Source organism: Sorex fumeus, unplaced genomic scaffold (assembly GCF_029834395.1).
Source record: "Sorex fumeus unplaced genomic scaffold, SorFum_2.1 ptg000063l, whole genome shotgun sequence".
In the NCBI taxonomy this organism is placed as follows: domain Eukaryota; kingdom Metazoa; phylum Chordata; class Mammalia; order Eulipotyphla; family Soricidae; genus Sorex; species Sorex fumeus.
Window position 1 is genome coordinate 51,579,557 of NW_026606120.1, and position 559,047 is coordinate 52,138,603.

At 45.0% G+C, this 559,047-nt stretch overlaps 4 protein-coding genes, 4 non-coding genes and 1 pseudogene across 11 annotated transcripts; 3 read left to right on the forward strand and 6 right to left on the reverse strand.

Moving 5' to 3' along the window:
* Window positions 1–18,453: 18,453 nt before the first annotated feature.
* Window positions 18,454–18,526, reverse strand: TRNAK-CUU (transfer RNA lysine (anticodon CUU)). The gene has a single exon. It is a non-coding gene; the product is annotated as a tRNA-Lys (tRNA).
* Window positions 18,527–18,624: 98 nt separating this feature from the next.
* TRNAK-CUU (transfer RNA lysine (anticodon CUU)) lies at window positions 18,625–18,697 on the reverse strand. The gene has a single exon. It is a non-coding gene; the product is annotated as a tRNA-Lys (tRNA).
* Window positions 18,698–18,795: 98 nt separating this feature from the next.
* On the reverse strand, window positions 18,796–18,868 carry TRNAK-CUU (transfer RNA lysine (anticodon CUU)). The gene has a single exon. It is a non-coding gene; the product is annotated as a tRNA-Lys (tRNA).
* Window positions 18,869–19,188: 320 nt separating this feature from the next.
* Window positions 19,189–61,173, forward strand: PSMD11 (proteasome 26S subunit, non-ATPase 11). 2 transcript variants are annotated; one of them, XM_056127339.1, is made up of 14 exons: window positions 19,189–19,337; window positions 21,422–21,523; window positions 30,061–30,185; window positions 40,575–40,646; window positions 41,084–41,141; window positions 44,904–45,098; window positions 49,168–49,312; window positions 50,818–50,878; window positions 54,197–54,259; window positions 58,103–58,228; window positions 58,704–58,739; window positions 59,002–59,053; window positions 59,354–59,496; window positions 59,606–61,173. In XM_056127339.1, exons 1-13 carry the CDS (start codon window positions 19,247–19,249, stop codon window positions 59,494–59,496), a joined length of 1,269 nt encoding a protein of 422 aa, XP_055983314.1. In that variant the 5' UTR covers window positions 19,189–19,246; the 3' UTR covers window positions 59,606–61,173. The 2 variants fall into 2 exon arrangements, with proteins under 2 accessions (XP_055983314.1, XP_055983316.1); XM_056127341.1 differs by lacking the exon at window positions 30,061–30,185.
* On the reverse strand, window positions 38,051–38,158 carry LOC130036289 (U6 spliceosomal RNA). Its single transcript, XR_008794336.1, has one exon. It is a non-coding gene; the product is annotated as a U6 spliceosomal RNA (small nuclear RNA).
* Window positions 61,174–65,013: 3,840 nt separating the features above from the next.
* Window positions 65,014–67,429, forward strand: CDK5R1 (cyclin dependent kinase 5 regulatory subunit 1). Its single transcript, XM_056126701.1, has 2 exons — window positions 65,014–65,175; window positions 65,425–67,429. Exon 2 carries the CDS (start codon window positions 65,570–65,572, stop codon window positions 66,491–66,493), a length of 924 nt encoding a protein of 307 aa, XP_055982676.1. The 5' UTR covers window positions 65,014–65,175; window positions 65,425–65,569; the 3' UTR covers window positions 66,494–67,429.
* Window positions 67,430–70,469: 3,040 nt separating this feature from the next.
* MYO1D (myosin ID) lies at window positions 70,470–462,671 on the reverse strand. 2 transcript variants are annotated; one of them, XM_056127580.1, is made up of 22 exons: window positions 462,332–462,671; window positions 359,750–359,958; window positions 357,422–357,515; window positions 354,454–354,619; window positions 351,234–351,287; window positions 348,324–348,419; window positions 343,789–343,905; window positions 340,869–341,072; window positions 336,240–336,385; window positions 336,045–336,159; window positions 330,400–330,570; window positions 324,544–324,614; window positions 320,724–320,798; window positions 313,948–314,080; window positions 296,136–296,302; window positions 288,515–288,722; window positions 234,228–234,451; window positions 227,070–227,214; window positions 226,228–226,332; window positions 208,880–208,993; window positions 170,711–170,865; window positions 70,470–72,451 (listed from the first exon to the last, which is right to left on the reverse strand). In XM_056127580.1, exons 1-22 carry the CDS (start codon window positions 462,424–462,426, stop codon window positions 72,295–72,297), a joined length of 3,021 nt encoding a protein of 1,006 aa, XP_055983555.1. In that variant the 5' UTR covers window positions 462,427–462,671; the 3' UTR covers window positions 70,470–72,294. The 2 variants fall into 2 exon arrangements, 1 of the variants encoding a protein (XP_055983555.1); XR_008794254.1 differs by lacking the exons at window positions 70,470–72,451; window positions 170,711–170,865; window positions 208,880–208,993; ... (3 more) ...; window positions 288,515–288,722; window positions 296,136–296,302 and adding an exon at window positions 321,053–321,212.
* Window positions 343,317–343,654, reverse strand: LOC130035716 (cytochrome b-c1 complex subunit 7-like; annotated as a pseudogene).
* A 31,337-nt stretch (window positions 462,672–494,008) lies between the features above and the next one.
* LOC130035790 (transmembrane protein 98) lies at window positions 494,009–547,117 on the forward strand. 2 transcript variants are annotated; one of them, XM_056127701.1, is made up of 10 exons: window positions 494,009–494,020; window positions 496,901–497,160; window positions 498,642–498,773; window positions 499,850–499,883; window positions 502,339–502,454; window positions 505,518–505,577; window positions 540,245–540,474; window positions 541,234–541,392; window positions 542,222–542,300; window positions 547,012–547,117. In XM_056127701.1, exons 2-10 carry the CDS (start codon window positions 497,030–497,032, stop codon window positions 547,076–547,078), a joined length of 1,008 nt encoding a protein of 335 aa, XP_055983676.1. In that variant the 5' UTR covers window positions 494,009–494,020; window positions 496,901–497,029; the 3' UTR covers window positions 547,079–547,117. The 2 variants fall into 2 exon arrangements, with proteins under 2 accessions (XP_055983676.1, XP_055983677.1); XM_056127702.1 differs by lacking the exons at window positions 494,009–494,020; window positions 540,245–540,474; window positions 541,234–541,392; window positions 542,222–542,300; window positions 547,012–547,117 and adding an exon at window positions 506,987–507,346 and having other exon boundaries at window positions 496,882–497,160.
* Window positions 547,118–559,047: the final 11,930 nt, after the last annotated feature.

The following is a 559,047-nucleotide window of genomic DNA, read 5'->3' on the forward strand; positions in this document are numbered from 1 at the left end:
TAGTGGTTGAACTTAGACACATTGTACATAAAAGGAAAGACAGTGATGGTCCGTTGTCTATAAGATTCTGTTGGTGGTATATAGGCAGGGCTTTGGGGCTAGGTTCTTGTCTTTTAGCTAGTTCATGATAATTTTCACATTTATCCCTTAACTTTTACAGTATGAATCACTGTAAGAAAAGTCAAGTTTCTTCACTGATAGTCATCAAGCAGGATGTTTTTATTTTTTATTTTTAATTGTTTATCGTAACTTGATTTTGTCCTTTTGTAAATTATAAACTTTTTTCTGTTGATGCACCAGCACTCTTTATTTTTCTTCCTATTAAGAATAACAAACCCTACTTTGTAAGTACACAACTGAGAGCTATTTAACCAAGAAACCTGGACACAGTTCACCATATGTTCCTTTTGAGGCACAATGGAAATTTAAAATGTGAGGGGATCTTTCTTTAGGAGACCCTTCCCATGTTCTGGGTTCTTCCCTACATTCCTTCCTCTTCTTTTCATTCCCCTAAATAAAGTCTCCTGAGTTTTTTTTTTTTTTTCCTTAATGTTGTGGAGAATAGTAAAATTTTTATTGGTACAATCAGACTTCATTATCTTAATCCATCCTCTTTTAAATATTGCAATTTAAACTACGGAGAGAATAAAGTACACCGTATGTACTAGAATAAACATCATGACACTCAGCTTAAGTTTTCTTGCCATGAAACTTAATTTGTGAAGAACTTGCATAGCATAGATACAGTGGCAGTGATTTCCTTACATATCTCTAACACTGCGGCCAGCGGTAGTGCACAGAGGGTAGGGTGCTTTCCTTGTGCGCGGCAAACTCAGTTTTGTTCCCGGTATTCTGTATGTTCCCCCAAGCGACACCAGAAGTGATCTGTGAGCATGGCTATGTGTGGCAAGAAAATAAAACCAAAAATATCTAGCACTGTAGCACTGCTTTTCTGGTGAGTACTTAATCTTAGGCTTGATATTTTTTTCCCTTTGCTTTTTGTACCACCCAGTGGTAGGGCTTACTCTTGACTCTGCTTAGGGTTACTCCTAGAGATGCTTTCTAGGTACATATTTTCTTTTCAAAAAGATTTGATGAAAGGTACGAGTGCTGTGGAATTCTACATTCTTTATTCTCTGAATTAGGAATATTAAAATAATTTATTTACCTAATTCATCCCTAATAATCTGGGTTTTTTTTTTCATTTAACAATAAAAGCACAGAAATAGAGCACAATCAATTTTTTTTTGGTATGAATAATATAGCATTAAGGATTTTTTAGTTTTGTTATTTTGGTGCTGGATCTTATGGATGCAAGGCTTGTACTGTACCTCTGAGACATTCTCAGCCTTTAAAAACTCATTTTTGATGGTGCTCTGGGTACCAGTTGATTTGTAGTGGATGGAACAGGAGTCACCTGCATCTCTTTGGCTTAAGAAATGTTTCGAAAAACGTTTTAAGCTCAAGGTTTTATTTTTAGTTGACTGTCCAGAGTTTTTCTGTTTTTGGTTTCCATGTTACATGGTTGTAAAATTTACCAAAATTTTCTGGTCTTGCAGAAGCTGTTAGTGTGCTTAATGAGTAATTTTTTTTTCCTTTTTTTATTTTTATTTTTTTTTACAGTTGTAGATTTACAATTTTTTGTGCTTGGGTTTCAATTATACAATGATCAGATACCCATCCCTCCACCAGTGCCCGTTTTTCACCACCATGGATAATATCCCTCCCACCCTTAATGAGTAATTTTTAAGAAAGTTAAAATTGAAATGGATTGCTTACCTAAGTTGGTTGTGTCAACCTATTAGCTGGAGGAATTCTCTTTAGAGTGGGACTTAATAACTTTTAAGAACTCGAAATAACAAACTTATATTACTCTAAACCTGCAGGCAAACTTAGGCTAGAAGTGCTGAGTTCAGACAGACACTGTATAATAGTGATATAGGAGTTAATGCTGGATACATTTTTAGTTGAATTTTACCTCTTTAAATATCTTGTCCCTGATATAACATTAGGATTTTTTTCCTTCTAGTTTTGAATTGAGAATATTTTCGCTTCGTTTTTCTTTTCTTTTCTGAGATCTTTGTAAAAGAACAAATTAGTGCTTTTTAGTATGAAGAATGATAGTCTTCCAAAATCTAAAAATTAATGAGTATGTGATAATGGCAATGTATTCTTCTAGATAAGCACTAAACAAAGTATGGATCCTCAATTTATGTCTTTAAGATTTAAGGTGAAGTAATTTCTAAGGAATACTCTCCTTTCCTAGCAAGGATAAGCAGACATTGAAAACTTGGTAAGTATATGATATTCAATGCATGTAATAGTGATGAGAGTAAATAGCCAGATTTGCATAGTTTAAGATGGTTGTTTGAAGACCAAGAATTGAATCTCCTTATGACTTAATATGTATCTAGCAGTTGGACACATTTGTGTGCATCATTAAATTGAAATGTACCTTACTTCTTTGTCTGATTGGTTTTCTTTTTATATACTACTTTTAAGTATTTTTATATTTCAGCTCTATCCAGGGTTGAAATGAGTAAAAAAAATTTATCTTTTAGTTCTTTACATGACTTTACTTAAAATCCCATGACTTTCGTTAAAACTGATGAGGCAGCTAATGAAAGAGTAGGGAGGGTGGGGGGCACATGTTCACCTGTTTTGTATTATTGTAAAGGATCAATACATACAAATAAAAATAAAATGGTAGGCATTTTACTTTTAAACAAAAGTTTAAACAGTTTACTTAATAAAACTTATTAACTTACACATAGGTGTTTATCAAAACTTAATGTATGGATCAGCGCTTTTTAAATGAAGAGGGAAACATTAGAAAATCAGTATTTCTCCCTCATCTCCCTTTTGTTATATATGACGAAGATGTCTCTGGTTAAGGTGAACATTTGATGATTGCGCGTGGGAAACTAGTTTACATTGGAAAAATATGTCCCATTTCTTTCCAGGCTAGTATAGTATTCTTTTGAGAAGCGGTACAAGATGCCCAGTGGGTTATAAAGAATGATGGGGGTTCCTTACTTTAATTCACTTTCCAGACTTCATTTCATTGTACGTATACGCAAGAAGGGAAATGAAGAACAAGGATTATGATGGTAAGATGTACCTCAATAAAACAAATATGGAGAGATGGTTAATAGTAGCTGCATGATAATCTGATCTAGCTTAAGCATGACTCGTGTCGTGCTTTTTATGTAAAAATATATTCAAGGATCATAGGGAAAGTACTGTGGGAGGGTTTTTTCTTGCATGCGGTCAGCTTGGTCATTAAAAAATGGGTACCCCGGGGCCTGAAGTGATAGTGCAGTGTATAAGTTGCTTGCCTTGCCAGTTCCATGAGATGTACACATATGGTTCCCCAAACAACTTCGTGGGATGAGGCCCAAGAAAAAGAAAAGAAATGAGCACCATAAATTAAGAAAGTACTCGTGTCAGGCAGCAATTCTTGTCTCTGAACACCAAATGGGAAATGTGCCTGGCTATTTCAAACTAGGACATTTCTGATTTTTTTTTTTTCATTTTCTTTTTTTGTTTTTTTTTTTTTTTCATTGGTTTGTTTCATTTTCTTTCTTTTGTTGTTTGTTTTTTGGTTTTGTTTTTTGGGACCACATCCCAGGTTACTGGTCCTGGCTCTATGACCTGGGATTTTTCTAGGTGCGTTCCAGGGACTGCATGGCATGCTGGGGTGTAGACAGGTCAGCTGAGTGTGAGGTAATGCAAATACCTTACAAGCTGTATTGTCTCTCCAGCTTTTATCTCTTGAACACGTTTTCCTCCTCATGTTTCTCTTTTATATAAAATTTTTACTAAAAACAAAAACTAGCCAACATCTAAACTATAACACTTTCATGGGTTTTGTTTTAAAATAAAAGTTTCTCTTGTAGTCTACTTGCAAATTTGTGTAGATAACATTTTTAAGAGAGCATACTAGATATTCATAAAAACTTTGTTTTGGGGCCATACCAGATGATGCTCAGAAATTACTTTTAGCTTCGCATTCAGGAATCTTTACTTTTTGGTTCACCCAATGATGTTCAGGGGTTACTCCTTGCTCTGCACTCAGGAATTACTTTGGGCTGTACTTGGAGTATCATGGAGTGCCGGGGATCGAACCCAGGTCAACCTGGGTTGGCCCCATGAAAGGCAGATGCCCTACCCTCTGTACTATTGTTTGGCCTCACTTAGGTGTACCATGTGGGGCTGGAATTGAAGGGTTCAACCAGGTTTACTTTGTGCAAGGTAAGCACCTTATCGGCTATACTGTCACTCAGGCCACTCATACATACAGGCCAACCATAGTAAATGAGTGATAGAGGGGCTGGAGAGATAGCACAGCGGATCGGGCATTTGCCTTGCACGCAGCTGACTCGGATTCAATTCCCAGCATCCTATATGGTCTCCTGAGCACTGCCAGGAGTAACACCTGTGCGTTGCCAGGTGTGACCCAAAAAGCAAAAAAAGAGTGATAGTGCTAATCCTCATCTATAAATTGTTTGGGCAGCCACACCTGATGGTGGGCAGGGCTTCTTTCTCAGCACCCAGAAATCACTCCTATTGGTGTATAGGAAACATAAGGAAAGCCAGGGATCGAAGCAGAGTTAGCCTCATAAAAGGCAATTGTTTTTTTCCCACATACAAAGACATTTCCCGTCTACAAATAGTATTTTTTGTTTCATGTTCAGGGTGTAAAAGAATGTTTTATGTTTTTTCTTCAGCTACTTTAGGACAAATTAAAAGTTCAGAACTCGGGCTGGAGCAATAGTACAGCGGGTAGGGCATTGACCTTGCATGAGGCCAACCCGGTTGGTTCAATTCCCAGCATCTACTATGGTCCTCTGAACACTGCCGGGAGGAATTCCTAAGTGCAAAGCCAGAAGTAACTCCTAGGCATTGCCAGGTGTGACCCACACAGCCAAAAAAAAAAAAAAAAAGTTAAGAACTCTGATACCTGCAGTTTTTTTTTCCTGTTGTGGGGAGGGGCCCACACCTGGCAGATTTGGGAGCATCTGAAGTGCCAGGGTTCAAAGTGAACTCGGGTCAGCCACATGAAAGGCAAGTATCGTACTGCTGTGCTATTGCTTTAGCTCCATAAAATAAAAATTTCTTACTTGCAAGGAGAAAGCTCGCAAATAGTTCTCAAGAGAGCATGGTGTCCTTATCAATACTAGGCAATGCTGTGGGCCTACCACATTTCCTTCCATGTGCTGCATCCCTTTGAAGTTTCTGCCTGGAACTTGAAACAGTATTTTCTCAGGTAATACAGCTTTTTGGCATCACCTGAAGGCTAATTCCAAAGGAAAAATGGATTACTACATTAATTTTTGTTAAAATTGTATGTCTCATGATTTTGGGGGGGTGGTATTTAGTGTATAGGACACATCTGCATCATTTTTGTTTCTTTTTTTAGGCTTGTATGGGGATGCAAAGGTTGTTGACTAAGGCATTCAAGCTAAATTATCATTTGAAAAAAGGTTGCTTATTTTTACATCTGATTTCTGGTTGTGCTTTCTTATTTTTTAGTTTATGGGCCACACATGGCAATGCTCAGGCCTTACTCCTGGCTCTGTGCTCATGGACCTGGTGATTCTTAGGGAAAACCATAAGGGATGCTCTGGGTTGAACCCAGGTCAGCTGCATACTAAAGCCAAGCTCCCTACCTATTATTGTACTGTGTCTCCAACCCATTGATTGCCGTTTTTATCTAAAAGTTGGTGGCTTTTTTTCCCATTATAAGGAATTTGTTGTCCAAGATGATTATTTGACTGTTGCCAAGGTGAATAAAAATTTTTATTTATACTTGTCTAAGCTTATTTCATTAACTTTTATCTGGTACAATTTATTGGGAATGAATTGTAATTCACATCTCTTTGACAGTGTATTCTGTGTATGCATACTGGGAATATGGAATCTGTATTAAATATGGGATGTTTAAGGGCCAAACTAATAGTACAGTGGGTAAGACACTACCTTCATGCAGCTAACCTAGGTTCATTTCCCGAGAAACCCTGTGTGGTTCCTCTGAGCCCGGCCAGGAGTGGTACCTAAGCACAGAGCTAGTAGTAACCCCTGAGCATCCGCAGGTGTGACCCAAAAAGGAAAAAAAAAGAATTGAAAAGAATATGAAAATATGGAACCTGTATTAAATGTGTGATGTTTAAGGGCCAGAGTGATAGCACAGTGGGTAAGACACACATAAAAGAATAGAGATGAATGTGAATCATGTGAAACATCTGTCTCAGTCTAGCACTCTTTCTTAGGGGGTGGCGAGGTCTTTACACATGAAAGGCAGTTATTCTACCATGATCTACATCCCTGTCTTCCTTTAGCCTTATCTCTGGGTTTGGGGCCCTACCTGACTCTTTGGTAGTATTCCAGCCCTGTAGTAAGATCCATTGGGACCGTGTTAGTACCGGGGATCAAATCTGCGGCAGTAACATGCAAGACGAGTGCTGTAACTGCTGGACAATCCTCCTGCCTCTACCTGGAATTTAAAATTAAGAATATCTAAAATGTTTAACTATGACAAGATTTAAATCCTGTTTTATCATAGCAGTTTTACCAAGAATTTTAGTTCCTGGGGCCAGAGCAGTAATAGTACAGTGGGTAGGGCACCTGCAGGACAGATTCCTGAGGGCAAAGTGAAAAGGCCTGAGCACTACTGGGAGTGTCCCAACAGCCTCCACCCCACCCTCCAAAAAAAGTTCTGTTTTGCAGATGAAATCTCTTCCACTTTGTTGTAACACATCTTCAACGCTTGTTGGTAAGTTTCCGATACAGTCAAATAGTGTATAGTTTATTCAGAAAGCTAGTTGAGGTCTGTGAGCAGTGGATAAGGTGCTAGTCTTGCATATGGCAAACCAGGGTTTGATACCCAACATCGTGTATGGTTCATTGAATGAAGAACCAGCCTCACACCCCAGAAAAATCTAGAACTGAACCCGGAAGAACAAGATTTTTTTAGGGTCCGTTCATATTGGGTGGTATTCTCATCCATGTTGGGAGAGCAGGGGTTACTCCTGATAGTGCCTGAGGGACCATGGCCCAGAGTTCCAACTAGAGTTAGCTGCATTCAAGGCAATTCCTTCAACCCCTATATGAGCTTGATGTTTCAGTGCACGGGGGTTTGGAGGGGGGGGGGGGTGTCACCAGAGGCATTTCTAGCATTGTGTGCAAGGAGCACAGGGAAGGCCATGTGGTGCCGGGGATCAAACCCAGGCCCTTCCTATGCAATGTATGCCTCTTACCCTTTGCCCTTTCTCCTTTACCCCAAAAGAAAGCTTTAAGTAATAAATACAGAAATGGAAAAACTAATGAAAGTTTTTCTTAAGTGGACCAAAGCTTCATCGTTTAGAGCTCTGTATGAAAGGCATGAGGGCTTGGATTTGATGCCAGATTTCTGCATGTTCGCCAAGTTATGTCCTGGAGGGGATTCTTTGTATAGTCCAGCTCTGCTGTCTGTCATCCCTAATACTGCATGACAATTCCAGCTGCACTAATGGGTCTCCTGCCAAAAAAGATGGGCAGGCATAGTGTGAGCCACAGCCTGGTGTTTGTGTGACACAACCATCAAGGGAAAGGAGGATAGACGGGGTGTCAGGGCTTCTCTGGTGAATTCTGCACAACTTCCAAAGAACTGACCCCCAGCCTCCTCGAACTATTGAACGAAATGTAGGGGAAAGCTTCTGAACAAATTGAGATGTCAGTATCACAACTTCCCAAGCTAGAAAAAAAAAACCCCTAAACATAAAAGAGGAAAACTAGGGGGCTGGAGCAATAGCACCGCAGGGTAAGGTATTTGCCTTGCATGCGGCTGATCTGGGTTCTATTCCCAGCTTTCCACATGGTCCCGAGTATTGCCGGGTGTGACCCAAAAAGGGGGAAAAAAGGAAAAAGGAAAACTAGGGCAAGAGAGATAGTACAGGTTTACCACAGCCTTAGCCTTTGACTTGCACGTTGACAATCCGTTTGATCTCTAACGCAACGTACGGACCCCCGAGCACTAATGAATATTAATCTCAAACCGAAGGGGAAAACAACCTCATCCAAAGCATCTACATATTCAGCGATAGCTCTAAGAAAATATTAGTGGTATATTCCAAGGAAATAGGACAGACAATTCTAAAATGTATATAGGAATACAAAAGACCCCAAATAGCCAAGACAATAGTAAGAAAAAAAAATTAGTGAGGCATGCCACTCCTTTGATTTTTTTTTTTTCTTTTTGGGTCATACCCGGCGATGCACAGGGGTTACTCCTGGCTCATGCACTCAGGAATTACTCCTGACGGTGCTCGGGGGACGACCATATGGGATACTGGGAATCAAACCTGGGTTTGCTGCGTGCAAGGCAAACACCCTACACGCTGTGCTATCGCTCCAGCCCCACCTTTGATTTTAAAAGACACTAATTGCAGTAGTAGGACTGAAAGTACAGCTGATAGGGGGCTTGCCGTGCAACAGCCAACAAAGGTTTGATCCCTGGCACACTTTAAAGTTCCCAGAGCCCACCAGAACTTATTCCTAATTGCAGAGCCAATAGCCCTGAGAACCTCTGGGAATGGACCAGAACCCCTCAAAAAAATATTGAAAAAAAAAGTGATTGAAAATGAAATAGGTACATGGACCAATACAATGGAATAGGAAGCATAGAACTAAAACCCACAAATAGGCACAAACATGAACTTTGGGTTGTGTGTGTGTGTGTGTGGGGGGGGTTGGTGCCGCTATGCTCAGTGGTGCTTTGGGGAGCCTTTCCCAACTCCTGTAATGGGGGCAGGTGTCAGTCCCCCATGGTAGTGCTCAGAGAACTGCAGTGCTAGAAATCTAAAGACCTCCAGCTTGCAAGGCATATTCTCAGCCTGCTGAATTACCTCTCTGACCCCTTATAGAGACATCTGGTCTCTGAATTACCTCTCTGACCCCTTATAGAGACATCTGGTCTCTGAATTACCTCTCTGACCCCTTATAGAGACATCTGGTCTCTTATAGTGGGTTCTAGGCTGTACAATGGAGAAAGGAAAGCCTCTTCATCTTTCATAGTGTTGAAAAACTGGATTAAGGTAAAGGTAAAGGCCCTCCCGTTGATCGTCGATTTGCTCGAGCGGGCCCAGTAACGTCTCCATTGGAGACTTTGTTGTTACTGTGTCTGGCATATCGAATACTCTCAGTAGCTTGCCGGGCTCTCCGAGAGGGGCGGAGGAATCGAACTCGGGTCGGCCATGTTGGCCGCTTGTAAGGCGAACGCCCTCCCAAAAAGATGAACCTAAACACTATACACAAAAATGAGCTCGGAATGGATTAAACGGGGGCTGGAATGATAGTACAGTGGGTAGGACATTTGCCTTGCATGAAGCCGACCTGGGTTCGAGGCCCAGTATCCCATAGGTCTCTGAGCACCACCAGGAGTAATTCCTGAGTGCAGAGCCAGGATTTAACTGCTGTGCATCGCTGGGTGTGACCCAAAAAGCCAAAAAAAAAGAAAATAGATTAAAAGTTTCACATGCTAGACCTGAAACTATAAGATGCACTAAAACCATGGGTGATGTACTTCAGGACCTCTACATCAGAGTTGTTTTTGGAGATTCAGTGCCAACTGACAAGGGAAACAAAATTGGCAAATGGGGCTGGAGAGATGCTCAAAGAGCTATAATGCATGCAGAAGTCCCAGGCTAGTCTCCTGTACCTTCGGTTTCTAGTAACTTCGCTTTTTTTCGGTCACACCTGATGGTGCTTAGGGGTTACTCTCCTGGTTCTGCACTCTGGAACTACTGGTGGTGCTCCGGGGACCATATGGGATGCTGGGGACCCAACCCAGGTTGGCCGTGTGCAAGGCAAACTCCCTACCTACTATCGCTCTAGCCCCTCCAGTAACTTTGGATATGACCCATACGTTAAACTTTTACTATAATTCTTTTCCATTTGGGTGCCACACCTGGTGCTGCTCAGAGGCTCCTTCTGAGGGCTCTGCTCAGGAATCACTCTATCAGGAATGTTGGACACATGGGGGTGCTGCGGATGGAATCCAGATTGACAGCATGCAAGGCAAGCACTCTGCCTGCTGTACTATCACTCCAGCCCTGTTATACTATTTTTTAAACTTTTTTGTTTGCTTGTTTGTTTGTTTTAGCCACAGTGGTGCTTAGGGATCACTCCTGGTTCTGTGCTTAGGGATTATTCCTGGTGAATCTCAGGGGACCATATATGGTACCAGAGATCAAACCTGGGTGGGTCGGGGCTGGAGCAATAGCACAGCGGGTAGGGCGTTTGCCTTGCACGAAGCCGAGCTAGGTTCGATTCCCAGCATCCCATATGGTCCCCTGAGCACCGCCAGGAGTAATTCCTGAGTGCATGAACCAGGAGTAACTCCTGTGCATTGCCGGGTGTGACCCAAAAAGCAAAAAAAAAAAAAAAAAAAGAAAAATCTAAACCTGGGTGGGTCAGGTAAGCACCCTAGCCAAGTACTGTCACTCCAGCCCCCCAATACTTTAAAGGATCAGGGAGTCCTACAAAAGGAGCACTTAGCAGCTACAAGAGTCAAAGATGTAGCTCAGTGATAAGTAGAGCACTTGCTTTGCAACTGAGGCTATGGGTTTGATCCCTGGCACTGCACATCAAACAAAAGATAAAGTAGAATAATTAAACCATAGACTTGGAAGAAAATTAATAGCAGTTTGGTGGTTATTGGATTGAAAGTACTGATTATTTTGGCGGGGGGGGGGGGGGCTTGTGTTGTTGGGCATAGAACCAAAGGCGGCCTCATACATGAGGCATGCCCTCCACCTCTAAACTATGCCCCCCCGCCCTGGAGCTGGAGAGATAGTACAGCGGGTAGGGCATTTGCCTTGCACGCGGCTGACCCGGGTACGATTCCCAGCATTCCATATGGTCCCCTGAGCACCGCTAGGGGTAATTCATGAGCACAGAGCCAGGAGTAACCTCTGAGCATTGCCGGGTGTGACCCAAAAAGGAAAAAAAAAAAACCAAAAAGAAGTTCAGTAATGAGAACATCTGGAGGAGGCCAGGGTCTGAGTGAGCACATTTTGTGGACTGGTACATGGGGTGGTGCCCAGACTCTTAAGGCCCCATTTGTCAGAGGAGCTACGGAGACATTCAAAGCCAGCAGGACCAGCCAACTGTCTGAGCAGGTGATGTGGAGAATGTGCCATTCCTGAGAATGCCTTTCAGGTACAGTGCAACTTACATTTAGGGACATTTGATTGCCTGTCACCGTAGTCCAAGTTGGGGACAACCAAGCTGTGGCTGAGTGTTCTTAGGATGTCAGCACAGAGATTCAAGTTCTACAACATAAATGCTATGGTGAAAGATAAGTGGCCCTCTACTACGGCCGCATGATTATGTTATTCATAATCAGCAATAGAAAACATTGTCTACGGTTGCCTTTTCAGCAGATCTAAGTGTTGGGGTAAAATCCCAAATAATAATGGTGAGTCTGGTATCAAAATATTGAATGTAATCAAAGTAGAGAAAGAGTACTGTGGAAATCATCTGCCCCACAGGTAGGGGGACGGTGTGGGATGGGGGCTATACTGGGGTTTTTGGTGGTGGAAAATGGGGACTGGTGAAGGGATGGGTTTTTCATCATTGTGTGATGAGACTTAAACCCGAAAGCTTTGTAACTGCTCTCACAGTGATTCAATAAATATATTTATAAAAAAAAAACAGGTGGAGTTCATGCCCAGTTCAATCAGCCTAATCAGTGGCTGAATAAATAGCATACACCTACATTAAAATAAAAAATAATCAAAGATAAGTGGCCTTAACATGGCTCCATATTAGTACTTAGCTTTACAATTTAGAGATACATTCACCCTTCTCGGAGAGCCTGGCAAGCTACCGACAGTATCTTGCCCGCACAGCAAAGCCTGGCAAGCTACCCATGACGTATTCGATATGCCAAACACAGTAACAACAAAGTCTTATGATGGAGATGTTACTGGGCCCGCTCGAGCAAATTGATGAGTAACCAGAGGACTGTGACTGTGACCGTGCTTTTTAGTTGAGGGGGAGCCACACCTGGCAGTGCTTGAGGACTACTTTTGACTTGGTGCTTGGGGGACCGTGTAGAGAGGTGATTAAACTCAGGCTGCCTACATCCAGTTTCAGGTTCCAGCCCATTGAGTCATCTCCCAGGGCCTGCCCCAATGCTAGGTTTCATTAGCCCTGTTTTCCAGATGAAAGAACAAAAGATTAAGAGAATTAAAATGTGGGTCCAGAGCAGTAGTACAGTGGATAGGCTGTTTGCCTTGCTCACGGCTACCCCAGAACCCGTGGCATCCCATGTGGTCCCTTGATCACCTCCAGGAGTAATTCCTGAGTGCAGAGGCAGAAGTAACCTCTGAGCACCTCTGGGAATAGCACTCTCTTCCTCCCAAATTTGCCTTAAGTCACAAGCCTTTAAGTGTTTGGTCTGAAATTTGATAGCAAGGTTGTCACTCCAAATATACAAATATTTTTGTTGCATTTTTTTTTGTTTGGTTTTGGGGCCATACTCTAGTTTCGCCCTGCTCTACATTCAGGAATCACTCCTGTTGGAGCTTAGGCAAATCTAACTTTTATGGGGAGCTGGTGATCGAACCTATGTGAGCTGTATGCAAGGCAAATATCTTATCTACTGTACCATCTCCCTAGTCCTCTATTGCATTTTTGTTTGATGATACATTTGGAAAGATTATGCAAAAGGTACAATTCATAATCAGAGATCACTCTTGAATATGATGTTAAAAAAATCAGTGGGTGACCAGGAACATAATTTAGTGTCAGAATAAATCTATGAAGCTTGCATCTATGAGGCTCTAGTTCTTATCACAGTATCCTCCCCCAGTGCCCCCAAAAGAGGAAATGATTAAGGGCAACTTGAACTGGGTAATAATCCAGTCCTATCTGCCTCCTGAATTCTTGCATCTCCTTGGCAATCCCTACATAGCTCCAAGTAGCATAATCTAAATCTTAAATTTAAAAAGTCCCTTTTTGTTGTTTTTGGGCCACATCTGTGCTCACTCCAGATCAGGGCTCACTCCTGGTTCACGTCTTAGGCAAATCTAACTTTTAAGTCGTTTGGTCCTCTTTGGACCAAAGTAGATGCTAGCGATTGAATCTGGGTCACGTGTGTGCAAAGAAAATGCCATACCCACTGTACTCCAGTCCCTTCAAGATCTTTATTTGAGGTTGGGGTGGGGTGTGAAGTAGGACATACCCATTGGTGCTCCGGTGCTTGGGTTGTTTCCAGTGGTACTTGAGCCACCCTCAGCTTCCAAGAATCAAACATGTGCCCTCCTACAGAAAGCACTCCCTATACTCTAGCCCTTGGAGCCATCTCCCTGACCATGGTTCAAAATATTTTAAATTGTGAGAAAAAACCCAGCTCCCGGAAGCGCGGCCACATTCGCAGCCGCGCGACATCTTATCATCTCATTCCTACTTTGGACAAACTGGCAAGCTACCGAATGTAACCTGCCCACACGGCAGAGTCTGGCAAACTCCCCGTGGTGTACCCAATATGCCAAATACCAGTAACAGTGAAGGGTCTCATTCTCCTAACTCTGAAAGAGCCTTGAATATGGCACTTTTTAAAAAATCTCAGGGCTGGGACAAAGGAGACGTTACTGGGGCCTGCTCGAGGCAATCGACGAATAACAGAATGGTTGTGAAAAAATATTGGAAATTTTTTTTTTCTTTTTTTAAGGAGGGTGGGGTTTAGGAGAGGTTGGTGTGCACACCCGGCAGTGCTCAGGGCTTACTCCTGACTCTGCAAGGCTCAGGGCACCATGTAGGGTGCTGGGGATCAAACATGCATTGGCTTTGTGGAAATGTCCTACCGGCTGTCCTATCTCTCTAGCTCAATATGTGGAGTTTATAACTGAGAGATATTTTCAGGAGAAAAATAATGAGAATTAATTTGTTGTGGGGGTAGTGGCTGGGAGTGTGGGAGAATCCCTTTGGATGCCTGAGGAACTGAGAGGATGACAATCTAACAGGTATGTTGAAGAACCTGATTTGGGTGCAAATGAAATTCATTTCTCTTGGATTTTTCTCTTTCTGTCCTGTGGATCATGTCTTAGGCAAATCTATCTTTGAAGTCATTGTGTAATCACTAGAAGTCCAATCTTTCAGCTCAGTTTAGCTGTGAACTTAAAGTTGCTTTAAAGAAATAATTCAGCATAGCCTCAATCAAAGCTTTGTGCTTAGGTCCAGAGAGAACTCAAAGGGCTCTGGAGCACATGCTGTGCGTGTGGGAGTCCTGTGTTTAATCCACAGTGCCCATGCTCTCCTGAGCACTGCCAGAAGCACCACACTGGGATTAGCCTCCTGCATCACTGGGTGCTGTTCAAAAATACATGCATATATCAAGGATAGAGCTGGCAAAGAACAACACATTTAGGAATGTGCATATTTTTGGGGGGCGGCGGAGGGCATACCCAGTGGTGCTCAAGGCTTACTACTGGCTTTACACTCAGGAATTACTCCAAGCATGTTTATATACATTAATATATATACATATATGTGTATATATACACACATATATTTAAGTATATATATATGTTTATGTATATGTGGCCAGAGACAGGCTAGAGCAATAGTACAGTGAATAGGGCATTTGCCTTGCATGTGGCCAACCCTGGATTGATGTCTGGCATCCCATATGGTCCCCTGCGCACTACCAGGAGTGATCCCTGAGTGCAGAGCCAGGAGTAAATCCACAACATAGGGTGTGACTAAAAAACAAAAACAAAACAAAACACAAAACAAGTCACAATAACAACAAAAAATATGAGGCCAGAGGGATCACTTAATCACTTAACTTCCCGTTAATCATCGATTTGTTCGAGCGGGCACCAGTAACGTCTCCATTTGTCCCTGTCACGTGCTAGTGTAGCCCAATGTCGTCTGTTCGCTCGAGGAACATGAAGAGCCTCAAACCGATCTTGATGGAGAAGTCTGACTATCTAGTAGGTGGGCGGCCACAAGGTCTCAAGGTCAGAGGGATAATCAGGGATTAATACCATGCATGTTGCTGACCCTAGCTATTCAATTCCTTACCCCAAGTTGACATACAAACTGGGAGCTACACCTGAACACAGAGCCAGGAGTGACCCCCGGACAAGCACTGCTGGGAATGTCTCAACACCCCCTCCAAAGCACCTTGATTTCATATATAAACAGTTTTCCCTCTACAACTCTCAGGCAATTTATGAGTAGAATTATGAGGTGGCTTAGTGGGCACTTCCCAGCATTGCAGATTCCCTAGGAAGAGCCAGGTGTGCCCTGCCCTACTCCTCCAAAAAAAATTGTGGATTTTTTTTAAACTTTTTTTTTTTTTGGTTGGTTGGTTGGCTTTGGATCACACTTGGGCTACTTCTGGCTCTGTACTCAGGAGTTCTTCCTAGGAGGCTCAGGGACCATATGCAATGCAATGCAAGGATCAAATCCTGATCTGCTACATACAAGTCAAATGCCCTACCCACTGTACTATCTCTCTGGCCCTAAGATTTGTGAGTGTCCTTTTCTATCTTTTCTTTCTCCTCCCACTGTGATTCTCTTATTTTGGGGTCTCATCTAGCAGTGTGTGTATGTGTGTGTACAGAGAAGTAGGGATGATAAGAAGTCAGGGGCTGGACAGATTGCTCAATATGAATCACAAATTTCCCTCACTGCCACTGTGTGTTACCCCAAAACGAAAAAGGGAAAAAGAAAAGAAGAAATCAGCATCTATTTTGTGACCTATGCTAGTAGGGTTAGAAAGCCAGGTGCTGAGTGTGGCTATTGTACTGCATGTTTGTTTGTTTGTTTGTTTGGGGGGGGTACACCTTAAGGGGTTACTTCTGGCTCTGCACTCGGGAATTACTACTGCCAGTGCTTGGGCGACCATAGGGGATGCCAATGATAAAATGTAGGTTGACCTCATGCAAGACAAGTGCTCTACCTGCTGGGAAGACTAGAAGACTACTATCTGGCCCATTTGTGCTGTTTCTGAACTTGCTGTAGACTCTCGTGGCTGGTCTTGCCTGCTCCAGCTATTGCTTCCTGCCTCTAATTCCCGGATTCTACCTTGGCAGCAACCTAGATGAATAGTCCTGAGTAGTTTACCTGGGCATCATCATGGCTCAAGGGATGATGTGGGGTTGAACCTGGGTTGGCTGTGTGCAAGGCAAATGCTCTACCTGCTACGCTATCACTCTGGCCCCTCACTGCTTTACTTTTAGTAAAGAAGATCAACACTGCCCTCCTCTTGGGTGATGGGTCAGACCACCTATCCCTCTCCTGCTATCCTCCACCAGCGTCCTGGAAAGAAGATACTATTTACTCACCTTCATCATTGAGAAAAAAGGGGGAGGGCGGGTGTCTAAGTGATCTGGGGAGGTTTGCATCCTAATTCTGAGATCTGAAATTTAGGGGATGTGCTATGCAACGATTGGTGGTGTTGGTGGGGAATTGGATTCAATGCCTTATGCATACATTCCTGAGAGATGGCATACATTCAGAGAGGGAGAGCAAAGGGCTGAGCACACTCTTTGCATACAGGTCAGAGCTTCATCCTCAACACCACATAGTCCCCTGAACATTATCTGGAATCATCCCCACTGGAGATCAGGGATTAAGAATCTTTGACCACCATCTGGTGTGGCATAAATCCCACCCCACTCCCCCAAAAGAAACATTCCAGGGCTTTGGGTGTGACTCGAGTGGAGGAGCACAGGCTTTGCAAAGTCTATGCAAGTCCTGGCTTTAATCCCTGGCCCTCTTTCCCCCAGTAGCAACAGAACTGGTGCAGTGGTTTCCACGTACAACCAGGCACAATGCCTCCCAGAAAGTCTTCACAACAATGAAAAAAAAAAAAAAACCAACTTGAGGCCATAACTGCCTGTGCTCAGGACTTCCTCCTGGCTCTGTGCTCAGGAATCACTCTGGAGGGGCTCAGGGACCATACGAAGTGCTAGAGATTGAACCCGGACCGGCCACTTGCAAGACAAGCACTCAACCTGCTGAACTATCTGTTCGGCCTGAAAAATTTTAAAAGGCCACACCTCCTCTTCAGGTTGATGTATGATTAACATGTTGATTTAGAATGTTAACTATAGAATTCCAGATACGAGAACAGGCCATAAATAGCTTCATCTTCTAAAGAAGAGCTACCAGTTACTTCTCTTAAGAACTTGATAAAAGGAGCTGGAGCGATAGCACAGCGGTTAGGGCATTTGCCTTGCACGCGGCCAACCCGGGTTTAATTCCCAGCATCCCATGTGGTCCCCCGAACACCGCTAGGAGTAATTCCTGAGTGCATGAGCCAGGAATAACCCCTGTGCGTCGCCGGGTGTGACCCAAAAAGCAAAAAAAAAAAAAAAAAAGTGGTTAGAGGGTGGGGTTTTTTTTTTTGTTGTTGGGGGAAGGAACACATGAAACAGTGTTTGCAGACCATGTGGTGCTGGAGGGATCTAGTCTGAAGCTCCTGCACAGACGCTTCAGCCCTTTGGACTATCTCCTGGCCCTGTTGTGAGAGCGTAAAAGTGAACTGGAAGGGACGGAGAGATACAACAGCAGCGAGGGCACTCCCTTTGCTGTGTTTGATCCTTCAAGAGTGGATACAATACAACAAAAAAGAGAACAAGAAATCCGAGTGATTGTACAGCAGGCAGAACACTTGCCTGACCAGGTTCAATCCCCAGATGGTCCCCTGAGACTACTAGGAGTGTCTGGGTTACTTCCGGACCAGAGGTGGGTAACACAGGGATGCTGGGGATCCAACCCCACTCAGCCATGTCAAGGCAAGCACTCTGCCCTCTTGGGCCCAGAAAGCTTTTTCTTATATTGAGAATTGCTATGCATCTTGAGCACCTTCTTTAAACTCAACACCAGTGTTCATACAGAATGTCTTTTCCCTTTCCCCTGGACAGTCTTTCAGATATCCGATTTTACTTGAAGGAACTAGAAATACTGGAAAGAATTGATGTCATTGCCTTTTATTTTTAAGCTAGGGAATTCCAGTAGCTGCTAAATTTTTGTGCGACTCTCCACTACCCCCTCGCTCTCGAAAAATGGATTTATTGAGTGACGTGGGCGAAGATATTTTGCTTTCTGAATAAATAGATCAGTTTAATCTGACATTGTTTTCATCACAGGCTGGCTGGTATTCAGTAGGAGTGTAGCAGTGTAGGAGTGTGGGTGAATGTGTCTCCCAAGTGACCCCTGAACACATTTTGTTCTCTGACACCGCTTAGTTGGTTGTACCGAATGAATGGCTTTGTTCCGGTCCACAGCTGGATGTGGGTGGGAGTGAGAGATCTGGGCTCGGGAGACCACACGGCGTGCGTGCCGCCGATTGAACTTTAGGGCAAAGATCCTTACCCTCTTCGCGGGTACTCTCTGGGGCCCAAAAGAGCTTCTTTGCCTTTACGAAATCGCTCGCAAAGTAGACAAAACGCACGCCCAACGTGGGGCTCGAACCCACGACCCTGAGATTAAGAGTCTCATGCTCTACCGACTGAGCTAGCCGGGCGGTCAGGGCAAAGATCCTTACCCTCTTCGCGGTACTCTCTGGGGCCCAAAAGAGCTTCTTTGCCTTTACAAAATCGTTCGCAAGGTAGACAAAACACACGCCCAACGTGGGGCTCGAACCCACGACCCTGAGATTAAGAGTCTCATGCTCTACCGACTGAGCTAGCCGGGCGGTCGGGGCAAAGATCCTTACCCTCTTCGCGGTACTCTCTGGGGCCCAAAAGAGCTTCTTTGCCTTTACAAAATCGCTCGCAAGGTAGACAAAACACACGCCCAACGTGGGGCTCGAACCCACGACCCTGAGATTAAGAGTCTCATGCTCTACCGACTGAGCTAGCCGGGCGGCTGATGACTAAGCGTATCCCATGAAAGTTACAGAGACTCTTTCCCTGAACCGTCGGCACTCAAAAAAAAAAAAAAAAAGAGCTACAGAGTTTCTGCTGGGGTGGGCGGGGACTGAGTAGCCTTGGCGCCAGTTCTTGGGCGCGGCCTCGTAAGTGGTTCGCGGGCCAGTCGCGGGGCGGAGCTGGAGAGCCCGCCGCCCCCGGGTCAACGGGGCGCCCCAAGTGCGGCCCCGCGGGGCGGCGGGACTACAACTCCCGTGGTGCTTCAGCTCGGAGGAGGTGGGGCCCCGGGCGAAGGCGGGACGCGAGGGCGGGCCTTCCGGGAGTGTGTTTCCGGCGTCGGAGGCCGCGGCCGGGCGCAGTGTGAGAGCGGTAAGATGGCGGCGGCGGCGGTGGTGGAGTTCCAGAGAGCGCAGTCCCTCCTCAGCACCGACCGGGAGGCCTCCATCGACATCCTGCACTCCATCGGTAACGGCCGCCGCGCCCCCTCCGCGGCCCCGGCGGCCCGGCCGCGCCCGTGCGGGTGGGCGGCGGCGCTGCGCGGCCGGGCTAGCCGGCTCCGCGGCTGCTGACTCACTGTGTGTGAGGGGGGCCGGGCCGGGGGCACACACAGGCCGCCCGCCGCTCGGGACAGCGGCCCGGGCCCCCCGCGCCGCCCGCCCGCTTGCCCGCCGGCCGGCCGGCCGGCTGCTGACTCACGGCGCCGCGCTCCCCGGCCGCGGCGCGGGGGGCCCGCGCGCAGCCCCGCTCGGGACGCGCTTGGTTAGGGGCGCAGCCCGGGCCGGGCTCGCTTCCCGGCCGGAGTTTCCTTCCCCGCCGCTCGGGCGTCCCGGCGCCGCCGCCGCCGCCGCCACCGCCGCGAGCCGCGCCGGGCGGCGGGCGGGGGCCGGCGGGGTCGGGCCGGGGGGCCGCCGCGGGAGCGCGTGTGGAGGCGCCGCGGGGCAGCCCGGCCGGGCGCCCCGGTGACTCCGCGGGGTGGCCGCCGTCCCGAGGAGGAGCGCTCGGCTGGCTCCCGCGTCCCGGAGAGTTGAGTGCGGGCGCTCCCCCGCGCGCGTCCCGCCGGCCGGGCTGCTGCTCCGTGCACTTTGCCGGGGTGCCGGTCCGATCAACAAGTAGGGCGCGGGCGCCCGCGCGCGGGGGGCCGCCGGGACCTGGGCTCGGACGGTGACCCGGCCGTGAAGTTGGGGTCTTCCCCCACGGGCAGCGCTGGGGCCCCCGACGCGGCGTCTCGGGGGTGGGGGCGTCCCGGCGGAGCGGGATCTGGGTGCTTCCTGACCTCCGAAAGGCGGTTTGGTTTTGAAGTTAATGCTTTTTGGCTTGGACAGTTCAAGTTCCAGGGCCAGTGACCTCTCTCGCAGTCACAGTGTGAAGTTAACCTCCGTGCCTTTTGTTTTTACTTTTTCCTCTTTTGGGGGGTACATTCTGATCACTGATAAGAGTTAACGTGCGAGGCGCAGAGTGTGTGTGTGTGTGTGTGTGTTCGTCTTTTAGAAAAAAGTGGAGGTTTTAATAAATATCACAACTAACCAGAGCGTCTCTTGCATTCTTCCAGTGCTACGGGAAAGTTTCCCCCGCTGTTAGAACGAGCTTGAGTCATGATGGTTGACAGCTTTACTTTTCCCCGACTCCATCATGGAGTATCAAAATCTTGGTTTTTGTCAAGTCATGATGCTTTGTTAGGGAAGTCAGAACTAGTGATGCACACAGAAGTTATCACTGCAGACTTGAAGAGGAGAGTCCTTGTTTGAATATAGCAGAATAGTTTTAAACAGGGGAAAGTGGGGAAGAGCGCAAAGTTCTTTTAACAGGTCCCGGATTCCTGAAAAAGTGGCAATCCTTACGGAGACTGAGTGGCGCTGTGGTCGCTTGGCTTTGTGAAACTCGTAGTCCAACACAGCCCTAGCTCAGACTTTCCAGACCTAAGATTCATTGAGACTTGACTTTACAGTCAGTAACTTAGTTGTTTGGTTTTTAGTTTTTGGCTGATGGATACTCAGGCTTGTTTCATATATATACATAATAATAAATTTTTTTTTTTGAGGGGCAGTGGGGAGGGCCACACCTGGCTGATCTCAGGCATTGTTCTTGCTCCGTGCTCAGGCATCACTGGTGGAAAGCTTGGGGGAGCATATGGGGTGTTTGGGATCAAACCTGGGTTGACTGTGTGCAAGGCAAACACCCTACCTGTTTGTACTCTTTGGCCCCATATTTGTTACTTTTGCATAAAATAGTGCTTAGTGTGGGACAGTTTAAGTATGTATATATAAAATTTTGCTTTAATCCAGTGACTGCAACAAAAATCTCAGTGTACATCGGTAAGGAAAATTCTAATTGATAAAATGAAAAGGCACATTTATAGTCAGTGGGCAAAATCTCAGTGATTTACATAGGACTTGTCTAGTAATCATTTTACTTTACCATTTTTAGATTTAAGCTCTCTGGAAGTTGTCTTTTGACTCTGTTTTAGTTTGAAATGAAATTGGTTTTTTGAGGGAAAATGTACTCTTTATTTTCTGCCAGAATTTTAAGAAGGTTTACATTTTTCCCCCCAGTGAAACGTGACATTCAGGAGAATGATGAGGAGGCAGTACAGGTCAAAGAGCAGAGCATCCTGGAACTGGGGTCTCTCCTGGCGAAGACTGGACAAGCTGCAGGTATGTGATTGTTTTCTTATTTGCCTGAAATGCTAGGTGAAATTTTGATTTTTCTGTTTCTTGGTGATAAAATCCAATTTTATTTCCAGCTTGCTGAGCTTCAGTTTTTTGTTTTGTTTGGACTGTGCCAGGAATTGAGCCCAGGATTTCAACTATGTAAGACAAGTGCCCTACCGGGGAGCTATATCCCAGCCCCAAGTTTTGGGTTTTTCAGTATGAAGTTATGTTCCTTTAATCTCAGTTCTTTGTGGCAGAGTTTTCTCCTATAGATGAACATATAGCTCCTCTTTCTAGTTTAAATATTCTCTTAAATACAGGCAGGAGAAATCTTCACTCCAGAGCAATGATGTACTTAAGGTAGATAGTGATTGTAAGCCTGACTTGAAAATGACTAGGTATTCATATTCAGGGAAGTGACTTGTCCTTTTTTCCCCATATGTGGAATGAGTAAGACATGAAATGGAAAGATTTCCAGGATTTCGCTGTTGGTACCTAGAACTTAGTGCATGTCATTCCCCAAACATTCTAGTAATTGAATCATTGACTTCCTTTGCTAAGATGAAAGTCTGAAGATGGGCAGTCCTTGGCATGAGAGAATCCTGTTTATCAGGAAGGACCTTTGGCCAGTAAAGTGATAATAATACTTTGAGAAAAATGCTTAAGCTCAGAATTAGATGATTTCTTTCAACTTTAAAGTGAATTGAGAACTTTTCTGATTAGTGTAGATTTTAAATTTCTGCCAAGTAACCTCATGAATCACTTTACCAGACATCATGCTGTTATTTAAGAGATTAATGGGTTTAAGTAAGCTAAACTTTGTGAACTTTGAGAGCTAAGCTTTCCTAGTTCATAATGACTTATTTTAGGCTAATTAATAGGAAATTGAGCAAAAGAAGTATGAAATTGGGAGGTATGTTTATATAGGTAGTATGTTATTATAGGACTTTTTTTGTTTTTCACCATACCCTTGGGTGCTCAGAACTTGCTCTTGGACTGTACATACAGGGATCACTCTTGGATCAAACCTGGGTTGACTGCTTTCAAGGCTAACATTTTACCTGCTGTTCTCTCTGGCCCAAGATGTCATATTAAAATACCTATAATTAGGGCCCAGAGACAGTGGACAGGGCACTTGCTTTGCACGTGGTCAAACCAGGTTCAATTCCTGGCACTACATATGGTTTCCTTATGCCCTGCCAAAAGTGACCCCTGAGCACAGAGCCAGGAGTAAGCCCTGAAGGTGTGGCTGCTCCCCCCTCAAAAAAAAAAAAAGTAAAAGCCTATGATTAGGAAAACTATGCCTGTTTTTCAGTGCTAGCTACAAGCTTGTTTTATTTTGTTTTGTTATTTTAAGCTACTTCTGACTCAGTTTTGGGGGACACTCCTGAGTGTGCTTAGGGGATGGTGTTCTGGCTGGCTTCCATATGCAAAATATACACTCCAACCCTTTGAGTTATCTTCCTGGCCCATAAGTTTTTTTTCTTTTTTTTTATTTTCCCCTTTTAGGTCACACCCGGTGATGCTCAGGGGTTACTCCTGGTTCTGCACTCAGGAGCTACTGGCAGTGCTTGGGGGACCATATGGGATTCTGGGGAATAGAACCCTGGTTGGCCATGTCCAAGGCAAACGCCCTCTCCATTGCACTATTACTCCAGCTCCCCGGCCCATAACTATTGATTGTACTATGCACAGTTTTTTTTTTTTTAGCTTTCTAGGGGTGCCATACCTGGCAGTGCTCAGGTCTTACTCCTGGCTTTACTCAGGAATCATTCCTGGCAGGGTTTGTGAGGATCATAAGGAATTAAACCCCTGGTTAACCCAGATTAAACCCCTGGGTTAGTGTGTGCAAGGCAAGCAACCTACCCAGCTGTACTATATATCCAGCCCCAAAACAACTTGATAGGGTAGATACTATCATCAAGTTTTACACTTGAGGAAACTTAGCAAAGATGAATAAATTACCCAATGGCACTCAGGTGGTACATAGTATACTAGGATTTGAACCCATGTAGATCCGTTTCAGAATTCATAGCATGATGGATATTACTTTCCATAGTTATCCACTTGTGAACTATAAATATGAGTTGGTATTGTTCTTTTTTTAAACTTTAGACTGAGTTTATTATATTACATTTATGGATTCTCTTTTAATTAATTTAATTTTTAGTTTTTTTTGGGCCATACCCTGCTTGGATTTACTCCTGGTTCTGGGTTCAGGGGTCACTGCTGGCAGGCTCGGGTACTGTATGGGCTGTCAGGGATTGAACTTGGGTCCGCCATGTGCGAGAGGGAAGTACCCTGTCAGCTGTACTATTGCTCTGACCTCTAGGCTTTCAATTACTGTGAACCTGGAAGTTGTAAAATGGTTTTGAAAATTTATGCAAATTGTAAGAAGGCAATTTTCTAGAAACTTAAAAGTACCAGATAATGATTCAGGATTTTTCTATCAGATATCTAAATTTTTCTTGTAGTATGTGTAATTAAAAACAGCAGGTAGTATAGTATTATCTCAAAAATTACTCAAAAATATAAGCCCGGCAAGCTACCGAGAGTATTCGATATGCCAGACACAGTAACAACAAAGTCTCCAATGGAGACGTTACTGGGCCCGCTTGAGCAAATCGACGATCAACGGGAGGGCCTTTACCTTTTACCTTTATATTTTGTTTAAAATTCCTGTTTTACAATTTAGTATCACTGAAGTTGATGTTTTTTTTTTTTTTTTTTTGTGATGGGGATGCTATACTGGGTGGTGCTCAGGGATCACTTGGCATGGTTTGGGGAATCGTGTGGGGTATTGGGAATCAAACCTGAATTGGTTGTGTGTTAGGCAAGTGCCCTACCCATTGTACTATTGTTCTGGCCCTTTCACCTTTGGTTTTTTTTTTTTTTTTTTTTTTGCTTTTTGGGTCACACCCGGCGATGCACAGGGGTTCCTCCTGGCTCTGCGCTCAGGAATTACTCCTGGAGGTGCTCGGGGATGCTGGGGATCCAACCCGGGTTGGCCATGTGCAAGGCAAACGCCCTACCTGCTGTGCTATTGCTCCAGCCCCTCACCTTTGTTTTCATCCTTACCTTCTAGTCAATAGTTAGAAGTGTATACTTATGAACCTGTTGGAACTTAGCAGGTATTTAAAAACTTTTCCAGTTTCATTACTGTTCTCTGAGAGTTTGATGAGTTTATATAGAAAATAGAAACTGGGGGCTAGAGAGCTAGTACAACAGGTAGGGTTTGCCTTGCATGCCGCCGACCTGGGTTTGATCCCCAGCAATAATTCCTGGGTGCAGAGCGAGGAGTAAGTAAATTCCTGAACGCAGCCTGGTATAGCCCTCCCCAAACAAAAAAACAAAAAAGAAAATAGAAACTGTAAGCAAGTCTTTAGGTTTACTTTTTATTTTTTAAACCCATTTTTGATAGGTTTTGTTGTTTGTATTGATTTTAGGTTTCTGAGAATAGAAAATATCTTTGTTCCATTAACCTTCAATTTTGTTCATATATTTATTCTTCATTTATTATTGTATACTAGTAGCAAGTCCCTGGTTTGGGGATTTAATGCAGGGCATGTGTCTGACCACTAGGTTAAATCCCTGACATCACATGGCCTTCCTTGGCATTACCAGTTATTAACTTGAAGGCCCTTGAGCACTGTTGGGTAGGCCCCTGCTTCTGCTGTGCCTGAGCAGCACTGCCTCCTCAAGGCCTGGCACAGAACTGGCACTGAACTGCTGACCTAGGTCCCTGAAAGTGGTGCTGGGTTCCCTAAGCACTGGTTGGGAAACTCCTCCTATCTCTCCTCAAAAATATGGTCCCTGACTGATGGTAGTCATTGGGATTTAGTGAATAAGACGACTGGTGAATAACAGTGATTGAAAGCAGTGCTGAATGAACATCATCAGATGCATAGATTTAGGAGCTACTATTTTCAAAGCCTAATATTTAGACTCTTAAAAGAATTATGTTGAGTTCTATGAGGTTCTGAAAATTAGGTTTTGGTTACATAATTGGCAAGTAATTCTAGTAAGAATAGGAGTAAGACAGTATTATTTAATGGAAATTAAAAGAAATATTCTGTGTATAGATGGAAATAGAGAAAATAACAAACAAAACTAACAAAAAATAACAAACATAAACAAAATTCCAAAACAATAGTAGACTAAGATAAAAAAATTGAATTCATTCTTTTGAAATTCAGCTGAGTGGTTTTTTGTTTCTGTTAGGGTGAAAAAACTAACATTCAGTCCTTGAAGGAAATACTGTAATACCACCAGGTGCTAGAGAGAAAGGCAGACTGCTTAGCTCATGTTTCATTTCTGCCTTTTCCAGGAAGGAAAATGATTTTCAAACTGAAAAAGATAGAAATAACGTCAGGAAAGAGAATTAAAGTCAAGGTAGGTGAGAGAAGAAAGAGCAGAGAGTTCCTTAAATAAATTCAACTAGACTATGGTAATTACTCTTAATATTCGAAGAGTAGTTTTAGCAGATAATAATTATAGATTCACAATAATTCTGAGAAAAATAATGGAAGGTGGACAAGTTATACCAAAAAAGTTGTAACAAAATATGCCCTTGATACTCAGGATAGGCAAACACTGCACCACCAAGTTTTGGGTTTTTGGATCACATGTGGCAGTGCTCTGGGATCTGGGTTCGAGCTTAGCGATCACTTCTGGCGGAACTCAGGGGAACATACTTGGTGTGATGAGGTGGGCCAGAGGGGCAGGTGGAACACAAGTCACGTCCAGGGCAAGCACCCTACATGTTGTATTATCTCTGTGGCTCCTGTTGCTCCATTTTTTAAAGAAAAGGTGATGAAAACAACTGATTTAGACACTATAAATTGTTAATCAGTAGAAAAGTTCTTAAAGACATTGTTTGGTAAATAGATATTATTTAAAGATTGGTCTCTCCCCTATCCCACACGCTTTAAAAAATTTGTTTTTGAGCACTACCCAGTGGTATTCAGGGCATACTCCTGGCTCTGCACTTGGGGATCACTCCTGGCAGTGCTCTGGGGATTATATGGGGTGGGATGCTGGGAAAATCAAATCTGTGTTGGACATGTGCAAGGCAAAACCCTTACCTGGTATATTGTACATTTCTTTGGCACCCAAAGAGTAGATTTCTGAACAGATTATTCCAAACTCACATCTCTTTGGTTACACTTGTTAAGACTCGTAGATTTGCAAGGTTCCATAATGCCCAGGGGTAACTCCTGGCTCTCCACTTAGGGGTCACTTCTGGCAGTGCTCTGAAGACCATATGTGGAGCCAGGGATTGAAACCTGGCTTGGCTGATGCGCGACAAGCGCCTTACCTTTGTACTGCTTCTCCATCCCTTGCCTTCTGTTCTTGTAAGTGACTGTTTATAAAATAAAGCCACATCCACTTGTTTTCATATTGTCTCCGACAGCTTTTACATTGCTATGGCACAGTTAGGTACCTGCCGCTGAGGCCAATTAGTCCACAAACCCAAAAATGTTTACTTGTTTACTTTTTTTTTTTTTGCTTTTTGGGTCACACCTGGCAATGCATAGGGGCTACTCCTGGTTTTGCACTCAGGAATTACTCCTGGTGGTACTCAGGGAACCATATGGGATGCTGGGATTCCAACCTGGGTTGGCCACGTGCAAAGCAAACACCCTACCTGCTGTACTATCACTCTAGCCCCTACTTGTTTTCTTTATGGAACTGCTTAGAAAATGTTTTGGGCTAGAAGAATAATTTCATTTTATTTCTGGCATAATTTGAGTATTTGAACATTTGCCATGGCATTATTGTTAGATATGTCTTGTGCTTCTCTAACAGCAAATAGGTCATTTCTCAACCAGGAGGAATGTCTAGCATCGTGTCACAGGATCTGGTCAACATCTAACATTATGACTAAAGTCATTTCAATAAATGTGCTTATTTTTTAGATGATTAGTACAGTAATTAATACAGTAGAGGACAGAATTATGAAAGGTATTGCCAAAGCCAGCAAAGCTGAATTTGGTTGTGGTAAGGATAAGTTACACCCTTAAAGAATTTTATCAAAACAAAGGAAGCTGGGATAGCGATAATAGAGTGGGTAGGGTGCTTGCCTTGCAAGTGACCAACCCAGGTTCAATCCCTTGTACCCCTTATGTTTCCCCAAGACTCACCAGAAGTAATAGCTGAGTATAGAGCCTGCAGTAAGCCCAACCAAAGGGGAATTGCTTGTGTGTTTAAGAAAAAAAAATTTAATGAATGTCTGACCAAAGAGTGCCACTAGAAAAAGCAAAGTATACTATCTTGTGTTACATGTGGTCAGATTAAGAGAACTAAATCTCATGTTTACTGGTCAGACACTACCACGAGCATTACTTTTTTCCTGTTCTGTGTACCGCAGGTGGTATATTTGCAAGCTCAGAGTAGGGCAAATAAAATGATAAGAGAAAAAAAGATAAGGAATCTAGAAACCAGAACTTTAGAAGAACTGTTGAAATAGAGAAAGCTTTTTTGTTTGCTTGTTTGTTTGGGGCCATACTTTGTGATGCTCAGGGATTACTTCTGGTGCCACACCCAGGAATCACTCCTGGCTGTGCTCAGGGTACCATCTGGGCTTCCGAGGATTGATGCTGGGTCGGCTGTGTACAAGGCAAGTGCTCTATCTGTTGTACTATCACTCTGGCCTCAACATTACACAGTGATTATATCATATAATTGAAATTTACATGACTGTAAAATGATTTGAGGGGAGAAGTCAGTACAGCTTGGAGGTAGCATCAAAAGAGTTCATAGGCCTTTAATTGTATCTAAAAGAATATTTTGTATTTATATTGATTGAGAATATGGAGAGAATTCCACACGGAAATGCAGCATGAATGAATCATGAAAGCAGGAGTTTATAGGGCATGCAGAGGTGAATGGTGGCAGAATGGGAAACAATTTTTGCTTTTTGGGGGGCCACACATGACGTGCTTAGAGCATAGTCCTACCTCTGTGTCTGGGGATCACTCTAGCTGTGCTGGGGAGAGCATATGGGGTGCTGGGGATCCACCCTGGTTCTGCTGCATATAAGGCAAGTGCTTTTGCCAGAGCCCTGAATTAAGAGGTGTATTTTTTGTTTTTGTTTTTGGGCCATACCTGGTGGTGCTTAGGGCTTACTCCTGGCTTTGCACTCAGGGATCACTTCTGGTGAGCTCAGGGAACCATATGGGATGCTGGGGATTGAACCTGGGTTGGCTATGTACAAGGCAAATGCCCTACCCATTGTACTATCCAGTTTGTCCCTGAATTAAGATTTTTTATAGAGTGATGCTGTAAGAATATAACTAGATATAAAAAAGACTGGTAATAAAATAAATTTTAGTAGATTTTTTATTTTTGGCTTTTGGGGCACAGGTAGCTCTGCACTACTTGTGGTGCATGGGGGACCATATGGGGTGCAGGGGATCCAACCTGATTTATTGCATGCAAGGCAAGTGTCCTGCATGCTGTTCTGTTTCACTGGCTCCTGTGGTTATAGTTTAAGATAGATTATGCAAAATAAAAATTTTAAAAGAGTACAGAAGAACTTTAAAGGGAAACTACCAGTACTCTGTATTTATTTATTTTTCCTGGCCATACCTAGTGATGCTCAGGGCTTACTCCTGAATCTGCTCTAAGGATCATTCCTGGTGGTGCCTGCGGGACCATTTGAGGTGCATGCAAGGCAAGTGCCTACCCACTATACTATTGCTACTTTTACCACCTCAGTATTGTAACTTTTTTTTTTTTTTTGCTTTTTGGGTCACACCTGGCGAAGCACAGGGGTCACTCCTGGTTCTGCACTCAGGAATTACCCCTGGCAGTGCTCAGGGGACCATATGGGATGCTGGGAATCGAACCCAGGTTGGCCGCGTGCAAGGCAAATACCCTACCCGCTGTGCTGTCGCTCCAGCCCCAGTATTGTAACTTTTATGTGTGAAGTTTCAGGGGTTCAGGGAAGTGAAATTGCTAAAATGCTAATTGTACTGGATAGAGTAAGTATTTCAGGAGGGAAGAAAAGAGGGAACCTAAAACTGAAAAACTATTTATTTTGTTTGTTTTTGAGCCATAACTGGTAATGCCCAGGGATTACTTCTGGCTCAGGGATCACTCTTGGCGTCAAGTGCTCTGTTTGCTGGAGTATTGACTGGAGGGAATTTTTTTTTTTAAATGTTTATAGCCGGGTATTTGTTGGTTGTAGGGAAGTTATTTTGTCCAAAGTGGGCAGACAGCATATTTCATGATTCTAGAAACTTTCCTCTCAAAGTATGAGTAACTTGATGCGGATCTTTTATTTAGATGGATATGTGAGTCAGAGAGCCAAGAGTCTTTTCCACACTCTTACGGTGGGGATTTGAATTCAAAGGTGGTATATATAACTTATTTTTGCTATTTTATTACCTGTTAGGAATGCTTTAATTTCCTCCTGTTTCATGTTGAATGATTCCAGTGGCATGAATGTCTTTATGATCTTGGATCATTTTTCAGTGAGTATTTTTATCCCTAATATGGATATTTACCTTTTCCTATCTGCGTTGCCTTTCACACAGAGCTTGGAGGACTCCTGAAGTATGTGAGACCCTTCTTGAATTCCATCAGCAAGGCTAAAGCAGCTCGTTTGGTCAGATCTCTTCTTGATCTGTTTCTTGATATGGAAGCAGCTACAGGGCAGGAGGTAAGCTACTTACATGACAAATTGGAAAGAATCTGCTTCAGGGAGAGAGGTACTTTTCTGCACTTTGGTGTCTAGTGTTGAAGCCACAGCTTGGAGGACAAGACAGCTCAGGACTGGAACATGTCAGTTTCTTTGTTACAGGGCATTTGATACTTTGAGTCTGTTCCAAGCTTTGCTTTGTAAATGGAGATTGTCAGTGGTCTCTGGAATCCTCATTACATCAGGGTCACAGACTGATTCTTGTCTCCGAGGTGTTGTATTGCTGCAGCTTTGTGATGTTTTCTGTGTCTATGGTACCTTTGATCCTGTGTTGCAAAGCTCCTTCTGAGTATAATTAAGTCTGTGGCATCTTTTTTTGGCTTATTTTGCACTGCGTATATACCTTTTGTGTAGGATGAGCACTCAGCCATTTATGGGTTTTTTTTTTTTGGCGGGGGTGGGGGTGGGAGGGCACGCCCAGTGGTGCCTGGGGGCTTACTTTTAACTCCATGTTCAGGGATCACACTGATGGTGGTGTTTTGGGGACCATGTTTGATGTCAGGAATAGAACCTGGGTCTGCCCAGGCAAGAGCCCTACTTGGTGAACTGTCTCTCCAGTCCCATCCATTTGTATCTTGCATACAAGGTGAATGTCTTTTGCAAGCTCAGACTAGAACCGGAGGTCTAATATTAAGAGTGGTTTACCAGAATCACTGAACCTCTTCCCATTTTTTCCTAAGATAACTGTATTTTTGCAGTTAAGCATGTGATATTACCAAAGTTAAGAACCATTCTGGATTGGAGAGTTCAGGGGTTAAGGTGCTTGCTTTACACATGACAGATCCCGGTTAAATTCTTGCTACTTGCCTGCTGAGCACTACCAGGAAACCCCTAAGCACGGAGGAGTAAACCTCCAGAATCTGGCAGATTTTAGCATAATAATATTGTAGTTGTTCTTTTGTTTTGGGGCCACACCCGGCAATGCTTTAGGGGTTACACTTGGCTACACTCAGGAATCAATAGTGTTGGTGCTCGGGGACAGTGTGTAATGCCTGGGATCCAACCTGAGTCGGTCATGTGCAAGGCAAGCACCCTATCCACTAGACCCCCTTATTTAAAAAAAATTTTTTTGCACAAGTCTTTGGTCAGGTCACGGTCCTCCCGTTGTTCATCCATTTGCTCGAGCGGGCCCAGTAACGTCTCCATCATGAGACTTGTTGTTACTGTGTTTGGCATATCGAGTACATCACGGGTAGCTTGCCAGGCTCTGCCGTGCGGGCGAGATACTCTCGGTAGCTTGCCGGGCTCTCCGAGAGGGGCGGAGGAATCGAACTCGGGTTGGCCATGTTGGCCGCTTGTAAGGCAAATGCCCTACCGCTGTGCTAGCAGTTCCAGTCTTTGATATATATAAAATAGATATTATTATTAATATTACTATTATTAGACTGGGAGACAGTTTTTAAGAGCAGGATGAGAACCTAAGGGAATAAAGGAGAAGGAATACAAGCTATGAAAGGGTGGAGGTAGCGGTAGGCCCACAGAGACAACTCTTACTCCATAGGTTGGTCTTCTTTTTTTTGGTTTTGATCTTTGGTCCACATAAGGCTGTACTCGGCGTTTACTTCTGGCTCCACTCTCAGGGATCACTTACTGCAATGCTTGGGGGCCATATCGGGTCCTGGGATTGAAACCGGGTCAGCTGTGTGCAAGGCGAGTACCCCACCTGTTATATTAGTGGTCTCTCCTCCCCAAAAGATAACATTTAGACGGCTGCTTTTATTTCATTTTTGGAAGTGCTCAGGGATTCCTCCTGATTCTGTGCTCAGGGATCATTCCTGGTGGTGCTCTGGGGACTAAATTCGGGTCAGCTGTGTGCAAGGCAAGAATCTTAATCTCTGTACTGTCTCTCTGGCCTTAGATGACCGCTTTCAAAACCAAAGCAGTGGAATTATTTTTGTGAACAGTTTTTTTTTTGGGGGGGGGCGGGGAATCAGTGGTATACTTGGTGGTTCTCCTAACTTCCTAACTGCTATACTATCTGGCTCTTTGTGAACAATTTAAAGGAAAAAGTGTTTTTTATTGTTTTGACTGAGCCTCAGATTTATGGCGTCAATACATGTGAAGCATGTAATACACCAGTGAGCTATATTTTTGGCCCTGAAGACATGATTTTTGGGACTACTACAGTGCTCAGGTATTATTCTCGGTTTGATCCTCAGGGATCACTCCTGGTAGTGCTTTGGGGGGACATATGTGGTGCCAGGAATTGAACCTGGATCAGTTGAGTTCAAGGCAAGAACCCTACATTCTGTACTATCTCTTTGGCCTCCTTAAAATGATTTTTTTTTTATGGTTGTCTTACCTAACTTATTAAAAAATTACACTTTGTTCTTATGTTTGACATGTGAACCTTAGATTGGCCTGACAAGGGGTCCAGGGCTGGAATGATAGTTCAAAGGGTTCAGTCCCCCATCCCTCTACCTACCCCATCCCGCACCTCAGGGAGAACCCCCCCATTACAGAGCCAGCAATAGCACCTCCTCCCTCCACCCCCACCCTTCCTTGCTGGGTATGGCTCCAAATGAATAAAAATATTCAGAAACCTGAGTAATAAATGTTAATTGAGACAGACTATTAAATACTACCTGCAACTATTTTTGGGGGGCGAAGGAATGAGGAGGGGGCAGGTTGGTGCCTCAGCCAGCAGCTCTTAGGGGCTTGTCCTGACTTGATGCTTGGGGCTTGCTTCTGGTAGTCCTCTCCGGATATGGAGTGGTGGGGATTGAACCCAAGCTTTCTGCATAGGAAAGTTTATTGAAATTAATTGAACTATCTCTCTGGCCTTTATCTAGGTCTTTTTAAGTAAAAAATTAATTCTGTAAGTTGCTTCTTGGTACTCTGACATCTCTGGAATTTGTCTCTTCCCATAGAATTGACTTGGTGATTAGAACTACATTTATTTAATGAACAGCTAGTTTTTCTCCTTTTAGAAAGTCTAACCAGATCATAATTTAGTGTTCTGTAGTTGGATTTGCTTTTACAGGTGGGTTTGTTTAGCTAGGCCCTCCCTTTTACATTCTGTTGTATATTGCTTTTATTTATGTTTTTTTGGTTCTGGGGACCCAACTTAGGATCTCGCACATACAAGGCAAGTGCTTTTCCTTTGAGCTACAATTCCAGCCCTTGTACAATTACCTTTTTTGTGGAGGAGGGTGTTTGGGTCCCAGCCGGTTTACTTCTGGCTCTGCTCAGGGATAACTCCTAGTGGGCTCAGGGGACTATGTAAGGTGCTAGGTGTCAAATCCAGGTCAGCCATGTGTAAGGCAAGTTCCTTACTTGGTAGAGTCTGTCTGTCTGTCTGTCTGTCTCTCTTCTCTCTTCTCCTCTCCTCTCTCCTCTGTTCTCTACTCTCTCCTTTCTCCTCTGTCTCCTCCCACCTCTCTCCTCTTCTTATAAACATTCCACCCTGCGCTACTTCCTTCCCTCACTTTTATTGTTGCTCTGATGGTGGGGCTTTTTTTGCAGCTGTTTTGGGCCACACCCCACAATGCTCAGGGTTTTACTCCTGACTTTGCACTCAGGAATCACTCCTGGTGGTGCACGGGAGACCATATGAGATGTTGGCCATGTGCGAAGCAAATGCCCTACTGCCGTACTGTCGCTCCAGCCCCATTTGGATTGGCTCACTTGTTTGAGATACTTGTCATGATTGATTTCAGTACTTACTGGGACTCACATCTTTGCTTTGATACACTTCTGGTTGTTGTGTTCACTGGTAGACACGCAGTGCTGCTTGGATAGGGATTGCTTCTTGCAGTGTGGTGCTTGGTTATTTTGTTGCTGCATGCACACGTCAGTTGTGTTGCTTGGATTGTAACTCAGCATATGGGCTGTGCCTGGGTGTAAGTCAGCATATGGGGTGTGCCTGGATCAAACTAATGGCTGTGTGTCTGTAAGGCAGGTGCTCTGCTACATCTCTAGTCCCCCAAGAGCTGGAGTCTTCATCCATGTCTTCTTTTAATAGTGTTTGTGAATTAAAGTAATTAACTAATTTTGGAAGAAATTACTACTCATCTAGACTCTTCCGTATTATACCTCAGACTCAACATAGCAAATCTCAGCATCCAATCACTTACTAAATTCTGTCATTCAGGTTCAGCATCTGTCTCTTTTTGGGGACAGGGGGTGGGGGTAGGACAGTGCTCAAGGATTTACTCTTGGTGGGATGCAGGGGACCATGTGTAGTGCCAGTATTTAACTTGGGCCTCCTGCATGGAAAGGAAGCGCCCTACCTGTTGTACTGTCTCTCCGGGCTGCCTCTTTTCTTCCTTTTTCTTTTGGCTTTTTTTGGTTACACCCAGCGATACTCAGGAGTTCCTTCTGGCTCTGTACTGAGCAATTACTCCTGGTGCTGCTTGGGGTACCATATAGGATGCTGGGGATTGAATCCTGGTCGGCCGCATGCAAGGCAAATGCCCTACCCACTGGAGTATTGCCCCAGCCCATCCTTTATTTCTTTATAGCAGTAATAACTGGCCCTTTTGCCATAAGCTGTTCTATTTATGGGACATTTTCATGTTACCTTGGTTGTTCTCGACCTGATCCTAAAAGGATTTTTAAAAAAAAATTCAAGTCTTGGGGCTGGAGCAATAGCACAGCGGGTAGGGCATTTGCCTCGCACGCAGCCAACCTAGGTTCGATTCCCAGCAACCCGTATGGTCCCCCAAGCACCGCCAGGAGTAATTCCTGATTGTATGAACCAGGAGTAACTCCTGTGCATAGCTGGGTGTGACCCAAAAAGAAAAAAAAGAAATTCAAGTCTTTGCTTACATTTCACTTTTTTTGAGTTCTTCATCTTTGTTTTTTGGGCGGGGAGTAGGGGTTGGCTTGGGCCATACTCTGGTGTTCAGGAGTAACTTCTGGCTCTGCACTCAGGAATTCCACCTGGCGGTCCTCGGGGAACCATACGGAGTGCTGGGGATCGAAGTTGGCTGTGTATAATAAGGCAAACATCCTACCTGCTGTACTATTAGGCTCTGAATCCTAAAATATCCTGTCACTTTCTTTACTTCATATTTATTTTACTTAATTTTTCCCATACGATTATACGTGTCGTGAAGGATAGAGGAGCAAGTCATAGATGGATATCACAATCATAATTACCTGTCAGAAAGTACCCAGTTTTAGAGTGTTATTAATAAATTAGGGATTGGCATGATAGTGCAGTGGGTAGGGCATTTGCTTTGCATGTGAGTGACCCAGGTTTGATCCTTGGCATCCCATATGGTCCCCTAGCACCTCCAGGAGTAATTTCCTGTGTACAGAGCCAGGAGTAACCCCTGAGCATTGCTTTGTGATTCAAAAAACCCAAAAGAAACAAAATAGCACTGTAGCACTCTCTTCCCATTGTTCATCGATTTGCTCTGGTGGGCCCAGTAACATTGTGAGACTTGTTACAGTGTTTGGCATATCTAATCATTGTAGCTTGCCAGGCTTTGCGTGCATGGGAGATACTCTTGGTAGCTTGCGGGGTTCTCCAAGGGGGGCAGAGGAATCGAACCTGGGCCAACTGGGTTGGCCATGTGCAAGGCAAATGCCTTACCTGCTGTGTTATGCTCCAGCCTGAAAGAAACAAAAAGATAAAGAAAAGCAAATTAGGGGCTTTGTGTTAAGGAAATTGGTACCTAGAGTGTGAGAGGTATAGAGGGCTGGAGTGATGGTGCAGCAGGGAATGCATTTGCCTTGCACGCAGCCCACCTGGGTTCAACCCTAGCATCCCATATGTCCCTGAGCACTGCCATGAGTGATTTCTGAGCATCCCTGGGTGTGACCCAAAAAGCATAAAAAGAAAAACAAAACAACAACCAAAAAAAGGCTACAAGGAATGGAATTTTGATTTTTTTTTCCCTTTTTGGGGCTGGAGCGATAGCACAGCGGGTAGGGCGTTCGCCTTACAAGCGGCCAACATGACCGACCCGAGTTCGATTCCTCCGCCCCTCTCGGAGAGCCCGGCAAGCCACCGAGAGTGTTCGATATGCCAGACACAGTAACAACAAAGTCTCCAATGGAGACGTTACTGGGCCCGCTCGAGCAAATCGACGATCAACGGGAGGGCCTTTACCTTTACCTTTTACCTTCCCTTTTTGGAGGTTAACCCTAAGTTATGTCACAGGATAAAGTTTAATTTGTTATATTCTTAAAACTGATACGATTCAGAGAGCATAGCAGGTAGGGTGCTTACCTTCCACGCAGCTCTTTTGGGTTAGATCTCTGGAACTCCCAAGCCTTATAGGGAGTGATTGCTGAATGCAGAGCCAGGAGTAATCCCCGAGAACAGCGAGCTGTGGCCCCAAAACAAAAACAACCCAGAAAGCAGCTATGAAGTGAGCTTATATGTATGGGAATGAAGGAATATGATGGCAGGAGTGGAACTGATGGTAGATGCCAGTGGAAATAGGGGAAGAGTTGGGGTAAGTAGGGGAAAAAGAACATTGAATTAGATCCTTTTTAAATAGTGATCTGAAATTTCAGAATTAAACTTACCTTCCAGGATCCTTAGGAAGTTGTCTCTGGGAAGCTATAGTTTTGGTTTAGTCTTTGCAATTAAAGCACAAAGCACATTTTTTTCTTTTTTGCTTCACTCCTGGCCATGCTCAGGAGACCATATGGAATGCTGGGAATCGAACCCGGATTGGCCGTGTGCAAGGCAGACACCCTACCCGCTGTGCTATTGCTCCAGCCCCCACAAAGCACATTTTAAGAAACTTTATGTTGAAATTTTTGTTGGGGACCCTGTGGGTGGTATAAGACTGGGTGTGGGGCTGGAGTGATAGCACCGAGGGTAGGGCGTTTGCCTTGCATGCGGCCAACCCGGGTTCGATTCCCAGCATCCCAGAGCCAGGAGTAAGTAACCCCTGTGCATTGCCGGGTGTGACCAGAAAAGAAAAAAAAAAAAAAAGGACTGGGTGTAATCTCTGGTCCCTGACCTCCTGTGCCTCACTGGGTGCAGCCCTGGAGATCTCCAGGCACCGTGGGGTGTGGTGCTGGAGGCTTCTTACAGGGTTGGAGCAGTGCTGTCTTCTCAGGCTTTATCACAGAACTACAAGTCTGGTTGCCGAGGATCATGGGAGTAACCCCAGACTCCTTGGACACCACTTGGAAAAGAAAATTTTGTTTGAAATAAGCATTTAAACAGAAAAGGGGGATTGAGTAAATTGAGCCCAGGAATTGTTTCAAAGTACTACAACACATGCTTTGTAGGAGCCCTGCGTTCCATACCTCAACCACATGGTTCCACAGTATCAAAAGTAGTAGCTTGAACGTTGCACCAGGAGTGACTCTAGCCCTTTTGTATAACACTCGCCCAAGTAAAGTTTCTTTTTATTGGGGGGGGACTGGGGGGGGGTTGTGTGAAACCTGGAAGTCCTAGGATTCTGGTGATGCTTAGGGGACCATAAGCAGCGCTTATGAGGATCTAACCAGGGTTAGCAGCATGCAAGGCAAGCACCTTAATCTCTGTACTAACTTTGGCCTTAAATATCTATTTTTTGTTTTGTTTCGTTTTTTGAGCCACACCCAGTGTTGCTCTTTGCTCTGCACTCAGGAATCAATCCTGGTGGGCCCGGGGGACTATATGGGGTGCCAGGGATCGAATCTGGGTTGGCTGTTGGCAAGACAAGCGCCAACCTGCTGGACTACCTCTTCAGCCCCATATATTTAGTTTTTGCCACAACCTTTTATATTCAAGGGCTTTGTTTTTGTTTCTATTTACGAAGTTGGTGGAGAGTTACACCTGACCATTCATGGGCTACTTTCAGCTGGGACTCAAGGGACTGACTATATGTTGTTGTTTCTTCATTTCTTCATTTTTTTTTAACATAGAGCATTAAAATCTGGAACACATACATCATGAATTTACATGCGTCATCTTTGTGCAGGGGCCATGCTAATCTCTATCATTCCATTTTTAGAAAATGTGCTGCCAAAGTGAGCCCTATACGGTGTCAGGGATTGAATGCTGGACTCTGGCATCTCCCTGGTCCCTTATATATTCTATCTTCTTTATCAGTCGTTGTCATCATTAACAAAGCACAAAGACTCAAACAAAATAGCTGTTGTAGACTTCAAATTTTTTTGTAGAACCAAAGTGCTTTTTTTAAAAAAAAAATCAATTACAGTCTTAGATAATGCAGATCACGTACTCTGTTACTGATAGTAGATACAGAATTTATTAAATTTTTATTTATCTCGGTAAAAATGTTTTTGCTTTAGGAGGAATTTTTTGCTAAATTCAGTGTATTAAGGCTGGATTGAGGTAGAAAGAGCATTGGAGATAGGGTAGGGTTAGTTCCAGCAGCTGATATATGATCTTAGGTGAGTCACTTTACTGGTTCTCAAATAATTGAAAGCAGGTGAAATTTATGTAGTGTTTCATTAATAGGAATATACATCACAGTTGCCAAGTTCTAATCTAGAGTTGAATCAGGAGCCTGTATGTTTTTGTATTAATTGGAAAATCTCATAGGTTGGAGCAATAGTACAGTAGGTAGGGTGCTTGCCTTGCATGTAGCTGATCTAGTTTTGATACCTGGCATCACATACCAAGACTCCCCAACTCCCCAAGGAGTGATCCTTGAGTGCATAGCCAGGAGTAAGAAGCCCTGAATTCTGCTGGGTGTGCCCTGTCTGTCTCTCCCAAAACAGGGAAAAAAAAAATTAAAATAAAATTGGTGAGCATGTTAGCCCTCGAAAGACACATGAGAGCAGAGACTTATATTTTCACTGTTAAAAGTTCTCAGCAAGGTATTTTCAGTTCTAGTTTGCTTTGAGCTTGACTTTTCAAAAATAACCAAAAACACCTGAAATTGGGCTTACTTTTAGTTTTTGTAGTTTTTTTTTTTGAGGTCATTTGAAAGTTGGAGATTAAGTAGCCACCAGGGGGCTCCAGTGGTAAAGGTTTTACTGAATCTTACTGGCAGTGAATTCTATAAAAAAATGTAACATAGTTCTTGTATTGAAGATAGGCTCTACAGACAGAAGACCTGTGAGTTTGGATGTCTCTTTACAACATCTCTTAGGAGAGCTTTGGATTTTCCTTTAAAAATATTCTATTGAGGCTGGAGCAATAGCACAGCGGGTAGGGCCTTGCACGCAGCCAATCCGGGTTCGATTCCCAGCATCCTAGATGGTCCCCCGAGCACCGCCAGGAGTGATTGCTGAGTGAAGGGCCAGGAGTAACCCCTGTGCATCGTCGGGTGTGACCCCAAAAGCAAAAAATAAATAAATAAATAAAAATATTCTATTGCAGGCAGAGATAGTATAGAGGTTAAGGTACTTAACTTGCATATAGTCATCTCCAGTTTGATTCTCATTATATAATGGTCTCCCCAGCACCACCAGGAGTGTTCTCTGAGCACAAAGCTAGGAGTAAGCCCTTATCCCCATTGACCTTATGAGCGCTGTTTGGGAGGCCTCCCTCTCCTACCCCCCACAAAAAAAACTACTGTTGTATTTACAGTTACTTTTGGAGGCTGAAGAGATAGCACAGTGGGTAGGCAACTACGTTGCCTTACACACGTGGTTTCTATCCCTGGCACCCCATATGGTCCCCCAAGTCCACCAGGAGTGACCTCTGAATGCAGAATTAGGCGTGAATTAGGTGTGTCGCAGACATACACTAGACTACTTGGGTTACATTGACCTGGGAGTTCAGAGCACCTTTACATAATATTAAAAGCTCTATTAAGGGTTAGCTAGTTTTAGTTAACTTTTTACTGCATTACTTATTTTATTTCTTTTTTTTTTTTTTTTTTTTTGCTTTTTGGGTCACACTTAGCCATGCTCAGGGAACACTCCTGACTCCTGGCAGACCCAGGGGACCATATAAGGTGCTGGGGATTGAACCTGGGTCAACCATATGCAAGGCAAATGCCTTACCTGCTTTACCATCACTGAGCGCAGACAGGAGTAAACCATGAGCACCACTGGATATAGCCCTCAAACAAAAACAAATCAAGCAAAAGAACACAATCTTAAGCACAGAGATAGTTTGTGTGCAAAAAGCCAAGTTATTCTCATTATGGTAAAACCATTTCACACTGAGATACCATGGCTCAAGACATGTTCCCCTGAGTAACTAAGTAGAGCAAGAATACTATATAAGGAGGAAATGAAAGCTGTTCTTCAAAATAAGGTGTTTTGGGGGAGGTGGGCACTCAGTGGTTCTTGGGTCTATACCTGCCTGGTTGTTCGAGTACTCAGGCAGTGCTCAGGGGAATTTGTGGTGCTGAGGATCAAATGGGACCTCCTACATCCCTTTAAGCCATCTGTCTATCCCCCTCAAAGCAGGGTTTGTGGAAGGAATGTGAGAGCATAATATAATGTTGCTTGTGTTGTCTCTTCCTGGTGCAGGTCGAGTTGTGTTTAGAATGCATTGAATGGGCCAAATCAGAGAAAAGAACTTTCTTACGCCAAGCTTTGGAGGTATGTACCTAAATTAGTATCACTTCAGGTCTTGAGGCATTAGGCTTCCTGAATATAAGTGATTTCATCCTGAGTAAACATATGTTTAGTAGTTTTGTATTATCCAGGTACCTATAGGTAATTAAACAGTTTAGTTCCTTCATGGCAGTCTTGCTGTGGTGGAAATTTTGGGACAGAGCTGATACTTGATTCAGAGGTGTAATCAGCAGCATGTTAATAATTGTCTGTTAATGGATAAAGTTAATGGTCTGTCACTGGCCATAATTGGAGCTAATACCATGGATTAGATCACTATAGGCTGAATTTGATGCTATGATGAAGACTTACATACTCACAGTTCTGTGACTGTCAAGCTTTGATTTCTTTCTTTGGCTCTCCTCCCCTACAACCCCCGCCCTCCCGCCTTTCCATCAGTCAATGCCTTTTCTCTTTCCTAGGCAAGACTGGTGTCTTTGTACTTTGATACCAAGAGGTACCAGGAAGCATTGCATTTGGGTAAGTAAGCTGCTAGAAATGAGTAAGTTGTGGTTGCTGGTTAAATGAATATATTCTGAACTTGGCTATTAATACATATTAAGTTTTGCCCATTTCTAAGAATGACTTAACACTCTTAACATTTACTCAGTATAGAGCCTGAGAGATAGAGGTTAAGACCCTTACCTAGTTTGATTGCAGGTCCAAACATGGTTCCCTGAGCATAGAGCTAGGAGTAAGCCTTGAGTTCTACTATGTATGGCATTCCCCCCGAACCTCCCCCAAAGAATATTTACTCAATCTGTCATGGAAAAAATGCCATTTAGGAATTCTAAGAAACTAACTGGGAGATTCAGAGGGTCAGATGTCAAGATTTTACTGTCACTGTAATTGTACTTAAAATTTATTCTAAGGGGTTGGGGAGATAGTAGAGTTCATACCAGTTGTGATCCCTGGCACAACATGTGCCAGGTCATCCAGTACTAATAGGAGCAACCTTTAGCACTGCCAGGTATGGCCCCAGACCATCCCTCCCCAAACAAACCAACCAAAAACAAACCCATAACATCTATTCTAAAAATTAAGAACTTAAGTGAATGGCAGTATATGGAAGCTGGAGTGGGTTGACTAAAGGTTTTTCTCCTTTTCTCTGTTGCTTTAAAAGATAAATATTAATGAGTAAATCTAGGCTCTTTACCAGAGATGTAAAAGCATACAAACAAACACTGTCCTCCTGTTGTTCATTGATTTGCTCGAGCGGGCACAGTAAGTCTCCATTTTGAGACTTGTTGTTACTGTGTTTGGCATATTGAATACAGCATGGATAGCTTGCCAGGCTTTGCTGTGCGGACGAGATACCCTCAGTAGCTTGCCGGGCTCTCCGAGAGGGGCGGAGGAATCGAACCCGGCTCATAATTTTCATAAATTGAAAACGATTTTTTTATAGGTTGAAAAAATTGTTAGTACTCTGTATCCTGAAAATAAAAGTTTTATATGGTTCAAAAAGTATCATTCAAGAAAAATTTTATTTGCATATTTTTGCTACATTTGGAAGTACTCAGGGCTTAATCTTGTTGCTTTCAAAAATATTTAAAAAGAGGGGGGTTGTGGAGCAATAGTACAGTGAGTAGGGCATTTGTTTGCACGCAGCTGACCTGGTTCAATCCCTGTCATCCCATATGGTGCCCGAGCACAGCCAGGAGTAATTTCAGAGCGCAGAGCCAGGAGTAACCCCTGAGCGTCAGGGGATATGACCTAAAAAGACCTCCCCCCGCCCCTCCAAAAAATGCAACATCCCTGAGATAGAAAAGCATGACTTTTGTAAGTTGAAAAATTTGTCACTACTCTTGTTATTTTGTGCAAAATAACAGTTTTATGTGGTTTAAGTATTAGCATTTCAAGAAAAAATATTATTTATTTGCGGGCTGTGCTCAGAGGTACTCAGGGCTTACTCTTGGCTCTGTGCTCAGGGATGATTCCTGATGGTGCTGATTGTCAGCTGTGTGTAAGGCAAGTGACCTACCTGCTATCCTTTCTCTGACCCCTTAAAAAAGTTTTGTTGAGGCATAATCCACAGACCTAAACATTCACTCATTCTTTTTGTTTTAAATTAAAGCTTTAATAACATCTATGTATATATAAAGCATTTCATGTTCACAACAGAATTTGATCTGATACTTAATTGAACCCAGGTTGATTTCAACTTGCCTGCATGGCAGGTTCCTTACTTGTTGTACTCTCTCTCCAGCTTTTATATTTTTTATTTGAAAATACCTTTTGAATTTTTTTTACTTCTATTTAGTAACTGCGAGTTACAAAGTACCTTATGTTTGGGTTTCACGTATACATCTTTCAGCACCCTTTCCTTTATCTGTGGCCACTGCCCTCTCCAGTGTCCCCAGTTCCCCTCCCACCTCCCGGTCTGTCTTTATGACAGGCACTTTAGTTACACATTTTAGGTAACACTTTATTGCCTTTCAGCATCCCCCTCCTCCAGGGTGGCCCTTCCCACCACCATTGTTGTGGTGTTCTCTTCCCTGTCCTATCTATCGCCACCATTGCCTCCCCACAGCAACAAAGTTCTGCTGAAGTCAGGTTCTTGTGTTCTAGGTTTCTCTTGGCTATGGGCATTTGTTCTGTCCCAGCTATATTTCTTTATATCCTGCAAATTAGTCTTTTTTTCCTCTCACTAACTTCTCTTAGCATGATACTCTCTAGATCCATCCATGTGGGAGCAAGTTGCTTGACTTCATCTTTTCTTATATCCGAGTAATATTCCATATGAATATGTACCATATACTATATTCCATAGTTTCTTTGGCCAGTCATCTGTCCTTGGGCATTTGGGGTTGTTTGCAGATTTTGGCTACTACGAATAGCGCTGCAGTACAAATGTACATCACAGTACAAATGTCTCTTCTACATAAGAGTACAAATGTCTCTTCTACATTGTTTTTGATCCCATGAAGATATATTCTAATAAGTGGAATTGCTGGGTCAAATGGGAGCTCAGTACAGAGTTTAAAGTGTGTCCATATTTTTCCAGAAAGGCTGGAGCAGTCAACAGTCCCACTAGCAGTGAATAGTTTGTGGTGTTTCGGTTGTAGACATTTTAAAGGGTGTGAAGTAGCATCTCATTCTGGTTTTGATTTTTCATTTCCCTAATGATTAATGAGCATCTTCTGTTGTATTGAATATTTGGAGAAATATTTTCAAATCCTTGTTTTACTTTTTAGGTTATTTGCATTTTGTTATTTGGAATATAAATCTGTTCCTGACTCCTTGATTTGTTTATTTCTCCCATTCTGTAGATTTTCTCATTTCCCTGATGGTATTCTTTGATGCACATTTTAATTTTAAGTTCCATTTATTTATTTTTTTTTTGTTTCTTGTGTTTTATCTAAGATATAATTGTAGTGATATCAAATGCCTGAGTTATATAGTTAATTTCAAAGTTTTCTGGACTGGAAATCTTCACTGTATTTATTTATTTATTTGGTTTGGTTTGGTTTTGGGGCCACACCTGGGATCAGGGATTACTCTTGACTCTGCACTTAGGAATCACTCCTTGTAGTGCTTGGGGGGGACCATGTGGGATGTAAGGGATCGAATCCTGGGTGGGCATCTAAAGTAAGCATCTACCTGCTGTACTGTTGCTCTGGCCCCTGTAATCTATTTTTTTTTCTTTTTTTTTTCTTTTTGGGTCACACCAGCAATGCACAGGGGTTACTCCTAGATCTGCACTCATGAATTACTCCTGGCGGTGCTCAGGGGACCATATGGGATGCTGGGAATCGAACCTGGGTCAGCCGCATGCAAGGCAAATGCCCTACCCACTTGCGATTGCTCCAGCCCCAGGTCCCCTATATCTAATTCTTAGAAGTAAGCATGTAATATTCTCTCTCTCTCTCTCTCTCTCTCTTTTTGTTTTTGTTTTTTGGCTCAAACCCAGCGATGCACAGAGTTTACTTCTGGCTCATGCACTCAGGAATTACTCCTGGCAGTGCTCGGGGGACCATTGGGATGCTGGGAATCGAACCAAGGGTTGGCTGTGTGCAAGGCACATGCTCTACCTGTTGTGCTATCGCTCCAGCCCTGAAAATTTTATTCTTTTTTAAATTTTTTTTTAAATTTGATTCTTAAAAATAGAAATTCTCTTTCTCTTTTTTTCTTTCAGGTAAGTTTCTTCATCCTGAGCATTCTTCTGAGGGTGTGAAATTAAAGTGTTATAATAAGGTAGATAGGTTGTGGATAACAAACTAGGTATGTAATTCTCTTTTTCAGGTTCTCAGCTGTTGAGGGAGTTGAAAAAGATGGATGATAAAGCCCTTCTGGTGGAAGTACAGCTTTTAGAAAGCAAAACCTACCATGCTCTGAGCAATCTACCGAAAGCCCGAGCTGCCTTAACCTCTGCTCGAACCACAGCAAATGCCATCTACTGCCCCCCTAAATTGCAGGCCACTTTGGATATGCAGTCAGGTAACACTACATATTTAGGAGTTGGTTGTTTTTTTTGTTTTTTCTTTTTCGTGGGACTGAGGGCAAGTTTGGGCCAAACACATGTTGCTCAACAACTATTCCTGGCTCTGTGCTCAAGAGTTACTCCTGATGGTTCTTAGGGGACCACATGCAGCAGCAGTGATGGTGATAGAGTTTGAACTGGGGTTGACTGTGTGCAATAAGCCTGCATGTCCTTTAATTCCTGTACTATTATTTATCCTGTCCCATGAGTTTTTTTACACCCAAGGAATAAAGGTATGTGTCTTGAAAATAAAATTGCCTGTTCCAGCTCAAGCTTCTTCAGAGAAACTGTTTAGAAGGATTACCTAAGTAGCTGTACCTTTTCTATCAATTTGTTAATAACTTCTTGAAATACGTTAAGAAGATGCTTTTTTGTGCCTGACTAGAACAGTGATTTCCAACTGCCTGTGCATGGACTTGTTTTGGTTTGCACCTTGTAAAGGTTGAAAATCAGTGGATTTAGCAGCAACCTGATTATATTAGAGATGTGACTCTGGAGTGACGTCTCGAATAGAAGTGAGATGTCTCACTTAGGTTTCCAGAGGACCCACAGCTTCTACTTTAGTCACTTAACTTGGTAGCTTGGTAGTACTTCTCTCCAAGATTGGACTAACCGAGTCTGTTGTCACTTGGAGACCTCTGTAAACTGGGTTTTTTTCAAAGCTTCTCGGATTAGGAAGAATCCTCTCCTCCCAATTTTATTCGTTTTATTGGGTTTGGGGGCCACATCTGGCAGTGCTCAGGGGTCAGGAGGGCCATATGCAGTGTGGGGGATTGAACCAGGTTTGACTATGTGCAAGACATGTATCTTTTTCCAGCCCCTATTTCCTTTATTGTGGGGGCCACAGCTCCTGGGACATTCCCTATCGTGCTTGGGGTAACTATATGGCGCTAGAGACTAAGCCCTGGGCTTCTCTATATAGGCAATTTGCCGTTCACCATTTTACTTGAGTTTAGTGGCCAAACTTATGATGGAGTATGTGAATGTTTGGGCTCAGAGCCCATGAGTGACAGAAGACCAGTAGACAGCTGTAGGTAGGTGCTTTTTTTAGTTAAAATTTTTCATTACCATTATTGAAGAACATTGGAATTCAAGGGAGATTTCTAACTTGAGCCGTGGTGATACCTCTCTGCATACACCTGTATTAAAAATAGCAACTTCCTGGCCAGTTTGCCTCATGGATATTCTGAATATCAGAGTGGCATGTTTTGTTATTCACAGGTTAAGAGCAGATGCTCTCAAATCATACTTTACTACTTTCTGCCAATTTTTAGCTGTGTGATTTTGGGCAGATTACTTAATCTATAATTCATCTATGAAAATGTGATAATTATACTTACCCATAACATTGGTGAGGATTAAATGAAATTACAAATGCTAGGCTTTCATCTAAGTACCTTATTCACGATCACGATCATCCTGTTGTTCGTCGATTGCCTCGAGCAGGCACAGTAACGTCTCCTTCCCAGCCCTGAGATTTTATTTTATTTTATTTTTTACTGAAAAGTACCTTATTATTAACAGAATATTTTCTTTTCTTTTCTTTCTTAATTTTTGGGTCACACCTAGCGATGCACAGGGGTTACTCCTGGCTCTGCACTCAGGAATTACTCCTGGCAGTGCTCAGTGGGAATCAAACCTGGGTCGGCCGCGTGCAAGGCAAATGCCCTACCTGCTGTGCTATTGCTCCAGCCCCATATTTTCATTTTCTTTAGACTGCTATTCTTTATATCTTTCCTTCATGGTCAAGAAATAAAATTTGCCTCTTTAGAGAAAATTGAGTCCATTTTCCTGTGAACCTGTTTTCTTCATTTTCTTTTTTGTTTGTTTTTTGCTTCTTGAGTCACACCCGACAATGTTCACGGGGATTTACCCAGAGTAACCCAGACACTGCTGGGTGCGGCCCCCAAACTAAAAACAACTTAAAGAACAGGGAATTAGAGAGAACCTCAATAGACAGAGTGAGAGTGCATGCTTTGCACGCCTGAGTCCTAGTTTTGATCCAAAGCCAAAGCACTGTATGTTTCCCTGAGTACTGAATTAGGTATAAGAAAATCCCGAGGGGCTGGAGCAATAGCACAGCGGGTAGGGCGTTTGCCTTGCATGCGGCCAACGCATGTTCGACTCCCAGCATCCCATATGGTTCCCTGAGCACCGCCAGGAGTAATTCCTGAGCGCAGAGCCAGGAGTAACCCCTGTGCACCGCCGAGTATGACCCAAAAAGCAAAAAAAAGAAAAGAAAAGAAAACCCTGAGTACTCCAGTGCCAGTGTGACCGAACCAATTCTCGTCCTTCTCCCTCCCAAATAGTAGTAGAAGGACCTAACTGTTTCACTTTAAAATTTTTGAGACATCATATTGAAACTCTGGCACATATCACTCAGTAAATGACTATTACATCAGAATTTCTCAACCTACATGTGAGGCATATGGTATGTGGCAGGTGGGCTAAAAGTGTGTCAAAACATTGGTCCATTGAGGTCATGAGTAGGCATTTTTATCCTATATTCTAGTGTTTCAAATACTTGTATCCTGATCTTAAGAATATTTGGAAGCTCTGGTAAACAAATGGATGGGACTCAAGTTTATAAGTCTTAAGGTCACGGTCACGGTTTTCCCGTTCATTGATTTGCTCAAGCGGTTCCAGTAACGTCTCCATCGTGAGACTTGTTACTGTATTTGGCATATTGAATATGTCACAGGTACCTTGCCAGGTTTTGCCGTGCAGGCGAAATACTCTCGGTTGCTTGAGGCAAAATTTGAACTGATATGTAAACTTTTATGACTTAGGTAACTCCCAACTTTGAAAGAGCTTATTTTTCTATTATCCCCAGTAATGGCATACAGGTAGGTTGGAAGTAATAGAGGTTCAATGAAAGGTCAGCTCATTGTGAGCAACTCAGCTTCTAAGCAACTAGAAAATTGGTTAGTGAACTGTAGGAATACTACTTAAGTTAGTTGTGCCATTATATGCTGTCTGTATACTTGACAGCATTCAGATGAAAGCAAGTGCAGTACATCTGAAGTGAATATCTAAGCTGCTTTTTATTTCTTCTATGAAAGTTGCTCACATAATGTCAAGCATAGGAAAGGTCTCAAGGAATTAGTTGATGGTTGATCTTATTAAGATAAACAATTCAGGCAGTTGTGGTGCATCTGGGTCAACTTCCTTATGAAAGCTGTGTTGTGGATAGTGAACATGACCTTTGATAGTGACTCCAAAAGATAGCAAGACCAGTGCTGCAGAGATTGTACAGGAGGTAGAGCACTTTTCTTTCATGGCCCTGGTGCCCGGCATCACATCGGGTCTCCCAAGTACCATCAAGTGATCTCTGAACAGAGCCTGTGCACCACTGAATGGCCCAGAAATGAAAGCAGGACTGGAAGGTTGATGAAAAGGAGAGTGGTGCATCAGTGTTTTTTAGTATCTTTTTTGAGTTTGGCTGTAAACGTTCTTGGAATTTATACCGGTAAGAGGACAGAAATGACATTGAACTCGGAAGTCCAAAGAATTGGGGTCTAAGTTCTGTTTAGAATAAATCAGTGCAGGACCCCCCCTCCATTTTGTTTTTTTTTTTTTTTTTGCCTTTTGAGTCACACCTGGTGATACTCAGGGGTTGCTCCTGTCTCTTGACTCAGGAATTATTCCTGGCAGTGCTCGGGGGATCGGGGGAGCATATGGGATGCTGGTGATAGAACCCAGTCAGCTGCATGCCAGGCAAGCGTCCTATCTGCTGTACTATTGCTCAGGCCCCCATAAGTTACCTTTATCTTTTCTGATCTCATAAGGAAGTAGAAGCACTCAGGGCTCAGTCCTGGCTTTGTACCCAAGGAACATTTCTGGCAAGGCTCAGGGATCATAAAGGAGTGCCAAGGCTTGAACCTGAGTCGGCTATGTGAAGGCAAGCATCCTCCCCACCATACTGTATCACTCCAACCCCCGGGATAGATTCTGAGGCCCTTTACGCTGCTGATTCTTTGTGTCTCTATTATTTCATGCAGTTCTTAACTCCTTTTCATTGCCCAGGTATTATCCATGCTGCCGAGGAAAAGGATTGGAAAACCGCATACTCCTATTTCTATGAGGCTTTTGAAGGTTATGACTCTATCGATAGCCCCAAGGCAATTACATCTCTGAAGTACATGTTGCTGTGCAAAATCATGCTTAACACGTAGGTATTCATTAACTTTGGATATGAGAACTCAAGTTCTTCAACTGAGTTGTTCTACAGTGGCAGAAATAGCTTAGCTTGGTGTTTGGCTAGAACAGCAGTAGCTGTCTCTGTGGGTGATTGAGGTAGGTGGGGTGGATCCAGAATACTTAGCTTGCTATTCTTTTAGAACTGGGGAGACAGATTAGAACTCTCCTTTCCAGAATCTCTTGGATTGTTCTCTGTTTTTTTTTTTTTTTTTTTTTTTGGTGGTATTTGGGCCATACCAGTAGTGCTCAGGGCTAACTCCTGGCTCTACTCTTTGGAATCACTCCTGGTGGGCTCGGGAAACCATGTGGTATGCTGGAATCAAAGCCGGGTTGGCCGCATGCAAGGCAAGCACTCTACCCACTGTACTATCAATCCAGCCCTAGGGCTGTTCCTCCTTTAACCTGCACAGATTGTACTTTAATGAGACAAAACCTACTCTGCTGGAATCTGACTTACATTTTATTTTATTTATTTATTTTTTTTCTTTTTGGGTCGCACCCAGCGATGCTTAGCGGTTACTCTTGGCTCTGCACTCAGGAATTACTCCTGGTGGTGCTTGGGGGACCATATGGGATGCTGGGGATTGAACCCAGGTTGCCACTTGCAAGGCAAACACCCTACCCGCTGTGCTGTTGCTCAAGCCCCCTGACTTACATTCTGACTGTTAGAATCATGGTTACGATCACAATCATTCTGTTGTTCATCGATTGCCTCGAGCAGGCACCAGTAACGTCTCCTTCCTAGCCCTGAGATTTTAAAAGAGCCATATTCAGTGCTCTTTCAGGGTTAGGAGAATGAGACCCATCATTGTTACTGGTATTTGGCATATTGAGTACGACATGGAAAGTTTGCCAAACTCTGCCGTGACTGTTGGAATACTTTTGGTAATCTCAGTTCACCTTTTGTTTTGTTTTGTAATTTTTTTCCCTTAGTTTTCGGGTCACTTCCAGCAACGTTCAGTGGTCACTACTGGCTAGCACTCAAATTATTCCTGGCAGTTCTTGGGGGACCATATGGAAGGCTGGGGATTGAACCTGGGTTAGGCGTGTGCAAGGCAAGTGTCCTACCCGCAGTGCTGTACCTCTAGCCCCGGTGAAGACTTTTCCTTTTTTTGATTTTCTTTTGAGCCACATTCTACAATGCTCAGGGCTTACTGCTGACTCTGCACTCAGGATTGTGCTTGGGGGCCATATGGGGTGCTGGGGATTGAAGATGGGTCAGTTGCCTTCCTTCCCAGCTGTACTATTACTCCAGCCCATCAGCTTTCTTTTGAATGTTGGTGTTCCCTCTTTTGGGCTGAGTGGGAAAATCCTGGGGTCTGCATTGTTGGACACGTGTGGTTTATGGGTGAGGATCGACAGCATCTTTGGGTAGAAATGTTCTCATAAGAATTCTGAGAAATAGAACTGTGCCTAAACGTGTAATTAGAAGTATAACATCCTGGAGCAGGTGACCAAGGATGTCTTTTTTTCTAGCCCAGAAGATGTCCAGGCTTTGGTGAGCGGGAAGCTTGCACTTCGGTATGCTGGGAGGCAGGTAAGGAATATTTTGACTGTAGTTCTGATCTCTCCAGTCTCTGAGGCCAGCATGTTACATGTTAAGATCTTTGGTGACATCGGTGCTCTTCAGGCCTCTGTTATACTCATTGTTTCCATCTTTTCTTTCCCTTAAGCCCATTCAGTATAGTATAGTTGCATATCCGTAATGGTATTTTAGTAAATAACAGACTTCATATATAGTGGTGTTCTCAAAAGGCTATACCAAATAACCTAGGTGTGTAGTTTGCTATACCAAATTTGTTTGTGTAATTTTAGGCTTTGATGTTCTCACAGTGACATGTCACCTGTGATACATTTCCAAGAACATAATCTCCTGCTTATATTAACTTTACTGCACATACATAACCATGTTGTTAAAATCTTGGCCTAGAAAAGTCAGTGATTGGTCAGGTGGTTTGAGTTATGTACAGAGCTAACTGTAGCATTTACAGTAACTTAGGTTGCATTTAGCTTCTTCCAAAAAATTAATATTTCATGAGCCTTACAAGTTGAGCATGTGTAGAATATATGATTCTGGATTTTCTAAGAGTATGGATCCCAATAAAATCTGGTAGACGTGTGCTTTAGGGAGGTTGGATGTCTTGTTACAGAAACTAGGTGTTGATGGCTCAAAGCCTATTCCTATATAGCAGTAGCTTTCTGGTTTTCCCTGATAGTTTTTTTATTTTTTTGCAGGGAGAGAGTGACAGGTACTATAAGAGACTTTGGTGATCAGTAACTCTATTTGGGTACCTATTGTACTTGAATAGATATAAGTGTGACCTGTATGAAGTAGATACCTGGTTTTTATACATTCCTTGGTTATCACTAATAAAGTTTAAAAATTTCAAATGTAGTTGTCTCCAAACAGACACACTGATTATCTTACTTTATCTTTGGATGAATGGACACAACAGATGATTTAATTCTTCTCTCAGTACTCCTAATTAACTTTCATCAGAAAATGATTCGGATCAGCTCCTGGTTTTGATTACAAGAGTATTTGTTAGGGCTGGAACAATAGTATAGCAGGTAGGGTGCTTACCCTGCATTTAGGTTTGATCCCCGGGACCTCATGATTTCCTGAGTTTAGAGCCAGGAATAAGCCCTGAGTACTACTGAGTGTTCCCGGCCCCCAGCCCCAAACAAAACAAAACAAAGTAAAATAAAACACCTTTGTTATTATAGGGCTGGAGAGATTCAGTAAAGCGGGTAGGACGCTAGCCTTGCATGCAGCTGACCCAGGTTTGATCCTGGACATATATATGGTCACCTGAGTGCCAAGCCAGGAGTCACTGCAGAGTATGTCCTAGTGTGGCTAAAAACAAAACCCCCAAGCCCTGCCTAACCCCCCAATAAACCAAACTTGTTATTATGAAAGACCCACTACTCTTGTCTAGAACTGGAGTTGAGGAGTTGGCCAAGATAGGTCAGGTATTCTGGACAAGCCCAATTGACTAGTAAATGAGGGGGCCAGACTTCAAATTTGGGATATATGAAGTTCTAGACTTTTCTCATTATAACATTTACTGTTCTCATTTGTGGAAAGGTGGAGATGAACTGCAATAATGATTTAGTTATGCTTGCACCATTTTGAAAGTCTGCTGTGAGACTACTATCCTTATTTAAGTATGTAAGGTGTAAGAGGAACATTTTCTAGTTCCTTGTACTTTTCAAACAGGTGTCAGGCAGATCTAGAATAGTTTAGGTTTCTGGTGGCATCGAGACTTGAATTCTTGACCAGGTGCCTTTTATATCCAAATTAGAAGTTGCCCTCAACCATTGAGTGTGCCTTCATCACTCAGTGTGTGGTTTTGACATTCAGTGTCAAATAGGCTTTGCTACCTCAATCCTAATGGCTTTAGATCTTGGCAAGTGTGCTGTACCAAAAATAACAGAACGAGTCTTGTTAAACAACAGGTATGATCAAGTTTAGGGAGTCTCAGAGATGTGGATAAGGGAGTATTGGTAGAGGAGGAGAAGAAATCAGCTGTCTGGCTCCCCCCCCATCTTTGGAGGGTCTTTTGGGGGAGGAATATTTTCTATTTTCTGGTATTGTCTGGTAGGTCACTCCTTGAACAACATGTGTTTGAACTACTGGGTTCAAACTAAGATACAGATTTTTGTTTGTTCTGTTTCTTCTTGTTTTGTTTTTGGGCCACATCTGGCGATTGTCAGGGGTTACTCTAACTCTCTGTACTCAGGAATTGTTTCTGGTGGGGGACCATATGGGGTGCCGGGGATTGAACCTAGGTCAGCCACGTACAAGGCAGATGCCCTGCCCACTATTCTATTTTTTTGTTTTTGCTCCATATGCAGCGATAGGACTTAGTCCTGGCTTGCCACTCGGGTAATTCTTGGCAGGACTTGGGAGACCATATACGGTGCTGGGGATTAAACTTGTGTTACCGTGTGCATGGCAAGTGCTTTACCCTCTCTTCTGTCTCCTCACCAGGACTTACATTTTTTTCTCCTAATAAAAACAGTTGGGCCTTCATATCCCTGGGTTCCACATTCATATCATCAGTCACCTGTAGATGTCAGTTGGTTGAATCTGTGGATACAGAATCATGGATAGGGAAGTTAATAATGAGAGATTTAAACATATGTGGATTTATTTATTATCCACAGAGGGCCTGTAACCAGTTGATTATAGTTAAGTTTTTTAAATCATAAATTATGTGTGAATTTTCCATTGCAGGGGAAGGGGTCACACATTGTCATTCCAACTATTCCCCCTTCTGTTATCAAGGGTTATTTTTTGGGGAAGTGGTTTTGGTTTACACTCTGCTGTGCTGAGGGCTTGCTCCCAGCTCTCTGCTCATGTTATCATCACTCCTGGCGGGCCTAAGAGACTATATGTGATGCTTGGGTTTGAGCCCAGGTTGGATGCGTGCTACTGTACTTTCTCTCTGGTCTTGTCAGTTGTATTTTTATGTCATGCTAGATTTTAAAGGAAAACTGATTGGCCTACAGTGGAGTACTTTTTTTTCTCCTCCGCTTCGGATTTTGGATCACTGGCAGTGTTCAGGGCTTACTCCTGACTTTGTGCTCAGGGTTTATTCCAGGCTGTTCTCAGAAGACCGTATGTGGTGTCAGGGATTAATACTAGGTTGGCAGTATCAGAGCAAGGGCTCTATTCACCTTATTATTGCTCTGGACCCCACAGAGGTATTTATTTTTTAAGACCTAGAGAACAATGATGGGACAGGGTCTTCCTTATATCCAATGAATATAACATACTGCTTATGACACTTGTTTAATAGGTTGTGAATGTGTAGAGTAGGTCACTTTCACTGTTTCTCTTTATTTGTAGACAGAAGCATTAAAATGTGTTGCTCAAGCTAGCAAGAACAGATCACTGGCAGATTTTGAAAAGGTAAGCATGGTATTGTTTTATTGGGGAATGGGTGAAGGAGAGTAAGCATTTAGGAACTTTATTTTATTTTATTTTATTTCATTTTATTTTAGCTGTAACATTTTTGCTTTATAAGTGCAGTTGGGCAAAAATCAGTAATTTTCTAATGTTATTTGTAAACTCAAATTTTAAGATTCTTTGGAGCAAAACAGACTCATCATGCATGCATAGTTTGAGTTGCATCAGTTCTTCTCTTTTAAACAAATTTCCTATATCCCCACCCTCCCCATTTATTTTTTTTATTTTATGAAGTAGTTCACAGTATTTCTTTACATTTAATATTGAAATACCAATCCTACCACCATTACACTTTCCTACCACCATATTTTGGGTGTTTCCATCCCTAACCCCAACCCCTATCCTAAAGCAGAACCGAAATAATATAAGATTGGTTGCCCCTACTTTGAACTCCATCGAGTATGCTGCGGTACTCTTAGAGTATCGGTAGGGTGTGTGGTATGAAGTGTTGCCTGGCTGTGAATGTGTCTGAGTGGTCCAGTAATAGGTTCACTTGCGGGTGAAGCTCCCAAGTATGTGGAGAGCAGCCGTGAGCGTGACAGTGGGTGAGTTCTTGAGGTTTTTGGCTGCCAGGGCTGGGGCCCTTGGGGCGGGGAGGTTTCTTACCGGCCCCGCTCTGTGGTGCCTCGAGTGAAACAGCCTGATGTGGGGTCTGACGGCATGATTCACCCTCTCCTTTTTTTTTTTTTTTTTCTTTTTGGGTCACACCTGGCGGTGCTCAGGGGTTAAGTCCTGGCTCTGCGCTCGCTCAGGAATTGCACTTGGCGGTGCTCGGGGACCATATGGGATGCTGAGGATTGAACCCGGTTTGGCCGCATGCAAGGCAAACGCGCTACCCACTGTGCTCTCACTCCAGCTTCCACCCTCCCCATTTAGTCTGAAGTGCCACACTTATGCTGATACAAAGCACACAAACATCTATTTTCTTGCATTTTTTTGGCCTTAATTAAAAAAGGTACGTATTTTTGTGGTGCCAGGGATTGAATGGAGGTCCTTCACATATAAGTCACCTGTTCTATTACTGAACTACATTAAGTTCTCTTAAACAAGCAAACAGACTTGGGCTGGAGGGCACTACAGCAGGTAAGATGCTTGCCTTGCATATGACCACCCCAGGTTCAATTCCTGGCGTCTCAGATGGTCCCCAGAGCACTGTCAGGAGTGATCTATTAGAGTCAGGAATAACCCCTGAGCATTTTCAGATGTGGCCCCTAAAACTAATGTTTTTATGTTTTTTGTTTTGGGGGCATACCTGGAACTGTGCTTGGGTGGTGGAGCTCAAACCTGCCTCTCTGGCATGCCAAACTTGCACACTAGCCCTTTGAACTCTTTCTCTGCACCCTTTTTATTTTTTATTATTTATTTATTTTCTATATATTTTATTGTACTACTTTTTTTTTTCAAATTTTTTAAAAAAAATTTTTATTAGTGAAACACCATGAGGTACACTTGTAGACTTACAAATTATTGTGCTTGGGTTTCAGTTATACAATGATCAAGTACCCATCCCTCCACCAGTGCCCATTCTCTACCACCACGGGTCCCATTATCTCTCTCACCCCCCATCCCCCCATCCCACCCTGCCTCTGTGGCAGGGCATTCCCTTTTGTTCTCTCTCTCCTTTTGGGTGCTGTGGTTTGCAAAAGAGGCATTGGGTGCCTGCCCCCTTTGTAAAATGAACTAATTGGTCATACCCAGTGATGCTCAGGGATTACTCCTGGCTCTACCCACTGTGCTGTCACTCTAGCCTTCTTTTTATTTTTACTTTTATTTTTACTTATTTTTCTTTTTGGGCTGGAGCGATAGCACAGCGGTAGGGCGTTTGCCTTGCACACAGCCAACATGGCCGACCCGAGTTCGATTCCTCCGCCCCTCTCGGAGAGCCCGGCATGCTACCGAGAGTATCTTGCCCACACGGCAGAGCCTGGCAAGCCACCCGTGATGTATTCGATATGCCAAACACAGTAACAACAAAATCTCCAATGGAGACGTTACTGGGCCCGCTCGAGCAAATCGATGAACAACGGGAGGGCCTTTACTTTACTTTTTACTTTCTTTTTGGGTCACACCCAGCAATGCTCAGGGGTTACTCCTGGCTCTGCACTCAGAAATCACTCCCGGCAGTGCTTGGGGGACCATATGGGATGCTGGGAATCGAACCCAAGTTGGCCACACACAGGGCAAATGCCCTACTTGCTGTACTATTGCTCTAGCCCCTCTTTTTTATTTTTAAATACAGTTTCAGGTCCAGCGTGATAGTACAGAGGGTAGAGTGTTTGCCTTGCACGCGACTGACTTGGGTTTGGTCCTTAACCTCCATATGGCACCCCAAGCCCTTTCAGGAGTGATATCTAAGTACTGCTGGGTGTGGCTTTCCTCATCTCCCCCCAAACCAATTCCACAGTACAGTACAGAGTGATTCTATTTACCATTCACTGAGTTTTTCCCAGGGGATACATCATGATTACAGTGGACAATCAAAATCAGGAAGTTAAACACTTCTTCAGAGTGAAATTTGCTGGGTTGTGGTATATAATATCTTTCAGTTTTAAAATGTTTCTTGTTCTGTGTCCTTCAGTTTTTTACAACAGATTCATTTGTTGGTTGGAAAAGTGAGCATTTTCAGGCAAATAGAAAATGGATGCCTGAAATCACACAGTAACTGTTTGTCAGGGTTTGATTCAGGACTTCACACAGTTACTGTGTGTCAGGATTTGATTTCAGGCCTAGTGCTTGTTCACATCTTAGTTATTTCTTGATCTCCAGAAGTGCTTTGTCTTCTCATCCTTTGTAGTAAGAAGACGTCTTGATGTGTCATTGTGTACGGAAAGACACTTCCTTAGGATGATGTTTTTACTTTGTTCCTTTTTGAGGGCCATTGCCACCTGCCATTGTTCAGGGGTTACTCCTGTCTCTGCTCAGGGACTACTCCTGAAGAGACATGGATTATTCTCAGGTGCTTGGGATAGAACCCGGGTCAGCTGTGTGAAAGGCAAGTGCCCTATCAGATAGCTGTTCTGTCGGCTTCTACCCCAAATTTTATGATATTTATTGGAATTCTTCTCTTAGGGGTTCCTTGGAAATCTGTTTTTGATATTTGAAAATATTGCACTGTAGCACTGTGCTCCCGTTGTTCATCGATTTGCTCGAGCGGACCCAGTAACATCTCCATCATGATACTTGTTACTGTGTTTGGCATATCGAATACGTCACGGGTAGCTTGCCAGGCTTTGCCAGGCGAGATATTCTCGGTGGCTTGCTGGACTCTCCAAGAGGGGCGGAGGAATCGAACCGGGCTCAGCTGGCTGCGCGCAAGGCAAACGCTCACCGCTGTGCTATCGCTCCAGTAGTGCTAAATAAAATTGAAATTCTTCTTTTCTTTTAACTGCAGGGTTGTATTATGTTTTTGTTCTTTATGAAACACCATGAGCTAGCTGTGGAATTTAGCATTGCCCGTTATTTTAACTTTGGAATATATTTTGATCCCCAGGGAGACTCTTCTGGGGAATAACTTTTGTGAACTGCTTGAATAGATCTTTGGATTCCAGGCTGAGCTACCCCTAGAACTCAATTAGTTTGAGCTGTCAACATGAGGCTTTAGGTGGAAAGATGGTGGTGCCTTAGTGTGGCTCTGTTCTTTTAGTTCTTCATGTTTCTTATGCCTTTTTTCATGAGTTTTATCTCAGAATCTCCCAGAACTTCATTAGCTATGTAGCTCCAAGTGTCAGTGGACTACTTAGGAACTAGGAATAGCATGCCAATCTCTGTTACTCGCTTTTTTGCTAGGCTCTGACAGATTACCGGGCAGAGCTCCGGGATGACCCTATCATCAGCACACACTTGGCCAAGTTGTATGATAATTTACTGGAACAGAATCTGATTCGAGTCATTGAACCCTTTTCCCGAGTACAGGTAAGACTCCTCCTGGGAACTCTAGCCCTTCTAGTGGTAGAGTTTCTGGCCAGTGATCCTCACTATGCCCTCCTTCATTCCATCCCAAGTAGGAAATTGCTTCTTGTTTTGTGTGCCTGGTAGGAAGGAGGCCATCAAAAGCTTGGGGTTTTCATGGCAGTGAACATGAATCAGATAAAGGGATGTGGTGGGCTTGAGACTGGTCTTTTGAGTCCAGTCTCCTAGTGTTTGTAGTTACTGCACAGGTAGTAAGTGTTTTCTGTTCTGGGTGGGTGGGACGAGCGTTTTTATTGTCCATAGTGATGAAGCATAGCACATGGACATTTGTCGCTCAAGAGACCTGAGTACAGTCCAACTGAATCTGGTCCTATAGAGACATTCGCAGGATTGCAAGAAATACAACAGTCTCCCCCCTCACCCCCCAGTGAAGGTAAAAGTAAAACTTTCAGTGTTGTTATCTCTTCCTTTCTTTTAGATTGAACACATATCTAGCCTCATCAAACTCTCCAAGGTAAGGAGTCCTGAGCTTGTCTTGAGGGTAGTGAAGGGTCGGGGTATATGGCGTGCCTGCTCTTCACACTGATGGACGTTGTTGGAACCTCTCAAGCTTCTTGGTGGGGAATGGGGACCCACGGGGCTCAGCTGGGATTACATTGTTGCAGTTTTATTTGGAATCTGTTTTCCCTGTGATCCTAATTTTATACAGGGCCTTCCTGTCAGTATGATCCCTGTCAAGAGGATACTGGTCTCTTTAATCATGTCTTTACTTTTAGGCTGACGTGGAAAGGAAATTATCACAGATGATTCTTGACAAGAAATTTCATGGTGAGTAACAGTTATAACAGGGAGGGGCTGGTGGTGAGGATTTAAGTGGCTGAGGAAGTATCACGCTTTTGTCTGTCTTGAAAGAAGATGATCCATGTGTTTCACGTGGTGGTTCCCTGGGATCCTTGCCCCTCTTCTCACTGAGGTGAGAGTATATGCTGAATATGCCCAGATGGAATGGGAAGACCCTCTTTCCCCCACCTGTTGGGAAGAAGGACGCAGTTAGGGATTGGACTGCTTCCCAGGTGTTTCTGTCGCTAATCTTTTCTTTTACTTGGCTTCCTCTTTTGTTTCCTGCAGGGATCTTGGACCAGGGGGAGGGTGTCTTGATTATTTTTGATGAACCCCCAGTAGATAAAACTTATGAAGCTGCTCTGGAAACCATTCAGAACATGAGTAAAGTAGTGGATTCCCTCTACAACAAAGCCAAGAAACTGACATAGGTGAGTGCTGGCTCCAGGATCTGGGGCGGCGCTGTCTTCTGCCTCGAGACTGAAAGCCTCCTGCTGGCCCCACGTTTCCCGATTGACATTGCTCTGTCTTCTCTTGCAGAGTTGGATCTGTAGCGGTCCTTTGGAGAGTGTGTGTGGCGGGCGAGTGAAACCTTTGGGGGAAAATGCTAGGAGATTTTTTTCTTTTTGTTCTACTTTTCGCTCGGAAAGTTTTTAAATCCTCATTTGGTGCATCTGTATTCCAGCCAATAGGTGTGCCAGTTTTCATGTAATCTTTACTGGCCCAACTTGGGAGTGGGGAAATTGCTTAAAAAAAAAAAAAAGAAAAAGAAAAAAAAAAGGTTATACTAAATAAAAGGAAAAAAGGCTTACACTACCTAAAGCTGTGCTCTCTGCCTCTTGGGAGAGGGCGCAAAGCCAGGCGACCGCCAACCACTGGGGCGCCTAATCCACCTGCTGGGCGTCACCTCTCCTCCTCTTCAGAATTGGGTGTTTGCCTGACCATCAAAGCAACGACTTTTTATTCTGTTTGTACTGAACCAAAACAAACAACTGTGTATAGACTGCTGTTTTCTTTTTTATTTGAAACGAGGCGTTTCGGTGTTCTTTCCCCTGCCATATGGCCTGTCCACCCACCCTTCCCCTCAACAACGGCTCCAGCAGACTGGCTGAAGGTCCCGTCATCGCCGCAGCCGCAGCCGCACAGCTCCGCTTCGACCTGTGAAGGAATGGGGACGAGGCCAGGAGCTGGTGTCCACCACGGCCACACGGGGAGCAATGTGGGCCCTCACTGGGCCTGCTGTGCATGTGGCTCTTTTTAACACAGTAAACTAGGTTAGACGTCAGTGTTTTAATTGCCCTCTCCTCTACTCTTTTTCTCTCTCCCTTCTCTTTTCCCCTCTCGACCAGGAGACCATCCTTTGTCTCTTTCCCTTCTTCCCCCACGCCAGGGGAGTCCGACTGTTTGAAATCCAGCGCTCTCCCGACCCCCCCCCCCCCACTCCCCCTCTCCTGCTGTCAGATGGATTTATTCCTTTTTTAAACAGTGAACATCGGAAATGAGACTGTGGGGTATTATTTTATTTTTTGTTTTGTTTTTGCTTTTTGTTGTTGAGTGTTTTTTGAACAACCTCATGTCCCCCTCCCAGGGAGCTTCTTTATTTACCTCTTAGAAATCAAAGGGATGGGAGGTAGAGCACTGTATTTCAGCATGCTTTGTTTTATGATGAGATTATATAGCAAGGCTTTCATGCCATTTGGGCAGGTAAGCTTCTGCACCTTCGTTGTGCTCAACTATATTTCCTTCTTCCTCTCATCTCTTCTTTGTCCTCTCTTTTCCCCCTTCCCTTCCTCTGTACCGCCTTCCTGCTGGCCTCCTTTTGTCTTTCTTTCCCTTTCTCAGATTATCCTTCCAGGTTTTCGTAATAAATTTATATTTTGTAAAAGAATTTTGTTGTACCAGGTTTTGCGTCCCCACTGAATCTGACTGGCTTTTATTTTCCTTTCTAAAATCAGGTTTTTGTTTTCAACATCTCTCCCCATCATGTCCAGTCACTGTTTTGGTTTTGGCACCATCAATATCAAATGTACAAACGGTTCTTGCTAACCAACACCAGGTATATCTGATGTTCAGATGAGTTCCAATAAAAACAATTTTTTTTTCAAAAAGTGTCCTTTCTTGAGTGCTGGAGGGCTCCTGACCAAGCCCAGGCAGCTTTGTGTAGCTCTCTGGACTCACCAATGCTCTGCTATTCACTGGCATAGTGGGATCCTTTAGAAGTATAGGGCTTTGGGTTAGAAAGTTGGTCTGTGGGGCTGGAGCGATAGTGCAGTGAATAGGGCTCTTGCTTTGCACAGCCTGACCGAGTTCTGATCCCTGGCGCGCGATACGGTTCCTCAGGCACTGCCACTACACAAATGAGTGTAGTGCCAGGAATGACCCCTGAGAATCACCGGGTGTGACACAAACGTTAAACAGAATAAAAAAGTTTGGTCTGTGAAGTCTGAAATGGAAAGTGGTTTTCAGATATTTTTCCAAATTATTGTAGCCCATTGAGTGTCTGGGTTCTTTTCCTCAAGCACATTTTGAAGATGGTACTGCTTTGGTCGGTTATTTGTGGGGGTTACAGGAAGTTATTACAGCAAGTGCCTGGAGAGTCCTGATATTCAGATGTGGTTGTTTCTATGTAGAATTTTCAGAAGCAGTGATTTTCACAGTACGTCCCTCACTCCTCCCTGGGAGTAGTTCTGAGGGGGGACTATGGGGCTCAGACCCAGGGAGTGAGTTAGGGCTCTGGGGCCACTGGGATGGTGAATTCCGGTTGTCTATTCCACTTCCATCCCAGCAGTACTGCTCTTCTCTGGTGTATTGTTTTATCTGCATAGTTTTACTTGCAGGAAGAGTTTTTGCTTCAGTGAAGAACTTCAAATAATATTCTAAAGAGATGTAGAACTGGAGCAGAGGGGGAGGACTTCCCCAAGCTTAGGGAAACCTGAGGAGCCCAGATGGGGAGCAGCCCACTCCTTTGCTCCAGGCGTCTGATTGATCCCTCTAAATCTGCACTGTCCACTAGGTAGCCACATGTGGCTATTGAGGCCTTGAAAGATGGCTAGTTCCACACTGGGTTATTGCAAATGTAAACACAAAGCAAACTTTGAAGACAAAATGAAAAGAGAAGAAGAATGTAAAACAGCTTAACTTTTTAAGTATGTTGAAATATTTTGACCATATTGGGCTAAATAATAAAATGTTACCGAAATTGATCTGCTTGTTTTTTTTTTTTTTTAAATGTGCCTCCTAGGACTTCCCTATGTGGCTCGCATTTGTTCTTTTTTTTTTTTACTATGGCTTCTAGGAATTGGTCCTTATGTGGCTTGCATTTGTAGCTTGTGTGCTGTATTTTTTGAACAGTGCTGCTCTAGACCGTTAGGCCTATTTGTCTTTGTGGCCTCAAACTGAGTCCAGGCAGAGCTGAGGCAGGTGCTGTGGTGCTGGCTGGGCTGCCGCATATAGGGACCTTTCCTGATACCAGTTATGGTGCCAAGGATTTGAGGGTTCATGAGACTCTGCTGGTGCTGGGAGCAGAGGCTGGGGCGCTGGTGCTTGGGCACTGCTGCATATGTTATGTAATCTGTGCTGCCCAGAAGGGCCACTAGATGCTGCTCTGTGATCCCCGAAAGAACAAAGCATGACTGCCTCAGGAGCCAGGGCTCAGCCCTATTATAGAACACTTTCCGGAAACTAGCGTGGCTTTCTTGACAGGGGTTCAGGGGGTGATACCTGGGCAGCCCGACCCTGCGCTGCAGATAAAGCAGCAGCCTGCCCCTTCAACAGTCAGAGATGGGCTGTAGGAGGAACAGGCTGATTGAGTGGGGTGGGTTTTGGATATCTTCCCTGTAAGACAAACAGCTTTATCAGTCCAATCTGCCTTCTGGATCATTGCTTCTGCTTATTTCCCTGCCTTCTGCCCCACTTCTTTTCGCTTCCCTTCTTACCGTGGCGAGAGGCCTCTCACCATAGGGAAGCAGTGCAGTTCCTGAGGCACCAGTGAGGTGGTGGTGGTGGGGGCGGCAGTGACATCCCATTGATGCTCTGCTGCTTGTGACTGCTTTGACCAGTGTGAGGAGGTAGACAGTCCTACCAATAGCTCTTTTGAAGGTGTCAGGGAAGGGCAGCTGAACTAGGCAAGAGAACACTAAAACTGGTCAGGTTGTAAAGACCCAGGCAGATGCGTGCTTCCTTGGTTTGAATGAATTGCAGCTTGGTACTACCCACCATGAATTGAAGTAGCTATAAACTGAAATTCATCTATGAGTAGATGAATTTCTATTAGGTAATAGATCCGATATGGTGGGTTATAGGCCTCCAAATCTCAAAAGTGTTTGGGGAACCATTTTAACCTCTGCTCAGAAGAATCTGAAGGGAACCTTGAAACATAAGAAAGGCAATGTAGGGGCAGAAGCAATAACGGTGCAGTGGGTAGGGCACTTGTCTTGCACTTGTTTGATCCTGGCATCCCATATGGTCCCCCGAGTCCTACCAGGAGTAACAGTGCAGAGCCAGGAGTAACCTCTGAGCATTGCAGAGTGTAGCTCTCATCCCTCCCCACCCACTGAAAAATGGCAGTGTAGATGTAGGTTTACTTTGGGCTACTTCATTAGGGACTGGTAGAGGGGGTATGTGGCTGGGGTTCATCTTGCCTGAGAAATTCACTGCCCAGGGAGCGCAAATATGACTTTGAAGGGGAGGAGAATAGGAATCACAGCAACCATACTCATGGGCTGCTCCTGTCTCTGGTCAGGAGTAATCAATCCCTGGTGTTGCTCAGGGGACTATGTGGTGCAGGGGATTTAACTGGGGTTGACCTCGGTGACTTGTTAAAGCTTACTGTAGTAGGGGGGTTGAACCATAGTTCTCTAGTGTCTCTGGACCCAGGGACACAGAGACAGGCATGCGCCGAGTTAGCTGTGGGCCTGCCTTCATGGAAGTGAAGAGGACGGCTGCTATGGCTGTTTTCCAAGGGCTGTGGGAGAAGCCACCCTGACCCAGAGCAGCACTCCACTGTGTTGTCACTACACGCAATATAGTGAATGCCCCCATTGGGTGACATCTCAGCTGTTAACAGCACACAAATTCTGGGAGAGGGCTGGAGTCAGCATGTAAAGATTCCATGGCCTCCCTGGGTCCCAGGGACACCACGGCTTGACTCTCCTGTGTCTCTGTGTCTTGTGAACTGAATCTTCAGAACCAAACACACTATAATGGCTTTTGTGAAGAATCTGGATTTTTTTTTTTGCTTGACCGAGGAATAGTTCTTAGTAATAACCAGACTTTGACTCAGAATTGTGTAATTTTACTAGCACCCAGTCTTTATAAAGAGATACCATGAAACACTCGATCGGAGGCTGGCGGGAAGAGCAGCCACTCGGGCTGGGAGATTCTGATCTCTGGGTATGTGATGGCCATATTCGTGACGGGCCGGGCTCCTGGGCACGGGCCAAGCCTTGGTCTGGTCTGGTCCCAGGTGTGGTGTGGGAAAGCCAGTCACCAAGGAACAGCCCAGAGCTTGCCTCCGCCTCTGTGGCCTGTATTTCTCCGCCCTGCCCGGGCCGCGGGCATGGACCGGGGACCAGGGACCGGCGGGACCTAAGATCCTAAAAGCCCCGTGGGGCCGCGCGCGTGGCCAGTGCGGGGCTGCGGGCGGGCGGGCGGCAGCTGCGGGCGGCGCGGCGGGAACAAAGGCAGCACGTGTCTGGGCGGGGCGGCGCCGGCCCCGCCCCCGCCCCGCGCCCCGCCTGGCCCCGCCGGCCGCGCGGGTGCCCGGGACTCGGGCGAGCGCCCGCCGCCGCCGCCGCCGCCGACCCCGGGTGCTGCGTGGGCCGCGGTGAGGAGGGGGCGCCTCGGGCTCGCCAGCGCGGCCCTGCCCGCGGCGCGCGGCGTCGGCGGCGCGGTCCCCGGCAGCCCGGGCGCGAGCAGCGCGCGCGGTCCCGCGGTGCGCGCCGGGCCGGGAGCGCGCGCGGCGGCGAAGGCGGCCGGGCGGGGGGCGGGGCCGGCGCCTGCAGAACCTTGGACAGAAGCTCCGGAGCTGCCGCCGCCGCCGCCGCCGCCGCCGCGCGAGCCCCGCCGAGCCCCGCCGAGCGCCGCCGGGCGCGGGAGCCGCCTTCCGCCGGGTAAGCCTGGGCTTCGGACCGCCGGCGAGCGGGACCGTGCCGCGGCCTCGCGCTCCGCAGCGGCGGGGCCGGGCGGGGGGTTGCGCTGCGGCGGAGGCGGCCGCGCTGCGGCGCGGGGGCGCGGGTGGGGCCGCCGGGCCGAGGGCTCGGGGCCGGGGCGCAGGAGCGCGGCGCGCAGCCGCCCTCCGCCCGCACCGCCAGCCGCACTGCCCCGGCGGGGTGCTGAGAACCATCTTGTTTTCCACGCAGATCCGAAGGGGCCCGCCCGCATCCCGGGAGCGCCCCCGCCTCGTCCCCCGGGCCGCCGCCGCGGGCTCGGTGAGCCGCTCCCTTCCTCGGGCCGGCAGGCTGGGCGCGCAGGGGCGCGGGTCCCCGCGCGGCGCGCAGCGGCACCATGGGCACGGTGCTGTCCCTGTCCCCCAGCTACCGGAAGGCCACGCTGTTTGAGGATGGCGCGGCCACGGTGGGCCACTACACGGCCGTGCAGAACAGCAAGAACGCCAAGGACAAGAACCTGAAGCGGCACTCCATCATCTCCGTGCTGCCGTGGAAGAGGATCGTGGCCGTGTCGGCCAAGAAGAAGAACTCCAAGAAGGTGCAGCCCAACAGTAGCTACCAGAACAACATCACGCACCTCAACAATGAGAACCTGAAGAAGTCGCTGTCGTGCGCCAACCTGTCCACCTTCGCCCAGCCCCCGCCAGCCCAGCCGCCCGCGCCGCCCGCCAGCCAGCTCTCAGGCTCCCAGACCGGGGTGTCGTCCTCCGTCAAGAAGGCCCCGCACCCCGCCGTCACCTCGGCAGGGACGCCCAAACGGGTCATCGTCCAGGCGTCCACCAGCGAGCTGCTGCGCTGCCTGGGCGAGTTCCTGTGCCGCCGGTGCTACCGCCTCAAGCACCTGTCCCCCACGGACCCTGTGCTCTGGCTGCGCAGCGTGGACCGCTCGCTGCTGCTGCAGGGCTGGCAGGACCAGGGCTTCATCACGCCCGCCAATGTGGTCTTCCTCTACATGCTCTGCAGGGATGTCATCTCCTCCGAGGTGGGCTCCGACCACGAGCTCCAGGCCGTCCTGCTGACCTGCCTATACCTGTCCTACTCCTACATGGGCAACGAGATCTCCTACCCGCTCAAGCCCTTCCTGGTGGAGAGCTGCAAGGAGGCCTTTTGGGACCGCTGCCTCTCGGTCATCAACCTCATGAGCTCCAAGATGCTGCAGATCAACGCTGACCCCCACTACTTCACACAGGTGTTCTCCGACCTGAAGAACGAGAGCGGCCAGGAGGACAAGAAGCGGCTCCTGCTCGGGCTCGATCGGTGAGCCCGGGAGCCTGCGTCCTGGCTCCAGGATTCAATTCATTTAAGAAACAAAAAATTTATTACGATACCAATCAGATTTTGTGTACAGTCTCCGTCTAGCGAAGCCGCCAAGGGCCTCTCTCCCTCCCCACCATCTCTCCTGGGGGTTTCTCTTCAGCCCTTGCCAAGAATTCCGGGCGCCGCCGTTGAACTCCCGCGAACCGTGTGTGAAACCCAGAAGATGTCTACCCCAGCCGCTCAGGCCCCTGGCCTCACCCTGCGGGGAGCTGGAAGGCGTGAGCCACCCTGGTACCCCCACACCCCTGCAGGCTGGAGAAGGGCCTCTGTCTGTTTGGGCCCCGGAGGAACGGGCCTTTCTGTGCGCAGGCCCTGCCCTGGCTCCTGTTTGGGGCTGTGTTCTCTCCCCGGGGAGCCAGCCCCCCTGACTGAGCCGTGCCAGAGGCCCTCTGCACTCTGCAGCCCCCTGGAGACGCTGGCCTGGGGCTGGGACTCTGTCCTGTTGTTGGGCCATGCAGGACCCTGGTTTGCTCTTTTCTTTTTTAGGGAGAAGGGCTTTCCTTTAGTGGGGACGTGGAACGTGCCCGACCCCACCCCACCTGGCCCCCCGCCTGGTCCCTTTGTCCCCTGCTACCAGCTGTGTTGGTAGTGTTGGTTAATGAGCTGGTTTGACTCATTAAGTTCTTTCATTTTGGGTCCCAGCTCAAGGGGTGGGGTGAAGCTGAGGACAGCTCCTTTCCTGGGTGAATCTGTCATTTGAATAATGCAGCTTAGTCATCCTGAGGGGAAGGCCAGGACAGCTGCAGGTGCCCATTATCGACAGCCCGCCTGCCTTCTGGGCGGGCGGGGGCGCCCTGCCTGCCTCTGAGCTGGGGCCTGTCTCAGGGCTTGGGCTTCTTGGTGGTGCACATGACAATTGTCCTGCAGACCTGGGGTGGGGGTTGGGGGAGCGAATGGGGGCCCAGAGCAGGCATCAGGGTGGTGTAATGCCAGACCCCTCTCTCCACCCCTGCTCTCATTTAAGCTGTTTCCAAGCAGCTCAGTTTCATCTGATGATGGAGCCTTTGCCCTGCAGGGTCCAGTGGGACGGCTGGGTGCTTGGAGACAATTCCTGCCGGCCCCGGGAATCCTGCGGATTCGACAGCTGCAGCTGCTGGCGTGGGTTTCCGCCTCGCCCCGGTGGCTGCACTGTACCTCGTCCCGTTTTCTTTCTGCTTCTCCCAGATTGGTGGCTTGGGTCTAGGGAGAGCATCAGAAGGGAGTGAGTCTTCTCCATGGCCCATCACTCCAGTTCGGGGGAACAAAGACTAATGTGAAGATGCTACAGAGAATTCTCTCTTCCAGTGCCAATCCCCTGGGGCTGTTTCAGAATGTGGGGAGGGGGGTGGTGTTAGCTGGGGGTGGGGGCAGAGGGTGGTTTTACATGGGTTTAGGTTCGAGGGGGCGGCTGGCTTCAGCACAAGCACTACTGAAACTCACCTGAAAAAAAAAAAAAGAGAAAGCTGTGAAATTGAGCTTCCGGTTTAAGAGGCCTGGAGCCGAGCCTGATGGCCTGAGCTGCTTCCCAGACATAGGGAGGAGGGCTGGCCCCACTGAGCGCAGTGGCCAGGGCCCACGCCCGGCCTGGACGCACCTGGAGGTGCCCACTGAGCGCCCTGAGCAAGACTGGCAGCCAGTCTGCGGCGGAGCTGGAAGGAGGATGTGCTGCTGGCGTAGGCCTCACTGCAGAGCCTCTTGTCTGCAGGGGTTGTCAGTTCAGACTCTGCTGCCACGTGTGACCTGAGGTAGGAGGGCCCGGGGGGCAGCGGCCCGGAGGCCCGGCCAGAAGCGGGAGGCTGGGGTGCCGAACTCCAGAGGAGGGGGCATACATTTGTGCCCCACACATGGCGCTGGCTGAAACTGCGGTGAAGTTGCACCCACAGGATTCCAGTTTTGCGTGTTTCCTTCTCTTTCTCCATATTTATTTTTTTAATCTTTCTGGAGGCGGTGCCAATGTCAGGAGTGGCTGGGGACTAAGGAGACGCTTAGTTCCGTCAGCGGGAAGCCACGGCCGCCTCCCCCCCCTTGCACTGGCCATCAGTATTGTGTAAAGGAACAACCGATATACTTGAGTGTGCAAGCAATGATCCCATTTGACATGCTGCTATGAAGACTACTTTTAGAACAATTAAAAAAAAAAAACAACCTACAAAAAAAAACCCTACCTTATTCTTTAATTGTTGCTTTTACAGTGATATTGTGCATGCAAACCAGGAGCATTTTGTGTCTTAAGAAAAATACTCTTTAGAACAGATGGCTGTGAAAATTACACCCGTGCACAGAACAAGTCACAGGAATAATAGTTCAGGATTTGGTTTTTCTCTTTTTCTTGTAAACCTGAAGGGTTGGTATATTCTTTCCATGCAGTTCTTAGAATTTCATTTTGTTCCAACAGTTGTTACACTTGCAATGAAAAGAAAATGTGCCATTTTTTTCACTTGGAATTATTCATAGCTGTATATTTGAAACTGCTAATTATACATGTGCGGTGTATGTTGGTTTTTTAGTGCAATTTCTTCCGTAGCTATTTTTTGACCAAACTGTGGGTATTGTTAAAATATTAATTTATCTTTGTCTCATTTTGTATGTGTGTGTAGCGTGTTTGTAGGTGTGTGTGGTTTATAATCTGACAAGGTCATGAAGCTCAGTTTGGCTGTAATTTAATTCCCCTTTCCTTATTTTTATTTATTTTTGTACTGTGCTGATTAAATAAAATGCACTGACCATCCATTACCTAGACTTTGTCCCTTTTTATAGATGATTCCTGCACTCAGAAGGTGATTGGATTTGTGCTTGGGGGAGGGAAGAGGCTTAGTGCCTTCATAAGGTTAAGGTGATTAAGGATGCAGCCCAGGTCATGCCCTCTCTAGTGGAGCTGCTGGTGGGGAGGAGGTGGACACCTTTGCTCCCCAAAGGTTCCCTTGGTTTCGGCGCTGGGTGACTGAGGTTCCAGCACAGCTGTGCCCTGGAAAGGCCCTGTTGAAGGAACCCCGGGGCCTAGCCCTCACACCGCTGCCCCATGTCTGGGCCTGGCCCTGCTCAGCACTCACTGCTCCAGTGTTCTCGGGACTGAGGTATCTGCGGCCCAATCCTGCAAAGTCAACTAACTCTGAGCAGGTTTCCTGGTGCGTCCGGGTAAGCAGATACCCAAGCCTCTGTGATGAGGGTGGCACCCCCTACTGGTATCGCGGCTAGTACTGTGCCCACTCATTCCACCCGCCTAAGCCTCAGGAACTAGGGCTGTGGGGACCTGGTCCTCCTGCAGGACCTGTGCCCCATGGCCCTGAGCTGTTCCAGGCACCAGGAAGGTGCTTCTGTACAGGCTTCCCCTTGGGAGTTGCCAGCCACCTTGTCAGGACACTCTGGTTCTTCCCCATCAGTGGCCAGTGGTGGGGTGGCATCCTGTTGCTGCAAGGCCTTGCGTTCTGGGGGTGCCTGTCACCTCTCAAGGGCCCGGCCTTGCTTTGACTGCAATCCTCCACTTTGAGATATTCCAATTTCTTGTTGGCACATCTCTCTTGCTACCCGCATTGTCCAGAGAGGTGCTGGGCTGCTGGTCACTCAGCCCCTCCCCAGGCTGCCGCTGCAGATTCAGGCTTTTCTTCTTTAGTACGTGCTTTGATTCCAGGAAGCAGGAAAGTGAGGCCCACTTCCGCCACCATGCCAGCCTTAAAATGGTGGCAGAAAGGGTTTGGATTTTCTCTCTCTCTCTCTCTCTCTCTCTCTCTCTCTCTCTCACACACACACACACACACACACACACACACACACACGAGATTTATATTTGTGTTAGAAAGCTTTTGGGGAAAATGAGCTTCCATTTCATTGTCTTTGCCTTAATCCTTCCATCCTCTGGGAGAACAATTGACTTTCTGCAAGCTACAATTCCATAATTAGAGGGGCTCGTTTTCAATTACAGATCAGCAGAACACCTTTAAAAATAAGATTTAATGCTTTATTGCTCTTGATGGTAAATCAAAATATGCTTTAGAAATAAAGTTAATTTAATGGAAAATAGGAATATATGCACCAAACCATAAAACTGCATTTAATTAAATCAAGAGAAACACTTCATTGCATACAATCACTGTGTCCTCTGGCTTCCCCCTCGGCACCCTGGAAAGCATTACTGCTTTCACACCTCAACTTCTTGGTCCAGCTTCAGTTGCCACGTGCTGTGACTTCTTTTTAGGACATCGTGAAAAAGTGCTTGTTGCCAGCCAGTCCCCGGCCCTTGGCTGGGAGGCCCCCCACACTGCGGGCCCCGGCAGCCCCTCCTGTCCCAGAAAAGGCACTCATTTGGCATGTTCCGTTTTGGTGTGTCTAAGACAAACATCTGCGTGTCTAGTGCAAAGCGACATGTTTGGGGAAATAAAGTGACAGGAGAGGGGTGATTCCAGTTAGGTGGTTCCACTAGTGTCTACCAGTGATTGGCAAAATTCTACACGGTGGTGGCACCATTCACTGCATGGGCAGCTGGTCGAGCTTCGAGGACATGAACTGGTCGGAGAAGACGCCAGTAGGAGTCTTTATTGCAAATGGCCGCAAGCTCTGGGAACTGGGGAATGGGGGTGGGCAAGGGCCAGGCAGCTGGTTAGTGGGCACTTGGCATGTTCTGCAGGGCCAGGCGGGCAGGACCCGGGGTAGCGGGCACAGCATCTTCGGCAGAGAGTGAAGAGAATGCTAGCCTGGCACCGCCTGTTACACCTGCTAGTCTGTTGCCCCTCTGCCCCCAGCCCCTAGCGGGCACCACCTCCTGTCTTCAAGGCTTTGGGGTTATGGGCTCTCGGCTGAGGCTGGGGGACAGTGGCCTCGGGAAGTATCTGAAGTGCACGTGCTTTCTGCCTGGCGGAAACTGGCAAGATGGCAGCCTCTCCTGCCATGAGCCCCAGTGCCCCAAGCTTGGGGGTTGGGGGAGCGCAGGCATCCTGGCCTGGCCTGCAGTGCCAGGACCCCACTTGGTTTCCCACCATTCCAGTACCCCCACTCCCTTGTGCCCACCCCCTGGCCTAATCTAAGGTCTGCACAGGAGCGTGAAACCGAGGAGCTTGAAGGGGAAACTCGGGGGCCCCCGGCAACTCTGGCTCTTGCTGGGCACTTCTGCTGTTGGCGAGGGTGCAGCCCTGCTAGGGTGTGGGGTCCATGTGGCAGCACCCCCTCACTCGTCTGCAGGGAGGGCTCTGGCTGTGCTGCACGTGGAGCCCTGCAGGTAGACCTGCTCACCTGGAGCTTTGATGTGTGTGTGTGGGGCGGGGGGGCGGTGGCGGGGGAGTCGGGAGGGGTGCTGGTTCTAGAAAGTGGCCTACAGGCAGGGTTCATGGAGAGAGTGGGGCTGCACTCCGAGCTCTTCCCCAGCCCCCAGGGCAGCTAGTCTTTGGATGGGGAACTGCACCGGGCAGGTGCTGGGAACCAGGCACGTGGACTTGGCCTGACCATCAAGGGGGGGCCAGCCCCAGGGGCAGGTGCCAACAAACTGAGGTGAGGGTGGTATGGATGTCAGCTGGGGGAGGTCTAGAGTGGGGGGCACCAGGGTCTTTGGTTTGTTGAGCGGGAAATGCAGAAATTGGGGACAGAGAAAGACGGACACCAGAGGCAGAAAGCCAGGAAGTCACCCCCCAGGCGATAGGTGACCTGGAGAAGGTGAAGAGGGGCACCTCCTCAGGGCCCTGGCAAGCTGATTCCTAGTGGGGGGGCAGGGAGGTGGCGAGGAGCAGGGAGCCCCCGAGTGGAGTGGGGGGCTGGGGCCAGGAGCCGCTGGGCCTGTGCTCAGTTGCCCGGCACGCTGAGGATGAAGCCCGAGCGGTGCTTGGTGAAGTCAGGCTCCGGCTGGTTGAGGCGCGTCTCCACAGACACAGTGCACTTCTTCCCATGCAGGCTGCACTGCACTGGGTTGGTGACATTGACTTGGAGGTGGCGCTTCTCACTGGGGGAGCCAAAGAGAGATGGGGACAGGCGGTTAGTAGGAGTCAGAACTGTCACCCCGTGCCAGCTCCCACAGCCTCCAGGTTTCAGGGTGCTCAGGGGAGGCTGCAGAGGAGGCCACCCCGAGCCCTGGCGCTGGCTCCAGAGACCCCGTGTGCTGATGGCCCCAGCAGCAGAATCCTCACTTCTCTGACCTGTGCTGCGGACCTCGCCACTGCCCAAGCTTACATGGCCGCAGGGACCGACGGTGGAGGATTTTTCCTAATACTTATTTGCGGAGTGACGGGAGCCTCCTAGTGTCTGAGGGAGTGCAGGGGTCAGTGCTCAGCCCGTGGCAGTGTTCAGGGGCACCCCCTGGAAGGCTGGGGCTGGGGGGTGAAACTTGGGCTTCCTGTAGCTGAGTTCTGTACACTCCCCTTGCCTGGCACGGGTTCCAGGCTCAGGGAGGCTCCGGCACCAACTGCTTTTTGCCACTGAGCCACACAGCTCTACTGTCACCCCAGTTTTGGATCCAGGTGGAGACTGGAGCAGTGAGGGTTCACCACGCTGCTGCCCCGGAGCTCGGAAGGGCCCCTGCCCACGTTCGCTCTGTGGTCCTGCACACTTCAGGAGCTGCCCCTTCGTCAAGGGGCCTCAAACCTTCGGCTGTGCTCACAGGCCACCCAAGCCCCACGCGGCACCTTGGCTTACCCCGTGGCCAGCTGGGGGTCAAATGCCCAGCATCAAGCTGCTCTCAGGGTGGAATGGCTGAGCCCTGCCAGACACACGTCTTCCAGGTACCTGCTATCCTGACAGCTGTCACTTCCGCCCTATCCCCGAAGACAGCCTGGGGGCTGAGAAGCTGCCAGAAGGGGACTCCACAGCAGTGACCCTGTGTGTTCACAGAGGTCCCAGACCGCACAAGGACTGAGGACTAGGGCTGGGAAGTGTCCTGCAGGCCAGGACTCCCTGCTGTCCCTCTGGGCATAATGTGCACACACGCACGTGCACACACACACATATGCACACACATACACACTTACTACACACACACAGTTTTGCTTTTTGGGTCACACCTGGTAATGCTCAGGGGTTACTTACTCCTGCATTCAGGAATTACTCCTGGTGCTTGGGTTGACCATGTGCAAGGCAAATGCCCTACCCACTGTACTACTGCTCTGGCCCACCTATGAGCATCCTGAAGTCTTCTGAGCCACATCGAAAACCTGGCCTTCAACAATTCCACCCCCACTTTCCTTGGGCCACACCCAGCAGTGCTCAGGGCCTTATTCCTGGCTCTGAGCTCAGGGGTCAGCCCTGACAGATGTTTGGGAACCATATGGGATGCCAGGGATAGAACACGGATCAGCTGCGTGCAAGGCAAACGTCCTCCTCCCTGTACTATCGTGCCAGCCCCCCTTCCCCCACAATAACTTTCTTTTGCTCTGTTTTATTCTGCTTTAGTTTGAGCCCACACGCAGTGGTCCTAGGTGGGGGTGAGGGGTTGCTGCACTCGGGGCCAGGGCTGCCGCGGGCAGCGCATGTGCCGGGCATTTGGCTCTCCCGGGCCTGGCAGCTATTTCTAAGCTGACTTGAACATAAAAATAGTCACGGCTGTCAGAGGCGTGATTCAGGCACTTCCCCACCTGACCGCATGCCTGTGGCAGTTGGCTGTTGTGAGGGATTGGGGGACCACAGTATGGGTGTGGGGCGTGAAGCGTGGAGAGTGGGGCGGGGGCATGGTGGGCAAGGGGGGGTGGGCGTGGGCTGCCTGTAGCCCACTGAACTGACTTCCGGCTCTGTTGCCAGCACCTTCCCCGTGGGATCCAGAGCTGGGCGGCCTCCCTCTGCCCTCTCTGCTCCGCCTTGGCTCCTGCCGTGGGACCTGTGAGCCGTGGAAACCCCTGAGGGATGCAGGGGAGGCTCCCCTCTGACCCCACAGGGGCCTCATGGATGTGTCTTTCCACACCGTACCACTCGTGCCCATTCTGTGCAGCCTGCAGGGCGCTGGGGGTCCTGAGTCTGGGGACTTGGCCTCAGCAAAGGTTGCTGTAGGAGGGTCACCATTCCCAGTCAGTCTAGAGAAACTCATGAGGTGGGCTGGCTGGGGATCACCAGTTCAGTCGCCATCCATGACGGCTCATGCTCAGACTGGGGAGACTGGCTATTTTCATGAGATTCCTTCCAAAATTGGGACCCCTTTCCAGACGCTGAGTGCTCCCTCTTCCTCCTCCTCTTGGACTCTGGGGCACTCCAGGACCTGCTCATGGTATGGGGGGGGGGGGGTTTGCAGGGATGTGAATGCACTTCTGAAACGTCACCCCAGGATAACCAATCAGGGACAGCTTTGCATATGGGGGGGGGGTCCTGGTTTCATCCCCAGCACCACCCAGTCCCCTAAGCATCCCCAGCAGTGACCTCTGAGCACCACCAATATGACCCCCAAACACAAACAAGATGTGAAGCATTATATGTGGGGGATATGCTGTACTCACTTCTTTTTATAGAAGGGATTTTGCTATGTTCTCAGTTAAATGCTCTGAAAGAGACAGTGCAAGGCGGGTGGTGACCCCTGAAGTGCTTTATGCTGATTGCCCCTTTCTGGTTTAGTTCATAAACCCACAGGAGCACGCCGGTTCTAACCCTGGCTGGGCACGTCACATCTCAGCTCATCCTGTGGCTTTCGTGGCGCTGATCTCCCTTTCCCTTTCCAGAGCCCACATTCTCAGGGGCACGGAGGGACCCTCTTCCTGTGTTCCCAGGCAGGAGTGTTAGTCCCCCACAGCTCTAGCCTTCTACGGGGACTTCTGACAGGGCCCACAGGCTAGGCTCTCCCAGCCCCACAATCCCCTGGGTGCCCCCGACTCAATAAGGCGTTGGAAGAAGGAAGACATGAGCATGCGCCTTGGGCCACTAGACATGCCTGGGCCATGGTACTCATTCTAGAGGGCGTACATGTGACCATCAGCAGGGAAGGCGCAGGGCAGAGACAGGTCTGCTCATTCACAGAGGCAGATTCTGAATGGCCGCATGTACTCACAATGGCTGAGTTCTGTGAGACCAACAGTACATTTTCTATTACCAGGGTTTTATCACCATCACGAAAGGGGAGCAATCTAGGGCAGCGAGATTAACCTTTCAAGTCTGGGGCCTGGCACCTGTCCCCAATTCTGGCCCATGGACCAGCTCTGAGGCCCAAGGTGGCAGACAGGTGGTTTCTGAGCCTCCTACACCCACAGGCCAGCAGCGGACGGTGCTGATCTAAAGGAGAAAAAGGAATTTGCCCTCAAATCATGATTTCTTTTTCCCATTTCAAGTTCAGCCCAATCAATTTTTTTTTGTTGTTTTTTTTGCTTTTGGGCCAAAATCCCGGAGATGCTCAGGGGTTACTCCTGGCTCATGCACTCAGGGATTACTCTCTGGCAGGGCTCCGGGGATCATAGGGGATGCCATGCAATGAACCTGAGTCCACTGTATGCTAGGCAATGGCCCGACCTGCTGCACAATCTCTCCAGCTCTAGTCCCAATGATTTTCAGAGCGACAGGGGGGTTCTGGTCCCCAGTGGTTCTGTGGCAGTCGTGGAGGCCGGGGGCCATCCAAATGCCATCCTTGCCTGCAGAGCTCTTTGGGAGCAGCTGTGCTTTTTTTTTTTTTTTTTTTTTTTTTAAAGAAGAGAGCAGCATAGGGCCAGAGGGTCTCTCTCATCTGCCACAGCCCCTGCCAGCTGCCAGGGTGGGAGGGGGTGGGGATGGGGCTCTTCCTTCCCCGTCTACGGTTACAGGCTTTAGTGGCTCAGCAAACTGGAGTTTGGGGGCTTTCATCTTGCTTCATCTGTTCTGAGCCATCACAGCAGGCAAATGGCCTTTATCAAATTACCCTCCTTCATTTTTCACTCAGACACCAGTCCTCGGCTCCTGAGGGACCGCTAGGGGTCAGGGCCAGGCGGGCGGGATGTGGATGACAGTCATGAGCTGCTTGGCGCGCGGCGCCCTGTTAGGACCTGTGCAAAGTGGGGATCCCAGGGGAACCCCTGTGCATGGAGCCTGGGAACCTGGCCGGTGCTGGGAGCGGAGCTGGGAGCGCCACTTCCCTGCTGGGGGCCTGACTTGTGAGCTTCAAAGTGGGTGGGTGCACGGGCACCCGATGAAGAAGGGGAGCCTGGTGCAACGCTCCGTGTTTGCTCACAGGATGTGCGGGGGAAGGGCACATGGAGGCCCCAGGCGCTGGTGCCAAGGGCGCAGGAGGGGGGCAAACAGGTGCTTTTCAAAGCAAGGGTGATGAATGCATTCAGGGCATCAGGAAAACCCCGAGGCCCAGGCCTGCTGCGTGTGGCGGCTGCCGTGGCCAGTGGCTGGCTGTCGGGGCGCGTGTCTGCCGCCCCTTTCACTTCCCACAGGAAGCAGCTCCGCTCTTTCAAAATCCTGCAGTAGGAAATGCAATTTCCATCTAGGTCAGGGTCAAAAGGGCCCTTTCACCACAGCCCCTTTGAAAGCCACTGCGCAGGCCAGTCCCAGAGGGGGGGGTGTGTGTATAGGTGGGGGAGGGCAGGTGGGAACACTGGGTCTTCCTGGCTGTTGTTTTTGTTTAGAAAAATCAAGTTTTTTTTTTCTTTTTGCGTCACACCTGGTGATGCACAGGGCTTACTCCTGGCTCTGCACTCACGAATTACTCCTGTCAGTGCTCAGGGGACCATAGGGGATGCTGGGATTCAAACCCAGGTTGGCCGCTTGCAAATGCCCTACCCGCTGTGCTCTCGCTCCAGCCCAAAATCAAGCTTTTCTTACCACAGGGCAGCTCTGGCACGAACCTCATGCATGGTCCCGGCTCCCTGCTTCCTGACTCTGCTTGCAGACTCTCAGCTGGCCCCTCCCCCTGTGGCTCTCCCCACAGTCGCCCCAGCGCCCCTCTCTGCAGCTACTGGTCAGCACCTGCGAGAGGCTGGCCACGGGAAGTGCTCCTGAGTTCACAGACAGCCTGTTACCAGCCTGTGATGGGCAAAGGAGCTGGGGGCGGGGGAAGAACTGCCCGTCCACATGGACAAGCGGCCAGCGGGAGCAGGAACAGGTCAGAGTTCTGGCTGGCTTTCTGCTTGGGCACTTTGCAGGATGTGTGTGTCCCCATGGCTGTGGTGACATGCCTGTGGTCTACACAATCTGCATCCTCTGCCCAGGTATTGGACAGAGGTTCCAATACCTGAAGCCCCTGGACCAACATGGCCAAGCAAGTCTTTGTGTGTCCCACACTGATGTGGCCTCAGGCATTGGTCCCCAGACAGCTTCTGTCCCCCTGTGGCACCTGCTGAGGCCCAGACTCCCAGGTCAGCTGAGCACCCTTCTCCAGCACTGCCCAGTTCTGCTCTGTTCATTTTCTCTCTCACAGCATAGAACTTGCCTTCTGTCTTTGGTTACCCTGGAGCTTAACTCTTCTGCCTTGAGTTTCCCATACTCTGCTCCAACCTGTCCTTCACTCTGTCATCAGAGACAGCTTTTGCATTAAAGGTACCAGAACATCCTGTTGTTTTCTGTACAAAAAAATTTCCTTCAGTCACTCCTCAGAACTTTCTAGAACCTCCCCATGCCCAAGCCTCTAGCCGGTCATAGGGTTACCTGATCCTCTGTCCTGGGTTATTGACTGCTCTGAGCAGCCAAGCTTTCTGGCCCAGCAGACAGCAATATTAAAAGAACACAGATGGGATGGGATGGAGTACTATGGGTAGGGCGCTTGCCTGGCACGTGGCTGCCCAGGGTTCTATCTCTGGCATCCCATATGGTCCCCCAAGCCTGCCAGGAGTGATTCCTGAGCTCAGAGCCAGGAGCAAGCCCTGAGCACGGCTGGGTGTGGCCCCCAAACCAAAACAAATTTGAACACTCCTGTTACACTGAGTCTTCATGCCACTCAACAATTAGACATTGCACATTATTTCCAAGTACATAAAGCAGACACAAGACCATAAAAGGAAAGTTCAGTAAATACCAAAGAATCAGCATCAGACATACACTGTCTTCTTTGACTGTAACACAATACAAATAGAAATTAAACAAAAGGAGACTATAATAACAACAGGCAGAAAGCACACAGCGCCTCCTATTTTACACATGATGAGCACTGAGGTGACCTCTGCTTCCAGAAAGAGGATAAATAAAGCCCTGAGGGGCTGGAGCCAGAGTACAGCAGGACTCTTGCCTTGTAATGCAGCTGACAAGGGTTTGATCCCCGGCATGGCATCCCATAAGGCCTTCTGAGCTCTGCTAGAAGCAAGCCCTGTGGCCCCCAAACAAAAACAAAGTAAAGCCTTGGGAGGCCACACCTGGAGTTGGATCAGACATCTGGGCAGGATGTTAGATTTTAGACTGAGGGTGGGGACCCTCAGAGGTGCTCCGGGATCACTCTTGGAAGTACTTGGGGAGTCCAGGTCAGCTGCATGCAAGGCAAGCACCTTATCTCTAGATAATCTTTCCTGGGATGGAGGCTTGGCCTCCATGAGACCTAGTTAAGTGCTCCTAGTGCAGTCTGCTAAAGTCAGATGGAGTTGCACTTATGTCTCTAGAAGGAAGATACTGCTTTTCTTTATTTTCAATTATTTTGTTTGTTTTTGGGCCACATCCAGCAATGCTTAGGGGTTACTCCTGGCTCTGCACTCAGGAATTGCTCCTGATAGTACTTAGAGGACCATCTGGGGTGCCGGAGATCAAACTGCAAGCTGCGTGCAAGCCAAGTGCCCTACCCACTGTTCTAACTCTTGCCCAGGGGGCACAATATGGGGTACCAAGGCTCGGACTCAAGTCTGCCATGTTCAAGGTCAGTGCCCTACTCGCTGTACTATTGCTCCAGCCCTGACCTGAAGCTTTTGAGTCAGAGAAAAAAAGTGCCTGGAAGTTGCTGTGATGACACTGTGGACTGGGCATTCTCCCCTCCACCCACCACCAAGCGCATTCAGCCCTTGTGGATTTCTCTCCTGGACATTGGCTTCTTTCCACCTGGCCTAGAAGACATAATCCAGAATGGGGTGCTCTCCTGGTGCCTAGAGAATACGTGCCTCTTTGGGATCATTCCCAGGGGCCTGGTAGAGTGCTGACTTTCCAGCCCGTAGCCCTAGGATGGTTGCCCAAGTGATCACCCCCTGACTGGAGAGGCTCCCGGCAGTGATATGCTTCCCTTCCTCCAACGTCCAAGACAGAGGAGGCCAAAGGCACCATGCTGCTTTACGTCATTTTGGAATCTGGACTTTTTTTTCTTTTTTGGTTTTTGGGTCACACCTGGCGATGCTCAGGGGTTACTCCTGGCTTTGCATTCAGGAGTGACTCCTGGCAGTGCTCGGGGAACCATATGGGATGCTGGGAATCGAACCCGGGTCAGTCACATGCAAGACAAACGCCCTACCCACTGTGCTATTGCTCCAGCCCTGGAATCTGGACTTTTAAAAGGCAAAATTGCTTGGGCCGGAGTGATAGTACAGTGGGTAGGGTGTTTGCCTTGCATGCAGCTGACCTGGGTTCAATCCCCGGCATCCCATATGGTCCCCCGAGCACCACCAGAGTAATTCTTGAGTGAAGAGCCAGGAGTTACCCCTGAGCATCGCTGGGTGTGACTTCCCCCCCCCCCAAAAAAAAAGGCTAAATTGCTTTGTCCCACCCAGGATGTCCACATCAATGCTCCCATGCTCAGTATAATGAGAGCAGGCCCAAACCCATAGCTCCCTCAAATACGAGTGAAGAGCGAAACACAGAAGCAACACAGCAAAGCAAACCAAAACCCATCCCGGAAACTGAAGGAATAGTGCTGGGAACTGGCTTCACCCCAGGTGGGGTGTTGGTACCTCTTTGGGGGGAAAGGGCTGCCCAGGGGCTCCTGTTATCTCTACAAAGAGAGAGTCCAGAGCCCCCGGTAACTGAGTCCTTCCCTCTCCTCCTCCTCTCTCTCTCTTTTTTCAAGTTTATTTTTTGGTCTTCTTCTCCCTCTGCCTCTTTCTCTTCACGCCTCTCCCTCTCCCTTCTCCCCCTTCACTGTCTCATCTTGATGCTTTTACTCTAATGTCTTTGTGGCCAAAAATATCTGTTCAGGAGATTTTTCCTCTCTGCTGAGTTGAGCTGCTGCTTTTTCTCCCCCCGCCCCCTTCTTTCTTTCTTTTTGAACATCTTGACTGTTTCCGCTTACATTTCTGCTTCTCCTAGCTTGACACTGGTGTGAACAGCACCTCCAAAGTTAGCCCCATCTGTGAACACTGCTGTTTATTTTCTATTCACATCATTAATGAAGGTGCTAAGTAAGACTGGATGGAACATGAACCAGGGTCCACACTTGCCTCGGTATGGATGATTTTCAGGGGTCTGTCTAAAACACCATTCTCGCCCTGCCTCATTGCCTCCCCGTTCTCAAGAGGGCCCTGAGCTTGGACCTGCGCGTGCCTGTGTCGCCGCAGAGAGACTAACTGGATCCCAGTGGCTGTCAGCTGAGGATGGAGGATGTAAGGCAGCTAACACCTACACACAAACACCCTGGGAATGTGTGTAATAAAAAGAAAGCCATCCCAGGAATGCATAAATAAGACTGATTATTTCCACTGACTCAGGGTTGAAGGATGAACTTTCTGTTTTTTTGGCTTCTGGGCCACCCTTTGTGCTATTCCTGGGCCTGGTACTTTGGGCTGCTTCCCCAAGATGCTCAGTGGGCTTAGGGGTTGCCGGGGATCAGATCTGGAGCTCCAGCATGCAAAACGTGTGTTCCAGTTCTTTGAGCTTTTTTCACAGTCTAGGATGCTGATTCTCTTTTTCTCTCTCTCCCTTTCTTTCTTTCTTCTTTCTTTTTTTCTGGGGGGTGGGGTAGGGAGTGAAGCCCAGTGGTTCTCAGTACTTACTCCTGGCACTGAGCTCAAGAGTCATTCCTTGCAGTGTTCAGGGGATGATATGAGATACCAGGAATTGAACCCAGGTCAGCTACATACAAGGCATACACCTTGCCTGCTGTGCTATCTCTCCTGTCCCAGGATGATTATTTTTGAACAGAGCTGGGAACTAAGAAAAGTAAATGTTGCCCTGAGCTCAGGAATCGCTTGGCACTTGGCTGTGTGTTCAAACGTGTTCTGCCTGGGGCATTTGTGTTGAAGGCTGGTGAGAGAGCTCAAAGGGCAGAGCACATCCTTGGCAGGGAGGATGCCCAGGTCCCATCCCCAGCAATGCCTACGGTCTCCTAAGCACTGACAGGAGTGATCCTTGACACCAAGTCAGTATCAGCCCCTGAGCACCACTGGGTGTGATTCCTAAACCATCAAAGAAATCACAACTCAAACATCAGAATCTAAGGATTTGGGATGTGAGAAAAATAACAAAACCACCTCCACTCTCAAGGAGGGAGGCCCATGTGTCGACAATAGCTGGGAGAGATTACAGTCAACACCACTGAGGGGCTAGGGAAGAACCAGGTGTGTGTGTAGGGGGCGCCACCCCCACAAGCAAAATGAGGGATTTCTTTTTTTGGCTACACCAGAGGAAACTCAGGGGTCTCTCTGGCAGAGATATATGTGGTGCTGGGGATCAAACCCAAGCCTGTCACAGGCAAGGCAAGAGCCCTACATGCGTTACTACCCCTCTGGCCCCTGGGTCTTCTTTCCTGCTACCGACACATCATCTGAGAAGCCTCGGCTCTCAGGCCAGGGATCCAGATTCTCACCACTAGATTTCTCTTCCTCCTGAGATTCCCCAGACAGGAAAAGGCAGCACACTCGCCCAGTCACGTCCCTGGTCATCTCCCAGATGGGGGTATTTTTTTGTTTACTGCTTGGGGATCAGGGGCCCGTGTGCTGTTCTGGCCTGAACCTGTGCCTCCCACCTGAAAAGCATGTGCCTTTCTCTGTGGCCCCTCGCCTCTCTTCTGAGGGTAAATGAAGGCTGCAGGTCACAGAAGGAGCGCTGTAGAGAAGAGGGCAAAGGTGGGTCTCAGCTGAGAGGTTGTTCAGAGTAAGGGCTCAGGGACCAGAGCACCTGCCTCCATGTATCCAACCTGGGTTCGATCCCTAGCACCCTATACAGTCCCCTGAGCCCCACCAGGAATGATCTCTGTGAGTCTAGAGCCAGGAATAAGCCCTGGACACCGCTGGGTGTGGTCCCCAAACAAACAAGATAAAGTTTGAAGTGCTGTGGGTGTAAGGGCTCTGTGACAAGGTCCATGGGAAAGGCCCATGCGATATTCCTTACGTTTTCTCCTGGAGCATGGAGAGAAATGGGTATGAGATTGGCCTTACCCCGCGTGGATTCTGCCTCTCTCTGGAAAAGGATCCAAAGGGCCTCACTCCCCATAGCGAGACTGTACATACGAGTCCTCGCTGTACCCCTTGGAATGAAACATGCCACCCAGTAAGGTCTATCATAGAGCAAAGTGGTTTCACAAAATCCATTTTGTAAGCAGATGCTGTTATACAACTGATATTGATTAGGTGGTAAGGAAATAGGCCTGAGGGCCAGGGAGCTGGCTATCTGGGCTGGGATCCCTGCCTGGTATTCAGAAAGCACACAGGGCTGGGAGCTGTTCCTGGACACTGCTGGGTGGGGCCCCAAACTCAAAAGAAAATAGGCAGATCTGGAATGTGGAAATTTGACATTGAAATGGCAAGTGCAGCAGTGTGCAAGCCGGTGTCGCGGGTTACTCTGCCCCGTCGCTCATCCTCACTCCTTCCCATTCCTAACTTTCCACTCATAGTCATTCTTCTATGCTTTTTTTACTCTCTTCACAGCATTTTATTTAACGGTCTCTAAAAAAAATTTCGAGGTGGGGGGTGCACTTGGCAGTGCTCAGGGCTCACTCCTGCCTCTGCACACAGAATCATTCCTGGTGGTGCTTAGGGGACCATATGGGGTGTTGGGGATCGAACCCAGGTCGGCCCTATATAAGGCAAGCACCCTACCTGTTGTACTATCACTCCAGCCCCTTAATTTTAAAGCAGTTTTATCTGAAAACCCCTAAACTTTTTTCTTTTTTTTTTTGCTTTTTGGGTCACACCCGGCGATGCACAGGGGTTACTCCTGGCTCATGCACTCAGGAATCACTCCTGGCTGTGCTTGGGGGACCATATGGGATGCTGGGAATCGAACCTGTGTCGACCATGTTGGCTGTGTGCAAGGCAAACGCCCTACCCACTGTGCTATTGCTCCAGCCTCCCCCCTAAACTTTTAAAGCAATTTTTCTAGGGGGCTAAAGTGATGGTACGGCAGGTAGGGCGTTTACCTTGCACACCACACTCCTGAGTGCAGAGCCAGGAGTAACCCTTGAGTATTCCTAGGTGTGACCCAAAAAGCCAAAAACAAACAATCCAAAAATTTAAAAAAAAAAAAAAAAAAAAGAAGAAAAGGCAGTAGCAGGAATTCCTATGCAGGAATCATGTAAATTAGTAGGGGGAAAAAATGTCAAATCTTCCTTCGCAAAAGGCAGGTCATGCTCTCCAATGTTGTGTCACCCACGGGAATCTGGAAACAGGTCAAATGTCTCCTGACAACCAGCAAAGGGCAGAGGTTCACTGAAGAGTCCGAGCCTGGGCAGAGCCCATGAGCACATCACACTGTTGGCCGGGGCTGGGGAAAGTGCTTCCTCTCGGGAGCTAAGCCGTCTTTCGGAACCTTGGCTCCCACACACCCAGGAGTCAGACATTCCAGCTGGCAGCAGCAGCAGGAAAGGGCTGGGGACTGGGGACTTCCAGGTTCTGTGTATTTCTAGGAATGCTGCTTAACTGAGACAGGAGACAATGGGACATGGGGGAGAGAACCAGCAGGACAGAGGTGGGTCCCAGCAGCGCACCTCTGGGTGGCCAATTGAGCCTTTGAGATCCAGCTTCCTTAACCGGGATAACTGACAGTGGATACTTTCTCTTCTAAAGGGTTTGGTGAGCGTCTGGAGTGACAGCACAGCAGGTAGGGCGTTTGCCTTGCACGCGGTCGACCCGGGTTCGATTCCCAGCATCCCATATGGTCCCCTGAGCACCACCAGGAGTAATTCCTGGGTGCATGAGCCAAGAGTAACCCCTGAGCATCTCCAGGTGTGACCCAAAAAAGCAGAAAAAAAAAACCCAACAACCAAATAAAGGGTTTGGTGAGAGTTCTAGGAGAAAACATGGGGACCCAGGAGAGAGCTCAAAGGGCTGTGGCACAGGCTGGGCCTGTGAAGGGCCCTGGGCGAAGCCTCCAGCCTTAAGGTACCATCAGGTGTGGCCCTGGGGGCCTCCAGCACTGATGTCCCTCCCCCACTGCCTGAAGGAGCGAGTATAGGCACAGAGGCTAGTGGAGTGTCCTCCCACTTAAGTGGCCCATTAACATTTATTCCGGGGCAAAGCACTTTAATAAAGGAGGCTCTTATGTGGAGAACCTCAGTTAAAAGAGTGATAAAAAGGCTAAAAGTGCCTGCCCTTGTGTCCCCAAGGCCCTGCCTTGGCCATGGAGAGCCCCTTAGGGAAAGTGAGCCCCCTCACTTTCCAGAGGCCCTTCCACTTGTTTCTGGCTACTTCAAACTCTCATTTAATCTGATAATGGATGAACGCTTACTTCTGGCACTGATTACACAGTTCTGTTGCTGTTGTTAAAGACATTTTTTTTTCCCCATCTCATGTTCACTAAACCTTGTTGCCCATCCAGACAACTATATTCAATCCACGGCAAGGAATATTTGATTAGGCAGCAAACCAGGGGTTTTGGTTCTGGGCGGGGGAGAGAACGTTAAAACGGAAGCAGCGATCTCATAAGCTAAGGCCAGAACAATGAAGACAAGAAGAAAGAAATTGCCTATTTTCTCCCACCTGTCTGAGAACAGAAGGCTCTGTACTGTTACCTTCGCTGAAAAAGCCCCCTTGTCTCATTTTGGTAAAGAAGACTTTGCCACATGAACGCTCTTGATGGAAAAAATTTATCCCCTGCTCCAAAACACCCTTTCATGCTGGTAATAACAGAGGCAGAGCAGGCCTCTCTATCAATATGTTCTGCACACTTCTTAGCTCTGCTCTTTCTATTCTGCATTTGCTATTTTAAGCGAGTACATAATGCATCAATTTTCAGACTCTTACTCAATGCCACTGCTACAGAACAGAGAACTCAGTAATCTTGTCAGGCAGCGCAGAACAATATTCCAACAGATGAAACATTCCATGCAGCCTTATTTCCTTTCTCCCGGGAAGGGGCAGCTATTTCTGGCCCTCTAATGAGAGAGGAGCCAGTGGCCTTGGTCCAGTCCTCCTTGCTCAGGAATCCCACATCATAGAAAACTCTCACCAGGCGGCTGCCGCTCGACACATCAAAGGCCCAGCGAGGTCTCAAGTCTACACAACTGCGCCCTTATTTTTCATTTTAAGTTTCCAGAAATGGGTTGTTTGGATCTGGGCTGGAGCTAACTGGCTTAGAGACGAGAATGTGGGTTCTCCCAGGGCCACGCTGGTGCTTTGCCTGGCTGCCTGCCTGCCAAGAGGAGATCCCATTCTTCTCTTCCATGATCACTAACTTGATTTCAAAGCTCAAGAATAAACTTTATTTTATGCAACTCCCCCAGCCCCGTCTTCCATGAGATTTCACCAGAAATCTCTCCCTGAGCACAGCCACAGGTCTGCAAGCACGTCAATTGCATCATTGCATTGGGTATCTCTGTGGACAGTGGAGGCAGGACTCCCTGCTGTGTGTGTTTATAGCTATAGAGGTTTCCTAACCCAGGCTTTATTTGCTGCCACAGTGTGGCCTGGAAGACAGCAGCGCCAAACAATGCCAACACCTGGGGCTCATAAAGGCTCAGTCACATTTCCCAAAGATTGACTCATTCTACCTGGCTGGGTTCAACGGGTCGGACCACTTCCACCAAGTCCTTCTAGCTGCTGCTTCTTTTATCTCTATCAGCTCAAAAAAAAATAGCACAGCAAATTAGACTTGAGTGAGTATGTACAAGTGATTCTACTGAAAAGTGAATAATTCAATAATAACTACACCACTGTTTTCCGTCTAAAGAACTAATTCATTGCATCAAATGATTCAAGCCACATCCCAATGGGGACCTTGAATTACTGGCTCAACTTCATTAGCATGAAAACAATCAAACCAAAGGCACTCTCCCTCGGGCTGGGAGTCAGACACCCTGTGTAATATTTAGGTCACTGCTGCATGGCACGTCTGGAAAGTGGTTTGTGCCCTGATTAAACAACATATATATTTGTTTCAATAGACTGGCAGAGGAGGAGCAACCGCAGGCTCTCATTAATTTATATTTACTTTTACAGCAAGAAGAAGTCCTAGGGGCACAGACCGTTGGAAGTCAAAGAGGCAAATGCTCTCTTTGTCTTAGCATCAGCTGGACAGCAGGAACTGACCCTCTGGCTTGGCTGAGCATCTTCCCACTTCCCTCATCACCCTTTCTGGAGCCACCTTTGATGGCTCATCCGAATTATTTGAGAAGGATCTGCAAACAGTGGTCCCCAAAGTGGTCTGTTGCCACTCCCAGAAACAGACTCAATTCCTCTATGTGTGGGGTATGGCACGTGGGATCTGGGGTGTGAGGCCCTCCTCCCTGTGTTGGGGATCGCCTTCGAGGGGAATGACCGGGAAACAAGCTGGCCCTGCGTTTCCTCAGTGAGTGCCACCATCAGCTGCTTGGAGACCTGGCTGGCAAAGGACAGGGTTGTCCTTATCTTTTTAAACTCTATTTTGGAGGTTGGGGCCACACCCAGCTGTGCTCAGGACACCCTATTTCTTGTTCATTTCTTCTCTCTCTACTCAACAGACAGAAGCACTGTGTGCTGATCCTGGAGACGAAGCAGGGTGTGTGGAACCCTGTGCAGTCCCCTTGACAGAGGTGAGAGGCTGGTGTGCAGACTCATGTCAACATAAACCACACACTCATCTCGTTCCTCCTTCGGTCTGTGATGAGCTCCATGGGTGAGAGACACAGTATGGCATGGACTCAGGACCAGGGAGTGGCAGAGATCACGCCTAGCATGCACGAGGGCCCGAGTTTAATCCCTGGCACTGCAAAAATAAAAACAAAAAAAGCGGATGTATCCCAAGTGCTTCAATATCACATGAGAGGGAGCCTAATCCAGTCTCATCTGGGGGGCTATAGGGCACTTCATTCTGGAAGTGATCTGAAAATTTTAATATTCAGGGCCAGAGAGATAGCATAGGGGTGAAGGCATTTGTTTTGCACATGGCTCTTTGGATCCCCAGCATCAACTAACTTTCCTTGAGTACCACTAGGAGTGACCTTTGAGCACAGAGCCAGGAGTAACTCCTGAGCACTGCTCAAAACAGATATGGCTCAAAAACAAACAAAAAATCGAGGTAGGCAGTCACACAGGGAAGGAACCCTTGGCAAGAAGATCATAAAACCAAGATCTGATCAAATAAGGAGATAATTCTGCCTTGTCCCAGTCCGAGGCTCCCACCTTAAGATGGCCCCTCAGGAAACAATTCAAAAGGATATACTGTTTCCTGGGCCACCTCTGTCTGGTGCCTGGGAGCTACACCTGCCTCAGAGCTCCCTAGTGGTTCCCTATAGTGCTAGGGGGGTTCTAACCAGGACTTCCTGTATGCAAAACATGTGCTCACTCTACTGAGCAATCTCTCCAGGCCCCATGATAAGATTCTGAATGAAGACAACCCACTTTTTTTTTCTTTTTGAGTCATACCCAGCAATGCTCAGGGGTTACTCCTGGCTCTGCATTCAGGAATTACTCCTGGCGATGCTCAGGGGACCACATGGGATGCTGGGAATCGAATCCGGGTCAGCTGTGTGCAAGGCAAACGCGCTACCCGCTGTGCTATGGCTCCAGCCCCCCACTGGCAAAGGATTCTTATCTGCATAGAAAGATACCAGGCCAAGGTGGCTTCCACAAGCACGTCCACGCAGGGTCTTCCCAACACTGCATGGGGACTCTTCTGCCTAAAGGAAGTCCAACAGGCTAACCAGAGGAAGCTGCTGCTTTACTTTATCGGAAACTTTTTCCTTGCTCCTATGTACTTAATAAAATTGTTTTGCTTCACTGACTTCTCTGGAAATTCTATTTCTGTTTTTGGTATTTTGGTCACACCTAGTGACACTAAGGACTCACTCCTGGCTCTGTGCTCAGGGATAACTCCTGGTGGTGATTGGAGGACTATCTGGGGTGCCAGGGATCGAACCCAGCCAGCCTTGTGCTAGGCAGAGAACCTTACCCTCTGTACTATCAGTTTGGTCCCCTTCGGTGGAAGTTCTGTTCTGTGATGACAAACAAGATAAGTGGAACAAGTGGAGATGGGAGATGATGACTTTTTACATTTCCTATAAAGAGCACGACCTTGCCTCAAATTGAGATCCATGGTTCCCCAAGAACTTGGTGGCAGGGATGTACGCCATGTAGATCAGATGGGTCTCTAATCAACTATCTCTCTGAGCCCCCCTCATATTTTAGTTTTCAAAAGCTCAGAAGGGGGAACAGAGAGATAATACAGCAGATAAGGCTCTTGCCTTGCACACAGCTGACCTGGGTTCGATCATCAGCATCCCACATGGTCCTCCAAGCACTGCCAAGAGTGATTCCTGAATGAATGTGACCAACCTGGGTTCAATCTTCCATGCCCTTGTCCCCCGAGCTTGCCAGAAATGAATGCTGAGCCAGAATCAGGAGTCAGCCCTGAGCACTGCTGGGTGTGGCCCCCAAAACAACCAAACCAACAAGTTTACCTGGTGTAGCATTCAGTAGTCCAGGGTCTCTATATAGAAAGTGAAGGTTTTCCCCTGCACTGGTCTCCTCTGGCATCTTTTCTCTTCCCCACAAACAACTAGAGTTCTGTTTACCAAGTATCAGCCCAGACAGTGTTCTGTGCGGATACAGTAAATATGTGTATTTATGGATGGGGGCTGGAGGTAATGGCATGACACTGGAAACCACAGCCCTTGGGCCCGACCTTAAGGGCCTACTTTTCAGTTTTTCATGTAGGCATGACAGGAACTGGAACCAAGAATGTTGTTGAGCAGTACCTGGCTCGTGACACACGGCAGGTTAACATTGCTGGCTGTTGCTCAGCACTGCTCCTTTAAATATCAGATGTGACCTTCCAAAGCATATTTTTGTATTCTTTTTCTTTTTTGTTTCTGGGCCACACCCAGTGGTGCTCGGGCATCACTCCTGGAGGGGTTCTGTGCCCAGCAGGGACCATACGAGGTGCTGGGATTTGAACCTGATTGGCTGCATCAAAGGCAACTGCCTTAACCTCTGTATTATGTATTATGTCTTACTTTTCAATGAAATGCCTGAGTGCTGGATGTGGCTGGTATTTAAAAAGTGATTTTAAAAAACTTCTTTTTATTTAAAAAATCTAATTTAATCACTGTGTATCTTTTTTTTTTTTGAGGGGGGCACACCCAGCGGTGCTCAGGCCTTAGTCCTGGCTCTGCACTTAGGAATGACTCCTGGCGGTGCTGGGGTGGGGGGCATGAAACCGGAAATGGGGTGCTGGAGATGGAACCTGTGTAGGCTGTATGCAAGGGAAGTGCTTTATCCACTGTACTATTGCTCTGCTCCTTGTGTGTCTTTTTTAATGCCTTTTTTTGGGGGGGGGGTGGGGAGGCATAGAGCCAACTAAACGTGACAAGCATTGCCATTAGCACCGTTTCACTCATCCCAGGACAAAGGTGGCCAAGGAAAGGGTGCCCCTTAGCGATTCTGTTACAGAGACCCCCTTTCTATTCTACCAGGGTACCTGAATGCTAACAATGGTGCATTCTTCTTACACTGCCACCGTCGCCTTCAATCAAGGGTCCCCAATCCTGAGGCCCTGAGAATTGTGATGTGGGGGCTGCTCCTGGAGCGGATGAGCCTGGGGAGGGGTTCAGCGCAGTCTCTGCACTCTGGGGGCGCGCCCTGGGAACGTGGGCCCTGGAGTGGGGGTCGGGGGCCCACCAACAGGCCTGAAGCCCGGGCTTGGCCCACGTGAGGTCAACATGGGGCTGCCTGGCCCTTCTACTCAATCCTCTTTCACAGGAACTGGCTTCAGGGGAGACCTCAGGATGCTGAAGAATAACAAACAGGGCTGGGGGTGGGGGTGGGGGCTCTCCGCGGGGTAGACTGGGTGGGACGGGGAGGGGCTGGGCCCTGGGCATCCCCGCACCTGCAGCCGAGCTGAGTCCCGGGGGTGCCCGGCGGGCAGCAGTCCCGGGCACATGGGGGTGCGGGCGACAAAGGAGCGGAAGGAGGAGAGCCTGGGGGAGGGGAGGGCGGCGCAGCACGGAGACAAAGAGAACCCGCGCCTACCCGGGGTGGGCTGCGGCGGGGGAGGCGGCACCCCGGCAGAAGCTGCCGCTTTTAGCCGCACGCCGCTCCCGCGGTCTCCAAGGCAACGGGGGCATTAGCGATTCCATCTGACACCAACACGATGCAGCAGCCGCGGGGCCGGAGTGGGGGTGCGGTGGCCCGGCTGGGAGGCGGGCACAGGGACAAGCCCAAGCATCCCCGGAGACCCGGCCCCGGCGAGCATCCCGGCATCGCATCTCCCGGGAGAACCGAAGAACCGCACGGGCTTGTATCTGCATCTCCCTTGGAACCCGGTCAGGTCCGGGCAGGCGTGTATCCCTGCATCCCCCGGAGTCTCCAGCCTGGGCGTGGCCGCAGAGCCCACCCCCCACCACTCGGGCACCCCATCCCGCCTCCCTCCTTCCGGCCCCTTTTGTTGGTCTTTCTAGAGAAAGTGGTAATTTGCGGCTTAGGTCATCCGCTGGCATACTGACTATTGATGGGCTCACCCGCATTGCCAAAAAGAAATGGGAAGTAGGGCTAATCGATTTGGGTCAGCTACTACTGGTGATGACCAACAAGATATATATGTGCATATATATATATGTATATATATATCACATTAAGAAATGGAATATTTGGACAAATAGCAGGCTTGCTTTTTTCCCTTTTTTTCCTTTTCAAACCCAGGAATATGTATTAGCCAGAAATCATTAAAAGGAAAGGGAGGGGGAGAGGGCTACCCCCGCAGACGTGTGAAACAAGATTAGCGGGAGCCCAAGACAGGCCGGTGGGGGGCCGGCCCACAGCTCCGACCCACGTGACAGCCTCCCCGGTCCCATTCCGGCTCCAGAAAAAGCAAAGCAATCTGTGCGCCTTCTCTCTCTGTCTTCCCTTTTGGCATTTGAAGCAGTTTCATGGTTTTCTCTCCCCAATGGTTATTTCTGTGGGAAATAACCGGGTGGAAGCTTGTTCCTGCTCACCCAGGCCCGGGAGGGGGCTCTCCCCACACCAGGTGAGGGGATCAGCTGGGTGGAAAGTCGCAGGACTTGCCAGGGGAGTCCCCATAGGCAAACAGGCTGAGTCCAGAAACGCTGCTGCCTAGGGGGGCAGCTGGGGAGTCCCTGAAAACTGTGAAGAGCAAACTCTGGGCACAAACCTGCATTTTCCCCCACTGCGGGACCCTCACCTACCTTCCTTCCTTCCTTCCTTCCTTCCTTTCTTTCTTTCTTTCTTTCTTTCTTTCTTTCTTTCTTTCTTTCTTTCTTGTTTTTGGGTCACATCCGACAATGCTCAGGGATTACTCCTGGCTCTGCACTGAGGAATTACCCCTGGCGGTGCTCGGGGGACCATATGGGATGCTGGGAATCGAATCCGGTTGGCCACATGCAAGGCAAACACCGTACCCACTGTGCTATCGCTCCAGCCCCAACCCTCACCTTTCTGACACATCTCCTCCTGAGCTTGAAGGATCTCAGGTGGGAGGGGAGGCGCCAGTGAGTAAGAAACAGGTGACAGGCGTGTGTGGGGCGCTGGGACTGCTGGAGCTCACTCTCCCACGCTCTGCTCACCGGCCGACCAGGAGATGCATTCTTTGGAGTGAGGATGCCAGGCCAGACACCAGGGGCCACCTCCCAACAGCAGGCAGGTCACATCCCTGAGTGCCCTTGAGGGCTGTTCCCTAGTCCAGCATGCAGCGGCTTCCTCTTAACTGGGCCAGTGACACAAACACTGAGAACCACTGAAAATATATGAAGTGCTCGTGGTCTACTCTCCAGGACCTTAATCTGTGCCTGTCAGCCGCAAAGTCCACTTCCTGGCCTTCTTGGGAGAAGAGGTGAGAGGAAGGTGAGCATCCCCGGTAGGGCCAGGGTCCCCTTGTTCAGCTGAGCTTGATGGTGATAACTGCACTACCCTTCAGAAGGCTGTTTCTTGGCTGACACCCAGCGATGCTCAGGAATTATTCCTGGTGGTGCTCAGGGGACCATATGGGATGCCAGAGATCGAATCCTAGTTGGTTGCGTGCAAGGCAAGGGCCCTGCCTGCTGTACCCAAATGATCAACCTCTCCTGACTCTCCCCCCCACACCCCCCCCCCCCACACACACACCTGGCTGTGCTCCGACATAACTCCTGGTGGACTCAGGGAACCATATGGGGTGCTATGAATTGAACGTGGGTTGGCTGTGTATGAGACAAATGCCCTATCCTCTATACTTTCCCTCCAGTCACTAAGAAGACTCTTTTGTTTAGGGGCCACACCCAGCTATGCTCAGGGCTTGCTCCTGGCTCTGTGATCAAGGATCATTCTGGAGGACTCTGGGTGCTGGCTGGGTCGGCCACGTGCAAGGCAAGCACCCTACCCACTCCACTATCTCTCCGACCCCCCTTTCAGAAGGTTTATCAAAAAGACCAAACTTGTGGTTCTGGAAACTTTGAAGTCTATGAGCTGGATCCTGTGAGAGGAAGGGAACACGAGTTGGGCTGTAACACAGTGATGCACGTACCACCAGTGGGTCACAATTGAATGGGGTCTAATGAGTTTAAGCTGCAGCAGTGGCATTAACAATGTGAAGCAGGGAACACATCTTTAGAAACTCTGTCCAGCAGGCTGTGTGTGTTTCCGGAAGACCTCTCCCTGGGGGACAGATGGTCAGGCTTCCCCCCCAAACTTCCTGCCTCCCGACAGTGAACTCCTAAAACCATGACAACCAACCTACTCCTTGGAAACACCTAAAATAGGGCTGAGAAGGCCCGAGCCCAGCACATCGTTTCTGCTGTCTAAAAGAGGAGAGCAGTGAATGTGAGAGGCAGCGGCTGAGGTCCCCCTGACTTCCGCAATTATGACCAAATAAAAGACTTGGCCAGGGAGCAGAAAGGGGCATGTTCAGTGCCTCATCGACATGCTCTGATGCTTGGTGTCCAGAATGTTAGAGGGTATTTTAATACAGATCCTACTGACAGCAACTACAACTGAAAATGATTTGGGGGTGGGGGGCGGCAGAGGGCTGGAGTGCGCGCTTTGCATGCGGGAACCCCCACACCACTCCTGCTCTGTGCTTAGCATGGTTCCCTGAACACTACTAGGGGTGATCACCCTCCCCCACACTGCTCATGTGGATCAAACAAACAAACAAACAAAAGGACTTGGAAAAATATTAACCTGCTGAAACATGAATGGCAATGACTTCTTTGTCAAATGAGCCAAACTGGATTAAATGTTTCCCTGAAAAATCTTCAATATTTATGTCTGAAAAATCTATGGGTCCTCTAGGAGCAAAAACCCTTTTATGTTCTGTGGTTAGAAGAAAAAGTGAAAATAGTGGAGGTATCCAAGTCTCTTCCTGGGACATTCCCTGACTTCCATCTCAACACGGATGGCTGGATATTATCTGCTACTTATGAGTAGAATTCCATCAGGGTGAGAAAGTCTTTGGACCCCAAACAGATGCCCAACTGGTAGCCAGAATGAAAGAATTCTGCCCCACATCACCCTAGTTTTTCTTTTGTTCTTGTGCCCAGTGGTGCTCAGGGCTCACTCTGTGCTCAGGTGTTAGTACTGCAGGGCTCGAGTGGGGGGGCATAGGCAGAACTGGGGATCAAATCTGGGTGGGCTACATGTAGGCAAGCGCCTTAGTCACTGTACCATCTTTCTGGCCCCTATTTTTTTTCAAGTCCTTCTTAAGTTTTGAGGCATTAAAGCCTTACAGTGCATGAGGAGAAAGCCCGGGACACAGAGCCAGGAAGATATGATGCTAAGATGGGAAAGTCAGAAGGGGGTAAAGGTGTGAGCTAAGTACAAGGACATGAATGATTAGGGAACTAAAGAAAAACCGAAGCGGACCCTAAAGCCCAGACAGATGTTTGCCGTGCATCTGGGGAGGGCCAGTTCTGTCGGCTTGTCCATCTCCTTATTACCTCAGGGTCACCCAACCCCTCAGACCATAGTGCACCCGCATACTACTTCCCCTGCCCACCTACCACCTACCAGGTACTAGACAGAAGCCCAGTGCCCCAAGGAGGCAGGGCTGGGGGCTTGCTGGTGGTCAGGAAGGGAAGGGTAGGGAAGGGCAGTCCTTGGTAGCACAGGAGCAAACCTGTACTAGAATCCCCCAACATCATTTCACAGATAAGGGTTGGGGAGGCGTGCGTGATCACTCGGGTAAGTTAGTGGCGGAAGTGAAACTCACCTAGACTTCAGATTTCCCGCTTGCACCCATTCATCTGGTTTGTGAAAGTAAAGGAAAGGGTAGAAGAACCAAAAATCACCAATAATGAAAGAGCTAAATGCAAATGAAAAACAAAAGCTCTCCACAGGAAACTCATGAGACTTCACAAATCAGCTCCAGTTAGTCTTTGTGTCAAAGTAATAGAACCCCAGGCAGGTTATAAGCAAGAGGGGCTTCCTTCTGGACCAGGAACCGTCCAGGTTAAACCAACCCCTGGCCTTGTACAGTCTCCCAGCACCATGAGAAGTGACCCTCAAGTACAGACCCAGGTATACCACCTGGGTACCACCAGGTACCATTATAGCCCCTGAGTACCACCAGGTATGGCTCCCCATAAAGCAAGCCAAACCCCAAAAGAGGGGCATTTTGGAGGGAATTGGGTGGGGCACTCCGAACCTCTTCATTCATTTTTCGAGCCTTTTCTAAACCTCAAAGCTCCCTGGAGAGTATGTGGGGGGATTTCTAAACCTCTCCAAACCTCAGTTTCCTCTTCCTGAAATGGGGGTAATTACATCAATCTCATATAGAGTTTGCGAAGATGATCAAAAAGATAACATCCCAGGCAAAGCACTTTCTCAGCAAGTACTTGATAAACATTTGCTATTACTGTAATTATGTTTACTGTATAGTCATTGTATTTACAACAAAGGATACGGCTCTTTTCCTTACTAGAAAAATGCAGTAAAAAAATCTTGGTTGCTGCTTTGCTATGCATGGGAAACCACATCTATTTCTTTTTTCCCCCAGATCTAAATGAGTGTGCAAATGTATATATATCTTCTTTTGAATTTCGCACAGTAATAAAAAAAAAAAGAATCTTTATGATCTTGTCTTTGGTGGCGCATGCTTCCTTCTGATGCCAATTTTACTTTTTTCCCTTTATTGGTGAGAAAGTCCCAGTCTCAGTTTCATAACTAAAAAAAGGTTCATTTCTTAGTAGAGCACCACAAACTCTCTTCATGCTAATGGGCTCAGGCATGCAGTGGAAACAATGAAGTGACTTATTTCTCCATTTCATCACTTGTATTTTCCTTAGGAAGTAAACTCAACTTGGGTTATGGCCAAGCTGAGGAATCTCCAAAGGGGCTGGGGGCAGGGGTTCTCAGACCCTTTTGTACCATCTGTGAAGAAGGTACCATGGGGGGCTGGAGAGATAGCACAGCGGGTAGGGCGTTTGCCTTGCACGTGGTCGACCCGGGTTCGACGCCCAGTGTCCCATATGGTTCTCTGAGCACCGCCAGGAGTAACTCCTGAGTGCAGAGCCAGGAATAACCCCTGTGCATTGCCAGGTGTGACCCAAAAAGCAAAAAACAAACAAACCAAAAAAAAAACAACCTCAAAAACGAAAAAGGTACCATGAGGTACAGTTCACTGAGGGAACCAGAGTTTTACATACAACAGTAGTAAAAGATCTGATGGTAGAAACACCTGGTAGATGGGTGTACCACAGTGAACTGAAAGGTGGTGGGGACCAGAGGGATGATATAGCAGATAGGCATATGGTTGACTAGGGGTTAATTTCCAGCATCCCATAAGGTTTCCCCCCCAAATCTCTAGGAGTGATCCCTGAGCACAGAGCCAGGAATAAACCCTGAGCACTACTGCTTGTGACCAAAACGGGATCCCCCCACCCCAAAATGTTGGGGTCAGGGAGATAACTGAGCACATGCTTTGTATACAGGAGGCTGGGCGGAAGATCCTGGTTCCACCTGGATCCCCCAGGACCGCCAAAGCCCAGAGTCAGGAATAGTCTGAGTGCTGCAGAATGTGGCTCAAAATTTAAAAAAAAAAAGAAAAAAAAAGAGCCTAAAGTTGCAGGTTCCTGGCATTAGCCTGTCAGGGAGCATGAAGGCTGAGCCCCATGGTCCAAAGGCCCCCTCTCCACCCTCGTCCTTCCCCACAGGGCGGTGGGGACCGTCTCTTTCAGAGACCTGACTCCTGGGGAATTTGACATTCTTGGTTATTTTTAGCCTCAGTGAGCTTAAAGGTTGAGCCTCAGCCACCACATGGTGTGCAGCTGTGGAATGCAGCTGCTGCCCGCTCCACCTGAGTCAGGATTACAGGACATTTCTCGCCAGGTGATTTCAGGTGATTTCTGCGATGCCTTGTATTTTTCTCAGGTGACCTCAGGTGTTTTCCCCCTATGACCCCGTCGGACATGTGAGGTCCTTGCTCGGGGCTTCAGCTGGGGAGGCAGCAGAGCCCTGCTGGGAAGGAAGGTTATTTTATTTTTATTTTTTGTTTTTTTTTTTGGGTCACACCCACCAAGCACTGCTCAGGGGTTACTACTGGCTCTGCACTCAGGAATTATTCCTGGTGGTGCTTGGGGGATTGAACCTGTATTGGACGTGTCTGAGGTGGACACCCTACCCGCTGTACCATCTCTTTGTTTCTTGGGGCAGGACCATGCCCAGTGGTGCTCAGGGCTTTCCCCTGGCTCTGCACTCAGGGATCACTTCTGGCAGGGTCGAGGGTCCATAAGGGGTGCTGGAGATGGAATCAGCATCGGCCCTGTGAGATGTCTCTGGCTTCCTGCTTCCTCCGCTGCTGTCCCCCTCTGTCCCTACGCATGCTCACCAGCCCTGACAGGTCATACAGCTTCCTGGTCTTTTGCTTCACCCACCTACACGCATCTGCCACTGAGCGTTTTTGTGTTCACGCCTACTGCTTTTGGGCCTGAAAGATTTTTTTTTTTTGCTTTTTGGGTCACACCCGGAGATGCACAGGGGTTACTCCTGGCTCTGCACCCAGGAATTACTCCTGGTGGTGCTCAGGGGATCATATGGGATGCTAGGAATTGAACATGGGTTGTCTGCGTGCAAGGCAAACACCCTACCCACTGTGCTATTGCTCCAGCCCTGGGCCTGAAAGACTCTTTCTCCCCATTCCAGACTGGCTGCATTTGTCCTTTGGTTCTCAATACTGGCATCCTGTTTGGGAGTCTGTCCTCATCAACTGTCCCTTCGATACACTGAAACACTGGGCTGTCATTACCTCTCCATGCCTCTAGCTCCTCCCCTAGGCTGTACTTTCCTGGTAGGGGTCTGGGGCTGTCCTCTCCCTGCTTCCAACACACGGTGGGTATTTGCTGGATAATGTTCCAGATGACCAGAAACTCCCTCCTCCCCCACCCCATATGTTAAGGACGTATCAAACTGTGCTTGCTCCTTTCAGTTTCGGGGCTACCCCTGGCAGTGCTCAGGGGACACTCCCATCGCAGCGCCCAGGAATCATTTCTGGTGGCCCCAGCTGGGGGGACACCTGATATGGTACGAGGATTGAACCGGGGTTGGCATCAGCAAGGCAAGTGCCTAAACCCCTGGGCTTTCTTTCTTTCCAGTTGACTTGCCGAACAATACAAAGATCTTTCTCCTTCCTTTTTCTTTTCTCTCTCTTTCTCTTTCTCTCTTTCTTATAGAACCCAAGGCCTCACACATATAAGATATGTACGCCACCATTTCCCAGACCCACTTAACTCCTGTCATGAAGTATCGTTTCTAACCAAGACACACTGTCCATGGACCATCTTCCCAGGTCCTTTCAAGAGAATCCTCCCAGCAGAGAGGAAGTTTTCAGTTAGAGTCTCTCTCTGTGAGTGTCGCCCCTCCCCCCCTGCTGCTGGAAGCAGATAGGAACCAGCGCCCAGCAGCAACTTAGACTTATCAGAGGTGACATGCAGCAGCCCTGCGCGCGCTTCTTCATTCTTCCCTCAGCCCTCTTGATGCGGGGAATTTGCTGCTGCAGGATGTTATGGGCCTTTTGATACTTGGCACTGTCTTGGGCACTGGGGTCAACTTTCTGGGTTTTAAAAAGGCCACGAGGTCTGCACCTATATGTCAGGCTAGAGAATAACCCAACGGTGTCTGGTGCAGCCAAACCCTCCCTGGGTGCGGGCGACCAGCCACATGGCTGTTGGGGTGTCTGCGGGGAGACAAATGATGGCTGAGTGTGACGCTCAAGGGATGGGGACTCTGGGCTGAGGCTCTGCTTTCTGAACAAGACTCCTGTCCCAGTCACAGCTAACCACAAGCAAAACCATTTGGATTCTTCTGGCCACAAAACTGGTATACCTGGAACCTGTTCGACTTGCGCACTCGAGGGGAGCGGGACCCCCGGCATTACTTGAACAATCTACTATCTCCTGTCTGTCTCATTACAGGTTTGTGGCTGTCCTGCAAGGTTCTCATGGTGCCAATTCCTTACATACCTGTCACCTAGGTTTGGTTTTTGTAACCACATCCAACAAGTGCTCAGGGGCTACACCATTCTCTGTGCTCAGGAATCACTCCTGGCAGGGCTCAGGGAACAGAGGTGGTAGTAAGGATTGAACTGGGGTTGGCTACCTGCGAGGTAGGTGCCTTAACCCCCGGCCTATCTATTTCTGGGCCTGTGTCTGGATTGAAAAATTAATTCTGGAGCCAGAGAATATAATGGGTAGGGCACTTGCTTTGCATGTGGCTGACCCTATATGGTTCCCGGCACCCTATCTGGACCCCCGAGTCCCGCCAGGAGTGACTCTGGTTGCAGAGCCACGAGTAAGCCTTAAGTATCACTGGGTGTGGCCCCCAAATCAAAGCTAAAACTAAATTCTCTTTGTACAGGGAGATCGCTAAGCAGGAGGTCTGGCTTTTGTCCCTGGCACCATGTGGTCCCAGAGAACTGAGCCAGGAGTAGTGTCTGAGAACCACTGAATGTGGCCCCCCAACAAGGAAACAAAAATCTACTTTTTTTTAATTGTTGATGGGGATGGGCAACAATGAGTAATATGGGAGACTTGATCCCCGTCCCCCATTCCAAACTTCAGTTGCTGCTCACAAGAGTTCAGTCCTGCATCTCAGGGGGATGATGCTCTGGACCCTGTTCCCTGACCTGCCTTCAGTCTGGGTGTGGACCCATGACCCAAAGGTGGCAATCCAAGGCTGCCCTTGGGGTCCAGGTACAGAAAAGGACATGGAAAAGGTTTCTCTTCCCTCTAAGGTTGTGGTGCTGGCCAAATGCAAGCCTGTAGCTACCTGTGACCAAGCTTTTCATTCCTGCGGCAGAAAAAGCCTGGAGTAGGACAGAATGAGGCCAACATATAGCAGGGAAGGGCTAAAGAAAGAGAGCAGGGTTAGCGGAAGAAAAAGGATCTGAACTCTGATCCTGATGTCCCCAGAGTCCTACAACTTGCTCCTTCCAGGACAATCCATTTGGGGTTTAAACTGATCATTTCATCTAGAAGAATTCTCATTTATATATTGAGTATTACTCTGCAATCCTAAATAAACCTGAAGTGTGAATAAAAATATTATTGGAAATGGATAGGACAGGGGTTAAGGAGCCTGTCAACCAACCCTAACTAATTCAATCCCCAGAGCCACAGGGGTCACCTCTGGGAGTAACCCCCTATCACTACCAGGTGTGGACCCCCCCAAAATATATTATTGGAAAACAATTCTACAAAGGACATTATATTTCCTGGGGTGGGATGGAGAGGTGGGAAGAATCAATTTAGAGATAAAAAAAAAAACTCCCCAGTTTCTAAAACTGAATGAGCCTTAACAACCTTCTATACTAACCAAACAGAAAGGTCATATGTATTCATAATGATGAATAACCAGAAGCAGCATTCAGTGAAGACTGAACTATTAGATTTTAACACCTGACAAGCATGATCAGCCTGGAGAAACGAATTCAAAATACACAGAGATGATAATGATGAAACGTGCTGAAGAGTGATCTGGGATGACATTTAAGCTTCCAGAGTATTTAGTGGGAGTTATTAATTTTAACAGTTTGCTTACTGAACTGGAAAAGCTCACGTCTCAACAGTAGTAACAGGAGTCATAGAACAATAGTATTTTAGAGGTCACTACATTATCTGCTCATTTCCAATTCTTAATGGCTGCATCAGACTCTAGCTGCAGAACTGCATTAGTGAGCAGCAGCCTGGGCTGGTTTTCTTTTTTTTTTTTTTTTTGGGAGGTTGGGGGTTGGTAAATCCACCGTGAGCCCACCAGCTAAGGCTCTTTTGAGACCCTGCCCTGCGCCATTCCGGGCTCCATATGGTCGCTGAGACTTCTATTGACAGCCTCTAATTTAAGCTGAGAAAGTTCTCCGAAACACTTAGCAGAGACAAAGGGAGGATCAAATGTCCCTTCTGTGAATCCCTTTCTGATCACCATCTTCCTTTGATCTTTCAGTCAGAACGGATCTGCCTTTTGAATGTCTCTACAAGCTTCTATCTGATACTAATGCCCCTGCTTTCCCCCCAGCTCAAAGATGTGAATTCAGAAAGGAAAAGATTGGGCTGGGGATGTGGCTCTAAGGCTGGAGTGCATGCTGGACTCGCTGGAGCCCCAGATTCAATCCGTGGCACCACACGGTCCTCCAGCACCCTATGTGTGCCCCCTCCCCCCCCAAAAGAAACCATTGACTTTCAAGTACCTGGCATAATGGCCTCAGAACACGCTCATACCATTCGCTGGCCTTCCAATTCTTTAACAAATTCCCTGCCTTCTCTTCCTCACCATCCTCTGGGTCTCATGTAGTTCTTATTTACAGATAACCCCCAGGGTCTATACCACAAGCCCATCTGAACTGACTCCTGGAGTTGGATTCAGCTGATCACTTGATGGGAGTCAGTTGGATTCAGCACTAAACGTGTACCTACGAGCTTCAGCTGCCAGCCTGCAGCCCCTCCTGGCTCTTCTCCTTCACTTCGCATCAACCCATCCCCAGAACCTGCAGATTTCCCCTTTTCTCTTACTGAGATAAAACTGAAATGTATTCGTTTCAGGTGTACATCATGATCGTCTGACATTTGTCTGTACTGCACAGTGATGATTACAGTAAATCCAGTTAAAATTCCATTTCAACCATGCCTAGTTGTAATCTTTTATATTTTAGCGCTAGAATCAAACACAGGGCCTTTCGTACTTTACTTTTGAACTGGATCCTCAAACCCCAAAGTAAGTGAGAACTTTTAAGATCTACGCTCTCAGCTGCTTCCTCCAATACTGCATTTTGTGTCTTTTTCTTTTTCTTCTCTTTGTGGTGCTGGGGACCAAAGCCAGACCCCACACATGCAAAGCAAAGACCTTGTACATCCCTGACCATACATCTGATCTCTTGCTTGAAACTCACCACCCTCGAGAGAGAAATCTGGACTCTACCTGGTGTTTCCGTGATGTGCTTCTCTCTCCAGTCTCCAGGCTTCTCCCTTCCTCTCAAGCATCCCTGCCTTCAGTCCCACTCAGCGACTTTCAGTTCCTTCCTGCCCCGTGTCTGCTGTTCCTCCTGCTGCTCACACTTGCCTCTCCCTCTTGGCCAGCACACACTTTCCTCTTAACCCTTCCCTATTCTAAGTTTATCGCGGGAAACAATCTGAAATGCCAACACATATTTATTACAGAATTCTCATTCATGCACAAATTACACGAAGAAATCTAAAAGTACCAAAAAGCCCAATAACTATAAAAAATCTTTTTTGGGGGAGGGGGGAGGGTCAGAGTGATAGTTCAGCAGGTAGGGCACTAGCCAGCACATGGCTGACCTGGGTTTGATCTCTGGTATCCCATATGGTCCTCTGAGCACCACCGGGAGTAATTCCTGAGTGCAGAGCCAGGAGTAACCCCTGAGCATCATTAGATATGGCCCCCCAAAAATAAACAAACAAAATTTGAGAAGGGGAGCCTGGGCCATAACCAGTGGTACTCAGGGGATATTATTTTTGGCTCTGTGTTCAGGAGTGGCCCCTGGTGGTGCTCAGGGGATCATAATGTGCTGCTGGGGTTTCAAACAGGGGTAGGTTGGGTGTAAGGCAAATGTCTTAACCACTGTCCTATTTCCCCAGCCCTCACAACTCTTTTTGGACTTCCCAAGAGGTGCGTAAATGGTATGGGGACTCATCAGTGGTTCTCGGCCACCTGGGCTGGAGTTTGATGCAGGTGCCTGAGGATGTGGTCTGTTCAGGTTCTCAGAGTTTGGCTGGGATTACTGAGGTGACCGCCATGGTTCTTTGGAGATGATCAGTTGCTGGGGATCGAACTGGGAACAGCTGAATGCAAGGAACACACCTTCCTTCACCCTTGTACATGTCTCTGGCTCTAAATATAAATCGCAAGTGACTTAAGTTTTATGTTAATGGAAAACTACTCAGAATGTTACATGAGAAAATAAAATTATGAAACTGTCACAACTTCACAGACACAAAATCAAGGCAGTAGTTATTTCAACATGGTAAAATTAAAGGTAATTAAAAAACTATTTTTGAGTCACACCTAGTTCGGGGTTTACTCCTGGCAGGGTTTGGGAACTATATGTGGTGTTGGGAATTGAACCTGGGATAGTGGAATGCAAGAAAAGTGTCCTACCTGCTATACTATCTCTCTGACGTTTTGGTTTTTTAAAAAGTTGATTTTTTTTGATTTTCCAAAATTTCCCCATTAATACATAGTAATTTCATAACAAAAAAAATTTTTACAAAATGAACACCCCTGGCAGGCAATATGAAGGCTGATGGAGAATAAATAGTATAAATCCTAATTCTCAGGGAGAAACGTTTTGTGTGGAAAGCTTAAATCTTTCACTGGGGGACCAGGGTGATAATACAGCGAGTAGGGCATTTGCCTTGTATGTGGCCGACCCGAGTTCTATCCCGGACATTCCATAAGGTCCCCTGAGCACTGCCAGGAGTGCGGAGTCAGGAGTAACCATTGAGCATCACTGGGTGTGACTCCAAAAACCCCCAAAAAAACAAAAGAAAAAAAAACCTTTCACTGGGAGGGCTGGAGAGATAGCAGTGAGTCCCCAGCCCCCCTCCCCCAGTGAAAGGTTTTTTTCACTGGGGGGGCTAGCACACAGCTGAGTGGGGTTTGATCCCCAGGACCCATTTGGTTCTCTGAGCCCTGCCAGGAATGATCCTTGATCACAAAGCCAGGAGTAAGCCCTGAGCACTGTCGGGTATGGCCCCCAAATGGCAAGAAACAAAAAAACCCACCAACCCCCCCTCGCATCCCCAATCTTCCACTGGTATCTAGAAACTGATCAGCGAGTTCTGTGATAACTGGATGCAAAGGGTGAAGGCAAGAAACAGCTGAGAAGGGCGGGGAAACCTCCACGCCTCTCCACTAACAAGGGCTCGGGCTAAAATTAAGCTCCTCATTTGGGGATGTATGTTTCCATTACCAAATAGCCCTGTGCCCCTCTCTCCCTCCTCCCCCCGCCCCCCCAGTGGATGTGGGCATATGCTGTGGTGCTGCTGAGAAGGAACAGAGATGCAGGTCGGAGTCTGGTTTACTTTCCCCTGCCCTGCAGCTGCCGGGCTTGTCAGCGGGCGCAACAGGTGCCACGCTCATCAATCTCTGCATCCCACCACGGGCAGTGAATGGAAAATGAACCCGTGGAAGTTCTGTGCTCCAGAGAAATGAAAACCATTCAGCCGTGTGTCCATAGCGGTAGCCGGGGGGCCCTGTGACAGGAGTCTGCAGGCTGGCAGGAGACCATGAACGTGGGCTCGGAGCCCTGCCCCTGGCAGGCACGGGTGCTCTCTTCACTTGGATGCTCCTTCCCGTGTTAATCAGAGTTAAAGTTGAAGGTCTGAGCAGAGGACTCTGTCCCTTTGGGTAAGTGAGATTGAACTTTCAGCTAAAAACGTCCTTGGAAAGCCTAAGATTACAAATACAACACACCCTCTGCTCACTTGATTTGTAATGGCTGAATGACCTTTTACTTTGTGACCCAGCAGGAGCGATAGCACAGTGGGTAGGGCGTTTGCCTTGCATGCGGCTGACATGACCAACCCAAGTTCGATTCCTCCGCCCATCTCGGAGACCCTGGCAAGCTACCAAGAGTATCTCGCCCACACGGCAAAGCCTGGCAAGCTACCCGTGACGTATTCGATATGCCAAACACAGTAACAAGTCTCACAATGTTACTGGGCCCGCTAGAGAAAATCGATGAACAACAGGAGGACAGTGACAGTGACCCTGCACACAGCATCGTGTTTTTGGTTGCTTTGTTCTGGGGTTGCTCCCAGCGGTGCTGGGGAGCACCATGTGGTGACTGAACCCAGGGCCTCCTTTTCATATGCAAGGAAAATGTGCTTCCATGAAGCCACTGCATTGGCCTAACATTTGTTGCAAAGAATATGTTGAATGACTAAGCAATCAAGTATCTAATTTATTTATTTCTGATTTTGGGGCCTCACCCCAGTGGTGCTCAGGGCTTGTTCCTGGTTCTGCACTCAGGGATCACTTCCAGCAGGGCCTGGGGTGCTGAGATTGAATCCAGGTTGGCTGCGTGAAAGGCAAGAGCCTTACCTGCTGTGCTCTCTCCAGCCCCTCAAGTACCTAATTTAAAAACATGCATTTTGAGTGCATGCCCTATCTTCCTTCTAGAGAGTGAACTCTGGGCTCTCTCCACTCTGGAGAAGGCAGAAGGCTTGTGTTCTCTCTTGAGCATATATATATATATATATATATATATATATATATATATATATTGCTTTTTGGGTCACACCCAGTGATGCTCAGGGGTTACTGCTGGCTCATGCACTCAGGACTTACTCCTGGCAGTGCTTGGGGTACTATCTGAGATGCTGGGAATCGAACCCGGGTCGGCCATGTGCAAGGCAAACGCCCTACTCGCTATGCTATTGCTCCAGCTCCTTGAGCATATATCTTAACCCGTCTCTTCCCTTCACTCCCCATCCCTTTTTTTTTTCTTTGACAGAGGAGAAAGTTTGTGTCACATCTGCTGATGTTCAGGGGTTACTCCTGATTCTGCACTCAGGAATTACTCCCACTGGTGCTTGAGGGAATGATATGGAATGCCAGGGATTGAACCCTGGTCAGCCAGGTGCAAGGCAAGCGTCTTACCTATTGCACTATCTCTCCAGCACCCCCTCTTCCCTCCCTTTATTTCCAAATACAATTGTTACACTTAAAAAAAAAAACCACAAACAACCGAAAAATACTTTTAGATATCAAGATATCTTTTTAGAGAGAAATAATGAATTACATTTACAAAACAGATACATAATACTCTACACTAAGACACTATCCTTTTTTTGGTGTGGGCATGCACACCTACGGGCGTTCAGGGCTTACTCCTGGCTCTGTGCTCGGGTCATGACTGTTGGGTTCAGGAGACCATATATGGTGTTGGGGATCGAACCCAAGTTGGCTGTGTGCAAGGCAAGCGTCCTGTCTATAGTACAATCGCTCTGGTCCCAAAATATGATCTTTGAGGATCACAGAGCTCTCTGTAGGAACAAGACTACAGCAACTGACGGAGAAGCGTCATTATCTCTCCTGTTTAACTCTTGGGGAGCGAGAGGTGTCCCAGGCCTCCTGCCCACACATTCTGATTCCCACTGAAGAACAAAACAGGAAATCACAAGGCCTATCTTTACAGAAGTCAACAGGAGAAAGAAAAGGTGATACTATTGTGTCAGGGCATTTTTAAACTCCCAGCTGACTGTTATTATTAGAGCTGGCTAATGTGAGTTCTTATTGGGTTAGGTAATACAATAAACTCTAAATATGGCTTTACGTGATTTAAGCTTAAGTACGTGATGCGTACTTAAAGTGTCCAGATTTTCAAGTGGATAATTCTAAAGGCAATGCCAATTTATTACTTTTTGAGAATTAAAAATAGGGGGCTGAGGGAAAATAGCATGAATAAGAAACATTATTCCATGTATATTTCATTTTAAAGCTTGAATTATTTCCTGGAATTTGATCTAGGTCATAATCTGTAGCAGCTTCCATTTGACACCCTTCAACATTGGCAACAGGCCGGCAATTGTTACTCCTTTTAAGCTTTGTTTGCTAGGATTTCATATGGTAGCTTGGAAAAAAAAGTCCCATGAATTGCCTCCTTTCACAGTTGGAAATTGAAGGGGTCACACTCCTTGATGGCAGGAAGCAGAGGTTGGGAAGAATTCTATTTTTAGAGTTGAAAGGTCACCTCTGACCCAGAAATGTGTGGTTGGACAAGAGCCATTTTTCTGTTCTGTCTTATTTGATTTATCCAAGGAACGAAGAAGTGCTGAGTCCGCTAAGTCAGCATGCTCGCTTCCTCCCAGGCTCCATAACCCATAATCACCTTGTCTTAAGAATTTCAGATTTTCACGTTGTTTTTTGTTTTTCTGTTTGGGTCACACCTGGTGATGCTCAGGGGTTAGTCCTTCCTCTGCACTCAGGAATCACCTTTAAAACAATCACCCCTGGCTCAGGGGACCACATGGAGTGTTGGGGATTGAATCTGGGTTGGCCGCGTGCAAAGTAAGTGCCCTACTCGCTGTCCTATCTCACTAGGCCCAACTTCCACTTCCACAAACAAAAAGACATTTATTCTGGTCCTTTTGTTGTTGTTGTTGGGGCTGGGGTATCAGGATTTACACCTGGCAGTGCTCAGCCTACTGGCCTGATGCTCAAAGATCACCCCTGGCAGTGCTAGGGAACATCACGTGCTGCTGGTGTCTCCACCCTGGTCTTCTTTCGTGCAAAGCCTGGTTCCAGCCCTCTCAGCCACCACCTCCCTGGTCCCTGTATTTACATCTTGTGTGGCCCACATCACGATCATTTTAATGTAGATCATTTAAAATCTTTCAAACAGAAATCTTGACTGGTTTCCATGCTAGATGATCGTCTAAGGCCCTTCCACCTTGAATGTACCTGATTGCATCAGAATTTATTCTAGATCCGAAGTTGGTCAACTTGGACCCAAGGGCCAGACCTCACTGGCCACCTGCCTCTGTGATTAAAGTTTCAACGGAACACAGGCCTCCTTGTTCATTTGCATATCTTGTTTGTGCTTTTGTCCCACAATACAGGAGCCGAGTACTTGGAACAGAGATTGGATGGTCCACAAAACCTAAAATGTTTACCATCTGGCTTATTATAGGGAATGATTGTTGATGCGAAGTCCAGATGATTAATCAAGGAACTAGTGAAAGGGTTATTGAAACAGTGATGCTAAAGAAAAGAAAATAGAAGAGCTCAAAGCACAAACACCTAGTTTTTTTTTGGGGGGGTCTAACTGCTTTGTTTCATTAGCACATATTATCAATGACAAAGAAGGTGAAACTCCAACTATGACAAACACTCTGAACTGTGTGCCTTAACTTCTTCTTTTTCTTTTCTTTTTTTTTTTTGCTTTTTGGGTCACACCCAGCAATGCACAGGGGTTACTCCTGGCTTTCGCACTCAGGAATTACTCCTGACGATGCTGAGGGGACCATATGGGATGCTGGGAATCGAACCCGGGTTGGCTGCATACAAGGCAAATGCCCTACCTGCTGTGCTATCGCTCCAGCCCCCTGTGTGCCTTAACTTCTAAGAAATACAGGAATCTGTGGAGAAGAAAATGAATATACAGAGAAGTAGAATGATAATTTGAGCATATTCCTAGGCTCGGAAGGAAAATGATGTTTTTAAAATCTGGGCTGCAAAGGGAGAGAGAGAGTAAGTGGGAATGTGCCTGTCACAGAGGCAGGGGGTGGGAAGTGGTGGGGGTGGCGGGAGGGACACTGGGAACATTGCTGGTGGAGAATGGGCACTGGTAGAGGGATGGGTACTCGATCATTGTATGACTGAAATGTAGTCATGAAAGTTTCTAAGTTTGTAATTGTATCTCATGGTGATTCATTAAAAAAAAAAAACCTTTTCTAAAAAAAAATCTGGGCTGAGAGATAGCTCAGGGGTTAAGACACTCGCCTTGCATGCGATCAACCTGGTTTCCATTCCTAGCACCTCAGATGGTTCCCTGAATCCCAACAGGAACGATCTCTGAGTGCAAAGCACTGTATGCTGGGCGAATCCCCTCAATCAATCAAATCACAATGATTAGTTTTCAGCTTCAGAGTGAATCCTTCATGTATAATATAAATATTAGCACTGACAATGGAAAGTAACAATGTGGGTGCTAAAAGTTCACTTCTATATTCCTTTCAGGTAGTGGTTAAGAAAGGGCACTGAGAGTTGACAGGAAGATGTAGAAGAGATGGCTGATTTTGTATTTCACTGATGCCAAAACTCACATTTCTCTGCTTTTGGTATCTTTGGAACTGAAGTGCTCCTTACTATTGATGAGGCCATAAAGAATACAAGTGGCAGTCCTGTTCTTCTTTCGTGGAATATAAGATAATGGTGCATCTTCTGATAGGTGGCATCTTAGTTTGGAGCAGTATACTCAGTTGTGAAAGGAACCAATAACGAACCAAAGACAGTGAACACAGACCACAGCTGGAGGGAACAGCCCAGCATTTCCGACAGTCAAAGGTCAATAGACAATGTCTAGACACAATGTGCTTTATTAAAAAGGCAGAGTAAACCTATTATTTATGTAACCTTTCATTTAAAACCATTCCACTATTTGACCTGCCCCCCCGCCCCCTCCGCCAGCCCCCCCCCCCCACCTCCCCACACCCCACTGCTCCAAAGTCACATTGCATTCATTTCTGGTGACTGACAGGCTGTGTGACTTAAAACATAGACACTGGGGCTTGTGATACAGCTTAACAGCCTGAGTGAATACTCCGCATGCAAGCCTGGGGGGCAGTCCCTGGCACTGTCCCTGAGCACTGCCAGGAGAGGATCCCCCAACCCCCAGCACTGAGCTGGGAGTATGGCCTCCAAAACACAAAACGCACATCAGAAATTTATCCCCATAGTCCTGGAGGCCAGTGGCCTCAAAGGAAGAGGTTGAAAGGCCCCCACTTGCTCGGAAGCTCCAGGATGCCTGGTCACTTCCAGTTTCACAATGGAGCCGAATCTGTGTCCATCTTTACAGCCCCCTCTCAGTGTGTGGCAAATGCATCTGCCTCAAACTCTGGGACCTTCTTGGAACAGGGGCAGGCAGGTTCCTCTTTCTGCCTGAAGACACAGCAGCCACACCTGACACCCTCTGACATTGAAACAGTCCAGTTTCACAACTGAACCTCATCAAAGTGCCAAGATACCAAATTATTCCAGATCTGTAGCTCCTGGACCATGTGGCCACATAAGCATAAGTGGCCACAGGACCCCTCCAAATTTCATAGTGCTGACAGTCAGTAGGATCACACAAATCTGATGGGAAAACTGTACAGAAGACCCCCAAGCTTTTGTCACCGAAGAAAACTCAACAGTAGCTGTAATTACCTTCTTAGTGGTATTTTTAACCAGTAATGCCAAAAAGCACAGGTTAGAGGACATAGATCACCTGGGTACAGGAATCTTATATTTATATTTCTTGCAGTCTCAGGCAGATTTGTTTTTAAATGGCTTAAAAACTCTTTTAAGTTATGCATTCTGTAATTTTTTTTGTCTTAGTGAAAATTTTGTTAATGTTCTTTTGGCACTGGCATTGAACCACTTATAAAATAAAATTTTTGTTGCTATGGAAAAAAAAACACAGAAGGCTCAACCAGCACCAGCCAGCATAGCAGATCCTCAGACAATGACTTTATTAACATCATTGTTACTACAATTATCACAAATTGGTTTATACTGATCTAAATTTTGATAATTTCATTTACTTTTATGTTATAACAAATAAGATGAAGTAAATTTGTACCTGCAAGGGGGCTGGCTGGGGTGATGGGTGGAAAACTGGGGACACTGGTATAGGGAAATTCACACTGGTGGTAGGAATGGTGTTAGAACATTTGAAACAGCTGTATTATGAATAGCCTGGTAAACTAGAATAAACAAAAAAGTAAAAATTAAAAAATTAAAAAAAATCTATCTCCCTCATAAACACACTTGCAGTGGCACTTAGAACCCACCTGGATAATCCAGGGTAATCTCCTCACTTCAAAGGTCCTTAGTTATATCTGTCAAGAACTCCTTTTCCCAAATAAGTGACATTTACTGGTTTGGGGATTAGGACATGGAAATATCTTTCTGAGCCGTTATCAGTCTACCCAGGCATTAGTTTGCTTTTTTTCCTTCCTTAAATATAAATCTTAAGTCATTCTACCTGAAGTTCTTTAGTGGTTACTCAGAACTTCCTGGATCAAATGAAAAAATAGTCTCTAAACCAGAAGTCCCTAAAGTTATTTGGTCTGCAGTCTCCTTTCCAGACAGCAAACAAATAAACAAAAAAATAGCCACTCATCAAATCCCTGGAACCTACCTTCTTTAAGAAAACAAAGAGAAAGCATCTCTACCCCCCACCAGTTAGCCCAGTTAGTCTAGTGCTGAGGTGGGGGTATGCATGGTATCACCAACCTCTTTCTAGGCAGTGGTGCTCAGGACTTACTCCTGGCTCTACACTCAGGTGGGCTTGGAGAACCAGCTGGGATACGGGAAATCAAACCTGGGTTGGCTGCGTGCCAGGCAAACATCCTACCCACCGTACTATCACTCCAGCCCCATGTGTCATGCACTTTGGGAAACAGAGCTTTAAACCAACAGCATCAGACACAAAAGAGAAACTGATCAATTGATCGAACTTCAAAAGTGAAAACCTGTGCTTCAAAGGACACCATCAACACAGTGAAAAGACTCACAGAATAGGAGAAAATTGGGAGTGGAGAGATAGTACAGTGGGTAGGATACTTATATTGCACAAGGTCAACTGGGTTTGATTCTTGCCACTCCATATGGTCCCCTGAGTCCACCAGGAATGATCCTTGAAGCAGAGCCAGGAGAAATTTCTGAGCACAGTGAGCTGTGACCCATAAAACAAACAATCGCTGCACCCCTTCTCCCCAAACACCCTTCCTATTTATCTTCAACAGATTAACTGCAAAACAATTGAAAAAAAGAATGGGGAAAACTGTATCTAGACGATACAAAAACCTCTTAGAATTCAATACTAAAAGAGCAACAGAATTAAAATATGGGCAAAGGACTTTTCTTTAAAGAAGACATAAAATGGCCTCTAAGCATATGTTCTACACTGCTTTTCTCAAGGGGCCCATATCAAGGGGGCCACAGGTGAAAAATCTCATCAATGGGGGGCCAGTGCACAAGACTAGGAGAGCAACTGGTAGGACAAGAGGGCCACAGGGAGGGACCAATGTGGGAAGGGGGACATAGTTGGTGGAGGTGTATGTCACTCCTTGTTAGAGAAAATGTAAATGTCACTGGTCTATGTCACTCCTTGTTAGAGAAAATGGAAATCAAAAGTACAACAGTTAGGATGACTGTGACAGAGACAAATGACAAGTTTGGCAAGGAATGGAGAAATGGGAGCCCTCATATGCTGCTGGTAGCAAGGAAGATGGGAAATAAAAGGACAATTCTTTAAAAAGCTAGACACAGAGTTACCATATGTCCAATAATATCACTCCTAGTTATATACATCCCAAGAAAAATGAAACAAGACCACATGAAACTTAAACATGAATGCTCATAGCAGCATTATTCATGATCACCCCAACGTGGAGACAATGCATGCGTCTGTTCACTGGCAGATGGACAAACAACGTGGGCTGTGCCCTGAGCAATGTGTCCACCAGCGAGTTCGGCATTGTGTGAATGTCTGCCTGCATCCACATTGACTTGGATGGTAAGAACTCTAGAGGGATCACCAGTGTGTAAGCATCACTAGTGACCAAAACATCGTTAGAGAACACAGTCTATGATGGCGTATCCACACACTGGACTATTGTGTGGCATTAAGAAGGAATGGGGTCGGGGCTGGAAAAACAGCACAGTGGGTAGGGCATTTGCCTTGCACGTGGCCGACCCGGGTTTGATTCCCAGCTTCCCATATGGTCCCCCAACCACTGCCAGGAGTAATTCCTGAGTGCAAAGCCAGGAGTAACACCTGTGCATCGCTGGGTGTGACCTAAAAAGCAAAAAGCAAAAAAAAAAAAGAAGGAATGGGGTCCTGGGGCTAGCAATGACAGAGCAGAGCCTCGAGAACATTCTGCAGAGCGAAAGGAGCCAGTTGCAGGGGATGACCAGTCCATCTTCCATGAGAGGGGCTGTCCAGAGTAGGTGACTCCACATGACAGATAGCTGATGATCAAGTGCCTTCGGTGGGGGAGGGGTTCGAAGGAGTGGGGGTGATAAGGGGCCCAGGGTTTCTATCTGGGGTGATGAAAAGGCTCAAACTGCGGTGAAAGAAGCCATAGTGAAGTACAGTGGGCAGGATACTTGCCTTGCATGCAGGCAACCTAGGTTCAATCCCCAGCATACCATATGGTCCCGAGCCCCACCAGGAGTAACACCTGAGTGCAGTCAGGAGTAAGCACTGAGCATCGCTGGGTGTGACCCCAAAACCAAAATCAAAACAAACAAACAAAAATGAAGTTAACTGTGGTGATGGTCACATGACTCTATACTGAAAACCATAAATTGTGGTACTTAATTTGGGTGAATTGCAATATCTCAATAAAGTTCTCTCTGGGTTGCTTCCTCATGAGACAGTCTATAAAATCAATCTTTTTTGGGGGGAGGGTCTCCCAAGTGCTGCTCAGGAGGTCTGGGGGTCCCACCGGCAGTTCTTGCACCATCAAGTATGTGGATACGGGGACCTAGGCCTGCAGTGCTGTGGGGATCTGGCCATCTCGACATGGGGGGGAGGGCTTACTGGGCTGCGCCCAGCAACACTCAGTGGACCGTGTGTGTGGTGCTGGGAATCGAACCCCCACATGTGAAAGGCTGCTCCATCTCCTGGCTGCCTGTGCTTGAACCTGTACCTGGGCTGGCTCTGATGACTGACTTGGCCTTTGAGGCTTGGCCGGACTTGTCAATCCCCAGTCCCTTTCCACCCCTTTCACACCTCCTCTCAGAAATGTCTCCACACCCGTGCCTAGAGCTGACACTTCATGCTTAGAGTCCCCACACGGCTCAGTGCATTGTGCTTTAGCAGAGCACCTTCTCCCTGGCCTTCCTCCGGGTCCTTCCTGTCCTCCTGCCCCTCTGAGCTTCCTCACGGACAGTTCCCAAGCTGATCCGGCCTATCACATGCTTCTCAGAAAACAGGACGAAGGATTCAGTGCCTCCCTGGAAATCTACTTTGTTTAAGTGAACAAAAAGTGCACCCTCCCATCGTAACAGAGGTTACGACTAGCCCCTGACCACTGCTTTTGTGGAGGAGGGGCAAGAGAGGATGGAAACATCCCTCCCTCCAACCATGAGCTCGCATGGCTCTTGGCACATGCGCTGTGGACATTATCGACGCTGCTGCCTGGATATGTCCGTGGGCCTCACGTCTGACCCATCCTCATCTGCCCAGTGCCTAGCACGGGAACAAAGGGGAGGAACCGGAAGTATTGAACAAGCCAGACCTGAAGACAATGAGTGTGGCACCTGGGGTTGGGGGGAGGGGGCAGAGAGAAAGAGACAGAGAGAGAGAGAGAGAGAGAGAGAGAGAGAGAGAGAGAGAGACAGAGACAGAGAGAGACAGAGAGAGAGAGAGAGGCCAGGGTCCCTCTCTCTGTCCAGATGGAAAGGTTTCTCTGTCTCTCTGGGAGCTGGGCTGTGTGTGTGCTGTTTTCCTGCTTTGGTGTGTACATGTGTGAGCATGCCCACCGCCCCAGCCCCAGTCCCCTTGGGATGGAGAGTGAGGGACCTCCTCCCGTGGTCAAACCTTATTCCAGTCAATTCGTTAGCACCTTGCTGCTGCCCAGGCTCAGATCCCCATGGACAACAAGGGATTCCTCAAGGGCAGAGTCCACCCAGGCTTACACCTGAGGCCCATGGCACATGTCTGCAAGCTCTGGGGGTGGTCGGGCTCCAGGGAAAGCCAACAGTTCAGGAACAAGAAAGAAGCAGTCCAGGAATCACTCCTGGTGGCACTCGGGGGACTATTTGGGATGCCAGGACGGAATCCGGGTCAACCTCACGCAAGGCAAGTGCCCTCCCTGCTGTACTATGGCTCCAGCCGCGCCCCCCCACCCCCAGTCCCTTTTCTGTTTGGTCAGACAACATGTCTAGAATCAGGATTCTGACACACGAGACTAAAGGAAACATATTCCTCAGAGGTGTCCTATCAACTAGACAGCTGTTCTTCTCTATCTTTAGGAAAACAAGAAGGTGCCACCAGAGCACACGTGCACACAGATGCACTCCTTACCCAGACTGCTATTCTGAGCACAGAAAACATACTGGGAGCCAGAGAGATAGTACAAGGGTGAAGGAGCTTGGCTTGCATGTAACTGACCCGGATCAATCCCCAGCACTGCTTGTGTGGCCCCCCGGGCACTGCCGGATGTGGCCCATCAACATCTAAGACTGCATTAGTAAAATACATCTTTTTAGCTGATCTGTAAAAATAGTTGGCACAAGATAGAAGTTTTTTCTTTTTTTAAAATTCAATCACCATGAGACATACAGTTACAAAGTTGTTCATGACTGGGTTTCAGTTATACAGTGTTCCAATACTCATCTCTCTACCACTGTATTTTTCCCATCACCAATGTCCCCAGTTTCCCTCCCTGACTCCTCATGCCCCAGCCTGCCTCTATGCCAGACACTTTTTTTCCTCTCATGATATTTTTCTTTTCAGTGTTTTTCCTATTTCCTCTCTTCCTTGTAAGTGAGACCCACCTGCGGGACAGGGTCCCTGCTCAAGGGAAGGGAGTGTGGATGCCCACACTCTTAGGGGCCAACGGGGTCTTGGGACCTTCGCCCACCCACCCCTGGATGCTATAGCCCAAGGGATGCACAGAGACCCACAGGAATAAGAGAGCCAGAGGAGTTAGCACAGCCTGTGTGCAGTGGGTACCACCGGGAGGTGACATGGTCTCTCTGGGTCTGTTTCCTCATCTGAAAAATGGGAGTGAACCTAGCTCTTAGGGTTCTCAGGAAATGTGCGATATAAAGAAACATAATGGGACATAAGACAATGGGAACAGAGAAGATGAGAAGTGGGCTTCAGGAGAGAACATGCCACTTGAGGGGGCTGGGGCACAGGACACAGAGGGGGCGATGACTGTGGTGGAGGGAAGCATTCCACTGAAAGGAGGAGGGGCTGCCGAGAGGGTTTATGTAAAGTGTCAGGTATGGAACCCTATCAGCAACAGCACTGTAAACCACAGTGCAAAAACTTATATGGTATAATACATATAAAAAGGCGCTTCTCATAGAAGAAGGTAGGCAGGAGGCGAATGGGGTCAGGGAGCACTGGTGCAGGGAAGTGGACACTGGTGAAGGGATAGCTGCTGAAACACTGATGCCTGAAACCCAATCATGAATAACTTTTCAATTTCACGGTGACTACATTTGAGAGAGAGAGAGAACGAACTACTGAGGTAAAGCGAAGCAAGAGTGTTGTGGTAGCTTTGGGCAGGCAGCCAATGAAAACAGCGGATTAGTTTCTTGCGCTATGCATCCTTTGCACTGATTCTGTCCCACTAGCTTGCAAATACTCTGAGGGCTGCTATATTTATTCAAATGGGGGACATGGAGGAGGAAGGTGGGTGAGAGATGCCAAGTCCAGCGCCTCCTAACAAAACAAAGCGCCTCAGGAGAATCATGATGTTGCCTTATTGCTGCTGCCCTACCAGACCCAACTCATCCGCTAAGAATTAGACAGCAGGTTTTTCCTCAACAAAAACTGCAAGGTGGGATGGTCAGTTCAAGGTATTTTTTCTTTTCTTTGTTTTTTTGTTTTTTTTTTTTTTTTTTTTTTTTTTTTGCTTTTTAGGTCACATCTGCGAGCCTGGCAAGCTACCCGTGACGTATTCAATATGCCAAACACAGTAACAACAAGTCTCAAAAAAAAAAAAGGGGGAGACGTTACTGGGCCTGCTCAAGCAAATCGATGAGCAACGGGAGGACAGGTCACACCTGCGAGGCTCAGGGTTACTCCTGGATCTGCAGTCAGGCATTACTCCTGGTGGTGCTCAGGGGACCTTATGGGATGCCAAGGATTGAACCCGGGTTGGCTGCATGCAAGCAAATGCCCTACCCGCTGTACTCTATAGTTACTTTTTCTATTTTTTGCCAGTGCTCAAGCAGCCTGGGTTTCACTCCTAGAGATCTTTGGTTAACTGGGCCTGAGGCTCAGATGCAAAGGCTGGAGAATGTGGTACTGCTGTGGGGACCACCTGGGCCACCTGGCTGTGCTTGTGGACTTTCCAGTCTATACCTGGCTATGCTTGAGGAACCACGTGGCGTGTGGGGATCAAGCTGGGCAGCCGCTTGTAAGGCATGTGGTTTAACCTCTGTGCTGTCTGCATTGTGTCCCTGGTCAGTCAGGATATATTCTTATTGCACGACATCAACCCTTGGCTCAGATCTGAGGCAACTGAGCATCTGAAGGGTGCTCTGCTGATTCTGCGGGGCTCCAGGTGACTCATTAAGCATAAAAAGTAAATGACTGTACTTGACTGAAGAATAGGAGCAGGGACACCCCTTCTCGGTATATTTTATTTGAATTTGAGGTCTGCTTCTCCTATTGACTTTTTTTTTCTCTCAAGGTCTAGGATACTTGGACTCATCTCCTGTGATTATCAATACAGGCTTCCAGGGGTGGCTCTTGTGACTCTTATATGCTGCTCCTCAGGGCTTTCCAGACAGTGTGACAGTGATGGCAGATCCAGGCCTGGGGTTCCTCCCCTCTGCACACCTGCCCTAAGGGGGCTGCAGGGGCCTGTGTCACAGTCCCTGAGTAATGCTGGACATTGGAGGCCACTGCTTGGGCTCCCTCTCTGAATCTGGCACTCTGAGGATGAACAGCAGCTCATCCACTCTGCAGTTTTCCTTTGGAATCCAGTAATGAACTCATTAAATCACCAACTTGTTGTGACAGGAAGTCATTCAGATGCTGATGCTATTGCCATGGAAACGGTCTCTCCGCAGGGAGCTCCATGGGTCTCTGTGGTGGAGCACTCTGGCTCCATAATTACTGTCATCCCCAAATCACACTGAGTGAGTCGGAGTGAGTCCAGGAGCAGGGCAGAGACACCATTCTGCCTTCCCATGAATCCTTGTGGATTTTTAGTATTTTTAGCACACGTTTCTGTCTTGTACCAGTTGTCTTTTTAAATTTCTACATGCTGGTGTCTTTCCAGCACTTTTCCTAGAGAAGCAGACAAAAGATTTTTTTGTGTGTGTGGGGGGGGAGTAGCTGTCAGGGATGCTTGTTTAAAGAGAACCTATTGTTCCCCCAAATCTATGTATGTATTTCTGAATACGGAGAAATGAGTTCTGGCTTTTAAGAGAGACTCCAAGAATGAACTCCTAGGTTCTATTGTCATCCATACCTATAAAACCTAAGGGCTTAAGGAGAGAAACAGTGCCCGCAAACAAGTCAGAGATGCACTTCAAAGCTATGTTTAAGGAATGTTTGCTCTATTTTGGTCGAGTTATCTAGGCTACTTCATAGTGCCAAAATGAAGGTCCAACAAGTCACAAAAAAAGAGGACTCATCCAAACAGCAATCAAGTCTTTTTTGTATGTTGTAGCACCTGGTAGACTGAGAATCTTAAACATAACTGTCACTTACTTAGCACCTGACAGATACTGTACCAGGCATTTTACATTCTGTTTCATGATTTAAATTAATCTGCATGAAAATCCCACATGGCAGGTATTTTTATCCCAATTTTTACAGCTAAGTAATGTGAAGCTCAGAGTGATTAGATAAATTAAATAAATGCTTAGCTCCTTCATACTGCCTCGGTGAAACATCCCAAGTGGTTGGCCTCAGCTTGAGTATCTCCAGTGATGGCGAATCTACTCGTAAAAGCAGCCTAGGCCTGGGCAGCCCAGTTTGAAAGCTGCTCTTGGTGTGTTCTTAAATAGAAAAATGAGCAATCATTGTTGGGGTTTCTATGGAGCCCTAAAGAGAGGAAATATGTCTTTGGCAACAAATTTGCCCTTTAGAATGTCTATGTATAGAAAGAAGAAGAGAGAAGTGAGAAATGAGCCTGGTGAGCAGGGAATGGAGATCGGCTGGCCATGCTGGGGCTCAGAGACAGTACAGGGTAAGGTGCTTGCATTGCATGTGGCCCATCCTGTTTCATCCCTGGCACCACACAGTTCCCCCAAGCACTGTGGGTGTGGTCCAAACCCATCACCGTTACCCCTCCCCCCTAAAAAAAATCCAGGAGAATCCCAAGACTCTATGAACACTTACTCCTATAGAAAAGAAACCTGTTTCCCAGGGCCAAAATAACACAGTTCAGTGGGTAGGGAGCTTGCCTTGCACACAGCCAAAGTGGATTTGAGCCCTGGCACCCAACATGATTCTCTGAGCCCACTAGGAGTGATCACTGAGCACAGAGGCAGGAGTAAGCCCTGAGCACCACTGGGTATGAATCCAAAAACTGGGGTGGAAAAAATAAAAAAGAAACCTTTTTTCCCCCCCAATGCCAGTGTGAAAATTGCCATTCTGGATAAATGTAGAATGTCTGATCTTTTTACCCAGTTATCACTTTGTACACACATACAGACCTAGACACAGTCATACTTACACACACAGTGTATATATACTTATATACTGTTTATATACATATATACAATATGTATATATTATATACTACTGAAATACACACACATACACACACACACACCACAGATTGCATACTTGTCTGTTAATGAACATAAATATCAACATTCAGACATGTGCAGTAAACAGAGATGCCTGGGTCACATTATGGGAAGTTGGCTAGATCCTAGGAAGGCCGCGACACTGGCTTTCTAGCGTGATGAAGCTCCAGTCAGAATGCTGGTTAGGCAGGTTCTTTTTACTCCTGAGAATGAAATTTACTCTTGCTATTGCTGTTGTTATAGGATCATACCTAACTGTGCTCAGGACTTATGCCTGGCTCTGAGCTCAGGGATCACTCCTGGTGGGGACAGCACCCGGGTGGGCTGCATCCAAGGCAAGCATCCTACCCATTTGGCCCTGAAATGTGCTCTCCTCAATGTCTACTGGTTTATGTTTTCAATTATGACTCTTTGGTGACAAGGTGTGGAATATATGCAGATGCCAGAGACCCGTGTGACTTGAGGAAAGTCTCTTTAATCCAAGAGTTCCACTTTTTCCTCTGTTGAAGGAAGGATAGTTAACTCCTTAATCTGCCTTGTAATTATGAAATAATATAGTGATGTTAAAGAATAGAGGAATACTCTTTTGTTTTCTTTTGTTTTTTTGGACACACCTGACATTCCTCAGGGCCTCAATCCTGGCTCTGTTCTCAGGGATCATTCCTGGCAGGGCTCAGGGGACCATATTGGGTGCTGGAGATTGATCTTGGGTTGGCTGCGTGCAAGGCAAGTGCCCTACCTGCTGTGCTATTGCCCGTCTTCTAGAGCAATAATGTTATGAAAAGTATCCAATCTATGAACTTGTGCTTAGGTTAGTTTTTCTATGTATTGAATATTTAAAAATAAACAATTTGATTAAAAGTACAATATTTATTATATGTTACATTGTCTACAATTGCCATGAAAACAAAGCAATTTTCAAAACTCATGAAAACAAAGCAATTTTCAAAGCTCTAAGCAATGTCTCACTTACTTACTTTTTTTTTCTGCACTCAGGGATTTCTCTTGGCACAGCTCAAGGGACCAATATGGGGTGTTAGGGATAAAACCTGGTTTGACTGCATGCAAAGCAAATGCCCTACACACTGTACTATCTCTCCAGCTGCAGCAACGATTCACTGGAAGCAATGTGCAAGGTAAGATTTTTCAACAGCACAGAGTTAATTTTTTCCTTCTCCTTTTTGTTTTTTAATGGGAAAGATTAAAGCAAAAATTTCCACAGTTAATCACAGGGGATTAGTAAAGTCTCTGTAACACTTCATCATTAAAGATGAGCAGATCACAAACTTCAATGCCTTTTAACTCTGCATTTTTTTTTTTTAGTTTATAAAAGGCAGTTGTGCACATATACCACCTATTTCTGTGCTCCGGGGTCACTCCTGGTGGACTTGAGGGACTATAAAATGTGTTGGGGATCAAACCCGGGGCTACCACATGCAAGGCCTTACCCGCTGTGCTATATCCTGACCCAGATACAAGCTATTTCTAAAAAAGTGTTTGGGGGATAGCCTGCAACTAGAGTGATAGAAATAGGGTTGGGAAGAGGGTATGGGGTTATAGTCACCTGGCATGAGGCTGACCCTGGTTTGAATCTTGGCATGCCATATTGCTTCCTGAGCACCATCAGGAGTCATCCCTGAGCACTGTCAGGTATAGCCCTAACTGAGCACTAATCTATGGAACGGAGCAGACAATAGCAGTGAGACTCGGGTGGTGAGGTGGGGATGTCCAGGTGGGGTATGTGTGTGGGAGAGGCCTTGAGACAGTGGTGCAAACAGGCACTCCGGTTGGAGGGGTCTGTGCTGTCGAGATGCCGTATGCATGAAACCCTACCACTGACAATATTGGAAAACTGAAAATCACGGTGGCTAAAATAAGTCATCTTGCAAACATTTAAAACAATGGATTTCAAAGCACAGAAAGAGTTATCTTGGTATTAGGTTTAACAACAGAAAATGTAGTCATTTGAAAATAGTATTTTCATGGAATTCACAGCCCAAAGGGAGTTACAAATGAGTTGTTACAGTTTCTGACTGGCAACATTGTATCTCCTGTGACTTCCCACAGCCGCTGCCCATGTGTGGCACCCTGCCACATCTGGGGCTGGGTGGTCTGTGACACGGCCCCAGCTGTGGACTTTGGGAAAATGGACACGATTGTGACTCTGTGAAGTGGATGGAGTCACTGTGTGGCACAGGCCCAGAGTGCAGGTCTGATTTCTTTGGGATGGAAGTGCCCAGCGGAGGGAGGAAAACAGTACAAAAGGGAAATGAGTCACTCCCTGGAGATCAGAGATGCTCTGGCTGGCCAGACACTCAGCCCTGTCTTTTATGTTCCCGTTTCACTTCTGTATCCTTGAAAGTACCGCCAGGCCTGAATCTTAAGGGAGAAGCGTTTCTGGCCAGTCAGCCCAGGTTAGCCGAGTGCGAGGCAAATGCCCTCCCCACTGTATTATTGCTGCAGCCCCTTAAACTCTTGATAACATGAGAACCTCCTCGGCTTTCTCTCCTTCTGAGCCATATGTCCTGCCCATTCATCCTTTCCTCTTTCCATTCCCCCCCTCCATTCACCTGCTATACCCTTCTGTGCTCCTGTAAATATGTGGAATACCTGGGGACCCCACGTAGAAGAAGAAAGTTGTGAGCTGGTAGATGACATATGTATGTCTAAATGTCTTAAACTGGGGTACATCCGCCCTGGACACTCAGCCGTGTGCTACATAAGTGAAGTGAAGGAATAAACATGGGTAAAGTTCCTGGAGAATCAGCTTTACTTAAGCACATTAAGTAACCGGCACACTGAATGCTCACATTAAAATCCAGCCTTTAGAATGAGAGGATGAAACAGAAACACTGTTCAAATGATACACAGGACTTGGGGAAAAATGCAATAGATCGTTTCAGGAGAAGATCCAGTGAAGACGGAGTGGGCTGGGGGAAATTCCTTAGAAAAGCCGGAAGAGGAAACCTGCAGAATTATCAATACAGTCTGGCCTCGGATGGGCACAGTCAGCTTTCCAGGGGAGGTACCCTTTGAGGTGGCTTCTGAAACACGGGGGATTGGTGGCAGAGAGGGGACAGTCACTGTAGGCAAAAACCACAGGATGGACACCTATGGGCGTGGAGCTGAGTTCGGAGAGGAACGGGAGTCTAGCAGTAGCCGGAGGAAGAGGCACAGCCAAAGGTCCGGGGAACGTGCCAGAAAGTTCCCTGCCCTTGGCCCTTTCTCCTCCTCTGAGCTGTACCCTGGTGCTCCTAATCCCTTCACAAAGTCTTCTTAGTTCTGTGGGCTTTTCTGTCCCCTCCTGAATGAAAGGAACTCTGAGGAGGTCCTGCTCCTGCTCCACACGTGCCCTGTTTCCGGCACTCCAGAAGTCCCCCAGACTTCTGCTCTGCCATTCCCCACTGCAGCCCTCTGGAGCCACCCTCCCTGCCACGGGGCTCTCACCCTGAGCTGACCCCCTCTCCTGAATGAATGAATAATCCTGAACGGTCACTGCCACCTCCCCGTCTGAGGCTCTGACTCGGCAAGTCTTTACAGTCTAGGGAAATGGAACCCAGACCCACCCAGGCACTGACGGGCGATGAGCTCAGGAGAAACCTGGCAGGGTGCCCGGAAGCCGGGGCTTCTCCCAGAGCTCTGCTGGCTCTGCCTGTCCTCTCCTCTCCCCCTGCCAGGGATACGCTGGCATTTTCCCACTCCTTCACCCTGGGGCATCACTGAATCACTCTAGGGAATGAGGTGGCTGAGGGGCATACGTGCTGTGGGGCCGTAAAAAGGGATCAGGTGGGGTAGGAGAGACAGCACAAAGCTTAAGGCATTTGCCTTGCATGCCTGGACCTGAGTTCAATCCCTGGCACCACATAGGGTCCTCTGAGTCGCGCCAGTAGAGAGCCAGGAGTGACACTGCTAGGTGTGCCAACAAAACAAAACGAAACAAAACAAACAAAAAACCAGGATCAGAATCACTGGCCCAGCTTTGGGCTTTTTGGCCACTCGCAGTGACTAATTACTTAGACTCCCTGATACCAGTTCTTTTTCTTCTTCTTCTTTTTTTTAAAGACAGGTGTATTTATTTATTTATTTACATTTATTTATTGACCTTTTTTTGGGTCACACTCAGGGAATACTCCTGAAGGTGCTCAGGGGACCATATGAAATGCTGGAGATTGAACCCAGGTGGGCTGCATGCAAGGCAAATGCCCTACCTGCTATTCTATTTCTCTGGATGATACCAGTTCTTTTGTCCTTAAAAACCTCTTCCACTACTCTGCAGTAACCTTCTTAACAGAGAAAACAGATTAAAGATGAATGTTAAAGTTAAAAAAGACAAAAATGATTAAAGAATGAGAAGAAAATATTAATGATTATTTGCCAGATCTTTGTAAAGGTACACTTCTTTTATTCTTATTTATTTATTTTGGTGTTAGGACTATACCCAGTCCTCTTAGGGGCTACTGATTTGGGGCTCAGGGCGTTATATGGCATCAAAATCCCTGGGATTAAATTTGGACACTCTGCAAACAAAGCATGTGTTCAGCTCTTACAGTCACTTCTTCAGCCCTAGGCAGATGCACTTTTTTCCCCCCTTCAGGGGTGGGGGTGCAGGAGCACAGCCAGTGGTGCTCAGGAATTACTTCTGGTGGTTCTTAAGTAATGCAGTGATGGGGATTAGATCAGGGTCAGACTCATGCAAGACAGTACCTTAACTCCTGTACTATCTCTGTAGGTAGAGCTTTTTATAGCATTCGTACATTGACCCCATAAAAATGCAGACGTGTTCCTGGCGCCATGGATGTGGCTCAGGCGGCAGAGCACCTGCCTTGCATCTGTCAATCTCTAGGTTTGATTCCAGACACTGTAGGACTGTCCCCACTCCCCCCACCTCCCCGGCCCCACAGTACCATTTGGCGGCACCGACAATTAAAAGTTGTGCTGGAGAAGAATATGTGGATACAGGAAGGAAAAACTGGATGTTCATTCAAGGAAGATAAAAAACATTAACACTGGTTTGAAGATAGGCTCACAGATCTTTTTCGTCTTTGTTCTGTACACAAATCCTAAAGCTTCCACATATACAGCTGCTTCTGTGACGAGAAAAAAAATGGGGGGGGCACATCTGGCAACGCTCAGGGGGCTTTGCAGTCAGGAATCACTCCTGGCAGGCTCAGAGGGGACCATACGGGATGCTGGGGATTGAACCTGGGTCAGCTGCATGCAAAGCAAATGCCCTACCCACTGTAATACCACTCAGCACCCCCCAAAATGTAATCTAGATACCAAATCCCTGTGTTGTGGCTGCCTGTTGCCTCCTGGATGAGACAAAAACAATCTTCTGCATTCAACGTCTGCCTCAGCCTGGCTACCACTTGGCACGCTTTTCTTCCTTGTTATAGTCCATACTTGGGTTCTACTGAGTCATGTGCCTGTACACAACCAGCAAGGGCCCTCCTGGGGCAGCCAAGGGCAGCCTCGCACCCCTTTCTTTCCCCTGACTCACAGGTTCAGTCAATTTCACATTTTGTGAAGACCTCCAGGTGTTTTCATTCCTCATGCACACCAGGTACTTTTCTGCATCAGAGCCTTTGCACTAACTACTCTCTTGCCTGGATTTTTTTTCACAACATTCATTTCTTTTCATCTTTCAAACTTAATTTTTAGCTCTACTTTTTGTTCTCTGACCGCATCTGGTGGTGCTCAGGGGGTTACTCCTGCCTTGATGCTCGAAGGTAGGGGTCACTCTCTGAGAGGGGGGTTGCTTGAATCTGGGGCTCTTGAATGCAGAGAATGTGTGCTAGTCCCTTGAGCCATCTCCCTGGCTCTCAGATAGCATCTAAATGTCATTTGGTGTCCTGGGATCACTCTATTCAAAATCAGTCACTCTACTTCTGTGTCAGAGCCCTGATTTCCATGGTGGTGCATGTTATGATGGAGAAATGTTTTTTTATTCCTTTGTTCACTGGGCTTTAATGTGTTTGTCCCACTTGAGAGTAAGCTCTCGGTGACAAGGGCAGCAATCTGTTTAAACCAGGGCCTCACACACACAATTATTTATGGAACCGACTGACAATTTAAAGGCCAGCTGTTCCCCCAGGACTTCCTCTATGGTCCCCTGGGACACAAAGCTCATCAGTACCACTTTTTTCTTACCTAGCTTTTCCTAATTCATTGTAGCTGTCCCTGAAATGGACTGTAGGTGCTTCGAGATGGGAGAGTGGATCAAGAGACAAGGTCAAGTAGCTGGTAGGTGCCTAACAAGTGGGCTGAGGGAATGTGTGTATGTGTGTGTGTGTGTGTGTGTGTGTGTGTGTGTGTGTGTGTGGTGGGGGCAGGGGGCACTGCCAAGGGGCTCTACATGATGGGCAGAGAAAGTCATTCTGGGACTGAACAGTTGAGATAACACACATCATGAATCCTGAGGTCTTGGGTCATTAGGAGAGGGAGGGGGTACACTGGTGATGACTGTGGTGTTGGAATTATATGCATTAAAAACAAATAAATTTGGGCTGGAGCAATAGTACATTGGGTAGGGCACTTAACTTGCAAGCAGTGGACCCTGCCTAGTTCAATCCCCAGCATCCCATATGGTCCCTTGCCATTGCCAGGAGTAATTCCTGAGTGCAGAGCCAGGAGTAACCCTTGAGCATCACCAGGTATGACCACCTCCCCACCCCAAATATTTTTTGGTGTGGGGGCAAGAGAGTACAATGGATAAGGTGCTTGTCTTGCATGTGGCTGAACCCAGGTCCGATCTCTGACATATGGTCTCCTGAACCTGTCAGGAGTGATCCCTGAGTGCAGTATCAGGAGAGAGCCCTGAGCATCACCTCGTGTGGCCTCAAAACAAAACAATCTATGATTTTATTTTTTTTATTTTATTTATTTATTTTGTCTTTTTGGGTCACACCCGGCAATGCTCAGGGGTTACTCCTGGTTCATGCACTCAGGAACTACTCCTGGCCGTGCTCAGGGGACCATATGGGATGCTGGGGATCGAACCCGGGTCGGGCCGTGTATAAGGCAAACGCCCTACCTGCTGTGCTATCACTCCAGCCCCCAAAATCTATGATTTTAGATCCCGTAAATCCACCAAAAACTGGGCAGATGTGAAGTTTAAGGTTATAAAAAGTTTTCATTACATTTGAAAATGAATTATAATAGGGGCGAGAGGGTTTTAAGGTGCTTATTTCGCATGCAACTGACCAGGGCTCCATCCTGGCCATAGCATATGGTTACCTGAGCATCACTGTGATGAACACAGAGCCAGGAGTAAGGAGAGCACTGCTGTGTGGCCCCAAATACAAAGCAAAACAAACAAAAAACCCCAACAAACAAAAAAATACCTCCCAAACTCCACAGAATTGGGCAGATAGGTATAGCAGAGAGCGCGGGGGCCCATCAGATAAAAGAATTATGTTTTACTCCTTAATTAAGAAATTTATGGGATCCTTGTAAAAACCACAAATGAATGGTCTCAGAACCCTCAAATATTTTGCCAATAATATAGGCAACCATGCACACCAGGATAGCTTAAGCATAAAATGATCAAATTTAAGCATGATGAACGTAGAAAACGGTTCGTGACCTGTGGGAACCAAATGTCAAAGTGGAGTTTAGCAAATGTGGCCCAGCAGGGTCTGAAGCATGGTGTTGCAACGAGTTGAGGGGTTGGCCAAGGTTTTCAGTAAAGAGTCAGAGAATGAAGGTTTCCGTGTTGCAGGCTATACCATCTGGGCTGCAGTTACTAAGCTTGAGCTTAGCCCCTGCAGCGTGGGCATAAATGAGTGGGCACAGGAATGCTGCCGTATACTCTTATCAGTGGACACTGGAACTGGGTTTCATCTCCTTTTCTGGTGTCATCAAATATTCTGTTGCTTCTGAATACCCCACCCCGGACCATTTGAAAATATGAAAACAACCTGGTGGGGGGGCTAGATTGGGTCAGTGAGTCAGTGTGCTGAGCTCGGTCTGTGTGCGTGGGCAGTTTGTCAGCTAAGGGAGAGTGAAAAGAGACAGTGAAGGTGGGGGTGATGCTAGGTCCCACCAGAAGCTGTCTGTGAGCATGGCAGCACAGGAAACATGAGTGGCATACAGCTCCCGTTCAACTGCAGGCAGGGCAGGCAGCAGAAGCGCCTTCGTTTGCAGAGGTGAAGAGTGTTCTCGGAAGCTTGATTAAGTGTTTGACTTTGCACTTTATGGAAGTGCATTATATTAGTGCTTTTTTTCACAGCAGGATAAACAGAAAATAAGGAAGGCGCTGCCGCTATCATGACATGCTTGCACCTGTGGTTTCAAAGCCCTAACGAAACTCTCTCCATTCAAGGGCTCATTGTCACATAACCAGCTGCTGATGGCAGGAGCCCCAGATGCAAAGAGAAAAAGGCTCCCTCCACAATTCCGACGAGTTTTACTCTACAGTGGGTTCCCGGGGAGATGAGAGGGACGTCATCGACAAGGGCCATTCCCTTCTCGCCCCTCTCATTTTCCATTTTTTAAAAAAAGGGAATATACAATTTATTAAGCATTCAAACTTCATTAAGACACGTGCAACATCCTACACTATATATATGTATATATAAATAAAAAGACATGTGCAACATGGCAATTTTATTTAGGAAGAGGGGGTTTAACCCCACAAAGATTGGATTATGTACTGGGGCAGAGTACAAGGTCCTGTTCACACTTAGCACTAATTCATTTTCTATTTTAAAAATGTGCTTCTCGTCTAAATATTTCACCCCCTCTGCCCTGAATAGTTCCAGGGCCTTCCATCTGAGAGGCAGTCTAGTTTACAGATGCTGTGACCAGACCAGACAGGCACTGGTCTGTGACTGATTAGCTGTGATCTGAAACAAGTTACATAATCTCTCAGTGCCTTGGTTTTCTTAATATAAAATGGGAAAATAACATAATTCACCTTCTATAGTTGAGAGGTTAATATGAATTAGCATATGTTCAATGAAGTGTGAAGGACATGCTCACCCCACTGACCTTATCCCCAGACCCTCAGAACCTTTTTTTTTTCCTGTGGGGAGATGTCACACCTGGCTGTGCCCAGGGCTTACTCTTGACTCTGTGTTCAGGGATTACTCTTGGTGGGCTCAGGAGACCATATAGGGAGTTGGGATCAAACCGGGGTTGGCATGTGCAAGGTAAGTGCCCTGCCCACTGTACTATCTCTCTGGTCCCTGAACTTGTTTCTTAGAGAAGATTCCTCTTTGCAGCAATAGGAGGCATCTGGAAGCCTCCAGATTTGTTTGTTTGTTTTTGTTGTTTTGGTCACTCTCTTGGGGTGCTCTGGGGGGACCCTGTGGTGCCAGGACAGAATGTGATGCTCCCATATGCAAAATCTGCATTTAACCCATCTTTCTAGATGGCAGTTGTCCCTTTGACAAAGTACTTTGCACACCTGATCCCGTAAGACCTCAGTCCATAGAAGTCTGGAAACATGATGAAGAGCAGCGACTCCAGTTCTGGAGTTTCTTCAGTCCTTGTCCCCTGTGCCTCATCCCATGGCTGCTACAGACACCCACCCAACTAGGGCTGAGCTGGGCGAGGCCCCCAGCCCCCAGCCAATACGCCCACGTACTGACGTGTTACCTGGGACATCTGAATGGGAGTCCACTAAGCACACGTTTTAGAGTTGGTTCATGATTAGGATCAAACACATTCCATGGAAAGCCATCCCACTAAGATAAGCAATCCCGTGTTAGCCTCCCTAAATGTGCAATCATCGTTACTGAGCACAAGACTAGTAGGAACACACAGTCTGCCACATGAAATGCTCACACAGCCATTGTGGAACCACTATACATGTTACACCCCCCCGCCCCCCGCAATGATAACTATCTTGCAAGGCAAAAGTAGGCTGTTACTAGATGCCACTGGCATGAGAACTTATGGCCCACTTGGGGAAGGCCCAGAGAGGGCAGCATTGAAGCAGAAGCCTGAAAGAGGCATAGGTGTGTGTGTGTGTGTGTGTGTGTGTGTGTGTGTGTGTGTATGTGTATGTATAGTTCCCAGCACAGGATGAGTGTCTCTGAGGTAGAAGATGGGTGCATGCTTGTTTCAGGGACAGGCAGGGAAGGACTGTGGTCCTATAGGTGAGTGAGTAGAAGGAAAAAGCTGCTGGCCTTTTGGGGAGGCTAGTGGTAAAAGCATGGCTAACTCATGGGTAAAGGGACACTGGGAAAGAATTTAATAGATGACAAAGCTCATAAAGAAGAGGTGAAGAGGCATGTGTCTGAGGACCCCACGAAGAGGGACCTGGTTTATCTTGTCCGAGCTATGCAACTCATGCAGAGAACTCTGCCCAGCATGTTCTAGGCACTCAAGAAATCTGTTGAATGAACAGATTTGTTTCTATCCCCAGTATGGGGGGGGGGGCAGAGAAGATTCTGTAATGATTACAAGAACAACAGTCCTGAAATGAGCCACCATAGGCCATGTAGCTACAACAAACCATGCATGGACTTGGCCAGACCAACCCAAATCCAACCAAATGCAGGGCAGGGAGTGCCATCCTTGTCTCACTGATGCAAGTGAGGGAAACATAAGAAGAAAAAGCCACCAAGGTATTGGAGATGGACTCCAAGGTGGGCCAGCCTCCATCTAAAGGTGCTGCTCTCTACCCTGTAGAACTGCGGGGCAAGCAGCAGCATGCCAGGGTGTCTGGGTTCCAGGCCTTCCCCATGACGTGGCCACATCCCCATGTCATGCTGTTGTCCTGCTGAGTCAGGAACAAGCACCCACCGGAAGTAAGTGACGGTGAGTCTGCAGAGAGAGCTCACACCTCTGAGGTGCAGTTCCCAACAGCGCCCATGTGACTGGGCTGTGCCACTCGGGTCCTGGTTTACAGGCGCAGTCTCCGAGGCCAATGAGCTCAGCCCTGTGGCTCACGGGCACACCCTGAGCGAACGCAGCCAACTCAGAGATGCATTCACTAGTTTCAGAAAGGCTGTCTGGGAAGAGTGGGTGGTTGGAAAACCTGTTTGTGAGAGGGAGAGCAATTCAAAAGGCCTTGCTCAATAATAGGCAGCAGCTTCCTTCCAGGAGATCATGTAACCTTCTGACCCAAACTGGGGTGGTCAGAGCACTTTGACATTGCTAAGACCTTCCCTCCAAAGTAGTAAGGACTGCACTCCCTTCATCATCGACTTTCGTGGGGGTCATACCCAGCTGTGTTTCCAGGGTTTACTTCTGGCTCTGTGTGCAGGGATCACTCTTGGTGAGGCTAAGTGGACCATATGGGATGCCGGGAATCGAACCTAGGTTGATAAGGGGATGCTGGGGATTGAACCTGGGTCTGCTGTGTGCAAGGCAAGCACTGTATCTGCTGTAATACTGTTCAGAGCCCACCACCAATGTTCTTTATATTCCTGAGCTATTGTTAACTAAAAAGGCAGCTTGGTAGACCTGTAGCCTGTACTATTTCTGAAAAAAAAAATTACTAAGGTCTTAAAGCACTGAGAAGACACTCTTGAGAGTATCTGCAACTCTGGTGCTATTCAAAATATTCCAACTGGCAACACATTTTTTATAACCAAGCTTAGGCAAGCTTGTATTTAGAACATGGTTACCCAATATATATTATTTTTCAAGATCAGTGGTGTCCAATTCTTTTCTTTTTGTGGCAAAACTTCCTACCTCTATAAATTCTTACCTCTTCATGGCTGCTAGTTATGATCCCAAAATATGCTCCGTGGACCATGTGGGGTGTCAGGGATTAACAACTTTTGAACAATTATTTTAATAAGGCCATAGAGGTACCCAGTGGGTAGGGTGCTTGCCTTGTACATGACCAACCTGGGCTCGATCCCTGGTACTCTACATGATCCCTGAGCAGAGGCCCAGGAGAAAGCCCTGAGCACTGCTGAGTGAGGCCTAAAAATAAACAAACATGGTTCATGAATACAAGGGTGTTTTGTTTTGTTTTGAATATCCTAACTGCTCAGTAAATATTCGCTGCTAATGACTGGGTAAATTCCAGAGAATCTGGAAACTTTTCTTTTTTAACCCCAAAGCTGACCGGTTGAAAGGGCTTGCAGGAGGATGGGCAGCTGAGAGGCTTGTGCCTGAGCCCCCAGGGATCGGGTGCAGGACAATGCCATGGCCAGTCCAGAGAATCTGGGGGGATGTTAAAGGAGTGCATTGAGCTCTGGGATGTAAATCAATGTTCGTGAGAGCCCTGTTTTGTTCCAGGGCTCCTGACTGTCCTGGTATCATAGAAACTGCGGTGGACTTCCACCTAAGTGAGCACGGGGAAAATTATATTCTATGAGCAATTTGTTTTCTTAGTGAAAACAGTAAGAGGCATATTTCACTTCCGGCGTTGGCTGGGGACAGCCCTGCTCCAGGCCAAAATGCTGAACCTGCTACACAGTGACTAATCTGAAGTTCTGAGCTCTGCTCCGCCCACCCAGAAGGGCACAGGCCTCCTAGACTTGGCTTTGCAAGCAGCACTCTGGCCCGCCACACCGGAACTTAGCGGCTTCAGAGAAGGCCTGGATGGAGGTTCCTGCACGTCTCTTCCTGGTCTAACTTGCTTCTTATAATGGTGAACACAGCCCAGGGAAGTGAAAAGGAAGCTCCCCAGACCAGGATGGGGAAAGTGTCCCTTCCCACTGTGGGTGCAGTGCAGGCACGCCTGGGAGTGTGCATCCCCCGTCTGTCCTGTCTTTCCCCTTGTAGAGCATGTATCCTGGAGAGATGAGTGAGGACAGGGCATCTCCTGTCTGGCCCCCTCTGCATTTTTAGCTCCTCAATGGCCACAGGAAGTCAGTGTATGCCAGGAACCCTCCACACCGCCCCCAGTGGGCTTTCCAACTCCTGCTGACGTTTTGTATGGATAATGTGAACACATGAAAGAGCCAGAATATACAATCCATGAGTAAGGGAGAGTCAAACGGTGAGGAGGTGAGTGGATGACGGTATCACTGGGCGAGTCATGGAACTGTGATGGCCATTTCCCACACCCCGAGAAGCAGAAGAAATCACAGCACCGGAAGTTTTCAGTTTGGAAATGGGAACCTATTTCTGAGCATGATGCTTAAGATGATCCAATAAACCACCCAGGGAGCTGTGGACAGCGTTCTTTGGAGCAGAATAGAGCAGCGATTAACCAGCCAAGGGGCTGGCTTGGCTGCAAGCTGACCACAGCCTTGAGCGGGCTGGACACTGTGAGCTCTTCCCATCCCTCCCATCTCAGGAGACCCCACCAATGACCTGTGAAAAAGGAGCAGAACTCAGAACCAGTGGAGCTTGAAGAACTTTTCAGATTTGCTCCCCATTAGCATGTAAGATGCTTTTAGGTATTAGTAAGAATGAAATAAAGTAATATCCCTGGTCTTCTATCATTTGCTCATCTTGGGCCGGGTGGAGGGCATATCTCAAAGGGTCAGCACACATACCCTGCAGGAGCGATTTCCAGGATCTATTCCTGGCACTATACGGTCCCCCAGCCACTCCAAAACCAAACCAAACCAAACCAAACCAAACCAAACCAAACCAAACCAAACCACTTCCCATCCCGCCAAAGATACAAGCAGAAAATTCTAAGACTTCTTATGACTCTTGGCTTTGATTTTTCTTTTCCATGATTTGAAAGCCACTGTTTTAAGTTTCAAGAAAATCAAAGAGACTGGGTGAAATCTCAGTTTGACATAAAACTCTGTGCTCAAAAGAAATCTATTTGAATAACATTTTGAGAACTGAGGGATGGAACTGGGATGGATTTTTCCAATTTACGCTCAGGGCTTATGCCTGGCTCAGTGCTCAGGGACCACTCCTGGAGGTAACTGAGAGGGAGCACATGCAGTGCAGGGGATGAACCCGAGTAAAATGCAAGGTGATTGCCTAACCCACTGCATTGTCTCTCTGGCCCCTGGATGGAGTTCTAACTGGATGGGTTCCTCGCGGAGGTATGTATAAATGTCCTAAGGTGTCTTTTAAGGGCATACATATTCTTCCCTGAATATAGGCCACCTCCTGGCCATGTTTGCTATTGGGCAAGAGGTAAGAAAAGAAGTAGCATCAGCTCTAACTTGAGCTCATATAGGTGCTGACTCCAGGGAAGAAAGGGTCTGGGATAGAGAAGGTGGGACAGAAGGGGATGAGGAGTCACAGGGCCAGAGGGACTGTGAGGGAGGACGGAGCGTGTACCCACAGAGGCGATTCTCTGTACTTGAATATCACTGGGGAGAAGCCTTAAAGAAACAGATCTCTCTCCCCTTACCGATAGAATGGGGGAGCTGGAAGTGGCTGGTTGGGCTGGAGAGAGATTAACAAGGCAGCAGGGAACCAGGGTGGAGAGGCAGTAGGTGGGGCAGGAACATCTTGTTCCCCAGCCCAGTGCAAATAAGAACATTTTGTTGACAGGTAAGTGCTCCATAAATTGACTATCCAGTTCGAGCTAAAATATATACTTGCTACACTGCATATGTCACCCCTTCAGCTGTCACCCTTTTTTTTGGGCGGGGAGTGTGGATTCCCAAGTGGTGCTCAGGTGTAATGGGGGTCACTGGGGAAGAATGGATGAATGCTTAGGGCTTGAGGTGATTGAACCCAGGTTGGTCTTGTGCAAGGCAAATGATCTAACCACTGTACTATAGCTGGGGTTGGAAGTGGAAGCAGTCTCTCTCTCTCTCTTCTCTCTCTCTCTCTCTGTTTCTCTTTCTGCTTTTTGGGTCACTTGATGTGATGTTCAGGGGTCACTCCTGGATCTGCACTCAGGAATTACTCCTAGGGTTGCTCAGGGAACCATATGGGATACCAGGAATCGAACCTGGGTTGGCCAGGTGCAAGGCAAACACCCTATCCCCTGTGCTACTGCTTCGCCCTCCTCAGTGGGTCTTTCTTAAGTGGCTGTTCCTGTCGTTGTCAGCTCTGGCTGCTGCCTCTGCTTCCTGCCACACATCTCCTGTCCTTCCCCGGAACTCTGTATTCCGTTCAGTTTGACAAACAGCCCAGAAAAACTGTGAATTCTGGGAAGGGAGAACTTGGCTTTCTAGGAAGCATGAGAGGAAACGGAACAGGGATGAAAATCAGAATTAAGGCTAGAGACAGTCCAGCGTGAAGGCGTTTGCCATGAATGTGGCTGACCTCGTTCCATTCCTGACGCTGCATTTAGTCCCCTGGCACTGCATGGACTGACTTGCCTCGAGCACAATCCCTCCTCCCTCACAATAAAAATACTAATAATAATGATGATGATGATGAAGAAGAATCAAGATTTGAGTTGAACTGACTTAGAAATGATGAAACTGACCCAAAAATAAAAAAAGGGGGGGGGGCTGGAGCAATAGCACAGCAGGTAGGGCGTTTGCCTTGCATGCGGCTGACCCGGGTTCGATTCCCAGCATCCCATATGGTCCCCTGAGCACTGCCAGGGGTAATTCCTGAGTGCAGAGCCAGCAGTAACCCCTAAGCATCGCTGGATGTGACCCAAAAATTTAAAAAAAAAAAGAAATGGTGAAATTTCTATAAGTGAAGAAAGGAACTTAGAACCAGCTTTTCTTTTGATACCTGGTAGCATACTCACCACCACCTTCTAGCACAATTAATTTTTTTTCCTTTTGGTTTTGGGATCATACCCTATGATGCCCAGGGGTTAGGCTGGCTCTGTACTCAGAAATTACTCCTAGGAGGGCTCAGAGGACCATTTGGGATGATGGGGAATTGAACCCAGGTTGGCTGCGTGCAAGGCAAGCGCCCTACCCACTGTACTACCTCTAGTACATTTTAAAATGGAACGTTCTCTCTTTTTTTTTTCCTTTTGGGTCACACCCGGCAATGCACAGGGGTCACTCTGTGCTCAGGAATTACCCCTGGTGGTGCTCAGGGGACCATACGGGATGCTGGGAATCGAACCTGGGTCGGCCGCGTGCAAGGGAAACACCCTACCTGCTGTGCTATCGCTCCAGCCCTCGTTCTCTTCATTTTGAAGACACAAGACTTTTAAACACATTCTCTGCCCCCTCCCCATCCCCCCATCATTAAACTAATTTTGAAAAACCAAAACATGTTCACTCCTCCACATGGATGAAGCTAAAAATATTATCCTTTTATTTTTTAGTGTTTTTTCTTCTCATTTTTTTCTTCTTTTTCTTTTTTGTTTCTGTGCTACACTCAACAGCAATTAGGGGACCATGCAGTGCCAGAGATTGAACCCGGGATCCCCACATGTGATTAAGCACAGGAGCTCCAGCTTTTTGAGTTATTTTACTGTCCCCTACCCTTTTATTCTTAACAAAGTAAACCCATGCAGATGATTAAGGATAACCTCCCCCCCCAAAAAAAACAAAATAAAACAAAAAACAAACCCACAACCACACACACCAGCCCCTTGATCCATGTTCCCTTATTTCAGGCTTCTTTTGAATGGCTTCTGTTTTCAGTTCTTGGACAGTTAATTCCAGTCACTGAAAACATGATTCTACTGATCTTTTTTAGTTTCTCTACTTTAAGGCATGGCCCACTGACTTCCGTCATTTTATATTTCTGTAATAATCTCTCTTCCTCACCCATGTCTTACTTGGCATATTACTTTTGGTGGTTTTCATTACACTATGAAAGGTATGTGCAACCTTTGTTTTCTGGTCCACCATCACAAAGCCATCTGTAGCAAAAAGGAGAGGTGATCAAATCACCCCATTCCTTTCAGCTCTCCCCTTCCTAACTCTGACCTTCCATCAGAAGGGCTGTTCTTGTAGCCCCTCGAGGTTCAGTTACCTCTGTAACATCTCCAACAGAGGAGGTCTGGGTTTTCCCTCCCCAGGGTACCTGCACTGCCGGCCAGCAGCAGGAACTGCACCAGCTAGAAATGAGTCCTTGCCCTTTCATCCCACACATGTCCGATTACTGCCACCGCAAAGCACCACAAAGTCACTCTCTGCTGCTCAGATGCTAGTGCAAGTCATCTCCTCTTGCCGAACTAACGACTCTTTCTCCTGCTCCAATTCATTCTCTGTGAAATGGCCTCCGTACATTTGCTGAACTATAAATTAGATCATATCACTTCCCTTGCCAAGAGTCTGTCCCTGTAACCCTCAAGGGCCTTAACGACCCGAGTCGGCACTGCTAACTTCTGTTCTCCTATGCTCTCACCCAGGCCCCATATACCCCTTCATGGCTTTTGCTGGAAAAGCCCCATATCTTTTTGGCTTTTATTGTTTGTTTTTGGCTTGGGAGGTACACCTGGAAGTGCTAGGGGCTTACTTCAGTCTCTGTACTCAGGGATCACTCCGGGCGGAGTTTGGGGGGTTGGATGCTGTACCGGAGATCAAACGAGGATGGCTGGCTGTGTGCCAGGCCAGTGCCTTAACCCCTGCACATCTCTCCAGCCTGAGCACTTATCTTTGACGGCCTCAAGCTAATTCCTGTTTTCAGGCTTTTGCTTTGCTGCCTGGTAATGAATACCCCAGATCTTTTTTTCTCATCCTTTAAATCCTGATGTAAATGTTTCTCCCTCACAGAGGCCTTCCCTGGCAGTGAAAGCACCTTCGATGCCTGGTGAGGGTCTGGCAGATCACTCTCTATAGAAACATTTAAAATTTCATTTGGGTTTATGTAACATGGCTGCAATGGCGTTCAGGTTTATGGTATTAATGTACAAAATTACTGCATCCCTCCCCCACCAAGGTGCCCGAGGCTGCCCACCACGGTCTCTATGTCTCTCTTTCATCCCTGTCTCTGTGCTGCTTCTCCGCCTCTCGAGAAGGGGAGCTCCGAGGGTGCCTTTGTCATTGCCTGCATGGCTGGGAACACACAGGCATGAAAACAAAATACACTCTGATCCGCTTTGTGCTCTGGAACACCTGAAGCTAATATTATTTCTAAAAGCTTGGATTCAAGCGGTGTTTTTATTACTGCTAGCATGTAATTATTATTCACTAGTTAAGTAATATCGCCAAAATATGTTTTCTTAAATGTTTTCCCCACACCGTGGAATTTGTAATTGCCTTTTCTCTTTCATGATCTAGCCTGCCTTTCTTTCTCTTTTCTTTTTTTCTCTTTCTTTCTTTCTTTTCCCTCTCTTCTGCCCCCTCCCTTCCTTTCTTTTTGGTGGGCACACTAGGCAGTGCTCATAGCTTATTCCTGGTTCTGTGCTCGGGGCTTAATCCTGGTGGGCTTGGGCCTTATGTACCCATGGAATGATCTCCACTTTCTTGAGCTGGTTCCTGGCCTCAGTTTGCTTTCTTAGGTTGAGGTAGGGCAAGTGATGATGTAGAAGGTGAGAACAGCGAAAGCCCTCTGAGAGTCAAGAAGTGTGATCTGAACTGGAGGAGTGATGGTACAGCGGGCAGGGCCCTTGCCTTGCATGAAGTTGACCCAGGTTCTATCCCCAGCGCCCTGAATGGGTCTCTGGAGCACTGTCAGGAGTGATCCTCAAGTACTGTTGGGTGTGGTCCCCCCCAAAAAATAAAACTGTTAAAATTTATTTTTGAAAAAGGATGTATGATCCTGGCAAGGCTTTTGCTCCTAGTCCTAAGGTCAAGAGAACGCTGTCTAGGGTCTGTGGGCTTGGGAGTCAGAGAAGCTGGGTTTGAATTTGACCCTGCTCCGCTATGTAAACTCGGGTGAATAATTTATAGCTGAATCCCAGTTTCTTCACCCATAAAATGGGTATCAGAATGTCAACCTTGCAGCAGAAGACTGAAGTCTAAATCAGATAATTTATGTAAATACATGGGAATGAGAGCAGGATCTTACAGAGCAGTTACATTATCATTAACAAAAGCAAGGCAACGTTGATGAAAGAAATAAAACCCAAAGCATGAATTTTGATGGAAAGAATCTAGGCTTTCTATACTGTGTGAGAAAAGAATCTAAGCACCATGAAAATATTCTAAAGTGAAACTGGATTAGCAAGAATCGAGGTCTGAGGCTCCTTTTGGTCCAGCCCAATGTCCTTCATGCTTCCTGCAGCTTCACCTGACCACAGCTGATTGATCTTGTCTCAATCCATTAAAAAATCGATAGAGCCTCAAGCTAGTCTTACATGCTGCTATCCTATTACTCACTGAGGAGTAATTCTGAATGAACAAAAATAGAAATGAGTAAGGTTTTATTATAAACCATACATTTCATTATAAATTACATTTCATTATAAATGTATGGTTTATAATAAAACCATACATGTACATGCAGTTTGGTAACAGAGGGTGGGGAAGGGGTTTTCGGGGTGACTTACAGAGAGCAGCTCATTATTTTGGTTCATTTGATGCAGTGAGTTCTCTGCTCAAATGCTTCTGCTGCTTCCTGAGGCCATGGTGGCCATTCATCATTCTCTCTGGGATGGGATTATCCCAGTTATCCTTTTTTGGGGGTGGGATTGGGCCACACCAGCCTCAGGGAAACCATACGATGTTGGGAACTGAGTCTGCAGCTCCAGCCTGAAGGATAAGCCAGCCCTACCACCTGTGTTTCTTAGTAGGGCCACACCTGGCCATGCAGGGGTGAAGGGGGCTGCACTACCAGTGACGGAGTGCAGGGCCACGTCCATGCTAAGTCTGTGCTATGTCTGTGCTTTACCACTTGAGTCATCTCCCCACACCCACCTCCAGTACCTTTTCCCCTGTCTTTTGTTTGTTTTGGGTGGTACCTGAAACTGAACAAGTAAAGCACTGCATTTCACTGCATAATTTTCTCAGGTCACATGCCCTATGCCCCCATCCCAACCTTTTTTTTTTTTGGCAAAAGAGTGAAATATGATCGTGTGTGTGTGTGTGTGTGTGTGTGTGTGTGTAGTGTAGTGTCCTGGGATTACTTTAAAAGAGGATGGAATGATTACGTGGTGAAATAAGGCAAGTGAGCCCATATACCCCTGGATCATATCTCAGGGCTTTTCCTTCACTATCTTTTGGGGAGTCCATTTTTTTTGAGGTTTGCCTGACATACTGCTCTTCCCAGCAAGAAATGGAAGCCTGAGAGCTGGGAATAAATTCACTGCACCAATGCTGGAGCTCTCAGGATGAGTCTCTGCTTGCCTGCCTCAGGTGCCCTTAGTATGCCGTGTGGAACACCCTACAATGGGCAAGGAAGCAGGACTTTAACATTTCATTTTTATATTTAGTTATTTTTGGTTTTAGGGTGCACTTCACTGTGCTCAGGGCTTATCCTGATGGGGCTCTGGGACTGTATGTGGTACCAGGGACTGAGCTCGAGTTGGCTACATTCAAGGCAAGTGCCCTGCCCAATGCACTATCTTTCTGGCCTGGAAAGCAGAACTTTTAATTTTTTTAAAAAAAAAAGTATGTGTGTGTGGGGGTGGGTGGGGTAGTTTTGGGCCACATCTGGTGTTACTCAGGGGATACTATGGGGTGTTGGGGATTGAACTTGGGTCAGCCATGTGCAAGGCACAAGCCCTACCCACTGTACTATCTCTGGTCCTCAAGTAAGACTTTGTAAAGGTGGTTTTCTACTAAGCTTCTTACCATCAGGTAAGTATTTTTCTATTTTGGTCAGTCAATACCCTCATCTGAGAGTGGTGGCAAGAGCAGAGGTGCAGAGAAACAAGCAAACAGGAAGCTCTAATGCCGCAGTAAGCCCTTTATTTGACTGTATTTTACCTACCAAAGGGAATCCACTAATAGAATCTGAGAACAAAATTGCAATAAATTTAGCTCATTGTTAGGGAGATGGGGTGAGTCAGGGGGAAGGAAAAGGAAGCATGTCAAAATACCTATTTTCCCAAATGTGCAAGACAAAGAACTCTGCAGAACTGGCAAGCTTGCTGTGCTGCCCTATTTGCTCTTCAGGTTCCAAGTACTGTAACTGAGGACAAGGTTTTAAAACATAAGGCTGTATATTTAAAGGAACCTGGGTCCTGACCTTCTTACCAGGTCTATTGAGGATGAGAGCAACAAAGAGCGGCACATTTTAGGAATGTGCATTAGATGCTTCTACCGAGACTGACTTCCCAACTTGAGTCTTTTATAAGGTGGGCCAGGGAGAAAGCTCAGAGGACGGAGTTTGAATCCCCGACCTTGCATGGTCACCCAAACAATTAGAAAAAGCAAGATGAAGAGGTTTTCTGAACCCTGCATAAGCCTGGAGGAAGTTCTGTATGTAACACACAAGGAAAATAACCCACACGTTGCTCAGAGCACTGATCACCTAAATGTGACTAAATGGTGGGGCAGTGGGGCACGGGCCTAAGAAATGTGCTTCTGTGAGCTATCTCTCATGTATGTTCATCTGGTAAACATCAGCTTTCTTTATTACTTCCTTCCTTTAGAAATGCATGCAGAGGGGACCAGAGAGACAGTACAGTGGGCAGGGCGCTTGCCTTGCACGTGGCTGACCCAGGTTCAATCCCCTGCATTTTATATGGTTCCCCAAACATTGCCAAGAACAATTCCTGAGCACAGCTGAGTGTGGCCCCAAACCCCAAAAATAAATAAAAAGAATATAGATTTGGAATACAGACACCGTGTAACATGTTACAATGAGCTGGTGCCGGCCAGGTGCTCAGCTGTTCATAACCTCCCTCTGGCCAAGGTAACCATTTGGTTTGAGTTCTGCTCTTCTGAACAAGTGGTTATCATTAAACTAAGAACAATGCTGAGTATGTTTACCAAGGATTCATAGCAAATATGAACTTACTATGGAATTCATAGTAAATTTAGCTTTAGTTTCCATTAGTGACAACTGACTGAAATGCAGGTTAAAGGGTCCAACAGACTGAACTTGGTTTGTTTTGGGTCATTCTGGGGGCCTATAGCTCTGAGCTTGGGGAGGGGGATGGGGCTGCTCCCCGTGGGGTTCAGGGGACCAGGTGGCGCTGGGGATTGAACCCGGGGACTTCTGCATGCCAACTGTGTGCTCAGCCCATTGAGTTATCTATCCTGCTCTAAAGGATAGGACTTCAAAGATTCAGACTCAAGCATCAAAGAGTTCCTAGAATTAGCTATTAGAATGCTTAGATATATAAAATGTAAGAAATGGTTGGCAGGGGGCTGGAGTGATAGTGGGTAGGGCTTTTGCCTTGCATGCGGCTGGTCCAGGTTTGATCCCTGGCATTCCATATGGTCCCCAGAGTACCTCTAAGAATGATCCCTAAGTGTAGAGCAGGGAGTAACCCCTGAACATCGCCTAATGTTCCCCGCCACACCAAAATAAATGGTTGGAAGCTATTTTATTTATACATGTATGTGTACATTAATACATACCAATATACATATAATGTGGTAGTAAATAATGGCTTTGCAACCTTGTATACATAAAATAAGTTACTTGGTACACATATATATTATTAAGCTCTTTTTCAAACCTATATGAGAGGTTCATTTTACTACCATCAATTAGCTGAGAGTCACAGGGCCAGGGAGATGGGCTGTTGGAATCCCTATGTCTGTAAGGCTTGAGAATAGTTGTCTCAGCCTCGGTCCTACGTCTCAGTGCTCACACCCGAAAGCTCAGCAAACTCTCGTGTGAGAACCTGGCTCATTGGGGATCAGAGTGAGCTGGCTGGGTGCAGAACAAACTGACAACTTGATTTTCAGGTTCCCATCTACAAATAGGTATCTAGGAACTAGTTTTCTTAAATTCATTTGGTAAAAAACCTAAATGTTGGAGTTTAGAATTACAGATTTTACAATAGAAAAATATATGCTGGTATTTTAAAGAACATTTTTAGTAAAAAAAATATATATAATATAAACACATACGCACATAAATATATACATATACATATACACATACGTGTGGAGATATATACATATATATATATGGAGAGAGAGAGAGAGAGAGAGAGAGAGAGAGAGAGAGAGAGAGAAATTGACTGTCCCCTACAAAACTTTATCAAAGTGACTTTCAAAGGTCACCAAGTCAATTGGCACTTCCTGTTCTAAGTCTCCTTGCATCCTGAGGCATCTGACCACTTTTCCCTCCTCTTCCTGGGTGCTTTCTTTGCTCAGGTCTCCTGCCTTTGACCTCCCATCCATGAACCCTCTCCCAGGCTCCCTGCTCCATGGTCTCTGTTCTCCAGTCTCTGACTTCCTCCTGCTCTGGCATAAATTCCCACTCATCACGCTGCTTCCCGACAGTCTTGGTCAGACCTACACACCTCTGTACTACTTCACACCCCTCCCTTCTGTTGTTTCTCACGGTGCTCAGAGGAGGGCCCAGAATTCCAAACGTGCCACCGATTGCTTCCTTTCTCCTGCTGTTTCCTTTTACCCCAAAGGACCTGGCTCCTCAGAGGCTCCCAGACTTATCTGGCTTACCTTCCCCTTTCTGGGGGGAAACATACACACACACACACACACACACACACACACACACATTATTCGGTGTCTCCTGGAAATCTGCCTTTTTAATAAGCAAATGAAGTGTGCCTCAATTGTTCCTGAGGCTACTATAGCTCCTCTGAATCATTCCAGTGCCCCAAGGGTGGGGTGGGAACTTTGGGAAACACCACCCCACATTCTGGTCCCAATTTTATGACATTATTGAGGCATCAATGACATATGATACACTGTACATGTTCAAGATATACAATTTGATAAGTTGGAGATGTGCAAATACTCATGAGATCATCTCCAAAGTAATATGTATGCATACACACACACACACACACACACACACACACACACACACACACACACACGTCTCTAATCTATCATCCACTCCCAAAATTTTCTTGTGCCCCTTGGGAATCTTCTTCCTACCCTCTCTATCTACGATCTATTCCTAACCACTCATCTATTTCCCCTTCATTAACTTGATTCTCTGCAGCGCTGTATAAATGGAATCATACTGTATGTGTACTTTCCAGCTGGATTTCTTTCACACATAAAACTATTTTGGAATTTATTCGTGTGGTAGCGTGCATCAAGCATTCGTTCTTTTTATTGCTGCGTAGGAGGCCACTGTATGGCTCTATCATAGTTTGCTTAACTTTTCACTTGTTCCTGAACATTTGGGTTGTTCCCCGTTGGGGAGTTGTAACAAATCAAGCTGCCTATATTTGCAGATGAGTCTTTAAAAAATAAAAACCTTTCCCTTCTCACTTCTTGCTATTGTTATTCTTTTTTCTTCTTTTTGAGTCACACCCAGCGATGCTCAGGGGTTATTCCTGGCTCTGCATTCAGGAATTACTCCTGGTGGTGCTCGGGGTACCATGTGGGATGCTGGGAATCGAACCTGGGCCGGCCACGTGCAAGGCAAATGCCCTTAACCGCTGTGCTATCGCTCCTGCCCCTGCTATTGTTCTTGTTGCAGTGACACCCTGGGGTGTCCACGGGCCTGGCGGTGGTGCTCAGTGAGGGTTAGCACACCTTAGGTGTGCTCACAGGCCCTTGCTGCTATGCAGACATTGCAACTCCTGTGCAGCATCAGGCCCTCAAACAGCAGCACATCCGGGGCCATGCTTGGTGTGTACAAACAGCAACAGGAATCAAATGCCCAGTCACATGCATGCAAGGCAGGTGCTTTTTACCACAAAGCTATCCCTGTGCCCCCGAAAGTTTTCTTTTTCTTGGGTTTTGATTTAGGGGCCACACCTGGCAGTACCCAGGGGCTACTTATGGTGGTGCTGGAAGACCAGATGCAGTGCTGGGGCTCAAACCCTAGCCCCTGGCATGCAAAGCATGTGCTCTAACCCACTGAATTAGCTCTCAGATCCTGATGTTTTCTTAGGTCGGAAATAACGGGTTGCAGAGTGAGAGTAGGTGGGGTGGAGAGGGAGGCTGGAGCGATAGTACAGTGGGCAGGGCGCTTGCCTTGCATGTAGCTGACCAAGGTTCGATCCCTGGAATCCCATATGATGCCCCAAGGACTGCCAAGTACCACCAGGAGTGATTCCTGAGTGCAGAGCTGGAAGCAAGTACTAAGTATCATCAGGTGTGGCCCAAAAACAAAACAAACAAATAAGTTAGATTTTGACAGATATTTCTTCTGCATAAACAGAGATGTCACCTGGCTTTCCTCTTATTTACACGGTGCACCCCATACAGTGATATTCTCTCTTTCCCTTTCTTTCTGTTGATGCAGAGATGGGGATGCAGGGATAGGGCTGCATACTAGGCCGGAGTACTCCTCAGGGTTTCCACTGTAAGAAAGCTTTAAGAACAGATTCAAGATTTTTTTTGTTTTGTTTTTGTTCTTTAGACATAGAGGCAGCTTATCAGGTTTTTCTGTGAGCTTTGGCAGTGTGTGTCTTTCATGGTATTTTCAAACATGACTTGGCCGAGCGCAAGGCAAAAGCCCTCTCCACTGTAGTATTTCTCCAGCCCTCCCCCCCCTCGCTTATTTTTTTACATTTCACTAATTTTTCCTCTGATCTTTGCTTTCTTTCTTGTTTTCTGTGTTTTACTTTGTTCTAATGTTTCTAGTTTCTTGATGCGAATTCTGAAGTCTTCTACTGAAATCTTGTATTGACCGCTGTACATTTCCACCTAGGATTACTTTAGCACCATTACAAACATTTTGATATGTAGTCTCTTCATTTCTGTGCAGTTCAAAACTTTCAAATTGTTCCTTTTAATTATCTCTTGACCCATGGATTACTTTGAACTGTATTATTTATCTTCCAATTATACACGTGTTTTTTCCCAGAGATCCTTTTGTTATTTATTTTATTTCATGGTGGGTATCTTTTTTTTTTCTTTTTTGGGTCACACCTGGCGATGCTCAGGGGTTACTTCTGGCTCTGCACTCAGGAATTACTCCTGGTGGTGCTCAGGGGACTATGTGGGATGCTGGGAATCGAACCCGCTGTACTATCGCTCCAGCCCCATGGTGGGTATCTTGAATGCTTTAAGTGTGACTTATGCCATGGCCTGATTATGGCAAATTTAATAAATATACACTTGAAAATAATGTGTATTTTGATGTTGTTAGGTAGAATTTGTTTGCTTTTGGGTCTTAGTGCTCATAGATCCTCCTTTTGGTGATCTGGGATCCAATCGGGTCAGCTGCATGCAAATCAAGCACCTCAACCCTGTACTATCTCCTGATCCCTAGAAGTTTAATATTAATGAATGAAAATTAGGTCAATTTAGTTGATACTGTTCAGGTCTTCATATGCTTATTGTGTCTCTGTTGACTTGTTCTACATATTATTGAGAGAGGCATTAAAATTTAGAACTATAATTGTAAGGTTTTTTGATCTTCCTTGTCCATTAACCATTTTTTGCCCATCATATATATATATATATATATATGTACATATATATGTACATATATATGCTTAAAAAATTGGTTTTTGGCCCACACTTTACTGTGCTCAGGGTTAACTCCTGGCTCTGCAATCAGGGATCATTCCAGGAGATCTTGGGGGACCAAATGAGGTGCCAAGAATTGAACCTGAGTCAGCTATGAGGAAGGCTGGGTTCTGCACTATCAATCCAGCCCCTTCTTCATATATTTGAAACACTGTTATTGCAGATATAAACCTTTAGGTTTGTTCTTTTCATGAACTAACCTGTGCTAATTATTATTATTATTTTTTGTTTTTATTGACATACTCAGCAGTGCTTGAGGGGTGTTCCTAGTGGTGCACAGGAACCATGGGGTGCCAGGGACTGAATTCAGGTCTGCAAGCGGCAAAGCATGCCATTAGCTTACTGAGCTATCTCTCTGGCCCTGTTACTATTCTTTTTTAGACAATTAATTTTTAAATAGAAGGGAAGACCCATAATAACCCATTCAGAAATTATTTCTAGTCATCTTTATTTGTAGAGATCTATTCTGCATGAAAGGACTTGTTTTTAAACAGATACAATACTGCATCTTGGAAATGAATTGTTTCAGCTTTTGTGTGCCTGAAAAGCCAATGATTCACCTTGTTTGCGTCTTTCTCCTTCTTTTCCTCTCCCCTCCTTTTTGCAGAGCAAATGGTTGAACCCGGCGCCTCACAGACGCAAGTCAAGTGCTCTACCGTTGAACCACATGCCCAGGCCTCACCTTTGTTTTTGAAAACTGTTACCGATTGGTACAGAACCACAGACTGCACTTTTATTCTTTTCTTTCATAACTTGATGCTGTTGCTGCTCTGTTTTCTCACTTGTATTGTTTCTGGCAAGAAACATGCCCTAACCCATATTCAGTCCTTTGCATAATACTGTGTATTTCTCATCTAGATGATTTTAAGACTTATATCATTTTGAGAAGATCTCTGGGGTCAGAGCTGGCTCCCAAGAATGCTCAGAAAGCCCTCCTGGCAACTGGGCCAGTGGAACAATGCCAGAGGCTGAGGATGTGGTGCCACTGGGGCCCTGTGCTACCAGTGATTATACCACATACCCTTGTGGTACCAGAGGATTGAATTGGGATTAGCTGCATGCAAAGCATGTGTTATAAACTCTGTATTACCTTTCTACCAATTTTTTGGGAGAATTTTGTGGTATATATATAAACTTTTATTCAATTTTTTTCTATATTCCTGGCTGGGGATTTTATATTTACATATATTAGGTCGCTTGAACTCGTCTCACAGTTCACTAATGATCTGTTCCCTTGTCCAAAATTTCTTCTTCCCTCTGTGTGTTTTTTTTTTCTTTTTGGGTCATGCCTGGCGATGCTCAGGGGTTACTCCTGGCTCTGCACTCAGGAATTACCCCTGGCAGTGCTCAGGGGACCATATGGGATGCTGGGAATCGAACCCGGGTTGGCCACGGGCAAGGCAAATGCCCTACCCACTGTGCTATTGCTCCAGCCCCACACTGACTTTTCTTTTTAGCCACACCCAGAGGTGCTCAGGACTTACTCCTGGCTCTGCCATCAGGTATCACTGGAGGTCTTGAGGGGCTGTATATGGGGCTGGGGCTTGAAACCAGGTAAGCTGTGTGCAAGGCAAACGCCCTAGCTGCTGTACTATGGCTCTGGCCCTCATTTTGGAGTTTCTATTGTTGTGTCTTCATCTTCATTGTCTTTCTGCCTGCAGTGCCTAATAAGCCGCAGACCTCACTCAATGTTCCCGTACCAGACACAGTTGTTTTCATTTCTAGAAGTTTGGTTTGTGCCTTTTGGATATCTTTCATTTCTTTTACAGTAATTTAATGTCCTTGTTAGCCATTTCTAACATCTGTTAGATGTCTACTATGGGTTGACTTTGATTGATTCTTCGTCTTGTAATAGTTGTATTTCCTGACTTCTTTGCAGGTCTGCTAATATTTAATTAAATGCCAACCACGGTGAATTTTACCTACTCGAGCACTGGATGAATTTGCATTTCTATATATACTCTTGTGCTTTTTCTGGATTGCAGTTATTTGGAAAATTTTTGCTCCTTCTGGGTCTGACTCTCCAGAACTGTGAGAGGAAACCAGGGCGGTGCTCTGTCTAGGGCTAATAATCACCCGCCAGTACTGAAGCGGGCCCTCGGGGATCCATACTCATTGCCCAGGAATCACAAGGTTTTCCCATCTGGCGGCTGGAAATAGGCAGGATTCCTGACTCTCTAGCAGTGCCAAGACCTGCTCCCTTTCATCTTGCTGCCATGCTCTTGTGTCCTCAGCAACTTTCCTCACATAATGTGTCTCTCAGTATTTAGATGGACACTCAGCAGGGATGCTCACTGGCCTCCAGAGTCCTCGCTGTGGCTCTCTTTTCCTGTTACTCTGTCTTGCAGACTTCAGTGAAAATCATCTCCCGAGCCCCTAGTCCTGCAGCGTCTGGGGACGAGATGCAGTGCCAGAGCCTGGATATTCTCTCCAGACACTGAACCATTTCTCTCTGATGAAGTTCCCCCAGAACATTTCCCTCATTTCTCACTCCTGTCTAAAGAGCTACTCTGAGCTTTAAGCCATTTTCCTCATACTTTTTCAAACTTATTATGAATCATGCACTTTGTTCTCCCTTGATAGATCACAAGATTTCTGATGGCAGGAGGTAGGGCTTTGTATTTAAATGTGTAAGCTAATATCTCACACATGATTCAACCTCAAGATCTATATTTCCCCTTATTTCCACATACTGACTAATCAGTACTTTCATTTTTACCACCATAACCATTTTATTTTCTTCTTTTCTTTGGTCACTATTGTTGACGTTTGGGGACTGTTTCCTGCAGTGCTCAGGGGGCCATGTGGTGCTAGAGATAAAAACCTGGGGCTCCCACATGCAGAGCATGTGGTTCCATCTTTTGGAGTGATCTTTTCAGCTCACCATCTTAACCATTTGCAAGCATACAAATTGCTCAATAGGACTAAGTATATTCCCACTGTTGTGAGACAAATTTCCGAAGCTATTTCATTATGCAAACAGAAATGTATTTAAAAAACCAAATAAGCAAATTTAATGCAGCTTTTTAATCTTAAAGATAAATCAAGAAACCTCCCTCCCCCACACTGTTGATCTGCTCAAGGGCTTACAGCTAGCTGTTGATGGAGTTAGGATCAAAAGTCATACTGTCTGTTTCTTATCAAATACTCATTTCTACTAAATCTGTTAATTCAATGCATATGCTCAAAAGAGAAGGCCAAGAATTGCCATGCATCAAAGAAGCCTCAGATGTGGAAAGTCAGAAGTTACTAATTCTGAATGGCATCATTTAGCTAGTCTGGTCTTGGATGTTTTTCGTTTGTCTTGGTTAGCAAGCAATATAATATCCTCTAACAAATTGTTCCCTGATTTTTCTTTCTTTCTTTTCCCCTGAGATGAGGTTCTCTGAGTTATTCAGTATAGCAATGCTACTTTCCCTTTCATATTTATACCGAGATTTCTTTTCTTCACCTACTCTCAGTCCAATCTTTTCATTGTCTAAGATCTCCAGGTCTGGTATCTTTATCTCAATGAATATAACTCTTCGCTGCACTTAGTAATGATTCTCTCTTACCAGAGATGGTTGCAAAGATTGAGCTGTTTGTTTTCCACTATGAAAATTCTATGTTAATTTACTGGTTACTAGTTGCTCTGTTTCTGGAAGAACAGATATTTAAAAATAATCTTGCAACAGAACCTCACAATCTAGAATCTCTTTATGTGATTTTTTTTTTTTTGCTGGTTAAAAAATAATGGCAATAATTGAAAATCTGGCATCCCAAATTCTGGAGATAAGTTCAAGAAATCCAAAACAAAAATATTAAATGCAAAAAATATTTTTAAAACTATAAATGCAGCCAACATGGCCGACCCGAGTTCGATTCCTCCACCCCTCTCGGAGAGCCCGGCAAGCTACCGAGAGTATCTCGCCCGCACAGCAGAGCCTGGCAAGCTCCCCGTGATGTATTCGATATGCCAAACACAGTAACAACAAAGTCTCTGATGGAGACGTTACTGGGCCCGCTCGAGCAAATCGATGATCAACGGGAGGGCCTTTTGCTTTAAATGTCACCACAGCTATTTCTTTTTGCTCTCAAGATACAAAGAACTAGAAGCCTAGAAGAATTTTTCTATATGTCAAAGAAAAGTCAGAGTAAGTTACTGATACGACTTTTTTTTTTGTTTCTGTTCTTGCTTTGGTTATTGGGTCAAACACAGTAGTACTCAGGGCTACCCACTCAGGTATCACACCTGGCAGGGATTGGGAGACCATAAGGGGTACCGGGAATTGGGTTGGTTGCATGCAAAACTAGAGCCCTACCCACTGTACTATCTTTCTAGCATCCCCACGACTTTTCTTTCTTTTTTTTTTAATTAGTGGATAAATTTTGAATTAAAAAAAATTCCCTAGAGCTACAGAGGGGCTGACAAGTAGATATATATGCGCATGTCTGTGTATGTATATACAAGTGGGAACAACTGAACAAAAACCAAGAATTTGTTTTCTGAGGCTCTGTCAGTGTGCTGAGCTCTGGAAAGTACTCTGCCCTGCCTTCCAGAAGCTGAGGGCAGAAAAGGTTCCAGTTGATCTCAATTCGTGATCAACCTCCAGTGATAACTTTACCTGCCCACTAGCACTGCCTTTGAGTGGGAGAGTTACAAACTCGAGTGTCCTGGGGGCTCAGGTGCGAGAGGCTCCTGATGGAACCTATGTGCCAACGACCTTCTGGACCCAAAGGCGGCACTTTCCACTTATTTTATTGTGTGGTTCTTTCCTCATCAGCCTAAACTTGTCAATCTTCTAAATCCTGTGTCTGTCATCTGGAATCCCAGTCATCCTTCCTGGGCTTATGTCCTTTAAATCTGGTATGTTTTTTATCCATGTCATTGTTTAAAGGAAACCACTGAAGGTTCATTTTATTCACTGTCTTTGTGTGGAGTTTAAGCTGTTTTTTCCATTTAGTCCCTATACATTATGGCCATTCATTTTAGAATTATGCTAAATTTATATCAGAGCGAACAAAACTCATCTTTAGATCTTTGCTCACACAGCTAGGCTTACCTTTACCTTTTATTTCTTTATTGATTATTAATTTATTTTTTTAAGGAGAAGCATTTCAAACCCCTCAAGGCTGCTCAGACACGACTGAGGATGGATGGGGGATCACACAGAGTGCTCTTGGCTCCCAAGTATGAGTTGCCTAGTCGGGAGAGTTGAACCTAAGACCAGAAACTCTCTTTCAGAAGAGAAAACTAGCAAAAGAAGTCAACCAGTCTTCTTTAATCCCACCTGGGCTTTAACATCCCTCTAATGTTTATTTTCAGTTTATTTATTTTTAGACTTAATTCTTGATGTATAAAATAAAATTTTCCATGAATATGACACTGCTCTCTGGGGTTGGAGACACAGTACAGGGGTTAAGGCGCTTGCTGTGCACACGGCCGATTCAAGGTCTGACCTGTGATATCACATATGGTTCCCCAAGCCCCACCAAGAGTGATCCCTGCGTGTAGAGCTAGAAGTAAGCCCTGAGCACAGAGAGGTATGGCCCCCCAAACAAAACAAAATATGATACTGCTTTCCCCAACAATGACCTCTATTTCATCTTGCTCAACCTCTTCTTCCTTTTGAAGTTTTGTTTTGGGGTCATGCCAGCTGGTGCCCTTGAGTCACTTTTGGTAGAGCAGAGGGCAGCTCCTATGGTGTCAGCCACGGACCCTGGGCTTCCCACAGGCACAGCCACTCTCGGCCCTTAGCACCATCTCCTGGCCCCATCTACTCTCCTTCATTTCCAATATCCCTTCCTTCAAAGACTCGGCTCATTTCTGACAAGTCTTCTTGACAACCTTTGTGCAGACAATTGCCATTTTTTATCATAGTGTATAGCTAATACCTTTTTTTCTCTTGGTTTTCTTAAATCTGAGAAGGTTCTAGATTTAGCCCTACCAGTTTCTTTAATGTCTTCTGCTATTTGCTAAAATAAAAATACAGAGATATGTCTAAGAGAACTGTTTCCTGAGCATTTTTTTTTGGAGTTTAGTCATGGATCAACATTTTGTATTTTTGGTGTTAACAAAATCTACTTTCTAAAGTTCAAAATTGGGGAGAGAGCTTAAACGGGTGGAGTGCCTATTTGGCAAACTCAAGGCCCTGAATTTGAAAGCTGGCCTCTAAATATATCCCCCACTCCAGATATAGCTCTGGAGGCTAAATCAGCATCAACTAGATCTGAGCACTAAACTGCGAGTCCCCTAAGTATCATACCCTGAACACTACTTAGAAGGCCTCTATCAACTCTTCAAAAAGTCAAGAGTTTGGGGGAGAGAGAGAGAGAGAGAGAGAGAGAGAGAGAGAGAGAGAGAGAAAGAGAGAGAGAGAGAACAAGGGTTAAGATATTTGTCTTGCAAGCAGCCTACCCTGGTTTAATCCCTGGCATTGCACATGGTCCACTAAACATTGCCAGAAGTGACCCCTGGACACAGAGCCAGGAGTGATCTTTGAGTACAGAGCCAGGAGTAGGTCCTGAACATAGTTGGGTATGGGCCAAACCGCCAAACCCTCTTCTCACCCCATCTAAAAGAAAAGCCTGGAGCTTGACTATCCTTAAATTTGCCTCATGTGTTATCGCAAAGATATAAAATGAAGTAACTGTCTTATTTTTATTTTACATTTAAAATTATTTTGATTTTACTTCATTTTCTGGGCAACACCTGGTGGTGCTTAGAGGTTGCTCCTGGAAGTGCATGGGGGACCACTAGGCCAGAGATTGAACCTGGGCCTCGTGCATGTCATTAAAAAAGTTTCTACAGAAGCCAATGCAATGCCAGGGATCAAACCCAGGGCCTCACATGTACTACACATGTGCACTACCACTTGAGTAATACCCTGGCCTGACAGACTCGACAATCTATTTCGTTTCAATTAGATATTAATTTTTTTTACCCCGAGGAAAAATGAAAATAATGCTGGGAAAAATAATTTTAAGCAGAGAGATAATTGAAATTCTTTGCCTCTGGGTAGTGCTATTTCAGTAAAATAATATTTAAAAACCCCACAGAGAAAAGAGCTGGAGAAAAAAATTCAATTATATATGTTTGACAATGTTGACATTAATAGAACGATTAAAAATTCCAAGTCACCAATGTCTTCAGTTTTGATACCCAGAGTCAAAGAAAAGACGACAACCTCCAGGGCCAGGGAGATGTTCAGAGTATTTGTCTTACATGTGTGCTGCCCTGGGATTGGTCCCTGGCACTGCAAAGAACAAACAGAAAACACCTCAACTTAACAACTGGCAGATTCTTAAGTTTTTGTTTTAAAAGCATGTTCACAAAATCCATGAAGTCACACTGGATAAAATCCATGCTCTCAGTATCAAAAAGAACATGTTTCTCTCAAAAAAAGAAAAAAAAAGAAAAAAACTTGTTTAAATACAGAGTTCAACCCTTTACTCCTCTGAAAACTGAAGACTTCACTTAAGACATTAGAGGCAGCCAAAATTGGTATCTTTAGGGGAAAACACTAAATACTGGTGTTCAAGCAGCATCGATCAGGTTCACTGAACCCCAGCAACCTCTGCTATGTTATTTATCAGTAGCTAAGAGATGATCAAAGCTGCTGACTTATAGGACTTGTTAGGATCCTCATGCAGTCAAGGACAGAAGTCCGATTCCCATTAGCCTAATGGAGCCAGGGAACTTGCTATGGACTAGGACAATTCACTGATCAAGCATAAGTTGCCAAATGGTGAATTCTTCAAAGGACCAATCTGCTGAATGACCAACTTGCCAAATATACCAAATTTGCATAGTGAACACAGCTGCTTTCTGCTGACTGAAGTTTTACTGGGTGGCTTAGCAGGCCTTTACTTAGGGTTCTTGGGCCTTCTGATTTCCCTTCTCCCCTCTTGGATTCTTTTCCTCTCTGTGGACTGGCAGGCAGGGGTGCTGGGCCCACCACACCCCCTCTTCCATGCACCCGTCTGCCCAGTGGCCACTGCAGGCCCCAAGCAGGTAATTTTTTTTTTTTTTTTTGCTTTGGGGTCACACCCGGTGATGCACAGGGATTACTCCTGGCTCATCTACTCAGGAATTACTCCTGGCGGTGCTTGGGGTACCATATGGGATGCTGGGAACTGAACCCAGGTCGGCAGCATGCAAGGCAAACACCCTAGCTGCTGTGCTATCGCTCCAGCCCCTAAGCAGGTCATTCTTTTTTTTTTTTTTGCTCAAGCCAGGTGTTATTTTTATTGCTTCTTTTTTTTTTTACAGTTGTAGATTTACAATTTTTTGTGCTTGGGTTTTGATTATACAATGATCAGATACCCATCCCTCCACCAGTGCCCATTTTCCACCACCATGGATAATATCCCCCCCCATCCCCCCATCCCCCCCTCCCACCCCCCCCCCCCCGGTCTCTGTGGCAGGGCAATCCCCTGTGTTCTCTCTCTCCTTTTGGGTGTTGTGGTCTGCAAAAGAGGCATTGAGTGGCAAACATGTTCAGTCCATAGTCTACTTAAGCAGGTCATTCTTTAACTGCTTCACAACCACTGCTGTTGAAAACGGAGCAATCAAATCGCATGGAAATCTTCAGAAGCCATCTCAGCTAACTGAACTGCTATAAACTTTAAAAAAGGTTAAAAAAATTTTTTTTTTCTTTTGGAGGAAGCAAATATGATAAACTGACTTATTTGGTAGACCTGGTAGAAGAATACTATATGGCAAATAACTGAAGGAGGATCTGAAAAATTATCTCAACTAAAATTTCCCACAGGACATGCAAACACTGTAGAGGTTGATACTTGCTGTCTTAGAAATTGGTTTTGAGGGGGCCAGTGAATAGGGCAATTGCCCTGCATGTGGCTAAGCCAGGTTCAATCCCTGGAACTCTATATGGTTTCCTGAACCTTGCCAGGAGTGACCCCTGAGCATAGAGCCAGAAGTAAGTCCTGAGCACTCCTAGGTGAGGTCCAAACCACACCCCTTCTACCAAAAGAAAGAAATTATTTTGAAAGGTGTATAGTGCTGGTTCTGAGGAAAAGTGTGGGTCAGGTTATTCCAAATGCAGGCTGCCCATCGTATGTATCAGCTGCTTGGGAGAGACGCCGGTCTTTCCTGAGTGTCATGGGCGTCGTTGTTTGTAGGGAAGAGCACAAGGCTGGCTGGTTTGCAGAAGCATCAGAGAAAAGGCTGTCTTTTTTTGCTTGACATTTCCAACCCCCCCAAAGAGTCTTCCTTTGGGGGTGTTTGGGCCACATCTGGTGGGGATCAATAGACCATACATGGCACCAGGGCTCCAACCTGGATTGGTTGCATGCAAGGTAAGTGCCCCATTCTCTCTCCTATCTCTCCAGCCCCCCACCCCTTTAAAAAATGTTTTGCTTTTAGTTTTTATTTGAGGCAATGTGATTTATAATACTGTGAGTGCTAGGGTGTCACGCCTCCAGCATTCCAACCCACATCCTTCAGCAGTGTCCACTTTCCTCCACCACTGACTCAGTGATGCCCCCTGCTCCACCACCCCGAGGTGGCTTGATCCTTTGTAAAGAAATGCCAAACAACCTATTTCTGTTCAAGCACAATCCATTTTTCTGTGAGAAATAAAAATACCGAGCCAATCCCAGAACCTTGGTTTCTTCAATCTGAACATGCCTTCAAAATACCACCAAGAGGAATGATATTCCACACAATCGGTCTTTGGGTAATTTGCAAATTTTGACAAGTCCAGTAAATTGGCCATTTGGCAAAACTGGTTTTTGGCAAATAGATTTTTTTTGGCCGGTTGCATTTTTAAAAACTGAGGTTCCCCCCCCACCCCCGCCCAAAGCCACAGCATAATATTCACCCTCCCAGCAATTTCCATTTCCCAGCAATTTTGCTGTCAGCTCTTGTCCACTGGGGAATGGATACTGGCCAACTGCCTGCTTCACGTGAGGGAGGATTTTAGTCCCAAATGAAGGCGCATAGCTCGGGCACACAAGGCGGCCAACCGTGCAGTTAGCGACCAGTGGGTCTCCATTGAGGCCACGTCTCTGCTTCCTGCTGGAGCCTGACGCTAAACTCTTGGAGACCAGCCTTCTGGTCTCAGACTTACAGCCCCCGCAGTGTCTGGAGAGGCAGTGACATGCAGTGACATCTGAAGAGCAAATGGGCTGAGGAAGAGGAGAAAGGTGCCGTGTGGTTCTGGCGCCAGCACACACGCCTCAGCCCTTCCTGGGAGGAGGGTGAGGGGAGGGCATGCCTGGGTGCAGGGACTCTGGGGGTGGTGACCGGGAGACAAAGGGGGTCTGCGGCACGCCAAGCAGCTCCCCAACCCTCAGCCCCTCCTCACTGCATTTGTTTTGCTCATCTTTCCCTCTAATCTGGGAATCTTCCGACCTCGCCAAGGCTGATTGTGTTGGGGGTTCTCAGCCTCATACTTGTTCCAGAAGAGAAAATTAAACAAAACACAACCCCAAATTTGGTTCTTCTCATCTTGGGAATTTGTATTGCTAATAACTGTCGATTTGGGGGAGCCAACACAGAATACATCAGGCACGTAGAAAGGCTAAGGAATGGTTGTTACGGTTCTCAGGGCCTTTTAGAACTTTTAATTTTACTAATCTTGATATCAGTCACTGTCACTGTCACTGTCCTCGCGTTGTTCATCGATTTGCTCGAGCGGGCCCAGTAATGTCTCCAATGTGACAATTGTTACTGTGTTTGGCATATCGAATATGCCACGGGTAGCTTGCCAGGCTCTGCCGTGCGGGCGAGAAACTCTCAGTAGCTTGCCGGGCTCTCCGAGAGGGGTAGAGGAATCGAACTCGGGTCAGCCGCCAACATGGCTGCTTGCAAGGCAAACGCCCTACCCGCTGTGCTATCACTCCAGCCGCTCTTTCTATTTTGGGGATCTGGGGCCCATACCTGGCCATGCTCAGGGGCTTCTCCTGGTTCTGTGATCAGGGGAGCCTGTGCAGTGCCTGGGAGCTAACCAGGGTCGGCCATGTGCAAGGCAGGTGCCTCACCCTTGTACTATCTCTCTGGCCCACTGTTAGCTCTCTTTTTAGCTGATGTTTCTTACATATATGTGGGGGCACAGGTATATCTCGGCAAGTGTTTCTCAAGCTGCTCCCATTTTTCTTCAGAAACTACACATACTCGATCATCTTCAGGCAGGAAGATATCTACGTCAGGTTTTGTCTCATCTTCTCACAATCTGGAGGATAACCTTCACATTAGCTAGTATGAGGGTTTTCTAAGTCCTGACCTCAGCTACTTCAGCTTACCAAGGTTTTGGCATACTCTGCTGCCCATCTCTGGAGGAAATCTTGGCCCCTTTCTATCTGATAGAAACGGAGCCATCCCAAGGACCAGCTGGATGGCTCCCTGCCCTGTCAGAGCTTTCCAGACTCATACATGGAGCCAGGTCACGCCCCACAACCTTCCAGGCTTTGTCCCTGGCTCTCAGGGCTCATGTATCAGCGTCTCATCACGAAGAGCTCTTACAGAAGCTCTGGATCCTGCTCACCACCCAGAGCATTGCCTGCTGTGGACCCCCAGTCCCATCACCTTCCGACAGTGAGCCCAGAGAATGCAAGCTTACATAATGATGTAGGAAGAGAATGATGTTTGTTTCAGAGGAAAAGTAATCAAGGAAATGATGCTTTTATAAAATTCTGGTTCCTATACACATACATGATTTAAAACAAGACATTCTGTCGATGCCATACAACCCTGAACATACCGATCTTGTCTAATTTGGAGGGTAAGCAGGGTGAAGCCTGGTTAGTACTTGGGAGACACAAGAAGAAAAAAATTTTTTTGGCCACACCCAGAAAAGTGCTCCATGCAATGCTCAGGAGTTCTGTCTCTGTGTATAGGGATCACTCCTGGCAGTGCTCGGGGGACTATGCAGGGTTCCTGGGCTGGCTGCGTGCAAGGCAAATGCTCTACCTGCTGTACTATTGCACTGAACCTATGTTAGGAAAAATATTAAAGGGACTAGGGGATAGTTTGGTGGTAGAGCACCTGCCTCATGGGCATGAGACCTTGTGTTTGAGCTCCAGTGACACTCCGCATGTTGAGGAGTAACCCTGGTTGTTTGACAAGGGGGCCAGTGATGCAACTTCAACAGCAGTAAAGGGAAAAGAAAGGGGAAAAAATATGTGTACATACCAAACTGAAAATCAAAAGAAAGCTTAAAAAAACTCCATTTTGGGGCTAGAGTGATAGCACAGTGGGTAGGGTGTTTGCCCTGCATGCAGCCAACCCGCGTTTGATTCCCAGCTTCCATATGGTCCCCCGAGCACTGCTAGGAGTAATCCCTGAGTGCGTGAGCCAGGATTAACCCCTGAGCATCACTGGGTATGACGCAAAAAGCAAAACAAAACAAACAAACAACAACAACAACAACAACAACAAAACCCCCCAAACCCCCCTCCATTTTGTGAGCTGTACTTGACATGGAATTTTGAAAAAAAATTCTGACAGTACAAACCAATCACTAATCATCTGGCAAAGTTTTGAATGTCTCACGGGATGATATCCATTTTAACATATATCATACTGTTTAGTACCATATGCTTTTAAAAAAATATGAGGTGGCAATGTGGTTCAGTGGTAGGGCACTTGCCCTGCCACTACACACACACACACACACACACACACACACACACACGCACGCACGCACATGCATAAAACATAAATAAGAGTTACTGTAAATAAATGTATGCCACCTTCCTACAGAGATGCTGACAAGATGATCAGTTGTCTAGGACTTTTAACTTACTCTTCCAACATGAAAAGGTGACATGTCATAAAGCAAGTATGTTGTTATCTTTCATCTTCACAAAAATCCCCAGAAAATCTCCCTTATAAGCACCAGGATGCTGAGGATGACTGTGCTCCCTGCCTGTCTGGAAGAGAGCTCTGTCCTTCAGCACTGATGAGCACAGTGCAGAACCAGAGAAATGGAAAGTGGGTAGCGGGTTCCCAGTCTGGCACTGTAGGTCTAGTTGTTTGATTCTGGTCCTGGCTTAGTCACAGTGAAGGGCTTCTAAGGTTTCTGTGTTCTTCTGGGTCCAGCTGATGAGTATGAGTATCTAGAAATGGGCTAAGTTCATTAGTGCAAACCTGCTATTTGTAGGTGGGATATCCTGTTGGGAAAAGGACAGGCAAGTCCTGGGTGCGCATTTCTTAGGGTAACTCAAACCCCACTGCTTTAAGTGAGTGATGGTTTTCTCTGGGACAATCAGAAGTGGCACATAGAATCCTGACTCTGTGTGATTAACCTGCGCATTCTCGTCTCATTTCTTATATCTGCTGCGTCTTTATTTCTGTACCTCAGCCCATTCCTCATATCCACCTCTCTTCACTGGGGAAGGAGGGGGCACTTCATTTGTACCTTGCTAGGAAATAATTATTCATTTATTTAAGTTTTTAGGCCATACCTATTGGTGTTCAGGGGACCATACTGTGTCAGGGATCACACCTGGGACACTCACATATGCAAAGCATAATCATGTCCCCAGCCCAGTAATCATAATTTAAAAAATATAAGCTTTGATGTTTCTTTTCTTTTTTTATTTTAATTTATTCTCTTTTTAATTTTTGGGCCACTCTGGCTGTGCTGAGTGCTTACTCCTGAATCTGTGCTCAGTGCTCATGCCTGGCAGTGCTCAAGAGGCCAATAATATATGGGGTTAGGGATCAAACCAGGGTCGACTGTGTGAAACCCAAGTGCCTTTCCTGTACTATCTCTCTTGCCTTAAAAAAAAAGATTTTTTTTTTTAAACAGAAAGAAACTACTTTGATACCACTGGCTTCAGGAAAATGTCACATAAATATGTGGGCTGGGGAGATATTAAAGGGATTAAGATGCCCACTTTGCATGCGGCCAACCTGGTTCAATCTCCAGCACCCTGTTCCCCTGGCCAACACAGCCGGGTGATTGAAATAGAGACAGGTACATACTCAGAGGAAATTGCTACAGAAAGGAAGCCTGTCCTGGCCTTTTCCATGTTATTTCATGGAATGGAAATATCACAAAAGACCCTACCATGCTTCTTTGGATGATACAATAGCCAGCTTCCCTCTTCTAGGAAATGCTGGTTCCACACACATCCTTTCCACGTTCCACTCACCGCTGTCTCTCCCTCTCCCCAGACATGTTCTTCCCTCCATTTATTTTTGGAGACTTGGGTGTTTGGACCCCACCTACTTCTACCAGGAAAGTGGCCGCCCTCCAGGTAGGGAGAAGATCCCCACTCTGGCCACAGTTCTTAGATTCCTGGCAGCACTTCTCTGGGCTCTGGGAATGGCAGCCCAGAGAATGTGGCCCTGAATTTCTTCTCATGTGGTGGGAGGAAGAGATGTTGGGAGTTGTTATCAGATACTTGGAGCCAATGTGGGGGGGGGGGGGCTGTGAGAAAGTGAAGTTGCAAGCAAAGAGAAAGCAGAGACAAAAGGAGGAGACCATGAGTTGACTCACACAACTGTTCCTCTTCAAAGAACCCCCAGCAGCCAACTTTCTGAGGCTCTCTCTGAGCCTCAGGCCCTAGTGGAGGGGGGGGGCATTCTTTTCTCCTCCAAAGACTAAAGATGTTGCTCAACAGGATTCTGGCATTTACCACTGAGAATTGAGCCTCAGGCAAACCTTTTTTCCTTTTGGTTCTTTCCTTAAAATCTTCCTACATTCCCTAAGCTGTTTGTGTGTGTGTGTGTGTGTGTGTGTGTGTGTGTGTGTGTGTGTGTGTGCGTGCGCGTGTGTTGGTTCTTTGTTTATATGTGTGTATTTTGGGGGTGCAGGGGGAGCAGGGTGACTTTGTGCCACCCCTACAGTGCTACAGGGGTCATTCCTGGCTCTGTGCTCAGAGTGAACCTTGGAAGTGCTCAGGGGACCACGTGCAGTGCAGGGCTGAGCAGGGCTGGCTGCATGCAAGGCAAATATCTCAACCACAGTACCAGTCCATTGATTTGTTGTTGATCCTCAAAATTAATAGATAACTGCAGATTTTTTTTTAAAAAGCAGGTACATTACATCTTCAGACGTGTTACCATCAGAAAAATTTCCTTCTACTTTGTTTGGAATGACCATATTTTATTGAATATGATGTTACCTTTGTAAGACATACCGGCATTCTGTATACTGCTGAAACTGGGGCTACTATCTTAATTATATCATATTTCAATAAAAAAAGATACTAGCATTTAAAAAATGTGTTTGGAATCAGTGAAATTGCCTTTTATTTGTTCTGCTTGTTTCTTTAAAAAAAAAACCCAAACCCCAATAACTGAAAGTAAATCTTTTTAGTTCTTTATTTCTGTCAGCTTGAGCTGGAGCAATAGCACAGCAGGTAAGGCGTTTGCCTTAGACGCGGCCGACATGGCCGACCCGGGTTCGATTCCTCCGCCCCTCTTGGAGAGCCCGGCAAGCTACTGAGAATATCTCACCCTCATGGCAAAGCCTGGCAAGCTCCCCGTGATGTATTCAATATGCCAAAAACAGTAACAACAAGTCTCACAATTTGTTGTGAGATGTTACTGGTGCCCTCTCAAGCAAATCAATGAACAACAGGAGGATAGTGACAGTGACAGTGATAACTGTCAGCTCATTTGCCATCATTCTCTACCTTGGCTGAAAGACATCCTTAAGCTTTTCCTTCAAATCAGTTCTATATTCTGCAATATTATTGTCATCTGCACACTTTATATTTGTTAATATCTTTTCTTCATTAAAATCACTGAACACTTCTGCTTCTCAGCCCACACACTCCTCTCTGACCGCTCTGTAATATTTGTTCTCTGTATGTAGAACCTACGCTTTCTTGAATCTTATACAGAATGCAGTTTCTATAATGGAAATTTTGCTCGGGTCTTGCTCAAAAAACATGCTTTCCATTTTCTGTCGTTTGCTTCTTTCTTACGGTTATTATCTTTCTTCAGAGGTCTCAGAACTAAAGAGCCATTCTGAGCTTTCACAGAGGATGGGGCTCTGGACCCCTGCGGATTCCTCCTTACAGGCCACCTGTTTGTAGTTAGAATCTACCTCTCCGCTTTGAAGCCCGAGAGCTGGCGTATGTGCACAGCCTCTAGTTGTGGTTTTGAAGTCTTCTTCTTATTATAAAGCTGCTGATCGGAGCAGGAATGTTTACATCTTGTTTCCTTGCCAGCTTACTGGGGGAGGAGTCTGAAATCCTTTATAGTTCTTCAGTTGGTAATAAATAAATAAATAAATAAATAAAAGGTAAACAAATACTGCAAACCCTGGCACACAGCAAACTAAAGGGATTCTTGCCCTTTTTGTTGCTGATTTAATATCCTGACATAACTTTGACTTCCATGCCCCAGAGTAGTACACTGCTTACAACTGTGATTCTGGAACTGGCACAAAAATAGAGGCAAGACTGGAAAAGAAGACTGTAAAAGAGTGCTTCCCTCCTCCCTACCCCCACCTCCCATGTCGGAAGGGGAACTTATTCACCATTTTCAGGGGACGGACAGGATGTATGTATCAAGAGGGAAGGGCTAGAAGCATCCTGTGGCACAAGGACCCCATTGGCTGGCCTCAGTATTCAACAGATGTCTATTCGGTGTCTCACAAATGCCAGGCACTATTCTGAATGGCAAGAAAACTACAGTGAGCCACAGACACGAAGGCCTATGAAGGGAGAGCCTCTATTCTAGTTGAAACACATATAAGTAAGAACCAGTGACAGAGAGAGAGGCGAGAGCCATGTGGTAAAACTCATCAGGGTGGGGGACTGGGCCCAGAAAAGTCAGGTGGGTGGCGTGAGCAGAGGGGAAAGTGTCCTGCTTAGTGGCCCCTGGTGGAGTTTGAGCTGCCAGTCCTGGCATCTCTGTCGGAAGGCGGAAGATGATAAATTGCAGCCAGTCGGTATTCTCTCACCCCACATCAGATACCTTCCGTAACCATTAAATGGCCCAGGTATACCACTGGGGAGACCACAGTGTAACCAAACATTCCCATATATTCGTCGGCTTTATTTTCAATCGTCCTTATCTTACATTATGTATTTTTAGTAGGAGTGTGAAGGATGATGAATAGCTGGGCATTCCAGGTCAACAGTTTATGAACACAGATCAAGGTCATGGAAAGATATCCTGGGGGTCAGGGGTGGAGAGCAGGAGCGATTCATGGGAGCGGCACTGAACACTGGATAAGGAGGACCGGTAGTGGGGAAAGCTTGGAGTCGGCCACATCCCCCTGCCTCTGGCCTGGGTGTCCTGGACTACACCCTGCTCATTGGTCGGAGCCCGCCCCTGGTTTGAAGTGTGAGTTAGAAAAAGAACATAACTGGATTTCACTGCCTAATCAGCACATAGGTCTTATTACCATTATTATTAGTTTGGGTTCTGGGTCACATTCAGCTGTGCTCAGGGCTCTCTCCTGACTCTGTGCTCAGGGCCCATTCCTGGTGGGCTTTGGGGGACCCTGTGAGGTACTGGGGTTTGAACCTGGGCCCACCACATATAAGGCAAGCATCCTCCATGCTGTACTATCTCTTCAGCCTCCCATGGCTTTTATATCTATTTACTATTGAATCACCATGAGATACACAGTTACAAAATTGTTCATGATTGCATTTCAGTTATATAATGTTCCAGCATCAGTCCCTTCACCAGTATAAATTTCCCACCACCAATGTCCTCAGTTCCCTTTTTGCTATGCTCCTTTATTTATTTTTTATCATTATTATTATTTTTAGGTTTTGGGGCCACATCTAGTGATGTTCAGTTGTTATTCCTGGGTCTGTGCTCAGGAAAGCATATGGGGTACCATGAATCAAACCCAGGTTGGACACATCCAAGTCAAGTGACCTCCCACTGTACTATCTCTCCAACCCCTCCACCCCCACACAATGTTTTAAAGTAATACTGGGGAAACATGGGCATACACATAGAAACACATAGAAACACACACACACACACATACACACACACCACTTTTCACATAATAGTCACACATCACTTTAAAAGAAATTTAAAAAGGCATAAAATCTGTGATAATTATGCAGTGAAATGCAGTAAGCAAACTACGAGAGAGAAGCAGGTCAAATGTTCACTTAAATTCAGTATTAGTGCTCGTTTAACTAAGCAGATATTAAAGATACTTCTTATATAAAACAACAACAGCAACAACAACAAGCAGATGGCGAAGACTTCTGGCTTTCATCCACAGAAACTGAACGGGCGGGGGAAACAAAACAGGAAATTTCTAAACCCGAGATTGGGGTGATGCTGAGGTTTTCAGCACGCAGACAGGCACAGGCCTGGACAGCTGCTCAGGGCAGATGGGTCCTTTGACAGCTGAACATTGCAGCATTACTGGTGACTCTGTGGTGAGGGCAGAGAATGGGAGGCCATCTGTCTGCTAGCGGGCAGCCACGCTCGCTACCAGCAGGTAGCCACTGCGGAGAATGAGACACAGAGCCAGTGTCAAGCCAGGCTCTTTCAAACCTCTGCCGAGCACGCGGGCCCGGAGGAGACGCTCACCGTGCTAGTGAGACCGGCCGCCAACACTGCAACTCAGGCGGCCTTTGTTCAAAATGGTCGAATGCCCTGAAACAGACCGTTCGCGGAGAACGCTCTTTTTGTTCTTTTCTACTTACCTCAGCAGGAAAGGGGAACAGTTCACGAATTCAGGATCATCTCTAATACACCTAAAACTAGCTGCCATTTATTACAGAAATATAAAAAAGATTGTAGACAAGTAACATACACAGGTATTTTGTAGGTAAGTGAAATATATTTGTTGTAAAAGGTTTATAGTGAAAAATGAATATATCTCCTTCCTGTCTCTGCCATCCAATTTCTCCTTTCCTGAGATAGTTACTCATTTCTTTTTCTTTTCTTTTAACAGATTTTATTTATTTATTTATTTATTTTGCTTTTGGGGTCACACCCAGCATTGCTCAGGGGTTACTCCTGCCTGGCTCTGCACTCAGGAATTACTCCTGGCAGTGCTTGGGAGACCATATGGGATGCTGGGGATTGAACTTGGGTCAGCTGCATGCAAGGCAAACACCTACCCGCTGTGCTATCACTCCAGCCAGCCGCAGTTACTCATTTCTTACAGATCTTTCTACAGTCTATTATGCATTTAGTTTTGTGTGTGTATGTGTGTGTGTGTATGTGTACACATTAGTAAGGGGGTCAGGGAAAACACACACCTCGCATATGTGAGGCCCTAGGTTTGATCTCTGGCATTGCATTAACTTCAAGCATTGCAACACAGATGTTATAAGAAGTGACAGATATATACTATATAGATACTATATAGATATATAGTTATGCCTTTCTTGGGGGGGGGGGGGTGATCTGCACACACCCAGCAATGCTCAGAGTTACTCCCAGCTCAGTGTTTGGTGGCCTATGTGGTGCCAGGAGTTAGCCTCGGGACTCTAGCATGCCAAGCCTGCACTCTAGCCCGTTGAGCCAGCCCTCCTTATCTTTGTTCCCACTCTCTTTCCTTCCCTCACTTGCGGCTGTCGCAACCCCTGAGGTCACATGCAGTGGCTGTGGGGCTCACATACTTTGGCGCTGTGCTCATACATCTTCAAGGTACTCAGGGCCTGGCTGGCAGTGTTGGAGACCACACACTGATGCAGTGCGGGGCTCCCAGAAGGGACAGCTGCCGGAGCTGTGCTTGGACCAGGTGGGTGGCACCGGGATTTGAACTTCCAGCGCAGGCTTCCTCTGCAGGTCCTTGTGGCCACTGAGACATGTCCTGGGCCCTATATCTATATAACTTATTTTTTTTTTATTGGTCGTATTTTAAATGAGTCAAGGCTTAAGAAAACCTGGTTAACTTCATTACAGATCTCAATGTATTTGACCCTGCGGGACCTCCCTTCTCTCTCTGATGTAATTTCCAATCTGTGGACTATGGCCCCGACTTGCTGGCACAGCTGTGGTCGCAGGGGTTTCCAGACGGGTCTCCTGATTGGTCTGTGTTTGAGCCATGCTGGTTAACATTCTAGACACAGAGTTTCTGGTGTTAGCCTTTGGAATACACTTCATCAAGAACCAGCTTTCAATTTCTCTCCCGCTCATTCCAGTTTGATCTAGGGCCCAGCAGTTCAGGGTTAGGTGGCCCCCTGTGGCCAGGTTCCCCTTCCTTCAATTGCTCCAACCCAGATCACTGGGGCATGCCACTGAGTGTCAGGCGCGTGTCTCTGGGTGGTGTGAGGAAATACAGGCTGGCTGGGAGGACACGTAGAGGCCAATCAGCAGTGGCGGTGGTCGGGTGTGGGAATCATTTCCGCCCATCCGAGTCACCACGGCTGTGGGCTGGGTGAAACCAGGGCTCAGTTCAAAGTCATCAGTGCCCTTCTCTGCCTGGCTTCTGAAAATGGGCACTTCACCTAGTCTGAGTGCTGTGTCCAGACAGAAGGGTGGCTAGCTTCTCTCTCTTCCTCTTTTTATTTTATTTTATTTATTTTTCTTTTTGAGTCACACTCGGCAATGTTCAGGGGTTACTCCTGGCTCATGCACTCAGGAAATACTCTTGGCGGTGCTCAGGGGACCATATGAGATGCTGGGAATTGAACCCGGGTCAGCCACGTGCAAGGCAAATGCCCTGTCTGCTGTGCTATCACTCCAGTCCCTCCCTCTTTTATTTTAAATATAAAGTTTGGGGCCAGGAAGATGGCTCAAAGGGCTGGCGCACATGGTCTGCATGTGGGTTCCATCCCAGATACATGACCTTGTGAACACTGCTAAGTGTGGCCACTTCTCAAACAACAACAACAGCAGCAACAACAACAACGTGGAATTTGTTTCTTAGTGCTTGTGCAGAGTTCCTTTGCTGTTTGCTTTCCGGTTTCTAACTTGCTTGGCGTGGAGGCAGAGATTTGCTGACCTATGGCCCTTGAGAAAGGTGAGGTTCATCTTCAGGGTTTTCTGAACTTGAGGTGGTCACTTTCCTCACCATCCCCTCTCTGCCGCCACACCTGTTCTGGGCTGACATGTCTTTCCGGTGCACCCTCCAGGTGCTGGGGCCAGTATGACAGGCCTTTCCTTAACCCACAAGCATTCTGCGTGGCAACCAGGGAACATTTTCTCTTATCCAACTGGCCAGCAACTGCCAAGCTGCCTCTTGTTTGTTCTATCCTATATTACTGAAGTCTTATTCATTTGCTTTGTCAGTGTACGGATTAGGAAATAAGTATTAGATTTAACCAAGTACTATTTTTTATCTTGTACTAAGAACTCTAATAAATAGAATCATAGACATTTTTAATGACTGGCCATCCTTGACTTCATTATTTTTTAAAAAATGCTCATGAATATTTTGGGACAGTGCCAGAGTTGAACCTCGAGTCCCTGAAGTAAAACATGTGCTTTTAAGTCCCTTGGGCCATCTCTCTAGCCCCATCCTTGTATTCTTGGGGCACAGTCTCATTGGTCACGATATATTTATCTTTTTTGGTTTGTTTTTAGGCCTCACCCCTTCTATCCACCCCCCCATGGTGCTCAGAAATTACTCCTTGCTCTGTGCTCAGGAATCACACTTGGTGGGCTGGGGGGGACTATATACTGGGAATCAAATCTGAGTCAGCCACATGCACGGCAAGCACCCTACCTGCTGTACTATACCTCCGGTTCCCAGAATTAATCTTTTATAGCATTTGCAGATTTTTTTAACTTCATTTTGAATTAAAAAAGAATATGGCCAATCACATCCCATGGCCACCTCTTCCTTATGTAAGCTTATCCACTGGCCCAGCTTTACAGATTCACAACTAAGTCTAGGAAGAAATGCAAGCTGAGTGGCTAAAACTTTCATCCAGTACTGGATAAAAACTCTGGGGTGCCCTGATGAGGGGGGCGGGCTGAGCTCCTGCCCTGCTGAAGCGCCAGCAGCGGTGCACCCTCCCCTCCCCCAACAGCTGCCATTACGCCAAAGGTCCAATTCCGCTGCTTCACAACTAATCTCTGCAGAGACAGCAAACTGATGAGAATTCCAGGTAAGCAGGATTTCATACTCTGGGTTCTTCTGGGAGTAAGGACAGGACCCCCCTCACTCCCTGTCGCTCATATTTCTGGAAGCCTGGCAGCCACACCCATATCCCACAGTTGCCACCATGTAAACTTAGCAGCTCAGTTCTACAGATCCTGGAGTTCTTGACACCTCCAAATTCCACATCCCAATAGGAGCACAGCAAATTTGTTTTTTTTTGCTTTTTGGGTCATACCCGGAGATGCTCAGGGGTTACTCCTGGCTCATGCACTCAGGAATTGCTCCTGGCGGTGCTCGGGGGACCATATGGGATGCTGGGAATCGAATCTGTGTCGGTCATGTTGGCTGCGTGCAAGGCAAACGCCCTACCCGCTGTGCTATAGCTCCAGCCCAGGAGCACAGCACATTGAGTGGATAGTAAGAGACGCTAGCTAAACTCAATAAACAAAAATAACAACACAGATGGCTCAAGTAGCAACAGTTTAGTAAACCCTTAGATGAGGACTCAGTGACCCCATCGTGAGATATAAAAATTTTCACAAATTTTCCATTTATACTAAAGTATATTTTTGATAATCCCATTAGCCATTTAGTTGTAACAAATCATATAAATTATTTTGTGCCTGCAAAGGGGACAGGTTTGGGGATGACTGGGAAAAGGGGACAACGGTGGAGGATAGGTCACACTAGTGGTGAAACTGGTGTTGGAACATTGAATGCCCTAAAGAATTGTATCATAAACAACTTTGTACACCATGGTACTTAAATAAAATTAAAAAAATGTACATGAAAACTTCTGCACCAAGTTGAATTGGCTTATTTATTTATTAATTTTTGCTTTTCTGGCTTAATGGGATAGGTTATCCTCCCCCCCCCCCCACCCCAATATTTACTCCTTCTGATGTTTGGCTAAAATTTTGATCATGGACTTTAAGTATCAAACCTTTCTCTTAATAAATTTTTTTGTGGTGCTGGGATCAAACCTGGGCTCTGAGGCCCACTCTCTACAGCTGAGCTACATCACTGCCAGTTTATAATTACAGAACTTCTCAGGACATATGTTAAGGACATTTTTCTAGAAGATGAAGAATTGGTCTGGAGTTGAGTACTTCACCTTTTGAATTTCCATAATTAACCCAGGCAAAAAAATAAGATGATGTGTCACAGCATTATTCTTATAAGACCTAAGCCATACCAATGTAATGACACTTGAAAATAAAGGAAATTGCTAGGAAAAAAATTAAATTAACCTTTCCCCCAAGAAGTCAACAGCAAGGTGATGACTACCACTCTGAGTCAGAACTCTAAGACTGAATTTTCTGAGGGTCAACCTCTAAACACAAGTATAAATTAAAAAAAAAAAACAGGCATTATGATAGCTTTTTTTTACTGCTATTTGTAAAACCGAAAGATATTTAGAATTCTTAGACAAGCTAAAGATAGGAAGGATGCAAATAGGAATGTACCAAGGAACATGCAGATAAGGAACAAAATGGCCAAAGGATTCTAGGACCATATCACCCATTTCCATCATCCAGAGACGTGCTGAATGATTGACACAAAGCCCTTAAACTTCCCAGGAAAAGCACATTGCTAATATGGGAACCCAGATTAAATATAAAGAACTAAAATTCCTTTACTTGTCCATACTTTGGTACCACTAATTACTACAAGGAAAATAAGTCTGGAAATTTGACTTAGAGACTTAAAAGAAGTAATCCCACTTCCATGCCTTGTCCATCCATTTGAAACTCTTAGTATTTCTCTTTGCATTATAGTCATTTGGAAGACAAAAGAAATGTTTTCACACTCATATACATACACACACTCATATATATACGTATGTATATATACACACATCAATATAAACTATATATGTAAGGTAAGGTAAAGGTAAAGGCCCTCCCGTTGATCGTCGATTTGCTCGAGCGGGCCCAGTAACGTCTCCATCGGAGACTTTGTTGTTACTGTGTCTGGCATATCGAATACTCTCGGTAGCTTGCCGGGCTCTCCGAGAGGGGTGGAGGAATCGAACTCGGGTCGGCCATGTTGGCCGCTTGTAAGGCGAACGCCCTACCCGCTGTGCTATCGCTCCAGCAAACTATATATGTAATACACATATATGTAAATACACATATATGTAGTTTCTTAAGAGTCTTAATTTTTTTCTACCAGATGGGAATTAGATGCATTCAGTTAGAGAAGATGTTTATAAATAACTGTTTGTTCTAGAATATAAGGTTTAATAACATAAAACATATGGCCTGTGCAACTCACCTCTAAAATTATATTTCAAACATTTGTCCTCAAAAAAGAATACAGTGAAATTAGGTATGTGGTTATCATATTCCATTTAGAGAAAGCAAAATCATATCTAAACTTGAGAAAATCCAAAAATATCAATAGGGAATGCATTGCAACCACTTGGGATACAGAGGAAAGCCTATTTGGAAGGAAGGAAAGAATCAAAGCTTTGGCCCATTCCTCTCCAGCATCAAGTGGCAGGGGGCAGAGAAAGAGAGTACCACAAGGAGAAGATGGTCTGATTTTAGAGTCAGAGCAAACACCATTACCGCCTATGGGAAGACAAGCCCCATCTCTACAACAATCCCGGTAAGTAATCAGAGAAAAGTTGCCTTTCCTTACAACTGCCATTCAACAGTCTCACCACCCTCAGCATCAGCCTCCCTGTTCATAGTTCTCACATCACTGCTCACTGCACCACATACAAAAGTAGCCAGGTCATCATCACTACTGTTGTGAAGTTCTCATATTAAATTGGACTCCAGGTTTTGAGAGGGTGCTGCTTCACATTCCTTTGCAGAATTCCAACACCCTTTATAGAGGGGTCATTCCACTGAGTCCTCCTAAATCTACAGGTGCTTTTCCTAATTCGTTTAAATTCAGAGTAGGCACACATACTGGTTCATATTCAAACACACATATTCACTGGAGTTAGAAGCTGTGACAATAGGAATGTAAAGTAATTTTCCTACAAATTTAATTATTTTTGCATTGGCAGCAAAGAGGCACCACTCAGGAAATCGCTCTTGGAAGCTAGAAAAGCAGAGGATTCTCCTTGGTTTTGAAACTAAGCCTGGAATTTACTTCTACCCTCATTAAAAAGATGATTTTAAGTTCTCCTTATGAAGAAAAATAATTCAGATATTGCACAAAACAAGTTCAGAGAATTATGTGAGAAGATTCCAACTTGTATATGTTCACAAAAAGCAAACTTTACCTCTTGAAATGATTCGCTAGAACTCCAACAAGCTCCCCAATTCGATTTTCATTGGTTGGCTGTTTGCTGAAGAGGCAGACAATGAGGTCTTTGTTGTCTTTTGTGTGGAACACGACAAGTTGGTCCTTTCCGTTGGAGACACTTAGACCCGTCAACTGCAAAGAAACAAAACATGGAAAATATCAGGGTGGTTCTCAAAAGAATTATGAATATATATAGTGCAATGGTTCTGCCCTGTTAACTCTGATGATGCTGATCTTGATCAAAATTTCATGAGATTCGGAGATAAAAGAGGTAAAAAGGAACAAAAATAATAAAATGGAAAGCAGGAAATAACAGAAAAATCAATGAAACATTAAAACACTTGAAACATTTGTTTTTAAGGTCAATAAAATTGCTAACTCTCCAGTCTGAAAGAATGAAAGGGAGAAGACCTAACTAAATTACTAGTCTCAGAAATGAAAGAGGAGATATTACTACAGACCACACAGACATTAAGAAAATAAAAGAATACGGGGCTGGAGCAATAGCACAGCGGGTAGGGTGTTTGCCTTGCACACGGCCGAGCTGCGTTTGATTCCCAGCATCCCATATGGTCCCCTGAGCACCACCAGGGGTAATTCCTGAGTGCAGAGCCAGGAGTAACCCCTGTGCATCGCCAGGTGTGATTCAAAAAGCCAAAAAAAAAAAAAAAACAACTAGAATACTTAGAATTAAAAAAATGCTATTTGCAACACGATGATTTACAATATTACTAATGATAAAACCTCATTCATACAACGTTCCAACACCACACCCTCCACGAGAGTGTTTGCTTCCCTTCACCTGTGTCTCCCATCCTTACAGAAACCATTTGGGGAATACTTTCAGTAACTTTGAAAAAAACCAAATGATTTCTTGAAAGCCATAGATTACTAAAACTCAACTAAAAAAAAAAAACAGAATACCTGAGTACAGTTACATCTATTAAATCTGCAAACAAAAGCCATTCATAAAAGAAAATGTCAGAGCCAGAGATCTCACAATAAAACCTACCAAATGCTTAAAGAATGCACTGTAGGACTGTCCTCCTGTTGTTCATTGATTTGTTTGAGCGGGCACCAGTAACGTCTCCATTGTGAGAACTGTTGTTACTGTTTTTGGCATATCAAATATACCACGGGGAGCTTGCCAGGCTCTGCCGTGCGGGCGGGATACTCTCAGCAGCTGGGCGGGATATTCTCGGTAGCTTGCCGGGCTCTCCGAGAAGGACAGAGGAATCGAACCCAGGTCGGCCACGTGCAAGGCAAGCACCCTACCCGCTGTGTTATCACTCCAGCCCCATAATGGCAATAATGATAAAAAAAAAAAACTATAAGGCAGAGCAGGAGAGTACAGTGAGTAGGTGTTTGCAGGGTTAGATCCAAGGTGCCATGTATGAAAACAGAGCCAGGAGTAAGTCCTGAACACTGCTGGGTGTGAGGAAGAAAGGCAGGCAATAAGTACTTTTTAAAATCATTTAATGTTTTCAAAAATGCAAAGTTAAGTGAAATAACATAATAAACTCAACTTTACCACAGGCCAATGAGGTATAAACAAGAGTCAAGTTCCTAATACGTATTTCTAATCACAAATAAATGCTAAGTAAAAACATAAAATGCCTCCAATATTAATACACTGTATTCATTTTCTTTTTTTGGAGCTAGGGCCTACTCCTGGCTGTACTTGGTGCACACTAACTACACTAAGCAGTACCTGGGATCAAACCCAGGGTGTCAGACATATGAAGCATATGCTCTGTCACTTGAGTCAAATCCCCATTCCCCACACATTCATTTTCTAAGCCACTTATTCCAGGTCAGAACCTATTCCAAAAGATCAAGGTACAAGGCTGGACAGGATCCCATTCCTTTTCAGAGCATTTTCACATACCCATCCACATTCATTCACACTGAGACAGCTTATAAACACTCCTCCAATCTAATGTGCACATCTTTTGGAATATGGGAGGTTACTGGAGAACAAAGACATAGAGGAAACTTCAAACTTCACCCAGACATTGGACCTAAACATGAAACAATTCCTTTTTTCCTTCATCGGCCTTATAATGAATGATGATGAAGAAAACGCTACTCAAAGACTTGCTGGGGCCGGGGATGTAAATTAGGTAAGTAGATCATATTCCTTGCATGCTTAAGGTCTATCTATTGGGTTAGACCCCAATACTGATGTGGTACCACAACAATTAAAAAAACGGATCTGTTACATAAGTAATAAGAGGTTTGACAGTGAATGCCATTTGTTTAAAAAATAAAGAATGATTTAACCAATATTATATTTACATTTTGTTTTAAATAATATATACTGTAGCACTGTCCTCCCCTTGATCATAAATTTGCTGGAGCTGGCACCAGTAAGGTATCCATTGTGAGACTTGCTACTGTACTTAAGAAATAAATAATAACAATTCTTCAAATCTCTAGTAGAAAACAGGAGAACACAATAACTAATTTTAGAAGGTTAGCTTTATTTTGGCACCCAAAATAGTCAAAGATGGTATAAGAAAAGTTAAAAATCATTATCTAACACCTTTTATAAAAGTGAATATAAGAATGGCCAATATATTAACAGGCTGAATAAAAAAATGTTAAGAAAAAACACCATAACCAAGTGAATTTTTTTTTCTGCTCAGGTGAAGAGCTGGGGATCAAACACAAGACCTGACACCCTCACATAGGCAAGACCTGTACTCTGCCACTAATTCTTTCCTGGGCCCTGAGAGCAGATACTTAAGAAATACAAAAGCAATCAAGTATTAAAAAAATTAAGCAATGTAATTTATCATAGCAAGGGAATGATAAAGACATATTATCATATAATTGATACAACAAAAAGATCTTGACAAGAGTTAGGGATACAGTTCAAGTAGCTCACAGCTCAGCATGTGAGGCCCTGAGTTCAGGACCCAGCACCCCAGTGATCCCCTGAGTTCTGTTTGGGAGGCTCTGCAGACCACCTCCCCAAACCCTTAGGAAACCAATATTGGAGGAGAATACAACACAGTAAGTGGCATGTATAGAAATATCACCGACATTAAACTTAGTGGGAAAGGCTAGATGTTTTCTCCAAAGATAGGACATTAAGACAAAGCTTTCCATGTTCACTACTGCTCATACCATCCCAGTGGAAGTTCTAGCCAGCAAAGAAGGCAGGTTACTGAAATTAAAGGGCACACAGAATCAATGGGAAAAAATTCAAAGGTGTCCATTTTCAAGTTACATTGCCACAATGATAGAAAATCTCAAGGAATCTATAAAGTAGTGCTTAGAATTAACATGTGGTTTAACAAGATCACTGGCTACGGGGTCAATATGCAAAACTACTTGTGTATACTAGTAATGAACAGTAAGAAACAAATTTAAAAACAAAATTAATGGCAACAATTTCAAAACCCAAAATACCCTTCTCCCCAAGTCCTGTGGTTCTCGGGGGCTTACTCCTGGCTCTATGCTCGAATCACTAATCCTGGCAGGCTCTGGGGTATCAGGGAGTGAGCCTGGGTTGGCTGTGTTCAAGGCAGCACTCTACCCACTGTACTATCTGTCCCTCCCTAAAACCAAAAATACTTTCACATTCATATGTTTCAAAATGACCCAAAGCAAAGTTTAACTAGAACCAAAGCTTTTCGTTGCTAGACAATACCAAATACTGGTGAGGATCCAGAAAAATAGAACTCTCATGTACAGCTGTTGGGAATGTAAAAATGCTACCTTCACTGGGAAACCAGTTTGCTGCTATGGTAGAATTACAGACCCTGCAATCTCTTTTATCATTAGGAAACAAGACCTTACGTAAACATTTACAGATGTTCTGTTTACAAATGTCTCCCAGCTAGAAGCAACTAGACTATCTACCAATAAGTGAATGGATAAAACTTAAGCAACAGAAAGGTCATCAACAATAAGAAGAATGAACTAGTGATAGAAGTGACTGATAAGTAATATCAATGACCCATTTCAAAGGTCTTATGCTAAGTGAAAGTCACCAATTCTAAAACACTGTATACTGTGGCTCCATGATTGTGACATTCTCTAGAATGTTCAAAGAATAGTCAGGGTTTAGAGGAAGAGGTGTATGACACAAGGGAGTTTTTCAGGGTGAGAGAAGGACTATGGTGATTACAGTAGCATTTACAAAAATCTATGCATATGTCAAGAATCACAGACGTGTATACCATCAACACCACCAAAAGTCATTTTTACTTTATTAAAAAATTATCATTAAAATATTTAATTCTTTAAACATTTTTTTAAGGAGTTACTCCTGGCTCTGTGTTCATGAATTACTCTTGGCTGTGCTTAAGGGACCATACAGGATGCTGGGGATTGAAACTGGGGTCAGCTAGTACAGATAGTTCCTGCTGTACTATCTGGCTCCCAAAATCTTTCTTCCTTCCTAAAGTCTCCCTCCCTCCCTCCCTCCCTCCCTCCCTCCCTCCCTCCCTCCCTCATTTCCTTCATTCCTTCTTCTCCCTCTGTGCTCTCTCTCTCCCTCCTCCCCTCGCTTACACACACACACACACACACACACACACACACACACACAGAGCCAAAGATGCTCAGTGCTTTCTCCTAATTCTGTGCTCAGGGATCTCTCCTGGTGGACTCAGGGACTATATGTGTTGCCGGGCTTCGAACCCAGGTCAGTCACATGCAAGGCAATTGCTTTACCTATTGTACCATCACCCCAGCTCCCATATTCTTTATATGTAAACTTAAAAAACAAAGCTCCTTGGTCATTTTCATCCCTCAATATTCCATTGTGGTCACTGAAGCCACAGCCCCAGTTATTTTTTCACCCTTTGGTGGGTTCTACTGCAGAAAACACCAAAGTGCCACCTCCTGGCCACCATGGGCTCTGTCAGTTGGTCCAGCAACCATCATGGACAATCCTCATCGGGGGCACTGCAGTGTGCCCAGCAGCCTGCGTGGGCACAGAAGTCCCACAGACGTTCTGAGGACAGACCATGTTTTAGGGGTTCATGGTCCTGCTGGATCAGTGAATGAGACAAAAGGCAACATGAACACTTCACAGTTTATCCACCCGGGAAGCCTTTTCGTTCCATGCACACATTTAATAGAGAAGAAAACCAAAGTTCAAAGAGGTGAGCTGATTTTCAGACCTTTGGAAGTGGAATTCTGGCTCGCAGGTGGCCAGATCCATGTTCATTCTATCCCAACTGGCCTTTGCAGAGAGAAAGTACAAATGAATATAAACGACATCAGAACCGCTCTATGTGAGTCTCCATAGGCAGTGAGTTCTTAGGGTGAACTCAAAGAGCGCTTTTCACACGCTGATGTGGGGACTGATAGTAGTCCGCAGGTATTCGAAGTTGGAAGTCACAGTCTCTCTCATCCCACTGAAGGCAATGTTTTTCCACTGCCAGTCTGCAGGAAGAAAAGCCCTGGTTTCCAGAATGTCAGGTTTGGGTCACGGGGATGGCTCACAGGGCTGGAGGGCAGGCGGTAGGAGCCCTGTCGGGTGTAACCCTCCCAACCCCAAACAAAACAATAATGCCAGGCTCAGTGATGGATATAGAGGAGGGAAAATACTTAGGAAATTTGAAATCATTTCATAAACCTGCAATGGTAGACTTTCTGGGGCTTCTGTTAAAAGAATCTCACTTTTTTTCGAATTAGGAGCGCGGGGGGGGGGGGGGGTGGGGGTGGTGCTCTTTAGAGATGCTGAGGACCACCCAGGTGCTTCCTGGTGATTCTGGGACAACCATCTTGATGGCTTAATACATGGGCCCTGCAGTGCTGGGTATTACTCAGGCTACCCCAGTGGCACTGGGGGACTTCCAGGGCTGCACTTGGAGAAGCAAGGGGGGCTCACCAGGGACCAGGAACTGAACCAGGCTTAGCTTGCCTGCAAGGCATGTCCTTTAACCTCAGTACTATCTTTTTCTGACTTTCTGGGGCTCAGATGTTTCTTATCCACACAATTTTGTATGATTTAATTAGAAGTATCTTTTTCTTAATTAAAAAATTTTTGCCTGTGATGTTTTCCTTTAGTTGTTATGCAAAATTTGAAGCATTATGAAGCACTTCAAAGGCGAATCCAATTAAAACCTAATAAAATGAGAAATGTGACAGTAGCCTGTCAGTACATGCCCACATGCACATGAGATGCAGGGGCTCAGGAAGAACAGGATCCAGCAGCAGACTCTGAGACCCTCAGCAAGAGGGGTGTCCCAGGACGCAGCTGCGCCAGAGGAAGGCACCTATGACTCTTCTCAGACACTGTCCCACCTTCTGGCCGCTCCCTGTTCCGCCCCCAGGGGAGGCCTCATGCTGCTGTGTCTGCCCAGACCTGCAGGCAGGCCAGAAAGAAAAGCGGGTGAGCACCACCCAATTTCTCCTGCTCCAGGACACACACAGATAAGAAAATAAGTGATGAAATATATCATGGAAGATCAAGTCCCCCTTGTGGTCAAGGCAGGAGAGATTGCATCCTGAACGTGTGTGTCCCTGTGTCCAGGGAGATAGGAGAAGGTGGGAAGGGAACAGCCCAGATGTTCATCAGAGACTCAGGCTCATAGTCTTTGATCGCTGAATTTCTTGGGATGCTCTTTTTTTTTTTTTTTCTGCAAAGTAAGGTCACAGTGGATGGCTTGTCTTGAAGAGGGTGGTAAAGATCAAACTTTCACAAATGAGGGGTGTAAAAAGATAAATAAGCAAGGCTCCTCCAACAATGAGGTTTCTACACTCCAAGCTGCGATGCAGCCTGGTCTCTGGACAGCTATCTGGTGGTTCCAGGCAAGAGAAAAGGGTTGGGGCCAGGACACGGCTGGCTGTTGGAAGGGGCCACTCCCCTGCTTATCTCACAAAGCCACAACATACAGGCAAGTTTCTTTGACAAAAGCGAAACTCCTTATCAAGGCTCCACCTTGAGAGGCCTTTTTTTTTTTTTTTTTTTTGGCATTTTGGGTGACACCTGGTGACGCTCAGGAGTTATTACTCAGGTTCTGCACTCAGGAATTACTCCTGGTGGTGCTTTGGGGCCATATGGTATGTTGGGGATTGAACCCTGCTCCGCCAAGTGTAGGGCAGATGCCCCTCCCCATTGCACTATTGCTCCAAGCCCCAATGGCTTTCTTGTCTCATAATTTTCCCTTGTCATGCTCCAGCAAATCTACGCCTTCCTTTCCTTTGGTTTCAGAAAGTGGAACAGGGCAGATCCCATCCCTGATTGGATTCCATCTCATCTCTACCAAGGCCCCCCTTCACTGGGAGGACTCCCAGCACACTCTGAACCAGTAGAGACCCTCTCTCTGCACCCCTCCTCCCAACACACACACACACACACACACACACACACACACACACATACTTAATTTTCAAATTTAAAACAGAGGTGGCAAGATTGAGGACATAGGGCAGGAGGCCTCTGAACAGAGGCAGTGCAAGCAAGCCGAGCAAACAAGGAGAGGAAATCTTTATTTTGGGGCCACAGCTGGCAATCCTCAGGGATTAGTCCTTGGCTTTGTGCTCAGGGATCATTCCTGGCAGTGCTTGAAGGGGAAGGGGGCATATGTGGTGCAGGGATTGAAGACCCAGGTTATTGGTGTGCAAAGCAAACAATCTTGATCATCTAATTTCTTGGCACACCGTCTCTCTCTCTCTGTTTTTTTTTGGATCACACCCAGCAATGCTCAGGAGTTACTCCTGGCTCTGTACTCAGGATTACTCCCAGCAGTGCTAGAGAGACCATATGGGATGCCAGGGATCCAACTCAGGTCGGGCGCATGCAAGGCAAACAACGTCCCCCCTCTCCCCCCGCCCTGTACTATCACTCCAGTCCTGGCACACCATCTCTTTTTCTACAAAGTAAGATCATAGTAGATGGTGTGTCTCTATACAAGACCTTACCTCTGTACTATCTCTCTAGCCCACGAAAGGATATCTTGAATCTTTATTCTTATTTGTAAATGTAAATGCAGAAAAGACTAATACTAGACAAAGAAATGTCTAAAAGATAGATATAACAAATAACACAAGGGAGGCAGTAACAACACAGTGAAGAAAAACAAAGACCAAAAAAGATGTCAGAAAGATGCGAATCTCTCCACAGAACAGAGTTACAGGTACCAGTCCTATTTAATTACCAGAGAAGCATACAGATATTTAGCTCAGAGGATTTAGAATTTTGGGGGGGGGGCCTACATCTGGTGGTGCTCAGGGCTTACTCCTGGCTGTGTGCTCAGGGATCACTCCTAGTGGTGCTGGGGATTCAAACTTGGATCTGCTACATGCATGGTAAGAGTCATACCTGCTGTAGATCTCTTTGACCCTCCTGAGAACTTCTTTTCTTTTTTTTTGCAACTGTTGTAGGGACCACTCCCAGGGGTGCTGGAGTGGGGTTGTGAGAGGCTGAAATGCAGTGCCTGGAATTGAGCTAGGGCCTTCTACCAACCATTGAGTAATATTACCACTCGCAGAGAAAAACTAAGTTATTTACAGAAAAATAAAGTTCAGGTTACATATTCAATTTTTTTTTGGTCTGAAAATGTAGGAAGGTGTCAGACAAGGAAACAAAGGAAACACGTTCATTTTTATAAGATTCACAGTAGGAGATGAGTGAGATCATTTTACTCTCAGTACTGATTAGGACAGAGAAGTCAAATTCTTTAAGAGTAACCAATATTTGAACTAAGAAGAATGTACATCTTCCTAATAATTTATAAAAAGGTACATTTGAGCACTAGTTTAAAAAAAAGCAAGTAGAATAAAAGAAAAAATAACACAGAAGCATAAAAAAGCCTTTTAAATAACAATTAAATTTATAAAAACATATTGTCAGTTTCTGTAAGAAATGCTAACGGAATGCAAGGTTCACAGGGTTGGCCAAGAACAAAACTTAGCTATGCACAGTTAATAAAAGATGCATCTAAAACAAAAAGGCAGACAAAAGAGAGAGGACAAAGATATACCGGAAAGTGGAGGTGGGATTAGTAATAACAGACAAAATAAAATCCAGGGCAAGAACATGAAACTTCTTATTGTTTTATACTGACACAGGATAGCTTAAAATAAAAAACTATCAGTCTCCAAGCATCAAACACTGTGGTGCTGACACATATAAAACAAAACCCACCTCTAATACAAGAAGAAATGGACTGAGTCATGATTTCAGTGGGTGACCCAGTCTCTGGCAGATGATGTAGATAAAAAAAAAAAGCAAATGAGGGTGCAGCAAGTCTGAATAACCATGAGATTGAATAGCAGCTTATGGTATTTTAATATACATAGAAAACACATATATTATTTATTTACTTAATTTTTCTTGTGGAGTTTTGGGGTCATATCTGGCAGTACTCCAGGACAATCTCTGGCTCTGTGCTCAGGAGTGACCCCTGGGTGGTACTTGGGGAACCATATGTGATGCAAGGACTCAAACTGGGGTCCGAGCATGCCAGGCAAGTGCCCCTCTACTGTCAAACCCCACATTCTCTCCCCAATTACAGAGTAGGATATGCATTACCATGGCTTATAACCTCAGTACAATAGAAGTAGGAAATTATGAAAGGTTATTGACAACATTTTACTGTGATCTCTTTCTTTTTTTAAGTACCTATTTGGGTCTGTGAGATGGCTCAAAAGACTGGAGTGCAGACTTGGCATTCACGAGCCCTGGGCCCAAAGACTGAAACTGCACAGTCCTCTGAACAACATCAGAAGCAACCTGTGATTACAGAGGTAGGAGCAGACCCTACCACTGCCAGCAGGCCTGGGTGTCCCCTCACTGAGCAGTGGATTGGGAGCAGGTGCCCTGGCCAAACACTGCCAAGTATGGTCCTCAAACAAACAAATAAACAAACAAATAAAAGCATCTCTTTAGTCACAATCATAGCTAACCGATAAATGAGAAAGAATCTACACATCAAAATTTATGGATGCATTTATTTTTAAATACCAGTCCCCAATACTTTTATCCTTAACTAAGAAAGAAAAGGATCATAGAGCTATAAAACAAGAGCTATAAAACAAAAATTGAAGATTAATAAAAATAAAAATAAATAAAAAGCACTTGAGAGGTCAGGGATGTGGCTGCCCCACAAGTCTGAGGCCCTGAGTTCAATCCCTGGCGCCATTAAACAAAAAAGAGCAATAAATGAAACTGAGGAATGAGAAACAGTATATATGACAAATCCAAGAGGTGGTTCTGTGAAAAGAGAAATTAAAGAACAAGTCCTTTACCGATCTACCAAGGAAAACATAGGGGCAGCACTGCACACACACAACAGGGGAACAGAGAAAGAGAGAACCAGGGTGAAGGAGCTCGCCTGGCATGGAGCAACTGCAGTTCAATCCACAGCCATGTATGACCCACTGAGCACTGTGGCTGTGACTATCGTCCCTGAGCACCTCGGGGTGTGTGACCCCAATGAACTCCCCCTCATAAATTGCCAAATCTCCCAAATATCAAGAGAAACAGAAAAGGTTCAAAGAGAATATGTGCTGACTTTAGTAATTACTAGAATATTTAAATATATAAATAAAAAATTGATATTAATAAATTGAATTTTTTTGAGGTTGGGTTGGGTTACATCCAGCAGTGCTCAGAGGATATATCTAGCTCTGTGTTCAACAATGACCTCTGGAAATGCACGGGGAACCTAATGTGGTGTTGAGGATTCAAACGGGGGGTAAGCTGGATGCAAGGTGAGCACCTTAAGCCCTATCCTATCTTTCTGGGCCTGAAATTGAATATTTTATAAAATGTGATAGCACAGCGGTAGGGCATTTGCCTTGCACGCAGCCAACATGGCCAACCCGAGTTCGATTCCTCCACCCCTCTCGGAGAGCCCGGCAAGCTACCGAGAGTATCTCGCCCACACGGCAGAGCCTGGCAAGCCACCCATGATGTATTTGATATGCCAAACACAGTAACAACAAAATCTTCAATGGAGATGTTACTGGGCCCGCTCGAGCAAATCGACGAACAACGGGAGGGCCTTTACTTTACTTTACTTTACTTTACTTTACTTTACTTGAGTCACAACCTGGTGATATTCAGCGGTTACTCCTGGCTCTGCACTCAGGGATTATTCCTGGCAGTGCATGGGGGACCATATGGGATGCTGGAGATTGAACCCAGGTTGGCTACGTGCAAGGCAAGTGCCCTACCCACTGTACTATCTCTCTGACCCTGAAATATGTGATTTTATAGAAACACACATTACTAAAATTTATTCAAAAGAAAAATAAAACAATCATAATCAATTTAGAATATGAAAAATGTTTTGTTTTGTTTGGGGGCCACAGGCAGCAATGCTTGGGGTTACTCCTGGCTCTGTAGTCAGGAATCACTCCTGGTGGTACTCAGCGCACCATATGGGATGTTGCACATTGAATGTGGATTGACCGCATGCAAGACAAACAAACTACTCACTGTACCATCACTCTGACCCCCCAGTTTTTTTTTAAATGTCAGCAAACTATCTTCAACATTTCTGGGCACAGGCAATGTTAAAGGCCCAGAAAATTTCTATGCTACTAGCTACTTTAACAGAAAAACACAGGAACCATCTTGACTGTCAATCCTGAGAGCAAAGCTTGTTGAAGATCTCACACAGGCATACCCACAGCAAGCTTCCAAGCACAGAGACAAATCCTTCAACAATGAACAAGCTGAATTCAACAGGGGGCTCCACTGCTACCAAGAGGGCATATTTCACAGGTGTGAGGGTGGTTACTAACAAACGCATGAATATTGCTCAGCTTATTAAAGACTTGGTGCTAGCATATTATCTATCTCTGTGCTGTGTGACCAGAACCAGTTCCTGCCAGGGAGGCTCGACTGCTTCCACGCAGGGAGGAAGTTTTATATTTGGACCAAGTTTTTCTGTTTAAAAAAATCTTTTTTTCCCTCTCATCCATGGTATGTAAAACAGATTTCTTACCACAATAAGCTGATCAATAGGAACATTTATTATTATTGCATCAGAATAATATTGATTTAAATTTTTTTTGCTAAACACCCTGTAATCTTTGGCAGCAAGCACTGTGGGAAGAAGAAAACAGACTTCCTCTTCTGTATAAATTATTATAGTACCAAAAAGAAGTGCCAGAGATTAAGTGTAGAGACTTTTCTGTTTTGTTTGTTGTTTTTGAGTCATACCTAGAGGTGCTTGGGGATTGCTTCCAGCAGTACATGGGGGACATGTGTGCTGAGGATTGAACGCAGGCTTTGAGCTGTCTCCATGGCCCTCACAGAGGCTTTCGATTGGGTCTTTTGTTATAATAAAAAGTAACAACTAATGTATGTTAATAGATAACTTCTACCTGTTAGTATTATTTCTAAATGGTAGGGAAAAAAGAATTAACTGGAGGGCTGGAGAGATAGTACCTGGAGTATTGCCTTGCTTGTGTCCAACCATGGGCTGGAGCGATAGCACAGCGGTAGGGCGTCTGCCTTGCACGCAGCCAATGTGGCCGACCGGAGTTCGATTCCTCCACCCCTCTCAGAGAGCCCAGCAAGCTACCGAGAGTATCTCGCCCCCACGGCAAAGCCTGGCAAGCTACCCGTGATGTATTCGTATGCCAAACACAGTAACAACAAAGTCTCCAATGGAGACGTTACTGGGCCCGCTCAAGCAAATCGATGAATAACGGGAGGACCATGACAGTGACCGTGACAGTGGCCAACCATGGTTTGATTACTGGCATCCTGGAGTGACCCCTGAGCACCACTGAATATGACCTTTCCTCCTGGGCTGGAGTGATAGCACAGTGGTAGGGCGTTTGCCTTGTGCGCAGCCAGCTTGGCTGAGCTGGGTTCGATTCCTCCGCCCCTCTCGGAGAGCCTGGTAAGCTACCAAGAGTATCTCGCCCGCATGGCAAAGCCTGGCAAGCTACCTGTGAGGTATTCAATATGCCAAACACAGTAACAACAAGTCTCAAAATGGAGACATTACTGGGCCCGCTCGAGCAAATCAATGAACAATGGGAGGACAGTGACAGTGACCTTTCCTCCCAAAGAATTAACTAAAAATAAAAATATACAATCCTACTCCCCCTAAAATATTTTGTACAAACTGACCCATAAGTCAAACAGGACTTAAGAGATGAAGTTATAATGAACATACAATAAAACTGACATTTAAAATGCATAGGTAAGGTCTAACAGGCAATACAATTCACGCGGTTTAAAGTACAGATATTGTTGACTTTTTTAGACAAAACAAGATATAGAACATTTCCATCATATCAGTATACTAGTTCTTGCTCATTGCTCTTTTAAAATCTTGGTTCTAAATCTATAAATCAAAATGGCTTCTTCTTCTTTTTTTTTTTTTAGCTTTTAAGGGCTTTAAAAGCCTACTGCTTAAGATTTAGAAATCTAGGGGTTCACTGTAAAACTGTAACTCCTGAATTTTCTATCTTTTCTCGGCTTTTGTGAATTATAAGGATATGAGAAGAATTTTTAGAAAGAAAATAACCTCTGAAAGTGACATTCTAGCCCCATGCTGTCTAAGTACCTTACAGGGATCATCAAAACTGGGGAATACAGTCATATTAAAAATTGCTTGAAATAGAAGGTTTAAGGCCCAACTGCTTTAGGTTACCTATATATATATTTTTTTTCAAGAGCACACATTTTTATTGTGTTCCTAAGAAGCTAGGAAAATTATATTGAATATTTATTACAGTGAACCATATTTATTACAATGAACTTATAAATATTCAACCAGCTTTTATAAAAATCATTTTATCTTTTTTTTCTGCCAAAAGCTGCATGTTTGATATTCAGCAATAAAATGATTGATCACCCATCCCTCCACCAGTGCAAACTTTCCAACACCAATATCCCCATTATCCCCTCCTTTTCCATTTCAGTCCTTACACTGCCTCTACAGTAAACAATTGTTCATATACTCTCTCTATAGTTTTGGGCATTATATTTTACTTGGATATTCCCACCAGCTTTCAAGCCTGCCTTCCAGGGGCAATGCATGATTATCTATTTTTCGTTGCCCACTTTGTATATCAGGCCTTGTAAGTGGCTGTGCGGTTCGGAAGAATAGTTCTGGTCCCCACATACCAGAGCCATGCTTGCAGAAACTCAAGGTTGCCGGGATTCCATCTGGAGAAGGGGGGGAGACTGCACCTGCTCCATCTGGGGTTACCTATGTATTTTTTACAGTAAGATTCTTCGTGGTTGAACCTGACTTTGATTTTCCTTACTTTTTTGTTTTTTGGGCCACAGACAGCAGTGCTTGAGGCTCCTCCGGGCCTGTGGTTGGTCCCAGAGGTACTCAGGTGCCAGGTGGTGTTGGGCAATCCCCCTGGGCCTTCTGCATGCTCTCAACCTGCTGTGCAATCTTTCTGGCCCCTCATTTGATTTTTATTAACAGACTGAGTTGGTTTCAATTTCCAATAATTAAATACAATTATTTTGAGACTACAGACTGTATGTCTAGAGTTGGAACACTGCTATCTGAGGTCTCTCAAGGTCAGTGATGGGGTAAAAACTCCCCCAAAGTATTTTTACACTGTAATTGTATGCCATTTTGCTTGCTGTGGGTTTTTGGCTTCATATTTCTCTTTATTTCTGTGTCTGCCACCTATGCATATGCTTTGTCAATGTAAATTGTAGGGCCTGAAAATGCTAGCTGTAAATTTCAAGAACCCAAGCAATAATTTCAAGAACCTGCAGATTTCTGGAGAATATGCAAATCACAAGAAAAGACTGACATTTTATAACAAAAGACTTCAATAATGTAAAAGACTACGTGAATTCTCATTATTATTATTATTATTTTTTAAAAGGTTAATCTTAAAATAACGATCAACTTCCCTAAAACTATCCAGGACTCCAGGGAGGAGAATGCATTCCTTCCTCATAGAGCTGAGTCCAGCAATCCCTCCCCCCCACCCCCACGCCGGGCTTTTCTCCCACACTTCCTCCCAGGTCTTCCTGAAAAAGAAGAGGACTTCCCCTCAGTGGTCACTGTGTTCTGTGTCCCCCTCAAAAGGACTTCATTCACCTGAATTGTTTCTGTTGGACTGGCAATGTGCCATGAACTTAGAGTGGTCACTTCAAATCTTCAGGCATCTGCTTATATTTTGATATATACACTTGGCCCAGAGCTACAATATTTATGCTCTTTTGATCTTAATTAACAAATTGATTTGGCTGCTCAAGGATGGGGAACATTCTGTTCATTCTGCTTTTTTTTTTTTTCATTCAGAAACTTGGGAGACAGATGCTCTGGCTTTTTGCAGCATGTCTGGGGATTTTCTTTTTTCACGTTCTCTCTCTGTTCTCTGTTCATCTGTCTTTCCTAAGTTCCCTCCTTCTTTCTCCCCTCTCTTCATCACCCTCTACTTTCTCCTCTCCTTCACCTGTCACCCTCATCATCACCACCACTACCACCACCACCACCATCATCATCATCATCATCATCATCATCATTATCATCATCTTATTATCTTTTTGTGTTGTTGCTCTTGCCAGAGATTGAACCCCAGGGCCTCAAATATGCAAGACATATGCTTTACCGGTGAGAAATACTCTTTCCCCCCCCCCCCCCCCGAAGTAAAACAGATTTTATTTGGAGGTTTTTGTAGGTGAGGAGGGAGAGAAAGCAAGAGAAAAACACGCTCGAGAGAGAATGTGGGGTTCTCCAGGGGTGGAGAGAGTCCCTGCACACATCCCAGTTTAGATAGGAAAGTATACATCTCAAGTGCTTGGGCACCACGTGTGCTTGGACACGTGGGTACAAACAGCACATGGGCTTGGACAGCATATGCGCCTTGATGAAGAATACTTTTTTCTTTCTTTTTGAGTCACATCCAACAATGCTCAGGGGTTACTCCTGGATCTACACTCAGGAATTACTCCTGGCAGTGCTTGGGGGACTATATGGGATGCTGGGGATCTACATGGAAATGCGGGTAGGTCGCGTGCAAGTCAAACACCCTACCTGCTGTACTATCATTCCGGCCTCTCCATGAGGAATACTATTTTTTTCTTTTTTTTTTTTTCATGAATCACTGTGAGATACAGTTAGAGATTTACAAACTTTTGTGATTATAGTTCAGTCGTACAGTGATCAACAACCCATCCCTCTACCAGTGCCCATTCTTCACCACCAATATTCCCAGTATCCCTCCCGCCACCCCTACCCCTTTCCTCCTCTGCGTCTGTGGCAGGCACATTCCCTTTTACTCTCTTTCTCCTTTTGGGTGTTATGGTTTGCAATACAGGTAGTAAGTGGCCATCATGTTTGATCTATAGTCTACTTTCAGCACCATCTCCCATCCCGAGTGAGCCCTCCAAGCATCATTCATTTAGTGGTCCCTTCTCTATTCCAGCTGCCTTTTACCCCAGCATGTGAGGCTGGCTTCCAAGTCGTGGAGCAATCCTCCTGGCCCTTATCCCTATTATTCTTGAATGTTAGTCTCCCATTCTGTTACTTTATATTCCACAAATGAGTGCAGTCGATGAGGAATACTCTTGACCTCACCTTGTTCCCTGCTGTGTCTTCAGGCACACGAGGTATAAATTAGAAATCTTAAGTGGGTGAGCTCATCATGGAAATAACCCCTGCTTTTAAATCCAGTCAATAGTTGAGAGCACAAATTTGTGTCCTGAGCATCTATAGAAGAGCAGCTGGGGTCTCCCAGCTATGAGGAAGCTCAGACTTTCAGGGGTCAGCTGTGGATGTTTGGGTCACTTGTCCTGGTTGGTGTCCTCCTAGCCCCGGTGCCAGACCAGTGAGCCTGTGAGGCATCTACACTGTGTATGAAGTGACTCCAAGTTACACTGTGCCCTTCGGAAATTCCCAGCCAGGGAGTGAATGAACATTATAAAACTGTGACTGATTTCCTGCAGGTCATCTGTTAGCCAGCAGCAGTCACTGGTATAAACATCCGGAAGGAGGGGCCAGGGATGAGGCTCAAAGATAGTGCATGTGTCTTACATGTGCAAGGCCCCAGGTTTTATCCCAGGTACCACAGGGTCCTCAGAGCATGCCCAGGTTTAGCCTGGTAGTTTCTGAGCAACTGATGGGTAAGGTACCTACAACAATGAAAAACATTTTGGTAAAAGTGAGACACTATTGTAACACAACCCTCAAACAGTTGGCACTGGCTTTGGGAAGTAGGTAGATGCTGGGAGAACTTTGAAGAGACTGTGGGAGAAATCCAAATGGGGTGTACGGAGGCCGTTAGTCAGACCTGGAGGAAAGCCAGAGGAATATTATTTCAAGTGGGGGTGTGTGCTGATGGTGGTGGTGGTAGTGGAAAGGGATCTTTGTTAGGAAGTGGCAGAAAATGTGATGACACTATTGCCTGCGGGAAGGCAGAGAACAGAAACCGTACCGAACAAATTCAATAATCTAAATAGGGAAATTTCTAGACAAAATACTGAAAATGCCATCTGGCTCCTTGCTGTCTATGAAAGAAACGTGAGAGGAGAGAAAATGATCGTAATGTCCCATGTTTGTGCAGAATGCAAAAGATAATAAAAGGAAGTTTGAACTTGGGCTTGAAAATAAAACTTTCTTATTTTCAGCTTCTCTATATAGCAAATGATTCTTAAAATTAAAAAATGGCTCAGATCTGGAGTGGAACTCTAAAGCCCTTTGTCCACACCTCAGAGAGCTCTAAGGCACGCTATGTACTGCTGTCTAGATGGATGAGACTCTGGAGAAAAGCATCTCTGAGTATCTTTGGAACATGCTTTCTCCATTAAATAGGCTCTTCAGAGCTTTATGTGCCTTGTTCTACTGTAGTTCACTAGGAATCCAAGGAACAGAAGAACTTACCTGGCTGAGATGTGTAGGAATGTCTTTTGATCTAATGCAGTAGATTGTAAATATACAGTGAATCCACCAACTTTTCAAATGAAAGCTTTTCAGCAAAGGACCCAAAAGACCAGCTTTGAGAAAATGTGGTAAGACAAGAACTGAGTGTGGGAAGCAAGTAAAGTGATACACATGATAATCTTTCAGCATCTGTAATGCAAACCATAATGCCTAAAATGAGAGAGAGAGAAAAAGAGAGAGAGAAGAGAGGTGTCTGCCATACAGACAGGCTGGGGTGGGGGGTGGCTTGAAGGGGTAGGAGGGAAATTGGGGACACCGGTGTCGGGAAATCATACTGGTGGAGGGTGTTGGAACATTGTATGACTGAAAAAGAATTATGAACAATTCTGTAATGCTCTATCTCACCGTGATTCAATTAAAAAAATGTGTTATGGCATCTGAGCCCCCAGTCTTCAGTGACTTAGATGCAAAGGGATGATCGGTACTCTGTCTCCTGTGCCCTTCTCTGGGCACAAAGAAGGGTCTCTATGGTGGCATCCCATTCTTGTGTCACCATTGTTTTGATTTTGGGCCACACCTGGTGGTGCTCAGAGCTTATTCCTGGCTCTGCGTTCAGGGATCACTCTTAGTGGGACCACACAGCAGATGTGGGGGACCCAACTCAGGTTGGCTGTGTGCAAGGCAAACACCTATCTCTCTGGTACCACCTACCCCCTGATCCTCCAGACCCCTCTCACTCCCCGTCCCCTGACATCATGATTTTATGTGGATTATGTGAGATTTGTTCTTTTATTTTAAAAAAATTATTAATTTTGTTTTGTGGCTGTCACACCCATTATTGTTCCGGGCTTACTCGTGCCTCTGAACTTAGGAGACAATAGGGAATGCCAGGGATTGAACCATGGTCAGCTGTGTGCAAGGCAAGTGCCCTACCTGTTGTACTATTGCTCCAGTCCCAACAACTTGTCCATTGAGTTCACTGGTTTTCAGAATGAAGGTGTTCGAATTGAGAAATACACATGGACTGACAGGACTCTGGACACCACATGGGGGTGACACTTTCAGGCTATCTCAGGAGCAAAGAGCTGTTTTTATCTGGGTCAGACTAACTTGGGCCTGAAGGCAGAAGAGGGAGGGTTTAAAATGGTCTTATACACTCTTTGTTGCTCCTCCAACTGAGAGCAGGGGGTCTCTGCTTCCCCCTTTTATAGTGGGGCTAAGCATAGAACTTGCTTTCAGTCAGAAAATGCAGCAGAGTGATGCTGAGTGGAGTGTCAGGTCAGGTCCTAGAGGGGAAGTGCCCCCCTCATGGCTCACTGGCTCACTTGTGCTTTGTGTGTGAGCCTTTTGGTACCAAGGCTAACCCCACAGGAGGAAGCAGCAGGGCTCTGAGGAGCTGACAGGCAAGGCCCCCCACTCAGCTGAATCATTCTCAGGACCTTTAAGCCATGCCCCTCATCTGTGGAAACAGGTTGCAAGGAGTCACTGGTGGCCCTGGAGTCTTCTTGGTACAGGTCCCTGCTATGGGAAAGCAGACAAGAATCTGCTTTGCCCTCTCAGAATTCCTTTCCCAGAGGACCCAAAACCAGCAAGGGTTTCTAGTGCCACCCAACATAATAAAAGCATTCTCTTTCTTAATTCAGAACAGTTACAGTGAACATTATTGAACAAACTGGTCTGAAAGCAGATGTATCCTGGGAGCTTCTGAATTTAGATGACTGTATGGACCCCAGACCACACGTTCCAAGAATGACACTAGTATGTGTCACACCAGCACTTGATCACTTGACATCCCGTTACTCATCAATTTGCTCGAGCGGGCGCCAATAACATCTCCATTCGTCCCTGTCGTGTGCTAGTGTAGCCCAATGGCGATTGTTCGTTTTAGGAACACGAAGAGCCTCAAACAGATCATTCAGGGTCTTGACGAAGAAGTCTGACCATCTCGTACGTGGGCGGCCATGTGATCTTTTGACATTCCGTGGAATCCAGTCAGTAATGGCTCTAGTCCAGTGGTCGTCTCCAAATTTCATTACGTGTCTAGTCCATCTGATATTTGAAGCCTTGGCAAATGAGACAGCGTCCCTGATTCTTGACCGTTGATGGAGGTCTGAACTCCGGATTCTTTCTCTCATTTGAGTGAAGGATGACACTCCAAGCATAGCTCTTTCGATTCCTCTTTGGGAGACCCAAATAGAGTTCTCCTCCTGTTTTTGTAGGGCTCAGGTCTCTGAGGCATATGCTAATGCAGGAAGAACTGTGGAATCGAAGAGATGTGTCGGAGCTGGAGGTTCTTCATCATCTTAGGTATTTCTTTGACGCTCTTGAAGGCATTCTGAGCTGCTCTCTTCCTCCTGCACAACTCAGGTGCCAGGTCATTCGTCATGTTGACTTCTCAACCTAGGTACACATAACTGTTGCATTCAGAGATGTTTGTTCCTTTGAGAGCGAATGGAGCATCAGGAAAGAGGCTGTTTCTCATAAACATTGTTTTCCTGAGATTCAGCTTTCCACTCACGGTTGAAGTCGGCCAGCATTTGTGCCGCATGGCTAATGTTTGGTGTTATTAGAACAATGTCATCAGGAAAGCGGAGGTGGTGTAGCTGCCGACTGTCTATCTTCACTCCCATTCCTTTCCATTCCAGTTGTCGCATGACATTCTGGAGGGTGGCACTGAAGAGTTTCGGTGAAATGGTATCACCCTGACGAACCCTTCTCTTGACATGGATGATCACTTCTTTGTAGAATGGTGAGATCCTGGTAGTGAATCTGTAATACAGCTTACAGAGAATCCTGATGTATTGAGTTTGAATGCCCTGTTTGGCTAGGGCTTCGATGACTGCTTCCATCTCAACAGAATCAAAGGTCTTCTTTAAATCAATGAACGTTAGACAGAGTGGCATCTTGAACTCCTGAGAAACCTCAATGAGTTTGGTTATTGTGTGGATATGGTCAATCGTGCTGAATCCTTTTCGGAACCCAGCTTTCTCGCATGGTTGTCCTTCATCTAGTGTTCTGCCAATCCTATTCAGGATGACTTGAGTGAACAGCTTGTAGATGACAGACAACAGGCAGATTGGGTGATAGTTGCCAATGTTGTGGATGTCTCCCTTCTTGTACAGTAGTACAAACCTGCTGGTTTCCCACTGGGATGGAACCTTGCATTCAGACAGGTAGCGTGCGAAGAGCTGAGCCAGTGTATTGATGAGTACCGATGGCAGATTCTTCAGGTTGTTCAGGTCTGACCTTGTCTGGACCAGGTACTGTTTGTTTCTTTACCGATGAAATGGCATGTCGGATTTCGGAAGGGAGAACATTGGGAATGACATATCCATCCTGCGAAATTTGGTATGTGGGCAGGTGGACGTGACTATCGAAGAGATATGAGTAGAAGTCATGGATAATCTTCTCCATTGCCCTTCTGGAAGATGTAATAGATCCATCAGGATGTCAGAGGGCAGTCATCTTGGTCTTGTAGTTGGTGAAGGACAAGCTGGCGTTGCGAATGCTTTTCCTGCCTTCTGCTGCATCTGCCAACACTGCTGCTCTTCTCTCTTTGAGGTCTTCCTTGATCACTTCTCTGCACTGCTTTGCGAGCTCAGATGTTCGTTTGCAGTTGCCTGAGGCTTGCACCAAGCCACGTTGGCGAATAAGCTCAAGAGTTTTTGAAGACAGGTATTCCTTTGTGGTTATCTCTCTCTTGGAGTTCCTCGCACAATGATGGAGGTGCTGAACCAGTTGATCATATTCTTCGTCAATGTTGTCAACGACGGCATCTTCCCATGTTGCCACAATAGTGCTAAAGAGCTCCCAGTTGGTGATCGTTCTGGGAATTCTCTTCTTAAACTTGCAGCCCTTTCTCCCTGCTCCGTGAAGTAGAATTTTGCATGAAGGAGACAGTGGTCCAATCCCGTTTGAAATTTTGGTACAACAGCAACATCGGTCAGGTAAAACTGTTGATTGAATATGATGTGGTAAATTTCATTGTGAAACCGTCCACCAGGAGACTCCCATGTCCAACTGTGAGTTACCATGGATGGTCTTGATCGACATAATGAACTCAGTCTGTCACCCTGTTCATTCCATTCTAGGCCATGGGTCCCAATGTGGAGTTCTTTGGCTGATCTTCTTGGTCCTATCTTGGCATTAAAATCACCAATAATGATTTTGTAGAAGGTGTGGTCTTCTTTATAGAACTTCTCCAGCCCCATATAGAATTTCTCAATTTCTCCTTCAACATAATTGGATGTTGGTGAGTAGACAATGAAGAGAGAAACTGCCGGCAGTGAGCCACATCTATTCAAGTGTAATCATCTGATTTGGGTTGTTAGGCATTCGAATGAATCAATGCTCATGGCCAAGTTCGTGTTGACAAGGACACCGACACCTCTGACGCCTCTTTTGTCGCATGTTCCGAGGAATAGTTCTCCAGTTTTGAAAATGGTGTGATGTGATTGATGCCTTCTTGTCTCGGTCAGACCAATGATGTCGTACTTGATCTTTTGCGCTTGTACCATCAGATCCTTGATGGATGCATCCGATGCCAGCGTACATGCATTGAAAGTACAGACAGTCATTTTTGTCTTTCTTCGTTTTGGCAGCTTAGTTTGGCCTTGAGATTTTATCAGCCTCTCCTTCCTCATCCTTCTTAACGCTGCCGTATTGGTGACTCTTTCAGGGTAAGGAGAATGAGACCCATTGTATTTACTGGTTTTGCCATATCAAATATGCCACAGATAGCTTGCCAGGTTCTGCCATGCAGGCAGGATACTCTCAGTAGCTTGCCAGGCTCTCTGAGAGGGACTCCAGGCTCAATGATCCTGGGAACAGAGATCCTCTACCTGCTCCCAGTACAGGCCAGTACAGGCCATTTTATTGGTGACACAAAACCTATTCTATAAAATGTGGGCCTTGAGCAGTACCAAACAAACAAACAAAACACCAAAGTTTCTCTAAAAGACTTCAAGCACCTAACTACTATTGATCAATAATCTTCAAGACAATAAATCAGCTGAATAATGGAGTAAGTTGCTATCACTGATGACTTTCAACCCAATACAAACTTGGTGAGTGCAACTCAGAAAAACTCTTCAATAGTTTAATATCCATTAACCTAATTGCACTAAATAAATGAACACCTCCATGTTCAACTTCAATTTCTTCTATATATTACATTCTGATAGGGACCAAGGACACCCTCAAGAGAAAAATTTACAACTGAGATAATATTCTCATCACAAATGAGTTTCATACTTTACAAAATGAAATACAAATTCCTCTAGAGAGAGACATGCAGAAAGCTAGGTCTGCAATAATCTCCTCCATTAATTTAAACACTTATTTATTCCTTTTGTTGTGAGTACCTCTTTTATGACAAACCTGGCTTTTCAGAAAGCTGGTAGAACCTCTGAGTTCATGGGTATCTGCTAAATGGCTAATTGTTATTTCTTGCTAAAAATTGCAGATGAGTTTATTAGAGATCTTTCTTTGAATAGGTGGCAGTTTCTGGATTTGACTTGCAACTTGGAATTTAAGGGGTTTCACATACACACACAAAAATTCAATTTGAATTCTAAGGAAGTCCTCTCTGAGGAAATAGCTAAAGAAATCACTTCAAGTTTTTAATATCAAGTCATCTAGTGAAATGGAAATAAATCTCCAGAGCCTCTCTGCACTTTCAGTTTTCATATATTGCAACTATCAATATGCCTGCCTCTAAGAGACTGACTCCCTTTTAATTACTGTGTCAGATTTATTGTGGTGGGCTTGGGAAACAGATAATCAAATTAATCACCAGAGTATGTGAGGCAAGACAAATGGCCCAAGAGGGCACTCCAATAGATGAAGCAGGAACAATTTACCACACAAAACAGTCCTGCCTGTGTTGACGATTCAGAAGCTGTAAAAGTTCTCTAGTTCTCTGACTCTATTTATCTTTACTGATCATTCAGGTCCCCTCTCTCAGCCCTGGGTGCTTATTAAGATCACTGGCAATGTTCTGCAGTCTGGGACTAGGCTGGCAGTTAGCCCTCTTCAGATCTCTTCACTCGGAAGTGGTTCTGAAAAACAGCACCTGCATTGCAGCATGAGGCTGAGCTAGATGGCTGGTCCTGCCTCGCAGGCTGAGTGCCAGGCGGCACTGCCCCAAGTATGTCATTCTCCCCCACCCCCAGCAAAAAACAAAACAAAACAAACAAACAAACAAACAAAAGGCCAGCAGTGGGTGAGCACCTTGGGTGTTGGTTGTGAGGGTGATTGGCTGTGACATCTGTCCCCCTTTAAGGACTGCTTGAGCTGATCTGCCTGGCCAGGTGGCTGTCCCCTTTCTCCTTCACTGCTCTATGTGTGTCCCTCCAAAAGCTGCGTGCGTGGCCTGGCCCAAGCAGAGACAGACCATTCCTGGGTTTGTGCTCCCCTGCTCGAACCTCGAAGCCGGTGCTCACAACCAAGTGTGGGACTCTGGTGAGCCCCACAATCAAGTGTCTATACCTGTCACTGCAACATAAACAACAAAGGGGTAGTGATGGGGAAAAGAAGCATCAGGAGCACCGACATAATTAGGCAAACTATTAAATAATTGGGTTCTGGAGAGCAAAGCTGTTATTTTATAAAGCTAATTGTTTTACTAATGGAATCATTTTATACTACCAGCAAAAATTTTTTTTTCTCCAGCAAAACCATCATTTTACAAAGTTAATTGTCTTACTAATTGAATCCGTTCTATTATCATTTAATATATATATATTTTCTTTAAAATTTCAACTTCATTAAATTGCTTTCCTTATAGACCTTTTCAATTGAGTTTTTCTTTTACTTTAACAATTCACTGATCATCTCAATATATAAAGAGAATATGCGGTAGGGCGTTTGCGGTGCACGCAGACAATATGGCCGACCCGAGTTCGATTCCTCCGCCCCTCTCGGAGAGCCCAGCAAGCTACCGAGAGTATCTCGCCCGCACAGCAGAGCCTGGCAAGCCGCCCGTGATGTATTCGATATGCCAAACACAGTAACAACAAAGTCTCCAATGGAGACGTTACTGGGCCCGCTCGAGCAAATTGATGAACAATGGGAGGACCGTGAGCATGAAAAAAAATTGGCTTTTGGGCCACACTTTGCAGTGCTTAGGGTTGACTACTGGTGCTCGGGGGGACCATGTATGATGCTGTGCATGGAACCAGAGTCAGTCACATGCAATGCAACTGTCACTAGCCCGAGAATCTCTCCAGTCTGAGAATATTCACTCTTCATTTTAGATTTACTTTCTTTTTCCTACCTCTGTCCTCAAGTTGAATCTGTGCGCTGCAGCACGTTCTATTTTAGGAAGATGAGATCTGTCTTCTCTTGGTCATTTGGGATGCTGTGCTCTGAAATTCTGGGTCTCATTTAATGTGAGGATGGTGGCAGCTGCAGCAAACATGGGTCAGCAGGGAGGGAAGCACGATGGTTAGTGGGCAGGGTAGCACTTGGTCTCTAGAGACATTGCCCTGGGGTGGGGGTGCAGGGGTACCTCTTTATCCCTGGGTGGGGATTATGGCTCCTCTGTGAGTCACCTTAACATCACATCTGCAGGGATGGGAGAAGGGGTCTTTTTCACTGCTAGCAAGAAGATAGGCCTGGGATAGTGGGAGATGGAGAAGCCCATTTCCCCCTTGATGCTTTTGCTTGTCTGGAGATAAGTGTTTCCTTCCTGCTAAGGAGGCTTCTGCCTGGCTGGGCTACTCAGGTCCCAGTCCTCTGTCAAAAGAGCAAGACCTTCTTGTCTCTGCCTATTCATCTTTCTGGGCAAGGGGCTTTACCAGCACCCAATCTGGGATACAGAGGAGACCAAAAGGAAAGCAGGGAGCTCAAGGCCGTGCTGCTGTTTGAGTCCTGAGGTCCCTAGCTCATCCATCCTCTCTCCACCTAACGTGTCTCCTAATGTTTGGTGCATGACCCCAGGTCCAGAGCATGCTGGTGCACCCAAGTAGTAAGGAATAAAACTACTCATCTTGCCCAGCACTGGAGGGCACACCTGGCTCTTCTAGATCATGCCCAGATAAATGAGAACACGGTGATTTTCTCTGCAGGGAGCAGAGTGCAGCTGTGGAGCCAGGAAGCCCACACCACAGGGAAGGGTAACATGACACTCACTGGGAGGAGGACTGAGAACTGCTCTCCTTCTCTTGGAGCCTTATTTCGACTAAGTGGTTCGCATCCCACCGTGCCCAAACCCCAAAGAGAGGTCCTCCTTGATCCTTCCCACTCATCCATTTTCAACCAGAGACAGCACAGAATGGTAAGTGCACAGGCTCTGGGTCCAGGCTGCCTGGGCTCCAATCTGGACACTGCCCCCAACTACCTTAGTTCCTTGGGGAGGACTTACTAATGCCACATGTCATGGCCTCCCCATCTAAACTGGGATTAATACTACTACCTACCTCCCTGTTAAACGTATGCTCTCCATTAATAAATGTGGAAAACCAAACGAGTGCTTGGCGCAGAGAACACGTTTAACTTTTTAAGCCAACCACTTACAACTTGCCTCTTCTATCTTGGGTGCCACTGTCTCTGCTGAGATCATTCCCTGGAGGAATTTCTCTTCTCATTTCGGCCTATGCTTTGCAATGCTGTCAGAATTAGCTTCCTAAGAGACAGACTTCATCACGCCACTTAAAAATCAGTTGCTGTGGTGTTTCCCTCCCCTCCTCCACACAAAACAGAAAAAACAAAACAAAAAAAGAAAAAAAAAAGAAAAATCTGTTGCTTTGTATGGTGCCTAGCGCGGCAGATCACACATCCATTTAAGAACCTGAAACAGCTGTCCAGGCTCAGTGCAAAAACACACACAGGCACGGGCCTATACTTAGGAACTCCTGAAACGCCTCCTCATTCTGAGAAGCTGTTTCCATCCTCCTTAAGCTCCTGTACAGCCACTGATGCTGATCCATCTCAGTGTTTAACAATCGCGTGGCTCTGGCTGCCGGTTATGTTGGCTTCCCTCCCAAACACAAGGCCAGGTCTTCATCTCTGTCCCCCTAGGACCCAGCACAGTGCCAGATGACCACAGTAGAGAACAGATGAGCGTATTTTATTGAATACATGGACAGTGACTTTAGAAGGTATCAGAAGGTCCTCCTGGCACAGAAAACTTTGATGGTTCCTATGTGTCCTTGATTATCAAGACAAACTCCAGTTACAGCCTTAAAAGCCTCATGCTGGTGGTCATAGAGGCATTCCTCCTTTCTCTCCTTTCCCTCCTCCCTGGATGATCCAAGCCACTTTCATGGTTTCAACCATCCTACATGAATGGCTCTGAATATATGTCTCAATTCTAAATGGTTCTTTAGACACTTCAGATAAAACCCATTTAGGATGATGACACCTGCTTATTCCACTCTTCAACCACAGCTCTACATCCCCATTTCCCACCCCCCTCCCCCCCATTCCTTTTCCCATCTTGGTTAGATACCAGCGGAGAGTGGACAAAAACCAAAAAAGAAAAAAAAAAGGGAAACAACACAACAACAGCAACAATCCAAACCTCCAAAGTGGCAGGTTAACAATGAAAGCACTATATACATATATATTTGTTGTTGTTGTTCTGGCCTGTACCTTTTCCTACATGTTTCTTCTTGGCTCAGACAGGATTGCAATTAAGAGAAAAACAGCTGTGCAAATAGAAATAGAAGGCGGCAGCTGTTTTTTAAGGAGCTGTGGCCTGCTCTCACCACCACCAAAAAGCAACAAATTTTCTTCTTTTGTATACCTAATGGTCTGTACCTTGAGAATCCTTAACATACAAAACCATGGCCCCCACCATGTACAAACGTTTTGGTTTTGTTTTTTGTCTTCGGGGATCATACCCAGCAATGCTCAGGGTTTTTCTCCTGGCTCTGTACTTAGGAATTACTTCTGGAGGTGCTCAGGGGACCCTATGGGATGCTGGGGATCAAACCTGGTTCTGCTGCATGCAAGACAAAGGCCTTACCCACTGCTTGATTGCTCCAGTCACCACACACTAGTCTCGACTATGCAGTTTTCAACAGAATTCAAAGGGACTACAAGTCATTTATTCCTCGAAAAGTTAAGGTTAAAATGAAATCTTATAGAAAGAGTTATATAAACAAGGGGGAGGGAAGAAGAGGGAAAGGAAGGAGAGGGTGAAGGGGAGAGGGAGACGGGGAGCGAGGGAGAGAGGGAGACACACACACACACACACACATATATATAGAGAGAGAGAATGAGAGAGAGATTGATAACACATCATACAGGATCTAAGCCAGGAGGAGTCAAGTTTTCTGGTGCTCTTGGGCTCTTCTGGTATTGTAGAAATCTTGCACTAGTGACCAGCTTTCCTGAGAAAAGCCAATCCCCCTTCATTTATAAAACAATAATGAATTTCTTGAGGAAGACAAAAATATAGATTATGTGCAAACCATTCCATAGATGGCTGTTCTTAGGACTGTAACACAGGTTGTTATACTGTACTTTCAACAGGATGTCAGTGGTTTGTGTTCCTCTTTGTCACAGGGGAGAGTAGGGGGAGTCACGCTTGGGTCTGTAATTTCAATGGTCCGGGATCAGACAGGCTCAGGGCCTGTGAATGTACCAACCTTGGGCACCTATGCGCCTTGACTGTGTTCTCTTGAGACAAAGGGGTCTCCATCACCTGCACCAATATGGCTGCTGTGGGGAGGGACCCAGGTCTCTGCTGCCCAGACCACTTAACTCCGCTGCTTTCTCAAGGGTCTGTGAGACCTCATGAGTCAGGACTTGGGTGGGGGTATGGATGGGAGGCAGCAAACACTGCCCAGAGTAGGTACAAAATGCTTGCTGCATGGAAGAGTGATCCAGTAGCAAGTTAGGAGGAGCCCAGCACTGCCTCACCTTAGAGATATCACGGTCACGGTCCTCCCGTTGTTCATCCATCTGCTCAAGCGGGCCCAGTAATGTCTCCATCATGAGACTTGTTGTTACTGTGGTTGGCATATCGAGTACCTCACGGGTAGCTTGCCAGGCTCTGCCGTGCGGGCAAGATACTCTCGGTTGCTTGCCAGGCTCTCCAAGGGGGCGGAGGAATCGAACTCGGGTTGGCCATGTTGGTCGCTTGTAAGGCAAGCACCCTACCGCTGTGCTATCGCTCCAGCCCACCTTAGAGATATCTGTCTCTGGAAACAGAGAGAACGTTCTGGTCTATTTTAAAAGGACTGTGTTTCTGGCAATCCTACCTCTGGATAAATACTGGGGTGCATGAATTTTCTTGTACTCTCATTTTTTTTTATAAAGCTCTGTGTTCTTTAATAAGGTATTTTGGTGGTTCCAGGTCTCATACCTGTCAAGCATACACTGTATTATTCAGCCACATCTCTGGTCCCCAAGATAAGTCTTTTTTATTTGGGGGGGGGGCTATTCCCTTCAAGGGACAAGTAGTGCCAGGAGTCAAATCCAGGCCTTCTTCATGCAAAACATGTACTCCAGCCTCCCGAGTAACCTCCCTAGCCCCTAAGAGACTTTTCTCCCCAACATATCACAAATTGACTTTAAAAAATTAAATTAAAAAATAAACTGTTTATGATTATTGCTTCAGATACTGCTTTGCTAGATCTTTTACATTTGTAATTAAATTTCCAAGTGAAATTTCCAACTGATGAAAATATATTCTACCTATGCCCTGAAAGCACTGATTTTTAATATTATAAACTGGTTTACTTAGTACTGTTTCACACAAGCAGAAGTCCCTAAACACTACAGCAAAAGGCATTGACTTCTAAACATGTGAGAAAAATATTCTACAGGGTAGTTTGGAATTCTGAGGCTTCTGTGTTAAAAAGAGAGAACACGGCTATGTGTTGCACTTATTATTATTTTGGGGGAGGGGCATGTGGCATTGGGCCACATCTGATGATGGTCAGTGCTTACTCCTGGTTCTGCCCTCAAGGATCACTGCTGGTGGGCCTGGGGAACCTATGGGGTACTGAGGATTGCCCAGGTTGGCTGCAGGCAAAGTAAGTGTTCTACCCTCTGTACTCTCTGTCTGGCCCCCTATAACTTCCTTCACCATGAAAAGAATTTAAGTCATTGAATTCTAAAACAAATTATAAAGGGAGTAGAAAGACAGTTTCACTGCCAAAGTCATCAAAACAAGAAAACACCCCAGAAAAGTTCAATAGAAATCTTAACATTCATATCACTTAAAAACCCTTCACTTAGGCGTCACTTTATTTTTTAGAACATGGCTCCCAAGTATCTAACATTGCTAAATAATTTTTTTCTGTCGCCACAGTCCAAAATATAAATGTGTGCACATGATATTCAAAAGAATAAAGCTTCCAGGAACTGCTGAACATTAATTAGGGAGGTGAATTTATGACCTAAATAAATAAACCCGAGTGCCATTCAGTGTCGGATGTTAAGGGTTATATACTTCCTATCACAGAGGACTAATAAATATAGTGTAAAGGCTTGAGGGAGGAATGAGAGAGGGAGGAGAGGGCTGGAGCGAGCTAGCTCAGGCGGTGCCAGACATCAGCTGACCGCCTGCATTGAGATTACCATGGAAACACCTTCCCCTGGGACGCTGCCATGAGGGTAGGGAGCTCTGGCGACGGCGCTGTGGAGCAGAACCGCCAGCGGCCGACAGATTTCGGCAGGATTCATCCGTGTACACCCTGCAAGGACAATCTATCATTCAAACGAAATGATACCTTGCTTGCGAGTCGTGTTGAAGAGAGTCATAAAGCATGAAGCCTGACATAATTGCGATTCATTTACCTCCACGAAACAGTCACATCGGTTCAGATAATTGTCTCTTTCTCTCTGCGGCTCGCTTTAGATTCGGCACAGAACTAAAGGAGGTATTTGTGTGGCTAATCAGCTACTTCCTGAGCCATCAAGCCCCTCCAGATTAAAAAGGGGGCTCTTTGGGACAACATTAGTGGGCAGAGTCAACATTCTCCAACACCATCACGCAGAGATAACACAGCATAAACAAAAGGGCAAGAGGCATTCCAGCGGGGAGGGGGGAGGGAGGGGTCAGGTTCACGGCTTCCGTTGATGTGGTCCCACTTGAAAGCAGTGAACAGATTACATGTTTACGCAAATTACACTCAACCTTGGCAACTGGCTCTAGAGTGCTGGCGGGTGACTGATGTCTGCGTGCGTGCCAAGGGCGGAGGCAGTCTGATCCAAGCCTCGCATCTCAGCAGCGGGCTCAGGCTTTCCCACCAGCTTATAGGGGTCTCCAGGGGGATTTCCGGAGGGAAAGAATGGGCAATCGAAATTTTAGGCACATCACTGCTAATTAGGCAGGTTGTGGCTCCTCTTTGTTCTTCTTATAGAGCCTCAACCACTGCAAGGCTTGGGCTTTGCAAAACAAATTTTAACTCTGCTCGGCCCTGTAAAAATGTTAAAGTGACAACTGCGTTGGAATTAACACTTTAATTTTATACTACAACTTACAAAGATAGTATACAGAGTGACTCAAGGGGGATTATACTCATTTGCCAGCAGCACAGCTGGTTGGAGCCCTAACCTACCTCTGATTTCTACAGGGGCAGTTATTTGAACGTTTTCCTCCTCAGATGTTTACTGGATAGAGTTTCAAAAACCTGTCAGGGACTCCTGTTTTTATTTTTTCTGTGAAGGGCAAGTGGAATCCTCGTTAAATGATGAGTTGTTAGAAAAAAAATTTTGCTAGGAGGAAGGAAAAGAGAGTGCCAAACTTACCTTTTATTAATACAGTGCTTAGACTGACATAAAGATAAGTCTACCGGAGCACCAATGGATTAATGCCAGAGAATGGAGGGACCCCTCCCTCCATTAGGTAGCTGTGAATCTAGGATGGTGGGACTGGTTCAGTGGGCCAGGGCACAGGCTGTGTGTGATGGAGCCTGAGTGTCCAGGTGTGGCCCCTGAGTGTCGGGTCGGGAGGAATGCCCTGCACCAAGCACTAGAGGGGATGCTAAACCAAAAGATGAACCAAGACTTCAGTGTGTGCTGAATTATACAGTTTAAGGCAACATAAAAATACATCATACTGCCACATACTTGTTGAAATACCTTAAAAACTCCATCAGTACCAAACTGCTGAAGATGCAAAGTAACAGGAGCTCTTTCATCCACGGCTTGAAGAAATGCAAAAATGATATATCCAGTTGGGATATAATTTGACAGTTCTTATAAGGTTAAAATTAGAGGGCACCCTCTGTTGGCTAGAAGGAATTCTGTTCAGTTAGTAAATTATTTAATAAAATCAATGAAATCTTAGGGAAAAAAGTCTAAAATTTGTCTTATCACATGATCCGGTAATTGCATTCATAGCTATGTGCCAAATGACTTGAAAACTTGTATCCTTGGACCATAGACAAGTATAGTGGATGAAGTACTTGCCATGCATATACTTGCCCTGAGCCCCACCAGGAGTGTCCCCTGAGCACCAAGCCAGGAATTAGTCTTAAGCATCACCAGGTGTGGCCCCAAAACCCAAACCAACCAAAACCAAAAGACACCCAAATTTGTGTCCATACAAAAACTCACGAGTAAAATACTCATAATTATTTAAAAACTGCACAAAACTGGAAGCAATCAAAATGGCCTTTAAGTAGGCAAATGCATATAGAAACTATGACAAATTGATACAATGAAATATTATTTAATGAGAAAAAGAAATGAGCTATAAAAAGAAATGAGCTGCATGGAAAACCCTAAATAACCTATTTCTAAGTGAAAGAAGCATTATGAAAAGGCTCCAAAGCTGTGTGACCCTGGTTGTATAACAGTGTAGGATAAAGACACAACTGGAGAGTCAGGAAAATGACTGGTGTCTGGGATGAGAGGGGGAAGGTTGATTACACCAGGAGATGCTCAGAATAGTCAGAATAGTGTGTGTGATGCTATAATATGGATACAGGACATGACACAGGTGTCAAAACCTACAGAACTTTATACCACAAAGAGTGAATCTTAATTTTAAGCACCTAAAAACAAATCACTTATAACTCCAAAAGATCCCAGAAAAAAACAGACAATGTGAGAAGTGAATCTGACTATATTGAAACAGTCTGAAACGACCTCAGTCAGGGGGTGGGAAGAAAAGGTGCTGATTTAAGTAACACGGGAAACAAGAAGAGTCTGTGAGGTGAAAAGCAAAAGAATCTGCACATCAAATTCTTGCCAAAACTGTGTTCTACAGGGATTCAGGGCAACAATTCTAATACTGCTTTCCAATTTTTTCCAACAATTCTAATACTGTGGATACTGAAAGTGAAAAATTAAGTAAATGGACAGCAAAGGGGGCAACCAGGTTTCATACTGTTGGATTGAGAATAAAAAAATCTTCTCAAGGGGAGGTAAAGTCAGACTATGCCTATGTGATAAGGGATTAATCAGAGATGTCAGTATGAAGTCATGTTTTAATTAAAGCACACAATGTAGTTCTACATGAACTATTTGCAGTGCGGTTGAACGCAGGGACTGATGCACACATACACATTTCTGTACAGTTCCAACTGGGATGACCTAAGAGAAACAGTGCTAGGACCACCAGAAAGACTTAATTCTGAAAATAAGGGCTCCTTGGAAAAGTGGGAAGTTCTGGGACTGGGGCATAAAATATATAATACAAATTTGGAATTTTCTGCAGTGGCAGAAGGAAACGCTAACCAACCATCTGAACATACCATATCCCCCTGTATATGCGAGTGTTGAAACACTGAAAGAGCTTCCAGTGGCCCAACCAGGAACAATGTGAACAACTAAGGCAGCACTCACTTAGGACTCAGACCACAAAAGAAACATTTTCTAGTCCTACTGACATAAATAAATGGCTGACTAAATTAACAAGTCGGGGGGGGGGTGTGGGGAGACAAACCTACCATGAGAAGGAATCCCTAACAATTCACACAGATCCACCTTTCCCTAGGGAATAGAGTCTATCTGACCTCTTTCCCAAGAGAACAACTCGGGAAGTGGGATGAAGGAGGAGGAATCCCAGTGGAGAAACTTGACAAATGCTACCTCAGCCAGTGAATCAAGGTCAACAGGCAATAGCTAGAAGTCAGCTGGCAGGATGTATCCTAGAGAGCACGTGGTGAAAAACATCACTTTCTCTCTGTGCTCTTTTGAGATTTCTGCAGTGGGCTCTCTGACACATCTCCCAATTGTCAAGGTTATCAGAAGGAAGGAAAGTCTGAGAAAAAGAAAAAGCCGCCACCAGGAAGTGAAAGGGGAAGGATAACTAGACTAGATCAATATAATGTGGGATCCTGGGTGAGGAGGATGACATGAGGTAAAACCTAGGGATGTTTAATAATAATATCAATACTGGTTCAATAACTGTAACAAGCATACTATATTAAAGCAAAAATTTGTTAAAATGGAAATTGGTGTAGGGTATATGCACACCCTTTATGCATTCTGTCTGGAGTTTCTGTAAATCACAAATCTTTGTGAGAAACAAACAAATGGGGGAATTGGTATAGGGTATATGGGCACTCTATGCATTCTGTTGGGAATTTCTGTAAGTCACAAATCTTGGGGGATCATGTGGTGTACTGGGAGTCAAACCTAGGTCAGCCATGTGCAAGGCAAGTGCCCTACCTGCTGTACTATGGCTCCAGCCCTGGCCCCAAACAGTTTCATACTAAACTACTGAGATTCTCAGGAAGATGTAGGGAAATCTAATCTACATACATTTAGAAATAGGTTACCAAAGGGGCAACATATGACATTGGCTACAATAAGATGATGTTTTCTGAAGATGATCCAGAAGGTAGTCCTAGCTGTGTGTGTGCTGTTTTTGTTGAGATGCAAGGTATAATTTTATTAAGTATGTAGAAGCGTACTACACAAATAAAATTAACACTTCTGATTTAACTTCCAGTTTACAGAAAAGCCAGTTTACGGAAAAGTTTACAGAGAGCCCGGCAAGCTACCGAGAGTATTCGATATGCCAGACACAGTAACAACAAAGTCTCCAATGGAGATGTTACTGGGCCCGCTCGAGCAAATTGAAGATCAACGGGAGGGCCTTTACTTTACTTTACAGAAAATACAAGGGTAGAAGAATAAGTTAAATGAACCAAGAGGAAATAATCAAAGAGACTGAGATGAGGCCAGTCCTAGACACTTAAAGTCAGTGCTGGGATGCAGGCATAACTTGAGGGGTTGTGCACTCCCCCAACACCACGTGGGCCCCTCAAAACCAGTTCCTACGCACTGCCAGGTATGTGTCCTAGAACAAATGAAGCCAGTGCTGCGCAATGAAATGTGTTGGTGAGGAAGCAGAGGATCTAACACTTGGATACTACGCAGAATGTAAAATGGAAGAGTTACCTTGGAAAGCCACTTAGCAGTTTCTCACAAAGTTCAATTAAGTGCCATATTATGGCAGCCATTCTGCCTCCCCAATAGAGATGACATATATCCCAAAGAAATCTGTGTGTGAGTGTATGTAATGGCTACACACCATTAAAGCTGTAGAAATGCAATATAGTATTTTATGCCAAGGCACAGTCCATGGCAATGAAGCAAACTACTAGGATATGACACAAGGATAAATCAGAGAAAAATGACATGATGTGAAGGAGGCCAGACATGGAAAAAAAAAACCCCAGCGTGTAATTCTAAGATTATGAAATTTCTATAAGGGGTTGGTTTATTGGGATGGAAAGAAGCTCCAGGACTGTCTAGTTCTGAAGTTGGCGTGGAAAGGCACCATAAATGGGTATGAGAGAACTTTCTGGAGGAAATGTTCCAGAAGTAGATAATATGGTAAGTGCACAGTTACATACATTTACTCTCAATTACTGAACTGTGATTTCCAAGTGGTGAACTTTATAGTAAGTCAGTGTATTTGTTTGCTAGGGCATACAAAGTACCATAGCGCTGGCCTAAATAGAGAATAATTTCACCACTATTCTGGAGTTAGGGTCTAAGAATCAGTGACTGGAGTGGTTAGCTTCTTTTCCTTGGATGTTAAAAGGTTGCCTTTACATCTTCACATGGCTGTGTGTGTGTGTGTGTGTGTGTGTGTGTGTGTGTTTCCAATTGCCTTTTCTTTAAAGGACATCATTCATAGGAATAACCTCATTTTAAATTAATCACATCTTCAAGCTCCTATCTATAAATAGTCACATTTTGATGTACTGGAGTTATAAAACCAACAAACTGTGATAGTCATACAAAGACAAGTATGTATGGTATCATTTAATATGTGGAATCTGAAAAGTCAAATTCACAGAAACAGAGAGTACAGCAGTATTTACCAGGGGACAGGGATGGGGAGATCAGGGTGGTATTAGCTAAAATGTGCTGGCTTCTAGTTTTAGTGAAAGCTTGGATTAATGCAGAGCAGGGTTACTGCAGCTTACACTGTATACCTAAACATTGTTGAATAGATTTTAAATGTTCTTATAATAAAAATGGTAATAATGTGATGAGGCAAAGGTCTCAGCTAACACTACAAAGGGATTATTTTGCTATATACAAGCGAATGGAATCAATACGTTGTACATATTAATCACTAAAATGCTAAGTCAATTATATCTAAATAAAGCTGAAAAAAGACACCATAATGTCTAACTACCATATTTCTATGAGAGGAGCTAAAACCCTGATTGACTCTACGACACAGTATTCCCAAAGTTTCTTTCTTTCCCAGAATAATTCATAACCTTATGGAATTGAAGACAGGACCCATTCTCAAGCCAGACAAATGCCCGATGGGCTGTCTGAGCTCTGTGGGCACCTGCAGTTCCCTCCTGCGGAGCAGCTCCAGGAAACCAGGAAAAGTGACCTTGGAACTGTTTTGGCCAATGAGGGACAGAACTGGAACTTTGGGATTCCACACCCACCATCCCTGGGTGGGCAGTTCATCCCATCTTTGTGAGAGGGCAGACTGGGCTTTGGCAGGCTGAGGGCAGCTGGATGACGAGCATTTTGAGAGCGGAAGTCTTGCTGGTAGGCACAGAAATGAGAGGGAACGAATGCGAGGCAATGCAGGCAGAGAGCCCTTTCAGCATTTCTAACCAGTTGGCCATTCTATTGACCTTTACTATAAATACTGTTAAATCTTCTTAATCTTGATGCTGTTACACATTACTGATACTGCCACTGATGGTGATGATAAAGGGGGAAGCAACTATGAATATACACCTGTCAAAATGAAAAAAGGGACGTGGTTTGGGAAAATAATTTCAGTTCAAAGAATTCTTTAACTACTTACTGAATTTATATCATGTACCTGATTGAGCTCTACTTAAGAGAAATAAAATGCATATCACAGTTTATTCTTCTTGGGCTCCACATGTTTACTGCAGGGTTGTTAGACGATAAGACTGTCACCAGTCATTGCAGACTAAATAAATACTAAATGAACTACTAAGAATGTCTTAGAATATCATTTCCTCTCTATTGAAATGGAAAAAAGGGGGGGTAAGGACAGAAAGAGTAGGAGAGAGAAAGAAAGAGAAAGGAGAGAAAAAGAGGAGAGAGGGAGAAAGAGAGGAGAGAAAAGGAGAGGGGAAGAGGGGAGAGATGAGAGAGAGAGAGAGAATAGAGAGGATAGAGAGAGGCACGTATAGTTGAGTTAAATCACAACCTTAATCAGGACAAAGAGTTTGCAGGGATGCTACAAATCACTTAGTGAAAGGACCTATTCTCTTTTGCAGAGATCAAAGGAATTTATAACACTCCTTATAAATCCCATTATTGGATAAAAAACAGAACTCCCCCACTAAGAACTAGCAGAGAAAGATCACCAACACAGGAAAAGGCCCACTAATCCAGTAGAATACCTCTGAAGAGTCAGAAGTTACTTGTAAAGCAGATGAAGAGAAATTTAACTCTTATACTGGGATTCAAGGATACATCCACCAAATTTCATATTTTAAGAAATCATTACAGAACACAAAACCTTATGGAGACAGAACAACTGAGGAGAGTCAGAGACCACACAACCAGCAGTTATGTGTGTATAAACATGGGTAAACAGAACTTCTAGAAATAGCACATATTTTACACTTTAAGGAGAGGTGATGTTTTCATAAGCCAATTCTCTACAATTTTCTACCTGAGTGTATGAAAATAAAGAAGCAGCTCTATCCTAGGTCACCACATTTAAGTGGAGAGTTGGACAGAGACAGAGAAAGGTCACTGCAAATAGAGAAAGAATGCCTAGTGCTTATATATGAATTTTTAAAAATGCCTTCATTAATCTATAGAAAGCTTTCGATTATCCATATGGAAAACATTTGTACAAACTATTCAACTGGCCCAGAACTTCAATAATTTGTGGGTTTCCCGAGACTACTGACTCACATACGGACGGTGAATGAGCAGCAGGGTAGGAACCCTGGAGAAGCAGAGACACTCACGTTATATAGAGGGATCGTCTTCATCACCTTATACTGCTTAGTGGGGTCCATTTTATACAGGTGACGATCAGTGACAAAAATCGCTCTGTCTTCCACCTTACTAAACCGATTCACCTGTAAGAAAACAAACCAACACATGACCATGGATTATCAACAAGGAAATCAAATTGTCTTTAAGAAAGTAAGAGTAAAAGGCAGTAGGCAGCCCCCGGTCGAACTCTTTAATAGATGTACTATGGATGAGCACTCTAGGCAATGTAGATAAAAAATAAATAACAATGTTCTGATTTGTGGAACTTTGAAACTTCAATTTTACAATGCTGAGAGAATAAAAACACAAGAATTAAAGGATTAAAAACACATCACCTAGATAATCTAAAGACAATCCACAAATCAGGGTTTTTAAAAAAAATTTTGTAAATCATATCAATAAAAAAAGCTGTACCTGGAATATATGCAGTACCTAAGTATATAACTCAACGATAAATGCAAAAACCCAACTGAAATGGGTAGAGAATGTGCAGATGGCCAATAAGCGCATGGAAAGATACCAAACATCGCTGGCTGAGAGGGAAGTATAAATCAGAAGTGTAACAAGACACCACTTCATGGGCCCAGAGGAATAGTGAAGGGGCTCAGAGCACCTTCATTGCAAGAATACAACCACAAGTTCAAATCTCCAGTGTTCCACATGCACCAGTATAAACCATCGTCAGTTACTACATTAAAAGATGACCAATATTTTCCCTGAACTATCTCATACTTAAGACTCAATATGAGGGGCTGGAGTGATAGCACAGTGGGTAGGGCATTTGCCTTGCACACGACCAACCTGGGTTTGATTCCCAGCATCTCATATGGTCCCCTGAGCACCGCCAGGAGTGCAGAGGAAGGAGTAACCCCTGTGCATTGCCAGGTGTGACCCAAAAAAGAAAAAAAATCAATATGAGATGGCTCAAAGGACTGAAGCACATGTGTTGTGTGCAGGAGGCTTGGGTTCCATCCCTGGCAATGTGTGGTCCACTGAGCACTGCCAAGTGTGACCCCATGCTCAAATCAACATATATATGCACATATATATCTCATACATGTACATGCATGTAGGAAACATATTAATGTTGAAATCAGAGGACAGAGGGGTGTGTGTGTGTGTGTGTGTGTGTGTGTTGTTTGTGTGTACAGCAGGAGATACTGGATGACGTGTTAGTGTCAAGCAGTGGATATATCATTGCTTTTTACTTGGAAAGAAAGGGAAGAAAATGGAATGAGGTTTATGAACACCAAGAAGTTAAATTACATATAGGTGTTATTTTAATCTTCTTATTACTAAAACTACATCTCTCTTCTGAAAAGGTAAAACTTTTCATTTAATAACTTTTCATTTAATAACTGGAAAGTCTTAATAAATTTAAGTACAAATTGACCTGCAATTTTTAGACCATACATATTTGTGATGAAGAAAAATTTTTTGTTAAAACTGTTGTGTAGGCACCATGTTTTTTTTTTTTAATTCAAAGTTGATGCTATGTTTGGGGAAAGAGGTTGATTTTACTTATTAATTGTGTGGTAATTAAGCTACTGACTAGAGTCTCACTAATCTAGCTCTAATTAATGCAGCCAATATACAAGGTTATACAAGTCATCTTCAAATTGGTAGTACATTAAAAAAATGGTCTTTTTAGAAAATAGCTACAAATAAAACTTATTAATAAATTTACTTGATAACAAATGAAAAATGTCATGTACAGGTTTGATTCTTTTTTTCCAACCAAATTAATTTTCTTAAGTTTCAAACTAGGCTTTAATTGTATTTTTCCCAAAATCTTGCCAAATTTTACAAAATCATGCTAATAAACAGGTATTAGAAACTGAGTTCTTAGTCATTGCACATATGCATACATGCACATATATACACCCCTCTGTCAATGTGGGAATGCACCACATTTATACATTCTCTTCCAGATTGTTTTTGGAGGCTATTACATTATAAACCCATCAAAGATTTTTAATTATTTAAATGTTGAAGTTTAATGTTTTAGTGTAGGATAAGTTAAGTCTAAACTTTATATATTATTATTAGTTAGTTTCCATTTTATATATTATTAAAGTCTTTACTTTAGATATTATTATATATATTGTTATATATATTACTATTTTAATATATAGCACTCTGTTTAATTTAAAAAATTTTTTTTAATTTAAATATTGAAAGAGATCAACAAGTTGCAGAAACACTTCTGGACCCTACTTAGGATTTTAGACCCTGCGCCAGGCTGAGTCATCAGGGACACCCCAGAGGGGGCTGAGGGTGAGCCCATCACCCACCCAAACAGAACCCTGCAGATGAAAATCTCCACACTCCATTATCACCGCCATGCTCTTGGCTAGACTCCACCTCTTGGGACGAACCTCATCCAGATATTGATCTGTTGGAAAAACTCAGGTATGAGGGTTTTGAGAGTGAAATCTCCAGGCTCTCCAGAGTCAGGGATGGGCTACCTCCCCCCATTTCTCTGTTCTTCTGGAACCCTTGGCAGTCAAAGGCCCATGAATTGCCTCTGGTGCCAAATAAGTTCATTAACTACCATGATCCAGAGACTCATAAATAAATCTCAAAAGACTTGCAGAGATGCATCTGGACTCCCTGCCAGGCCTGAGTCATTAGGAACACCCAAGTCACTATCCAGTTAAAAATTTAACTCCAGCTTTATCACCCCATTCAAAACTTTTGAACTCCTGAAGTGTGCAGCCACAGTCATGGCCATGTGATCTGTCAAACTCTTCACCACTGATAAACAGGAATAGTACACCACACTAGATGGGATGTAAAATAGAAGGAAACCAATCTCAATTAACAAAATATAAACACACAAGGCTTAACCTGTAACAACATGTTAGTAATCTCTCATACAAGAGATTAACGGCTCCATGGTGAGATACAACAATCTTCACATATTCTCTCCTAAAGAAACTATTTTGATATTTATTTTGATAACAACCAATATAAGATAAATTTTTTAGGGCCTGCTATAGGTGCAGGCTTGATGGGTGGTTGGGAAAAATGGAAATAATGGTAGTGGGAAGGTGCAAAGGTGGTGGAATTGGTGTTGGAATTTTTTTTAACAATTTTTATTTTTATTTATTGGCTTTTTGGGTCACACCCAGCAATGCACAGGGGTCACTCCTGGCTTTGTACTCAGGAATTACTCCTGGTGGTGCTCAGGGGACCATATGGGATGCTGGGACTCAAACCTGGGTTGGTCGTGTGTGAGGCAAACGCCCTACCCGCTGTACTATTGCTGCAGCCCTGTGTTAGAATATTGAATGTAATAAATTATCATGAAAAACTTCATAAAATTAATTAAAATATTTTTATTTAAGTAAAGAATAGTGATTTACGGAGCTATTAATAGCTGAGTTTTAGACACACATAATGTTCTAGTCCCAATCCTACTGCCAGTGTCAATTTCTTTCCATCAGTATTCCCAAGTCCCCTCCCACCTCTCCAGCCTTCCATCTTGACCTTTTGTTTTAAAAAAAAAAAAACAATCTTGGGGGTGTGGTGCCGCCAGCAGGTCAATCTGTACCTGTGAGGCGAGTGCATCAGCAGCCTCATGGCGCCTTCAGACTTACAGATACCCCAAAATTGCTGCTGTGCCTTTGGCCAGACCCCAAAAACTTGAGGCAAAGTTTACCAAGAAAGTAAATGGCCGAAAGTTAGGTATGTGGGAAACATACCCACAAACTACCTCCGGCTCAGCTATATAATTGGAGGCAAGGCCTCTTTGGTTCCTGATTGAACTGCTTAATGGCCATGATCCCAGAGACTCAGAAACGAATCTTGGAACCCAGTGGCTTTAGGTAGAAATGTGTTTGGCCTCTGCAGTAGGCTACCGGTGCTGGGCCAACCCAGGTGGGAATAGGTTTAGTGCCTTGGCCTGTTCCCCCTGGCGGCCGAGTGGCTGCCATCCTTCTGAGGCCACTGGATAGTCACATTTCGGCCCCCAGTGATGAGACACACAGGGCCTCACGGGGTGGGGGTAGAGCCGGGCTTGTCCTCCCCACCCCAACAAGCCCCCAAGTCATCGCCCATGAATGGCCTCTCTGGCTCCTGATCAAACTGCTTAATGGCCATGATCCCAGAGACTCAGAAACAAATCTCAAAACCCAGTGGCTTTTGGCAGAAATGCATCCGGACCTCACAGTCGCTGGACCACCCCAGGGAGGAAAGGGTGTTGTCCCTCCGCCTGCTCCCTCTTGGCGGCTTGGTGGCCGTCATCCTCCAGAGGCCATTGGACAGTCAGGCTTGGGCCCGCAGTGATGAAACTTGTTGGATCTCACGGGATGGGGGAGGGGGGTAGCCGGGCCTGTCCTCCCCACCCTAACGAGACCCCAAGTCATTGCCCTCGAACGGCCTCTCTGGCTCCTCATCAAGCTGCTTAATGGCCTTGATACCAGAGACAGAAACAAATCTCGAAGCCCAGTGGCTTTTGGCAGAAATGTGTCTGGACCCCGCAGTAGGTTACTGTTGCCAGGCCACCCCAGGGGGGAAAGGGTGCTGTCCCTCCGCCTGTTTCCTTCTGGCGGCTCGGTGGCCGTCATCGTCCAGAGGCCACTGGACAGTCAGGCTTGGGCCCGCAGTGACGAAACTTGTTGGGCCTCACGGGATGGGGTGGAGCCGGGCCTGTCCTCCCCACCCCAACGAGACCCCAAGTCATCGCCCACGAACGGTCTCTCTGGCTCCTCATCAAGCTGCTCAACGGCCATGATCCCAGAGACTCAGAGCAGATCTTGAAACCCAGGGGCTTTTGGCAGAAATCCCTCCAGATTTAAGTGTTAAAATTTCAGAATTTCAAAGCCACATGGCCCTACTGCAGCCACGCGACATCATATGTTATTCACAACCAGCAATAGAACACAAATTGTCTATTGTTGCCTTTTCAGCAGATCTGAGTGTTGGGGTAAAATCTCAAATATTAATGGTGGGTCTGGTGTTGGAATATTGAATGTGATCAAAGTAGAGAGAGAGTAATGTGGAAATCATCTGCCCCACAGGTAGGGGGAGGGTGTGGGATGTGGGTATACTGGGGTTTTTGGTGGTGGAATGTGGGCACTGGTGAAGGTATGGATGTTTCATTGTATGACCGAGACTTAGACCCAAAAGCTTTGTAACTGCTCTCATGGTGATTCAATAAATAAAATTATAAAAAAAAAAAGTAAGGTGGAGTTCATGCACAATTCAATCAGCTAATCAGTGGCTGAGTGAATAGCAGTACTCCTACACAAAAAAAAACCACAATCTGGGCTTGAGCGATAGTACAGTGGGTAGACCTTGCATGCAGCCAATCATGGTTTGATTCCTGGCATTTCATATGGTACTCCTGTGCACTACCAGGAGTAATTCTTGAGTGTAGAGCCAGAAATAACCCCTCAGCACTGCTGGGTGTGGCCCAAAAATTAAAAGAAAGAAAGAAAGAAAGAAAGAAAGAAAGAAAGAAAGAAAGAAAGAGGAAAAAGAGAGAAAATGGTTACTTTTGGTGTTAGAGGGGCTGGCCAGGAAGGGTAGCAGGGAGCTTGAATGGGAATGGAAATGCTCTCCAGCTTAACAGGACTGTGACTTACAGCAGCGTGTGTGCTAGTCTACAGCCACTCAAGTGTCTACTGTATACCTGTATATACACCTCAACACAAAGATGCAGACAAAGCAACGGAAGAACTCAAATACTTATGGTGGGTTTCTTCCTTATTCTGGAGGTAGAATACCCAGAGTGGAAGCTCCGCGGAGACAATGCTATGTCTTGTACCTCAGAGCTCCAGTAGAGAAGTGGGAAATACACAGCATTTCTCTTTGAATCGAACTCATAGTCGGTTGACAAGACTAAATACGTTTTAGGGTTACAACTTCATACTTTAAAAAGATGGTTTTGTTACTTGTTCTGGTTTTGGACCCAAACATCCGGAGGTGCTCAAGGCTCACTCCCGGCTCTGTCCTTAGGGATCACTCCTGGTGGTGATTAGGGGACCACATGGGGTGCCAGGGGTTGAACTCAGGTCAGATGCTTGCAAGGAAAGCTGCCTACCTGCTGGACTATCTCCCCAATACCTTAAAAATATGTTATCTGCACCATACCCATCCCCAGAATCCTTCGTCCCCAGTGCAGGGACCCCTTTGCCCCCCTAACTTCCTTTCCTGCATTTCTTCCCCACGGGGAAACCCCACCTCTGAGTTCACAGTCCAGTGATTTGTTTTCCTGTGCTGTTGGTTGTCCTGCCTTGTTTCTTGGAGTCCCACATCCCATATTCAACTTTCCCCTTCTGACTGACTTTGTTTGCTATGAAATCCAGCATTTGCCTTTCTCCTACTAGCTTACTGAGATCTATCTAGGTTGTCGTAGAAGACAAGATTTCATCTTTCCTCATATCTAAGCAGTAGACCACTGTGTATAGCAGATCTTTATCCACTCATCCTTATTGAGTATTTAGGTTGTTTCCAGATCTTGGATATTATAAATAGCACTGCAATGAACACAGGTATGCAAATTATCTTTTTTTCAACTAGTATTTTTGTGTTCTTTGGACAGGTATCTAGAGGTGAAACCAAGAGATCATAAGATAAGATTATTATTCTTATTATTATCTTCGAAAACTCTTGAGCTAATTCGCCAGCGTGGTTTGGTGCATGCCTCAGGCAACCGCAAGCTAACGTCCGAGCTCGCAAAGCAGTGCAGAGATGCGATCAAGGAAGACCTCAAAGAGAGAAGAGCAGAAAGAAGTATTGGTAGATGCGGCAGAAGCCGGGAAAAGTATTCGTAACGCCCGCCTGTCCTTTGCCAACTATAAGACCAAGATGACTGCCCTCCAACGTCCTGATGGATCCATCACATCCTCCAGAACGGCAATGGAGAAGATTATCCATGACTTCTACTCAAATCTCTTCGATAGCCATGTCCACTTGCCGATGTACCAAATTCCACAGGATGGATATGTCGTTCCCAATGTTCTCCCTTCCGAAATCCGACACGCCATTTCGTCGGTAAAGAAACAAACAGCACCCGGCCCAGACAAGGTCAGACCTGAACACCTGAAGAACCTGCCGTCAGTACTCATCAATACACTGGCTCGGCTCTTCACTCGCTACCTGTCTGAATGCAAGGTTCCGTCCCAATGGAAAACCAGCAGGACCGTACTACTGTTCAAGAAGGAAGACATCCATGACATTGGCAACTATCGCCCAATCTGCCTATTGTCTGTCATCTACAAGTTGTTCACTCGAATCATCCTAAATAGGATTGGCAGAACACTAGATGAAGGACAACCATGCGAGCAAGCCGGGTTCCGCAAAGGATTCAGCACCATAGACCATATCCACACGATAACCAAGTTCATTGAGGTTTCTCGGGAGTTCAAGATGCCGCTCTGTTTAACGTTCATTGATTTAAAGAAGGCCTTTGATTCTGTTGAGATGGAAGCGGTCATTGAAGCCCTAGCCAATCAGGGCATTCAAGCCCAATACATCAGGATCCTCCGTGAGCTGTATTGCGGATTCACTACCAGGATCTCACCATTCTACAAAGAAGTGATCGTTGATGTCAAGAGAGGGGTGCAGCAGGGTGATACCATTTCACCAAAACTCTTCAGTGCCACCCTCGAGAACATCATGCGACGACTGGAATGGGAAGGAATGGGAGTGAAGATAGATGGTCGGCAACTACACCACCTCCGCTTTGCTGATGACATTGTTTTAATAACACCAAACATCAGCCAAGCGGCACAAATGCTGGCCGACTTTGACCGTGAGTGTGGAAAGGTAGGACTACAGCTGAATCTTACGAAGACAATGTTTATGAGAAACAGCCTCGTTCCTGACGCCCCATTCGCTCTCAATGGAACGACCATCTCCGAATGCAACAGCTATGTGTACCTAGGTCGAGAGGTCAACATGACAAATGACCTGGCACCCGAGCTGCGCAGGAGGAAGAGAGCGGCTTGGAACGCCTTCAAGAACGTCGAAGAAATAGCTAAGAGGACGAAGAACCTCCGGCTCCGGGCACATCTCTTTGATTCCAGTGTTCTTCCTGCATTAACATATGCCTCAGAGACCTGGGCCCTACGCAAACAAGATGAGAACGCTATTCAGGTCTCCCAAAGAAGAATAGAAAGAGCTATGCTTGGAATATCACGTTTCACTCAAATGAGAGAGAGAATTCGGAGTTCTGACATCCGTCGACGATCAAGAATCAGGGACGCTATCTCATATGCCAAGGTGTCGAAAATCAGATGGGCTGGTCACGTAATGAGATTTAAAGACAACTGCTGGACTAGAGCTGTTACCGACTGGATTCCACGGGATTTCAAAAGACCGCGTGGCCGCCCACCTTCCAGATGGTCAGACTTCTTCGTCAAGATCATGAACGATCGGTTTGAGGCCCTTCATGTTCCCGGAGCGAACAGATGCCATTGGGCTACACTAGCACGCGACAGGGACAAATGGAGACGTTACTGGCGCCCGCTCGAGCAAATCGACGACTAACGGGAAGTTAAGTGATTAAGTGATTATTATTTACTATCTTGAGAAATCTGTTTTCAATCTTACAGGGTAATTTCCAGAAGTCTTCTTCCCCACACAAGGCAGTGCTGCTGATAAAAACTCAGTGGGGCATGGTGGAAGAGGGTGGGAGCCACTGGGGAAGCTGCACAGTTTCCAAGTGGCAAATGAAAACACAATTGCTTTGCCCAATTTGATCTTGGAAAAATTCCACTTCTGCCCCAAAGAAAGTGCTCTTTGGGGCAGATATTCAGAGGCTAGAAGTGATTTTTAAAAAACGTTTTATGGCAAGCTCCCTAACAGTGTTCACTGCATTAGTGCATGGGTTTCTGATTTGTGATGATTAATTCCCCTGGCTAGGATCACTGAGGTTGATTCACACATTTTTTTCTTTTCTGGGCAGAAATTTCTTCCCCAGAGGGCCAGACCTTCTTGAGCAGCTGGCACAGAGAGACCCCACACTCAGACTTCACACCCCAACGACAGGGACGAGGGGGTTGTGCTGGAGCCTGTTTGATTGGCTAGCTTATAAGCTATAACCTTATAGCACAGACTCATAGTTTTGATTAAAAATGGCGTCATTATAATCAGAAATTAGAACTGTTGTGAACTTTTTTTTTGGTCCACGTCCGGCAGTGCTCAGGAGGGCTTACTCCTGGCTCTGTGTTCAGAGATCACCCCTGGCAGGGCTCAGGGAACTTTTGGGGTGCAGGAGATCAAACCTGAGTCAGTGTGTAAGAAAAGTGCCCTACCCACTGTTCTACTGCTCTGGTCTCCTAAGTTATCTCAGTTTTATACATATGTATTATTTAAATCAACGTACAGAGCATCAATGCCACAGTCATACTTCTCAGTGATTAGAAGAGAAAAGAAAGCAAAGAACAAAACAAAACAAAACAAAAACACCAAGAAGCCTCCCTGAACTAAGATGAGGAGGGCTCTGTTGAGACCTGTAAGTCCCCCCATTGCTGCTCCCAAGATCTTATTTCCAAGATGCAAACAAAGACAGTAGAAGTGAATCTGAAAACATAGTTAGCTTGGGTGGGATACACAGCTAACTATATCCGGGGGGTAGCAGAGGGAGAAAATAGCAGTAAATATTGTTATAGGTAGGACACTGTCACTGTCTTCCCGTTGTTCATTGATTTGCTCGAGTGGGCCCAGTAACGTCTCCATTGTGAGACCTGTTGTTACTGTTTTTGGCATATCGAATATGTCACGGGTAGCTTGCCAGGCTTTGCCGTGAGGGCGAGATACTCTCGGTAGCTTGCCGGACTCTCTGAGAGGAGCAGAGGAAATGAACCTGGGTCGGCCGTGTGCAAGGCAAATGCCCTACCCGCTGTGATATTTCTCCAAACTAAAATTCAAATTTGTATTTTTTTCCTTTTTCCTCACATTTCCTTTATCATCAGAGTATATTTTGAGTCCTTAACTTGACAAAAAATTGTATCTGCAATTAAGAAGAGAGTTTCTGTGTTGAAATAATTACTTGTCAGTGATTATTTATTTCACATAGCAGTGGTTTTGCCAGAGAGAAGGGTCACAGTCCCTGGACATAACCAGAAGTAGTCACTGAACAGCACTTGGCATGGCACAAAAAATAGGGGATTGGCGCTTGACACTTGTCACGGTATCAGAAACAATGTAGGTCTGCTATATTTTCATTCTTCTCAGATTGTTTGACAAACACTACCCACTAGTGAATCTTACTGCAAGAAAGGGTTCCAAATCAATTAGTTTGAGAACACTGCAAACCACAGCTGGGGTCCCCTACAATGTTCACGAGCCATGATGTATTTAAGGTCCTCAGAATTCTGCACCTAAAGAGAATGCTTAATGGCTTAACTCACTTTTTTGTGCCATTACAGATAAATGTATTTTAAAAATCTACTGATATTAAACAAAACACTGGTTTGTGAAACTACTGTTAGAGAACATTATCCTTTATGTCCATTTTAGACTATGGAGAATAAGAGAATGTCTAAAATGGAATATGAATAATAGGAAGTGCTCCTCACCCTTTGTAAAATCATACTGAAAAATATATAAGTCAGTTACAAAAGAACCTGGAAAAAAAAAGGTCGTGTAATATCTTTTCACAAGTTCCTCGTGATCTGGACTAATAGGCCCCAGTAGTTAAGGGCGAAGGAGGGCCTTTGTAGGGAGATTCACAAATTTATTTGGGAACCAACATGAACAACAATGAAACATCCCCCAAAGCGGCAATTTTATTGAGGCTTTGCTCAGAAGTATTACAACGCAAAAACCTAATTTCTAAAGAGAACAGGTCCTGAGAAATACCACATCCCTGGATCAAGAACTGCTGGGAGGAGGCCCTGGATCTTGGGAAGCTTCCCCACTTAACTGTGGCAAAAAAAGGGAAAGAACATCACAAAAAATATTAATCAAGTGAGGGGGAGGACATCATAGACAAGAATGAATTTACATTTGTGGAGTATAAAACAACATAACATGAGGCTGACACCTAAGGATAGTAGATACATGGGACAGATCGATTGTTCCATAGCTGGAAGACTGCCTCATAAGCAAAGGGGAGAAGGCAGCTGGAACAGAGAAGGGATCGCTAAGAAAAGGATGGCTGGAGGAATTGGTCGGGATGAGAGATGTGTGCAGAAAGTGGATAAAGGACCAAAGATGATAACCTCTCAGTGTCTGTATTGCAAACCATAATGCCCAAAAGTAGAGAGAGATTATGGGGAATCATGTCTGCCATGGAGGCAGGGGGAGGGTGGGAAAGGGGGTGGGGTATACCGGGGATATTGGTGGTGGGGAATGTGCACTGGTGGAGGGATGGGTGTTTGATCATTGTGTGACTGTAACCTAAACATGAAAACTTGTAACTATCTCACGGTGATTCAATAAAATTAAAAAAAATAAGAGTTTAAAATTGCATAATTTAGTTAGATCAAAATGATAAAAATGTTATATGCATATGTAAATTTGTATATCTCGGGTAAAAGTAACAACGGATAGAAACACTATTTTTCTTCCACTTAAATTCACAAAGAAACTCATAAAGAAAAGAATCATTCAGTATCAGATTAGATCTCATCTTATTTCTTCTGTTTCCCAAGCTAAAATCCTCAACAGCCCAAGACAAATTCCTGAAAAACCCAAGATAAATTACTCTCCTCTTGCCTTTCCCAGGCCACTTGGAATGATCTGTTTACAGGTTTAGTCAGCACCATGAGGCAGGGGATCAAGATTCCCTGCAGACTTAAGACCAGGAGAAAACACTTGATGGCTGAGAGGAGCTTTCTGCAGAAGTCTCTCACCTTGAAGAGCATTTAAAGCAAAGGGAATGGAAAGTGACTCTTTTGAAGAGAATCGAAACATAAAGGAAAGGCTTTACTGAAATTGTACAAAGTTTACCTTAGGATTGAAAAGTTTCTACAGAAGACACTATCTAAGCCACAGTGGGAAGAAATTCTCTTTTGCCTTGAACTCATAGATACAGGCGGTCCTGAGCTGTCTATCTCTCGGGGCCCAGGGAGAAACATGCTATTGTATATACAAATGTCACCCTGGAGAAGCAGAATCGGAGCCAGCAGGGTTCTCTATTTCAGAAGGCACAATTCTCAAAATCATCCGACTTCCTTTGATCAGCAGTGCTGGCTCCTCATCTGACTTCGCAGATGGCCTGATGTAAAAAATAGGAAGCATTCTAAGGGAGGAGATCTGAAGCTTTATCAATATGGTACAATTCTTTTGTAAGTTTGCCCACGGAAATTCTAACCTCTACCTTTTGGGTTGGCGTGTAGCTCTGGTTCACAAGCCATTTCCGGATGGTATAATCAACTCTAGATGCAATTCTAAACCAGAAGCTGGGAATTGAGAAGTTTACTCTGGACTTGGGTAACTTTCTCAAAATAATGCCAATCAATTTTAAATTAATGACGTTTCTCTCATTCTAACTTTAAAACAAGCTGTTCTTTATTTTGTTTAAAATTCTACAATAACATCATCATGGTACTTAATAAAATAAAATTTGGGGAAAAAATCAAATGAACTTAATATCTTTTTTTATTCTTATCATTGAATTTCAATTTGTCTGATTCACCTTCTAATATCTTCCCCTTTGTCCAGAAATATATGAAGACAGAAAGAACAAAGCAAAAAAGGTAGTGGTATGGCAAGAAGTTTGTATAAAAGCACACAGATATTTTAGTGTCTCTAGCTCTCTTTAGTTCTTGTCTAGAATGGATGATTACTGGGTCATTTTATGTCCTTGTGGCAGTCCATGCCATGAAGAGCTTAACAACTTTAAAAAATGGTCTATAATACATTGAGTTGATCTCTTATTTCTTATGGAGGGAGAACACTAATTTTTAAAAAAATTTGTATACAGATAAAATTTAAAGTTCTTCTGCAATAGTTTATGATCAGTTTATCTAAGAGTCTGTAAAAGTTTTTGATCCTTTTTTGAGACTGTTGTTTGGTTTGGGCCACATCCAGTGATGCTCAGGGGTTACTCTTGGCTCTGTACTCAGAAATTATTTCTGGCAGTGCTTGGGGATAATAATAAGATGCCAGGGATTGAACATAGATTGGCTGCATGCAAGACAAGTGCCCTATCTGCTGTACGATGGCTCTGGCCCCTGGTTTTTTTTTTTAAATCTTTAATCTAATTCCTCCTGCCATTGTTTTGTTTTCTATCCTGCATTTTATTAATTTCTTCTCTAATTGTCAATATTTTTTCCTACTTGCATCTGGGTTGAGTTTACTTGTTTCTCCAGTGTCTTAAAATGGAAGAGTGGTTATTCATTTGAGATATTTCTTGTAGGGGAGAGGGGAGGAAGCACTGTATTTCCTTCTAAGCACTGCCTGAGTTGCATCCCATGAGGTTTGGTGTGTCGCTTGGAAAGGCCTCATTTCCCTGTAGACCTTTTTTCTCCAACCATTAGTTACTTAGGAGCGTGTTATTTAATTTTCACCTATTTGTGCAGTCCCCAAATTTGCCTCTGTTTATCTCTAATTTCACTTCACTAAATGGAGAACATCCTCCGCCCCTCTCGGAGAGCCCGGCAAGCTACCGAGAGTATTTGATATGCCAGACACAGTAACAACAAAGTCTCCAAAGGAGACGTTACTGGGCCCGCTCGAGCAAATCGACGATCAACGGGAGGGCCTTTACCTTACCTTTAAATGGAGAACATAATACTCTATAGCTCAATTCTTTCAATCCTGAAGCTTGTTTTATTTTTATTTTTGTTTTTTGGGCATTACCTGGCTGTGCTTGGGATTTATTCCTGGCTCTGTGCTCAGAGATCACTCTTTTTTTTTTTCTTTTTGGGTCACACCTGGCGATGCACAGAAGTTACTCCTGGCTTTGCACTCAGGAATTACTCCTGGTGGTGCTCAGGGGACCATATAAGATGCTGGGAATTGAATCTGGGTTAGCTGCGTGCAAGGCAAGCACCCTACCTGCTGTACTATTACTCCGGCCTCTCAGACATCACTCTTAGCAGTGCTGAGGGACCATTTGTGGTGCTGGGGATCGAACACGTGCTGGCTGCATGCAAGACAAGCACTTTACTCTCTGTTCTATCTCTCTAACCTTGAGGCTTGTTTTATGACTAAGCATCTGGTCTTACTTGGTCTTACTTGAGAATGTACATTAAAGAACAATGATCATTTCCTCCTTTCTACTATTATTTATATTAATAATTTATATTATAAACTATAAATCAATAATAGAATAGATCATATTATTTATATTAATATATTATGTTTATATCTATTATTCTAATCTAACCCCATCAACGGCCAGGATCCAGAGACTCTAAAACCAAGCTCTCGGAAGAGAACAAAGCAGAGTCTTCTGCCCCCACACCTGGCTGTCCTCACCGGGGCTCCTTGGAGTAGGGCGGATTGAGTTTCTCTCTCCACCCTGAGCAGAGCCCCAACAGCTAAAGACCTCCAGGACCCAGCCAAAGCCATGCTGAGACCACTCTCCACATGCTTGGACAAGGAACCAGCAGAGGAACCCAGGTGTGCGGGACGTGGGGCTGAGCTCTCCAAGCCTGCTCGGTTTGGGACTGGGCCTCCTCCACCCAGCTCCCCACCTTCCAGTAGCTAGGCAGTTAACACCCACCAACTGCCTGTAACCCCATCAACGGCCAGGATCCAGAGACTCTAAAACCAAGCTCCCGGAAGCACGCGGGAGCTCTAGTTCTTATTCTCTAGTTTTCACTCTCAGAGAACCCGGCAGGCTACTGAGAGTATCATACCCGCCTATATGCCTGACTAGGAACACCTGTAAAGGTGATTAGAGGCTGCCCCAAAAGCTTCCATGCCTCTCAGAGAGCCCGACAAGCTACTTAGAGTATCCCGCCCGCATGGCAGAGTCTGACAAGCTAACTGTGGTGTACTCGATATGTCAAAAACAGTAACAATAAATGGTCCTCATTCCCCTGATCCTGAAGGAGCCTCCAATATGTCATCGGGCTACACTAGCACATGACAGGGATGAATGGAGACATTATTGGGTCTGCTGGAGCGAATCAATGAACAACCGGGTGATAGTGATAGTGATAGTGATTCTAATCTAAATTAGTTTTAATTTCATCCTCTACACCTAGGTTCTTTTTTTTTAGGGAGTGATCGCACTTGGCAGTGCTCAGAGTGTGCTGCATAGTCCCCAAGTTCCTGGCTTGGGGACTAAGCAGCACAGGGAATAAAACCTGAGGCTCCCACATCAAAACATATGTGCCAGCCCTTTGAGCAATGTCCCCTTCTGCTAGTGTCTTTCTTCTTCTTCTTTTGGTAGGGGGTTTGGCTTTAGGGTCACACTTGGCAATTACCCGGAGTATTCCTGGATCTGTGCTTAGGAGTGACCCCTGGAGCTTTGAGTTACAGAACTTTTCTCAGCTCAAGGCTCACATAGGGTGATAGAGATCAAACTAGCGATGAGAGCATCCTGCAAGACTAGTTCTTACCCCATAGTAACTCTGGACCTTTTCTAGTTTCTCTGACCTTTGTTTTGCTTTTGTTTCTGGGACACACTTGGCAGTGCTCATATGTTACTCCCAGCTCTGTGCTCGGGAGTTACTTCTGGCAGTGCTCGGGAGACCATGTGGTGCTGGAGAACAAACCCAGGTCTCCTGCATGCAAAGCCTGTGCTCAGCCTGTGGAGCTCTCTCTCTAACCCTGAGATATTTCTCTTTTCATTATTTTCATTAAAAAAAAAGTGACATTGCATTGTAACAGAAATTTCCGTCTGCATCCTTAAATGTCAACATCTGTTGATGTTGTTTACCACCAATTCTATCCTTCATCTGACCCCTTTAATATGACGGACCATTCCTTTCTGTTAACACTAACTGGTCTTATAGTCAAAATAGGTCTTTTGGTTATATTTAGGTCATTTTTTGTATATTGATACTATATTAAGTAAGTAAGTAAAGTAAAGGCCCTCCCGTTGTTCGCCGATTTGCTCGAGCAGCCTAGTAACGTCTCCACTGGAGACTTTGTTGTTACTGTGTTTGGCATATGGAATACATCACGGGTAGCTTGCCAGGCTCTGCCGTGCAGGCGAGATACTCTCAGTAGCTTGCTGGGCTCTCCGAGAGGGGCGGAGGAATCGAACTCGGGTCGGCCATGTTGGCTGTGTGCAAGGCAAACGCCCTACCGCTGTGCTATTGAAGATGATACTATATTAACATTTGTATTTTTATTGAACATTTGTATTTTTATTGAATGCAACAATGTACAACCTCCCTCCCTGCCCCTCCTCCCCCCACATGCACACTTTTTGATACCTGTGTGATTATAGCACAGAATGAATGTTGTGGCAGTTGGGGAGATAGTTCAGGGATTAAGGAACTTGCCCTGCAAAGCAGCCAACACTGGTTTTATTCCCAGTACCACATAAGGGCTCTCAGCATTACCAGGTCACTTCTGAGCTCAGTCAGGAACAGGCCTCGAGTGCTGCCAGGTATAACCCAATATATGCTACCTACTGTCTCCTCCCTTTAAAGCCCCAAACACCACAAAGAAAACCAAACCACCCCTGAGTTGTGGAAGACTACAATCCCTATCGAGCACCAAAACTAAGTGGATAAGCATCAAGAACTCTAGCAGCAGCAACAAATAAGTGGTGGAATTTTTAAATTAAGTAGTCTCAGCATTTAAGATTTTGATATATTGGCCAAATTGTCAGCTTAGAAGGACTGCTGTATATTAAATACTATCAATCCCATTTCTCCGAACCCTTGCAAACACTTGGTTGTTGGTGACATTTTACAGTTTGCCAAATTCATACTTGAAAAAAATAATATTTAATTATTTTGACCCAAATTATGCTGTAGTCATGTAGGGGTTTTTTTTTTTTAAAGATCTGAAACATCTTCAAAATTGCTTAAAGTTGGACAATTGTTATAAGGCAATTTTGTGATAATTCTCCTTAATTTTTTCTTTGGATACTGACAATAGCTCTGTGCTATCAAGTTAGGCACTATATCCCTTTAAATTCACCCATTTCACTGCCAGGTTCGTGTATTTGGGTAAACAAATATATTTACTGCATGTAATTCTTCTCTTCCCCATCTATATCCTCCCTTTCCCAAGCAATGCTTTCCTTCCTCTGCTTCCTGGAGCCAGCAAGGCACTCTAACAAGCACTAAATGATGGTGAATTGGAGCAGCGCAGGGGTGCAGGCGAAACACATGTAGGCTTGGGAAGGCCCGTTCATGGCCCCAGCCCTGCCACAGGGCAGTCAGGCTTCGGTAGGTGGCACGAGAAACAGTCTCTTCTGAGGAGGTAGGTTATAAGCAGGGCCTACCTTCCGGACATGACAGGAGAAGAGGATATTCATATACTTGTCCTTCCGCTTCAATTCATTAGCGACGGGGACGAATGTGCCTGAGGTCTGCGGCGTATCTGGCTTCTGGAAGGAAAAGGGAATGTGGAAATGAGTCTTCTTCACGTTGTAGATGAAAAGGTAACCTCTCACCAACTCTAGCTATCTACTCAAGGAGTTTCACATGTGGACCCCGTGTCTTCCATCTCAGAGGGCAAGTCACTCAGGGGCTGTTTTGACTCCAAAGTGCTGTAACTAAGGAACGGGAGAGAGGATGAAATGGAGCTTGGGCATAAGCAGTGTAAAGGTGCAGGTAACTGAATATAATTTCTGAAGTTTACAAGGGGAGATTTAAATGCCAGGTTACAGAGTGTACCTAGTACATGTGGCCATAAGAAAAAGAACCCTTTCTATGGGGAGCGGTAGGGGGAAGAGGGGACACCAAATTTCTTACACTTTGAAGCAGTCAAATCTTTCTGCTTAGCACCTCTCATAGAACTTTACTTTCTGAAGACATCAGCCCTTACTGATTTTTTTTTCTTTTTTAAGAAAGAAAAGGTCTTCTCTTCCTTTCTTTCTTTCTTTTTTTTTTTTTTTTGGTTTTTGGGTCACATCTGGCGATGCACAGGGGTTACTCCTGGCTCTGCACTCAGGAGTCACTCCTGGCGGTGCTCAGGGGACCATATGGGATGCTGGGAATCGAACCTGGGTTGGCCGCGTGCAAGGCAAACGCCCTACCCACTGTGCTATCTCTCCAGCCCCAAGTCTTCTCTTTCTTTGGAAAGAGAACAGGAATAGATTCCACTTGGTTCTCCTGGACTTACAGAAGCGAGATAGTTGCCTTCCCAGGCCCTCTGGAGTCCAAGATCAGCCCTTTGGCCCTTCAGCATTTCCATGGCTGCAACTTTTGCCCTGACCTGGGGTAGATCTGAGGCAGGTATGCTCTTGATGAGCTGGGCGGCTCTCCACCTAGAAGGAAATGAACAAAGTGATGAGATTTTAGTGTTTATCTTCTGCAGTGCTGTAGACTAAACCCCCGGGTTCATGCATGCAAGTCATGTGCACATAAAATCATATGTAATTTAACAGTTTCTGTGCATATTTTGGAAACATTTTACTCTCTCTTTTTTTTTGAGGGTGGCATATAGGTACTTTGATCTAATTCTAATTAATGGAATTAGTTAGAATTGAGCCACTGAGCCACACATCCAGCCCCTAGGAGACTTTAGAACGACCCCCCACACACACACCCCAAAGCTGCCATTAATTAGAATTAGACCAAAATACCTGTATGCCACCCTAAAAAAAAAAAGAGAGTAAAATGCTTCCAAAATATGCACAGAAACTGTTAAATTACATATGGTTTTATGTGGACAAATGATTTTTGTAAAGCTTGCTTTGTGGTTTGCTTTGGAAGCAAAGAGAACTTGGTGAGCCGCAGGCTTAATGGTAGTGATGTCAGGACACAGGAATGCTGGCGGCATCATCCAATCACTACACTAGAGGCACCTACACACTCCAAAGTCTGCGCTAGACAGTGGAGGCACAGCAGTTAGTGGGCCAATGAAGGCCTTTAGAATGAAGGGAGCTGGTGGGGCTCCACTTCAGTGGAACTCTGATGGCTGTGTGGCGACGGGTCAGGTGGGATGGGACCAGGATGTCCTGTAAAGGCTCTTTCTATAAGGTGAAGGCCAGGTGTGAAGACTGATGCTTGATCAGGGACGGGGAGCAGGTCTTGGTGCTAGATTTGTTCTCAAGTGGCCCATAAGGGGATGCTGATGGATCAGATGTGGGAGCCAGAGAACAAGGGAGGATTTGAAGATGATACCAAGGATCTATCAGCCTTATTCTGGAGACTCATAGATATATCTCAAAAGAGATCAACTAGCAGCAAAAATGTCTTTGACTGGCTGGGATATCTGGGGCACTCTTAGAGGAAGCACCACAAAATCACAGCCATGCCTCTGGCCAGACTCACCTCAAGACCGAACCTCAGAGAACTAATCCTGCTGAAAAACTCAGGTATCTGGGTCACTGTGGTTGAAAACTACAGGCCTTCTCGAAGTCTGGATGGGCTACCTCTCATCATCTCCCTGTACTCCTGTAAGCCCCAGCAACCATGCTCACGAACTACCTCCATCACCACGTAAGCTCATCTCCACCTTGTTCTGAGACTCATAAATCAATATCAAAAGAGATCAACTAGTTGTAAAAATTTCTCAGCCCAGTTAAAAATTTAACTCCAACTGGATGCCCAGTTAAGAGATTCTGGATTTTCTGGAAGGTATGGCTGCATTTTTGACAATGTGGTATCTCCAAACTCTACAACACTGACAATGCAGTAGAAGAACACCAGATTGGTTGGGGTATAACATAGTAGAAGCTAACCAATCTTGATGAACAAAAACATTAATACAGAAGGCTTAACTTGTAACAACATCTTAGTAATCCCTCAGACATAGACTTAATGCCCTATGATAGATACAATTTCCACAATTCTCTTCTCTCTAAATACTTTTTGATCATTCTGTTTGCCATTTATTGGTACCAAGAAATATAAAATAAATTACTGTGGGTCTGCTACAGGAGCAGGCCTGAGGAGTGGTTGGCAAAATGGAGACAATGATTGAGGGAAGGTGATAGTGGTAGTGGGATTGGTGTTGGAATCTTGACTGCCTGGAACAAATCATCATGAACAACTTTGCAGACCATGGTGTTTAAATAAAGTGTGTGTGGGGGGATGGGGGGTGGGGAAAGAAGACGACACCAAGGTATTTTAATCTATGGACCAGAAAGAATAACCTGAAAAAAAATCTACTCCAAGACAAAAAAAAAAAAGTAACAGATCTTTCAGACTCTTAGGGGCACTGAGCTCTACGGGAAACATAAGGCAGGTGGAGCAGACAGAACTTTACTGCATCAGAGTGGGTGGTTTTACTGCATCAGAGTGGGTGGCTTTATTGCATGTAGTGGATGGCTTTACTGCACCGGAGTGGGTGGGTTTCAAACTGCTTTCACAGAACTCTAGTATGAGATGCAGGTGCAGCAGAAAACTGGCGTTGCTTCTCATTTACCTGCGTAATATTGTTACTAGATGCTCTTCTTATGAGTTTTCCTGAGCCATGATGGTGCTTTGCACCTAAGTGTTTGATTTTCTCTCTTAAATTCCTTCCAAGCAGGGCCAGGGAGATGGTTCAAAGGGCTGGCACACCTACTCTGCATAGGGGAGCCTCAGGTTCCAATGCAGCACTGCCTGATCCCCTGAGCACTGTCAGGAGAAGCCCCTAGGCACCACCAGGTGTAGCCTTCAAATGTCCCCCAGGTTTCTATCAAATATATTTTACATAAATATATGCACATCATATATTAACTTAAAAATATATCACCAAATACATATAAGCAGTATAAGGAGAGAATCGAGAATAGCAGCAGAGAGTGAGAATGATGTCAATGAGCTGGAAGGCATGGAAACTCTGGGAGAGAGGAAGCAGATGGGAGAAGCTACAGGAAAAGCAGCTCAGAGTGGAGCACTTCAGCCAGCAGGGAGGTGGAGCCCCTGTGGAAGAGCGGGCCTGCAGTGAGGGTTGGAGTGAGGCGCTCCACAGGGGGGGAGCTGGCGCAGCCCTAGCACACGGCCTGGGAACGGTGGGAACCTGCCATGGCAGACTGGGTCAGTGAAGGAGACCGCCACAGCCACTGCTGTGGAAGTAAAGCCACGTCATGCCCAACAGCGGATCCCACGGCTCTGTTTCTAAAGATCCCAGCAACACACCAGTAACAATAGACCGTTTATAGAGCCTTCCAGAAGCAGCTGGAAGAATGACATGCTGGGAGTCATTGGTGGTTGAGGTCAGGACATAGGGGACCAACGTGTTCTACAGTATTCCAAGTGCCTTGCTGGGCAACCTGTCCACTCAATCCTGAGTCTAACTTTCCTTCCCGACAGGAAGAAATCTATCCACTGGTCTGTGTCCAGCCCATAGATTTGGTCAGTTTGAATCTCTTTCACTGTCCTGGTTCAGACAGGGTTCAGAGCTGATGATGCAGTGTGCCAGGACCCAGAGGTACGGACCACACAGACATGGGGCGTGCACAGCCGTCTCATCTGGAAGGGGCTGACAACCATGGCCACCGCTGTCACCGTCACTAGCCTCAACAATGTTTGTGAAGACAATGCAGGGGCTGAGGAAGCCTCCCTGCCTTCCCAGAGTGAAAATGAGTTATGATGAGGACCACTAGTGGCACAAATATACTCTGGAACGTTAGAAACAAATAATCCTGGAGTCATAGAGGTGGTTTTGTTTGTTTGTTTGTTTTTAAGTGCACTTGGCTCAGCAGTCCACAGACTACAAAAATTCAAGAAGAAAAAATTGTAGGGGAGAGAGTGACTCCTTCAGGGTTGGTAAATTATAGCTGGGGCAAATCTGGCCCATGTCCTGATGTCACATGATGCTCTTTAGCCACAAATAGTTTTCACATGTGCAACAACAACAAAACAACATGAAACAAGTGACAAAGACTATATATAGCCTACCAACCCTACAATATTTTACTCTCTGGCTCTATACAGAAAAAGGTTTGCCTGTGGATAGAATGAACTGGAAAGATTCATCCAGTGTGTGTGTATGTGTGTGTGTGTGTGTACACACGTTTGTACATGTGTGCACCCAGTGAACAGCTGGTGTGCCCCTCAACACATTACTGTGACTAAGAGGCCCCGGGAGAAAGGCTGGCTCTAACCTGGCTTGTGAGCACAGCCCTAGGACACAGCTTGGAACGTGCCTCACAGCAGGTGTGGAGTAATTCACACTGCACGAATAAATGGAATTATACAGAGATTCGCTCTAGATGACACAGGGAAAAATCTCTAAAAACAGAATCTAAAAAGGTGACAAAGGCCACAGTGCAACCTCATCAAAATCAATTCTTTGCGTCCATTAAAAGTATTACTTAGATCTGTGGGGCTGGAGAGACGGGATGGGGGTGAAGGTGAAGGCGCGGCGGCCAGCCTTGCATGTGGCAGCCTGGCAGCACACATGGTCTCCTGGGCACTGCTGGGTATGGATCTCCCTCTGCCCCCAGAAAGTGTTACCTAGTTCTTCATTTATTGTCATGGTGCATCTCCAGACTTTATTTCTAAGTAAAGTTGTAGAATCATACTGTCATTGTCACTGTCCCTGTCCTCCCGTTGTTCATCAATTTGCTCGAGTGGGCCCATAACGTCTCCATTGTGACACTTGTTACTGTGTTTGGCATATCGAATATGTCACGGGGAGTTTGCCAGGCTTTGCCGTGTGGGCGAGATACTCTCGGTAGCTTGCCGGGATCTCCAAGAGGGGCAGAGGAATCGAACCCAGGTTGGCCGGGTCGGCCCCGTGCAAGGCAAATGCCCTACCTGCTGTGCGATCGCTCCTGTCCCAGAATCATACATATAATCCTATTTGCATAAAAGAAAAAGGGAAAAAAAGCCCAAGTATACCTGACTGTGCACACAGACAAACTGACAGTATGAAGAAACATTTCCACAGTATGGCAGAGTCTCCTGCCCCTGCTCCTGGCTGTCCTCGCTGGGGCCCCTTGGAGGGGAGCGGGTTGAGTTTCCCTCCCCGCCCTGACCAGGGATCCGGCAGCCAAAGACCTCCAAAACCAGCCACCACCATGCTGAGATCACACTCTACACGCATGAAGGTACCGGCAGAGGAACAAAGGCATGCAGGTCCCGGGGCTGAGATCTCCAAGCCTGCTCGGATCGGGGCTGAGCATCCTCCACCCAGATCCTCCAAATTCCAGTAGGCAGGGGTCACACCCACCAACTGGCCCCCTGGCGCCGTGTAATCCCATGAACGGCCAAGACTGAGAGACTATAAAACCCAGCTCCCGGTAGAGAACAGTGCAGAGTCTCTTGCCCCCGCTCCTGGCTGTCCTCGCTGGGGCCCCTTGGAGGGGAGCGGGTTGAGTTTCCCTCCCAGCCCTGACCAGGGCTCCGGCAGCCAAAGACCTCCAGAACCAGCCACCACCATGCTGAGACCACTCTCCACACGCATGAAGGTACCGGCAGAGGAACAAAGGCATGCAGGTCCCGGGGCTGAGATATCCAAGCCTGCTCGGATCGAGGCTGAGCATCCTCCACCCAGATCCTCCAAATTCCAGTTGGCAGGGGTCACACCCACCAACTGGCCCCCTGGCACCGTGTAATCCCATCAACGGTTAAGACTCAGAGACTATAAAACCCAGCTCCTGGACATCTTATTATCTCATTCCTACTTTGGACAAACTGGCAGGCTACCGAATGTAACCTGCCCACACGGCAGAGTCTGGCAAACTCCCCGTGGTGTACCCAATATGCCAAATACCAGTAACAATGATGGGTCTCATTCTCCTAACCCTGAAAGAGCCTTGAATATGGCACTTTTTAAAAAATCTCAGGGCTAGGACGAAGGAGACGTTACTGGGGCCTGCTTGAGGCAATCAACGAACAACAGGATGGTCGTGATCGTGATCGTGGGGGTATGTGGTAGGCACCATGGGAAGTACCTAACCTGATTCTTTCAATAGCCCTATGAGCCAGCTTCTTATTAAGGCTGTTTCACAAAGAAGGAAACGCAAATCGGAGAAGTTACTGAGTACGCTGTTTGGTGCCAGAGTCAGAACAGAATTGCAGGTTTGTGTTCCTTTTGTTTGTTTTGGGAGTCATACCTGGAGGTGTTCAAGGGTCACTCCTGGTGGTGCTTGGAGGACCATATGTGGAACCAAGGACCGAACCAGTGTGGGCCACATGTAGGGCAAACACCTGAGTCTCTGAGCTCTAGGTTCATAACCACCATCTCATACTGTCTCTTATATGTACAAGAGACACAGATTCAGACGATCTGAGCATTTGATCTGAGAATTGAGACTTGAGGTACTGTTTCCAGGAATTCTTTATTTTTTGATTCTTTCTCTTTAATGAGATGCCATTAAAAAAAAAAGACAAATGAGACACATATTAAGAAATTCTCTTATGCATTGCCTTAGCTCTGATACCTGTCACTAATTATGAGGAACAAAATCTAACGGGAGATAAGATCTTATTTTGCACAGAATTATAAATTAGTTCTTTTATAGTCAGCATATCAATTATTTCATGATGTTCTTTGTGGAATACCGCAATGCCAAATGACCCCATGTGAGAGCCATTAGCTTAGTTTACATGTCTGGGTGGCTTCATTGGAGATGCAGCTAAAAATAGCTGGTGTACACAGGCAATAAATAAATTGAAAAAGGAGCTATGCATAACTACAAACTCAGATTCTAGGCGGCTGTGAAAAAATGAAGGTCAGCTGGAAAAGTATTAAAATTGACATGGACTCTTATTTATGAAAATAAATCTTGCTCCTGAAATAGTAGTTTCTCCCCGGCACTTTAAAAATCATGCAGACACTTTAGAAAGGACCGAAGCCTGGCTATCCCCCACCCCCATCCCCAAATCAGCAGCTCTACTAAATAGAACATTCTGGAGATGGAACCTGGGCACTGGTATGCTTTATAAATTCCAGTGTGCTTGTATGTTTTAGAAACTCTGTGATTCTAAGGCACAGCGGGACCAACACTGCTTTCCAATGAACAAATTTTCTACCACGAGATACATGCGACTTCAATAAATAAAAGTAATGTTCCTTCTTGCTAATTAAAGGAAGCAGAGGTAGCGTGTCTCAAATAAGCTTCTCTTCGTAGACTGTTCCATTACGACTATTAACCTTGGGGGGCAGGGAGAGATGCAGGGGAGAGGGGGTCACCCCCAGGGGCTCAGGAAGGAGAAGCTCACACTCTCTTCTCAAGCACGAACACTCCCTGAGTGATTCTGAACCACTGACAGATGTGCTTTGAAAGGGAAATTGGCACAAGCGAGCAGAAGGTCAAAAAGCAAACGTCTAGACAGCAGCCTGAAATCTGTCCTGCACGGGTGCTAGTCTTACCTGTTGGAGCACCCAGCAAGGTCTTACCTGTTGAAGATGGCCTGCAGGGCCTCCTCGAAGCGGCGCAGCACCTTGGGAGGGCTGGGCCACTTGACGTGCTTGCCATGGTCACGCATGCTGCGGACGCCCTGGAAGCGCTGGGCCACCTCCTGGATGTAGGACTTGACTTTGTAGTGCCGGTAGTACCTGAGGATGGTCAGCGCCGCCTTGGTCCTCTTGTAGCGCATGCGGGCCAGCGTTCCCCGCCACACCTTCACATGGGCAGAGAGAAACGAGAACGTTGCTGCAGGGGAGTGAAACGACTTGGGGGACCACAGAAGCGCTCCTGCTTCCACTTGCTGGAAGGATTTCCACGGGGCAATAAGGAACACAGCCAGAGCCGAGGCCTGGAGATACCAGCAGCCACCTGGCCGGAGCTGCCGGGCTGGTCCTTCCCTATGCTGGCCTAGCGTGGGTGGAGGGTGGGGTGTGGGGGACAGTCTGGCTTTACCTTTAGGGCCATGAAACGAAGCAAGCAAAAGTACAAAACATCCCTGAGAGGGGCCAGAGTGATCAGACAGTGGGGAGGGCGTTTGCCTTGTATGTAGCTGACCCAAGTTCGATCCCTAGCATCCCATATGGTCCTCCAAGCATCGCCAGGAATGATTCCTGAGTGCAGAGCCAGGAGTAATCCCTGAGCATCACTGGGTGAGACGCAAAAAGACCCCAAAAGCCAGAATATATATATCACTGTCACTGTCCTCCCATTGTTCATCGATTTGCTCGAGTGGGCCCAGTAGTATCTCCATTTTGAGACTTGTTGTTACTGTGTTTGGCATATCGAATACGTCACAGGTAGCTTGCCAGGACTCTCCAAGAGGGGTGGAGGAATTGAACCCGGCTGGGCCATGCTGGCTGCACGCAAGGCCATGCTACTGCTGTGCTATCGCTTCAGCATATATATATATATATATATCACAGTCATGGTCCTCCCGTTGTTCATTGATTTGCTCAAGCGGGCCCAGTAATGTCTCCATCATAAGACTTGTTGTTACTGTGTTACTGTGTTTGGCATATCAAATACATCATGCGTAGCTTGCCAGGCTTTGCCGTGTGGGTGAGATACTCTTGGTAGCTTGCCGGGCTTTCCGAGAGGGGCGGAGGAACCGAACTCGGGTTGGCCATATTGGCTGCGTGCAAGGCAAACACCCTACCACTGTGCTATCGCTCCAGCCCAAATATATATATATATATATATATGTATATATATATGCACACACACATCTATATGGATAAATATTTGAAGACTGTTGAAAGGAAGCAAGATCTTTTTGAATCAAAAGGCATCACAACATATCATTCTCTTATGAGACCTCATTTTATACAGATGATACACTGGCCACCAGGGGAATGTCAGGGTGGATTTGCAAAGTGCTGTAGCTACAGTCCCTGCCTGTAGCTCTCTCCTTAAGTGTGCTATGTAAACTCCCAAGGATTTATTTGTACTCCTGAAGAAGGAGTAGAAAAGATGATGAATAGCACGTGAATCTTTTTTTTTTTAAGGTGCTCAGAAATCAACAAGACAACATATAAAATTTCAGTGCCAGCTTTAGCCAAATTTGGTGAAGTCAAAGAAATTTATAAATTTCCAGGTACTTGTCTCAGCTTCTTGAATCTGGGGGTAATCGTCATGGTGGGTTCTTTCCCTCTTAATTCCCTGGGACAAAGCCCCGTCTTTTCTTCTTAGCTAGGACATCCTCCCAGACCCCGCAGATCTCCTCCTGCTCCCACAGACACGCAGCACGCTTGGATGGGTGTTCATAGCAGCTGCCTCACTGCTCCGAGCTTTCGGCGGTGGGATGCTTCCCTCCCTTGTCTCTGGCCTCCAGGGACAATAATCTCCAACCCTGAGCTCAAAGCCCACCGCAGGGGCTCTCCAGACTCCCTCCTCAGGCTCCTTTCATTTCTCCTTCCATCCCCATCTGCGCCCACTCATTTTCCAGAAAAGCGCATGCCGTGCCTCTTTGATTCGGTCACCTAAGGTCTGTCTTCACGCAGACTTGTAACTGGCACCATGTGCTGGCACGGTTCTCCTTTCTCAGCCCACGGCATGAACAAAGATAGATTTGTTTGTACACTCCCTGGGAGGGGATCATTAAGGGACCCTAAAGAGGACCGAGTGGGTTCAGGGAAACCATGGCACCGAAGGGAAACATGCCATGCAGGCAATTTGTATGTGTGTGCAGAGGGGGTGCTGGCAATTGGTGAGGGGGACATAGACACAGGATGTACAAAGGCAACGAGGCAGCAAGAGCCGACTCGCTCCCGCATGTGGCACCAGCACCACAGCCTTCTCGTCAGAAAGCCGCTTCCTTGTAGCCAAGCCCATGGCGCAGATGGTTTCGTTACGCCTCCACCCAAGTGCTAAATTAAAGGTCCCTTCTTTAGTATCTTAAAAAACCCAAAGAATACAATTAGAGGGTGGAAGTCTGTGATTCAATTTCTGAAACAAAACACATTTTTAAAGTTTCAAATCCTGCTTTTTTCTTTAATAAGAGGAAGGATATTAAGACCCCTTGGGGCCACATTTATATAGGAAATCAATCTTTAATTTTCAAGGAGTGTGTGTGAGAGTTTTTATTGAAATGTTTTCAGTTAGAACCTCTCATACTTTGGAAAAAATTACTCAGTTTTTTTTTTAATGCGTAGGTTTTTTATGTTTAAAATTTCAACTAACCCAAGCTCCCCTTTCTGCCCTGTAGTCTCATTTCACAAAGTGACAACTGCTTCTGGTATTTACCGTCACACTTATAAATAAGATACAGCATTGTTATTTCTTAATCCCTTTAAACACTATGCAAAATACAGGAACTGGGTGAGTTAGTCCTCAAACCATTATTCTTACCTCTCCTCCACATCTCAGAAATATTACATCAGAAAATTCAAGGTTGATAGTGTTGATCTTATTACAAAAATGGTTTCTATTACATCAAAGTTTGGTTTATCGCTATGTTAAGGCATGGCATGGTTACCCTCCCTTCGCTTTACCATGTAAATTTGTTTTCACCTGTGCTTGAAAAGTTTGCTTTATTTTCATTATACCTCCTGCAAATTTTTGCCAAGTGGCCTAATGACCCAATCAAGTTATAAACAGTAATTTGCCCCATTGTAAAGCATAGGAAGGATGAATCTTTGCTTTACTCTACCCATGTCCTCAGGGGCTCACGCCCCCTGCATATCTTCATTCTGGGTCTTTGTGACTAAACTTCTCTCATGGGCCCCCAGAAGCCTGAGCTGATAGTTTTCTTCCCCCCACCCCCCGGAAACTGCTGAGAAAGGGTATATATCAGGAGGGTTAAATAGAGGCTTAGGATTTGATCGTACCATATTTATTGTCATACCATATTTGATAGGGTTCAAATATGGTAACACCTACGAGGGCGATTAGAGGTCGCCCCAAAAGCCTCTATCCCTCTCGGAAAGACTGGCAAGCTACCGAGAGTATTCCACCTGCACGGAAGAGCCTGGCAAGCTATCCATTATGTATTCGATATGCCAAAACCAGTAACTACAACTGGTCTCATTCACCTGACCCTGAAGGCTTCACCGATATGGCAGCACTGAGAAGGATGAGAAAGGAGAGGCCAATAAAATCTCAAGGCCGAACTAGGCTGCCACAACGAAGGAAGACAAAAATGATTGTCTGTACTTTCAATGCTCGTACGCTAGCATCAGATGCATCCATCGAGGACCTGATGATTAAGTGAAGGATTTGATCCAGAGTCAGCGGCATGTAAACCAAGTGCCTTCTGCATTCCTTCACTGATGCAAATGAAATGGATGTAGCTTAAGATTGTTTTATGACATTCTGGAATGTACTGTAGGAGTTTGGCTTGGACAGGAGACATATTTATTTATTTTTGCTTTTTTGGTCACACCGGTAATGCACAGGGGTTACCCCTGGCTCATGTGCTCAGAAATTACTCCTGGCAGTGCTCAGGGGAATATGGGATGCTGGGAATTGAACCTGGGTCGGTCATGTGCAAGGCATATGTCCTACCTGTTATGCTATCGCTCCAGCCCCGAGACATGTTCTTTAGTTCATGTCTTGTACAGCTGTTCTTGCTTTGGCTGTAATAATCATTCCTAGAAGATTCTTCCTCTATTCTCTGTCCACTTACTGGCATGTAAGGAGCCCGAAGAAGGTAAAGCTTCTTGACCATCCTGCCCCAGGGAAGCCTTCCCAGAGGCAGAAAGGAGGCCAACAGGGGTGTGGGTTATTCCAAGCTCCCTCCAGAGTATTTTGCATTTAATGCAACACCTTCCACAGTGGTGAGACTTGAGAATTCCTTCCAGTTTCTCCCCAGGTTCTATTCTTTGAAGAATATGCTCCATTTAGCTTCTGAGCATTTTTCTTTCAGTTTGGGCCATCTTTTCTTTTGGACCCAAATATGACTGCTCTCAGAGTTTATGGACTGAGGCTGTATCTTTTCTTCGTTTCAGGATTTTATGATGTGATATTCATTATTTTTAACTTTTGGTAAATTTCAGTACATGGGGAGAAATGGAGTCTTGTGAGCCCGCAACTATACCATTAAGTTTACCAAGAGCCCTAGCTGGGCTTTGTTTGCTTTGTGGTAACAGAGAAAAGGGAGCCCCGAGAAACCCCAGAGGAAATGATGCAATGTGGAAGCAGATTCATGGATTATCCTGTCTAATCTAAGCGTGTTTGAACAGACAGGTTCTCACAAAAGTCTGTGTGTCTGTATGGTGGAAGGGTTGTTGCTGATCTTCCCCCCAAGGAAGGCTGGAACTGAAGCTTTAAGGCTGATTTGTTTTCTTTTCTATTTCCCCTTTGGTTGAAAGATGCTTTAAAATGGTTAGGTTTTCCAGGTGCCATGCAAATCTTAATCCCTATGGCTCTGTTGCCTAATGACGGCATGTCAGAAAGCAGAAAATTAAACGTTATATCCAATAAGCAAATGCTTAATACTATTTGCATGTGCCTTGAAAGGCTCAGTGGGCCAGAGAGTCCAAAGCTTCCCCCTCTCTCCCCCTGCACTAAAATGATATTAACAGTTGGCATGGAACCAATCAGCTCCTGTGCTCATGAGGGTGACAGCCAGGAGCTGAAGGTGTCCTGTGGGGGAGCAGGAATGGTCAGCAGGCAGTGGGCACACGGCTGTGGGCAGGTTGCCAAGGGAAGGGGGCACAGGCTGTGCCAGCTGAGAGGATGAAGCAGAGAGGCTGGCTCCTGAGAGAGGGCCGTAGGGCACGGGGAAAACTCCGTGCCACTAAGCTCCGGAGATATCTCTCTGGAACTTCTAGCCCAGAGTCATACTCAGCACAGCAGCTGGGGGGATGCTTTAAAGACCAAAGTCAGGGCATGCCTTTGACATGACAAAGGTTAGATCATGATCTGGTTTAAAATTCTGCGACCACTCTCCCTTTACTTCAGAGTGGAAGCTGGGGTCCTGCCAGCTGGACCTCTGAACCTTGACCTCCCTCTCGCCCCCAATGAGTTTGTCTGCCCACAGCCTCCCACTGCTCTCTCCCCACCTCCCTCTTGCCAATGGGAACCCTGTGGTCTGTGCCCTGTCCGTAGGCTCTGCTGGTATCTCTGTTTTTTGGATCACACCCAGCTGTGCTCAGGGATCACTCCTGGTGGAGGGGGCTCAGGGGGCCATATGGGATGCTGGGGGTCAAACCCAGATGGGCCATGTGCAAGGCAAAACACTCTGCCCGCTGTACTATCTCCTGGACCCTTGAGCTGGTGTCTTGGGGGGCCCTGGGTTAGTTCCCTCTGCCTGGATTCACTGGTTCCTGAGGTTACATGACTAACGTCCTTACTTTTTTTTTTTTTTTTTTTAATACTTCCTGCTTTTTATGTGTTCCATCTGTGTCCTTACATTCTGACAGCTGCCACCTTCCCAGTGATATCTGCCTTGGTCATCTGCCTTAAAAATTCAGTCTGGGGCTAGGGAGATGGTTCAGTGGCTTAAAGTGCTCGCTTGGCTGACCTGAGGCAGAGGGTCCCACCCCCCACCCTCACCCCAGTGGTGCCTGCATTGCTGAGGGGAGCTTGATAGACCTGCCTGTAGGAGTCCCTAGTGAGAAAGGGCTGAAAGGTGGCCCAGTGACTTCAAAAGCGCCAAAGATAAGCGTGAGGTCCTGAGCATAAACCCCGGTAATCCCAACAACCCTGGGGTCTGGGGCGCCTGATAAGGTAGAGAAATTAAAAGATCTACTTTTTTAACATTTTATTTTAGATAAAATAAAATCTAAATAATAAGTCTGTGTGCCTTGCACACAGCTGACCCCAATTTGATTCCCAGCAGGTCCCCCAAGCACTGCCAAGAGTGGCCCCTAAACACCAACAGACGTGACCCCCAAGCTCACTTGCTCCTTTGCACCCCAAATTCACCCTGTCTCCACATACTTTGCTGCTTCCCCATCCTTCCTGTCACGCTATTTTCTCTCTTGCCTCTAGCACCTTCTAGGGATTCACGCAATGCATGCCCATGGGTTGCTTATGGTCTGCCCCATGAGAACTGAAGCTCTCCTGGAGCAGTGGTCTCCATTGCTATTGCTCCCCACTGCCCGAAGCCAAACTCAGGCCTCTGCAGCCTCCAGTAGTCATTCGCCCGGTGAGTGTTTCTTCAACTTCATCTTCTAGGCCTGACAGGGCATCTTCTGCCCCAGCTACTGATTTCCAGGTTCAGGAGCTGATCCCTGTTCTCTGATAATTCTTTTAAAAGGCTCTTATTTTATGAATGGAGCATCTTATCCTCTTGAGTGTGGAGGGAGTGTGGAGTGTGGAGTGTGGTTGGACATTTTTTTTTTTTAACAAAGCACACAATAATTCTGTCACCTCTGGTTCTGTTGAGTCTTTTGATCTAGAGGTATAGTGGGCATGTCTGGGGAGCCTCGGCTGCTCCCTCGTTAGTGTGAAGTGCCTCTTGGAGGCTGTGTGTTTTGTGAATGGTGGACTTCCTTCGATCCCTCTCTGTCCTGGAGACAGTAGCTTTCTGGAAGATTCCAGAATCCCTGTCTCTCACTGGGTAACATAGGATCAAGCCCACGGAATGTGCTCTTCCCCTGAGTCACACATCCTTGGCCCCAGAATGTCTTTGCTGCCTGAATTCTACATGAAGGGAACTTGGGTGGTGTGTGTGTGTGTGTGTGTGTGTGTGTGTGTGTGTGTGTGTGTGTGATGCTTAGTATCTAAACGTTTCCTTAACTTCCTTGGACTCAGTGGGGGTGCAAATCTCTCTCCTTCTCTGTCTCTGGTGTCCATGAGCCCAAGACTTCTATGGTTTAATTTCCATTTTTCTACAGGAATGACACTGGTGCTGACTCAGCGCTGGGAGGTCTGGGAGGAGACCTGCAGCCTAATTTCTCCTTACTGAGACTTCCAACCTACCTCTTCCTTCCCTACAGCACGAGCTGGTGTCGCTCAGGACTCTTCCTACAGTCATATTGGTTTCCACTCTTTCCCCATGTTCGGGGAGTCACCACTTGCTTATTTCCAAAATTAGGTTGATGTCTCTTGTCTGATGCTGTTTTTGTTATGGCTCTACTTGTCCTCGTGGGTTTATCCCATTCTTATCCCTTTATTGCTCACTTGGGATTTTTGAGGGAGTGGGCATAAGCAATGTAGGTATAAACAGTCTGTCTTGTTTGACCAGATGTTCCATAACGCCCTCTTAATTCTGCCCTCCTTCCTTGGCTGCCTACTTCCCCCAGGGTCAAGAATTTCAAAGCAACATCTGGCAGCCATTAGCACAAGATACACTTTGTAAAAGATGTGGGATTCTAGGTTATACCCTATTAAGAAGTAGGTCAATTATATATTTCAGTTCAGCCTCAGAAATAATCACAGGTCAGCGTGCCACTTTTCCCTTTTCTAGGCATTGTGGGTGCTGAGGCCTTTCTGTTCTGAGCTCTCACAGCTCTCTAGTGCCAGCAGCGGGCTGTTCTCTGGGTTTCTAGAACTGGAACCCTTCCAATTTCCAGTTACTAAGGTGCTGCACACCTTGGGACAAGTTTTGGAGCAGCACCTTTCGTGTATTTCGATTCCAAAGATTTCCATCTAGTTATTCTGCAACATTCTGACAGGTTCTGATTATGAATGAGTCATGGCAGAAATTATTTAGGTTGAACTTTAAACAAGCTGTAAATTCACCAAGTCTGTCACTGGCATTCACATACCCCATCAAGTGCAGGATGCGACAACTGCATCCTATATGAGGTATTTCATGATTAATGAAGGTGTGGTACATTTTAGGAGTTATTTTCAAGGAAGATTCAAAGACATAAAAATTGTCCTGGGTGATTCCTTTTAGCACAGCGGTAGGGCGTTTGCCTTGCAAGCAGCCAGCCCGGCTGAGCCGGGTTCGATTCCTCTGTCCTTCTCGGAGAGCCTGGCAAGCTACCGAGAGTATCGCCTGCATGGCAATGCCTGGCAAGCTACCTGTGACGTATTTGATACGCCAAACATAGTAACAAGAAGTCTCAAAATGGAGACGTTACTGGGCCCGCTCTAGCAAAATCGATGAACAATGGGAGGTCAGTGTTTGTTTTTTGATAAGGGACAAAATGAATAAATACTGGATGTCCTATATTTTAAAATACTGGTACCGTGTGTGTGTGTGTGTGTGTGTATGCACATTTTTTTCTTTAAAACCAGAACACTTTTATTTTATTATTTTGGTGTTTTGGTCACACATCTGAAGTTGCTTAGGGGCTACTCTGGGCAGTGTTCAGGAGACTATGCGGCTGGAACCCAGGCCTCATGTAGGAAAAACATGCATTTTAGCCCTCTGAGCGATCACTCCAGAACCAGGACAGTCTGCCATTTTGAACCAAGAAAGTAGGGGCATGTATATATGATTTGTAGGTTCTTGTGCATAATGTTTTTTTTTTGGAGGGGGGTGGTGCTTAAGGCTTAATCTTGATTTTGTGCTTAGGAATCACTTTTGATAGGTCTCATGGGACCATATATGGTGCCAAGGATTGAACCCAGGCTGGTCATGTGCAAGGCAAGCACCCTAGCCACTGTACTATTGCTCCAGCTCTCTCGGCATAATTCCTGACAATAAATTTCTTAGTTTTACAGCTAAATTTATATTAGTTTTCAACAGTCTATGGAGATATTTGTAGTGAAACAGTGAAGTTTTCAGTCAACAGGCAAATATAAAACCCTTAAAATTGGGAAACAACCACAAAAAAGGGTAGCTATGAATCTGGTCATCATATGCTGTTCCAAAGAAGTGTGTATATGTGCATGGGATGGGTATGTGCCTAGTGGTGTGTAACTTAGAAATGGTCACCCTGCAGGCTGACTTGCTGAGCGACATGACGCATGAACCTCTCACTGAGGACTCATAAGCTCTCCATGTGACCTTGTCCAGACCTGTGAGCCAAGAAATTCTTCACTGCATACAACTGTTACTCATTGATGATTTTTTCCACGATGATGATATGATCTGACAACCTTGTAACTTCAGGAAATGATATACTGAATTTGGGTCATTACTGTCAGAAATCAATGTTAACTCTAATCAACCTGCAGTTATTCTGTAGGCAAATGAAAACAAAATTTCTCCAACTAACAAGCGAGTCCATTTGGATGGGTCCTTCAGGATTCAATCCTGGTAAAAAAGGAGGCACTCAGTGGAGCTATACTGAAGAGATTACTTTTCGTGGTCAAGTGCTGGGGCCCTGGAGCAGACCCAAAGAGGATCTGGGAGCGTTTCAGTACTCTGAATGTGCCCACTGCCATCACCAACCCCAGATATGCTGAACACTGATGTGGCCCACAAACAGGCCAGGCTTTGTACCATGTGTAACTAACGTGTTCGCTTTTATTCTTGCAGGTCCACCAAAACATGCAAAACACCTTCAAAAATAACCCAGTGCTGGGAATATGGCTTAAGTGGTAAGCACATGTCTGGCATGATCCAACCCAGAGTTCAATCCCTGGGACCTTATGGCCACCTGGGCATACAGGTATGGCATGGTGGTGCCCAAGCATCATGGCCTGAGCACTGAGGTGCCAAGAACACACCCGTTGGCAGCGACCCCCACGAAAAAAATGAACCCAGGGCACCTTTGCCACAAATGTTTGCAAATGACCTCAGTTTTGAATGGTTTAATAGGTTACCCCAACTTCAGGTAACAATGGATCTTTGAAAGGACCAGCCAAAGGTCTATTCTACATGTTCACTTCCATAGAATTCCAAAATTGAATTATAGATGACAAAAACCCCCAAGGAAAAACTTGCATTAAAAACAAAACATTTGAGAACACAGTAATTCTTTTTTCAGAGATTCATGAAATATATTAACATAGTAAAAACTCTATGTTCTATGTAAATAAGTCTAGCTTAACTTTACTCAACAGAATTCACACAACATATTTGATGGCCAGCTCTTCTGTTCCACAGATTAGACAGTCAAATAGAAGATCAAGATACGTCATTCCTAGAAGAATTTCCCCAAACCCAACATTATGTGAATAGTTTCTGTCGGGAATGTACATGAAAGTAGGACAGCTTAGAAAAATATAAGGATGTCTATGAGATAATCAAGAAAGAACTACAATCAAATCTTTAAAAAGCAAGGTCTGGAAAGCCACATTAATGGAACTCTCCATGCAAGAAGTCTGCATGCCTCCCCGACGGAAGCTGCTGCAGGAAAGTCCAGCACTGAGGGAGGGACAGCTCCCTGCCTGCCCGGGCGAGGGCGGAGGGGAAGTCCTGGCCTGGAGGAGGAGATGATCCCCAGGGACTGTGTGAGCCATACAAACTTCAGTTTCACCATCTGTACAGCAAGGAAGCTGCACCAGATGGTGTGTAAGAGCACACCTTGGTATTCCATCATAAGGATGGATAATGACTGAAAGTTTTAGAATGTTATTTAAGAGATTCTTTTCTGTTCAAAGTGCATGTGCAGCCAATAACCCAATAACTTTTATCTGCTTACATCTAAGGGAAGGAGAGAAAACACGGCTTCATGATTAGGTGCCAGGACTTGTGCTGGACACTTGTCATACAATCAAAATAGGTCTGTAAAAAGCATTTAGGTGTTTTTAAAAATTGAGCTCAGCTGTCTTTTTTTTAAAAATTATTATTATTTTTGGCTTTTTGGGTCACACCCAGCTATGCTCAGGGGTTATTCCTGGCTCTGCTTTTAGGAATGACTCCTGGCAGTGCTCAGGGGATCATATGGGATACCAGGGATCAAACCCAGGTTGGCTGTGAGCAAGGCAAATGCCTTCTCCACTGTGCTATCACTTGGGCCCCTGAGCTCAGTTTTAGTTTGTTTTGTTTGGGGGCCACACCTGACAGTTCTCGGGGCTTACTGCTAGCTCTGCACTCAAGAATCCATCCAGCAGGAGCAGGTGACCATATGAGGTGCCAGAGATATGATCCGGGCCAGAAGAGTGAAAGGCAAGTGCCTTACATACTGGACTATCTCTCTGAACCCCTTGATTTCTTATTTTTATATTTGGTCTTTATTCATTTGCCATTAGTTAATAATGCTATATCTAGTATTGTAAAACTATGTAATGAAAGTAGTATTGGAAAAGCCCTGATTTATGGCAGATAGCTGTGCTGAGCTGTTATTCTGCACTTATTAATAATTCCACTCCGATTGTGGTGATGTAGCTGCCTGAGAAAGTGTTGTCTGCGAAACGCAACAGTAAACTGCTCTTGCCCACACCGCTGTCGCCGATGATGAGCAGCTTGAAGAGGTGGTCGTAGTCCCGGGCCATGGCGGGCGGGGGCGGCGCGCGCGCGGGCGCGGTCGGCTGGCCTCGCGGTCCGCGGCTCCCCGGGCGGCTCCGGCCGCGGCGGACCCACTTCCCGGACCGACGGCGGAACTGACAGAAACACCCCCCGCCCCGCGCGCCCTCTGCCCGCTGCGCCTCCTCCTCCTCAGCCGCCGCCGCCGCTGCCGCCGCCGCGCTCCTTCCCGCCCTGCCCCTATCTTCGTTGTCTACGCACCAACATCTCATTATGATGAAAGAGAAATCGAGAAGTTCTACATGGAGCTAGAGAAGTTCTATAAAGAAGACCACACCTTCTACAAGATCATTGTGGGTGATTTTAATGCCAAGATAGGACCGAGAAGATCAGCTGAAGAACTTCACATCGGAACCCATGGCCTAGAATGGAACGAACAGGGTGAGAGACTGTCTGAGTTCATCATGTCGACCAAGACCATTCATGGTAACTCACAGTTCCAGAAGGCAGAATCTAAACGATGGACATGGGAGTCTCCCGGTGGACGATTCCACAACGAAATAGACCACATCATATTCAATCGACGGTTTTGCCTGACTGATGTCGCTGTTGTCCCAAAATTTCGAACGGGATCGGACCACCGTCTCCTTCGTGCAAAATTCTACTTCACAGAGCGGGGAGAAAGGGCTGCAAAGTTCAAAAAGAGAACTCCCAGAACGACCACCAACTGGGAACTCTTTGGTACTATTGCGGCAACATGGGAAGATGCCATTGTTGACAACATTGACGAGGAATACGATCGACTGGTTCAGCACCTCCATGAATGTGCGAGGAACGCCAAGAGAGAGATAGCCACAAAAAGTCGCCTATCTTCGAAAACTCTTGAGCTAATTCGCCAGCGTGGTTTGGCGCATGCCTCAGGCAACCGCAAGCTAACGTCCGAGCTCGCAAAGCAGTGCAGAGATGCGATCAAGGAAGACCTCAAAGAGAGAAGAGCAGAAGTACTGGTAGATGCGGCAGAAGCCGGGAAAAGTATTCGTAACGCCCGCCTGTCCTTCGCCAACTATAAGACCAAGATGACTGCCCTCCGACGTCCTGATGGATCCATCACATCCTCCAGAACGGCAATGGGGAAGATTATCCATGACTTCTACTCAAATCTCTTCGATAGCCATGTCCACTTGCCAACATACCAAATTCCACAGGATGGGTATGTTGTTCCCAACGTTCTCCCTTCCGAAATCCGACACGCCATTTCGTCAGTAAAGAAGCAAACAGCACCTGGCCCAGACAAGGTCAGACCTGAACACCTGAAGAACCTGCCGTCAGTACTCATCAATACACTGGCTCGGCTCTTCACTCGCTACCTGTCTGAATGCAAGGTTCCATCTCAATGGAAAACCAGCAGGACCGTACTACTGTTCAAGAAGGGAGACATCCATGACATTGGCAACTATCGCCCGATCTGCCTATTGTCTGTCATCTACAAGTTGTTCACTCGAGTCATCCTGAATAGGATTGGCAGAACACTAGATGAAGGACAACCATGTGAGCAAGCAGGGTTCCGCAAAGGATTCAGCACCATCGACCATATCCACACGATAACCAAGCTCATTGAGGTTTCTCGGGAGTTCAAGATGCCGCTCTGCTTAACGTTCATTGATTTAAAGAAGGCCTTTGATTCTGTTGAGACGGAAGCGGTCATTGAAGCCCTAGCCAATCAGGGCATTCAAGCCCAATACATCAGGATCCTCCGTGAGCTGTATTGCGGATTCACTACCAGGATCTCACCATTCTACAAAGAAGTGATCATTGATGTCAAGAGAGGGGTGCGGCAGGGTGATACCATTTCACCAAAACTCTTCAGTGCCACCCTCGAGAACATCATGCGACGACTGGAATGGGAAGGAATGGGAGTGAAGATAGATGGTCGGCAACTACACCACCTCCGCTTTGCTGATGACATTGTTTTAATAACACCAAACATCAGCCAAGCGGCACAAATGCTGGCCGACTTTGACCGTGAGTGTGGAAAGGTAGGACTACAGCTGAATCTTACGAAGACAATGTTTATGAGAAACAGCCTTGTTCCTGACGCCCCATTCGCTCTCAATGGAACGACCATCTCCGAATGCAACAGCTATGTGTACCTAGGTCGAGAGGTCAACATGACAAATGACCTGGCACCCGAACTGCGCAGGAGGAAGAGAGCGGCTTGGAACGCCTTCAAGAACGTCGAAGAAATAGCTAAGAGGACGAAGAACCTCCGGCTCCGGGCACATCTCTTTGATTCCACTGTTCTTCCTGCATTAACATATGCCTCAGAGACCTGGGCCCTACGCAAACAAGATGAGAACGCCATTCAGGTCTCCCAAAGAAGAATAGAAAGAGCTATGCTTGGAATATCACGTTTCACTCAAATGAGAGAACGAATCCGGAGTTCTGACATCCGTCGACGATCAAGGATCAGGGACGCTGTCTCATTTGCCAAGGTGTCAAAAATCAGATGGGCTGGTCACGTAATGAGATTTAAAGACGACCGTTGGACTAGAGCTGTTACTGATTGGATTCCACGGGATGTCAAGAGACCGCGTGGCCGCCCACCTACCAGATGGTCAGACTTCTTTGTCAAGATCATGAACGATCGGTTTGAGGCCCTCCATGTTCCCGGAGCGAAGAGATGCCATTGGGCTACACTAGCACGCGACAGGGACAAATGGAGACGTTACTGGCGCCCGCTCGAGCAAATCGACGACTAACGGGAAGTTAAGTGATTAAGTGATTAAGTGATTATTAATAATTCATTACAGAGAAGGCAGGGAGGGGAGAGTGGAGGGCAGGAAGTTGTTCTCTCATTAGGGGCAGATACTTTGGTGACGTCTAGTTTACATAGTGTAAGTTGAACTTTTTCTTCACTTTTCATTTACTAAATTCATTATTTAATTTTTTTATTAGTCACTCTGAGATACATATTTATAAAGTTGTTCATGATTGGGTTTCAGTCATATAATGTTCCAATACCCTCCCCTTCACTAGTCCATATTTCCCACCATCAATGTTTTCAGTTTCCTGCCTACCCCATGCCCCCACCTGCTTCTATGGCGGGCACTTCTCTCTCTGTCTCTGTCTCCATCTCTCTCTCTCTCCTGAATATTATGGTTTGCACTACAGGTACTGATAGGCTATCATGTTTGTTCCTTTACCTCCTTTCAGCACTCAGTTCTTACCCAGAGTGATCATAACCAACTATCACTGTCATAGTAATCCCTTCTCTAACCTAATTGTCCTCCCACATTGAACATATTTTGAATCAAGAATTGTGAAGAGTTGAGCTGATTATGACTCAGTTATAAAGAGGAAAAAAAATATCCCCCAAATACAATCGAATTGCTGGATTTCTTGATTTCTCAGAATCACGTGGGAGATGCACATGATTAGAGTTCATGCTGAAGTAACAGTGTGGGGATACAGAATGAAATGTAATATTTAGAGAAAAATCGATTTGTTCAGTGATGAGGTTTTACAAATATTTGCATACATATGTATACAAATATGCACACGTTTTTAAACACTAGTATAAAATTCTTTTAACTATTATTATTAAAAATTACATCAAATATGTAACCCTGTACTATATATCTGAAAAATTCTATTATTTAAATCTATTTCTTCTAAGAAATGTTTTATAACACAGTATTAAAAAAATAGGGTTTCACAGCATCTCATATGGTCCCCTGAGCACCACCAGGGGTAATTCCTGAGCACAGAGCCAGGAGTAACCCCTGTGCATTGCCGGATGTGACCCAAATAGCAGAAAAAAAATAAGGGGTTTCATAGTTATATACTGGCCAAGTAGAACAGATTTTAAATGATATTTACAACATGACTTTTCAACTTAGGACCTACTTAAAATTTGCACTTTAGGGGCTGGAGCGATAGCACAGTGGGTAGGGTGTTTGCCTTGCATGCGGCCAACCCTGGTTCGATTCCCAGCCTCCCATATGGTCCCCTGAGCACCGCGGGGAGTAATTCCTGAGTACAGAGCCAGGAGTAACCCCTGAGCATTGCCGGGTGTAACCCAAAAAGCAAATAATAATAATAATAATAATAATAATAATAATAATTTTGCACTTTACAGTCACTTGTAATTTTTTAAAAACTGCATATTTCTATTTTTCAATCCATTTTCCCTGGGCTTTTTATTGATTTCTGTAAGAGCTCTTCATAGGTTATGAAAGCCCATCATTTTGTTACCAGTATTTAAGGACTTTTCCCAATGCATCAACAACATATTTGAGGCATACTGCCATAGAAAAGTTAATTTAAGAAAACTATGTGACTGAATATATTTTTATTTTCCCTCTTTGGTTTTGGGCCACACCCAACAGTGTTCAGGGATCACTCCTGATGGGGCTCAAAGGACCATATGAGGTGCCGGGGATCAAAGCCAGGTCATCTAAGGCAAGTAACCTATCCAACTGCACTATATCTCCAGCCCCCTGTTTCCTTTTCTTTTATAGTTACATTAATAATTTATACAAAAATGAGATCACTAAATAGTAAGAAAATCCTTTGCAATGTTTTTTATTTGATTCGCTGGACACATTTTCAATTTGAGGTTAATTTTGCTATTCTTTCTTTCTAAGATTTTTGGGTCACACCTGGCGATGCTCAGGGGTTACTCCTGGCTTTGCACTCAGATGGTGCTCGGGGGACCATACAGGATGCTGGGAATCGAACCTGGGTCGGCCGTGTGCAAGGCAAACGCTCTACCCTCTGTGCTATCGTTCCAGCCCTCCCCTTCCCCCCCCACCCCGTTACTGTTTCTGAGGAAGAAAATCTCACACTTTTCCAAAAGAATGTCCAAGAATTTATAGGAGTGACTCCTTAAACATGAATTTAACTTCATTTTTTTACAAGATGAATTTATTATTGCTATAAAAAATCATAGCTAACTCAAGAAAAAAAAAAACCACCAAAAACACATGTATTTAATTGTTAGTCATCTTTCTTCCACAAGGGGGAGCCAGACTTAGACTGAGATAATTCAAGAGGCCAATTAGAAGTTTCCTCCTGTTTTTCTCTTGCTTACTCTCTTGCTCTCCAGACCCAGCAATGAGGAGCCAGGCAACCCTGGCACTGCTGGGGCTTGAACCCAGGCTTCCTGCATGCAAAACATGTGATTCATCCCACTGAGCTATCTCTCTGGTCCCTTGAACCACACTTTCTTTTCTCCTTGCTAACTGGACATACGGGGATACAACGATATATATTTTTTGGAAAGTGAATTTTTTTTCTTTTTGGTCACACCGGGCAATGCACAGAAGCTACTCCTGGCTCTGCACTCAGGAATTACTCCTGGCGGTGCTCAGGGGACCATTTGGGATGCTGGGAACTGAACCCGGTTGGCCGCGTGCAAGGCAAACGCTCTACCCGCTGTGCTATTGCTCCAGCTCTGGGAAGTGAATTTTTAATTGTTTATGCAGGAGGAGCCTACCCTTTTTGCCCTTTACAAATTCTTTTGCTGTTAAACTTAGAATGAATTTTGTACATAAACTTCAATCTACAGCCATACCCCATACCACCCTGGACACACCCAATCTTGTCCACATGCATTTCATCCAGAACAAAGTACCACAACAAATAGCACATAAAGCTGATGAGAGCTGACTTGTCTTCTGATTTGCAAAGTTGGAAAGCATGCCTTTCTTAATCTTTTTTTCCCCATTGAAAGGATGATTTATTCTAACGCTAACACTAACAATAGAAGAACGGCCTTCTCTACCTTAAAATCAAATGGGTGCCAATAAGATGGATCTGTTAAAGCATAAGCACTATGGAGGGGAAGTCACTCTGGAGGGACAGTTCATTTGACAACGGTTTCTTTACTGGTAGAAAAGTGTGTCTATTCCAGTAGATTACCCACCATTAAATGTTTGAAATGCCTATGAGGTTCTGGATTCTCTGAGCAAAGTCTGTCAACAAATATAATACTCTGTGTGTGTGTGTGTGTGTGTGTGTATGTGTGTGTGTGAGAGAGAGAGAGAGAGAGAGAGAGAGAGAGAGAGAGAGATGGTGTCAGAGATTGAACCCACAGACTCACAGAGGTTAAGCATGTACTCCCGGGCTTTACTCTGGCCAAAAGAAATGTATCTGTATCAAACTCACAGAGAAGACTGACTAATGACTTAGCTGGTCAGGCATTAAGGAGTGCTAAAAAGGGAAATCTTCTTGAGGATTTCACCTCTGAAACAGAGATGTGAAAAACCGCTGGGAAGTAATCAGGAATATATATATATAATACATACATACATAAACATATATACACACCCATATATATATATGTATACACACACACACACATACACACACATCCTTCGCACTCACAGAAACATAGCACAGAGACATGCACACACATTTCATGTGTAATTATTTGATTGCAAAAGGCACGGAATATAGTGAAAAGGGTATTTACTGTGAATTTTAATAGGGCAATTGCAATGAATCAGCTGCTTCATGCAGAGTCAGAACAAGCATATCTTGAATTCAGAGAGCAAACGAGACTCTCTAAGGGCCCAACAGCACCCTGCCTACCAGCTCTCCTGTGCGCGGCCTTGGAAGTGCTTTAGGATCACTGAAACTTCCCCTGTTCAAGGCCTCTTTTCATGCATCTTGACTAACGCATGACGGCTATTTCATGGAACTCTTTATGGCTGCCTTTCAACTGCCTTTCCAGAAAAAAAAAAAAAACCCAGGTGACAGACATTTGTCCTGCTGCCCCAATCCTTGCAGAAGTCATGGAAAGTGACAGATGCACAGACGTGGCAGCAATGCTGCCGAATCCTCTCAAACGTTCCTGGGGTGAGCCTGGTCCCTTCCGGAAGGGCAGCTGCTCTGCCGACTGCTTCCCCTTCCTGGGATCTTTCCTCCTTGAACTCTTCCCGCTGTCAGATCCTTCCAATTCTTTAGGTCTCAGCTGAAGAACACCTCTTCCCGAGACCTCTGACCACTCCATCTACATGATACTCCACCTCTGCACTTCCTTTTCTTCTCTGAAATTATTTGTTGAATTATTTGCTGAGTTTGTAGTTACTTGATCACTTCTCTCTCTCACTCTGTCATTAGAATGTAGGTGCCATGAAGACAAAGACTATGTTTATTATTATTATCTTTTTTTAATTTGGTTTCTGGGCCCCACCAGGCATAGCTCAGGACTTGCTTGTGGCTCTATGCTCAGGGGTCACTCTAGCAGGGCTCAGAGGACCTATGGGGTGCTAGAGATTGAACCGGGTTGGCTGCTGGCAAGGCAAATCCCTTCCCATTGCACTCTCTCCTCACCCCACTCTGCTCTTAGAGTCATCACTGTATTCCCAAACAGCACCTAGTAAAACAGATACATTTGTCAAATGAATGCTTATTGGCTTGAATAAATAAAATATCTTTGTTGTAAGTTTAAAAGAAGACTGCAGATTTTTTTTTAAAGCCCCATGGAAGTCTTTACATCTAAAATCCTGGGTCTAGTACCCTGAGTTTGGAGCTTGCTTTATAGAGCTCATCCTGTTACACAACTGTGAAGATGCACTCGGCAAATAAGAAAACATTTCAGGAAGAGAGACCTGGCAGCTGCCACACAGTCCCTGAGTCTTAAAGGGATTTCAGAAACCACTACTGAAGGCTGATAGTCCTAGAACAGTCTAGCGTGCATAGGTGCCAACTTGAAAAAAACTGCTGCCAGCTTGCCAAAGGGGGATCTGATGAGTGAGAAAGTCTGGTTTTCAGTGAACATTCCCTCTGCACGTGAGGAACTTCACTAAAAACATAAAATCATCTTAACTACTCTTGTTCTATCATGGCTATGGAAATGTGGATGTTCTGTTCCAAAATAAGTTCCCACTCGTGCACTCATTCAGTTTCTCTCTCTCTCTCTCTCTCTCTCTCTCTCTCTGTATGTCTGTTTCTTTTCCTCTCTCTCTGTCTCTCTTTCTCTGTGTGTGTGTGTGTCTCTCTCTCTGTCTCTCTCTTTGTCTCGGTGGTGCATTAGTAGAGCCCATAAACTCTACTGTGCAATAATGGGCCTGTGAAGAAGGATGTGATTCCTCTCACAGAATGAGAAGAGCGAGGGGGGACAAACTGGACAGGGAATCCAATCCAAATCTGCAAATACTGCCTCTTGTCTCAACAACTGGATTCAAGTGAATGTCTGAGGCACCAACTCATGTTTGGTTAGATGTGTTCCAGCTCACAGGCCAGTGGGGCATGACAAGGGCATGTCATCAACCACATCTGCTGGGGCTTTGCCTTTTTCTCAGTAACCCCTGGACATGCTCTGCACTTGTCTCTTGTGGAGAGGTCTGCCCCAATACTCTGCTTTTTCCAAAGGGGCAGAAAGAATTAATTTTCATTCCTCCAAGAAATCCACTGAGTCACAGCGTGTAGGATAACACTCTTTTGTCCTTCCTCAGGTAGCTTAGGTTTGTCAGGTCACACCCATCTAAGAACACTGAACTTGTATTGTAAGCAATGTCCTTTCTGTGTGGACACAGGAAGACAGTTAATATTATGCTTTGTAACTTGGGAGTTGATTGACTCCGAATAATATTTACTCCTGGGCATCTGATTTCTTGACTCAGTTGCCCTTAGTTCCTAGCACTCCAAAAGCAGGGTCCCGACGAGGGACTGAATGGACCCAGGGCAAGCAGTGAGCTACCCTGGCATCGAAATGGGCCAGGCCAAAGAGCCACGATACTCAACTATAAGTTGAGGGCATGATCATGGACAAATGCTGTCATGATCCAAAAGTAAGTAACGACGAGACTAGGACCCTGCTGGAGTTAGGAAGATTAACCTGGCCTGAGGACTGTGAAATGTATAGTGAGATGTTCTCAGGAAGAACCAAACTAAATTTATATCTCTTACTGTGCTCATACAGAATGACATTGCTAGAAATATTAGAAGTAGATTTATTACAACTATTTAAGTAGATTACTAACTGAGGGAAGAACACACCCTTGTTGGGATCCCACCCTTGGGCGGATCTCCTAGTAATCTGAAGTAATCTCTGTAGATAAGATTTTATTACCTCTCTTTGTTGATTCGTCAGTATTCAACCCACCTTTATGTCACCGCCTTATGTGACTGCTATATAAACTAAGATGTAAGCTTGGAGAGAGGAGTCAGAAGCAGTAAGCTTGGAGAGAGGAAGGAGTCAGAAGCGAGAGAGCTCGGGCTCCAGAGATCCAGAGTCAGAGCCAGAAGGAGAGAGCTTCCAAGACTGGGGCCCAGGAGAGAAGGAGGCAGAGAAAGACAGGAGTGAAGAGGATTGGAATAAACTACTATTGATAAAGACCGGCCTGGCCCCTGTTTCTTCTTCCGTCTGCCCTTGGCCAACAGCCGTTCCGATCCAGGCCACACACAGCGGCTCAAGAGCACCGAATGCAGGCGGTGAGACAGTGCCGTCCAGTGAGCCCGTGAACACACAACCTTCGGCGTGATAAGATTTTACAACAGCGCCAAGAGCCAGGTATCCCAAAGAAGTCTCAGGGTTTCCAGGTAAGTGAAGGTTTGTAACAAATTAAAACAAACAAACAAACAAACAAAAAAACCTGGTTGGGGGTGGGAATGGGGGCAGGGTGGGGCACAGAGCAATTAAATAGTATAGCGGGTAGGGGCCCTTGCCTTGCCACAGGGAGTGATATCTGAGCACAGAGCCAGAAGTCAATCCTGAGCATCACTGGGCGTGGTCCCCAAAAGCAAAACAGCACAGAAAGAAAAACCCAGGCGTGTGTTTCCTAGAGTCATCACTGAGATCACAATGGTCAGAGCTCCTCAACTTAACCATTAAATCATCAAATGAGAATCACAGAAGACTGGCTTATACAAAACAGCTTTGCCTTTTTTTTTTAATTTTAAAGAATATTTTATTTGCTTTCATCTGTCTATTATTTCTTCTTCTTCTTTTTTTTTTTTTTTTTTTTTTTTTTTTTGGTGTGCAGGAAATTGAATTCAGGGCCTCAACCGGATTTAAGTGCTCTCTTGCTGAGTCACATCCCCAGCCCTCTTTGCATGCTTTTAATTACAACCACATTTATACAGGAAAATGCTGCCTCACCTACTCCTCCCGCCCCCGCCCCTCCCTATATTCTTGTGATGGTGTTGCAAGTTGATTCTCTCTCTCTCTCTCTCTCTCTCTCTCTCTCTCTCTCTCTCTTGTTATTACTAAATTCTGGCCACACACAGCAGCATTCAGGGGCCACTCCCACCTCTGCTCATGTTTGCTGCCTGCAGTGCTCAGGGATCATGTGGTGCTGAGGACTGAACCGGAGCCTCCTGTGTGCAAAGCCTGAGTACAGCCCAGAGAGCTGTTTCTCTGGCTAATTCTCCTTGAAGTTTATCATATGCACAGAAGAGATCACAGATCACGGGAATAGGTCAACAATCAACAGAGTCCTACGGTCATCCCAATGACCCTTATCATGCTCTCAAGCAAAGCCCCTGGCCTGATGTCTAATATCATACATCTTATTTTTAACTCAATGATAGCACTTCATTCCTCAAGAGGAAAAAAATCCCTGCGAACCCATTAGGGGAAGCTTATAAATTAAAACAGAAGGCAAGTACAAAAGTAACCAATGTCAAGACTGAGAAAAGACACAGTATAAATCACATAAAAGAAAGGCAATGAAAGAACATTATTAAAATTCCAAATGAATGGCATGGCACATCAAATAAAAGGATGGAGTCTTACATTATGATAAAAACAAAATTTTAAAGAATACTCTAAGATGTCACTGTTGAAAAGCATTTTCAACAGAGCAAAATTAAATAAAAGAATAAAATTATTTTCCCAGAAGAATAAAATAGGATTCAGACACTCAGAATAGAATATAAACACTTAGGATATAATATAAAATTCTTCAACAAATGAAAGATTAAGACACTATAACCCATTTTCAAAAAAACCCCAAATCAATATAGACCAACTCTGTCTTCAGCCAATTTCAAAAAAACCCCAAATCAATATAGACCAACTCTGTCTTCAGCCAAATGTTGAACTGAGGAGAAAAATATCAAACATCTATTATAACTATGTTCAATGATGGAATGGAAAATAGACTGACAAAAATATATGAAATCTCACCAGGGAAATGAGATCTATTTTAAAAGAATCAAACAGAAACTTCAGAACTCAAAAAAAGATGGTATCCTAGAATTAAAAATTCTCTAAACAGAATGGAGATAACTAGGAAAGAATCAGTAAGCTAGAAAATAGAGACCCCATTATTTTCCCTGCCCCACATTTTATAACACACGACCAATCCCCCTAAGATGTTCTAGCCCCTGGACTCTAGATACTACCCCACACAGCAAAAAAAGTAATTTTGGGGTGTGATTGGGTTAAAGCATGAAATGTGTAGATCATCCTGGGTTACGTAACTGGATTCCAAATGCAGTCATGTATATCCTTAAAAAAGAGAAGCTGAGGGAGATCTAAAGACAGGCAGGAAGAGTCCATTAGAGCATGAAGGCAGGACTGATGCCAGGCAGAGGATCCTGACAGCCGCTAGAAGCTGGGAGAGGTAAGAATCGATTACTCCTCAAAGTGCAAGAAGGAGCAAGACTTGAGGACTCCTTGATTCTGACCCAAGGATTTCAAACTTGTGGACTCCAGAACTGGGAGTAAGAAAATTTGTGCTGTTTGAAGTCTCACAATCTATGATGACTTAAAGTGAACACAGAAAACAAATATATGTTATTTGTAGCAACAGTTAATAGATACAAACCCCTATTAAAACCATACCAATGAGAATATCAGTATTAAGAAGATCAGAATTAGTAATAATAGTAACACAGTGTTGACTATTGTGTTAGGTGCTATTCCTAGTATGGTAAATATATTAACTTACTTAATATTAAGAACCACTCTATAGGGGTGGATACTGCTTTATTTCTCTTTTATGGAGAAAAAGACTGAAGCACAGAAACTAGAGAGTATCATCCCTTAGTGATGGCACTGGGATTAGCATCCAAGTGCCTATGATTAACAGTACCCAAAAACTACTTGCTAATTAGGCAGCAGTAGAGTCTAGAAATTAACTTGAGTAGGGAGAATTTAACTCCAGCGGTAGAGTTAAAACTTAAAGATTTCTTTCCCAGTTGGGAATAACTCTTGTGCCTACTAATTACTACTTATTTGCTTGGTGGGATGAAGGTGCCTCATTTAAGTGCACATGAATAGCTCATAAGCCTTAATAAACAACTTTGCTTTCACATATAGTGCAGCTAATAAGAAATTTTATGAGACCCAGAGTGCCTAGGACTGAGTCATGTGAATATGATGGTATTTTTGACAAAATGCCACCCAGTGCTCATGCGTCATGGAGCCTTGCTAGGGAAGAAAACAAGTCCAAGAATGTGACTTTCCTCAATGGTTTTGAATCTTGTTGAGGAAATGAGATAAATGTGTGAGACAGACAGAAGATTCAGGACTTCATAAATCATAGAGTTCAAAAGAGATTCTTTGCTCCTTTTGGGCTTCACACTCAGTGATGCTCAGGGGTTAATCCTGGCTCTGCACTCAGGAATCACTCCCAGTGGGCTCAGGGGACCATATGGGATGCTGGGGATCAACCCGGGTCCCGTAAGCAAGGCCAGCACTGGACCTACTGTACTATTGCTCAGGCCCCTTGAAGGAGATTTTTGAGCAAGGCCTTCCTAGCAATCCCGAGAAGTGCCAACAACAACCCTGCTGCTGGCACCCCTCACCCATCCACCCTATTTGCATAGGTGGGGCAAACCCTGAGACTTGCTTTCACACCCAGCTCAAGATCTGGGTGTGATGTCTTATAGAAATAACTTCAAATCAGCTCTGCTTATAAAATAATGATCTTGTGTGACTTATCAGTGACAAGATACTTATAACTGCATGTTTCACGTCACAGAGGTCCTCATGCCTGACCCTGTAATTTTACAGATAAAGAAAGTGAGGATGCTGGCCTTATCCAAAACTAACAAAGTGAAGAGCAGGCCCATGGTCCTTGCCTCTCACTGAAGCAACATACTATAATAACTTAATATCCTGGTGAAGAAGACAAGAGACTCATGAACAATATGTATGACTAGGCAGGCTCCACACTTCCTAGCACGCAGCCTCCTGTGTGAGGAGGAGGGATCTAATCTGAAGACGGCTAAAGGCAGAACAAGCAGTGGATGGAAAAGTGTGCATGCAGAAAACTGTCCCTGGGAGTGCAGTGGAATAGGGAAAGACCTTGCTGGCCGCATCCAGACTCAAAGATCTTGCCTTAGTTTCTGAAGGCAGCTCAAGGACTTTCAATCAGTGCAACCTAAGACTGTGGGGGCCAGAGAGATGGCTCAATGGGCTGAGCGTTGCTTTCCCAGCAAGAGGCCTGAGTTCAATCCCAAGCACTTGCATAGTGCACAGAGCACTGCCAGAGACCCCCTCACTCCCAAGCACCAAGCTGGGGATAGCACCAAGTACTCCCTCCCCTTAAAAAAGGAAAAAGAAAAAAGATTGTCACGTGCAGATGAGGCTCAGGGTAGGAAATGAGGAAGATCCAGAAATGAACCAGGCATAGAGTACCAAGACCACGACTGGCACATGGAGGATTCGCCATTTTTGCTTTCACTGCACAGTGTCAGGGACTGAACTCAGGGCCTTTGACAAGCAAGGCAAGTGTCCTACCACTGAGTCCCTTCTCTGCCCTCTGCTGGTTTTCCGATCAGAGCCCTCTCTAGAGGGCATGTTCTGGTTTTAAAATTTGCATTTGATATATTTTTTAAAAATTTTATTAGTGAAACACCATGAGGTACAGTTGTAAACTTACAAATGCTTGTGCCTGGGTTTCAGTTATACAATGATCCAGTACCCATCCCTCCACCAGTGCCCATTCTCCATCATTTACATTTTTTTAAAAATTTTTGTTAGTGAAACACCATGAGTTACAGTTGAAGATTTACAAATTTTTGTGCTTGGGTTTCAATTGTACAATGATCAAACACCCATCCCTCCACCAGTGCCCATTTTCCACCACCACGAGTCCCAGTAACCCTCCCACCTCCCCAATCCCCCCATCCCACCCTGCCTCTGTGGCAGGACATTCCCTTTTGTTCTCTCTCTCATTTTGGGTGTTGTGGTTTGCAAAAGAGGATGGAGCTTGGGTGGCAGAGCACTTGCCTTGCATTTGTGAGGCCCTGGGTTCAACTCCCAGTACTACAAAGGACAAAGGAAAGAAGTATGTACATAAGAGAGGTGAAGTAGGACAAAGGTTGAAATAATATATTTCAAAATATTAACAATAGAGACTGGCCAGATGATGGGAGATGATAGCTTCTTTTTTTTTGGGGGGGGGTCAACACCCAGCGATGCACAAGGGTTACTCCTGGCTCTGCACTCAGGAATTACTCCTGGTGGTGCTCGGGGGACCGTATGGGACGCTGGAAATCGAACCAGGGTCGACCGCGTGCAAGGCAAATGCCCTGCCCGCTGTGCTATCGCTCCAGCACCCAGATGATAGCTTCTTGGGAAAATGCGCATCGTAATAAACTGCCACCTGAAATTTTTAGATGAAAGTAATATAATTATAATTCTATGTTGTTCTTATTCATGGTCCATTTAAAGCACAATAAAGCTTTAAGGCTGCAAATAAAGTACTTTATAAACCTATATTTACATGGAAGTTCCTCAAGGTTATTTGCCACCAACATATTTTCTGTGAATGTCTGGGTTCTCTTGAGTGTTTGTATCCACACAAATACAATTAAAAAACGAACTCAGGACAGATGGCTGGTAAACATCTTATTTTGAAATTATATTTCCTTAAAAATGCAGACTCACTGTGGTACTAAATTTGAATAGACTAATGATGTTTGGCAACATCAAGACTTTATGACAAGAATCAGGAATATAAATAGTCTTAAATATTTTTGAGTTATGAATAAAGCTCCCCCCCAAAAAAAGAATGACTCACCAGTTCCTCCTTCCTTTATATAAGGGATGTGCGTGTGCATGTCTCTGCACAAATATTTCTAGAATTAGAAGTCTGGTTACAAAGGAATCAGACTGAACTTCTTGCTTTGTAGCATATTTTGACATAACATTTATCACAAACACTTCTGATTTCTTAAAGTTTTTTTTATATTGTTAATAGCTGCTTAGTTTTCTATTGTGCAGATATGCCATTATTGATGTAACTAAATTCTTACCGTTTTTTTTTCTCAGCTGTTTTCTTACTTTATGAAAAATTTACAATAGAATTCGAACACAAGTTCTTAAGAATTGTTGAAGTATACATTTCTAGACATATAATTGCTAGAGTAGAGGAAAACCCATTTAAAGATTTTTTGACAACATCAAGTTAAAATACTCTCAAGAAAGTTCTCCTCCCCCTAAAAAAAAGTTTTCATTAATTTAACCTGGATTAACCTGGATTTTTTTTTTTTTTTTGGCCACATCCGGCAATACTACAGGGCTCTTCCCAGCTTGGTGCTCAGAGGGCCCTGTGATGCTAGGAACCACAGGCCAGACACCTGCAAGCAAAGCATGCCTTCCATCCATTGGGTTACCACCCCAGCTCCTGATTCTGACTTTAGGAAGACATTCCTTCTCAGAAAGAGGTGAAATAATTTTTAAAATATCCTGAGTATTTGAGAAGAGGAGATAATTCACCGGTATTTTATTTGCTGGCAATTTTCATTCATGTACTTTTCAAAATGGATTGTCTACAACTTGACTTAATTTTCTAGTGCGATATTAATTTAATTTCTTTGTATGTCAAGGGTAATTATATTCTGCACTCGCTGAATTTTACAAATGAGACTAGGATCACTATATGTCTCCCCATAAAGAGAAGCGAAGGCTCTAAATATATGCAATAAAAAATGACCATGTCCCAGAACATGTTGAATATTTTATAAAAATTTCTGTTGTGAGCAGAACTTGTCTACTTAGACAATGTAAATGCGCCATGACAAAGAGTCTGAGCAGTTTCTGTCAGTTTATCATCTTAGTAATGATCAATATTTGCAATACTAAGGAAAACAATTAGATAAACTTCAACACCGTAGTCCTCACATTTAAACTCCAGCTATTCCATTATAAAACTAAATCTGTAAACACAATATAGTCTGTCACCCATTAAGTTTTTTAGCTTAATAAACATGGTACAGAGGCCGCAGCGATAGTACAGCAGAAAGGACATTGCCTTGCATGCAGCTGACCTGGGTTTGATCCCCAGCATCCCATATGGTCCCACAAAACTGTCAGGATTTATTCCTGAGTGCAGAGCATTGCTGGGTGTGACCCAAAAAGCCAAAAAAAAAAAAGGTACAGAAAGGTGTTTTTTTTTGGTTTGTTTTTTAAGAAAAATAAGGCTGGAGTGATAGCACAGCGGGTAGAGCATTTGCCTTGCACGCAGCCAACCCTGGTTCGATTCCTCTGCCCCTATCGGAGAGCCTGGCAAGCTACTGAGAGTATCTCGCTTGCACGGCAAAGTCTGGCAAGCTACCTGTGATGTATTTGATATGCCAAAAACAGTAACAACAAGTCTCACAATTTGTTGTGAGATGTTACTGGTGCCTGCTCGAGCAAACTGATGAACAACGGGAGGACAGTACTACAGTGCTAAGGTGTGAAAGATCTTTATTGTTTGGGGGTGATGTTTTACATTATACGTCAGCATTGTCACTAAGTGGTAGATGCCCATGATAATAAAAATGTTTTCATCATTCCCATATTTGTTATCTCACTATTTCCAAAGGATCAGAAGGAATGCATGAACAAAGTTGCTTTGGCAATAGAGATAATCATGTAAGGGAGCTTGATACTGAAAAAAAAGTGGATGTAAGGTAGTGAGGAAGTCACCCTAAAATTCCAGCCAAGAAGGGTTCCTGGATTTGAGCACAAATGTAAGCCCCAGAACTTCTTGGTAGCTCTGGGAGATGGGGAACTTCATGAATTACACAGATTTCATGAGGTGGATAGTTAAAGTAAATACTCCTTACACCCAGATATGGCCTTTATTTACTGTTTGGTTTTGGGGCCACATCTGGTAATGCTCATTTACTCCTGGCTTATTCCTGGCTCTGCGCTCAAGAATTACTCCTGGTGGGCTGGACTGATAGCACAGCGGGTAGGGCGTTTGCCTTGCACGCGGCTGACCCGGGTTCGATTCCCAGCATCCCATATGGTCCCCTGAGCACCGCCAGGAGTAATTCCTGAATGCAAAGCCAGGAGTAACCCATGAACATCGCCGGGTGTGACCCAAAAAGCCAAAAAAAAAATTACTCCTGGCAGTGTTTGGAGGACCATGTGGGATGCTGGGGATTGAACCCGGGCTGGCCATGTGCAAGGTAAGCACCCTACCTGCTGTACTGTATCTCCAGCCCCATATGCTATTTATTTTTAAACAATAATTTCTGCTAGAAGAAAAACTAATTGCTCAGCAGTGATTCAACGGTATTTTGTTTGGCTTGGCTGAGCACATCTGTATCACCTGTGTAATACAATCTTCCTCCAGACAAGCACAATTCCACACTGCAGCTATGTGAGCTTTCATTTGAGTCTGGGCTAACGATTCTCGCTGAATTGTTCAGAAGTTGTTTTTTTTTTAATGTAATGTAAACATCTATTCACTAAATCATTTCCCTTTCGCTAATTAATTCCTTACACAGAGTAAATCTCTTGAGCTTCCAGCAATTAAAAAAAAAAATGCAGTGAAAGGTTCCCTTCACCCCCCCTTACTGCCACCTATAGGGAGCAGAAAGTGTTGTCATGGAGACAACAGCTGCTGGGTTATGAGTGACAGGTCTCAAGAGAGAAGTGTCTTGGAAAGGGAACATCTCAAGTTCTAAAAAAAAGTGGCAAGGGAGAAACCAACGCAAGATTTTTTTTACTAAGCATAGTGGAGGAGCGCGGTGGATAGGTATATATTTAAGCTAGCAGAGAATGAAAGCAGTATTTTTTCCCCCTTTCTTTCATCTAACAGAGGAAATGTTTTCTTTCCAAAAAGGAACAGATTTCTTTTAAGTAAATATCAAGCATATGTACATATCTTGGCATAATTACATCTTAAAATTGGGATTCACACTGATGCACCAAATTGGTTGCCTTAGTAATGAGATATCACCCAGGCAACAGATTTGCTGCTCTTTCAGGAGAGCAAATCATCTGCTTCCAACTTATGGGGGAGAGGGCTGGAGCAGAGGCGGCGGTGGAGTCTCATTGGCAGCAAACGAGAAAAAATAAATAAGAGACATTATTTTTGAAGTTACCATTATTTTTCAAACATGTTTTTCTTTTATATGCGTCAACTGGCTGGGAGGAGGAAAAGAGGGGAGAAGAGAAAGAGAGACAGGTGCGAGGAAGAGAGAAGGGGAGTGAGTGAGGAAAGAGGGAAGGAAGGAGGGGAGAGGAGAAGGGGTAAGGAATGAGAGAGAGAGAGAGAGAGAGAGAGAGAGAGAGAGAGAGAAGAAAAGGGTCCATTTGGCTGGAGTGTTTTTTGGTGTAAATGATCTTTGTGTTTGTCAACATGCAAATACTAAATACTAAATGACATCAGCTATTGGCTTCCATTATAAATAATAATAAAAAACTTTCACAATAATAAAATCAATGACTTGTAAACACAGTAAACATTACTGTAATTGCGCTGCATTGTGATACACGTAGGGGCAATGCTCAGTGCTCAGTAACCATGTAAAGACGTCTTAGAAATGGCAAACACGCTTTGGTTTATCATTTGGCACATACTCAGCCTTGCCCCAAATGATTTCTATTAGCATGATACACCAGCACAAGTACAGGATGCTTTTACTCACAAGAGGATGCTGATACCTGGAATCTGCCTTCTCCCAGACCCTGCTTATCTTCACCAACTTTAGTTATTAGTAAATCAATGAGTGTCTAATAATCAGACGAAGCAGACACTCTATCTTATTGAGTTAGAAGTTTCAATAATAAATTTAAAAAATTAAATTTTTTTTATTGTAGTGCAAGCGATATGGTTACAGCATGTTTGTGGTTTTAACATTCAGTTACTGAACTTTCACCACCACCAAATATGACTTCTATTACTGATTGTTCCTTCTTGTGTGGAACCTGCTATTTTTTACCTCGTATCTCCATCTGGTCATCTCACCTCGAATGTCACACAGATGCGTCGAACACAGCGCATCCCAAACTGTTAATTTCCTCCATTCAAACTTGTTTCTGCACCCTCTTTCTCCATTTCAGTGAGTCACAGGAATTGAAAACCAGGAACCCAAACTTTGGAAACACAGGGATTACTGAGTCCTGCCTCTTCCTAGTCTCACACGCAAAACGCTTTAAATGCAACTTGTACTCCACCCCCCCCCCCCCCGGTGCTTCTTAGATTTCTCCCCATCTCACCCCGCACTTTAATTTAATTTCCCTCTTAATTCATTCCCCACCCCTACCCCCAGTCCCCCTGCAGCCAGGGTTTACTCCTGGCTCTGCACTCAGGGAATTACTCCTAGTGGTGCTCAGGGGGCAGTACGGGAGGCTGTGGATTGAACCTGGGTTGGCCATGGGCAAGGCAAAATCCCTACCAACTGTACTATCATTCTGGCCCCATGGTTCCTCTTAGTTTTTTTTTCCTGAGATCTTCCTTGGCCCTGCTACTTCTTTCCTAAATTCCTCGTGGCAAAGTTTTAAAACTTGAAAACAGGCCACATTACTTCTTTGAGTATGGCTAGAATCTGGCAAAATGGTAACCTGATTATCCCTACCTGGAGGAAAGCGAACAAACACACCACATGCACAGTTGAGCCTACAGGAAAGGAAAGCATATCCTTAGGGATTAGTCAGGAGGTAAAATATAATTTTTCAAGAATTGGGAACAATAAACACTCTTGTTGTAAGTGGGCACAATATTATCTGTGGGGCACACCCAGTAGTGCTCAAGTGTCACTCCTGGCAGTGCCAAAGATTGAGCATACAAGGCAAGCATGTTAACCCCTGCAATATTTCTCCAGTCCCTCTTCTGAAAAACAACCAGGAAAATTTCAGTCACCTGACCCTACAATGCAATCTCTGGCCTACTGCAACACTGCAGACAGGGTCTGTCTGGGAAGGCCACAGTATAGGCGAGCTTCTTAGGGCAAAAACTAATGTATAAAAACACCCACAAATTATTCTGTAATCTTTGACCTCTCACTAGTCTGGAGGGCTTCCAAGGGATCCTATCATTCTGCCAGCCAACAGAAAATATGCTTGTATATTCTTGGATATTCTTGCAGAGTCTCCTGCCCCCGCTCTCTCAACAGGGCCCCTTGGAGGGAGGCGGGTTGAGTTTCCATTCCCGCTCCCCCCCCCCCCCCCCCACCAGCAGAGTCCCAGCAGCCGAAGACTTCCAGAACCAGCCACAGCCATGCTGAGACCACTCTCCACACGTCTGGTCAAGCCTCATGCATGAAGGAACTGGCAGAGGAACCCAGGCATGTGGGTCCCGGGGCTGAGATCTCCAAGCCTGCTCAAATTGGGACTGGGTCTTCTCCACCCAGATCTCCCATCTTCCAGTAGGTATGCATCACACCTACCAGCTGCTGCCAGCGCCAGGTTGATCCCATCAACGGCCAAGACACAGAGACTATAAAACCCAGCTCCCAGAAGCTCGCGGCCGACATCTTATTTTCTCATTTTTCCTTTGGAGAACCCAGCAGGCTACCAAAAGTATCCTACCCACATGGCAGAGTCTGGCAAACTTCCCGTGTCGTACTCAATATGCCAAATACCAGTAACAATGATGGGTATCATTCTCCTAAACCTGAAAGAGCATTGAATATGACTCTTTTAAAATCTCAGGGCTAGGAAGAAGGAGACGTTACTGGTGCCTGCTAGAGGCAATCGACGAACAACAGGATGATAGTGATCGTAATTCTTGTATATTTTCTAGAATTTTCCAAGGTTAAGGTCCTGAAAAATTTGAGAACAGTCACTCCATAGAAACTTTCTCATCTGTAGACAAGGAAATGCACACAAATATTCATTATATTGAATAGCATAAAATGAACAATGGAACTGTTATTAGGAAAATAACTTTGTTAAAATAACATAATAGTACGATGAGATGAAATAAGTTTGTGAATTGCAGCAGTATTTCTCAACTGGGCAACTGATGAAATTATGACCAGAGCAATAGTACAGTATGTCGGGCACTTGCCTTGCACACGGCCAACCTGGATTTGATCCCTGGCATCCTATATGGTCCTTGGATCTCGTCAGGAGTGATCCCTGAGAGCAGAGCCAGGAGTAGACCCTGAGCACCACCATGGGTGGTCCCCTCTAACTTTCCCCCAAACCACCCCAAATTGTTTAATGGAAAAAAAAATCAAGTCTCAGAACATTATACAATATACAATGGAAACAGAATACTAATGTGAGCCACGGCAAAAATGTTTAATCAAGTCAGACGCTGCCAGCCTCAAACAGCTGTGATTAATGAGGGGCCAGGACAGAACAGGAGCTTGTTGACCCAGCTGCTTGGGGGACTAACGTTCCATTTGAGCCCTCACATCTGGTTAGATAGCAAGGAAAAGGTCAGTAAATATTTACATGCTTGCTATAAAATTCAGGTTTGAGCTCACTCTGATCATCAGTGTTACACAGCAGTCCTAGGTTTTGCCTTTAGATGATCCACGAGGTTCTGTTCTAGGGACAAAGAACTTCCCTGTGATACCAACAAAGCTGCTTTATTAATTCCAAGGTCTGCTGTGGAAAACAACAGTTGTCCACATATTTTTATAGGAAAGTCTGCTCTCTATATGTGTCACAGAAAGTTAATTACCCCCACAGACCTTAGAGGCAATTAACCTACTGTGCCATCACTGATTCTGCTGTGATAAGCTCAGCCTCCATAAACGGTCCATGAAATATAGATTAAGATATGTTCTCCTGCTTGAATCTGACACCCAAACACTAGGCACATCCTCTTTCCCCACCTCACTCTGGAAGTTAGACCCTTCTGGAAACCCCCAAGAGTCATTGCCTACCCAAGAACCTCACAATGACTCCACCATAGGACCCCACAACAGTGATCTGAATGTCGACATAGTCTCCTCCCGAATGCCACCAGCTTCTCCCTGTGGGTCCCGGTTTTTTTTTCCTTTTTTTTTCTATTTGGGTCACACCCGGTGATGCTCAAGGGTGACTGCTGACTCATGCACTCAGGAATCACTCTTGGTGGTGCTCAGGGGAACACATGGGATGCTGGGAATTGAACCCGGTTGGCTGTGTGCAAGGAAAACACCCTACCTGCTGTGCTATCACTCCAGCCCCTGGGTCCCGGTTTTATTCACCTGATGTCCTTATTCAGAAATGACTGAACAGCTCTATATTTATGACTCATTTAAAAGTGCACATGAGCACAACTGTCCTAACCAACTACTTATCACAGAGTGCAAAAGAACACTGGCTACTTGTTTATTCTCACCATGTACTGAAAAGACATATAGTCAATGGCCAGCGTTGATGAAAAGCAAGCCTTCCTTTCTTTCTCTTTCTCCCTCCCTCTTCCTTCCCGATCTTTTTGAACATTAATATTCCCCATGAAATGCAATCCTTTCTTTCTTCCTTCTTTCCTCCCTTCTTTCCCTCCCTCCTTCCCTCATTCCTTCCTTCCGTCATCCCCCCACCCCCCGCCCCGCAGCATCTTTTCTGACCATTAATATTCCCCACCAAAAAAGCTTTCTCTGGACCGACATTGGGACAACCTCTCATTGATTGCACAGCAATGTCCTGTCCCCTTCTGTAATTGTTTATGCCTTGTCAATAGCAATTCAAACATACCTTTTCCTATCAACTCATGGCCAAGTCACTTTTACCAAAGCAGCAAAAATATCTACATATTCTTTGTAAATGAATTTTACAATTTTACACTTTTAATTTTAATTTTTAAATTTTTTTTTAATTTTAATTTTTAATTTTAAAATTAAAATTTTAATTTTACACTCAGCTCCTGGGAGAGAACAAGACAGAGTCTCCTACCCTATGCCTGACTGTCTCCACCAGGGCCCAACAGCTGAAGACCACCGAGGCCCAGCCAAGGCCATGCTGGGAGCACTCTCCACACACTTGGATGAGCCTCACGCATAAAAGAACTGACAGAGGAACCCAGGTGTGTGGGACCCGGGGCTGAGATCTCCAAGCCTGCACAGTTTGGGACTGGACCTGCCAGTAACTAGACAGTTACACCCACCAACTGCCGTGTAACTCCAACAACGGCCAGGATCCAGAGATCATCACACTCAGCTCCTGGGAGAGAACAAGACAGAGTCTCCTACCCTATGCCTGACTGTCTCCACCAGGGCCCAACAGCTGAAGACCACCGAGGCCCAGCCAAGGCCATGCTGGGAGCACTCTCCACACACTTGGATGAGCCTCACGCATAAAAGAACTGACAGAGGAACCCAGGTGTGTGGGACCCGGGGCTGAGATCTCCAATTTGGTCAAACTGGCAGGCTACCAAATGTAACATGCCCACACGGCAGAGTCTGGCAAACTCCCCGTGGTATACCCAATATGCCAAATACCAGTAACAATGATGGGTCTCATTCTCCTAACCCTGAAAAAGCCTTGAATATGGCACTTTAAAAAAAAAAAATCTCAGGGCTCGGACGAAGAAGACGTTACTGGCACCTGCTCGAGGCAATCAACGAACAACAGGGTGGTCGTGATCGTGATCGTGATTCTTTGTAAAAATTGAGTCACTGGTCACTTTTCATGACTGTACATCTCTCAAGTGGTGATTGATATATATATATATATATATATATTTCTTTTTAGGTCACACCCGGCAATGCTCAGGAGTTACTCCTGGCTCTGCACTCAAGAATTACTCCTGGCAGTGCTCAGGGGACCATATGGGACGCTAGGAGTTGAACCCAGGTTGGTCACGTGCAGGGCAAAAGCCCTACCTGCTGTGCTATGGCTTCAACATGGATAGTTTCAACATCAACAAGTGTTGCAAGGAAACATTTTAGTTTACATCTTAATAGAAAATAACTTTGACATCTACTGAGGTCATTCAATAGGGGAATTTTGCCGAATGCCATTCTTCTGCCTCTGAACATGATGCCCTCATCCCCTTTGTGGTGGGCATTATCAATTTCCCTCCAGCAGCATGCACTGATCTGTTTATCCTGCAGAGTCCCTCTGAACAATGCCACTGTGATGTGACTGATTAGCACCTAAGAATGTGTGTGGATTCAAACCTCAGTGAGCACTACAGCAGGGCACGTGAGCAATGCAACAGACACTCAACACTTCTGACCCCTGGCCATCCCAACAGCAAGAGATAATCGGGGAAAAACAAAGAGAATTAAGTTTGTTTTCAGAAGACTGGTGAAATATACTGGGGAAGCGTTGGGATATGTAGAGGAACACTGTATGACTGAAGCCCAATCATGAACAGCCTTATAACTGTATCTCATGATAACTTAATTAAAAAAAGAAAAATTAAGTTTTTTTTTTAAAGAATGTAGTAGAGGGCAGATATTACTGGATTCAAATTCAGTAATCTGAATTTGAACAAATTCCAGAAACAATTGCATTCCTGGGCTGCATCATCTGAGACCTCCAGAGGTGACCCAGTGACTCAGGAATCAGTTCCCTTTCCTTGTAAGCGAATAGTGATAAGACGTCTAACCACAGAGCTCTTAATTAACAGACGTAACTGCTGGTTGCTCAATAAAGATTAGCTATATATTAATGCTTTTTTTTAATTTTAAGGGAAACATAATCAATTTTATATGATCATGATTTTGCTTTTAGTCTGAGAAAGAAAACACTTGATTGGTTTCATTACGAATCCAGTGTACTTTGTCTGAAAATGAGGACATGTGCACCCTCTGGCTTTATGCTATGACTTGACAGTTTTGCATTAAATAATACATCAGGGAACAGAGGCAAGTGATTAACTAAACCAATAAAAGCCAATTCTCAAATAATGATTCTATTCACACTTTTTATTTTGGCTGAGTTAGAAAATTATTACACTCATCTATGTTAACTTTTGAGACTGCTTAAATTAATAGCCATAATATTATTACCAATTTCTAATTTTCACTATATGTTTGTGTTTTGGTGAACCAATTTTAATCATTCACAAGATCTTGTAATTGGGGTTACAATCCCAAAATAAGGATGTAAAAGGCAAATTTAAAAAAATCAATACAAGAACATAAATCCTAAAATTAAGTGGTTACTTAGGAAAAAATAATCAGGCAGTTCTTATGATGTAGAATCTGCTTTTAAAATGTAAATTTAAAATTTTTTAATTAATTGTTTTTGTTTTGGGCCACACCTGGCAGTGCTCAGGGTTTACTCCTGGTTCTGGAAGTGCTTGGGGACTGGGGTAGCAGGGATTGAATCTATGTTGGCCATGTGCAAGGAAAGCACCTTGACCACTGTACTCTCTTTCCGGCACTGTGTAAATTTTTTAAGGGCTGAGATGATGTGCCATGGAAAATTACTGTTTATGATATTAAACACTAGGTGTTCTACTTGCAACAGAAATTACACAGCTCCAACCACCCCTGACTATCTGTGGAAACACATTTTTGTTTTGTTTTGTTTTGTTTTTTGGGTCACACCCGGCTATGCACAGGAGTTACTCCTGGCTCTGCACTCAGGAATTACTCCTGGTGGTGTTCAGGGGACCATATGGGATGCTGGGAATCGAACCCGGGTTGGCCGCGTGCAAGGCAAATGCCCTACCCGCTGTGTTATTGCTCCAGCCCCCTGGAAATACATTTTTGAAGTCAGCTGGGAATAAAAAACACAAACTGCATCAGGTAAGAATAATATTAATTGTACATTGTATAATTATGACACACAAAAGCCCTCATAGAAATTATACTGGAATGTAAAGGCAAAATGATAATACATGTGGGATTTCCTTTTGAATAAAAATCAAACAAAACAAAGTGAACAAGAGGCTGGAGCAACAGTACAGAGAGTAGAGTGCTTGCCTTGGATGAGGCCAAACCAAGTTCTTTTCCCGGCACTCTGAATGTTTTTCTGAGCAATGTCAGGAGTGATCCCTAATTGCAGAGACAGGAGTAAGCCCGAAAGTGGCTATGAGTAGTCCAAAGATAAAAAAAAAAACAAAACAAAATAACAAACCAAACCCAAACAACAACAACAACAACCTCAGTGAACAAAACACACATAAAAACATGAGGTGAACACTGAATAAAAATGGCAAAATGCTGCTGACTACTAGAAATGGAAGATAGCAATATAGGGATTATAGGGATTGATTATTCTTTTTTTTTTTTTGCTTTTTGGGTCACACCCGGCAATGCTCAGGGGTGAATCCTGGCTTTGCACTCAGGAGTTACTCCTGGCAGTACTCAGGGGACCATATGGGATGCTGGGAATTGAACCCGGGTTGGCCGCATGCAAGGCAAACACCCTACCCGCTGCGCTATCGCTCCAACCCGGGACTAATTATTCTTTCTACACTTTTGAGAATACTTGGAACTTTTAATAATAAGTATATCATGAATTAAAGATATCTTCTTTCATGTCATACCAAACAAATGATTATTTAATAATTCCTCCAAATTCAGAAAATTCCAGAAGCTAGAAAGAGTATATTTAATGTTTTATATTTATGATGCAGTAAAACATGAAGTAACAAAAACAGAAGAAGCAAAATACATAAAATGTTTATCAGTTGGGAATGATTGCTTAAAAATTAAATTTTTGGGGGGGAAGCTAAACATAGAAAAAAATCAAATGGTAATGCATTATGTTCTTATAGATATGACTAAGTAATTTTCAGAATAAATTCCACTGTTGATCAGCAAAAATGTGAAGGGGGAAAATGCAAATAGTACAACGCCACGAACTGAAGAAAGACGGTAATCTTTTCATGTCTGCTCTTCATGTCCCAAGAAAAGGAGCAGGAATTAACAAAGATAAAAAGCAAAAGTAGTATATTGAAAAAGAAAAGAGATCTGGTTCTTTGAGAAATATAAATGAGTATGTAAGAGTTAAGAACAATAGTGTGAACATGAATCAAATATGCAAAATAAGCAATGAGGAGGAATGACTAAAGATACAAGCAAATGAACCAAAAAAACCATAGGAGGTTACTTTGATCAATTCTGTTCAATGAAATGAGAACCTTGGTGATTTTCGAGGAAACTATGCTACTAATGCCAGTCCCACTAAGTTGACATAGTAACTACACCAGGGAGTACAGAACGCTGTTGAGGAGTTCTGCTCCCAAATAACACCTCTTTCAAATGTCTGTGAGGGGGGATTAGCCTGGACAGACCAACTCATGCCATTAGAACTATCCCAAAACAAGAAAAAAGAAGGAAGCGCATCTGTGCTATCTTGAGGCACAATGTAACTTTGATAGTAAATTATATAGTAGAAATCACTAAATTGCTCAAAAGAGAAGAAAACTTACTTGAGCATTCTAATACTGCTAAAGTCAGTTTATTCTTGATTTAAAAAAGCATTCTGCACCCAACTGGACTAGATGAATACCCTGTTCACAGTCTCAAAAGCATTGGTCTCAGTACGGAACAGAACTAGAAACCACTAACCATGCTACCACTAAATTCAGGACCATTTCAAGGATGTCCCAGGTCCCCAATTTGGGACACTTCCCAAGGAGGCTTTGTAGCAGCAAAGCCCTCTCCCCAGAATCTGACAGCTGCTTTAAGGGCAGAGGATAGGAAAAGTACAGCTAATCACAGTACAAGGACAGAAGAACCTTTCTCCATGGATCATCTCAAAAGAACACTGGGTCCACATGCCTCTGTTGACCGATCGGTAAACATGCTGCGCTTGGAAGCACTGCCAACTCAGTGGCAGAACACGGCAGTCCTATTTTTGTGCCCTCTTCTTATCATAGTCGTCTGCAGCGTGAAATGTCAAATATCTATTATTTTGAATTTTCTGCCCTCCAGTTTCTGAACTCCACATATAACATGATAAACAACACTCCCACATACTTCGCAGCCCATATTCTGCATGGCTGGTTTCACTAGCTCAAGGTCTTCTCAACTTTCCTCACCTTCATTGCCACCTTTGTTTCCTCCACATATTTCCCACGTTTTCAACTCTGTCCCTTTGTTCTCCCATATTCTGCTTTTGAGGTTGCAACAATTTTGCTAGGGCCTAATAATCAAACTTATCATATCAGGAAGCTTCCAGAGGAGCAAAAATTAAATTCTAGGAACCAACCGACCTGAGGTGGTCCACAGATGTGCACACTTAGAGCACCAGACTTCTCTATTTTTTTTTTTTAAAATATGAAGAGTACTGCAATTTCGTGCAACTACAATGACAAAAGACTTTTGACTCAAGTTTCACTGTGGACCCCAGAGTGCATAGGGTCATAGGTGTAAGAAGTTGCGAGCCCCCATACAGTAATAAAACCTGGAAAACTCAGGGCATGGAGTATGGTGTAGATTAGAGCGTGATTAAAATTTCCAAAGGAATGGAAGTTTACTGTTACGGAATTCATGAGCTATAACTATAACCCCGGGTACCCACCAATCGCCCTAAGAGAAATGATTAGCACTGGAAGGTACTTTTTTAAGAAAGAAGGGTTGAAGGATACTATAGGAAGTAAGACACCTGCCTTGCATGCAGCAGACCTGGGGTAGATCCCCATACATTTTTCCTTGAGCCCTACCAGGAGTAATCTCTAAGCACAGAACCAGAATTAAACCCTGAGATGTTTGGGTGTTCCTCCCCTCCCCCCGCCAACACACATAAAGAATATCTAGAGGTTGGAGAGACAGATGTATAGGGTCCTTGCTTTACATGGTACTGGTTTGATCCCTGGCTTTGCATATGGTCCTTCAGCATCACCAGGAGTAAGCCCCGAGCTTTCTAGGGAGGGAGGGAGGGTGGGAGGGAGGGGGGGAGGGGTGGAAGGAGGGAGAAGGGAGGGAGGGAGGGAGGGATGGAGGGAAGGAAGGAAGGAAGGAAGGAAGGAAGGAAGGAAGGAAGGAAGGAAGGAAGGAAATTGAAATGACTGTCCGTACCTTCACCACACCAAAGTGCCCAAGCTTTTTCAACAGTCTCTATAACAATTCTAGTCCATCTCTTCTTTTCCTCCTCATTATTCTCCTCCCTCTGCTACTTGACATCTCAGTTTTGTAATCAAAGTACAAGGGCTAGTCATGATTCAACACTGTCTATTCCCTTGTTTTGTATACCACAGATGAGTGAGACAGCCAATATTTAGGACCTTGACTTCTTTTTTTTTTAAACTTTCTTCCTTTTTTTTTTATTTAATCATTTTTTTTTATTAGTGAAACACCATGAGGTACATTTATAGACTTATAAATTTTTGTGCTTGGGTTTCAGTTATACAATGATCAAGTACCCATCCCTCCACCAGTGCCCATCCTCCCCCACCACGGGTCCTAGCATCCCTCCCCCCCATCCCCCCCCCCCCCCCATCCCACACTGCCGCTGTGGCAGGGCATTCCCCCTTGTTCTCTCTCTCTTCTTTTGGGTACTGTGTTTTTCCAGAGAGGCATTGAGTGGCAATCATGTTTGGTCTATAGACTACTTTTAGCATGTTTCTCCCACCCTGGGAGGGTCTTCACAACACCCTTCATTTGGTGCTCTCTTCTCTATCTGAGCTTCCTTTTCACCTAGCACATGTGGCTGGCCTTCAAGTCATGGAGCAAAATTCCTGGTACTAATCTCAGCCATTCCTGGGTGTTAGTCTCCCGTTTTGTTGCTTTATGTTACCCAGATGAATGCAATCTTTCTGTGTCTATCCCGCTCTTTCTGACTCATTTCGCTTAACATGATACTTTCCATGTAGTACCACTTGTATGTAAATTTCATAACTTCATCTTTTCTAACAGCTACATAGTACTCCATTGTGTAAATGTACCAAAGTTTCTTTAACCAGTCATCTGTTCTCGGGCACTCAGGTTTTTTCCAGATTCTGGCTATTGTAAAGAGTGCTGCAATGAACAAACAATTGCAGATGTCACTTCAACTATACCTTTTTGCCTCTCTGGGATATATTCCCAGGAGTGCTATAGCTGGGTCAAATGGGAGATCAAATTCTAATTTTTTGAGAATCATCCATACTGTTTTCCAAAAGGGTTGGACCAGCCTGCATTCCCACCAGCAGTGAAGGAGGGTGCCTTTGGACCTTGACTTCTTAACCACACTTGGAAAGGGCATTCCCAGAGCAAGTATATAATTTAGTGACCAATTAAGATCTGTCATTAATTAATATGGTTTCCCTTTAAAAGAGAGATAACTCACCCAAATAAAGACCCAATTCCAAGGGAAGCTATTTGTCTTATATAGGTCAAGAAAGCCACTTTTCAAATCCATCATCCTATCGAAAACTTGACAATAACCACACAAAAGATAAACTCTCTTACTAATTTTCAACCTTCCTCTGGAACCTTATCTTTAGTATCACCTTACATGACAATTATGAGCTTGACATGATTGTCTAGGATAAGAAAACAAGTTTAAAGTTGCAGCCACAAAATGAAAAGAAAATTTAAAAATGGAAAGAAATTAAGAAAAAAATATTTTTGGTTTGTTTTTGGGTCACACCCAGGTGGTGTCCAGGATTTACTCCTGGCTGTCCAGTCATGGATCACTCCTGGTGGGCTTGGGGTATCGTATGCAGTGCCAGAGACGAAACCTGGGTTGGCTGCATGCAAGGCAAGTGTCCTACCTGCTGTACTATCTCTCTGGCCCCAAAAGAATATTTCTTGAGAGATGATATATCCCAGTCTTCCTCCATCCAAAATATTTTAAAATAAATATATACAAAACATTAGAGAAGACTTACTCTTTTTAATGTATTTGGTGCATTTTGATACAAAAATTATCAACTAGTTAGTGCTAACAGTTAAAACTATATCTTTTAAGGATTTCTCCAGCTATGCAACATTTTAAAGAGTCTTGTTTTTTAGGAATGGGTGGTGTGACACACAGAAGAGAAATTATAAAGAAGCTAAACCAGGAAGGTCCAGCTTGAAGATAAGAACTACTTGGACAAAATCCTTGTGGACAGAACTGCCACTAAAACACTTTAACTCAGTCGTGTGTGTTTGCAGATGAACTGATTTTATGGTCTCTAAGCACCTCACTGCTTAAAGCTGTAATTCTGAAGACTTTAAATGGTTTTCTTTTGGTCCTGTCTAGAAATAGGATTTTATTTCTCATTAAAACTGTAACATAAGGAGCACACATACAAACTCAAAAATGGAGGTTGGGTAAGAGATGCAATTGTGTATTATGAAAGGAAGAGAAGAATGACCTTTAAAATAACCTCACTGGCTACCTGGCACATTGCTTTCAATTTATTGAAGATGTGAATGCTAAACCAGGGCTTTTAATTAAATGATTCTTTCCAATATTCTGGCAAGGCATTCATATTTTAGGTCACAACGGAAGGCTGTTTATAAGTGCAAATATCTAGAGTTGAGAGAGACAAGTGCTTTTATGCACTTGGGAGCTTAAATTGGTACAATCTTTCAGGAGCCCATTTGAATATGGGCATGAAAAAAACCTTGAGAGTGAGTCATTTTTAACTGTTTTGTGATTTTGTGCCTGAGAATTGACTCTCAATAAGAAAAACAATAAGAGTATTTATGAATACTTTGTAGCCAGCAAAGGCCAAAGAGATGGCTCAGGGTTGGAGAGCTGTACGTGGAAGCCTTAGGTTCCAACCCTGGTACCACAAATTCACCTGTGCCCTTCAATGCCAGCAGGCCTCAAGCACCACCGGGTATGCCCCCTGCCCCCAACAGCAACCACAGCAGTAGCAGCAGTAATAATGGGAGCTAACATTTGTTGAACCTGGCATCAGATACAGGTCTGGAGTAAACAGATGTGTACTGCCATTAAACCCTGGAACCTGTGGGAATGAAAAATTGGAAATAATCTAAACACTCAGCAAGAGTAGACTCAGGACACTCTAGGAAGTCATATCTAGGACTAAACCAGCAAGTATAAATATGCAACTAAGTCTGTACACAAGTAGAGATAAAACAAATAAATAGTATGAGGAAGGAATGGTATGCTATAAGCTGAATTTATATATAATAAAGATGAAGTTTTACTTTAAATGAAATTTAGCTATTTTTAAACTTTTGGACATAACCTTGCACTATCACTCATATACTACAATTACATAGTCTGAAATCTAAACGGTTCTTTCTCTTTGGCCCCCAGCATTACGGGGCCCCAGAATCAAGCCACCTGGCCCAGCTAGCTGAGCACTGCAGGGAGCAGCCCTGGGAACTGTTTGTGAGACTCAATATATAAAAGTAGAGAAGGTATGATTTCAATTTTGAGAAAGCAATTAAAAAAATTAAACAGACTTAGAATTGCTGGTTACTTACTTGAACTAAGTAACACTGCGATTGGAGAGATTGTAGTATAGAAGGCAGGGTACTTGTCTTGCATATGGCTGATCCAATTTCAATGCCTGGTACCGTATATGGCCCCCTGAGCCCTGCCAAAGGTGATCCCTGACCACAGAGCCAGGAGTAGGCCCTGAGCACCACCAGATATGGCCCAAAACCAAACAAACCAACCCCACAAGAAAACCCAAAAGCAATACAAAATAAAGTTGGACACCAAGACACACTGTATAAAAATATATTACAGATCTATAATGTTTTAAGAAAACCAAAAACTCAGGGCTGGAACAATAGTGTTGGGTAGGGTTCTTGTCCTGCATGTAGTCAACCTGAGCTCAATCCCTGGCATCCCATTTGGTCCTCTGAACCCGAAAGTGATCCCTGAGCACAGAGCCAGGAATAATCCCTGATCAAAACCCTACCCCCTCCACAAAAAATAATAAAACCAAATGAAAAGATAAGATATATTTCATTACAGTCAGTGAGGAATTTCATGTGGAAGAGTATACTAAGAACTAAAGCCAACTGACTCATGATAGCTCAGGAAATACAACTGAAACCCATAAAGTTAATTAATATACTCCTGAGCAGAGCCCTGGCAGCTGAAGACCTCCGAAATCCATCCACAGCCATGCTTAAGACCACTCTCCATATGCTCAGACGAGCCTCATGCATGAAGGAACCGGGAGAGGAACCAAAGTGTGTGGGACACGTGGCTGAGATCTCCAAGCCTGCTCGGATCAGTCCTCCTCCACCCAGATCCCCCATCTTCTAGTAGCTACAATTATACCCACCAACTGTCTCCAGCACCGTGTAATCCCATCAACGGCCAAGACCCAGAGACTATAAAATCAAGCTCCCTGAAGCTAGACCTCTTATTGTCTAGTTCTCCCTCTCAGAGAACCCGGCAGGCTTCCTAGAGTATCCTGCCCGCACAGCAGAAACTGGCAAGCTCCCCATGGCATATTCGATATGCCAAAACCCAGTAACAATGATAGGTCTCATTCCCCTGACCCTGAAAGAGTCTCCAATGTGGCACTTGCTAAAATCTCAGGGCTAGGATAAATGGAGATGTTACTGGTGTCTGCTCGAGGAAATCGACGAACAACAGGATGACAGTGATACAGTGAAATGGATGATAACTCCCAACGATTCATAAAAAAATTTTGGTGGGGCCCAACGAAAAATGGACCAAAGATTAGAAAAATAAATATGAAAAGAGGCCATCCAAAAGAATACTAGACACAGTTCCACTAGTAATCACAGGAAATGAAATACTAGGGTGAAAATGGGATGCTATTTATTACTAATAAGAACTGGGAATTTCAGTGATGGAGGGCAGCAGGCACTATTATGGTGGGTAAAGGTACAGTCCCTTTGTACCTTATGCCACAAAGGCTCAAAACTATTGTCATCATTTTAGTAATCTAAACTGTAGCACTGTAGTACTGTCATCCCGTTGTTCATTGATTTGCTTGAGTGGGCCCAGTAACGTTTCCATTGTGAGACTTGCTGTTACTGTGTTTGGCATATCGAATACGTCACAGGTAGCTTGCCAGGCTTTGCCGTGTAGGCGAGATACTCTCGGTAGCTTGCCGGGCTCTCTGAGAGGGGTGGAGGAATCGAATCTGGGTCGGTCGGGTCAACTATGTGCAAGGCAGACGCCCTACCTGCTGTGCTATCGCTCCAGCTCAGTGATCTAAACTACAATTTAAAAAAGAAAATAATGATCTTTGAAGCCTTAAGCATAAGAGAAAGAACACATGGAGGGTGCGGGATCCCGGAGGAAAAAAAAAAAGAAAAAACAGGTTCCAAAAAGAGCCAAGTTCACCTGCAAGTTCCAGATGGAGTAGGCGCCGCATCTCGCCTCCCCCAGATGGAACCCCGGTGACCAGAAGCCTCTACAAACACAGCTCGAGTATGCGGGAACGAGGACTTTTTCTCAAAACCGCGCGGCCGCTTATGCGGCCGCGCGACATCTCTCTATATACAAAGTGATCAATGAGAAGTAAACCACCCAATCTTTCTCCCTGAAAGTCAGAGTTAAGTTTGGAGCACGGCCACAGCCCCAGAAACACAAGGACTTAATGCAGAACCCAGCAGCTTAGAGCAGAAAAGTGAAAGGACTATGCGTTAATCCAGGCCATCAAGTCTGCCGGAGGGGAAAGGGTGTTGCCCCATTCGCCCTCTCTTCTCTGGAAAGAAGGATGGCGGCCGCATGGGAGCCTTGTGGACAGCAGGTATGAGCCGGGGGTGTGGGGGCGACTAAAACCTCATGGGAAGGGGGGCGTTCCGGTCCGTCCTTCACGCCCTACCGAGGTCACCAGTTGCCCCCCACGAGCGGCTCTCCAGCACGGCCACAGCCCCAGAAGCACAAGGGCTTAATGCAGAACCCAGTAGCTTGGAGCAGAAAAGTGAAAGGACTATGCGTTAATCCAGGCAATCATTTCTGCCCAGAGGGGAAAGGGTGTTGCTCCCTTCCGCCCTCCTCCCTCTGGAAAGAAAGATGGCGGCCACATGGGAGCCTTGTGGACAGCAGGTATGAGCCGGGGGTGTGGGGGCGACTAAAACTTCATGGGAAGGGGGGCGTTCCGGTCCGTCCTTCACGCCCTACCGAGGTCACCAGTTGCCCCCCACGAGCGGCTCTCCAGCACAGCCACGGCCCCAGAAGCACAAGGACTTAATGCAGAACCCAGCAGCTTGGAGCAGAAAAGTGAACGGACTATGCATTGATCCAGGCCATCAAGTCTGCCGGAGGGGAAAGGGTGTTGCCCCATTCGCCCTCTCCTCTCTGGAAAGAAAGATGGCGGCCACATGGGAGCCTTGTGGACAGCAGGTATGAGCCGGGGGAGTGGGGGCGACTAAAACCTCATGGGTCGGGGGGCGTTCCGGTCCGTCCTTCACGCCCTACCGAGGTCACCAGTTGCCCCCCACGAGCGGCTCTCCAGCACGGCCATGGCCTCAGAAGCACAAGGACTTAATGCAGAACCCAGCAGCTTGGAGCAGAAAAGTGAATGGACTATGCGTTGATCCAGCCCATCAAGTCTGCCGGAGGGGAAAGGGTGTTGCCCCATTCGCCCTCTCCTCTCTGGAAAGAAAGATGGCGGCCACATGGTAGCCTTGTGGACAGCAGGTATGAGCCGGGAGTGTGGGGGCGACTAAAATCTCATGGGAAGGGGGGCGTTTCGCTCCGCCCTTCACGCCCTACCGAGGCCACCAGTTGCCCCCCACGAGCGGCTCTCCAGCACGGCCACGACTCCAGAACACAGAAACCAATTTCTTAACTATCTGACTTTCAGTAGAAATACTTCCAGGGTCAATAAGTAAAATAGCAGAAATCCAAAACCAACATTTAATTCTTGAACCCAGCTGGAGAAAGCAAATCACTTCACAATGCTTTTTCAGCATGTCTGATTTGGGGGGGGGGTAAACTCTAAATAATAGTGGTGAATCTTTTATTGAAACAATCTAATCAAAGCGGATAGAGTGTTAACTAGAATTCATCTGCCTCACAGGGACGGGGAGGGGTGGGGGGTGGGGTTTTATTGGGGTTCTTCATGGGAAAAAATAAGTATTGGTAAAGGGAAATGTGTTTGATATTTGCATGACTGAGACATAAACCTGAAAGCTTTGTAACCTTTCCCACAGTGATTCAATAAATAAATAAATTAAAAAAAAAAAAAAAAAGAAAATAATGGAAAGTTCAACATCTCAGCCAGAAAATCACCATGGTTAAAAAATTAATAATTAGGGAAAAGAATTCTGTACCTTGTGGACACAAGTGCGAATCGTTTGCTATTATAAACCTTTCAACCTCTGTGCTTGCTCACAGGATTTCCAGGCATGGGAATGGAGGCACTATGACTGTATTTAAAATGATGGGAAGCCTGAAGTGTTTGGAGGAGAGTCAACGCACGCAGCAGACCTGAGCACGCTCTGCGGAGAAAGCCCTCCCTGCAAGGCTAGCCCTTGGCTGGGGGATTCAGCAGAAGAACTGTTCCCTACCGTGCACAGAAGTTCCTGAGTGACCAAAGAGGTTCAATGTGTTGTTAACTCTGCTTGCGCAAACTGTGTGGTCTGTGCTGAGCAGCTGAGTTCCCTCCGAGAGCCTGAGATCTGGGTGCATGATGGCAAGGGGTGCCCACATGAGCAGCCTTGATAAATGTGTTGGAACCAGCGCGTGTGGACAGCACTTGGCAGCTGCTGTCTCGGGTCACTGTGGGAAGAAGCAAGCGTGCTCTGAGCACTGCACAGGGGGAGGGCTCTGGGAAGTTTTCTCCGGGGGCTCCTTTGAGCATCACCCCTGGGGCGTGGCCCCCTTCTTTCACTTTGCACCCTGTTGAGGGCTTTCAACTCGCTTGTGAGGACAGCGACGTGCCTTGCAGGTCCTGGCTCCTGCGAGTCCTCGGTGAGGATCACTGAGGTGGGGGAGGGTCTGGGGGGACAGATAAAGTAAGTGTGGGACAGGGTGAGGAAATATTGCAAATGTAAGAGAAAGATGCTCAGGGAAGCCACCAGGGAGCTTTGGTTTCAGCGTCACGGCAGTGGAGTCACAGAGCAACCAATGAGTACAGATGTGCAGGGATGGACAGTGGGTTCTTGGGGGCGCCCCATGGGTCCTGCATGCATTTCTATATTGTTTGACTTTGTTTTTACACTGAATCTGCTTTAATTAGAAAACCAAAAAGAGAAAAAAAAGAAACCTCTATTCTTTTTTTTTTCTTTTTCGGTCACACCTGACGATGCACAGGGGTTACTCCTGGCTCATGCACTCAGGAATCACTCCTGGTAGTGCTTAGGCGACCATCTGGAATGCTGGGAATCGAACCCGGGCCAGCCACATGCAAGGCAAACACCCTTCCCGCTGTGCTATCGCTCCAGCCCTGAAACCTCTATTTTTGATTTAAGAAGAAAAGAATTACCTGTTAATCTTCATTTAAAATCAGCTGTCCTACAACTGAGAAAGGAAAATGTGTGCCTGCCCCAGGGGCAGGCTGCAGGGGGAGAGGGAGAAAGACAGGGGACATTGGTCGAGCGTAGTGGACACCGGTGAAGGGACTGGCATTGGAATACTGTAGGCTTAAAACTCAATCACAAATTTCATTGTAGCCTTATAATTCATAGTGATTCAACTACAAAACAACAACAACAACAACAACAATAACAAAACCAATTAAAATCACCTGTCCTGATGCTGCCCCTCCTTACTATCCCATTTGCCCTAAAACGGACAGAGGAAGAGTGGAGACACACAGTCCATGGAAGGTTAGGTGACTGATGATCTGCTCCCAGAAGCTGACAGGAATTTCCTCTCATTTTATGGCTTTCAGAGTTGGTCTAGAGAACGTAACATGGAGATCACATCTATCACTGCCTGCAGTGGTCAGGCTGGCAGCTGGGAGGAGGAACCTGGTTTTCTACTCCACTGCCCAGAGGGTAAGAAATGCAAGCGCTACAAGAGCAGACAGGACAGCTTTCTCTTCGTGGCAAGTGGGGTTGTTTTTTGTTTTTAAATTTTGGGGGCCCCACCTGGAGATGCTGAGGGGTTACGCCCGATTCTGCACTTGGAATCACTCCTGGGGTTGCTCGGGGAACCATATAGGACGCTGGGGGATCGAACTCAGACTGGCAGCCTGCAAGGCAAGCAACACGCCATCACTTCTTTTAGATTTTCTCTTCTCTAAGTGGAAACTACAACTTCTTCACCAGAAGGCAAGCAAGAGCACTGGAGAGAGGACTGAGAGGGAAGAGCTGGAGAAGGAAGAAATACCTGGAATCATGCAATTTTATGTATGAGTTCAGCTGTGTTATATAAAGTTTTTCACATCTGACATGGGGCGTTGGTGAGGGGTTGGTGAGCAGGACTCTCTGGCTTGCAGACATGTGTGAGAATTCTGTGGCACACTGACAGCAAGAAGGCAGAAGGTGAATGCAGAGTAGGGTGTATTTAGCTGTATACAGCTGAATATTATTCCTACTAGAACATCATTTATTTGTTTTGGGGACACACCTGGCAGTGCTCAGGGTTTACTCCTGACTCTTCACTAAGGGCTTGCTCCAGGGGCTCTCAGGAAAACCATATAGGCTACTACTGGGGATCAAACCTGGATTGGCCATGTGCAGAGCAAGCACCTTACCTACTGTACTATCACTCAGGCCTCCACATTGGAACACCTTGGAGAGTGAAAGTGGTATTACTGATAGTTACAAGAAACAGTGGCTATAAACCAGGACCAACCGTCTCAAGAAGATTAAGAGGTATGGTCACCATGGTACTAGGTCATGCCCTGAGAGTAAGTCAACCTCTTGGGTAAATATAAGTGCCATTATCTTTTTTGGGGGGTGGGGCGAAACTGGTATTGCTTAGGGCTTACTCCTGGCTCTGCAGTTAGGAATCACTTCTGGCTGTGCTTGGGGACCATATGGAATGGGGATCGAACCCAGGTCGGGCCTGTGTAAGGCAGTTCCCTACCCACTGTACTATCGCTCCAGATCTGTCATTATCTTTCTAAAGATAATTTTTGTTGATTTAAAACAACAACAGAGGAACTATAGGAAGTACTAAAAGAATCTGAATACACAGAAGAAAATATGCTTAAATATAACATGTATGACAGAGATGCAACCTTCAAATTTACAAGCTATCTTAAGGTACTGAATTAAAGCATTCAAAAAAGTAATTAACAGGGACTTGAGGATGTGGCTGGGTAGTGGCACCCGTGTCATTCATGTGTTAGGCCCTGAGTTCAATTCCCAGAAAGAGAAACTAAAACAAAACAATTGCTGAAGAAAAATATTTCGGAAAGAAACAGAATTTAGTCTTCCAATACAAACAATTTTTTTTCTGAGTTTCAGGCAGAATAAATGGAAGAATCCAACACCAACGTGTTGGCAGTTGGAAGAGAGGAAAAATCTTAGGATCAACAAATATGAAGAAGAGTTTCATTCTGGATACATACAAACCAACATAAGCCAATATAATTTCTCTGCACCAGCTCTGCCATGTAGAAAACATACTAAGAAATTAATAGCTATTGAAGCTAGAGAGATAGTTCAAAGGACCAGGATATGCCTGGCATGTGGATGTCTGGAGTCCAAACCCCAGCACTGCAGGGTTCCCCAAGCACTCCTGCTGGCCCCTGAGCCCTGTTCTGGGTATGACCCTGATGGCTTCCAGAAAGAAGCACTAGGCCCAAGCAGTTCTGCATTCACTGGATCTGAACATTCAACTAACATCCCAGTCCCCTGAGCACTATTTGAGGTTCCCCTCCCCCAAATCCACAGCAGCAACAACAGCAGTAAAATATGTAGGAATTAACCATGGATTCATAAGGCCTCTTTATACCTAAGGACCAATGAAGTAATTTAAAATAAACTCTTGTATTTTTAAGATGAGCTAACATTACAAAAAATGTAATCACTTCAAATTAATCTCTAAATTCAATGTATACATGCAATCCTAATAACAAAGACTGTTGAATTTAATGAACCCAATAAACACACATAAAAATTTATATTGCAGAATAAAGCTTTACATATAGGTTAATCAATTTAATAAAGACCTGATAGAGAAAATAGGTTCAACCTACCACTGAGTAAGACACACTGTAATAAAAACGATAGCTTTTATGCAAAACCAGGCAAATATAAAATGGAAAGAAAAGAACATGAAGTAAAAAAGACTGCGTGTGTGTGTGTGTGTTGTGTGTGTGTATACACCTGGGAATTAAATGACAAACATGGCAGCACAAGTCAATGAGAAAAGGAGTGGTTATTTAGTAGGTGACATTGAGACAATTCACCTTATTTAATAAAACAAACTGCATTATTATTTATTTAGTTAGCCATTTGTTTTTAGGTCAAGCCCAGCTGTGCTCTGGGTTTACATCGGGCTGTGCACTCAGGAATGACTCATGACAGTGCTCAGGGGACCTACCAGTGTTAGGAACTGAAACTGGGTCTTTCTGGCCCTCCAATCCTATTTAAAATCCAGAAACAGAGATGAATTTTAAAAGAACTAAAGACTTAGTGTGAGGAGCAGGAGCTATAGCACAGCAGGTAGGGCGTTTGCCTTGCACGTGGCCGACACAGGTTCGATTCCCAGCATCCCATATGGTCCCCCAAGCACCTCCAGGAGTAATTTCTGAGTGCATGAGCCAGGAGTAATTCCTGTGCATTGTCAGGTGTGACCCAAAAAGAAAAAAAAAACTTAGTGTGAGAGGCAAATTTGTAGAGTCCATAGAAGAAAATAAGAAACAGGATTTCTGTGATCTGCAGACCAGAAAAATCCTTTTCACCAAAATTCCAAAGGACAAATGTAAGGTAAAAATTAAATTCAACTGTGTCAAATTAAATGCTCTTCCCCAAAGCATATGATGGTCAAAGCACCTTAGAATGTCCTAAGAATTTGAAAATGCACTTGTAAACCTTAATGGATTAATTCTAAAATATTCAAGCAGTTCCTTTAAGCAACAAGAAAATGATAGTAACTCTGGTAGGAAAATGGACCCAAGTTATGAATAGGCAATTTACAGAAAAGCACTAAAAGAAAATACATATTAGGTGCTCATATTCAATGGTGATTGGAAATATATAAAGTCAAAATGAGGGATAACCAAGCTGTTAGTTTGCTACTATAAGGACAACTGTAGGAAATAGTGAAGGGTATTGAGAGTGATAGGAAGTTTTCTTTTGGTACTATGTAGAAATAGGATTTTATTTCTCATTAAAATTGTAACATAAGGAACACACACACACATAAGGAGAACATTGTGATCCCATGCATAGCTGGTGATGACACAAATTGCAGGCATGCTAGAGAGGAAGCTAAGATAACTAAAGTTCTATGATACAGCAACTTTCCTCTTGGTTATATCCCCAAAGACATTTTCATAGATGCACATAATTTAGGAAAACGTACATATACTTGAAAAAAAACCATTAAAATGATTCATATGAGAGCCAGGGAGGGAGGTAATACAGAAGGTAGGGTGCTTCTTTCTTGCATATGAGTGACCAGGGTTTGATGCCCAGCATTGCATATGGTTCCTGAGTATTGTCAGGGGTCACTCATGAACACAGAGCCAGGAAATGCTCCTAAGCATCACTAGATGTGGCCGAAGCCTTATCCTCCATTCCCAAATCCTTCTCCCAAATAAAATGGTTCATATAATAAATAGGTATGGAAACCAAAGTGTTGCGATAAATGAAATACATGAGGGAGAATAAAATAAGGGTTCTGAGCAGATCTGTGACGACAGACACTACCATCTAATGAGCACCATTCAGTTCACACCTCAGTCAAGTGCTGATATGGAAAATGATGGGTAAAGAAAGTGGTTTCCAACATGTTTCCCAAACTATTGATACAAAATTTAAAAAAAAAAGTACATTACACATTGTTCTGGGGGTGGGGGTGGGGAAATCGGGCATCATTCCAGCTTAAAGTACCAAGAAACCAAAATGCTTTTTGAATGCAGAATCTAAAATAACTGAGTTTATACAGCTAAGTTTTCCATGTAAGAGAGCAACAATCTAAGATGTGTGTATACTGGTATACAAAAAGCATATCATTCTGAACACTTTTTTTTTCTTTTTGGGTCACACTTAGCAATGCTCAGGGGTTACTCCTGGCTCTGCACTCAGGAACTACTCCTGGTGGTGCATGGGGGACCATATGGGATGCTGGGGATTGAACCCGTGTCAGCTGCATGCAAGGCAAATGCCCTACCCGCTGGACTATCACTCCGGCCTCTCTGAACACTCTTGAATCAAAGAAATCAAACCAAATTTTTGCATACTAAGAGCACACAGTGGGAGAGAGTTCAAAGGACTGGAGGTCATGCTCTGCATGTGGCAGTTCCTGGCCCGAATCCCAGCATCACCAGGAGTGACCAAGCACTGAACTGTGAGTAGCTTCAGAGCTTGCCAAGTGTGATGCTCTCCTGTGTCCCCCAACAAAGAAAACATAGAAGCAAGGCCTGTATTTTTTTTTTTTTTGGTTTGGGGCCACACCTGGAGGCTCAGTGTGGCTATTAAGGCTTGGGGGATGTTACATGATGCTGGGAGTTAAATCTGAGCTGGTTGCATGTAAGATCAGCATCTTGCCTGCTGTGCCAGCTCACTGGCCTCCTAGGACCTGTCTTTAAACATAAAACATGACATTACCTTTTGCAGAAAAAGGACAATCCTTTGGAGCATCTGGGAACGATGTTCTTCCAAGGTAAACAATGTTCGGGGTGTTCGAATGAAAATTTTAGTCTTGCCATAGGCCACATCATCCTGAAAGCCACACCCTTCAATCAGCTTTTTCACAGCCTCTTTGTCTGAGGGGAGGTCATGATTGGGCCAGGTGAACTCAGAGATCATCTTGTACCTGGATGGGAAAAATATCAGGGATCAAATTATGGGAGTAAAATCACACAGTCACGATAAAGGTAGAAAAGCTATTCAATAAAATCCAGGTAACATCACAGAAAGAAAAGGACCAAAGTTTCTTAATAAACTAGAAATAGAAGTAAAATTTATTAGGCTGATAAGAGATGAAGAAAAAGCTTTCAATAAGATGCAACACTCTTTAAAACAACTAAACTGGGAAACAAAGATACTATCTTGATCTAATAAAGTCTGTTTACCAAAAATGAATACAAACAGCATTTGTAAAGAGGCAAGCCTGGGAACATTCTCCTTTTTTAGAAAAAAATATTATTTTTAAAAATAATTTTTATTGGAATAAAATGATTGTTTTTTAATTGAGATCCTGTGGTTTACAGTGGGGGAACGTTCTCCTTACAAACAAGACAAAGACAAAGATGCCTGTGTCAGAGAGACCAATAAACTAACCGTTTAGTGACAGAGGAAGACCTAAACTCACATTACTTGGGAACAATCTGACTGGCTTCAAGGAGATGACACAGATCCTTGACAGATTGTTAGAATTAAGAGAAAACTGAGAAGTTAATTTTGCATGGACTAAAATTCTAAGCATGAACTTTATTTTCCTTCACTGAATCTGTATAATGCTTTGGGCAGGGTGATCATTTTAACAATGTTAATTGTTCTAATCTATGTACATAGAATATTTTTCCATTTCTTTTTGTCTTCTGTAATTTCTTTTAACGGTGATTTACAGCACACTTATAACTGGAGAGATAGCACAGTGGTAGGGCATTTGCCTTACACGAAGCCAACATGGCCAACCAGAGTTCGATTCGTCCGCCCCTCTCGGAGAGCCTGGCAAGCTACAGAGAGCATCTCGCCCGCACTGCAAAGCCTGGCAAGCTCCCCATGACATATTCGATATGCTAAACACAATAACAACAAATCTCACAATGGAGACGTTACTGGGCCCGCTCGAGCAAATCGATGAACAACAAGAGGACAGTGCTACAATGCTATAGTTTTCACTAAATAAGTCCTTCACCTCACTCATTGATGCCTAGGTACTTGATTTTTTTTGGTTTTTTTTTTTATATATTTTATTTTCATAAAAGTGGTTTACAATAGTTCATTACAGGTAATATTCAAACACCAATCCCACTACCGATCACCTTCCCACCACAATAAGAAAAAAGTGTGTCAGGTTATTATATTTCATTCTGGAGTCCTTCAAGCCTGAATATAAGAGAGTACAAGCAAGTATGTTAGAAACCAAACAAATGTGTGATACTTTTGATAAGTAAGTGAGGTAGAGTGTAAGAGGTCGTGTGGGCGCAAATGCGGCTACACTCTCCAGGAAATTCTGCGGCACTCTCTTCTAGGAGCTTTAGTTTGTAGTCAGAGAACATTTCTAAGTCTGGCAGGAATTGAATTTGATTCTGCTGCTCATCATGCCTCCCATATCCACCTTCTCTCAAGCAGGTGAGCGCCACTTGAGTCCACCTGACAGAGTTAGGTACTTGATTTAAAAATATAATTGTAGGGGCTGGAGTGATAGCACAGCGGGTAGGGTGTTTGCCTTGCACACAGCCGACCCAGGTTCGATTCCCAGCATCCCATATGGTTACCCGGGCACCACCAGGAGTAATTCCTGAGTGCAGAGCCAGGAGTAACCCCTGAGCTTCGCCAGGTGTGACCCAAAAAGCAAAATATATATATATATAATTGTAAATGGGACTAATTTTTTTTCTTTCTCTGTTACACCATTATTTGCATATGGAAATGCAATAGATTTTTGTGTACAGATTTTGTAGTCTGCCAATTTTTTATTGGTTTATTGTACAGGTTTGTTGTTTAGGTTTAGGTTTTATCATATAGGTTTAGGTTTTATTGTATAGGTTTATTGTTTTTAGGAGTTTTTTTTGGGAAGAGTCTTTAGTGTCTTATATTTAATACCATGTACGAATTATTGCAAACAGCAGTAGGATTTCCAATATTATGTTCAATAATAGTGGTGGGAGTGGATATCCTTGTTTTGTGCTTGACCTTGGAGCAAAGACTCTGGTTTTCACCCCTGTGTTGGCTGTGGGTTTTTATGGTCTTTATTATATTGATGTAGGTTCCTTCTATACCCATTCTGTTGAAGTAACTATTTTATTTAAAAAAAACAAAAATGTTAAATATTTTAGGGTCTGGAGATGTGGTTCAGTGGTAGGTAGCCTGAGACCTGCATGCTTGAGACCATGAGTTTGATTCCCCCACACACCCTACGCAGTCCTGAGAGGCACTCTCCAGCCATTACATGTATGAAGCACATGCTCCAGCTCCATTGAATTGCTGGTGTAGGATAACATTGGTTTGTCCTTTCTGCCTTGCTGCAGGGAGCTTAGGTTTACTGGGTTACTTCCATCACAGTGCTCCTATTTCTCTGCGTTTATTTGCAACTTCTTTCTTTGTGCTCTGTTAACTTGTAAATATTGTTTTTCTCTTCTCCTTAAGTCCTTTACATGGTTAATTTGGAGCAATGTCCTTTTTGTATGGGCACGGGAGGAAAGTTGGTGCTATGCTTTTGTAACATGGGAGGTAATTGACTCCAGATGATATTTTCCTCCTGGACATCTGTTCTCTTGACCTAAGCCTCGCTGCCCTTACTTCCTAACACCCCAAAAGCAGGGTCCCAACGGGGGACTGGATGGACCCAGGGCGAGTGGTGAGCTATGTGATACCCTGGCATCGAAATGGGCCTGGTCAAAGTGCCATAATGCTTAACTATAAGTTAAGAACATGGTCATGGACAAATGCTGTCATGATCAAAAAGTAATAGCAAGATTTGGACCCTGTTAGGGGTTGGGAGAGATTAATCTGGCCTGGGCACTGCAGTCTGAGTCATTGGCGAGATGTTCCCAGGAGAGCCACGCTACAAGTTCAGTGTATCTCTTACTGTGTCCATACAAAATAACTAATATTAAGAAGTAGAATTAAGATACTAATTAAGACATTAAATAGAGTTATTGGACTAAGGAGAAGAGGAACTCCCCTAGGTAGTATTGAGCCTGATGGGCTGTCAAGAAGGGCTTTCTTATGTTGATTTTGCTAAGGGACTGGGTTTAGTGTCTGCCCCCAGTGCTGGGGAGTTGGAGACAGTTGGGAGCGATGAGAGAGAGAGAGCAGGGAGCAAGATGGAGCACTGAGATGAGCGGGAGAGACAGTAGGAGACAGAAATGAGGGGCAGTGTCAGACTAGAATGGGGGGCTCAGAGATACTGGAACAGGCATGTGGGGAGAATGGAATAAATGGCAATTGATCAATCAACCAGCTTGGCCCTCATTTGCTCCTCTGTCTGCCCCATGGTCTGGGCTGCCCCAGCTGGGTGAGTGGCCGAAGGCCCCCCGAACATGGGTGGCAAGGGGAAGAGCCGCTGTGGCCTTCCCTGGCCACCCTGAGAGATTATACATGCTGGCACCTAAATTCTCACTTTTATCTTTTCTGACTGTACACCAATCTTTGATAAAGTAACTGCATGTTTCCTCTTACAACACTCTCTTCTGGTTTTTGTAACATAACATCATTCCTCTGTTTCTTTTGTTTGCTTTGGGGATTTTCGGGCCATACCAAGCTGTGCTTCAGGGCTTCCTCCTGACTCAGTGCTTGGGATCACTCTGGGAGACACTCAGGGGATATGTCATGTCAGGAATCACACCTAGGTCAGGCATGAGCAAGGCAAGAACCTTACCTGCTGAACTGTCTCTCCAGCCCCCATAGCCCTCTTCTGATTCACTGGTTATTCATTCTCTTCCCTGATCTCTTCATGCCAGACCACAAGCCTGATTTTTTTGTTTTGGGGCCACACATGATGTTGCTTAGGGTTTATTTCTGGCTCAGTGTTCGGGGATCACTCCTGGTGGGCTCAAAGGACCATATGGGATGCCGGAGATGGAATCCAGTTGGCTGCATGCAAGGCAAGTGCTCTACCTGTTGTACTCAAGCCCCTACAAACCTGAATGTTTTTATTTTTATGTAAAACTTTTATTTTTTATTAAATCACCCCGAGATGCAGTTACAAAGTGTTCATGATTGGGTTTTGGTCATATAATGTTCCAACACCTTTCACCAGTGTAATTTCCCACCACCAAAGTCTCCAGTTTCTTTTTTTTTTTTGGAGGGGGGGTTACACCCAGCGATGCTCAGGGGTTACTCCTGGTGGTGCTCAGGGGACCATATGGGATCCCGGGGTTTGAACCTAGGTCTGCTGCGTGCAAGGCAAACGCCCTACTCACTGTATTCTTGTATTCTCTCTCTCTCTCTCTCTCTCTCTCTCTCTCTCTCTCTCTCTCTCTCTCTCTCTCTCTCTCTCTCTCCCTCTCCCCCCCCACTTTTGGGCATTATCACAAACCTGAATGTTAACAAGGGTCTATTCCTCTTCTCTCCAGTTCTAAGACTTTATATATAATCAATACACTAATGACTCCAAAATTAAGTTCTCTTTGAAACCTAAATTTCTCCCTGAAATTCCACATGTGAAGATCAAATAGCTTACTTCAGATTTCTACCTCGCGTCTTAGTAGGCATTGGTCAAGAGACAAATCTTTATCCATCTCTGCCCAGTTCCATATCCCATCTTCAAACTTATGCTCCTTATCTCAGCATAGTTTCATGCTTAATCACATGCGCAAGCCAAAGTCTATTGCCTTTCCTTCCATTGTTTCTACTCTTCTCTCATCTAGCCAATTCATAAGCAAGTCTCATCAACTTGCCTCTAAAACATATCTTAAGTCTATTCATTACTCTAAGATCCACAATAATCCCCATTTCCAAGCTACTAACGTTAAGTCATCTCCCTAGGACCCTCCTTGCTTTCTATTCCCATAGCATGCAAAGAAATCTCTCAAATATCCTCTCTTACACATCAGGCTGCTTCCTGAATAGAATCCATCCGTGGCTGTCTAGCAGACTTCACCAAAATCTAAACCGTTTACGCTGGTTCATAAAATTCAACATAATCTGCCCATCTCCAATCTTGTCATACCACTGCTGTCACTCAGCACCTTCCGACTATACTATTAAGGATCGAAAATCCACTTTTGAAAAAAATAAAATCCACTCTTCTACTGCAAGACAGCCTTTCCCCTGTGCCTTGTCAGCTCATTTCTCTAATCTTCTGAGACTAGAGAAACCGACTTTTTCCTGTCATTATTTTCTGTCATTATTCCTTTCCTTACTATCCCCTTAGAGACTATTCTGACCAACTAATCTATTTTAATTCCTGCATTTTCCAGGTTTTTTTTTTTTAAAGAAAACAGAATTACTCATATTTTATGTTCATTTAGGGCACAGAAAATATTCTTAAATATTTAAAACAAATCAATAGATGGAATTTAAAATATGCATATAAGTTGACAGCTATCATTATCACAAATAACAGCAACGATCTCTCATATTAGGTGACTTCTACTTGCCAGATACTATTATATGTGCGTGTGTGTGTACACACACCATATATATACATATATATGTGTATCTATCTATCTATCTATCTATCTATCTATCTATCTATCTATCTATCAAACCCAGCTCCCGGGAAGTGCGCGGCCGCAAATGCAGCCACGCAACATCTTATCATCTCATTCCTACTTTGGACAAACTGGCAGGCTACCGAATGTAACCTGCCCACATGGCAGAGTCTGGCAAACTCCCCGTGGCGTACCCAATATGCCAAATACCAGTAACAATGAAGGGTCTCATTCTCCTAACTCTGAAAGAGCCTTGAATATGGCACTTTTTAAAAAATCTCAGGGCTAGGACGAAGGAGACGTTACTGGGGACTGCTCGAGGCAATCGATGAAAAACAGGATGGTTGTGATTGTGATTGTGATCTATCTATCTAACTATCTATGGTTTTGTTTTCTGAAGCCACACCAGCAGTGCTCAGGGCCTTACTCCTGACTTAACACTCAGGAATCACTCCTGGCAGGGCTTGAGGGAGCATATGGGGTGCCAGGGATTGAACCTGGCTCAGCCACATGCAAGGCAAGTGCCCTAACTGCTGTGCTATCTTTTATTCCCTCTAATTGCTTTTTATGGGCTGGAGCGATAGCACAGTGGTAGGGCGTTCGCCTTACAAGTGGCCAACATGGCCGACCCGAGTTCGATTCCTCCGCCCCTCTCGGAGAGCCCGGCAAGCTACCGAGAGTATTCGATATGCCAGACACAGTGACAACAAAGTCTCCAATGGAGACGTTACTGGGCCCACTCGAGCAAATCGACGATCAACGGGAGGGCCTTTACCCTTTACCTTTAATTGCTTTTTATATCTATTAACTCCTCTACTTCTCTAGCAATCTGCTAAGTAGTTATAATGATTATTCTTATTAACAGATGAGGAAATTGAGGTACAGAAAGGCTTTGTGATTTGGTTAACCTCACAAACTAGGAAATGGCAAAGCCATGATGCAAACCAGCTAGATTGTAGTCTACAAAGCGTCTATGCACATCTACAGTGTATTTTATTATGCTATTATAATCACAGTGGTAGGGCGTTTGCCTTGCAAGCAGCCTGCCCAGCCGAGCCAGGTTCGATTCCTCTGCCCCTCTCGGAGAGTCCAGCAAGCTACTGAGAGTATCTCGCCTACATGGCAAAGCCTGGCAAGCTATCCGTGACGTATTTGATATGCCAAACACAGTAACAAGAAGTCTCAAAATGGAGACGTTACTGGGCCCGCTTGAGCAAAATCGATGAACAACAGGAGGACAGTGTTTGTTTTTTTTATTATAATCACCAATAATCATTGTGATAAGCAGTATTAAATATCTATTATCTGCTAATCATCGAGGCTTTGAAGTTAGCCGAATTTAATCCTTGCATCCACAGCTTCATGAGGGAGGTGTGTACCTACACTCAAAGTGAGTAGAGATTGAAAACACTGAATGAAATCGAGTCAAAGAAGTTCAATTTCTGACCCAACATGGCACAGGAAAGACTTCTGCATTGGCTTCTTACCAATATGAAAGTGCTGCTGTGTGGCCTTACACAGGAGAACCCCGTGCTTCTCAGCATGCTCCCAGGCTTCCCTGGGTTCTTCTTTTTTTTCTTTTTAATTTTTATTAGTGGAACACCATGAGATACAGTTGTAGACTTACAAATTTTTGTGCTTGGGTTTCAGTTATATAATGATCAAGTACCCATCCCTCTACCAGTGCCCATTCTCTACCACCAATGATCAGAGTATCCCTCCCACCCCCCATCCCCCCATCCCACTCTGCCTCTGTGGCAGGGCATTCCCTTTTGTTCTCTCTCTCCTTTTGGGTTCTGTGGTTTGCAAAAGAGGCATTGAGTGGCAATCAAGTTCGGTCTATAGTCTACTTTCAGCATGCATCTCCCATCCTGGGCGGATCTTCCCAACACCTTTCTTACCTGTGAAGAAACTTCTCATATGGCTGGCGGAAAGCAAAGCCTGCACGTCGCACCCTCACGTTCTCCAACAGTCCAAGATACTCGACTTGGTGTTGACAGCGCTCAGCATCAAATATCTGGGGGGATTTCTTGTCATTGGGTTTGATGCAACGCACATAATAAGGCTCCTAAAGAAATAAATCAGTAAATAGTTAAGTTTCCCCAGAGAAATAGCCGAGATTTGTGACACTAACATAAGGTGATAATTTTGTCACTTTAAACTCTGTGCCTCTAGTATTCCAGGCATCAGAAAGCACCTGTGAATAATGTGGTCTCCCTCTCTTTTCAGGCTGGAAGTTCTCATGCATGCATTCATTCATTCAGTTAAAATCTTGATCTGTTACTCTTTAGGGTTCATCCAGATTAGCAGAAAGGATATTAAACTAGGGAGGAAGTAAATATATAAATATCAAGTAGCTTTTTAAAATTTACAGAATCATGAATAAAAGTAATGGAAGAATAATTTAATAAGAAGAGATGGCAGCAGCGGTAAGGATGAATCAGGATAATGAATGCAAAGTGTTAGACATCTCTCTGGTACATAGTAAGTATCCAGATGTCATTATTGTTACCACTGCATTAATTTGTGCTTTTCAAAGAGAGAACAAAACTTATGAGTAATAAGATAAGTCACAAAATCACTGTAGGTATTAGTGAATCTAAGGAAGACCCTATGGCGGGAGAGACAGTACAACAGATAGGGTGCTTGCCTTGTATGTAACTGACCAGGGTTCATTCCTGACACCTCATCTGATCCCCTGGGCCTGCCAGGAGTGATTACTGAGTACAGGGCTAGGAGTAACTCCTGAGCACCAGTGGGTGTGACCCAAAAACAAGAAAGAAAGAAAGAAAGAAAGAAAGAAAGAAAGAAAGAAAGAGGGAGGGAGGGAGGGAGGGAGGGAGGGGAAGGAAGGAAGGAAGGAAGGAAGGAAGGAAGGAAGGAAGGAAGGAAGGAAGGAAGGGAGAGAGAAAGGAAGAGAGAGAGAAAGGAAGAGAGAGAGAAAGGAAGAGAGAGAAAGAAGGAAGGAGAAAAAGAAAGAGAAAGAAAGAAGAGAAGAAAGAAAGAAAGAAAGAAAGAAAGAAAGAAAGAAAGAAAGAGAGAGAAAGAAAGAAGAAAGACCCTAGCATAAAATCCTTCCCTCTGTGCCAGTTAACTTCTGTACCATGCATTAGGCCATAAGTCTTTTTCAAAATAAAACTGAACTTGGTATATATCCTGGTACAGTGATGATAACAAATTATCAATGAATGAACCACAGAGATCAAATGTATCGTATCAGAGTAACAAGTTACTGTGACTTCTAGGAGTCACTTTAATTAACAGAGTTCTCTGTTGCTAAATAAGGCAGTTTGAGTTCCCCTGGAGGCAAAAAAGGAATAGTACACAACTTCAGGAGGAGCAATTGAAAGGTGAATGAACTTGCATCTTTAAGAGTGCTCAACAGCTAAGCAGCAAAGCTCATCCATCCACCTGTCATGCTGCATTCCATGGTGGAAAGCAATACTGGGTTCTTTTTTTCCCCTCCAAGCCCTGCTATTTGCTGCTGGGACAGATTGCAGCAGATACAGTAGCTTAAAGTAAAGCAAATGTATTGCTAGACAGTTCTAAAATGAGTCTTCCTGGGCTAAAAAATCAAGGTGTCTGCAGAACAGTTACTTCCTGGAGACTCTTCAGGAGAAACAGTTTTTTTTTTTTTTTTAAATCTTTTCTGGGTAGGAGAAGTGAGCTCAAAGGGCTGGATTGCCATGCTTGATCTCTGCCACTGCAAGCTTCCCAAAGTACTCTGGACATCCCCTAAGCACAGAGCGCTTGGGCAATACCAAGTATGATCCCAAAGAAAAATGAAACAAATAAAATCCTTTTTAGCTTTCAGACTGCCAGCATTCCTTGGCTAGTGACTTCCTTCTACCTTCAAAGTCAGAGATGAATATCTGAATCTTTCTCATGAAAACGTGGTTCTGACTCTTGAAAAAATCTCCTGAATTTACACTGGGCTGACCTGAGCAGGCAGGATAAAGGTAAAGGTAAAGGTAAAGGCCCTCCCGTTGATCGTCGATTTGCTCGAGCGGGCCCAGTAACGTCTCCATTGGAGACTTTGTTGTTACTGTGTCTGGCATATCGAATACTCTCGGTAGCTTGCCGGGCTCTCCGAGAGGGGCGGAGGAATCGAACTCGGGTCGGCCATGTTGGCCGCTTGTAAGGCGAACGCCCTACCCGCTGTGCTATCGCTCTAGCCCAGAGCAGGCAGGATAAGTTTCCATTTTAAAGGCAGCTGTTTAGCATCTTTAACTCCCATGTACACTTTAATCTCGTATCACCACATAAAGTAACATGTTCATAGGATCTGAGGATTAGGAAACAGGACAATAGGAAAAACCCTTCATGTGATTAAAGGATGGAAACTTTCAGCTGTCTCATCTCTGCAGCCAGGTGGAAAATAATCCACAGAGCAATGATGATTTAATCAATCAGGCTTATGCAACGGAACCCTATTAAAGAAATTATAGCACCAAAAAGCGTCCTGCTTTGGGAAGACATTGATGAATTGGGATCATGATGTACTCTGACTCCATGGGGACAGAAGCTCCAGCTCTTGGGAGCACCTAGACCTTCTGGACTGTGCCACTCTGTGCATCTCTATATCTGCTATTCCAGGTAGTGAATGTCAGAACTGAACTGCAGGGCACCTAGCAGATGACAGAGAACTGGAGCTGGGATGCAGGGGTTATTAGCCTGCCTAGCACACTGACCTTATTCTCATCTTTTTTTATATGAAAAGACATAACCACATCCCTCATGAGGAAGGTTTTCTATCCTTGTCTGGCCTTGTGAGTTTTTTTGTTTTTTTGGGGGGGAGAGAGGCAATACTCAGGAGTTATATGTGACTCTGCACTCAGGACCTACTCCTGGTGGTGCTTCAGGGACCTTACGGGATGCTGGAGATTAAACCCAGGTCAGATGTATGCAAGGCAAATGCTCTACGTGTTGTACTATAGCTCAGGCTCTCCTTGTGACTGTTTTAATCAACCGAACCTTTAATTGAGTTACTTGTGGAGACTCAGCCGCAAGAGGCTTTGCCCCCTGGGACTGCTTCTCGTGTGAAGAAACCTAGGACTGAAGTCTGTAGCACTGTAGCACTGTCCTCCCGTTGTTCATCAATTTGCTTGAGCAGGCCGAGTAACGTCTCTATCGTGAGACTTGTTGTTACTGTGTTTGGCACATCGATTATGTCACGAGTAGCTTGCCAGGCTTTGTCGTGCAGGCAAGATACTCTTGGTAGCTTGCCAGGCTCTCCGAGAGGGGCGGAGGAACAGAACTCGAGTTAGCCGTGTGGGTCGCGTGCAAGGCAAATGTCCTACCTGCTGTGCTATCACTCTGCAGGACTGATGAAGAAAGGCCACATATCTCAGCCATTCGGCCACAATACAAGTTAAACTCCACTGCCCAGAGAGGTGAGTCTTAGTTAACAACCAGTGGTAGAACTGGACACTCAACTCACCGAATCACAAGAAATGGTAAATTTGTTATCTCAAGCACTACATTTCAGAGGGCTTGTTATACACTAATAAGTAACAGAAAATTCTTCCGTCTTTTGGAACATCAATTCTTGGCTTATAGATATCAGGCAGAGATTGATATTCTAGAGCACATGTAGAACCTTAATTTGGAAAATGGTAATGAATGATCAAACATCAACTAAAACTGTAAAAATTTCTAAATGGAACACTTATAAGGGGATATTGTAGCATATTATTTAAAAAAGAATACTACCGCTGTGCTCTCGCTCCAGCCTGAACAGAAAAAGATAAGAATTGGTTTTGAAACTGACATGATAATACTAATGTTAATTGCTATTCCTGAAGATTTATTTTTCTGAAACTACCCTAAATCAGTGTATTTATATGTAATAAACCGATATCTGAATACAAAAAGAAAAAAAAGAATACTACGAATTTAATACAAACTTCATGATATGGGGAAATGAAGGGTGGGGGATTTTCACTGAGGATTTTCTTCAAGTTTCTTGGGCCAGTAAGATGGTGACTGGCTGGTGAAAGAAAGAAGCAGTACTGGGCACATGAATGCCAAAATGCCACTAAATCCAGCCATCTGCTTTGGTACAGGTGTAATAGAATTAACACGACACAGAATTAGGATATTTGGGTCATGGTTGTCTCTGCTCTTAATTAGCGACGATCAAGTCTCCGTGGACCCAATACTCTAATTTACGGAAGCAGGATATTAGGCCTTCACTTTAGTAATGACAGACTAGGTAATTTGAACCAACAGCCGTGCTGGGGAGATTTAGAATACGCAAACAAAATACAGAAAACCTGTGCGTAAGGACATTTGAGCACTAACAAGCAGGTGGAGAATTAAAGAGCCAGAATTCAGGAGTGGAAGGAAGCTGTGGAGGAGCAGTTCAGGTTTGAGGTTATCCCCTGGGGGAATTTCCTGACTCCTGAGGAGCAGGAAGGGCTCCGTGGGGAGGTTTTGACAGCCTCATGCAGCTAGAGGGGATCAGAGACTAAGACCTGACAAGGAGGAGGTTACAGGCAAACCACTCTCCCTTGGGACCCCAAAAGGCTGCCAGTAGCAACATGGGTGAATCAGAACCAGGCAGTTTGTCACCAGGGACCACAGTACAGCTTAAAATTACTTTAGTGCTTGGAATTAGAATCAGTGACTTAGAAGACTACTACTCCTAGGTGACTAAAAGCAGCACAGGTAAATCTTCTCTGGAGAAAAAACAAAGCTGCACCTATTATTGTTTCTAGAAATAATACCTGGAACAAAGGAAAAAAATAACCCGACATATATGGAGGCAAGATAACATGAATTAGAAACAGCAAAACAATCTACAAAATAGACAGACGTGCAGAGTCCAGATCTTCTGGTTCTGAGAAAGTAATACTTACATATATTTGCCAAGTTCAAGATGACAAAGAACAACATTAAGAAGTATAGAACTAGTAATGACACAAAAGAAACCAAACCAATGGGTCACTAGAAGAGAAAACCTTGAAGGAAAAAAGGGAACTTGAGCAGTTTGAACAACTAGTCTGTGGATCACTGTGTAAACTACAGGTGTAAAAAGATTTTAAAGCACCACATAACAGGTTGGTGAAAAAAAAAATTGATGGAATCAAGTATAGTGAGAAAAAAAAAAATAAGAGCGTTTTAAGAAGCACTGAAGTTTTAAGAAGTGCTGGAGAGAGCACCCAGAGGTTACGGTGCCTGCTTTTTACTCAGCTGACTCCAGTCAGATCCACTGTGGGTGGCTCTTATCTGTAGGATGTGGCTCAACTTACCTCCAACCCCCCACCCCCACCACACAGCTCGCCTGCAAAAACAACAACAAAAACCATCTCAAAGAAAAAGCACAGAAGACACAGGGAGACAGATGGCCCAAGAAACTGGAGTCATGAACATAACGGGCAAAAGTAACATGTGAGACCAAAGACTCAAGACTTTTCCAAAACCGATGAAAAAGAAGTTGTCACCAACCGAATATACCCAACCAGTTCCATGCAGGACAAAATAAAACTGAGAACAAAGGAAAACAGCCAGAGTCAGAGAAAAGAGACTGCTTACAAAAGAACAAGTTTCTTTTGACTTCTCAAAAGTACAAAGATATCTCTCTCTCTCTCTCTTTTTCTTTTTCTCTCTCTCACACACATACTGAAGAACAAGGATTAATCTCTCTCTTTTTGCGGGGGCCACACCCAGCAGTACTCAGAATTTATTCTTGTGTTCAGAGATCACTGAGCTGGGCTTGCCAGACCATATGGGGTACCAGGGATTGAACCCAGGCTGGCAGCATGCTATACTATCACTCTGATCCCAAGAGTCATATCTCTAGAGTGCTGAAAGGAACGCCCAGTCTAGAGCTTTAAACAGAGAAGGCCTAGGAGGGGGTGAAAAGAACTGAATACAGGCTTTAAATGTAGGAGGGTGGGATTAAATCCTCAACACCACACTGTCCCCCAAGTTCCACCAGGAATGACCCCCAATCACTGAACTGGGAGAAAACTGTGAGTACTGTCCGATGTGGCCTCCAAACCAACAATAAGAACAGGAAGGAATTTTACACGTGGGAAAAACATTCTTCAAGGATACAAACAGTGGGGCCACAGAAACAGCACAGAGGGTAGGTGCTGGACTTCCATGTGGCTGATCAGGGTTTGATCCCTGAGTGCAGAGCTAAGTCCTAAGGACAGCTGAGTGTGGTCCCCCCAATCCCCTCCCGCTCCATGCAAACAGTATACAATATATTCAGGTAAACAAAAGCAGAAATTTTTCAACATCAGATCTCAAAAACGGTCTCAGACATAAGGTCTATGGTAATAGGAAGAGAGAAAAATAGAATGATAAATGAAGAAGTCTAACCAGATATTCACTATGTGCAATAGTACTAGCAGTGTCATCATTTTTTGGTTTAAATATGAAACAACAAAGTCTCCAATGGAGACGCTACTGGGCCCGCTCGAGCAAATCGATAATCAACGGGAGGGCCTTTACTTTATGAAATGTAATACATACATATACTACACATGACACAAAGAAGCAGACCCTCAAATATATTTTTTCATTCGATGTTGTTTTGTTATAAAACTGGTGAGAAAAATAAGAATTCCGGCCCCCAAACAAACATTATACAAGGATCTGCTTTTATTATATATAATTTTGCTTAAAGTCATGATTGATTTCCCAGGACTCATCACTCACTTTATGTGAGAACCGACTGTATAGTTGATTAAAACAAACACATGACCAAAAATAGCATGTAAGTTGGGAAGAAGGCAACAGAACCAAAATAAACAAACAAAAAACTTTTATGGTGGACCTTTTAATGAACAGGAAAGGGGCAAAAACAGCAAATAATATTATATTTTTATATTTAAAAATAAGATTGATCAAAAATGGAGAGAATAAGTGAACAGAAACTTCTTCAAAGAAGAAATTCAAATGACCAAAAGGCACATGAAAAAATTCCCTCATCACTAATCATACTAATCATCAGGGAGATGCAAAACAAAACAACAATGTGGTACCATCTTATACCACAGAGACTGGCACACATCAATAAGAACAAGAACAACCAGTACTGGTTCGGATGCAGGGAGAAGGTGTTGGTGGGAATGCCGACTAGTCCAGCCTTTTTGGAAAACTATATGGACATTCCTCCAAAAACTAGAAATTGAGCTTCCATATTCCCAGCAATACCATCCTGGAAATATATCTCGGAGATGCAAAAACAAAACAAAACAAAACAAAACACCACAGTAGAAACGACATCTGCACTTGTATGTTTAATTGCAGCACTGTTCACAAAAGCCAGAATCTGGAAAAAACTCAAGTGCTCAAGAATGGATGACTGGTTAAAGAAACTCTGGTACATTTATACAATGGAATACTATGCAGCTGTTAGAAGAGATGAAATCATGAAATTTGCATATAAGTGGATGGACACAGAGAGTATCATGCTAAGTGAAATTAGTCAGAAAGAGAGGGACAGAAATAGAATGAATGTACTCACTTGTGGAATATAAAGTAGCATGATATGACACTAACACCTAAGGACAGTAGAGATAAGGGCCAGAAAGATCACACAATGGTTTGGAACCCGGTCTCACATGCTGGGGGAAAAGGCAGTTGGGATGGAGAAGGAAACACTAAGTAAATGATGATTGGAGGGATAGCCGGGATGGGAGACAATGTGCTGAAAGTAGACCAAGGACCAAACGTGATGGCCTCTTAGTATCTGTATTGCAAATCATAATGCCCCAAATTAGAGAGTAAGAAAGACTGTACCTGCCACAGAGGCAGGGAGTGGGTTAGAGGGGGGATGGAGGGAAGGACACTGGGAATAATGGTGGTGGAAAATGTGCACTGGTGGAGGGATGAGTGCTCAAGTACTATATGACTGAAATGTAATCATGCAAGTTTGTAACTGTATCTCAGGGTGATCCAATAAAACTTACTAAAAAAAATAAGATTGAAATAACTCAAGTAACCACTGAAACAATATTAATAGATAAATCTTTCAAAATAGAGAAGGGCTGGAGAGATAGTACAGTGGGTAGGATGCTTGTCTTGCATGAAGTCAAACTGGGCTGAATCCCCAGCACCACAAATAGTCCCTCGAACCCTGAGCACAGAGCCAAGAGAAGGCCCTGAGCACTGCTGGATGAGCCCCACCTTCCACATACACATTATCTCTCCAAATATCAAAATGGAAAATAAGTAGCTTAAATTGCCACACTGAATGGTGAAGTGAGAGAAAGAATTATTTTCACTAGGTTTCTATCTGAAGGTTTAAGTGCAATGCATATTCTTTCAAAAGACAATGACTGTCAGAATGGATAATAACCCCATTATCTGACTAACTAGATATCATTTAGAAGATGTAGTGAAGAAATAGGATGGAGAAGGACTGAATGCAAAAGGATGGAAAAATTACACCATGCAAACCTAGCCCCCCAAAAGCTATCTAATTCATGTAAATCAAATTTTGAAGGCAAAAACAGCATGATAATAAAATAAAATAATAGAAGGCATTTTGTAATGATACATAACTCAACTGCAAGGAAGAAACAACAATTCTAATTTGAATAGGTCTATTATTCCCCAAATATTTAAAGAGAAATTGAAGCTTAAAGAGAGAAACAGAGAAATTCAGAATTAAGGTGGACTTAAAAATCATTAAGACTGGGGGTACAGTGCCATCAGCAGGTCAACCTGTACCTGTGGGATGAGTGCATCAGGAGCCTGATGGTGTCATCAGGCTTTCTGGTACCCCAAAACTGCTGCTGTGCCTTTGGCCGTACCCCAACGACTTGGGGTCAAGTTACGAAGAAATTAGACAGCCAAAAGTTAGGTATGTGGCAGCCACACCCACAAACCACCTCCGGCTCAGCTATACAAGCCTGATTATTGGTCTTATTTCAGAGACCCATAAATCTTGAAAGAGATCAAAAGTTGCAGTTAATCTTGGACCTGTGCATGGCTGAACAGACTGGGGTAAGTAAATTGGAGGGAGACAGGTCAGCCTGGTGCCCCAAGCAGAGCCCCCAGTAGTTGTTTGCTCCCACAATCCAAAATTGCCGCCATGCCCCTGGCCAGACTCCTGAGACATAATATGCTAAAAATTCGGGTAGGCGGGTTTTGTGACGGAAATCTCCAGGCTTTCTTGGGGTCGCAATGGGCTACCTCCCACCACCTCCCTGTACTTCCTGAAGCCTCAGCAGTCACATTCACACTGCAAGTGGCCACCCAATTGAAAAGCTACTCCAGCCTTACCAACCTGATAAAAATACCAAATGCACTGAACAAACACCATGACCTCTTGGCACCTGTATTGCATACCATAATACATAAAAGGAAAACGAGAGAGAGCAAGAAGGAAAGTTGTTGGGGGATGGTGGGAAGGAAACAGGGGACATCGGTGGTGGGAAATGTACACTGGTGGAGGGATGGGTGCTGGATCACTGTATGACTGAAACCCAATCATGAACAGCTTTGTAATGGTCTATCTCACAGATATCCAATTAATTTTTTTTAAATGTAATGTGGAGTTCATGCCCAATACAATCAGCTTTATTAATGGCTGAATAAATAGCAGTACTCCTACATTTAAAAAAAATCAGTAAGACTGCAGAAAACCTGGAGAATATAATTAGCAAGCTTGACCCAATGGACTTTTGTGGAATATTAAATATAAATTACTTTTAAATTTTTTTTTTATTTTTTAATTTTTATTAGTGAAACACCATGAGGTACAGTTGTAGACTTACAAATTTTGGTGCGTGGGTTTCAATTATACAATGATCAAACACCCATGTCTCCATGTGCCCACCAGTGCACATTTTCCACCACCACAAGTCCCAGTATCCCTCCCACCCCCCATCGCCTCCATCCCACCCTGCCTCTGTGGCAGGGCATTCCTTTTTGTTCTCTCTCTCCTTTTGGGTGTTGTGGTTTGCAAAAGAGGCATTGAGTGGCAATCATGTTTGGTCTATAGTCTACTTTCAGCATGCTTCTCCCATCCTGGGAGGATCCTCCCAACACTCTTTTTTGGTGCTCCCTTCTCTATCTGAGCTGCCTTTTCCCCTAGCATGGCTGGCCTTCAAGCCATGGAGTAAACCTCCTGGTACTAATCTCAGCCACTCTTGGGTGTTAGTCTCCTATTTTGTTACTTTATGTTCCCCAGATGAATGCAATCTTTCTATGTCTATCCCTCTCTTTCTGACTCATTTCGCTTAACATGATACTTTCCATGTAGTACCACTTGTATGTAAATTTCATGACTTCATCTTTTCTAACAGCTACATAGTACTCCATTGTGTAGATGTACCAAAGTTTCTTTAACCAGTCATCTGTTCTCGGGCACTCAGGTTTTTTCCAGTTTCTGGCTATTCTAAATAGCCAGAATCTGGCTGCAATGAACAAACAAGTACAGATGTCATTTCGACTATACTTTTTTGCCTCTTTGGGATATATTCCCAGGAGTGGTATTGCTGGGTCAAATGGAAGCTCAATTTCTAATTTTATAAATTACTTTTATATGTAAACAAAACGTAGAGAAAATTTAAATACAGAATATATTCTTCACACAATGAGCTTAAGCTAGAAACCTGAGTAAAAAGGGAATTAGACAATTTTTTAAAAAATTAAGTATACGTCCAATAATCCTTGGATAAAAGGAAGTATAATGTGAAAATGTCTTTTGAACTCAGTAATTTTTCTTTTTTGCTTTTTGGGCCACACCCAGTGGAACTCAGGATTACTCCAGGAACTGAATTCAGGAATCACTTCTAGTGGGTTCCAAGGACTATATGGGATGCCAGGGATTGAACCCAGGTCCCCTGCCTGCAAGGCATAGATGTTCTAGCCACAGTACTATCTCTCCAGTCCCTTAACTCATTACTTATACAACAATGTATAAGTAATCCCAGTATAAGCTATCATTTGACTGAACTTAAAAGATACCAGCTGAATGGAATTTTACCAGTATGACTGATTATGCACAGGAAGTGGGGTAGCACCGGGTTGACCCTAATGACCAACTAAGAGGTGCAGGAAACCCTTTTCCTCTGTTTAGTAATATAATAGCCTTCAGATAAGAAACCTAGTGGAAATACTTTCTCTGTATTTAATCAGCATTCTGCCTCAATTTATAAATGCCGCCTCCTCTCTTTTATAAATATCCAGACTGACTCAACCTAAGAAATCCTACATCTGACAAACTGTGTGTGTCTAAAAAAGGTTAAATCACAAAAGCAACAGTGATCTTATTTTCTGCACTACTTAACCTTGCTTCTCCCACTATTTTTGTGAAAAAAAAAAAAAGCAATCAGGATATATGCTAGCCTGAAGACATTTCGATCTTCAACTATTAATCCACTTTGTTGTATAGGCAAAGACAAATCCAGGTTCATTTAATAATTTACTGGTTTGCTGTTTAGAGTATTTTACTGGTTTGTCAGTATCACGGTCCGGTATCACGGTCCTGCCATTGTTCATCGATTTGCTCGAGCGGGTCCAGTAATGTCTCCATCATGAGACTTCTTGTTACTGTGTTTGGCATATTGAGTACGTCACTGATAGCTTGCCGTACGTCACAGAGGCTCTGCCGTGCAGGCGAGATACCCTCGGTAGCTTGCCGGGCTCTCCGAGAGGGGCGGAGGAATCGAACTCGGGTCGGCCATGCAGGCTGTGTGCAAAGCAAATGCCCTACCGCTGTGCTATTGCTCCAGCCCTGGTTTGTCAAGAGATTAAAATTAATAGATCTCATTCCTTCCCTCCGTGGGGAGACTCCATCTGTCTTAAAAACACTGGGCTCTGGGTGGCTGAGTGGCTCAGTGGTAGTGTGCCTGCCTTGTGCAGTGAAGCCCTGGGGGTGGAAATCAACAAAAAACACTGGGTGGACTCTGAAGAAGTCAACAAGTGAGGAGAGGGGACTTCCAACTCTGGTGATGGGAACTCAAGAACTGCCACCAATCTTCCTGACGAAATCACTGAGATGAAGCACTGGACAAAATTACATATCAGAGTGCTAGGAACACAGTCACGATTGAGTAATACTAAAATATGGGCGTGTGTGTAGGGGTATGGGGTATACGTGTGTCAGCTTTCTGAGCTGTTTTCCTGTTATGGTTGGGTTTCATGAATATTAATGGTAGGATTTGTTCCTTTACTCTGAGTTGACAATTTTTTTTTCTTTTTGGGTCACACCCAGTGATGCACAGAGGTTATTCCTAGCTCTGCACTCAGGAATTTCTCCTAGCAGTGCTCAGGGGACTGTATGAGATGCTGGGGGTGGGGGAACACCATATGGGATGCTGGGGATCGAACCCGGGTCAGCCGCATGCAAGGCAAATGCCCTACCTGCTGTACTACAGTTCCAGCCCCCCTGAGTTGACAATTTTAATCTATTTATATTCAATGTAATTACTAACAGATTTATATTTTACCATCTTTTCAAACTTTGTTTTCATTTAGGGCCACATCTGGCAATGCGCAAGGGCTACTCCTGGCTCTGCACTCAGGAATCACTCCTGGTGGTGCTTGGGGAACCATAGGGCATGTCAGAGATCAAAAATGCGTCAGCTGCTATGTGCAAAAGTATTACCTCCCCAGCCCCAAGATTTTAAAACTTCTGACCCAAAATAAGCTATTTTGGTACAATACTGTTTCATAGATGAGGTAACAAGTACTTGATATTCTGTAACCTCGATATTCTGGGCTGGAGAAATAGCACAGCGGGTAGGGTGTTTGCCTTGCACATGGCTGACCTGGGTGACCTGGGTTCGATTCCTCCACCCTTCTCAGAGAGTCCAGCAAGTTACCGAGAGTATCTCGCCCACAGCAAAGCCTGGCAAGCTACCTGTGACGTATTCGATATGTCAAACACAGTAACGACAAATCTCACAATGGAGACATTACTGGGTCCAATCAAGTAAATTGACGAACAACGGGAGGACAGTGCTTTACCATCCTCATTTGTCTTCGCTTTACATTGATGTTCTTAGATAAACTGATATCAGTTTTTTTATTTTCCCATATCCCCTTGTATTTAGGTCACAGTAATCTTGTAAAATAATCTGGACAATAGCCTGCCTTCTTCCCACCCTCTGAAACAGTTTCTTTGGCCTGGAGAGATAGTAATAGCAGACAGGGTGCTTGGCTTGCATGCAGTTGACCTTGGGACGTCATATGCTCCCCAAGTTTGCCAGGAGTAATTCCTGAGCACAGCGCCAGGAGTAACACCTGAGCACTACTGGGAATGACCCAAAAATCTAAAAAGTTTTTTTTAAAAAGTGAAACAGTTTTTATACAGTAGGGAATATTGGCTCCTGAAGGCTTTGTAAAACACAAACATGTCAAACTATCAGGGTTCTAATGTCTTTGGAAGAACAGGAGGCGGTGGCCTTTTGAAAAGGGATTCAGAATTGTTCAAGCTACTGGTTCACTAAGGATTTTAGTCCTTCTTGAGTTTTGCTAACATTTCACGTCTCTTCATTTTCAGGGGGTCTTTCACACATTGCTCAGGGGTTCCAAGGATCCGTATCCCAACAGTACCAGGGGCTACCTTGGTGATATTTGGGAGACCATGGGGCACAAGAAATTGAACCCAGGGCATGCCAGGCTTGAGCACCAAACCTTAAAGCTATCTCCCTTGGCCCTGGTAATATTTATTTTTAGAAAATAAAATTTTCATATTTAATGGCATAATATTTATACCATTCTAGTGCTTTTTAAATGTCTGTAATACATGAAGCATATTTCATCTTTTGTTCAGAATGGTTTTAATTTTAGATCAGTTTTATTGAAAGCTTAAGATCCAATTCTTACCTTGAATATTTGCTTTTTAAAAAATTGTCTCCTTACTTCTTAGATTTTCTTTGAAGTTCTTTTCTGGATTTTTTTTTCTTTTTGGGTCACAACCAGCAATGCACAGAGGTTACTCCTGGCTCTGCACTCAGGAATCACCCCTGGCGGTGCTCAGGGGACCATATGGGATGCTGGGAATCGAACCCGGGTGGACCGTGTGCAAGGCAAACACCCTACCCGCTGTGCTATTGCTCCAGCCCCACTTTTCTGGATTCTTGAGTTGGAGTTCAAGCAAGTACCAATTCACTTTCAATCTTTTTTTTAACTTCATTTGAGAAAGCGTGCGCGTGTGTGTGTTACTCAATGCTTTACTCCTGGTTCTGCACTCAGGGGACTTTACTGGCAGTGCCTGAGGGGCTTTATGTGGTGCCAGGGATTGAACAGGGTCAGCTGCAAGTAAGACAAGCAAGCACCTGATCCCTCTCTCCAGTCAAGAATAAATAAAGAAATTTTATTAAAAGGAAGAGAAAAAGAAAACATGCTCAAGAGAGAATGTGGGAGAGGAGAGAGACCCATGAAGTCAAAGAAATTCCACTCTGGCTGGGACGCAGGTGCTCCAGAATTTCAGAGTGCAATGCCTCTCCCTTGATTCCTCGATTAAGGTGCACCACGTGGTTACTTTAGCAGGATTTTACAAATTGTGATCAACTGCCTGTCATGCAGTTCAAGATACCATATCATTGTCATTGTGGTTTCCTCCTCAACCCATCAGTTATTCAGGAAAGTAATTTTTTTTTTTAAATTCCCAGACAAAAGCCTCTCCTAGCTTCTAAGGTTTGATTTTTATTTTGCTTGCTGTAAAGAAAGAGAGTGTATCTGCTCAGACATTTGTTAAATGCTCCATGTGTACATGAAAGAATTACTTCTGAATCCCCTAATGGGACTTCTTTTGACATGTAAAAAAAGATAAGGTTTAAATCTGGCTTTTAAAGTTCCTACATGTCTTGCTAAATTTCTCTTTGATCCATCGTTTTTTTTTGGGTACAGATGGTTTAAAAAATGCTGTGGGGCTGCTGGTTTGATCATGGTCCTCCAATCAGGTTTGGTCCCTGGAACCTTTCCAGGGGTGATCCCTGAGTGTAGAGCCAGGAGTAAGCCCTAAGCACTGATGGGCTTGACACCCCCCCATCCCCTGCAACCCCAAATGATAAAATCTCCTGTTGTGATTATGGATTTGTCACATTTTTAATTCAAATTTTTTTCTCTTATAGAATTCACGTATAATTATGCCTATATTGCTATTGGATATCTAGCTCAAAGTCATTTTATTGTTTTGCGTGTCTTCGTTTTTGTTTTTGGGCCACATCTTATGGTGCTCAGGGCTTACTGCTGGCTCTGTGTACTGGAATCACTCCTGGTGAGGTTCAGGGAGACCATATGCAATCCAGGAGTCAAACCCGTGCCTTCCTTATCCATTGTACTACTCTGTCTTGGATATTTTCATTTTATTGTTAAGAGTTTCTTAACTGACTTAATACTTCTTTGCTAACTACAATTTTCTCTCATATTAATATTGCTTTTAATCATTTTTGAGAGAAGACTGATAAATTCTCACTCAGCACTTTGTTTTTTAATCTTTCTGCATAGTATTGTTCAGATGTCTCCAGAAATAGCACAAGGATAAATTTTCTACCAATCTAGTCTGTTTAGAGTATTTATCTTGATGGCGAGAGTACCATTCATTTAGATTATTTTTTGTGATATTCTCTTGTATTTTCTAAACACAACATTTTCCCTTCCTTGTCCATTTTGCTATTTTCTATTGAAATGGTGAGCTATTTGTCTTCCTTTTGTCACTCCTTGTCACTGCCTTCATCCCCCGCCACCCTCCCCTCCCAACACCCACACACACACCTTCATATACATATGATCTCAAAAGTTATGCCGGGACAGCTGGATTAGCTGTCTACCTCATATTCAGTCTTTCCCCTCCCACTTTGAAATAGGTTTTTTATTTGTTCTGGGGTCACACCCAGTGGTGCTTAGGACTTATTCCTGGCTCTGTACTCAGAGATCACTCCTGGTAGAGACCATGTGGGATGCCAGGGATCGAACCCATTTCAGCTGTAGACAAGGCAAACACCCTAAGTGCTGTGCTATTGCTCCTAGCTTGGCACAGCTCCTGATTAGTGTAAACATACCTTTCCTAGCTTCCCTGGCAAATAAGATAGAGCAGAAGTGCTAGTTCTAGGAAGTCACTTTAAAATGGAAGATGCTGCAGCTGCCCTCTTGGACTAGGGGAAGGGAACATCAAGCACAAGGAAGGACTTTGGAACAAAAAGACAGAAGGAACTTGGGTCCATAATAATCTCAAAGTTGCAATACCCATCCTGTGATAACTACTATACCTCTTTTATAGAAAAAAAAGGAATAATGTCTCTTAAGCTTATGCTACTAATTAGGGGGTCTTTTGCTAGCAGTTGAGTGCAATTCCTGATACAGATAAAATACATGGTCCTAGAAATTTAATTTTATAGGTGTACATTCAATATCAATTAAAATCTAATGATACTCGCCTACCTTAATACATAAAAATATTTTGTACACACATTTATATATAATGTAATTTATAAATATTTTATTAATAACATCTATTGACATAATTATGTATTCAATTGCTTCTCACATCTAAACTTACTTTCTCTCTTACTGGATAAAGTTTCATCATGTAGTTTCATGTCAGAGAGCAACTGACCTCTAAGAGTCAAAATTCTAATGAAGCTCTAGTCATTGGTTCCTATGTCCCTACTCCTGCTTTTCTAGAGTCTTATTATATAAGCCAAGAAACTGGCTTATTTGTTGTCACTTGAGGTCAAGGAATACTGGAAAAATAAACAGAAAAGCTGCTGAACAGATATTGTGTGTGTGTGTGTTACTGAATAGGTGTGTGTGTGTGGCGGTTAGCCTAATTTAACCACAGTGCAATACCTAGATATAGTAGACTTAAACTTTTAGTCAGAAAGTTGATTTGGAAGGGGGAAAAAGAGACAATAATGAAAAAAAAAGTAGAAAGGAAAGAGAGCAAAAGTTAAGACACAAAAATGAAGGAACTAAAAATAATGAGCTCCCAGAAAGCTGCCTAATTTATCAAGCTTGTCAACAGTAGCAGTTAAGAGCTGAAATCTGTTCTTTAAAGAAGAATAAAACAACACAGGACTGACCTAAAGTTATCAACCAGTATTAGGTCTTAAAGAAAAAATAAAAAAAAAAAACTAGACATAAAAATCTTTAAATACCCAAGGACAATACTTAAATATTAAACAACTTCTTAAAACTCTAGTTACTATACATTTAAATACAATATATGGATAGATGATTACAAACTGACGATTTTTTTTGAAGTTTGGCTGTCTTCAGAACAGGGCTGATGTTCACTTAGTCAGGCACAAGCCATATTTTATAAGTATGTATTTTATTTTTATTTATTTATTTACTTATTTTTTGTGTTTTGGGTCACACCCGGCAATGCTCAGGGATCACTCCTGGCAGTGCTCGAGGGACCATATGGCATGCTGGGAATGGAACCTGGGCCGGCCGCCTGCAAGGTAAACGCCCTCCCCTCTGTGCTATCACTCCAGTCCCAATACGTATGTATTTTAAAGATTGCACTAAAACTTTACCCTTGATTACAAACACTGGATGAAAGTTCAAATTTAAGAAAAGCATTTCAGTTGAAACACAATTATTTTACTTACTCGCCAGTACACAACTTTTTTACTTAAGAAAGCCAGGAATAAATACAAATACTTTAATTTTCACTTAACATACATATTATTCAAGTTGATTTATAGTTATCTTAAAAAAATCAAACATTATATAATTATAAGAGAGGATCTGTGAATTAAAACAGGCATTTAGTAAAAAAAAAAAAATTACCTTTGAGGCAAGGTTGTCTACTAATGCAATCATGGAATTCTTAAATAAGGTGGCAGCAGTCAGAGGGCGCTTGGTTACCTCTGTAATACTCAGTTTGCCTTCAGGCCACATATTTTTCAGAACAGGATTTGAACTGAGAAGCAGAGAGAGAGAGACTAATTTAAGTGTTACATTCAAAAAAGCTGAATAAGAACTGGTAGGCAATCCTTTATCCTGGCAGTCACAATTAGGTGGCAGTGACAGGCCTAACTGGAAAATTTACTCCATCCAGAAATTATGCTGGAAGTAAAGTGACAGATAATATACCCCAGATTGAGAAGATGTGTCCAAACTATTCAACATCTTAACACTGTAATTCCAAGTCTTTAACCTTTTTGAAAGTGACCTCTACATTATTATTATATAGGACCCTCAAATGGTTAATATGGCGGTATAAATTATAAGAATGTAGGCAAAGCACAAATAGGGAAATGACCCCAATGTCATAGCGGAAGCCATGAAAGTGAAGATTTTCCTACTGAAACAAATATTCATGCAGGCTAGGTAATACTACAAATCCCCAGCTCCTTCTAAAAATAGAGGAGTATAAAATGGCCAATTTTATTTTGTCTTAGCAAAATTCTTTTCTGCAGTTGAATTTATGAACACATTTATAAGTAGCTTTGGCAGTGACAGTATTTTATTGCTGAGACACTAAGACTTTCATAGCCCAAATGTTAAAATGTATTTCAGGCCACTTTTCAGGCTAAATCGGATATTCTACTATTTGGTTCTTATGAAGTCATTTTTTTTTAAATTTGGAAGATTAACAAAATTTAAGGGGCTGAAGTGATAGCACAATGGGTAGGGTGTTTGCCTTGCACGTGGCTGACCCAGGTTCGAGTCCCAGCATCCCATATGGTACCCCGAGCACTGCCAGGAATAATTCCTGAGTACACGAGCCAGGAGTAACCCCTGAGCATCACCAGGTTTGACCCAAAAAGAAAAAAATTTTAAATTGAGTGGACACTGGTTTGTAAAAGCACAAATATTCATTTATGCATAGCAGCACCATACCCACCATACCGCACCATACCCACCATACCACACCATACCCACCTGCACCATACTGCACCATACCCCGCACCGCACCAAAGTGCCAATACCCCGCCACATAAGTCCATCGGGGAAATTTTAAAAGCAACGTCTGGTGACTTTTGCTCTGACTTCCTTCCTGCCTTATAATGGGTACTTTTGATTTTAAGTTACTTGAAATTTGAAATGTTCCTGGAAACTATATAAACTGGGGGGTTAAAAAGAGAAAGGAGCTAGCATCGATATTTGTTGCAATTTTGCTTAGTACTGTCATTTTGCCCACATTTCTTTCCACGGTCTAAAATTTAAAAAATTTATCTGGCTCTCCAAAATATCTAGTAAGTTTACATAGAGACTCAAAATAATAGTTGCAAAATGCCAGAGTGAATGACAAAGAAGCATGGGGAGAAAAAGGGGGAGGAGACTGACTGGGCCTCTGAATGATTCTCCCATCCCTTGGCAATGTCCTCTAGCAGTGTCCACTAGCATCAAGAGTGCCTGTCAAGCAATGCAGTGACCTATGGCTGATGGACTCTAATACCTGAGATTCTCATCCTAAGACTTTTCGATGATACATATAGAAAGAAAGATAACTAAACAAACATAGTGCTTTCCCTCTTTGCTTCTATTCTAACCTTTGACAGAGGGAGAATTTAAGGCAATGGTTCTCAATCTTGGGTGCACATGATGCCTGGATGCTGTCTTTTCATCCACGATGCAGAATTTCCATAAATCAGAGCATGTGTGCCTGAGAAATTCTCACGGATACTATAGATTGAAAATCCCTGGCTTTGGGTCTATGTAGCTCCCTACCCAATTTCTTCTTCCATCTTATCACTGTGGACCATATTTCCAGACTATTCTGAACTCAATAATTTTCAAACATTTAATATACCAAAACTATCTTATTGAAAGGTAAGCTTATTAATCCATAAACCCACCATGTATAATACTGAGGCAGAACTCATTAACCTACTAAGAGAGGAAATCCATCCAAATACTGTCTAGGAGGATGGTCTAAGTCAAAATAATTTAAGGATTTCTGATGTTACTGAAAATGGAAATACAAAATAAGAATTATATATGGACATATATAATTATGAAGTTATATACTCTTTCTATATGAGCTATATAATACATTATTTTCTCTATATAATAATGTATTGTTATATTTTTATTCCTCCACCCCTCTCGGAGAGCCCAGCAGCTACCGAGAGTATCTCGCCCTCATGGCAAAGTCTGGCAAGCTACCCGTGACGTATTCAATATGCCAAACACAGTAACAATAAGTCTCACAATGGAGACGTTACTGGGCCCGCTCGAGCAAATTGATGAACAATGGGAGGACAGTACTACAGTGCTACACTATTATATAACTCAATATATAATCAGAATTATATATATGATATCAAAATCTATCTATCTATATATATATATATATATATACACACATGCAATAAGTTTCAACCAGCAGACTTTTAATCTTTTATATCTTTGATAAGACCATCCCTATTGTAAAATAACTTCATCTTAGCCTGATGGCTTTAATGATTAGATTTAAGTTCCATTGTCCTGATTCTGTTTTACCAAGCAACTAAATATTCTGGATTCTAGGGGTAATATTGCGCGCAGCCAGCCCGGCCTAGCCGGGTTCAATTCCTCTGCCCCTCTTGGAGAGCCCAGCAAGCTACCGAGAATATCTCACCTGCACGGCAAAGCCTGGCAAGCTACCCGTGACATATTCAATATGTCAAACACAGTAACAAGTCTCAAAATGGAGACGTTACTGGGCCTGCTCGAGCAATTAATAAATTAGAATTCTCACTATTTTCTGACTTCCCAAGTATGTTGTCCAATAAGGAAATCCTATTCCATGCTACTTACGATATTTTCCTTGGAAATAAATCCATATGCTACTTGATTTCTCTCAGGCCTGTGAGCCTGGGCTACATTAATCCACCACTGAAAAGTGAAACTGTTGTCAGTGAGCTGTCCCCAGCCATGATCTATTAATGAAGGTGATGAATACCATCTATGGAGCCTCTTGGTCCACAGCCTGCCTGCCAGACCTGTCACACAGCCTACAGCCAAAGAAATCAATCTTTCTTGTTATATTTTGCACATCAAATAGTGGTGGACTCTGTCATTTGTCCCTCAGAATGGGTGCATGTGATGGATAAATCAAGCACAGATTTTTTTTTTTTTGTCGGGGGTTGTGGTGCTCAGGGGTTATTGTTGGCTCTGCACTCAGGAATCACTCCTGGTGGGGCTTGGGGCATATGGGATGCTGGAGATTGAACCCAGGTTGACTGCGTTGCAAGGCAAGAGCCCTAACCCCTGTACTGTCTCTCCAGCCCCAGATAAATCAAGCATGGAAACGCCCTCCGAGTACTTCCCATGAGCAGCTCTCTTTCTCTTGGTGGCGCTCTCAGCTGAACTTGCAGTTACACTAACAGAACATTCTGCAGCAAAAATTAAAAGAGCTGTTTAAGCACAATGTCTCCACATGCTCATTTTCTGAATTCTCTTGAACCCACAGCAGCCAGCTTCTCTCCGCAAGTCTAAAGGAACTGTGCTATCATGAAGCCCTCTGAGCTACAGGTTAGCAAACTGAAGTCTCCTTTACTTCCTCTCCCTTGCTTGCTTGACTGTGAACATAGTCTCAGGATTAGTCCTTTAACCTCTTCTCACTTTTGTTTCTTCATCTTTGTTCACCTCGATTAATTCCACCCAAATAATTACAGCATTTTTCAATGCTATAAATACACAGATGAGTGAGAGTTGATGTCTCTGGTCCCACCTTTATCCTCGATTTCAGGAGCATCTTAAAAACTATTGTCTACTTGGCTTTTTCAAACTGGATATTCAACATGCACTTTAAATACCACATATCCCAAATAAAATTCTTGATTTTTCCAATTAATTAGCTCCACCTCATGTGGATCCCTTCCTCACTGCTCAGGCATCATTTTGAATTGTTTTTCTTTCATGACCACAGTCCTACCCATCAGCAAATCTTACTGGCTCTTCTTTCAGAACAGCACCCAATCGGACCACTTTTCATCATTTCTGCTGCTTTCTCCAGATCTCAGCCTGGACTAGTCACCTAGTCTTCTACATGATCTCCCTATTTCTACTCGTGCCTTTTGTGACATGTGCTTTAACACTTCATTTGACATGGTACCTTCTTTAAAATATACACCACAGCAGATGAAAGTCCAGTGGTTCCCTGGCATTCTTCTCCCTTACCGTGTCTCACAGGTTCCTATTAGTCCAGGCCCTGTCTAGTTCTCTAAATTCATCTTCCACCTGCTTCTCTGTCCTACAAAACTGTACTCCAGTACTCAGAACTTGTCATTCCTCTGCCTGGTATGCACCTTCTCCACCCGTTCCTGGCTCACCCCCCCCCCCCCCAAACTATACTCATGTCTCTGCTCCAATGCCTCTTCTTTGAAGACACTTAATGGTGGAGTGGGTGAATGAAATGGGCGAGGGCTGGGAGATGGCACATTCTAATTCACAGAATAGTGTGTTTTCATTAATAATGAACTGTGCAAGGAAACTCAAGGCAAGTGCCCCTCATCCATAACTTCAGAGAAGGCAATTGGAGGAAACAAGTGAAGGAAAGGCTGGATGATGTTTAGAGAAAATCACTATACCATTCATGAATAATTTCGGTGGGTGATATACAGTGGTTACGACTAGCAATGCCCATGCCTACAGATAATTTGTCTTCTTGAACAAAAAGACATTTGCACATTCCTGAGGATGGAGTGCAGGAGCCAACTTCCATCATGAGGATTTTGTATTGCAATCCTATTAAACTCAGGATTTTAGTGCCTGCCTTCACCAGAATAGAAGGAGCAGCGTTTCTGTGGAGAGTGAGAATACCTACATATAAAGCAGGAAAAGGTCTAATTGTTTTAGACCTTTGTGACAACCTTTATGTAATAACTTGTCTAAAGACAAAACAGCAAAGTCTTTCTGATCCCCCATCCTGTTTGTAATGTTTCCGCACCCTGTTTTGCTTTGTCCACACCTTCCATTTCCTCACAGCACTGGAAATGTGTGACCCTCTGGAAGCTTGTTGATTATTACCGTCACCTTCATGAGAATAAAAAACCCAGGAGGTTGGGACTTATAAACTTTTTTTCATAGCCCTATGCCAGAGCCTCAGGTAATGAGTAATAAGGCCCTGGGCTGTGTAGGACTTTCTAGATGAGCTTCTGGCCATTGACTTGAATAGAACTAATGAACAAGAAATGACAGTACTGCAATTCAAAAGAAGCTGGTTAAGAATCATCTGTTCTTCCTGGTTCTTCTTTCCAAAGCATCTACTCTGACACTTTTCTGGTATAAATTCACCATGGTCTAGCCAATGTTTCATTTTTTACATTCTCTGTCCAATTGTTGTCATGGGTGCAATGACTCAAGGTTCACCCACACTTGGCTATAGTGCTTGTGGTGGTCACACATCTGGATGCAGTGCTTGCACCTTCAGCCGTGGTGCCCACTGAGGGCTGCACACTTCACTTGGGATGCTCAAGCACAGCTGGCTATACACTCTGTTAGGGCACTAAGTGGCACAGCCCCAGACAGCAGTGTTGCTATGTCTCACTCGATGGATGTACGGGTGTCTAATACCATGATCAAACTCATGGCCTTTTGCTTGCAACACAGATGGCTTTGGCCTTGTTCTGTTTTGTTTTTTTAATTATTTTTTTTATTTATTGAATCACCGTGAGAACAGTTACAAAGCTTTCAGGTTTAAGTCTTGATCATACAATGATCAAACATCCATCCCTTCACCAGTGCACATTTTCCACCACCAAGAACTCCAGTATACCCCCCATCCCATCCCTTTCTCCTGCCTGTGTAGATGATTTCCACTTTACTCTCTCTCTACTTTGATTACATTTAATATTTTGACAAAAGATATACCATTATTATTTGGAATTCCCGCCCCCCCCAACAATCAGACCTGCTGAAAAGGCACCATTATATAATTTGTTTTCTATTGCTGATTATGAAGAGCATATGATGTTGATTTCTGATATTTTACTAATTAAGTCTGGAGGGATTTCTGCTAAAAGCCACTGGGTTCCGAGATTGGTTTGTGTGCCTCTTGGATCATGGCCATTCAGGAGCCGGAGGGGCTATTCATGGGCAGCAACCTGGGGTCTCGTCGGGGTAGGGGAAAAGGGCTTGGCCCTTGTGTTTTTTTTTTTTTTGTCACATATTCTTGGAAGGCAGAGAGTCCAGTTCACTAAGTCAGGATCTGTCATCACAGTTATTACATGTCAGTATGTCATGAGCGTGATCTCTTAGTTGGGGACCAAGACACTGACATGGGACTCTGTATCACACTTTCACCTGGGTTCTGGGTTATCTCACACCCTCTGCGCCCCATGGCCCTTGGACTAGCCTGTGGACACTTGCCTGTAGGGGTGCTGGGAGGATGGCAGCACTAAACAGAGAAACCAAGACAACCCAAAGGAAATCAAGAGAAATAGTGTGAGAAGATGGTCTCTGCTCTAAGTTTACACATTTTATCATCATATAGGAATATTTTATTCATTAGGTATAATCAAATGGAACTAGAAAATTTTCCATAAATTCTTAAAATTATCACAGAAAAACAACCATGTGCATACATATATCAGAAGAATTTAACGTAAAGATGATCTATATTTCATTCCTACCTGTTATACATGAGGCGCTTGAAATCTTGAAACAAGGTGTCTTTATTTTTGTCAATAAAACCAATGACAGAATAACTAAAATAAAATAGAAAACATGCATTATTCATAATCCAAGATACATTTACATTTTTCTAGAAATATACAAGCCTTTCCAATGTCAAATATGCAACCAATCATTTATAAAGCTCACTGTCCACCTTGTTCTGTGCTAAAAAATAGCAAATTTACCTGCTAAGGAGAGGAGATGGTTTCTATTGCTCTAAAGGAACGCACATAGCAGTACCATAATTAGGATGAAGAACATCATTTTCTACCAGTTTGATGCTTACCTCAGGAAGAGATGACTTAAAAAGAGAGCTGTGTTTACCATTCGGCATCCCTAAGATCAAAGCAAAACAGCGACAGACAGGAGCTAACAGTCTCAGCCGTAGGGAGGTCAAGTCTAAGGTTCGCTCACTGGGTTCAGAGTGGGATAAAAGAATCCAAGAACTGCAAGGGATGGTAAGATTCAGATAAGCAGAGGCAAAAGGGGAGAACAGATCACACAGGGAGACATGAGATGAATGCTGGAAGCAAGCACATGCATAGGGGTTATGGAGAGAAAATGAGGAGCAAATGTTCTCGGTTTGGAGGAAAAGAGGAGCGTGAGGTGTTGGAATTCCAGTTACAATTCCAGAGAGTGATTCCAGGAAGCGAGAGAGGCAGAGAGGGGAACCGTTCTGCTGCAGTGACTCTAGGAGTGAACTTGGGATTGGGAATAAAGGTGATTGAGGAGAGGCCGGGGAGTTATCCGGCAGACACAGGGCCCAGGGTTCAAGCCTGGCACCACAGGCCCTCCCAAGAACTGCCCATATGTAGCCCTCACACCTCCCAGGGCCCCTGGAAAAGGGCCCCCTCCAACAAAGTAATGGAAAATTCTGGGTGACTGAGACAGGGCTTAGGGCAGACAGTAACTTTAGATGGGTAAACAGTAACTTTAGATGCGGCTGTTCCTTATAGCTCTGCATGAATATATATATGTATATTCATGAATATATATATCATTCATTCTTTCTGATTTTGGGGTGACACCTGGTAGTCATCAAGGCTTACTTCTGGTTCTATGCTCAGGGATCACTCCTTAGGAAGCTCAGGGGGACTACATGGTGTGCTGGGGATCAAACCCAGGTACAAACCCAGCTCCCTGCTCATGGTACAATCTCTTTGACTCCCTCTTTCCCTTCCTTTCTTCTTTCCCTCAGCACTGTGGTCAGGATTTACTCCTGGCTCTGTGCTCAGGGATGACTCCTGATGGGTTCAGAGAGGTCATATGGGGGTACTGGGGATCAAACCTAGATCGGCTGCATGCAAAACAAGTTGCCTACCAACTGTACTATCACTCCAGCCCCTGTTTCCTTTCTTGATAATCACATCAATCTGAGGAATTCTCATCTTTTAAACCTTCATTCCAAACTGTCTCTCCCACCTAAGCTCTTCTTCCTACTGCCTTTAAGACACTCCTGTTGGAAATTCTGACTAACCTAACTCAATCTATTATAACTCCTAATAATCAGACTTCATGCTCCTTATTTTGGCCCTCAAGGCTCATTGTCTGTGATTTCAGTCTGCTTTTCCAGGCAGGGCTACTTTTTTATGCTATAAGAGACACTGCAGTCAAAATGGACCTAGTTGCTATTTCCTAAATATTTTTAGCATCCTTCCCACTTCTTCCTATAAAAATAATTTCTAGCATCTAAGAACCAGCCACAGCTCTTTCCTAGGTTGATCACACATAGTTTAGTAGCAGTGTATCATTTGCTTATTTTGAATTCTGACACTCATTACTCATATGGCAATTATTTTATTGTTATTTTTTAGCAAGGAGAGTCATTCCTGGCCATGCTCAAGGGACCACATGGTGCCAGGGACAGGTTCTGGGGCTCCTGCAAGCAAAGCATGTGCTCCTGACCTTCCAGCCACTTCCCTGCCTCTGCCCCACCCACCCCCCCAGAACCCGTGAACAAATCTTTTGTGGGAAAAATATGTAGTTCCAGGAAGTGCCTTCTCCTCTGGGGAGGAGAAGCCTGTTCCGTATTTAGAAAGCTGCTCAAGGCCCGAGGAGGGCAGTTTTAGGATGAGACCAAGGGAGCTTTCACACAGACCTGCAGGGGGCAGCGGCACTGACCACAAGCAAAGGCTAACGCCAAGTGGCCGCAAGTCAAGGCATGCCTCCGGCTACCACAGAGTGGAAGAAAAGCAAGCACAGTCCTCCTGAGAGCGTCTCAAGAACCCGGGATTCAGAACAACTAGAGAATATATTTATTTCTCTTTTTTTGGGCCATCAACTTGTGGTAATTTATCATAGCAGCCTTCGGAGAGTAACCCTCGAATGGGGCCAAGGAGATAGCTCAAGGTACGTGCAAAGCTGGCTTTTCTTGCATGGCCCTAGAAATATGTACGACTGGACTGAGCAGTAGCAAACTGTAACATCAAGTATTGCTGGGGATGGTCCTGGGGATTACCCCTCAAACAATTGTTTTTGGTCCATCCGATAGCACAGTGGGTAGGGCGTTCGCCTTACAAGCGGCCAAAATGGCCAACCCGAGTTCGATTCCTCCGCCCCTCTCGGAGAGCCCGGCAAGCTACCGAGAGTATTCGATATGCCAGACACAGTAACAACAAAGTCTCCAATGGAGACGTTACTGGGCCCGCTCGAGCAAATCGACGATCAACGGGAGGGCCTTTACCTTTACCTTTTTTACCCAGAAGTGCACGCGGCCGACCCGGGTTCAATGCCTACGTCCCTCTCGGAGAGCCCAGCAAGCTACCAAGAGTATCTCGCCTACACAGCAGAGCCTGGCAAGCTCCCTGTGGTGTATTTGAAATGCCAAAAACAGTAACAAGTCTCACAATGGAGACGTTACTAGTGCCTGCTCAAGCAAATCGATGAACAATGGGAGGACTGTGCTACAGTGCTACACAGAAGTGCTCAGGGTGCCATATAGAGTTCCAGGAATAAAACCCAGGTCAGCTGTGTGCACAGCAAGTGCCTACCCACTGTGCTATCGCTTCAGCCCCTCGATTCTTTTCTTTTTTTTTTTTTTAAACCTCTAAGGTGTTTCTATTTTTAAGTTTTATTTTCTGATCAATTTCTCCTTGTAATCAGAAAATGTGACTGGCAAGAATTTCACTTTTTCAAATATTATTTGAAAAGTAACATGAGATAAAAGGTTTCTGTTCATATAGTTAACCCAACTACTTTCTTCACAAAGAGATGTGACTTTCCTCTCTGGGACTGGAGGTTGCTGTCTTTCACCTCTTCTTCTGCTTCTCTTCTTCACTTCCACTCCTGACTAGACCTCTTCACTCTGAACTCAGCATGGGCATCCATTCCCCAGGAAGACTTCTCTGTACTCTTCATTTTGGCTGAGTGATTCTGCTTCGGTATTCCCCAAACAGTCTGTCCTTTCTTTTAGTGACTTACGATGTGTCTCTTTTATATCCTTCCCTAAACCATGAGCTCCTGCAAGGGGAAGCCCATCTCACCCATCTTTCTATCCCAGTCCTTAAATTCTTGATTTACTTAATTGTCAGCTGATTTTGGCGGAACCCTAAGAATTGTGCATGGTCTCATCGTTTGTGCTCAATAAATGCTTGAAAAGCAAGATATGAATGACACAATGCCCATTCTTTTTTCAGTGGAGGTGAAAATAGACTGACATGCAAAATGACTGAATAATGCAGGCGACCCGGAAAACAATGTAAACTTTCCCTGGTTATATTTTCCTGCAGTGAAGCTGCATGCCGGTCATCGTGTGAGGGGCTAAAATAAGGTACTCACATGACATCACCTGCATAATGTCGGATCCGAAAATCTCGATCAAATTCCAGGATTTTGTCTGTGGCACAGAGCTAAAAAATTAAAAAGGAGATTGTTTTGAAAACAGGCATTTTCGAAGTCTGGAAAATAGATTCCACCTTAATATGATAACATCACAAATTATGGTATCAGTGCGGATGAAAAAAGTGTGGGGAGCTTATTTAACTACCTGGCTTATATGGTAAAGACTAGAAACAATCCCTATAAACCCAAATAACCAGACTTCACTTCCCAGTGATCTCTGCAGTGGGATGTGACCAAAATGAACAAGTTCTGGACAACACCAGGTACGTGAAATGAATGAGGTGCGACTGTCTCAGGACAAAACAAGTGGTAAGCAGACAATTCTCCTGATCCTTCCCTGCTCCTCCCATACACAGGATTCACAGAGAATCATTTCTAAAAGGCGGAAGTGGTAGGAGATAGAAGTCTCTGAGAGAAAAACAGACCTCTACTGTCTTATGGCACTTAAAATCTAAACTGCATCTTACAGAGCCCAGTTTCGCCCACCTGAGTGATTCTTCTCCCTGTCCCATTTAAGGAGAACCATATCAAAGCTTTCTCTCTGCTAGACACATAGCTCTCACTCACTCATAGCAGATATAGAAGAATTAAAGCTGTAGAGCCCTGGAAATAGCTCAAGTAGTGCACGCTTTGCATGCATGAGTTCCAGGTTTGATCCCTGGCACTGCATATCGTTCCCTGAGAACCACCAAGGGTGACCCTACAGCTCTGAGCTGGGAGTAGCCCCTGAACACTACTGGGTGTGACTCAAAACTCAAAAAAAACAGAAAGTAAAAAAATAAAAGAACTAAATTTCTATTACGCATACATGGGAACTGAGGCTCAAAGATATTAGGTAGTTGGCCCAAGGTAACACAATTATAAATAATCCCTCTGCAAAGAATTCCTGGGATAGAATATGATGTCTGGCTCTCCCACACACATGACAACCTGGGTCACCTGTCTTCTAAGCTGGGATGCTGGGTGTCTCATTTCACAGAAGAATAACTTTCTGCCACTCTCTTCTCAATGCAGGGAAATGCTTTATGGGAAAGACCATAAAGAAAACAAAAAAAATCTGTTTCCTATAAAACAAAATTGCAGAGCTTTCTGCAGTTTTCCCTCTCATAGTAGCACCTAGCACTCCTTTGTCTGTTCTATAAAGAACCATGTGATACTCTTCAGATTCTAAGTAGACGCCCAAGAACCCATAAAGCATAAAGTGCTTAAGCTTTTAGTGTTAGATAACAACAACCCCAGTCTGGCTGGTTCTGTAATGATAATGAGATTGTCAAAAAGATTCATTTGTCCATTAATCTAGTAGTTACTAGTATATGAATGAACTGAAGAGTGAGTAGTTCAATGATAGGAATTCAGAGCTAACCTTCCCAGGTTCAAGTCCTGACTCTGGCATCAATTTGCTGTTTTCTTTATCAATAGTCTCAGAGGCTAATGAACTCTGAATGTTTAACAAACTACGGAGACCAAGTGTTTACATACTCAGGCATTTCCAGTATTTCCAAAATACTTAGCTTCCCTCTCCTTTTCCTTCTATAAACTATTTTTAAGGCACTTTTATTTAAAGTCTTCTAAAGGAAAAGGACCCAAAAGATGGCCATTGGTTCTTGTTAGGGGTTACTTCTGACTCGGTGCTTGGGGGTACCTGGGACACCAGTCTAGACCTCCTAGGGTACTCCAGCCCTTTGAACCATCTCCCTGGCCCATAACAATACTCTTTTGTTAGTTTCTTCACATGGATAAACCTTCTAATTCACAATGTTGAGTAAAGAAAGGAAAACACAAAAGGATACATATGGTATTAGTTTGATTTTTAAAATTGGACTTAGATACTTGAGGTTTTCAGGGTGCTGGTAATGTTCTATCCATTGACTTGGCTGGTGGTTAGACCAATGTTCATCTTATGATTATTAGTTGGTCTGATAATTTGTATTTTATGTACTTCCCTACATTTAATACACATTAAAAAAAGATTAAAGCAGCCTGTATTTTAACAGAGGCAATATCCTTATATTTAAATAATGCAAAAATTCAGACTTCACGCCCGACCGAGGTCACCAGCTGTCCCCCACGAGCGGCTCTCCGGCATGGCCATGACTCCAGAGCACAGAAACCAATCTCTTAACTATCTAACTTTTAATAGAAATACTTCCAGGGTTAATAAGTAAAACAGCAGAAATCCAAAACCTATTGCTATTGCGGCCGCACGACATCATTTTATTCTTAAACCAAGATGTAGAAAGCAAATCATTTCACAACGCTGTTTCAGCATATCTGATTGGGGGGGGGTCATAAACTCTAAACAATAATTGTGCATCTTCTATCGAAACAATGTATCTAGTCAAAGTAGATAGAGTATTAACTAGAACTCATCTGCCACACAGGAATTGGGAGGGGTGGGAGGTGGGGTTCTATTGGGGTTCACAGTTAAAAATAAGTATTGGTAAAGGGAAATGTGTTTGATACTTACATGACTGAGACCTAAACCCGAAAGCTCTGTAACTTTTCCCACAGTGATTCAACAAAGAAATAAATTATTAAAATAAATAAATAAATAAATAATGCAAAAATTCAGCTGATCTGAATATAGAAGGCTTGATATTTTTCTTTTCTGTAATAAAAGTTTTATATTATCATTCAACTTTAGATGTTAATATTTTATTCATTTCTTTTTGGACTTCAAAAAGCAGTGATCAGAGGACCCAGGGGTACCTCCCAGTAATTTCCAGTCACCTGGGATGCCAGATTAATGTGAAGGCCCAAGGTTGTGGGTTGCTCAAGCCCCAGGTTGCTGGGGATTACTTGGGTTCCCTTGGTGGTCCAGGGGTCACTAGGGCCACACACCTAATGGTTGTTGGAGGCCTCTAGGTTTGTACCAAATGATGCTCAGGGGAACATGTGGTGCCAGGGATTGAATGGGGATTGCCACATGCAAGGCATATGCCTTAACCCCTATACTATCTGTTTGGCTCCATATGTCATTACTTCAAATAGTAACTTTATGACAGTTACAAGATTTTCCATAATAATTTTAATACATAAGGGACAATTTCACCCCTAAATAACAGTTACAAGCCACAAACCTCTAATTTAGCCTTAACAGCCCTATCTAATTCGTAGCCAACAACAAATAAAAACACCTGGCTTAGCATACGGGACAGTAACATTATTTAACAGAAAGATTCACAGTGGTTAAAATATCCTGACAGCTTGCTTATTTCATTCCTTTCCTTCATTAGGCAAAAATCCCAGAGAAAAACACACTCAGGATTCGTCTGGGGGATGATGCTGGAGGAAGGAGCCACCTGGCCTGAGAGTTCTGGAAACTCAAGCTCTCACATTAAAAAAAAAAAAACAACTCATCCCCCACAGAAAAATTACTATTCAGCATATCCTCGTTGATGAGTAGCAACCTTTTTAAAGTACTAAGTACACTTGCTATCTTAAGAATGCCATCACAGGGAGACGGGAGGTACCCCATGCCTTGCAGCTTAAATCTCCACCCTTTTCATCCCTAGCTCCCCGAAACACGGCCAGGTATAGCCCCATGGCATCAGCTGTGCCCCTGGGCCTAAGTAGAACCCCCTCACTGACACAATCAGGTTGAGTATCATAGGAAATCGCCCCCTGAGATTGTATTTCAAAACATTTGGCTAATTGGAAGGAGGGGGTGGTGCTGGAAGGGGGTAAAGTGATGTGCATGAAACTCTATCAGCAACAGGACGATACACCACAGTGCAAAAACTTATTAGGGGAAAGAAAGCACCTCTCATAGAAGCAGACTGTTGAGTGGGGGGCAAATTGAGGAGGTGGGGGCATGTGGACATGAAAGATGTGGACATGGGTGAAGGGATTGTTGTTCAAACATCGAATGCCTGAAAGCCAATCATGAATAACTGCAATATCACAGTGACTAAGTTAAAATAAGAAAAAAAAATTTGGCTGATAAACTTAATTCAGGTATATAACTGGCCAAGATGAAACATATCAAAGTGAGGAGATTTTCTCATGCGAGCGTCATGGTTATTTTTTTAAATGAAGTGTGTTTGTGTGCAGGGTTGTGGGGAGGGGCAGGGAGATCATTCAAAGGGCTGGAGCACAAGCTCTGTTTGTTGAAGCAGCAGGTTCAATCCCCAGCACTAGTCCCCTGAAAACCTCCAGGTGTGGTCCCCAAACAAATATATCACAAATAAATAAATGAAGTAGAACCATGCATGTTTCATTTAAAAATTCAATATTCCATTATTTGGCATGAATATGATCAATTTAATTCCATTTTACAAACACTCTTTGTCTGCCATCTGGTAGGCACAATGCTAGGCAAAGCTCCAAAACCTGAACTGTGCTTCGGAAAAGGGCATTTATAACCCATTCTTCAAAGACAGGAATTTACCAAACAATCAAGTCATCTTTAGGAACATTGCTTTAAATTATTAATGTTGTATCTAACTTTGCTCACTGTTCTGTCCACAAGGATGATGGCTGAAAAATGAGAGGCATGTATTAAGAATTTGTATAATATGTGGGGAAAAAATGAAGGAATATCTTCAACCAGACTCCTCAGGTCAAAGTTCGGATTGCAGTAACTCAAAACTGACTGGCACCAGTGCTACAAGTCAACCCGCAGTGAAATATAAAGGGGAATGTTTTAGAAAGAAACTGGCCTCAAATATTTATCAGTCAATAATCTATTTCTTGATGATTTGTGGTTTAACTAACTAATGATGAAATCTTGCGGTTCTTATTACAGAATTTCAAAGGGAATTTTTAACGAGTTACAAAGCACTTATTTATGCTAAACACTGGCAGAACTTCACAGATTTACTTGGAATTAGGGAGGAGCATCCATATCTGCCCTTTTCGCCATGGAAGTAAGGGAATCTGAGGAATGCTTCTGTTTCAGCTTGTGGATGCCAGACCAACATAGATCTGCACAACACAGATTTGTAGACAACACTCAGGGACAATGCTGTGCCCCTTCTAGGAAAAACATATTAATAAATTAGATGCAAGGATCTGAACAGAAGTCTACTAACCACAACACCAATGATCATAGGATGGTCATGTATTTACACTTTTTTTTTTTGGTTGTTTATTTTGGGGCCACACCCAGTGTGCTCAGGGCTTATTCCTGGCTCTGCACTCAGGGATCATTCCTAGTCGGCTCAGGGGAATGAACCCATATCAGTCGCATGCAAGGAACGAGACTTACCTACTATTGCTCAGGCCCTGATTTATAACATTTTTAGCACGCAAAAAGAAAAGGGGGAGTCAAAAGGATACCCAGACATTTAAGAAATGAATTATCTTGTAACATCTGGAATGACAGCTTGAATTTCTCTGGTTTTGAGAAAGCCATATAATCTCAAAAACTATAGTAGAGCATACAAGCTACATTTCAGAACTGAGGATCACAGCAAAAAGTCAAGGACAAAAGCTATTTTCAGTGCCAGAATGATCAGGGATGCAGGAGCAGAATTCTAGCACATGAACAGGGACTCTGCACCTATTGGTTATAAATGACATCATGTTTTCGGAAGAGTCATGTACATTTTCTCTTTTTCTAGTAAACTGTACAGTCTGGAGCTCCCTCTCCTGGATATTATGAATTTTACCATGAACCAGATAAGCAGTTTTTATTCACAACAATAAATCATTTAATGGATGTTTATGGCCTCTTCTCCTTATGCTGAGTGCACATTCTTTTTAACCTAACACATAAAGCCATTTGATTGTCACACAATGAGGAAAATCTTACAGATCACAATGAGAAGACATCTCACAAACTCATATTACCTTCCGGCTGGAGAAATGGCCATGCTTGCCCAATTTGCTATTCAGCGCCTCCAAGAACATTTCATCGGTGACTTTGCCCACATTCATGCAGGCATCATCGAGGATGGCAATGATGCCTTTGTGCTGCTGTTCCACGAGGTCCACAATGATCTGATTGTTGAAGTAGTCGATCTAGAGGAACAGTGGGAAGCAAGCCCAGAAGACAGAGAACAGGTCAGGTAAACACCAGTGCCTCTGCAAGGAACCCTAGATGAAGTGACTTTGATACCAAGTACATAAATGACACCCACAAGGTGCAATCTTAAGATGAGCACACATTCTGCCAGAGGTTAATTCTTTTTCTTTGCTGACTTTATTCATTTCATGAAAAATATGTTTTCCTAGGTCAAAAGAATCTATAGTACAAAAAAATTAAAAACCACTGTCTTAAATGATTATAACTCAAAGGGAAAGAAAAGAAAGAAAGAAAGAAAGAAAGAAAAGGAAAGGAAAGGAAGAAGGAAAGAAGAAAAAAAGAAAGAAGGAAAAAGAAGAGATGAGCCGAGAAGAGAAGAGATAGCCTTCCTCCCAACACTGACTCCTGTTTTGGCTTTTAAGCCATTTTAATATAGCCAAAGTTAGCACAAACTTTTTCTCCTACATCTTTTTATTCCGATAGCCTGTAGCAACATGTCACCGCACACAGGGAGCACAACACAGGGAGCACCACACACAGGGAGCACAGGCCTAAAGAGGAACATTCTTTGGAGAGGGGCAGCTTACTGTCCTTTTTATCTGCTGTGGTGATGTTCCCTGTCTTATTCAGGTGATGTGTAATCTGAGCATTATCTCCATTTTCTTCTCTAAGATCCCCACTGTCTTAGTGGACGATTCCAGTGATTCTTACACTGTTCCACCCTACTATAAACCCAGGGACTCATGCTGATATTTATTTATGGCTTTCAGCTCCGTCCCTGAGTAGTTTTCACTTTCTATCTATATTGGAGATTCTCAATAGAGGGTGACAGCAATTATGCAACGTCTGCAGGTATTTTTGAGGGTTATGACTTGCAGTGTTACTGCACCTGTTGGTAGAAGCCAGAATAGTGCTGTACACCCAATAATGCACAAGAGAGTACCCCCGCTCCAACAAAGAATTCCCTGGTTCAACTTGCCCGTGGTACAGAAATAGAGACATTCTGGTCTAAATTTTTACTTTTATCATAGGCATTTATTAAATTTCTAATTGTGAAGAAAAGCTCTTTCCATCTTTGGAAAAAAAAATTCTTGAAACTCAAGCACAAAACTTTCTAAGTCTACAACTGTACCTCATGGTGTTTCAATAATAAAAATTTTTTAAAAAATTCTTAAATTACTCAAAGGCAGTAACTATATTAATAGCTAAAATGTTAGACCTAGTCTTTTGTGACAAAAATTTTGGGTTCCCTAAAACTGCAATTGTATGACTGAAATTGATTCATCTTTGCTAAAGTGTTCAGTAATTTCCAATTTCCATGTCTAATTGTTGCTTTATATGTTGCTTAAAGTAGAGGATTTCAAACCGGGCTATTTCAGCTACCACTGCCATCCCCAGGAGGTGTCTAAAGAATTGAGGGGCCAGGAGAGATGTGACAGGTTAGACTGGGGCAAAGGGCTCTGGGACGCTCATTTCCTGTCCAAATAGAAGAGCTTCATGCCTGAGAGAAAAGTTCATAGTAACTAAAATGGCTGCTTTAAACTAGAGCAACGAAACCCTCTAAAAGTTTAGTTTTAGTTAAGAATAATGCACTAAAAGAGAGGGACAGATGTAGAAGGACTGTACTCATTTGTGGAGTATAAAATAACATAACACGAGACCCACACCCAAGGACAGTAGATATAAGGACCAGGAATACTGCCCCATAGTTGGAAGCCTGCCTCATGAGTGGGTGGGGAGAGGACAGCTGGAATAGATAGAGAAGGGATCACTAAGAAAATGATGGTTGGAGGAATTGATCAGGATGAGAGAGGTGCGTCGAAAGTAGATTAAGGACCAAACATGATGACTTCTCATTATCTGCATGGCAAAACATAATGCCCAAAAGTAGAGAGAGCATGGGGAATACTGTCTGCCATGGAGGCAGTGGGAAAGATGGGGGTATACTGGGGATATTGGTGGTGGGGAATGTGCACTAGTGGAGGGATGGGCGTTTGATCATTGAGTCACTGTAACTCAAACATGAAAGCGTATAACTATATCTCACGGTGAATCAATAACATTTAAAAAAAATAAGAACCTATTCATCAATTATAAAAATGCATCACCCCAATGGGAAAGGTTCGCAGCAGGGTGAACTGTGTGTATATGGGAGACAGCCTATAGGAACTCTCTAGACTCTGGGCGTAAATTTATGTAACTTAAAATTGCCATTAAATATAAGACTACCAAAACTTTTAAGTTGTATTATATAAGAATAAGAGTTGAATCACATTTAGAATCCTCAAGAGTAATGTTTAAAATGAAATTATGGTCCATTTACTAATTAAGAGAGAAAATTAAAAGTATCAGGATTGAAAGTTCCCATGCTATTTTAATATTACAGAATTTATTTCAAATGTAATACTTTATTATTACAGAATTCACTTTTCAAATTTTCTTTAAATGAATCAATGAAGGAGACAATCAGACATCATATCCTGATGAAGTGAGGATGCGTTACAAAGTGATAAACAGAAAAGTCTTGGCCCTCAATCTAGTTCAGCATCTCTAATTAACATATAAGGCACTCAAGGGCCACAGAAACACTGATGACACCCTGGGAATCTGGAGAACAAAATCCAGAAGTAGAAAGTGACACTGAACGAACAATTTGTTCTTTTCAACCAAAGATTTCAGGGGAGGAGAAAAATGAAGGAACAGAGAAGGTTGATGTAAGAGACCTATCAACCAACCACAATCTAAGGACCAGCTCTGGAACCCAATTCAAATGAATGAAACACTCTAGAAACTGAGAAAAGAGGGAAATAGGAGCATGAGCAGAGGGACACCTGACAACAACAAGGAACCACTGTGTGTTCTCTTAGGTGCGATAATGGTAGTTTGTTATGGTTTCTGCATAAGTCTATCTCTTAAAAAAACTCACCAAAATATTTACAGATGAAATGATGAGAGATTGGAGATTTCGTTTAGAATGGTACAGGTAACATAAGTATGGCCATGTGATTATTCTTCTAACTGGGTGGTGGGTATAGCAAGCTCCCTGTATTAAGATCTTTGCTCTCATGTATGTTTAAAAATTTTCACAAAGAGAAGGCAATTACTTAGTATATTTAAAAGCTGAGGTTTTAAAAGGAAATACCCAGAATAGAGATTCTAATTTGTGGGAGGATGTGGGGGGGGGGAGGGGTTGGCATGTAGTCAGTTACTATTACATTGGGGTCAGTTTTCTGCTCCTTCTATTTCTTGGCTTCACTAGGAATTTCAGTATTTTTAGGACTTTTGCTCCATTATCAAATGTTGATAACCTACAGCAATTGCTGACTTTTCCCTTTATCAGCTCTGCCTGTGGAATCTGCTGATTGCTAAGGACTATTTTTGACTATTATCTCGGAGTCACATCAGAATAACAAGTTTCGTAATTAAATTTGCCATAAAAACCCAAGCTTTAGTCATTTTATCTTATTAGGTTTCGGAGCCACCCTTAGCTGTACTCAGAGATTACTCCTTGCAGTGCTCAGGGGACCAGGTATGGTACCAGAGATCAAACCTGGGTGAGCTGCATGCAAGACAAGCAATTTACTGGCTCTAAGCTTCAGTTATTACTATGAACTATATTATCCATTTTAAGAAAGTTTTATGTACGTTTAATGAATTAGGGCATTTGCCTTGCATGTGGCCGACCTGGGTTTGAATCCTCTATCCCTCTCAGAGAGCCCAGCAAGCTACCGAGAGTATTCCGCCTGCACAGCAGAGACTGTCATGCTCCCCGTGGCATATTCAATATGCCAAAAACAGTAACAAGTCCCACAATGGAGATGTTACTGGTGCCCGCTCGAGCAAAAATGGGAGGACAGTGCTACAGTGCTACATTTTAAACGTGTTATGACAAGAATAGCTGAGATAAGTACCAGGAGTTTTACTCCATGGCTTGGAGGTCAGCTGCACATGCTAGGGAAAAAGGCAGCTCAGATAGAGAAGGGAGCACCAAATAAAGGGTGTTTGGAGGATCCTCCCAGGATGGGAGATGCGTGCTGAAAGTAGCCGATAGACCGAACTTGATTGCCACTCAATGCCTCTTTTGCAAACCACAGCACACAAAAGGAGAGAGAAAACAAAAGGAAATGCCCTGCCACAGAGGCAGGGTGGGGTGGGGGGATGAGGGGTGGGAGGGATACTGGGATCAGTGGTGGTGGAGAATGGGCACTGGTGGAGGGATGGGTACTCGATCATTGTTTAACTGAAACACAAGCACAAATATTTGTAAGTCTACAACTTTACTTCATGGTGTTTCACTAATAAAATTTTTTAAAAAAGTGTTATGAAATTTCACTACGGAAATAAAAATTGTAATTAATTCTATAGCTCATTTGTAACTAGGTAAAATTCACACTAATATTCTTGAACTAATTTTTTTATGGTAGACTGATGCCACCTAATAGAAAGCAAAGATGCAATTTGAGGCAGGAATGCTATTTACTTGTCCATCATCCCCTTTTTCTAGATGAGAAAAGACTGCAAGGAAGTTGGAAAGGAATATAAAAGAAATTTAAAACCATATCTACAGCCTTCCTTTCATTACTTTTGTGTTAGAAAAAAATGTTGACTTTATTTTACATCATATCTTATCACTTGGTAAGAGTGGTAAATACAGTTTTATAATTACAGAAGAGAATTTCACATTTTTAAGTCTGCTCTCAAAATTGTTTTTAAAATACCCATAAAATTAAAAGAAAAATTTCTGTTGCATTTCTATCCTGAAAAGGACATTCACTGAGGGGAACTTGAACACCAAGCAGGTCAGGTCTCTTAGCTAGGACCTCTACGACTTGTCCCTGGATTTATACTTTCTGGTTCTCTTGGACCAGACTACTTTGAACTGTCAGTAAAACTGACTTGGTATTTGTCAATATTAAGTCCCAGGGGGAAATCACAAAAAAGAGATGCATCAAATAAATGGGACCCAAAAGAAAATAAATGGAAATTAAAAAGTCACGACAGGTGTTCTCTTGCATGGGTTTCAGAAAACATAAACATTAACTGAAGACAGTTAAAACTGCTACTGCATTTACAATGTAGAAGACAATAGGGAAATAATGAGGAGAAAAAGCAAAGAAAAGGAGGAAGGAGAAGAAATTAAATACGGAAGCAAAAGGCAGAAGTTCCTGCTCTGAATAATGTATGAATAATAATAGCCTCTAACAGACAGAAATGAACAAGAAAGCCCAGGTGGTAACAGCCATAAAGTGAAAATTTGAAAGTTGCTGATTACTTCTGGGTAGCAATAAGGGAGTCTTATCAGATTAGAGAAGTCCCTGTCAAGTCTGAAAATGAATTTTATTACATATTGCAAAAACAAAATCCAAGGTTTAAATGTTTTAACCATTTAAGATTTTCAAGGAACAGCTAAACAACTAATATTTGCTATTATGATTAATACGTGAACATAGGAAGCCAAGAGTTCACTCACATGCTTCCAGGGGATGCCTTCCCGCTGATATTCCTCTTGTTCTTGCTTAAGAACCAGTTGGATGAAGAGCTGCTGGAGTTTCTCATTGCAGTAATTGATGCAGAATTGTTCGAAGCTACCAGAAAAGAAATTAGTTAGACTTAAACAAATAAAAATAAATAAACAATAGGAGTTTAAGTGTATTATCCAGTTTACCTGTTGTTCTCAAAGATTTCAAAGCCGTAGATATCCAAGACACCAATAACAGTGTTTTTTCCATGGACTGTGGTGTCATAATTCTTGACCTCAATGATATCATTGATGCGAGACACAATCCAACAAAAAAGGCGCTCATATATTGCCTGCAAAGAAAGTAGGGGTGTAAATTCTTGCTCGATTAACAATGAGCCCTTTGTTCGGATCTGTGATGAGTCTTAAATTTCTATCTTCTCCTTATTGCTTAGCCTAGCTGTTATTTATACAGACTGCAGTAGCACAGCGGGTAGGGCGTTCGCCTTACAAGCGGCCAACATGGCCAACCCGAGTTCGATTCCTCCGCCCCTCTCGGAGAGCTCGGCAAGCTACCGAGAGTATTCGATATGCCAGACACAGTAACAACAAAGTCTCCAATGGAGACGTTACTGGGCCCGCTCGAGCAAATCGACGATTTATCTAAGTAAAAACAATTAAAATTGTGGATCCTCTTATAAAATAACTACCTGATGTATCTAAAAGAAATAGTCTATATTTTTAAAAGATTACAGTGTCGCTCTATATGTACTGCATCCATTCAATACACCTGGTACATTCTGAACCCAGCTACAGCAACACTTCACCTACTTTCTTGTCAAGCTACTTTTTTTTTTTAATTGTTAATTTCATCAACTATAAAAGATGGGGAAAATGGGGCTGGAGTGATAGGACAGCGGGCAGGGCATTTGCCTTGCACGCAGTTGACCCGGGTTCAATTCCCAGCATCCCATATGGTGCCCCGAGCAAACTGCCAGGAGTAATTTCTGAGTGCAGAGCCAGGAGTAACCACTGAGCATCGCTAGGTGTGACCCAAAAATCAAAAAGAAAAAAAGGTGGGGAAGGATGAGTCAATATCTATGCTCCACTAAAACTCTATGAATTCTAAAAATACACTGACTGAAAATGCTGAAGATCTGAGGCGAGGGCCAGGGAGATGGCTCAAAGGGCTGGAGTCCACACTTTGCATACAAGAGCCCCACTTTGATCCCTGGCATCCATCACATGGTCCTCCCTTGGGAGCAACCCCAAAGAACCTAGCTGGATCAGCCCCTGAGCACCACCAGGTGTGACCTGAAACCAGACCAATTAGAAGCAAAACCCAAGATCTGAGCCAAAAGGTCACAGCCTGAAATTTTTTGATCAAACACACATCAGTGCAGCAGGATACATTCACCAACAGACATTAAGTACAACGCTAACATGTATTCACATCCTGATACAAACACATCCTGCAATGTCTTTTACCCCTGCACCCCCAACATCTCCCTCCAAGACCCCACTCTACATCCATACATAACTACACTCGCCTCTCTTCCTACCCTTTCATCACTCTTCAATCCCCTCCAGTCTTCTAACGCCCATGAATCCATTAAATGGTTCATCAAAGACCTCAAGGGCTTCTAAGGGACATCTAATTCATGCAAACAGCGTCATTCAGTTAGGTTTCTCACTCTTGAAACACTCCCCTTTCTGGGATCTATGATGCCACATTCTTAAATTTTCTCTTATTTCACTCTGAGAAAGTCACCCATCTACCACTACCTTTAAAAGCCGAAGTTCTTCCTGGTGCTCTTCTACTCATCTAACACCTCTTCCTTAAAACATATCCAAAGTTAAACAACAGTAACATAAGAATGTTCCCCAAGAACACCAAATAAAGGGTGTTTGGAGGATCCTCCCAGGAGGGGAGATGCATGTCGAAAGTAGACTATGGACTGAACATGTTTGCCACTCAATGCCTCTTTTGCAGACCACAACACCCAAAAGAAGAGAGAGAACACAGGGGATTGCCCTGCCACAGAGGCAGGGGGGGATGGGGGGATGGGGGTGAGGGGGATATTATCCATGGTGGTGGAAAATGGGCACTGGTGGAGGGATGGGTATCTGATCATTGTATAATCAAACCCAAGCACAAAAAAATTGTAAATCTACAACTGTACCTCATGGTGTTTCACTAATAAAAAAAAAATTTTAAAAAAAAATGTTCCCCAAGTATTAGTTCCACATGGGCCTCTCCTCTCTGAGCGCCAGACTCATGCTTGGCTGCCACATGGAGAGTGATGCTTAGATGTTTCATAACCATCTCAAACTTAAGTCCTGTCAAAACTCTTGATCATCCCACTTCCTGAAACTGTTCATATCCTCATATTCTATTTTCACCATGAATAAATGACATTAGAAACATAGGAATACATCTGTTCAGTCAACAAACACTTTATGACCACATACTGAGTATGTAGTTTATTGGATATGTACTATTCAACATATAGTTGGAGTCCAGAGGAGAATATTCAGAAAGACTGGGAAAAGCCTCTTGAAGAAAGGGGGTTGAGGTCAGATGGATGAATAAGAGTTAAACAGGTGAGAGGGGAAGAGAAGACCAAAGCAAGAAGAAAAGGCAAGTGAAAAGTCACTGTGGTTAGGAGGAGAGAGGGATGAGGATAGTCTGTCAGACCTATAAGAAATTAATATGTTGGAATGAAAGAGTCAAAATGTGGTTGCAGCAAGGCAAGAAGTCAGGCTGAAGTCAGAGCTTGTAGAGTGACTATCCTTAGTCCTACCATTTTCTGAAACTTCTGGCCCTATGGCCTGCATTTTCCAAATACAGTCTGTTTCAACTAATTTTATCCCCATTTTCACTGCTACTGTCCTAGTTAAAGCTGTCATTTGTTGTCTCTCCTAGATTAGGGGATTATTGAAAACTCCCCTTAATTGGTCTCTGTGCTACCCACTCACGCCCTATCCTCCATCCCCCGTAATATGCTCTGTACTCCATAGGGCAGAGTAACTTCTTTCAAAATTTAGATTTAATGTCATTAACCCTGCTTAAAATCCTCCAGTCTATATTGCATTTGGACAGATAGAAATTCTACAAGAAATGAAAATCCAAGTATGAGAATTACAAGAGTTAAAACTGGAATACAGTGCTATCTAATAAAGCAACAAAAGAAAATGTCAACTGTTAGAAACTGAAATCATTTGCCAAAGGGGTAATAGTCAAAGGATTAAAGTTATGATTTCTTATGAGCTGAAAATGAAAAGAAATTAAAATGCGGGGTTGGCGCGATAGCACAGCGGGTAAGGCGTTTGCCTTGCATGCAGCCAACATGGCCGACACAGGTTCAATTCCCAGCATCCCATATGGTCCCCCGAACACTGCCAGGAACAATTCCTGAGTGCATGAGCCAGGAGTAACCCCTGAGCATCGCCGGGTGTGACCCAAAAAGAAAAAAAAAAATTAAAATGCACAAAGGCCCTCCCGTTGATCATCGATTTGCTCGAGCGGGCCCAGTAACGTCTCCATTGGAGACTTTGTTGTTACTGTGTCTGGCATATCGAATACGTCACGGGGAGCTTGCCAGGCTCTGCCATGCGGGCGAGATACTCTCGGTAGCTTGCCGGGCTCTCCGAGAGGGGCGGAGGAATCGAACTCGGGTCGGCCATGTTGGCTGCGTGCAAGGCAAACGCCCTACCGCTGTGCTATCGCTCCACAAAGAATATACCTAAATAGTTGTCAGAGTAGATTTTAATACTTAAAGATACTCAAATATCTAATAATGAAAATATTTGAAAAAAATATTGAAAAAAATACTTAAATAGCTAATAATGAAAGTAAAAGTAACCATGAAGTATGACTACACAATCATGAAATAAATAAATTCAAAGTTTAAAATCAATACGCCCTTTGACCCAGCAAGCTCATTACTGAGAGTCCATCCAACTGAAATGAAAGCTCAGCAGAGTAAGGCAGAAGTATAATATCCTGCAACATTATTGGCAGAAGTAATAAGGTGAGCGACTTAAGAAATAGATGATGGCACAACCTGAGTGTTCAAGAACCGATGACTGGATAAAGAAACCGGTACGTATAAATAAAGGAACAGTACTCAGCTACAGGAAGGGACAAAATTGTGTAATTCTCTTCTATGTGGATGGAACTGGAGGGTCTGGTGCCGAATGAAGTCAAAAGGAGAGGAACATACAAGGAATGACCTCTCACTGATGCGGTATAGAAAGAACACAAGAGGGGAGTAACGAATGTCCAAAGACAATGGAGATTTGAAGTTACTCTACGGCACTGAGTTCGCCATGGGTAGAGAACAGGGGACAGGGGAGTGTGGTCAGACACTCTGGTGGAAGTGTGTGTGGTGTTAGAATGCTGCATGTATGTATCAAATCATGCCATGAACAGTACTGTAAATCCTGGTGTCTAAAATGTAAAACAAAAAGACAACATATGGCTAACAAACAATGGCATCATCAGCATGCAGAGACATTGAAAAGAATGAGAGCAATCAGCTGACTTGGTGGAGAGCTCCACAAAGCATCACTGAGTGAGAGGGCAAAATGGAATCCATGAGAGGGACCTATGCATGTGAGGGATCCTGAGGAGTAGCAGGATGGCTCACCCCCAGGTGGCGCTCGCTTTTCTCAGCCTGTTCACAGCCACGGGGAGACACAGAGACAAGGATGACAAAAAAGCACCATTATGGTTTCTAAAAGTCTCAACCTACTTAAAAGGAACATCTGAACAGATCTTCAGAGAACCTGAATTAAGCACCAGGGCCGAGAGCTTGTCAGAGAGAATCCCACCTTAGCAAAGGCATCTCTGCCGTAGCTGGCTTCTTGTTCCGTGTGCTGCTTGTCAATGATGTCCCGGCCTGTGGCCACAGTCCGGTAGAGAAGGGTCTTCTCAACTATCTCGGTCTTGGTAGAGAGCAGCTCTGCTATGATCGACACAACCTTGCTGTTTTCAATGAGGGGCATGTCACCATCCACTACAAATTTTAAATTCCCCTATATCAAAAGTGAAAAGACCAGGTAAGTTCCACTGAGGTTCTTCAACATTATGTCAGGGATACAGTTGCTAATTTAAAATATCCTTCACGTAACCTTGCGCAGCACACACTTTCCTAAACATATTACATGTCTCAATAGACAAAAGCCTAGAACTTCATCTAATTTTTCCTCTCGTCCCAGATACTCATTTATTCTTAATTTTCAGTATACGCTTTTGATGGACAGGTATTACATTTTTATGCAGTCAAATTTATCAATCCTTTGCTTTAGGGGTTTTCATTCTTTGGCACACCATCCTTAGTCCAAGTATCTTAATTGATTAATATTTTCTTCAAATGTTGACACATCATTTTCTCATATCAAGCTTTGAACCCACCTAGAGTTTATTTAGTATGTGTTGCAAAGCAAGAATATACTACTTTTTTAGATAGTTGATTGCTCCAACACCATGTATCAAATAGCCTATCTTTTCTCCTGATTTAAAATATTAATTCTATTATAATAATAAATTCCCCCAAGCTTTTAGTCTATTTTTTATTGATTCAAAAACAATGCTCCAGTCCTTGTTCACACCCACCATTTTGCTGGCAGACAAATGGCCCAGTGTCACATCCCCAAAATACCATATCATCAAATCTTCCCAGGTAGAGTGGTCTGGGTTGAGAACTCTGGGATTCTCAAGATGGGAGCAGGCAGATTCCCCTTTTTGCCCGAAGGCACAGCAACCCACAGCCACATCTGACAACCTCCAACATAGAAACAGCCCAGCTCCACAAGCTGCCAAGTCACCAGATTGTTCCAGGTCTATAGCTTCTGCATGGCCACACTGCACTGTCAGTCCAGAGGGTCACAGCAAATCTGATGGGAAAGTTGCTCAGAAGACCACCAAGCTCCATGAACCTCAACAGTAACAGAGAAGGCTCAACGTGACCTAACCATCCTGGGAGAGCCTCGGACAATGATTTTAGGAACAGAACTGCGAGCTCTAACAATTACCACAAACTGACTCATTGATCTAAGTTTTGATAATTCTACTTGCTTTTGTGTTGTGACAAGCAATATGAAGTAAATTTATTTGTGCCTGCAATGGGGCAGGATGGGGTGGTGGGTGGGAAACTGGAGACACTTGCTGAGGGAAGGACAGGCATTCTGGTGGTGCAATTGGTGGGGTGTCACTCAATGCTTGAAACAACTATATTATGAACAACTTGGTAAGTCAAGGTGTTATAATACAAATTTAAAAACAAGAACAAAAATAATACTCATTTACCCTCTACCAAGTGTCCAGTATATCAAACAACTTGTTGATTAATCTTGTGCTGAATACGTACGAAGAGTCATTCTTACTAACGTTTCACATCTGGCAGAACTAAGTCTCCTTGCCTTCATTTCCCTATCCTACTTCTCTAAACACGTTTATCTGCTCTTTCTGTAAGCTTAAAAACAAAATTTCTGTTTGAATTCTGTAATATTTAAGGTACTATTTAAACTTCCATACAATATTTTTTACAGAGTTCCTACATGTTTTTTTCTTTTAGTTAAATCTTACTAAAAGAAAAGGTGAAAGGTAATTTTTAGTCTATTTGAAATCATGCTGTTGTTTATTGTAAGGTTACTTGTCTCCTATACTTTAAATTATTAAAACATTTCTAATTATATAATCAGTAATAAAAGTACAACACAACTTTATTTCTTCTGAATTTGATGTTATATAAAAAAAAATAACTGAACTGTAAGCCAGACAATTTATCTATAGTGTTGGCTGCCATTAACTGTCATTAATTGTAGGTGGTTATGTCTAATTAGTTCAACCTCAAGAGTAGTTTCTCACTGACCTATTAACATGAGATGATCAATAATCTAGTTCTAACAGTCTATGCTCCTGCACTTCAAATGCTGCTCAGAATATTTTACTTACATCGCCAGCAGACACATCACTGCAGAATTCTGTTATCCTTGAAGTTAACTAGTTTAAAAGTCTGACATATCAGTAAGAAAATTAACTAAAGCCGTAAGTGTAAAAACTAATAGGTTTAGAAAATACCCCACTAAAATGATGGGAGAAAATCACAATAGAATCATTTCTTTAAAATGTGCAAGAATTTTTTTCCCAAAAATTATAACAAATATTTATTTAAAGCAATGTATTCATTTGTAGCTCCAATCACCTCAAACTTGAAAATTTCAGTTTTAATCAACTTCATAAAAAGACTTTGAGGACAGCTGCATCCAGGTATGTGATTATTTCTTTGCCCATTCTTCTTTCTCTTTTCTTTCCTGAATAATCTCTTTCGGATATGGTTCAAGGTAGAATTTATCCTCCTTGTGTTTTGTCCACTACTCCTTGGGCAATATCTGTGCCCTCATGGTCACGTGTCCAGGGCTCTTTTAATGTGGAACATCCTGCTGTTATACAGGTTCTTGGGGAGCCTCTTGCTGGCTTCTTTCACGCCTCCAACTGCACTGATGGTATCATCATGCACTAACACTAGTTTAATGAACCCCACAGCCTTGTAGTACTATTTCCGAAGGTCTTCCAGCCACCGGCCCGAGTCTGCAACTGTCTGCCTGCCTGCCATGTTGACACTACATACAAGAGAAATTTTCTTGACATAAATAACATCTTAAGTCATTGGGGTGGGGGGAACAAAAATCTAAAAGTCATCCTGTCTCCCCAGGGAGACAATGTAATAGGAAAGGCACCCCCACTCACCAAGTGAAGAATAGAAGCCAGAATTTTATACACTGTTTGAATCTCCTCAGGTTTGAAGCCAATTACTTTCATGGCATCAGCTACGACTTTGAATTCTGCAGCATCATTGATAGAAGACTAGGGGTGAAAAAAATGGAAAATATTAGTCACAGACACTTCATCTGAGCACTAAAATCCAACAATTTTGCTTTTGTGGAAGATCAATGAGGAACTGATGAGTCTCCAGGGAAAATAAAACTTATTTCAGTGGTAGAAATATCATTCACAGCACACACAATGCCCACAGGTGTGTAGAGCTAGTCATCCATAGTAAGCACCACATGTTCCTAGAACCTTCTGTGAGGAAGCAAATTCAGAACTGGCTCTGCGAAGGTGATTTCTGCCCTGTGGTGAGTGAAGGACGTAGCATGGGATGTGAGATCACAAATGGAAACTCTGACTGTGGGAGTCTCTCAGACACATGCCTGGCTATCGTGGTCTGTGGTTTTTGATCCATAATTAGTCTGGGACAGGCTGGGAATGCTGCTGCCACATCCCTCTGGTCAGGCTTTGTACTTCCCAGGTGAGGAAAAGCAGGCGCCCAAAGCAAGGCAGTTCAATCTGCCAGCAAGCTATTAAATGGGCTGGGACTGTTCTTTCAATTTCTCACTATTCAATAAACATTCAGAGTACCAGATGTTCTAATGGGTACCAGTATAGACTGAATAACTGTGCCACCCCCCACCCCCCCCCGCCCCAGTCCAGAAGTTGAAAGCCTAACCTCCCACATGACGGTGTTCTTCGGTAGAGTCTGGGGCAATTAATTCCAGAGGCTAGAGTCCTCAGAAATGGGACAAGTGCCCCTGAGGAAAGACTCCCAACTTGCCGTGTGACCCCCCGTCCCAGGAGGTGCAGGAAGCAGCTCCATCTACTCATCGGGAGCAGGCCCTTCTCGAAGTCTGGCTCTGCAGGTGCCTAGATCTTAGGCTGTTCCATGAAGAATACACCTCTAAGACTCTAGACTAAGACAAGGGTTCAAAGAAAAGTCCCCGCCTTTAAGGTGCCATTAGCTGTTCAGTTGGAAATACAAATGTGTTGACTGGAATGCAAAGTCAAGCAATATGTAGCTGCTCTGGCAGTTTCCCCAAAGCAGCACCCAAAAGGGTAGGATGCCCCTTTCCCTGGAGAGTATATCCTCTGCCCAGGAGATGGAGACCTGGCCTGCTGCTAACTCACTGTGGGCACATCTGCCTGACCAGCGTGTGGTCTCTCAGGGTCCAGGACACAGCCAGGCAAGCTGCTCACCGCTATTCCTCTGACCTTGGCCAGGACACTGAACCCTCATGGACCTTTATTCCTCACAGGCAATATAGGTCTCATGACACAGTCCTCAGAGGATGGCTATGAGCACTGAATAAGAATTTATTTATATAGGGCTGGACAACAGTATAGTGGGTAGGGCTCTTGACTTGCATGTGAATGACCTGGGTTCAATCCTCTGCATCCCATAAGGTCCCTGAGCACCGCCAGGAGTGATTCCTCAGCACAGAGCCAGAATTAAGATGTGTCCCCAAAACATACATACACACATATATATACACACACACATATACATACATGTACATATATTTTATATATTATAGGCATATATATTTATATACATATCAATGTTAGAAATATACAATATGTGTATACACACTGAGCATCTGCCTTGTTCCTAACACATAATTGTTTGACAAGTTTCAGATGCTATAAGTTGTCATAAGCTGCAACAAAAGGAACTGGACCAGGACCAAAGAGACAATACAGTGGGTAGGGTGCCTGCCTTGCATGCAGCTGACTTTGTTTCAACCCCAGCATCCCAGCATCTCCTGAGTCCAGCCAGGAGTGATCCCTGAGCACAGAGTCAGGAATAAGTCCTGAGCACTGCCAGGTGTGGGAAGGAAGGAAGGAAGGAAGGAAGGAAGGGAGGGAGGGAGGGAGGGAGGGAGGAGGGAAGGAGGGAGGGGGAGGGAGAAACATTGTATCAGCATAACAGGGTTACTTAGCCAGGATACATTATACAATTTAACTTATATTTTATATCATGGTCACAGTCAGGGTCCTCCTGTTGTACATCGATTTGCTGGAGCGGGCCCAGTAACATCTCCATCATATAGACAGATAGATAGATAGATAGATAGATAGATAGATAGATAGATAGATATTCCACATATATATGTATATACAATATATACACATAGACTATGTTATTAATAATTTTTCTTTTTAGAATTTTTTGGTAGGGTTATCTTTGGACTATTTCTGGCTCTGTGCTCAAGAGAGATCCCCAATAGTGTTTGAGGGATCATAAGTAGTGCCAGGGATTTGAGCCAAAGTCAGCCAGATGCAAAGCAAGCACATTAACCCCTATACTATCTTTCTGCCTCATCAATGATTTCTGAGTGGTAAGTGTTAGGGTACTTTTGTTTCTTTTTGATTTACTACTATCTGGGGTATTTATTATGCAAATAAATTATTTCTTTGTTTTCCTTAAGAAAGAAAGAACAAAAAGGCATGTGTGTTTGAGAACAGGAATGGAAAACATTAATGAAAAGGGAACCTAAACCAACTTAAATTTATATCACAGAAAAAAGCTAAGTGTCAATTTAATATTTGCTTTCTCTGGGGTACTACATAATTTGACTAAAAGTGATTTGGTTGATAAGGCAATTTGAAAAGAAAAGAGTATTTCTGGTCACATGCCACTTTGGTGTTCATTTTTAAATCCTTTATGATTCTTTAGGTACCTATGGCTTATTCTCAGAGAGACAGTGTTGTTCTCTATTGTTTTGTTTGCAATTACTTTCCAAGAAAAAAATCTTGCTCTCAGAAAATTATAAGAAAAAAGTTTAAGCAATCTGAATGTAAACTAAAAAATTAGCAGTAAAACTTTAAGTATATTTTATGCATGAACATGAAAATATAACTAAATTATTATATAGTTAAAGACAAATAATAGAATTGGTGGGGGAAGGGGCCATACCTGGGGATGCTCAAGGCTTATTCCTTACTCTGCATCAGAAATTATTCCTGGTGCTCAGGGGACCATGTGGGTTGCTGGGCGTCAAACTTGGTTGGCCGCATGCAAGGCATATGACCCATACATTATACTACCTCTCCAGCCCCAATAATAGAATTTTTTTTTTAAAAAAAAAAACAAATTCCTCATCTTAGATCCTTTCCTTTTGAATATTTTTTCCTTTTCCCCAAACATATAAGTAATACACACTTATTATAGAAGAAATTTTAAATAGGGAAAAGCAGAACACAAATATCTACCATATTCTCCATCTAAACAATTATATATTCCTTTATATAGGATATACATCAATTGGATAAATTGTACAAATAGATCAATTGTATATATTTTCCATACAGAATACAGATCAATTGTTTTTATATATTTCTTAACTATTTATGCATATCTTAACTATTTACGTATCTTTCTTCCAATAGAATGAGATAACAGATAATACTGGCATGTTTTATAATCTACCATCAACAAACTACTGTCCTATTCAGGGTAGTTATTAAAATGACTGGCAGAAAACAAGTTAGAAATAAAAGAGCAAAAATAATCATATGATGTTTGGCCAAGGGCTCACATACAAAGGAAGGAGGAATTAGGAAAAAGAAAAGCTGATTAGAAATACTCACAAAACGATTTCTAAAATACAACAAACTCAAAATGAAAAAGACTGGATGGAAAGCTTTGATATTTATATTCAACCACAGTGCCTTTAAATTTTCTTTTGTCCTATCTACTTGCCTTGGCCAAATCATATTCTCTTCTTTTGAGGTAAATTTTCTAATCAAATCCATGCAGTGTCCAAGGGTCCCAGGGACCACTACTAGCCATACTCAAATCCAGTGATACTTGGGTCCAACAGGGCTGGGCAGCAACCAGGGATACCCCAGGGATCACCCCCAGACACCCCAGGATACATCAAAGGACAATGCAGTGCCAGGAAATGAAACCAAGACCTCCACAGACCAGGGACGCATTCCACCCCTTCGAGTCATCTCCCAGGCCCTCAATATTTTTATAGTGTAAAATAAAATAAAAAGGAATAAAACTTAAAAGAAAGCACAAGATCACACGAGAGAAACTTTCCTATCATAGGGTGATAAAAGAGAGTAATGAGGGGCTGGAGTGATAGCACAGTGGGTTGGACATTTGCCTTGCATGTAGCCAGCCCGGGTTCGATTCCCAGCATCCCATATGGTCCCCCGAGCACCGCCAGAAGTAATTTCTGAGTGCATGAGCCAGAAGTAACCCCTGTGCATCGCCGGGTGTGACCCAAAAAGAAAAAAAAAGAGAGTAATGAGGTTATTAAACAAAGTTGTTGAATCAATAATGTATCTCTGCTCCTAAGCATTTTTAAAATAAAATAGAATTAAAGTTTCAATTATTGACCTAACGGGAGCAGGCTTGACCACATAATTAAATGTCCCCCTTGATTATTTTTTTTTCTGATTCTATAGCTAAGCAATCTTAAAGAGGCAACTCTCACCTTTAATTGAGCTCCTACGCGAATATAGTTGTAGGATGAAAGAGATTTCTGGAGATGCAGTGAACGTAGTATTTGCTCTGAACCTCCTTGGAGTAGCTGAAAAATATTTAATTAAAAATAAATGGGCCAAGTACACAGAGAAGTAAAACACTGAACGTTCTAGCTTAACAGTCATTTAGCTTCCATTCACTTCTTGGGCTTCATTCAAGTAAGTCCCCCTAGTTCTAGCTCTGAAGAATTATTTATTTTTTTTAACTTGAAGGTACGTGGCTTTGGTTCATCATTTATGGAAAATGTTATGCAGTCAGGAAGAAAACACATATGAAGCAACCTTAGCTCTTTTTCACAACTCAAGTGACATAAAAGGCGCTTGTTTCATCTGTGTTGTCTGCACAGCAGGAGCCCTGAAACTGGAGCAATCACTTGCATTAGCAGCCCACTACCTAGACAGGACAGAGTTGTGCTTCAGAATTTAGAAAATAAAATCAATGCCGTTCCAGAAATAAGAGCTTGCAGTCACAAGATGTGTTTGCTTATTCTTAATCCATCTCTGCATTTTAGGGAAGGACAATTAGATAACTGTGACTGCAGTGTTAGACAAAGACAATTTTCAGTACTTTCACCCAACTGGGAGAAGCACTGGGGAAAAACTAAGGTTTTTTTTTAATTTAAAAAAAAATAAACAGAATTCTTTTCCATTTGATAGAAAGATTTTTGAAAGCATGGCAAATTGTCAACAAAAACAGCTCCAACCTAGGTAGCCCTTTTATACGGCATATGACTTAATGAAGGCATTATGTTTAACTCTCATCATTAAATTCATTAAATTGTATGCTTTGCTTTATTTTAAAAATATCACTATTAACTTTTTTTTTCCAGCAGAAATTCCAGGGCTCAAATCAGGACCCTCTGAAAAGCATATATTTAACCATTGAATGATGTCTCTGATCAAATTTTAAAATTTTAAATTGATTTGTAAAACCAAAATATACCAGAACTTGTGTATAATAATGGGTACTGCCATTAAATCAGTTGCCCAGAAAAATATGAATGCAGATAAAAATTTTTGTTCTTGTTTTAATTTTTTATTTGTTTATTTATTTATTTTTGCTTTTTGGGTCACACCCGGTGATACACAAGGGTTACTCCTGGCTCTGCACTCAGGAGTCACTCCTGGCGGTATTCTTGTTTTTTGATCATACCCAGAAATGCTCAGGACTTACTCCTGGTTCTGCACTCTCCTGATGGGATCTCAGAGGATCATATGGGATGCAAGAGCTTGGACCTGGGTCATCTGTGTGCAAGGCAAGTGCCTTACCTGCTATACTATCACTCCAGCCTCTGAAATGTAACTAAACTGTATTCAATGTATATTGTCACCATGCAATCTGCTTCAGAGATGTTTAAACCTAGAAATCAATCTTACTGATGTATAGTTTTTTTTTTTAATTCAAACTGTATTGCTTAATTTCATCACTGACTGCATCTATTAGCCTTGGAATATACTATGTAGGCTTTAAAATTCTTCTGCATATAAAGATTTTCCAATAGGAGGACAATTTTAAGATATTTTGCCTTAGACTTTCTTTATTTACTTATTTTGGTTTTTAAGCCACACCCAGGAGTGGTGAGGGCTTATTTCTGTCTCTAGGCTCAGGAGTCACTTCTGCTAGTATACAGGGGACAATATGAAGTGCCATGCTGGGGATAGAACCAAGTGTTTACCCATATACTGTATTATCACTCCAGTCTTGCACTAGATTTTAAAAGCATTTTAAGTAGGCATTTACTTTTTCTTAAAGCACAGCTTTGGTAATATAAAGACAATTCTCCTTTGCATTTATAAATTTCATTTTTTGCTTTTTTGTTGCTGTTGTTGTTGTTGTTGTTTAGAAATTACATTGCTTTAATCTCTCTATGAACAAAATTCACTGATTCTGATTTCCCATTTCTGGAGTTCTTAATACTGGAACAATTGCTTCGATTAAAAATAAAATTAGGCTAGCTCTTCAAGCCCATGGTTCTCCCTTGACCATGTATCTCGCTTGTTGTCCTGATGTTTCTTTGCCTGCTTATTTCCACTCTGGAGAAGCCTGCGTCCTCTCTTGAATATGCACTTCTCCCTTTCCTCTGACATCTTTCTAAATAAGTTTCAATAAAAAAATTTCTTGCTTCACCAAAAAATAAAATAAACCCCAAAAGACCTAACAACAAAATTACTATACTTAGAATCTACCATTTCAAAAATTTTCATAATTATTAAGAATCTACATCACAAGGAAATGTAGGTAATGCTCAACCAAGCGGATCAGGCTGGTGTGTGTGTGTGTGTGTGTGTGTGTGTGTGTGTCCATGATTAATGTCTCCTGGTCAATGGAGACAGGAAGGCACAGAATTCTGAGTGACTTCCAATATTAAAAACACTCCTTTCTGCACAGTTAAGCAACTAATCAATTTTTTTAATTTTTTTTATTATTAGTGAAACACCATGAGGTACAGTTGTAGATTTACAAATTTTTGTGCTTGGATCTCGATCATACCACGATCAAGTACCCATCCCTCCACCAGTGCCCATTTTCCACCACCAGGATAATATCCCTCCCCCCCATCCCCCCATCCCCCCATCCCCCCCTGCCACTGTGGCAGGGCATTCCCTTTTGTTCTCTCTCTCCTTTTGGGTGTTGTGATCAGCAAAAGAGGCATTGAGTGGCAAACATGTTCAGTCCAGTCTACTTTCAACCTGCATCTCCCCTCCTGGGAGGATCCTCCAAACACCCTCCACTTGGTGTTCCCCTTTCTATCTGAATTGTCCTTTCCCCTAGAATACCCGGCTGGCCTCTAAGTTATGGAGTAATTCTCCTGGTGAAGCAACTAATCAATTTTCTTTCAGAAAATAAACAGAGTACTAACCTGGTAGAAAGAATGGAAGCTTCGTTCTCCTGGCTGTTGCACAATCACTCGAGACTAGGGAGAAAAATACACACACACACAAAGATCATTCCTCTGAAAGTGTACCCCTAAATTATAAACAAAAGCCACTTTCTCAGGGATCCTGCATTCCATTCAACAGAGCCAGCAGGCCGTACTCTAACACACTAAGATGACGCCTTCTCCATGGGCTTTCTGTGTCGTTCCCCTCTTTCTTCACTTAAAAATTTAAATTTTTTATTGCTTTCTCATTAGTTTACTATATTGTAGGGATCCAGGGGTTTTCAAGTTTTATACTTCCCCCATGTGCGCATCTGATCCTCACGGCTCCTATCACCCAGGTTCCAGAGTGGTGCAATATTCTGATGGTCCATTTTACTACTTAAACCAGGGTTCCCTAATCTTTCTAAAACATTAAGTCATTTTGCTTTTTTAATTTTTTAACCTGGAACCTAAAGAGAAAATTTCTTTTTAGGTGTTGTGTGGGGGCACTAGAGGCACTAGTCATGGGCACGGTAAAATAGGAAGAAACACTAAAGGAGAAATCTCTTCAGCATCCCTTCTGCAGAATATTGCTGGCATTTCAAGGAGCAGAGCCCTATATCCTTTAATAAAACCAGTCACATAAGTGTGTCTGTGAAGAGCCCCCAGCCTTAAAGGGCTTCAAAAAATTGCAATTAAGAGAGGCCTCAAAAAGGTAATTTATTCCAAAGGCTATGGGGGGGGGGGGGGGTTGGTAGGAGGGAAGGGAGCTTCAAAGGCAGTGCTCAGAAGGGCTGGGAGCCTGATCAGCGATTTCTCTGCCAACTGAGGCTGGGATCAATGCAAGATACCAAAGATGAGATGCTGCTTGGGTACCACAGTGCTGGAGCTATTGGGTCACCCCAGCAGTGTTGGGGCTCTCCTGGGCTACACCTGGTGATGCTCAGGGAAGCAGCTGGTGCTGTAAATCAAACCCGATGGGGTACATATCCGGCCTCCTGCAAGGGATCCTTTTGATTACTGACTCTGACAAAGCTGACAAAGCCAAGTCTAATGAAACTTTTGGGGGAAAAAACAAATAAGCTGGGATTTCATGGCGATTTTCAATGGACCTCAGTACTTTCTGAAAAGCCTAACTTCAATTTAATAAGCAAATCAAAAAAGAAAAAAGAAAGATAGATTAGGGCTAAAATGTGGCTTAGTGGCACAGCATCTGCCTTATGGTGTGCAATCCTTGCACAGGACACATGTGTGATCCCAGAGGCACACCACTGTGTTCCTCAGGGTCACAACAAGTGTGTGGTCTTCTGTACACGGCGACCAATTGTGAGAGCCATTTGCCCTGTAACAGCAACAACCAAGGGTAGGGAAGCTAGGAAAAACTCATCCCACCGCATTCTACCATCACACAGGAGACTATAGGGGAATAGGGTAGAAAATCCGCAGTTGTCCAGGCAAGTGGATTCAGATCTGAATTCAATTCAAGATGGAGACTCGGGGATGGGCCATCTTAACTACAAAACCCAGGCGAATGGATTCTTGTACCCTCCTTCAGTTTTCAGGGATAATTAAGATTAATTAGGGCACAGCCTCCCTGGCACTCCCAAGAGCAAAGTTTTAATTGGAAACTTCTACAGGCCCAACATTCACGTAGGCAGATAAAAACATACTCTTCATGTTTTCACTGACCGAGTACAGTATGTTTTGCGATTAGACTACAAGATCATAAAACACATCTGTTAAAAAGCAGTGAACAAATGGAAAGTTGAAGTAAATAGGATTTCAATGAGCTTAAATTAAAACCTATGAGAGCTGGTGACATGTAAGGAGATGATTAGTCCTGGACTGATTCTTGTTAAACTTACCACATTCATATACACCCTTCCCCACTTTCTCCATTTCCCTACTCCTATACTTTTATCTACAAAGTCCATAACTTTGCAAGAGCTAATAAGAGAACACAAAAGGAGAATGCTTGCCATAGAAAGTTAGCTGGAGAGCAGGAAGGGAGGAAGAATGGGAGTAAATTTTTTTTCTACGAAGAAAAAAAAATCCTCTGAAGGGTGGGACATTGTTTGGATGACTTCTCTATATACTCTACAAAGCTTTGCATATGAGAGAGTGTGGGCGGGTGTTTGCAAACCACCTTGGAACACTTCCCCTTTAATATCAGAAAGCAAAACATATACAAACAAAAGCACATATAGAGAAACAAAGAAAAGGAAGAGACAATGTCCAATGAAAATAAACCCTGACCACAGGACAGAGGCTATGAAGTTAGGGTGGAGGGAGAGCTGAAAGGGCACAGTGGCCCCATGGGTTGGCACTTTGGGGGTAGAAGGGGTGATATGGTGCGCTAAACATAGAAACAATTATTCTTGTGCACCAAGGCTACTGCAGTCAATATTAAGTTTAAGTACAAATAAATAAAAGCAGTCAAGGCTGGCCTTCAACCCCAAAGTGCTGCCTCTGTCCAGGTGAGCCTTGTCACCAATGGAATAGGGAACTGAAAAGTGTGTGTGTGTGTGTGTGTGTGTGTGTGTGTGTGTGTGTGTGTGTTGTGTTGTGTGCTCCTGGGCAAAAAATTAGTTTTCTCCTACTGAAATTTCATTTCAGTGTTTTTTGCTTCCACAGAGACCCTAGAGTCTCCTGACAAAAGGCCAGGGTTTTCCCTATTTCCTGCCAGTCTCTCCCAGAGGAAACTCATTTCAAAACTTACCTTTTCCCTGGGGTCTTAAAGGAAAAACAGGTTTCTGGTTCACACTGTGACTCCTAGTAATCTCAGGTCTTTGATGTGATCACTTTTCGAATTTAAAAGATCCAGAGAGAATTATTCTTATACAAGACTGGTAATTATTCTACAAACTCCCTGAATTCTTAACACTGCTATATTTTAGGATAAGTGGTGACTTTTTTCTTCCCATGCCTTTGATCTGCTTTTCTTCTGCTCCTACACTACACCACCCAATTTGTGAAGACGTAGTATGTGACTTTTGTACAAATATGTTTCTCATTGTGCTGTTTATTTTGGGTGAAATAAGGGAAGGAGTTTCAAAAGATTAAAGGAAATTGATTAAGAAGATCTAATCGCCCTCTTTTTCAGTGAATAAATAGAACACCATTTCCAGGGAGTAAGAAGAAATTCTATAAATATAACCAGATTTTAGAAAAACATTCAGCATTTGCAAACATATCCCTCAGAAATTAATGCTCATCTTACCTTCTCCAACAAGTAATTATTGATATGACCACCGATAGGATCGCCCTTGAAATCAAAGTTGATATCCATGTATTTCCCAAATCTGCTTGAGTTGTCATTGCGGTTGGTCTTGGCATTTCCAAAAGCCTCCAAAACACAGTTAGATTTAAGCAGCATATTCTTCACTCTTTAATGAAACAAATTAAAGTCATCATAAGTCTTTGAATTTTTAAAAGCTTAATTTTGCTTAAAAATGCAAAGATTTCCTCAGAGACCCTGACTGCAGGCTTGTTACACACACACACACACACACACACACACACACACACACACACTCATACATACAAAAAATATTAAAAAATGTTATTCATTGAAGTAACCTGATAGAGCAAATCCACTGTTCCGTCCATTATTACTGCAAGTGACCCAATACCTCATGTCATGAGACAAAGTGCACGGTGAGGAAATTGCTAGTTGTTTTTTGGGGGAGTGGGAGAGAATTTTGGACCATGCTTAGCTGTTCCTGGCAGTACTCCAGGGACCACCTGTGGTGTCAGGAATTCAAACCTGGAACTACACAGTCACGTGCAAGTCCCTCCTGCACTCTCCTGCCCCAAACTGCTAGTGTTTGGTAAATGAAGGAAACTTTCTAAAAAACTATGGTAAGAATGCCTATAAAAGACTAGAATGCATACATATGCCACTATCTACTATAACGAAATTTTAGAACTAAAATTTATTTCTCATAAGGTGAACAGAACTGTGCTCTTAAGGAGGGAAGGGACCTTGGGATAGTGGTGGAAAGAAAGATCCTGCCACTCTGACGGTAGGTCTGGCATAGCAGCACCACCATGTAAAACACTAATATTGTATTACTGAAGAAAAGTCAAATTAAATTTAAAAAATATTTAGTTCTCAGCTACTCTCCTGAGTTCCTAAGGAAGTTAAGAAAACCTATTTCTATCCTTGTCCTTGTCACGCTAGATAGAAATCAAAATAAAAAGAGTCACTTGCCTCTTTTGACCAGACAATATATAGCCCAACAGGATTAAAAAATAAAAAAGTTTTGGGCCGGAGTGATAGTACAGTGGGTAGGGTGTTTGCCTTGCACGCAGACAACCTGAGTTCCAATCCCCAACATCCCACATGGTCCCCCAAGCACCACCAGGAGTAATTCCTGAGTGCAGAGCCAGGAGTAACCCCTGTGTATCGCTGGATGTGACCAAAAATCAAAAATAAATCTATAAATAAAAAAGTTCAACACAATATCCTTTCCATTCACACAAGAAAGGCAGACAGTGATGTGTATATAGAATGTGATGCGTCAGTAAAGGAACATTAAGCTTCAAGGTAGCAACTTTGAAAACATTTTCTTTTCAAAGAACCTATACTACAGGGCCAGAGAGAGTGCAGTAGAGAGGGCACTTGCATTGCACACAGCCAACTAGGGTTCGAATAGCACCACAGTCACCCACCAGGAGAGATCCCTGAGCACGGGCAGGTATGACCCCAGTGCCAAACCAAACCAAAGAAAACAAAAAAGAATCCAACCCCCAAAGACTGATATGAAAAAGTTATGCCACTTGACCCCCCACAATTCTTTCTCTCTTTAAAAAAAAACCCTTCCATTCCATCCCTTCACATACATAAAGTGACTGCAACGTGCTAGGCGCCCAGCGCAGTGCTGAGCCCAAGAGACAGTGCACACCATCAGCTGTTACTCATCTGCTGCAGCCTTTAGAAAAGGAGTCCAGTCTGGCCGGAGAGAGAGAGGACAGCACAAAGGGCTCTTGCCTTGCATGTTGCTGACTCAGGTTCAATCCCCGGCATCCCGTATGGTCCCCCCCCAGCGCCGCCAGGAGTAATCCCTGAGCACAGAATATGGAGGACACCTGAGATCGTTGGATGTGGCCCAAACACCAAAAGAGAAAAGGGGAAAAAAGGGAAAAAAAATCCTATCTAGAATGCCTAATTCCAGAGGCTTTGTTTAAAAATAGGAAAGAGCAGATTTGTCTAGGGAACTGAGTTGCTCTCCAGAGCCTAAAAAGATATTTCTTGAATATCAGCACTATAAAAAGTGAGATGTCCATAAGGGCTTGAACAATAAAACTGACCAATGTAAATAAAAGTATCTCTGCGGCTCACACATAACAATACGAACTAGAATAGGGATGTTTTCTCCAGTTTCAAATAATTTTATTGGCTCTATTTTTTTGTTGTTGTTGTTCAAGCTCATCCTGTGACATGACCATGACCATCCTGTTGTTCGTCGATTGCCTCGAGCAGGCCCCAGTAACGTCTCCTTCATCCTAGCCCTGAGATTTTTTAAAAAGTGCATATTCAAGGTTCTTTCAGGGTTAGGAGAATGAGACCCATTATTGTTACTGGTATTTGGCATATTGGGTATGCCATGGGGAGTTTGCCAGACTCTGCTGTGTGGGCAGGCTACATTCAGTAGCTTTCCAGTTTGTCCAAAGTAAGAATGAGATAATAATATGTTGCACGGCTGCAAATGTGGCAGCGCGCTTCGGGAGCTGGGTTTTATAGTCTCTGGGTCTTGGCCGTTGATGGGATTACACGGCGCCAAGGGGCCAGTTGGTGGGTGTGACCCCTGCCTACTGGAATATGGAGGTTCTGGGTGGAGGATGCTCAGCCAACAATCCAAGCAGGCTTGGAGATTCAGCCCCAGGACCCGCATTGCCTTTGTTCCTCCACCGGTACCTTCATGCATGTGGAGAGTTGTAGGGCATTTGCCTTGCACGAGGGCGAACCGGGTTTGATCATCCTGTAGTAAGCTTTTTTCTATTAAAAAACAAGTATTAAAAATAAAGTGATAGGAATGAAATGTATAGACATTCGGCAAAAATAAGGAGAGGGAAACTTAACCATTAATAAATGCTCAAAGGACCTTAGAGTATAGGCGTGGTTAAATCGACACATGAAAAGGAAGTGCTACCCAGACAGGGGGCTGTTCTTTGTCCCTGCTTACCTTTCAATCTCAGCTCTCTGACTGGGGTTGGTGATGGCCGCAATATAATGCATAATGTACTTACTGGCTTCAGTTTTACCAGCTCCACTTTCCCCTGGGAGAAAAACAGTGCAAACTTAATACGGCAGCTTAAACCAAGAGTTAGATGATTATTAATCAAATCATTATAAATGCTGATGTTATATAAATTCCTTGTGTTTCACCATTTGCATTTTTTGAGTTAATTCACCTATTTTGATATGGCATTGACTTGAACAGATGTGACAATGTGAGAAACATAAAACTATTGTGTAAGTAAAACAAATGAACTTAGAAAAAGTTAGAAAAAAGTATCAGTGGTTGAAATGTATGAATCAATTCCTTACATCTTAATGTTTGGTGGTGACTCTTAGATATAGCAGAAAAGGGACAAGATAGTGATTCCAACAGTGACCAGAGATAAATTTACAGAAACTTATTTTCTACAGTAGGATATCTTTTTATGGGTGTGAAGTAATTCCATGTAAGAAGTATCTACCCACCGTCAAAAAATGTGCAAAGGGTGAGAGCGATCGTACAGCAGGTAGGGCATTTGCCTTGCATGCACCGGATCCGTGTTCCAACCCTGGCACCCCATATGGTTCCCAGAGTATTGCCAGGTGTGACTCAAAAACAAGAAAAACGTGTATGCCCTCTGGCCTATAAGTTCCAGTAATAGCAAGTTAAGCTATGAACATATTAAACACACGAAACAGTAATCTTCAGAGGTTCTACAGATATTTCTGCAAACTAGACACTGTGAGTTACAGCTAATACCTGAAACTAATATGCCCATTAGTAGAGCAATGAACGCATTACAATTCAACTGTTTAATGGAATTTTACACAATTGTTAAGGAGAATTCATTAGTTCTTTAGTACTCTAAGGAAAAGTGCCCCAATACACAGTTAAATGGAAAAACAAGTTATGTAATAGTCATAATTATATAATCACATGTGTATGGGTGGCTATACGAATTTACACATGAAGAGTAAATGTATAAAATAATACACATTCGATTGTTCGTAGCTGTTACTGCTGGGATCTGGTAGTGGGGAGAAGAAGGGATTCAAGGTCAGGGCTTGTATTTTCCTTTACACATTTATACAATTGTTTGCTTCTATTCCCCGCCCACCCTGCCCTTTTAGAATCAGGCAATACAGCTTTTCTAATTCGTTTGTTTATTTTTGGATTGTGGGCAACACCCAGCTGTGTGTTGGGCTTAAACCCGGCTCTGTGCTCAGGGATCACTCCCGGCAGTGCTCAAAGAACCTATATAAGTGTTGGGGATTGAACCCAGGTCAGCTGTGCACAAGGCAAGCACTTTCTCTGCTGTGCTATCTCTCCAACCACTTTTCTAATTTATTTTTATCATCTTAGGACACAGTTCTGTAACTTTAGCACTAAATTTAGTTGTTCAACTCCTCTGACCCTTAGTATTATCAGCTATCAAGTAGAAACAAAGCCATTCTAGATAATTTTCGGAGTTGCTAGCCAAACTAGAACAAAGGTCACCAAAGTGTATAATAATACATATGTGAGGGGTTGTTACTGGCACCAGAAAAAACCCTTATGTTTTGGGATGAGTCATTTAGGGTTAGAAGCAGATATTTTTCTTTTTATTTTATTCCCCAAGTCTGCTGGAAGATAGAGAGTTTGGTTCTTAGTTCTTGAGTACAAGAGGTCTGCGCCCAAGCTCCCTCTTGCTGAAAGTCAAGGCTGCAGCCCCTCTCTCTGAGACCCAACACCTACTCCCTGCCATGTAGGTCCCTGGACACTGGCTGCATCCACCACTCTGACTTTGTGTGACTTTGTGGTACCTATGGGTTTCCTTTGCTTGGTTTCATTCTGTAACATTTAAAATATTTTTGTTATTTTTTGTCTGGTGCTTTTTTTTTTTAAGTTGGAGGGTTAGGAGCCTAGGAGAATGTACTTGGCTAAAGCTCTGCATTCAATCCACCCACCCCCAAGCTTGCCAGGAGTGATCCCTGAGCACAGAGTCAGGAGTAAGCCCTGAGCACCGCCAGGTATGGCCCCCAAACAAATGATCAAACAAAACTGGGGTGCCAATTCCATGCCAGTTCCATTTCCATGCCAGCTCAGATGACAAAACTGATCAGAAACCCATCCCAATAAAATATGTATTTGTAAGTGAACCAAGACTAGATGATCAGAATGAATACAGATGATTTGACATTTAACATTCAGCTGTACCAAACTGAAGTTTCTACTTCAAAAATAAATCTGATCCCTTGGAGCTTTGAGTACCAATTAAGTTAAATAATTTTGACCACTGATAGTGCGGAATACCTGATATCATGATACAGGTGTCTTTTGAGCGCCTCTTCATGGCCTTGTAAGCAGCATCGGCGATGGCGAACAGGTGAGGTGGTTTCTCATAGAGTTCTCGCCCTTTATACTGCTCAATAGTGTCTCTCTCGTAGATGTTCAGAGGCTTGTAAGGGTTCACAGAAACGACGACTTCGCCAATGAAAGTGTAGATGCGCCCTTTTTCAAATCTGTACAGAAGCAAAAAGAGAAAAAGCTGCTGTGGTAACAGTAAAATGTGATTTCTTTCCCGAGTCTCATGGGAAATCCAAATATTCCAGACACAATTTCTAACCTGAAATTTCATTGACTGTGAGTTGTATAGAAAATGCCGAAGGTTATATTCCCTTCAGCTATTATTGGTGGAAAAGAATGGGGGTTGGAAGTCAAGGAAGAAGAATACATTTTTTTTTCCTGGTGGCTGGGAGGGATTTCCTACTTCTATAATAATGAATATGCCAAATAGACCAAATTGATATGCCAAATCCAGTAATAAATGGATCTCATTTCCCTAACCCTGAATATGCAGAGTCGAGAAGGATATGGAAGGAGAGGCTGATAAAACACCAAGGCAAACATAGGCTGCCAAAACGCAGAAAAACAAAAATGATTGTCTGTACTTTTAATGCTCGTACGCTGGCATCTACTGCATCCATTGAAGACCTTATGGTACAAGCACGAAAGATCAAGTACGACATCATTGGTCTGACCGAAACGAGAAGACATCAATCCCATCATGCTGTTTTCGACACTGGAGAAGAACTGTTCCTTGGAACATGTGATAAAAGAGGCGTCGGTGGTGTTGGTATCCTTGTCAACACAAACTTAGTCACGAGCATTGATTCATTCGAATGCCTAACAACCCGAATCGGACGATTGCACTTGAATAAATATGGCTCACTACCAGCAGTTTCTATCTTTGTTGTCTATGCACCAACATCCAGTTATGGTGAAAGAGAAACTGAGAAATTCTACATGGAGCTGGAGAAGTTCTATAAAGAAGATCACACCTTCTACAAGATCATTGTCGGTGATTTTAATGCCAAGATAGGACCAAGAAGATCAGTCGATGAACTCCACATCGGAACCCATGGCCTGGAATGGAACGAACAGGGTGACAGACTGTCTGAGTTCATCATGTCAACCAAAACCTTCCATGGTAACTCACAATTCCAAAAGGCTGAATCTAAACGTTGGACATGGGAGTCTCCTGATGGACGGTTCCACAATGAAATAGACCACATCATATTCAATCGGCGGTTTTGCCTAACCGATGTTGCTGTTGTCCCAAAATTCCAAACGGGATCAGACCACCGTCTTCTTCGTGCAAAATTCTACCTCACAGAACGAGGAGAAAAGAATACAAGATTTAAGAAGAGGACTCCCAGAACAACCACCAACTGGGAGCTCTTTGGCTCTATTGCGGCAACATGGGAAGATGTCGTCATTGACAACATTGATGAGGAATATGATCGAATGATTAAGCACCTCCATGATTGTGCAAGGAATGCCAAGAGAGAGATAACCACAAAAAACTGTCTTTCTTCGAACACTCTTGAACTTATTCACCAACGTGGCTTGGCACATGCCTCAGGCAACCACAAGCGAACATCCGAACTGGCAAAACAGTGCAGAGAAGCCATCAAGGATGACCTCAAAAACAGGAGAGCAGCAGTACTGGTAGATGCAGCAGAAGCTGGGAAAAACATTCGTAATGCCCGCCTGTCCTTCACCAACTACAAATCCAAGATGACTGCCCTCCGACATCATGATGGATCTATCACATCTTCCAGAAGGGCAATGGAGAAGATTATTCATGACTTCTACTCAGATCTCTTTAATAGCCACATCCACTTGCCCACATACCACATACCACATGATGGATATGTCGTTCCCAATGTTCTCCCTTCCGAAATCCAACATGCCATCTCATCGGTAAAGAAACAAAGAGCACCTGGCCCAGACAAGATCAGACCTGAACACCTGAAGAACTTACCATCAGTACTCATCAATACATTAGCTCGACTCTTCACATGCTACCTGTCTGAATGCAAGGTTCCATCCCAATGGAAAACCAGCAGGACTGTACTACTATACAAGAAAGGAGACATCCATGACATTGGCAACTATCGCCCAATCTGCCTATTGTCTGTCATCTACAAACTATTCACTCAAGTCATCCTGAATAGGATTAGCAGAACACTAGATGAAGGACAACCATGTGAACAAGCTGGATTCCGAAAAGGATTCAGTACCATCGACCATATCCACACAATAACCAAGCTCATTGAGGTATCTCGGGAGTTCAAGATGCCGCTCTGTCTAAAGTTCATTGATTTAAAGAAGGCCTTTGATTCTGTTGAGACGGAAGCGGTCATGGAAGCCCTAGCCAATCAGGGCGTACAAACTCAATACATCAGGATCCTTCGTGAGCTCTATTGCGGATTCACTACCAAAATCTCACCATTCTACAAAGAAGTAATCATCCATATCAAGAGAGGGGTTCGGCAGGGTGATACCATTTCACCAAAACTCTTCAGTGCCACCCTCGAAAACATCATGCGACGACTGGAATGGGAAAACATGGGAGTGAAGATAGATGGTCGGCAACTACACCACCTCCGCTTTGCTGATGACATCGTTCTAATAACACCAAACATCAGCCAAGCGGCACAAATGCTGAACGACTTTGACCGTGAATGTGGAAAGGTCGGACTACAGCTGAATCTTACGAAGACAATGTTTATGAGAAACAGCCTTGTTCCTGACGCTCCATTCGCTCTCAACGGAACCACCATCTCCGAATGCAACAGCTATATATACCTAGGTCGAGAAATCAACATGATGAATGACCTGGCACCTGAGTTGCGCAGGAGGAAGAGAGCGGCTTGGAATGCCTTCAAGAGCATTGAAGAAATAACTAAAAGGACAAAGAACCTCCAGCTACGAGCACATCTCTTTGATTCCACTATTCTTCCTGCATTAACATATGCCTCAGAGACCTGGACCCTACGAAAACAGGATGAGAACGCTATTCGGATCTCTCAAAGAGGAATCGAAAGATCTATGCTTGGAATATCACGATTCACTCAAATGAGAGATAGAATCCGGAGTTCTGATCTTTGTCAACGCTCAAGAATCAGGGACGCTGTCTCATTTGCCAAGACATCAAAAATCAGATGGGCTGGACACGTAATGAGGTTTATAGACAACCGCTGGACTAGAGCCATTACTGATTGGATTCCACGGGACATCAAAAGATCACGTGGACGCCCACCTATAAGATGGTCAGACTTCTTCGTCAAGACCCTAAATGATTGGTTTGAGGCTCTGCATGTTCCTAGAACGAACAGATACCATTGGGCTACGCTAGCACGCAACCGGGATGAATGGAGACGTTACTGGCACCCGCTCGAATAAATCGATGAATAACGGGGATTAAGTGATTAAATGACAATAATGAAGGGAAAGTATGTATATGTGATATAACTCGTTTCTAGACTAACAAAGGGAAATGTGTGTGTGTGAGCGCGCGCTCACGTGCACATGTTATAGGAGAAAAATAAAACGAAATTAAAGCAAGTCTTGAAATCCACTTAACCAAAATTTCAATGATAAAGAAAACTTTCTACTAGTTAAAAAATAAAAACAGAAAAATCCACAACAGAGAGAATGGTTGAGAAGACTCTAAGTATAAATTTATTTTTAAAATATATACTTAAACTTACACAGTGTAGCTCTATCACTGCTTAGTACATCATTCCCCTTCCCTCCTGCTATGAACCATAATGAAAAAAGTATGCAGATACCTAAACTGATAAAAAAGTCCTTTATTTCTGTGGGACAGAGTCACAGGTATGAGATCGCTGGCTGAGTGGTACTTATGTACATAAAACAAACAAACAAACAGGTGGAGTGTGATGCTAAAATATTTGATGTCTAAAGCCCTACTAATAACAGTCTGTAAGTCATAGTAGTTAAATAAAATTTATCATACCTTAAATATGTTAACCTACTTCATCTCTTTTACTTGCTTCCGGTTGTGTATGTTTAACTGATTTAATAACAATAGCAACAAAGCAGGAGGCAAGAGGGAGGGAAAAGACACTGTAAAGTATGATGCTAGCTATGCCAACTTCTCCCCACAAAAACAGAGGTGAAGGTGCCAGCCTGTAGACAAATGGCATGACTATACAACAGGTACATATTAAGACTACGATCAGCACAGGAAAATGTCGAGGGCTATGTTCGTCTGCTTTATTTATTTATTTATTTGGCTTTTTGGGTCACACCTTGAGATGCACAGGGGTTCCTCCTGGCTTTGCACTCAGGAATTACTCCTGGCAGTGCTCAGGGGGCCATATGGGATGCTGGGAATTATACCAGGGTCAGCTGCATGCAAGGCAAACACCCTACCTGCTGTACTATCGCTCCAGCCCCACGTTCGTCTGCTTTATGCTTCCTTTCACATAGTAAATAGGGTGATGAGAAGAAATGTCACAGGAATAATTAGAAGGGAGTCAAAGGAAATTATGTACAGAACAGCACTGTAGCACTGTCCTCCTGTTGTTCATCGATTTGTTTATCGATTTGCTCAAGCGGGCCCAGTAACGCCTCCATTGTGTGACTTGTTGTTAACTGTGTTTGGCATATTGAATACATCACGGGTAGCTATTGCTCCAGCCCACATACAGATTAACCCCCAGCATATATGATTGTAATAGTGCAAAATTATGTTTTTATTTATAACAAAAACTCAAATATAAATCTTAAAAACCTATAGAAGTTCATTTTTTTATACAGTAACTCACATACAAATGTGCAAACCATTAGTAGGCCAACACCCAAATAGGGTTTTATTTATTTATTTTTTGGTTTTTGGGTCACACCTGGCAATGCTCCGGGGTTACTCCTAGCTCTGTACTCAGGAATCACTCCTGGTGGTGCTCAGGGGACCATACAGGATGCCAGGGATTGACCCCAGGTTGGCCTTGTGCAAGATAAATATCCTACCCACTGTACTATCTGACCCTGCAAACAAATATTTTCACACAAGTGGTCACCACCACCACCACTCCACATGCTGAGAGGGGCAGGCAGGCCTAGGGCCCAATGTCCAGAATTAACTGGAGCACTGATATGGGCAAAATGCTGGTCTGAAGACATCAGCCAAGTCTCTGATTACTCTTCTGGACCATCAGTGGGGCAGGGAAAGAATTAAGCCCTTGGATCCCCAAGGCCAGACCCTGAAACCTCTTTGACACTGGATGAATGCTACCAGCTCTAATTTGGTATAGACACAAACATGCCAGTAATGCTAACAATAAAAAGAACCAAGATTTTTATCATGCAGCTGGTATATATGTAAGTGTTAAGCACGATAAGGTCTTTCCTGCTTCCTCCTAGGAAAAGCGCCGACTCTGGAGTCCCACACAGCTGGGGCCCCAACACACAAGGTGCAAAAGTAACAGGAGGACCTTGTGAAAGCTGCTCAACCACCTCCTGTATTTTAGCTTCTTCAGCTATAAAACGGTGATAATTATATCCCTCTCTCTCACTGGCATTAAGTACTTAGGGGAAAAAAGGGCAACTATTTCTTTGCTTCCAATTATATGATACGGGAAGGAGATATTTAATAAAATGCCTTATTTTATTAACACTGCTACTTAAATCATAGCAATCATTTCACACGAGGCAGTAATTCTACGAACACAGTATTTCCTGTCTCTCCTGTCAATCACAGCCGAACGTTGTGTTCAAAGACCCCACAGAAATAAGGGAAAGCTGTGATCAGCACACGAGGCTTTCTGATTTAATTTCTTCTTTGCTGCACAGGAAGTACAGCACGGGAGCAACAGATAAAATGTTTGAAGCTCGCAGGATTTTAGATCTTTTTAAGTCTGATTATTATAAAGATGCAGTTTTCAATCTGGCCAGGTCTTAAATTTGCCACTAGATGGTGCCAGTGTACACCTTAACACTCAGCCAGCCTTTCTGTTTGCTCCTGGTATAAAGAAAGAACTGGCCAGCAGGAGCCACCTGCACGGTGGGCCTCCAGGAGTCACGGTGGAAATGATCCTAGATGACAAACGGGGCAGTACGCTTTGGAAAAGAGACCAACGAAGGCATTGCTATGATCTCTCTGTGGAAACCTCGCCTGACAAACTTTTCCTAATTCCTTCTTCAAATATTTATTCTAGCTCTAATTCCTGCCAGACAGCTTTGGAAAATCTAAACAGGGATAAAGGACTGGGAGGCTTTGTTAATAAATAATAACAGGAAAGAAAGTGTGCTAGGTAAGAAAGGGAAAGCACATCTGTGGCGGCGAAATGACCACTACAAAGCCCTTTCCTCCAGTGAGGAAGCAAGCGTGGCAGCACAGGTGCTGGCATGGAATTCAGAGAGAGAGACTGGAGCACCTTCCGTGTTCTGGTCTCTGAGGTGTGTCTGTGTGTGTGTCTGTGTGTGTCCTGTGTGTCTGTATATGTGTCTATGTGTATGTGTCTGTGTGTGTGTCTGTGTGTCTGTGTCTATGTGTGTCTCTGTGTGTGTCTGTGTCTATGTCTATGTGTCTGTGTGTGTCTGTCTGTCTGTGTGTCTGTGTGTATTTCCCCACTTGGTTTCCCTAGTGTCTGCATGTGTGTGTCTCTGTGTGTCCATGTCTATGTTTGTGTCTGTGTGTGTCTGTGTGTGTGTGTGTATGTGTTTCCACTTGGCTTCCCTAACTCCTCGACCATCCAAACCTCTCCACCTCCCCTCTCCCTCCATCCTGTCTGCTCTCCCACCAACAAGCTACTCCCAGTTGCCAAGGGCACCAGGCTTCGAGGTTTTTCCCATGCGGTTCATTCTGATTTTCCCTTGCCCCAACAAGTCTCTTTTTTCCTCCATCTGCTTGGTAAATGACCCTCCTCCTTCAAGAGTCTGTAAATAAGCATCTAGACCTCTAGAAAATCACTCTTCAAACAAACAACAAAAAAGCAAATGCCCATTGGTGCTCAGGGCTTACTCCCGGCTCTGCTCAGGGGTAATATATAATATTACCGTATACAGTATCGATTTGCTCGAGCGGGTCCAGTAACATCTCCATTGGAGACTTTGTTGTTACTGTGTTTGGCATATCGAATACGTCACAGGGAGCTTGCCAGGCTCTGCGGTGCAGGCGAGATACTCTCGGTAGCTTGCCGGGCTCTCCGAGAGGGGCGGAGGAATCGAACTCGGGTCGGCCATGTTGGCTGCGTGCAAGGCAAACGCCCTACCGCTGTGCTATCGCCCTGAACGCGCCCGATCTCGTCTGATACAGTATCAGTAATCAAGCCTAGGCAGGCCGTGTGCAAGGTGAGTGTCCTACCCACTGAATTATCTCTCAGACCCTAAACAAAAAATTTTTTTCTTAATTTAAGTAGGTTAATTGATAGGTTTCAGGTGTGTGGCATATCCAGCCGACCCCTGAATAACACAGGGGAGAGGGTAACTGTCTGCACCCACCACCACCCCTGCCCTGACCAATAATGATGACATTTGATTTCTAACTGTCCCCGAACTTTTCTATGGTAGCTGCTTGGCCTCTACGTAGTCTGGTTTCAGCAACTCCCCATCTCTCACCCCCCACCCCTTTGACCCATGCCAAGTTCTCTGGCTCCTAAGTCCCTCTAGTTGACCTGGGGATGAAAAAGCTATTGCACCCTTCCCTTTACAGGCAGACTTTGTGTGCTGTCCCCCACAAGAAGAATGCATCCAGGGGGAAGGGTCAGCACGTGTGAAACAATACTGGAGACAATAAAGTGCTAATTATGAAAGTGAACTTCACTTGAACTTAAGCATGAAGGCAGAGAATGTGGCATGATTAGAAGGACAGGAAGGAGGTCGGCCTAACGATGGCCAAAAAGTTTGTACTGGGAAATGCCAGCAACCAGTTGCAACTGCGGGAGACAGTCAGATTTGATTTGATAAGATACAGGCTTTGGAAACAAGCCAAGGAGGCTTAAATTTAACCAAAAACTAGGAATAAAAAACTGGGAATCAATGACGCTATAAAGAGCAAAAAGGAGAACAGCAGAAGAAATGAAAGAATGGGCAGATCTAAATACTTACTGAAAATAAAGGACAAAATGCATTTTAACTTTGAGCTGAACAGAGGAAATTTTTCTTCGCAAGGGTGAGATTTCAAGTGTATTCTAGAAACCTCTACATTTGAAATCTCATCCACTAATGGAATTCAGTGTTAGCCCTGATTGATTTATAATACTTTAAGGAGTCCATTTTTAAGGAAAAAATTCTTGGCGAACAGTCTGCTATCTATTTAATAAAACATTCAGAAATATTACTATTTCATGAGAACATATATTTTCATGAAGGATTGCTTAATCACATTGGGTCAGCCTTTTCAACCAAATCACATCCTAAGTTGCCTTGAACATTCAGATTTCTTGAGAGAGGTGTTCATTTACACACACCATCTTCTGTTTTCATTTTCTTAACCAATTCCAGCCTGGGTTCTATACCAGCACTTCAGTCTATATTGGGCCAAATTGCTGAAGAAAGTTCACTGGCTGATCTACTACATCTTGTGCTGCTTGGTTTCTCCACAACGTCGACCCAGTTCCCATTTCCTCAAGACAGTTCTCCCTTCCTTGGGTGAGGCCATTCTCTAGATTTCCCCCTCAGCCTCTTTTCAGAATGTTTTGGCGAAATATTTAGGCTCTCCAGAGCTGGGTTCAGCTGCAACTTCAAATGCCACCACATAAGGAGGATAGGGTAGAGGCTGGAGAGAGAGCACAGCAGGAAGGGAGTTTACCCATCACACAGTTGACCTGGGTTCAATCCCCAGCACCAAATACGGGAGAGGTCAAAAGCTAGAGGACGAGCTTTGTATGCAGGAGGTCTAGCTCCTTGGTATAGCAAGGATCCCTGAACTTTTCCAAGTGTGGTTGAAACCAAAAGAGAAAACAAAAATATTGGAGCTGGAGCTATAGTATAGCGGGTAGGGTGTTTGCCTTGCATGCGGCTGACCGGGGTTCAGTCTCCAGCATCCCAGGAGTAACCCCTGTGCATCGTCGGGTCTGACCCCCCAAAAGCAAACAAACATATTAGTGAAACAAACAAACAAACAAAAACAGGATTATTCTGAAACACTGATGAAGAAAGCCAGCTATCAGCATGGTAAGGCAAAAGAGAAAAGGTGGGTATAACTACACTGTAGCAGTTCATACTCCCACTCTAACCCCCTTGGCAAAACCTCAGTGGCACCAGAGACAGTACAGTGGGCAGGGGGCCTGCATTGCACGCAAGCCAATCTGAGTTCAATCCCCAGCACCCAGATGCTCCCCTGAGCACTGACAGGAGTGAGCCCTGAGAACAGAATCATGAGTAAGCCCTGAGTACTGACAGGTATGGCTCCCCCAAACAAACAAAATGTCCTGGGATACATACAGGACTAGCTTGCTAATCAGGCAATATCTTGTCATTTTTTTCAGGGCAAAGTGTTTGGAAAGATCCCAAACTGTAAATATACTGGAGTTCCACATACTTTCAACCACCAACAAATACAGAATGAACATCAAGTACTCAAAGACGGGAATGATCAGAAGTGGACCAGAATAGCTCCTGTGGTAAGGTATTACAAGAAAAATGAAGGTAAAGAATTTGACAGATAAATGGATGACAGGATTACCTTCCCCGTAAAAGTATGCTCTGAAGTAGTAAAATGATAGGAAAATACTTCTGCATGAAAATGAATAATGTAAAGAAGCTCTTAAAACCAAGAGATCAAAGAAAACATTTTTCTTTTTTGTAAAAAAAGAGAAATCATGTTTAACACTAGCTTTTGAAAAAAAGATGAAAAGTTGGAAGAATTCAAGGACATAACAGAAAGGGCCAGAGATATGGCTCAAGTAGTAAAGCAAGGCCCTGGCCCCATCCTCAGCATTGTTGAGAGTGGTGCCAGGCTCCCAAGCTCCCTTTTCACACATCACTGGTGTGGCCCCATGACATTTAAAAAAGAAAAAAATATATACAGAGACGATGGTCATATTAAAAGATATAAAAAGGGAAATGAACACTGCTGGGAATCAGAAGGACAAAGAAGGTGAGAAAGGAAAGCAAAAGGAAATAGGGGAAAAAAGCCAACATAAGATTATGAAAGCAGAAAATAATAGAGAAGACATAACTGGTATTCCTCAAGCCTTCAGTATAGGACAACAGAGGCATTTCAAAATTCAAATAAATACACCAATACTGTCAACAGAAATACATGCCAACAAAGTTTTTAGAAATGGGTAGAGGTCAGAAAGATGGTATAGGGATTAAGATGTTTGTTCTGCATGTGTTAAACTTGGGTTCAATCCCAAGTTTAACACATATAGCTCCCTGAGCACTGATAGGTAGGGGGTCCAACCTCCCCCTCCCCCCATCCCCACCAAATGGGCTAGCCATATAGAAGACGAAACAATCCCCCAAACATTATTTATGTGTTAAGTTGTGTGCTCAAAGAGAAATATGGACTCTCTATGCCCATGAACCTGTCAACGGGACCATATATGAAATAGAGTACTTAGAATTCCCAGCCCCAATTCCAATATGTGACAGTAAATGGTCCAACCCAGCAGAGGATCCTACAATTCAATGCATTCTGACAGGATGTGCCCATCAGAGTCCACAGGCAAAGGGCTCAGTCCTAGAAAACCGCCACCCCCCTCACCCCCAATCTTCAGATACCAAAAGCAAGCCCGTCTGCTTCTGACCAACCAATCACAGCCCAGAGTGTCCACCATCTGCTCCCTTTGACCTTACATGACACCTGCATGCACAGGTTAGATAACCACTAACTGGCTACCAGCAGAGGTTCCCACTCTGGTTCCTTGGGTTTGATTGACTTACTAGAGGTCTCAGGGAATACAGGACTATTTTACTTAGGGCTTTACTGGTTTAGTCAAGAAGCCCAGGATGTAACTCAGGAACAAGCAGCCCACCTCATCACCAGTTTATATTCTGTCAGCTGGACAGAAGAGGGGCATAGGGCCAGTAAGCAGGAAAGAGTGTTGACACCTACTATCCCAGCATCATCCCGTGCCCACGGATTGGGAGGCTCTCCAAATCCAGTCCTTTGGGGGGCTGTTGTGGAGGCTTCCTTATGTAGACATGGCTCATCAGCCAACCACTGGCAACCAATTCAGCCTCCAGCCTCTCTTCCCCCCATGGAGGTTGGGGGCAGGACGGAAAGTTCTTTGAATCACATCTCCTGGCAATCCTCCCTATTCTTGGCTAAAGTCCCCAAATTACCTCACAACCAGAACAAAATACACCTTTATTGCTCTCGGCCCTTAGGAAATCCCCAGGGTCTTAGGAAATCTGGTCAGAAATTGGGCTAAAGACCAAATACACAGATTGGATAATCACAATATCACATACAAGCACTGCTCTGGTCAGAAAGGGGGATGGTGCGTATATACAAATCATGTAAATATACATGCACCCATCTATTTAAATCACATTGTCATACAGGAGTTAGATGAGGCCAGACAGTCGACCCCTGCCAGTATGACTGGTGTCCTTATACAACGAGGAAAACCCCCACCCTTACTGAGGCAGAAAGGGAGTAGTTCATACACAAACAGGCAGATGAGGTAACAGCCAGGGAGCTTCACCAGAAGGGAAGCCGGTGGCGAAGGATGTCTCTCCTACATGTGTCAGAGGAGCATGGCCTTGCTGACACCTTCACTTTCAACTCCTGGCTTTCAGAACTGTGAGACAGTACATCTCTGTCATTGTAAGCCATGCCGTTTATAGTAGTTACAGTCACTCCAGGAAATGAATACAACTTGGTCATACCAAATTTACTCCCCCCCCAAAAAAAAAAACAGTTTCTCTCCCCTACATTCAAATAATTCCAAATAAAATCAACAACATAAAACAACTTTTCACCTACAGGTCAAGATTTTTTACAATGTTAGTGTGAACCTGAAATGACATCGTCCCTACCACAGGTAATCATCTTAATTGGTCTGACTTTCTTTTAATTCGTTCTGATCCATTTCAGAAGAGCAGGACAGGTAAGGCTCATCTTAGCCTTATAGAGAATATATAAGGTTCATTACATAGAATATAAATCTATGTAAGGCTCTGGGTTTGATCTCTGGCACCAAAATGAAATCTAATTGCTCATTTCTATCCTTAAATCTTTTCAACAGTAAGCTTCGATGTCAAAAGCCCAGGTATTTGCTCATCTAATGCCACCTACTCGTGGCCACTCACTATGTGTTCTAACACAGAATGAACCAAGGACTTTCCCCAGCCAAACTGCTTCCACCCCCATCATCCCACTCTTTTCCTTTATATAGCAGTTACCACAAGTAGTTTCTTGTTTACTTGTTTATTGTCTTTCTTCTGAAGAACAGAGACCACATTTGTCTGGTTCCCTTGCTTTATCTTCAGCATGCAATAGAAGGGCCTGGAAAGTAGTAGGTGGTCAAACATTTGATGAATGACGGGACTGGAGAGATAGTACAGGTGTTAAGGCACTTACCTTGCACTTAGCTGACCCTGATTCAATCCCCAGGACCCCATATGGTTCCCTGAGCCCTGCCAAGAGTGAACTCCTGAGCACAGAACCAGGAGTTAAGATCTAAGCACAGTCAGGAACATCCAGAACCAAAAGGGAGAGTGGGAATGAAACAAAACAAACATGCATTTGATGAATGAAATAATAATAAAAGAATGAATGTCCTTTGCTAAGTTCCCTTCTTTTAGAAAACGGTTTCACATCCTATGTATATACACATATAAAAAATGCAGTCCAATGTGCATGAAAGATTTAAAATACATTTCCCCCTCTATTTACATGTCTTGTTTTGTTTCTCTTTCATCTGGTAGCCTTTATAACTTTCTCAAATAGGGCAGAGAAAATGGCACCTATTTTTTAAACTTTCAAAATTAAAAAAAAAGATCTTATTTTTTGCTCTAAATATGCACATAAACATACATATTCATGCACATATGTATACAAGTATATATATAAACTATCCACAACAATTATAATTCTCAATTCTACAGTTTGCACTTATCCTTAACTTTACTACCTACCCCCCAAGCAAACACCTCAGTTGGGTATGTTTTTCTACCTGTGTTACCTTATTTTTAAAAGATGGACCACATCCCCTGAACCATAAGAATAATCTCTTCTTTACTTTTGTATGAGCAGTGTCATGTAATCTAAATAATGGCAATTTTTATTCTAGGAAAATGAACTCAATGGTACCTACTCTACCCATTCTGAGACAGGTTTTCCCAACTGGAGAAGGAAATTATGAAATAAGGCTGATCTGGAACTAGAGATCCATCCAGAATCACGGCATACTGGGGAGAGCGGGAAACTGGAATGAGAGAAAGAGAAATGTACGGGCAAAAATATTTACTTGTTCTTAACACTTGAGAGAGCTTGGAAACAGCAACACCCACAGTTTAGCTTCTAAATACTATTACTTATGCCTAAAAGAATCTAAAATTCCTTGAAGAAAAACTCTACTCTCAGGCAAGGAAATTATAAGATAAACCTGAGTATCTTGTCAAATCAGAAAGGAGGGAAGTAGTTAAAGACGCACAGGGATGCGTCTGAAGGATCCCTGTGACAGCCTGAATGGGCAGTCATTTGCCAAACCTGGAACCACATGAACATTAACATAAATAGTGTCAGTGACGTTACAGTCCATTGAGAAAACAGGAACCTATAAATAAAAGAAAAAGCTTCATCAAATGTATGTTTGTTTGGTTTCATTTCTTTTGGTTTTGGGTGTTCCTACCTGTGCTCAGGTCATAACCCCTGGATCTGTGCTCAGGGATCATTCCTGGCAGGGCTCAGGGAACCATAAAGGGTGCTCCAGATTGAACCGGGATCAGCTGAGAGCAATACAAGTGCCTTAACATTTCTTAAAATGGCAATTAATAAATAGAGAGGGGCAAGAGCTAGTATGGGTCTTAAGGCGCTTGCCCTGCATGCTGCCAATCATAGTTCAACCCCCGGCACCACATATAGTCCCCCAAACCAGGAATGTATCCCGAGTACTGCAGGGAGTGACCCCTTCCCCCCCAGTCAAAAAAACAAAACTAGAAACACAGAATAATGTAAAGTGAAAAAAAGATTAAGTACATGCAAAAACTTGCCTCTGAAACTATGCCCAGGAATAATATTTACAAAGCCTTAATGCACCTTCCTACAAATTGTTAATTAGAAAGGAAAAGGGTGTCCAATCTAAGCTTCTATCACTAATACCAAAGACATATTCACATGCAAGACAAATATATATATATATATATATATATATACATATATATATGTTACATTTGTGAGTTAATTTGACTGGGCCACGGGGTGCCCAGATATTTGATCTAAGAGTTTTTAAAAACTGGGGGTTGGAGGGGTGGGCTCACATCCATCGGTCGTCAGGACTTCTGGCTCTGTGCTCAGGGATTACTCCAGAGGGGCACAGAAGATCATATGCGGCACCAGGGATCGAATTCAGATCACAGCATGCAAGGCAAGTGCTTGGCCCTCTGTAGTATCTCTTTGGCTCCTGATCTAAGATTTTTCTGAGGGGTGGGGAGGTGACCCAAAGGGCCAAGTGTCAGCTTTGCATGCAGGAGCCCTGGGTTTAATCCTTGGCACTGGCACCACATGGTCCCCAAGCACGATGGTCTCAGGCTTTGAATCAGGATGGAACAATCATTGCTTGGATCTTTCTTGAGGCTCAAGTTTGCTGATTGTGGATCTTAATCTTTTCAGTTTACACAACTGCACGAGTCAAAAAGTCTGTCTTCACACACACACACACACACACACACACACACACACACACACACAGAGGGGCTAGAGCTATAGTACAATGGGTAGGGCATTTGCCTAGCAAGCGATATACTTGGGTTTGATCCCTGGCACTCCATGTTGTCCCCACAGCACCACCATGAGTGCAGAACCTGGAGCAAGCCCTAAGCACTACTGGGTGTGGCCCCAAAACAAAATCAAAATCAAACAAGTCAAAACAAAAAAACACATACAAGATTGATTTCTGTTTTCTTTGGAGAATCCACACTATTAAGATACTATTTTGATACCAAGCATGGTTCTAGAGAACAGTATTTTAAGGATAATTTTTCTGGATTGTCTGGGCTTTCCACAATTAATCCTTTAATCTGACTCTACTTAAATTTTGTGCCTGCCAAAGGGGCAGGTTTGTGCAGTGGGTGGGAAACTGGGACAATGGTGGAGGAAAGGTCATAATGGTGGTGGAATGATGCTGAAGCATTGAATGCCGGAAGCAACTGTATTATGAATAACTTTGTAAACATGGTACTTAAATAAAGTTTAAAAAAAATGCAAAGGTGCTTATAAAAATCCAACTACCAATCATCTATGTATTTCATACTTATTATTATTTTAGAAAAGGCCAATACAGACTAGTAAAAAAGATTCAACAGTTATAGTCAAACAAATAATCAATGTTTCATTTTCCCCACAATTTCCTTCATCAGAGGTAAACACTGTTTTGCCTGTGAATTCTTCCCCAAAAGTCTATGCATGCATAAGCATATATGCAAATAGCTTTTAAGATAAATGGCTTTCCCCCCTAATTAAAATAGGTATCTCATTGCCATGACTGTGGCTCACCTGTATGAGCACGTGCTCAGCATGAGCAAGAAGTGGTCCCAGCACCAAATGCCCTCACCACGCACCACAGCGGGGAACGGTTCACACAGCAACGAAAAAAGAAACAAACAAGAACAACAAGCCCACAAACACATAGAAATCTTGTGAACTGCTCATGGACGTAGACAAAAGCCATTTTACATAATGGCTGCACCACACTTCATTTCATGGGTGAATACACTAGAATACATTGACACAGTCCCTGTCGAACATTTACGCTATCACAAATCTTCTGTTCCTATGAACAATGCCACCATGTCACTTCTGTCACGATGAACAAATATATGTCTTTGTGCAGATGTGCACATATGCGATCTTAGGGTGCATGCCTATAAAATGCAGAGAACTGAATTTGATAGTTCAAATGATATGTACAATTTGGGAGGTTTATTTTTGGGCCACACCTCACTGTGCTCAGAGTTTCTCCTGCTCAGAGATCACTCCTGGTGGGACAATATGGGGTGCCGAGGATCAATCCCAGGTCAGAAGGCAAAGCCTTTCCCACAGTTCTATCTCTCCAGCTCCTGATGTGCAATTTAAATGTGAATTATTACTAAATTATTCTCCAAAGAAGTTAAACCTCTGTTGTGACTGAAACAGAGCTAAGGGCTTATTTTCTGGGGCTGTATTTAAAAAATTTTTTTAAAATTCATCTGGGGGACATACTAAGCACTGCTCAGGAGGAGCTAGAGCCCAATCCCAGCAATACTCTGCCGAACTATGGTCAAGGTCACGAGCATCACATCTGGTGGAGCTCATGGGACCCTGCAGGGCTGTGGATGGAACTCAGGGCCTCTGCATACCAGACATGTGCCCCAGTCCTTGAGCTATGCCATCCCAAGCCTGGATAAGGTTTTAAGACCAATAATGCTGGCCTATCTCAAAAGGGTGGCCCATATCATAATTTTATTTTCAAAGTATGGAAGACTTTGACATGTTTCTTTACTGATGGACCAAACACACACAATGTTCATTAGCTTACTGCCAGCTTTTCATAGTCTAAGAACTGGACAAGTTCCCCTTGTCCAGTTCTTAGACTGAAGTCTTATCCAATGACAATGGCAGCCTAGGTTTCTGCTTTATGTGACAAAATCAAGGTCATTATTTTATGGGAAACATTCATTTTATCCCCTTTTGAGACTGTGCCTTTCCGTCATGGGTGGGGTCTGAGTGTCAGAAAGACTGTGAGCTTTTTTTTTTTTAACAGACACACAGCCCTGAAGCCTGGGGTTTGAACCTTGGTGCTGCTAGTTATTGACTGTGTACATTTATAAGCATTTGAGTAATAAGTGCCACATGCCGGGCACGGCACCAAGAGTCTGGGTTACAAAGAATAAGCCATGGCATTACTGTACTCAAAGGTATATAAACAGACAATGCCACGCAGTAAGTACAATGTTAGAGGGTTTACACACACACACACACACACACACACACACTATCACACTATGCTATTTCATAAAACACTTAAGACAATAACAAAGATTCTAAAGGACCAAGGGCATAGTGTTAGATCAATAGTACAGCTAGTAGACAGTCTGCCTTGCATGCAGTCAATTCAGGTTTGGTCCCCAGAACATGAGTCCCATGGGCTCACCAGGAGTGATTCCTGAACACAGAGCCAAGATACAGCAACAACAGGGAGATAGAGGAAGAATAACCAACAGTTTCAGGGGTAAGAGGGTTCAAAAGAAGACAACCTAAAAGTTAGTTTCTTGGCAGGAGTTATTTAAGTGATGACACTCAGCCAGTCTCCATTCAGCCAATTCTAGGCACTTATTGGCTTACACTGCCTTTGGAACATCCACACTGGGACACTTGATTCTGATCCGGCATTAATCACCAGACTGACGCCTGGGGAGAGGAATCTTGAGATGCATTACCAGTGCCACCAGTTTGCAAACAGGTGCTCCTGGGCCCCAAGTAGCAGAGGAAAGGGTACAGAAAGAAAGTTCTCTAGAGCTGGGACTCAGAGGAACGGTCTCTCTGCACTTGTGAGGCATAAGTTCCTTCTCTGGCACCACTTGACACTGCACAGTGCCCTCCCTGGCACCACCAACTAACTACATGCCACCTTTGGCACACAACAACCAAATGTGCAGCTCTCAACACCACTGCAACAATAATGGGAAGTTTTTTTTTTAAAAAAAGGCAAAAAAAGGAGGTGCTCTCCACTGAATGCAAAACAGCCTCTTTCTCCACTGGAAACATGGGTCTCTGGTGTCTCAGGGAGGGTTGTAAGACACTTGCAACCACTATTCTTCCACACACACCCCACTGCTCACTGCCATGGTACCACTCGGAATCCCACTGGCATGGGGGCTGAAGGAAATAATCCCACGTCCCATTTTTTTTAGGAGCACAGAAGCTGCCCAAGGGCAGGAAGCATCCTTCTTCCGCCATGTTTCTGTATCCCTTTGTCACACACCTGGGTCCTTCTGCCTGTTCTCTCAGATGGAGACTGGCAGGTGAACTGGGAAAGCATCATTCCTTCAGAGATTCTTCGGGACCCTGGAAAGTGAAAGGTACTGTCTGACTTTCCATGTGATAACAGAAACTAGTGAGAAGCACTGGCAGGGGTTTTATTTTAATTTTTTTTCTGAGATAAAATTGACCTATTCAAGTTTATTGCAAACAAATATTCTTGTCTTTGATTTCAAGATTAGCGGAGAGATTCTGAGATCTTACCACTTAATGAAGGTCATTGGGTTCATAAGTCACAGATATTTAGAACAAACACGACCTGAGTCACTGATCTAACAACAGTTTCCTTTACAGTTAGTTGAAGAGATGGACTTGAGAAAATTCTGACAGACTTCCTCAACTTGATTCTACCTAGATTCATATACCCCATTTGCCAGCTCTACGTCAAGGACAGAGGGTAGCTCTCCATACACGTTTTGGAAAACTGGCAGCTAGAAAGACATTAGAGTGAGAAGTGTTCAAGTATTCTGGCAAGGGTTTTAATTACTCTCCTAAACTCGGGGCACAGCAGGTAGGGTGTTTGCCTTGCACGCGGCCGACCCGGGTTCGATTCCAGCATCCCATATGGTCCCCCAAGCACCGCCAGGAATAACTACTGAGGGAAGAGCCAGGAGTAACCCCTGTGCATCGCCGGGTGTGACCCAAAAAGCCAAAAAAAAAATTCCTAAATTCATCTCTGGGTTTTCTTCTCTAGCTAAGCAGGAAGTATGGTCACGAGATGCTGCGCTGAATTATTTCAGCTTGTTAAAAATATTTTTTTCCTGCAGGGGTAAATAATCCGTTTAGTCATTTCAAGGTAATAGCTACTTTTACAAAACATAGCTATGTTATATATTACATAGGAAGTTATGCCTTCGAGAGAAATATTAACTAAAGGCTTTTACTTGAAACCACAGATAAGCAGTGAATTGAATTGCTAAAGTTCAGATTCAGATAATAGAAGAGGAAAAGGAGGATAAAACAGCACAGGGCTAGGAGCATGGCTCAAAGGGCCGAGCACAGACACACCACATGTAAAAAGCCTAGGTTGGATGCCCAGCACATGATCACCCAAGCACCACCAGGTGTGATCAGGTATGGCCCCAAAACATATAGTCCTGCACCTCCCCCAAAAAAAGAAGAACAAAAAGTCACACTGCAAAATTAACTTGGTTGGAGACTTATTCTAGAGCAACAGTTCTAAGATGCTCTCTGTGATTCTTAGACCCATTAGAGGGCCCCAGAGGCCAGAAGTATTTTCATAATAAACTGAAATTCTGTTTCCCCAGTTCACTCTCATTCTCTTACAATAGTCCTATCGAGTGTCCCGGAGGCTCTCCCAGGTGTGAGGTAGTAAAAAGCTAAATGGAGAAGCAAGTCTAAGAAGCACAATGTCTTCTCTAAGTCAGACAATAAATCTGTTGAAAATGTAAAACAAAGCCACTCAGTTTTGTTTTTAAAAACACAGTCATTTCTCATGAAAATATTCCATTTGTGTCAGTGCTCAAATTACTACTTATTTTTTAAATGAATTAATTACTTTTTTGGGGGGGGAGCACACCCAGCAGTGAGGTTTATTCCTGGCTCTGCACTCAGGGATCACTCCTGGAGGGGTTTGGGGAACTATATAATAGAGTGCCAGGGATGAAATCTGGGTGTGCTGTATGCAACCCAAGTACCCTGTGAACTGTACTATTTCTGACCCTAAAAAGTATGGCTATTTGATCATTGTATAATTGAAACCCAAGCACAAAAATTTGTAAGTCTACAACTGTACCTCATGGTGTCTCACTAATAAAAATTTTTTTTAAAAAAGTATTTTATTTTTTGATGACGGGCCATGCCCAGCAATGCTCAGGAGTTACTCCTGGTGGTGCGCGAAGAACTATATGGGATGCTGAAGATTAAACCCAGGTCAGCCACATGCCAGACAAGCACCCTACCTGCTGTACTATCTCTTTGGCCCCCTAAAAATTACTTTTAAATGTCTCCATAGAGAATCTAATACAAGATACAACCCACATTAACAATAGCTCTGGGGGATGAGGGCCTTCCCAGTCCGATTTAAGCAAGGATCCTGAGAACAAAACATTTAAGGGCTATAGTATAGCACTGAATTGCAGGTTCATTTTCAGAAATGTGAAATCTGAATGTTCTTGTTAAGGTCTTTCATTTTATGTGCTTGCATCTGTCTGTTCATTCAAGGAGCCGCAAGACCCATGTTCTAAGCACTGTGAGAGGGAGGGCACTGGAAGGTCCCTCTTACCCTGATGCCAGGTGGTGAGCACAGGTCCTTAGCCGAGGCCCCTGCAAAGGGCCACAGGAAGGGCAGGATACAGACACAGGCAAGAGGAGAAAACAACTGAGGAACCTGCAGCAGGACAATGTGACTCCCACAGAGTGGGAGCAAGACCAGAGTGGGTGGGATGCTAGGCGGAGGTCAGAGAAGGTAGGGCACAGCCCTGGTTTGCTGAGCTTTGGACTTAATTTGAAGAGTAATATTTTAAGTAATCATATCTATGATGAAAAGAAAATTGGTGGGACTGGAGAGATAATACAGCGTGAGGCAGCTAATCCCAGTTCAATCCCCAGCACCACAAATGGTTCCCACAAACATGGCCAGAAGTGATCCCTGAGTCCAGAGCCAGGAGTAAACTCTGAGCAAAGCCACGTTTTGCTGCCCCTCCCCAAATGGGACAAAACACCTGGCAGAGCTCAGGGTTTATGCCCAACTCAGTGCTTGGGGGGTGTTCCTGGCAGTGCTTTGGGGACCATGTGTTTCTGGGGATCAGACAGGGGCTCCTGCCTGCAAAGCATACCTTTATGAGCTCTCTGAGGCCCATATACTTTTTCTGCTTGTTTTTTTTTTTTTTTTTTTTTTTTTGGTGACAGTAATCGAGCTGAGTCTCAACCTGCAAAGCCTGGGCTCTGTCACTGAGCCACACCCCTCACCACGAGCTGTGTCTTTTAAAGGCCCTCTGACCACAGGCCACAAAGGCCTGAGAGGCCAGTGCTGGTGTGGTGAGGGGGCTGCTGAGCTCGTGCCAGGAAGGGATGGTGGGGTCGAGGCCGAGGAAGAACGGACACGGTAGGATCGCTTACAGATGTGAGCACTGAGACGAACGGGGGTTGGGTGTCACGGCTCCTCCCGGGAGTTTCCCACAGGCCATGCCGAGCCTGAGAGAACAGAGGGAGCACCAATCGAGGAGGCGCTTCCTTCTCTCTTCTTTTGCCATGCAGTTAAACCTGACACCAAGTGAACACACGGCGAACGGCCAGCACAGCTCACCAGAGGACAAGCAGGAATCCTTATCTGTCCGTGGTGAGCAGACGCTACACATTTCACAGGCTCCACGACCACATTTGAAAGCAAGCAAACAATTCTAAAAAAAGATAGTGGTTATCTGCATTCTTTTTCTTTTTAAACTAACTGAACTTGGTCATGTCAAGTTACTCAGTAATTCAGCCTTACTGGTGTACAGGAACAGCAGAAGCAACACCGTCTGCCCATAAAGGACTGTCTACCTATGGTCCCAGGCACTGCCGTTCATATGTTTATGTTTTATCTCTTTCTTTACTGGTTGTTGGGCCACACCCAGCAGTGCTCAGTGGCACAAGTGCTCAAAGGTTACCTGAACCTTGCCTTCTGATTTATCTAACTGGTCAACTCGGCAAGGTAGTTAAACTCTTAAAACAACAACAAAACATGCCCATCTTTCAGTCTATCCACTGTCTAAATCTCTTGACCAAAAGAAGACACTTTAACTGACTATCACACAGCATTCGGCTAAGAACACACCCCCAAACACTGGACAGTATATTCCAGTGGGAACAAGGCAAGTCTCTAGGCCATGAGAAGGTGCGTGTTGAAGCAGCACAGCAGAGCCCGCCCGCTGCTCTGGTACCTGCGAGCAGAGTGCAGCTCCTCGGCCGTTTCGTCTGCTGGTATTATCTATCTGCAACAGATTCAGATTTCACATCTGACCTGTGACGAGAGAGACCCAGGCCACTTGGTCATTCAGAGGGTGTTCAGTTGACCCCTCAGGGTACCATGAATGAGCCCGAGTTCCTGCTGTGTGAGGCCACTTTCCGGAGGGAGAGTCGCACCATCAGGGTAGAGCATGCATCCTGAGCAGTTATGCTGCTCCTTACTGAAAAGGGGTCCCCTGCGGCCTCTCAGTGCCAGGCACTCTTTGGGAGCCCTCAGGGTTCACCAGGGTCACACCTGGCAGTGGTGTCTGCAAGGTCATTCCATGCCCAGGACCAAACTCAGTGCTTCACACATGCTACAGATATGCTCACCCACCCGGGTCACCTCCCTGGCCTGGTTAATGTTTAAATCTTGAGAGAAAAGCTATAGTTACTGGGAAAAGATCAAAGGTGTATAAGCTTGGAAAGAACATGGCCTGTTTGTGTCATCATTTTCTATCCTACAGCTTTTAAATTGTTCTCTAATTACTTAATTGACTGATTTTGCTATAATCCTAGTAGTGAAGAGGCAGAGATCCAGGACCTGGACCAGAATAGAGTCTCCTGTGACTGTACAAGTCCTCAGAAACTACAGCCCCCGGGATCAACAGGCGGATGTCCAAATATTCACACTCATTTAAAGTAATTTAAAAATATGTTATATACTGTACGTCACCATATGCTAAATCACAATTGTATTGTTTAGCTATGAAATGTTGAATGCTTATTGCCAGGCATGAGACTTGGATCAAAATATAAGAAACGTTCCTATTAGTACTGTTTTCTTTTATAATCAATGAGCAATAAATATAACTATCTTAAAGTAAGAACCAATTGTAGATTTTTTTTTAGGAGCCACTGAAGAGGAATAAGTGGTTGAGTGATCAGATGAATGGATTATTTATTTCCATTTTAGTTACCGTGACAATACCTCTTTGAAATTCAGTAAACAAACCCACCCTAAACTAATATTTATTGTGCACCTGCTACACGAATGCCCACAAGTTTTCTTGTGTACGCTGCTAGACATAAGTTTATTAAATATGAATAGAAAATCATCCCAGATCTTTGTCTGTGAACATAACATGCCACGTTACAGGTAAGGAGTAAAATGACTGCTGACCGACATCAATCACCCAACCAGGGTCTCTGCTTACAGAACTCTAAATTACAAAGTAGTTTTCCCTTGCCAGAGAGAAAGAGCTGTGTCTTTTGCAAAATAAAATGGGCAAGAAAGGGGAAACTGGAAATTTCCCCCAAGCATTCCTAAATATATTTGGTGATTGAACTAATAGCTACCACAGAATGAAAGAAAGGATCTTAAAACCAGCAAAAAAAAAAAACAGTTACTGCGGGAATGACTAAATTTTAAAATCCCATACTGGCTGGTTCTCCTTGGCTTGCGTTGCCAGGAGTTTACAACATCCATGGAAGCCACACTTCCTCATGGAAAGCGTGCTGGTTTCCATTACCCCGTGCTTTTTCTAGGCAGCATTTTCCTTTGGCTTGGTATTCCTTGTTGTTGTTTTGTTCTGTTTCAGCAACCTTTCTGTGTCTAAGCTAGAGCGAGGAAATAATTTGCTTTCTCTGATCAGTCGAGGAGGATGTGTGTCTCTCAGATAGTCTTGCTTGTGAACTGTGGACAGCAGCCACAGGGAAGAAAGGAGATTAAATGAACACACTTTGTATCCAGGACTGAGAGTCTCAGGACCAGCAGCATTTCCACAGCACTGATCTGGGGATGCTGTCTCTCCTCTCAGGCTGTCAGATGGCACCCTCACGTAAAGGGTCAGAAGCACCCAGCCACTCAACAATGGCTGCCCGTAGTAAGACAGAGCTAGCATCACAGAGAGTTGGTATAACACGTTTGATGCTGGTGCTGCAATTTGTGTCAGTTAAACCAGTTCAATAGTGAGCCACCAGTGTTCCCATGTAAAAGATGAAAAGATGAAGTATATCAACTAAAACCACTCTGCAAAGAGTTTCCATCTTCACCTGACCTCTGAAATTGCATTTTATAGGTTGACTCCGAAATTGCATTTTATATGTGGCCAAGATTCCTAAGAAATGGTAAGTCAACTTTATTTTAAGTTCACTTTTACTTATTTCTAGTACACTGCGGTGCAACCAAGGAGACTTGTACTAAGAGAAGAGGCACCTGGACCCATTAAGAGGCTCATTATAAAATCTCAGGGTCAAGTCAGAGCGATAATATATTGCGGAAGGTTCTTGCCATGCATGCAGCAGATCTGAGTTCAATCCCAGGCATCACATATGATCCCCCAAGACCTATCAGGAGTAAATCCTGAGCACAACCAGGTGTGACAAAAAAAAACCCCACAAATCTCAGCCCTTTAAGGCAATTATATTCCATAATTTTGAAAAGATCCATATATTAAATAGATACAGAGGATCTGGATAAACTACTTGTCTTTTTCCAGTTTGTCCTTCTCTATTAATGAAAAGAACCCAGTGTTGTGTCTGCCCCAGAACACCAGACATCAGGAAGTGAACTAAGAGAATAAGAATGTGGTGGCAAAGAAAAGAGTCAAAAATGAAAAACGGATCAAATACATCAGGAAATGGAAAAAACAAATAATTCCCCCAATTTTTTTCTTAGTTCCTAAAACAGAAATTAAATCTTTTTTATTGCTAGGTCAAACGAAGAAAGGAATCTGTATGTAAGTAGACTGGTTTGCCAATTTAAGAAAAATTCTATATATTTTTTTCATTTGTCACCCCAGCAGTAACTAAATTCAGAACGTCACAAGCCAACATTTCTAGCTGACACAGAAAGTAGTTGCTCTTCAGTTCAACCTTGCTCATTTAAGCACCACTTTCTCAAAATGTCTGTTAATATTACCATTCTAAAAATAAAAAGTAAAAAGCTTACACTTAAGTTGCACTACATCCTAAGTTTTAATTTTATTTAAAATTTTAAGTCTTGCTGTTTTTCTGTGACTAAAATTTAAAGCTAAATTTGTAACAGAATAAACAAAAATATTAATATTCCTAATTTATGATTTCAGGAAATGCTTTGTCTGTTTTTTTTTCCCCTTAAACCCTTCTAAGTTCTAAAAGTCCTGGGTTTGGCCAGTCTGGCTAGGATGTTCGCCAAAGGCAGTGGCTGAGGCCTGGCGGCTCTTTTGGCATGAGAGGTGGGTCAGTATGAGGGTCTTCTAAGTGTGACTGGGGTGTTGAGCAGGGGAGGGGTTGAGGAGGTGGCTTGTAAAGGGTTGGGGGGCTAGGTATATATGGTGGGGGACTTGAGAAACTAAGGAAATACACTATGGATGAGTGGAGCAGGTTTCTCTCTGCTGAAGAAGGAAATTACAAACATGGAGGAGAAAAGCTTCGACAAAACTATAGTCCAGGGCTGAACTGAGAGGCATCAACAAGTTTTCAATATTTGATATAAAGAAATAGAAGCAGGCTGTGTGTGTGTGTGTGTGTGTGTGTGTGTGTGTGTGTGTGTGTGTGTTCCTCAACCTCCAAACTCTATTCCACTGAAAGGAAACAAGGCTTTGTGGAGAACTGGTCGACCCCTCCTCACTGCACTGGGGAGATACTGACTGACCTGGGTACCAGCCAGAGTACTAGGAAGCTTGGAAAGGACAGGGCCATGTCAAAAGAACACTGCAGTCAGCTGCAAGGTGCTTCTGCTATCCACATCTGCGGGAGGCCAAGCTGAACTGGGAAAGGCAGGAGGATGGATTTGTCTGCAGGCCTCTGCCCTGTGTTGTGACTCTGTGTGAGCTATAGCTTTTATCCTGACCATCCTTCTAGAATACATTCAGCACTGCCTGGACCATGTGTGGGACCAACCTGATCTGAATTCATCGCCACAGGCAAACAAAGAACTCCAATTTGCACCCTGTTGGCAATCTGGCTGCTTGTTTGAAATAGCTAATGTGTGGATGCCTATACAAAAACAAATATTTAATCTTTGCTAATCAGGTTCTTCTTTAGCTACAGAAAGGCAATGCAGTTAAGCTTTGAGTACTTTCATATGTCAAGGTACCAGGAGTTAGATGTAAACTAATTTCATTGCTTATGGTGTTATTTAGGTTGACCTCAAACGTTCCATTTTTTGTAAATTCTGACTAGACGATTAATCACTCAGGAGTGAAAATCTTGCTTACTGATGACAAATCTCTGGCTGAGTTAGCTCTGACTCTTCCTCCCCCCAACCCCACCCCTTTCTTCCATTTTTCATTTAAGAGGACTAGGGATGAGAAATGTACTCTATCACTGAGCCACATCCCTAGCCCCAGCTCTAAGTTGTTTTTTTTTGTTTTTTGTTTTTTTTTGCATTTTGGGTCACACCCGGTGATGCCCAGGGGTTACTCCTGGCTCTGCACTCAGGAATTACTCCTGGTGTGCTCGGAGGACCATATGGGATGCTGGGAATCGAACCCGGGTTGACCGCGTGCAAGGCAAATGCCCTACCCACTGTGCTATCACTCCAGCTCCCCAGCTCTGAGTTTTTAAAATGATGTTCACATTGAAACAATCTCATACTCAGTCAGAGACAAGCCTTGCATGCACAAGGACCCAAGTTTGATCCCCAAGTTGACCCTCAGTGCTGGTGGGTCCAAGCACTGAATTGTCTGTTCAGGTACATTTGGGAGTAGGTCCTGGCCACCTTTCTTCCCCCGAAGAGAGAATTTTGAGCCTAAAATCTGTGAGAAGAGTATTTTTAAGACTTCCCAAATATCTTTCACTTGGTTGATTCCCAAATGATGAACAAATTTATCTTAAGTCTCACATCTGTATCACTGTCTCACATACTGATACGGACACATTACAGTATTTTTAATTTATTCATAAAGATTATAGGCGGGTTCGATTACTCTTACGAGAGTCTGGCAAGCAAGAGTATCTCGCCGGCGACAAAGCCTGGCGTATTCAATAAACCAAACACAGTAACAAGTCTCAAAAGGGAGACGTTTCTGGGCCCGCTCGAGCATAAAGATTATAATAATCTATTTCTGAGATCAATGTATTTTGAATCATAAAATTACTTACATCTTGTTCTTCAAATCATACCTAATACAAGCTAAGAAAAGTCACGGATGCGCTAGAAAAGCAGAAGACTCGGCCTGGGCGTGCTTTGGGGGTTGGTGGGTAAGTCTCGCCATTAGTAGGCATTAGGTCAGTAATTAAGCTAAGGTGTCCACAGAAGGGAAGCCCAGCAGAGCCTGAACACGGAGGCGGCTGGATGCCCACATACCCGGGAGCAGCTCTTACTACTGACATGGGTCCCAGTTTCAAATGTGGGCTGAAAAGGGTCAGAAGTTGATTTTTCAAGATAACAGAAATAAAGATTTTTTTCCAAGGAACATTATTATATTTTTACATGGGACTCATATATAAAATAATAAAACCAAGAAGGGGGGAGGCATTCTTTGCTCATGGGAGCTCTAGGTCTGGTCTGACACCACAGGTCTTCTACAGAGCACCGTGCCAGGAGTAGCCCCTGCCCATGTAGCTCCCCAAATTGAAAACTAAATAGAAAAAAAACTGGTTTGGGCAAAGGAAAATATTCATCTCTCCCTTGGATGCAGCTCACCACACTGCCAGCTGGCAGGTGTAATAATAATTCTCACATAACTTCTAACTAATGACGAATAGAAAGTTCAAGTGCCATAAATAGGTGATACACATTGTACGAAACAATGACCAAAAATTACCCTACGCTAGGATCCTGTAGTCAATTCTCTTGCAAAGGAAGTGATGCAATATAAACTACACACAGTACAAATAAAAAAGGAAGACTGAGCTGGCAAGTGCCGACCCCACATTACAAAACAACATCTGCAAAACAGAGCCTTTTAAAGGAACTGGACGAAGGATTCCCACTTCATTAAGAAACTGGTTTAAACACAGTAATTACCCAGAACTTTGCAATGATTCAAAAGCACAAAGACATTTCTTTTTAAGGCTTTTTAATATTCTAAAAAGAACAAGCAAGTAAGTTCCCTTTGCATCTAAAGGCCAACTTTAAAATATAGGTAGCCAAATTAACATTTATATGTCACTATCTACTGTGATTAATGTTTAACTTGATTTTAAAATAATTTATCTATTAGAATATTACAATTATTCATGAAGTTGATCCAATACTGTATACACACACATACACACATATATACACATTATATATGCATAGTTTATTTTATCAGGGGACCATACCTAACAGTTCTCAAGAACCATTCCTGGCTTTCTGCTCGGGAGTTATACCAGGTAGTGTTAGGGGGACCCTATATAGTGCTGGGGATCAAACACGGGCTTCCTGAATGCATATACCCATTCAGCTACCTCCCTAACCCCTGGAAAGACTTTTTTCCCCCCTGAATGGAGCCACCGGAAGGATCTGAATAATAATGATGAAAGCAGGTCATGTGGAGTGAACAGGAGTTCATACCAGGTTTCACGTCGAGATATGCTGCCTGGTGCTAAAGTTCATATGGGAGCTAAAACTGAAGGTGAGGTATGTTACCAGCAGAGATGACTAAAGCAACAGAACCACCAAAGGTGAGGAACCATCTACACGTAAAACATAAAGAAATCTCAAAACCAAAGGACTACTTAAAGGAAAAGCACTGATTTTTAAAACTGACGTGGGCACGAGCTGTCTCTGGTGACTACTTAAGCTCATTAGAGGCCATAATCCAGAGACACAAAAAGAATCTCAGAGCCGAGCAGCTCACTGCAGAGATCTCTCCAGACCCTAATTATCTAAAATTTTAGATTTCTAGGAGTGGCAACCATGTGACATCCTATGTTATTTATAGTGGGCAATACAAATAAATTATCTAGCATCTGCCTGATTGGCAGGTTTGAGTGGTGGTGGGAAATTCAAAATAATGGTGGTGGGAAGGTGTGATGATGGTGGGACTGGTGTTGAAATATTGAATGTAATCCATTAGTGTGAACTACTTTATGAAAATAAAATTAAAAATTAAAAAGTGAAAAAAAAAACTGACGTGGGCAAACTCGTCTAACCCCAGGGAACACAGCTTACTGGAACACCAAAGTGCAAAGAAACATCAGCCTTGAGCACAGGCCTGGAAAAGCTATTTCAGCGGCCGTGTACACGCTCCAGGGGCCTCAGAGACCCTCTCTGACAGACACAGGGCTCTCCCCTTCACTCCTTCCAGACTACGTGCTGCTTCAGCAGTCAAAGTGTTCTCTGTGCCTTATGAGGGACAAAAGATCCTGATGGCAAGGCCACCTCTGCCCCCCACACCTCTCTATTCAGTGAGAGCTTACAGGATGTCTTAAAAGTAGGCTTGATCTACACCCCACTGGGAAGTGAGAATATCTGGCTTTTCGGAAAGAGGGGATTGGCCTCCAAAAACAAACCTTCATATTTGGAATGCCTAGAGAGATCCATACACTTTAAAAACACTTCTCTGAGGAGAAAGATTATGTCATCTGTTCCTGTATTTTATAGTTCACCGGCTGTTTGGCTTTCCAAGGAAAAGCTCTGCAGTTTGTGCTGGTTCACCATGAATGAAGTGCTTATTTCTTTGCTTGCCCTTGAGTTTCAGAACATTCAGGAAAGGAGTGGTACAAGGTAAATGGTGAATGGCATTTCCCATTTTGTAAAACTGGTAATACGTAAGACTTAACAAAATAACATAAGGAAGTACCTTCCAAATATAGGTAGGTACTGCATTTTCTCTGCTCTGAACATATCATATTTACCACATATACAGTTTCACATAAATGAAATTAACTTACAGCCCAACTAACTGGTTTAATTCCAATTTCTCAAAAGCTTTGATAACTAGTTTAGTAATTATTCTCATGAAAGGTTTCATGGACTGAATTTAAAATACAAAATTAAAATATATATACATTTATTCCACTGTTTTAAGATAAAACAGAAAGCAAAGACAGAGTGTAAGGCAGCTTAAACATTCTGTTAGGCTGAAAATATAAAAAATAATGACAAATTTATTCAAGTAGGGTAACCTTAATCCCATTCTCAAGAGGTTTCTAAATTAATAACTTATTTAGTATCCCACCAGAAAATTTTCTAGGCATAGCACACACGTGCACATATTTTTAAAATAAAATTATATGTGCCAGGGAGATATCTCAAAGGGCTGAAATTGCATGCTTTGCATGCTAAAACCCTCATTTCAATTCTGGCACCATATGGTCTTCTAAGCACCGCAGGGAGGGCCCCCTCTGAGCACCCAGTCAAGTATTGCTGAGTGTGACCCACAAACATACATATATATCTTATAATATGATCTATATGTTGCTTTATGTGTGTGTATATATCACTGTATCTCTGTCATCCCACTGTGCATCAATTTACTTGAGTGGGCGCCAGTAATGTCTCCATTCATCCCAATCCTGAGATTTCCGCAGTCTCTCCTTACTCGTCTTTCCCCAATCCTGCCGTATTGGAGGCTCCTTCAGGGTCAGGGAAATGAGACCCGTTATTGTTGCTGTTTTTGGCATATTGAATACACCACGGGGAGCTTGCCAGTCTCTGCCGTGAGGACAAGATACTCTCGGTAGCTTGCCGGGCTCTCCAAGAGGTGTGTGTGTGTGTGTGTGTGTGTGTGTGTATACATATATATATATATATATATACACACACACACATATATGGTGTTGGAATATCAATGATAATAATGTATTGTGAACAATTTTATAAACATAAAATTAAGAAAGTAGAAACAAAGAAAAGCAAAAAAAAGCAAGAGAGGTGACATGATATATCCCAAACATGAGTTGTTTTCCTACCTTTCCAATCCCCCGCCCTTTTTTTTGGCTACTTTCAAGGTACTAGGGGTCACTCCTGGCAGTGCTGGGGAGAGTGCCGGGCCCCCTGGATGCTGCTCCACTGCTGAGCCATCTCTCCAGCTCCCAGCCCCTTCTGCGGTTGTGTTATTAGTCCTGGCCCATGGCCATAGGACCCACTCGGTCCTGAGCCAAAGCCAAGGGAGCTGGCATGCCCACTGCTATGTGATGAGGGATGTTCTTTCTGTGTGAAGAATGGCAGAGCCACAAAATCAAGCAGTCTGAGTGCTCAGTGGCTGCCTGAGCAGTGTCCCAGACCCTTGCATGAGACCATGTGAGAAATAAACTTTTGTTACACTAAACAGTCGAGCCTAGCCTGTGGCTTATGAGCACAGCAGAATCCTACATGGCCAGTTGTTGGTCTCAGCCTGTCTGCACACCTCAGCGTTCTAAACAGTGTGACAGATACGCTACAATGGATGTGCCGGCTCTGACTTTTACGTGGCTTCCAGGTTTGTGGTGGTTGTTAGTTTTTACTACAAGCTATATTATTGCGAATATTACTTTTTGTTCAATTCTGATAACATACACAAAAATTTCATGAGTTTTTTGTGTGTGTGTGTGTGTGTGTGTGTGTGTAAAATTCCTCGAAGCAGAAGTACCAGGTCACAGACTAGTACATTTAAGTTCTTTTATGATTCCTTTATTTAGTGGTGGTGGGACAGAACCCAGGGCCAAATGCATGCAAGGCAGGTGCCCTCCACTGAGTCACATCCCCAGCCCCTTAGATAATCAATGTTCAGTTGCCTATTTTAAGATGCTGGTGATCCAAAACTACAAGTTACGCAAGGAGTGAGGTAAAAAAGTCTCTTGAGATCACACCCTACCTCACAATTCCCAGAGCCTTCCTCTGACTATAAACAATGCTTACAATTTCCTGTGTCTTTTGAGAAATATTACGTATACTTTAAATTTTATCTTTTTATGAAGTCATGAAATTTACATACAAGTGGTACAATATGGAAAGTATCATGCTAAGCGAAATGAGTCAGAAAGAGAGGGATAGACATAGAAAGATTGCATTCATCTGGGGGATATAAAGTAACAAAGTATGAGATTAATACCCAAGAATAGCTGAGATCAGCACCAGGAGGATTACTCCATAACTTAGAGGCCAGCCGGGTATCCTAGAGGAAAGCGCAGTTCAGATAGAGAAGGGAGCACCAAATAAAGGATGTTTGGAGGATCCTCCCAGGAGGGGAGATGCATGTCGAAAGTAGACTATGGACTGAACATGTTTGCCACTCAATGCCTCTTTTGCAGACCACAACACCCAAAAGGAGAGAGAGAACACAGGGAATTGCCCTGCCACAGAGACGGGGGGATGGGGGGATGGGGGTGGGAGGGATATTATCCATGGTGGTGGAAAATGGGCACTGGTGGAGGGATGGGTATCTGATCATTGTATAATTGAAACCAAAGCACAAAAAATTGTAAATCTACAACTTTAAAAAAAATTAAATAAAATAAAGGTGAAAAAAAAAAGAATATTTAATAAAAAGAAAAAAAAAATTTTATCTTTTTAGGATACTGGGCCCGCTTGAGCAAATTGACAGTGATGTGTCAATGTAAAAATTAGTCTGTATATGCACATACAAATATACACACGCGAAAATGCATATTTAAGGTGGTTTCTGAGAGATATTTCTAAATTGTCTCTGAGAGAGTGCCTTCCCCCATGCCCTCCTGTGGACAGTTTTAGAATGAGAGGGATTCATGCGGTGCCTCTGTGCTCAGCAGCAGTAATAGCCACTAATATTTGGGCTGGCCTTTCTTGTTATCTCAATAGGAGAAGTTCAACTAACACTGTTAGGTGAGCTCATCATCTCTGCAGGACAAGCTGGTCCTTGCACAAGCAGGGGTTAGAGGTGCAGTCAGATTCACACAGATGGGGGCTAGAGCAACAGTACAGTGGGGAGGGCACTTGCCTTGCATGTGGCCAACCTGGGTTTCGATCCCCTGCACCCTATATGGTCCCCTGAGCACCACCAGGAGTGATCCCTGAGTGCAGAGCCAGGAGTAAGCTCTGAGCATCGCTGGTTGTGGCCCCAAAACAACAATAGAAAAGATTCACAGAGCTCAGAGTCAGTTCTCTATGCTCTAGGGTTCTCACCCACCTTCAGCCAGTCTCCTGTGGTGAATCAAATTCAATGAATGTGGAACCCACAGAGAGAGGAAAAACAACAAAATCCATGACCTGCATAGTTCAACCCCCTGAGGTTTCAGGGTCAACTCTGTTTGCACAACAAATTCACACTAGTCAAGCCTCCTCAGGGAGGTGAACTGAAGCTGGCCCATGTGACCTCTAAACCAGAAGAGAGTGGGAAGGGGCTAAGTGACCAGGCTAAGGACACAGGTTAGGGAAGAGGAGGAACAGGAAGAAGCAAGAGCAGCAGGGTGGGGAGCAAGGTGAGTGGAGAGCTCCAGCAGCAAGGAGCCTGGTGCAGCTACTGGGTGTCTGCAAACGCCGCAGAGTAGTGGTAGACAGGTGACCGCAGTCACCAAGGTCAGGGAGCAACAGGACATGGACAGCACGCAAAGGGGGGAGGAAGCAGGAGAGAACAGTGCCCAGGAGCCGAAGTGAGGCGGAGGAAGGAAGGGCTGGGAGTGGCTGGCAAGAGAAACAGAAGGGAGGATACAAAGTGCCGATAAGTAACTCTGAAGGTCAGTGGCAGGGAGCTGGCAGAGCCCGAGAGGGGCGAGGCGGCCTTCCTCAGAATGTGCTGAAGGAGTGTCCCAGGTCATCAAGGTCTGAAGAGCAGACTGAAAGGGAGCATTCGTCACGATGTTTAATGCTTATAACTGGGGCGATGGGAGCATGCGTGTGGCGGCGGGGGGGGGGGGGGGGGGGTGAAGGGGTGGGGGAAGGCGGGCAGGGTGGGGTGGATAGAAATCTTGGGACTTTTAAGAACTTTGCCTGTTTTGAAATAACCCTGCTCAAGGACCACAATTTCCTGGGTTTGAGGGCAAAAGCAGAGCAAGGAAATTCATAAGAAGACAAGGCTCTGCCTCCCCTTCTCCCCTGCCCCTTTCTCTTGAACCAGGTTTAATGCATGGGGGCACCAGCTTCCCCATGGAGGTTCTCAGAGCTGCTTCTACAACACACTGTTCCTATTCCACTCCTTAGTTTGACTTCTGTCTAGTATCTTCTACCCACTTTTCCTGGTGTTAACCTGACTCCCAATTTCTTTGCAAACCCTGTCTTCTAACTATGAAATACTTTAAAGTCAGGGTGTACTCTCTACCCAAAGTCATCCCCGGACCTCCTGTGCCAGCAGACCTCGGATTCTGCTCAGGTCTCTGCCCTCTCCACCACCCCACACCCCTCCCTCCGCAAATGTACCAGCTCAGGGAATGGAGTTTTACCTTTAGGTCCACAAGAACAGATCTTGAGAAATCCAAGCTAGAATTTCAACTCTTGTTAGTGATAAGATTAGGAAAGCTCCCTTGATCTGAGTGAAAATAAGGGGAGAATCCTACAGAATCCTCACCTAAGCACAGAGTACCAGGATTCATTCTCTAGGAAAGCAGAACCAACCTTAAACAGTTAAAAGGCTGGGAAAGAACCTGGGACCTTGAGGACCAAGCAACTGGATTATCCAACCTCATCCTACTTCCAGATTGGTTAGAAGAGAAATATTTTGTCGCTTGCTGGTTAAGCCGTTTTTTTTTTTTAATTTGGGTTTTTCTGTGATCTGTAGCCTAAGCATCCTGCTTCAGAGAAAAGCTGATAAGCTCAGTTTTGAACACCAAAGCTGAACTATGAGATAGCCACGTGGAAACCAGACCAAAGAGACGAAGTCAAGTGTGGGGAGTAGCAATGTGCAGGGACCAGACAGAGTGATATTTAGTTACATAGAGTGCCGTAAGTCACAGTGGGTAGGAATATGGCTAATGTTAACTAACAATCAGTCTTTTTATATGCTAGGTATCATTCCAGATGTGCAAACATAATTTACCTCCTCTACACCCATCACTCTAAGTGTTCTCAATCCCCCTTTAGCATGGTAGTAATGAGTCCTAGAAAGATTCAGTAACTTGCCACAGATCACCAAGGCTGGGGATCAAAGCACCATGATTTAAAACCAGGAGGCTGGCAAAAATCAACATTCTGGAAGTAGAGGCAAAGTACAAACTTTCTAGAAAGGGAACAAAAACAAGAGCTGATTCAATTGGAGGGAATTAACGATATGTGAGAAAACACTCTAAACATCAGGAAAAAGAGTGACAATCAGAATGCCAGTTTTCAACTGCCACCTGCACAGTGCCAGGCAGCAGGTCTAAAGAGGTTGAAAAACACAGAACAAGACTATCATATGAGGGCATGGTCCTGGCCCCCAGGCAGCCCACACTGTTTCGTATCAGACTAGGAAGAGAGCTGCAGAGGTGCCAGCTGAGTCTGGGCACCCATTCCCCCACTCCACAGTCTCACCTGGGCACCTGGGAACAGCAGCATGTGACAATGTGCTGTGCTTTCTTGTCATAACCAGGTATTAAGTCACTTATCAACAGGAAGGCAAAACTCACTGAACTATCTACAAAACGTGAATTCCTCTCTGCTTGCCAGGAACTGTACATGTATATTATGTATACTGTCACTGTCCTCCCGTTGTTCATCGATCTGCTCAAGTGGGCCCAGTAACATTGTGAGACTTGTTACTGTGTTCAGCATATCGAATATGTCACGGGTACCTTGCCAGGCTTTGCCATGCAGGCAAGATACTCTCGGTAGCTTGCCAGGCTCTCCGAGAGGGGCGGAGGAATCGAACTTGGGTCGCCCATGTTGGCTGCATGCAAGGCAAACGCCCTACCCGTTGTGCTATTGCTCCAGCCCATGTTCTTCACAATGAACATAATCTTCACAATGACCTTAACCATAACTGTGTCACCATCTTTTCACGCACAATTTCACCAAGCAAATGTAATTTATAATCGTGGCATCATCCATATCCATTAGTGTACACTATTAGTTCCACTTTCAAAATACAATCATTTCTGTAGATGGCTGTTGGCACTTGTGATTTCCCATTAGTTGGAAAGATATTCTGGTACTGACCTTCGTCTTCCTTAATATAGCCTCAAATATCACTGAACGAATCCAATGAAAGACTGGTTTTTACCCATCCTAGCACTCACTTCCAGCAAGTATTGACTGTGCGAGGCAATGCACTAAAGCCTCAGATAAACTAAGCTGGAATGTAGAAATGGGTAGAGATGCTTCAAACAGCCCAGCAATGGATTCAGACCAGCACACAGGGAAATACAGTAACAGCGGCCACTACAACAGAAGAAACACAGGGTACAGACCTCAGAAATGAGAGGACAGGCAGCAATCACAGAGGCCCCAAGGGATCAGTGAGGGAAAAGGGAATTCCACACACAGATCACAAAAGTGATCTAAGCAGGAGCAAGATGAGTTTCCTAAAAAAAAAAAAAAAAAAAAAAAAAAAGTTCTGGGAGGCTGGACTCCGAGCTCTGAGCCCAGTGTCAGGGTGAAGGGAAGGAAAGGAACGGAGGGAGAAGATAGGAGAACTGGTGGTTCATGGTGCTGGGCTTTGCCATTCAAGAAAATTTTGGCTCTATCCAAAGAGCAAGGGGCAGTCTCTGAAGGATTTCGGGGTGGGGGGGGCGAGCAGGTTTGGTTGTGACTTTCAGGAAGTGAATGCTACAGCAGACACAGGAAAGAGCGAGAGGAGTTGGGTGATGGATATAGCTGTGGAGCCATCACTGGGAGCCAAACCAGAACCTGGCAGGAGTCACACTCAAAGATCATTAACAAACAGGGCTGACCTCCTCTGGCGGCTGACCAGACGAAGCTGCAGATGGAGAGGAGAGAAAGATGATGTCGAGAACAACTCGAGTCCTGCCTTGGGTGGGAGGCAAAAGACAAACCAGCAGAGCTTCCACACCTGGTGAATTTCTCAAAGCAGCAACAGTTTTTAGGCAAGTGACCTATCAAAGTCAGGGTCGGTCACATAAAAAAATACCTTAATGTTGACATCTGAAATGTCCTTCTCTTTTTTTCCTACTGCACTTCTGAAGGAAAGCAAATGCTCTCTGGATCTGTAAACATAGAATGTGACCTTATAAATGGAGGCGGGGAGGGCAGGAGGATAAACAGGGCTACTTAATCAAGCAGCTATTAGCTGGCTGTTTCAGGAAGAGCCAAGTAATTTGGAATAATGAAAGTAAGAATCAGAATTAACAGGCCATTTAAAATAAAATCATTATTCCTTCTAAGAGGGATGCATGACAAATTATATTATAAATCAATCATTCTTGAAAATTTAAATATTTACTCTGGGATTGCTGAGAGGACTATTTGTTATTCACACACAGTCTAACACAGTGTTTCTGGGGTGAAGGCAAGGAGAGTCTGTACTAATGACCCATTAGAAAGAAACTTCCATCCTCAACCACTTCCCAGTCAACTGTGCTGTGGATAACCAGCCCGCAGAGGGGTGTAGAGAAGGAAGAACCACAGGCAGGGCATCTTTATGACTAGGCCCGGAAACAGCTGAACCTCAAAAACTGAACCTCAAACACTTCAGTGAGGAATACTCAAGTCACATCACATATGTACTTGTAGGGGAAGGTTTGGCCCAGGAGAGGAAGCCAGGTCTGCTGAACAGGGTAGGTGTTATAGATGAGGACATTCTGAGGACACATGACATTACAGGTTCATCTTTGCACAGCCTAAGTATTCAAATTCTATCGAAAATAGAACTTACAGAAGAAATTTTCCTTCTAAGAGATCCACAGTATGGGACAAGTTTCTACTAGAAGATCCATAAAGGGATGCACAAAGTGAAAGAATGCAGAAAAATATAAGACAGTTCTAAGATCTTGATTTCAAGAAGTTTCTCTTTTCAAGTTGAATTTTCCTTATGAGTACTACTTCTAAATTATTACAATATCCTAGTTAGTACATAGAAATCACTTAATATTTTAAATTTTCATGTGTTAATTCTTGCTCTCCTAATTTGTATGTATTGCTATTACTTTATGTAGTTTAGTCATAGGAAGACAAAGACGATGCAAATATGAAGATTCTTCCCCAGGAAAGAGACTCAGTATTTATCATTTGCTTCTTTGCATTGACATCTATGAATCAAAGAAAAAGTTCCCTACATTTAAAAAAAAAGATGAACTTTTATTTATTTATTTATTTATTTATTTATTTTTACTTTTTGGGTCACACCTGGTGATGCAGAGATTACTTCTGGTTCTGCACTCAGGAATCACCCCTGGTGGTGCTCAGGGAACCATATGGGATGCTGGGAATCGAACCAGGTCAGTCGCATGCAAGGCAAACACCCTACCTGCTGTGCTATCACTCCAGCCCCAAAGTTCCCTACTTTTAAATCAGGATCATACTAGGTTAGGTGAGGTAACAAGTGAGTTCCAGAAATCCCAGATAACTAACACGTTTGCTCAGGTGCTGGTCAGGCAGTCCTCTCCCTCCATCTTGTCTACAAATGAACATGGAGCTTACAAAGTTACCATGGCAAGGAGAAAAAAATAAAGAAAACATCCTTAGGTGCTCTAGTTTTGTTTTTGTTATTCTTGAGAGAGATGGAACCCAGGGCCTGACACAGGCAAGACAAAGGTGCTACCACTGAAACTCATCCCAGCCCATAAGCAAGTCTTAAAGATTTCAACACTGAAGGAAGGAACACTCTCTGCTCAAGGTTCAGCGATCAGTGCTGTAGCCCCAACCTAATGTTAGGTGAGGCTGGGAAACATACAATGCTCTTCAAGGTCAACAAGTTACTGATCACACCTATAGAACACACCAATACCAAGTTCTTAGGGATACTGCCTGGTGTACATTTATATATTTAGTTTTGGGGGCCACCTTCAGCTGTACTCAGGGGTCACTCCTGGTGGTGCTCAGGGGCCAGACACAGGGATGGAGACCAACCACAGGTTGTCTATGTGCAAGGTAAGCACCTAAATCCCTTGTACTACCTCTTCAACTCTGTCTACTATAAATTTATAAACTGAATTATGGATTCAAAATTAGCTTCATGTACGTTTACTTAACAGTATCAATGAATCTATATCAACAGTATAATGACAACAAAAAAATTAAATTTCTGTACTTATAAATGTAGACAATCTTTGACTTGATGACTAGTGTCATTCATCATGGCCTGAAGTCCCAGGTAAAGTGGCCAGTTGATTTCACTCAACATCTCTTTGCTACTACATCTGTAATTCTAAAGGAATTTACTTATACATCAGACAATAAGTACTAATTGAGGGTGCCTCCAGCATGATTTTGGGACTGAGAACATAGCTGTGAAAATGAAAGATGTATTTAGATCCTAGCACTCTTAATCAACAGTTTGGTCACCAAATTGTTATAATCCAGAGAAACTGGAGATATGAAGGAGGAGAGCAGAAAGCTAACACAGTATTAAAGGTAGAGCTAACCCTTCAGGGACTTCACTGAGAGGTCTGGAGGAGAGGGAAGGGTTGGAGAGGGAATAAGGGACTGTCAAAACTGTTCCAAATGCAGGGCCCAGGACAGACTGTACTGTGAGGGACTGGAAAATTAGTCTAATACTTCTTACTGTCTCTTCTTCAGCTTTATTTTTTTTTTATGGAGGAGTACTGCTATTTATCCAGCCACTGATTAGATGATTGAATTGGGCATGAACTCCACCTTACTTTTTTTTCATAATTTTATTTATTTTTCTTCTTATATTTATTAATTGAATTACTGTGGGAAAAGTTACTAAGCTTTCAGGTTTAAGTCTCGGTCATACAATGATCAAACACCTCTCCCTTCACCAGTACTTATTTTTCACCACCAAGAACTCCAATATACCCCCCTCCCACTCCACCCCCAATGCCTGTGAGGCATATGATTTCCACTTAACTCTTCTCTACATTGATTACATTCATTATTTCGACAAAAGATGCACCATTATTGTTCAGAATTTCCCCACCCAACAATCAGAATTGCTGAAAAGTCATTGTGAAATACTTTGTTTTCTATAGCTGGTTATGAGAATCATATAATGATTTTGGATTTCTGCAAAGAGCCAGATAAATACAAGATTGGTTTCTATGCGTTTGATGTTATGGCTGTGCTGGAGAGCCACTCGTGGGGAGCAACTTGTGACCTCGGTAGGTCGTGAAGGACAAGCCGGTACTGCCCCCCCCCCCCTTTCCTATGAAACTCAGTTGCCCCGTCACCACTGGCTCATACCTGGCTTTCCTATAAGCTCTGAGGCATCGGCCACCTTGCTGCCGGGGGGGGGGGGGGGGGGGTAGGGGGGGAGGTGGGGTTGGGGAGAAGGCAGATCTTCTTCAGCTTTAAATATGTTAATAATTTTGGCTTTTCCCCCACATGACAGCTGCAGGGGTCCAAGAACAGTGCAGAGGCAAAGCACCTGCCTTGCAGGTATGATGCAGGGAGTTCAATGCACGGCATAGCTCTCACTGACCTGGCATGGCCTGGTGGTCCTGGTGTTCAGGAGCCCCCACCCCATGCCACAAGACAATGCGCATCTGCGCTGCTCTGCAACCACGTGCCTGTGGCCCCATCATCACAGCAACAGGAAGGGATGGGAAGGGACATTTTTTAAACAATTTGATCTGATCTGAACTCATCAAGTTTGCAAAAGACTGTGATTTCTTTAGCAAATATTCAATCCCAGAATAAAGAAAAAAACACAAATTTTCTTTGATAATGCTTCTGCCATTTGATTGTAAGTTGTAAATCATGAGTAGTTTCACTCTTTTATTGTTTATAAGCGGTCTAAATCTAATAGATGGTCTTAAACTCTTACTGCAGATGTGGCAAATACTTCTTAGGAGGTAACTGGAAGGATGAGTTTAAAATTCAATAGTTAACACAAAAGGGAATGCCCTGCCACAGAGGCAGGGATACTGGGATCAGTGGTGGTGGAGAATGGGCACTGGTGCAGGGATGGGTACTCAATCATTGTATAACTGAAACCCAAGCACAAAAATTTGTAAGTCTACAACTGTACCACATGGTGTTTCACTATTAAAAATTTTAAAAAAAGAAAAAATAAATAAAATAAAATTCAACAGTTAAGCTCTAATTCATCTTTTTGTAAAACCTGGATTTAGCCATTCTCTTAAATGCTCTATAATAATCCCTTTTTGATAGGTTTTTTTAAGTAGTTTTTAAAATTAGTAATTTTAGGGTCAGAGAGCTAGTTCCACAGGCTGAGTGGAAGATCTACACAGGAGAATGCCTAGTAACATCCAAGGCACCCCCTGGTCCCCAGGCTGCAGAGTAACCCCGTGGAGGCACAGGACCTTGAGAAAATGCCCCACAGCACCATAGGGTGTGGCCAATTTTTAAAATTAAAATAAAATGAGTAATTTTCATCAAAAAGAAAGAAGACAAACGCTAAGAAAAACCACTGTAAAACTTTTTTGGTTAGGGAAAACCTTACTCTAACTCATTTAGGCAACTTAGACAAGTTAACTATTGTCTCTCAATTTTCTCCTTAATGATGCTCTTGTCAGAATAACCTCTAAATTTCCTTTCAACTTATTAAAATTCTAAATGCATGGGATTTTTTCTGTACCTTCAAATGACAATGCCAAATTTGTATATAATTCTGCCTAATAATCATCTAATAAAAATTATACATTGCTGTATTTTATAACTTTGTATACTATGTACATTGTATAGTAATAAATTGTATGGAAGCATGATTTATATAATTATTGATAATATTCTGTGCAAACCAAGTATTTCATAGTGCATAAAAATGTCTAGGACATCTTGGGACCGAATTCACCAAGAAATGAAACTGCCAAAAATTTAGGTATGCGGGTCTTTGTGACTGAAATCAACAGGCTTTCTCAAAGTTAGGATGGGCTACCTCCCCCCACCTCCCTGTATTTTCAGAAGCCCTGGCAGTCACACCCAGGAAGCACCTCCCACACTGCCCTGTGAGCTCATCTACTGACCCTGCTCCAGAGACTCATAAATAAATCTTGAAAGAGATCAATCAGCCACCAAAAGTGTTCAGACACCCACTTATGACTGAGAGAGAGGTCCAGGGCACTCTAGGGGGTTGTGGGTCAGCCTAGCACCCATCCAAACAAAGCCCAGGTAGCCACTTTCTTCCACACTCCAAACTGTCACCACAGATGAGCCAGACTCCATCTCAGAACGGAATTCACCGAGAATGGAGTTAACCTACCAAAAATTTAGGCTACTGGCTCAAGAAACAAGTGAAATCTTTGAATAAGAAATGAGTGCTGGCAGAAACTGGAAGAAACCTGAGTGCCCAAGAACAGATGACTGGTTAAAGAAACTTTGGTACATCTACACAATGGAGTACTATGTAGCTCTTAGAAAAGATGAAGTCATGAAATTTACATACAAGTGGTACAATATGGAAAGTATCATGCTAAGCGAAATGAGTCAGAAAGAGAGGGATAGAGATAGAAAGATTGCATTCATCTGGGGGATATAAAGTAACAAAGTAAGAGATTAATACTCAAGAATAGCTGAGATCAGCACCAGGAGGATTACTCCATAACTTAGAGGCCAGCTGGGTATCCTAGAGGAAAGGGCAGTTCAGATAGAGAAGGGAGCACCAAATAAAGGATGTTTGGAGGATCCTCCCAGGAGGGGAGATGCATGTCGAAAGTAGACTATGGACTGAACATGTTTGCCACTCAATGCCTCTTTTGCAGACCACAACACCCAAAAGGAGAGAGAGAACACAGAGGATTGCCCTGCCACAGAGACAGGGGGGATGGGGGGATGGGGGTGGGAGGGATATTATCCATGGTGGTGGAAAATGGGCACTGGTGGAGGGATGGGTATCTGATCATTGTATAATTGAAACCAAAGCACAAAAAATTGTAAATCTACAACTTTAAAAAAAAATAAAATACAATAAAGGGAAAAAAAAAAGAAAAAAAAAAAGAAATGAGTGCTGGGCTGGAGCGATAGCTGGGTAGGGCGTTTGCCTTGCATGCAGCTGACCCGGGTTCAATTCCCAGCATGCCATATGGTCCCCTGAGCACCACCAGGAATAATTCCTAAGTGCAGTCAGGAGTAACCCCTGAGCATCACTGGGTGTGACCCAAAAAGGATAAATAAATAAATAAATAAAATGCTATTGATAGACTTAAAAAAAAAAAGAGTGCTGCAAGTAGGTAAAGGGACAAGCATGATAGCCTTTCAGCATCTGAACTGCAAATCATAATGCCCAAAAGGAGAAAAAGAGAAAGAGCAAGAGAGAGAGAGAAAGAATAAAAGTGTCCGCCACAGAGGCAGGCTGGAGGGTGGGGGTGAGGGGAGGGTGGCAGGAGGAAAATTGGGGACATTAGTGGTGGGAATTGTACAATGGTAAGGGATGGGTGCTGGGACACTGTATGACTGAAACCCAATTATAAACAACTTTGTAACTGTGTTTCTCATGGTGATTCAATTAAAAAGAAAAAAAAGAATAAAAAAAAAGATGTCTAGGAAGCCTGAAAAATTGCTATGTTCTTAAACAAATTATATGAGGATAAACATATTTGAAAGTGACTCATACTCATCTGGGCACCAAAAGAGAATTTAAAGTTATTGTTTAAAATTAAATATCGGTATGTTGTTATAAATAAAATAGTATTCACCTGATAGCTACTTTACAGTAATGTAAAAATGCAATAAAAAAATCTATAAACTTTTTGCAATCCTAGAGATATAGAACTGAAACTTCTTTATTCTGCTGAGGAACATAAAAACAGCTACATTACTGAAGAGTTTTAGCAACAAAAAAACTTGGAACAGGATATATTTCTATCTCTCTTCACTATAATCACAAAATCACTTTTTTTTCTGAATTCTGAACCTAATTTTTTGGTTTTGCTTTTGGGCCACATCCAGCAATGCTCAGGAGTTACTATCTCTGCACTCAAGCAATCATTCCTGGCAGGCAGGGGGCACCATGTGGATTTCTGGGTATTGAACCAGGGTCAGTTGCATGCAAGCAAAGTGCCTTACCTGCAATAATATCTATTCAGTTCCAAACCTCATTTTTACCATAAAAAAAACCTCAGTTTTTAAAACTGGTCTGTCTTGTCAGCTAAACACAGGAATTACCATTTTCAAGGAAAGTAATCCTTCTCAGCTAAAAAACCCTATAAAGTTACAACTTGTATTCAGCTCAAAAACTTTTTAAAACATGAAGGAAGATAAAGAATTCTAGTAAGAGATTGACTTCACCTAGTCTTTCCAGACCATTTTCAAATAGTATAATCGCCAACATTTTCTGAGCATTACTGTGTTATGGTTTTCACATGATTTAATAAAAGGCTCGCAAAAATCCAATGTATTATAGGCTTCTTACATTACAGATAAAGAACTTAGACTTCAAGAAGTAGTAAGTTCTTGGCCAAGGTCACAGCATTAAACAGAAGACCTGGAATTCATCCACGTGGTGTACTACTAACCTGTGCTCTTAACCATACCTTCATTTTGCAAATACTCTGTAAACAGATATTAGTATTGAAATAATACCCAAAAGATGTCTCACTGCCTCCCCTGCAGTCTCTGATCATCCTCCCCACCATGCTTAGTTGTAGTTCCAAGACAAGGCATTTGCTGGGAGGAAGCTAAACAGTAATTCTGGATTAGTGGCAGTGGTATCTAATTGGTGCTACGTTGCTATGGAAGAATGTTTTGGAGACATGCACTGAAGATCCTTTGGTTCAAGAGTCAAAAAGTGGGGCTTAGAGAGATGGAGAGAATACAGGGGTAAGGTGCTTGCTTTGCACACCACTGACCCTCATCCACATCCCTGGCACCACATATGGTCCCTGAGCACAAGGACTCACTCCTGACCACGGAGCCAGGAAAGGCCCCTGATAACTGCTTGGTGTGGTCCCAACAGCCTCCCTAACAACACCCCCCTGAACAAACCCCCCGCGAAACAGAGGGGATGGTATGCCTTCCAGTCTGCTTTTCTAGACAAGACGTTGAAAGGAAAAACAATACCAGTAGCAAAAACTACAAAATAAAAACCCCCCACTTCTCTAACCAGCATTCTGAAGTCCATGGAGGCATCACAGCATGTGCTTTGCAGTCGAAAAGATCTGAGATGAAGCTCGAAGTTCCATCCACTCACTTACTTTGATCTTGGGCAGTTAATCATTCTAAACCTGTTTCCTTATCTGTAAAGTAAGCGTATAACATCAAGTGAAGCTTGTATAGGTACTAATATGATAGAATATTCAATGTAATATTGGGGTCTAATTTCCTTTATAGTTTAAAGAAAAGGTATCATTCCAACTATATTCCTGCCTCATTTACAGCCCAACTGCTTTAATTAACCAAAGTTTTAAGAGATTTCTACTAAAGAGGTTGATATTACCTCTGCTTTTTCCTCAACTGGAGTATTTAAAAAAAAAATAGGATATCCTGGAAAGCATTCAACCTACAAAAAAAGGAAGTTAGCATTTGTTGAAAAATAACTGCAGCTGGTTATTCACTTTATTCTAAAAGTATTGGCTGCTGATATAATCACAAAACAGGAAAGCTTCATAATGTTGGCTCAATGCAATATGAAATGACACAGCAATAATTCCTCATCATGCAAAAACCAACTTCATCACTGACTTCAACTGGATAATTTGGTTGCAAAGCTGAGTGCTGTGCCAGCTTGGTTATGACCAGGAAAGTTGTCCAATGCAAGGAGGAGATAAGTGGGGGTTTCAGAGGGCTCCTGAGGGTGAAATCGATGGATCCTGAGCTGGTCACATGTTTTTCTCTTCTCATTCAAGTCTTTCTCCCCGCTTCCTGAAACAGAGCCTTCTGTGTGGATGAAAGCTCTGGTCCTTCATAAACTTGATGTACATACAACTTTGGATTGCGATGACCCCTTCCCATCTCTTCAGCCTTTAGTTTGCTGCATGCTCATATACACATGTGTACTTTCCTGTAGGGAATGATTTGACACACTTTCATCAGATTCCTTAAAGGGAGTCAGGGCTGCCACTCTAGCTCCTGACACTCCAACTTTAGTTTCTACTAGACATTTCTCTTAGATTCTCGATTTACTAATTCCTAAGAATAATGGGAATTATGTGATATATATTATTACTAATATGAAAGTGAGTTAATAACAGTTATTTGGTTAATAGCTCATTGTTAATAATAATTAATGGCTATCACTTGTGGTATTTTTACAAACCAGACACTGCTACAAGGACTTTATATGGATTGACTATTTTTATCTCAAAATATTATACTGGACCTATATCCTATAGAAAGGAACCTGGGGTAGAGTGAACCCTGAATGAGTTTGAATTTGAACCTAGTTAATATAAATAGCCTTTTAAAATTGTTTTGGGAGATGCTGGAAATCAAATCCATATATGCAAGAAGAGTGTTCTACCACTGAGATATGTCCTTGGCCCCTTGAGCCGAGACAATAAGAGGAGGACTTAAAAATGGAGTTAATGTTCCTGCTTCAAACCACAGATTGGCACCTGAATCAAGTTCTAGCCCATCTCTAGCTCAGTGACTTCTGGGCAGTGCCACAGCGAAGAGGATCTCTTAAAAGAGGTGTTGGCAGTCAAGCATACTTAATTATTAACATGCCCAGCACAACTATTACTGTCTTTGTCTTCTAAGACTATTTAAAAATCAACTAAGTAAAACTTGAGAATCATAAGTATTACTTCTGTGGCAGAGAAACAAGAGTGTCCAGGACCCTGCTAGATGAGAAAGATCAAGTTCTGAATTTCCATGGGGCAGATCTAAACTTAAACGCCCAGAACTTTATCCTATAAAATAAATATTACTTTATTCCCCTACTTCTAACACATAAACAGTCCACCAAGGAAAGACTACTCTTACTTATAAACAAACAGAATTATTCCTAGAACAGTACTAGGAGAGGCTTTTCAAGCTTGAACAGATATCTCGCTTGCTTCTATGTTGCTTTGCTTGCTTATTTCCACTCCAGAGAAGCCTGTGCTCTCCCTTGAACATATTTCCCCTCTTTCACTTCTCTCACATCTTTCTAAGGAAGCTTCATTCAATAAGAACTACTTTGCTTCACTAAAAAGTACTAGAAAGGAGGGAAGGCAGGAAAGGAGGGAGAGAGAGGGAGAGAATATGTTGAAAAAATATATATTAAGATAATTTTGTCAATCCTGGTAAGGAATAATGATCAACCACACCCACTAGTGCTCAGGGGCTATTCCTGGCTGTGCTCAGAGTCACTCCTGCTGGTATAATGGTAAGGGTCAAATCCACTGGTTTTTGGAGGACCATATGCAGTACCAGGAATTGAATCACGGTTGGCCACATGCAAGGCAAGTTATGAATATGAATACAGTATTACTTAAAGATGTAAACTTGGGCTCAGCACAGCAAATTCTCTTCTCCGTATTCCTTTACCTTTCTTCCTTATTAACAAGAGCTCGGTTTGGTTTACGAAGGCAATGCCCCCGGTTAAAAAGTTATTCTGAGGGCCAGGAACACAGCTCAGTGGTAAAGCACGTGGCTGCATGTGTGAGGCTCTGGGTTGACCCCTAAGCAACTTTTCCAGCTATAGGTGACATCTCAGAGTCACAGTGTAATCTCATTTTGCTCAAAAAGATGTAAGTCGTGGGTTTCTAGGTGACTTTGCTTTCTTAATAGTTCTGCTTTCTGTTTCCTCTTTCTGTTGCTGTCTAGGATACATATGGAGGAGCAGCACCCCTGATGAGCTTGATTCAGAAGCCCTGGAGAGCCCACAGGGGCGGCCAGGGGCAGGGGCGGGGCAAGGCAGGGACTTACTGGGTGCTGCTGTGAATCCATCCCCTGGGCCGCTGTGTGTTCAGGGACGTAAAGGAACAAAATCTGGCTAAGCCAAAGATTTTGGCAGTCTCTTCCAAAAGAGCCAAACCTAGTCTCAACTAAAATGCCCCTAGAAAAATACTATTCTTAAAACTAATCAAAACCTGGGTACGAAAAGGGAGAGAAGAAAAATAAAGCTGTAATTACAAAGGCAACCACTAGATAAACACCTTATAAATTAACTGTAAGAGCTTGAATCATGAAAGGGAAAATATATGTAAAACAAGACAGAGCTGTTAAGGATTATTAAGGACAAAAAATTTACACAAAGTACAATAAACTAAAATGGGATGCATTGTCCATTTATGACTGTATTGTCCCATTATTGTCACGTTAAAAGACTTCTATAAAATCCCTTAAATCAAGATTCTAAGTGATCACAAAACTCAATCAAATTATATGAAGACAAGGGGCTGGATTGATTCCCAGCAACCCATATGGTCCCCCAAGCACCGCCAGGAGTAATTCCTGAGTGTATGTGCCAGGAGTAACCCTTGTGTATTGCCGAGTGTGACCAAAAAGAAAAAAAAATTGTATGAAGATTAGAGATCTGATATCAATTCTCAAAAAGTTAAACTTACAAACATGCAATCATTCTCTATTAAGTATATGTGGAAGTGTGATCTGTAGTGCTGGGAACTGAATCCAGAGCCTCGCACATACAAACAAGGTTATTCCTGGTTCATGCTCAAGGATCATTCCTGGATATACATCAGGAATATACGATACTGGGCACTGAACCTCGATCTCCTGCAAAGCAAGACACCAGCCTGTTGCACACTCTCTCTGGCATGGAAATTCTCTTTCATTTATTTTTGGATCACTTGAAGTAGTGCTCAGGAGCTACTCCCATCTTAGTGCTCAGGGATCATTGCCAGCAGTGCTCAGGAGACCATGCAGTGTCTGGGCACCGAATATGGGCTTTCTGCATGTAAAGCATGCTCTAGGCCCTTTGAGTTATCTAAATTATCTCCCACATTCAGAATCTTAAGGAGATTTCACTTTGGAATTTAAACAGGTTAGAAGTCCTTCTTTAGAAAAGTAAAGGTGAATAGAACAGATTACTGTCTCTTCACACAGCAAAACAATGGGAAAGGGACAGAGTCATCACAGGGACCCTAAATGGCTACAACTTGCCAAGGTCTTGGCACTGGCCTCCATAACTCACATGCATCACTTCCCCGCACCCTCTCAACTACACAGGTGCAGGCACTACTTCTGCTTTCTACATGGCAGCTCGGGGCCACAGCACAGGGACAGGAGATGTGACAGGGCTCGTCCTCCTGAGGTCTGTTCTGGTCAACTCATCACACAAACCTGCCCCCCGCCAAGACAACAAACTCCAGGAAACAATATGCAAGACCCCTATTCATATGAGAAGCATGAAACCAAGGTGGTCTTCCTAAACAACAAATCAAGAATAGATCACTCAGTAGATGGCCTTGGGCAAAGTGAATCTCTATTCGGAAACAATAAAATTTGATCTCTAACCTGGTACCTTACAGGAAGAAGAGACTCTACATGCTCTTACAATTTAACATAACAAAAATTAACATATTTTCATAATCTTAAATTTGGATCTTTATAATCACGATGCGAAAACTCAGATAACATAAAGGATAAAAAGTACTGACAGGGGCTGGAGTGATAGTACAGCAGGTAGGGTGTTTGCCTTGCATTTGGCCAACCCGGGTTTGATTCCCAGCATACCATATGGTCCCCTGAGCATTGCCAGGAGTAATTCCTGAGTGTATGAGCCAGGAGTAACCCCTATGCATTGCCAGGTGTGACCCAAAATGAAAAAAAAGTTGACTGACAATATAAAAACTAAAAACTTTTATTTAGTGAAAGTTACTACAAAGTTTAAAGAGAAAAATTTAAATATATCTCCTTTAATAGAAGTGGAGTTCTTAAAATCAAAGTCTAATTAAAAAGTAGGCACTCGAACATAAAAATAGCTCATACATCTAAAGAAAGGTACTCAACCTTACTAGCAGTACAGTAATGTTTGCTCAAATAATGGCATGCATATTTCACACACTGAAAGAACAAAAACTACTTACAATGGCAAAATTTAGTGTCAGAGAGGGCTTTTGGTTAACATACAAACATTTGAGAGAGCAATTTGGTAAAAGACCTTATAATGATTAGTGTGTGCAAAATCAAGTAAATGCACAGCAGTTTGTAATGCCAAAATATTACAAAAACCACCAATGTTTCTATGACTACTGCACTGACTGCACTGTCCTCCTACTGCTCATTGATTTGCTCAAGCGGGCCCAGTAATGTCTCCATTGTAAGACTTGTTACTGTGTTTGGCATATTGAATATATCACGGGTAGCTTGCCAGGCTTTGCTGTGCGGGCAAAATATTCTCAGTAGCTTGCCGGGCTCTCCGAGAGGGGTGGAGGAATCGAACTCAGACTGGCCGGTCTGGCCGCATGCAAGGCAAATACTCTACCGCTGTGCTATCACTCCAGCCCTATGACTATGAGAATGATTATATACAATGAAATAGAAAACAGAGACATAATTCAATACGCTAACATGGAACAAGATTAAGTAGATAATACACAAAATGGAAAAAAAACATGCTGCTACTATAGAACATTATTGTGGCAAGATTTCTTTTAAAAATCACTTCTGGGGCTGAAGTGATAGCACAGCGGGTAGGGAATTTGCCTTGCATGCAGCCGACCCGGGTTCGATTCCCAGCATCCCATATGGTCCCCTGAGCATCGCCAGGGGTAACCCCTGTGCATCACCAGGTGTGACCCAAAAAGCAAAAAAAAAAAAAAAATCACTCCTACCCTCTCCTCTTCTTCCTTCCTTCTCTCTCTCTCTCTCTCTCTCTCTCTCTCTCTCTCTCTCTCTCTCTCTCTCTCTCTCTCTCTCTTTCTCTCCCCTCTTTACAACCAGTTGGTTTTCCAAATGCCTCTATACTCCAGAAGAGAAATACCAAACTTTCAATGTTTAGTTTGGGGGAGTAAACTGGTGGAAGGGAAGGGAGGAAAACTTACTTTCATTTCACTTCATTTACGCCTGACTATTTGAAAGTTACTAACCTGCTTTCCTCTAATAATTAAAAACAATAAGGATGTTTAAAAGTAAACCAGATTATAGTAATGAAATGTTAAAAGTTAATTAGAATAAGAGAGTTTTATTCAAATAAAAGCATATCTTTTGTTTTCTCAGTAGTGGCTTATTTGGAAACCAAATCAGAATTATCTGTCTAAGCCTGTTCAGTTTTGTATGGAACATTTTTACATATAAATTAAATTCTATTAAAACAAAAATATCCCAAAGCAGATTTCTTTACTGCGGTAATTTTTCATTTTGTATTTTTATTTTCCTCAAGTCAGGTGACATGCTCATGTGTTTTGTTTTCAAACTATTGGCCATTTGAATTGTCTGGTCATGATGGGAAATACCCGTTGCTCCTTATCAGAGTGCTCTGTCAACAAAGAAGAGATGATGCTCACGTGGTAGAAAAATGCCCACTACTGGGCCTGGGATTCAGCCATTCTGGTGAGAAAACACTTCCTGAAGGATTTGGGGGCATTTTAGGGATGCGATGATAAATGTTCCCCACCTGTCCAAATCTTGATTAGCTTGCCCCCTCCCATCCTCTTCCCAAACACTCTTCACTCTTTCCTTCTCATAAGCTCACCAGACTCTCCTGGACTCTGTTCACATCTCTGTAATCACCACCCTTACCACTACCCAGTCAGCACAGGCCCGGCCAGAGTAGGCCAATGAAAGCTTAGTGACAGGAAGAAATGCTTCTACAGGCTTCTGTCATTTAAAAATGAAAGAGATGCTTAATACAGAGCAACCAGGGAGAAAGAGTCTTTGCTTGACCAAACTTATGGTGCTGGACCCTCTCTTGGGCCTTGTAAAGTCTACTTTGAGGCAGGGGGTGGTTTAACTCCCTCCAGGCTTACTCCTGGCTCTGTGCTCAGAAATCACTCCTGGCAGTGCTTGGGGGACCATATCAGGTGCTGGGTATCAGACCTGGGTCGGCCATGTGCAAAGCAAGTGTCCTCCCCACTGTGTGATTGCTCTAGCCCCTGTAAAGTCTATTTTTAACAAGGTCCCATTAAGTCAGTTTAGCAAGCGTTGCCCCTGTCAGCATCTGCTCACCATCCATTCTGATCCATTCCACACCACTTCCAGGTAGAGGTCATATCACTAAGATCTGCCTGCATCAGAAAGCCTATGACAGGGCTTCTGCAAACATTGCTCACTGCCAAGGCCCCCTCTTAGAACTCCATCCACCAATGCCAACTCTGCTCCCAGATCATAGACTTCCACTTGCCCATGCTGGAGCCAGAGTTTTCTCTCCTTTGCTGAAAAATCCCACTGCATGGAGGAGGAGGGGATGTCCTACAGTTATCTCAAAAAGTTGCTTCACACCATAAAGTTTTCCTTCTGGTGCTTTAATGAGTTTGGCTGACTTTATTACCTCAGAAATAAGAAGTTATTATTTAGTGGCAAATGGGCAACCTATGGCTTGAAAAGCTATCATCTGTGGAAAACAGGCACCCTTTAGAAATTTCCTTTTGTTATTAATAACATCTGAGATCTAGGCTAGGGATGGGTTCAGTGATGGAGCACTTGTCTTGCCTTTGTAAGACTCTTCCTTTGATCCCTGGTACTGCAAAAACAAAACAGAACAAAAACCTGAAACCTGCTGAAACTTGATATTTAATCAAACTGAGCACAAAGTAAGCTAGAGAGGTGATGTCACACACCAAAATATGTCCTGCTTTAGGACATAGTGGACACTAGCCCTCTCTACTTTCATCATAGTGGACATATTATATTGAACAGAAGAACACCTAGTCTGAATAATAAACAAATTCACTGTATATAAAATCATCTTGAGAAAACATGGGGAGAAGTGTGACATCTGTGTATTTCTCATGCTACTTCATGATTTCATGTTAAATTCTGATAAAACCATACCTTAGAAAATATGTATTTGGAGCACAAACCTGGCAGATTCAAAGATTTGAGTTCAACCCACTGCATGCCCTTGGAACCAGACCAGCACCTTTGGGTCTGGGCACTAAACCCTCTGGCCAGTACTATGAGGCAGAGTTTCTTTGGAAAGTGGGCCCTGGCCCTTCCCAGCACTGCCCCTATAGAAACAAAGAAAATACATGCAAATTCACTGGAAAGCATGGGAATGCAAAAGTCACTATGGAAAATAGTATGGTGGTTCCTTAGGGCTTTAACATAAAATTACCACATGAGAGCTAGAAAGATAATACAGCAGGTAGGGCACTTGCCTTGTATGTAGCTGACCCTGATTAGATACCTGATACAACATATGGTCCCCTGAGGCCCATTAGGAGTGATCCCTGGGTGAAGAGATAGGAGTAAGTCCTGAAGGTGTGGCCCCAATTTTTTTTTTAATTACCACATTATCCAGCAATTTCACTGCTAGGTATACACACCCAAGCTCTTCCAATGGCCAAATGCTTCCAAGAATGGCCCCTATTCATTTTTTAAAGGAACTTTTGGGCTGCAGCGTTAACACAGGGATTAAGGTATTTTCCTGGCACACTGCCAACCCTGGTTCACTCCCAGACACCATATATGGTCTCCCAAGCACTGCCAGGAATCACTCCTGAGCATAGAGCCAGTCCCTGAGCACTGCTGGGTGGGGCCCTGAAATAAAAAAAAAATAATAATAGAAAAGGAAAACTCTGACACATGCTATAACCTGGAGAACCTAAAAGAAAAATTATGCTGAGTTAAACCAGGCACAATAGTGCTAATACTATGTGATCTCCCCTATAATGAGTCACCTGCAAGAACCAAATTCATTGAGAAAGTAGAGCCAAGAATGGGGGTGGTGTGAGAAGTTATTGTTCACTGGGGTACAGAGTTCCAATTCAGTATAATGAAATCGCTCTGGTGGCAACCCTGAAGTCTGTCTGACAAAATGAATATGTTTAACGCCACTAAACTGTACACACAAACCTGGTAAAATGGCAAATGTTATCTTTATTTACCATAAGAAAACTTAGTAAGAAGCATTTCATACTTTTAATGAATATTTTTTCACGTCTTTATATTTTGAAACTGATTCATCAACCAACAGGCACCAAAAAAAAAAAAAAAAACCACCAGTGACGGTATAAAAAGACATTAAAGACAAACTCAAGAATCCAAAGGCCACAAACAGATGGTCAGGGACTATATTGCCTTATTGTTTTTTTTTATGCCAAGGAAGGGGAAAAAATAAACTTTACACTCTCATTAGATGAATATTTTCAAAATATTTTCAGAAATCTGAGTTAGCAGCAAATTAGGATGCCTACCTTTGAAACTTAATAATCACATTTTCACTGAGGAGAAAGGGATAACATTGTGAAATAGCAAAAGAATAATGCTTACCAAGTTTGAACCACCCACTGGCCAGAGCCCAGGATCACTTACCGCTAAACACTGGGCCCAGAGCAAACAGTGAGCAAGGGAGAGGTTCAGCGCGCCCTGACCAACACGAAGGCCTCTGTGGCTCAAGCTGAGAGTCAGAGACACAAATGGCAGGCGATGCTTTCCAGAAGGATCCAGGGAGCACGAGCACCACTTCAATAAATCAGACTTAAGGTTCCCGTCTCCTGTTATTCGAAGAAGCAACCGGATGGGGCTGGAGACGGAGCCCATTGGTAGAACGCTCGGTATGTGTGAGGCCCTGGGTTCAGTCCCTGACACCACAAAAATACATAAATAAATAAACTGAAAGAGGGAGAAGATGGGGGCTGGAATAGAGAGATTGCACCGCAATTAAGGAGCTGCCTAGCGGGCAGCTAGTTCGAATCCTGAGCATTGCAGAGCCAGACAGACACAGCATCTGAGCACTATCGGGAGTGTCCCTCTCAACAACCCCCACCAAGTACATCAGGAGACAGGAGGTGGGTGTGTATGTGCAGGAGTCTGATGTGGGGTGCCACAAGTGTAAGAACCGGCTGGAACCAGTGGGGAGGGAACAGATGGCAAACCACTAGGCAAAATCCATGACTTCACACTATTGAAAAGACCAAAAGGGGTGCTGATGAGAGTCAGGTGCCATTCTACGTGTGTTTTTCTCATTGAAACATCACACCAACAACACTCAGCATTTGTGTTCTGTATGGTGGATTTTGTTGACCTGGCATGCTTATATTCCTGTTTTTCTACAGGACGAGAGAGGGGGAAACTGAGGAACACCAAGTGGAGGGCTGCTCCTAAAGGCACTCTATTATCCAGTGACCTCAGGTCTGACTGAAGTACTAAGGGCTGCCTAATCTACACAGCCCCAGTTCCACACAGACAGGAGAAAGTCTGTTAAGTACAAAAATGGAAACGAAAGTATCAAACTATGCCAGGAGAAGGCCAAGATAAACCATGAAACATTTACTTTTAAGATGAGGTCTTGAACAAAACAGTCCACCTCTCCAGGAGGGGCTGGGTAGGCATCAGAACGGGGACAGGATTGAGCAAGGGAAGCTGTGAGCGAGGTGGAATCAGGGCTCTGCCAGCCCCTTCCCCTTGGGCCCAGTCTCTGTGTAAACACCAAGCACTCCCATTTTCAGGCAGATGAAAAATCTATGTGGCCCAATGAAGAGCCGTTTGTTTCCACTTCACAAATACACTGCTAAGCCTCCATCCTATACAGTAGACTCTGAGCCGTTCCTGACCTGATGCGCCAGGTCAACCTTGCAGCCCATGTGTGCTTTTTGGTTCCGTATCCAGGAAATTCAAGGGCTCATTTATTGACAAGCGAAGAGGATAATATTTAACATGGGAAATGTTCATTTAGGTATTTCTGTCTGGTTTGGGGGCCACACCCAGTAGTGCTCAGACTCACACTGGCTCTGGGCTCAGGGATCACTCCTGGCAGTGCAGGGTCAAGTGTTTTAGCTGCTCTACTATATCACTGGCCCCCTCATTTAGCTGTAGGTTTGGAGTTTTCTTTTCTATTTTTCCTTTTTGGGTCACATCCAGCTACGCTCAGGGGTTACTTCTGGCTCTGCACTCAGAAATTACTCCTGGCGGTGCTTGGGGGACCATATAGGATGCTGGGGATTGAATTCGGATCAGCTGCATGCAAGGGAAACGCTCTCCCCACTGTGCTAGCTCCAGCCCCTAGTTTTGGAGTTTTCATAACATGTAATCCTGGATGCTATTTTTCATCACTTAATCACTTAATCACTTAACTTCCCGTTAGTCGTCGATTTGCTCGAGCGGGTGCCAGTAACGTCTCCATTTGTCCCTGTCGCGTGCTAGTGTAGCCCAATGGCATCTCTTCGCTCCGGGAACATGGAGGGCCTCAAACCGATCGTTCATGATCTTGACAAAGAAGTCTGACTATCTGGTAGGTGGGCGGCCACGCGGTCTCTTGACATCCCGTGGAATCCAATCAGTAACAGCTCTAGTCCAACGGTCGTTTTTAAATCTCATTACGTGACCAGCCCATCTGATTTTCGACACCTTGGCATATGAGACAGCGTCCCTGATCCTTGATCGTCAACGGATGTCAGAACTCCGGATTCGTTCTCTCATTTGAGTGAAACGTGATATTCCAAGCATAGCTCTTTCTATTCTTCTTTGGGAGACCTGAATGGCGTTCTCATCTTGTTTGCGTAGGGCCCAGGTCTCTGAGGCATATGTTAATGCAGGAAGAACAGTGGAATCAAAGAGATGTGCCCGGAGCCGGAGGTTCTTCGTCCTCTTAGCTATTTCTTCCACGTTCTTGAAGGCGTTCCAAGCCGCTCTCTTCCTCCTGCGCAGCTCGGGTGCCAGGTCATTTGTCATGTTGACCTCTCGACCTAGGTACACATAGCTGTTGCATTCGGAGATGGTTGTTCCATTGAGAGCGAATGGGGCGTCAGGAACAAGGCTGTTTCTCATAAACATTGTCTTCGTAAGATTCAGCTGTAGTCCTACCTTTCCACACTCACGGTCAAAGTCGGCCACTTGTGCCGCTTGGCTGATGTTTGGTTTTATTAAAACAATGTCATCAGCAAAGCGGAGGTGGTGTAGTTGCCGACCATCTATCTTCACTCCCATTCCTTCCCATTCCAGTCGTCGCATGATGTTCTCGAGGGTGGCACTGAAGAGTTTTGGTGAAATGGTATCACCCTGCCGCACCCCTCTCTTGACATCAACGATCACTTCTTTGTAGAATGGTGAGATCCTGGTAGTGAATCCGTAATACAGCTCACGGAGGATCCTGATGTATTGGGCTTGAATGCCCTGATTGGCTAGGGCTTCAATGACCGCTTCCGTCTCAACAGAATCAAAGGCCTTCTTTAAATCAATGAACGTTAAGCAGAGCGGCATCTTGAACTCCCGAGAAACCTCAATGAGCTTGGTTACCGTGTGGATATGGTCGATGGTGCTGAATCCTTTGCGGAACCCTGCTTGCTCGCATGGTTGTCCTTCATCTAGTGTTCTGCCAATCCTATTCAGGATGACTCGAGTGAACAGCTTGTAGATGATAGACAATAGGCAGATCGGGCGATAGTTGCCAATGTCATGGATGTCTCCCTTCTTGAACAGTAGTACGGTCCTGCTGGTTTTCCATTGGGACGGAACCTTGCATTCAGACAGGTAGCGAGTGAAGAGCCGAGCCAGTGTATTGATGAGTACTGACGGCAGGTTCTTCAGGTGTTCAGGTCTGACCTTGTCTGGGCCGGGTGCTGTTTGCTTCTTTACCAACGAAATGGCGTGTCGGATTTCGGAAGGGAGAACGTTAGGAACGACGTACCCATCCTGTGGAATTTGGTATGTCGGCAAGTGGACATGGCTATCGAAGAGATTTGAGTAGAAGTCATGGATAATCTTCTCCATTGCCGTTCTGGAGGATGTGATGGATCCATCAGGACGTCGGAGGGCAGTCATCTTGGTCTTATAGTTGGTGAAGGACAGGCGGGCGCTACGAATACTTTTCCCGGCTTCTGCCGCATCTACCAGTACTTCTGCTCTTCTCTCTTTGAGGTCTTCCTTGATCGCATCTCTGCACTGCTTTGCAAGCTCGGACGTTAGCTTGCGGTTGCCTGAGGCATGCGCCAAACCACGCTGGCGAATTAGCTCAAGAGTTTTCGAAGATAGGCGACTTTTTGTGGCTATCTCTCTCTTGGCGTTCCTCGCACATTCATGGAGGTGCTGAACCAGTCGATTGTATTCCTCGTCAATGTTGTCAACAATGGCATCTTCCCATGTTGCCGCAATAGTACCAAAGAGTTCCCAGTTGGTGGTCATTCTGGGAGTTCTCTTTTTGAACTTTGCAGCCCTTTCTCCCCGCTCTGTGAAGTAGAATTTTGCACGAAGGAGACGGTGGTCCGATCCCGTTCGAAATTTTGGGACAACAGCGACATCAGTCAGGCAAAACCGTCGATTGAATATGATGTGGTCTATTTCGTTGTGGAATCGTCCACCGGGAGACTCCCATGTCCATCGTTTAGATTCTGCCTTCTGGAACTGTGAGTTACCATGAATGGTCTTGGTCGACATGATGAACTCAGACAGTCTCTCACCCTGTTCGTTCCATTCTAGGCCATGGGTCCCGATGTGAAGTTCTTCAGCTGATCTTCTCGGTCCTATCTTGGCATTAAAATCACCCACAATGATCTTGTAGAAGGTGTGGTCTTCTTTATAGAACTTCTCTAGCTCCATGTAGAACTTCTCGATTTCTCTTTCATCATAATGAGATGTTGGTGCGTAGACAACGAAGATAGAAAACGCAGGCAGTGAGCCACATCTATTCAAATGTAAACGTCCGATTCGGGTTGTTAGGCATTCGAATGAATCAATGCTCTTGGCCAAGTTTGTGTTGACAAGGACACCGACGCCTCCAACACCTCTTTTATCGCATGTTCCGAGGAACAATTCTTCTCCAGTGTCGAAAACGGCATGGTGAGATTCGTGCCTTCTTGTCTCGGTCAGACCAATGATGTCGTACTTGATCATTCGCGCTTGTACCATCAGGTCCTCGATGGATGCATCTGATGCTAGCGTACGTGCATTGAAAGTACAGACGATCATTTTTGTCTTCCTTCGTTGTGGCAGCCTACGTCGGCCTTGAGATTTTGTCGGCCTCTCCTTTCTCATCCTTCTCAGTGCTGCCATGTCGGTGAAGCCTTCAGGGTCAGGTGAATGAGACCAGTTGTAGTTACTGGTTTTGGCATATTTTTCATATTTCGACAATTTGCTTTTAACATTTAGTTCTATACATGTTTACTGCACTATCATACATCACAATAGTATTGAAGTCGTTCATGCAGCTCATGTTTTTAGAACAAGGAAATGAAAGACGCAGAAACACAGTCAATGGAACATTAGTCAAAAATCCCTAGCACGGACCTGACATCATAGGTTGCTCCACCCCTTTAACAATCAACCAATTTCTAAGAATAAATGAGTTGACCTAGTAGGTGTAGTCATTTAAATGAGGACTCCAGCAACTTTCCCAGGGCTTTGAAGCTTACTCTAAGAATCAGAGATGATCTGAAAGAGGGAAGAACTCCACACAAAGGCCTGAAGGAGTCTCTATGAATAGAGGAGGTTGTTTTCAACAGAAATTTTAGGGTTTGCATGTAATTGATTGGGGTGGGGGGGTTTCAATTGTGTTCTGAATGACTGGAGTGATTTTTTTTTAAGTAATGATATTTAAAGCTAGAGTGATAGCCCAGTGGGTAGGGTGTGTTTGCCTTGCATGTGGCCAACCCGGGTTTGATTCCTCTGCCCCTCTCAGAGAGCCCAGCAAGCTACCGAGAGTATCTTGCCTGCACGGCAAAGCCTGGCAAGCTACCTGTGACGTATTCGATATACCAAACACAACAACAACGAGTTTCACAATGGAGACGTTACTGGGCCCACTGGAGCAAATCAATGAACAATGGGAGGACAGTGCTACAGTGCTTCCGATATTTAAAGTAGGGTAACATTTAAATCCTAAAAAGCAAACTCTGCCCCCATCCAGTGAAACTTACTGATATATCACAATGTAATTCTAGTTGCATAGAAAACTGAAAAACATCGGACTGTAGAGTGCCAGAGGGAACTGCTACCTGGACACTTTGGTCCAGGAGGCAGGCTGCTTGGCTCGGACACTCGGAGGTGCTGGGGCTGATTGACACAAGGCCGCAGCACTGTGAAGGGAGTACAGAGCAGGCACCTTGCTTGCGTCAGACCCTGGGTTCAATGTCTGGTGCTGCATGGGACCCAGCACACTGCTTAGTATGGGCCTGGTAGCACCCAGCACTGCTGAGTGTGGCCCAGGTGGCTCCCCCCGGCACCAAACTGTTAGCCCACAGGACCAGGAGGCACACCATCCAGGCCCCCCCATGCCACACCCCAACATGACTGAGGGTGGTCCCGAGAAAAAGAAGGTAATGAAATGAATGTAAAAGAGAACTGAGAAAGACAAGGCTTTTATAAATATATCACTGACTTATGATCAATAGAAGAAATAGTGTCATGGATTAAAAAGAAAATGGAATTCAGTGTGGGACCCGGTAGCAATTTTGACAGAGTGCTAATCTAATCAGAAAATGCTTTCAAAATTCTGCTGATAAAAAGATTTCTTTTTTCCAAAGCTCATAACATTCTCTTGGAGGAAGAAGAAATTGCTTTTTGATTCGTTTTGCTGGGTTAGTTCACGCTGAGTTTGAATGCAGGAACTCTATGGAAATTGCCCTCTGCTAAGGGCAACCCAGGTAGCTCCTTACAGATGGAATTCATTTCTCTTTTGTTCTAACTAATTTGTGAGCCTTGCTTCACAGAAACCATGCTGATAAAGCATTAAGTGCTTTCAGATAATGAAATACTTAGTAATCCCATTAAAATATCTGTCTAAGGAGGAATGTGATCATCAGGTTTCTACTAATTTGATTTTAAAATGAAGTCTTAGGTTCAATTACAAAGTAACATATGCTCAAATATCAATAAATAAGGTAAAACACATAATTAATTATTCGTGCAATACTGGTATTGTGTGTAGCTAAAAAAAATTTCATTTATTAACTCTGCTGGTGACCCAGAAAATTTGATTGCTTTCTTAAGATTTGATTACTTTCATGATGCTAAAAATAATGTACGTGGGGCCCAGAGCAATAGTACAGGAGGTAGGGCTTGCACACAACCAACCCATGTTCAATCTCCAGTACCCCATACGGTCCCCTGAGACCCACCAAGTGTGACCCCTGAGAGCTGACTAAGTCCTCAGCACAGCTAGGTGTGGCTCAAAAAAAATAGTAATAATGATTTATGTCAGGGTGTTTGTTTTTAGGTTTACATATTATTCTTAAACAAATATTTGAATAAGTTCACACTGACCTGCTGCTTTCTTTCCTGGAATCTGAATTGCCTGTTCAGGTAACCTGGTTAGCCACTGCCATTGCCCATAATGTGACAAGTACTCAAGGTGAGGCAAGGCAGGGCGTGGACTCTGAGTGTGACTGGGCCCTCGGCTCAGCTCTGCCACACACACACACACGAGCTGTGTGACCCTGGGGTACTGGCCTGCCCTAGCTCCTGCAGCCTCCTGTGTTAAGATGGGGGTGACTGACTGTCCTCTATGTGGGGCTTCAAGGATTTGGCAGCTCCATGGACCCTTAGACATCAGCAAAGTGGCGGGCAGGAAAGGAGTGCTAGAAAAAGGGACAAAGAGTTAGGTGAAACCCTGGCTCTCTCCAGTATTGGCTCTGTGAACTGAATTCAGGCCTATTTCCCTGAGTGTCAAATGGAGACAAAGTCTTTACGTCCATGTGGCAGCCGCCCAGAGGTAACACAGTGGAGAACTCTGCTCCCAGAGGGTCAGCTCCTGTCCTTCAGCCAGCAAGCAGAGTGAGGGTTCGGTGGCGCCCTCCTGATGCCTGCTAGCTCCAGTCTGTTCCGTCGGAATACCAGGGTTAAACTGTGTCCACTGTCACTGAATTCTCTTGGGTTCTTCTACTTCTCACACTCGGAGAGAAAATGAACTGCCTGAAAGGGAGTAAGCTGCCCAGAAGAGTGAAGATTCACTGCTTCTCTGATTCAACCTCTGTATTGGTCTTTTTTCAAGGTGACTGCCCCAACCTCCCAGGTCAAATGCTTTCTATGACATAGATTCTTAGTAAACGCTGTTAATCATGTTTATAACGTTGAACAGTTAAAGAAGAAGAGAGGGTTTTAACAACTACTATATCTCCATTTCATACCACTCTACACAGAAGCTATTTTCTGTACTTACTAAAGTAAATAACAGTCAGGATCTTCAAAGTAATGGAAAAGTAAATAGAGTATCACTGGTTATATTTTACAGAGTGTCTAGCTATAAAAATGCTTCAATATAACATACTTCACAATCTTCTCATAGATATTATTCCATAAGTCTGGGAATAAGTATATACACTCTGCAATATTTCCTGCTCATATTTTGCATTTATTAAAAATATCCTGCAATTTGCAATAACACATCATGCAAAGAGCAAAGCAAGCTAAGAAATGAATTCATGCTTAAAAGCAGCCGCAGTACAAAATGTCAGCTACCAATTTTCCTGACTTGGGGAAGAGGGATGTTGTTTTGTTTCTTGTTTTTGTTTATAGGGACCACACCCGGCAATGTTCGACCTGATGGTACAGACTCTGACCCACAAGTGTTTGGAAGGTCACCAGGCACCTTCCAAAGGTGGGGCCCTCGTGAGCCACTCAGTGTCAGGGAATAAACTTGGGACCATGCACATGCTAGTTATGGGCTCTACCACATAAGTCATATACCTAGCCCTGGATGTCTTATTTCTTATTTTTGAAGTAAATCTGAAAAAAAAAAAGTACAGCATATAAATGATGTGATTTAAAATCCACGGTCCTTTAAAAGTAATTTAAGTTTGACTAGAGTACAAATTAGCAACTTTTAATTTATTTGATCTATAAAATCTTTGTGTGCCTATAAAACATAATATGAAATCACCCCAAGGGGATCTGTACCTGATTCCCTAGTAATCTGTACAAGGCATTCCCCCCATGTCTCAAATGTTCACATCATCAATTCTGCTCAGAATAATAAGTTCTCTCAGAATTAGCTGGTATCTCCATCTAAATGTCTTCCTGACCCTCTAGACAGTACACCGAATGGCCTAACTAAGTTAGCCTCTGCACTCAGATGTCTACTGGGTATTCCAAACATAACCACTGCCAACTGAACTCCTGCTACTGTCCCCCAACTCAAAGCCTGTTCTCTATACCCCATCTTATATGTCGGTGACCCATCTATACCCTGGGCCCAGACTTCTCCCCACCCTCCCATGCTAAGCCACACACAGCCTCCCACAGGGCTGCTGGCCTCTGCCCTTGCTCCCTCTTCAGTTTACACTCCGAACAGCAGCCAGGCCCATTCTGTTAAAGATCTGAGGAAATCAGACCAGGGCACTCCCCAGTGCACACTCTCCAAGGGAGAAATGCCACATCTTTTCCATCAGCCCTCGGGACTCCAATCCACCCACAGCCCTGACCACATCTGCTCCGCCCCCCCCCCCCCCCCCCACGTAGCTCCAGGCTCACTGGCCTCCTCCTAGCTCCTCCAAACGCACCAAGCAAGCTCCCACCCAGAGGTCTCTGCATCTGCTTTTCCTTCTGCTTGGAATTCTCTCCTCTTTGCTGTCTGCATGGCTCATTTCCTCTCTTCCTCCGAGTCATGATTCAAATGTCACCTTGTCTCCATCAGGCCTTCCCTGACCAGCCTACAGGAGATCGCAAACCACACACCCCAAGAGTCTCACCCCACTCTGCTCTCTCCCCCCACAGTATGGATCAGTGTCTGACGTGCTATTTTGGCTCTATATTTTTATGCCTCTCTTCATTAGGATAAAAACCTCCATGTAGGTTTAGATTTTCTTCTCATTTGTTTGCTTTTCTTGCTTTCCCTCCCCCACCCTAAAATCAAGAATGTCCCTAGTATATACTAAGTACTCAGTGTCTGTTGAGCAAATCACTCAATGTTCTTCCAAACTTAATGGTCTTTGATATTATCATTAACCTTATCATATTAAATGAGTACCAAAAACTGAAGTCCAAGAATCCATCAGATTAATAAGATACTTTGGGAGGGAGAGGTAGCAAATCATTCAGAGTTGGGGGTATAGCTCAGTGGCAGAATGCAGACCTCACATGTGTGAGGCCCTGGGTTCAACCCCTGCACTGCAAAAAATGCAACAACAAACACATACACACATACACAACCACCACAACCACTCTTTGTTCAGTGAATCATCCAGAGTGTGTGTGTGTGTGTGTGTGTGTGTGTGTGTGTGTGTAGGGGCACTAGAGGGGGTGGGAGGTGTGCTGTGCAAGCTGGGGGAAGAGGGGAACCAGCAGTATGTAAGTTGACATACATCTTGTCAAATTAAGGTGCTTAATCTGCAATTCCTCCACAACCAAGACCAAAAGAAACGGAAGGGAAAGATGAAGAGAAGCAGGTTCTCAATTTACCAAGTTGACAATAAGGGAAACACCTCAGTTCTTTTCTCTTCCTTTCCTTCTAAACCAAGAAACCAACCTGCCATAAAGACCCTCAATAGTCTACCCAGGAAATGTATTCAATGCATCACCCCCCTTGACTCCACAAGCACTCACTTCCCTTTCCCCTGTCACTTGAGATCCGTGGTAACTTAACTAGCTTCCTCCCACCTCTCTCCCCAAGCAGGCCTGCCAGAGCCTGTGGTTCCTGCAACTGGAGTTGCCTCCTTTAAATGACTGTTCAATGTCCCACATTTCTTCAATCACTTCCTACTCGCTTCAGAAGGCTAGAGAGCATCCTGAACTACCTGGAACCCCCTTGAAAGGTTTACCACACCCATCTGGTTTTTCACTCTGGTTAAATGCCTACCTGCCTGCCTGCCTGCCTTAGTCAATATGCATCTAAAATGTTATCTCCTCCAATTTCCTGCAGAAGCAGTGCTTCCTTTTCTGCTCTTGTAACATTCTGTTCTTAAATCTATCAAAGCACTTAACATGTTCTGCCTCATTTACAAAACTTCCTTGGTCACTATGCAAGCTCACTGAAAGGAATCATGCCTTAGTTTCTGAACTCTGCTTTGTAGGGTACCTACAATAGGATGATACTGAATAAATGAAGAACACAGCTACAGAACACATCTCTAAAGCTCTGAATGGGGTTCCCTCAAAGAGTCTGTATCTGTTGATGTAGGTTCTGCAGGAGACCACAGACTCCTGGAGCCAGGAGATGCTTAATTGGCTGCTACACATTTATCTACTGGAGGCCTTAGAGGTGTGTTTTTTTCTCCTGTTAAACTATTAACTCTTTTTCTTTCATGGTATTTTGAGGGGGAGGCATACCAGCAGATCTCAGGGGATACTCCCTAGTCTGTGCTCAGGGATCACTCCTGGATGTGCTTAGGGGATCATATGGTATTGGGACTTGAATCTGGGCCTTCTGCATGCAAAGCATGTGCCCTTTTGGGTTATCTCTCCAGTCTCTGTACTATTGTTTCAATTTTATTGTATTTACTGTCATATTTTCCCAGGATATGTTTTGTGCTGTTAAAATTTTTACACAGTTGGATCTATAATGCCAGCCAGGCTTAGAAAAAAAAAACTTTTTTGGTATGTGTAATATTGTCCTTTCAGTATTCCCTATAAATACGAATATTTCTTTATACTCAAATCCATTTTCTTTTTCGGAGGTTAAGAATTCCCAAGAAGTGCTTGAGGGAACTCAGAGCCTTTGCATGCCAGGCATGTACTCCAGGCCTTCGAGCTATCTCCCCAGCCTCTTAGAAGAATACTTAGAGCAGAAAAAGAATACATTCCTTGCATGTGTAATATCCTAGGCTCGACCCTTGGCATTACCAAAAAATAAAATAAGTTTGTATTTTATCTTAAGGGCAAGGTAAGCTCTGAGGAGTTTGCTCATGAAGCAGTGTTCAGAAACACATTCAGAAGAAGATTTTGGCTATGAAAGAGTGAAAAAGAATTCAGTAGAAGAAGACAAAAGTATGGTTAAAGAGCCTACGGGGGATGAGCAGTAAATAAGAGTATGTACACTCAATACTCTTCTTTGTGAACCTTTCTGTGCTTATATTATATATTTTCTTTCCAGGCTGATCTTCCATTATTTAATCATTTTCCCTTCTATCCACCTGACTGTAATCCCCATCCAATTTTGTGACTTTGTTTTGAATTTGAAATGTTTAAGCTTACTTATAAAGAATTATAACAAGTAGATAAAAAATTTTCCCTGAGGTTTTAAAACAATTGTTGTTTTTTTCGTCGTGTGTTCTTACAAAGATAATGTTTTTAGCAAAACAAAAGCAGCAGGAATAAAGGCAGAAGCAATAAAGCACAGGAGAGGCCTCAGAGCTCTCAAAGTTTAGAAAATGTCAAAAACCAAAGGAAAGGAAAAGCAATATGAACTAAGATCTAAAACAAGGCATTAGATCAAGCTGTTTGGAGAGATCCATAGGGATCATTTTAAAATCTGGTGTTAAACAGTGTTAAGCCTAGCTCCCGATAAAGAGCTAACCTATTTTTCTAAAAGTCAAAGTGAATAAAGAGAAACTTTTATCAGAAGACAAAGCAAGCAGAAATACTACCAAAATAACTACAATCCATCATCGTTGGATCCAAAGACCAAAAGATGTGAAAAGACAAAGAGATTTCAAGGCCAGGCGAACTGATCAGCAACTGTGTAGGCTCCACGTCATTGGGCATCATCTGGATTCTCTCACACCAAAGGGAAATGAAGCAGAGCCTGAAGATGCTGTATAAGGCAACAAACCAGGGTCAAGAGCTAGTCCAGAGAAAGAAAAAAAGTGAGAAAGGAAGCTCATCCTCTAAGAAATTACTCTTCCTCGTATTCTTCCATGTTGAAAAGTAACAACAAACACACTTCTGCCAGTGAACAGAGAAACTACCCATACTGGTATGTTTATATTTATTCACAGATTCTAAGGCACTTCTTTCCCTCCCCTCCCCTGATTTTTTTAATTCTAAAAATAGCTGAATCTTATTTTTCACTATAACTACTGATATACCTAACACAAGTGAAAAATATGAGAAACCTAAAGATTGAATGGTCTGATAAAATGCGTAGATAATAGATAAGAAAAGAATATATAGTTCTCATGCACTTTCCAGGACTTACTTTCAAAATTATTTCCTTTAGAAAATAAAGTACATCTACATAGGATGGGGGTGTGCTTCAACCAGTAAATTCAGAATCTGAACTCAAATTCTTGACTTCAGAAGACCTGGATATATAACACTCAGGAATTGTCTATATAGGTCTATATCTATGTATGTATATATATACACATATATATACATATATATATATATACATACACACACAACACATAAAACTTTGTTCCGATGACAATGCTTTTATTCGGGGGGAGAGGGGTGGGCAGAGGGGACATGGGCCACACCTGGGGTTTAAGTAATAAGAAAATATTTAAGAAAATATATAATATAAGCACACAAAGGTTCACAAAGAAGTAATACCCAGGGTTTACTCCCAGCTTTGAGTTCATGGATCACTCCTGGTGGTGCTCAGGAAACCGTAAGTGGTGCCCAGGATAACACTGGAGTCAGCTGTGGGGAAACCTTAACCCCTGCACAATCTCTCTGGCCCCTATAATTTTCTTCCTAATTAAAGCCTAATTCTCTCATTCAGGATGTGTGCACCACACCCCAGACACGAGGTTCTAATGATGAAAAGGCAGGTGTGCTTCTTGCCCTCCTGGGGTTCACAGTGCAACTGAGGCACAGACAAATAACAAGATAGATACTGGGCCCTGGGGATCATTGCAATACACGGGCAAGCAGCTGAGGCATCCAGAAAGTGACTCACAGGAAGTGGCATGAATGGGAAGTATGTGGGTATCTCACCACACTCAGGGGCTAGAAGCCAAGCTAAGAACTGGAACCAGATACTAGAACTGGGCAAGCCCAACCGAGCACAGGTTACAGGTGTGCTCTTCCCAAACACAGCCAAGTAGTTTCCGATCCTTTGTTGGGATTATCTGTGGTGCCCACAAGCCTTGCCCATGGCAGTACTGATATGATTATCTGTGTGGGTCATGACATGAAGAAGATGGGGAAGGACCATTTGTGAAGAACTCAGGAAATACTGATTTTGCCTCTCGGCTCAAATTCACGCACATGAGTTCACTTATATTCTCATTCCCACTAGTACCCTGTCTCTACATTCTCTCCCTAGTATTTTTTTTTAATCCTCAGTCCTCATGAAAACTTCACTCTCAACAGCCCCCAAATTGGGCCAGGAAGAGGGTCAAAGAGCTGGACCACATGCTTTGCAAGAGGAGATCTGAATTCGATTTCTGACACTGCCAGAGTCAGTCGGGGTGGGGGACAGTTACGAGCCTCAGAGTTACTATTTACTTACTAGGTTGGGCAAAGAGATACTGATAAGAAAAAACAACAGGTGACCACTACAAGGTGTGAGAGTGCAAGGGAAGGATCCAGGAGAGAGGACAAAGATGAAGATTCCAAAGAGCAAGAAGATAATTGAAAGATGTCCCTGTCCTAATCAGAACAAGCAGGTTCTGTACACTGGTTTGATGGGTTCTCTGGGACCTTATCAGAAATACTGAATTATCCCCCAATATTTATATACTTTATACTTTAAGAGGTTCCCCAGCTACATGCGTTCTTTCTCAGGTCACGCCATCAACCCAGTCTGAGAAAGCTCCCTGTCATTCCCAGGATGGTGCTGGCTCAGGGCTTTCACCCTAATGTTTTTCTACCACAATGTCTTCTTCCCACACTCAGCATGTGCTTCCTGCTCTATGTACCTAGACTTAGAGTCCAACTCCAATACTAAGGCAAATATCCAACTTCTTCTGGAAGTCTACCTGAAAAGTCACCATTTCTTTGAATACACAGACAACTGTCATATGTTTTACTTCTAACTAAGAACAGGAATCTTTCTAAATTCGATTTTTAAGTCAAAGTGTGTGTTCGTACAGTTAGAGCCTAAAAAGAACTCATTAGCAGTGGTTAGTTATTGGGCTTCCCAAGCAGCACTCTGGGGGCCTGCAGACCACTCCCAGCTGTGTGGGCTGCGATGCAGTACTGCTTGGGGCAGCTGTGCTAGGGACCATCAGGGTCACGTCCAGCGGTGCCTGGTGGGGAACATGCAGAGTCAGAGGTAAAACGGAGGGCTTTGTGCACATCTTATATGCCCTTCAGCACTTATTTTGAGTGGTGGAATCTCCCAAGCAGGACTGGGGACTCAGAGGCCATTCCTGTAGATGCTCACTCAGCCAATTGGACAAATGACTCAATACCTGAGGACATGGTGCTGTCCAAGTTTCTGGTCACTCCCAGCATAACCTGAGGACCTCCAGGACTTCACCCAGTAGTACTCAGGGGTCCAGGTTAGACCCATCAGCCCGGGTCCCATGAGTGCAAAACAAGACCAGACTGAGGATCTATCTTGCACAAACCTCTGTGACTAATGTGAAAATGGAAAAGGGTGTTTCATAAACATATTCAAAGATGCCCCCAAAGCTGCCAGAGCAGCAATGGAATGTTAAATGAATCAAATGAAATATTTAGTACTATCAGCTTTATGTCTCTTAGTCACTAAATCATGTTTTCTACTGTGGTATTTCAAGGAAATCCAAAGTCACCAAGGTTCCCCCCCCCCCCCGACCTTTTAAAGGAATAGAAAATATGGAAATAAGGAGGAAGAAGTAGGTTACACATCCAGGAATCAGGACTGAAGGAAAGGCAGTGCTCTTAACCAATGGGTATCTACAATTCCCTACAAACATGTACATATGAATTCATCCAGCTATGTCAGAAGAAATTCTATTACCAACAGCAAATGTATTTCCTCCAAATAAATGTGGCAATACCCACTGTTAAGTTACTCCCATGCTCTTTGAATTAATACAAACTTTATGTTTCATTTTTGTTTGGAGGCTATATCTAGCTAAGCTCTGGGCTTACTCCTGACTTTGCACTCATAGATCACTCCTGATGGGGTTCAGGAGACCATGTGAGTGCTGTGGGTGTAGTAGTAGGGAACTTGCCTTGTATGCAGCTGACCCATAGCCTCGCAAAAGAGTACGCATAGTGTGGTCTAGTTTTTGAAAATATTTTTAACTGATATTGATATGTTTGTGCACATATATGTACGTGTACATACACCAAACAAAATCACAAGGAATGTGAAGGTTTTGGGAAATTGTCTCTTTGTGTATTTAGTATCTGTGTAATACTAAAATTTTGTATGCTTCCTGTTCATAATTAGGATTCCATACATATTTTGAAGTGCATGCATATCTGTGCTTAATATATATGCTTAATTATGTGTATATATATTAAATGGAAAATGAGATTAAAGCAGTATATTTCTGTATTTGTGGCTTTTACTTACACATGCATCAGAAGAAATCTGGAAGGAGACCATAACATTGACAATGGCTACTCTGGATGGTGAGGTTTTATGACACTTTCCTCTCTGTAACATTCCTTCTTGATGCCGTATTTTTAAAACAGGGACATTAGAACTTTGGGATAGCTCAGATTCAAAAAGCTATAAATTGTGTATTTGATCCCCAGCACCAACCCACAGGCACCAATTTCCACAGCACTGCCATTTGGGATCCCCCGATCACATTTTATATGCATAATGTTATCTGATTCTTAAGTCTATGCAGAAGGCAGGGCAAGAGTAAACCTTTTTTCTTTTTTATTTTAAGATAAGTTGAGTCAAGAGAGTTTGAGTGATAGATCCAGAGCCTCAGTTGATAAGTTATAGTGTTAGTTTGCAATAGTCCAATATGGCAGCCACTAACTATGCGTGACTCTTTAATGTCTGATTAAAAAGATATAAAGAGAGTGCTCAGTGAGCTGAGCACATGCCTTGTGTGCAGGAGGCCTGATCCCCCACACTGCCACTGTCCCCAAGCAACTGCTGGAAATGACACCCAATACCCAGCCAGTAGTCCCGAGGTGCTGCTGGGTGTGGCCCCCAAACAAAACACAAAACAGAAGCATCAGTAAAGAAAACCCTCATATACATTACGTGGGGGGGGGGGGGGGGAAAGCTCTTATAAGCCAAAAGAATGCAAGTATTTCCTTTATGGGATCTGTTATATAAGAGTGTGTCAGACTGTCTCAGATTGTCGCTATAGCACTGTCCTCCCATTGTTCATCGATTTGCTCACGCGGGCACCAGTAACATCTCCATTGTGAGACTTGTTACTATTTTTGGCATATCGAATATGACAAGGGAGCCTGCCAGTCTCTGCTGTGCGGGCGGGATACTCTCGGTAGCTTGCCGGGCTCTCCGAGAGGGACAGAGGAATCTAACCCAGGTCAGCCACGTGCAAGGCAAACATCCTACCCACTGTGCTACCGCTCCAGTGATACTGTTTCAGACAAGATATCAAAATGGGTATGCATGTGATGAAAGTGCAATGAAAAGTGCACCATTCCAAACTCAACTCCTGTCAGTCCATTCATTTTGAAATAAGATAGGCCAAACACATGTGAAAGGGATCTTGTATGGGGTTGGGAAAGAAGGGAAGCTAAAAAGATGCTACTGGAGGGAATGGGAAAATCTAAATAAGGACTTTATACAGGATCAAATGTGAATTTTCCTTCTTCTGATAACCATACTGTGGTTATATAAGAACTCCTACTTACTCTTAGGAAATATACAAAGCATTAGGGGTTAAGGGGCATGATATCATCAATTTACTTTCAAATACTGACAAGGAAGGTGATAAAACAAATGACAATAAATCAAGTTAAAAAAAACCATATGGAAGTTCCTATAGCTTTTTGAAAATATTTAATTGTGTCAAAGTAAACAGTTGCAAATAAATAAATAAATAAATAAACACTGATCTCCCTCTCTTTAACTTTTCATGGAATCAAGTCCTGAATGATAAGAATAAGAAACCTATAGTTTTCATGAAGTCACCTGGTTACCTCTGTAATTGGCTGACAGGGGTGCAGGATCAGGGGATCACTGGGATTATCCCTTACCCAGCACACTCCTGTTCAGTTCAGCATCAACCAGTGACCATGTCTGGCAGATTTACTGGTGCAGTTACTCTCTGAGCAATGTCTCCAGACCCTTTATGTCACCGTATTTACTTTGTTCATTCAAGACAGCAATCCCAAATCTCATATTGGTTTTTTAAAATATATGTTTTCAGAGAATAGCTCTGTAATAATGAGGCTCCCAGATGATCACTTCAAAGACAATGTTAAGTCCCATCACATTCCTAAGTACCAATGCACAGCATACATAATAGAAGAGGAGAAACAAACTACTGGAAATAAACATTATGTAGTAGGACACAGACACTTGAGACAAGCAGCCCCTTAAAGATGCAGTGTGCTCATCTTACAGCTGTACAAACATACTCAAGACTGAACTATGGAGTTCCACAGACTTTCTACAATTTAAAAAAACACAGAAGGAAATACACTTTACTATCATGACATGTCATCCACAAATTACATGTCTACCCGTTCAGCTTATTTTAGAAACTCTCCTCACTAATTTGCCTGTGTTTTGGAATAGCAAGTAATATGTTTTCAATCATGAAAGGTTACAGGGAAATTCTTGTGGTAAAAACTTAGCCTTCCACTGGCACAAAAATTATCAGTTTAACTGCAGTCCTTTGGGAAATAACATTTTTTTTATCATTGTCAAGCAGCTTTCAAATCAATTTAACAGCTACTGTTCCCAAGAATAGTTGTTTACATCCACTGAAAACTGATGTCACACCAAACCATGACAGAAAAAAAAGATAGTAAGTTGGATAAAGAAATTACTATTTCATTATGATATTTTGAGAACTGTACTATGCGAACTTTCCTCATAAAAATGATAATCATTCACTGATGTTTAAATGGACAATTGTCCATCCTCCACACAAATTAGCCCTGAACTATTGTATTGTTCTTTTACTATTTGCACTACAATATTATTGAAGAATGCAGTCATTTTACTTTGAAATAAAATTGTATTTGATGTTAATTTTCCTAACAGTATTCTTCACATAAAATGTCTGGTTAGTTTAAAAAAATCTAATTGGCTTTTGGAAAGTCTCTATTTGCCTTCTCTTTCACTGTTGCTCTAAATCTTCCACTGACTTAAAAAAAAATCACTGTACTTACAATAACATTCCATCATTTTGCACAGAATACACAGTAAGACTGTCATTTTTTTCTTCTTTCCCATACCTCAATCTTAAGTATCCTGTCCTCCATCAGTTTCACCTTACAATGCTAAACCAACTTTCCTATAACTTAATTATAAGCATTAATAAATTCAAAGGAATGAGAAATGTATGGTCTGGCCAGAGTTTGATCATTATTTTACAATGGGAGTCAACCTGACCCTTTTTTCTCACTTATGAGAGACTAAACCTCCCTGTATTTTGAAGCTAAGTAACCTTGTAAAGCTATTTAATGGGTGAATGGGGAAATAACTCAAGTGGACCATATGCCTAGTATGTGTGAGGCCCTGAGTTCGAGCCTCAGCTCAGCACAGCCTTCATATATTGCCAGACATAGCTCCAATTCAAAAAATTAAATTAGGGTACAGGGGCAGAGAGAAAGTTCAGTGGACTGCAGGCAGGACACTCAACTTCAAGCAACCAATCTATGTTTGATCCCAGCACCCCCATGCACTACCAAGAGTGATTCCTGAGCACAGAGCCAGGAGTAAGTCCTGAGCACCATTAAGTATGATCCTAAAATAAACAAACAAAAACTAGTCAGAAAGAAAAATGTCAAGACTGAATGGTTTTCTTTGAGAATGAGGTTTAAAGTATATGTGAATCGGGGGCTGGAGCAATAGCACAGCAGGTAGGGTGTTTGCCTTGCACACGGCCAACCTGGGTTCGATTCCCAGCATCCCATATGGTCCCCTGAGCACCGCCAGGGGTAATTCCTGAGCGCAAAGCCAGGAGTAACCCTTGTGCATTGCCGGGTGTGACCCAAAAAGAAAAAAAAATAAAGTATATGTGAATCTACTTTATTCACATATGTGAATAAAATATTTATATAAATAAATAAATATTATATTTATTTATATTTATATAAATAAATATTTTATATATTTATTTTATATATAAATATTTATATAAATAAATAAATTATATAAATAAATAAAATATTTATTCACATATGTGAATAAAATAAAATAAAGTATATGTGAATCGGGGGCTGGAGCCATAGCACAGTGGTAGGGCGTTTGCCTCACAAGCAGCCACCATAGCCAACCCGAGTTCGATTCCCCCGCCCCTCTCAGAGAGCCCAGCAAGCTACCGAGAGTATCTCTCCCGCACAGTAGAGCCCGGCAAGCTATCCGTGATGTATTCGATATGCCAACCACAGTAACAACAAGTCTCATGATGGAGACGTTACTAGGCCGCTCGAGCAAATCGATGAACAACGGGAGGACCGTGACCATGATATGTGAATCTTATTTCTGTATTTTCCAACTTTTCCATTAGAGTCATTTATGTGTGCATATAGAAAACTTTAACTTTATCATTCACCTATCATTGGTTTACAATATTATGGAATTTCAAGAGTTAAACTTCACACCTCTATAAATGTGTAATTCTCACCACTTCCTTCACCAAAATTCCCACTACTGTCCCCTTTTTTCTCTAATAGTCACCAGTTTTCACGAAATATAGGAGTGTTATTTTTTGCCAGTTACTGTTAGAAAATCAGAGCCCATATATGTATGAAACTATCCAATAATTGTCTTTTACTTATTTATTTCATTTAGCACAATCACTTCCAGCTTCAACTGTTTTGTCCCAAAGGGCATATACAACTTCATCTTTTTAATGGCAGACTAGTATACCATTGAAAGACAGAGATAAAGAGAGAGAGAAAAAGAGAGAGGAGAAGGAGGGAGGGGGAGGGAGGGGGAGAGGGAGAGAGAGAGTGTGTGCGTGTGTGTGTGTGTGTGTGTGTGTGTGTGTGTATACACACCTCATAGCTTCTTTATCTAGTCAACTATCAATAGAAATTTAGGTAGAGTCCATGTTTTGTCTATTGTAAATAACATTGCTATGAACATAGGGGTGAGCACATCCTTTGGAATTAGTGTTTTGATAGAGAGAAAAATATCAGGAGAAACAAATACAATATTAAAACAGGCTTTGAAAGGTGGTAATTGTCATTGCCTGTTACTCTACACCCCCTAGAAGCATCTCATGCACTCTAGAAGCATCAGCTGTCACCATATGTGGACCATTCTGACACCTTTGTCTCTGGTACAAATTGCTCTTCAAAGCTTCAGAACTGTGCCTCAGGGTGGTTTCTAGACAATTCCATGTGATGACTCACAAGAAACAGAGATTCAACTTTGTATCTGACTCTCTATATTACACTTCAACTGTCCTTTTCTTCAGCAATGGTAAACAGCACCACCATCTCCAAATCCCTATTTGGGTTACTATCTATGCCCTCTGTATAAACAAAAACTACATCCCCTTCTCTTGGTATAGACCAGTCTTACCTCTATGTTTTCAGAAATTTCCCAACTGGTCTTCCTATCTCTGGATTCAGGCATGTGGCAACATACCCCTTCCTAGTACAGTACCACAATCACTTCTCTAAACATAAATCCAATCAATTTCCTGCCTAAAATTCTTTGACAACTCCTTGTCACAATGCAATAAAAAATTCTGAGTGTCAACTTCATGAAATAATTCTTATTCTCTACGTGGCAATTTGTCTATTTCCTAGCCATTCTTCTCAAATGTATTCTGTGAAACCTTCCCCAAAAGAGTTATATAAATCCTCTTTTGAGATCCTGTAGCATAAATCCACCTCTTTTTCATAGAGATTATGCCATGTTTACTCATGTCATCGCAGTTTCTTCCCTCTAGATGTGAGTTAAACATAAGAGAGCATTGGATTCTAGTCATCCTTCTAGCTATAAAACACAGCATATAGTTTGTTGGTGAATAAATAAATGTACCAAATGTTTAAAGAATTTTTAAATGTTTAAAGAAACGAATGATCTGGCTCACAACAAAGACATATAATGAACTAATGAAAATTTTTGTTTCTTGTTAGTTCCTGTTAGTTTCTTGTTAATTTGCTTCTTGTTAGAGTTCTGGTTCTAGAGTATAGAAGGAATACTCTACAAATCAATACATGCTAACAATAAATTTACCCAACTTATTGCTGTAATAAGTAGTATGTTTACTATTATGAAATGTGGTACCTGCTTCAAGTTTACATTCCTATCTTATATTGATATTTAAAACACACAAATTTAAACTTAAGTTGTAATATTCTTCTCCCAACTTTTCATTTTTCTTACTGAGGCACATTTGAAGGTTGCTTTTCATAGCTACTGGTTTCAAATTAAAGCAAAAATTATCTTAGTTCCTAAAAGAAGAAAAAAGTCAAATACTTTTTACTAATAATGTCAACAACTAGAATCATACTGGAATCAGTCCAAACTAAAGGAAAGCATTCTATTCATGGAAAGTTTATTTTCCACTCATTCCAAACACATGCAATAGGTAATGTATGAGAATTTTAGTTTATTAATCAAAGTTATCATGAAGATATGCTCATAAGAGGTTAAAGAAATTTTTAAAAAATGGAAGGTGGCAGAGTAGAGACAAGTGAAAAATTATGAAACTCTGAAAAAACAGATACCTTCCTTGTTTGACTATTCAAAATTCTTCACAAGTGAGTCACCCTCTTCCAAAAAAGGCGAAAAGGAAAGAGCCAAGTTCCACCTGAAATAAACCTAAATATGAAGAAGCTTGCACATTGCTTGTTGACCCAAGGATATCAACTTCAATTATTTTCTGGCCTATAAAGAACAAAATGACTGATGAAGCCAACTGCAACCAATAAATAATCCAAAAATAATTACTGCTTTACACTGAGATACACTACATACTTCTAAGAAGTGGTGACAGATTTAATTTTATTTGACAAACTAAAATGTCTGAATTAGGTTCTACTTCCTGCACACAAATCTAACAAGCTAGTTAAGAAGAACTGGGGTTTAAAACATTCCCCAACTGTGCAGTTTTTTAAGGCATCTGAGACTCAAGATCAAAGCAATTTGAAAAAAAACTAACAAAAACACAGGGCAAAGGTAAAACAGGCACACTAATGTCTGGAAACGTAGCCACATAAATTGGAAGGGATGGTCCTGATATTTTGCTGGTATTGAGAGCATTGACTGATTCTACACTGAGTAGCAGTACTGTGGTCCCTTTGAGATGCCAACATATGATACCCAAATGTGTATGTGTGAATGCTTCCTCATATTCCATATTTGGCAGCTGCCCTTCCAAATAACAAATGCACCAGGATCATAACATACCTTCCGTTGACATTAACAGAATCACTGGTTGATCCTCATTGACTACAATGAGTTTTATGGTGCGATTCATAAGGTCAAAGGACTTCTACCGATGCTTAATGGTTTGCAAAGTTTTATATCGTTTCCTCAACCATTTCCTTGATGGCCCTTTGCTGCATTTTTCAAAACATAGTTCACTGAAATATAAATGTGCATAAATCAGGGATTGGGGGTCCAGTTTAGTTGTAAAGTGTGTGGTTCTTGTCACTGAGACCCTATGTTGGATCACTGGTATAGCCCCACCCAAAGGACACAAATGTTAAGCGAACAGATGATGAACTACCAAAGTGAATATGCCGGGTGACATGACAGTATCAGGAAGATTGTTACCAATGGTCCAAGATGCCCTCCCTCAGTCTCCCCTCCTCTCCTGCAGATCTATCCATCATCCTAACTTCTAACCACACACCAGTGTGGCTTAAATCAGAGTGTGATACAGACAGAGGCATAGTTGGTGTTGCTTTGTATCTTCTTTCTTCACTCAGTACTAGGACTGAGAAACTAACTCATGCAGACATGTACTGCTCTCACTCGTTTTCACTGATATCTAGTGATTTTACTATATGAATATCTTATTTCTCTATACCACTACTGGTGGAAACCAGTTCTTTCTCAGTTTGGACTCTACTTGCTGTGTATGGACACCTAACATCACACTATTTTATTTCTATACTACAGGTCTACATATCTACCATTGGGGATGTGGGTTTATTTGGAGTTTTGCGGGTTTGGTTGGTTTTTTCATGTTGTTTTGAGTTTTTTTTTTAATGCTTCATGTCACCTATTCAAAAAAATTGTCAACTGAAATAAAAAAATATTTTAAAACGAAATATTCATTTGGGGGATGTCAACAGTTACCAGCCAAAACCCAAATTAAATAGCAGAAAAAGAGGTCAGGACAAAGTAAACAACACATGTTGCAAGACAGATTCAGCTCTGGAAAGTGTGGCATAGACTAGTGGTTTTCAACCTTTTTAAACTTGCAGACTTAAGAAAAAGTGAGCACTATTTCATGAACTACTAAGAGAGAAATAAAAAAAATTATATTCAGTTTTCAATATCATTATAAAATGAAACTTTTATTCAGGGGTACTGCATGCTGACAATGATTTTTTTATGGGCCAGCAGGGAAACTTCCACAGCTATGGCTGGCCTACTCCTCTCTGGGAGTGACGGGTGGAGGCACTGACCCTCACTCATGCTCTGCAGCTTCTGTGGGTGCATTCTCTCTACCCCCTTCACGCCACTGTAGAGAATACATCTCAGAATAGATGGTATTACAGAAACTTGCACAGTCCACTGAAGTTGCTGCCACTGTAGTGTTGTGTGGGGACACACACCTAGCCTTGGGTGGTTTGGGGGAGTGGAACCATGTGACCAGGCAGCAATACTTGTACCAAGGAAACGAACCTGTGCAGAAGCCTTTGGGTATGTAACGCACAGAGACCGGGCAAGCAAGAGAGAACGGATGACACCTCCAAGCCCACTGGGCATGGAGTGCTCCTCCGGGATGGCAGTGCAACAAAGTCCCTTCTCAAACCCCTCTCTCCGTGGCCACTGCCACTAACCCATGACAACTCTCTAGCTTTAAGACAACAGAAAAACAAACACCCAGCTACAACCTTTGATAGTAATGGAATAATGGACTTGTCCAATTCAGGGGAATAACAACCAAAAAAAAGGTCTTTTGTTTTGCTTTGCTTGCCACACCTGGCAGTGCTCAGGGACCACTTATGGAACCACGGGCTGCAGGGAACAGAACCAGGTCTCACACATGTGAAGCACGTGCTCTGCCCAGTGTGTTATTTTTCCAGCCCCCAGTCAAAAAATGAAAGTCTATAAAAGACTTTTCATCCTGAATACAACCAGTTGTTGCCCCCAGCCTCCCGCCCCCACCCCCGCACCCTCAATATTGGCTTGCTCTTCTATCCTATGTTCTCTCTTGAACATGTGTCTCTCTGGCTTTTCTCTTTGCTTGCTTTTTCCGCTCTGGAGAAGCCTGGCCTGTGTTCTCTCTTGAACACATAACCCCTCTCTCCTCACATCCTGCTAAGCAAAAATTTCATTCAATAAAAATATGTTGCTTCACACACACACATACACACACACACACACACACACACACACACACACACACCCTTCTCGGCATTCATGATTCTAGTTTTCATCTTTAAAAAAATCCAAAAAAACCCCTCCTCAGCATTCACTATCCTACTTTTCACCTCCCAGCTGCTGTTCAGTCCACGACTGCTATTCTCCACATGAAACCCCTCATTCGAGTCGTCAGTGCTCTCTTGCTCACCTACAGAACATTCAAACCTCATCCCAATCTTTCTCCATCTCTCTACAATGTCCAACTTTGCCCATCACAAGCCTCTTCCAACCTCCCTAGATGTTCCCCTTCAGAAGCCTTCTGACTACCACTTAAATAAAGCTATTTTGTGGGAGACCCTCATTGACCCTTTCCTCAGAGGCACTTTTCTGCAAAAGTGAGTCCCACAGGCCGTCTCATGGCACCTTCATCTGATCACGAGCAAGTGTACAGGACGCGAGCCAACACTCTCCTTGGCTGACAGTCTTCATACACAGTCAAGGCTGTATCCTTCCGTTCCATTCCATATGCAAGGAGGAGTAGTGGGCTTTGAAATTCTGCCAAACCCCTTTCAAATTCAAATGTCTCTTAATTAGCTGTGTGACTTTGAGAAAGTTATGATATCCCTCTGAATACCTGTCTCTCTTCTCCATAAGGAGTATAACTCCCACCTCAGAAGACTGAATAGATTAAAAGAATCAGGAACAAGTTTCTGACAGATTTCTGACAGATTCAATCCCATTTAACACGGTATCTGATGTCTGGTAGACATCCCAGGAACCAGCTTCCTCCTCATTTTCCCTATTAAGGAAGCTCATCCTGTCTCCCTCACTGAAGTTAAAGCACTACTCCCCTGAATGAACCCTCTGAGCCTGTCAGACTAGTCTTCCCTGTGTCCCAAACACGTCATGGCCATTTACACAGGCACCTACCCCTGCATGGAATGTTCTCCCATGCCAGTCTTACCTCATGCATACCTAAGTCTTACTCATACTGCACCATCACCCAACCCAATTCCATACATTTATAAAGTATATTTTGTTTTAGTTTTTAGACTATACCAGGTAGTGCTCAGGAGGCTACTCCAAGCTCAATGATTGGGGCTCATGCTCAACCAAGTTTGGGAGACCACCTGGTATCAGGGATAAAAGTGGGCCTCCTGCATGAAAAACATGCACTCCTGTCCACTGATACATCTCTCTGGCCTTGTTAAGTCTTTTATTGGGGTTGTGCGGAGTGGAAAGGGAGGGATGGCTACCGAGCTATGCTCTAGTATTTACTTCTGGCTGCACTCAGGGATCACTCCAACCAGGCTTGGAGGAACCATACGGGTATCCAGGGAACAAGCCTGGGTCAGCTGCATGCAAGGCAAGTTCCCTCTATCCACTGTACTATTTCTCTATCTCCTGTAAAGTCTTTCTTTCTTCAACAAAGTTCACAATAAAATCCTGCTATGAATTGCAAATGACTGCAACCATCCAGCATTTGTTATATAACTCTATTGATGACATGCACGATTTTACCCAATTCTAACATTCATTTTTTATGGGCTATTACAGCTAGCCATTAATACACACAGTGTCTAGCAAAACGTGGTGTAAAAGCTCAATCTCCTTTGGTTTATAATGAGGCACAAAAATATCACTAACCCACTAGTTTTAAATAGACTTAGACCAGGAATTTAGGGGCCATTTAGACCTGTCTTCCAGATTGGCAACATTCCTTCACAAAAGGCTCAATGAGAGAACCTCCAACTTCTGTTTCCATCAGCCCCCATGACCAGGACTCACTACTTCCTTTGGAAACTCATGTGATGGCTATGGAACTACTGTTTTATTTTTAAAGCAATGAGAAATTTACAAAAAAGAAAGGAAGAAAAAGGAAGGAAGGAAGGAAGGAAGGAAGGAAGGAAGGAAGGAAGAGAGAAAATTTTCTTCTAGAGGGTTGGTGTGTGGTTTTTTGTTTGTTTTGCAGGGGAGGAGGAAACTGTTTGGGGGTCACACCCAGGAGCTAATTCTGGTTTGGTGTATGGGGGTTGCAATACTAAAAGGATTGTGGAGCTCCTGCATGCATGGGCTCCAGTCCTCTCTGAGGACTCACCAGCCTCAGGAAATCAACATACGACACATACACTAACAAAGATTGTCAAAGTCCATTTAAAATTCTACCACTGTCCCAATACTGCCTTTAATAGCCAAAATCCTAGTTCAGAATCACACTTTATCTTCTTTTTCATTCTAAAATGCTTCCTCAGTTGTTCTTTGATTTTTCACTAACATTACAGACAACGACAACTGTTCTGTAGACTGTTCTTTAAGCTGCATGAAGCTTTATCTCCTCAGATCCAGGTTAGGTATTTAACAAGAATGTCACAGAAGCAAAGCTATGTCCTCACTGCATGTATTCACATGATCTACAATCTAATTTGCCCCAGGATAGAAGAAGGAGAGATAGCACAGGGGTTAAGATGCTTACACTGCTACTGTATGTGGTCCCTGAGTTCTGCCAGGAGTGGTTCTGAGCACAGACTAGAAGTCCCTAAGGTGGCGAGGGTGTCCCAACCTCCCTACCCCCACAAATAAATAAAGGAGGAACATATCTTATATCATGGCACACAACTGGGCAAACCATACACAGCCTTTTCCTTCTGGTTTAATCTATAATACTACATAGATAAATAAAAATTCACGTGCTCAGGATGCTGCTCCATCCTGGCTATTCATCTATGTATTTTATAGCCAACTGCTAAACTCACAGAAGTGTTTCACGTTGTTCTGTGAGCCGACTAGCAATTTATTTAATCCAACCTGAGGAAGGGGGTCCCTGTAGGCTAAAATTTAACACTGGCTGGTCAGAGGTGATGCCCTGAACTTATGGTTGGGGTGTAAAGTGGGAGTGGGGAGGCAATCCTGCAGGAAGAACTGCTGGCTGAATCTGACACTATGAAGACGACACCAGAATTTTGCACACTAAATCTGTGATACACCCAGCTAGTGTTTCTCTGCTGAGGAATGGAGAACTGCTGTGTGGCATGGAAAAAACACACCAGTTATGGCCTTTGACTTTCTCCTTCAGTCTCCTTACAAGACAGTCAAGTGCCCTCATCATACTGATCATTCTTGTCTGAGGGGGCACCATTCTGTGTGGCCTGTAAAAGGGCACAGGGAAGGCACTCTCGGTTGCCTAACCAACGTCTTGCTCTCTCCCTAAAATGAATTCTTCCCTAACAAAAGTACATTTTGTCCAAGTATCTACTCCCTTCCATAGAGCCACCGGCTTCAGGGAAAGTGAACTCTACCCTTCTGGGACTGTTCCAAATCACTCGTGATAACCACGGTCTTCAGAACCAATCATGAGCCTAGCAATGGGCACGTGAATAAATTGCCAAGCAATAAACAAGTGAGAATTTGGGGCTTCCTGAGAACAGAGCACAGAAGCAGAGGGGCTTCCTCTGAACTGAGCCCTGCAACCAGGAGATGCAAAGAACTGCTGGCAACATCTTCCTCCAGGCTGAGGCGGGAGACCATCACCAGAGAGGACAGGGCTGAGAATAGAGCCCAGCACAGTCTTATGGTCAGACTTCTTGTTATGTGATTGCACATACTCAGGCTAGTTGAGTCAGATTTGCTTTCAGCTGCGGCCAACAACACTCTAACGGATATATACTTGTCCCTCTAAGACAACAACAGATGAGCCAGGGTAAAACTTTAAAGTCTCTGTATTTCTTCTCTTAGAAGTCAGGACCATGTTGATACAAAATATAAACTGCTAAAACTATCTATTCTATGATGTTACTTTGTACTTATATTGTTGCCCTCCTATAGTAAATAAGTAGCTTCTTAGTTACATTGTAATCATTGTCATTGTTTCAACTCCCTTAGACAAGTTAAAATAAGTTTATTTCAAGAAGAAATGATAAAGGAGGTTTAAAAATTACACTTTTAAAGAGAGGAAGAACAGAAAAAAATTAGGGACAGTTTAAGAAGATTTGCGACAGTAACTGTGTCACTACAAGGGAAGATTTCTGGACAAATCACTAGTTTTCTGTGTTCTTAACTTCATGTATCTAGCTCCACATCAGGGAGATAATCTCAAGATTTCTTTTTGACATTAAAAATGTTATGACTCAGAGACATCAACAGGGAATTTATGACTCAGGATTATGCTTAAGGTAAAATCAGAAAAAAAAAAGTGACCAGGATATAAAGACACCCCACAGACTTGGAGAAAAAATTTACCCACCACTCATCTAATAAAGAGTAACATTCAAGACATATAAAGCCGGCAGAACTTTACAAGAAAAAAACCACTAACCCAATCAAAATATGAGGGGGCGGGGGAGAGATGGCCAGAACCTTCCTCAAAGAATTATACAGATAGCTGAAAGGCTTATGAAAAAATTCTCTGCCTCACTTATCAGGAAAAGCAATTTCAAACAATGAGATCTCTCCTTACACCAGTGAGACTGGCACATACCACAAAGAATAAAAACAACCGGTATTGGCAGAGATGTCGGGGAAAGGGACCTTCATTCACCGCTGGTGGGCATGGCAAGAGTTTCAAGCTTTGTGGAAAACAATTACTTATCAAAAAAACTAGGAATTGAACTTCCAGGTGATCTGGCAACTCCACTTTTTTTTTTTTTTACAAGTCTCACAATTTGTTGTGAGACATTACTGGTGCCAGCTCAGGCAAAATCGATGAACAGGAGGACAGTGCTACAGTGCAGTGCTACTTTTTTTAATCAAAACTCTGTGAGATCCTTACAAAGCTTTTCATGATCAACTCCACTTCTTAACATCTAACCCAAGGGCCCAAAAATGCTGTTCAGAAAAGACATCTGAATTCCTTTGTTCACTGCAGCACTATTCACAATAATAAAAATCTGGAAACAACCCAAGTGCCCAAGCACAGATGAGTGGGGCCGGAGCAATAGTACAGCAGGTAGGGTGTTTGCCTTGCACAGGGCTGACCCAGGTTCAATCCCTGGGTCCCATATGGTTCAATCGCATGGAGTCCCTCAAGCACCGCCAGGAGCAATTCCTGAGTGCAGAGCCAGGAGTGACTCCTGAGCATCACTGGGTGTGACCCAAAAAGAAAAAAAATAAAACACAAAGAACAGATGAGCGGATAATGAAACTATAGTACACATACACAATAGAATGCTACTTCACTGTAAGAGTAGATGAAATCACACAATTTGGTGCTATGTGATGAATATAAAGAGTAGTGCTGAGTGAAGTTAGAAGGAGAGGAATGAATATAGAATGATCTCTCTTATATGTGGGATATAAAGAAACATAGTAAGAAAATAAACGCTCAAAGGCAACAGAAACTCGGAACTGGGCTTCAGTAGGAAGCATACCACTGCAGGGGAGTTGAGGGGAACACACGGGGACAATGGTGGGGGAAAGCTGACAGTGTGGTGGAGGGTGTGGAGCTGGAATGTTTTATGCGTGAAACTCTGCCATTTGTTGCAAATCATGGGGCCTAAAATAAAATTTAAAAATACAAAAAATTCAGGAAAAGGTCCTGAAAATCAGTTCTAACCTATTGTCACTGCAGAGATTCATTTCAAATCAGCAAACCAGAGTTCTTGGAATTCCTACCTTAAGAATCAACTTGGAACACACAAAAATGAACTACAAACAAAAGTCAAGAATCCCATCAAAAATGGGGAGAAGAGATGAACAGACACTTGCCCAGAGAAGACAGATGGATGGCCAGTAGGCATATGAAAAACATGTTTTTCATCACTTGTTATCAGAGAAATGCAAATCAAAACACCAATGAGATCTGAGATATCTCACACTTGCGAGAATGGCCTATAACCAAAAATGTAGAAATAACCAGTGCTGTCATGTATGTATAGAAAAATAACTCTCACCCACTATTGGTGGGAATGTTTTCTGGCTCAGATTTTATGGAAAAAGTGTATGGAGAAGCATGCTGAAAGTAGACTATAGACCAAACATGACTGACACTCAATGCCTCTTTTGCAAACCACAATACCCAAAAGGAGAGAGAGAACAAAGGGAATGCCCTGCCACAGAGGCAGGGTGGGGTGGGGGGATGTGGGGGGTGGGAGGGATACTGGAACCCGTGGTGGTGGAAAATGGGCACTGGTGGAGGGATGGATATTTAATCATTGTATAATTGAAACCCAAGCACAAAAATTTGCAAGTCTACAACTGTACCTCATGGTGTTTCACTAATAAAAATTAAATTTAAAAAAAAGTGTATGGAGATTGCTCAAAAACCTAAAAATATAGCTTCCTATGACACTCTGACAAGAATTGACACACGGACTCCAGTTCTTGGCAACTATTCCAGGAATGCAAAAACGGTAACCTGGAAAAGATGTGAACGCACATATTTTCACTGCAGCACCAAGAGTAAGAGCCAGCACATGGAAACACCCAAATGAGTGGGAAGTTGAACCGAATATGATGCAGCTACAAGAAAAGATAAAACCTTGGGCTGGAGTGATAGTGCAATGGGTAGGGCATTGGCCATGCAAATGGTCAGCCTGGGTTTGATCCCTGGTATTCCACATGGTCCCCAAGCATGGCTGGGAGTAATCCCTGAGCATCACTGGGTGTGACCCCCCCCCAAAAAAAAGCACAAAGATAAAATCTTGCCATGCATTGTACCTTGGAAGAAACTGGATAGTATCGTAAGTAAAATAAATCAAGAGAACAAACACTGAACTATCAGGGGGACAAACAGTATTGAATATGACAAATCCCTGACCTGGGATTACAAAACTGAGATTAGTAAATAGCGGGACAAGGGTGAGGGGAAGAAGAGGTAGGCTGGAAGTGACAGTGGAGAGGGGTCTCGGGCACTTTCATGGTTTTGAGGTGCAGTAATCACAGACATTAAAGCCACAAATGTAAACACTACCGTCACCACGTGTCTGAATTCAATTTTTTTAAAAACAGACTTATTATACTAGAGCTGTATCTGCGTGTACTATAGGCACAAGGGCACTGCAGGAAGCCTTTGCCAAAACTGCAATCCCCTCGCCCATTTGAAAATCTCAAACATTCAGAACAGTAGCCGGATCTAGGAGCTGCTGCCTCCACTGAGGGAGGCCCCGAGGCTCACACACGCTCCCATCCCAGAACAACAGTGAGGGGTATGAAGCCTTCAACACCTCACAGGGAAGCTCAAGTCCCTACCCCCCTTTGCCTAGGCCTTGGCACAGGGTGTCCCCACGGAGGGCTTCTTCACTGCTGCTTGCCTCACTGGGTAAAGGTAAAGGTAAAGGCCCTCCCGTTGATCGTCGATTTGCTGGAGCGGGCCCAGTAACGTCTCCATTGGAGACTTTGTTGTTACTGTGTTTGGCATATCGAATACTCTCGGTAGCTTGCCGGGCTCTCCGAGAGGGGCAGAGGAATCGAACTCGGGTCGGCCATGTTGGCCGCTTGTAAGGCGAACGCCCTACCCGCTGTGCTATCACTCCAGCCCTCACTGGGTACACTGAATTTTCTGAAGCCCTCCAAACATTTCCTTGTCAACATCACCTCCCTCACACTTTCCCTCACTTCCTCATGATTCTGCCTGGCCTGCACCCCTGTCTCTGTGTGTGCAGCTCCCCCCACCTCTCACCATGTCCTCATCCCCCATACACATTCCCCATGTTCCATCCTGGCATGAAGCCCACTTCCTCACAAAATGCCTCCTTCGTGGCATGCTCACATGAAGCACACACGCCACGGCCGTGTCCCCACGGAGGCAGCCCAGGTTCTGCCTGCAGGGCAAACACAAGGCCTTCTCTGGGTCCTGCTGTGCACTGGGCAGCTCGGCCCCTGCCACTCTGGCATCTCCCTGGAGCAGACCCATGACTAAAGCCTAAGAAGACACATGACTGCCACCAGGCTAAGACTATTGGAATGACACAGGAAAAAGTTCATATACCAAGTTAGAAGAAAAGGCTATTTATATAAGCCTACCATAGCTTGTGCAAACAGGCATGTCAAAAATTTAAACATGCACTTTGTACAAGGGTAAAAGGAAATACATCAAACATTTTTAATCACACATTGCATGCTGATACTTTTGTATAATGTGAGAGAGAGGAATCTGTTCCTTAAATGTTAGCACTCAATATTAACCACAGGATGAGAAAACAGAAAACTTGCTAAGGAGGAAGAATAAACTGAGTTTATAACTGTTTAGGCAATTTAAATAAAGTCACCCCTAATTTAAAGAGCAAATACCTATTTAAACAGCAAATAAGCAGAACAGCCACTGGCTCTAAGGAGAGCTGGCAGCTCCACTGAAGGAGAACCAGACGCTCACACACGCTCCATCCCAGGGCAACTGTGAGAAGCCTTCAGTCACCTCACAGGGAAGCTCAAGTTCATACCCGCCTTTGCCCAGGCCTTTGCAGAGGGTGCCCCTGAGGAGGGCTTCTTTACCTCCGCCCGCCTCACTGGGTACACTGGGAGGCTAGGACACATCTGTGAACATGCCACTCAGCTCCCACGACAGTCCCACCCCTGTTAGCTGCCACAGAACACAACTGTGGGTGAAATGGCAGCAGCCAGGGTAGCTGAGCACGAGCTATCACCGCGTGATCATGAGGCACAGTGAGCCCGACTCTCAGGGGATTTCATTTAAATGAATAATTCTGACACAACGCCCAAGTTGGGAACCACCAGCCTGGGATAAATCGAGAAGTTAAAGGTGAGGTTTCTTCTGCTGTAAAGGTTCAGATGAAAGCAGAAACACAAATAGCAACAAGATTCAGCCAATAGCTGCTACTTGCCAAGCAAAATAGGCAGGGACTGGGAAGACGGCTCAGAGGACTGCAGCGCATGCCTGGAGTGCAAGCTGACCTCAAAGCCCAGGACCTCAGGGTCCCTGAAAGCATAATGGGAAGTGATGCCCCACCACTGAGCCAGCCAGCCAGCTCACTGGGTGTGGCCCCCAAATAAAACAATCTCATGAACAACCCAAACAACTGAAAGGGACAAAAAAATAATCCCAGCATGCAATCAGAGCACACAGTGTGGCAACCCCCACGCCCAACACATGTGCTTCGGTTTTGCTCAATCCACACTTATACCAAATACCAAAGACAGCCATACGTTTTAGAGTAGTACCTTACTAATTCAGAGCTTGGTCAAGGTCTCCACACCTTTCTGGGCAAATACACCAAACCAATAAAATAAAATAAGATGCCCGCTGAGCAGAGGACAGAGTTCTTCCAGGCTGGGGAGAGAGCTCAAAAAACACACTGGAGCCTGGCTTCTATTCCTGACACTTTGAGACACCAGAACAAAAACAAAAAACAAATACAATGCCAGATGTTTCCAGACTCATTCTCTTTGACTGGCATACCCCAAAACAACACAATGCCTCTCTTCTTTAGAACGCATTTACTTCTCTACCAGGTCTTAAGTGAGCTCACCCAGGCAGGTTAGCTCTGTAAATTAAGAGGGGAGTAAAAATACTCAGGTACCCTCAAAGAAACTATAGAAACTTAGCCACATATGCTAAACTATTAACCTGCTTAGATCCATTTGGTATGAAACAAAACATGATCCCAAGGGCATCAGACCACTGTCCATATCTATGATCACAATCTAAGTTATTTTAAAAATTTAACACAGTTTTTTGTTTGCTTAGGGAGCAGAAAGAGAGACCATTAACAGTTGGGCACCCTCGATGTGTCAGGAACAATAAACAACCCATGTATGATTTCACTTGATGAAAGGATCTTGTAATGCAAGGATCAGTCTCATTTGAAGGTTGGACATTCAGTTCTGCAAGCTGAAGCTGTTCAAGTGACCCACACAGTTATCTTTAATGGTGGAAAGCTATTGGGCACCTGAAAGGTTTTCTTAGTGCAGTGTGGCGTCATTCTTCAAAAATCCTTTGGGGGGCTGGAGAGATAGCACAGCGGGTAGGGCATTTGCCTTGCATGCGGCCGACCCGGGTTCGATTCCCAGCATCCCATAAGGTCTCCTGAGCACCACCAGGAGTAACTCCTGAGTGCAAAGCCAGGAGTAACCCCTGTGCATCGCCAGGTGTGACCCAAAAAACAAATAAAAAAAAATCATTTGGGGGGGGGCAGAGCTGGAGCAATAGCACAATGGGCAGGATATTTGCCTTGCATGCAGCTGACCCAGGTTCGATTCCCAGCATCCCACATGGTCCCCCGAGCTCTAACAAGAGTAATTCCTGAGTGCATGAGCCAGGAGTAACCCCTGTGCATCGCTGGGTGTGACCCAAAAAGCAAAACAAAATAAAAAAATAAAAAAATCATTTTGATTGGGAATCTAACTTTGTATGTGTGAGTTCACAATGATAAATCCATCTGGAAAACAACTGCGTAGAACAGTAGCTTGAAAACTGTTTTTATCAATGTACTAGCATGTCTTTCCAAACAAAACAGGCCTTTGGAATCCAACCTGTCGATTCAGTGTTGCTCTGCTGAAAGCTGGAACACAGTGAGGGACCAGGTAGTGCTGGGGATACAACATGAGTCCCCTGCAGGCAAAGCATATTCTCCAGTCCAGTCTCTGGTCCTAGAAGGGAGGTTTGGTTTTGTCCTGATTTGGGGGTATGATTTTGGACTTACTCCTGCCCCTACCCTGATGGTGATCCCGAGACCAGAAGTTGCTGGGAATCATACCCCGGTTGACCACAGGCACAGCAGACCAACACCTTACCCACTGTACTATCAATTCTGGCCCCAGAGGTTTCATGGGGCTTTTTTGTTTGCTTTTGGTTGACTTGGGGGCCACACTTGACAATGCTCAGGGCTTACTCCTAACTATGAGCTCAGAGATCACTCTGGTGGGGATCAGGGGACCATATCACCTGCTGGTGACTGAACCCAGGTTGGCCATGTGCAAGGCAAACACCCTCCCCACTGTACTATGCTCTAGCGGGAGGGGGAGGGGAGGGGGGATGATGACGGAGGAATTAAAGCCCAATTTAAACTTAGTTCTGAATTTGCTATATAAAAAGGACACTACTTTGAGACACTGAACAAATTATACAAAGCTATATAAAGGCACTGTAACCTTAGCCAAAAATGTGGCCAATTTGCTAAGGTAAGCAATACCACGAACACCACAAAATGATGTATCACTAAAGTATGTTTTTCTCCCATGTGGGATGAGATTAGGCGTCACAAGTCTCAATTCTAGAAGTCTTTTAAAGGAAAAAAAGAGGCTCAGAGTGATCGAACAGCAGGTAGGATGCTGGGAATCAAACAGGGAAGCTGCATGCAGGCTGATGGGTACCTTAGGCCAAGTTCTATCCCTCCAGTGCTGACCTGGTACTAATTTTTATTGGTTTTTCTTTTCTCTACTGAATGGTAGTTTCATTTTGCTACCATCCCAAAGGCCAGAGTAGAAACTACAAAATTCAGATGATGCAGTTCTGTAAAATACAATAAATACAGAGTTTAGGTAGGAATCAAAGATGCACAAACATTATGCATTCCCTTATTATTTCATTGATCTAGGTGAAAATATTTTGTCCTTATTGCCTGGAGATAAAGAAGACTTGGCCCTGCTCTCAGGACCAAGAGGCTTCAGGGAGGAGCTGAAAGGGCAGGTTAAAGGTCAGAAGAAACTCCCCAGAGTTGTACTGGCACCGAAGCTTCTAGAAAGATATCATTATTACTTTTTCCTTTTCTTAATGTAAGACTTTCTTCTTAATTACAAGTAACATTGGCTAGGGTGGCAGAATCAGACTAAGTCAAACTCATTATGGAGGACATAAATTTTTTAAATTTTTATTTATTTTTGGCTTTTGGGGTCATATCCAGTGATGTTAAGGGGTTACTCCTGGCTCTACACCTAGGAATTACTCCTGGAGGTGCTTAAGAGAATATATAGGATTCTGGGGATCAGATCCAGGTTGACCACATGCAAAGCAAAAACCCTATCGCTATACTATCACTCCAGCCCTGGACTCTCTTTTTTTTTAGTGAAGTAAAATAGCTTTATTTAAAGGAACTTATTTAGGGACCGGAGAGATAGTACAGCAGGTAGGGCATTTGTCGTGCATGTGGTTGACCTGGATTCAACCCCCAGCACTTCATATGGTCCTCCAAGCACCATCAGGACTAGATCCTGAGCACAGAGCCAGGAAGCTCTCAGCATCACTAGGTATGGCCCAGACACCAAAATAAATTAATTAAATCAAGAAATGTATTTACAGAAGTGTGAGGGGAAAGAGAGATATCTGTTTAAGAGAGAACACGGGCTTCTCCAGAGTGTAAAAAGCTACAAAAACCTTCCCTTATAATAAATCTAAAATAATTTAAGTATCTGCAATATATGTTCATATAAATTTATACCTGAATGTATAATGATAAAACATCAAAACTAAAACATGATCGATTTTAAGGCTATCCAAAATAAATGTAAGTTTAAAATTTTAAAAAAATTTTTTCAGTTCACACCCAGTGGTCCTGGCTCTGTGCCCAAAGATCACTCCTGGCAAGTTTGGGGAAGTACATGGGGATCAAACCTGGCTTGGCTGCATACAAGGCAAGTGCCCTACCTACAGTGCTATCATTCTGACCCATACAGTTGTTGTTTTTTTTTTTTTAATGGAGTTCTACCAGCTTTTTTAATTGGCTATAGAATTTCTCTTTATTTTACATTGAACACAGAGCAGTGGTTTGAGAGCAAGCCAAATTGGGATGGCCCTGACCCCCACTGCAGACCATCTTCTATTGTACAAGTGAGTCAAAGCAGACTTTGTGGCCAGAGGAGGGGGGAACTGTTTGAGTGTCTGTTTGCTTCATTGTTTTACATAAAACCATTTTCTGACTAATTCATTTGCTTCTTGCATTTATGCATCCCTTGTGTCAGTGGCAATTCCCTCTCCCCAGATCTTAGTAATATGCTGCAAGACAAACAGAGAGAGGAGAGATGAAGCAGAGTTGTGTTTGCTCCTCAATTTAAGGGCCCACAGCTCTCTGGGGACAAGCTGTATGTTCAGGAGAAAACACCCTTTTTGTTTTATTTTTGCTTTTTGGGTCACACACGGTGAGGCACAGGGGTTACTCCTTGCTCTGCACTCAGGAATTAACTCCTGGCGGGGCTCGGGGGACCATATGGGACACTGGGGATCGAACCCAGGTCGACCAAGCGCAAGGCAAATGCCCTACCCGCTATGCTATCACTCCAGCCCCAGAAAACACCCTTTTGATTAAGGCAAAATAGCATTACTGGTGTTAATAGTTTAATCTCGTTCAGGTGAACTCCATATCGCTACTGTGTGCTGGGTAGCAGCAGGTGGAGGAGAGGGGGCATCTTGTTCAGATATAACAGTAACCAGTCCCAGGTGAGCAGCTGCCTGGCCCAGACACTGGCAGTGCTTTGGCAGTGAGGCTGGGAAAATGAGGAGCCAGGAAGGTGGGTGACGAACTGACAAAGAACCAGCTCCGGTAAAGTGATATGCATGATACACTTTCAGTAACAGCACTGCAAACCACAGTGCCTAAAAGGAAAAAAGGAAAATGAGAGAGAGGGAGAGGGAGGGAGAGGAAGAGGGGAGGGGAGAGAGAATACCTTCCATAAGACATTGTGGGAGTGGGGGGAATGGAAACAGGTGACATTGGTAGTGAGAAACATGCACTGCTGAAGGGATGGGAAACCACATTGGAACTCTGTATGACTGAAACTCAATTGCGAACAACTCTGTAACTGTGTATCTCATGGTGATTCAATTAAAACTTAAAAAACAAACAAACAAAACCCAGCTCCCACTCTGCAATCTGCAATCACTTCTCCACTTGAAGCCACTTATCAGAATGCCCCACTCTCAAATGGTCGACCTGCACTCTATTTCCCCAAGAAACATGGAATGTCAAGATCAGACTCATGAGCTGGCTCTTGTGCCTGACTTGCAATGAAAGGACCCCGGCATTCACCATGCTCAGGGTACTTTGTCTTAGAGGTTCTCTAATTAGGCATAGGAAGAAATTTTTTTAAAAAATCTCTATTTCCTCTTGTAGCCCCAAAGATAAGCCAGAGCTTTTTATTGCTCTTAAAAAAAAAAAAGAGCCATGTTTTCTCCAGCACCTTCCTTTGCCAACAGAACTTGAACTCTACTACTTCTTGGCCATCCTTTCCCAGTAGAGTCCATGTCTGCCTTACTCTGTTCATTATCCACAGGCTGCATGATTCCTCCTCAGAAATTAAATTCTCAGCCTCTCCTAGAACTGACCTCACCTAGGTTCGAGAAGATCCAGATCAAGTGAATTGACACAAATTTCTGGGCAGCAGAAGTCATATTTTTTTCCTTTTTAATTGGGGCTGCTCCCAAGAGTGCTCCCAGACCACCTGGATGACACACAGGGAGTGCTCAGGGAGACACAGGGTGTGGGGGATGGAACGCCTCCATACCACCACCACTCTGAGTCCTCTCTCCAGTTCTCAGTACTTGATTAATTTTTTAAAAAGAGAAGTCTTTCAAAACAGAGAGAGAGAGAGAGAGAGAGAGAGAGAGAGAAATCTATCCACCTAACTCAGTCTCTAGCTAGGCACTGTAAGATGGGCATGGAAAACAGTGCAGACCACTCAGGGGAAATATTTCTGAGCCACAGAGGTACAATGGGCAGCATGGCCAGCAGCTCTTGCTCAGAGCAGGTGTGGGGCGGGGGAGGAGAGACACAGGCAGGGGCATGACTTTGAGACTCGAGCAGCAAGGCTCTGCCCACTACTTCCAGCTCCTTCCACAAAGCATTTTCTACCTACCGCAGCCCCCTTCTTTCTCTCTCTTCCCTTGGACCTCTAGAACATAAAATACAGCTTTTAGCTATCTGACCATCAGTTCCCTTTTAAAAAAAAATAAAATATGGTACACTGATCCATCCTTCCTAGTCTGCCCTGTTTATTTTAACTCCCTCGTATGCTGCTCAACATCAATCCACTTCCTAAGGTATCTATTACTCCCCATCCAAAGAGAGGTATCTCCACTCTACCCATACTCCAAGAGTACCGCACCACACTTGATGGGATTCAAAGTAGAAGGCAACCAACCTTAGAGGGAAATACTGTATTATTTTGGTTCTGCCTTGGGACGGGGATTGGGGTTTGGGATGGAAACACCCAAAATATGGTGGTGGGGATGTGTAATGGTGGTAGGATTGGTGTTTGAATATTAAATGAAATCAAATATTATGAACTACTTTAAAAATCAAAATATTTTTTTAAAAAGAGGCGTGTCCTTTGTTATTTTGGTGTTTTGTTTTGTTTTGTCCTGTCAAAAATAGGGGATGCTTCTGGTGCTATCCTGCTCTGGTAGTGTGAAGCTAGGTGTAGGGACAGGAACAAGGCCATACTTGGCAGCACTGGCGGAAGGGACAAGCAATGCTGGGGATCAAACCCAGGGCCATGAACATGCTAGGCAGGTGCTCTGCTACTTAAGCTATCTCCCCAACCCCATGAGTGACTTCAAACAAGTAATCCCCACCAAAGCACTTAACAACATTGAAAAGTACACAGCAAACTTTCAGGAAGTGACTAGCTTAAAGCCAGAAGAAGGCTTAGCGTTTAAAAGGAAATGAGTTGATTTCTGGAGAAACGAGCTAGAGATTTAAAGACCTGGTGCTTAATTAAAGTGCATCACTTTTGCTACAGTGCCTAAGATTTTGACATCCTAACCTTCTTTAAGGCAGACATGCAAAATAAACATGTCAGAAGTTTTAGAATGAACAATCCACTTTTTCAATTTGAAACCACTTTCAAAAATTAAACAAGCAGCGACACCCCTGCTCTCCCCCCACCCCCTAGGAAGCAGGATAAAGAAAGTGACTTCTAGGGTCCCATTGATATGAAAAACATTGATATGGAAAGCAGAAGAGCACTTGGTCCACAGGGTACTGTGAGGAGACAGAAAAGCACCTACTGAGCAACTGCTGCGGGCAGCACACAGGGTGTTTGAAAGGCACTGGAGTCATTCCAGACGAAGAAGCCCAGCCTCAGGGGTACCAAGTAATCTGTCCACGGCCATGTAGTTGATGGTAAGCGGACAGAAGTAGCATGGTGGTCCTGATCCACCTCAATGCTCTTTCTCTCTCTAAATAACCGGAACATTTTTTCATCCTTGCCCTTTCTCCCATCAGCGAAATCAAAATGAACTTAGGATAGTGAGGAAGGAAGAAAACAGTTACATAGTTACATAGTTACATAGTTAGGGCAGGGGAGAGGTCACCCGGAAGGTTTAGGAAGAGTAACATTAGTTGAGTGGGATTTCCTTACCAACCATCACCCAGGCTCTTTTTGCACATTATGTGATTTCATCCCCATGACCTAAAAGGTGATCACTTTATACACAAGGAAATAGAGACCTGTGGAAGTCAACGCACCATAGGTCATAATACTGAGGAGAGTAAAAGTGAAGCTGGGATTTAAACCTGGGCAGTCGCATCTCAAAGTGTGTGCTTTTCCACTACCCCTCTCCCTTCTTCCCATAAATGCCAAAGCCAGAGTTTGGAAACACTATTCTAACCAGTAATTACATAGCAGTTGAACTGAAAGGAGCCTGCTTCCCATAGGAAATAAAACTGTCACCCAACCAAGGAACTTAACAGATGAAAAGGGAGAGGCTTACATTATGTATTTCAGAGTGCTGTTAACCGCTGAACCTACTTACATAACTGTCGTTTTTACAGACCATGTGGCGAGACTCAGCTATAGGTGACCTATCCTACAGTGCCAAATCCACTGCTCACAGCAGAACTCCCCAGTCCATCAACTCAATCGTGGATGGCAAATGACACAGTGACTCATAATACAGAGTCAGCAGCAACGCAGCAATGAATGCAAAAGAATTATAAAACAGTCCTCGAGATAGAACAGGTTTCGTTGAACTGGCTCAGACTTAGTTTGAGAAAGTCAATTACAGCTCTCCACACTGGGATAACTCATAATGCAGGCAACATGCACAAATATCCCAAAACACAATTCTCTCCATTCCACATCCACCATTTTTGTCTCCAAGTTAAAGCAAAAAATCCAAAGCTCATCAGTTGAGCAGATAAGTAAACCTTTTCAGAACCTGCAATGAAACAAGTCAGTAGCCGCTTCTAAATACTTAATTCCACTCACATCTGGCTCTATTTGTGCGCTAAATTCAGCAGAAGTCTCCAGGGTCAACAAATGACCCTGAATAAAAATAGTCTTGGAAATCTGTCACAAACTAGAAAGGAAGCAAGACGGCAGGGTGATTCACTCCAAATGGCAGCTCCCAAACCCAGATCCTCATTTTTGTCCCAATACGAAGCCAATGTGCAAAACAGGCACAGAGCGAACTGTCCTTTTCCGAAGGCCTCTAAAAGTGGTTGCCAAAGAATTTCACGTGGAAGCCAAAAGATTTAGTGTGCCATGCACCTCTTCCATAAATCTAAGGAGAGCGACTTTTAAGCAGAACACCAAACTGATTCACACTTTGCTTGAAGATCACCCTGGATATCTAAGGCTTCCCGCCTGGCAAGCAGGAAGGACCTTTGGCCCCACCAAATATTCCACAGGGCCAAGGAGACAGAGCACAGAGGCTGAGGGGTGTTTGAGCAAGCCTGTCCACCACCTTGCTTCTAATTCTGCAACTCGCTCCTCCCACCCCTCAGGAGCCAAGTTCTACCGCAAGCAAGTATGATATTTTGAGAAGCCTGTGTGTTTTCTTAGAATTAGGAATTCTAGGGGCCAGGGAGATAGCTCAAGTGCTAGCCAACCTGAGTTTGATCCGGGCTCCTTATGTTCCCCAATACCAGCCCCTCTGGGTGTTGCCCTGGTGGCCCCTGAGCACTGATAGTGGCATCAACCCAGGCCTGCACTGTCAGGCCAAGCATTACATTTATAGAAGAAGAAGGAACGAGGAGGAAGGAGGACAAAGGAAAAGAGGAAGAGGAAGGAGGAGGAGAAGAAGATGACGATGATGACAAAGAGTAACCTGTCATCAAAGGGCTAGAGCACATGCCATAGGGGCCCCACATTTGACTCCCCAGTACCACACAGTCCTCTGAGCACCATGGGGAGTAATCCCCAAGCAAGATGCCAGGAGCAGTCCCAAAGCGCCACTGGGTGTGGCCCAAAAGCTGAAAAAGAAAGAAAAGAATTTCACTGGCTGAAGATCAGCCAACATCTGACGGCTCAATTCAGTTTATGAATGGAAGGCACAGGTGGCACATGTGGCCACAATCCTGAAAGGCCCCAACCGTGAGTTTGCTCCATCTCCACTTGCCTGCATGAGCTCTCCCAGAGAGTCCCCTCCCTCTCTTGTCACTCACCATGCACATACTTTTTCTTAAGGCTGCCCCCGCCCTTCCAGTGACATGTCAATGGACACAGGACCCCCAAACCTGCATCTTCCTCTGGAGAGGCTGTCTCAGAGGAACTCACAGTTTGCTGGGGGGGTGGCAGATATGCATCTAACAAATTCCCTGCCAGTAATGAGCCAGCGTCCAGGTATCCTGGCAGCACAGGGGAGAATATAATTAAGCCTGCCATGGAGGATTGGGAAAGACTTCTCCCAACTGGTCGCAGAGAATGAGTAAGAGTGAGGCAGGCGAGGAATGAGGAAGAGAGGTTTTCGATTAGGGAGAAGAGCCTAGGACAGTGCTGCTCAACTGGGCACATTTGACAACGTCTGGGAACATTTTTTGGTGACCATAAATAGAAGAGGAACAAGTCTACTGGCATCTGGAGGGCAGAGGCGAGGCATGTCACTAGCCATTTACAAGGCACAGGACCGCTTTGGTGACAAAGCAGGATCTAGCCCAATGTCAACAGTGCCATGGTGGAGAGACCTGGCTAAGCGAAGATAAAGACTTGCATTGTCAGGCTGCAAGTGAGAAGTGGCATGGAGCATTGGCAAACAGGGCGCTACAAATGACCGCTTTGATGGAAGAGAAAATCCGGTAGGAGGGGAGGAAAATTTAAATTTCCTAGTCAAGACATAAGGCAGAGCAGATGCCTTATTTTCCAATGCCTTATTCTCCGAAGAAAGAACCAGCCACCACCAACCTGAGAGACACTGGAGCCCTGGAAGCCACGTGCACATTTCACTGTCAGGTGAAATGAAGAGCATAACTCCCAGGGAAGCTGCCCTTGGTTCAAATCCCTCCTGAACCATGGCTTTTCTTTTACTGAATGACTAAGAGAGGAGTTTAAATGCTCAGTGAGGACCAGATGTCACATTACAGCTCCCTGCAGTGGGACTCTCGATTAGAGAGTGAGTGCAAAGCTGGTGTCAATGCTGAAAGAACTGGCCTGAGCAAGAAGGAAAGCTCCACATCCAAAAAAGAAGTGGCTACAAAGAAAGCAGAACACAGCGGGGTTGCAAGTGATCATTAGGGGTGTTGGCAGGCCAAACCAGGCCAAACCATGAAGGCAGGAGATGCCTCTGCAGGAATCTCACTGTGGGCACAGAACCTTCAACAGAACCTTCAGAAATGGAGTGAGGAGCTTATGACCACCGACAATCCCTCCGACAATCCCAGGACCTCCACTCCCCACCCCACCCCCACCACCACCAAAAGAGGCGGAAAAATGCCCCCAGCCAGACACCTGCTTCCAGGAGGTGTCTTGCTGGGGGCAGTCTCAGGATATGAGCAACTAATGTTACAAAGGCAAGAAATACAAGTCAAAATTTCAGACATACAAATTCATGCTAAACAGAGCACCCTGTTCACTCCACTTCATTCCGGCACACAGACACAGATATTCCCCCGTACAATTTTGTTGTTTGTGCTGGAATTCGAATCCAGGACTTCATCAAGGAATATGTTTTAACATGGAACCATATGCCCAGCCCCTAATGTGTTCTTTTTTTTTAACAACAAAATTACATTATTTGCAGCAGATGTCTAAGAATCAAGCTTTGGCTGCAAGACGTGAAAAAGCAATAATAGTGGCCAAAAATAAATAAATAAATAAGATAGTCCTAGCAATAGAAACAAAGAGCATGAGATTGGACTTCCGTAAAAAGCTTGTCACTTGGTGGGGGTGGGGATAGGCCAGGGACAGAAACAAGGTGGAGGGGAAATGGGCCTGCCATTGAGGCAGGTGGGGTGGGGGGGGGGGGTGCGGTGGGCAGGACTGGTGAAGGGATTAGTACTGGAATGTCATAAACCTGACACTTAATCATGAATAACTTTGTGGCTTTGTAATTCCCAGTGATTTATTTTCTTTTTAAGGGAAAAAAATAGGTAATTCTAATGTACAGTGTTACAAATGGCCCCCCGAGCACCCCCCAGCCACCTCCAATACCACCAGTCTGCGGGGCAATAACTGCTAGGAGAGATCCCAGACCCCACACTGTCAGGTGTGGCCTCTATTAATAAACTGTTTTCCCAAGGAATGTTCTATGTGCCCAGCTTTATACTGGGTGCTGATGTTGCTGCTGCAAAAACTAAATTCCAGTTTGGATAGCACAGGCCTTGAAGCAATGACCTGTGAGAGCAAATGGAATATAAGTACTGAAAACCTCTGGAGAGTCTCATTAGAGTATGGCAGATACGTGGAGAACTTAGGGTTGTATGCCTGCTCCATAGTCCACTGTGAGACAAAATACACTCACATGTCCCCAGTGTGCAGCCACACACACCTGGTACAGCCCAAGCATGCACATTCCAGGAGATGACAGCACAGCGGATTGGCTAACAGCAACAGAGCCTAGGGAAGGTATCCAGCCAAACCCAAATACCCAGATGCATTCCCCTCCACCCAGGGCATGTGAGCGTATACCTCAAAGCTCCTACAATCAAGCACTCTGAGATGGTCCGGAGGAACCTCAAGGATGAAAATAAAACTATCTGAGAGAGTAAGCTGCTCCCTGTATTCTTCAAGTTGTGTCAAGTTTTCAGTTGGGCAAGTCCTGTTACCCAGGATAAGATACTATGCTCTCAGATGCCCAACTTCCAAGTCAATCATGGGCCACCCCTTTAAGCAATTCTAGAGTTGTCAAGTCAACACCGAGGAGACACACAAATACAATCATACGTCTTAACCCCCAGCTTCTTGAGCAACTTGGTAGCTGGCTGTAAATGTAAGCCTAGAAAATGTAAGCCCGGGCTTTAGCCAAGGGTCAAGCTAATGTGAGCTGGTAATCCTACCCACTTCTGCAATCTCCTTCCTCTTATGGTGTTTCTGGGCCAGCCTAAGGCATCTCCCTCTTCAGAACCTCCTTCACAATTAGTTTGTACAACGACTTGGCAAAGAATCACCTGGGCTCAATAAGGCTTAAAACTCTTCTATTTTTCTTCTGAGCTACTACTTAATGCAGTAGAAAATTTCAGCTTTAATCGTCACAAGTGGGGGGAAAGGGGAGAGGGCAGTTAGGACGGAGAAGGGACCACTATGACAATGACAGTTGGAAATGATCACTCTGGACAAGAACTGAGTCCTGAAAATAAGTAAAGGGGATATACATAACCTTACAGTACCTGTATTGCAAACCTTAATTTCCAAAAAGAAAGCAAGAGAGAGAGAGAGAAGAAAAATGCTTGACATAGAGGCAGACTAAGGGTAGAGGGATGGAAGGAGGGAAACTGGGGACATTGGTAGTGGGAAACGTACTCTGGTGAAGGGACAGGTACTGGAGCACTGCACGACTGAAACCCAATTGTGGACAACTTTGTAACTGTGTATCTCATGGTGATTTAATTTAAAAAATTCTTAAAGAAAAAAAAAGAAGAAAATTTCAGCTTTGTCCCTGTCGTCATTGTCGTACCACCCTTCTGAGAAGGTAAGGAACACATGGAAGAATTCCTGGAAACCTCCCACTTTCCCTCCTAGATTGTCACTTCTTAGAAAATCATGGGTTCTAACCCCTCAAGGGATTGTGTCAGGTCACTGATTGTGAAGGGGAGGGTGTCACAAAAGATTTGGCAACAAGTGAAAGGTATCTGAACATGCAAAGACCAAAAATTAATTCAAAACCAACCCCTCTATGAACCCCAGGTGTTTCCAGCACCTCTTGGCCATCTTGTATTTCTCAAGCCAAAACGGGCTGCAAGAGGGATATGGTTCAGAAGCCCTGGGCTTGTGTATCTGGCACAAAACAGAAGTGAACTTTAAGGTCCTCTTCTGCGCACACAGAAGTTAAGTGAGGCTCATTTTAATAAGCTTCCTTGATAGTCAAGCCTCACATTTAGTGATACGTGAGAGCGAACTGAATGAAAGCACTGAGAAATTGGAGTATGTCAAAATGTGTGCACCCACTCCATGCTCGGGGATGGAAGACAGGTAAAAAGCTGAAGACTCTAAAAGCTGGCAATTTAAAAGATTAAAACAGTTTTTAAGTCGTTAAAAGTTAACGTAAGAATAAATTAATACTGAGATGTGGGGTTTGTTAAGCACCCAAAACAAAAATATGATCTTCCCTCCCCTTAATAAGTAACAAAGTGATATTATCTATAAACCTTATAAGAAGTTGAGTTAAAACTTTCAGGATGACGTTCTGAACACACGCACACAAACACACAAACTTACTTTGAAACTCCATTTGCTATAACGATCTTTTTTCTTTGAAAAGTAAACTACTCTAGAGATCTGCTTACGCATTACTGTCAGGAATGGAATAATCACACAGAGAAGACATTCTAAAACAAAATCGTTCGGGAAGCCCATTTGGGGGCGCTGAGTTGTGACTATACTTTTCAAAGATGTCAGTAACACAAGGGCTCCATCCATAACTCCTCGAAAAAAAACTGAAACCATGAATGCCTTGTCAAATTCAGACAGTTTATCTTGGCACGGGCAAGCAGAGCCGTCTCTTCAATGTCTGGAAACGTGTCTAATTACGTTTTGGGGAGTAAGTTTAAAAAGAAAACGAAAAAAAATAGCCAGAGTCCGGGAACAGACAGCTCAGAGATCGCGCCAGAGCATCCTGGAGGACGGGATGGAACCACGCCAGGAGATGAAATTTCAAAAAGAGAGGGAGGGAAAGCAGAGCCGCACGTGTGAAACCCGGGATGCGCCCCGAGCCGTTTTCCAAAGCCACCTGCAGGCTTCCGAGGGCCTCGGAGACTCTCCCTAAAGCTCCTTCCCCTTCCTTCAGTTTCCATTAGGTAACCCGGCCCGCCCACGGCGCTCACCTGGGGCCGCGCGGACAGCGCCCAGGTAGCCCCAGCCCCGCGACCCGGCCGAGCTCAGCCCGGCCCAGGGTCGCCCACCCGCGCGCACTGCGCGCCCCCCGGGGCTCGGCGGGACCCCCGGCGGCCACCCCCGCGCGAGCGCCCCCTCCCGGCCACGGGCCGCCGTGCACGCGGGCTCCGCCCTCACCTGAGCCGGAGGTTGGCCATGAACTCGGGCATGGACACGGTGTCCATCAGCACGAAGTCCGCCTTGCCGAACTCCAGGCTCTCCTGCTCCGCCATGGCGCCGGTGCGCGGGCTCAGGTGGGCGTCGACGGACTCAGGTGGGCGCTCTGCGGGCCGGGAAGGCGCGGCGGGGGCCGGGGCGCCGCTCGGCGGATCTGGACGGACGGAGGCCGCCCAGCTGCTCCTCGGCGCGCTTGCAGTTTCCGCTCCTCCCGCGGCGGCTGCCTGGCGCGGTGGGGGACGGGACACCGAGACGGAGACGGCGGCGGCTGGTCCCGCCTCTGGCCTGGGTCTGGCCTGGGCCCCCGCGGCCGCCGCGCTCCGCCCCGCCCCGCCCCGCCCCGGCCGGGCCTCCCCGGCTCCGCCCCCCGCCGAGGGTCCGCCCCCGGCCGGCAGGCCACGCCCCCTCACCTGGGCGGCGCGCGCGCGCTTGGGGCACGGGGCGGGAGCGCGCGCCGGCCCCGGCTGCGGCGGCTGGGCAGCAGCGCCCCCTAGGGCCGGGCTCGGGGATCGCGCCGGGCGGTGCCAAGGAACCAGGACGTAGCCGGGTGGGTGGAATCAGGTTTCCGGTTTGCCACCGCCCTCCTTCGCCCGGTAGAAGCCAGCAAAGTCACCCAAGTGGCGCGGGTGGAGGCTTTTATTTTTTTTTCATTCTAGTCTGCCATCCTGCGGAGAATCCCTGGACTAGCCCTGGGCTCGTGTCCTCTCCATCCTTGAATTGATCGTGGTTCTTGCTCAGATCGAGCGAATAGCTAAAAATGCTCTGGCTAGAAGGATGACCTCAATGAAGGCTGAAGTAACTTGCAGCATGACTAGGAAGTGAGGACACTGCAGTTTCCTCCAGGCCATTTGCCTTAGAAGCCCCAGGCTTAGCCCCAGGGCAGCCAGCTTTCCTTCTCCAGTTTCCCATGACCCAGCTTCTCTTCCTCCCATCCAAGTCTGCCCACAAGCATTATTTTATAGTATTGTTATTGCATATTGCATAGACATGTATCATCTTCCTAGAATTATTGTAAGCTTCTTGAGTCTAGAGCTGTGTCCTGTAGTTCTTGATAGCTCCCCTGGCACCCACCAAGCAGATATTGTACTATCTTGCACAGGCAGATATGACAGTCACGCTGGTTCGATGGAGTGGGATCAGTTCTAAGTGGCCTCTAGTGGATAATGCATTGGTTGAGCTTGGAAAGTTCTTTTGAAACTGCATTTTCCCCCATGAAAATTTATTAGAAGTGGATTTCTAGGACAGCTACACCTCCCCCTTACGTATTTCCTTTAGAAGTTCTGAAGTTCCTTCAGAACCATCTATGATGGCAAAACTTACTAGGAAATCTCCAGTCTCCCAAAGGTCTGACCAGGTTCCAGCTCGATGGCTGAATTGGAGATGTGTGAACCCCAGGACCCTGCTCAAGTTCCATTTCTGCTGCCAGCAAGAGAGAAGCTGTGCCACCTTGGCAAGAGAGTAGGGAATGCAGCTTGACAGTTATTCAGTTGAGCAGCTCTGCCATAGAAAGCTTCCCTGGTACAGGTAGGCCTGGGCTGCAGCCCAGTTGCCATTAGCATCTCTCCTTCTTCAGGTGATACCTCTCTGCAGCTCAGTGTCCTCATTTGAGAATTAAGCACTTTTCTACAAGATACTTTCTGAAGAAAATTAGTTTTGGGGGGGTGGGGGACTATGATTTATGATACTATTAACCTGTTGCTAATGGTGGTTTCCTGTGCACATAATTCCAACACCACAGTCATCACAAGTTACCCATCTCCTTCCTCCCCAGGCCCCCAGTGCCCCTCCCTTTCAAACCCCTGCCCCATACACACACACATTCAGTTGTATAGGTCAGTTTTCCTGTTGTGTTGCCTTTGGCCCTTTGTTGCTACTTTGATGTGTGTCTTTATGCCCCACATATGAGAGAGATCTATCCCTTTACTTCTGACTGAAGGTCAGTTCTTTTTAATTCTCAGTTTTAGGTGGGATACACACCTGATGCTTTGGGGATCATGTGGTGCCAGGGATCAAACCTTAGGCTCTTCTGTGCAAAGCATGTGTACCAGTCCTCTGAGCCATCTTCCTAGCACTGTAAGTTACAAATTTATTGCTATGTTTGTGTGGCTCAGTCCTTGGCAAAGCAGGAGATGGCATAAAGTGTGGCGTATATTCCTAATATGTTGGGTTGGAACACTTTAACGTAAGTGGGACTAAACTTCAGAGGGGAAAAAAAGGAAAGAAATCTCTCATTGTGTACAGCTTGGATCAACCAGGGACCATATTCTGTGACTCAGAAGAAAAATGGATGTATGTGTAATCTTTCCTTCCCGGGGTTATGAGAACAAAAGTGATTGTACAATGGGATACAGCTGTGGCCAGAGTAAGAGAACTCTTGTTTTAATTAATATCTCATACTGAGCCAAACATATAAAACATATACACGACATATGCAAAGAATAATTTATTGTATAAGCCCAAATTAGTATAAAATCGGATATTGAGAACAACTAGACTTTGATGAACCCAAATCTGTCTAGTGGGTCTCATCGTCACCTTAAATTGGCCCAGGATTCTAGTTTACCCTGAACTATTATTTTGGTGATATTGAGAAAATTCTGATTTACATGACTAGCAGGAATGCTTTTGTCATTCAGTTTACATCCAGCCTTTTTAAGGCCAATGCACAGCTCAAGCCTTCTTAATCAATGACATTTACAAAGAGTTCCAATATATACAGAGATGCCAGGATAAACTAAACATTGGCATCTACACCCTAGTGGGTGATGTAAAGCAAATAAGTCATTATTAGTCTCCTTTGTAGTAAAATTTGAATAGAAACACATTCTAATAATCATCTTTATGTTACAACTGACAATATACTAAAAACTAAAATAAAGAGTTAGATCACCCAGGAGGCACCCTGACATCATGAATGATGCACAAGCCAGGTTGAAGACTTAGTGTTCCTTGCTGAAAATGTGCCCGCTGATCTAATCATGAAGAACACCAAATGAGCTTGCATTAAGAGGCAATTTCACAAAGTGACTGGCTAGAAACCTTCAAAAATACCAAAGGCAAGAAAAATAAAGAAAAGGGGAGACCCCAGATTCAGAGACACGAAAGAGAGACACCCACCACAGCTAAAGGTAGTGTGTGCCCAGCCTAAATCTAGAGACCAAAATATGAAAAGGGTATTTTGGGTAATTGCTGAAACACAAAATAGGGGTCAGGTAGATAGATAAATAGTAAGTGCAATGGCTAAGGTATTTGCCTTGCACAAGGCCAACCAGGGTTCGATCCCTGGCATCCCATATGATCCTCTGAGCACAGCCAGCAGTAATTCCTGAGTACAGAATGAGGAGTAACCCCTGAGCATTGCCAGGTATGCCCCCTAAATTTTTTTTATTTTTTTATTTTATAAAGTAATTCACAATTTTTTATTAGACTTAATATTTAAACACCGGTCCCACCACCATAACACCTTTCTATCCCCCTTTTTTTATATATTTTCATTCCGGACCCCAATTCTTGCCTCAGCAAAACCAGAATACTATAATATTTCCCCCTAATATTTCCCTCTAAGATTGGTTGCATCTTACTTTGACACCCATCAAATGTGGTACAGTACTCTGGGGGGTAAGGGTAGGGTGTGCCCTATGAAGTGTGCCACAGACACAAATGCGGCCACAAATGCAGCCACACAATCCAGGAAAAGGTTCACTCATGGGTGTCGCTCAGTCTGAGAGTGTGGAGAGCAGCCGTGAGCATGGCAGTGATTGAGTTCTGGAGTTTTTTGGCTGCTGGGGCTGGGTCCCTTGGGGTGAGAAAGGGTCTCACCCGCCCCCTTCTGGGGTGGCCAGAGTGAAACAGCCTGGCATGGGATCCAGCAGCATGGTTATGGAGAGCATCATGTTATGCTCCCTTCCAGGGAAGAAGGACATGCAATCTGGAGCCCCCCAAATATTTTAAATAAATCTCAAAATAGAGGTTATGTATTAGATAGATGTGTAGCATATGAGTTTTATTTTCCCTGAGTTTGATGGTCAGATTGTGATTCCCTTAGAGAGTTTTCTTGTTCTTAGGAATTTCTAGAGCACTTAGCAATGAAAGTTATGTCTGTTTGGCAAAAATAATAATGATGATGGACCAGAGAGATATTACAGAGCTTAAGGTACATGCTTTGCATGCAACTGACCCTAATTCCGTCACTGAAATCTCATATGGTCCCCTGAGCACCACCAGGGGTCACTTCTGAATACAGAGCCAGGAACAGTCCTGAGAGCCACTGGCCATATGACCCCCAAACCCACCTACCCCAATGACATATTTAAGAATATTTTAAAATATCTTTTTAAAAATAATGATGATGATAATGATGATAGACATACATAGATGAAGCAAACATAAGAAAATATGAACCATTGGTGAGAAATATAAGGACAAATTTTTGTACTAGGCTTGCAACTTTTATGTTTGACATTGAAATAATAAAGACACATTAAATAACAATCTAAAGTTGTTTCAAATTTATTTTAAGAAAACAAACAAAGCCTCAACATAAAAGTCACATCAGAACTTTGCAGGGGTTCTGGAACTGAAACCCAGCACCCAATTAGAAACCCCCAACATAGTATATCCATTAGCCCTGGTTACCATTGGTGTGCTGGGGAATGATAAACCCTGAGCACACGATATTAAAAATAAAATTAACGTCATGTTTACCTTAGTTGTCATGTATGGCCATCTGCCCAGCAAGGGCACATCCTGGAATCTGCCTGAAATTCTCTTTCCTGTTGTCCGCCTGTCATCTCTGCAATCTAGCTAACCTCTGATCATTACCGATCTCTCAGCCTAAGTACCCCACTATCCAAGAAGGTTCAAGGGTCTTCTGGGTCAGGTCGCCGGTCCCTCCCTGTGTCTGTCCCTTCTGCATGCTGGATATACTTCCCAGTGCCAGCCCTGAGGGGACTTCAGCAAAGTCTTCCTCATGTACAGGCCATGAGGACTGGGCCAGATCTATTTTGGTTTGGAGGGAACCATAAGGCTGGCTCGGTGAAGGTGTGTAAGGTGCTTTGTAAACGCTCATGAAGAAATGAACATGGAACGCTCTGTAAGTCTGTGTAAGTCATTGAAGCTGTGAATCCACCCTGCTGGTAGATTCTCTGCCGAAAGACTCAACTCTGTGCAGTACCCATCTCATCTCCAGCCCTGGGAAGCAGATCTCAGGCCCACATGCGCCTTGCCCCCAGGGCCTCACCTGCACACAGCACATGCACGCTGAAGGGAGACAGTTCCCAAGAGCCTTCCGCAGTGACAGCTTCGGCCAAGCATCTGCTCCGGGTTATCTGCAAAAATCAACTCTGAATTTTTCCACAGCAAATATTTGCTCCCGGGTCTACTTTCCCAGAATGCCGCAGGGCTGCCCCGCCCTCCCCCTCTTTGCCAGGTGCTCCTCTCAGCCTCCTGCTGCCAGAGAGAAGCAGGACGGACTGCCAGGAAAAACATCACAGAACATTTTCAAAGGGCACAGCAGATAATTTGTTCTAGAGCAGAAGCAGAGACAAATTTACACTGCAGGGGCTGGAGTGATAGCACAGCGGGTAGGGCATTTGCCTTGCATGCAGCCAACCAGGATTCGATTCCCAGCATCCCATAGTCAGCCCGAGCACTGACAGGAGTAATTCCTGAGTGCAGAGCCAGGAGTAACCCTTGTGCATTGCTGTGTGTGACCCAAAAAGAAAAAAAAAATTTACGCTACAGATTAACTTCCCAGCACACTCGCCACCATATAGAAATGATGCAGGAAATGCTGCAGCGGACACTGTTACCACAACTTTCTTCCTTCTCTTTTATGCAGAAGACTGGATAGCAATGAAGAATGGTCAGAAAAGAGGAGAGGCACTCTCCATTTCCCTGGAGTTTTGAAAGGAGAAACAGCACCTGCAGATGCCTGCCTGGTGTTTCTGATGCTCTGTCTGTCTATGGGCCCCACTCTCTCTCAGCACCCCACCCCACACTAACCCCGTGAGACATCCCACCAGACAAACAAACCACGTGGGAATCCCAGAAAGTGAGCTTTCCTTTCTGGCTATTGAAGACAGCAGACTGCCAATCCTGCGCGGCTAAGTTGAACAGGGTCCCCTAAGGCTGAGGGAGAAGGGCAACGGGCTAAGGAGAGCTGACAAGCAATGCTCATACAGTATCTTTATTGAACAAACAACAGACTTTTATAGATCTCCAGAAGGAAGCATACATTGGAAAAATATACAGGAATGTTCAGGATATGTAAGTTTAGAATGTACTGGGTTTCTATACATCAATGATTTTTTTTTTATATTTACAATAGTTTCCATGATATTTTCCTTGGTTATATATTGATATGCCTTAGTAACATGTTCTGCCACAAGAATGGGGAAAGAGCCCGCTCGGAAAACAAGAAAGTCAGCCCTTAGAATGTGTAACCCCAAGACAATGGTTTCTAATAAACCAAACTTTAGACAACACGTCCCCAGAAAAAAGAACTTTCTTAATATTAACTAGCACAGGCTCCCAACAGCAGACCATTTAGCCAAAGTTGCTCACCTCGTTTTGGGGTTCTAGAGACTTTCTCCTTCCAATCCCTCCCTATTCCTGCAACCCATGATGATCCTATGATCATTTGATCATTTGCCACAGAATTGAATTGAGTCAACCTATGATCATTTGCAACAGAATTGAATTGAGTCAGGGACAGAGTGCTTTCCTTAACTCTTTAGCATGGCTGATGCTGCAGACAGAGCTTCTTTTCACATCATCACACTGAGGAGGGAAAGTTAAGTGGTTGCAACTAAAGAGGAGGAGAGATGGAGGAAGAGAAGAGAGGGCTGTTAGTTAAGGGGCTCGGGTAGAAAGATGCTGGGACTCAGGGCATTTTTTTGGAGGGAGGGAGAATGCCTGAAAGTCCTCAGGGGACTCTTCCAGCAGTGTTGTGGGAAGACCATGCACTGCCAGGAATCAAGCCCAGACCTCTGTGCCCAGCATGTGCTGTAGCGTGTTGAACTATTCTTCTGGATCTGGCTTTCAGTTTTTTGGCTTCATAATCCTTTGGTAAAAAACATGTCTCTCCCAAGATAGCTGAAGAGTGAGCATGCCCAGAAAACACTGGGTGCATGGGCCCCTCTATCCCTACCCCAAATAACCTGTTCACAGATCCCAAGAACCCCTGAGCTAAAGTAAAGGTGGCTCTCATCATGGGTACAAGAATTTGATTAGCCATCACTGTCAGTGTCTGCTTTGAGACACTGGACAGGGATGGTCCTGGGAGCAAGGCACCCCCTTTGGGCAGAGTAACCCCAGATATAAAGCCACAGGAAAGATAAACATAAGAGGCAGACACAGCCTGGAAGGGCTTAGAGAACTTTTCCTGTGTGTGGCAATATTGCTTCAGACTACAAATGTTTCACTGGGAGGCAGCCTTTTCACTAATTGCAGAAGGTCTTGTCATGCTGAGCGGAAATTGGCTTCCAGGCCTGTGTCTAAATTCTTGGGGACAGGAGTCATGTCCTACTCTTCCTTTCATCTCCAGCACTCTTGATAAAGGACCTTGGGGTGCCCCCTGTACATGCTTCTTGACTAGAGTGATTAATCAGCAAGGTTACTTGTTAGTGACTGGGCTATGCAGCTGTCACACTACAGTTCCCTAAATACTGCATAGCTCTCAACTCCAAAGAGATAGTCACTGAGCTGTTCTAGCCATTGGAGGTACTTGTGGAGCTAGATATTTTGTGAGTGATAGGAATCCATCAAAGGGGAGAAATGACACATCTGCAACAAGTTCATTGATGGTGACTTAAGGGGGGTGCTTCAAAACTGTTTGGGGTTTTTTGGTTTGTTTGGGAGCCACATGTGGGAGGGCAGCACTTAGGGCTTATTCCTGACATTGTGTTCAGGGACCACTGGTGGGAATTGTGGGATTATATATGGTTCCAAGGAACAAACCAAGGATGTTTCAAACATTAAAGCAGTGTTTCTCAACTGGGATCATATAACTCCCTATGGCTCCCAAGGGAGCCACAGGTGAAAATCCCTATAAATTTGACATCAATAGCACAAGACTATGGAGTCAACCAGTAAGATGGTGGCCACAAGTATACAAGGTTAGAAGGGGCCACAGTGAGAGAAGGAACAAAGAACACTGAGTTAAAGCATCAATAAATCTCAGGGCTAGAGAGATCGTATAGCAGGTAGAACAATTGCCTTGCACATGGCCAACCCAGGTTCCATCCTAACACCACATATGGTCCCCAAGCTCTGCTAGGAGTAATTCCTGAGAAGAGAGCCAGAAGTAAGCTCTGAGCCCACCAACACTCCCCCCCCACCAAGAAACGAGAAGGAAGGAAGGAAGGAAGGGAGGGAGGGAGGGAGAGAAGGAAGGAGGGAGGGAGGGAGGGAGGGAGGGAGAAAGGAAAGAAGGAAGGAAGGGAGGGAGGGAGGGAGAAAGGAAAGAAGGAAGGAAGGGAGGGAGGGATAAAGGAAGGAAGGGAGGGAGGAAGGAAGGAAGGAAGGAAGGAAGGAAGGAAGGAAGGAAGGAAGGAAGGAAGGAGAAGGGAGGGGAGCAGAGGGGAGGGAATGGGAGAGGAAGGGAAGGGAAGAGGAAGAACAGTAGGAACCTTGGGCTTTGTCATCCAGTTGGATTCTCTCCTCAGACTTTTTGTTTTTGTTTATTTTTGGGCTACCCCCAGTGGTACTCAGGATTTACTCCTGGCTCTGTTCTCAGGGATCACTCCTGGAAGGCTTGGGAGACTGTACGAGGTACTGGGGGTTGAATCTGGATCAGCCATATTGTGTAAGATAAGCATCCCACCCACTGTACTATCTCTCCAGCCTCAGACTTATTATTTTATTTTCATTTAAAAATTTTAATGTTGGGGCTGGAGAGGTAGCACAGCGGGTAGGGTGTTTGCCTTGCACGCGGCCGACCTGGGTTCAATTCCCAGCATCCCATATGGTCCCCTGAGCACTGCCAGGAGTAACTCCTGAGTGCAGAGCCAGGAGTAACCCATGTGCATCACCAGGTGTGACCCAAAAGGCAAAAGAAAAAAATATTTAATGTTGTATATCATCATTTGCAATACTGTAATAATGGGGTTTCATGCATATAATATTCTAATATCACACACTCCACCAGAATTCCCCTTCATAATTCCCCACCCTGCCTACCTGCCCCCTTACCCATAGTAAGTACGCTCAGTTCTGGAGACCAGCTCTCAGGTTCTGTTGTCTTTGGTCATCTGTTCTTCCCTTATTATGCTTCTTTATATCCCACACATGAGAGAGATCATTTTGTGTCTGTCTTCAGACTCTGTAGATGAGTGGTACTCTCTCCAAATTTTGACAGCTGAGATGCAAAAAAAAAAAATAGGGGAATCAATGATTTGATTTGATTTGATTCACAGGAATAACTCAGAATGCCACGGAATTGCTCAGAAGACCATATGCAATGCTGAAAATTGTCAAAGATTTGAAAATAAAGTGGAGGTGGGACTGGGGACACTGGGGATGTGGCTTAGAACACATGCCTGGCACATGTGAGGCTCCAAGTTCTAGCCTTGGCACTGCCCTGCCATCACTGAGTAGGACCTTTAGGGCCACAAACAAGTAGCAAAAAAAAAAAAAATACATAAAAATAAAATGAGGGCAAAATCTGCAATAGCTTAGGAGACTTCAAAGGTGCTGTAACACGTGTCACACACAGTGCCTAAATGCCTTTCACGATGCACTGCGAGGTCTGGACCTTTTCACAGCATTTGCCCACCCCACGGGCAGGAGCAATAGTACAGTGGGTAGGGTTCTTGTCTTGTACTCATCCAGCCAGGATTCAATTCCCGATCACATATGGTTACCTGAGTACCTCCAGGAGTACTTCCTGAGTGCCAAGCTAGGAGTAACCACTAAACATTTTCAGGTGTGGCCCCCCAAGACAACAAACAAACAAAAAATTTACCCACCCCACACCCCACAGACACCTCCACTTTAAAGCATGCTTCCAATTCCCTTCCCCTTACTCTCACTTCTGAAGACTGGCCAGATTCACCCTGCATACTTCCTGTACGCAACCCAGCCCCCAACTCTCTCCTCTCATTATCCGTTATCTTTATTTATGAGCTTGGTTTGTCCTTTGGATCAATCTGATAGTCCTCCAAGATAAGACTCAGCTGAAGTAAGTTGTGACCAAGGAGGGAGCCAAGGTCATGGCCAGCTAAGGAGGAATCTTCTGTTTTACTTGGGTTGACCTCCTCACGATAGAGTTAGGTCATGCCCAGCTGTGCTCAGGGATTTCTCCCAGCTCTGTGCTCAGGGATTACTCCTGGCTCTGTGCTCAGGGGTCACTCTTGGAAATGCTCTGGGACCATCTGTGGTTTGGGAAGATGAACCCACGTCAGCCACTGCAAGACAAGTATCTTCCCACTGTTCTATCTCTTTGACCCTGACCTCCCTCTTAGAGTTTCTGTCCACAGAAACCTAACTCTTTTCTTGCTGACCTCTTTCAAGTCTCCTCCCAGTGTCTAAAGAGCATGTCTGACTGTGCTCTTATTGTAGTCACTTCACAGTCACTTTCTCCAAGGTCACCATCTCTTGGTCCAGAGCTATGTGGTCTCCAGTAGACCCCCAGGATATTCCAAAAGGACCGCAGGTAAAAATTTGGCCAAGGGGTCAACTGGTAGGATACGGGGTCACAGGAAGGTAATACAGTTGTAAGGGGACCACTGTAAAACTCTGTCTTAGGGTTCTCGTTCCGTCTTTCCAAGTCTCTAACACTTCTGAGTGGGAATAGAATTCAGTTTACAGCAACATTTTCTCCACACTTTGAAGGCGGTATGCCAAACTCTAGATACCTGTGCACAGAGGCATAAAACAGGGATGAAGGTTTCATTTTCCTGAGGTGCCTAGGAAATTCTGCTGCGTGTGGGTGGGGGTGCGAGGGGTGATCTAACTTGCAGAAATGTTGATGGAAATTTGGCCATCGGATACACCAGAGTTCACTTCCTAATTCTGTAGCTGAGCTATCCATATGACTTTGACCCACTTTTATCCACCTTAGCTTCCTCATCTTTGTTAAAGAGATGATGAAACCCCGTTCTGAGCATTAAACCCATGAAATGAGTTGAACAGCTTTAGAATATTTTGTATAATGCAAGGAAGAGGCGGAAGCATTCAAGAAATAAAGCTAGCATTTCTATTAGTGAAACTGCTTGCTTTAGCTATAGGACAGGGAAATTATTCCCAGGTAATTTGCTGCATGTCCTTTGCAGCAGGCTGAGTTTTCTAATAGGCGAGTCTTCTGATCAACCTATGAATTTCCTCCATGCAAGTCTTGTCATTCCGCTTGGTCATTGATCACCATTTCCTGGGACTGGCACTTAGTAGGAGATGAAAATTGGCTGAGCGGGACTGAGAAGATAGCTCAAATGGCTGTTGTGCGTGCCTCAACTTCGGATAACCTAGGTTTGATCCCCAGACACACCTGGTTTCTTCTGGGTTAAACTGCTGGGTGTAAACCTAGTGGCCCCCAATCACCTTAGGGTCCCCGAGCTCTGCTTGGGAGCCCCCATTCTTCCAAAGAGGTGCAACAAAATTTACAAAATAGTTTGGGATGAAGACAGAGCCAGGCTTTCTGTGCTGCACGTCACAGCTCTTCTTCCCCACCTCGAATGTTCTGCAGTGGTCTCTGCAATTATTAGCACTGTTGACCAGACCCTCACCCCTATCCAGGAGAGTGATGTCATCAGGAGCCTGGAAGATTCCTGCCAGGGAACCTATTTAAAATTTTCAATACCTTTTATTATATCATGGATGTTCTGGGCACAGATTTCATTTTAAAATAGAAACATAAGACTGGCGCGATAGTCCAGCAGGTAGTGCATTTACCTTTGCACTCAGCTGACCTGGGTTCAATCCCCAGCATCCCATATGGTTCCTGGAGCACTGCCAGAAATAATTCTTGAGTCCAGAGTCAGGATAACTCCTTAGCTTCATTCACCCAAAAAGTCGCCACCCCCAAAAATTAAAAAACAAAACATATAATGAAATGGAGCTGTAGAGATGAGTGCAGGGACTAGGGCAGTGGACTTTGGCAACCAGGTCAGAGGGATCCATTTTTTTCTTTCATCAAAGCTTAGCTTAGCTTTGTTGTGGTGCTTGTTGTGGTTTTAGCTTCTGTTGTGGTGCTTGTAGTTATCAATGCATTGACTCAAAAGTGAGTCTGCCTATCAATGTTCTCTTCCAAGTTCTCCATCAATGAATAAATACACGTAGCAGCTACACAGAGCAGACCTGTGTAGCTGCAAGGATTATAGGATTCTGGTGTTCCTGTGTGAACGGTGGCAGAGTGTGGGGCTAGAAACAGATGCTAGAAACAGTGACCTATTCAGGCACTCAGATCCTGTATGTGTCGCTGGAAAAATAACTAAAGTTCTCTGTGACAGTCTCCTGTCAAATGAGAGTATTCTAGTATCCTACCTCGCAGTGCTGCGATGATAAATATACAGGATCAAGTATGCTTAGCACTTAGAATGAGGGGGTGCAGAGTTAGAGCTCTGTCCCTATGAGCTGACAGTACTTGGAAGGACACCCCCTTCCCTGGCCCATCCCGTGGGGTTTTGATATGATTTGAGATGGGGGAGGGGGGCCGAGGAAAGAGCATTTCTGCTGGTCTGGTTCTTTCCTCTTGACACCCTGATTCTCTGGCCCCCTCTTATCTGTTGGTTAATGCCAAGCTGGTCACTTCCTTGTAGCTGAGCTGAGTGACTAATTGGAGGGAGCTCACAGCTCTCAAAGTTCAATCCTGAGGGTACAGGCACTTCATGGCTTCCCTGTCAGGCCTCGCCACCCGAGTTCCTGATGGCTCTTGTGTAACTGGCTATGGCCTTGCCTGCCAGGAACTGTACTTCTCTCCAAGGCAAATAGAAACTCCTTGGACATAAAGTGTAACCTCTGTGAAGAGCTTCTCCTTTGCCCACCCCAAATTTTGGGGAGTTATTTTGGGAATGATGTTTCTAGATCAAGGAATTCAAAATCTACCTGGTCATCAGATTGACCTGGGACAACCGTCTAGAGACATACAGCTTCTAGAATCTCATTCCCAGCCCTGGTGTGTGTGTGTGTGTGTGTGTGTGTGGACCACACCCATTGTTTGTCAGGGATTACTCCTGGTTTTACACTCAGGAATCACCCCTGGTAGGCTCAGGGGACCATATGCCAGGAATCAAAAGCAGGTTGGAGACAGTACAAGCAAGGCAAGCTCTTTACCCACTGCACTATCTCTGCAGTCCCTTGTTCCTAGTCATTTTAGGAGAGACGTGACATACCCGGCAGTCCTCAGGATAATTCTTGGCTCAGTGTTTGGGGGTCAACCGTTTTTTTTTCCTTTTTAGGTCATACCCAGAGATGCACAGGGGTTACTCATGCACTCAGGAACACTCCTGGCGGTGTTCCAGGGACCATAAGGGATGCTGGGAATGGAACCCAGTCGGCCGTGTGCAAGGCAAATGCCCTACCCGCTGTGTTATCACTTACCAGCCCCTTGGGGGTCACTGTGAATGGTGCTTGAGCAACTGTGTGATGCCAGGGCTGGAGTCTCCTGCATGCAGAGCATGTGCTTTCCTGTCTCTCTCTCCAGCCCTCCCAGTTCTTTGGAATTTGAGACTTTGTGGCTAACCACAGTGATAGGATGACCTGGAGTCAGAAAGAATTGCTCCTGCTATGAATGTTGCCTGCTCAGCTGATGGCCTGATAGTGTGTTCACCAGACCAGTTTGATGGACATACTATCCGCTCAGGGCATAGAGCAGAAGAGCACATCTGAGTTTTTGGAGAGGAGCCTTCCAAGCAGTGCTCAGAGGTCCCCCGGGGCTATCCCCAGCAATACTCAGCCATCTGGACTGTTCCATGCTAGGGTCTGAGGCTGCATTACCACGTAGGCCTTCTAGTGTCAGGAGCCGCCAGCGCGTCCCTAACAGTGCTTGGTGGCCCCCCAGACTTGCATCCAGCAATGCCAGGATGGTAGCCTTGGGGGGGCCAGTGATCAAACCGGGGTCCTGGCCCAGGCTAAGCATATGCCCCTCGGCCCTGTGGTTTCTCCCCGTTGAAGGCTTCAGCATTTCTGTTTCTCTGTGTACGTTCCTCTCAGGCATCTGTCACAAAGGGTATCTCTTAGGGATGCTCAGAGCCTTTATTTTCTTCAGGTGCAGTCATTGCTTTTTTGAGGAAATAAAAAACGTCCAGCTCTCCCTATAGAAGCCCTGCAGTGCGGGCCCTGGCCTACAGGCCCTGCTCTCGATGCCGAGTCTGAGGGTGGCCTTTCCCCACAGATGCCATGCAATCGCCCTGCCTGAGATTCTCAGAGAAGACAACAACACGTTCTATTCCAGTGAAAGAGATGAGTGAGGGCACCAGCTCAGCCTTGGGGGAGAAGAGGAAGAAGGAGGTCTAATTCACACAGGGAAAATCCTACAACAAATGAGCTGGGACTCTATGGATGCTTGATATGGCCAAGGCAAAAGCCAGGAGTGTGATCATGGCTGTGACTTCTGCTGACAGAGGGATCCTCCACTCACCGAGTTCCAGGAGAGTTTGTGTGTAAATGGCTTCTCTCTGCGAGCTTGGCTGGAGCCCATTATCTTTTCCTATTAGCAACAGCTTAGAACACCTGAGTGCACTCTCTCTCTCTCTCTCTCTCTCTCTCTCTCTCTCTCTCTCTCTCTCTCTCATCTATTGACAGACTGTAAGCTGACTCTTCAGTGGCCTCCCTTTCCCTGGAGTGAGGGAATTCACCACTGAGCTGTCCTATCACTGAAGGACGGTGAGGATCAGGCTCTCCTTCAATGCTTATTCCTTCTTCTGTCCACCCAGCCCCACTCCAGAACATCCCAGTTGCAGGAAACTAAACCAGAAAAGTGTATCCCCTTCCAAAGAAATGACAGCGAAGGGGAAGGAGGAGGAAGGAAAAGTAGAAGGATTATGGGGGAGGTGCCAACGTTTGATACTGAACTTTGCTTCATGGGAGCAAAGCAAGGTGTTTGTCCTTGTACTTGTGGCAAAACCACCCATATTCCTGTACTATCATTTGAAATCTGGTGGTTCTCATGGGATAAGGAGAAAATGGGGTTAAGGAAAGATGGGAGAAGAAGAAAAGGTATTGAATTGGAGCAGAGTTCCTCGACCGCAGCGTGAGTGGCGCTAGGGGCCTGCATCATTGTTGGGGGTTGGAGGAGGAGTTATCGTCTCTGTAATGTAGGCAGCTGAGCAGCCTTCCTGGCCTTTGCCCACTAGATATGGGCAGCCCTCGCCCTCCAAGGTGTGGCAGGCACAAATGTGCAAGGACATGGCCCAGCATCACCTGGAGACTAAGGTCATGCACTATTGCTAAAGAGTCTGTATTTGTCTGGAAGGGCATTTCATGGATGCTCCAATGAAGCAGTCCTCAGCTGACTCAGCTTCAATCCCCAGCCTCCTTGAACTCCACCAGGAGTGATCCCTGAGTGCAGAGCCAGGACTAAGTCCTGAACACTGTTGGGTGTGACCCCAAAGCCAAAAAATGAAAGAAAGAAAGAAAGAAAGAAAGAAAGAAAGAAAGAAAGAAAGAGGGCTGGAGCAATAGTGCAGAGTGTAGGGCATTTGCCTTGCACGCGGCCGACCTGGGTTCATTTCCCAGCATCCCATATGGTCCCCTGAGCACTGCCAGGAATAATTCCTGAGTGCAGAGCCAGGAGTAACCCCTGTGCATTCTCGGGTGTGACCCAAAAGGCAAAAAAAAAAAAGAGAGAAAAAGAAAGAAGGAAAGAAAGAAAGAAAGAAAGAAAGGAGGAAAGGAGGAAAGAAAAGAGGAAGGAAATAAAGAAGGAACAAAGGAAGGAAAAAGGAGAGAAAGAAAGAAGGAGAGAAATAAGAAAGAAATAAGAAAAGAAGGAAGGAGGAAGGGAAGAAAGAAAGAAAGACAAAAGAAAGAAAGAAAGAAAGAAAGAAAGAAAGAAAGAAAGAAAGAAAGAGGGAGGGCTGGAGCAATAGCGCAGAGGGTAGGACATTTACCTTGCATGCGGCCAACCCGGGTTCATTTCCCAGCATCCCATATGTTCCCCCTGAACACTGCCAGGAGTAATTCCTGAGTGCAGAGCCAGGAGCAACCCCTGTGCATTCTCCGGTGTGACCCAAAAGGCAAAAAAAAAAAAAAAAGAGAGAGAGAGAGAAAAAGAAAGAAGGAAAGAAAGAAAGAAAGAAAGGAAGGAAGGAAGGAGGAACGGAGGAAAGAAAAGAGGAAGGAAATAAAGAAGGAACGAAGGAAGGAAAAAGAGGAGAGAAAGAAGGAAGGAAAGAGAGAAAGAAAGAAGAAAAAAGGGAAGGAAGGAAGGAAGGAAGGAGGAAAGAAAGACAAAAGAATGAAAGACAAAAGAATAAAAGAAAGAAAGAAAAAGAGAGAGAGAGAGAGAGAGAGAGAGAGAGAGAGAGAGAAAGAGAGACATCTTATTTTCCCCTGGGCCTATCCTTGGTCTTCACTGAGTCTGGTCAGCCTCACTAGGTCAGCCTCTGCTTTGGGCCTCCCCAGGGCCAGCTCTGAGCCTTGAGATCTCTTAGGACACTGAAGATAAAAGCAAGACATTGGGGAGCTGGGTGTAATGAGTGTCTCAGTATTCTACTGACACCCACACCATCTCTAGGTAAAGGGTCCGCTGACAGACAGGCAGGAACAGGGGCCACTGAGAAAATGCTCCTACATTACCAGAACCTGGAGAACATTTTTTTTTGGTGTGTGTGTAGGGGGGGAGGGGACCTTTTAGATTCCACTTCCAGGAGGCAAAGCGATAGTACATTGGGCGAGAAATTTGCCTTGCATGTGGCTGACCCCAGTTTGATTCCAGCCACTGCATATGGTCCACTGAGCACGACCTAGGGATTATCCCTGAGCATAGAGCTCAGAGTAAATCCCAAGCACCCATGGGGTGTAGACCCCAAATTTTAAAAAATGCTGCTTCCAGATACTAAAAAGAAACTGAGACCCAGCGTGACAATATGAGTCCTTTATGTAACCCCTCGGGCTGGAGCAATAGCACAGCGGGTAGGGCGTTTGCCTTGCACACAGCCAACATGGCCGACCTGAGTTCGATTCCTCCGCCCCTCTCAAAGAGCCTGGCAAGCTACTGAGAGTATTTTGCCCGCACGGCAAAGCCTGGCAAGCTACCCGTGACATATTCGATATGCCAAACACAGTAACAACCAAGTCTCACAATAGAGACGTTACTGGGCCCGCTCGAGCAAACTGATGAACAATGGGAGAACAGTGACAGTGACAGTGATGTAACCCCTCTGGTCCAAAGATAGCTAGGATTCAAGTGTCCTCAGTGCAGAGTGCTGCTAACTCCAACTGCCTCCCCATCTATGGGCAAGAGCCCTCATGCCTTCGTGGGCAGAGTGTGATACAGCTCTCAGAACAGAGTGCCAGGCTGGACCCAGAGGAGGTGGGACCCTGGCAGGCAGGCTGTGTGGAATGTAGATAAGCAGGAGGTGGCCTTTGGGGAAAGCGCTTAAGGGATGGAGAGTTTGAAAGGTAGGGTGCAGGCAGGCTAGGTCAAGGTTGAGGCGACAGATAAAAAGTGGCAACTGAGACTGGAAAACGCAGGCTAGCCCCTCTGAGGAAGAGAAAATTTCCTAGCTTGCCTGGAAAGACCCTCTTGGCACAAGAAAATGAGGCTGGAAATTGCCAGAAATTGCTGGAAATTGAAGTAAAGTGTTCAGATGATGGTGGAAAAGCATCCACCACACAAATATGTTAGTTTTTCTAGCAAAGGTAAGAAAACTATCCTTGCCCAAAGAGTTGAGCACCCCTCCCTCCCAAAGTTTCTTCTCCCATGCACAATGGCAAGTCTCCAAGATAGACCACATGCTGGGCCACAAAACAGATCTCCATAAAAATCAAGAAGATAGAAATTATATCAGCTATCCTCTCAGATCAGGGCGCCTTAAAACTAGAAATTAATCACAAATAGAAACGAGGAAACTCAAATACTTGGAAATGGAATAAAATAGGATTTTATGAATTTTACGATAGCACAGTGGTAGGGCGTTTGCCTTGCACACAGCCAACATGGCCGACCCGAGTTCGATTCCTCCTGCCCCTCTCGGAGAGCCCGGCAAGCTACCTAAAGTATCTCGCCCACATGGCAGAGTCTGGCAAGCTACCCGTGACGTATTCAATATGCCAAACACAGTAACAACAAGTCTCATGACGGAGACGTTACAGGGCCCGCTCGGGCAAACCGATGAACGACGGGAGGACTGTGACCGTGACCGTGACCATTGGAAAACAAAGTCTCTGAAAAAAAAATAATAAAGTCCCCTAATAAGGGAATAACAAATAGCTAGAGGAAACAGACTTGGAGAGTTAGATTGCAGAACTGAAGTTACAGGGGGTGCTGGTGGTGATGGCAGGGACTTGGAGAGAAGCCAGCAGTCTGATGGCAGGTGTGGTGCTGGAACCAAGTATGCATGAAAGTGTCATTGACAGCACTGTAAATTATGGTACTTCAATAAAAATGGGAGGAAAAATAGTGGTAGCTTCCATCTTCAGAAGGTTGGATGCTAACTTTGCTTCTATCCAGAAAACCTAAGGCACCAGAGTCAGCGTGGCCAGAGTTTAGCCTATATTTTCTCGGCAAGAGTTATCTTTCTTCAGGCTGAGAGTACAGGGGTTAAGGCACTTGCCTTGCACACAACCAACCCGTTTGATTCCTGGCACTTGCATAGAGTCCCCTGAGCCCCCAGATGTGCATCCCCCACCTGCCTGCTCACGCGCGCGCGCGTACGCGCACACACACACACACACACACACACACACAAAGTTCATCTTTTTCAAGGCTGGAGAGATAGTACAGTAGGTAGGGGGCTTGCCCTGCACCGCACATGGTCTCGAGTATGCTAGAAGTGACCCCTGAGCACGGAGTCAGGAATAGCCCCTGAGCATTGCAGGGTGTGGCCCATCGACTTCCCCAAAGATAAAGCTGGTTATCTTTCTCACCAGCTCCAAGCCTGCCCCCTCCTCCTCAGAGATAGTAGGCACTGCCGCTGCCTTCTGCTCTTCATGTGCCTCCCTGAGTCTCTCTGGAAAATCTCTCTAGGAATTCTGGGCACAGGAACTGTATCAGCCCAGACGTGCCCACTGTGGACACTCTCAGGGAGGCTCCCCTGTGCTCCTCCTCTCCCAGACCACCTGACTGTGCTCTCTGGAGGCAGCAGGTGAGCCTGGAGCAGAGTCACCTGTCCTATCCAACCTCAGAGAGAAACTCCGTTACTGGCAGAACTAGCCTGAGGCCATCCACAGAGATTCTCTCCCAAGAGCTTTTGAATAAATGAAGTGGTTCTGAAGTGGCTCCATTGTGGGGATGAGGGCTCTGATCAAAAAAAAAAAAAAATGGGCTATGGGACGGGAGAGATTGTACAGAAACTAAAGTGCTTCCCTAGCATGCAGTGGGCCGGGATTTAATTCTTGACACCACATATTCCCCCAGGGGAACCATGGGGAACCACCCAGAGCACAAAGCTAGGAGCAGCCCCTGAGCATATGCTGGATGTTTGCCACCTCTCCCCACTCCCCACACTGGGTATGTCATGGGAATGGGCTGGAAGATAGGGTATCTGAGACAGCCACGGCATCAGGCATCTTGGTACTAAACACCTGGTCTTGGACATCTGGGCTTTTAGCTTCGGGTCTTGTGAAAAGATCAGATATCCCCCATATTTGTATGTGTTATTCTTATTGTCTGTGGCACTTATATTTGTCTTAACTCTTTTTGTTTGTTTTTGGGGTAGCCTGGCAAGATACCGTGGCATACTCCATATGCTAAAAACAGTAACAATGATGGTCCTCATTCTCCTGACCCTGAAAGAGCCCCCAATATGCCATTGGGCTACACTAGCATGTGACAGGAACGAATGGAGACATTACTGGTGCCCGCTGAAGCAAATCGATGAACAATGGAATGACAGTGATACAGTGATAGTGTTTTTAGGGTCACAACCAGTGGCATGAAGGGTTACTCCTGGCTCTGCACTCAGGAATTATTCCTGGTAGTGCATGGGGGACATATATGGGATGCTGGGGATCAAATGTTTGCAAGGCAAATGCCCTAGTCACTAGCTCTAGCCTCTGTCTTAACAGTTTTTAAAAATCAATTGACTTAAATTAGTGTTAGAGTGTGTGGTGTTGAAATTATGTGCATGATAAACCATTATTGGCAGTATTGTAAACCACAGAATCTTAATAGAAAATAGTAAGAGTGTGAAAGACACACTAAAAGTGATAAAAAAATTATCAGCTTCAAAAAAAATTGTGTTAAAGCTCACTGATTTCTTTTTGTCTAATAAATTTTTAAAATTTAGGCAACATATATAATTGTGTCCACACTAGAGTTTCAGACATACAGTGTTCTAATCACTAACTCCCACCATTAATGTTACCATCCCTCCACAGTGTCCCCAGGCTCCCTTCTGCCCACACAGCCCACCTTCTCAACAGGAACACTTTTTAGATTGATTATTGTAGTTTGGGTCCCCTGCTTCATTTGCAATGACTCTGTGGTTTAGATATATATACTAACCTCACCCCTGCACCACCTATGTATCCAGGCCTCTGCCCACTGCCCTTATTAGTTCATGCCCACCTCTTCTTACTTCCCCCTGCATGTCTCTCCTTCCTTGGCCTTTTCACTACTGTCATCAAGGGCCAAGGGTTTGGCCCCACTTTGGCATCTTGCCAACCCTTGCCTTGTTATTCTGTATACCACGGATGAGATCATTTGGGGTTTGATCGTCTTCTGACTTACTTCACTTGACCTGAGAACTCAGTAATTCTGAAAATACACATAATTGATTTACAAATATGACTAGTCAGGGAGAAATACAACTGTTTTAGTCTTTTGCTCTGAATTACTATCATAAAGGCACATTTTTTCCCCTTCCACCCCAGATGCTGTAGTGGCTAAAATAATTTACAATGCAAAGAAACTTGGCTCAGAACATACTATTTTTATTATATTATTTTATTTTATTTTGCTTTTTTGGTCACACCCAGCGATGCTCAGGGGTTACTCCTAGCGGTAATTTCTGAGGGTTACTCTCACGCTCAGAAATTATTCCTGGCAGTGCTTGGGGAACCATATGGGATACTGAGGATTGAACCCGGGTCAGCCGCATGCAAGGCAAATGCCCTATCTGCTGTACTATAACTCCGGTCCTCAAGAACATGCTATATTTATGGGGGGGGGGGGGAATTGTTGTAGATAACACAACTCTGGTTTTTAGCTCACCTTTTGTCTTTTTGGAGGTACCAGCTGACCTGAAACGCTGTGCCCTTGCTTCTTTCTCTGCTCCAGCCTCAGCTTAGAGTCCAGCACTAGAAAGAGTAGGGATTTTTTGTTTTATTGTGTATTTTTGGTGGAATTTTGGGCCACATCCAGTGTTGCACAGGGTTGACTCCTGGCTCTGCACTCCGGGAATCATTCCTGGTGGGACTCAGGAGACCACACAGGGTGCTGGAGATTGAACTCAGGTTATACACAGAACTTTGCCTATTGTACTATCTCACCAACCCCTTTGGGGGACTTTATTTATTTATTTATTTATTTATCTTGCTTTTTTGGGTCACACCTGGCGATGCACAGGGGTTACTCCTGGCTTGGCACTCAGGAATTACTTCTGGCGGTACTCTGGGGACCATATGGGATGCTGGGATTGAACCCAGGTAGATCATGTGCAAGGCAAATGCCCTCCCCACTATACTCTAGCTCCAGCCCTGGTGGATTTATTTTTGAGGTGCCAGGGAATCATACGCAAGAGTTCACTCAAGACAGATACTCTACACTGAGGTACATCCCAGACCCTTAAACTAATGTGTTTTTTGTTTGTCTTTTGGGCCAAACCTGACAGCACTCACTCAGGGCTTACTTCTGGCCCTGCACTCAGAGATCACTCCTGGCAGGGCTCTGAGAACCATCTGGAATGCCAGGGATTGAACCCACATCAGCAGTATGCAAGGCAGGTGCCCTCCCCAAGGTGCTATCTTCCTAACCCCAAATGATGTATTTTGGTTTTGTTTTGCTTTTGAGTCACACCTGGCAGTCTCCAGGGGGCTACTCCCAGTCTGATGCTTGAGGGTGGCTTCCTCTGGAGCTCAGAGGACAGATAATGCAGTGCCAGGGATCAAAGTCCCAGGCACCTGGGTCTCCTGCATGCAAAGCACAGGCTCTAATCTGGTAAGCTGTCTCTCTGGGCCTGGTATGATTTTTTTTAAAATTAATATTATTTTTTGCAGTCTTAGGGACCAGAGCTTGACACATGTCATCCCAGTACCCTACCACTGAGATACATCTCTGAACCCAAATATCTGGGTTTTTTTTTTGGCTTGGTGGGGGCACTTTCAAATATTTAGGGGACCATGCAGTGCAGAGGGAACCTGAGACTCTGGCATACAAAACTTGTACTTCAGCACTTTGAATTATCTCCCAGGCCCTAAACTGATAAAAAAAAAACCCACAAACCCACCTTGATTTATAGAAATACAAATATTAAGTACAGTGGATTTTCACCTAAAAGGTGAAAATCCCTTAGTTTTTCACCTAAAAGGTGAAAATCCCTTAGTTATCCAAGGGATGGAATAATGATACAGTGGATAGAGTGCTTGCCATGCATGTGCTGACCCAGATTCGATCCCTGGCATCCCATATGGTCCCCTGAGCACCACCAGGAGTGATTCCTGAGTGCAGAGGTAGGAGTAACCCCTGCGCATCACCAAGTGGGACCCCAAAACAAAAACAAAACAAAAACAAACAAAAGACTTGCGCATATGCTGCCTGAGCCCTTGTGCTGCTTGCGCCCACGTGGCCGAGCACATGTGGGCTGAGCACATGTGTTGCCCGCATCTCCCCTCTTGAGATGAGATGTGTACTTTCATGCTTTTCTGCCTAATGCTAGGATGTGTGTAGGGCTCTCTCTCTGCCCTTGGAGAAGCCTGTGTTCTCTCTTGAGTACGTTACTTTCTCACTCTCTTCCTCTCCAAAACCTCCAAATAAAATCTTTTATTTCAAAAAACAAACAAACAAATAAACAAACAAAAAAGACTCACAGTTATCTATGTAGTGCTTATCATAATAGCATAGATGTGAAGAGTTAAATGTTAAAGCTGATCTCACCTCAGAGGCATATTCAATGATTCAACTCTGTTGGCAAAGAAAAAAGCAAAAATGAAACCAATTGGATTACAGCAATCTAAAAAGCATGGCAATAGAAACTTTAAAATAAAATAGAAAAGGAAACAAAAAAATCCTACAGAAAGGAGTAAATGTTCACATTATAACCTGATAACGGCTAATACCCAAAATATACAAAGCTTTCACAGAGCTTAGCAAGGGCAACCACAAAAATAGCCCCATCAGAAAAATGAGGAAAGGAGATGAACAGACTTTGCCCTGAAGAGGACATAGAGATGGCCAGGAAGCCATGAAAAGTGTTCATCATCACTTGTTTTCAGGGAAATGAAACTCAAAATAATAGGGAGCTGAGGCTGGAGAGATGGTACAGCAGGTAGGGCATTTGCCTTGCACACAACCAATCTGGATTCAGTCCCTGGCATCCCAGATCCAGGTCCCCTACCAGGAGTGATCTCTGAGTGCAGAGCCAGGAGTAAGTCCTGAGTACTTCCTGGTGTGACCCCAAAACCAAAAACTAAACAAAATCAAAACAAGAGTGAGATATCATATATCTGTTGAAATGGCCTATCTGAACAAAACTGGAAACATCCAGTTTGGCAGGGACACAGTGAAAAAGGAGCCCTCAAGCACTATTGGAAGAATGTCATCTGGTATAACCTCTATGGAAAACAATATGAAAACTTCTCCAAAAAAGTAAGATTAGCACTCCATGTGACACAGAGATTTCACTGCTTGGTATCTATCCTCCAAGCACAGAAATATTAATTCAAAAAGACATATGCACCCCGATGCTCATGGTAGCACTAGGGACAATAGCCAGGATACAGAAACAACCCAAATGTCCAATGACAGATGAATGTATCAAGAAGTCGTGGTGTATACACAATGTGATATTAGGTAGCTATTAAGAAAAGATGTAGATGTCGAAAGTAGACTATGGACTGAACATGTTTGCCACTCAATGTCTCTTTTGAAGACCACAACACCCAAAAGGAGAGAGAGAACACAAGGGATTGCCCTGCCACAGAGGCATGGGGGGATGGGGGTATGGGGGTGGGGGGATATTATCCATATGGGCACTGGTGAAGGGATGGGTATCTGATCATTGTATAATCAAAACCCAAGCACAAAAAATTGTAAATCTACAACTGTACCTCATGGTGTTTCACTAATAAAAAAAAAAAAAAGAAAAGAAAAGATGTAGGGTAGGAGCGATAGTACAGTGGGTAAGGCATTAGCATGCGGCCAATTTCCAGCATCCCATATGATCCCCCAAGCACTGCCAGGAGTAATTCCTGAGTGCAGAGCCAGGAGTAACACCTGAGCATTGCCGGGTGTGACCCAAAAAGAAAAAAAAATGATGCAGTCTTGTAGTTTGTTGTAACTTGAATGAAACTGAAGGGTATGATGCTAAGCAAACAAGTTGAAGTTAGAAGGATGAATGCCAGCTGATCTCACACATCTGTGGTATGTAAGAAAGGCAAAGCAAGGGTATAGAAACAGCAAACGATGACAAATCGTTGGCCATAGATTGCAAAACTGAGGTTAACAGGAGGTCATGTTGTGTGTGTGTGGGGGGGGGGGGGTCACAGAGAAGGCTTTGGTGGGGGAAGAAGAGGTGGATTAGAAATCACACAAGAGGGTCTGGAGTGATAGCACTGTGGGTGGGGTGTTTGCCTTGCATGTGGCCGGCCTGGGTTCGATCCCCAGTATCTCGTATGGTTACCTGAACACCACCAGGAATAATTCCTGAGCACAGAGCCAGAAGTAACCTCTGAGCACTGCTGGATGTGACCCTAGCAGCCAAAAAAAAAAAATCACATGAGGATAGTAGTGGTGGAAGATCTTGGGCACTTTAGTGATGGTGAAGTTGCAGTAACTGTATATCAAAACCATAAACACTAACTCTATTGCATCCTTTTAACTTAAACTACATGTTTTTGGGGGGAGGGGGCAGATCTGGTGTTGCTCCGGGATTGCTCATATGGGATCACTCCTGGCTGGCTCATGGGACTAAATGGAGTGCTAGATCAAACCTGGGTTGACCTTGTGTAAGACAAGTGCTCTGTCTACTATGCTATCTCTCCAGTCTTACCTCAATTACAAAACCAAAAACAAAAACTGTTGCCAACTGGGGAACAATCATAATTCATTGTACCAATACACTAGGAACAGAAAAAATGAATGCTACACCTTAGATTGTGGGAAAGCCTGGGTAAGGGACTTGTGGAGGAGAAGGTCCTTGGCATGGGGAAGTATTCTGTGCTAAGAGAACAGCCTGAGCAGAAGTCTTGAGGCAGCTACAGATGCTTTTAGCATATTTGAGGAACCAAAGGAAAGTCAGGCAGCTACATTCCATCAAGCGATCCTACAGGGCTGGAGTTTACTCCCAGAACACTGTGCAGCGGCTCAAGGATTTGAATTTGGAAGTTGACATCTTGTTTAGCTTCTTGTTTGTGGCTGAGGCGCAGGCTGCAGAAAGGTGACCTAGCCAGTATCCCCCAGATGAAGTGACTTTATGTGACTTTTTACATAAAGTCACACCCACATTAAGATCTAGAATATGTCTATAACTGTTGCTACTTCGCCAGGAATAAGTCTGAGCATGTGCGAATGGTGAAGTTCACTAGGCAAGTTTTGTGGGAGTTTACTCGAGATAAAGGGGAAGGGGTGGGACAGCTACAGGGTTGTGGGCAGTCGTCGCTCGAGGAACCAAAGAAGTGACTTGAAATGAATTTGAGGTAGAAACAGAGAACTTACTAATAGAATGTGAAGCATGAGAAGAAAAGTGCCGCTTCCTAGGTAGGAGATTGGTCAGTGAGTGTGGTGGACAGTGCATCCAGGGACAGAAAAGACAAAAAGAAGGCTAGATAAATTGGAAAGTGGAGGGGGAGTGAGTTGAGAATTCTCTCTGGGTTGCATTAGGTTCCAAATGCCCATGAAACACGCATGTCAGGAAGAGATGCACCCCCTTCTGGGAGTCCTGAACATAAGAAATAAGCTAAACCTCAGCAGGAAAGTGTGATTACCAAGGAAGGGGAAGAGAAAAGGCCAGGAGAAGCTCTTGCAAGACCATGAGCAAAGAAGTGTACTATTTCAAAGCAGAAAGCAGAGAGAAAATGAGAGAGGAGGGATGAGCAAGGAGGAAGGTTGGCATGAGGGAAGACAGAGGGGAGAAGGTGGTCTGGCACCCTGAGCCCAGGCCTCGGGAGGGGTGACAGGAGACACCTCCCTCCACTGAATTTGTCCTCTTGGGTCCTGGTAATTTATAGTAGAGGGCAGGGAGAAGTCCATTTGCATAGGCTGAAGAATTGTTGGGAGATGGACAGTTGCTAGAGATAATTTGTCATTGTCCTGGTGGGTGTCTGGGGTCCCACTGCTGGTGTCAGGGACCGCCCCCCTGATGTCGGGGCAGTACCAGGGATCAAACTCTCTGCCTCAGGCATGTGAAGAAGCAGGGCTCTGCTCCTGTGTCACATTCCTGGGGCCCCTGGGCACTTTGGCATTGAGATTAAAGGAGGCATTGAGTGCTGAGAGGTACAGTCACAAGGTCGGGAGCTCAGCAGTCCCCTGGCATAAGGAGAGAGATGTTTCAGATGACAGACACTTGAGCTGAATTGTTTGGTGGTGGGAATGCTCCAGGGTGGAGGGAGATATGAATCCAAAAGAAAGTAGAGAGCTCTTCGTCCCCCAAGCTGAGCTGATCTTCTCTCAAACCCAGCAGTATACAAAATAATTTTGTTTTTGAAGGAGAAAAAAGTAAAATACTTCTCAATATTTATCCCCCCAAATTAGCAAACTTGTTGAAATGAAAACTGTGATGAAGAACTGTAACTATTGAATGAGTATAAATATAGAAAAGAACAACAACAACAACAAAAAAGAAAGTATAGGAAGTCACAAAATTGGGGACAGAGTTTCCCAAAGGGGGCGGGGTGTGTGGCATCCGTGGTTGGGGGAGATGATGAAACCATGAGGGGTGATAAGAGCCTTAAGTGCAACTGACTGCACATTTTCTATTCTTTCACTTAGAGAGCGTGAATTTCTAGGGGGTTGTCGAGTGATTTTTTTTTTTTTTGAAAAGGTGTAGTAGACCTGATAAAGTTGGAAACTCTGCTCCTGGACCTTGAGAAGTGGTGAGGCGAATGAAATGCAGAGCAGATGTGTAGGAATATTGGTAAACCTGGAAAAATGGTGATAAGAAGGTGAGGGAGTTAATGCCGACTGCTTTTCATTCTTGGTTTTTGAAAGAGACAAGTGAAAGTCGAGGAAGAGCATGGGTCTTTGAGATAAGGCACGAAGTAAGAATGAGACTTGGGGGTACTGGAGATATAGTACAGGGAGTAAAGTGTTTGCTTTGCATGTGACCAACCTGGGTTGATTCCTGGCATCTCATATGGCCCCTTCAGCACTACCACGAGTGGTTCCTGAGTATAGAGCCAGGAGTAACCCCTGAGCACTGCTGAGTGTGGCCTGAAAAACTAAAACAAACAAATAAAAGAGACTTAAGACAAGGGAGCAGATCAGAGGGCTGGAGCCAGGCCTGGCATGCAGAGGGCCCCTTGGTACAACCCCAGCACAGCATGGCCTCCCTAACATCTTAGGACCCCCAGACTGCTAGGGGAGCCCTTCCCTCCAAAGTAAGGTCTGCCTTGGATGCATAGGCACAGATGTTCTGCAAGAATGGGCGCTTGGAGAGGTAGGTGCCCATGAATTATAAGCAGTGCTGACCGGAAGAGTACAGAGTTGGGTTCTGCTGACCATGTCCACAACGTCCATAGTAGAACGTCCACAATGGGGGGACATAGACTATGCAGTCCAGGCCAGCCCGGAGGGAGGGGTGAGTACAGGGTCACGGAGTTTGTAGGATATCAGGCCCATCAACTGAGTCTTTTTTTTTTCTTTTTGGGTCACACCCAGTGATGCACAGGGGTCAATCCTGGCTCTGCCCCTTGGTACAACCAGGAATTACCCTTGGCTGTGCTCAGGGTACAATATAGGATGCTGGTAATCGAACCTGGGTTGGCCATGTGCAAGGCAAACGCCCTACCCGCTGTGCTATCTCTCCAGCCTCTCAACTGAGTCTTGAGAAGGATTTTTTCTCTCTCCAGCACCCTTTGGCCAGAGCTCACCCACAAAGGCACCTGTGTAAGAAGCAGCGGTGACACCCAGTGACTGCTCCTTGAAGTGCACTGCCCCGGAAGTCCCCAAGACCCTGGTCTGAGATGATCAGGGAGTGCTCTGCTCTTCGAGAGGGACACTCCAGCCCTCCACACGCTCTCTGTGACTGTTGCGGCAGCATTCAGTACCCCAGGCTTGGGCTTTCAAAGGGGTTGGGTGGCTCAGCGGGAATCACAGATGGGCAATCCAGGCACACTTGAGTACCCTTGGGACTCCCAGACCTGGGCATTTTGCAAGGCTCCCTCCCAGATGGAGAGCAAGTGTGTTAGGATGACCGTGGCCTGCCTAGAACATCACCAGGCTTTAAACAAATGCTAGGGAGTGACCCAAGTCTCTTGCAGCCCCATGGCTGTCTTCAGAGAATTAAATCCTGAGTGAGTGGAGGCACCACTCTCCGCTGCCTCCCCAGAGTCAACGGTCCTCAGCGATGGGACAGAGTCCTAATGCCTCTGACTCTATGTCGCCACATTGCTCCCTAAGTACTGGGACTCATGAATACTGTGCTGGACTTGTGGGTCCAGAAGTTGGTGTTCCTTTATTATTGGCTGCTCCACCCAGGGGAAATAAAAAGAGGGGTGAGATAGGACATTGCAATATCCTATATATTTTTCTGTGGGGGCAGGGAGGAGGGGTGCTGAAGACAGGGGGACAGCATACAGAGCTTACACTCTAAAAGCCCTTTCAGTTATCTCTGTCTCCCATCCCCCACCTCCACCTCTGCCCGCCATGGGTACTTTTGTTGTTGTGGCCACTTTTCCCCAGGATCTGCCATTTCTCTTTTACTTTCAGAGGTAAAAGTCGGGTGATCAGTACATGAGGGTGTTGGCATGTCCCTGAAGCATGAATCCTGGAGTGGGGGTCACTGAAGATGCTTTCTTGGGTGGGTAAAGGAAGACTGTCCAATGTATGTCACACACAAAACTCTACAAGTGGTAGATTGGCGGTTAACCAGATCAAGCTGAAACGCTTGTATCTGGAGACGCCAACGACTTTTCTTTATTGACAGCTTTCAATTCATTCTTGGACCCACCTCATCTAGATTAAATAACATATGGGATGTCATTTCCCTTCACACACTCCTTGCTCCTCCCTCAGCAGCAGAGTTCCATGGCGCGCTAAAGAGGAGTAGGATGGGCAAGAGGGGAAAGCTATGCCATTGGTCTCAAAGGCTCTTTCAGAAAAAGCCTTTTGGTTTTGGGGCCACACCATTCTATACTCAGGAATCACTCCTGGAAATGCTTACGGGACCATATGCGGTACTAGGGCTCAACCTCTGATTGGCTAAGAACAATGTAGACACCTTAACCCCTGTACTAACTCTCTGAGTCCTCAGAATAGCCTTATTATTATTACTTTAAAAAAAAAAAAACAGAATAGCCTTTTGAAAGCTGCTTTCACTGTGCTTTTTTGCACTCCTCCCTTTATTGCCCAGATGTGCTGCCATGGTGTCCCCTGGGGAAATCTCTGTGCTGGGTCTCTTGTCTTGACTCAGAGGAAGTTTCAGAGGAAATGCACTTGTGCCATCGGCGGCCTGCCAGTCTATTCCAGCTGGCTTTGAGCTTCCTGCTCTGTTCCAGGCTGGAGCAGCCCCGGCGGCTCCCTGTCTGCTGGCTTTTGCTCTGGCCAGGGGGACTGGCCACACCTCGCCTCTGTCTGCGCCCAGAGCTCAGGGGCCTGCCCAGTGTGTACACAAGCCCTACCCAGCAGGCCTCACTCTCCTTGGAAAGCTGTGGACGTGGCCATTGAAAACAAGTGAGGACTCAGCATTTCAGTGATGGCCCTTCCCTCTGACTCACCTGCCTTAACTCTTTCCGGGTGTTCCCAGGGCTCAGCCCTCAGCATTTTGCCTCAACCCAGGACTGAGTATGACAGGAATGGGATGGGGGGAAATTACCACTGCCCTCCCCACTCCACTCCTGGCACAGAAGCAGCCACCCTTACACCCAGCACTTCTTTGGGTACCATATAGGGCCAGAATCAAACCTAGGGCTCCTTTATGCACAACATGTGCTCAGCTCTTTGAATCATCTTCCCTGCCTCTAAAAGTGACTCTGTTTCTTTCTTGTTTTTTTTTTTGTTTGTTTGTTTTGGTTTGGTTTGGTTTTTGGGGCCACACTCAGCAGCACTCAGGACCTTATTCCTGGCTCTCCATTCAGGGATCACTTCTGGCGTGCTCAGAGTACCATAAGGGGGTGCTGGGGATTGAGCTGGGTCAACCACAGGCAAGGCAAGCACCTTACCTGCTGTACTATCTCTCCAATCCCTAATTTTTAAAACTTTAAAACCTGTAAATCAACCCAACAAAACAAACACGAAGGAAAACAAAGCCCTCTGTGGGGCAGGATGTGGTGGTGGTGGTGGTGGTGGGGCTATGAGGCATTAAGCTGCGGAGCCCCCCCCCCCCCCCCCCCCCCCCCCCCGCATCCGCTGCTAAGCCTCTCTTGCCTGAGCAAGGAGTTCAGGAGCGTCAGGGGGGGCTCAAGCCTTGCTCTAGGCTCTAGACTGACCAAACTCCTGCATGCCACATTCCCGGGGATCCTCGTGCCAGGAGCAGGGCGGCAGCATCCTCCCCAGCCTGGGCCTCTCCAGCCCAGAGGGAGGTCCAAGGGAAAGCTATTGCACAGGGCGGGGTGTCCCCAGGAGTGCACGGGAGGCCCCTTCGCGCGGGGAAGGGCCAGCGTGTGAGCAGAGAGCCGGCTCTACCAGCTTTGACTTCTGGAAAGGCGATGGTCAGCGTGGACGGGCCTGCCCGGTGGCAGCGTCTATCCTCAGAGCTGCTCTGATGGCAGGCTTGCCCCTGCAATGCCTGCACCCCTCAGACCACGACCCCGTTCTGCCAACCCCGAGGGCTGCAGCTGGTACAGAGCCGGGACAGAAGAGGCTGCGTCCAGGGCCAGTGTGTGTCCCAGCCAGGACGCAGAGCCGCAGCGGGGAGCCGGCAACTCGCCTGGCGGGAACTTGCTGCCCCCGGGTTCCCCCAAGGCCCCCCGGACGGCCCCGTCGGGTGGGGGTCGTGGGGGCAGGGCCCTAGGCCGGCGGGCGCGGGGCCGGGCGCGGCCGGCGGCGCCTGGCAGCGGGGGGATCTGGAGGCGGCTCCCCCTCCCGGGCCCGGGGGGCTGGGCCGCCGGCGGGGGGCCTTTATCTGGATTCCTGCGGCCGGCGCTTCCCGGCATGCCCCGCTCGCAGAGCCGCCCGGACGCCCGGACTTTGCCTTCGGCGGGGGGCCCGGGGGTGCGCGCTTGGAGCCGCAGCCGGAGGTGGGTGCGCCGGGACGGCGGGCGAGGGGTTCCCGACGGCGCCCGGGCGCGAGGGCGCGGGGGGCGGCGCGCGGGGGGGGAGGAGTGGGGACCGCGGCGACCCACAAGTGGCACCGAGTGGGAGCGGCGCGCGTCCCCCGCGCCCCGGAGCAGCTCCCGCAGGTCGGGGGATGCGGGGGGCTGCGTCCCGGGGGTGCCCGGGAGGCCTGCCTGCGTGCCGGGTGTCGGGGTGCGGGGCCCCCGCTAGGCAGGCGACGGGAGAGGCGGGGAGGGGGGCGGCTTGGTCTGGTTTGTTCTCCGGGTGCTTGGGAACCCCTTGGAGGGAAAGTCCCCGGGAGGGGGAAAGACCCAAGGGGCGTCTGCAGAGACCAGCCAGACACAAAACCCTCCCGGGTTCCCGTGTCAAGCAGAGAAAGAGAAAACCACCGACGGACACCCCCACCGCGGAGAAACGCAGCCAAGGCGCAGAGAAAGCCGGAGCGCGCTGGGCTCGTAGCGCAGGGGAAGGAGCGGAAACAAAGCGGGTGGTCCAGGGGGGCTCGGGGCTGGGGGAGGGGAAGGAAATGCTGGGAAGGGGAGACACGGGGTGGGTGGGGGAGGTGTTAGAGGAGCTAGGGGGACGACGGAGGAGAGGGAGGAAATGGAGACAGGGTGGGAGGAGAAAAGGCAGAAGAGCAAGCACGAATAGCGGCGCAGAGGCGAAGCAGACTCCAAATTTCTCAGCGGAGTGCGCAAGGAAGCTCCCACGGGGCGCAAAGTTCTGAGATCCACTTCTTAAAAACATTAATTATTTTTTTAAATTGAATTACAGTGAGGCACACAGTTACCAAGTTGTTTATGATTGGGTTTCGGTCATACAGTGTTCCAACACCCGTCCCTTCGCCAGTGTGTATTTCCCACCACCAGTGTCCCCAGTTTCCCTCCCGTTTCCAGTCCCCCTGTGACAGGCACTTTTCTTCTTTCTCTTTCTCTCTGAGACCCTCCTTGAGAACAACCTCCTTGGCACTTGAAGCTAACAGGTCATCCTGATCATCCTTCCAAACCCACCTCAAGCTGTCACTTGTCCCTTGTCCTGTGAAGGAGGCTCCCCCCCCCCCCCTTCCGTGAGCCGCATGCAAACACTTCCTTTTTCCTTCCTCTGCCGTTGTCAAGAGAATTGCAAGAGGGTGATTCAGTTTGCCTCTTCCCTAGTCTCTCAAAGTTGGAGGTCCATGTAATATCTCTAGTTTTCAGAAAACAGTTCGTTGCTTGATATATAGTAGATGATCAATGATTTTTTTTGGGGGGGAGGGATATTATTTTGGGTCATACCCAGGGGTGCTCAGGGCTTACTTCTGGTTCTTTGCTCAGGGATCACTCCTGGTGGTGCCCAAGGGACCATATGGAGTGCTGGATCTAACTGGGATTGGCCACATGCAAGGCAAGCACCCTACCCTCCCTGCACTATCTCTCTGGCCATGACCCTGAATTTTTATAATCTTTTCCTCCTTGGTAAGGAAAAGGAGGAACTGGAGAGAGAATTCACCAGGCTGCACTGGCTTTGCATGCTTAAATACCCCACTCTAATTCCACCTGGTCCTCCAGGCACCTCAGGGAGGGACCCCTGAGCACAGTTTGAAGTATCCCCCAAATATCACTGGGTCTAGTCCAAAAACAAAACAACAACAACAAAAAAGAAAGGAAAGGGAAAGCAAATATTCTTGGCTACATAAACATATAAACTTGGACAAATGACTTAACTTCAATGAACTTTAGGTTTTTTTTTTTCTTTTTGGGTCACACCCGGCGATGCACAGGAGTTACTCCTGGTTCATGCACTCAGGAATTACTCCTGGCGGTGCTCAGGGGATCAAATGGGATGCTGGAAATCGAACCTAGGTCGGCTGCGCGCAAGGCAAACTCCCTACCCGCTGTGCTATTGCTCCAGCCCCATATGAACTTTAGTTTTTGCTGCTGTAAATAGGAAAGCTGGTCACTACCTCCAAGGATTGTTAGAAGCATTAACACAAACAAAGCGCATAGCACAGACTCTCAGCCAATAGAATCTTGCCCTTCTTCACAGGTAGGAACACCTTCATTCACTTCATATGGTTGTGAAAGTAACGGTGGCAATGTAAAAGCAATTTGTTGTTGTTCAGGATGTAGAAGCCTTTCTTGTCCCAGCTTCCTGGGAAGCAAAACTCTTCCAGTCCCGCCAATGTCCAGTCCCTAACTCTGTTCCATGAAGCCTTGGCAAGTAGGCTTCCCCTCCAGATGTGTCTAATCACATTGATTTATTTTTATTTCAAAGTTAGTTCCCGCACATCAGAGCTTGTCACGATTGGGTTTCAGGCAGTCTTTTTTCCAGTATCAATCCTTTTCGTCGGTACCCCCAGTTTCCCTCCCATCTTCCAGTCTTCTGCCAGCACAGGCACTTTTTCCCCTTGGCTTTTCATTTTAGGCACCGTGTGTGGTTTACAGTACTGTTAAGATTTCCCAGGATCGGGGCTGGAGCAATAGCAAGTAGGTACGGTGTTTGCCTTGCACGTGGCCTACCTGGGTTTGATTCCCATATGGACCATCCCATATGGTCCCCTGGGCACCGCCAGGGGTGATTCCTGAGTGAAGAACTAGGAGTAACCCCTGTGCATCGCCAGGGGTGACCCAAAGAGCAAAAAAAAAAAAAAGATTTCCCAGGATTGAGCAACAAGTTTCTTAGCACCTACTCCCATTTGCTGTCGCGCGCATAAATGAACAGGAAGCTCTGGAGTGAAGCTAAAGTGGAGCTAGAACTGTCCCTGTCCGCAGAGGGGGACCTGAGATCCAGCTGCTGATCTGTCCCTGTCCGCTGGTCTCTGCAGGTGACCCAGGAGCCGGCTGCTGATCTGTCCCTGTCCTCAGGTGGCTGCGGGTGACCCAGGATCAGGCTCAGTCCCTGCAGCCCCACTGTCTGCTGTGCCATTCCCTGCCTCTTCCAAGCTTTAACCGTGCGTGGGGAATGTGACCGGGATTGAGCGTGTCACCGGAAGTATGGAGACCGTGGTGATTGTGGCCATCGGGGTGCTGGCCACCATCTTTTTGGCCTCCTTCGCGGCCTTGGTGGTGGTGTGCCGGCAGCGCTACTGCCGGCCTCGGGACCTGCTGCAGCGCTATGATTCCAAGTGAGTGTTCTCAGGGCGTGCCCAGGGAGAGGGACATGGGTTCCACCCCCCGGGTGCCCGTAGAAGACAAAGAAACTGCGGACAGTGTGGTCCTTTGAGCGATGCTGGGAGTGATGACCCCCAGACCATGCTCTGGGAGTAACTCCTGATCACCACCAGGAGTGGCCCCCAAATAAAGAGCATCAGTGGTAGAGCACTAGCATTGCATTGTTGATCCCTGGCACCGCTAAAATTAAAAAGCTCCTGAGCACTGTCTTTCCCTAGAAAGACCCCAGAGTTTACGAATGTTGCTTGAGCCAGAGATAGTATAGGGTTTAGGCGCCATGGCTGATCCTGGTTTGAGCCTGGCACTCAATAGCCAGGAGTAAGCCCTGAGCACCGCCAGTGTGGCCCACGCCCCACTCTCCATCAAAAGAATGTTTCTCGGAGCTGGAGTGATAATACAGTGGGTAGGGCATTTGCCTTGCACGTAGCCGACTCAGGTTCAATCCCCGGCATCTCATATGGTCTCCTTAGCACTGCCAGGAGTAATTCCTGAGTGCAAAGCCAGGAGTAACCCCCGTGCAATGCCAGGTGTGACCCAAAAGACCAAAAAAAAAAAAAATGCTTCTCAAGAGGCTGGGAAGATAGCCTGTTGGTAAGAGGAGCACTTATTTGCCGTGCATAGGCAAGACCCTGAATCCTATCCACACTTCTGTCAAATGATTAGTAATGTCTGTTTATATGATCAAGGCAAGCTCTCCATTTCAGAGACTGCTCTGGGTGTGGGGATGTAGCTCAGTGGCAGGGTGCTTTCCTGGCATGTATGCCATCCTGGATTTGATCCTGGGCACCACATATGGTCCCCTGAACTCCACCAGACCCAGAGCACAGAACCAGGAGTAAGCCCTGAGCACTGCTAGGTATGGCTCAAAAACTGAAAGAAAGAGGTAGGAAGAAAGAAAGAAAGAAAGGGAAGAAAGGAGAATAGAATGGAAGAAGGAAAGAAAGGCCGGAAAGAAAGAAAGGAAGAAAGGTTTCTATTGTAGATGTGTTTTACTTTTCCCACCCTTTCAGGATATAGGAGGGAGTGGAAGTTGCTCCCTTCAGACAAAATGAGGGGAACAGGTAGATTTGGGTATCAGAAGCCTTCCTTGCTATACCAAGGTGGGCTTGAAGGGAAGAAAAGTTACAGAAGTATGTTATTTTGTCCTGACGACCCATGGAGGTACCTAAGGTGGGAATCCTTTTCCTCCCCTCGCTCCATGTCCATTTCTTCTGGTTTTGTGCCCTCACCTCTCTCCTAGTCCCCCAGACCAGCCATGGGCCCTGCCACAGCTGCGTTCCTACCAGGCTTAGATCAGCTCTGGGACAAGAGACCTTGCTCTGACTTACCAACCCCTTCCTGTGTGGAAGGTTCGGGGGCTCCAGGAGGAGAGGGTCAGCTGGGGACTCCCCGCCGCACCCCCGCAAGAAACCACACCCGGGGCTCTTGCTTTCAGGCCCATTGTGGACCTCATTGGGGCCATGGAGACCCAGTCTGAGCCCTCGGAGTTGGAACTGGACGATGTTGTCATCACCAACCCCCACATCGAGGCCATCCTGGAGAACGAAGATTGGATTGAAGATGCTTCGTAAGGCTGTGGCGACTGCAGGCTTTCCTGATACCCCTGGGGCTGGCGGGCAGGACTTCCCTCTCCAGGGCTCTTGCCCGGGCATTGGGAGTCGAGGGCTGCTTGCTGTCATTTCCTTTGGCCTCTGGGGTTGGTGGTGGTAGTGGGGAGGGAGGAATCAAAATATAACAGGAGAGACAGATTTGGTCCTCTCTCCACGCACCCTCATTCTGTGGCTCTGAACACTGGGACCTGTGGATGTAGAGCGAAAAGTTATTATAAAGCCACTGGATGACAGGGGCTGGAGCGATAGCACAGCAGGTATGGCATTTGCCTTGCACAGGGCCGACCTGGGTTCGATTCCCAGCATTCCATATGGTCCCCCGACCACCTCCAGGCCAGGAGTAATTCCTGAGTGCATGAACCAGGAGTAATCCCTGTGCATCACTGGGTGTGACCCAAAAAGAAAAAACAAAAGTCACTGGATATGCATAGCTTATTTCTGAGGAGGGTCCATGAATTTGACACCCAGGCTCCTTGATTCTTAGAGAGCCCCACCTCTCATGGACCCTCGTGCTGGGTAGTGCCCTCTCGGCCATGCCCTAGGTACCTCATCAGCTGTATGAGGCCTCTGTTCAGGGCAGAGGTGGGAGAGGCAGGATTCTGCCTGCTACAAGAGGGGCTACTATGCCCACGGTTGTGGATCCATGGGCCAAGGCACCGTCTGCATGTGACCTGGAACAGGAATGGAGAGGTGGCTTCAGGAAGGAGAGCAGAGTTGGCGCATTTTAATTTGGGGCTTGAAAGACGACAAAGTTTACCAGGCGGAGTAGATAGGATTTCCGAGGCAGAGAGAAGTGTCAGAAGCTCAGCTACAAAACTCCATGGCTGCTTAGTGGGGACAGCGTTGACTGAAAGCATTTATTGGGTGTAGGGGAAGGACCGGAAGGGACTTGCTCCTTGGGCCGAGGACTTGTTCAGTGCTGCACTAACCCCCAATGTCCTGCCCTGAGGTGGTAAGGCAGAGCCAGAGAAGCAGCGGAGGGAGGTGGGCTTCTCTGGAGAATCACTGACCAGTTCCTATTTTGTCTCCCTAGGGGTCTCATGTCCCACTGCATTGCCATCTTGAAGGTAATACTCTTTGATTTCCCTGCGAGACGGGAGAGGGTCCCTGACGCAGGCCTAGCGCTGGTGCGGTGTGGGCGCTGTGCAGGGACCCACATTGCTGCCCTCACACTTTTGCGCATATGCGCACCTGGGCGCTTCTGCTCTAGCTTCTGCTCCAGCCTGCGGCTCTCATGGGGACGCTTGCTGTGCTTCGAGCCTGAGCCCCTTCCAAGAGCGGTGCTTCACTTGCTCCTTAAAGGACATTAGCCTGTGCGGAAGATGCATAGGAGGTCACAGCTGCCATTTCACCCTCCCGTGACAAAGGCGTGCGTCCCCCCAGTAGAGCTGGTGAGCAGGAGATGGAGCTTCCCAGCACAATCTCCCATGAGCTGAGAGCTCAGCTTTTGTAGACTTCTCCCCCCCACCACCCGCACCAACCAGGAAGGCCTTGACCCACCCTCTGTGCTGTAACAAACGGGACCACCAATGTTAAAATATACAAATCACAAGTACTTCAAATTGAAGGCAGGTTGCCTTTTCTTTTATTAAAAAAAAATTTTTTAAGGGCCATAGTGATAGTACAGCAGTAGGGTGTTTGCCCTGCACATGCCCAACCCGGGTTGGATCCCTCGGTATCCCAGGTGCAGCCAGGTGCAATTCCTGAGTGCAGAGCCAGGAGTGACCCCTGAGTATTGCCAAATGTGGCCCCCAAACAAAAATTAAAAAAAATTATTTCGGGCCATATCTGGCAGTGCTTGGGAGCCACTCTCTGCCCTGCTCAGGGTCACTCCCAGCAGTGTTCAGGAGACCACCAAGTGCTGGGGCTGGAACCCAACCATCTGTGTGCAGAGCAGGTGCTCAGTGTGTGGAACCCGCGCCTCCAGGACTGGCTGGAAAATTGCATTCAGTTTAGATTTGGGATAATTTTTTATAGTTTTAAGTAGTATTTATAGTTTTCAGTTTTTGCTTGGTACTATTCTTCCTAATAGAATAATAATAGTATTTAAAGATCTGGCCATTGGCAAATACTGTCAGTTTCTGTTCAGTAACCTGGGAAACTACACATATATCTCTTTGTCTACTAATTATTCAAGATTAAGGGGTAAAAAAGAGAGAGACAGCCTTTTCTTTACTTCAGTATTATTTGCCAGAAGATATTAAAATGTCTTTTATCCTACCTCATTTTTAGCTGTCTTTCTTGAGGGATAGGAAGAAAGGGAAAAAAAAAGCCTAGTAAGAAATTGCTCTCAGAGAGTCCAGCCTGATTATGTGGTTGCAATAGGCTATTTGGGCATAGAAAAGGCTATAGACAGAGACAGCTAAGCATTGCGCAGAGCAATAATGCCATATTAACTCTCCCTTCTTCCAGCCAGGATGAATTCTGGCATGGGCTTTGTCCCTTGCCCTTGTCTATTATAGCAAGAAATAAATGGCCCAGGAGATAAGGGGTGACTCAGCTGAAGGATTTTTCTAGGATTACACTTCATCTTGGAGACCTCAGATCAAAGGAAACACTTTAGGGATGAGAAACAGACAGACAGAGACAGAGGGACAGAGAGACAGAGACAGAGAGGGATGGTGGGGGGAAGGAGAGGAAGAGAGATTAATTTGATGCCAGCGGGGTCAAGAGGCTGGAGCACATGCTTTGCATGCCAGAGGCACTGCATGGTTCCCTGAGCACTGCCAGGAGTCACCCCCTGAGCATAGAACCAGAAGTAATCCCTGAGTACTGCCAGGTGTGGCCCCCCGCCCCCAACCAAAAATCAGCGAAATCACTTCAGATCTTCCCCTTGGGATTTCAGGGCCCTGTGACTTGACCTCCTTCCTGGAACCTCCACCCATCCCCCCCCTCCCCCCCATGACAGGGACTCCATGGAGGGGACCAGGTACTCCAGGGTGGGGGCGGGGAATGCAATTTGGGCTACTTTCTGCTCTCTGTTTCCCAGCCCTATGCACAAGGCAGAGACACACCCTGGGAGACCAGGTGTGTTTTAGTGGTCTCTTTCCTGCTTTTCCCCAAGGCTCTTCCACCTGCTATCTTATCAGATCTGCACATCTAAGAGAGACTGTTGATGAGATAATTGCCACTTTGGAGGGAATGTGTTTCCAGGAAACCCTTTGTCCTGGGTCATGTTTATGAGGGCACCTCACTCCACACCCACAGATTCAGAGAAAGTAGCTGTTCCCCCAAAGAGAGAAGGTGAAATCCACTAAACTGAGCACATGATTTTTCTTAGCAGATTGTTTTGTCCTTCTCAGCAGATCTGTGGGACTCACGGCTTTCTCCATTCCAGGCGCCTTCAACTTCACCCCTTCCACCTCATCTTCTCTCCTCTCTGTCTATTGTTTCCTTCCATCTTTCTGTGAATGAGGGGGAGGCCTTAAGCAGGGACTCTTGCCTTGCTGGGGGTGGCCAAAGTCCCTGGAGGGAGCTGGGTCACCCCCTCATTCCCCTTCTCTCTCCTCCTGGCCATGTTAGATCTGTCACACGCTGACGGAGAAACTTGTGGCCATGACAATGGGCTCGGGGGCCAAGATGAAGACATCTGCCAGTGTTGGTGACATCATTGTGGTGGCCAAGAGGATCAGCCCCAGGTGAGCTGGGGTAGGGTGGAGGCTCCCAGGGTCCCCATGCCTGGGGAGGGGTGGGAAGGGTTGGCAGCTGAGGGGACAGCAGGGCTGGGCTCTTCCAGGAGGCTCCGAGGGTGTAAGTTTTTCTAGTGACCTGACTCAGGTCACTCAGGTCCCCCTCACATCCAGCTGCTGCCCTCCACCTGCAGGCTTTCTTTTGGGGGCAGGGAATTCCAGCTGTGAATTTCCTCTCTCCCTGATGCTGGGCCCCTTTCCCTCCTTTTGCACTTTTCTACCTTATAAGCACTTTTTTTATTTGGCTTCTTGGGTCACACCTGGCGATGTTCAGTTGCTCCTGGTTCTGCACTCAGGAATTACTCCTGGCGGTGCTTGGGGGACCATTTGGGATGCTGGGAATCGAACCCTGGTCGGCCATGTGCAAGGCAAACGCCCTACCTGCTGTGCTATCGCTATCGCTCCAGCCCCTCCTCATAAGCACCTTTCCTGCTGCTGCATATGCCCTGTCCCCAGCCTGCATCTGTATTAGAGACCCTGGGACTCTCTCTTGCCCCAAATGTCCCCATCGCCTCCGTCCATGGTCCAACCAATCACCTCCAGGGCTCTGTGGGAGGTGAAGCCACCCCTCATCTGCATCTCCCAGATTCCAGGCTGCCTGAGAAGTCGCATGTGGGAGGCGGCCGGGGAAACGAGGCCTTTTTTCCAAAGCCCGGGCTGTGCGCCCGCTGCCGAGCCGGCTGCCCCCTGGTGGCTGGAATGTGGCGGCGCCGGCGCTGTCTTCCGTCTAGGATGTTTTCCTAACTAGCCACCAGGCGCCCTTCCAGTTCCTGGGGCTGGGGGAGCGGTGACGTCCCGACTTTCCCAGAACCCTCCCCCTCCTTGTTGCGCATCATGAGGAGCCAGACTTCCGAGGAGGGAGGACAAAGTTGATGGCCTTGACTACTCAGCAAGTTGAGAAAGTGGGAGCGGGGAGAATCAGGGCGTGTCCTGCTGGAATAGTCTGGGGTGTTCTCCAGCACTCTCCTGGAGGGGGTGGAGGGGGGGAGCTGGAGGGGGAGTGTTGTTCCAGGCCTTTCTGTTGGATCCCCTTGTTGGTAGCGAGTGCCTTGCTCCTGTTCGTCAGGTGCCTTCATGGTTTTTTTCTGGTACTTATTTATTTATTCTTTGGCTTTTGGGTCACACGAGGGGATGCCCCGGGGTTACTCCTGGGATGCCGGGGATCAAACCCACGCCAGCTGCATGCAAGGCAAAACGCTTACCCACTGTACTATCTCTTCGGCCCCGCATCCTGGCACTTCTGGGCTGCCAAGCCCACCCATGAGAGTCTGCCCTAGAAGGCTGCATGCCGGGCAAGGGCCAGGGCAGGGAAGAAGCCAAGATCCCTGAGGATGATGAGGAAGTTAGGGTTAGTAGGGGTGTTGCCGTGGTGAGGGTAGGGGTGGGGGCGTGAGGGCACGGCCAGCCTCGGGAGCACCTTAGAAGCCCTGCTGAGCATCGTGCTCCACCTGAATTCACTCTGGGTGTCTTTTTTGCATTCACATTTCATTCTCTCCGTGTAGTTTGACTATTTTTTCTCCTTCCCGTTGTTTTCTTTGCTCCATTTAGTCCGCATTGTATGGTAATAGCACATTAGTTCCAAGGAGAGTGGCTTCTGCTCCAGGGCACTCCGAAGAAAGGGGCTGGCTGAGACAGACCCTGAGAACCACTTACCTCTGCCTTTTCCCGTGGCCTCTCAGCCCTAGACAAGAATGTTTAAGGACATCTGTTTTCTTGTGCACTTAGAAATCTGAACGCATACCCGCATAGAAACACAAACATCACTTTTTCTTCCTTACTCTCAAGTGGAATAAGAGCAAGAATTTGAAACCAAAATTCACATCATTCGAATCAGAAGGAACAGTAGTTTCTTTTTCAAGTTGATTAAAAAAAAAATCAACCTTGAGGGGGTCATAATGGTGGTGGGAAGGTGTAATGGTGGTGGGATTGGTGTTAAAATGTTGAATATAAAATTGTGAACAACTTTCTGAAAACAAAATTTAAAAACGTTAAGAGTTCATGCCTGCTTTAGTCAGTTTAATCAGTGGCTGAATAAATAGCAGTACTACTACATTAAAAAAAATAAAATAAAAGCTTTGTAAAAAAAAAAAAAGAAAGGAAGATAGTAAAACTGTTAAGATTCTTGCCTTGCATGCAGCCTACCTGGGTTTGGTCCCTGGCACTACAGATGCCAGGGACCCAAGCAGCCAGGAGTGGTCCCTGAGGGTAAATTATGCAAGAAGCACTAAACACATCTGGGTGTGGCCCCCTCACCAGTCAATCAATAATTAACTTCGAACTGTACCACATGTTAAAATAAATGAAAGGAGCAATTTGAAACTCAAACATGTAAGCTTCCCCTCCTCAACCATGACTTTAAAAATTTTTTTAAACATAAAATTAATAAACACTAGTAAGGTAAGGTAAAGGTAAAGGCCCTCCCGTTGATCGTCGATTTGCTCGAGCGGGCCCAGTAACGTCTCCATTGGAGACTTTGTTGTTACTGTGTCTGGCATATCGAATACTCTCGGTAGCTTGCCGGGCTCACTAGTAAAAGCTAAAAAAATTGCAAAATTAGATTAAATGGAAAATAAAGTCCCTTTCAATTCTATCCGTCTGAGTTCCTGGAGATGGAGGCTATTAACTGGGGAGTTTTATTCCACTCTGTCCTCTGCCTTTCATAGCTGCTGTTTGTTTTCTTGTGAATGATAACGGAGTCCACATATGGGCTGCCATTTCTCCTTTGAATTTAGTAGTCTATCTTGAGCATCATTCCACAGGTGTGAACTTCCATTTCCTAAGGCATTGAGCTAAAACAAAACCAGAAGACAAAATGTTCTCCACTCCAGAGCCTTCTGGCCTTGAGGCTGGATCTTAAATCACTGGTGGACTGAAAACGTAGAATGAGGGGAAGGGAGGGAGGAGGCAGGGTGTGTGTTTGTGTGTGTGTGTGTGTGTGTGTGTGTGTATGTTTGTGTGTGTGCGTGCATGTGGTGTAGAGCCATCTACTGAAGCTCTTCTGTCTCCCTTCAGAGTGGATGACGTGGTGAAGTCCATGTACCCGCCACTGGACCCCAAACTCCTGGATGCACGGTGAGTGGGGAATGGAGGTCCCAAGCAGGTCCTGCGGGGGACTCTCTCTTCATCCCACTCTGGGAGTTGGGCTGTCTGGGTTGTGGGAAAGAGGGTTGTGCTGTGGGGTCCTAAGGCGATAACCTGGGGACCATTGAAGTTGATGTGAACTGTCGGTCCCCCAGGGAGCCTGAGACTTGAGCAAAGAAAGAGATCATCTTGGTTTTAAATTTTATTTGATTTTGGACCACACCTGGTGGTGCTCAGGACTTACTTCTGGCTCTGCACTTGGGATCACTCCTAGTGGGGCTTACGGACCTGTATGTGAATTGAGTCTGTGTGCACAGCTTTGTGCAGGGCAAGCTCCTTATCCACTGCTATATTATCTCCAGCCCCAGCTTGGCATTTCTTAAAAATTAGATATCTGGCCCTACTAAATTCTGTCTCCCCCCACCCCCCGTGTCCCTTCCCCACACACCGCTCCCATCCCCTCCTTTCCCTTTTCCTTTCTTTCTCTTATTACTCTCTCTGCCTTTCCACCCCAGAAGCTGACATGTCTGCACACTCCCCCAAGATGGGGGTGGTAGTGGACAGAGCAAAAAGAATAGAAATGACCAAGTCAACTACAGCTGGGCTCACCTGCCCAGGCAACCCAGAAAGCTCTCCACCATGATCCTGCCGTGATACGAAGACCACACCGAGCCTTTTGAAGTGTGTTCCTGCACCAGATGCAGGCCTGTTTGTGAAAGCCCAGATTCTTCTGGATTTATTTGGTTATTTGGCTGTTTCACAGAAACACAGTTGCTAGCAGGTTGCCTGCTCACCGCCCAGCCAGTGGCTTCTTGGCAGTCGTTATCTGCTTTCTGCCCAGTGCTGTTCTAAGGCTGGAATTTCCAAATACACACACACACACACACACACACAGAGAGAGAGAGAGAGAGAGAGAGAGAGAGAAATAGAGAGAGAGAGAGAGATGCAGTGACGCTTACAATACTGAAAAAGAGAACCTCTGCCTCTGTTTGGTTTTCAATTAAAAAAATTAAGAGTAGGGACTAAACAGCCTGGGGTCATGTTGACTCAGAATCAATGAGGGATGCTCAATCTTTGGGAGAGAGATTAAGAGATAGACTGCTGAATTACGGGGCCCCACTTCTGAGATAGCGGATATCCTGTGTATCACACGAAACTCAGGCCCAGAGAAATACGTTGGTGTGCCTTGCTTAACCTGACCACGAGCACTTTTGGGTGTGGAACCTTTCAGGAGAGGGCTTATTGGGCCATCCTTAGTGATGCTGAGGGCCCCCTAGCTTGCGTCTCTTACGGTGCTGGGGGGTGGAATGCCGGGCTCCCACAGGCGCCCTTTGAAGCAGCACCCGTCCTGTGGCCAGCTCTCACGGGCATATTCACAGCTTTGTCCTTGTCTCTCCTAGGACCACAGCCCTGCTGCTGTCTGTGAGTCACCTGGTGCTGGTGACCCGGAATGCCTGCCACCTGACAGGGGGCCTGGATTGGATAGACCATTCCCTGTCTGCAGCCGAGGAGCACTTGCAAGTCCTGCGGGAGGCGGCCCTGGCTTCGGAGCCAGAGAAAGGCCTCCTGGGCCCTGAAGGCTTCCTGCAGGAGCAGTCGGCCATTTAGGGCCCACTGGCCTACAGCTGCCCACAGTACCCCTGACCTGCTGCTTGCTTTCCCAGTAAACTCTGTCCTTCCACCCGCTAGTGAGCCACAGGGTCAGTGAGCCGCTGCGGGAGGGACCGCAGCAGGACCTCTTGGTTGCAGTTGCAAATGGTGGCCACTGAGGGCGCCCTAACACCACAGTTAGGGGGGCTGACACGGCACAGCTTGGGAAAAGGTGGCCCGCACGGTTGGGGGAGTGCCCCTCTAGGAGCCAGTTTCACCCTAAAAGCAAAATTTCTTTCATTTTTTTTATGTTGTGGAGAGGGGTGACATTGGGCCAGACCATGCCACACTCAGGGGGATCTTCCTGGCTCTGTGCTCAGGAGTGACCTCTGAGGCTGCTCAGGGGAACCGGAGATGGTGCCGATTTGAACTGGGGTCGGCCGCATGCAAGGCAGGTGACCATCCCTGGACTGCCTCTCGGGCCCCCAAATCAGAATTTCTGGGTTCTTTTTTTTTCTTTTTGGGTCACACCCAGCGATGTTCATGGGTTACTCCTGGCTCTGCACTCAGGAATTACTCCTGGCAGTGCTCGGGGGACCATATGGGATGCTGGGAATTGAACCCGGGTTGGCCGTGTGCAAGGCCAATGCCCTCCTCACTGTGCGATTGCTCCAGCCCCATAGAACTTCTGGTTTCTTATGGCAATTCGGATAACGCCTTTTTAAAAGAAGACTGTCACCTGGAGCTAAGGCTTTTCTATTTAGCCAAGATCTGATCTCCCTGACCTCACCCATTCCATTCATTTGTGTCACCTACCTGGTAATACCTGTTCCCTGGTCCCTGACCCATCTGCGTCCGACCTCCCTGTCACAGGTGGGGGTTGAAGGTGAGCTTGTCGGAGTTGATTGTTCCCTTGTTATTTGCCTGCATTTTCACCTTGCTGCCACTAGGCGGGTAATAAACTCATCCCTCACTTTCCCTCAGATGTGCAGTGGCGTCTCATTCACTTAGGTGGTGTTGTCTGAGAAGCGAGAAGGAGGGAGGGAGACTGAGGGTCCCGAGGAGGCCTCCTTGAGTGGATGACTCAAGGTGAGACGTTCAGGCAGAGGTGCGGAGGGCGATGCTCCCCACCACGTCAGCTCGTGTCCTGGAACGGTGATCCTCCCTTCGATGTCTCTGCATTATCTCTGCTTTGCAACTGTTGAAATACAAGCTGGTTCTTATGACCTGAGACCTTTGTGGGACCCCGTTCACAGTCATCCAGACCCTCATCTGGATGGTTGCAAAGCTGGGAGACTGCTGCCTCCCAGGCCCTCGGAGCCAACCTCCCTCTGTGGGCGAGGGCCCTGGAGGGTTGGGGTTCATGGTATGTGCTGTGGAACATGTAGGGAACCCTGTCTCCATTCCTCATTTATCTTATCTGCTCTCCCTTGACTGGTGCACCCCTTGGCCTGATAGTTGAGACCCAGGAACCCAGACCTCAGCCTCAGGATCGGCGCCTTGTGTGTCATGGAAACAGGTCACTGGGTTTGTGTCATGCTCTCAGAGAGCTGGGAAGGTAGTGGACAGACAGGGGCACTGGGGCTCAGTGCCTGTGGACCGAGGGACAGACTCACCATCACAGGAGATCCTTCACTGCCGTGTCTATTTCGTGTTAATCTTTTTTTTTTCTTTTTGGGTAACACCAGTGATGCACAGGGGTTACTCCTGGCTCTGCACTCAAGAATTACTCTGGCAGTGCTCAGGGGGCCATACGGAATGCTGGGAATCAAAACCAGGTCGGCCGAGTGCAAGACAAATGCCCTACCTGCTGTGCTATCGATACTCCAGCCCCTTTGTGTTAGTCTTGAGTCTGGTCTTGGCAATATTTTCTTGTCTCTCTGGCAAAGCTCTGAATTGTTCACAAAAGTCACTTTGGTTTCAAAGCTCTGAATTGTTCACAAAAGTCACTTTGGTTTCACTTGTGGGGCCTCCCCCACAGGATGTCCACAGCGCTCCTGTGTCGGTCTTTCACCTGCCCTGTGAAAACCTCCTCTCCTGAGCAATGGGACACCTGCCCAGGCTTGCTGTGCTGTACACGCACTCACCCGGACCAGAGACCGCGGCAAAGGACAGCACCCTGAGAAGTGCTCACCTTCTGTCCACTGAGGCTGGGGCTGGAGGAGGGGACGTGTCCAGCACCCTGCAGTGATGCCTCCAGTGGTTTACCTTCAACAGGGCCTGGTGGGTCCCTGCCCAAGTGACTTCCTGAAACCCTGAGATGCCACCTTTCAGCCGCGGCAGGGGTGGGTGGCTACACATATGGGATACTCCAAGAGACTTGTGTGTTTCAGCCTCGGTGCCCGCTGGCTGCTGAGACCAGGTGGGATCTTGTGTCACCAGGTCTCTGGGTGAGGCGGGTACTGATGTGGCAATGCAGCCCCAGTGCCCTAGGTCCCCAGTGAGTCAACTGGAGTTAACTCGGAGGAAGTGGCTGGGAGAGGGTTTAGGGGAATGTCCAGCTGGAGGGGGACCCGCCCCAAGCCCCGAGTTCCCTGGTGTCTGTATGTATGTCCATGTAGAGCGAGCTTGTTCTCCCAGGATTTCCCTCCATCCTGTAGTCAAACAGTATATCAGCCTCGGTTCCCAGGAGCCCCTCAGGGAGAGAAAATGAGTGTGAGAAAAAGTCAGATCTGGGTTCAAGTTCTGGGCTCAGTCATTGTCACTCACCCTCTGGTCCTTGGCCCTCATTTGGGCCGTCAAAGCTGCCTCCTCACTGGGCTGGCAGATAGGCTCAGATAAGTCGGCATGTGACCTGCGTGTGGTATGTATCTGTTGCTGAATAATTCAGCCAATGGTCTTTCTTCTCTCCCTGGTGCCATGTGTGTTGAGGCGGCTGACTCCAATGGTGTCACCCTCATTACTGTGGCTGGGGCCCAGCAGGGGCTCTTAACCAAGTAGCCCCCAGTCGGGACCTTCTGCAGCAGAGAACGGCCCAGGCTCGCTGCTGCTCCACCCCAGTCTGTGCACTACGTGATGCCAAAGCTTTTGGCACCCCCTTATCAGCACATCAGGGAGAATTGGTCAGGCTCCCATTCTTCGGCCTGGGACGCTGCTCTGGCTTGTGAAATCATCCAGACAGAACAGAGGGTGCTGGCATCTGCAGTCTTGACCCTGACCCGCCTCATTCCAGAAGTTCCTGCTCCCCCGAGGCCCTGCGTGGGCGCCCCCAGGAGCCTGAACTTCAGATAATGATATTGCAGTTTAAAGCCCCCAGATGCTGTGAGGCTGAGACATTTAGGGGACGGTGCCAAATGAAGAATGTCTCTCTCTCTCTCCTCTCTCCCTCTGCCCTCCTCTCTCTCCCTCCTTCTTAATTCTCTCCCACCAAGTCCTCTTTCTCTCCTACAAACATACTGTGTGTGTGTGTGTGTGTGTGTGTGTGTGTGTGTGTGTTTTGCCAAGTGTCTGGGATATGGACCACAAGGCACAAGTCCTGTCTAGGAAGCAAGAGACAAATGAGCAGCTGTTTGGCCCACAGCTGTGGCCAGGGAGGCAATGGGGTGGAGGGAGGGGGCGGAGCCTAGGAGGGGCAAAGAGGAGGCACAGTGCAGGCAGAGGGGCAAGACAGTTCCTGGAAGAAACCTGGGCGGGCCCAATCTCTAGGACTTAACAAAGGAGGTCAAGGGTCAGACAGCAAGGGAGGGGTGGAGGCCAGGAGAGCCTGGCTTGTCTGAGGTATAAGCTGATGGGGAGGGCGGAGTCAGGGAGTAGGGAGGAAGTGGGTGTGTTGGCAGGGCACCCGGATCTGTTCAGTAATGCCAGGGACCTGGAGCTTTGTCTTAGACATAATGGAGGCATAGAAAGTCTTGGGGAATAGGGTGACTTGCTTAGTGTTGCTACTTAGAGTTTGTAGGCTGGAGTGATTGTACAGCTGGTAGGACATTTGCCTTGTACATGACTGACCCAGGTTTGGTCCCTGGCATCCCCCAGGGTTCCCTGAGCATTGCTAGGAGTGATCCCTGAGTACAGAGACAGGAGTAAGTCCTGAGCAATGCCAGGTGTGGCCCAACCTGCTCCTTCTCCCCTTGACCCCACTCCCCCTTTTTTTGGTGAGTCTCTGTATCATGGCCTTTAATGCACCAGAGGCAGATAATGGGCATGACAGCCGGACCCTGTAGGAGTGGGGAGATGGGAAGAAGAGGCCTGTCCCCAATCCCTTGAGGCCTGGAGTTTGCAGCCACTGGTTCTGCGTACCTGGGTTTTTCATCAGCTTGTAGCTGCCAGGATTTATAGGGGGCAGGTGGAAGGACGATGCCTGCTTCTGTCTGAGGCACCCTGGTGAAATTGGCCTGGTGCAAGGGCATCTCTGCAGCGAGCTGCTCAGTTCCAAGATTCATTTGTGAGTCTCTGGATCATGGCCGTTAATGTGCTTAAATGGCACCCAGAGGCCCGCCTCTTTCACCTCGAAAAAAGAGGGAGTTGTTTGCTTTATACCGTATGTTATGGAGGCTTCAGGCCTTCATGCTGGATGCCACTGACCATGTTACCCTTCTCTCCCCAAACCTTCCAACTCACTCCTCCAGAGTCTGGAAACCAGAATTGGAAACCAATAAAAAAGACTGATGAGTGGGTCTGGGCATGGGACTAGGAAATTCAGGGGTGAGGATGGGGCTCTGGTTTTCTGGGTCGGCTTCAGTAGGTATTCAGAATGTCTGTTCCAAACAGTTGATGAGCAGTAGTTTGAACATTTGAAGTGGATCTGGGTCTTTATCTTGTTCCTTCTTCTCATTTCACCCATAAACCTAGGGCGAGGGGTCTCTTTCAGGCCTTAAACAGAATCAAGGTTGGCGCTTCTCCTGTTCTCTGCCACCACTCTTGGCCACTTGGGGGTGCTGGGTGGGAAACCCATCATGGGAAGGAAACAACACATACAAGGACCTTTTTATCTCCTTATAGTCCTGATAAGTTTCACTGGAAGTAAATGGTGGCTCTGACCCATAAATTAACTTCGTGGCCCAGTAATGAGTTCCAATCCACAGGCTGATAAAACATGGATCCTAAAATGAAGCCCAGTACAGGGATTGAGGGAGGATTTGCTCTCCCTCCAAAATGACTTAATTTTATGCATTGTAAGTAAAACCTGCATTTACCAGAATAGTGAAAATTTATGGTGCAAAATGGAACAATTAATTTATCATATGTCTTAGTTCAAGTGATCTATTGAATATCCGTATGGTATTGAGTCCTGGGACAGAGGAATGAATAGATATATAATGCCTCTTTTGTACATATAATCTAAGGTGGAAAGAGCTAATGAAACTCTCAATCCCTGACCATTTAAACAGTATCTTCCCTGTCCAGAGGTCACATTAGATAGAGACACAAACCTTTAGCATGTCCAGAACCAAACAGAGACTTGGGGGGGGGTCTCTGTTACTCTTTCTAAGTCTTCTAGGAATGACGTGTGTTTGGGGATTTGCCAGTGACCACTTACTAGGGAACCTATGCTTGGGTTCTCATGTGAGAAATTGTGTTTAAGTTTGTAGCCTGTGCTTGGGGTGGAAAGTGCCACTGTCAGCTAATTGAAGGAGGCATTTTATGCCAAGTTCATCCTAGTCCTTCTCAGAATAGTTTGACTGAGGATGCCCCCAATCTGTAACAGTTTTACCTATATGAAAATTTGGGACCTTTCACAGGGTCTTCGCTAAGCCACCCGTGTAAGCTGGGCACTTGATCTTTTCAGATAAGAAACCAGAAAGTGTTGCTTTCAACATGATGTGCCAAGTGCCAAGTCAAGGAATGTGTGCAGAGCAGGGGCAGCTAACCCAACTCACAAGACTTTCCTGAAGTGAGGGGAGAGCTCAGTGGTGTTATTAGCGTGATGGTGATGGTGATGTCCCATCTCCCTGCTGGCTGCAGGGAGATGGGACAGGTCAAAGGCGAAGGTAGAGAAGAATAGTCTGCACAGCAAGGCCTTCTAGACTGAGCTGGGGAAATGACCATCACCTTGCTGGATGGTGTGGGTGAGGTGAGACAGGATGGGAAGATTGGGACCAGATCATGGACTTTTCTTCATGGTAGGTGATAGGGAACTAACAAGTCTCTCTTCCTATATCCCCCAGCTTTAATGAGCTATGACTGATGCATCATATTGCATACATTTAAAGTACGTATGTTGATTGGATATATTTATAATTTGAAAACGATGATCCTTGTAGTATTGGCTGCCATCTCTATCACGTTACATAATTACTGCTTCTTTTTTTGGTGGAGAGAGCATTTAAGATCTCTTTGGGCCACATCCAGGAATCTGAAAACAGTATTGTTATATAGAGTCAATAAGATGCATATCAGATCCCCAAATCTCTGGGGATTAATCTCTGTTGAGCGTTTTAACAGCAAATATGCATCTTTTGATCACCATCTCCCTGCTGACCCCCAACTCTTGGCAAACATCACTTTACTCCCTGTTTGTCCCAGTTTGTGTGTTCTTTAGACTCTAACTGTAAGTGATACCATGCAGTATTTATCTTTTTCTGACTTGTGTCATTGAGCATAAATGTCCTCAAAGTCCAGCCAAATGGTCACACATGGCAGATGGTTCAATAAAATTCAACTATCTAAATTTGTATCAATATCTCGTATCTTCACTAGCCATTTATTGGCAGGCATTTAGATGTTTATTTTTGTCTTGGCTATTGTAACCAATGCTGCAGTGAACAGGGAGTGCAGCTACCACTGTGAGATCTGATTTCAGTTCTGGATGTAGACCCAGAAGTGGAATAACTGTGTTTCATTTGCGAAGGCATGTCCATACTGCTTTCCATAGTGGCTGCCCTGATGTTTACTCCCATCCACAATTCCCAAGGTTCCCTTTCTTTCACACCCTCAGCACCCTTTTTGTCTCATGCTCTTGACCATAGCAGTTCTCCAAGGGCAGAGTTCTATTGTGGGCTTGATTTGTGTTTCCTTAATGATTAGTGATGTGGAGAATATTTTTATATACCTGTCGTCTATTTGTAAGTCTTTGGAAAGACAGTGTTATCTGTCTTCCAATGCATTTTAGAATTAGGGTAGTTGGGTGTTGTTTATTTGTTTCTGCCATTGAGTTGTATAAGTCCTCTATGTATTTTGGGGCTATTGAAAGAGGGAGCTATTGAAAACTGAAAAAGCTCTTGTCTTCAAAATAATCACTGCACCCTCACCAACCTTTAATTTTACCCTAATTTAGTAGGTGAGCAATTGCTTTAATTTGCATTTGCCTGACTGCTGGTGAAGTTAAGTATTTTTCATGTGCTTATTAACTATTTGTACTTATTCATGTCCTTTGCCCTTTTTCTACTGGGCTCTTTACTATTTTTCTTATCGATTTATGTGAGCTCTTTATGTATAATAAGGATAACAACTGTCTGTCATTTTTAGTGCATATATTTCCTTCCACCTTGTCATTTGCCTTTTAGTTTTGTTTAGAATGGTTTCTGACATTCAGAAGTTTTAAATTTGGTGTAGTCAAATGTATTGATTTTCTTTCCCTTAGTGATTTCTTCTATTGCTTTTATGCTTAGGAAATCCTTTCTCATCCAGAGAGCAAATAAATATCATTGAAATGTTTGAAGCAGTAGAATGCCATGGGTGGATGATTAATAATAAAACTCGCAGGTTTGATGTATTGGCAGGAAAAATAAACAGGGTAGAAGAAATCAAACCTTCCTCTTTCCCCCACACATCCAGTCCAAGGTGAAACTGGGAAGAATTTACATCAAAGAGATGAATGGGGGGGAAAGAGCTGGGGACAGGGTCTTGGAAGAGGGGTGAGAGGTGGTTAGCCAGGTAGGGAGGGTGACACGGGACAGAGGAAGCTTGTCCTGAGGGAGGGTCTGCAGGAACACAGCATGTTTGGTTACAGATGTGAAGCAGCAGTGAGAAGAGAGAGGCTGAGGAAGGGAGTCAGAGAATGCCAAGGAAGGGCAGGACTTTCATCAAAGAACAACAGCGAGCCATCACAGTGACAAGCCTCGCGTTCTTGGTGCTTTATGGAGCAAGTCTGTGCAGAATTTCATCTGAAGGAGTCACAGGCTGGTAGTCAAAAGTAATAAGAAGGGAAGTCAAGGCCCAAATTCCACTGACAATGGTTTTGGTCTGGACTCTCAGTTGCCTTTTCTTCTTCTATTAGGTTTTGGAGTTACACCTGGTGGTGCTTGGGAGTCTCTGCTGGCTCTGAGCTCAGGGATCCCTTCTGGCAATGCTTGGGGGATCATATGAGGTGCTGGGGATAGAACTGAGCTCAATGGCTGCAAGGCAAGTGACTTAATTCCTGTACTGCCTCCTGCCTCTCAGCCTGGGGAGTCAATTCTCTTCAACTGGACCAGATGGTGGGGAGAGGGAGGCCATATCTTTTCTCACCCCCTCCCCGCACCCCTTGCCCTCTGTTCCTTGGTGCTGGGGAAGAGTGAAGGCTTTAAGAGTGATAAAGAGCTAACCTTAAGGTTTACTTAACCTTCTTTTCTATCTGCCTGCTTCCCCTCTTTTTAAAAATTCCACTGGAACCCTGTTATAAGGCTGGGGTAGAGATGAATCACATCATTTCTGTGTTTATGGTATTATAGAATATAAGGCAAGACTGATATGAAGAAAATAATTGCCTCAATAACTCTAACATTTAATGTTTTAAAGTATCTTTTTATTAAGGCACTGTGATTTACAAAGTTGTTCATAACAGGGTTTCAGGCATAAAATGTTCCAGCTCCAGTCCCATCACTAGTGACAACTTCTTTCCACCAGTGTCCCTGAGTTCTCTTCCACACCCCCACCCCCTGTTTTAAAGCGTTTTAAGGAAAAGGAATCAGTTTTAGAATTTTACAAATATGAGTAGAGAAATTGATCTACCAAGATATCAAGACAGCCTGAAAGAGATGGGCTCTCTGGTGAGTACGGAGGAGCTCAGAGGTGAAGGATTGTGCACATGAGGGAGAGTGTGTGCAGAGATCTGTGGGGAGGAGGCCAAAACCCGAGATAATGTCATTGTGACTGAAGAGTTGACAGGGAGGAAGGCAAAGGTGACAGTGAGGCAGGAGGTCCCATCGCTCCTGTCCTTGCAGGCCATGCAAAGGACTCTCTCTTGTCTGACAAGCAATGGAAATGCACTCAAATGGTTTACTCGGAGCTAGTGGGGTTGGAGTGGGTTGGAGGTAAAGGCACAGTCGGATTTGATGTTTTGAAAAAATTCTTTTGGCTCCTAGGTGGAGGATGAGTTGCGGGGGGTGGGGGGGGCAGGCAGAGTGTGCTGCAGAGATCCAGGCGTATTGCATTGACCCAGACAAGAAAGGCTGATAGCTTGGTCTAGGCTGAGAGATGGAGAGAGTGTGTTAGGGGACTAGACACACGGCAGATATTTAGAAGTGAAAAAGGACTTGTGGTGTGTTGGAAATTGTTTGTGGGACAAGTGATACAAAATAGTGAGGTGTCCAGAAAGACTCCAAAACTCTGTGCATGTGGATCACTGATGAACCACTTGCCTTGCATGCCTGAGACTCTGGGTTTCATTCCTGGCACCTCATACACACTAAACAGAAAGATTCCAAGGCTTTAGATTTGCACACCCATTAAGGGGGGACAGTTTGGGGACAGTGATCAGTGATATGGGAAATATCAGAAGAGGATGGGATTTGAGGATGAGGTTGAGACCATTCACTTGAAAAAGTTGAAGTGCATATGAAATACCTGAACTAAGTTAAATATAATGGCTGAAACTCAGAGAAGATTGGGCTAAATGAAGTTTCCCCTTTTTCTTCTCTAATAAAAGGATTGAGCCTGGAGCCTGGAGCCTGGAGTCCAAGGTCACAAAGTTCTGCTTTACCTGGTTCTGTGGGGCTTCACTCGTGTGTGAGGCTCAGCCCAAGTGGTTGAAAAGCAGCCTGAAGCGGGGCCGTGGCTGGGTAGTGGAGGTCGACCTATGAGGTATTTATCTGGCACCAGCAGGGTGGGTCTTCTGGTTGTGGTGCCTGGGCCTCCGGGGATTGGTGGAAGCAGGAAGAGGATACCTTACTGAATAATGGGATGACAAGTGATACAAGTGAATAAAAGGATTGTTATTCTAAGTTATGGGGATCAGGCTAGGCAAAGAGAATGAAGAGAAATACATAAGGGCCATGAAGAATTCTAACGTTTCCTAGAAGCCTGGACCAGCCTAGAGGCGAAGTTATCTTTTTAATTTTTTCACTTTTTGGGTTACACCCGGAGATGTTCAGGGGCTATTCCTGGCTCTGGACTCAGGAATTACTCCTGGCAGTGCTCGGGGGACAATATGGGATGTCGGGGATCGAACCCAGGTCAGTCATGTGCAAGGCAAACACCCTACTTGCTGTACTATCACTCCTGTCCAAGGTGAAGCTATTTAGATAGTTAAAATACCATATGCCCGGTGCGTGGCAAAAAGTAAGGACAAAGGATACCAACTATATCTTCCTTTTGTCCTTTTAACTACTCCCTTTTGCATTCTCCTTTATATGTATTACAATCAGAGATGGAAACATTTCTTTTAATTTGGTTCCAAAGTACCCAGTGTCTTGGGACAAGCCCTGGCCCCCTCGTGCCTCCACCCTCCAGGGTCTCTCCCCAGAGACTTCTCTGCCCTGAGGCTCTGAAAGGATCTCTGGGCACTTGGAGCCTCTGTGCCCTAGGCAGTGCCCAACTCTTGGGCAGCCAGTTTTTCGAGCTCCCACAAGCACATCTACCTTAGACCGATTATCACGTCACCTCGCATTTCTAGAGTGTTTTGTCTTTTTTAATTCCAGAGCATTTCCACAACCCCGATCTCAGTTGTACATCACAGGAATTTTCATTATGAAACACATTTGCATATTTTATTTACCTATCAGCCTTCCCCCCACTGCTAGAACAATAACATTTTGAGCCAAACCACATGCTGATGACTTATGCACCCACTCTTCCCTCATTTCCAAGCTGGCGTTCTCTGCACTCTCATTTTATTTTTAAATCAGGCATCTTGTCGTGCCGGCCGAGTCCTGTCCCGTGTTCCAGTGGCTCTCCAAAAGAGCCCAATTCTGTTTCTTCTCTTCCTTGGTGGCCTCTGCCCTCTCCATCTCCTCTTTCCAATTCCGAGGCGCCCAGGCCCTTCAGTCTATTGTTCTGGCACACTCAGAAATCCGCGTGTTTAACTCCCCTTCACCTCATTTCTCTCAGAAGCAGGTGCTGTTTACTCTGCATCGAAGCTTCATATTAGCTTTAACTGGAGATTTGTTATGCAGGACAACCTCACGAATGCAGAGCCGCATCCAAGTTCTGCCTTTGCCCCTGGCATCTTAAAGATTCTTCGTGGCTTCTCATCTCAAATCACTCCTCTTCCCCCGCCCCCAGCTCCTAGCCAATACTCTCCTTATTTTCTGTTCTTTTCTTTTTTTTTTAATCTTGGGGGAAGGGAGAGTGCCCCAAGCAGTACTCAAGGGGTCCCGGGACAATTCCAGGCAATATCCGATCCAAAGGTTCAGTGCTCAGGGGTGCAGTAGTATTGGGGGTCACGGGGGACGTCCTGGGTGTGGTGCTTGGAGGGCCACCAGAACCACACCCCACAGTGCTCAGAAAGTCAGGTGGTGCTAGGGTCATCATCTGCTCTCTGTGTGCTCTTGTGAAGCATGGGTCAGGCACCATCACTGCTTCAGGGCCTGCTGGAATTGTGAGAGCATGTGCACCAGACCCATGACCTTGACCTTGGGCCTTGAAGGATGCAGAGTCAGCAACAGTGGATTGTCAATACTGTAGCACATTTGAGCTACTTTCAAAATTAGATGTGAGAGGCTGGAGTTATAGTACAGTGGGTAGGGTGCTTGCCTTCCAGGCCACTGAGCTGGGTTCGATCCCTGGCATCCCATATGGTCCCCTGAGCACCCCCAGGAATGATTCCTGAGTGCAGAGCCTGGAGTAACCCCTAAGCATCATTGGGTATAGCCTCAAAACCTATGTGTGTGTGTGTGTGTAGAGAGAGAATGCAGGAGTTGGGGCCCTTGTCATGCATGCAGCTGCCTCAGTGGCAGCCCCAGTTTGAATCTTTGTTGCCTTATATGGTTCCCCAAGCATGGCCAGAGGTCAGTCCTGAGCGCAGAGCTGGGAGCAGTCATTAAGAACCGCTGTGTCCTCAAACCAAGTATGTGTGAGTGCATGTGTGAGTGTGTGCATGAGTGTGTATGTGTGTGTGCGTGTGTGCGTGTGTATGTGTGTCTGTGTGTGCCCATGTGCCTGTACATGTTAATACAAGTATTCATATTCAAGGCAAGGGATTTACTGTTTAAACTAATTTACTGTTGAAGACTAATAAGGAGACGGGCTGGAGTGATAGTACAAGCACACAGTCAACCTGGATTCGATCCCCAACATCCTGTATGGTGCCCTGAGCACTGCCAGGAGTGATCCCTGAGCACAGAGCCAGGAGTAACCCCCGAGGATTGCTGGAGATAGTCTCTATCCCCACCCCCCCAACACACACACACACACACACACAAAGACACACAAAGACCAGTAAGGAAAAACTTATGCTGTTGGGCAAGAGGAAGAATCCTCTCCCCTTCCTTTAGAAATTCTATTCAATGTTCTCCTGGGATGGAGGTGTGTGAGAATACAGAGTAAGTCTCTTTACTGTCCTCTGCTCCAGCCCAGACAGAGGGATGTCCAGAGTGACTGAACTGTGGCTGATGTTGAATGGGTGCGCCTAAGGAACTGCTCCTAAGGAACCAGGCCCGCAATTCCCCTACCCTGCCTCTGCCCATTCTCTGCCCCTGCCCTGCCCCTGCCCTGTCCCTTTCCCTCCTGCTGTCCCAGGGACGAGTTCTGGGCCTGGTCAGCACGACCTAGAAAACTGGATTTTTTTATTTTTTTGCTTGTTGGGTCACACCCAGCAATGCACAGGGGTCAGTCCTGGCTCTGCACTCAGGAATTACCCTGTCGGTGCTCAGGGGACCATAAGGGATGCCGGGAATCAAACCTGTGTTGGCTGTGTGCAAGGCAAACGCCCTACCAGCTTTGCTATCACTCCAGCCCCCGAAAACTGGATTCTTGTCTGCATCGCCTTCTCTGAAGGCCAGGTCACGTCTCTGCAGTAAGCTTCTCAGTGTGCCTGGGGGAGGCATTCTAGTATCTCAGTTTGGGCATTAGGAAGCGCTGATCTGAATTCAGACACTCTCAGCCTGATCTGAATTCTGTGACGCCAATTATGGGAAAGTGTGTGGCTAGAGAGTCGCAATGTACCAGAGTGAATGAATCAACTTGATACTTGCTTCCTATCTAGCTTATAGCCCTGCACATGGCTGCCATTGATGGAATCTCATTGGAGCTTGGAACACGCGAGTAACACCTGCCATGGAGTGATTGGTGTGATAAAAGCCAGGAAAGCCAGACAGGGTGAAAACATTCAGATGGAAACTCATTAAGTCCCAAAACATAGAGCTGGGAGGTGGCTCAAAGGGCTAGTGCACATACTTGGTAAGTGGGAGCCCTGGGTCTGATCCTTAGGACCACATGTTCCCCGGGGAGCACCAGCAGGGGTGACCAGCTAAGGTGGGAGTCGTCCCCAGCACTGCTGGGTATGGCCTCCAAACCAAAAAAGGAAATACACAAGATGTTCGAGGGCAATAAACATCCAAGACACTAGTGGTCTATCCACTCTCAGAACTCATCATCCAGGTGAGAGGAGCCCTAGGAAGGCAACAAGCAAGGAGGGACACCTATCTGCAGGGGTGGGGAGAGCTGTTGGAAACCCTTACAAAGTGGGCCCTTGCAGCTGGTGGGCCACTGACAAGAGGGGCTTCACTTTTCCCATTGACTGAGGCTCTGAAAGATGGCCACACCAGCCCTGGAGTCACTTACTCCCATTGGGACTAGGGTTCAAGTCTCTCCAGTCCCATTTTCAGAGGCTGCCTTCCCTATCTGGCTAGCACTGGTTTCAAGCAAATGGGCTTTGTTCCTAGTTCTGTCTGCCATCCAGAGGCAGCTTCAAGCTTGGGCCTCCTGTTCCTGACCAGATGAGCCATGGGTGTATCCCCAAGCTGCTGTCCCTTTCTTAAGTACACAGGAAAGGAATGTCTGGGGACAAGAGTGCAGAAGGTGGGGTTGGGTGTTCAGGGCTGGTTGGCGGGCAGTCATGAACCAGAGTGCCTGGAACAGGGCCCTGAGGAGGGCCAGTACCCAGGAGCAAGAGCCCAAGGTGTATGCTTTCCCCCAGGTGTCAGCTGTGCCCTTCTCAGCTTCCTCATGCCCGGGAGAGTGTGCAGGCAGGAACTAGCACGCATTGCTCATCTCTTCCCTTCTAGGTAAAATCCAGAGAGACTTGTGACTTCTGCTCATCTCCTGTCATCTGTCATCCCCCAACGACTTGGTTGCACTTCCTCCAGATTTTGGTTGAGCTGCTCCCTCTGCCTGGAGTATCCTAGGGACTTTGAAGAAGAAGGAATATATGTTGTTCTTCGAGGCACCTCTGAGCTGCTACATAATAAGATGCCAGCTTACAGCCATACTCCAATTCTCTATGCCAGGCACTGTCCTAGCCTTGTTATTCCCTCCCCCTCTCCTACCCTCCCCCTTCCATCCTTCCCCGTCTCTCTTTCCCCTTCCTTCCTTCCTTCCTTCCTTCCTTCCTTCCTTCCTTCCTTCCTTCCTTCCTTCCTTCCTCCCTCCCTCCCTCCCTTCCTCCCTCCCTTCCCTCTCTCCCTCCTTTCCCTCCCTCCTCCCTCCCTCCCTCCCTCCCTCCTTCCTCTCCTTCCCTCCCTCCTTTACCTCCCTCCCTCTCTCTCTCCCCCTCCCACCCTCTCTCCTTCCCTCCTTCCCTCCTTCCTTTCTTCCTTCCTTTCTTTCTTTCTTTCTTTCTTTCTTTCTTTCTTTCTTTCTTTCTTTCTTTCTTGCTAATGATCGAACCTGGGATCAAACCCTATATTCTCTATCCCTCAACTACTTCTCCAGACCTGAGTTCCAAGTATTTTATATCTATTTACTCATTTAATTTTCCATTCACTAAAGAGTTGCTTTTAAATTTTTTTCCAAAAAATGATTCCAGTTTATTACTTTACATAATTTTGGCATACCATGACCAAATTCTTTTTATTTTAAATTTTATTTTATTAAAACACCATGAGTTACAAAGTTATTCGTAGTTGGGCTTTTGACATACAATATGTCATCCCTGATACCACCACCAGTGTAACTTTCCTTCCACGAGGGTTCCCAGGTTCCTTCTCTTACCCCCACCCCAACCCCAGTCTGCCATCTTGATAGGCATCTTTTAAGTTTGGCTATTAAATTTGAGGCTCGTGATTTCAGCATTGTTGATTCTGTTTTGGATATTTAGCTGTATCATTCCTTAATGCCACCAATGTATATGTCTCCCCTGACTCCTGGTTGCTTCTCATCTATCTCTTCTCCCCTACCCCTTCACTCTATTTCATTCCTTCTCTTCCCTGTTCTCTGGGACCAGTGGTGGTCTAGGCATCCCTGCCTTTAAATCATTGCATTTCCTCATCCAGTTACTCTAAATACCACACATAAATGATATCACCATGTATCCTTCTGGTTTACTTCAATTAACATCTGGTTCCATCCATGTTGTGGCAAATTGCATGATTTCATCATTCCTTACAGCTGTGTAGTATTCCATTGTGTATATAGACCACATCTTCATTATTCATGGATCTGTTGTTGGACATCTAGGCTGATTCCAAATCTTAGCTATTGTACCAAATGCTGCAGTGAATAATGGTATGCATATGTCCTTTTGAATGAATGTTCTTCTGTCCTGGGAGTAGATATCCAAAAGTGGAATTGCTGGGTTATATGATAGCTCAGTTTTAAGTTTCATGAGAACCCTCCATACTGCTTTCCATCGGGCTTGAAGTAAACAAAGCTAACATCAAAGTATGAGTGTGTCCAGAGCAATAGTACAGCAGATGGGGCATTTGCCTTACATGCAGCCGATGCAGGTTCAATCCTTAGCATCTCATATGATTTTACAAGCCCTGCTAAGAATGATCTCTGACCGCAGAGTGAGGAGTAATCCCTAAGCACTGCAGAGTGTGGCCACAAAACAAAACAAAACAAAACATTATCAGCTAGACTAAATTCTCTTGTGGAGACTTAAGGAGGGGGGAAATACACTTCCAAATTAATTTTTACTCTTATTTTTAATTTTTACTCTTGACCCATGGACTTCCTAGCAATTGTAAGACTGAACCCCCTTTTTCTGGCTGGCTTTTACCTCTCCGTGCTCCTACAAACCACTAAAAATTGCATCACATTAATTTCTTCCACATTTAAGTCAGTGCCAAATTCTTAAGAGTTGCTTTCAATTGGGCATGTTGGTAAAGAAAAGGCGGGTTCAGGGCAGGGAGAGGTGACTCCATGGCTAAAGCACCTCCTTGCAAGTGTGAGGGTCTGATCCTTCCTGCTGCAGGTACCCAGCAGGACCCCAGAAACCCCATGGCTAGTATTCCTGTGCAACAATATTAAAAGCCCATGGCAGTCAGCTGTGAATGAGCACCAGAAATAAAAAGTATCCCCTCCCCACCCTTGTACCTTTTTCCCCTCGAGCACCTCAACAAAAACCAAGTGCCAGCACCATGTCTAGGAATGTGACCCCAGTGAGCAACACAATGAAAATTGTGAGCATTGCAACCAAGTGTGTACATAAGCGCAGTTGTCACAACAATGACGTGAAGGGGGCGTTTTACGACATAGATTAGAGTGCATGCTTTTTGTGCAGGGGCCCAGTCTCCAGATGATTACCCTAAGCACTCCCAGGAGCAATTTTTGAGCACTGGATTAGAGAGTAGTCCCTAGGCACTCTTGGGTATACCCCCCAAAAAGAAGAGATTAATTAAATGCATAAATGTTGCATTTTAGGTGCCATTGTCATTTCCGTTTTGAAAATGGAGAGAGAGGGTGAGAGGAGAGAGACAGACAGACAGAGATGGAGACAGAGAGAGACAGAGGCGAGGATACTTATCCAGTATCACAGTATTTGTCAGTGGCAGATCTGAGAGTGTATGCATGTCTATTTCCAAACAGAATGTGGCCGCATGGTATAAGGAAGAAACATGGATTGGATTCCAGTGGCTTCTTGTGACTCAGGGAATAATAAACTAGATGAACAGAAAGCTAGCATAGCCTAGAAGGCCAGACCTGTAAAAGATCTTGGGACAGAGCCCAGCTTATCAGCAGAAGGATGAGGAAGTGACATGAATCTAAGGTTCCAGGGCACAACCAGTTGGTGACTCTGGCAGAGGGCAATTTGCCTTCACTGAATTGTAACCCCCACTTACTGGGTAATAGAAAACCTGGGTTATATTTTTAATCTTACATTTGGTTTTTGGGCCACACCTGATGGTGCTTAGGGCTTACTCTTTATTCTGAGCTGAGGAATCACTCCCTCCTGGCTAGCTTGGACAACCATATGGGGTGCTGGGAATCAAACCCAGGTCAACCACAGTCAAGGCAAGTGCCTAGTGCAGTACTATCACTCCGAAACTGAAAGTCTGGGTTTTAAGTGAATATATCTTTGGTCTGCTTTTTGACTAAGAAAATTCATCTTTTAAAAAAAATTGCATCATTATATACTCTTAATAAGAACAATCATTTTGTATGACTAAGAAAATTCATTTTTTTAGTGACATCATCATCATAAGCTCTTGATAAGAATAATCATTTTGTATTTTCCTAACAAAATCTGAAGAATAACAGTAATAAATGCAAAAGAAACTGAAAAGAGAGAAAGAAGGAAAGAAAGAAAGAAAGAGAGAAAGAAAGAAAAAGAGAAAGAGAGAAAGAGAGAAAGCAAGCCTGGGTTTTATTTATTTATATTTTTAATTTATAGTTTTTTTATTTTATAAAGTAGTTGAAAGTATTTGATTACATTTAATATTCAAACACCAATCCCATCACCATTACACCTTTCCACTACCATATTTTGTGTGTTTCCATCCTGAATCCCAATCCCTCCCCCCAAACAGACTGAAATAATATAATATTTTGCTCTAAGGTTGTTTGCCTCCTACTGAATCCCATCAAATATGGTGTGGTACTCTTGGAGTATGAGTAGGGTGTGTCCTATGAAGTGTCATGAGGCCGTGAATGTGGCCACATGGTCCAGGAAAAGGTTCACTTTCGGGTGAGGCTCAGCTCAAGTGCATGGAGAGCAGCCGTGAACAGGGCAGTGGTTGATTTCTGGAGGATTTTAGCTGCTGCGGCTGGGTTCCTTGGGGTGGGGAGGGTTCTCACTTGCCGCCCCCCTCTGGGGCGCCCTGTGTGGAACAGCCTGGTGCGGGATTCGGTGACATGGTTATAAGCCTGGGTTTTAGCTGGGTCTGTGGCTTCTCAGATTAAAAGGACTGTCCTAGCTTTCCTTGATGTGAATGTGGCCATTTGGCTCTGTGCTGGCTGAGGCAACGTGAGTCTTCTCTGAAAACTCCTTTGAAATAAAGGAAGCAGGCATCCTTCTTCTCCTTTCTTCCATCTTTCCACTTGGAGGTTCCATCTGATAACCGGAGCTCTTCTTGGAGCAGAAGATAAGGCACACTCAGAAATGATACTTTCCCTCATTCTTGAGTGATAGACCTTGGGGTTCATTTCCTCTGAGGCAGAAATAAATCTCTGTGTTGTTTAAGTCACCAACAAAGCAGCAAGTGTTCCTGTGACTGTCAGTTCCACCTAATCCTAATTGACATCGGTGAATATGAACTAGAGCTCAAGCCAATAAATGTTTGTCGAATTGACAGTGGAGCCCTGACAGAAGCTTGGCCTGTTTCTGATTCTCTGCAGGTGTGTGGGAGAGAGCATGGGGTTTTCACAAGGAAACATCTGGAAACCCTGAGATGATAGCCCGTGTCTCAGGGGTGCGGGCAGGCTCGCCTCTGAAAGATGGGCTCTGACTGGACTGGTTCTCAGGTGTTTGTCAGTCTTCCTTTCCCAGTCACAGAGGGACAAGCCCCCAGGCAGAGCCATTCTGCAGTTCTGAACATGGGGTTCTGGGCAGTAGGGACTGAGAAAGCCCAGAAGGACCCTGAGGCAGCTGATGCCTCTCCTGCTTTTCCTGTTGTTATTACTGTCATGTTTTGATGTGGGTTTGTTTTTTTTTTGAATTCTTAAAAAATGTATTCCTCTCTTTGCTTTCCTCCCATACTGGAATTAATTTCATCATGAAGTATTTCAAAGATCAGACAAGAATAGAAAAGAGCATAATGAATAGCTATTTACCCAGCATTATGCTTTATCAGATCTTAACATTGTGTCATATTGGCTTCAGGTCTCATTTAAAGAAATAAAACATGCTGACAGAAGGGCTGTTTCCTGTGTGTTCCGCCCCTTCCCGTCTTCATCCTCCTCAAAGGGAGCTACTCCCTTGAATTAGAAGAACAATTGTATATTTGTATATTGTTGCACTTTTACATATAGATATCCATCAATCCAATATATAGTTTTTGACTTTTATTTATAAATCACAACATATTTCACTGTCATCAGGTATTCCATTATAGCGATCTGCCACAATCCATTGCTCCATTTCCTTGTGGATGAATGTTTGGTTGTTTCCATTTTACTTAGTTTTTTTTTTTTAAATAAAAAATTAGGAGACCAGGGATGTGGCTTAGTTAGGTGGATGGCCTGCTTCTCATGTGAGTCCTGGGATTTGATAACTGGTACCCCCAAAAGTTTAATTTTTAAAAATCACAGTAAACTGTGCATTGCCTCAAAGGACCATTTTTTAAAAATTAAAAAAAATTTTTTAATAGTGAAACACCATGAGGTACAGTTGTAGACTTACAAATTTTTGTGCTTGGGTTTCAATTATACAATGATCGAGTACCCATCCCTCCACCAGTGCCCATTCTCCACCACCACTGATCCCAGTATCCCTCCCACCCCCATCCCCCACATCCCATCCTTTCTCTGTGGCAGGGCATTTCCTTTTGTTCTCGCTCTCCTTTTGGGTGCTGTGGTTTGCAAAAGAGGCATTGAGTGGCAATCATGTTTGGTCCATAGTCTACTTTCAGCATGCATCTCCCATCCTCCATGGCTTGGAGGCCAGCCACACATGCTAGGGGAAAAGGCAGCTCAGATAGAGAAGGGAGTACCAAATCAAAGGACCATTTTATAAAGATCAGGTAAGTGGCATGGAGAACAATCACATCATTGTATGACCATTGCCACCACCATCCAGATTCTCTTCATCATCTCAGCACATATGAACTATTATTCTATAACTATAGTCCATCCTAACTCTTCCACAATAGGTTCAACCTTGTTATCCCAACATAGTCCTTTTGGTCTTTGTGGATTTGCCTTCTCTATTTAGATAAGGGATATCATATAACATTTGTCCTTTTGCAACTTATTTCACTGATCACAATATCTTTAATGTTTTCTATGTTGTAACCTGAGTCAGACTTTCTTTTAAGATGGAATATTATTCAATTGTGTATAGATTTCCACACTACGGTTGTGGTAGGGTAGCACTGTGCCACTGTCCTCCCATTGTTCATCAATTTGCTCGAGCAGGCACTAGTAATATCTCCATTGTGAGACTTGTTACTGTTTTTGGCATATCGAATATGCCATGGGGAGCTTGCCATAGCATATCGAATACGCCATATCGAATACACCACGGGGAGCATGGATACTCTTGGTAGCTTGCCGGGCTCTCTGAGAGGGACAGGGGAATCGAACCTGGGTTGGCCACATGCAAGGCAAATGCCCTACCCGCTGTGCTATCGTTCCAGCCCTTCCATTCATTTAACTGACACATGGATTCTATGGTTTTAGTGTTCAAAAAGAATATTTCATAATAACTAAGGTGTGGAAACAACCCAAGTGTCCAAAAACAGTTTAGTGGATAAAGAAATTATGGTATATATATATATATATATATACATATATATATAGTGGACTACTACTTAGCTATAGAAAAAGAGATAAAAATAATACAATGTGGGTAGAACTGTAGGGTATCATGGTGAATGAAGTAAGTCAGAAGGAAAGGAATTAACACAGAATGATCTCTCTTATATGTGAGCTATAGAGACAGGAGGGGAATAACAAATGGCCAAAGTCAACATAGATTGAGAACTGATCTATAGAACAGAACTTACTAAGGGGTGAGTCAGGGACAGAACCCCGAGTCAGTGTGGACACACTATTGTAGGGTGTGATGCCGGAATATTGTATGCCTGAAACCCCATCATTAACAGCATTGTAAATTATGGTGCCTAAAATTAAAAGAAGAATATTTGTGATGCATAAAAATGATATGATATTTAAGTTTCGGTGCCTCTTGACACATTTACTGGAACATAGACACAGGCTTTTGTTAAATATTGTCTACTGCTGCTTTCATCTAAAAGAGCAGTTTTGAGGAATTGTGAGAGAGAACAGTCTGAACACCTAAACTATTTATCTTCTGGCTCTTTATAGAAAAAGATTTCCAATCTTTGCTTGTTGGTACGTGATTGTCTGCAGGTAGGAGACTTGAAAGGTAAAATATGTCTCCTAGAAACTGTGAACATGTTCTTTTCTCCAAAATGATAGAACCAAGTAGTGTTTGAGTTTTCTGTAAGCGTTTACAAAATTGTTTTTTACAATCAGACTTTTTAAATGAAGGTGCTAGAAGGATACTTAAAAGATGTTGTGTACTTAACTAGGTATTGCATAATAAGCAGATTTGACGTTTCAGTGGATTACAGCAAGTATTAACTTTGGTCTTACTAGCCCGTAAGTTGGTAAAGTTTGGCTACACTGATCTACACATATGGAGGGTACCATATGTGGTGGCAGGGATGGAACCCAGGTCAGCCCTTTAGACAGAGAGGGCTGTAGAAGTCAGCAGCCCTCATGTCCCTCTACTTCTTTGCTCTCCAGTTGGTTCCTGAAGACGCCCATGAAGGAAGTTCAAATGCTCACATGAGCAAGCTCACTTCCAACTGCAGACTGTTGGGGTGGCTTTGGGCGTCCCCACCAGGTGGCAGGGCCAGCCATATCTTGGTGGGCTCCAAGGCTCCTGTTGCAGCCGCTTGCTCCAGCAGTCACTTTTACCCCCTCCCAACACTGACCCTGAGCTGGGCAGGGGCTCCTTGTCCACGTGAGAGTCCCATCTCATTGCTGTTAATGCTTCCTGTCCTTCACACTGTGGCAGCTTCTGGACTTTTATTCTTTGGCACCCAATTAAAGTTAGTGCCTCTGTGAAAAATGGCTCTGAGAAGTTTCTAGAAAAAACTGTAGCTTCATTACTCATTCTCCTCAGGCAAAGTGGAGGCAAGGGGGTGAGTTTTCTTGGTTTCTGTAGGGACACTGCTGTGTATACATTTACCTAGTATTTACTAAACATCTTGTGGGTACCAGAGCTGGGGTTAGGCACTGGAAAGACCGTGGAGGCGGGGCGATGACTCCAAGTGCTGACTGCAGGCTTGACATGCAGGAGAGCCATGTTCAATCCCTAGCATCCCATGAACCCCCAGCACTCCTGAGAACCACCCCCAAGTGCTCAGCTGTGAGTAACTCCTGAGCACTGCCAGGAATGATCAAAAAACAAAATAAAACAAAGCAACAACAAAAAGGAAACCAAGGAGGTCCTGAGGTTTTTGAGGGTCTGAGTTTTCTGAGACTGATTCCATTCCTCTAACTTAGGCTGCTGTGAGACCTCTACTGAGCGGCCCCCTCTCACCAGCTGCCTGACACTTTGTGCTTTCACCCGAGACTCACCTTGTCCACTGCAATCTGCACCTTCATCTTTAAGGGAGTCCCCCTGCAAAGCCCCCAGGAGCTGAAGGCCCCATCCCCTAATCCTGTCCTAACTCTCTCCTGGATCCTTCTCAGGGACAGGTGCTTTCTGGTTCCAGTGTTGAATTCCTCTACTATATAATTCAGGGGAAGCTCAAAATCACTCCACTGCCTTTGTACAGATGGACATGCTATGGAGAGGAAACTGAGCAATAAGAAAGCCTGGAGAAATGGCAAAGCCCGCTTCTACTCTAGCTCTTAAAAAACACTGTCCCTCATTTCCTTGCAGGGTCACTGTCCTGTCCATCTCCTCTGTCTCCTGGTCTCTGCTAGCCAGACTCTAGGCTGACCCTTGGAATCTCAGAGGAGAAAGCTGTGGTTTTGCGTGGTCCTTGGGATTTGCATCACCTTGTATTTTTGAAAGTTTTTTTTTTTCCACCACGGTGGTGCTTAGAGCTGACTTCTGGCTCTTCGCTCAGAAATCACTCCTGGTGGTGCATGGGGTCCACATGGGGTGCTAGGGATCCAAGCTGAGTTGGCTGCATGCAAGTCCAGAACCCTATCGGCTGTGCTATCTCTCAGGCTCTCCACATAGCTTCACTTATCTTCATTCCTATGAACCCTTAATTGATGAAAGATGGTTTAGACTCAACCATGGGACAGGGTGTGTATCAAAGTCTTAGTGAAAAATGTTTTTTAGCACAGCGGGTAGAGCGTTCGCCTTACATGCAGCCAACATGGCCGACCCGAGTTCGATTCCTCCGCCCCTCTCGGAGAGCCCGGCAAGCTACCAAGAGTATTCGATATGCCAGACACAGTAACAACAAAGTCTCCAATGGATACGTTACTGGGCCCGCTCGAGCAAATCGATTATCAACGGGAGGGCCTTTACCTTTATCTTTTAATTGACTGAAATTCTGTGGTTTACAATCCTATTCACATAATGGTTTCTTATTCATGTAGTTCCAGCACCACACCCATCACCAATGTGCTCACCTTCCTCTCTCAAGGATCCTCACACCCCTGCTTCCTAAAGCCCCCGCCCCACACAACTTAATTGTGTGGATCAGTTCTCCTATTGGGTTGTCTTTGACCCTTTGTTGCTATCTTGCTATGTATCTGTAAGTTGCATATATGAGACATCATTCTGTATCTCTCCCTTTCCTTCTGACTAACTTCACTCAGCCTGGTATACTTGAATTCCACTGATATTGCTGCGAATTGCATACTTTCCTGACTGAGACTCAAGGGGTCAGGAAGGGCTGTCTTGCCTGAAACAGGCAGGAGCTTGTCATCTTAGTCCTCTTCTACTTGCATGTTCTTGGGGCTGCAGTAGAAGGTGGGAGACCTGGTGTTTGCAAGGTTTATATGGACCAAGGAGATGGCTCAAAGGAAAGCTCTACATGCAGGGGCCCAGGGGACAGTTCCTCCCACTTCGTGTTTCCTCAAACCCCACCAGGAATAGCTCTGGGTATCATGTCAGGTGTGATCCAACCTCCCCACACTCTAAGAAAGTTTATGTGCTACATTGCCCAGACCCTCATCTTGTCAATGGTTCATGATTAGCTGGTTCATATGTAAAATGATGTGTGTGTATGTGTGTGTGTGTGTGTGTGCATGCAAAGCATACACTACAAACCTCTGAAGACACTCTGCCATGCCAATAACTGGGATTCAAGGTTCTAACAATTTATCCTAAAATTATACCATGATCGCTGGAGCGGTAGCACAGTGAGGAGGGCATTTGCCTTGCATGAGGCTGCCCCAGGTTCTATTCCTGGAATCCCATATAGTTCTCTGATACCACCAGGAGTGATTCTTGAGCTCAGAGACAGTGCTAACCCCTGATCACAGCTGGACGTGACCACAAAACAGAACAAAACAAAAAATTATACCATGAGCTATCAGACAAAATAAAATGGTTCACAAGTTACGCTTCCCTGGATGTGCTCTTGATATACTTTTTATTCGATGTACATTTACCTTTTTGGGTGCTAGGAGACTCACCCCTGGTGGCAGATCTTTAATCTTCACCAAGGCAGAACAGTGGCCTTTGGCTGAGCTGAAGAAAAGAGAAAAGGGCCTTTGGCATAAGATTGAAGTTGGCTTATTGAGAGGAACCAAAGAGGCCACCTTTTTGAAAACTTCCAAGCGGCAGCAATGGATGGATCTCAGGCGTTGCATTAAAAGAACTTGGGTTTTGGAGTCAGACTTGGTTTCAAGTCTCCCCTTCTAGAATATAGACTCTTGGGTAGGTTTTCTTTCTGCTCTCCCTTGGTCTATGAAATAGATGATTCATAGCCACTTCTCAAGCTTGTTTTAGGAGTGAGCAAGGGAAGTGAGGTTTGGGAGAGTGCTGAAGACAATGGGGCCTGATGAGGAGGTTATGTCCCCTGGTAAAGAGCTGGAACTTGTCTCCATTAGCAGTAGAAAAGCCTGTAGGCCAAAGTAACATGAAAGTTCTTGATAGTAGGATCACTAATAACGGTTGACAGTGAGGTGCAGGGGGCTGTGACTTTGATGGTGGCAGCAGAAATGCAGGGGAGAGACAGTTTGTTTGCAAGTCAAATCGACTTTCAGTCAACTGATTAGTGGGTATTGCGATGGGAGAAGAGAGCAGAAACGAGAATGTGCCTGTTTAAAAACTCTCTGGGCAGGTCCTCCCACCTCAACATAATTTTATCAGCAAGATAAAAGGATCATTTTAAATACCAGGAAACCAATGAGGAGGTTAAGCTCAGGGACTGAGATGCAAAATCGGAACCCCAAACGTTGACCTTCGGTCCTTATTCAACTCTCTCTGCTCCCATTGACTCTCAGAACCTTGAGTGTGGTCCTCGGAGGAGAACAGGCAACCTGGCTGTTGCTCAGCTTCTGCCACTTCCCGGGTTGCTAGGAGTCGCTGATAATTACAGCCCCCAGGTTGCTAGGCGACCTGAGTTGCTAAGAATCTTAGTTTATTATAGGTCTGGTGTGGTTAGAAGCCCCGGGTTATTCAATTTTTCAATTTATCACAGGCTTTATGGTCCTCCAACACCCCAAGTTATTGGGGACATTAGTTAGCAGGGGCCCCAGGCTCTGAGGCTCTGGGCTCTAAGAGTCATGGGGTTGTTTACCACCCTGGTTGCCAGGAAGCTCAGGATTTAAAATGGATCCTGGAGGCCTTAAGATTCTAAAGCTGTCAGCTGACAAGGAACCTTAATTCTGAGCACTCCTAGCTTGGGAGGATCCCCACATGGCTAAAGACAGGGACCAGGACCTTGTGGTCCATGATGTCCCCAAGGCCCAGGGTAGACATGCAGGGAGCAGGGTGCTCTCTCCATGTGGCCTCTTGTGATGTCAGATAATAGAACCTTGTCACCTTGGGTGACCTTGGCCCGCTAGTTCTGCACCCTCTCTGTGCAGAATGCTTCTGAGCAATGCTCCCATGTTCAGAGGTGCTTGGGGCCAAGGTCTTTCCAGTAGAAACTTCTCCCAGTTCTAAGCCAGGTGGGGAAGTATATTCAGGTCAGGCTTTGCTCTAGTCATTCACTCTCTCTCCAACTCGTATTCATCTTTTTGTTTGTTTTTGTTTCTGGGACACATCCAGCAGTGCTCAAGGCTTACTCCAGACTCTGTGCTCGGGGATCACTCCTGGTGGTCCTTGGAGGACCATATGGGGGCACCAGGGATCAAACCTGGGCCACCTGCCTGCAAGATAAAGCAAACATCCTACCTGCTGTACTGTCTCTCTCTGGAACATAGCGTTAAATCATCTAAACGAGACTTCAGGAAAAATTCCACACTTCACAGCCACTTATTTACTCTTATTTTATTAGGTGAGTTCATATGGTAAAATAAGGCTGTGTGTTTCCCTTTTATAAAAACACTTTATTTTCAAACAAGTAGAGGATTCACAGAGAATTTCAAAAATAGAATAGAGAGTTCCTGTGCTTCCTTCCTCTCTGCCAACGTAACAGCCAATGTTGAGGTAGGAGATCAACATTGTTACGTGTGTGTGTGTGTGTGTGTGTGTGTGTGTGTGTGTTTGCAGTGCTGGGGAGTGAATCCAGGACTTCAGGGAGTTCTTTGCTCTTCAGCACTGAGCCACATCCCCAGCCCTAACCAACCATTATGTTTTGAAATGCTCTCATCTAAGATTTATTCAGTGCCTTCTGTGGGCTTCACCCACTAACAGGTCAAGGAAATTGAGATAAATATTACATACTTTTTGCTCTGAAAGAGCTCAAACACAGGGGTTACAGCCACACACCATAAATTATGGTGTAGTCTGGTAATTCTGTGAGAGGAAGTTAAGCAAGGTGTGGGGGCAAGAAAATGGGATATTTGGGAGGGTAAGGAGTGTTAAGTGCACATTTTCTGCCAAAGTTTCCATGCAGCACTGCTACTACAGGGCCAAATGGAGTTACCTGGTAGCTGATGAGATGTGGGCATGCAAGTATGTGAGGCCAAGGTAGATCAGAACCTCTGCAGCCCAGGGGTGATGAGGGGAGGGAAGAAAGAGTTGAGAGGGGAGTCTAAGAGGTGGGGCTAGGCTGGCTGCAGAGACCTCCTCAGGATGCTGGACTGAAGTGAGTTGATCTAGTCCTGCAATAAGAGCCATACATGAGGGGCTGAGGCATGGGGACTGCTGTCTTTCACTCTCTCCCCGAGATGGAGCAAGGCTGTTAGGCAATGCCTAGTCCAGAGAAAAGTCTTCTACCTCCAACAGAGGGGGGAACTATGGTGGAGGGCCGCAGAGAGATTCAGAAGGCTCATTTCTGACCTCTGAAGGACATCCAAATGGAAGGAGGAGTGCAGCAGGGATGAGCCAGCACTTTCCCCAAGATGGATGTTCGCCTTTTCCTTTGGACTGTATCAGTTTCCCTGAGAGCAAATCCTCAGGATCTAAGTCTGAGAAGATGAATGTCAGTGGAGTAATTCCCTGCTTATCCCCAGATCTTGTGACTTCAGGGAGGCCAGCTCAGCCCAAAATGTGGAAGAGAAAAAGGCCTGTGATCAGCTGGAACAAGCTCAGGTTCTTTGCAATATCCTGCGGCATCTTTACTCAGAACCATTTTTTTCCCTTTGGCAGGGGGTGAGGGGGACAACTTAAATCAGTTCTGAAAAGTATGATTTCTTTTCCTCCCAAAATAACAAAATTGTGGGCTTCTCTGGGCTCTTGGTGTTCCTCAACACCCCAAAGATGTGTACACTGAGCTTATTACTGTGTCTCAGTCATCCTAGAATTACTGAGTGTGTGTGAAAGTTAGGGGACCCTGCCAGGGAAGGGGATGCTGAACTGAAGTCAGTTGAGTTAGAGGCTGGGTGGTGGGGGCTAGGCTGACTGCATGGAAAGCAAATGAATGAATGGTCACTGATCATTGTGTGCTTGTTCCAGCATTTGGCGTGGTAGACTTGTGCATTAGGTAGACTTATGCCTTAGACATATGCCTTAGGGACTTTTTATCCATTCACCGTTGATAGACTGGTTTTGTTATAGGTTGTCTAGCCAGAAGCTAACTTTCTCAGAACTTACTGACTTTGCGAAGTGAGTACTTAAGATACAGAATTGTGTGGATGTGTGGGTACACAGTGCAGAGAGTCTCATGAGAAGGAATGATGAAAGCAGGAAAGTTCAATACAGGCAAGGTGGGTGGGCAAGTATAGACCCAAAAGAGTCAAAGGTAGACCAGTACTATCCAAGGATGGTTTGAAATTTCAATTTGAATGTGAAACAGGGAAAAGAGTAGAAGTCTTGGATTGAACATGAGCCAGAAAAATTCCTTGTTCTCAGGAGAGTCCATCCTTGTGTCCTATTCTTCACCTGGTTGGACGGGACCCAACCACATTAGGGAGAGTAATCTGCGTTGCTTCATCTATTGAGTCAAATGTTAATCTTGGGCTGGGAAGATAGCCCAGGTGACAGGATACATGTCTAGCCTGGGCTGAAACCCTGAGTCCTATCACTGCCGCCACATGGACCCCTCTCACTCCTGAGTCCCACCAGTTATAGCCCTGTTGGCCCCTGAGCATCACCCAGGAAGACCCTATAAAAAAAAGTCCCACTCAGAAACACCTCACAGACTAGTGGTTGGAGGAATGGATGAGGGTCTGGGAGCTCCGTGGTCTCGTCAAGTTGTCACATGAATGGCCCCTCCTCACAAGAATGACAGAACATTATTGGAGACACAAAATGAAAAGAGTAGGCTGACAGGAGACATGTAGGAGGAAATGATGTACCACGCCTCCATCCTTGTGATAACCATATCTGCCACTGCAGCAGCAGATGGAATTATAGTATGGTTACGTTGTAGCTGCCCCCATGGTGCTAGAACTACAGGAATGATCCAAGTCTCTTCCTTGTTGCATGACCCTAGCCTACATATTGGGATAGCCTTAGATTCCTCTGGGAAAGGTTCAGAGGAATCCACCAAGATGATTGCCATTCATTTCTCGACTCAGCATAAAAAAAAGTTTTGGTCTCAACACTGGAACAACAAACTTAAGACTTTTTTAGTCTGGTAGGAAAGAGAGAGAAGGAAGATATGGATATGATGGGGAATAGATGCTGACATGCAAATGAGCACTGGGTCCTGTTCAAGAAAAAAGGAGAATTCCAAACACAGCCTAAGAGGTCCCATGGAGAAAGATCAACCTCATGAGTGTTTTCTGGGAAATGGGTAGTTAGAGAGAAAGGCTATCTTGGGACTGAAATGATGGGGTTGACAGACAGAATGGCACCTTTTAACAGCAGAGAATATATGGAGGCAAACATTTAGGGAAGTCTATAGTTTGGTTAGGGGGCCAGGTATATGGCTCAGTGGTGAGTGTACTTGCTTTGCAAGTCTGAGGTCCTGTGTTCAATTCCCAGCAGCACACAGGCACATGCATGAGTTTGGTTAGACAGTGTTTCTCAGCTCTAGCAGCACTTTGGCATTACAAGAAAGTATTAAAAAAAATTGCACGCCCAGACCATGCCTGACATCAACCCCCAGAAATGTTAATGTCACTGTCCCACAGAGGTGCCAAGGCATTGGTGTTTTTTCTGTAAAGCGCTGCAGGATGTAAGAGAGGCTTTTGGAGAAGGTGAACTTGGAGGGGCCTGTTGTGTGAATATGTCAGGGTTGGGGGCTATTCCTGCTAGCATGTGGCCCAGAATCAGAACTGGCTTTGCAGAAGGAGAAAAGATGCATGCGGAGCTCAACCGAGAAATAAAGACCCACTTGCTGATCCCCAGCTGGGCCTGCGGTTGCCCTCGTAACTGCTCCTGTTGAGCTGTTGTTTCTTATTTCCCTTTCAAAAGTAAAACTCAAGTGGCAAATAACAAAACATACAATGAAAGAGATAAACTGAGAGATTACTCAATAAAAAGAAATGATAGAGTAGTAAACACAGTCGCATTCAGTTAAGGCTTCAAAATTCATCCAAGACAATCAACTGCATTAGTAAGGACTGGGGTTGAAAGGGAGAAGAACTGGGGTTCTTGCGGCGGAGGGAGATGGATGCACTGGTGATGGGATGGTGGATGTGGCCATTGCTACCAAGAGTCAGGGCCCAAACACAGTAGCTGAAGTGTACCCATTCAAAGAGCAAGGGGGCATTACCATTATACAGTTTTACAAAATGACATCCGAGTGAAAGGAAGTATGAGGCTGGCAGTGGCATAGGGTAACATCTTCATTTTGTAGAGGAGAATGTGGAAGTTTCATGTCAAGTCATGGAACTCAGGCTTCCTAACTCTTTCCAGGGCCCAGACCTCTCCTCTGGCACTGCTGCGCATTGGCGTCATCAAGGATAGGATGCTTTTAAGAAATTCCAATGCCAAAAAATAAAAAAGAAATTCTAATGCCAAATTCTCCAATGACTACGTGCAAACAGCTAATATGAGTGTGTGTGCGCGCATGCATGTACCTTAATCATTTACGGTTACAAATCATCAGAGAAGTGCAAATCAAAACCACAATGAGATATCACCTTGCAACTGTTTCAATGGCTGTTATAAACAAAACAAAACAAAAGATGGCAAATATTGGCGAGACTGTAGAGAAATTAGACCCACTGTCGGTAGAGACACAGAATGAAATAGCTGCTGTGGAGAACAGGATGGAGGTTGCTCGGAACATTAAAATTCTAACCCCCAATAATTCAGTGATCCCATCTCTGGGTATTTATTTAAATTCTAAATAGGATCTCAAAAAAGATATTAGTACCCTCATATTCATTGCAACAAGACTCACAATACCAAACATGTGGAAGCAATCAAAGTCTCCACTGACAGAAGAATGAAAAAAGAAATGTGGTATGTAAACATAAAGGTTTACTATTCAGCCTTAAAAAAAAAAAAACCAAGAAAATCCTGCAATAAGCTGCCCATGAATAAAACTCAGAGCAAGTACTGAGTTAAATAAACTGCACGATTCCCTCACTGGAGGAAGTGGAAATGGTCAAGTTCATTGAATCAACAGTGGTTGCTAGGGACTGTTGGTGTCAGGGAAAGGGGGGAGTGAGGATAGAAAAGTGCAAATCACTGGACATAAAGTTTCAGCAAATTAAGTTCGATCAGTACCAGAGACCTGTTGGACAATATACCTAGAGTCATGGTGCTTTACTGCACACTTCAAAATTGCGAAGAGGCTAGGTCTCATGTTAAGTATTTGTACCAAAGCAAAACTTAAAAAAAAAAAAAAAGGAATCTTGGAGTGATGCTGAACCAGCCTCCAGCCCTAACCTGGTTGGGTTGGGGTGGGGTCCAGACAGATGGGGTGCCAGATGTTGGCATCGACTACTCTAAGTACTTGTACCTAGTCCCAAGTACTAAAAACACTGATCAGGATGTTTCCCATGACGTTATTTCCCCTTGCAGAGTGAGGACACTGGACGGTTAAGTCACTTGTTCTGGGTGACAGTTGGTCACTAGCGCCCGTGTTGGTGCCCAGGTCAGTCAAATATCAAAGACCCTCTCTCACTGTTGTGCTGAGGCCCTCCAGGAGAGAGTTCCTGTGGAGTGTGGACGTGAGTGTCACGTGTCCTTTCTCACTTTTCTGTCTCTCAGACACAGGGTCATCAGCATCACCTTGGTTCCAGGTCTGTCCTCAGGGAACTGTCAACTTCCAGAGAGAGATCCTGGGGGTGATTTTACCTCAGCACTGCAGGAGAATTTTCTTTTTCTTTCTTTTCTTTTTTTTTCTTTTTGGGTCACACCTAGTATTGCTGGCTCATGCACTCAGGAATTACTCCTGGTGGTGCTCAGGGGATCTTATGGATGCTGGGAATTGAACCTTGGTTGGCCACGTGCAAAGCAAATGCCCTACCCGCTGTGCTCCAGATCTGAAGAAGAATTTTCTATTAGTGAGAAGAGTTCAGCAGAGAAGGGCTACCAGGAGTGGCGGTTATGTGTGGGTCACGTCCTGAAGGATCTGTGGGGAGAAGAGAGTATGTGTGTGTTTGTGAGCCTGTGTGTGAGTGTGTGTGTGAGTGTGTGTGTGCAGCTGTTGAGCTCAGCCACTCTCCTTCCATGTCCTTAGATGCTGAAACGGAGATGCCCAGGTGAGCCAGTCAAAGCTCAGGGGGTGAAAATGGTTCTAGAAGGTGAGCTCACAGAACGAAGGAGTTCCAGAAGGCCCTAGGCCAGTCTAGAGCCTGCCTCCCTGATCCTCTTCCACGCCAGGTGCCAGGGTCCATCTTAAGCTGAAGCAGAGTTTGCCTTTCTCTGTGGCTGGAAGGCCCAGTGGGACTGGAGACCTCCTGTCAGTAGGGACACCCATGTGTGACCTTGGGCGACTTGTGAAGGTCAAGGACAAGGGTGGAGACTGTCCAGAGAGCCAGTGATCAGCTGGATGGAGGCAAACCAACGGGCTGAGGGGAGCTGCTGGGGAGCAGAGGTGTCTGTGTGGGGAAGGTGCGGCCGGAAGTGGTGACTCAGGCCTTGTGTGAGGGAAAGGAGCAGCTGACATGGAGGGGTCTGGGGGCTGGTTGGGGAGAGATTGTTCAGGCTTGGAGGAGGGGAGGGGTAGAAGAGAGAAGGTCCCTGGCATGGAGTTTGGGCTGGCCCTGGCCTGTGGGTGCCTTTGGATTCACTTACACTTAGGGCTCCCCACTAGCAGGGGCCTCTGGGGGTCTCGACAATCAATGGTACCAAACATGGATCTCTGCATGGTTCCTCTTGTTCCCCCAACTGGGGTAGGTGCTTCTAACGCAGGATGGTGGGGGCAGAAGGGTTCTCAGGAAAGCTTGCCCAGGAGCACCGTGGCCGAGACCTCCATCCATCCTTCTGGCCACAGTGCCGGCTCCTCCTCCCGTGTGCCCCTGGAACACTGAGGCCCCGTTTCTCTGCTTTTCTCAAGGGAGCGTGGACTGAGCCGCCGGGCCTCTCAGTGTGGCTGGGGCTCGGCATCGCCCGCACGCATGAACACCCGGAGATGGGCCCCCCGGAGGTCGCGATGCCCACTGGGCATCCTGCTGCTGGCCTCTCTGCTCGCCTCCTGCCAGGCCAAGGTCTACAGCCGTTGTGCTCTGGCCAGAGTGCTGCAGGATTTCGGCCTCGAGGGATACCGGGGGTACAGCCTGGCTGACTGTGAGCACCCCTGCCCTTTCCCCTTCACACCATCCCAGGGAAGGGGGGACGCAGGCACCCTCCCAGCCCCCTCTCTCCCCTCTTCAGTCAAGGTCGGGAGCACTCTGAAGACCCTTGAGCCTCGTTTCCCCTTTAAAGCAAAGACAAGAGGGAGTGTTCCCCCTTCCTTCCCCAAGTTACTCATAGAATGGGGGGCACCAGGCCGGTGAAGTAGGATGACCCCCTTCCTGTTCCCCACAGGCCATAGTGGGGAGCCAGAGGAATGGCCCAGTTTGACACCTTGGTCTGGGTGCATCTGTTTGGGGTCACCCCAGCAAACCAACAGCTCCCAACTTCTCAGGCCAGCGATGGCAGCTTCCAGAAGCTGCAGGGGTAGTATTGCTACTCATCACTCCCTCTTTCTCCAGGCCTGTCCCCTCCCAGGGTTCCAGCCTTACCTTCCTCACCTCACTGAGCTCTGCCTACCCACCCCAATGTTTACAGGGTTCTGCTGGGCGCTGTCCAGGCCAGAATGGGGAAGATTAGGGGAGGGGCCGTAAAAGTCAGCCCCCGGGGCCAGTCTTGGCTCTTGCTCTTTGGTAGATGACCTTGATTGAGCCACTTGGCCCTTCCAGGGGCTCCGGGGTGACAGGTGGGAGGCACTTGGTGAAGCTGCTGGCACTGAGGTGTGCAGATGGCCAAGGGCCTGTGCGCGAGCACTCTCTCGGCAGTGAGCCTGCACCCTCTCTGACCCCTGTGCTGTGTCTCCATCTTATGCAGGGGTCTGCCTTGCTTATTACACAAGTGGCTTCAATACAGCTGCCGTGGACCACGAGGCCGATGGAAGCACCAACAACGGCCTCTTCCAGATCAACAGCAGAAAGTGGTGCAAAACTCTCAATTCCGAGCTCCCTAATTTGTGCCAGATATACTGCAATGGTATATACTGCATGGCTGACCCGAGTTCGATTCCTCCGCCCCTCTCAGAGAGCCCGGCAAGCTACCGAGAGTATTTGATATGCCAGACACAGTAACAACAAAGTCTCCAATGGAGATGTTACTGGGCCCACTCGAGCAAATACTGCAATGGTAGACTACTCCTTGTTCTGTCAGCGCCCCCTGCCTTTGTTTCTGAGTGCAGGTCCCCCACAGTTTCTGGGATCTGTGGAAGGAGGGGGCAATTCATGAGAGTGGGTCCCCCATGAGACTGATTTGGGGTCCCAGTCGGGATTCTGTCCTAAGTGAGACCCCAGGGAATGGAGAACGAGGTGGGGGTTGTTGTCTCTAATAGGGGAGTGTGTGAGTCATGGCGAGATGCCAGGGCTCAACAGGGTCGAGAGAGAAGAGCGGGTTTGGCATGGAGAAGGGTGTATGTGTGTGTGTGTGTGTGTGTGTGTGTGTGCATGCGTGTGCATATGCATACACATGTGTTTGCGAACACAGGTGAATATGTGTACAGGTGCACACATGTGTTTATTGTGCATGTGCATGCCTCAGCATTGTATGTATATGTATGTGTGCATGTGCATATGGTATGCATATGTATGTGCATGTGTACACGCATGCATGTGTACACGTGTGCATATGCATGCATGTACATGCACACATGCATGCCATGTGCATGCTTGTATATGTGCATGTGTGTGCATGTATGTATGTACATGTGTGTGCGTGCCCATGCACACATGTATGCATGTGCATGTGTGTACATGTACACCTCAGCTCTGCCCTCTGCTTCCTCACCAAGTATCTCTGCCTTCCACCACAGAACTGTTGAATCCTAATCTCAAGGACTCTGTTATCTGTGCCATGAAGATAGTTCAACAAGCCTCGGGATTGGGTTCCTGGTGAGTCATTCAGGGAGCAGTGCCCACTGCCAGGGAGGTGGTGGTGGGGTGCTGTAGCTAACTGGGAAGGAAGCCTCTTGTTCCCTTTGCTCTTTTTGTCCCCGGCACCAGGCATGGCTTCACAGTGTTAGGAGCATGAAGAGGCAGGACTGGGCCAGGAGCGCTGGCCGGCTCCCCTCACTGCCTCAGGGAGGGACCCATTGCTGAGGCCCAGCCTGGTCTGGCTCTTCCCCCACTTGCTTGAGCTGCAGACTGCTTCAGTCAGGAGTCCTATGACCCCCTGTGGGACTCCAGGATAGAACAAGGGGCCACAGGTGACAATCATGTGAATGGGGGGCAATGCCATGAGACCAGGGACCCAAGTGGAAGAATGGGGGTGGGGGGCCCAAGAAAGAAACAAGGTTGAAGGGGCCACAGTTGGAGAAAGGCTGAGAAAAAAATGCTCTGGGGCAAAGCAGCTTAAACTCTTTCTCCTGAGGACCACTTCTCCCCTGAGAGAGTTTTGCTTATCTCCAGCTTTATAGATAAAACAGGCATATACACCAAATACTGACAATAGATCATTCAGAAATTCATTTCAAAGTAACATTTCAAAAGCGTTATATGACCCTCTATGGTTCAAAAAGCTAAACTCTAGATCTAGATCTCTTTCTTTCTTTCTTTCTTTCTTTCTTTCTTTCTTTCGTTTTTTCTATTGAATTAAATTTTATTTTTGAGTTGTTCACAATAGTTTATTACATTCAATATTCCATCACAATCCTGACACCATTACACCATCCCACCATGATTGTTTTTTCAACTTTTTCCACCACTGCTCCAACCTGCCCCAAAAGCACATATTAAGTAAATTATTTTGTATTGCTTGCTATAAATAATCTGCTACAAATGATCCAAAAAAGTTTCCTTAAGGGAAAGTGTGTGAAGAGAGTTGTATCTCACCTGGAGCCATTATGCTCTTGTATAAGAGGTTACTAACACGTTGTTTCAGGTTGCCTCTTATGTGCTAATACACACAGCCACACACACACACACACACACACACACACACACACATATATATCTTAAAATAGGTTGTCTTTTACATTACACCCCATCAAATGTGGTGTGCTACATCAAATGTGATGCATCGGTGGGGCAGACTACGAGATGTTGCGCAGCCACTCCAGGAATTCTAAAATTTTAAATAGAGTGTAGATCAGGTTGTTTCATGTGTGCCTTTAACAGGGGTACCATTGTCAAAACTAAATTTCATAGAAAGCCCAAGACAGGGCACTGGGAAAATGGCTCAGCTGTCAGGAACCAAGATCTGTATGTACTGAGGCTCCTGAGCATCACCAGGTGTAGCCCCAAGGACCCTGAGCACTGCTGGGGTGGCCCTGGTGGTCCCTATGAGAAGCACCATATTCTTGAGCCCTTGCATCGAACCAGGGTTTGGTTGGCTGGACACTGGTGTGCCATCTGTTCATGTTTGGGTGCCAGGCGGGGTCTGAGGCCCCCATCTGCAGTTTCTTTTTTTTTTTTTTAATTTATTTATTGAATCACTGTGGGAAAGGTTACAAAGCTTTCAGGTTTATGTCTCAGTCATGCAAATATCAAACACATTTCCCTTTACCAATACTTATTTTTTACCATGAAGAACCCCAATAAAACCCCACCCCCACCCCTCCCCGTCCCTGTGAGGCAGATGAATTCTAGTTAACACTCTATCTGCTTTGATTAGATTCATTGTTTCAATAAAAGATTCACCAAGATTCACCACTATTATTTAGAGTTTACCCCCCCCCCTCCCAAATCAGACATGTTGAAAAAGCATTGTGAAGTGATTTGCTTTCTACGGCTGGGTTCAAGAATTAAATGTTGGTTTTGGATTTCTGCTCTTTTACCTATTGACCCTGGAAGTATTTCTACTGAAAGTCAGATAGTTAAGAAATTGGTTTCTGTGTTCTGGAGTCCTGGCCGTGCCGGAGAGCCGCTCGCGGGGGGCAACCGGTGGCCTCGGTAGGGCGTGAAGGGCGGAGCGAAACGCCCCCCTTCCCATGAGGTTTTAGTCGCCCCCACACTCCCGGCTCATACCTGCTGTCCACAAGGCTCCCATGTGGCCGCCATCTTTCTTTCCAGAGAGGAGAGGGAGAATGGGGCAACACCCTTTCCCCTCCGGCAGACTTGCCCCATCTGCAGTTTCTACCCTCTTTTGTTGTTTTTGATATTCTTAGGACCTCCTCAATGTGGGTGCTCCTGATCATTGCAGGCAGTGCTAGGGGAACCGTGAGGTGTAGGGGATAGGACTTGTCCCCCCCGCATGCAGAGCTTGTGCTCCAGCCCTTTGAGAGGCTCCTTGATGTCCAGGCTCTTCTCCTGGGATTTTCACTACTCGGCGTTTCTGACCTTGACCAGGATGGCAGGCAGGGAGGGCAGAATGTGGGGAGGGTCAAATACTCTAGGTGGCTGGAGAACCCAGCTGTGGACAGATGTGCTGGTGAGAAGGACAGCAAGGTACCCTGGAAAAACATTCACAATCAGCCCAGGAGCAAAAGGCAGGGAAAGTACTGGAGGAAGGGAGGAGTCATGAGGAAGGCTTGGCAGGAGTCTGGTAAGACATACCCGGGGAACTGAAGCAGTGGTACAGCGGGTAGGACATGCTGTACCCCTACCCCTCCTTCAAGAGGAGACAGATTGGCAGTAGAAGTGGTCCCAGAAGGCAGCAGGGGTCCCAAGGCTCCCTGCCACCTGGATGCATGAAGAGCTTGTCCCTAATAGGCTGGACGCTGGTGGGTGCTAGACCTCAGAGATGGGTGACATCAAAGTCTCTGCCCTCAGTATCTGCAGGAAAGGATGAACAAGGCCAACTCCTTCTGCCTTGCATGTGGCCGACTTTGGTTCGGTCCCTGGCAGCCCATATCGTCCTCTGAGCACTTCAGGAGTAATTCCTGAGCACAGAGCCAGGAGTAATTCCTGAGCATTGCCAGGTGTGATCCCAAAAGCCAAAAATAAATAAATAAATAAATAAATAGGTATAAAATAAGACGTACCCTGGGGGAGAGGGTAGTTGGAAAAGAGAAGGGACCATTATGACAATTTTGGTTGAAATGATTGCCCTGGGTGGGAGATGTGTGCTGAAAATGGGCAAAGGACCTAACATGGTAGCCTCTCAGTATCTTTATAACAAACCATAGTGCCCAAGGGAGGACAGAGGGAGAAGGAAGAGGGAGGGGGAAGGGAGAGGGAGGGAGAGGGAGAAGGGAAAGGGTAGGAGAAGGAAGAGGGAGAGTGGGAGGGGGGGGAGAGAGAGAGAGAGAGAGAGAGAGAGGAGAGGAAAAGTGTCTACCATAGAGGCAGGCTGCGGGTGGGGAGGGGGGTAGGAGAGATACTAGTGGCGGGAAATGTACACTGATAGAGGCATGAAATAATGAAATTGATGAAATCATGTTTTCAATCATGAAAGCTTTGTAACTGTATCTCAGAGTGATCCCAAAAATAAGAAAAGGAAAAAAAGCCATCCCAGAATAGGCTGCATGTACTGCATGTATGCTTGGTAGGACAGAAGTTCCAGCCCTCGAAGCAGGAAGGGTGAATACAGACTCAGACATGTATCAAGAGTTTGAGCTCAGGGGCATCATCCAAAGTTTAAGAAATAGGTCCTTTGAGGTGAAGTCAAAAACAGTGCTCGTCTGCACACTAGGAGTGAACTCCTGGACGACAGCCCCCACCCCTCCTTCAAGAGGAGACAGATTGGCAGTAGAAGTGGTCCCAGAAGGCAGCAGGGGTCCCAAGGCTCCCTGCCACCTGGATGCATGAAGAGCTTGTCCCTAATAGGCTGGACGCTGGTGGGTGCTAGACCTCAGAGATGGGTGACATCAAAGTCTCTGCCCTCAGTATCTGCAGGAAAGGATGAACAAGGCCAACTCCTTCTGGCTGGCAGGTCCAAGGAGGCTCACATTTGGTCATGGGGCTTTTGACCTCCATGTCCACGAGAATTCTCATCATCCACGGTTACTAGGGGACATGGCACCCAAAGGTGTAAGCCTTTGTTTACCTTTCTCCAGTCCTGAGTGCACAGCTGATACAAGGGCATGCTCCTGAGAAGGCCTGAAAACCATGGCTTCCTACCACGGAGAGACCCAGATTGGCGGCCAAGGCCCAGCTGGGTCTGGGGGCATGTGGCCGCTCCCTGGCCGTGTGACCTAGGGCCAGCCACTGCTCACTGCGGTCTGTTTTCACTTGAAGTAGAGTGAAGGCAGTGTCTGCTCCCAAGGGCTCTGTCGGGAGGTGAGTGAGGGCGGGGCACTGGATGTGATGGAATTGTGCAAATGACCTCATGAGCACAGCCCTTCACAGTTTGTATGATTCCATTATGAAGAACTGTGTCCAGGTGAGGTAACATTACTGCCACAAAAGCTGCATGGCAAAGGGAAAGAGCCTGGAAGCTTGGGGTGGGCTGCTGGACTCTGGGGCCCCAGGACTTTTGCACCTGCCCTTTGGGAGCATTGGAGCAGAGGACTGTGTCTCCAAGAGTAGAATAAGGACTCTCCAGTGCCCTTCTTTCCCCTTCTGACTTCTTCAGTGGGGGGCTTGGCTACTGAACCTAGTTTCTCTTGCTGCCGGGCTGTTTGTACCCTAATCTCCAGTCTGCAGCCCAAGTTCCTTCCTGTCCTCTGGGTAGGCATTGATGGTGGCCCTGACTTATCTATTCATTCCCACCTTCCATCCTCAGGGAGACCTGGCGGCATCACTGCCAGGGCAAGGACCTCAGCGACTGGGTGGACGGCTGTGACGTCTAGGACCCACTCTGCATGAGCCCGGCCACACAGCGAGCTGAGAGATGCGATTTGGTGCCTTATCCGGGCTTGGGAAGACAAGCCAACCAAATAAAGTCTAGTTTTTCAGCAGTGGGGTGCTTGGACATTGCTGCTTCCCATTGGGTTGCTGGAGCCAGAACACCTTCATAATTTTCTCCTCTAACCACTCAGGCTGGACAAAAAGCCTGCCCGGGAATGCTTGCCTCCATTCCTAGAGATATGTGTGTAGAGAAGGAACTGTCAGTCCTTCCTTGCCCACACCTGGCAGAGTTTTCTAGACCCTTCACATGGATCTATGCTTTTTTAATATTAATTTTTATTCTATTGAATAAAATGCAAGGGGCTAGAGCGATAGCACAGCAGTAGGGCGTTTGCCTTGCACGCAGCCAACATGGCCGACCCGAGTTAGATTCCTTTGCCCCTCTCGGAGAGCCCGGCAAGCTACCGAGAGTATCTTGCCCGCACGGCAGAGCCCCCGTGTCGTATTCAATATGCCAAACACAGTAACAACAAAGTCTCCAATGGAGATGTTACTGGGCCCGCTCGAGCAAATCGATGATCAACGGGAGGGCCTATTGAATCACCATGAGATAGAGCATTACAAGGTTGTCCATGATAGGGTTTCAGTCAAACAATGTTCCAACACCCATCCCTCCACCCATATTATTTCCCAGCACCAATGCTCCCAGTTTCCCTCCCATTCCCTTAAACCACCCCCCACCCTCGGCTGTCTTTATGGCAGGCATCTATGTTTGCCAGAAAGAGCAAAACCAACAAAATGACGATCACAATGAAAGCAAGGAGTCTGGACTTAGATTTGGTTTTTGGATGCACAGCAACATACATTTCACTATGAAGATGTCCCAAGTGTTGCAGGTTAATATAAATGCTCACAGTCTATTGAGAGGTGAGTTGCTGGGCTGAGGGGATAGCGCCAAAGCGTGTCATACATGTGCAAGGTTCTGAGCTCTGCTGAAACCTTGAAAATGCTGGAACATAAGAAAATGAGTTGCAGTTCACCCGGCGTTTGTATTGAGCTATTTATCTGGCAGCCTCTACCTGGGTCAGCTGTGCGTATCTGGAGGATTCTCTAGCAGCGATTTTTGTGGGCCTGGTTGCCTGGTTGCCTGGTTGCCTGGTCCTCCCGCACATAATGCCAGCGGCCACTAGGGGGCGGTGCTGGGTGTCGGGAGAGGTGCCCAGCATAGGAAATTCAGATGCTACAGAAGAGATTCAGGTACCACAGACCAGGGATGCGGGCTGCCACACGTGGGTAAAGGGAGCTAGCATCTGCATTGGCAAAAACTGCATGGGGGATGGAGGAGGTGGAGGGGGTGGGCTTCTGCGGCCTACAGGGAGAAAACTGCTGTTCTCTGCCGGCCTCAGGCTGTGTCTTCCCAAGTCTAGAGTTCATGGGCCTCAGGTCTGGGAATGCCCTGTGTGAAGAAGAAGAAAGGGGGAGGTCGAGGGAGCCCCATGGATGTGGTCGGCAGGAGCAGCAGCAGAGGAGCCCCGGGGGCTCAGTGATAGAGTCGGCCTTGCAAGCATGAGGTCGGTGAGGCTGCAAGTTGGATCCCAGGCATCACCCCCTTCCTCCTACCCCTCCCCCCATGTGTGAGTGCCTTTGTCTCAGCTGTGCTGTCGTTCCAGAACCACGACTGTGTGTGGTATCAGGGTATCTGCAATCAAAGGTGTGGGACCTCCGTGGTTGTGATAGAAATAATAAGGGAAAGGGAAAGAAAATCCAAAGGCAGCCGCAGCAAATGCGGGTATGTGAGAACCTGAGTTCTGAGTTGGGGTGGAGAGCCCTGTGGAGCAGGGTTTGACACAGCTCATTACTACTGGCAAGAAGAGGGGACAAAGGGGGCCAGAGGCTCCCTGTCCACCTTTGCCAGGTGCCACTGGCCAGCAGTCAGCGGCGTGATGTGGAACCTGGTGGGCCCTTTTCCTTCCACCGCTGGCCCATTCCCAGGGCCTGGGACACCCAGGTGACACCTTTGTGCTCCCCACCTGTGTTCCCTGTGGGGTTTGGCTTTGCCTGAGGCTCCTGCTTTGAGTCGGGCCTTAAATAACATTTAAGGGCTTCCTGGGGGAAGAATCAGCTTTTGCTGGATTCGGGCCTGATGGGGAGCTGGCAGGGCTGGGAGCAAAAGTGTTCTTCACTTGCAAGGTACGGGGGGAGGGTTACATGGTATAGGCAATGCCACTGCCATGTGGGGCTTCGCATGTGCCCTACCCCTTGCACTACCTTTCCGACCCCTGGGTCCATTCTTGAGTCATAAGGACTTACCAGCTTTTTGTTTGTTTATTTGTTTGTTTTTTAGGGTCACACCTTAAGAGCTGTTCCTAGCTTGTTGATCCAGGGTTGTCTGTGCTCAGGGGATCAAACCTGGTACTTCCACATACAAGGTATGTGGTTTACCCCCTGAGCTACCCCCGACCCCCTCCATCTGAAACCTTAGAACAATATATACAGAGGTTTCATTGTTCTCCTCACTCCACAGATAAGGAAACAGGCAGAGGGAGATAGGTGTGTATCTGAGCAATACCCATATGTCACCGCATTATCAGGGCACCTGCTCTTTCATTTATTTATTTTTCAGTCCTACTGGAACACTTTACTTTTAAGTTTCAGGAAGTTGGAGAGAGAATTCTAAGAGCTACGGATCATGCTTTGCATGCAGGATCTCCAGTTTGAAGACCCTGGCACCTCATACTCCTCCGAGCACCACAGGATAGAGTGAGGCCACCAGGCGACTTCCCAGGAGTAGTCCCTGAACATTGCAGCGGCCCCAAAACCAAAAACTCACAGAGTGGTCACACACCCCCACAGCCAGTGGTGTGACTCAGGGATGACTTCTGGCTCTGCACTCAGGAATCACTCTTGGTGGGGCCCAAGGGACCATATAGGATGCCGGGGGGTTGAACCTGAGTCGATTGTGCACGAGGCAAACATCCTATCCCCTGTTCTATCTTTCTGATCCCAACACCCCACATTTTTTTGCAGAACAAACTTGGCCAAAGGTTCGTGATGACAGTGTGGTGAAAGATGCCTCATGAGTGCCTTCCTCACTGCACTCGGCTGAGAGATGCCCGTCCCGGCCACTGCCATGCTCTCTGTGCCCGGCAAGGGAGCCCTTGCCTCCTTACATATTGATGCCCTCGAATTCACTGCAGACTTGTGTTTCCCCAGGTGCCAGGTGGCTTCCCCAGGTCCCAGGCTCAGGTGGGAAGGGCGAGGCACTTCGGACTGCAGTGAGAGCAGTGCAAAGGCCCAGGGAAGGCTGGACAGCTTCGGGATGCAGAGCTGGACCAGGGCTCCTGAAGGTCTGGCTGGGTGAATGGGATGCGGGGAAAGAGGGAAGGAGTGTCCAGGGGCTGAGTCTTGACCAATCCATTGTGGCCTCACTTGTGCCACTTGTGCTCTGGGGTGTGTAGGTCGCCCAGGACTGCAGGCAGAGGGAACTCTGGCTCTCAGCCCAGGGCTCCTGAGTAAGGGGGAGTGTCAGAATCTCCAGGCTTTTCTGGTGTCTTCGTGTAGCCCCACCCAGATCCCAAATGGTCACTGTGTCCCACTTTAACTTTGATTGTTTTACTTATCTGAACCCCCCATTTTTATCGAGGTACTACTATTTATAATACTGTTAATTGTAGTTTCATGCAGACATCATGCCAACACCATACCCATCACCAGAGTGTCCACCTTCTTCCCAAGCACCCTTCCCACGCCCCATCCCCAAACCCAGGACTATAAACCAACTCTCCAGTTCAGATGCGTTTGCGGTGCTCAGGGCTTACTCCTGGCTTTCTGCTCAGGGATCACTTCTGCCATTGCTGGGGTACCAGGTACTGAACCTGGGTCTGCAGCGTGCTAGGCAAGCACCTAACCTGCCGCACTCTCTCTATTCCTGCCTGTGGTTGTTTGTTGTTCCCTGACTGTGTTTCTTTAGAGCCTACGTATGAGAAAGGCCCTTTTCTGGATCATGGAGGTGACTGTCATACATACAGCACTGTAGCACCGTCCTCCCGTTGTTCATTGATTTGCTCGAGCGGGCACAGTAACATCTCCATTGTTGTTACTGTGTTTGGCATATCAAATACGCCACGGGTAGCTTGTCAGGCTTTGCCTTGTGGGTGAGATACTCCCAGTAGCTTGCCAGGCTCTCCAATACGCACGGAGGAATCGAACTCAGGTCGGCCGGGTCGGCTGCCTGCAAGGCAAACGCCCTACCCGCTGTGCTATCTCTCCAGCCACACATGTACAAAAGATAAAGCTAAACTTCTGTGATTCCACAAAACTGTAAATCAGTGATAAGTTGATAAAAAATCTTTTTCTTTGTCTAAAACTTTGTAAAGCACAGTGCTTTAACAAAACTTTTTAAAAAAGAAAAAAAGTATTTTTTTCCCAAAACTCCTTTTCACATACATTAAGCTAAAATAGTAAGAATGATTAGGTGCTAACACATTTTAAAGTTTACGTGAAGCAGTACATCCTAACAATGTAGCAAGAGTGAGAAAAAAAATTTAAAACTCTTAAAGGAAAATCTGAATAGCCTATAGAAGTAGAAAAATGTGTTTTATTCTAAAAAAAGGTAATATAGGTTTTATGTTAGAAAATAATATTTTAGCATTGTAATAACTCTGGAAGCTGTCCCTTCCTCTTTATCCCATAAACCATTGCTTTAATTATTAATTTCTGCTTGATTTGTGGGGTCCACACCTCGCCGTGCTCAGGGGTCACTCCTGGCTCTGCACTCAGGAATTACACTTGGCAGTGCTTAGAGGAACACATGGGATGCCAGAGATCGAACCTGGGTCATCCACATGCAAGGCAAACATCCTACCAGCTGTACTATCTCTCTGACCCCCTTGTTAATATTTTAATGAGAAAAAAAGGATATTTTGGTGTATATTTGGTCTATGTCCGGAAGTGCTCAGGGGCTATCCCAGCTTGGCATTCCGGGACTTCTCACCATGCTCAGAGGGATAACATGGTGCTGGAGATTGAACCCGGGTCTCCTACAAGCAAAGGATGCACTCTGCCCATTGAGACTTCTCTGTGAGGCCCCCCACACCTGGTTCATTTTTCTCCATCTGTGTCTCTACCATACAGACACCATTTTCTCTGTCATGCATTCACACCTCCACCTGTCTGTGTCATTGGGAGGAGGTGCTCCCACTGACCATAGCGTGCCATCGATGGTCGCCTTCCCATCATCTCTATCGTTGTATCCAACCAGTGCTCGCCCCCTCCAGCTAGTCCTCGCTGCAGGCAGAGAACGGGCTTCTCCCTGCTCTGCATCTCTGTGGGGTTAGGGGTAAGGGCTAGGGCTTGGGGCTAGGGGTTGGAGTTAGAGGTTGGGGTTACGGGTTGGGGTTAGGGTTGGGGTTGGGGTTAGGGATAAGGGTTAGGGGTTGGGGTTATTTGGACAGTCTTGTGGGATTCCAGAACTTGGCACTTCTCCAGCAACTGGTCGACTCCCTGCTTGCCAGATCCCTGGGTGGGAAGGCACTGAGGAGGGAGGGAAGAGGGGACAGTGCTTCTGTTGCAGGGCTCAGCTCTTGATGCGGGCCCTGCATGGTCTCCACTGCCTTCAGGCTTTTGTCCAGCTGCCTTCCCAGCGCTCCCACGCTTGCTTTCCATCACTCCTGCTTCCCTTCAGCCCAGCAGACAGGCCTCAGGCGCTGCTGTACTACTGAGCACGGTGCTGTGGGCTCCTGCAATGCAGCCTGTGTGTGTGTGTGGTGTCTGTGTATGTGGTGTGTGTATGTGGTGCATGTATGGGTTGTGTATACGTATGGATGGTATGTGTATATGTGTTGTGCGTGTATATGTATGGTGTGTATATCTGTGTGTGTATGGTGTATTTGGATATGTGTGGGGTGTGTATATGAGTGGTGTGTGTGGTGTGTGTTTATGTGCTGTGTGTTTATGTGTGTTGTGTCTATATGTGTTCTGTGTATCTATGTGTGTTGTGTGTATATGTGTGGTGTGTCTTTGCAGTGTGTCTCTGTGTGTTGTGTGTCTATGTGTGTGGTGTGTCTATGTGTTGTGTGTCTATGTGTGTTCTGTGTCTGTGTGTGGTGAATTATGTGGTGTGTCTATGTGTGGTGTGTCTATGTGTGTTGTGCGTCTATGTGTGTTGTGTGTCTATGTGTGGTGTATCTATGTGTGTTGTGTGTCTATGTGTGATGTGTGTCTATGTGTGGTGTGGCTGTGTGGTGTGTCTAAGTGTGGTGTGTGTGTGTGTGTGTGGTGTTGCCTGCCACTGTCTGATTAAATCCGAGCTCCAGTTCTTGCTATGCGAGCCCCAGGCCAGGCATAGCATGGGCACCCAGCACAAGCTCCTGAAGGAGGGAGTGTGGGCAGAGCCCCCTGCCTGGCATGGGGACACCCTCTCTCTTATGCTCCATCCCTACCCCCAACACGACCTGTGTCTGGGGTCCTCTGTCACATGGGTCTAATTCCTTTTGAAAGCCACTAAGTCTTAATAACACCGAGATAACATGGGGATGCGCTGGCCAGATGAGCTGCTTCTCCTCAGGCAGGCAGCATGGCGTGCCGCTCGGAGCTGGCAAGACATCAACTCCCAGTCTCAGCACATCACTCACGGCTGTGATCAGGGACAGATTTTCCCAGACGAAGCCCACTGTTGCCGTCCTGTTTGGAAACGGATGTCAGCCTTGGTGTGCGCCATGAGGCTGCTTGTGGCTGGAGCCCCTGGTGCCTGCATGTCGCCTGCAGGGCACGGTAGAACAGCACGCTCTTTAAGCGCAGACCCGGAGTGTTTGCAGTGCTAGTTTCCATAGACACAGGTGTCCTGGGCTCTCCCCATGCCGCACGCCTCACATAGCTCTATCAGCACTGTCTCCAAGCTCTCTGCTCGCCGTCATTTTCTGCTCCCTCATTCACTGGGCCATCTGTGAGTGTCCACCAGCATGCATGCTGGTGCTGGTGCCAGAAGTTTGCAAACAATGAAAGGACTTGACAGCCCATCCTGTTTCTCTCTCCACTTCTGTTAGTTGGAAAATAATGGTCAAGTTATCATTTTATGGGAAGGAATGTGAGGCTCCCTGGGGAGGGGGCATGGTGTCTCTTTTGGAAGAGAGGTGAGACTTTTCTAGACCACAGAAACCTCAGGGTCCATCATGCTCCAAAAATCGTATGCAAAAAATGCTATGTTTGTCTGTGTGATTAAGTGCCTTTTATTTATTTTTGTGGAGAGGTTTTTGTTGGGTCACACCCAGAAGTGCTAGGCTTACTTGTGGCTCTGCACTCAGACATCAATCCTGCAGGGTCTCAGGGGACCATATGAGGTGGCCCGGTTCAAACCCGGGTTGGCCATGTGCAAGGCAAGTGCCTTACCCACTGTGCTCTGGCCTTTTGGGTCTGCACACACTCAGCCCATTAGTCTCAGAAATACAAACACATGGATGTGCCAAGATTCTCAAACAAATGGGGAGAAAGCCATTAGCTAAATCCATAAATCACCTCTTGGCTCAGGAAAGATTTCCATAGGCACTAAGAGAGAGAGAGGGGAAGCAGCTGGAAGGACTTTGGCCCAACATGGCGCTTCTTCATCTGTGACACACCTGCCTGTCCACCTCACAGGGGTGTGCTTCCCCATCCCACCTCCATTCTGGGATCGCCTGTGCTCCATGTCCCCCAGCCTCCTGGCTCCCTTCTCTCATAGTCCCCTATTCTCATAGCAGTTGTCCTGCTCTGGTGAGAAATTCCTTGAGGGCCACAGCTGGAATAGCAGAGACAGTTGTCAATATGCTGAAATGAAGGCAGTCTTGTCAGTGTTTCATTCATGGTGTCTCTCCCCACCTCTAACGGGGCCAGGAAGTTTGCTCTGTACAGCAGAGGGGTTGTCCTGCCTATGTGAGATTCCCCTTGACCTCCCGGCCCCCTCTCTTCTCCACTCAAAGAAGAGCTTCTTCTGACGGTTGTACCCTGGCACCTCTGGAAGCCCCTGAGCCCTGTGGAAATGTGAGATCTTAAAGTGCAAATCTCTGAACTGTCAAGGATGAGGTTGGTTTTCTCCCTGAGCCTGGGCAGTTTTACTCCAAGAACTCAGTCCTCCTCCTTTTTGGCTGCCCAAGTACTTTTCCCCAGAGACCCTGCATGGACTCTCTCCCACCAGGCACTGTCATAGCTAAAAAACGGACAAAAGTATGTCAAGCTGGAAAGAGGGAAATGAGAGAACTCTGGCTTCTTAGTCTGTGGAAGTAGCCAGCTGTGTGCTGGCTCAGTTGCCCGTGGGCTGGGGACCACTGCCTCTGTGTCTAATGGCTTATGATTAATTTCAATCGGATTGATTAATTGATTAATTAGTTGACTTTTATGGCCCCCAAAGGGCACTGAGTTTCATTCTGTGCTTTGGGCACTGTCCAGACTCCTGGCCTTTAGGTCACTCTGGAAAATAGGCCACAGCACAGCTCAGTCTCCCAAGCCTCTCCAGATTGCACGAAGGGCATGTTTCTACACTCATCTCGCTGTCAGAAATGGTGATAACAAAAATTTTGTCTTTTCCAGCCCATTAGGCAGGCAGCAGTGCCTCTGGTTTTCCAGTTAATAGGACTTCGTTTGTGGCTACTGGTTATTTTGGTTTGTTTGGGTTTAGGGCTACACTTGTTGGTTCTCAGGGATTACTCCTGACTCTGTGCTCAGGAATCACTCCTGGAGGGACTTAGAGGACCATATGGGGTGCCGGGGATTGAATCTAGGTCAGCTGTATGTTAGCCAAATGCTACCTACCCACTGTACTATCTTTCCAGTGCCCTGTTGGTTCTTTCTAAAAAATTTCCTGGGTAAGGTGCTTGCCTTGCATGTCGCAGATCAGGGTTTGATCCCTGCCATCCCATATGGTCCCCTGAACACCACTAGGATTGATTCCTGAGTGCGGAGCCAAGAGTGACTCCTGAGCATCACCAGGTGTGGCACAAAAACCAAAACAAAAAAATAAATAAAATATTTTCTCTTTTTTTTTCCTGTAAAGAGACCAGGTATCTAGATCTGCTCCAAGATGAACTGAGCTGGAACTCCCCCAATCAGGGGATATATATATGCATGAAGGCCCGAAGCATTCTAAACCTTTCAGAATTGTCTTTGCTGACCCATAGACTAATCTGGATCTATCCCCATCCCCTTTAAAAAAAAGTAATCTAGAAACCAAACGAAGTAGTTCAAATTGCAAAATAAGATAGAGATTAAAAAAATACTTAGAGAAGTTAAGCTAGAACAAGTTCAAAACATCTGATAGACAGCACACTGACCAGATACATCATTTGGTTCCCGCTGGCACTAGAGCAATCGATGGCACTCCTTGGTCTTCAGATTTCTCCACTCCTGCTGCCAACAGACTGACCATGGGGAGAACCTGTTCTAGACTGATGGAGGAGGAGGGAGTTTGCCTCAGGAAAGAGACTTCTGGGTCTTGGCAAAGTCTGGAGAAGTGGTCACTCTCAGTTTCTCTTGCTGAATTTAAGTGAATCATCTTGGTGAGAATACAAAGAAAATTGAGCCTGGGAGCATAAAAAATAGTGTTGGCCTTGCCACTAACTTATGCTGCTGTCCCCCTTCTCCCCTGTAGGGATTGTGCATTTGGCAAATGGGGGCCGTAGGCTGTGTAGCCTAGTGGGACTTGGTTGGGTTAAATTATGGCTCCAGATATGTTCATGTTCCGATTCTAGAATCTGTATGTCACAGCTAAAGAGACTTTGAAGATGTGGTCGCCTCCTAGCCATGAAGTGAGAGGATTGATTATCTCAAGGGGTCCTTTACAGGGGGAGAGCGGCCGTGGAGATGGCTCCAAGGGCCAGTGTATGTGCTTTGCATGCTGGAGGCCCACCTTCAATTCCCAGCATGGCCTGGTCCCCTGAGCATCACGGGGCACAGTTTTCAAACCAACCAAACCCCACATTCAAACCCAACCAAATAAGCCAAAGTGTGGGACAGAGAGGCAGGAGGGGATGCCAGGCCGAGGGAGAGGCGACTCTGGGAGAAGCTTCCTGTTGTGTGAGGTGGGGGGGTCAGTTCCTCACTGGCTGGCTTGGAGGATCAAAGACGAGGCCATCAGCCTGGCTGTGGCCCAGACTTCTGACCCGGGAACTGTAAGCTCAGACACAAGGTGCCCTGTGAAGTCTCTTCTTGGCAATTTGTTACAGTTGCACTGGAAAACAAAAGAAGGGTACCTCCAGCAACTTTGCCCCCTTTTCTGAGAATTTAAGCCCACTTTTGCCTGCAGTTGTAAGGGAGGGAGAGAGCCCTGGGACCCTGGAACAAGGATGCATGATCCTGGCTGCCTCCGGGGGGGGGCTGTGAGGGACTAGGTGAGGTCTTTATTTCACCTGATGGAAGGAACCTACCTAGACAGCTTCAGGGCCTCACCCATCGTCCTATGGTTTGAGAGCCCCGGGAGGTTGGAGCTCTCCTAATTGCCATTGTGGGGTGCTCAACACTCATGCTCTGGGGATGCCTGTTCCTGTCAGAGGTGGTGGGGGTGGGCACAGGAGTAGGGGAGAGAGAGACTGAATGGCAGTGCCGGACAAACAGAAAAGCCCTTGGACCTTCCTGTGCATCTGTGTGTAAGGGATTGGGTGCAAATGATCACAGCAAATGAGGCCAGAGTGATCATACAGGGGGCAGGGCACTTGCCTTGCACAGGGTCAACCCAGGTTTGATGCCCGGCATCCCGTATGGTTCCCCGAGCACATTAGGAGTCATTTCTGAGCACAGAAGCCAGGAGTGAGTCCTGAGCTCTGTCAAGTGTGGCCCTAAAACAAAGTCCAAAACCACAAACCATATCAGGATATTTATCTCGGCTCTGCAGGTAGGTTGCTGAGCAGTAGGTTGGCTGTACCGGTTTGGGTACAGGAACTGTCCCTGTGCAATAAGCCCAGTGCCATGTGGAACAAGGTTTCTGTCTGTTCAGGAAGCTCTGTCTTGCCTCAGCCGTCTTGAAAGGCACACTCCCTCAGTCACCCCCCGCCCCTGGCCCAAGTCCCCTCCAGCTTCTTGGTCCTTTCCCATTTGGACCTTCTTTCGGGTGTTGGCAAAAAGCACATGTAGCGCATATGCTGCCTGAGCCCATGTGCTGCTTGTGCCCATGTGGCGGAGCACATGTGGTGCCCGAGCACATGTGTCACCCGCATCTCCCCTCTTGAGACGTGTACTTTCATGCTTTCGTGTCCAATGTTAGGATGTGTGTAGGGGCTCTCTCCATTCTTAGAGGAGCCCGCGTTCTCTCTCGAGCGCGTTACACTCTTTCATTCTCTCCACTCACTCCCACTACCTCGCTCTTCTCCCCTTCAATACCTCCAAATAAAATCTGTTCTACTTCAAAGAAAAAAAAAAGCACATGTGACCTCTGGAGGGCCGAGCAGAGGTCTGACGGGGGTGAAGCAGTGGGTGCAGAAAGGCGGGCATGTGCGAGGGGTTGCAAGGGGCCCATGATGGGGCTGGGTGGTCAGCACAGAGGCAGGAGCAGGGGTAGGGGATACAGCTTTGGTTCCAGGTCTGGGCAGTGCTGTGTGCCTCTGCCCTCTCCACTGTCCAGCCCACACCCTGGCAGTGGCTTCTGGACCAGTGGGTAGGGAAGTGATTTCCACAGTGGTGGCCTATGGTTTCTGAGTCCCTTAGTACGGACTAGAAAACAAGCGGGCACTTTGTGTGGAGGGGGGCGCGACTGCCCCCCTGCCCTGTTTCTGACATCTGTGGGTTCTGAGCTGGCAGATATGACTCTTTTCATCAGTGCTGGGGCTCATGGGAGGGAGTTTAGGGCGAGGGTACAGACGACATGGCCTTTTCCACAAGACCAGCTTTTAATATGACTGTGTTGGAAGCACGAATAAATAAACGCCAAAGAAAATGGGAAAAACCAAACCAAACCTCGGAACGTCAAAACTGAAAGTCGGGGAAACGAAACACACAATTCTGATCTCCGACA

Coding starts and splice junctions, on each gene's coding strand:
- PSMD11 (XM_056127339.1), top strand. CDS start 19,247: ATGGCGGCGGCGGCGGTGGTGGAGTTCCAGAGAGCGCAGTCCCTCCTC. Junction 41,142..44,903: donor CCAGGAAGCATTGCATTTGG/GTAAGTAAGCTG, acceptor TCTCTTTTTCAG/GTTCTCAGCTGTTGAGGGAG. Junction 45,099..49,167: donor CACTTTGGATATGCAGTCAG/GTAACACTACAT, acceptor TTCATTGCCCAG/GTATTATCCATGCTGCCGAG.
- CDK5R1 (XM_056126701.1), top strand. CDS start 65,570: ATGGGCACGGTGCTGTCCCTGTCCCCCAGCTACCGGAAGGCCACGCTG.
- MYO1D (XM_056127580.1), bottom strand. CDS start 462,426: ATGGCGGAGCAGGAGAGCCTGGAGTTCGGCAAGGCGGACTTCGTGCTG. Junction 341,073..343,788: donor TGGCTTCTATTCTTCACTTG/GTGAGTGGGGGT, acceptor CTTTTGATATAG/GGGAATTTAAAATTTGTAGT. Junction 227,215..234,227: donor CTGCAGGCCATCTTCAACAG/GTAAGACCTTGC, acceptor ATTTCCTTCTAG/GTGGAGAGCCGCCCAGCTCA.
- LOC130035790 (XM_056127701.1), top strand. CDS start 497,030: ATGGAGACCGTGGTGATTGTGGCCATCGGGGTGCTGGCCACCATCTTT. Junction 498,774..499,849: donor GATTGGATTGAAGATGCTTC/GTAAGGCTGTGG, acceptor TTGTCTCCCTAG/GGGTCTCATGTCCCACTGCA. Junction 542,301..547,011: donor GCCTCGGGATTGGGTTCCTG/GTGAGTCATTCA, acceptor TTCCATCCTCAG/GGAGACCTGGCGGCATCACT.